Source organism: Acromyrmex echinatior, chromosome 4, assembly GCF_024713525.1.
Source record: "Acromyrmex echinatior isolate Ae372 chromosome 4, ASM2471352v2, whole genome shotgun sequence".
NCBI lineage: Eukaryota > Metazoa > Arthropoda > Insecta > Hymenoptera > Formicidae > Acromyrmex > Acromyrmex echinatior.
Window position 1 is genome coordinate 1522995 of NC_141855.1, and position 439184 is coordinate 1962178.

The 439184-nt window shown below is 34.6% G+C and overlaps 25 protein-coding genes and 2 long non-coding RNA genes across 56 annotated transcripts; 14 read left to right on the forward strand and 13 right to left on the reverse strand.

The window, feature by feature from the left end:
• Positions 1 to 15803: 15803 nt before the first annotated feature.
• Positions 15804 to 22763, forward strand: LOC105147494 (uncharacterized). Its single transcript, XM_087405789.1, has 3 exons — positions 15804 to 17164; positions 20954 to 21170; positions 21323 to 22763. Exons 1-3 carry the CDS (start codon positions 16699 to 16701, stop codon positions 21645 to 21647), a joined length of 1008 nt encoding a protein of 335 aa, XP_087261915.1. The 5' UTR covers positions 15804 to 16698; the 3' UTR covers positions 21648 to 22763.
• A 7029-nt stretch (positions 22764 to 29792) lies between these two features.
• On the reverse strand, positions 29793 to 33995 carry LOC105147493 (uncharacterized). Its single transcript, XM_011058545.2, has 3 exons — positions 32453 to 33995; positions 31848 to 31936; positions 29793 to 31640 (listed from the first exon to the last, which is right to left on the reverse strand). The coding sequence occupies exons 1-3, from the start codon at positions 32736 to 32738 to the stop codon at positions 30873 to 30875; spliced, it is 1143 nt and encodes a 380-aa protein (XP_011056847.1). The 5' UTR covers positions 32739 to 33995; the 3' UTR covers positions 29793 to 30872.
• Positions 33996 to 45897: 11902 nt separating this feature from the next.
• On the forward strand, positions 45898 to 47958 carry LOC147909859 (uncharacterized). Of its 2 annotated transcripts, none has more exons than XR_015544862.1 (3): positions 45898 to 46210; positions 46287 to 46464; positions 47538 to 47958. It is a non-coding gene; the product is annotated as an uncharacterized LOC147909859 (long non-coding RNA). The 2 variants fall into 2 exon arrangements; XR_015544861.1 differs by having other exon boundaries at positions 45901 to 46210; positions 46330 to 46464; positions 47538 to 47954.
• A 47339-nt stretch (positions 47959 to 95297) lies between these two features.
• On the reverse strand, positions 95298 to 102966 carry LOC105147492 (uncharacterized). The gene is made up of 3 exons (XM_011058543.2): positions 101721 to 102966; positions 97890 to 98071; positions 95298 to 96065 (listed from the first exon to the last, which is right to left on the reverse strand). Exons 1-3 carry the CDS (start codon positions 102580 to 102582, stop codon positions 95847 to 95849), a joined length of 1263 nt encoding a protein of 420 aa, XP_011056845.1. The 5' UTR covers positions 102583 to 102966; the 3' UTR covers positions 95298 to 95846.
• A 36513-nt stretch (positions 102967 to 139479) lies between these two features.
• Positions 139480 to 155922, forward strand: Msx (homeobox protein Msx). The gene is made up of 3 exons (XM_011058542.2): positions 139480 to 142676; positions 151531 to 151727; positions 154142 to 155922. The coding sequence occupies exons 1-3, from the start codon at positions 141662 to 141664 to the stop codon at positions 154385 to 154387; spliced, it is 1458 nt and encodes a 485-aa protein (XP_011056844.1). The 5' UTR covers positions 139480 to 141661; the 3' UTR covers positions 154388 to 155922.
• Positions 155923 to 192359: 36437 nt separating this feature from the next.
• On the forward strand, positions 192360 to 223042 carry Unc-115a (actin binding LIM protein Uncoordinated 115a). 14 transcript variants are annotated; one of them, XM_011058535.2, is made up of 15 exons: positions 192360 to 192578; positions 207939 to 208099; positions 208210 to 208375; positions 209274 to 209505; positions 209994 to 210312; positions 211792 to 211863; positions 212532 to 212715; positions 213041 to 213300; positions 213409 to 213670; positions 213854 to 213937; positions 215496 to 215596; positions 216969 to 217038; positions 218243 to 218325; positions 220026 to 220229; positions 220423 to 223042. In XM_011058535.2, exons 1-15 carry the CDS (start codon positions 192575 to 192577, stop codon positions 220534 to 220536), a joined length of 2316 nt encoding a protein of 771 aa, XP_011056837.1. In that variant the 5' UTR covers positions 192360 to 192574; the 3' UTR covers positions 220537 to 223042. The 14 variants fall into 14 exon arrangements, with proteins under 14 accessions (XP_011056837.1, XP_087261934.1, XP_011056834.1 ...); XM_011058532.2 differs by lacking the exons at positions 192360 to 192578; positions 215496 to 215596 and adding exons at positions 195741 to 199069; positions 216718 to 216815; XM_087405807.1 differs by lacking the exons at positions 192360 to 192578; positions 215496 to 215596 and adding exons at positions 195742 to 199069; positions 216718 to 216815 and having other exon boundaries at positions 218243 to 218283.
• Positions 223043 to 223097: 55 nt separating this feature from the next.
• Positions 223098 to 230113, reverse strand: LOC105147614 (26S proteasome non-ATPase regulatory subunit 2). Its single transcript, XM_087405813.1, is given in 13 exon segments — positions 223098 to 223479; positions 223546 to 223740; positions 223927 to 224214; positions 224515 to 224605; positions 224800 to 225008; positions 225149 to 225269; positions 225389 to 225527; positions 225748 to 225983; positions 226158 to 226240; positions 226637 to 226933; positions 227370 to 227556; positions 227870 to 228046; positions 228259 to 230113. Coding segments are annotated over 13 exon segments (2694 nt in total). The 5' UTR covers positions 228600 to 230113; the 3' UTR covers positions 223098 to 223149.
• Positions 230114 to 230242: 129 nt separating this feature from the next.
• Positions 230243 to 250389, reverse strand: LOC105147488 (solute carrier family 2, facilitated glucose transporter member 8). Its single transcript, XM_011058528.2, has 7 exons — positions 250329 to 250389; positions 247894 to 248269; positions 237477 to 237660; positions 236651 to 236822; positions 235604 to 235876; positions 234533 to 234841; positions 230243 to 232514 (listed from the first exon to the last, which is right to left on the reverse strand). Exons 2-7 carry the CDS (start codon positions 248120 to 248122, stop codon positions 232089 to 232091), a joined length of 1593 nt encoding a protein of 530 aa, XP_011056830.1. The 5' UTR covers positions 248123 to 248269; positions 250329 to 250389; the 3' UTR covers positions 230243 to 232088.
• Positions 250390 to 258176: 7787 nt separating this feature from the next.
• Positions 258177 to 267676, reverse strand: LOC105147487 (facilitated trehalose transporter Tret1). Of its 2 annotated transcripts, none has more exons than XM_087405812.1 (5): positions 265931 to 267676; positions 260898 to 261427; positions 260267 to 260572; positions 259455 to 259657; positions 258177 to 259093 (listed from the first exon to the last, which is right to left on the reverse strand). In XM_087405812.1, exons 2-5 carry the CDS (start codon positions 261258 to 261260, stop codon positions 258799 to 258801), a joined length of 1167 nt encoding a protein of 388 aa, XP_087261938.1. In that variant the 5' UTR covers positions 261261 to 261427; positions 265931 to 267676; the 3' UTR covers positions 258177 to 258798. The 2 variants fall into 2 exon arrangements, with proteins under 2 accessions (XP_087261938.1, XP_011056829.1); XM_011058527.2 differs by lacking the exon at positions 265931 to 267676 and adding an exon at positions 264647 to 265248.
• A 155-nt stretch (positions 267677 to 267831) lies between these two features.
• LOC105147486 (protein Star) lies at positions 267832 to 285508 on the reverse strand. Of its 2 annotated transcripts, none has more exons than XM_011058523.2 (6): positions 278392 to 285508; positions 275663 to 275854; positions 274964 to 275177; positions 273739 to 273903; positions 273452 to 273643; positions 267832 to 273057 (listed from the first exon to the last, which is right to left on the reverse strand). In XM_011058523.2, exons 1-6 carry the CDS (start codon positions 278394 to 278396, stop codon positions 272872 to 272874), a joined length of 954 nt encoding a protein of 317 aa, XP_011056825.1. In that variant the 5' UTR covers positions 278397 to 285508; the 3' UTR covers positions 267832 to 272871. The 2 variants fall into 2 exon arrangements, with proteins under 2 accessions (XP_011056825.1, XP_011056827.1); XM_011058525.2 differs by having other exon boundaries at positions 283132 to 285507.
• Positions 285509 to 288443: 2935 nt separating this feature from the next.
• On the forward strand, positions 288444 to 321667 carry LOC105147485 (serine/threonine-protein kinase 32A). 4 transcript variants are annotated; one of them, XR_015544975.1, is made up of 12 exons: positions 288444 to 288841; positions 296866 to 297403; positions 300493 to 300548; positions 301485 to 301653; positions 304041 to 304238; positions 311268 to 311357; positions 311955 to 312121; positions 312788 to 313068; positions 314733 to 314942; positions 315266 to 315426; positions 319809 to 320153; positions 320238 to 320489. XR_015544975.1 is itself a non-coding variant. In XM_087405810.1 (11 exons), exons 2-11 carry the CDS (start codon positions 297355 to 297357, stop codon positions 319901 to 319903), a joined length of 1476 nt encoding a protein of 491 aa, XP_087261936.1. In that variant the 5' UTR covers positions 288444 to 288841; positions 296866 to 297354; the 3' UTR covers positions 319904 to 320489. The 4 variants fall into 4 exon arrangements, 3 of the variants coding, with proteins under 3 accessions (XP_087261936.1, XP_087261937.1, XP_011056824.2); XM_087405810.1 differs by having other exon boundaries at positions 319809 to 320489; XM_087405811.1 differs by lacking the exons at positions 319809 to 320153; positions 320238 to 320489 and adding an exon at positions 320996 to 321667 and having other exon boundaries at positions 288446 to 288841.
• Positions 321066 to 326680, reverse strand: lost (methenyltetrahydrofolate synthase domain-containing protein lost). The gene is made up of 5 exons (XM_011058521.2): positions 325831 to 326680; positions 325209 to 325594; positions 324448 to 324794; positions 324134 to 324377; positions 321066 to 323558 (listed from the first exon to the last, which is right to left on the reverse strand). Exons 1-5 carry the CDS (start codon positions 325844 to 325846, stop codon positions 323172 to 323174), a joined length of 1380 nt encoding a protein of 459 aa, XP_011056823.1. The 5' UTR covers positions 325847 to 326680; the 3' UTR covers positions 321066 to 323171.
• Positions 326681 to 327138: 458 nt separating this feature from the next.
• Idh3b (isocitrate dehydrogenase [NAD] subunit beta, mitochondrial) lies at positions 327139 to 330795 on the forward strand. Its single transcript, XM_011058520.2, has 6 exons — positions 327139 to 327282; positions 328428 to 328487; positions 328551 to 328760; positions 328999 to 329390; positions 329573 to 329762; positions 330228 to 330795. The coding sequence occupies exons 1-6, from the start codon at positions 327241 to 327243 to the stop codon at positions 330456 to 330458; spliced, it is 1125 nt and encodes a 374-aa protein (XP_011056822.1). The 5' UTR covers positions 327139 to 327240; the 3' UTR covers positions 330459 to 330795.
• A 1324-nt stretch (positions 330796 to 332119) lies between these two features.
• Positions 332120 to 333809, forward strand: Sec20 (vesicle transport protein Sec20). Its single transcript, XM_011058517.2, has 3 exons — positions 332120 to 332356; positions 332515 to 332929; positions 333311 to 333809. The coding sequence occupies exons 1-3, from the start codon at positions 332276 to 332278 to the stop codon at positions 333493 to 333495; spliced, it is 681 nt and encodes a 226-aa protein (XP_011056819.1). The 5' UTR covers positions 332120 to 332275; the 3' UTR covers positions 333496 to 333809.
• On the reverse strand, positions 333657 to 339831 carry LOC105147481 (hippocalcin-like protein 4). 2 transcript variants are annotated; one of them, XM_087406049.1, is made up of 5 exons: positions 339744 to 339831; positions 335510 to 335741; positions 334547 to 334877; positions 334038 to 334251; positions 333669 to 333774 (listed from the first exon to the last, which is right to left on the reverse strand). In XM_087406049.1, exons 2-5 carry the CDS (start codon positions 335619 to 335621, stop codon positions 333727 to 333729), a joined length of 705 nt encoding a protein of 234 aa, XP_087262175.1. In that variant the 5' UTR covers positions 335622 to 335741; positions 339744 to 339831; the 3' UTR covers positions 333669 to 333726. The 2 variants fall into 2 exon arrangements, with proteins under 2 accessions (XP_011056817.1, XP_087262175.1); XM_011058515.2 differs by lacking the exon at positions 339744 to 339831 and having other exon boundaries at positions 333657 to 333774; positions 334053 to 334251; positions 335510 to 337347.
• Positions 338944 to 341013, forward strand: LOC105147478 (uncharacterized). The gene is made up of 3 exons (XR_846319.2): positions 338944 to 339104; positions 339363 to 339437; positions 339774 to 341013. It is a non-coding gene; the product is annotated as an uncharacterized LOC105147478 (long non-coding RNA).
• Vps15 (vacuolar protein sorting 15) lies at positions 340124 to 348537 on the reverse strand. Of its 2 annotated transcripts, XR_846320.2 has the most exons (18): positions 348339 to 348537; positions 347646 to 347826; positions 347430 to 347573; positions 347080 to 347234; positions 346805 to 346995; positions 345940 to 346682; positions 345453 to 345761; positions 344921 to 345304; positions 344296 to 344622; positions 343771 to 344100; positions 343513 to 343678; positions 343224 to 343337; positions 342940 to 343132; positions 342651 to 342816; positions 342304 to 342574; positions 341858 to 342188; positions 341437 to 341766; positions 340124 to 341358 (listed from the first exon to the last, which is right to left on the reverse strand). XR_846320.2 is itself a non-coding variant. In XM_011058513.2 (17 exons), exons 1-17 carry the CDS (start codon positions 348428 to 348430, stop codon positions 341550 to 341552), a joined length of 4314 nt encoding a protein of 1437 aa, XP_011056815.1. In that variant the 5' UTR covers positions 348431 to 348537; the 3' UTR covers positions 340124 to 341549. The 2 variants fall into 2 exon arrangements, 1 of the variants encoding a protein (XP_011056815.1); XM_011058513.2 differs by having other exon boundaries at positions 340124 to 341766.
• On the reverse strand, positions 348430 to 353413 carry LOC105147612 (uncharacterized). Its single transcript, XM_087406050.1, has 10 exons — positions 353338 to 353413; positions 352576 to 352754; positions 351405 to 351448; positions 351045 to 351236; positions 350775 to 350958; positions 350602 to 350708; positions 350283 to 350426; positions 349984 to 350064; positions 349665 to 349895; positions 348430 to 349360 (listed from the first exon to the last, which is right to left on the reverse strand). The coding sequence occupies exons 2-10, from the start codon at positions 352589 to 352591 to the stop codon at positions 349232 to 349234; spliced, it is 1128 nt and encodes a 375-aa protein (XP_087262176.1). The 5' UTR covers positions 352592 to 352754; positions 353338 to 353413; the 3' UTR covers positions 348430 to 349231.
• A 4-nt stretch (positions 353414 to 353417) lies between these two features.
• epsilonCOP (coatomer subunit epsilon) lies at positions 353418 to 355901 on the forward strand. The gene is made up of 3 exons (XM_011058512.2): positions 353418 to 353668; positions 354235 to 354723; positions 354839 to 355901. Exons 1-3 carry the CDS (start codon positions 353558 to 353560, stop codon positions 355145 to 355147), a joined length of 909 nt encoding a protein of 302 aa, XP_011056814.1. The 5' UTR covers positions 353418 to 353557; the 3' UTR covers positions 355148 to 355901.
• Positions 355902 to 356591: 690 nt separating this feature from the next.
• BRWD3 (bromodomain and WD repeat-containing protein) lies at positions 356592 to 368611 on the reverse strand. 4 transcript variants are annotated; one of them, XM_087406046.1, is made up of 22 exons: positions 368384 to 368611; positions 368204 to 368262; positions 368085 to 368114; positions 367770 to 367829; positions 366237 to 366387; positions 366011 to 366109; positions 365539 to 365876; positions 365290 to 365444; positions 364854 to 365171; positions 364353 to 364770; positions 364051 to 364276; positions 363574 to 363904; positions 363172 to 363361; positions 362809 to 363054; positions 362512 to 362736; positions 362013 to 362391; positions 361415 to 361814; positions 361111 to 361329; positions 360855 to 361035; positions 360628 to 360784; positions 360431 to 360547; positions 356592 to 359991 (listed from the first exon to the last, which is right to left on the reverse strand). In XM_087406046.1, the coding sequence occupies exons 1-22, from the start codon at positions 368424 to 368426 to the stop codon at positions 359006 to 359008; spliced, it is 5328 nt and encodes a 1775-aa protein (XP_087262172.1). In that variant the 5' UTR covers positions 368427 to 368611; the 3' UTR covers positions 356592 to 359005. The 4 variants fall into 4 exon arrangements, with proteins under 4 accessions (XP_087262172.1, XP_087262171.1, XP_087262173.1 ...); XM_087406045.1 differs by having other exon boundaries at positions 360616 to 360784; positions 362512 to 362733; positions 368384 to 368610; XM_087406047.1 differs by having other exon boundaries at positions 360473 to 360547; positions 360616 to 360784; positions 368384 to 368610.
• Positions 368612 to 370269: 1658 nt separating this feature from the next.
• Dhdds (Dehydrodolichyl diphosphate synthase subunit) lies at positions 370270 to 372639 on the forward strand. Its single transcript, XM_011058505.2, has 5 exons — positions 370270 to 371252; positions 371339 to 371500; positions 371591 to 371739; positions 372083 to 372267; positions 372365 to 372639. Exons 1-5 carry the CDS (start codon positions 371092 to 371094, stop codon positions 372593 to 372595), a joined length of 888 nt encoding a protein of 295 aa, XP_011056807.1. The 5' UTR covers positions 370270 to 371091; the 3' UTR covers positions 372596 to 372639.
• Positions 372640 to 373211: 572 nt separating this feature from the next.
• On the reverse strand, positions 373212 to 378101 carry hook (hook microtubule tethering protein). The gene is made up of 2 exons (XM_011058503.2): positions 377179 to 378101; positions 373212 to 377106 (listed from the first exon to the last, which is right to left on the reverse strand). Exon 2 carries the CDS (start codon positions 376673 to 376675, stop codon positions 374603 to 374605), a length of 2073 nt encoding a protein of 690 aa, XP_011056805.1. The 5' UTR covers positions 376676 to 377106; positions 377179 to 378101; the 3' UTR covers positions 373212 to 374602.
• Positions 378102 to 379582: 1481 nt separating this feature from the next.
• Ak6 (adenylate kinase isoenzyme 6) lies at positions 379583 to 382693 on the forward strand. Its single transcript, XM_011058502.2, has 3 exons — positions 379583 to 379791; positions 379868 to 380019; positions 381307 to 382693. The coding sequence occupies exons 1-3, from the start codon at positions 379752 to 379754 to the stop codon at positions 381640 to 381642; spliced, it is 528 nt and encodes a 175-aa protein (XP_011056804.1). The 5' UTR covers positions 379583 to 379751; the 3' UTR covers positions 381643 to 382693.
• Positions 382484 to 384478, reverse strand: Hsc20 (iron-sulfur cluster co-chaperone protein HscB-like protein, mitochondrial). Of its 2 annotated transcripts, none has more exons than XM_087406048.1 (5): positions 384389 to 384478; positions 383807 to 384072; positions 383365 to 383740; positions 382911 to 383167; positions 382484 to 382831 (listed from the first exon to the last, which is right to left on the reverse strand). In XM_087406048.1, exons 3-5 carry the CDS (start codon positions 383719 to 383721, stop codon positions 382702 to 382704), a joined length of 744 nt encoding a protein of 247 aa, XP_087262174.1. In that variant the 5' UTR covers positions 383722 to 383740; positions 383807 to 384072; positions 384389 to 384478; the 3' UTR covers positions 382484 to 382701. The 2 variants fall into 2 exon arrangements, with proteins under 2 accessions (XP_087262174.1, XP_011056803.1); XM_011058501.2 differs by having other exon boundaries at positions 383870 to 384072; positions 384389 to 384475.
• A 441-nt stretch (positions 384479 to 384919) lies between these two features.
• LOC105147470 (protein BTG3) lies at positions 384920 to 395753 on the forward strand. Its single transcript, XM_011058500.2, has 3 exons — positions 384920 to 385078; positions 386254 to 386962; positions 387872 to 395753. The coding sequence occupies exons 2-3, from the start codon at positions 386510 to 386512 to the stop codon at positions 388223 to 388225; spliced, it is 807 nt and encodes a 268-aa protein (XP_011056802.1). The 5' UTR covers positions 384920 to 385078; positions 386254 to 386509; the 3' UTR covers positions 388226 to 395753.
• A 156-nt stretch (positions 395754 to 395909) lies between these two features.
• On the forward strand, positions 395910 to 404999 carry LOC105147469 (Brain-enriched guanylate kinase-associated protein). 3 transcript variants are annotated; one of them, XM_011058498.2, is made up of 4 exons: positions 395910 to 397204; positions 398100 to 398495; positions 398660 to 398743; positions 399495 to 404999. In XM_011058498.2, the coding sequence occupies exons 1-4, from the start codon at positions 397187 to 397189 to the stop codon at positions 401484 to 401486; spliced, it is 2490 nt and encodes an 829-aa protein (XP_011056800.1). In that variant the 5' UTR covers positions 395910 to 397186; the 3' UTR covers positions 401487 to 404999. The 3 variants fall into 3 exon arrangements, with proteins under 3 accessions (XP_011056800.1, XP_011056801.1, XP_087261370.1); XM_011058499.2 differs by lacking the exon at positions 395910 to 397204 and adding an exon at positions 397263 to 397530; XM_087405244.1 differs by lacking the exon at positions 395910 to 397204 and adding an exon at positions 397263 to 397431.
• A 1433-nt stretch (positions 405000 to 406432) lies between these two features.
• stum (mechanosensory transduction mediator stumble) lies at positions 406433 to 438929 on the forward strand. 3 transcript variants are annotated; one of them, XM_087405242.1, is made up of 10 exons: positions 406433 to 406468; positions 406602 to 407162; positions 417782 to 417843; positions 418418 to 418791; positions 419172 to 420933; positions 435590 to 435859; positions 436797 to 437049; positions 437523 to 437649; positions 437797 to 437991; positions 438395 to 438929. In XM_087405242.1, the coding sequence occupies exons 4-10, from the start codon at positions 418434 to 418436 to the stop codon at positions 438517 to 438519; spliced, it is 3090 nt and encodes a 1029-aa protein (XP_087261368.1). In that variant the 5' UTR covers positions 406433 to 406468; positions 406602 to 407162; positions 417782 to 417843; positions 418418 to 418433; the 3' UTR covers positions 438520 to 438929. The 3 variants fall into 3 exon arrangements, with proteins under 3 accessions (XP_087261368.1, XP_011056798.1, XP_087261369.1); XM_011058496.2 differs by having other exon boundaries at positions 406450 to 407162; XM_087405243.1 differs by having other exon boundaries at positions 406450 to 407162; positions 418422 to 418791.
• The last annotated feature ends 255 nt before the right edge of the window (positions 438930 to 439184 follow it).

Below are 439184 nucleotides of genomic sequence, written 5' to 3' on the forward strand. Positions count from 1 at the left end.
TGCTTCTTTGGTTCTGCGCGATAAAAGATAGAAGAGATGTTCATTGTGCGTGCACTGCCGAGACAGGTTGTCTAGGCGTGCTAAATAGAGGAAGAAGCAGTAAGGAAGATGTTTTACTTACATTGCGTAAATCCGTAAACATATTTTTTTTTTTTTTTTTTTTTTTTTTTTAAGAAAGAATCATTCTTAATTATCCTTAATTATCAAAGAACTTGATAGAGTGAAATGCAGAGAAGACAGCAGGAATACATATTCTTATATATTTCTGACACAATATATGTGACGTGGCAAATATAAAAAAAAAATTTCAGTAAAAGAGGCAATATAAGAAAATAAAAAGATCAATAACGGTTATATATTATATAAATTATTCAACTATATTATATCGCAAAAAACACAAAGACGACTTTGAAATGATGTGATTGTATCGTAGATAATAACCCTGTATTTATTGCATTATTTGGTGAAGTGACAAAGGAATGTTAACGTCTTGTAATAGCGGTTAACGCGTCGAACGTGTCTCATGCAAATGGGAACGTCAATTAAACGTGTCGGCTGCCGTCTTAATACATCACCGCATCCCTTGTATTAAGACGACTTCTCCATTTGGAAGCATTTTGCGGAGAGATGTTCCCATCAGCATCAAAAGGCGTTGTCTGACGCGAATATTGACCATAAAACGTTCCCAGACAATGCCATCCGCCATCTGGACCGCCATCACGAACGATCACGGCTCAAATCAGTAGATGTTGGTGGCGAAAGTACAAGAATTGTGAAACTATCACTGTATGGTGTGCATTTCGCCAACAAAATCAACAAGACAGCTCCGCTTACGTCCATGAAAATTAGCATAGTCTAATGCAACAGCTTGTAGCAGAATCCTTTTAATGCCAGAACTTTCGAATATTCGCAGTGATTTTAGAAAGCATAACCTTTTATGCATAAACTTTTTCTACCCTTTCCCTTGAACAGAATTCAATACTGAATTTAAAGGTAAATTTATTTTGAGTATTAAAAATACTGAAGAGTGCTTTTAATAAGTAATTAATCACTTTCTTCTAGAGAGAATCCAATTTTTGTAAGGGTATTACAATAAATATAAAAGTCTCTCGTGGAATAATTTAATCTAAAAATAAGTAATTAATCACTACCTTTCAGTATTAAATTTCTGCAAGAGAGCATTATAATGTATACGTACATCTTTCTTAGTACAATTTCACTCCATTTTGTAATAGCGATTTGATTCTATTGCAATTCAATAGAATTGTATCTCTAACCTGCGGTCTCGTGTAGACTCCTCTTTTCAATCGGTCATCGTCAGCCGGCTGAAAGCGCTCGCGCACGGTACGTGTAGGTGGTACCGAACATATGCAAAACGAAGAGCTGAATTCGGCGCATCCGATGCGTAAATACGCTCGCGCGAGTCGAAGCGGTGGGTGGGACGGGCGCGTTTCCTACGCCGCTCTTCACGGCCGATCAGAAGATGCCGGCTCGATCGAGGGCCCCATTGTCTCATGGCCCGATAGATATATGAGCTGTAATCCCCTTACCTCCACCATTCGGTGCCTCGATCTCTCACCCTCTCGCGCGCTCTGTCCCACCTATATCGTCCCGGGTCAGATCCACTCCACCACGCTCGTGGGTCCCGTAGTCTCCAGGAAGGACCACCCACCCAACCTATACTTAGCGAGGTGTCGGCAAATTGAGCTATAGATGCCAAGGGTAACGCAACGAGGAGGAAGCGGGGGAACTGCAGGGGTGGCATCGTCAATACGATTCAGGCTATTAGAGACCTTGAGGGCGAGAACGCTCGTGCTTGCTTGGCCACCACTAATTTCTTACGCCACCTGGTCCATTCTTCTACCGCAAATCTCGCGCTCTCTTTTGCTCTCCCTCCCTCTTTCTCGTTGCCCCTTTCCGTTGGTTCTACCTACGGGAATGGGAAAAGGGAGGATTCGAGGCGTACTTATACTTGCAGTCGTCGGATGGGAAACAAACGCACCGTTTGGGTGGTCCATGCCCTGTGAGATAAGAAGCATAATCAAGTTGACTCTGTGTTACGATTACCAACACCCCCTCCGTCAATAAACAAACTTTTATGAAGTTGCAAATATAAAAGCTGCAGGAGATATTCCGGCGGATACACACGCAAAAAGAGTAACTAATTCACAACGCAATAAAAAATATAGCAGGAGATAAATCTTTACTAGAGAGTTCAATGAAACGACTTAACCAACTTCCTGTTTTACAAACGTTAACTATAATTTTACGTATTTTTACGACATCGTAAAAAAATATATCTTTTAACCGCGGTAGATACCTGGCTGTATACTACGGGCGTCTATTCGTGGACACGCCAGTAGAATCGCCGGGGTTTTCCACAGTAGATGAACTTCTCGTTAAGCATGCGGCTTGCACGCTACTCGGGTGCAAAGCAGGTTACCACAGCGCGGAGGGTCAAATAGCCGCGAACTTCGTCACGAGAGAAGATCGTTCGTGACAGCTCAGCTCGGGTATTTGAAACGACGATGAAACCCGGGCTTTGCCACTCTCGTTGGTTTGCGCGTTGGCCGAGGTTGCGTTTTAGCACGCGAGCTTTTGCAACTTTACGACCGACACTATGCACACCCTACCTCCTCACAATTCTCCCTCTTTCCTAACCCCTCTGCCCACTTCGCACATAACACACACACTCTCTCTCTCTCTCTCTCTCATTCCCGCGTGGATACGAAAGCATGTGGGTGTTTGTAGGCTGCTATGGTGCGCCGTACCAAGCACCGTGTCGTAGATAGGCACGTGCATGGCTGGAGCAACAATAAACGAAAAGTGTCGTGATTCATTCTCGCAATTGATTTTTGATCCTTTCGTTAGTCTAGTAAAACATGTCCGGAAGCGTAGGACTGTGATCTTCAATTTGTGACGTTGATTCAAGAAATTGGACATGTAATGGCGGGAGATTCTTCTACCTTTCATTGTCCATTATTTAAAAAGGACGTAAAACAGTCAGTAAAAATTTCTATAGGAAAATTTCGATCTCAAGTATTTATAAATCTCATATTACAATCTATGATTTATTCGTTAATTATGAGAGAGAAATGTATTATTTTTTTTTTCATATAATGTTGTTGCATAAGAATTTACAGAAAGGTATTCCAATTTAGAAAATGGAATAAATCCAAAGATGGAAATGGAATAAATCAAGTAAATTAGTATGCATTAAATACTGGTATGAACATGATTTCTGAACGACGAATATTTTATCGACTCGTATGATCGATTTGTACATACATAAAAACTTGGACAAGATAATTAGTCGTTTAGTCACGGTTAACGATTCGTATCAAAACGCGTATGATGCCGGCCTTCGATCCTTTCGATGCCTTCGCATTACCATCGTATTAATAAGCATTTACGTGTCTAATAAGCGTTAACAAGTTACTCAGATCGTGAACGATAAGTTAGGTTCATTACGCAAGTAATATTCTATGCTATTACAATTCTCATACTTAAGGCGATGCTTAACTAAAAATTATTGCACGAGTTAACAACTAACCATAATTAAAAGGTTTGGTGCAAAAATCAAATTATTTATGTAAATTTTAAATTTCAAGACAGCATTATGTTGATGCCTCATCTTTTGAGGTGTCTTTTTTCTCTTTTATTATACATTATTTTATAATGTATTCAGTTGTACTCTCCTTTTCTCTTGTTACTATTTTACACTTCGATAAAGATTATACTACAATATTATTATTATTATTATTATAAGTAAGAGAGGAAGAGACAAATTTATATAATTATCTGTTATTATCTACTATTGAAACTTTAAATTGGTTTTTAACAAATATTGTAACTTAAATGAAACTGATCAACTAAACTCAATTGATCTAGATTGACTAAAAATTTTCATTTATAAATAATCGTTTACAAATAGCTCTTTTTATTCTTTAGTAAGCTTTTTTACTTTCGCGCAACATATGAAAAATATCTTTTTTAATATACAAAATCCTTTGAATTTCGAATAAATAACTGAATAAATTACATCGAACTCTCACCGCTAGACTAACGAATCGATGTCATTTACCGCGAGTTCCATCCGCTTCCGCGCACAGCCGTCAGTGCCGGTCCGATCGTTAATTAATTTAAGCGCTTAATCCCCTGTCCCCAACCCCCGTGGCCTTTTCCACGGCGCGTTCCGCGCGCCTACGATCATAATTCTCGATTTTAATCGATCTCCGAGCGCGCGAGGGCGCAATAATATTTTCGGTGCCGCGGCCGCACCATGCCATGCCACGCCACGCCACGCCACGCCATGCCACGCCACGCCACGCCGCGCCGCGCCGCACAGTGCGTGCGGCCCTGTGTGACTCGTGTAATTGGCTCCCAACTGGACTTCAAAGGGCGCCGCTCTCCTTCATCCGCGCCGCCACGGGCGCGAGAGAGCCGGCGGCTCGCTCGCCGGCCGACGGCTGAGAGCGAGAGGGAACTATATGAAAATTATACGCGCCATGCGTCGTTCAAGCGCGAGCGAGAGGGTCGTTTAGGGTGGGTGAAACCGGGCGATGTGAGGAAGGAAGACGAGACGAGTCTTGCATGAGTCTGTAAGAGAGAAAGAAAGGGATGACAATACAGGGGGAATTGAAGAACGATAGAGAGAAAGAGGAAGACTGAGTGATAGAAGGTGTGGCAAGGAAAGGAAGGGAAGTGTGCGACAAGGACGACCGGTAGGCATTGCGTAGGGGAGTGCGAGCAGGACAGGGTTAAAACGTGTCACGGGGGTGCGACGAGGACGAAGCGAGCGAGGGAACGAACAAGACGGACGAAATCGCTCACTGGTGTTTCGACATGGGCCAGATAATGTTCGATACGGGGAGACCCCTGTCTCGTTTGGTTAATCGCTCGATATATGTATGTACGTGCGTTTTTTCGCCGCTTCGACACCCATCGCCGTGGGACGTCTAGTCTAGGAGATGACGTTTGTGTCGCGGAGGAGTAACAGTGTTTATACTGTGTGAATTAGAAAAGATCACGGTATTATCGAAAAATTACGTAAAAATTATCTGTTATTTTCTTCACTGACGTAAATTTGCGAAAATAATTGGAATTCCGTGAATAGCCGACGCGCGTTGGGATAACAATTCCAAGTCGATGTCTTAAGTCTCTGTGGAATGTCTAGAATATTTATAGTAGCCCAAACGAGAACCGGATGATTCATTATGGAATATACGAAAAGTATGTCAAATTAAGAACAAGAATTATCTTTGGTTATTAGATCATTTGGTTATCATTTTAAATCTATTATTAACGTGGTTTAATTTTAATCTCGGTTCAACTTACTCTCCATCTTTTTCTAGTTTTAAAGATTAGAAAAACATGAGGAATTCATTCTTATTTCTAAAACTAAGTCGCGAATCAAGATTAAAAATCTACATTGTGAAAACAGGCATTAGACAGACAATGACGGCACAAAATTGCATATTTGGGACAATCAGATTTTTTAGACCTTTCTCATTTTACGTAATCTCTTATCGCAATGCATTCTGATGCATCTTGATCTCAATCATGCGTACTTCCGTCTTCGCAGGCGCAAAAATCAGCGTGGTGACTCCCACGGCCGGCGTCTTCGGCAGTCGGTAACGAGGGGGCCTTTTAGATTCTACGGCGAATCGGGGCCTGATCCAAGGAGAGCCTAACACCCGAGGACACGGGTCGTTTAGGCGGCTTCTTTCTTCGATCATTAGTCCGGTCCGCGGTCGACCGAGGGTCGTAAGTCCGCGAGGGGCCTCCTCTTATTCCACATTAACTCCGCTCACCCCCGCGCGCGGTTCCGTCGTCCGTTTTTTGTCTCCATCCTCTTTTCGCGTCTATCTTATACCTCGATCCCCCTTGCTTCTCTCATGGCTACACAGTATCCGATACATATTTTGATGGGAGCGTATCTGGTAGTTTGGCCTTTCTGTGAAAAAGGGAATCGATAAGAAGACTGTGGTTTGTTGTAGACGCATCGTCGCCATTGATTTTAAATTATTAGGTGCCGTCTTTATTATTAGGTACAGTCTTAGGAACTGTCAGTGAACATTTCTATAAATCCTGGGTACGACTTTGATGTAACACCTGCTATAGCAGATGTAATGCATTCCAATATAAAAATCATGTGTAGGATCTCTAGATGAAAATTGGACGGTATTTCTCTCGTGGAATTTCGATATTATTTCGATAATATAATGACTATTCCGTGCTAAATTTGAAAAGAGCTATTACTTTGCTTCGACACGTAAACTGGAATTGTTCGCAGTTGACGACCGTCTCCGTTCTGTTCCGCAGAAACGGTTGAGAATACCGGATGTATGTGCTCCTAAGTACATTTCCATGAAACGCTGCATTTAGGCATTGCGAAATGTACCGTAGGTACGCGTATAGAAACACTAATCCATTAGCGAGCGTGTCTAATGGCAACTTTTTGTATATACTTACAGTATTTTTTTTATTCGTCCGTATCGCGAATTGATTTGAGCTTTCCGCTGACTGACTGATATTTATAAACATACAAATATTTTTCGTGTAAAAATTGCATGACATGTAAATTAAGTGATGAAAGTGCTGAGTATTTATTAGTCTTTCTCCTATTTCTTATCGATCGAAGTATTGTTTCTCTATCATCTATTTCTAAAATTCGTGCCTTCTCTCCTTTCTTATGCTTCAGCGTCACCGTGCTTTCTCTCCTCCCTTTCTCCATACCTTTGTCTCTTTCTCTCTTTGTGAGATGTATAAGGCAGCGGCAATACACACAGAAAATCTCAATCATCTCCGGCCGGTTTCTTTTGTACTTGGCGCTCTAAAGGCGCCCACTGATTGGTCGAGGGGCGTTCAAAGAACGCCGCCATGACTCGCAAAGCGGCCGGCTTTTGTTTGTGAAACAATGGTGCTCGGTGCTCGCCTCACTTAGCGTGCCAGCCAAATGACAACCTCTTCCGATACTTAATCTATTAGGGAAATTAGCGGGTCACGCGAATGCTCGGTCCCGAGGGCGCGAGAAGATCGAGCGATCCTGGAGATCGGTACTCCCTTCCTCCTCCCGTCTTCGACCAGTTTAGATCCTACGTAGATATACAAAGACTCTAATTAAACAATTAATCGAGAAGTCTTGCTAGCAATTTTCTCGTTCGATGACAGGATCGATCGTTGCCGCGCTGTGAACTCGGAAAATTCTCATTTATCCATGTCAACGATCTCTCCCGTTGTCCGATCGTATCTTCCTAAATTCATCCTGAAGAGAAATCTTTCTTTGATCTCTTGGATCTTTGCTTTTCGTTACTCAGGATATTTCTTTATGCCTTTAAACATTATAATAATAGAATCACTGATGCATTTTGGTTTAATCATTTCAATTTTGTCTTTTTTTTAATAAAATATATAGCACAAAAAAGGATAAGAAATTATTAAATTGACATCTTCGGAAATTCTAGTAACATATCTACGGTTTTAGTGTTAAGAATAACGTTGAAATGCAACATCAAGTAACACGATGCAGAATTTTTTACGTAAAGAACAAATTGTTAATGAAATCTAAAATATATTCAAGGTATTTCTTTTATTGCAACTTTCAAATCTATATTTGCTCGGATACTAATATTGGATACTAATCTAGAAAAAATATCGTGATGCAATCAAATGCCTGACTAATGTAATCGAATGATCAATTGACTCCATAAATAAATTGAGCGTAAAAATCTCGCAATACTTTCTCTCACATGATTTAGCATATTGTTCTATACACGAAACAAAATTATTATCTGTTAAACAATGAAGCAATGAAACAATGAAGATTATTTATCTAATGTTACAATTTATCTGCCCTGATAAATTAAAATCGTATTTAACATTTAAATTACTATCACATTTGTTGTGCTTTTTACCTAAGTTACACACCATCCTAAAAAATTCTTCACGGCGATAATTCATGTTTTTGGAAAAAAATTGCAAATTAGAATAGTCATTAAGGAAAGACGAGCCTATTCACCGAATTTATACGTCACAAACGATTAACAATCATTTAATTTATTGATTGTTTCCATTAGTTTTTCCCTTTGCAACATAAAGTTGTAAATATCTAATTATATAATAATTAAAAGTCAGGTATCCGACTAATAACTCGTGGCAGTGCAGCTTTGTGAATGCGGTGAGACGAAAGCGAGAAAATTATCTTCGATAATATAAGGTTATGTTTACAGTTTCTAGATGGCAAAGCCGTTTCGAATGTTAAATAAAATAATAGAAATGATAATTTCTCCTTCACATGTGTCTACTTCATTAATCGATCGTATAATGATTTGGAGGCCTTTCTCGGAATAATGTAAAACAATCTTAACTTTAAATACAAAGTTTCAATCATTATTTTAATATAATTATTATTATTGTAATTGAACACTTGTAATTATTAATATACGTCTACTTTAATATGAGATAATATTGAAAGTATCAATAGCACATGTCCCAAATGCAGAAGATAGAGAATCAAGAAGTAAGTAAAGGTAAAATCATGTTTATTGTATCATAGTTATTTACGTTATTACTCGTAAAGAATCTCAATGTTAGTTTTCTCACACAGCATCAGTTTAGAGTGGTTTCCTCTCTTGATATTTCTATCTTCTTGCTGTTTAGGGGAACGTGTCGGTAACGGATAAGGTAACAGAACTTTAAGAGTTAATTAAATCAAAGACTGCCGACACAGGCTTGTAATAAAAGTAAGAACACGTCCCGAGGTATGCATTATAGAAGGATGCAGCAATAAAATAAAAAGCTTTCAGGAAGGAGGAGATAACCGTCCTGAGTGACCTGAAGGGTTTATGCGGCCGCTTTTGGACCTACAATAAAATTCGGGCTTCCTATGATCGAACACGTCCGCATGCTGAAAACATACCGATGCCATGTGCAACTTGGATATTATAGTTTTTAAGCGATATATTGCACGCGAATGATATTAGAATGATTAAAACATAATTTCTTTAACTTTGCCAAAATGCTGCAATGATCCCTTCAATATCAGCATAACAAATATTTTAGAGAAATGTAGTGTATATATATATATATATATATATATATATATATATCGTAATTTTTTCAAGTTTCATTAACTAGTTACGTTTCAAGTAGTCATTTAGTGTTTGAGAATGTCCTATATCTGGAAATACTTTATAACATTTCATGATCGACATCCCTCGACGAAGGCTTGTCTAAATCCCTTACTGTTCTCAAAATTAATCCACTTACAACTTAATTACGCCATTCAATGGATCGAAACAGACCGCTAAAAGAGACGAAGAGGAATCCTTTCTTTCAGTCGACATAATAGAATTTGTCGGTTGATGAAGAACTCTGTTGAGAGAAGCAGAAGATGAGATGGGATCCAAACGGAGTGCGATCGGCAGGGCAAACAATCGACGTGATCGAATTTTTTCGAAAATCGGTTGACAGTGCGGTCGTGCAACGGATTCAGCCGCGTCATTGGCGGCTCCTTTGGGCAGCTATCCTTTTTTTTTTGCCCCGAACCTTCCCTCTCCTTGGCGTCGATTTTTAAAGGGGCTTCCAAGATTGCTAATTGATTAATCATGACCCCCAGGAGTTACCAGGATCCCGCCACGCTTCGCGTCCGCCATACTCTTTATTTCTTCCTTATCCTCTTTCTTTAGCAGATCGCCCACTCCAATGGACCCATCTCTTCTTTTTCTTATCCGTAGTCCTTGAAGTAAGGTGAAAGGATTATCCGCGAAAAAGATACGACATTGACGACGTTTCAACAAATCTTCTGAGCTTGTTAACTCATTGCACGTATGCAATCTTACTAAAAAAGCCTGAAGAATAAATTATACGCTTTAATTCCGAAACTAGTTTCGCGTATTATCCGATTTATTTTACAGACTAAATATGTCTCTAAAAAAATTCGATATAAATTTCATTATATTAATAATTTTGCTTGTAATTTAATAACATGTAAAAATGCAGTATTAAATAGTTATTCATAAATTTGTATACATCTTGGAATTAACAATTCAGCATCATTTCATATGACGATTTACTTCGAAGATAATTAGTAATGTGATTAGTAATGCATGTTATTACACGAAATGTCATTCTATCTGAGGTTTTTAATTCCGGAGCACGATGGCTTTGAAAAAAAGATCCTCTGTGGTGGCCTAATTACGACTTGGAAAGATAATTATTCGATTATTCACACTCGCTTGGTCAAAAATAATAAAAAAATCTGATGCCTAGGGAAAAAATGGGGATTTATGGGCTATTATGATTCGTTCTACTGGTAGAGCTGAATGTGCAAGAGGTTCAGCAGAAGGAGAGTCACGACCATCGCCAGCCATCTGTAGTGGAATATTCCAAAGTAACTATACGTTGGTATATTCAAGAGATCTCCTTTCACATCGGCTGGTAGAGTAGAAAATGCATCAGATAAATATCAATATACGAGAATTCTCCTTTAATATCTCTTGGTGATAAAATTATCGTGGTAAATATTTCGATTATCAAAGGAGATATCTTCCCATGTAAGTTCTCCATCCAAGATAACAAACTGCTATGTGTGTTTTTAGTATCTTTTGATGATAAAATATATCTTCTCACAATTTTTATATTGATTCATTTTCTTACACTGATAACTTCTCTATATTGATATTAACAAGGTAACTTTAATTTTAAAAAACTAAGAATAATATATTATAATAGACTAATCAATATAAATAATAAACTATTTCGTATAATTTGAAAGTTATATCTGGCACGGATAATTACTTTTTGTTAATATTATTGATCGTAATTAATATTAGAAGTATTTTTAGGAAAAGAAACAGATTTATTGTCCGTAATATTCATAAAAATAATATAATGTAATCATTATTTATTTATAAAGATTTAAAATCTCAATAGAAAATGGAGAATACCAAGATAAAAATAAAGATGAATTCTAAAGATCATGCTATACTAAAAACATGAATAGCAAGACGTAAGCAGTCAGCAAATTAACATTTTGGACTTACTATTACTTACATTCTGTACTATGATTGGTCAATTCGCTTATTGTTTACTTCTTACTACTGTACGTTTCTCTGTGAGTCGTGACTCTTAATCCAATTTTTAATCATTGATAAGATTTATTCTTGTTTTAAATGGCTGCAGCACAAAAAATATTATTTTCTTTCAGTTTCTCCAAAATACAATTGTATTCGCAGTAAAGATTTAATTTATTTATTCATATTCACTTAACCAAAGGAAGAGCATAAAACCACAACACAAGATATTCTTTGTGATATTTAATATGTAATTAAATTTATAAATAACGCCGAAAAGTCTAAATTATTTATGCTCTTCCTTTTTTGGTTAATTTTATGATTTAAAAAACCACATTTGTTATAATTATAGATTTATTTATTGTTTATTGAAGTGCAAGACTATTTATATGTAATAAAATGAGATAAATCAAACTAATAAAACTCGTACACAAATATATATATGAATGTCAATCTATATGTGATGATACCACGGATATCACATCAAGGTATCGCGATAGAAGCAATCCTTCTGCGAACGATATCTAAGAATGTCTATTCCCGCGACGACGAAAGTCGCGCTCTCAGCTTTGACGAGGGCTTGACTTCTCTTCGAAATTCCCCGTCGACAGGAAACCTTGTTGCTGCCTTCGGCGAAGGCGAGCAGGAAATTTCGATCGCCGTTTGACAACGCGAAAGTAACCAGAGTGCAAAGCGGGAGAAAGAGAGATTTACTCGCGCGAGCGTTGGCGCGCGATATGGGCGGCCGTGCGCGTGAACGTGCGCATAAGAATATAAAAGCAAGAAGACCGGATGACTGCTAACTGTTTGTTAGTCTTGGGTTTTAAAGTCCGCGCGTCTGTCAGTCCAGAGACGTAATATTAGTGCTTAGTGTATGCTGCCGCCGCCACTCCCGCTCATTCACGTTTCCTCTCTTTTCCTCTTCCTTCCTCTCTTCCCTGACTCTACATCATGAATCCCGATTAGCTTCTCCTTGTCGATTTTTTGACTTCGAACATCTAAGGCCATTATAATATCGTTAATAAAAATATATTTATTAAAATTAATAACCCATGATTATAACGTGTAATAATTATAAATTTTATATTCTAAAATTTAAAATTTATTTATATATTTTATTTTATATATTTTTATATATTATTTTATATAATTTTTATATTTTTATGTATTATTTTATATAATTTTTATATTTTTAGAAATTTATAATTTTTTTTAATTTTATAAGATTTTGAACTATACTATGTATTTTTTATTTTACGTTTTCTAAAGATTTCGCAATTATTATATGAAAAATTGGAATCTTAGTGAAAAAATATGAGTTATTTTTTTATACATAATGTAACTTATAATATGGTGAACACACACACACACACACAGAAGATGTTACTGATAATCAATAATGGATAATTTTTGAGCTACAGTATATCAAAAGAGCTCTATGAGCATAAGTTTAACTACTTTGATGTATATATATGTACAAAATTCGAAAAGTACCTATTATTGACTCTTGTGTCCATAACATGTTTTATTCACCATATTATAAGCTACATTTATATGTTAAAACTTATTCATTTTACCGTGATTCAATTTTCCACATTATTATAGGATCCTTTTATTACAGTTAAATAACAACTTATTTTATTACAGAAAAAGTAATATATTATACAATTTATAAGAAAAGTGTCATATATTCTCTCCAATTATAAAAAAGCTTATATGACAAAGATTATTTTAATCAGTATCATTCAAAATAAAAACATGATACATTCAGATTACAGAATAAGCTCTAATAAATGCCGCTCGCTCATCGATTCGCCTGAACTTACCCGTAAAAAGATGCCCCAATAGCTCATTTAGGTGGACCGCTATAAATAGTTAAAATTACTTGGAGGACCGAACGGAACGAGAGTATTTTAGCGACCATTCTGGAAAAATAAACGATCGCGACCGCGTAAGGAACAGATGACTCTGCCACGCGGATGCCAACTCCTCGTTGGAGTGACAGCCGCCGTGGCTGACGATTGTTTTTCAGTTTACGTTAACGTTTCGTTTTCGTTCCGATACGGTCGTTGAACGAGCTCCGTCGTTAGTTTGCAGTCTTTATTGACTGCCGGTTAAATTGGGCTCGGAAAGAGCCTTGTACAGAACTATTTGATTTTATGGGACATCTCCAGTTGCTCTCTTCACGCGACAAGCGAAGACGAGCTTGTTAAAAGGGTAACCGCAAAGCTCTGTTTAAGACAAACGTCGAGGCCGGTGACATTTTGCGCAACAGACCGACTTGTCATATGAATGACGACTGCCAGAGTTGGCGGACGGATGCTGGCGAGATAATGTTCGCTGACAGAGACTTCATTTCGTAAACGACCGACACTTCCCGAAATTGGTCCACCTATCTCACGACGTGTCTTTCAATAAAAATTCCACCTGCTTTATATATTCGACATCGCACGATATTTCGAACGATTGCTCATAGCGTGAAAAGAAATATCCGAGTGGCAAAAATCGAGCGAAGGAGGAAAAGACGAGAGGCAACAAAGTGTAGCGAGATAGAGGAAAGGATGGAATCGACGAAGGGCGGACGCCGGTCTTGTTCGGGGGTAACTGAAATAAGGTATAATTTTCCGCGCCAATTAAGGTCTTTAAGAATTGCGACCAATTGAGCGGGAGGGTCAGAACCTTAGCTTTAGGGGAGAGATGTACCACCATCCCCCTATAATTTATTATTGATTAGATCGGATCAAGAAAAAGAGGTTTCGGTATGTAGACTTAAGATTGGTCTCCGAACGTCTGTGTATAACGGAGTGTAACGAGCAAATGGCGGATAGCGTTTTTCCAATTTCCGGTCCGGATACTTAAAGCATAATGGTTGTACTTGATACACAATTTGTTCTTTATTTTAAAAAAAGTTTGTTGATTTTAAGTAATTATCAGAATTCGCGAAAGATCATATATCATTCATAATTTAAGTATTCATACATTTTTCATATTCCATACAACAAAACAAGAAAATAACTATTGACAATTTTATATCAAAATAATTGCAAAAGATGATAAAATATATATCTCAAATAATTAAATATATCCTTTAAGATAAGGCAGCTGCCTCTTAAATATTTTTTTATTTGGAAAAAGTATAGAAAAAATATTCTTAGATTATTTTTTTTTATTCTCACATTGCCACTGTAACGTTAAAGCGTGTTTACAATTTTCTACTATTAATTAATAATTTAATATAAAAAAGTCACTTTGAATGAAAAAGCCAAACCATATTTTTGACAAAAAATTTTTAATTTCCGCAATTAAGATAAAAGTCTATCACTATAAATAACTTCTTATAAGAACATATTAATTTGTATTAAGATTTTTATTATTTTTGTGGTAATAAAATTTGTTATTGACGTGTGTCTTTTTGACAAGAATGATGTACCACGCAATGATAAGTTATTGAAAGAGAGAACAGAGAGAGCGAAAGTATTTTCTCATCGATATCTCGAGCGCGTGAGGTCATCATCAGATCAACTCAGGCGTAGTCCACGTTCCTGTGGTTCACACTTAATTAAACCATCATAGGAACTCGGGTGCTAGCACGTGGCGGACAATGCCGCGAGTCTTTAGCGGCGATTGTTATGTAAAGCACACCCTATATATGCACTGCACAGTTTCTCTCGTATCGTATCGAAAAGTAGCACCTACCATTCTGCTTGTACCTATGTACAAAGAGAACAAAGTAACTTTTTAAAATTATCCGGTTTGATTTCACTAACTTCGATCATTTTTCATCAACTAGCAACATGGTCTTTTAAAACATAATTCCTACCATTGATGTCGAATGCTTTATTTTATAGTAATACCTCACTAATTTCTAAAAAAAAAATATCTATTTTAAGTCAATTTTAAATGTAATTTGCGTCTGACTTTAAAATAAAATTTTCTTTGTAATTTTATCTGTCGTATATTTGAATGTATGTGAGTTTATATATTTTTCTGACTCTTCAAATGTCTTTCATATTACACGATATTCAAAATTATAAATAAAATTTTAATTTTGTGATATAAACTGTAGATCATTTAAAATATACTTTAGATTATTCAAGTGCTATTTTTGATAAAAAATATTTTATTAAAAATAACTAAACAAGAATGGTTGATATAAAAAACGAGAAAGAATACATAGGAAACGTATTATATGTTAATTGAAAATATTAATTGAAAACCTATAAAACAACTTTATCACATTTTGTTGTAAAAGATATCAAATGCAATAGATTATATATCTGATTAAATTTGATAACTACTTTCCTGCAGTACTAATACAATTTGATCAAATCTCATATATTTAATCATAAAACATATATCAATAATGAAACTGTCATCATGTATGACCACCATGAGTGATTACTTCATCGCTCTCATCGATAAGAATTTAAGCAGCCTTTTATCATCTTCGCTGACACGAATGACAAAACGAGAAAATCTCTAAAGTGCCCGAACGTTTCCGGCGGGGTCGCGACAATCACGATGATCTAAAAATCCCCCGCAATCCCACTCCGTAGCAGAATCTTTCCCGACCTCGTGCCTTCGCCTGGATTGGCCATCGCGGAAAAGCGACATCGCAGGAAAAGCTGTGGATTGGCCGTAGGGCGAGGCTTGCATCGTGACGGAAGCGTCACGTCCGATCGCACGTAGAACACCCAAAGCTCCACCTACCTCAGAACGCGCGGTATTCGCGCGTGTAAGCTCACTCAGGAGACCCGGGACTGAGAGGGTGGGTGACGAAGAGCATTACGAAGCTCGTTAAGGAGAGGAAAGAAAGATCATTTCTATGACACGCAGTGAGAGAGCGATCGATAGCTGATGAGACCGTTGTCGGAATTTGATAAGTTTTGAGCTCCATCTTTCGATTAACAAAACTGTCTTGAGTGAGATCATCTACGTGTAGAGACCTTAGCAAAACAGAAAGAGAAACAGGAGGAAAGAGGGATGAAGAGAAGGGCGAGAAGAAGGCGAAGCATCTCTTAGGTGGGGGTTGGTCGAGTGAAAGAGGGAGGCTCTTCTCGAGGGAGGAAGGGCGAGTTGTGGGTTGAGTGTGGTAATTCGAAAAATAAGTCTCCGCGGGCGACAAGCACACTTGACCGAAGCACACTCGAATCGGAAGGGTCGAGCACTCGGGAATAACAATTAATAACGCCAGTCGGCCTACCAACGATCTCTCTGGCTGCTCGAGAGTCTCCAGGGATTATGTGAACACGGAAGGCGACTAGCATTCGTTGGCTGATCCTCCATTCTAACGTGTCGATCAAACGAGAATGACAGCATCCTGCGTGATTGAGAAAATTCGACGTGTGATCTTTCGATTTTTTTCGACAAGTTTGCAAAAGTGAAAGAAGTCAAAGTTTTTTGTGAAGTAAAAACAAGGTAGTGAATTTGCACGATGACAATTAGTAAGATGTGACGAGACGAGTTTCCTGGAGTGTGTAGGTAATCAATGATGGTTGTAATTATGAAGAAAATTAAAGAAGAGAAAATTTGAAGAGGATATCGAGTGCATAGAAAGACCTATTTTAAGACAGCTTTTGTTGTGATCGTCGTGAGAAAAAAAACAATAGCGAAGCATAGAGTGATGGAGGACGAGAAACATAGCGAAGCTTCGCCGAAACCCCTTCAACCAACCCCCTTTAGTATCGCTGATATCCTGAGTCGAAAAAATTCTGGCGTGGATTCGAGAAGATGTGATTTGGAGAAAATCCAGGCCACCGTTTCCGTGCCGATGAGAAGACACAATCGTGAATATGAACGCGTGGAGAACGAGCAGTTTGACGGAAGTTACGATCACGATCAGGTGATTCATTATCAAAGATTGCCCACCCCAGAGCTGAATATGGCACATGAGCTAGATATCTTGAGGAGGAACTTGGCGCAGGCAAATTTATCAAATTTTGAAGGCCTCCCGCACTTGACCCAAGGAACTTTTAAGAATCACTTCGAAACTCTGGGAAACCTGACGGCATATCAATCTGTTAAAGAACCGGAAACTTCTCATAGACAGCAGGATGAAGCCTTGGACATGAGTAAAAATAAATATCTAGGTACGTGATATTATTCGCATGCATAAATTATTATTGTATAATTTTGTAACAAAAAAACGTATCGTACCACGAATTTTTTTTATCTCCTCGAGTAAAACATCAAAATAACATCATATATTTGAATTTTTCGTTATTAACTCTACAGTATTGAATTAAAATAATAATCTGCAATTGATAGGCAACTTCACATGCATATAATCACGAAGCAGAATTTTCTTAAAAAATTGAAGTCACATTATTTTAAAAAATCGTTATAAATATTATGATAAATAACAGATTTATTTTTAATCACGTAAAGGAGACGAAACCATGTCAATTCTTTTCTTCAAAAAAGAAATTCAACTAACATGTGTTGCGAACCAGAACAATAACTTCGAGATTCTAAAAGATGGTGATCAACCGGAGGATCTTGTATCGAATACGAGGATGCGGGCTTAAGAGGTCATTTAAGCAGATACGCACGTAACAGACGAGCTCTTTTCAAGGGTTTTTAAAGTTAACCCGAGCGCAGATAACGTAATTGAATGTAATTTTAGTAGCATAAGTGGCACTCGACTCGGCAGACGTCACGAGTACCGGCTACTTCTTGCACTTGTTCGATCTCTGGCCACACTCTGTTCCTATGTGTCTCAAGCACGCAAGGATTCGCAGATTACCTACGTTTAGATCAAACCATTTTAGATCAAGGTTACGATCGCTAACTATTTCCGAGTAAACGTTCGTGATTGATTTATTCGTGACAGATGTAGTGCTACGTGTTTTATGTAGAATAGCAATAATTCTTAGTTAATCGTTTGCGTTCGCTAGCTGCAATATACGTATTGCGCTACGTGCTACACAAAAATATACAATATTGCTATTTTATGTTGCAATTATATATATATATATATATATATATTATGTTTGAAGTATTTTCTATTTAATCAATTGAGCCGTACCATATGTACATTGCGTTATGTATTACACACAAGAGATAGTTTACCTTTACATCCCTTTATGTCATGTCCATCTTTTCGTAATACTCACCCTCGTTACGAAGGTATAGAGTTACTTTAGTCGAATAGTGTTATCTTAGTATGAGGATAAACAGATACTCTCCCTCGCACTGGCTGCTTTATGAAATCAATCATGATTAACAGCATTCATGCAGGATTTCTACTTTGTATTCCTTCATAATTATAAAAGTTATAAGTAAAGACATTTTTTAGCATTTAGAATGTAAAATTTGAATTATTATTGACTATAACTACTTATTGATTGTTTCAGTCCGGATTTAACAAATTATATGTATTAAATTGTGATAAAATTAGATAATTATATTTTATAACAACTTGACTCGACGTATTGCAAGGAAGAAAATGATTTAAGGAAGACAAAATACGATTCACAGTAATTTCAGAATACGCTCATAGAAAAAAAAATTATAGGAAACACATTACGTAAAATTTTATAAAAATAGATCGTGTAAAGATAACATTAAATACACAGTAATTAACATTACGAAAGAACGTCTGCTCTTAAACGAAGAATTGTCACCTGAAACCGCACGATAGTATATTGTTTGCAGCAGCTCGAGGGTGAAGAGGTAGACACGAGCTGGCACCGATTCAAGGTGCACTTAGAAAATTACGAGTCCACTTTCGAGGGGAAATCTCTCCAGTCATTTAATATGATAATGGATAGTCAAAAGAATTAACGTTGTCACGACAAATTATTCTTAACCACTTATTACAGTAATAACTGAGAAAATCCTTCCTGATTTTCGCGTCCTTTCTGATAAAGTCTATCCGCGATGGAGAAGCCGAAAAACATTTTAGTGGTCTCGAAGGATCATCGATGTAATCAAACTCAGTAGACGCCACTTGCTTGCCTGGAACTCTCGATATAGACTCGATATAAACATCCATAGGATGTTTGACGAGCACGAAGGATGGACGCATTAGCCGGACGAGATGGCATCTAGTCGACGTCGAAAGTGATCAAATATAGATCTCTCTAAATGCTCCACGTCTCCTGCTGACCACCGACGATAAACATTGACGTAGGATGAGCATTTCGAGCGTGAAATAATTATGACACTGTTAGGAGAACATTGTGATTTATTTGCAAACACTTCCTGATTTAAAAAAAAAATTTATTAAAAATTTTGTTTTATTTTAAAATATACGTAAAAGCATCTTCCTTTAACACGATACTTCAATTATTAACTACCAAAAGCAAGGAATCTGTACTTTAAGGATAACACGTTTTAGAAGAGATATCGGAATTTCTTAATAATCCCATGGAAAAAACGATTTTGTTGAAATATCTAAAAATTTAGCTAGATACATATCTATGAAAATAATTTCAAAATAATTATGTAGAAATATCAAGCATGATAAGCAATAGTACAAAAAATTTTAACATTCTAGCAATCAGCTTGCGTCCTGTACATAAATATTTTGATTCCAATAAAATTATTTCCAAATTATTATTTCCAAATCCATATTTAGCTAAATTTTTAGATACTTCAGCAAACTACTTCTTAGTCTCCGTGCAGATATTTATGACATTTTTTTATATCTGTAATTGAAGTATTTTTGCAAGAAAATATGTTCAGAGACTAAAAGTTTTAGCTTTATATCGAGAGTAATTAAAAAAACATGTATAAATGTAATTTAAGATTTACTATTTTTAGTTTGAAATACGTTAGTTTTTTTGTCGATAAAAAAAATTTGCAAGTATAAAATTAAAACGCAGACTATTATTTGTTTTCAGCGATGTAATTAATTTTTATTATTCTCGTTAAAAAAGTTATTTTTTATTCATAATGGGGGATATGTATCGCAAAGTAGCGGATCAAGCTCGTTGCCAAGTAGAAGAAGCTAGTCTGATCTGCAATACGATTGTACTCTAGTGCCACTGGTTAAACTTAGAGGAGAATTACTGCGGAACAGAAGCATAAACATGTCGGAGTAGCGAGTACATGTGTTAATGTTTGTATGAGACATCAAAAGCAACGAGGTTCTCTCTCGTTCTTTCTCTCTCCGATCGTTCACCGTCTCTATAGCTGCTCGCTGATGATTACTCCGGCTTAAACGATTGCTTTACAGTATAGTTGCAGATTCTCGCGCTAATCTAAATATTTGTCCGCAAACGAATTTGTACGGCAAGCTCACGTTATTCGAAAAATGAGATTCCACCATTCATCGATACATAAAAACTTAAAAGCTTTATTCTTTTAATAAATGACGATTTATAGATATATATTAGAATGTGTTTGATAACAACCAAAATTTTATGGAAATTATGTACAATAAAAACTCTATTTTTTTAAATTCTCTATTAATTAAAATTTGTCCACATTGCAACAAATCACTATACAGGGTGATTTTAACATATTTCGTCACTCATCATGAGATAGAGTGAATCGAATTGAATCGAAAAGTCCTCTATTATTTTGCAATTTTCGCAATAGTTAACAAGATATTAATTACTAAACATTGCCAAATATTGGTCTTGAATAATTTTTTGATCAAATACTATCAACTTTATAGAAAAGCTGCAAGAGACAAAAATCATTTATTTTCTTCTCATAAAGTTCTGAGAATTTTTTCAGAATTTTTTAATATCGTATTTCCTCATGTTGATAAAAATAAGAAAATGCACTATCAAAAAGTTGATAAAAAATTCTGAAAAAATTTTTAGAGTTCTATGAGAAGAAAAAATAAATGATTTTTGTCTCTTGCCAACGAAATATGTTAAAATCATCCTGTATATAAAATAGAAGTTCGTTCATTTATCTTACAGACGAGGCGGAGGACGACGCGTACGAATCGCAAAATTCAGGTCAAAGTTTGCAGAACAGAAAAAAGCGCAGCAGGGCAGCATTCTCGCACGCGCAAGTCTATGAACTGGAAAGAAGATTTGCTGCTCAAAAATATTTGTCCGGTCCAGAAAGGGCAGATTTAGCGCGTGGCTTAAAATTAACGGAAACGCAAGTCAAGATCTGGTTTCAGAATCGACGGTGCAATTTTTTTTTATCTATGCTTACTATCTCATTACTTTTCTAGACTTAATAAGAAAATTTTGGAAAATATAACTTTCAAAAAATAAATTACATTTTGTTACAAACATTTTTTTCTTCTCAAAAAATTGAAATTTCATTAATGACTTCAGGTATAAGACCAAGCGGCGCCAACAGCAGGAATTGGGAGCCCTCGTAAACTCTGGAAGCGCCAGGCGCGTGGCTGTACGCGTTCTAGTACATCCGGACGAACATTTGAGGGGATTGCCTCTTCGTGGTTCCGGACAACTTCCCGGGCAAATGTCGAGCCCACAGATTCATCCCGCGAACAAAGCGCTCAGTGGTTTCCCGTATTATTGTCTGCCATATCATCCGCTACTCTGTCCACCCCTACATGCCACTCATGTTCAGGTACAAAGCCCGATTACATCCGATTTCGATCCAAACCAAATCTCGAAAATCAAGGATGAGAAGTGAATGATAGACTACTTTCGAAGTATCAACTATTGTTCCACATCTAAACAAAGATGATGGTACTTCAGGAAACAATGTCAAAATATCATTTAGAGAATACTTTGATGATACCTTTTAAGTAGATATATTATGAGACGAATGTTGAGAAAACTCTTTTCCGGAAAATGATTTTGTCCGAGAAATAAATTGAAGGACTTGAAATGAATTGCAGGCAACAATGTGCTCAACTACATAAAAACTGTATACACACATATGAAATTTTTAGATTGTATTTATTTATTAAATAATAGCTTTTCAATCAAGAAGAAGAATCTACATTTTTTAGAATAGAAAATTAAAAATACGTTTGAAATTTGACTATACTAAATGTATTAATAATTTATAACATAATTCGTTAATAGCTCATTTGTAAAATATGCTCCTATTTAAGATATTATTTCCAAGTCTTTCAATTGCATTTTGACCTATAAGCACTTTCTGTGCATAAAAAATCCTTTCTTCAGAATTACATTAACACGTATAAATAATTGAATTTACCAATCATCTTGTAGCTGTCAACATCACACGCATAATGTATTGTAATTCAATAGCGACATAAAAACAATCGTGTAAATTAGTCTGTAAATAAATGTATAAAATACGAAATATTGAATTTCCTGTATTTTCTCTTTTGTTATCTAAAATACCAAACTTAAATTTGGAAAGAAATAAGAAAATCAAATTTCAAATCAAGTTAAAGCTCCTATTAGTTTTCTATTAATCCTCTGATGTGTTAAACTCCAAAATTTCAAATCATAAAACCAAGAAAACTAAAGATGACATTGCACAACTGTCATGTTGTGCAAAATTAATGTGCTTCTTATCTTAATTCAAAAAAATATTGTCTGACATAGAAATTACGGAGTACAATTTTTAAAGTAAAAATAAAAAATGTGTTCGAGTTACTAACAAAACATGTGCAATTAATAGCGGAACGTGTGCAATGTAAAATATAAATTAAATATTAATGCTAATTAAATTTGTTTAACATGCGCTACGCGTGTACCGTGTTCAAACTCAATTTATTGTTAAGTATAGATGCGTAATGTCTTTAAATAAAAATATGTATGTCAACCAGGATTTGTCAGGAATGCTTTTTTCCCCCTTAATTTCCCTCTCTTTCTCCTATCAATTAAATCAATTAACCAATTAAAAAAAAAAAAAAAAAAAAAATTACAAAGCTGCAGGTGGAAAATGGGTTTTCTTGGCGATATCGTAACTGACTTTCTCATAAGGGTTTTAATGACTGTGTCTGGGTGGGCCCAACAGACATCAGATATGTTTATTCAGACGTGGAGACGAGCAAGCTTAACCGACGGACGAGAAAAAATCTAGATCTGACACTCATCTGTTGTAAACAAAAGTGTTACATTGCCCTCGCCGAAACGTCTTTTACATTCCGCCCATGTAAATCCTTATGGAACGGTCTCAAGGAATCAGTAATTTTTAATTTATTTGTTTAGGCTTCTTAAGTTTAATTGTATGCATACGCACAATAGCAATGATCATAGAGTATTTATTAAACTACAATCAACTACTATCAAACATACTCTTTTTCATCAATACGTCGAATATGTGAAAAATAATGTCTCCATGATAAATATGATCAGATATGTGTAGAGATATCCAATTGAATGTTTTATAAAAATAAAATTAATTAAATAAATTAAAGAAGCAATAATTTTGCACAGACAACTACATGAATAAAAGGAATTTAAATTTTGGCAAGCAACAGAAAACTCTTTGATCATCTATCATCCATTTGCTCCGTAATTCGTATTTTTGGCGTCCCTGAGTATCAACAAACTGTAGTGGTCGGCACAATTTTCGTGACGCAAGCCACAAATTATTACGAGTTTTGCGTGGCACTAATAGCGACCGTGCATCGACACAAGGCCTCGTTTAGCGCAAGAGCATTATGGCTTTACAATGTTTAGAACTGTTCTAAACGAAGCAATAATGGACTGCAGAAGCAACTATAAAATCTATACAGCCTAACCGATTTTCCGTTGCGTATGTTTAAATCACGAGTACAGATTACAGGATAGAAATCATTGCGTTAATTATTACAATTAGCATTACTCCAACCTTTTGATATAAATAAATAAAAGCTGTTTCAATAATGTTACAAACTGCTTAGCTTGTGATAAAACAAGCTATACAAATAAAAATAACTAAATACAATAATAAATACATAAATTAAATACAAAGCCCATCCAATAAAATAGATTTGTCAATAAAACAGATTTAATATAAACAATTATATTCTCAAATCTACTCTCTATTTTGCACTCAGAAAATTAAAATCATATTTCAATGAAAATAATATCATTATGGATTCAAAATGTTTCTCAGTATTGGCATTTATCGAATATTTAACTATAACGAAATTTACGTTGAAACTTAAAGAATATTAGTTCAGAAAGCAACAAACCATTTTCAATTCTTGAGTTAGAAATTTGCTATCGACGCGACGGTAACAAGCTCACAATTTGAAGCAGAAGTACGTTCGTTTGAGTGCATCACTGATGGGCTTGTCTCGTAAAACGAGAAAGGAACGATTTAACGCTCAATCAACCGACGAAAGCTAATTTTCATTAGCTGTTAATAGCGCAAGACCACCCTCTCCCTTGATCACCCTCTATGATTCTACGCCTTAACCCCTCGCTACACTGTTCTCCAAGCGCTCGACTTTCGTTTGTTACGAGAAAGCTTTGCGCGTTAAATGAGTGATACGGAAGAAACTTGCAAAATTAACGTAAAATCTCCGTTGAGTAATAAAGTACTGTAATTCAGTAATATATAATAGGTATATATAATATATTTGAGAAAACAATTATTTTAATATAAAAAAATATCCTTTTTTATGAACTTTTCATTTGCTGTCATAGAAAAAAAATGCTATAATAAAATATTTCAATTTTTTAAATGTTTTAAAATTTAATTTAATTTTAGAGGCACTTGCAAAATTCTCCCACTTCTTGTATAATAAAAATTTTTTCAGATTTTTATATCTTGTAGTATACTGTTTGCTATAAAAAAAAACTGATTTTGCTAAAGTAACTGAAGATTTAACTAAGTATATAAATGAAAATTTTATTGGATCATTAAAATAATTAGATAGAGAGGAATTTCAAGCATAAGAAGCAATGCTGCAAATAGTTTTGACATTCTAGCAACTAGTTTGAGCGTCCTATATAATTATTTTGATGGTACAACAAAATTATTTTCAAATCTATATCATAGCTAAATTTTTTAATACTACAATAAAACTGTAAAATCGTTTCTGTATGCTGTTGGGTATATCATGTTCATGATTATATTATCGATTTTATAGTTCTGAAAATCCCAACATTTCATTTTTGTTAAGAGTTTGCAAAAATTAATTTTTTATTTCTTTTAAAGAACTCGTTTCAATATTCAAAAGATAAGTCAGATTTGGAACAAAAACAGACAGACTTATAGAGACAGTTTTTCAATATTTCTGACTAAATATTCTCTACATTTCAATGAATTCGTAGGTAAGTATATATCGAGAGTCAGATTTACTGCAAAAAGATTACCAAAGGGATCAATTTGAATCTCATTTTAAAAAATCGTACAAAGAGGACAATTTAACCGCTCGAAGCAACATAGCAGCTATTATCAATTTTTCACGAACCATTTGCGTGCATAGTAAAAAATTCTGACTTTTTCAAGCGCCTGCGGTATCCCTTACAATGGACGTAAAACGAATAATCAAATTTAAAAGTATAATTCAGACCTTTTTCTACATAAAGCTGATTTAATATTTATTTCGCGGATTTAATTACATATTTTTTAACATGGATTATTAAAAGACATATCGAAAATGATAAACCCACAATCGTTGAAACGAAAAAGCCATAGAGATACAGATTCTTTTTATTTTTGTAAGTAAAACAAGTGTAAGATGCAAATCTGGTTTTGCCATCCCCTCAAAGTAACATAAACGGAATTGCCGGTTCCAAGTTTGAGATTTCAGTCGTTACTTTCGTCTCTATCGTTACTTTTTCCTACCTCTCTTATATACCATTCTTCCGACTTCTGACACGCGTTTCAATTGGGATGGTTGCCAAGGAAACCTAGGAGCCAGAGTGTCACATGGACTATTGAAGACGTTAAAGGGGACACCTCTCCATTTCGTCGAAAACATTCTAAACATGATGTCAGAAATCAATATGATTTATAAATCATGACAAGTTAAACGTGAATTTCAAATTTTATGAATTTAAATTCCTCATATTACTTTACATTTTTAGATAAATTATATATTTTTGTTTGTGCCAAGTGATCATCTAATATCAATCAATAAACGAAACAACTTAATAATTTTCTGTTATTAAAAAACTAAAACGCTTATAATTATAAAATTATTTAAAGATTCATGTGTTATATATAGTTTCAAAAAGGATTTTTTAAACTTCATATTTTTTCGATTCCTGCAATTTTGACAATAACATTTTTTTAAACCGTGAAAACGCTTTTAAAAAAAAATAATAAAAAATATAATGGACCGAAATCCTTCCTTCTTATTAAATCAGAAAAACAGGATAAAATGATTTTAATTATATTAATTGCCTTACAATATATAACAATATAATTAATAAATTAAGTATTATAGCTCGGTTGAGATAAATTCATACAATCAATTAATGCCTATTCGAGCAAATACTGGGTGACAATGTAAAAATAATTTATTCAAATAAACATATCAAATACGGAAACGTTTCGATCCTGATTTGGATCCTTATCAATGCTCCAAAATTATTAATAATATGCAGTCGTCCAAGGATAGTAATGTAACAAGATGTCATCATACTTCCTGGTATAATGATCATCGCAACGTTATCATTATACCAGAAATATGATGACATCTTGTTACATTACTATCCTTAGACAACTATATATTATTAATAATTTTGGAGCATTGATAAGGATCCAAATCAGGATCGAAACATTTGCGTATTTGATATATTTATTTGAATAAATTATTTTCACATTGTCACCCAGTGTTTACTCAAATAGACATTAATTGATTATATATTTACCTTATAATAAATATATTTATATTAATTATTTAAATTGTGGATAAAATTATTTTATTAACTTTTTTACTTAGCATGCATTCGTATTTAGTCTCGCATGTGCAAAAATTTTTTTTCTTCGATCACCGATACCTGCTCTACTTTGTGAATTTGTAAAAGTGGGAGAAAATCAGCCAGAGTACATCGCGCGGATCATCAAGTGAGTAACGACGCTTGAAGTCTACCAAGAAGAACTTGTCGAGCGAACTACGGAGGAAACCGTTTCCTCCGCTTTTCCGGCATTTCAAAGAAGCAATTTAGCGATTTTTCGTGGCGAAGCGTCGTCGAGGAAAATTGGCGTACGAGCGGCCAATCAACGGTGTTTCATGCAGCCACCACGATTTCAAGAAATTCTTTCAAATATTTCATAGATTTCTTGTACTTACGAACTACGGACTGCTTACTGCTAGTACCTTCGCTAGTGACATTCTTTGTACTCTGAAAACAAAAAAAGCATTGCTTATATTAGTTTAAGCTTATATATATCATACATTATATGCATAACATATAATTCAATTGCACAAATATAAACGATAGAGGAGTTAATAAATTAAAAAAAAAAGACTATCTTTAAAATAGTAAATAATAAAACTATAGTAAATGATAAACAATCATAGAGAATTCCGTCAATATTTTATTGATTAAAACGTACAATTAATATATAATGTTCCTTAAGGAAAATTGAGATGTATACAATAAGAAATATATATAATATATATTTTAATATTATATAAAAAATTATATATGTATATATTTCAACATTTTGGAAATATTTTCTACAGTAAAATATAGAGTGCAGAACATATCAATAATAAAAGACGTCAACTATAAAGAAAATTAATGTTTCATACACTGGTAAATCAGACATTTAGACTTGAGCTTCTGAGAGAGATGATTTCAGGCGACCCCTTGATACAAACGACAAATGGTTACAGTTTCACTCACGGTAAAACAGAATTCTCTACGACAATAAACGCATATTTTTTAAAATAAATTGCTTACAATTATAAATTTAGATAAATTTCATATCATAAAAATTATATATCATTCTTTAGTGAAAAAAAAAACATTATTTATTTCAATATGCTACAAGTTTATAAATTATTATCTTAAGGTATATTATACATAAGGAATATTATTATTAAGATGCGAAATAAAAATCTTGAAAGAAAACTAATTTTTTAATTATATTTTGAGTAACTTTAATAAAACTTTTTAGTATTTACATAATTAGAAAATACCTCAAAATTATGAAAAAAGTAATATGGAATGGAGATTTTTAAATAAATGTATCATCCTTTAATGTGTTGCAATTAATAAATTAGCAATTCAAGATAAAGCAACGCAATTAATTTTAATACAAAATTAGATTTTTATGTCAATACTTCATCTGTCTTCATTCTATGGTCAATTTTATCATTGCAAAATGCAACAAGTAGATTTTTCTATTTCATAATCTTTTAAATTTTTTTGATCAAAGAATGATTAATGATCTGTACGGGAAAAAATTCTCCATTTATAACTAAAATCTTCTGATTTGTGGACATTAGTCCTTTTATGCATATGCTCATCTATGTACACAACGTCGCGTGCTTTCTCTCTTGGGACCTCGCGCAAACGTTTGTCGCGGTCCCCCTTTAACTTACAAGCAAATAAGATCGAATTTCTATGTTGAGCGTTTCGTGATTGATTATCTGAATATATGATATCGTAATGGAACTGTGTTCATATAGGACATAGATATACATGTGGAGTGATGCATTGATGCATCGATGTTATGAGAAACGCGAGAGACGCATTTGATGCTCAAAAGGATTAATTCATTTAACCTCTAAAAATTAACAACTATCTAATTCTAAATACATAATAGAAATTAACAAGAATATTACCATCTATCTCTATTAAGAAATTTGCTTATTTTAACTTTCATGTTTTCCGATGTAAATTTCATCGAAATCATTATCTCTTTCACATTACATAATTTTTTTCTCACATAGATATATATAGACAAGAGAAATTTACGGATTAAATTATCTCATCAGGTTCAACCTATCGCAGGTGCAGTCAGGTGGATATCTAGAAAGGGATGCAGGTCGCATTCGTTTAGATAGATACAATATGGCCGTGAGTCTTATAAAATTACCAGTGACATTCTTATCAGCTTGTTCCCATGGCCCTTTATGGCACCAGTAGCACCATGAATGCGATTACACTGATGTAAATCGTCTATGTGGGCAGCACTTGACTGCCAGATGACCCGTCGTGTTCGCGCGATAACCCAAAAGGCGCCCATGGCTTCGCTCAAGCTGTCAGAACTCACCTATTTATAAATGCCATTTCGCCATATTTCTGTATTGAATCGCGAACTTACAAGAGGCATCTGGATTAAATTTAATTCGATAGAAATCGATCATAAATACATGCGGCATTCATGTAAATGCATGCAGCATGCGTAATAAATACACTAATAGCAAATACGTCATAAGCATACGTGATATGCGTACAATTTCTTACATTAATTATAATAATAATAATTTTATTAAGTACAATGATATAATATATAGCAGAAAATAAAATAATAAAAAATAATAAATGCAATTGCCAAGTCGAGACTGCAGCTGATTCAGTGCCTAACCCGAAATTTAATAAAAGTAGAATTCTTTAAATTTATTATTTTCTCTCGACATACTTATGCATTTTATTATAATTTCATGCTTATTTTATTCAATTTTGCGATAAATGTTATTTTTTTTTTACTGTAAAATAGGATTTGCTTAATGTAAAGATTATATTCATCTATTTTAAAATAAGATAAAAATTTAATCTATTACTAAATACGTAATTTCAAACCTTATCCTATCATTTTTATAAATAATTATAAAGAAATCAAATTAATTAGTCTATCATAAAGTTATATCATATTAAATGTAAAATTTTATTGAAAAGTCGAATTAAAGTAATTTTCGAAGTATAATATATACAGGAAAAAAATAACACTTTCAGATTTGTATTATACATTTAATAGAAAACTGAACATTTTTCTTTACTTATTGACAATATACACAATTCCGTTTCTATTCAGCAAAGGTTCATCAGAACGAAAATTAATTTATTGCACAACTATAGCGTCTGCACTTAACAGTCAGTGAAAAAAAACTTTCCGAGGCACATGACATACGCGGAAAAGTGCTCGATGTTTCCGCAAAGGCCACTTGAAGCAATTTCCGCCCTCTTGTACAGCGCGTTACTATTTCGAAGGGAAAATCTTAGTCAACTAAAAAAACAGCTGCCAATATTATAAGTTTATTCTCTAGCGTATTTCTAACTTAGCATTAATCGTTTATGTATATGTATAATAATAATTAAAGAATACATCTTTGGTGTATTATTTCTTTCTTTTTTATCTTCCTTTGTCAAGATTTAGCGAGATTTTAACATCGAACTATCAACTCTTTAAACACCTTTTCAGTATGGCATACCCAACTTTTTTCTAACACTTTTATAATGTTTTTTTCCATTACTTACAATTTTTGTATTTTAATAAAAATATAGATATAATTGCTTGGTATCGTTATATGCCTTAATGTCTAGCGTTTCAATTGGGAGAAAAAAAAACTAATTGCAATATATTCATTTTTATAAAAGTTATAAGAAATCGAATTATATTGTATACCATACCTAGATATGTTGTAATATAATGTTTAAGAATTAACGTATATAAGATTTTAAATGTTTTAGATAAATACATATAAAGGATGAATCTCATCTTTTTTTTATTATGTTACATGCATAAAAATATCATATACATAATATATAAAAAAAATATAACCCATTTTTGAAGGTTAAATTCTTTTCCAATCATTACATCATATCAATTCTAAGTTAATCAATAATTGATAATAATAATTAAATATTTATTGATAAAAAATTCTTTCAAATAGTGCATAATTAATAAGCTATTTAAAAGAATTGAAGTAACGATTCAATTAACTGCTAAATTTGAGTTATTCTTGTCGACAGAACACTATAGATCCAAGAGTAGAAAGTGCAATGCAATTTTAATTACTCAGAATTTTCGTATCATCTACCACAGTCGTTGAAGATTTTGATCCATAGGTACTTGTTCCATATAATTCACGTATTGCATTTGGTAATTGGTAGGGGCAAGATAATTCGAAAACCCATATTCGCCATTAGAGACATCCATAGACATCCGCCTATCAGTCATAAGCTGTTTGTTGTCTGACTGAACAGTTTTCAAGTCTGGATAAGACATGGCTTCGTTGGCGTTAGAGCATGTCTTAAATTCCGATTTAATTAATCGATTGCAATCGTGCACATTCGGCGTAACTTCCGTCACAAAATTACTCCTGTATTCTGCAACGTGCTGCTTGTCTGCCATGTCATTCAGATTTGATCTTCCGGGCATGTCTGAATTTACTTCTGGTTTGTACTCCGTATTGATATTGGAATCAATCCTCATCTCGTTCGAGTTGGATCTGAAGTCGGGACTAAGACGAATCTCATTTGTCCTAAAATCCGTCTGTATCGGATTTAAATCCGATCGGATATTTGGCCAATAAGGTGCGTTGTAGGATTCTTGTACATTGGGTTTACCATCCTTGATGAGGATCGGTACGGCGATCTTCTTCAAGGGCTGATTTTTCATATTCTGTGCCTGCAGCTTCTCAGCATCCTCGATTCGGGCGCGTTTGTTCTTATATCGTCGATTCTGGAACCAGATTTTCACTTGCGTGCTGGTTAGCTTCAATGACTGAGCCAACATTTCTCTCTCAGGTGCGCTCAGATATCTCTGCTGTTTGAATCGCTGCTCCAATTCATAAACCTGTGTCTACGAAATATGTTATGAAGTTATTTATTTGATTTAGAACTTTGTTACATTTTAATATTTATTTTAATATTCCTAACTTTTAGAAAAATAATCTTAAAAAGTTTTTGGAATTAAGTTTATATATAAAACCATTTTTATAAAATTATCTTATTAAATTATTATCTACTCGAATAGACTTTAACAGTTATCAAAAAGAATCAAACTTACTTGGGAAAATAACACTCTTGGCTTCCGTTTCGTTCTTTTACCAGATTGGCTTTTGCGCAATTCAGTCTTGCTGGATGTAACAATGTTACCTAAAAATAATTTAGATACTATTATTAGAAAATTTACATATAATTTATAATTAATAATTTTTCTCGCTAAAGCTAAAATTCGAAACTTTAAAATAAACAAAAATTCTAGTAAAGCATATCTCAAAAATGATTCTTGAATTGATAATAATAATACGAATTTCATAATATAATTTTCAAAATTAACAAAAAGTTTTACTTTTATTATAATTTATTCTTTAACATATATTTCTTGAAAATTAGTACCGTGTAACATTAGAAAAATATGCAAATATTTGCTGCAATAATTTAAATAAAGAAATAATATAAAAAATTTTAACTAATTTATTAAATTATAACTTTTTAAATAATATTATCACAATTTTTGCTCAATAAAGAATACTATAGGGCAGAAGAATGATATCTTGATACAAACATATTTTTATAATTCCGTGTAATAAAATTATTGTAAAACAATTATATCATGAAAAATAATATATCTTTAAACTCTCATAATAAAAATAACAAAATAATACTTACCGTCTTCATTGATAGAAGTCTCTTGGTATGGCGGTACCACCTGACTCAATTGGTGAACGTGATTAAGATCCGAATAATGCTGATAACTGGGCATCGGTTGATCTTTAAATTTATCTATTTCCCAATTGTTTTCAGAGACAACATTGTATGAATAATATTCTTGATGCACGTGTTGTTGTTGAGCTTGATTTTGATGATGCGCGTAACAATCCATGACGCTGAGTTGCTGATCTTCGCTGAGAATATCACGAACACTGAATGGAGTTGACACCGAAGAGGACAACATTCTAAAGCATTTTTCGGTTTTCAAGTCACTCGTTATGCGTCGAACATCACTTCACCAGAAAAAATTTTTTACGCATTGTATTCTTCTTTAAGCAAGTCTCATCTTTTTTTAATTCTTAACAATAAACTCAATAACCAAAGTTCTGCTTTCACTTTGCAGAGCTTGGAAACTCGTTTTAAAAATTCGTGATTTAATTGTATATTAACAGTAATTCTTTAAATATCAGTCTAATAAATGTTCGACAAATTAGTCTTTCTCTCCGAGAAATTTTGTTAATTTAATTGTCAAATTTTATTAATTCATACATTTGTCAAGAGTTTTAAATTCACATGCAGAAGTATTGATAGTGTGATTACAATGTCAAATGTGATTACAAGATCGTAAAGAAACTTCTAAATTTGCATGTGAAAATCTTGATAATATTCACAATTTTATCAACTATCGAAGTTTAATATTGCACGATAAGACACATCACTGTAATCAACGGATACATATAAGTATCTATAAAATTTGCGAGAATAACAAACAGCCGTTTATCGATGCACTATCCCTGTTTCGGGGGATGGTCACAGTTGAGTGGTCGGGTCGGAGGGCAGACGTATAATGTGACTTGGTCTTGCAAGGGAGTCAAGTGTTGGTCCCGTCGCACAGGAACGTCATGACGATACACTGATGTGAGTGTGAGAATGCATTAGTGTATGACTGAAGATTCTCACTACCACAGTTGCACATAATTTTAATGGTAACTCCGTGTATTGAAGTTTTTACGAAGTAATTTATTAGAAAAAATCATATTAATATGAAATCATATTATTGCAATTGTAACAATATGATTTCATATTAATTACTAAAATTTTAAATAATTAAGTGAAGAATCTCGATATGAGGTTGATCTTAAGAAGAATTTAAAATGTAAAAGTTGCGTTAAGTCTTATCACACTGAAGAGGCCCTGATGTAAAAAGGTCGAAACGTTTGTATGTTTGTTTTATTGTTATTTTACGATAAATATATAAATATTGTATAGTATGAACATCAAGCGTGGCTTTTTTGCCTTTTTATATATGTTTGAATTTTATTCATCGGAGCCTAATTATATTGTGTTTAATTTGTTAAACTTAAATAACTAAATTGAAAAATTTTTTATAATTTTTTTGCAGAATATAGATTTCAGTTTTATAAAAAAATCGCGAAGTATATTCTAAATTGGTTATACAGGGTGACAAAAAAATTTGACTACAAAGTTTATAAAATCATTGGTCACACATATTTAAAAAAAAAAAAAAAACAAAAAACTCTGGACTGTTAGTTATATCTTATTAGGTGTTGGAATTAATTCATAGCGTTTTACAAGTGATGGGAAGTACTTTCATTAATGTATTTTTTAATGCTCATGTGAAATAAATAACATTCTTTCATTAAAAAACGCTACGAATTAATTCCAACACCTAATATAATAATTAATAATTACAATAAAAAATATAATTATAATAAATAATTAAACCAAAAATAATAATTAACACTAAAAATATCAATTTTTAACTTTGATACATTTAAGGCGTTTTGGAAATGTATCAACGATAGATATGCATCTTTTACTCAGTAATAAGCTGATGTTATTTGTCGTCGAAGTGATAAATAACATCAACTTTCTTAGACTTCCTATCCTGGGATTTGATAACACATAAAACTTCATAAATTTTTTTATAATTCTGTAATTTAAACAGGCAAATCAACTTTAATTGGCTCATCAATAAACTTTCAATCCCTAATTTTTCTTGACAGAAATTACTCTTAAAAAAGCACAATCGAAATGAAAGCAACGACTGCAACATATAATAATCATTGATATCGGAAGTGTCTGAATAATTGAGAAGACAGCAAAATATCTTTTTGCGTCACGACAGCCATAGTCGTTGGTAACGTAAGGCGGAGGAGAGTACGAAAGATCCGCCTATACGAGATGAATCCCACCAATCGAAACATGCTGGGAGTCGTGTTTCTAAAAGCAACGATTAAATGATCATTTGCGCAATACGTTCCTTCTCGTTCTCCCTCGATTAATCATCATCGTTTTTTCGTGGAAGTAGCGCGCAGTGTAATTAATTGGTATTTTTTGTCGACCATCATATGTCATTGAATCGTTATAAAACGTAACATTGCAAATTAATAAAAATTGAAGTAAAATTGATAGAATACATGTAATAATATACATCAATCTCATCACACAAACGAAAAAATTTATATAATAAATCTGATTAAATAAATAACTCATAATACAAATGTAAGAATATTTCTTGCTTTGGTTTTTCTAAGTTTGCTGTTTATTATAAAATTTCTAAAAGTATTATATTTACAATGTAATTAAGGATATTAGTTAACGTAGTATTTGCTCTAATTGGAACTAAATTAAGCTAAAAGACGACTTTATAATTCACGATAAAATAAAAAATATTTGTCGAATTATATCTCAAAATGTAAATAATTAAAAAGTAAATAATTAAAAATAAAATAAAAATATTTGAAAATATTTAAAAAAATAGGAGACTTTATTCTCCGTGGATATACTCTCCGTCGGCGATTGTCGGCACTAAGCAATGGAAAAGACTCAAATTAATGCGATTTCTGTTTTATTTAACAGAAAATGTGAAACAACCCGCGCGCCGTCTAGACATCCAGATACACGCAATTGTCTGGACCACTCACGGAAAAACGACAAAAGTCTTGTTCGAGCGCAGAAATACACAGTCAAGTTGACCTCTTCAAGCATAATAGAGAGCATCCTCATCTGCAGCTCTGCAAGTCTGCAAGCTCGAATATGCAGACAACTGGTTAACTTAAATGGTATATAAGTTTTACAGATTTTCGCGTTTATATAACTGTTAACATGTTTTCTTTTACATGTGACACTATTAATCAAAGTATATTTTTTATTCGTTTAATTTTATGCTAAAGTTGAACACATTAACATCTAATTCACGAACTTTGCTCACATAAAACATATATATAAAACGTGTAAATAATTTATATTAATGTAAATTCAAATAATTGGTTATAAGTTATTGCATTTATATGCAATAATACTCGTTATGTAATTAAAGGATTATTTTTATAATTTTTATCTTCCAACAAAATAAAAAAATTACGTAAAAGAATGATTTTGAAGTATCTAAAAATGTAGCTATAGATAGATACAGATCTGAAAATAATTTTGTTGGACTATCAAAGTAATAAAGTAAAATGCTCAAGTATGATGAGATTATAATGAGCAATATCGCAAAAAATTTTGCATTCTAGCAAACTATTATAAGCGTCCTACATAATTATTTTGATGGTCTAAAAAATTATTTTCAGATATGCTAAATTTTTAGAATTTCAGCAAAATTACTTTGTAATATATAATAATGTAATATATAATAATTACACGTATTATTAATCAATATTATTAAAATATCTGACAAAGCGATATTATGAAGTTAATTATGTTACTATCTATCAAAAGCCCAAAAAAAGAAATTTATGATGATTGTATTATTGACATCATCGAAGGTGTCAATAATACAATCATCACAAATTTCTTAAAACTATAGAAGCTTTCATGATTTGAATTGATTTTTTCGAATGTTGCGATGCCACAGGAAGTTAACACCTCAAATTTTCAAGTGTTATTTTTTTTTTAGCTAAATCAACGGAACTATTTATAAAACCTATCAGGAAAGAACTATTGCGGGTGTCAATGGAACTTGTATAAAAACTTGCGGTGCCAAACGATGAGGTGCCAATTTCACACACGTTGTATAGCAATTATCAGATAATAACAAGAAAAAGAACAGATTTCGAAAATGCAGACGCCTCACCATGGGCGGCAAAGGACCCCCCACGTGCTTGGTCAATACACGCCACCGTGCGAGATTTTCCTATAAACTATACAGGGATAGAGCATCCGAGGTCGCATGCGGCTATTTAGATGCGAGACGACAGCACAAAGGGCCCATTTATGCGGCAACACGGACGGGTCCGTCGTGCAACTGGACACCGCATTATGCTGAGATCTCTTTTCATGCTCTCAGTTTAGCGAGCAATCAAAGTGCATCGATTTTGCTTATTTTGAATACCTGATTATTCGGTTCCAATTATTCAATTCCAAAAAAAATATATCATAGAATAATTTTACGCAAATTTAATTTTACACAAATATTTCGTAGAGTTTTCTGGGTCAATCTATATCGTAATTAAAATTTACATTACGATATACTTAATCACGAATTAAATTTTATTTTACGGTGATAGAATCAATAAATTTTTAAAATACATCTATGTAAATAAATAATCATATTTAATAAACTAGTATTTTATATTAAATCTTTATCAGGAAAAAAATATGAATATATCATTCCATACTGTTAAAAAAACAAATTTGTTACATGTAATGGAAGCAAATTTCAAGCAGATACATTAATAATTAATGTTGTCAATGAAGTTATAAGTAATTTAAATTTAACGTTTACTTATATTAAATTTCACGCATATCTATATAAAATTTAATGAAAAATGTACTGAACTTGATAAAATTTTATTAAAAAATACACTAAATATTATGTACATGTACACAAAAATAGTTTTCAGTTGCAGATACATTAAATTTAATTTAGTGTCATAAAATTGAATTTAATTTATGTAACTTAAAAGTACATTGAATTTCATGACATTTTTAACAGTGTATTAGAATAAAATAAGTCTCAATCAGATATGATACCTCAAAATCTTACAAACTCTAATTATAAAAAAACAAAAATTTTTATCAAGTTTTACTTAAAAATCTTAATTATTGATAATAAATAAATCGTAATTATTAATTGATAATTATTAACATATTTATTGTGCCAAAATTATGATGTATGCTACGAAAGATTTACATTTCCAAGAAAATAGTTCTTATTCATTTTATCAAGAAACGGCATTATCTATAGCCAAATTGAAAACAAGCGATATTTTAGTAATTAAAAAGTTCGTGAGGACGCTCACACGGCGCCTCCACAGGACTCTCCAGACGCCGGTGCTTCTTTCCCACAGTTAAGAAGGCGCCTGCCTTGCTATCTTTTGGCGCCTACCACGCATGAATCCTAATGTATGTCCACGCACGCGCCGCTCTTGTGCGTGTATATAATTACACGCGTGACTAACAGGGCGCATTAATAAGATCGCGCCAGTTAACAAGAAGACTTTATGGGAATAAAGTTTTATGATATTCGCCATGTCGATGTTCTTCGCATGTACTTGATCATTTTCATTTTTTATTATCTACTTCATATGATTTTCACTTTGCTTTTAATTACTCCACGAAATATTGATACCACTTATATATGTTTAAATACGAAGATTGAAAATATAATAATATAAAATGATATATATATATATATATATATATAAAAAACATCTAGAAGATTCTAAATATGTCTAGAATATCATAAAATATAATCACTTATAAATGTTTAATTTAACTTTTTATTGTTTTATTTGATGAAACATATGAAAGCATAGCTAAATAAATTTACGTGTAACAAAATGTTTTTTTTTTATATTTAATGTGATTTTGATTTTAGAGACATTGCATTAAAATTGCATTTAAAATGCAGATTATTACAATAATTATATATACATACATGTATGCATGTAGGTGTATAAATTATGGCAGTAAGATATATATGTATATGTCTAAATGCGTTACACTAAGTTCGAGTTTCGAGGGGGCGATTTTTCGAATACCAGCCACGGGCGCGTCAAGGGTTCCCGGGCGCCTCTAGAAGCGCGTCTGGATTATGTTAGTTTCGACTCGTCGAAGTCGCGCAGTCAAAAAGGGCCGAGGAGAATCTCCTCCTTCTGTTACCCAGGGAAAAATGCATTGTTTTGTTTGCGCTTTAACGCTCCGTTATTCGAGAATTCTGATACTGACAGCAAAACCACCCTGTTGAAATTATGACACGCTCCTCCTCTGTTCCGTATCAGATGTCATGGTAAGGAAACAATTAGCTTTCAATTCTTAAAAAAAAATTTGACATTCTTTAAAATAATATAGTGCCTCCCTCCTCCCTTAAATTAAATAAAATCGCGAATATTAATTCAAAAACAAATGTAGGATAATTTTTCAATATTTAAAAATAAAAATATATTTTTCAGAATACAAATCATTGACATGTACTTATTGTTTATTTAAACTTTTTACTTTTTATCGCAAAAATTCTATTCAGGAATACGGTAATTTTTTAATCAAATTTAACGCTTCTTGATTAAGAAAAGCTATCGTGGGAAAACGATGACTCTATTATAAAGATAAATCAGTCCTTTTCTAATCAGTCCTTTTTTACGAGACATCGTGTCAACAAACTTAATTGCTTAGTATGCTTTGCTTTTCATATTGAATTTATAGCAACTTCTTTTTGAAACTAATAAATGTTTATTTTCTTCATTATTATGGTATATTTAAACTTAAATTTGGAATGGTTCTAAACTCTTTTTAATTTTATGTTTTTTTTAATTTTATTTAAGTTTAACAATAAAGTTTTAAAGAATCTAAATTATAAATACAATAATTCTTAGCAATATAAATAAACTTCTTAATAAATCGCACATAAGAATTAAAAGAGTATTGTTATAAATAGAAAATCTTTAAAAAATAATGATCTTAATTTTATTGCATAGTTTTTCAAAAGTGTAAAAGTTGTCTATAATAAAACTAATTTCTATTAATTTATTAATTCACAGAAAAGAGATAATATTTAGAATATATTTCACGTCTATTAAGTTAAGTTTTTGACAACTATTTTTATTAAATTGGTTAAAAGCTAACGTAATAAAATTGCGAATAAAACAACAAATTAGTAATAAAAAAAAGTATTAAATTTTGATTTTTATTCAATTGTGCTTCAATAGATGTACTAACTTAATAGTATGTACATATATCTCCTCTTTCTAATAAGATAAAATAATATTTAACGTAAGATAATACACGAATGATAGATTACCATGTTCATTTAAGCATTTTATTTGAGTATATCAACAAACATTTAAAATAGTTCTCAATCAAAAATTAGCGATATGATAACAGCAATTGAAGCCATCGATAAAATATCGATAGTAGAAGTGCTAATAATTTATCATCAAATAAAATTAGAATAAATTTTGGAAAATATAAGTTTCGTTATTATTTAAATACCTACTACAAAAGCGAATTTAAATATAAAATGTTAAAAAACTATAAAAATTATAAAAATATCAAATAATTAAAAATTGAAAGTAAAAGAATTAAATCTTTTATACTGCACATTATTTTATGTAGATCAATGTCCATAAATATAAAAATTATTAAAATTTCTTCGTAAAATATTTTTTAAATTATAAATATAATATTTTTGTATCAAGATATAGTAAATTCTCTGCAGTTGATATATGTATCTCCTATACTTTCTATATTATCACCATTGGATATGTCCAAGAGTTCGGTATAATTAAATGTATAAATTAAATTTTTTTAAAATGTACTTTCCTTTATATATTCTTTGATATATACAAAAATTATAAATAATTCTAAAATATTTTACACAAGCTCTATAAATTTTGCGTTTACAAAAGAGAAGTCATTCTGAAAGAGTACTTATCTCTATAGATAGATGGCACCATCTTTTATAGCTTAAGACATTCTGTAATGGAATATTATAAACTGTTTTACAAATATCTATTCTACAATTTGCATGAACTTAAATATTGTTACTCGTTCAAGATTATTCTGAAAATAATTAATTTTCCATTTAATATTTAGTAAATAACTGTTGTTTTTAATTTCTAGATTATTCACATAGATATCCCCCCCGATGCTATTATTAATACTGTTATTTTAAGTATTACTTATTTTATATTCATTATATTTCATAATATTGTTAATTTAAGTGCTTATTTTATATTTATTGTATATATTATTTTACATTCTACATAAGATTTAAAAAAATCTATTGTTAGTTTAGAACTAAAATACAGTAAATACCTAAAATTGCACTCCATTGCTCTGGAAAGATAAAAGTTATACAATTAAATTCAATCTGACATCAAGTAAAGAACAAACCATAATTACATGCCATAAACTTTAATTAAGATTTGCCGAGTTCCCTCTACGTGCATAATGGCGAACTCTCGCCGCCGCAAACTTCTCAGCCGCAGCTTTAATTATTCTTTAGGGCCACGTTCATTTGCCAACGTGCAGAGTGCGAGTGAAGAGGGCAGTATGAGAAAGAGTGAAGAGAATTTTAATCTGATTCCACCTTTCCTCTTCCTGTCGCGCCGTTCAATCGATTTTTTTTTTTACGCTGAGGATCTTTCCCGTGCCTATTTTTCGTGATTTATGACCCTCGGAAATACGGTTCCGACTTCTTCTTGCTACATCAGGGCCGAATGGACGAAGCGAGCGCCAAACTAATTTTGTAATATTAGACGATCGCCGTTGAAAATTCATTAATGTCTGATAGTGCGGCCAATTGAGATATCGACTTTTCTGATGGAGGCCGCTTTCTGTCAGCCAGAGCATAGGTCGGTCGTTTCTCTTTTTGATAATGTCCGCTTATTGAATTTCTCGAAATCCGAGTTCCTTATTTATGGGACGTACCCTTCCGACGGAATCCGATTTTGTGCCCATATCGCACGCTCGTTGTTTTAGATTAGCTACGAGCGGGAACATATTTCTCCTCAGTCTGGCATTTCGCTGATCAATAATGCAGTCAGTTTCCATCAGATTTGTAATAAAGGTCAAGGAAGAGAATTACGAGACCGATTAATTACTGTGCTCTAAGATAACTTTATTTATGCTTGTATATTTATAACATTGCACTATGAATAAATTAAATAAAATGGAATTTTCTATTAATGAATTTTTTTATTGTGTTTGTGTATATGAAATAGTATTTTTTATAATATTTATATATATAATATTTTATATAATATTTTATATAATATTTATAATATTTATAAGTATATTAATAGTTACTTTACATTTTCAAAGTCATTTACTAATTATGTCAATATTTATTCTGCATTTCTCGATACAGTTTTAGAAATAATTCGATTTAGCCAAACATGTCTTAAAATTATACAATAACATCAATATATTTTTCACGCGATGGCTTTCATAACAATAATTAAGAGACAGAGCTCGATGAAATCTTAAAGGGAAGCCTGTCTCTATATACGAGAAGATAGATCATCGAACATATCTTGTAGCCAAATTCCTGACGAGGAAGATGAGCGCCCCTCTCGGCATCATCATTATCTCGATATCTCAGCTGGTAGCATCCGTAGGCTTTTTTTATTTTAGACAGCGTGCGGAGGTGCACTAGGGGGTATTGCCCAGGGTGGTCCAATTTGTCTGTCGGTTCGATATTGTTACGAGCTCATCTTTAATAATATAGCCTCGAGCGCTATCGTCGTTTAAGCTTTCGAAGCGAGCGGCCGTTTTGATCATTTCATTCGATGAACGTTTTCCAAACTTTAACACTTTGTGTTGAAAACGTAATGTAAAAAGTGCACATTGAATATTATTTTATATATATATATAAAGTAATTTAATAAATTACGAAAGCATTCGTAAAACGTACTTTCATTATTAATATTGTATGTATTTGAATTTACTTGGAGCAATTTTAAATTTTAATGTATTATAATAAGTTTAATAATAAATCAAAAGTCAGGCAGAAATGTAAAATTAATGAATTCGTGAATCGATCATGCATAATCTTTCGAAAGCAAGATATGTAATTAAGATTCGTTGAAGCTAACTTGTCTTTTGATTATACATATCAATTTGTTACTTTTAGAGGAAAATATAAACTGCTTATGCAATTCAAACAGATCAAAAGGCATGGACCAAGATTACGCAAAGACGGATATCGACTAAGAAAAACGAAAAAGGAAAGAGTAAGGAGAAGCTGCGTGTCTCACTTGTAAGCGTGATAGTGGCTTATCTAAATAGTTTAGACCTGAATTACACAAGCGAGAATAACGTTTATGTTTTATCACGAGCCAGACCCGAGACCATATCTGTTGGTCGGTTCTGTTAACCACGAGTTTTATTTTTTCCTTCGCCTTCATATCCCTGATCTTTTCTTCTCGTCTCTCTTCGGTCGTTTCATTCCGCTTGTCGTTGCATTTTCTACTCTTCTTTTTTCCAGTTCGAACGTTACAAATTGCTTATCGTCTCTAAGCTGGCAGCTTGTTGGGTCGCTTTATCATCTCGTCAGAGTCATATCCTCATATGGACAATTTTTTTTAAACCGTTGACTTCATTCGTTAATGAAGATTTTTTTTCAGAATTCTATTAAAATGCTTTTGTTCATGTATCTTCCATATTTATAATAGTTATATCCTTATATTTTATCTTTCCATAAAGTTTGAATAATAGATCTTTAAATAATTATATTTAAAATATTTCAAAAAATTAAAAAAACATTGAAAAACATAAATAGATGAAATTTAATTAAACTGATTAATTATTTATATTGAAAGACTTGTGTTTATTTTAACAAAGATTGTATTAATTAATTCTAAATTAATCGTTTCATTTAAAACGTTAGTGTATTGTAAATTAAATGTTTATGTGTGTATAAGTTTTGATTCTTTTATCTGGACTTCAAAACTCTTTACGATCTTTCTTTAAAAATTATTTCCTCACCTCAATTATGCATGCGAATTAAAATGTCACTATCATCATGATAAGTATCGCAAAGAAGGGACCAATCTACGAATAAAAGACGCGAAGAAAGCTCAAAAGAAAAGAACGAGGCGGGCAGAAAAACTACAGTTTACTAATGGCTTTTAGACCGAATCTTCTGGGTCCAGACTCCGAGTGTAGTGGGATGTGAAAACATCTCCATTCTGTGGATCACAAGACTGCGCGGTAGAATTCATAAGAGAATAATGTTCGCTGTTCGAAAATTAATTTAATTTGTACGAAAGAGAGGACAGAGAGGAGGAGAGACGAGGGATTGTGTCGACGAGACGACGAAACCGACGAGAGAAACCGGGACGAAGATGGAGAAGGACAAAGGGAACGTAGGACGGTCTGGCACAAGACGCAGGTTAGAATACTCTTTAGCGAGTGGGAGGGGGAGGATGGTACCCCGCTGGGTAAAATATAGCGGGCCAGTTCCTTCGAAAGGCGCTGGTCTGTCTCCACCGTGGACTCCTTAGCGGGGCACTGAAACTTTACCTCCCATAATTGATACGAATGTCTTTTCGGCCCGTGCTCGAACATCGCACGGCTATTTAGTCGCCGAGAGGAGTCTTTGGGCTCCAAGACCCCGCTGACCGATCTGCTACGTCAATTATCAACGCATATCTCCGGCACGGTGCCGCAAAACAGTGTGATGCGCGCTGCGGTATCGATAACTCTGATCGATTCTAAGTTTTGTATAGAAATCTTTTATTTCTGTATTATTACTAGAAAAATTAGAGTTTATCTAGGAAAGCTATGTCAGACTTATTTTCAATCAATGTGTAAATATTTTTATTAGCACGAATAGTCTTTTGAGTCACTTGTCACTTGATCGAGTCAAGATAGAACAAGTGTGTACGTAGTAGTGATACGTCCAAAGTGTGTACTATAACCGAGATCCTTCTCTCTTACTCCCTCTTCGAGACTCATTAAACATGGTAATGCTCGTTCACCTTGCAGACGCTGTTCGGTAGGTACCTACTAATTACCTGAAGCTACCACTGCTGTTAATCGGAAGCCACGGGATTGGCGATTTCGATCCCGCCTGTGTGCAATCGCCTAATTAATTCTTCTTCGAATGTGTGCACAAATTCAGTGAGCTCTCGAATTATCTGTATTTATGTGAAAAATCAAAGCGAAGTGCATCAGACCGAGATATATTCGTGAAAAACTTTGAAGTACTTAAACGATTCAAATTTAGCAGAATAATGTAAAATGATTAAAGTTAATTTACATTGATAGAAATAGTTATAAACAATTTAATCAATTAACACACACAATATCTTATTCATTCAGAGTTATGGCAACTTATTATTAGGTGTTGGAATTAATTCGTAGCGTTTTTTAATGAAAGAATGTTATTTATTTCACATGAGCACTAAAAAATACATTAATGAAAGTACTTCCCATCACTTGTAAAACGCTACGAATTAATTCCAACACCTAATAATAAAATATAATAGTTGTTGAATAGTTAAAATTTACATTTTTTTGATCTTATCAAATATTCTATTTATAATATAGTTAGGATTAATTATTAATTATATTATAGTTCGACCTAGCCAAATCGCCACACATTTCTCAGAAACAGCGAAGAACAACAGGCACAACGGTGTCAGCAAAGGGAGACAACGTTGAATTTAAGATCGGTAGAGGGGTGGTAAAAAAAGAGCGTATATAACTACCACTGAAGACGGAGCATCGAAAAGATTACGATCTAAGTATCTCCAGAAACAAATGCCGAATGCAACTCGCCCATTGCCGGGGTCTTTGTCGGCTCTTCGAGCGGTGCCCTGTTACCGGTACAACACCTGCACGATCGTATGCGTTGCCTGTCATAGAGACTGCAGTTATTGATTGCTCACCGCGAGAAAGCGACGCAAAATGACGGCCTACTCCTCCGCAACTTGGATTCGACTCTTTTGCTCAACGACGATCGTCCTTCTTTCTTTATTTTTATATTTCATAGGACTTTCTTCTTTAGAAAGCTGCCTTTCAATTTTATTACAGAAAAAAATCTCATAAATGCATATATATTTTTCATTTTACATTTTTTAATTAATTTTTTAATATCTTCTTTTCTATAAAGCTGTTTATAAATTTTTTAAATATTCTCTGTTTTAACTAGTGATAGCTGCTAAGACTCAATAAATACAAAATTCAATTTTAATGTGTTTTAATATCTTACCATGTAAATTTTGATCATTATTTACTTTACGAAAACATGTAACGTTAAAGTGGTTTTAGAAAACTATACTTGATTTATTTTAGAAGAATAATTTTTTCTTTGTATTTATCTAAAATTTTGATTGCTTAAATAATTTTTACATTATTTTTAGAAGTAACAGAGAAGAAAAGAAATAAAAAAATGGATATTAAATTGAATATTAAATTATTAATAATTGGTTTCTTAAATTTTTTCGTATCAACATTCTTTTATTTCATAGAGTAGCGCGCATATTATTACTTGAAACTTTACTTATTTTCTACAAATTTGCATGCCATTTATATTGACAATTTCAATTTAAGCGTGCAGGTGTCACTGATCTGTCGAGATCATCCGCTGTCCGAAGTTACTATTCTAACTGAAGAAAATTGAAGCTAGACGTCATAGTGGTGCGAACATAAGCGCTTTTGTGTCACTCAAGTGACTCTCCTTTGAACGCCTTGAGTAGCTTTTTTACGGTCGATTAAGAGGTTACCGATGAATACAAGACGCAGGTGAGTCCCTTCGACTCGCCGCTACGATGACATAACTTCGCTCTGCTTGCCTGAAATCGCTTTGTATCTCGTCAAGATGGCCGAAACAGCGCACTAAAGCGGGTCTTGAGAAATTCCAGATCGGGAGGGGAACATCGACGAGGGCTTAATAAAATCATATACAGGACATTTCTCTACGTGGGAGTCGGTTGAGAAATTTTCCAGATGACTGCTCGCGACGGATCAGTTCGCTCCTACGCGGAATCATCGAACAGGTAAGAGATGAAGGGAAAAAACTAATTTACAATAGGTCACCTACCCTTTGGAAGAAAAATCGCTTTTTAACTCGACTCTGACCTTCCACCCTCAACGAAGCGACGACGCATACTTCGAACCGGAGTAATTTGTGTTTTCTATCTCGCACTGGGGGGTGTGGCGGAAAAATTAAACTTTTTCAGAGATTTCAGCGGATTGGTAACCGGCGCAGGTCGTTTGTCATCGTTAAAATAATTCTCTTTGTTATCTATGCCGGTGGGAGAAATATAGGTATCATTCGTGAAAGGATCGTAAGCCTATAACGGTGACTATGTGATGGTTTATAACACCTTCGAGATATATAGCTTTACTAAAGTTTACTCCTTTAAAAAGAATTCGTGCTGGAATCTTTGAAGAACGTCAAAGATTTAATACGTGTATAATTCTCGATAGAAAAGAGTACTGGTTAGGATCCAAAGTTTTATGGAAAACTTCACATATTTAATGTTATTATTAGATGGACCGAGAATCATAACAGTTACAACAAAATCATAATTGTGAAATTAACTTTTTTATTTAAAGCAACATTTTTTAGTATGATTTTAAATTTAGCACAAATAATTTTATAATCAGACTTTAATATGTGGTTCTACTGGAAAGAACGTTTTGCTATAAAAAGTATCTAAAAATTCAGCTTTAGATCTGAAAATAATTTTATTGGACTATCAAAATAATTTTCCAACAAAATTATTTTTAGATCTGTATAAGTTAAATTTACTTCAGCAAAAGCGTTCTTTCCGTATAAATATATCAAAGCAGAATTGGAGATCATTAAAATTTTGAATAAGTACCTGAAACACAAAGGATAATCAACTAATAGATTAATACTAATTAGTATGATTATTCATTAGATTTCAACGTCGAGTCCACCTGCCGAATTCCGTGACGACAATGCACTCTGCATTATATACAAGCTAAACAGGCAAATCCGTATATTATCTCTCCTATTCTTTTTCGAAAGCCTCTCCCTCATCTCAATCTCTCTCGATGGCTAGATAATCGATCTCCATTGTCATTTGTTTGTCTAACTTAGCGGATTAGAGCCAGTCATCTGCGTCAAAGGCAGCCGCCCGACCGATCTGACTGAGATATCGAAGATGAGAGCGCGATTTGTTCGTGCACGGGCCACCCTCGAGCCGATCGTCCGCGATGGTACGGACTTACGTAGGAGTAATTAATCCCTTGGAACCGACAGATTAGAGTTCATGATGCTTATAACTGCTGATGATAAAAGACCTTTTCAACACTCTCGATGTGTCCGCACGACAAGGAATAAAGTTTATTATTGCGACGATAGTCACGCAATCGATTCAATTAGCAATTAAATGAGACGGAAGAATAGTAAAATAAAAATCCTTTGCATAAAGAGATACGATTTGAGATTAATATTTCAAATTGGATTGAAAGAAGGTCAGCTGTATCACGAGTGTTGTAATGACATTACATGTATGGAAAATACTGATTTTAAATTTCTACAAATAAAAATATATCTACAAAATATATCTATCCGATACAATATTTATTCGACGTCTTAAGTGCTGCAAGCGAGAACTTCGGAAATCATATAATGAATCCGGAATATGACAACTGACGTGGGGCGTGGCTCATTTCTAATCATAGAATCCCGCGAACATGCGTTAATCTGCAAGGGTACTAAATCGTCTTTATGTGCGCCCTCAAAGTGCAGCTAACAGCGATGACAACATCACGACGTCTCCGGTTTCTTGCTATCTATTTCGTCGACGAAACTTACGATCATCAATTCGTCATCCTCGCTCAAATATATCGCTAGTTTTTACTTAGTTTTTTGATTAAAATATTATATGCTTCCGTTATCTATAAAATACAAATCGTAACTTTTCCTATCGTCGAAAGACCGATCAATTGTATAAATAAAAAATTCCTACGAGTTACATATCGTTTATGTTTCTCAGATAAAAAAGAATATCTTACACAAAGTGTAAAAGAATAAATACTTTTATAAGCATAATGGGAACTAGAAACACTTATCTATCAAGTCTATGTTTCTGCTTCTTCGTTACGATAGAACGAGCCAGAGCGTCACTGATTCACGTCACTGATTATAATTTTTCTTCGAATTTAAATGCGACGTAGCCGGGATCGAGTCAAGTCTCGTATGGGAAAGAGGAAAGAGAAGGCAGGAAGTTCGTGAACGTACGTAAAGCTGATCGTAAATACGATTCTCCGAGAGCATCAGAAGAGGCTGTTAGAACCGACCACGATGTCTCAATCTCGGTTCTCCTTCTTAGAACATCCGCTAAATAAGTCTAAGTCTGCATAAAAATTTTTACTGTGTCGGAAGATTAAATGATATTTTTATCATTTTTCATATTTACGTGGCAAGAAGCTTAAACTAAACAAAAAACATATAAACTAGCAGATTTTTCAAATTTCGCTACAGTCCTAAAGTTCATGATATATTTTAATCAAAATTTTAGTAACTAAATATGGAAAATAGAGATTAGCATACCATTAGCTTACTGTTAGATCTTTTTCCACAGCGACCCGATACATCTTCGCCATTTATCGATTACTTTCGATATATCCTTGCACAGAGAATCAATCTCTCGATTTCCTCTCTAGAATAAACTAAGCCAGGTTAGTCCGTGCCGACCATACCTTTTCTTCGAATTCAAATGCGTTCCGGGCGTGCAGGGGCGAGGCCTCTCTCTTTCTCTCTCTCTCTCTCTCTCTCTCTCTCTCTCTCTCTCTCTCTCTCTCTCTCTCTCTCTCTCTCTCTCTCTCTCTCTCTCTCTCTCTCTCGTGCTTCTCGTGCGGGATCGGGAAGAGGAATCGACGAAGAGAGTTATCACGGTGTGGAAACGAGAGGTACAGAGAGGAGAAAGGAAAATACGCTCTCAGGCGCACGGTTACACGGCATTACTCGTAAATACGATGCTCCGAAAGCATCACGGCGCGGTACAAAGAGGCCACGACGTCTCAATCCTGAGTTCTCCTCGAGAGGCCTCCTTGGAGGGTCCACGAGGAACACGCTGCTCTTCTCCGCCTCTCTTCTCGCCACCATCTTTCCGCCGCTCTTCTTTCTCTCATCGATCCCCCTCGGCCGCGCTCTGCTCGCCCGATCGCGCAGCCCTCTTCGCAAAAGCGTGCAGGACGCTTCGCGAAAGGGGTACCACACACCGGGCCTCACAGATCACCCCGCTATCTAAGTCGCCAGATCTCCAGGCTTCGGTATATAATACCGTATACAACGTAGCCACCACTGTTCACTCGCTGAGAGACTCCTTTCCTTCTGTCCTTTATTCTTGCATCCCGTTGTCTCGGTCGAGTCTTTCGTTCACTTCGCCCGGAGCTCCCGCGTTCTCCTCGTTCGTTCTTTCTCGCGTTCATAGTCTTTTCTGGGACGTAGATCTTTTCTTTTTGTATTTCTTTCATCGGCAATGTGCACTGGCTATTATTTTCTTTCTGTTCTCGCGATCCCTCTTATTTGTGTTTCATCGCAACTTTCTCCAAGCAGTAAATTTCTATTTTTTTTTTCATTTTACACTTTTTTTGTATTTATATTATATTATTTTTATTTTATTTCTCGGTCAATCATTTCTTTTTTGATAATTATTATGCACGCAAAGTCAAACATCAAGTTACATTCTGAACAATAAAGAAAAGAGAGCTTATAACCAATTCATTTGATGAAATTGTCCGAAATTAATTTATCGTCATTAAAGTTCAATAAAAGACGAAAATTTCATTATATGTATAGTAGATCTGCATTGTTTTATATTATTTTTGCAGTCTTAGAAGAGTCACCGGTTTCGATCGATAGATCAATGGATCAATGGTTAGACGTCTTTGTTTCTTGGCCGAAGAATTCAAGGTCGCTACTATACTAAATCCGCGAACAGACTATGGTAATGCAGAATGTCATTTGTTAATTTAAATATCACGATAATTCACTCTACCTCTCAGATTCATAGTCCTCTTTCCCTTTCTCTCGTCCACTCTTCTCTTCTCCATCTTTCTTCCTCGAATCCTCAACGATACTCGTCTTCGCTTTCGTTTCCTCCATACCATTCGCGGTGTTGCTCGATCCTTCCTGTTTTGTTTTCAACGACCCTCGACGATGCCCCGAACGGCTTTAAAATTTCAAATTAGCTTCAATCGGATTGGTTCGAGCGTGCCAGGCGTATCGCTCGCGAATTCGACAATGCAATTGGGCTCCTGTTAAAGTCCATGTAGCCTCACGAACGGAAGAACCCGAAAAAGAAAGGAACATTGGCGTAACCAAAGTTGATTTGCGTCCATTATTCCATCGACTCTTAGCAGGATATAACAATAATGTGGCGTGTTTCGAGTCGATGCCGAGTGTAATTACGTGAAGGTTAAGTATCATCTCGTGAGAACTCGATCCAAAAGTAGTATGCGCGACGAATGGAACAAGACGGAATAAAATGACGAAGAGCTTGGGGCGCTGTCGCTGTTAAACCTGGCGACCGCTGGCATAATGACCGAACTGTCTCTTCCTCCCCCTTCTTTAGCATGGGGTATGCGTTCGCTTAAAAAGTCTTAAACGCAAGAGCAAATACAATTAGAGGTAGCCCGGAAGGGCTTCTCCTTCCTTTCTCTTTCTATCTTATTGTAAACTGGGCGCAGTAGTCTCAAACTCCTCTTCGTCGCTCGTAGGCACGCCGCAGAAGGAAGAGACAAAAGGAGGAGGGAAAAGCGAAGAAGACTCAATCCTGCGTGGCGAGCCGCCGCGCGGTATATAGCCGAGGAGGAAGAGACGGTAATAGCCAATCACGCGGCAGACGCAAAAACCACACGAGAAGCGTCGTAAAGTCCGCCGATAGTCTCTCTCGGTTGCTCTCGCATGATCTCTCACCCTCAAAGCTACATCCACGTGAAACAAGGCCCGGGACGAGCCGGTCAGAGAGAAGAAAGCCTCGGGAATGACCGCGGGATAGGGTGGAGACCCCTCTTCTCGTTCGCCCACCAATGGGGGAGATATTAATTAGAATAATTGCTGCTAACAGGCTCGTTAGCGTTGAACTGAGATAGCAAACGAGCGCTTCTCGGACGCGAAAATAAAATGATGGGGACCTCGTCCCCGGGCAAAACCCGAGCTGCCATGCAAAGGCAAGACTATTGGCAGCTGAAGAGAGGGAGATAACTGGAGGAACAAGGCAGAGGATGAGCTAGAGAACGTACGCGGGCTTCCTTTCGCTGCAAAAGTGCCTTGATCAGACGCGAGCGTAATCATTTGCATATTTCTCCACTCTCAAACATCAGTTCCTTCTTGTAATGAGGAGAGGTCTCACTAAACCTACAGTAGCCGAACATTTAGCAATAGCAAATAAATATATATATCTATATGTGTTGGGATTCTAAATGTGTAAGATAGAGCAAATTATGTTACACGTCGGTAAGATAGTTAAAAAATAATGTTTAAGGCTGTCCCTATATGCTATCTTACATAATTGTGAGATGCACATGTTATCCAGAGAAATTTAATACCGTAAGTGTAAAATTGATTAATTACTTATTTTCAATATTAAAAGTTATTAATGCTTTTAATAATCAAAATAAGTAAATAATCACTAATCAATTCAATACTTACAATATTAAATTTTTTTTAAAGAAGTATAAAGTATTATCACATAGGAGTTTTACGATTGACAGTCTAATACTATATATTCGCTAATGCCTATTTTAATAACGAAATTGAGAATCCTGTCAACATATCTCGCGGAGGAAAAGTTGAGTAATCATGTATCATCCTAAATGAACATCTCTTTCCTCTCCTTTTCTTCAGTGATGATAAGGATACGGTAACGATCTTTAATCATTATATCTATAGTTGTCTGTCTCGATTCCTTTGAGATACAGAAAGAAGGACAGTGAACGAAGTCGTGGACGATAAAACGAGCGAATGCGATTGATGAAAAGAGATCACGGATGGAGAACGCACGGAAGTCGATGGTTGGCCAGTAAGCAATTCTGTCTTTATTCCGCGGAGCGACGCGCCGGGACCCTCCTAATCAATTCCAATTAGAGAGCGGAATATTTGCGAGGTAGGCGCACAGGCTATAGAGGAAGGGAGGGAGAGACTATTAGCAGTCTCTCTTACTACCGAGAGAAGTCCGCTGACTCGTCGGCCGTAAATCAAGCACCGGCCCATACAGAGAGAGTCCAGCATGTAGTGACGAGGAATCTCTAGAACGATGTGTGTGCCCCGGCGCGTTCACGCAGTCTTCATACGTATACGCACACGAGAGGCACGGTCGTGTATGCACGTACGCTGAAGGAGTAAATGGAGAACGACGAACGAGGAGGCGGCAGCGAGCAGGGCCTCACGGTGGCCGCAGACGATTGCCGGCTAACGAAGCGAACATAACTCGGCCAATACAACTCAATACGCGATCTTCGGTGACAGTTGGTAAAACAGAGTATTTCTAATTGGCTGGACGAGCCGCATGCTGATTAGACTTTTCTTTTATCCTCCTTGCAGGATTGCTCGCGAACCATCTTGCCTACGATGAAGAAACACGTTGATTGGACGCGTGGGCCGTCGTTACACGCACTAACCGTTCGGTTGATCATCTCGATGATAGATCGCCGTTAATATTGTAATCATGTAGGAGGGCAATGACGATTGTATCTTAAACACGACGTAGCAGGTGCGTTTTAATTTTTTAAGTTGAACTTGTAGAAAATTTAAGCCTTAATCGATTATACTTGCATTTAATAGACAGAGAGGAAAAGACTTAGAAAAGATCCAGAGAGACATAGTAGTGCTGCTTTATAAAAGTGACAACTGTACAAGATTTATGTGTATATAAAATATACATATGTTGAATGAATTATTACAACCATAACATTGTTCAACTATGTGTACATTAATTCTACATATAAAACTTATCTCGTTGTCACTTTTACAATTTCTTTCTATTTTTCTCTGAATGTAGATAAGATAGGTATATTTTATAAATTAGATAAATAAGAAAACTATTAAAAAATAATTTTTAATATTTTCTGTACTGATTCTATAAGTCTGTTTTTGTGGCTGAACTAGTGTACACTTTTGGAATTTACAGTAAGATAGATAGTATGATATTTGTCGAAAGCAGGAAAGTTCTAGAGCAGTTTAGTACAGGAACAGAAAACAGACCATTTATCTTCATATTTTACATATATTTTATAACATAAAAAAAAAGATCAAAGTCGAAAACAATTGATCAAGTTTTAGTAATCTAGTTTAAAGATAATTTAGTAATTATCATTCTATATCAATCTTCCATACGACACCTATTTCGTTAAAAATGCTTGTTTTATAAAACGCAATGGCATACAAAATATCCACGTATCGGCGAGTTATGTCGTGGTCTGTACAATGAATGGTAGTTATTCAATTCCCAGTTTCTCTGTTCCATTTTATTCGGCAAGCCATCTTGCATTGCCATGTGAGAGGTCGCAAAGGTAGATCGTGAATCGAGATTTCGAGGGAATTCGACGTCGGATTCGACCACGTGGCGGAGCGTAGCCCAGGGTCTGCGCTGAATTTAAAATTCTAATCTTATGATTTGTGGCGGTCTCTCGATACTTTTGATGGCGACTACACTGGGGATGACTCTATTAGCTGGACTTTACTCGAAGCCGCCTCCGGAGGCATTTGCGCGCTTGCAGCTACCCTTTATTTGTTTTTCTTATAATGATAGAGGGGATGTGCTACTCGAGGATTAAAATCTGTTTTGATCACGTTACTATGTAGATTTTCTTGAGGATGTAATATTGATATTGGACAACAGAATCTTGAAACGCTAAACTTTAAAAGTGCTCAATTTTTTATTTTTTTATAAAACATAAAAATAATTTTATGCTTAATGTTATAATTAATTTTGCAACTACTTGTTAATATTTGTACGTTGTAATATTTGTAAATTTCATAATAATAACTATGATAAACAACTATGATAAATAATGATCGTATTACATATTATATAATAGATAATTTATTCTTTGCACTGGATAAAAAAATGAACATAATTAACTACTGTCTGTTAAAATAATAAAATAGTATGACTTATTTTACTTATATATGAATTAAAATATTTAATAATATTTGCATTTTTTTTTCATATGTTGGATACTTTTATCTTTTATTTCTAAAAGAGATAGCAAAAAATCGAAATATTCTTTTTAAATGTTTTAATGAACGCGTCAACAGACACGCGATGCAACTTGCACTCGATAGCGAATACAAGCTGGAAGTTGCAGGCTTTGTGCGACTTAATCGGCCCATTATCTTGATGATTAGTAAATTTAACGTGGTTAATTAAGACCTACCGATCAATTTATGATCGTCGGATGTGTAATAATTAAAAAGCAGTAAAAACTCTAGATTTCCGTGGCGCCGTGTGTCTGCAGTAAAACGCTCATTAAAACAGCAAAATTATAGGTGCGAGAAGTAAATTAGCCAATGCGTGATCATGTCTCTTCGACCAATGCATTAATAAAAACTCAACTATCATATCATATATATTTATCCGACATACGTATTAAGATATTTTAGAGCGAGCAATTAGAGATTTAAGATAATGCGGCGCAAGCAGAGCAATTATTAGAGATATACATAACGATACAATTTAAAATGCAATTCACTTCTCATGTTTCTTTTTCAAAAATCGAACAATACGATGCGTATTGCGATAACCTGATGCAACACACTGATTCACACGTAGATATTAAAATAGATATATTAAAATTCAATTCCGATGAGCAAGAAAAGTATATTTCTCGATGCAATGTGACGTATTGTAATAAATGATTTCTATAAAACATCTTATTACGACAGATATTTTTGATATTATTTATAGAATATTATTTTTCCCCAAAGAATTTAATATTGCTCCTGATATACTTCAAAAAGAAGTCAGATGATTTGATGCAAAAAAGCACAGCGGCCCGGAGATCACCGATTTCACGTTTTCGCTCGAATTTAAGTTGATAATACTTTTCGATGGAACTCTCGAGCCACATCCACATTAGGAAGAGAAGTGCATTTTAACTGCAACGAGACGTCTAAAATATGCAGATCCGATGCAGAGTACGGTGAACGCATGCTTGCATCATCGTTATTTCATAACGCATTAATTCAGATTCCCCCTATTTGGAGTATGTTGTTATCTTAAACCTTTCAATCCTGGAGTAAAGTAAGATTTCGAATCGGCACGGTTTGACGGTTGAATTGTCGGTTAGAGCGAAACGGAAAGTAATGAGAGGACCACTTAGCACAACGCAATGCGGTTACACATCACGCTTGTTAAGGTAACGCGAGGTTGAGGAAGAAGAAATTGAAGAGACGTTCTGGCCAATTTAAATGTATATTGTTGGCCCCGGTTTAATTAAGCCTACTTAATTTTCTCGAAAGGTCTGCGCCAATGCTCCTCGTAATTAGTACGGGCGCGCATGCCGGTTCCACGGTCTCGTCTCGGTTCGCCCTTTTGTTTTCTCTCTTATTTCTCCGCATTAGCCTCACCTGTATCTTTAACTCCCCTCAACATCATCCTCCTCTCACCGCGACGGACTCAGCAGCCTCCTCTCCGTTCGACGAGGAGAGCGCATCAACGAGTCACTCTTACTTTGCACTTTCGTACGGGCTTTGTGCGTTGTGCGAGTCTTCTTACGTTATTAACTCTTTACCGTGCGATTCTTTTTTGTCGATAAAATTATTATATTTGCCAAGAGAAAAAGAGAAAGAAAGAGGAGTATATATCGCGTAAAAAATATTTTAATATGTTTTACAGAATATTTACATAATGAAGAAAGTGGCGTCCCGCCAATCTCGTTCGCGGCATGACATTGAGTATTGCCCGTGATAATTAACAACACGTTAAGTGGTTATCAAAGGATCGTACACGTGACACTTCGATTGACTTCGTCAGACAAGTGGAAACAAAAAATCAGCGGCATAAGAAGAAAGAAATACGAGAAACTTTTCATCCTTTCTCCTAATAAAAGCATTAAACAGAAGCACTTATCGCGCCCTTGAGTTTCTAGAAGTCCTATTGCGTTTATCGAATAAAAATATCGAAACTGAGAAGAACACAGAACAATATTAATTATTATTCAAAAGCTAAAACAATATTTTTTAACATATGTGTATTGATATAACTCATTGCATTAACTGTATCTACTCATTTATTTGTCTAAAATAAAAATTTGACATAAATTGAATATCTTTTAAACAGTATAACACTGTAAGTGTATTAAAATTAATATAAAATTATAATTAATTATTGTGCATTCATTGCATTTGATTCATTGTTCCACTTCATCGTGGATAACAAGATTATTAATTTCAAGTTTATTTAGGACGACTAATTGATATAGAATTTTGTATATGGATCGTTAAAAACAGATATCCAGTATTAAATTTAATATTCTTGTACAATTCTTGCATAACCGATTGAAACCAATTAGCAGCATTCAGGGAATGGAAATTGGCATAGTCTCTAGTGGCTAACGAGAACATTTGCAAAATGGGGATGTTTTTATTGCAAATAATTTTTTATAAAGAATAAAAATTGAATTTTAATACGCGTCTCAAAATTCATTTAGTCCATATGCACACGCACTTATGGAGGACAGGCAAAATATCTTTCACATACATTGTAGAATTTGTTTGTAACAAAAATGTCATTAAAATAATGAGTAATTATTACAATTTAAGTTAATTAAATTTATAAGACAAACGATTTTTAACAATTACTCAAGATATACTGCACAATATACAAGTCAGGACTTTTATTCACAATTTTTTTTCATGATTACTCGAATGACAGTGTGCACGTGGCATCCATCACTCGACTTGCAGCTCGACTCGCGTCAAAAATACCGCAGGCAGTATACGTGTAACAATAGCAGTCAATTGGAGGCCTGTAGAGGGCGATTGTCCCCTAACATACCCTCAATGTGATGCTGCGACGTACGCTATTTTTCTATGGCTCGTCGTTATTCTTCTGGCATATGCTTGCCCGTTTCCCCTCATGCAGGGGATCACCAGTTACATTCCCACCCGAGGATTTAAAGTGGTCTCGGAAGATAATCCGACTAGTTAAACCTCTGGTAAACATGATCAAAACATCGGATCATGCGAGTTGACGTTGCTACTTTTTCATAAAAATAAGCTCTTCGTGTTTGCCTTTCACACAGTAAAAATAATTAATGACTGCAAGGAAATCATGCAACAAAAAATCGTACGTAAATTCGAGAATGAAAGATCATTATTTCGTGGGAAATTATAAAGACTACATAAAATGGAGTATAACATAGGTCTGATGGGTCTGACAAATGCAAATTAAACCTATATCTGTTTAATTTATCTGATTATGTTGGTTTAAAATAATGTCACCGATTAAATGTAATAATTTTATAGAATCCTACATAAACTAATGTTCTTTATGACTAATAATAATAATATCCCAAATCGTAAGCTAATCTGTCATTAAAATGATGAAGCTTGCTATTTGGGACATTGTTCCAAAAAAATTCTATTTCAAATCTAAAAAAAGCAAAAAATTGTTACGTATCAAAAAGATTAAAAAATGGATTTTTGAAAAATTGTAAAAATTAAACTTTTCATGAAAATAATCATACTTTTCTTGTAGCATGTGCAGAAATAAGAAAATTAATGATAATTTTTTCACAACTTAAATAGAATTCTCTTATTTAGTTAGATTTATTTTCATCAATCCAAATTCGTATCGTATTATTTAAATGGTTTGATAATAGTAATATTGTTTCCGAATGTGTATAAGATATTAGATACTGTATTCGCATTGGAGTCACATAAATTCTCAGCACGTACACATTCGCCTTAGCGGATATTAGCTGTTCTTAAGGTAAATTTCACATCAAAATTAAGCACGCCTCATTATCACGTAATATATTCCCGCATTCTCGGCTCCATTTCTCCTAGTGTCTACGAATATTAATAATCGAACCGTCCGGCATGAGCCGGACGCTGTGTAGATCCAACAACACGCATATTACGCCATTATCCCTCGCATGCACAGTAACGCACATTAACGGGTGGCAATAAATTCATGATCTGCACCCACCATATGTAAATCCGGTAATGTCATTATAGCCAGATTACACGCGGTGATCTCTATCATACTATATGCATTTCCCACCGTAGCGGCTCTTCGGTAGGGTGCTTTTTTCGCGGGGGTGAGTGGCTTATTAAAAAGCGGGGTGTCGATCGCCCTCGGGTTCCCGTAGGGCTCGAAGGGCCAACGTTTTATTAGTTTATTTATCGTGTGTTGCGTTGCTACATTTGGCCGACTAAAGATTACGCGGATTTTGATTGGCTTGGGACTAAAGCCCACGTAAATCCTACGCGTGCCTCATAAAGATTAATATATCGCCAACGGCGAGCGATTGGCTTCCACGATGACGAAGACGTATGATTAGAGAATTACTAGCTTCTCAATTTGTTAAGAATGATGTATGGTTAAAAAGACGTATTTCGAAAAACAATAATTTATCATAAATAAAGCTATAGTTTATTAATTGACATGAGAATAGACGATGTTAAGATATTGGAATGCGTTTAAATAAGATATGTGGTAACTTACAAGGATCGAGTTTCAAGGAGAGAATTGGAAAGTTTTGTATCTATAGAAAAATGTCAAATCCATCTATTTCTTCATATAAATAATAAATGTAATATAAAATAAAATAAATACGTGAAATCAGTGAAAAATAAAGATATCTCCTGGATTTAATAAATATTGTATTATCCTATTTCGTTTTTCCACTTACAAGATTAATTTTTTGTATTAAAATTATTCAAGTTCAAGAAAGCAAAGAGAGGTAAGGCTGAGACCAAGACCTTATACAGGGAGGCCTAACAAGGTTCAATACTTATTCCGTCTTGCAACCAGTGGTAATATATTAAAGTCTAAAGCACGGGGGGCCTCCGCATTGTTGCTGCCTGTCTCCTTATGTACCTGGCAAACTTTTGTCTCGATCTTCGATATATACGGAAGACCTCGCGGCATATCGACTCTCTATTCTTCGATCGATGCTAAAGATCGCAATCGTGTATGGTCTCTTCTTTTTCAGAAGATAAAACGAAATAGAACGATACAAGAAATGGCAGAATATAAGAAAATTGACTTATTTATATTTCCTCGTTTGAAGATCTACGAATAAGACAGATATTTTTTTGCGCAAAAAATTAATTGACTTATTTATATTTCCTCATTTGAAGAAGATTTATATTTTCTCTATGAATAAGATAGATCTATGAATAAGATTTTTTTGCGCAATTAACAACAAAGATATTATAACTCTAAATTGAAATAATATAGATGTAACAGATATCAATTATTCTAAACCTATCAAATATTCTGTTTATTGCAGATTCTTTAGTCAGTTTAAAATTGATTGCAAAAGCCACTTTAAATTTTCATATAAATATTTTTTTACACATGAAAAATAAAGATAAAAATATAATATTTTATTTCACATAAGAGCAGTGGCGATGTATCGCGATTAAAACGTGGTATGACGGTCGATTACTTGAACAGTCGCTTAATGAAGCGATGGCCGCGTGCAATCAGCCGACTCTCGGCACCGAGGATCAAACGCGTGTATTTCGAATATCATACCAGTAGATCTCGTATCTCGTATCTTGCTCTGATGCAAATTCGATGAATTCTATAGATGCCTCGCACACCAAAGATCGCAAATTCAATGCGGGTCAATGAAACTGTCCGAGTGGTTAATTGCGCAAAAAATCCAAAAAATAGAGAGCCAATGATATCTGGAAGGAGAACGGAGGTAGAAAGGAACAACGAGATGAAAAACGAACACAAAATTGAAATAAATGATCTTATGCAGTAGCGATGCAGACGAGATCGTATTAAACTTGCAAATTTATAATTTCGCAATTACAAATTTATTGAATCTTTATCTATATCTTATATTTAGTGAGTAAAATCTAGTTATCCAAATCTCAATGTATAATTATTCTATAAGTCTCATATATTGAAATAATAAATCTCGTAATTTATAGATAGAAATACGAATAAAAATATAGTTACTTTTTAATGCATAATTCAACCTTTTTACACATTTTTCAAAATTAGAATTTCACGTTAATAAGTAAAACAATTTAATAAATTAATCTAGTAAAAAACTTAATGGTTTCGGGAATTAGCACTAAAAATGCACGATAAATATCAATGTTAATATTATGTCATGTATCTGACTTTTTTAATTAGGACCAATAATTACAAAAATTTTTAATAATCACTCATAAACATATTTCGGCTAATTTTTTAGCCATCTTCAGTACATACTACGTTCGACGAGATAGATGCATTCGGTGTATGTACACTTTATTCAATTGAATTTAATGAGAAAAATTTAATAAAAACATAATTTAATGAAAAGAATTTAATAAAAACTGATATAATGATAAATGCCAAATATCTATTATCAATAATTAATTATGAGATATTTCAAGATTTTTTTATCATGACTGAAATACACTTCAAACAGTCGCATCTTTAACAAGTCGAATGAAGCTAGTAAGAAGCATCGAGAGACCAACGCTAACTGGCACGTTACTCATCCCAATACCGACGCGCTGCGCCCATAAAATTTGTTTGCATTCTCTCGAAAAAAGAAGCTACCGTGTGGAGAGCGTCGAAGGAATCACGTCGACAAGAAAGGAAAAGAAAGATGCAAGAGGAAGGAAGAGCCTGCAAAGGGAGACAAACGGCGAAAAACAAAGATAGGACCGAAAATGCGCATTGGGCTGCGGCGGCGGAAGAGTAAGGTAGGGTGAACGCAAAAAAAACGGAGAAGAAGACGAAGAAGAAGAAGGGAGGAGGAGATGGAGAACGGTTTCACGAAGAGTCGGGTTGGCTAACGGATGATTTAATTAAGAGAGGCACAAATTACAGGCCCGCTGGATGCTAATGCCCATTCACGCTCGGCTCGGTAGAAGCTCCTTAATTAGACGCTCCTGATTCATTGAGAAATTAAGCCCTGACGAATGATGGCGCGGCTACCAGACGTCCCCGTGTGGTTTTTTTCAGCTGCAGACTCGCGAGTATAATCGTCTGCAGACCTTGTTTCTTAATATTGCTCGCCTAGTTGACCCTTCCGTATATGAGAGTAAAAAAAAATGATACAATTTTATATATCATCCAATTACTTCTGCCAAATTATCATTTTTTAAAGAAAATCTGCAGAAAGAATAAGTACAAAAAATAAAAATGTACTCACAAATCTTATCCAAAAAATTAAAAAAGGAAAAAAAGTGAAAGAGAATGCTCGTAAATCTTAGTACACGTTAACAAATGGCGACAGTTCTTACGTAATTCTGCAAACAAATCCCACGAATTTTGTGACAGATGAGTTGTTTACAAGATTAATTTCATGGATTCGAGATATTCGATATCGTATGTTGTTTTCGAATCAATCATGAAATTGGAGTAGCGACAGATTTACTTTTATCTGTGATATTCAATGAAAATTATCATTCGTATCTTTATTTATTATGAGAAAGATATATTTTCAATGTAAAATATACTGTTATTTCTAATATTATAAAATTATATCCGAAGAACATCTTGAATTTTTGCTACATGGAAAGAACATTTTATTAAATTTAAAAACTTAGCTAAATATAAATTTGAAAATAACTTTGTTGAATTATCAAAATAATTATATAGAACGCTCGAGCAGATTGCTAGAATATCAAATTTTTTGCAACATTGATCATCATGCTTAAGTTTTCTAAATAATTATTTTGTGATCATCCAATAAAATTATTTTTAAATCTGTATCTCTATCTAAATTTTTAAATATTTCAGCAAAATCTTTCCGTGCGTAGTCTTTTTGCATTAAAAAAAGAATTAATTAAAAAAAGGATTATTCTTATAACATTTACAGTAAAATTAAAATTAAATCAGAATAATACATAACATGAAGCACCTATAATTGAAATTGATGAAATTCATATTTGTTATTAAAAGTGGTTAATATTGGCAATATTTGTCCTGATTTTTTTTATGCGACTCGGGCATTTCTGAAAAAGAGTATACTGAAATTATAGTCTACATGTTAATTAAGCGTCATAAGAGTAATATGCGCGTTTTACGTGCGCTCTCCTTAAACCTTATCCGCATATATCAAGCTTGTGAGATCGTGTTACAAACTTTATTGCACATTTCCTAAAAGCCTCCATTAAATTCATTATATTTTATCGTCGGTCAGAATCAACTTACGTACATATAAAGCGTATCGTCACACCGTGCGTTAACACAACTCGCGTATTAATTACAATTAAAATTTAAAGATTTATGTCGGTCGCATAATGCTCTTTGCACGATATCGCGAATTTCGTATCAGGAAAAATATAAATACACGAACGCAAGTTCCATTTAAGTTACCGTGTTTCTGTGTTAACGAAAGAGAGCACTTAATAAAAAACGGAGATATTATGCAGCGCGATTACCGGACGGTTATAACAGCGCTATAAATATCGCACAATCGATGCAAAATACTTACAGAAATATCTTAAAATATCTTAAAATTCAAGCAAATCAGTCAAATTATATTTTATTCTTTCGCTCGAAACGAAAAAAACAAAGAGAGAAGATTATTGAGCAGTTGCTTCTCAACTCATATTTATTTTAAAAACTGTAATAAACTACTTACGTATTGAAAAATATATTTACACTGTATTTTACGTAATTATCTAGTCATTAGTTTAGAATCAGAGATAAAAATTAGAACAAGTGTCAACTCCCAAGAAAAAATTCCAAAAAGAATAAAAGATTAAACTTATATTTTTCAAAAAAAAAAAAGCATAATTAAAAAGTAACATGATTTACAAAATTAATTTCAGATCTGGATCTATTTAACCAAAAGGATTTAATATTCAAAATATCTAATAATATCTAATACACTAATGTAATTGGCATTAAATGAATTTTAATGGATCTAGCGCATAATAATAAAAACCTAGCGTATAATAATCTTTTGCTACGACGGATACCTATTCCAAAGGAAGAAAGTCATGACGAGCTGACTGTAGCGACCTGGTGGCGAGTGCGTTAATTAGTGGGATGCTCACGCGAGCGGGCAATTAAAACAACATCTTCATTATTAGATGTATATACCGAACTCGATGGTCCGGCTCTTTCAACGAAGGAGGACTGCTGAGGCAAGAGAGCCGGTAGTCCATAAACGGAATAACTCGGTAAGCCCTGCTACCGCCTCGTTACCATCACGTTATCGCGATCGCTGACCAGACCCGGGATTACTTAACGCCATTTTCATCCTGCCAGAAGAACAAATATGTTTTCGTAATTGGACGAACGTCGGCCAAACCGGCGGTGCCGCGCTAAAAAGGATATGGCTCTGTCATCTCGGAGAAAAAAAAACACACCACGACGCTAATTGTTTCGTTAATACTGGCTGCGGAATTCTCGCACCTTATTTACTTATCGAAGTGTGTGGTGGACAATTAAAGAGGTACAAACGGATAAACAGGCAGATAGAATGTGTATTTACGTATAAAACGATTAACACATTACGTCTCGATAAAATAAATGCTATTCTTCTTAATTTGTCGCTGTGTATCGCCATGTAGATTTTTGAGATACCTCAGTATAAAAAGTAATAATTTGTCTTTGGATTTAAGTTTTTCGTGACAACATATATAATATCTTTTCCACTCTCTTCCTTCTCCAATTGTAATATTTCCAAAATCAAACTTTCTTATAATATAATTTTCTTCCTTAATAAAAATATCAAGGATGAACGGTAAAGATTCCCTTCGCATCTACTTAATATTTTTCGGAGGCAGAGCTTTACGTCGTATATCTCCGTAACGATCGTATCATCTAATAAAATCTCGGAATAATAATGGAAATTGCGAGATAGCCAACCAGCCAGACAGCAAGTCTCGAAAGAAACGGATACGCCGAATGCGCGAAAAAGGGGCGTAGAAGTTAACGACGTTAGCGGCGGCGTTGCGACGCGTATATTTTATTATTTAATTTCAGCTGGCAAGGCGTTATGAGACATGAAAAAAGTCTTGGGTGATATTGTAGGTGGATTTCCAGGCGAGAACACGCCCCTGATGCCCCGCGTCCTACCACCAGGTCCCGCTGCTGTACCCACCGCCTCCACCTCGCCTCGTACTAGCGGGCGACCGCCGCGCGCGGTGACATTATTATTCGTTATGAACGGGTTTACGAGGCCGCAAATCATAGCCATGTTCATATTTCGAACGGCCGCTCTCCTCGTTATTCAGTTTAATGGCGGTGGTATTTGAATTCCCGATCCCGCCCGTTGCCCCCTTTGCCACAGCCAACGCCGCTGCCGCCCCCATGTCCTCAACCTCCTCGGCGTCTTTCACCACCCGTCGCAAGTCGCAACCGCGCATCACGTAGCGACGTTACAATGTTAACTTCATAGCCTGAATATTCTTAACTTCTCCATAGTTTCACGTTAATTTCACGTCCAACACGAAGAAACTATAATTATTAGCAAGTGTTTTAGTTTCACGCAAAAAAAGTCTTCAACAAAATAACAGTCTAATCATGAAAAGTATTTCTAAGCTTCTTAAATCATCTTGAAATTCATTTTGAAGAAAATAGTGATTCATGCACGAAAAGAATGATTTTGCTAAAGTATCTAAAAATTTGGCTAAATACAGATCTGAAAATAATTTTTTTGGAACATCAAAATAACATGTAGGATGTTCAAGTTGATTGTCAGAATGTTAAATGTTTTTGCAGTATCTAATTACATGCTTATGTAATTATTTTAATAGATCAACAAAATTATTTTCAGATCTGTATCCTAAATTTTTAAATATTTCAGCAAAATTGTTTTCGTATATATATTTTAAATAAAAAAATTTGATACAAAAATATTTAACACTGTCTTGCTTTCGTATTAAGAACGGCTAAATAAATACTACTATAATTAATAAAACTTCGTGTCGCATCAGTTTTTCACATTTCTAGAGATCAAATTACACGTGAGTTTCAGAGGAGAGCCGCGCGGCTTCTTCGGAAAAACAAGCAACCGCAAAGGAGCCGACAATAGTCTGATGGTCGCTAAGTAGTTTTCTTTTTCGCTAGAACCTTCTCAAGATGTTTAGGCAATGTCATAGGAGATTTCTACACCTGGTGTCAAGAAAGGATTGAAACAACACGATGTCTCCTGTCACCGCTTAGGTTCGCATTTATCTAAAACAATCCGGACTTAACCACCGTCATGACTTAAATCAGAGCGACGTAAAGCCATGGATATATGAACTCAATTGTATATAAAATTAAGATATAGAATACAAGTTTATTCTACGGCTTCAGAAAATTTTGTTGACATACAGAGATTCGAATTCGTTTTGTTACGCATCTTATTACTTGTGAATTGAATAATATACATGGAAAGAGAGAGATTTTGCTACAATACCTAAGCTAGATACAAATCTGAAAATAATTGAAGCATCAATATGGAGCAAAATAATTATGTATTGTAGAAAATTCAAGCAATGCTCCAGAAAATTTTTATATTCTAGCAACCAACTTGTACGTTCTATTAATTATTTTCATATTTATTTTTAGCTAAATTTTTAGATACTTTAACAAAACCATTCTTTCTGCGTAAAGATGAATTTCTTATTAGAAATAACAGAAAGTAGATAAATTAAATACAGACTTGAAAATAAATTTTGTTGGACTGTCAAAATAATTATGCAGAACAAACTGATTCCTAGAATGTCGCAACTTTTTCCATTATTCATCATTTTTAATCTCTTATGTAATTATTTTAATGATTCATCAAAATTATTTTCAGATTTGTATCTACCAAAATTTTTAAATATTTTAGCACAATCGTTCTTTTCATATACCCACACAATGTTTCACTTATATAAATGTTAAACGTTTAAGTAACTTCGCCAGAAATATATTCAACAAAATAGCGATCACGTTTCACAACGTCACAGACTTTTCTTTCGCGCGTGTTTGCGCGATCATTAAGGAACCCCAAAGACTCAACGTCAACAACCAACGGGGCAATGTTCCGCAGTAAATTCGGAACGTGCGCGTGTCGCAGTGCGAAAATTAAAGACCATAAATCATATATGAGTTTCACATCGGCGGCCCATGAATATTAATGAAAATCATTGCGTCGTTTACAGGCCTATTAATCCGAGGGTTAAAATATTCCGTCTTCAGTGGTGTTTTATCGAACGCTGCTCCACGCGGCAGTTCCATTTTCGGGCGGCACAACGATGAAGAGGTCGAGGCGGAGGAAACATCGTTATTAGTCCTATCGATCATCTGACGCGAGGACCGACACCCTTTTTGGACCCTACGTGCCGCGCGTAGCTTAGTCAATCACATTTAACATTGAGCGTGTTTTCTTGCTTGTGATCGCTTTCATAATTCATTGCCAATCATTCGTTGATTATAGGACCAACATATTCATAATGCCTGATATAATACTAATCGATAGGATATACATGCTAATTCCGTTTTTTATTACTACCAGCAAATTGCTACAACTTATAAAAAAAACTGAATGATTGTTACGATTTTTGTTAAGCTTACATGGAAAAAACGGTTTTGCTAAAGCATTTAAAAATTTAGCTAGATACTAGATGTTGAACTATCAAAATAATTATGCAGGACGCTCGAATTGCTAGAATAATAAAACTTTTTGCAACATTACTATCATACTTGAGACTTCTGCGAAATTATTTTAATGGTCCAACATAATTATTCAGATCTGCATGTAGCTAAATTTTAAGATACTTCAAAACCGTCATTTCCGTGTGTATATAATTACAATAAATTTCAATATGTGTATAAGAGAATAGTTATTTAATAATTAATTTATCAAGTGAAATAAAAAAAAATAAGAATTTTTATATAAAAATTATTTTCATGAAATGTCGATAAATTTGATTGAATGCAAATAAAGGATAGCCTATGAAGGTCAGAATAGACTGCGTTTAATTTATTCATCGCTGCGACATATATGTAGCCTGCGATGTGACCGATTACGATATGAGACCATTGAGATTCACGACCGTCAATCACCAAGAATTGCCAATATTTTGGCAACAAACCTGAGGGAAGCTAAGACCACCCGCAAGGAAACCCCTCAATTTCAAGATCGATCGATCTTCCCTGCTCAAAATATACGCAGAGCGTCTGACAGAGTGGACGGCCGTAAACCAAACGGCATGATACTTTAATGGACTCCAGGAAAATCTATCGGGAGCGATATACTGGACGAATCTCGATGCGCTGCGCCACGTTTTAGCGTAATTTGCCGATTCCTGTGCAAACGCATATTCCGATATTCCGATCGGCCGACACGGCTAGATGCGAACGAAGGCCGGACTATGGTCATCCCGCAGGATACGCGCCGGTTCCAGGACTTATCCCTGGGACAACGTGGATTTCCTTGCGAGCATTTTATCCCCCACGTGTGTGTCGGGGGAAGGAAAGTAAGCGGTGCCATGTAAATCCGCGAATACGTACGTAGACGGGCGTACTTGCGTTAAACAATGGCTTTTGTTTCGCTTGAAATGCTGCGAGCTATGAGAAAAAGGCTGAAGCCACCGATACATCGAGAACCTTAGATTTTCCGCGCAACGTGGTAAGCTTAGGGTGTACCTTTTTATTCGCGAGTTGGTATGTTCTTTAGAATCGTCGCCGATAAGATTAGCTTTTAAAGATTCGTATAATATTTATATATAAAGACAATATTAAGTAGAATAGAACTATATTTTGTCACATTATTCTGTATTGAATTTCATCAGCAACATTAGGATATATGCTGATTTTTATCTCACAATATTAGATCAATAATGAAATAGCAAATTAAATATTAAATCAATTGAAAAATTGGAGTTGGACTCACCACCACGTTGTGAAGCGAATATAGCTGCAATCCAGTAGAACAATCCAATCCAATCCAATGGCGCAACATCCCAAATCAGGACCAGGCCTCTCGTACGTATGTTTTGTGATGCGCACACAGGTTGTGCACGAAGACATCCAGTAGAACCAGAATCTGAAAAAAAAATATATATATATAAATATATTTAAAGATATATTATTGCAAACATGTATTGTAAATAGAATTATCTTGCAATATTAATTTAATGCAAATCAAGTATTAAATCAATTTTAAAACTATGGAATGAAACTCACCATTATGAAGAAAATGAAACTGCAATCCAATAGAACACAATAAGAATCTAAAAAAAAAAAAAAATTATTAAAAATATATTATTGCTAAATATAGAGTTTTTATTTCATGATATTAATTTAATAAAAATTAAATATTAAATTAATCAAAAAACTATATAGATTAACTCACTACCTTTACTATTGTAAAGAGAATGGAGTTGCAATCCAGTAGAGTATAGCCAGCATTTGTAGTTGATTCTTATATTGGAAACTGTCTTAAGTAGTCTTAAGATAGTTTTAAAATAAGGCCGAACTATGAATACTATCCCATGAATCACAAGAATCTAAAAAAGGAAATATACATATATATTTGAAATATAACTAATACACACACATATATATATATATATATATATATATATATATATATGTAGAGAGAGTTTGCTAATTTTTGAATAAATTAAAATTTTTATAATGATGAAATGTTATTTAAAAACCGCTTTTCTCTCTTTTTATCTTAACTACAAATAAAAAAAAATTTTCAAATAAAATTTTTATTTTTAGATTTATATTAAACGTTATTATATTTTTTATATTGCCAAAAGAGAACAAATAATGCGTAATATATACTCCAAATTTAATATATTATTCAAATAAATAAAATTTGTAATAAAAATACAAATAGACAATGCAAAATAAATGCTTTCATACATTATCAGATGGTTTATTTAATAAGTGATGAAGTAATCAATGTGATGAAGCAGCCTTTCCATTATAAAATGTTCAGACATAATGATAATATTTTAATAAAACGATGATCATTAGAATAAATAATAAATAAATAAATAAATAAATTTATTCACCAGATAAGTCTCACCTTCTCGTCTTGCGGCGCCTATAATTACAAACGCTAATAATTGATTCAAGAACCACGACTTTGCCGTTATCTCGTAGACATCTAACATTCCCGATTTGCGCGAATAACGGCACATTTTTAACAGTTCCGACACTTCCGATATTACGGACTACTTTGAATGCAACGAGACTCAAGAGAAATAATGATGTGACGACAAACACAGTACGCGTATTCACTGATCGTTCACCGAATATCGTAAGCGGAAAGCAATTACACGGTAATAATTAATAAGTTATGTTGATGAGATAGTCCGATGATCTTACAATCGGCGCAGCTCGACAATTATTACGACGTGATTATTTCGATAGACGCCGACTCGATGCAACGTCACCGGCCACGGCGTCGGTTATACATACTGAAGGACAAACATACCGAAGGACAACTCACGTCGATTATACGTCATCACAACACGCTTCGACATTCATACGCTGCTTGCTTAGATGCTTTCGACACTTATTCGAACGCGAGATTCACTGTTGACGAGTAAAAGACGCGAAAAACGTAGCGCGATCTCGATCACTCCCGAACGACCATTACGTGATGCGAAACAAATGAAAGATGGTGGCAAAATTTTTGGCGCGTAGCGTCGTACCTAGTCCGTAGCCAACTTCACTCCCCGCGCTTTCACTTTTTCTCCGCGCGCCTAATTACAGTGAATACGAAATGTATTCGTACAGAGGAAATATTTTTTAAAAGAACTCTATTTTGAAGAAATAAATATTATCGAGCGAAATTTAAGCTTTTAAAATCAAGAATATATGCGAAGCTCGTTTGTCAATGTAAGGACAGAATGTATTCATTGTATAAAATTGTTAATTAATATTTATTTTCTACAAATAAGATTTTTTTTATAAAAAATTTTTTTGTACGAATACTTTTCGCTCTCCCTGTACATTTTACGCAAAGCTGGGTATGTATTTGAAATACTTTTGTTTAAATTATTTTATTTGCAATATAAGTATACTTTGTATTTTGTATTTCAGCAGAGCACATGAAAGTATTATGTATTTTGTATTTAAAATATCAAAAAATTGTAAGTTTTTGTACTTTGTAATTTAAATAATAACATCAATTGTCGATCTTAATATTTGAAACATAAAATATTTTCATTCTTTCGTTATTAATATTGAAACACAAAATATGTGCATGTGTCGTTGAAATGCATAATACAAGATATAATTGTCTTACAAATACTGTTTTTCAAATAAAAATATTTCAAATACATGTCCAGCCCTGATTTTATGCAGGGAGAATTTTCAATGGCATATTATCAGACACACTGATTACGTATTATGGAATTATTCGATATGGATTCTTGTTGGAATTATTTAATTCTTTAGATTTTTATTGTATTTCTTAAAAGAAAACGGAATAATTCCGATCGGAATCCATTCCGACTTGTTCCATGATAAACATCCAATTTCGAGCGATTTTATTACTATTATTCGACAATAAATTTTTGGTAATTTGTGACATGATCAGACAATCAAGCGACATGACGAGACGCCGAGAGTAATTGGAGGTATCGAAAAATAATAGACTTGTTTTCGCGTTGCTTGAAATCTTCTCTCCTTTCAACGCTTAAATATATATTTATTATTTATCTCGTTTAAATTGTAACAATTTTTAGCAATAAAACGACGACAAATTGACGTCATTTCAACAAGGACCAGATAGATACTAATTGCATGCATCGAAAGCGAGATTAATATAAATGAACCTTTAGAAGTATATTTGCCTATATAGTTCAACAGCTGTACATCGCAGTTTTACTATTTTACGAGTAAAAAACACAAAATAACGGAACTAACGGAAATAATCGAGCTCTTAACGGCACCACACAACACGATATGAGTGAAAATAATCGCATTACTGTCCCACTAGCTACGCCATATCATAGCGTGTTTATTTACATAATTGTACCGACAAACCGCAGCCGTCCGTTATAAACATAATAGCCTACGAAAATAAAAAACTGCCAGTGTAATACGATTCACATTATTAAATAAAGAATATACCAGAAAGAAGCATAAAACAAAAATACATTGTCTGCGAATAGAATATCATATAAAAGTGAAGCAAATGTGACTATTGATACGAGTTGAACCAAGTTTTATGATGTATTTTAAATAGATCAACATTTCTCTATCATTTCTTTTTCCAAAACTAAACTAATGGATCAATTCTAAACAGAATCATAAAGCTCTTAACTTATTTCTCGTAATACGCTTTCTATAATAACTCCAGATCTACAATAGACGTTTTAAATCTTAAGTCGTAAAAAATTGACCAATCATAATTGAATGTGAGAAGAATAATCGACTATGATTGATTAATTTTTTACGTCTTAAGATTAAAAACTTAGATAATGGCTGCATTCAGCAGACAAAACTAATCAGATAGAGTTTAATGATTCTTTAATATAATTGGTTCTTGCCTTTATAGTTCTTCGCTGGATCTGGTTCAGGAAATCAATCACATATTAAAGAATCACTAAGCGCTACTGATTAGTTTTCTCTGCTGAATGCAGTCAATGGTTTATTGTAGAAAGTACATTAGACTTGTAAGTACTTTAATTGGAATACTCATAACTTTATGCGATAGGCATCTCGTCGTGTCATTTATCCAAGTAATATAATGCTAATTATCGAATAATAACAGCAATAAAATCGCTCGAAGATCATCGGTAATAACATGATAACATGCGTAGAGATATAAACGACGGAAAAATACTAGAATTTTAGGATAAAAAAACTCGGAAATTAATGATTTTTTTCCTTCAGCTTTGACAATTTTTTACTCGGATATTTTTTTTTAGATCATTTATGTCTGTTCGCATTGCTTGAAATCCCCCAAAATTTTTGCACTTAAAGTGATATGAAAAATAGATTCGAGCGTTAAAGAAAGAGAAAGCACAGACTTTGCTGAATGCAAAGAATGCAAGCAACACAAACAGACCTATTAATCTATTATTAACTCATTCAGAATTGCAATAGCCAATAATACATATTTCCGTTTCGATATAAAATTATAAAGATAAAAGTATTAAAAAGTAACAACAAGAAATAACAAGAAAAATGAATTCTATTTCTTCTTCTACATATTTAACATGAATTCTGTAATTTGGTCAAAAGGAACCAGTAAAATAAAACTAGTTTCTTATTTTTTTCCGAAGTTAAAAGTAAGTTTTTTTACATCTCTAAACCTGCCTCATTGAAAATTTTCGCGGCGCAAAATATGTTTGTAATTAGACGCCCCGCGCGCGCGGAAGGTAGGCGACAGTGTGACCGTTAAGTTGGCTGCGAACGATTCGCCGAATTCCGCGGCCACCTTCATTCGTCACGCATCACGTAACGGTCGTGGAATGTTCGAGAGTGATCGAGATCGCGCCGCGTTTTTCGCGTCTTTTACTCGTCGATAGTGAATCCTGCGTGCGAATAAATGTCGAAAGCATCGAAGCAAGCAGCGTGTGATCATCGGGATCGTCGTGATTCGTGTATAATCGTTAGTTATCCTTCGGTATGTGCGATTAATGTTCGCGGCGTCGCGTCGCGTCGAGTCGGCTCCATCGAAATAATGGCGTCGTACCTGTAATTGCGAGTGAACGAATTTCGGGAGTATCGGAAAAATGTCGTGCAAGTATTTTGTGTATAATCTTACTTTTCGACGTAGTTCGAAGTCCAATACCTATCGCATCACGTTCGGCATTTGTTTAAATAAGGCCATTGTTGTCGAGTAACGAGAATAGTTTCGTGTGTGTTTTTTCGATTGATTTACGTCTCTGTTCTAATCAACGCCAAGAAACAAAGGACGGCACATCGGCTGGTAAGTAAATTTTTATGTATTATTATAATTCATTGGTTTTAATAATACTGTTGTATTTCAATTGAGAGATTTGAAGAATCCTTTTGTATTATTTGCTCTTTCGTCAATTAATTAAACAAAGCAGCTTTTTATACACATATATTGAAGTAGAGAAAATATTGAATAATAATTAAAAAGAATTTTATATTAACATTAAATTTGTTACGTTAATAAAATTAATTTTATTATTTTTTTTATTTTTTTACGGACATGAATATCAGATTTCTCTTTGTCCCTTTATCATTCGGTGAGATTTACAGTAGGTACATCTATTACTTTGTTCCACATCCGTATATATTAAATTTAATCTGAAAGAAGATCAAACGATTCTTCCAATGCATACTTTTGTGAAATAAATTTCATTAAAATATCTATCAAATCGATCAAATTAAAATAACATAATTTTATTTAAATTTATGTTTTTCGCAAACGAAAGACATATAGTATGAAGCTTTTAAAAGTGAAATTGATTAACTCCACTTTTTTGTAAATTTCTTAATTTTAATACCATAGCATTAATTCATTATTTTCTCTACTGTTTATTTCACAAAATTGATCAATTTGAGACTTCTGAGAGAGACTTAGATTCGTTGAAAAATACATTTGAACGTAAATATAATATGAAGAGAGATAGTTGTAAAAAAACGATGTACTGAAGACATTTTTCCCGGAACACCTTTGTTTTCGTCAGGATTTGACGAATGCGCGAATACATTTCGGCTTCCCCGCGGGAATATCTCGCGTCGTCTTTGTGTTCGATTTCGGGAGCACCGTGAAAGGCAAAGAGGGCGATTGAGTGTGCGCGAGCGAGCGTTTAGGAAGGAAGAAAAATCGTTTTATAAATTCCATTCACTTCCCTTTGCATTTCTCCTCTGTCCTACGACTCTCAACTCTCAACGTCTCCGTTCGTACCCCGAAATAGTCCCCCCCCCCCCCTCGAAAAGCGTGAGTACTCGCGCCAATCCAGCCTATTCGCTCGATCCGGTGTCGTTTCGCTTTTCGTTATCGCGTCCAATTTCAGCGGAAGATATCCGGTCGGCGATAAGGGCGCAGAATTTAAATAAAACGAATCAATATTCAAATCCGCCACTCTCGCTAGCTGATTCCCCAAGCGTCCCCTTTTCTGCTTTTTTACTCGCCTCTTTTTACTTCCTTCTTTATTTATTTTTATTCATCTCTATTTCCCGCACCTTCAACTTCGACCACTTTCATCTTCTCGGTCTCTTTCTCGTTTGCTCCGATCCTTTATTCATTGATACAATATCAGAAGCGTCTCATTTATTCGCGTCTCTTCGCCGAATCGGACGATCTCTTTTTTTTCTAGACTTTTTTTCAATCTCTATACTCATTGGATTTCAATAGTCCGAATAATTGGTTTTATACTTAACGAACTATGTTCGTTTCATTTGCCGGGAAGAACGAGAAATGTAAAATATTTGTTGGATGATAACGAAAAAATTAAATTAAATTAAGTGATGAAATTATCGTTGATACATTTAAATAGATTTTTTAAATAAAAACTTGCTGTTTATTCAGAGCATTATAAGTATAATATAATAATTTATATGCAATTATAATAATAATCAAAAGTTCTAATTTTTTCTCGTTTTAAATTAATAAAACCATTTATTTTAAAATTAAGACGTTATTGTTTCATATATTTAGTTACTGAATATTTTATTACTAATATTTAATAAAGTTTGATTACTTTTTAAAATTGTCATAGTTAAATTAAATTTAATATAAATTAAAATTAATGTGAGAATACCTTAGGTCTTTTTTTTGCATTCGCTATTAATGCGAAGATATTGAATAAAAGCGGTTAAACAAAGCCGACGAAGTTATATGTCAAGAGAATTCTTAACAAGAATTATACGCGGCCAATAAATTTAACGCCAAGTATATTTAAATCATAAGCATCAACCATGTTATATTTCACCATTCTGATCCGCAAAGTAGATGCTTTAAAGTTTAACAATTGTCTCCTCCTTCATAAAGCGTAGCGAGAAATTGCTCTTGAAAATACTTGAGCAAGGGACAGAATTCGACGGAGATATTAATTTTCACAGGATTTTAGATGAAAGAGAGAGAGAGAGAGAGAGAGAGAGAGAGAGAGAGAGAGAGAGAGAGAGAAACATATGCCTTGAGGACATACCGTTTATTCGACCTCCTCTACTAAATTTCAGCTTAAACATATATCGCAGTGATATGAGATGCTTCTGTAAATTATTATCATTCTAACGTAATTTTGTTATTCAGTTGTAAATTAGCATTAAATCCAAATTGGCATTCTAAACCTTTTAAATCTATATTAAATTTTTCAATAAAATTATTGATTAAGATACTTGTGCACTTTATAATAAAATACAAAATTTATACACTTAAATAAGTATACATAACTTCTAACACGAATGTTCAACGTATGTACTATATTAAACACAAAAGAGTTAAATTAAAATACGATTTAATTTTAAATATCAGCATTTTATAACGTGTCATATTTTAAAAATTTCATTCTATACAAAAATGCCTAAACGACTTCAGTAAAATCCGAGCTTTTATAAGACGCATAATTTCTCAGACTCTTCTCCGGCAATTAAGAGTTTTCGTGATGGTTTTCATAAAGCCGTATTAAATCCCGTGGAGGCATCTAGTGCGTTACGCTGGTGGCCAAGGTGGTTGGAGGGGGATGAAGACACCCCATCCTGTAGGAGAAAATATTATTTCTTATTCCAGTGAATCGCGTCGAGAACTTCTACGGGGCGGCATTAGGCGAGCGAAATAATTCTAAAGAAATTTCATAACTGTCGCGGCGACGAACAGCGTCGCTATAAAAGATTCTGCAGGTAATAACCAAAGCAAGAAAGGCTCTCCCTGTGTGTCCTTGAAATGAAGGAAAATTCGAAAAATACAAGGATGTAGCTGTGATTTGTGGCGAAACAGATTATACATTTCACTTGAATTGTTATATCTCTTTCACCTTTTCGGTCGGCATTCTTGGTTATACGACTTTTCATTCCTATATTTGTGAGCACGTATTAATTCGTAGCAAGTTTCAGGTGTATTTTATGATAATCAAATGATGAAAGATTTAATTAATCTCGAGTATATAATAATAAAAAATTATATCAATTATGATAATACAATCATGACATACAATTATGATAATCAATTATGACAATGAACTACATAAGTCATAGCATCTGATATAATGAATAAATCATATAAATGGTCTACTCTCTAAAATTCACTTTCAGAGTGAATTGTCTGAAGAGTGAAATCTTACGTTTAAAAATAAAAAATTGAACCACTCTTTTTCCAAACTGATTCAATTTTCACTTTAGAATGAGATTCCACTCCAAAGAACTTATACAAAGAATATAAATTTAGATATAAAATACAAATAATAATTAAAAGATAAATTAAATAAAATCGGTTCAAGGGAAAAATCGAGAGAAATTTGATGATATGGATAGCTGGCGAGTGGCATCAAATTTGGCCGACGCCAAATGTTGGGGTGTAGTTTGGTGTGCAAGAGGGATGGAAGAGAAATTCTTTTCGAAATTTCCTCTTCGACCGCGTAAGCACCTCTGTCGTGCGATCTGTCAAGCCCGGCTTTCCGTCCGCTCTCTCCCTCCGAACTTTCTGCCATTCTCTCTCTCTCTTTCTCTCTCTTTCTCTCTTTTTCCCTCTCTTCTGTCCTCCGCCCTCTTTTTCTACGCTGCTCTCCGCTCTCGGGGGCGTTTTATTCGCATTCAAATGGCAGCACTTTAATTTGCATGCTAAGAGTACTCGCCGTCCTCCCGGTTGCCACCCCCTGCCACTCTCCCGGCCGGATTTCCATTTAAACTCACAAAATGGCGCTGACTCCGCGGGGCTACAAAATTTTTTATTGAAAGATTCGATGCGGATAACGTGAATGCTCGGGATAAAAAAAAAGTGAACGAGGGAAACGAAGGGGGTAGATGGGAAAGAGTGAGAGGGCACGGGAGGATGAGTAGCTGCCGATGGGGTGGCGAGGAAGAGTAGGGAGACGTAAATTCACATTCTACGGAGCGTTATTCTTCAAGATAAAATGTCCTTTATCTGTGCTATGTCTCTGCATCACCTACTGACTCTTGGGATAACCACCTTTATTTCGCCCTCGAATTACTTTCTTCAAGCAAGATACGTTTCAAATGCCGGTATTGCATCGCGAATCGCTAGCTAATTCACTCGTTTTATTCTTACTGTATAGAATTTTACAATAGAACTTTGTAAAAGCTTCTGCCATTTCAATTTAATATGACCTTTATAAATGTTAAGTAAATATCTCTTTTTATTAGTTAAACATCTATTAATAAATACATTAGGTGTAAATAGTACTCTTAATATATTATTATACAATCGACGATTAAATTATCTAAAGAATTTAATAAAAATTTCGTTATTACTAGAAAGAAAATTGATGATAAGGCAACTACAAATCGCAAGTAGTATTTTACAAAAGAAGAACAATGGCAAATTAAAAATATCTCTCATCGAACATGCATCTTAAAATCGAACGAAATTTTTTATTATATTGTTATGAACAATCCTTTTTTTTCACATTTTTTTTTATCATTCTGATCACTGCGATATTGAGTTTAAATTTTTATTGCCTTGCAATGTTTCACTCTCTTGCTTTTATTATTTTCTTTTTTTACATATCTATGGTAACTACAATTTTTTTTGTTATTTAATGCAAAAAATTTTAGGATTTTAAGATTTAGTGAATATTCATTAATATTCAACGTAGCATTAGCCAGATGCAATTTAGACAAAGCGTTTCTATCGCGACGTACTGCGGCGGAAATCCCGAAAACGGAGCTGCGCTTTCGGTGTCGGGAAGGAAGGTCGTTTATTGGTCCAACTGGGCAAACACAATCCCATCGATAACCCTCGAACTGTTCCGATTCACGACCCCTCCGAAACAATAAGCCATTGACTCAACGTTATCCGCTTACAAGTCAAACGCGCCCAGCGTTTCCGCCTGGATCTTTTCGAAAATTCGAAATCGCGTCGACTTCAAAGCGTGCGGCCGGTTCGGCTGTTTACGGAGCTATTAGGGTGTTTAGGCATTAGGGAGCGGAGTGGATCATCCCTCGTTGCTTCATTTTAGCCGCTACGTTTACACTCTCTGACATCCACTGATTCTCGGAGCTGTATTAGCCATTTGGCACTTCTATCCGTTCGTTGCTATTCGATATCTGCGACATGTATTAATTACATGAAACTTTCTTATTTTATCACTGCACTTTTACGTAATTATGCTATTTTGTATAAGTCTATAACATGCAGTATATCGACTTGTGATATTTAATTTCATATTTGTACGTATTCGAAAAATCAAATCGAATAAAAAGAGAAAAAGAATTTTTATATGTGTATGTGTGTATATATATATATATATATATATATATATATACATATATGTATAAAACACATGTTTATATATTACAAATATTCTGTGATTTTTTATTCACAATTTTATAAATTACAAGTTACAAATATTTGTACAATTAATCAAACAAACATGTAAATTATATATTTTTGCATAATTAAAAGCAAAGCATACAATTAAATCTATACATCTTTAAACATCTAAATATAAAATCTTTCCGATCACATTTTTCATTCCTCTTTGAAGTTCTTTTCGAGAATAAATAGTGCTTTCTCTTCTCTCTCTCTCTCTCTCTCTCTCTCTCTCTCTCTCTCTCTCTTCTTCTGTACCATCTTCAAGCGGCGATAAACACTCGATTAATGTTCCGGTTGAACGAGCTCCTTGCATTTCTCTCAACCCCCCGTCGATACCCTCAATTATGCACTCAGTGCGCTCCGTTCGATTGCTCTGCTACGTGCGGCCTCAATTAATAGAATCGCTTCTTCGATAGCCTCACATGCGCACCCGCGCGTTTACGAGCCACTTTTTTCGCACCACCATTCTACTCCCTCGCAGTCCCTCACCAACTTCGCCGGTCGCCAGCAGCGAAATAAATGCAAGTGCCGATACAGCGGTGATCGTGTGCTGGGTTTTCGATTCGAGGGTGAACGAGTTCAATTCCGAGCGATCGCGCGCGTTATCGTAGTATCCGTGAGAACCACGATAGTTGCCGTTAAGAGGGGTGGGATGTATCGATAGGTAGACGCGGTGCGAGGGGCGAGCGAGGAGAGTTGGGAGGTGGGTTTCTCACCCCAAGCGATGGATCGCCAAAAGAAGATGTATGAAATTCCGGCGCCTCCTAGTCGGTTTTCTCCGCCGTTGGAGTAGAATATATTGGATTCTGGTAGTCAATAGAGACTGTTAGGGATGGCAACACGCAGCCGGAGGCCGGCGGCGTTTTATCACGGGGCCTTGATATACTGGGCGGCCGCTGTTAGAGGGGTTAATCTCTCACGCTCGGTTAGCTCCTATTTCTAACCTCGCCCTTTCTCTGCTTTTCGATCCCTCGCCAACCCCTGCGTGCCTTTCCGGACGGTCGCGTTCCTCGTTGCTATTTCTCTCTCTCTCTCTCTCTCTCTCTCTCTCTCTCTCTCTCTCTCTCTCTCTCTCTCCTCAGCCATTGGTTAACGGTGGCGTTTCTCAATACTTGGATAGAGAATGTTTGGTAGTAGAGACCAATTTGGGACAGTCAAAATGGGAAGGAAGTGACGCGAGGCAAAGTAGCTGTGTCGAATATTAGAGAATATTACATTTTAATTACAAAAGAAACATAATATCTATATATATATATATATATATATATATATATATATATATATAGTATGTATATATATATATAATAAATACGATCGATTGAAAGAAATAATTTTTAGAATAAAATATGTAATTTTTAATCTTTGAACAACTGTATCCTACATTGTGTTATTTTTTGTGATATTTTTGTTTAAAACTGAAATGGGTAACAAATAAATGGATTATGTCGTTATGTTTCCTCCAATAATTGAAAATCACAATAGTGAGATAATCGAGTAGAACGCTAAATGCGTAATTGCCGATATTGAGGGGAGTGCAATGTGATCGATGACGTGGAATATTAATTGAATATTTATCGTAGCCTACGGTTTATGATTTAGTGAGAGGGAAGGAGGAAGAGAACAGTGAGAGAAGAGAAAATGCAATTTATTCAAACTGCCGCGTGCAAATGAAAGATTCAATTAATAGATTTTTATTGTTGCTAAAGGGGATTTGTAAATTTTTATTTACAGAAACTTGAAAAATAATGTCATTGTTTATTTTATCAAATAATTATCACTTTACCATCCGACACGATATGTTAGCAAATAACTAAATAGTTAGAAGTCTAATTTTATTTACACAAGCAGATTCACGGTACTATTGACGCGGTCTTTCTTGAGTGGTCCTTTTCGCTCGGAGGCTTTCCACCTCTCAAGAATCCGACAAATGTTTCGTTCGTTTTCACAAGCGGTCGATGAATCGCGCTTACTGTTTCTCCGCAGCGAGGCGCGACGGAAACGGTATCGCCTTTAGCGGTCGTCGTTAATTCTCACCTTCCGTCGACCGGAGTCAATAACGGCCACCAAAGACGGCGCGGCGTCAAGCTTTTCAAAAGACGAAACTCGAGAACCGACGTAATTGCCGCCGTGACTACGTTACGTCCTCACGAGATTCATCGCGAAGGTGTTAAATGCGAGGGTGCTATTAGTGAGATGGCAAAAACGCAGTATACAAAGCACAAACCGTATGCATCCCATGCGTCATTTTATTGGGCATCACATAAGTAAATTACCTTTGGTGTACCTTTGTAAATTAATCATTGTAAGCTAATGCCAAAAATTGCATTTAAGAAGATTATAGCTCAATCCACACGATGACTTTCCAGTCCTTTACTACACATAATAGATTCGTTTGTGTCATCATTGGTTGTGAGAAAAATGTTTTCATTGAAAATGGACAAACCAGAAGATTCTGATTGACATAATCAGACTCTCCTGATTTATCCATTTTTAACCATTTTTCTCAGTGATGAATTAATTTTTATCACTAAATATATAAAAACTATTAAGTGTTTCTTATATATTACTTTTGAGATTTCCATGGATATTTACTTTAAAGATGCCAGAAGGTTTGCCTCTAGTTATCGTTTTATCGTGATCCATTGCCAAAGTTTCTTGAACCTTATCATTCACTTTATTGGGGCGAGGAGTGCACTGAATTGCGTTTCATCTGCATATCTTAATAAAATATCACTATTTTATACTTTAACATCTTTGGAAAGTATTTGTAAGGTTATGTATTAAAATCAATTGTATATATATTGTATACATCTTACAATTGTATAAATATCATAATTATTTGATACTCCTAGTATTTCAAATTTAAAAAATCCACAGGACACGAATGACCCAATCGTGTGTATTAAGAATTAAATAGTCTCCGAATAGAATTCACTATTGGCAGAACCGAGGAAATTGAAACAACAGTAACGTGAGAATACGGTACATTTGAGATATACATGTAAATTGATGGCATGTTAGCATTCAATCGAGCGAATTAATCGCGCTATTATTCTCGTACAATCGTGCGAGTCCGAAGGATAACATTCGTGAACTGTGCAAGGTGTTAAGTATACGCGATTCGAAGATACGAAAAAAGTTCGGTGAACACGATGTGGATGGAAAAGCGGGAAAGAGAAAGAAAGGGAGAACTCGTTAGAATTTTTCCGCGGATGTTAACCACCCTGGCGAGTAGAGAGCAATGGACAATGCTGTCTTCTGTACTCCTTTGAGGCACAGCGCTAACGAGACGACCGAACATCGGCTGGTGCCCGTCAATTGTTTCAGCAAACAACGAAACAATGGACAGTGGCCAAGCAATACTAATGGTCGGTTTATACGCTCCTTAACTCTGACGTCTCCCACCGGCCTTACGACTTAACGGAACGACGTGCTACTTTGAGACTGCGTTTTATCTACTCTAACTTTTTTCATCTCTAAAGATTTGTATTCCAATTATATCTAATTATAGAATTTTTTCTCTCTATATAGTATAAAATTAATCCTCTGGCATAATCGACATTTCAAATTTCACTCATTTTTTTTCAGATTTCAATTTTTGTTAAATAAAAGTTTTAGCATTTGAGTTAATATTTATTTAAGAGAGATGTTGAAAAGTAACCCTGAATTTTTTTTAAAGAGAACAGTAAAACTCAAGTTTAGTAAAAAAAAACTCAGATTGCAGATAGAGAATTAAACATATTTAAATATATTAATTAAAAATTATCATAATCATATACGTATAAATAAATTATAAAGCATGAATTTAACATTCTACGAAATTTAGATGTAATATTTTTTTCAAGTATTTTAACGCTACTATACACAACTTATGAAACAGTAACTAGACGATATCTGCGAAAACGACGCGTGCAATGATTATTCTCGATAATAATATATAATGAACGTACAACTTCTCGTGTGTAATTCATCGCGTCATTATGTACACGGAATCCTCGCACCAAAGAGGTCGGGCCGCCTAACCGTATCATTCGTCGAGATCTTGACGGTCGTTTACGGGGGGATGGAAGCGGTCGTTCCCCGGCCGAAATCAGCATCTCACCTACGCGCCGCCGGGCGATTCTCGATACCCCAAATTGTTAATAACACTTCACCCTCGCCGCGCAAGATATCGCGCCTGGGTCTCGCATTACCATGTGAATATAGTCGTATAGCTCGAGGGGTAAGCAAGCCCGTTTACGAGGGTACGGCCCCCCTGGATATATTATTCTATGGGCGCTAATGTAATATGACGAAGGTCGGGTAGGGTCTCCCGCGCAACGCGCTTATCGCGCGCGTAGATAAGAGAGCCCCGCTAGTTATCCAGTTAGCTCGTTATTGTCCAATGATTTTAGATCGCCCACCGATACATCGTTTTAACGCCGTCGAGCACGTGCCCGCGATTCCCCCGCGTCGACGAAGGTTGCGACGGGATACGATGACAAATGACGCGAGGAACGATCGATCTCTTCCAGCCTAACAGATTCGATTCCACGACGGGAAATGTCATTGATCCAGAAGAAGTCGATATGGGATTATGTTTGCGGGAAATCAAATCTTTTGCACTCTTGACAGAGTGTTATCCTATCAGTTTCTTTAGCATCTATACATAGAATTTTGAATAATACAAAATTTTTGAAAAATTGACATGTGATCTTCTTTAGTCTCATTAGATTTTTCATTTATTTTTTTTAAAGATTTTTTTTTGAAATTTAAAATATTGAACATCAAGAGTATTAGTAATTAAACAACATATTAAATTTCTATTGAAATTCGTGTGATAAGATGTATATATTTCACGATTTTTATTTAAATCTTAAAGGTTTAACTCTAATAATTAAACACTATTTATTTTCATCACTAATTTATTATTATTTATAAATTAAACTTTTTTATCAATCTCAAATCACTACGTGATTAAAGTTTCTATCTGTATAAAGCTGCAAGCAGAAAAATCGATATTTTGGAAAAAAACGTGAAATTTGTTCACGAATTTGAATTTTTTCTGAATCGTGTAATAGTATGCATCTCTGTCCAGCCCATCGCGTTTTCACCGTCATTGACTTTGCTTTATGTATGCTCTCGTGCGCGGTACTATATCTAACATATGAGAAGTATTGAAATATTTATGTGTTGCATTGTCTTCTGCCGATAAGCGCGCTGTAAGAAAACGACCATGACAAAGACAACTTCATTCGTGCTTATATATCGAGTTATGAATACATCGAGTGTGTGCAGCACATCAACTCCATAGTCAATTCGAATTAACATTTAACGTTGAATTTGAGACGAATAGTTATGTTTCCAAAATTTGTTATTCACTTTTTAGCGTGGGCTATTTAAATTTCGTTACCGAAAGATTGCTTTGCAGTAGTATATACCATAAATAAAAAAATCTCAATTTACGAATAAAATATCCTGCTAAAACGACAATCGAATGGTAATATATGAAAATATTCCAGGAATTGTGAATCTTATCTTTACTGCACCATTATGGCACTAATGATCTGCTTCCGAGACTTACTTATTCCACGTTATCTGTTTGAATTATAGCTTCCACGCGATTTATCTGATTATAATAGGGAAATTACCTGTCTTCGAGACGCAAAGTTGGATAAAAGATGTTTCATAAAAATTAAAAGATGCTTGCAAATTATAAGAAACTTGTCCGTGATCTGTCTGTATTTAATAGATGATAGATAGAAGTAGACATGGGTACTCTATACGCAATAGAAATGTTTTATATTTCTTGTTTTGGTATTGAAAGGATTTTCAATTTCTTCGATATAATTCAGTCTTTCTTAACATAATTTAAACAAAGCTACAAATGAGTTAGTTGTTGTTCGTTGTTTCCACGAGAATGTTTATATCTAAAAATAAGTTACATAGCTTTGAATGAGAAATACTCTTGTTTCTTCCGGGTAAAACGAGCCAAGAATCTACTTCGCCGGGACTTAGATAGAGTTGAAATTTAAGCGCACGCCCGACGGGATTAACCACCATTTTGCGCTTGCAGCATTGAGCAGTGTGGGGTGCGAAACGGGGATGGAAAAGCAAGGAATGAAAAACAAGATGGCGGTAGAAGCGAAGGGTGGTCTTGGCACTCGCGGCAATTAAATGCTATAATGGCGTTAATTATTGTAGAACGACGAGGCGCGGGGATAGTTTTGTCCGTGTTTGCCGTACGATGGCCATGCTGGATTCATCCCTTCGCTGTCTTCGATTTTCCTCTTTATAACTTTACGCACATCGTAACTGCGGGAACAAAAGACAGTTACCTAAACGGGAGGAACGGCGCTCGAAGTTTTGATGAAATTTTTCTAAGGACACGCTGCGCTTGTAACATGCAACTTTTGCGATTTTTTTTATTTATATTGTACTTGTGTATACATTAATTTTTTTTTTTTTTTTTTTTTTGAAATGAAAGATGTTTTTCTGATACAATTTTTGATATACTGCCATTAATTACTAATTATAATTTTCTTCTATTCACATATTTCGTTTTAAATTGCTTAGAATTTTAATATTCAAAATTTAAATATTTTACACAAGGGAACTATTATTTAATTTAATATACTTTATCTCAACAAAATATATTTAACACAAAACACTACTTAATTTAAAGCTACTTCAATAATGGGACTTTGTATCAATATTATTATATGAATTTTTCAGTCGTAATTATATTGCAATCGCAATTCAAAATTGAGCGATTTGAGAATGATAGAATTAATATAAAAAACTGCGGAGCTTTGTATGTCGCGTTGCGCGAAAGTACATATAACCGTTACGTGTAGTCATTAGAAACGGCTTGATCCGGGGAGGGTCGACGGACAGAACTTTTGCTGGGCTGGTCCGGCAATTTTGGTCTGAGTTTAATTACAGCAGCCCCGGGGGACAATCAGATATAAGCATCCTGCACGAGCGACCGCCTTCAACCACCTCCGGTAAGGGCTGGCAAAGCGTACGGGGTAAATGGCTCGGTGGTGGCCGGGTCGACGTTATCGGCGAAAAACGAGGAAACGAGTAAACCTACCGAGGCCAGCGGTCTGGGTAATTACAAATTTTTCTTAAAAAACTTTCAATTTCATCGTCTTCTTATTCAGCGGCGCGTGGGTCCCACGGAATCATAAATCGGACCATCTCTACGTTTTTTCGTCTTTTTTCCTCTGTAATTACTATCAGCGTTAGACAAAGGTCATTCTTTTTTAACTTGTACGCATTTTACTTTTTAGGAACACTATTAGATACATAATTTTCTTCTTATTATCCTAATTTTTTTATTATCTTGATTTTCTGATATTATTAATATTATTTTCGAAAAATTTAATAAAAACTCATCTAATAAAGAAACCGTTTAATATTAATCGAGACATTGTTAAGATATTCTGTCCGAAAATTCACGATGTGACTATAAGAAAACTTCAGTTTTTGTCTGAATTTTAGGCAATTTTTTTAGTGAAAATAAAAGAAAAAAGTATTCAATGTTAACATATAAAACAATTTTTACTAACAATATAACGTATAAAACAGCCGAATAAGAAACTATAATAATCTTCTTTCTCGAGATTAACGTGAAGATGTCATAGAGATATAAAGTCATTTCGGTCGACTGCTTTACTGTACCAAACTTTTTCCCGCGCGCATCTCTTTCTTCTTCTCTAACAATATCATTGAAAAATACGATGTGTTAATATCTTCACGATCATTCTATTTTTCGTGTACGAGAAATCACCATCAAGTGTAGGATGTTCTTCGAAAGAAGCTTCAACCTTACAATGCTGGATAAAGTCGCGACCTTTTCAAGCGAAGACGTTTTATTACTGTCGACCATTCAATCTCGATGAACTGACTCCCCGTTTTCTGCCTTTTTGAAAATCACAAAATGGTTCTGTAGCAATGCGAAGCATGTAGGTGAAATGCAGTGGCGCAGAAACACGCGAAAGACCCATATTTTTACTATATATTTCTTATGCTAAATGTGGCTTTTATATATTTCATATTTTTGATTATTGTTGATTATTAATATTTATACTTGAGAAAATACATCTAATGTTAAATGCGAATTCATTAAACAGGGATATGCATCGCCAATTTACATTTTATTAAAATATATCATGATAATAGTATTTATATAATTTTGAATATATAATTTGTATTTGAAATTTCAACTGGTCTTCAACATGTAAAGTTGATACGATATAATATTTATATAACTTTGAATGCATAATTAGTATTTGAAATTTGAGATGATCTTTATAACATTTATACATATAAAGTCGATGATGATATAAATAATTTACTCAATGAAAATGAAAATACTTTATCAAAGTGATATAATTTGCAATATAATCCGATAATGTCTCGCTAACGAGCGAGTATGATTATCTAAACGAGAGTGGCAGAAGAGATTTTAACGTACAAAATATTCGATACGGCAATCATGAGGAGTATTTTGCAGAAACGATAAGAGAGCTTTGCGGGAAACAATAATAATAGAAAGTTTACGACATGGTTGTGTTTTCGTATTATGTTACGGCCACCTACGGTCAGTTACACGAGCTACTACTTTGCGCACACTTGAGTGGCGACGAACGACAATTTAGCAAATGTCTCTACCGTCAAATAAATTACGTGAAATTACGGTGTGACATTATGTCACATAAATGGCACGATAGAGAGACTCGCGAATGTCGCGCTGTGGGCGCAATAGCTTCCTGGAGTGCCTCGTTTTCGAGTTAATGACGAGCGGGATAATCGAAACGCGTAAAAGTTCACGATAATAGTAGTTTGCTTGGAGCTCTCTTATATTTCGGAATGTTCGAGTTATTTAGAGATATGCATTTGCGATTCGATAAATGTATTTTCCATCATTTATAATAATTTTTATACTTTCTGACAAACAATTATTATCATTCAATTTAAAAAAATGTATTCAAATTTTACTTTTTAGCATAAAATATAATAAATTCATTGCTAAATATTATAAAAGGTAAATGATGTAAATAGGTAAATAGGTATAATTGTCATATAAATTTAATTTTCATGGATATTTTATTTAAAAAAATAGATATAATTTTATATTATTTACAAACAACTTTTTTCATTGTATTAATTTCGAGAAACACTCGTGTAACAAGTAAAATATAAATATTCTATGGTAAATTAGTCGACACAAACGCCCGTCTTCTCTTCATGAGATATATTTGTCTCTTATCCATCCAATTAGTAAGTCAAAGATACCGCGATGACCAACGCATTTGTAACCGGTTTAGGATTAACTAACACCGGTCCACTGCCGCCAGGTTTCACCAGCTCAGCTCCGATACCTCTTTCTATTTCTTTCTCCCACTGTCATGGAGATATTAATTAACGTTAAGATCGATTCGATAGCATGTTGGAGTTAACGTTAATTCAACCTCGGCGATTAAACTGTCGGCAGTTGATAAATGAGTTCGCTATTATCCACAACGTTTAATGTTGACGTCGAGTGAATTTAGCATTATGATTTCGCTTCTTGCTCTCGCTGCGATTTTTTGGCACGCGCGTACATACATACGTGTCCCACATAATGTCACTAGTGATTCATTACATTTGCAATATATTCCATCAGGCGTAATTGTGCGGACATTAACCTTACGTCGTATTGCACGATGCATATATATGTATATATATATATATATATGCGCACACACACACACACACACACACACACACACACACACACACACACACACACACACCACACACACACACACACACACACACACACCCTCGCTGCTATAAGCAGAAAGCTGTAAAAAGGATTTTATATTTTATTCACGCGACGACAAAAATAATCTGAAATTAAAATAATTAAAATAATAGTATTTCTTTCCCAATAGTGTCAATACTAATGGCGAAAGTTTCTAAACAGATACCGTTTGTTTGCATTATCTCGTAATTAAATTTAACGAGTATTAAAACAGGCGTTGGATATGCTTGTTTTGTAAAAATAACTTTCTCTAAGAAAATATTAATATTTTAGATTATACTTTTTTAATATTGATTACTTGTCTAAACTTATTAATTGTAGTCTTACCCACACACACACACACACACACACACACACACACACACACACACACACACACACACACACACACACACACACACACACAAAACATATGCGTGTATAATATATTACATTTATAAGACCATAAGAGAATAATTAAATTGCAAGCCAAATATTTTGATGAAATATACAATAAATAAAATATATGAAAATAAAATATACAATAAATAAACTATGAATAAAATTACTAAGATTGAAAGATTTATATCAGAATTGATAATTTTGAAAAATTTCTAATAAATAATTGGAAGTTAAAGGTAGAATTTCGATAAGTATTTCGAATGAAATATTAGTAAATTTTCCATTTATTTCTACAGACGGAATGTTTTCAAGCAGAACCGTTACTGTACTGTAAATTATTGTACCGTTACTGATAAAGGAAAAAATAAATAATGTCAGTTCTTCATGGGTAAGCGTGATTATTTGCATTGCGTAACACTTGATATATATACATTCTCATTGTATTCAATCAATATAAGGTCGGCATTACAATAGTTCAAGTTCACAACACTTAAATCACTAAAAGATACTGATTTTCTGCGCGATTTATAAACAATTAGAAATTAATAAGGCGGATGTTCTTATTAATTATCGGCTAGTCAAGCGCACAAACAATTGAAAAAAAAAATACAAAAAAATATCTAAGCTTAATTATCTTTAATTATTATTGAGAATAAAATAATTGTAATTAAATTGTCAGAAATTATGTTACAACCAGGTACTCATATTTTATATAAATGAACGAACAAAATAGTGCAAATGAAATGTTGCAATCCAATAACCATGAACCGGCGGCATCGATAACATAACTGGCAAACAAGATTTTTTTTATGCGTTAATCTTGAATGAGATGTAATTATAATTAACGAGATTAACGAGTGCTATCATAAACAAATTTGCTTTTCATATTAATGTCTGTGTGATCGATCTTACTCATAACTTTTTCCAACAAGAAAATATTATCTTGACAAATTATTACCGATTCTTTAGCTTTTTCATTTAATTTACATTTCAATTCATGATTTTCGTGTTTACTGTGCTACATGATTTATTTCGCACCTAAGAAGCTAATTACGCAATTTGATGTTTTTACATTATAATTGTGTCTCTCTGTATAATTAATATTTGTAATGCAAGATTATCGTGTCTTATCGTAACAGCTGGTAATTTTACATAATGTTTACATGAATGTTTAATTTTGTTCGAAAAATATTTTTACTTCGATAATCGATATTAATTAAAAGACGCAATTATATGTTTATACGTTCGCTCAAAATAAAAATAAATTGCCTACATAAATATGTGTGTTAATAATTTTATATATATATATATATATATAAAATTATTATTGATGCTTTAGCAACCTCTATGTAGGCAATTTATTTTTATTTCATTTACCCTTGGAACCATAAAACTATTATTTATATAATAATTATGTCAATTATATACAATATTATACCATTTCAAATTATTTTCCAAATTTTTTCAACTTTGCGTTAATAAAGTCGTAATTTGAGCTAATTATAAAAAAAATTGTACATGTATAATAAATCTGAAGTCTTGAAAGTTATATTATAGAGAAAGAAGGCCGTTTATTTTATTTTATAGATTGAATTACTAATATCACAGTATACTTGATTCATTTATTGATTTCTTTGAAAAAAAATGCGATATATTTCTCGGTTATCCATTTTTGTATTTCAAAATCGTTAGGCGTTATGAATGAAGCGACGATCGGTCTAACACTCGCGAGCCCATTTGTTTAGTGGCACGAAATAATCTACAATCTGTACCGTCGCGTGTTTTCTGCCACGCGGGTTTATCGCGATCGTTAATACACCCTCCGTGGAAGGCATTTATCGGCAGATAATTAATTTCGTTGCGTAACGCCGGGTTAATCGCTCATTAAAGCCCATCCCGCCCCCGTCGCGTCGCCTTCTCCGAAAAGCGGGACACGCGCATTAATTCGACAACAGATAATTTTGATCGCGCCGTAATGCCGATAATTGGATTGAAAAACACAAGCCGGGTCGATAGGCAAATATCGATTCTCTACGAAAAGGTATGCTAATTAAATCATTAGAGTTAATGATCGATAGCGATTCACCTTGTGTTACGTAGGCATACTCAGCATTTAAATGAGCCGACACGTGATAAAAACGGCGTTACATGGCGAGAATATTGATGGATCGCGGTTGTATATTTCTGGTAACTATCGTTTGTTATTTCATAACGAAAACAGGATGACTTAGCAGGAAACCTTTTTATGCAAAGCGAAATCACTGTGTTTTTTTTCGATCATAGATTTTCTATGACGCAGCGATTAACTATGCAATTACTTTCTCTTACATTAATATTCCGTGTACTTAATTGAGAGATCAATAATAGATGCTTAATACTAAGAGGAAGAGTTTTTGTTATTACTGCTATATAAAAGAAACTGAGATGTATGACTTTTTTGATAAAACGATTTTTTGATAAAAATTGAGCTGGATAATTAATTCGGTTAAAAAAATTCTGATTAAATGAAAAACATACTTTCTTATATTTGTAAGCGATAATAATTTGAACAGTTTGAAGTAAAATAAATATATAGATTGAAAATCTTGAAGTAAATTTAGGATTTTTGTTTTTAAGTGGACCGTTGGATCATTAGGTCAAACTGATATGTAAATCAGTATTCATTCACATATAATACGTTTGATATATTGCTATGTCAAAACATAAAGTGTTATTATAAAGATGATATTTTAAATATAATTAATTATCGTTGTTTATGTCAATATATGTATGAGATATCTCATTGATTTTGCATTGATTCAATCAAGCAGTTTACATATAATGTAACAGTCAGTCAGCTGTGCATATTGCCAGTATAATTATCGAGAAATAATTTGTATATAACATTGACATTTTCTTTAAAATTTTAGAGATTTAATCATAACGAATTACAGTATTAAATATATCGCTGTATGTTTTGCAAGTTTTCAGAAAAATATAGAAAATGATAAAGCATTTATACATATACAATAATTTGTGCATTTATATTGTATACATACATTGCTAAAAAATCTTTTCCTCTAAATTCTTTGAAGTGAATCTCACTCTAAAAGAATGAGATTTTATTCTAAAGAATTTTACGAGTTCACTATATGTATAATGATTATTAATTTTATTATATATTGTATTTTGAATTAATAATAACTAATTAATTTGAAAATTCTAATATTAACATTATTATTTAATGCAATTAAGTAATAAAAATTACGTGTACGCATTTGTTCAGTATATTGAATGTAAATAAAGACTTATATAAAATCTAGATAGAAAAAATCTGATAGAAACTAATGGCGACTCATGAAATCCGAATTGCATTCGGAACATTTAAAATGTTAATCTATTTCTACTTTAAAATCAAACGTAGAGAGATCTTGACCCGATCCACGATTGAACTTAATCAAGCCTTATCGAGATCGTAAATAGGCACCGTGGAAATGAGGTGCGCATAAAAAATCAATCGTATGTACAATCGTTGCTATTTGCAAAACGTCCATCATTGATTTTGTAAGATGCGCAATTAGATTGCGACATCAGTTCATGTTAACATTCTGGCATCAATATAACGTTAATTCTTTATGAATATAATTGAACTATATTTTTTATAGAAACGTTGTATTTTAATCAGATGCAAATTCTTGCATTTTATACTTTGATTAAATGTAGATACTGTTGACATATTTGGTATAAAACATTCGACAAGATTACGACGACTCATAACCCTTGATCTTATTATTACAGAAGAAAAATAACGTAAAATTTGTATATATATAACTGATCTGTAATGTGTATATTATTCCATAGAAATGTAAAAATCAAAAATTTGTAAAAAAAAACTTTAAACGTTGATCGTTACTAGAACAATTGTACAATTACTCGAATGCTGTATAAAAATTATATTTTATAAACAAGTTATTATTAGTTCTTACTTTGTGTTCGAAAGAGCATGATAAGAGATTAATAATATACTGATAAGAGTTCAGAAATATACCAGAGGGTTCTAATTTCTAAGTATCTCTCTGATAGATAACATATATATAATGTTTATAAAATTATATGTATGATTATGAATAATATATGTGCTATATATAATTAAAATGTTAATAATGGAAATATTAAAAAAAATTCTATATATGAAATATCATTATATAAAAATAAAATGCAAGACATGGAATTTGAAGTTTTTCTTCGATATAAGAGATAGTAGCAAAGTATATGAATGTTCTGTTTTCGTAATAAAATCCAACAAGCAATACGGTAGCTCGCGTGATAGGATCTGACGTTATCTTACTTTCTTGAAACAGGCAATAATGACTGGCGACTAATTGCACGATTAAAATTCAGGCACGTACATATCATCCAGTTCTTCGGAGAATATTCTAACGTGGGATTTTTTGTGACGACTTACACAGATTAAATTTAATTAAAAAGATAATTAAAAGTGTATCCTAAATCTACAAAGAAGCATCTAACAAGCAATTTCTCTCGTAAAGTTTATGAGGTTAATTTGAGAAAGATTTTATTATCATGTTCATTAATTTTAATCAGTCATAAAAATTATTTTGTGAATACTATTTAATATCTTATGTTATAAATAGCAAAATGATATATTTCTGTGAGGATGTTTAACTTTGGTTGCATCATGAGAATGATAAGATAAAATTGATTATGAATTTACAAGTTTGTATATGTATGTTTTAGGATTTTTTGTGACGATATATAGCTATATTCTTTGGAAGATAAAAGCTGTTGATAATTACAGTAGTACAGCTTCAATTTTTATAAATAATGTGCCAATTATCATAAATAAGATTTGCAATTATATAGTGCAATAATGCAGGATATTTAATACTTTAACTGTTTCACATATTAACACATATTATGATAAGATGTTATTAGACACAATACATTAGTTTATTTCATTTTATCTTTATTGTGTTTCATAAGTGTCTCGTATTTCTCTCGTGACGATCGCTATGACACCAACTTGTAGCTCCACAAATTTACTTCCTAGAATTTCTGTTTAGCTTTGCTTAGAGATGTCTGATCTCCTAGATCCTCTTATTTGTGAATGCTTCAAGTGTCGAGAACCGCGGAACAAAGCTGCAATTAACTAATGCAAAAATGATATATTGCAGACGGCGGCACGTGGATGAAAGGGGGCTAGCAGGGGCGGACGGGCCACCAGACGAAAAAATTCGGAATATTTATGCTCGGTATTATTAGCGCACGTCGGCGATATCTCGGTGGGCATCGCTAATTAGACCGCGCGAACGGCGCGGGCCTTTCGGCAAACAGTGCTGGCTACTGTCTTCGAAGGTTCTTCCCCGGGCGCAATCAAGATGGTGGCGCCAACCACCCGGCGAGGTCGATTCCGAAACTAATTGCCACGGCTAATTTATCCCAACGACATATACGCACAGAGACGCCATTCTCGGGTACCGCGTAATCGCGCTCGCGTAATCACCGCTGTACCCGAGGAGATCCGCACGGACGACTTCCTCACGTAGGTGCTCAAACTTAGACAAGGACGTACTTTGAATCGATCTCGGTATCGTAGCATGGTACATTATTGTCCGCGACTGAACGAGGTAGATACTAGATAGCTTCCGTCGTACAATTATACGCTCGATATTTCACTATCGATATTTTCCTGTTTGATGAAAATGAATAACCTTATTATAAAGTTAAATATAAAATTGCTATTGAATTGCTTGGAATAATTAAAAATTGAAAATTAAAAACGGTTAATATTTGCGATTCAATTGAAATGACTTTACGTTAAAATTAAATCGTGTGGAAAACAATATCAGCTCATTTATTTAATTTGTATTCGGAATATTTATCAAACTTATAATCTTTTAAAAAACTAATTTAAAATGTTTAGAATGTTTCATTAAACAAACGTTACTGAAATATTTTATTTTTGTGCGGATCGTAATGCTTTAATTCAAAATTCCTGTAAGAAAAAACAGCACGTGTAACATATTAATTCATATTTAAATTTCTATATTTGTATTTCTTATTAAGACTTTCTTTAATAAGATAGAAGAAAGGATTTTAGGCAATAAGGGGAATAAATTTGCTGTTTACGATACAATTTACAATACAATTTATTAAATAAATTCTTCTGATCGTCATTATGCTTGCTTTACATTTATACAAAATTGGAAAAAGAATTCTCTCTAAACTACCAAGATTCATTCGTTTTATTACTTGCATTCAGCGATGCAAATGCAACCCCATTTCTCAAATAGGTATCACTAGGTATTTATGTACAAAGTAATTAACGCGTACATGAATAATATTTACAATTCTATTTACAATAGTTTCCAGCCTTTTCAAGACGGGCGACATTGGCACAGACGAATTTCTTAACAGACTTGTGAGCCTTCACTTCTTTATTAAACTAATACTGGAAAAAGTATATAAAACCGATGACGAAATTTCTCTCTTTCTCTCTCTCTCTCTCTCTCTCCTTTTTTTTCTCGAGATCATTTTAATATTATTTATCAACTGCAGTAATTTTTAAGCCTGCCCTTTTCGCGTAGCCGAAATTATTCTTGATGTGAGATTCGACGACAGATTCATTTCAACCAGTTTCTAACCGGTATCGAACATTTGTTGCTCTCATTCCCTCGCAGGATGCTGAGCGATTGCGTGATGAGGCGTCAAACCGGGATGAGACAGCATTCCTACGGGATAAAGTCCCGCGGGGGTTAAGATCCCCGGATGCGAGCCGTATAGCGCCGTATGATGCTGTCTCACGGCCGACATTCTCAGCTTCTCGATTTCCGCTTCTTGCAAACGTTTCGCCTTGGCACGTCGGTTCTGAAACCAGATCTTTACCTGCAACAATAAATCAATTTGACTTTACGGCGTATTTAAGATGATGAGTTCCGACATGGTGACTAATACGGAATATATGATAACTCGCACCTTCGTGTATTCGTACAAGTATATTTTAGCATGACTCAACAGATTATTCGGAATATAACGGTGTTGAGATGATAGCTTCCAAATTTATACGTATTGCGAACGAGTAAAATTATATTAATAATATATAAATGTAGACAGAACAAATATAGGGAAGCAATTAAATGTACAAAATAATTTAAAAAGAGAGAGCAATGTTAAGTGAAAATCGATTGAGAAACATATTTGAATATTTAATAAGAGAACGGCATTCCTTTCTTTATTATTTGTGTTAAAAGCACCGAAAATAATTTCTTTTTAAATATGGAATTAACACAGGGCAAATGGCTATCACAGAATATCAGTAATAATGTCTGATGATATCTATGTTAATATTAACTAGACAACATTTACTCAACATTAATTTTAAATGCAATAGAAATAAATTGTAGTTTTATGGCAACGTATAATTTTGTGTAATTTTGTTCGATCGTTGAAATTCGCAGTTTGAAATTCGCATTTGGCATCGCATTTAAAATCTTGAAAATAAACTAGAAGACAGAGCACATTATATTCCATTGAAATGTTATTTGGTGGGTATAATTTTGGCAAACGACTCGACGATATCGCGATGAAGTCGAGAAGAGGAACTGATAAATAATCCGCGATATCGTGGCGGCGCATCTGCGGCCATAAACAAACCGTTACCCCTCAGTGCAATTTTATCGACGTCTATCTTAATCGAATAATCGACGTAGTTGTTGTCGGGTCATTTCGGAGCAGCAGAATCCGCGCGGAAATGAGTTCGCGCTCACCGTGTTCGCTATGTTTCGTACGCGCGAAAGCACGCGGAATGTGTTTCGGAAATCGCTGCCAGAGAATCGGGATCTCATCCGGAGATAATTGGCCGGTCATCGCGTGATATCGTGGAACAGGCGCGTTTCAGGCAATTTGTAGTCTATTAATAAAATTACCGTCTTCTTTGCTTTGTATCGCCGGCTCGGGTAGCGCGCATTTACGCGCGCTAATTACCGCGCATCTGCCAGCGCCGTACGGTTACCATAACTAAGCTCTGAGAGACGTGCTGTTTTGACTCGTGAATGGCACCGAGGAAATAAAAGTGACGAAAGATGTGGGGAGTATACTGCTAGTGTTAGAGAGTTATGTTTGAGAGTCTAGCAAAAGAGAGTCTATCGCATGAAAAATCAGTCTCTCGAAGAAGAAATTACGATTCTCACGGGCAGGATACTAGTGTGCTAATTTGGTTGCGTAACCGTCACAATCGATAACGAATGAAGAGAATTTATATGATTCTCAACCAAACTCTTCCAACTTTGATTTTCTCAACAACCTATCTTTGTAAACTCTTGCAATAATTTATGATAAAGTAATAAACTATGTAATAATTTACAATAAATTGTTAATAAATTTTAAATGATTGTAAGTAAAAGTAAGAGATAAGAATTGAGCAAATTGATAGTTTATTTACTAATTAGTATTACAAGCATTTGCGAAATGATGTTGGTATCTTATATAAAAGATTAGAGAAATTGAGAAAGACTCTTAATTTTAAAAGAAAATCAGCCATGATTTTGTACATGCTTTATTAGTGAATACTTATTATTATATTTATATCTATGATTTAAAAATTATTAATTTAATTAAATTATTCGCCATACGACATGATCATTTCTTATTAGGACAATTTGATATCAATTGATAACTAATTCGTAGTTCATACACAAAGTAAATTTTTACCTGTGTCTCCGTGAGGTGCAATGAGGACGAGAACTCTGCCCTCTCGGCAACGCTCAAGTATTGCCTCTCTCTGAATTTCTTCTCGAGGGCCAGTAACTGTTGGGTCGTGAAGGGCGTTCTGGGCTTTCGGTTTGGCTTGTGTTTCCTCAGGTTGCACTTAATCTTAGCTGGTTCGCCGTTCTCTGAAAGAAAAAAAAAGGAACACGCTTTCAGTCGAAGTGCATGTTGCGCACGAGAACAGCGACGAGCATTATGCTCGTAGGAACAAACTGACGGACAGATAGTCCTCTCGCGAAGGTGTTCCGCGGGATAGGTAGGCCAACGGAGAAAAGGGCCCGAGACCGCAATGTCCCGTTTTTGTCGGCCTCGAACCGACGGAATAGCCCAGCGAGGGCAAACGCCGTCTTTTTAGGGTGCAATTCATAATTTTTCCGTCGGAACGGCGCCGCAAACTGGCCTCATTACTTTTTTGCCGTCCGACCGCAAAATTCCGGCCGCGAATTGTTTCTACACGGCTGGGCCGCGACTACCGCTCGGCATAAGAGTTCCGATCGTAACGCCTGCTCGCGTGAAGGAAGACGTCGTTGGTGAGCTTGGTATTCTTCGTTCGCTGTTTAGAAAAAGACGCGATCGCGGCATCGGTTAATTGGACGTTATTTACAACGCTTGTCGAGGGTTAATGTCAAATTATTTTCTCAATCATGATCGTAGATTTTGTGTTTAACAGAAGCATACTAATGAATTGTATTAATATCAATTTGTTACATTTATAACATCAACTTCTTAATCAGAGAAGAAACCTGGTGAAATTTTTTAATTTGATTGTATAAAATTTCAAATAATACACCTAAAAAACTTCAATATTCTTATAAATAATTTATTAAGAAATTGATGCGAAAAATTCAAGGAAAATTGTGCGCCATTTCACTAATTTATAATACTCTTTAATTGCTTCCCTATAAAATTCCTGAATCGTTGCTTCATTTAAATCCTACAATTCATGGTTAGAAAGAAAATAATTTTAAATACGTATTCAACATATGTTTTAAGTATCTAAAAGCTCAATATACAGAATATATCGTCTATGCCTCCATACCGCGTTCAGATAATCGAAGACGCGTCAAGCTACTACAGAACCGAAAGGAATATACAGGGAGTCCGGTATTGGAATATATCGGTTATATTCCTCGAGATTTGTCTCGAGACAATTGACAGATTTGTAGAACGGAGGTGAACAGCTTCTGTACAGAAGAAGCGAGCCGAGATCACGACGAGACAAAAGGCCACGTCGTTGTCGTCTTGGCAGTTGTCGTTTCTGAATTTCAAATTCAGAACCACCCTTCGCTCACCTCCCTTCGCCTTGTTCTCCTCATTCCTCCCTCTCTCTCTCTGTTGTCGTTCCAAGATTCTCTACGCATCAACCCAGACTTATAACATGATAGTATGCCTCATACTCGATCCTACTTTGAAATTGTCCTTTGTATACGCCTCCTCACCGCTCGCTAAGGGTTCCAATTAGTCTCGGCATCCGTTGATCTCTCCGTGTCGCGGGGCTACCAAAAACGTGGAGGCCGATTTCAATCCTGAGCTACCGATCGAGAATGTACATTCGAAATAATTAGCTGATTCCATCGAGATAAACGTGTTCCATGAATGCACAACGATCATCGAATGTAGTGCAAACTGGAAAGGAAGAATCGTGGATGGTTGGATGTCTTTTATTGCATAACGATCGAAAAGATTAACTTTCGTGATATAATTTCGTGATTATGCTTGATATTCTCACTGCGCTTGTATATCAATACTGTACTTTTAAAAAAGATTTTAGTTTCAGATATTTACGAATAAAACAAATAAAAACATTGAGAGATCTGCTGTTACATATTATATTATAATATCAGAAAAATCGTGTTTTTATTTTAAAAAATTATGATTTTTTTAAATTTATATAGCTGTATGAGACAAATGTAATAAGAAAGTTTAATAATTTATTTTAAGAAACATATCAAGAATATATTTTAATAAATTTATATTTGAAATATTGTTATATTTAAATAACGTAAATTTTTCGATATTTTTGTGTCTGTTAAAAATAACTGTAAAAAAAAAATATTTTTTTTTCTTTTAGTAGCACTCAAATTATATTAGAAAGCAACATTTCAAAAGAATTGTGTGTTTATAATTGTTTGGACAATTTAAAGATGTAACTGTCTAAAGTTTGCCACTTGTATAACCAATAAATTTTTTTTTATGGTACAGAATCACTTATTTAAGATAATCACGATAAAAGAACGGTAGCGTAAAACTTTGAAGGGGTGCGCCGATCTGTGAAAATACCCTCTACGAGAGTTCATATTTCAGAATTATGGCATTTTTCCCGTACTGTATATTTCATATGGGATCTTATTTGAGAATTTCTTATATTTACAATAGAACACAAATAGCTATTTTTATTTTCGGACTAAATTTTGTTTTATTTATATTTATATTTTCAGAATACTTAAATATTAAAATTTAACATAGACATATTTTTATTTATATATTAAAATTTTTTAAATTCTTAAATGTACTTTAAATAATTATATTTGCTATATAAATTAATCTACGGTAATCGAAGGTTGAATTTATAAAAAAATTGATAATTATCATATATACAGACAAATAAACTAATTAAATTTGGTGTAAAAATTATTAAATGTTTGAAGAGCATCGAGTTTCATTTTATCGCGTAATATTAGATAAATGTTTTATCTATGAATCATAGGAAAATGTTTTTATAATAATCATTTATCAAGTGAAAATACATGAGAATTATTTGGCCCGGTCGAGCGACGGTAGGCTATCATTCAGCAGCGGCCGAAGCGGTCGTTGCAGAATCAATTTTCGTTCGTTGATTTTTGTTCGATTTGTTTCACCTTTCTACAACAATTACACATTGTTTCGTCAAAAAATCCACGAGCAAAATGTAGTCCGTGCGTCTTTAATTAAGTTGCTTGATGAAGCAAAATGACGTCGCAGAGATTGCCTTTTCAACAATCATTGTAATCCATAAATCCTTTAACTAATTATTGTCGAAAGTGATATCATTTATTTGCAATCGTGTCAAATAATTAATGAATACATTATATATCGGTAATGTTTTGTATTAATTATTAACGTTAGAATTTAACGTTAGAGATTTATGATTTAAAAATTTGTAGAAAATATTACAGATTATAAAATAGTTATTTTATTGAGTTGTAAAATTGTAAACAGAAAGTATATTTGCGTGATTATTACCACGAGATAACCTTCTGTGAAGCTTATGTTTTCAGAATATCATCACGTTCGATATTACACATCGATAAAGAGTAAAGTTGTCTGGATTTTATATAGCAGCGAGAAATTGCCATCCGTAAACCGCGTCTGTAACCGCGTAATCGCTTTAGCTGCAATGAACCATGAAAAGAATCTGCCGAGAAACACAAGGGCGATTGGCACTCCGCCAAAGTTCAAAGACAATCGCAAACACAGTTGTCGTCGCACGGCCAAATAGATTGTCTCTTTTGAAATTAAACGTTAGAACGATCAAATGATTAATGACTACTTAATGAAACGATTAATGGTTACTTAGGAGAACTATTATTCAGAATATAAAAGAATATAAAAGAAAAGGAGATTTCTGTTTCGAATATCGTTTCCTTTTCTAGTTTTAGTATCACTAATAAGAAGATTTACATTAGGTATAATTAAAGATATCGAATTAGTTGATTTAATCAACTATTCAACTAATCAACTATTCAATATTTAAAAAATATATATATAGATCGCTAAAAAATAAAAGACACTTACCGTTTAGAGGAGCATGATGAGAGAAGTGAGAAGGGAAGAATGTGGCTGTGGCTGCGGCCGCTGCAGCCGCCGCAGCGGCTGCGGCTGCATTTTGATGTCCGCCGCCCCAGACTGCGGGATGAAGACTAGGGATCTCCGGGATACCGCTGATGGTAGCGAAACCACCAAGATACGCCGGTGTCGGCCTAACGGGAGTTGGGCTGGACGGATGATGCTGAAGATCTTCCACGTCAACCAGTCTGCTCTCATCATCCTCTTCGATATCGTCCGTTTCCGAACACCTCGAATGAGCCTCACCGTGAGAGCTGCTTCTCGGTGATTGCGAGCCGGCGTCCTGATGATTGCCGATCTTCGGAGACGAAGAACAGCCTACCATAGGTTCTGGTGTGGTACTAGCGTCGGTGGATGGATGCATGCGGTAATCCAAGCTACCAGAGGTTGATCTTCTGCCGGGTGATTCGATATTGCAAGCATAATCGATCGCTTCGGGATATCTCGGCGGAGTTCTGGGCTCCGAAGTATTGTGAGGAGAGACGCAACGAATCAATCTAGCGTCTTGATTAAGATTGGGCGACGATGCTAAAGTGTATCTTGATGTTTTGAAATCACATGGATGCTTCAGCATACGAGGCTCCTGTCGAATCGCGTACGATACGATCGGTGACGATCTGGGTGATGTTAGAATCGCGTCCTGTCTTGTCGAGGACTCTGACGATTTTCTAGTATCGGCTAGCAGAGCCGCGACAGAGAAGCTCAATCGATGAGCCGGTTTAGGACTTGCCTGCAACGCCTGAGTCTCGTCTGACGAGTCCGGACTGGTCGATGCAGGCGTGACCGGCGAGGTCATCCTTATTACTGTCATTCTTAAACGTCGATCGATCACCTTATACGTCGATTAGCACACTGCTTGGATCCGCAATAACAAGATTTCGATATTTCTGAACAAGAGCTATCTGCTCATTCCGCGACGGACTTAAATGCTCGACGTAGTTCACTGCTTCACGAATGACTCCTCACTGACTCATACATGATCTCTCACGAATGCAAAATCCGGGATTTCCAAACATTCGCCAACGGTCAGCTCCGGAGAAGGACGCGCGTGAGGCACATCGATCGCACCAGGAATAATTGTTCGTCGACGTTTGACAGCTCTTGTGGACTCGTGGATCAATGATCGTTGACCAGCAGCTCTGGATAGCTTCTAGCCAAGCCGAGCTCTCCGTGTGGACTGAGTTTGACCGTTCAACCAGCACCGCCCTGATTTTTCGTTTTGCCTTCGGCTAAGCGCTTGTGGTGGGGTCGAACGCTCGTCGACGGAAGAGAGGTCTCTTCGTGGAAGTGGGGAATCCGAGTGATAGAGCGAGAAGGAGAGGATCAGAACGGGGCGAGGCTGGGAACTACTAACGGGGGCATTCCTCGCGACGCTCCGCCCCATGGCTGGGACTCAGGCGGAATTATCTATACAGCGATTTTTGTACCGAGGGATAAGTTTCTCTCGTGCAAATGCGACGTGCCGTCACGGAGCGGAGCAGCGGGGGAAGGGAACGGCGACGAGAGAAAGATTTAATCGCCACTCGCTTTACTACGTCGGAGACGGTAATGAGCGCAATTGAGCAATTAGGCGGGGTGATTAAGATTGAAAAAAAAAAAATTAAGAGTGCGGATAGTTTTCAATTGTCGTTGTATTAAATGGCACCGATGAAGAGGAGATCATGTTTGGATTAATCGATATGAAATGTCGTTGTGATAAGCAAAAAGCAAAGTAAAAACATCTAAAAAAAAGTCTTTGACTTTTTATCGCGCTACATTTTTTATAAATACGTCGATAGCTTTATCTTTGTCCTAACATAAAATTGATAGATTTAATTATGAAGAAAACATGTTATGTTGAAAATATAACACATCTTTAATTTAATTACAAGAAAAAAAAACATAAATAACAAGACTATTTTGCAACTAATTTTTAGTCAAGACATTTGATTTGTATATTGATTTGTGAAACATTTAAATTCATGATTTTAAATTTGGCAAGCAATTTACTTTTAAAAATTGATACAGTACGTTTATCACATTTTTCTTATTAAAAATTAATAAGCGATTTATTATGTCATTCTTTGACATTTGATAACATTTGATTACAATTTTCCAAAAAGTAAATACTATTAATTATTACACTGTATTAATTATACAATTTAAAACATATTACTGCATTAAATGTAAATTTCGTCGTGAGGTTTAAATCATAATCACAACGAATACGCGAGACACGAAAATGTGAGAATTCCGAAATTTCGGCCATGTTTTCCTGGTCCAGTACTGGAAGATACGGTTTGCTCGCGCATGTAGGTAGGTAGGTAGGCATATCGATTCGCAGTCGAACGTCAACCCCTCTCAGTCTCGAGACTTCCCTCTCGACGTTCAGCCCCTAAATCGAGCCGTCGCGTCGCGTCGCGTCGCGTCGCCGCGTGTCGGGAGATTTTTGGGGTTCGTTCGTGGTGCTCGTTTGTTCTGACGGCGCACTGAGATTCCATCGTCGCGCACCCGTCCGTCATATTTACGGTAGCTCCGTCACGTAACTTTGCGATAAGCAAAAACAAATGAGTCCCGATAGGGGTGTCGATAAAGCACCAGCAACACCCATACCCGCCGAATAAAACCTCGCGGACGTTCTTCCATTTTCACGGAATTGGCTGGCGCCGTAAATTTCATCGCGCGGAAATCCGCGCGACGTCTATTTTCGCCGCTTTATCGGAATCGATGTTGAATTCCAAAAACGTATCGCGCACCAAACCAGTGCAAACGAGTTTATATCGTTACATTATTCGTAATAATCTTTACTAGGTAAAGAATATCGAGACGACAATGCGCGTCTGTTTCGTTTGACTTAATAAAGACCCTAACAAGCAAAGTTATTAATCGTGAATAAAAATTCCGTAGAAGACATTTGATATAAAACAGATGTGCGATTGTCTCTCGAGGATCAATTAGCATATAGAATGCTTCGTGACATTTAATGATGCCGCTCAACTAGAGTCGAAATATAGATATGCATTGTTGAGGTGGGTGCATTTCCACGCAACTGTCTTTCTAAGAAATTGTTATTCATCTGTCGATATCATCTGAGACTAGCGTTATATGTAACGAAGGAGAGATACATAAGACGATTCGTCGCCAGTTAACTTCTCTCGCGGCTAAATCGGTAGACTTACAACAGCACGATATTACGCTAGCTGCACGCTCGGCAATCGGGAAGAAATCACGATGGCAATAAAGAGGCTCATAAACTCCCGTAACAAAGCACTTCGCTATCTTTCGTTACTCGAGGCATTAATGTTTACAGGCCATTGACTTTTAAATTCGCTTCCGTGAGCATATCTATCCCGTTTTCCTCCCAAGATAAATTTGCGTGTCCGATTGGCGAGGTCGTAACTTTGTTCTCTTGGACTGGTTTCTTGAAAATTAATCGTAGTTATTCGAAATAATCCCAAGGTAAATTTTTCCCAAAAATTGTAATATTTTTATGTAGATTTTTTGCAGAGAATTTTTTTATAGTAGAGGATAGGAATTTGTACTGTAGGTTAATATTGAATCCTGGCGAAATATCGATTCTGTACCAAAAAATGAATTTTCCATTTCAGTACTGGACCTGTATTTAAAACACTGATATGGTATGGCTATTCAATACTGATTTCAATGTGGGTCAGTATTGAATAGTAGTACCGATTCAATATATTATCAGTGCATTTTTGGAATTGTGTCTATACTGAAATTATCCAAAATCAGTGTGTCAGATGTCAGTGTTGAGACAGTACAACAGATAGTGTCTGTATTTAGTACAACAACTCCGTACCGTAATACTGTATTATAAGTAATATAAGACCCATTTCTATTATCCCAATATTCTTTCTGTACCATATCTGTACTGACATGTAAAAATTGGTAGGTACTGATTCAGTATCTCGTCGGTAGTCAATTCTTACTAATCAATCGAATTAAAATTACATTGACTTTATCTTCTTACAATTAAAAAAAATTTATACAAGAAACACTTGCAGTGTTGAAAAATCACTTAAAGTATTGTCACATTCTGTGACAATATTCTAAATAAGCTAGTTATTCATCATTACGATGTAAACTTTTGCAAGAACCGAGTGTTTTTGATTAGAGCACACCGTGACGGTAGGATCGTCATTATTAAACATCGTCTTCCTAATAATGAAGGAGGACACGAGCGGTATCGAGAGATGCCGTTGGTGTGAGATAGAGAAGGATGAGCTAATTTGGATGGTTACCAAGGCAAACGATACGTTAAATAGATAGGACGCGAGGGTAAGCAGTGGGGAACCCGACATAATGAGGACCACCCGCTAGCACTGTAAGACCTACTCAGTACACGTACTCGGTGTATCGTAGAATTTCACTTGAACATTCGCTATTGATTGCAAATTTCTACGTATGATGTTATACAATCGTTGACAATTTCTCTTTCTAATATCTTCAACAAAATTTGATTATTGTGAGATTGTAAATAATGTGTTAATTTCTAATTATCATTATCTTTAAAATAATCTAGAATCTTTAGATATTATAGAACAAAATTAATTTATCTGCAATTTAATAGGATTTCTTTTTAGTTTCTGATTATGTAATAAATTTATACCTACGTATATTTGTATAATTTAATAATAATATAATAATTGACAACAATATAATGATCTATATTTATTATTAGTATTTAAAGCAAATTTGCGAATTGAGATAATTTAATATAAAATTAAAGTCATTAGTTTATAGATAATGTAAATACAATATTACAATTTGCTTTATACAAATTAATATTAATTGTTTAAAATTGCGAATAGTTTAAAAACTCCCGAGATACAAATTATATATTTCGTAGCATCGAGACACCCTGTATGTGCAAAGTGCCACGAGTTGGCTGTTAATTATTAGCGAGCCGCTATATTGAGCATGAAAACAGTATTTCTTTCGGACTGAGAAGATTCAAGTCAAATTGGCGTTAAAATTGCAATCACGGTGGTCCGTCTTTCTCGCTTCGTCCCGCTCCATCAGCTCGTTCCTCGCTTCCTCTCGTCTCCACAGAATTAGATCGTCTATTCTCAGAGAAAACGCGGACGCTCACCGCTTGGCTCTAATAGCCGTTTAGAGGGTTAATTTCTCTTCGGGAGGAAAAAAAAGAATTTGGTCATGGGAGCGTGCTCTTTTTTGCGTGTTTTACAGTTGATGCGCCACTTATATTATGATGATGAATATCGAGTGAGTCAGAAAAAATTTGTAGCTTTGAGATATGTGGATTTAAAAAAATTGGAGATATGTAAATAGTACCTATTTTATACAGTTGGAAATTTATTAGTGAGCTTATTATGATAAAATTGTTACAAATTTATATGTTTTAAATTAAATAATATCTATTCGTATAAGTAACAAAACTTTGTTTTTCAAAAAATTTTAATGTTTTTATATAAAATCTGAACTGTAAATGAGATCTATTTAATTATTAAACAATTTTATTAACGACTTATTAATTAGATATTCTATTATATATTCTATTTATATAGTTCTCCACATAGTTATACATACATAATTATTTTACTTCTATTAAAAATATTACGTACAGTTATTATAAAATCAAAATTATTATATACAAAAAAAATTTATTTGAATTAAAGAAATTTATGCATTACTATACGGTTAAAGAAAAATTTCTTTGAGTTGAACGTTATTTCTTGAAATCAAGTAAATTTTTATTTTCCTCAAAGGTATTTTCACTCCAATTAAAAAAAAAAATTAATCGAAGGAACGATTTCAATTTAAACATAACTTTTCTCTAGATGTATTGCAAGTCGTTCTCGTTTATTATAGATTATAGATTATATTTCATTAAACTTTTTCGCAAAAAAATTGCATCTCGTAATCTCGCGAGTGCGTTGTTCGCGGGCGTGCATTCTACGCTTGTCGCGTTTCAATTTAAGTACCTTCGACTTGATTGGGCTCTTTGAAGCATTGCGTGTCACAGCGTGTATCATGCCAATTCCGCGAACCTGGCGCACGATTACATTTGCACAGAAAGCTACGACGGACGGAATGTTGCTCGTTTGTTTCAGATTTCTACCAGGAAGCACGCCGTCTCACCCCCTTACCTGATTCACCCTTTCCTCTTTCTCTCTCTCTCTCTCTCTCTCTCTCTCTCTCTCTCTCTTTCTCTCTCTCCCCCCCCTTTATTTCCCTCTTCTCGCAGTCAGACGGCGGCCGTAGGAGGGCAATGAAACACGCGCCCATTTGTGTGCACGCAGAAACCGTAAGCGACTTCGTTTCCCGCTTTTTGCGAATAGTCCACGAACGCTCGCGTAGCCAATAATTGAATATTGAAGCCGGAATAGCGTAGGTGGAGAGAGAAGAGAGAGAGAGAGAAAGAGAGAGAGAGGGGGGAGAGACGGAAAGAAAGAGCAATGGAGAGAAAGCGGTGGCTGTATAACAGAATGAGGCGAGGGTGAGAAGGGGAAGAATCACGGGGTTGGGCACGGTCGATGTTACCGTATGGAGGGTGGCCTGAGAGGAAAGGGCGGAAAGGGGAGAGGGAGGGAGCGACACTGCAAAAGGCAAACTCGCGAGAGTCGCGGCGATGGGGGAGAAAATCGATATTTTAATTGGACAAAATAATTGGAACGAGCGAACGAATGGAAGATCGTAATCTCCGGGCTCCCCTTTGTATATTGGCGAACCTGCACGTCCCATCCAATCCTCCCTCCAATCTCCCTTCTACCTCGCGACCCTCCTGTCCCGTCCTTCCTTTATCTCTTTCTCTCGCTCTTTCCCTCCGCGATGCATCTCTCTTGTTCGCCGAACAACTCTCCCTCCTGTTAACGTACTCCCTGCATGCCCTCCGTTCCTGTTATATCGCGTAAATGTACATTACATTGACATTAATGATCACAAAAGAACTCTACGGGATTTAAGATTCATACGTTTGATCGTTAACTAAAATTATTTGCAGTCATAAATACGCGATTTGCAAAGATTGTGAAAGTTCGAAAAATTTCGTATTTCATTTAATTCTGTGTCTCTATTGAAATTTAAGATTTGTAAATTAGATTTAATGTAATTAGATGAAATTACTTAACACAGCTGCAGAGATAATTTTATAAGTGTGCGTATTTTAATTGTCTAGCATTTAAGAATAATAATTGTCGGAGGAAAATCGAGTTTGAGGCTTATAAATTAATCTTAAATGTGTTAATTGGCCGCATTAATTTTTTTCACTACGGTGCAAATTACTTCTGCAGATCGACAATTTCTTTCGACGGGGAACATACAAAAATATAATTGTTTATTTATATATACCGATATACAGCGGGCAGGTTTATACCACGTGCGAACGTGAGTGGCGGTAAACGAAGCGCGTCGAACGGATAGCGCGTAATGTCCGATAATTTCGCGTTGTTTCAGTTAATTAAATTTCATTTTATCCACCCTCTCCCTACCTTTTAAGCGGTTTACGCACGGCGGTTCATCCTCCGCCGGTTTGACAGTTGACCAACGGTGCGATAGCGGATGCGCTGTCGAGCCGGCCAATTTCATCGCCGCCAACTCGTAAAATTAGAATACACCCGAGGAAAACCGCTACCGGCCGTGCCGGGACTTCAAAGACTTTCACGAAATCCCCGAGTAACTGCCTTAAGACGTTGCGACTTTCAAAATGAGATCGGTTCGCGGCAGACTAGCTGTTTCGCTACCTGCAGAGATTGATATGTTCAAATTATTATTATTCATACATTCCCGTTGGCTAAGTCACATAATTATTTGCTATTATCTGGATTTCCCTGGAGGTGGATGTTACTCGATTTTGATTTAAATTAGCATTACATTAAAACAATACTTTTCGTCTTATAACATTTTTATAACATCAAATATGACAGCTACTTTTATTTGAAAAATATTTATTAGCTGAATTATTCCTGAAATGGTTAATAGATTTTGTTATTTTCTCTTTCTCTTTGGATAAAATGTATTCATACCTAATCATTGAAATTAGAGAAGGAAAATTTAATTCGTCAAATTTAATACCAACCTTCCGATTCCCTCATAAAGAATAATTAATGTGCGGCGCAACAACTTTTCTGTCGTCGAGAAAGATAATTGTAAATAAAAAGAATGCAAGTGCAAATGAAACGATAAATCCAGTATCGTTTCTTCGCGTTTCATATTACACAAGCAAAATGAAAGAATCTCGTTTCAAGTGAGCAATTTATTCGATCGGTCGGATTAAAAATTGGGGGGAGGTGGAGATATATCGCGCGTGGTTCTAATTGTAAGTCACCCGTTGTCGTGGCCAATTACGTAGGGCCCAAATATTTTCGCTCCGATTTCGTCCGGCGTGAAATGGAGCGTCGCGAAGGGGATGGGTAACGTAGGAGGACGGGAAGGGAAGGGAAGGGAAGGGAAGGGAAGGGAAGGGTCATGGCCGAGGATAAGGGTCTTTGCGCAGTCGACACCTCCACACGTGCTCGCCATGCGTGGCTAGTTAGAGAGTCACGAGAGGCGCCGTATATCGGTGGTTATATACTTGTTAGCCCTTAACCGGTCTCCTCCCCGCCTCTTTCTATCCGTCTTTCGGGTTTTGCGGTGCCTCGATAGTCCATTTGTTTCGTTCGCGGGCTTCCGGTCTTAAAAACGCCGCGCCGACGATAACTTCCTCTCCGCTATTCCTCGAAACCGTTTCTTCGTAAAGCGGAATTAACGTGCGATATGGTGACTTTTTTGTCACCAAGTAAGATAACTGCGTAAAAGAAATGGCACCACAAATAAAATAATGCACAATAGTTTCCAATAACGCGATGTGCGTTATCCTTTAAAGCCCATTTTTAAGATCTTACAGTTTTTCCCGAATAAGATTTGTTACAATTCATTATTTTATTATATTTCTCGCCTTAAAATATGACACTGTTTCCATTACGATAGCTTTCTCATCCTACAAAGGTTAGATATCTTTATCATTTCGTAGCAAAAAATGAAATAATGATTTTATTATTGGATAATCATATTGTCCCATTTATTTTGCGTGATTGTCTAATTTTAACTGATTGAAAGTTTAAAATAAGGGTCTGAAATAATAAGAAATTTTTTTTTCGTTTTATTTACGAATAGAAAAAATTCCTGAAAAATGTATACTAAAGCAGACAGTATCAAGGATACCAGACGGTAGCGGCACGTGTTCAGTTACATTCGCGGCGCTTTACAAAGCATACCGAACCAAAGTTCTCTTGCTCGTCAAAGATGAGTATAGTCAGCCTTCGTAAGTAGCCATTCGCACTTGTCGATAATAGCCCTTAAGAAGCGCCTCTCGAACGTCACGCCTGCGAGATCGCTTCTCGAACCATCGTAACGAGGGATCACAGTCTCATCGGAGTTTTCACACGAGTTGAGAGCTTTGGGAAATCATTAATATCTCTTGTAGGGCAAGTGCGCGCCTCGCACGCATCCGCTTTAATGGGATCGCACGTTTTCGCTTCAGTGTGCCACCACTTAGCGCTTCCGCTCGACGTAAAAAGGTTTCGTCACTTTTCGGCGCTTTTTAGGCCGGTGTGTCAAGGATTTATCGTGTGTTTAGATTGAATCGTGCGTGTCTTGCATCTCGCTAGATGCATTACCGTAGCGGTAAAATGTCGAGAAAATTATCCTGCCGTTGGATCGCTTTGATGTTTCAGAAAATTATTGATATTTACACCACCATTTTTTTAACTTTTATTACCAAAGCAGTAAACTCTGAAACAGGACCGAAATATAATTCAATACATAAATCATTTTTAATCTATTAATGTAAATTTAAGTGTATGGATTTTTATTTCGACTCTTTTTAAACAGTACGTTACAAAATGTATTAGCACAATAGCAATGATATTAAATATTATAGTAAAAGAAATAAGAGTCGTATATAAAAAATAAGTAGTAATAATTTAGTAGACTAACAATGAGAATAGTAATAATAAAGGTAGTAATAATAATATAGTGCTATCAATAAGATTAACAGTAAAAATAAAAAACAAGAATTACAATTATAATTATAATACCAGTTTTTCTCTCACATACATACGAAAAATATTTTTATTATAAAATATATAATTTTTATACAATGTTATTTTCGAAAGACGAGAATAATGAGGAGAAATATGTGTTATTTATATGTATTATATATACATATATGTTACAATAAATATAAAAATTTTGCTGGAGAAAGCGCAGACCTCGAAAGAGTTAAGAGTAAAAAGGTACAACGAGACAGATGTGATAAATATTAATCGTGTTTGCTGAGCAATTAACGAATCCAACGCTAATTAATGAATATATTTGTAAAAATGTGGTACATAAGCAATACAGTTGTAATCAATCATTATATCTTTTTTTTTCTTTAATTTTATAGTTCGCATTTTGGCACAATCTCGTAAATTACAGCGACAAGACGCAATTAGCGCATAAGAAGACATTTGCGAAAAGACAGATTGAACGTTATGGATCACTTTCCGATTTCTCAGAGACATTCTGAATTCGCTGTTCATACTCGCGCGTGAGAACGTATGTCCTTTCCCAGGACTTTAAAGAGTGCCCCTTGTTCTTCTATCGATATTTTCTCGCATACACCACTCGTAAAATGCATCCTTCGGCTTGCCCCGTCAACTATGTTTAGCCAAGACGTTTTCGAGATGAATGTTCGCTGCGTGTCTTCGTAGTCTCGTTAGCATCTTTTTTTTTCGCGTCACCAGCATTCACGTGCTATTCTTTGTCAAAGTTTCTCCGCCGCTGCACTCGCGGTGCAATGAACAAAATTCTACTATAATTATAAATTGGATATATCTAACGTACATATAAATTGCCTTCGACGTAATTTTTGTAGTATAATCATAAGTGCAGTAAAAAACAAACGCTTATCTTCATATAAATAATGAAAGAATCAGAAAATAATTAATCAATAACAACAAAAAAATCTGGAAATTATACAAATCTTGAAGTTATAAAAATATGTATTTTAAATCAATTTTTATTAAAGCAAAAAGAATGATTTTTTGAAAGTTTTTGGGGAGGGAATCGTTTAATAATTATAATTACTTCTTAATATTTTTTATAGCGTCGTCAGTTGCAGATGTCTCAATTAAGCTAAACGTTAATTAAAAGTCGTCATGTCTTTTGCTAATTTTCTCTTGTCGCATACAAAAACAGAGAAGGTGAAGAAAGGGCTGGGCAATGGTAGGGCCGGGCAAAAGCATCCGCATAAACGCGAGTAGTTACGCCGGCATTTAACGACAGGAAGTGTGTTGCTCGAAAGGAACATGTGTTTCGGTGTTTCGCGTGGATTCGTAATGATTATACTGGTGTTCGACAAGTCCCTCGTTATTTTCCTCTTAATTATAGACGACTGCTCGAGCTCGAACATGCCCGCGCGAGATTATTTTCCTTCGTCTCCTTTATATATATATCTCCGTTTCTCTCTCTTAATTCCATAACTGCATCTTGAAATGAATCGCTAATTGTTTGTGTTTATGGTAATTAAATGATTTTATAAACTTTACTAGCAAATAAATTTGTTAATGATTTTTATAGTAGTGTAATCTGCATAATATTATTATATTTATCTTTATTCTTTACAAATAAATCTCAAGAAACGTCAAACATCGATTTTTCTCAAATCTTGTACAGTTATTTCTTATGTAAGTAATAAGTATGAAGTAAGAAATCTGTTATTTTAGTTTAAATTTTTTTCATTAAAAAATCTTTTTATTTTATACAAATATCCGATTTTATATATGTTTAAAATTTTTTGCGAGTGGAACGTTTCTTAATTATTATTTCGGTACTTTATGTGTGTCGAGTTTTAAAATATCGGGTGTAGATTCATTTTGAAGAAATACTGCTTTGAACATGTGTAAAATTAGGTATTTGTGTAAAATAAAAAAAAATTGTTTTTAATTAAACGACTCAATTTAGACTAAAATTAATGAGAAATTTCTTCATACTTTGACATAAGAAACTGCAATAAATTTGAGAAAAATCGGTGTGTAACGTTCCCTAAGATTTACTTGTTAGAATACTAGAAGATGCTCTTAACAATTGTCAGAATATCGATTCATTTCACATAAACGGATGATATTGGTTATCGCGATTATGCAGTAGCATCATAAATCAAAATGAGTTGTTAAATCTTAAAGTTATGCTATAAGAATAAGATTGTTTATGAAAACGAGTGCGAACGACACGAATTGATTATGTATATAAACTGAAGCACTCGGTTGGTTAGCCTGTCAATGCGAATCGTTGCTATCGGTCGTTTATCTTGTCTCGCGACAGTAAGTTTCGATATTTTACAGCGTTATGACTTCGTCAGGCTGCATTATAGCGAGAATCAGTTCGACGATATAAACTGCGGTGCGGTTAACCGATGCACAGATCGAAGCAACAGCATCATAATCGTCGATATCTTAATGATGACACGATGACAAAAAATTATGCGACCGAAGACGGAAGGTGATACTCGAATAAATAATGAGCGAGGAGCTGTGAAGGAAAGAAAGGAAACGAGAATGAGAAAGAGAGAGAGAGAGAGAGCGCTGCTCTCAGGCGGAGGCTTCTGGTTTTCTCGCGGGCCGACCGACGCTCGTTTCGCAATTTAAATTCTGCCAGACACCCTTAACCATGGACCGGGTACGAAATAAAAAGAATGCAGGGCGTGGGGGGAGGGGACGAACGGAGGGAACAGCGAATGGCGAAAAGAGAGCAATCCGCGGCGCTGCGACAGGAGCGTTTGTTTTTTGAAGTCTGTATTGCTTACAAATGTCTCGTTGTAAAAAGCGAGCAGTACGGTCTTAATGAGTCTGGTTGTTAAAAGACCTCTCCTCCTTTTTTTACGCCTCGCGCGCTCCTTCCCGCTCTCGGTCTTCGTTGTTCCCGCTGAGAATCCATTAAAGCGATGAACATTGTAGACCGCGAGCTCTTTCTCGCGTAGTTTTCGCACAACTTTTGAACGGCTTCTTCAACAGTATAATATGCGGAATACCAAACGCGGAAAACTAGTTCGCATTATCTTACTCTTTCTCGATGATGGTGCACAACCAATTGAGCGGAAGCACGACACGTAAACATTAAGTTTTCTCTAAGTAATATTCAAGTAATAACTAACATGAATTATTGTAAAACACTGAGATATTATACTGGAGAATTACAGGTAATTTCATTGATAAGTTGATTAATGAAAATACGAGTAAGTAGTTTCGTGAAGACTTTCGATGCAGGATTACGAAAAGAAACGATTATTAGTGGATTTCCTGTGAAACTGAGACTCCGATGCGCCGGATTTCGGTCAATCTCGGATATCTCGGACGTCGTAATGCCCGATAGCGACGCTTGTAAATGGTCCTAGATCCTCACTTAAACGCCCATTTCCTCGGAAATCCAGCCCAAATCGCTTAGACGCAGCAAAGCGTTCCAATTAAGAGGTATGCGTCTCGCGCCTGGCATCTCAGCAACGAGAACATATATTTTTTTTTTCATCGTTTCTTCTCTCTCCGTCCCACGTTCACGTCATGCTCAACGCGTCAACCGTAGTAGCCAGGAGAAGTTAACTGATGAGAATCTTTCGGTCTATTAGCGGCCCTGCCATATGACGTGGTGCGCAAGTAGATTTGATATCCCGTTGCGCACACGCTGCATTACGCTCGTTTCTATGCTTGTCGTTTCTTGCTTCCTTACTTTTGATGCCATCATCTTGGCCAGACTCGTTAGTCCCATATCAAAACTTTCTAGGATCTAATTAACACTCGGTTTGAGTTCCAAAAAAAGCATGGATTCTTGTGTGCCTCTCGAATTTTTATAGAGTATTTAAAAAATCTAACATGTAAAATATGCTTATCTAATTTATAATTTGATATTACGTTTTTATTCTTTGAAACCTATCTGTAGATATATCTACATTTCTCTCTTTGCTGTATTATAACTTTCAGTTTGGAACACTCTCGGGACTCTTGTTTTATACACATGGAAAAAAACACAGCTGAAAACTTCACTGATTCGGCAAATCTGCAGTCGTAATATATAGACAGTTAATTTTCTATGTTAAAATAGCAAAGCTGAATAACAATGATTTGTTAAATCATCAAATCTTCTTAGTTATCGATGTTGAATTCGTGTAGTAAATTATAGGTTTGCTGTACCACGCAATTAATTTTTTTTCCGTGCATTTATATAAAAAATAATACGAAATAAAATCAAATGGAATAAGTTCAATACGTCGTGTACATTCATTGCTCAGCTGAAAAGAGGAATATTATTATTTCTATTATTATCTTTGACTACTAATTTGTTCATCTGTTTCCTTCGATGCGAATCTTTATTTGCGGTTAAAATTGCGGGGCACCGGTCTTACAACAATCCAAAAGAATCGTAAACTAAGAATGTAAACGCACCGCGAAATACTTCCAGGAATCATTACACGAAACATGTGTTTAAGATTATAGAACGTTCTACAACGTATCCCTCGAATCCATTTAGTGAAATAAAATTGTACCATAAATAAAAATTTAGCCGGAGCTACAATATTCGCATAATCAAAATTCATGTAATGTATAATAAAATGTTGTGTGAACAGATAATATCAAACTTCCAAATAATCTATCTAATAATTTCCAAGAAATTCACGATTCATCTAAAACTATACAAGAGCAATTTACAATAAATCTATATAATTTTTTATTACAAAAGAATCCGCAAAGAAACTTGGAAATCTGTATCTGTATAATTATTGGTGGCAATTGTCATTTCTCTCACATAGAGAAATCTCTTTCTTTTGGAAGGATGAATTCGAAATGCCTTGGATATTAATGAAGATAAAGACGACCTCGTCGTAAGTGCTGACCTCAGAAAAAGCGCTAAAGAGACGGAACAGACAACGTGCGAGACAGCACGCGAGAAGGAGGACAAGAAGAGGAGCATACGAGAGAGAACGCGCAGGCAGTACTCGCATTCCGTGAGCGCGTGCCGCGGTGTCAGTTCGGAGAGCGAATGATACGTAATTTATAACGGCATGGGACTAAATACTCAGCGTGAAAGGAGGAACGGCCCGCACAGAGGCGGACACGCGTATAGGAGCGAGCAGGATCGTCGTCGTGGGTCGCGTCCAGAGGAGGGACGCCATTGAGGGGTACGCGGCGACGGCGACGGCGACGGCGACGGTGACGGTGGTCGCGAACGGAGACGACCAGTGTCTAAATATCGAGCACATGTCGAGAGAGCCGTCGGCTCCTAAACGCCACCGAAAATAGAAGCCACCGTGGTCCACCATACGTCATCTCGCTGGATGCCGTCTCGAGCCCGAAGCTGCGGGGATCCGCGCGAGCTATCCGGTGAGCTAGGCTATTCGCTGACGTCGTGTTTGGCGTTAGGTGGTATTCCTAAGCGTCTACTTCATCTTTCTCGTGTCTTCTCGCGCGAACCAATTCGTTCCCGCGTCGCGTGAGGAAGCGTGAAAAAGAAGCACCGCGGCCTGTCGTCTTAATTGACTAGGTGGGCTTTTGAGCGTGTGATGACTCGGCCAAGTCTCTCGAGTCTTTCGTAGGAACGGCCGTGTGTGAAACACGTGACAATAAATGCGGCGCTTGTATTTTGTGCTTAGTCTTGATCCGGTTTTGTTGTAGTGTGTACCTGATTATCTATGGACAGGAGAAATTTCATCGTCTGCCTGATGATATATTCGAGAGCGCGATGATTTTTAAATAAGATCGTGTAGAGTTTGCAATAATGATGTACTAAACTGACAACTGTGACATCTTCAATCTATGCCTATTCATCAATTTTATAAGGCTACTTATTCTACAATCGTACGATATTTTAGAAATGTATTGTTAAACATTATTTAAAATTGCAGAATAAAATTTATCTTTGTTTCTTGTTACAATTAAAAGAAAAATAGGGATTAATTTATATTGTATTTTTTTCTAAATATTACGTCTCGAGAGGACTTTGTTTTAATGAATGTGTGTATTTTCATGATGATTTTAATTAAGTTCATCTCTTTCAATTTCTTTTTCGTCAAAATTTGCTAAATATAACTTTGCTTTTGTACATCATTAATGACATTTTGTACATAACATCATCATACATAAAATATCTGTTAGTTATTTTCTTACTCGTCTTACTTGTCACGCTATCATTTATAATGTCACGTACATGCATTTAATGTCTCCCTAATTTTTTTCGTTCTTTACCACACTCGTCGTTTACGCGAGAAAGGATGGTAAACGAAGAGGAACGGAGAAATAAAAATGAGAGACAAACCTAGAAGTTAGGTATGTCTTAATAAATCGGCAATCAAGTCTTTAATGATCAATTTTTAATTGATCATTAAAGACTGAGCGCGAAAAAAAAATTTTACCACAGTAAGAATTAATGACATTTTACATTATATTATTTGGACATAATTTTAAAAAAAATTTTCGTTTGTATGAATTTATATATATCTTTTGTTTTTGTTACAGAAAATTAATAAATTTTTATTTTAAAATAAATGTATAATTAATTTTTAAATGACTGTTTAGAAAAAGATATTTTAATTGAACACGTAGAAAAAAGCATATTGTCTAAGTTTTAAAATAAAAATCTCTCATATAAGTAAGTACATTTTTTATTAAAAGAAGGTGAATTTTATTTTTTACGTAAACATTAGACATTTGTATAGTCATGAAAATAATTAGTCGTTTAATCAAAAAGCCCAAGTTTACGGTAGGCGGAAAAGTCATGTTTGTTACTAGCTCGTAAATCTCTCGACTTCAGGGCGGTCGTCATTTCACTGGAAAATCTTTTGCACGATTTTTACTACACAACAGTGGAGTCCAAATTGTTCGATTGTCCATTTCGAGTGGCTGTACCATTGTAGGGCGGTCGCAGCTGTTCCGTGCCTCTTAAATCGCAATTATGCGAATGCCTAGCTGCGAAAAAGGGAGCCACTTTTCTGGCGTTTCGCTCAAAAACTGATCCTTCGAGCGATCTACAATGGATGCGAAACGAATCGTTTGAGTCACTGTTATCCGCCTCTTTCTGTCCCTCTTCTTCTCCCTCTCCCCCTATCTTTCTCTCTCTTTCCTCTACGTCTCCTCATGGGTCATCGTCTCGAGATTGCCGTATTGTCGAGGGCGTGAGGCCCTTCCGAAGGCGATTTTCCTCTGTGAAGCTATTCAGATGCCGAAGAATGCCCAGTCGAGAAATACATGCTTTGGCTTGTGTACCTACGCGTAGGAGATATGTGCACAGATCAGACTGAAAGTAAAAGGTCATATATGCTTTATGGATCATGCATACTGATCCAGTAGCACCGAGACTTTGCAAGTGAATTCTTATGTAGCTATGAGATATGAGATATATATTTTCAGCTCTTTCCAATTCACTTATCTGTGATCAATTCGATCAAGCTACGACATCCAAGTATATCTACTTAAAGTATTTTTAAGTCAAAATATAAAAAGAGTTTTTAAAAGTTAAATTTAATTATTATTATATTATTTTATTATTATTTACAATATTTATGTAAAAATTTTTGTAGTAAACAAATTAAAACTTTTTTTTTATATTAACTTCCAGATATTCCATTTTTACGTGACATAACAATAATACTTTTGTTTAGGTAATTTTTGAAATAATTTAGATTATAATTTTTTGAAGGATATTAGAGTAATTCTTATCTGATTTTCAAGTCTTGATACTTTAACTTATTAAAGCGTGCGGTTTCGTAAATACGATGTCCTTGCCCGAGCAAATCGGGAGAATAGATCAACACCCCGTTGCATCGTCGTGTTAAAGGACCCATCCATAAAAGATCTGACGCGTCATTGTGCTGCATATACAACCGTGAAGCATTCGAAGTTGTTTAAATCGTTGTAAGGCTCTAGAGAGGACGCGACCGAAGTGTCGCTTTCCGTTCTCGAGTGGGTTCGATTGTCGACTTTTTGAAAAGAGTGAAATTGAGTCCGACAATCCCAAACCCACAGCCTAGGCAGGTGTCGAAGCTTCTTTCCACTTTTCTGAAAAGGTATCATAAAATCATAAAGACCAAAATGTATCTCGGACGACGTTAAACGACGGTTCCCTCATCGCTCATGAAAAAATCTTATCGTACGCCATCAAATTAATAAGAACGACTAACTATGACTAACGACGTTCGTAATAAATCTCGCTTCATGCTACACTTTTTACGATCGCAAGATAGATAGCTCGCGAAGTGGCCGGAGCCCATCAAGATCTCGAAAAGCCGCTGTCCATGCTCGGCTGTTGACGAAGCCGCCCGCATTCCCCTGTGTCAGTTGGATTTCGATCGTGTATAAACTAATTTATCCCCATAAAAGTGGCTTTAATGAGTCAAATTAAGCCGGCATATAATATATGTACGTTTGCGCGGACGAGTCGATATTCAAACCGCGCGCGGTGTCGCGCACACTGAGAAGTGATATACAGTTCGGTAATGGTGCAGGAGGATCCGACACCTGGTCCCGTAGCCCCTTTGTCAGTAGGTCTCAAAGACCTACGAGCTACGAGAGGGCCACATAAACTCTTGGGGCATTCAGTTAAATGGTTCTAAAGTGCTTTCAAAATACGACGCTGCGCCGAAAACCTCGGCGGATCGGTACGAGGCACTGAAACTCGAAGGGACACGAGATGGGTGGTTTCGGGAATAAAAATGCAGATTAGGATTAATACGCCGCACCGAGGATTCTTTGCTTCCGTTGATTTAATGCCGTATATTTAATTTTTGCCTTTTATTACTGCCACCGTTGGCCCACGTCAATATCTATTGCCGACACTAATTTCGTGATTTAAAATGACAAACTCATTCTGTACGTATACTACTGTATTTTAACTATTCTATTGAGTGTAACGGCCGACATGGAATTCAATTATTAATGCGCAATTGAAATTCAAATTCTAATTTAGAGGAGACAGTTCTTAAATAATAACAATTAAACAATAAATTAATATTCAAAATTGTCGTATAACTTTGTATAAAACTATTACTTGTTTTATTAATGATGAAGCTTCTGGCGAATATAAAATTGAATTACTTTTAACCAGGAGAATTGTGTGAAAACTTGGCATTTATCATCATGTTTTACTTCTTAATCTTGAATATATTTTGACGTTTCCAAAATTAAGTTTCTTAAATGCGTACATATGTTACAGTCAAAATGAATGATTTCTGATTTACTGGGCTTAATTGTAACGGTCAACTCCATTATTTATTTTTATTTAGTATTATGTCTTTAATCACTGCTTAAAAATACAAGACTTTTATCCGCAAGTGAAGAGACGGATTTTTTCGCGAGGAATATTTTTAATCGCGACGGCAACGACAACAATCCGAACGACGCGTGCGTGGGTAGAAATATGTGTATCGCATTCACGGCGGTCCATTGATCTCAGGGACCAAAAACGCGTTAGGTACAGCTGCTTTGAAAAGTGTACGTCGACGATGATCGATACGCTCGGAGTATTTAATGCGTGTGATCTTCTATCGGGCCTCATGTCTCTTCCATTATCGAAATATATGATGTCAATTGCATTATATTCTGACAATATAATTCCGAGAATAGAATAGCTATTTCCGCGACAGAAATATCATGAAAGTTTTACAATGGGTGTATTTATTATTCTGAATTTTTACTTTACATTTGCTGTGCTCGACGCGCAAACGTTATAATTTTTAAGACTTTGGGGAGACCGGAGTATCGAAAGAGCGACAGTTTCCATCGTGGCTGTACCGTTTCTTCGCAAGAAGGTGCGACTATGTCTGAATACACTGTTGATTGGACCATAAATGTGTCTGTTGGGGTACAAACATTTTTTTTCCTCCTATTTCGCTTTATCATATTCTCCTTCGGAGAGCCACGAGCCATGCGGCACCACACGCAGGAACGCCGACGACTCTCCGAGCTGTTCGATCGATGCTTCTCAGGCTCATTCACCGTAACTCGATTGAATTCCACTTTGAAACGATTGACGCAGAGAGAGAGAGAGAGAGAGAGAAAGGTTTAATTTTGAACAACTTCTTCTGATTCGTGCCCTTTTTCACCAATGTGATTTAATCTTGATTTAACTTATTTTTTATCCTTTTCTAATTCTAAGAATTAAAAAAGAATAAAAGAGTAAATTAAACCAAGATTAAAGTTAATCTACATTAATATAAATGGACATCAAACGGAAAGAAGTAAAACATTTAATTGATTTAAAGAACAGTTTACATATTTGACAAATACAAAAAGTTATACGCAAATGATTGCCTTAAAATATCAAAACTATACTTATTATAAATTATTATACTAAAATATGTCAAGTTGTGTACTTTTATATTATATTCCAAATTATACATGATAAACAAACGAATTTATTCATTAATTTTTTTTAGTGAAATATTTTAAATTTAGCTTAAATTGATGTAATTGTAATTACGTTGCATTTACTTTGTTGCAATAATACGCGAATGATAGAGTGGATCGTTCTCTTTTAAAAGATACGGAAAGAGAAAGAGGTGGGTATAGGCAGAAAGAGAATGCGGAATTCAACTGAATAATTGCATCTGGATGCAGTTTGACGTGCCGGCACAGGCGAGAGTCATCCCGCTCGTGCTCAACGTCGGTCATCGAAAGTCTTGCAGCACCACGTGAAGGCTCGTCGAATTCTCAGAACCACCAACAATTCACGACCGATGGGTGGTCTCCGCAATCCGTGAGGTCCAATGTGTACCATTTCGCGCACTATAGTTCACTTCGACGTGCGCGCCAATATTGTTACATTTTCGTAAGAAAATAGTTTTAACATGAACATTAAACCCATTCACTATTTCATTCACTATATATATAGATATTTGATAAACAGTGATAATTCAATAATGGTTGAAAATAATTTCGATATTAATCATTTCTCCAATTATTTCCATTGTGATGTACGTCAGGAAGCATTTTTCCGTATCTTTAGATTTGAAATCTGAGCCCACCAAGGTTACATCGAGTTTCGATGACTTGCTTTCAGTCTGACAGATTTCAGTCTCTGTGAATTTATGTCATGGATTTTATTATAGTATAACACATATAACAATTACAGTGCCTTACACGTTTAAAAAGTTCTTTATAATTCCGCTGATCGTTCGCAAGTGCTCGTCGTGAAATACGTCAGACATCTCCACCTCGAGGAACGATCTCACTCGATAATCGAAGACAGTCAGTGCATTATTTATTTTCCGAGCGCGAAGGCGCGTCGTCAATTCGACGGGCCCAATTAAGCGATATATCCGCGAGCCAAGGTCATTAGCTCATTAGCCATTGATAGGTACATTCGGTGCCCAATCAAAGAGCATTCTTCGGTCTGCGCATATTCGTGCTGATGTCATCCGACTCGTGGAAAATCGACGTCCACCGGACGGACGTCTAGCATGAATCGCGTGGAAGGAAGACAAACGCGCGGCCGTGACGGTCAACGAGGGAGGAGGTGCAGGAAGGATAAAAAAAGGAAAGTAGAGAGGAGAGGCGAGGGTGCGAGGGAGTCGACAGAACGAGAGAGAGAGAGAGAGACGATCAAAAAAAGACGAGACAGAGAAGGACGAGAGGGAATGGAGAAGAGAGGAGAGACTCGTCTCGTCCGCGCGAGAGACTAGTTAGCACCTTCTCTTAGGCTCGCGAGCTCTCGAGCTCTCGAATCAAGGCGCGCATTCTGCCTGAGCCAGGCTGGCCTGCCAGCCACAATGCGGCATTGTACTTAAATCAGATTCAATTTGGGCCCCATTGAAAATTACGCTTAATAAATTATTTGGGCAATTCATAAATCCGCCTGGCGCGCGGACCTCTTGGTTGCCTCCATTCCGGCGAGAGAGGTCTCGCTCGCTCAGCTTCGAAAGGGCGCAGTTACGCCTCGGCCGAGGACCCTCTTACTAATGGACCCGCCGGAGATACCAGCGACTAAAACGAACCAGGGACGTACAATTAATCGTTTAGATACCAAGGAATTCATAGCATCTCTGGACACAGAAGGAACAAAACTCTAAGTAACATAACATTTAAAATTGGAACACCAATTTAATAGATGTTTTAAACATGTCTTTGACAAAAAAGTCTTTAAAACGTCTCGTGTTTCGATTTTAGATTACATGCTGTCTATGACTTTTCCTCTACGATTCAGTATGCTCACTTTTAAGTACGAACAACAGTTGCTGCATTGAAGATATATAAATTAAGCTGTTTCTCAGCAAGCAAATTGAATTTATTGTTAGTTGAAGTTTGAGATTTATATTTCACAATAAAATAATTAGTAAACAAATAGTTTTGCGCTAATAATTAACAGAGAAAATTTAAAAGTTTATTTTCATCGTTAAAAATGTTAAAGGATAACTTTACAATTTATATAATAGCATATTGAGATAATATCTTATGCGTTCCAGTAAAAATCATCAAAAATAAAAATCATCAAAAATAAAATATATATATAATTTTTAACAAAGCCACAGATTTGGTAATCTTATTCGATAGTTTTGATGAAAATCAAGACGGAAAAATTTGACTTTTTTGACTTTCTTTCGCTACATGTTTCTTGAGATAAATCTCACAGATCGGACAAAGCCGAAATTTTAAGCGATTGGATCCGACCCTGATGACGACTATGATTGGCTACGAGGATCGTCAGGTAAATACGCACACATTCACACATGTTCATTCTCTACCTGCGCGTGTACGGCGTTTATGGTACAAATTAGTAGGCAGTTATAAATGACACACAGTGTCCTTATTATCGTCTTGGCCTTATTTCGACGTCACGTACGAGCCACGTTTGACTGATTATTTAGAACTTAAAGAAAAAACATGGGAAAGACAGCTTTGCCATAAGACTTAATTATAGATATTATTTTCGTCAACGAATCGTAGCTTATTCGTAAAAGGGAAACAAGGAAACAGAAATACACATGTAAGAATCAATTTCATTCTGTCGAAATACGGTACATATATGTAATACTTAGTTTTGAGTTATAGTTTTAGTTATTTTTAAACATATACAGAAAAAAGACTATTCTTAAATCAATCATAATATCCTTAAGCAAAAATATTGTAATCTTGCTTCAAGGATTTTTAGACTCAATTTGATTGAATTTGTGTTGATATAAGCATCACTTTGCATTCAATTCAAAACTTATTCAATCAGCAATTTTACACCCATATAAATGTTTTACATCCAATTAAATTAAGACTAAAATCTTTAAAACAAGATTACACTGTTTTTGCTTATATATGAGCATATTATGATTGATTTAAGAATAGCCTTTTTTCTGTGTAAAATTGCTTCAACTATTCGTCTTCAATGATTAGAAATTCAAGTAGTTTACAGTTTTATCAAAATGTGTGACATTTGCGAAAGTGTAAAGCGCGCAAGAGGCGAGAGAAAATCTAAAAAAGAAGAGCGGCACGTTTAGAAAGCCGCAAACAAGGGGCTGACACGTTCAAACAATCGTGAACTGCAGCCGGCAAACCTATAATTAGTGTAGGATCTTTTTGGGAATCTCTTTCGCCATTCGTTTTCTGGAGCGGCACCGGGTTGTTAGGACGTGCCGATCCCATTCGGCAGATCGTCATCTCCGAATGTTAGACACGCCATGTAAAGGACTCCCGACCGTCTCAGAAGTTACCGCGCAAAATTGGTCCGAACCTTGGAAAGGACCTTTTGGAATCTTTGTCTTTGACCTCGACTCGTAAATTCAAATATTATATTTGACTGCAAATCCTAGATTATTCAACTTTTAACAAAATTGTATCAAATTAATATCAAATTCCAATTTATCAATTGTATTTAATTATATTTATTTTGAAATTAATTTGAAAAATAATTTTTTAAGTATTAGAGATTTAACAAATTGTTAATTTAAATGATTATAAAATGAAAAATATATAATGTAATAAAATAAACATAATACAAAATATAAAAACGAAAAATTTTCACTGAAATATATGGGAAGAGAGAAATATGTATATATATAATATTTCATATATTCTCTAATCTCCATGAAAACGCAATAAAAATTCAAAGATTTACTGATCGAAATAGGATGAGTTGCCAGACTTAATCGAATATTGATAGGTGTGTTTATGAGCAGTTATTCCTGCAATTGAGAAGCAATATCTGATCCAATTGTCTAAATCACGCGATTGCAAATTCATGAAAGTCTACACGGAACCCCTCGAATGAAGTCATCTTCCATTTGGGTGATTTTCTAAATAGCACTTGATTAAATAATATCCCTTTCAATATTCTTGAGTGCTTCCGATATATGTATCTACAAATTTCTGGATTCGGCGAATATGAGAATAGCTGCATAATGGAGAATAACTGATTTCGCTAATTATGGACACATGAAACAGAATCATAAATCTCAAATTTCAATCAATTTCAATTTATTTCACTAAAAAAACTCTTTTTGTTACTTATATGCTAAAAAATATTTAAGAAAAAGTTTCGTTTCTCTGTACCTAACATTTTTGCATACTTAAATCTAAAATTTTTAGGCTTGTAACAAATTTAATTTAATTTACGATCAGACTATTTGTGATATATACATTAAATAATTAAATCGGATGTTAACTAAAAACATGTATAAGAAATTTTTTATTTAAATATGCAACTCAAGCCTGATCAACATCTACATTTCATATATCTTCGCGATTAAGAATAGCCGGTAATTCATTGACAGGACCGAAACTTACTTTACAATAGCATACCGGGTGTCCTTCCAATCTAATTAACGACGGTTATCGAGGATGTATAAGGGATGCTCCGGTAATTTCTAAGCGTTACACTTTTAATCAGCGCTTCACGCAAGATTGGCCAAGCGTGGCATCTCGTACAATGGACGACGGGACCATGCGCGCTGTCAAGAAGGGTGCGGAAGTATTGTGCCTTGATTTAAGGTCGCTGCCGTCTGCGATTCAGATAAAGCCAACGTCGATTTAGGCTCTAGTGACGGTGGGTCGCTCCGTCACCCACAAATATTATCCAGACACTGCTAATGACATTAATCTGTAAATTGACGGGCGAATAAGTGTTTTCTCACAGTTGATGATAGTTTCTGAGTATATTGGGGGGGGAGTATATGAAAAGAACATTCAAATAATAGTACATCGAGCATCAATTATCGTACAATATCACTCAATTTAGCCATACATTCTCCATGTATATATAGAAAATTAATTAAAGTCAAATCATAGAAGCCAAAAGCAGTGTTGATAGTGTTGTATAATAATCAGTTAAAGATAAATTGATATACACATTTTAAGTAATATTAATTATTATTTCTTCCTAATCTGTAGAAGATGTAAAATATTCTATAACGATATAATAATCTTATTACCAGTCAATATGCCTGTGAGTTATGTAAACGAGTGATCGATAAAAATTCGACGAAAGTTCAAGCAAATATAATTTTAGAAGCGTAAATGCAATAATTCTGTACACTATCAAAGCGCTGTAATTAAGAAAGAATCTCGAACTTTGACCGATATGGCCAACACACATCTCGTCGTTACGCATGAACAAGCGAGATACAGCCGTAATCGCAACGATTTACCAACACTTCAGATTCGATACAATGAACGCATTCAGAGATAGTTTATCTGGCTGACGTTTATACGTACAGTACACGCCTTAAAGACTATACAAATTTATTGTGTTAAAGGGCAGGAGACGTAATTGGGCAATCTTGTAAGTAAATTAATTAATCATTTTATCATGATCACGCATTATATTTAAATTTATTATCACCGAACGGTCAACCGGGTTATTTGTCTCATCTTGGAAGTGGGAAGTATATCTAAATGAATAATTTTTTTAAAGAATTATTTTTGGAATTACAGCGGAGATTGAATAATCTCTTAACATAATTTAATAAAAAAAAATTATATCCTGAAATTAGGCTGCTAATGTTAAAGCGTTAAAGCGGCAAAGGCAGTAATACGTTTTAATGGTGGAAAGAGCGCGAGGCGCCTATACCCTCATTAGTTCTTGACAAGGAATTACCTTTTTCTCGGTTGCACCACCAATTAACAGGCTCCTACTGCGACCGAGATGAAACGGGATGCATTTCGTCCAACGAAACTAAGGCCCTGCAAGTCCGTCGCCAGGGCGTGGCGTCGAAACGACCTGATGAGGCCGGTCGGCGCAAATTTCGTTTTTGTTTTCCGATTCTCCGCTACGACCGCATCTCTTTTTCCTTCCGCCAAATTTTCGAACCGATACGCCCTTATTTCTGAAGCGGCTCGATTTCTCGCCCCTCTTTCTTGTCTTAACGCCCTACTCTCCGCCCGTACGATCAACTAATTTGCATGAAGCTTCGAGCAACTTTGTTCTTGTGAGAACGAATTCTAATTACTCATCGTGGCAGATCCACTGTCGCGGCCAATCTTCAACAGAGAGAGACTCTTTTTCCGATAAAAAATTCGAATAATTTATCATTTAACTGTATCTAATTAAAAGAAATATGAAAGTCGCATCAATTTATAAAAATATCAGCGTGAGACGTCAAAGAAGTTAAACAATAATTATCTCTTTGAGTAATTATTCGAATACAGATAAATTATATTTTTGTTTTCATTAATAAGCTGCGAGATCTGAGAGAAGGCACATTTGTACATACATATCTTTCGACGTGATACAATTATTTATTAATTAATTAAGAATTAAGTCTTTTTATATTTGACGAAAGTGAAATTCATTAACAATACTGACAATGAATGTTTGTTTTTTACGAAACGGCACAATGATTATGTACTTGCAAATGTTCATGCGAGAGAATTGAGAAAGACGTTCGTTGAACAGATATACCGTATTTACATTATGTATCGCAAACGTAACCATTCTTAACGACAGCGCGAAGAGTGAGGCATAACGTTTAGCAAAAGCGTCCGAGCGATAACTCGCAGATAACACGTCGTAATTAGTCACTGCCAATTAACAGCTGCTTAAACGGAAAACAACTGGTTGCATTAACGATATTTGAACCGTGGCTTCGCCGGAAACGAGCGCTTACGTCACGTCACGTTACGTTCGTTTGCTCGATTCGACATCTAATCTCGTAAAATATTAATCACGCTGAAGAGAAAAGATTATTCTTCGCCGTCCAATCATGAAAAAGATGTAATTGTAGAAATTTTCTCTGTATATGATTTATTGCGGCATTTTGACACAACAGTCCGATATTTCTCAATAAATATAGTCTGCTTTATGTTAAATACACATTAAATAACAATATACATTAAATGAGCAATAAAGATGAGAGAAGTAAGAAAACAGAAAAAAATTAACGGTTGCGTAAAAAAAAATTTAATTATTAAATAAAAAAAATCATGATGTTACACGAAAAAGACAGTTTTGCTGAAGTATTCAAAAATTCAACCATAAAATACAGATTTAAAAATAATTTTGTTGGACAATCAAAATAATTATGTTGGATATTTAAACTAGTTGCTGGAATGTCAAAAATTTTTGCAGCATTACTCATCATATTTAAGATAATAATTATTTTATGGTCCAATGAAATTTTTTTTTCATATCTGTATTTATGCCAAAATTTTTAGATACATCTTTACCGTGTATCTACATAATATTTTAGAAAATGGTTGTTTAACATCACGCTAAATAATTAGAACTTATACAATTTCTACATTACTCTTTCAGAATTCCACATAATTTACTTTAAAAAGCAATAAAACAATTCCGTTCTATATGTGTATACATAATTCCTTTTATTTTTTATTTATAATAAAAATTAAATTAAATTAAATTAAATTAAAAAAGGTGTAGGCGTTTTTTATTTCTAGGAAAAAATACTTTTTACGAGAAGATAATACGACGACTATAGAACGCAAGTTCCAAGTTCCACAACACAAACAGAAAATCAGCACAACGGATGTTTTTTCTTATTTTCTTTCATTTACTTCGCGGCTCGAGTCGAGGTCGCTGTAATTAGCAGATAATACTCGCGCCACTGCAGTGAAATATATTTTTGCAAATCATTAACGTATAACTTTAATTGAGAGCATCGACGAGGTCTTGAATTAATTAGCCTGATTGGGAGCGAGAAAGGGGGGTATTAGTACTCACATATACACTTTATTCTCACATAAGTAGGTCTCGTTTTCCCTCCGACATTTCTCTGTTGCTTATCTTGTTGCCAATTAATTGCCTGCGGCATAGTTTAGATAGAGATAACTAGAATCATTTCTTCCCCTTCAACAGTACTCTAGTGCTTGTTTGTTTCACTGTTTTGTGGATTGCAACCATAATTTATGACTTGTTTCCGTTGTTTCATCTAAATAACAATTACAGAATGACAGAATCAAAGTAATTCTTTTCGTCAGCTAATAAGTTTGCTTTTAATTAATGTAGAATAATATCAAATAAACAGAATTCAAATAGACAGATATAATCTTATCATTTTCGAAATGATAAATCTATTAAATACAATTTAAATACTAATTATTCAAAATATGAGATTATTTGATACTTGATATTTAATGATCGTGCATGTATTTACTATACTAATTTACTGAATGCCGAACTAAATATAAAAGTCAATCTAATAAATATTGAATATAAAAGCATTTTTAACGTAACGTTTATATATGTTTTATGAAAGTAAAGTATTCGAGAATGTATTTAAGATCTAAATTGTGTACAAATTGTAATTTCAATAGTGCTATAGCGTGCATAACGAGCAAAAAATATGCTTATTATGAACGCTGTTCTAGTTACTCCCTTTGATTATCAGTCGGCGTTTTATTGCACGCTTTCACGCGAGTTACTGTGGTGCCGAGCAATTACGTTTCTTCTGCTGGATACATTACTGCTTCCTTTCATCACGTACGATAAAAAATAATCATAATTTCGATCTACAGTCTGCAAAAATCGCATTCTCTGTATAAATCTATTATAATACGCTTATAAATATTTCCATAAACTTGTTTGTATTTTCCAAAAAGAGTAAGTATAATTAAATAATTCTTTGTAAAGAATATAATCTTTTAATAAAATTACTCTGTTATGCAATTTCACTAGATTGATAATCTCATCGATATTAATTGTTACAATATAGTTAATCTTTAATACACTCACAATTAGTCATTCGTATCGCATTTTCTTTCTATGAAATACTAGGAGCACTTGGCAAAGTAATAATCTCTATCTCTCTTTTCTTTTTTTAAACAAACAACTTTACAAACATAAATACTTTCTAAAGATGTTGAAATATAAGTAAGAACTATTTCATAATTTTTGTACACCTACTTGTAAAAGTGATGAAAATTAAGCTCAAATACAAACATCGTATAATAAAGGATTAGAAAATCATATTAAAAATTGACATAATTGTTTACAAGCATTTACAAATTTTTTTCGCAAATTAACAACGATAATGTCTTCTGTATGCTTTCTGAATTAATTTATTTCTTCTAACTTTAACATTTGTAATCTTTAACCATGCCGAAGAATGTGGACCACCCATCAATAATTCATTCGTGTGATCCGTCATTTCGTCTTCTGACAAGTTTTGACAATGCAAAGCGGACTTCGTCCGATTATAGGATTTAGCAAATCAAGTGGACAAAAAGATTTAACCCGCTTAACGTTCTCAATAGATCTGTCATTTAAAAATGTTTGCAAGCGTGTTTGCTTCGTGTTTTCTAATTTTTCTTAAAAGACATAAGAAAAGATTTAAATCCAAGTGAGTTGTATTGTACGCATCGTTTCATTCTAATCCCATATGCGAAATCCTCTGCGAAAAGAGTTATATATTATAAGAGTTATATTATAAGAATTGTATATTATCCGAATATGCAGAAAACGAAAGTTCGAAGATTTTTCGAATTATTTTTCTCAAGACAGAAAATTTTAATAAACTTTGGCTACAAAGCAAAATTATCAAAGATAAATTTATTAATCGATCAAGTTTTTATTTGCTTTAACTTTTTATTTTTCAACATTTTAATTATTTTTTACTATTAATATTAAATTCAAAATATAATTTTACTTCAAATTATTCAACACTTGATTTATAAATCTCTTATATATATTATAAATTGATTGATAACATTTCATTATATAATTAAACTGTAAATTATTTTGACCGGAAAAAATTTTTGTTCAGATAAAAATATTTAACGAACAATATCTTCGTAATATACTTACAAATTATTCGGTACATATCTTAATACATTTTAGGCAACGTGATATTACAAAACGTAATTAAACGTCAATTAAATAAAATCACAGTTTAAGATAATTATCCCAATCAAACCGCGAAACTATTTAAGAAACTGAACCCTTCTAACCCAAGTAAAGCAACGTCGCGTTATTCCCTCATCCCTTTCGGGCATGCAGTTTCGATAGCAGCATGACAAGACGATAGCTCCGCGAGCGAGCGGCACGTAAAGCCGCAAAAGCCATCGCATCCTTATTATATCAGGCACTTATCCGGAGCGGCATTCATGTCATGCCTGCGTGTGCGCTCGCGTTTATATGCGAAGGCAGCCAAGATGGGGTTGTGCGGGACGGAGGTGAGGGATGGTTACCACGATACGCCATACAGTGGTGCGAGGGGGGGGGGGAGGGGTGCACCCCGTCGTCGTACCATCCTCATATCTCTCACGCTTCGCGGGTATTTCTATGGGAGGGAGACGCCCGTCTAATTTCCTGTCCTGAATTTCGAACGAGCGAGAATTTGCACCCTTGAGTTCACATCAACACGGTGGCAGAAGGGGTGGCTGGACTGGTGGAGGAGGAGGAGGAGGAGGAGGAGGAGGAGGTGGTGGAGGACGAGGGGACTTTTGAGAGGGGGGAAATGGGGGAAGAGGTTGAAGGAAGGGGTGGGAGGGCATCGGTGGGGAGAGCGACGGCCATAGGTAGAGGGAAAACGCGCAAAATCGCCAGCCACCCTTCTATCACCGCGCTGCCACCCCGCACCGGTCTCGCGCCATTTTTCGATATACCTTTCTCTCCTATTTTCGCGCTGCGAACAAGCGTTTTTTACGTTCCTCTCTTCCGATCTCTCTCTATTTTTTTTGTTCCCAAGCGTCAAACACTTCCGTCCACGCGAACTGGAATGCGCGCCGGCGTCGGCGCGACAACGAGTCGCTCTTTCCGTTTCGAAAATGCACGGAACTCCTGGCAGCATTTTCCAATAATTCAGCGTCCTCATTTCGCTTAGGTTCGAGTATCTCATTGAGTAAGTGTGCTGACGATTTTAAGAAGATGAATAAGATTAACTCGAGATGTGAAAGTTTTCGAGAGGATGTATGACAAGTGTCTAGAAAAAAAAAATTTATCTAAACAGTTGTACTTTCATAAAAATACTTTTTTTTACGTTTTTAGCTAAAATATCAATAGGACAAAATACAATTAATACAAAATTTCTTTAACTATTCGCAGGAAGATAATCTTTGAGATAAAATAAATATTCTAACATGGAGAAGATTTTTTTTGAAAATATTATATGCAAAAAAAACGATGAAATAGATCGAGTTTATTTGCTGCGACGATAATAAAGCTTTCGTCCCACTCCATATGCCGTCGTTGAGCTCTAGAGAAACTACTCCGGAAAAAGCGTTTACTATATGAGAGACGCGCCAAGCGTGACGATATGATCATCGCGGAGCGCAGCCCTCTTTACACGCGGGTTCTATTATGTGATTGTTATGAATTTCCTATTAATAATAAATAAACAAACATAATGCGAAGGCCGTCGCGGTGCGTTAGCCACGACGATGCATCTGGTTCCTTCCTTCGGTCACAAGGGTAATTCAATGCGAACACCCCGTGTATCCGATGGGTAACTATCGAGAATCCCACTCTCTTTTCTGTTTCTTTCGTCTCTCTCTCTCTCTCTCCCTCCCTCTCTCTCTCTCTCTCTCTCTCTCTCTCTCTCTCTCTCGACTGCATCAACATTGGTGCACTTCTTGACGATAAAGCGCGCTATTGGACGCTCCGGGGAACAACGACTAGTAACAAATCATCCCCTTATGGTCGATGACCAAGTTCGCGTGACGATCTTTTTTTCGTGTTATCCCTCTCGGTTCCATCAGGGGTAAATTTGATGCGTCAAACACTTTAAGTACGCGGTCTTGTCAAGCGCTTTACGATCCCATGTTTAGATATACGTTGGCGTGAATGGAAATTCGGCACGAGGCAAATTGAAATTTATTAGCGACTTTTCCGACTCGTGTTTAAGATTGGAATAGTGAATTTTCACGTTTCTTATGTAAATTTTATTCATGAGCAAAATATCGTTACATAATTTTGTTTGCAGAGATAGATATTTATAAAGCTGACAACAGATACGTAAAAGTTTATTTTTTTCCTTCTTTTTTATTTAGATTTTTTTGACGAATAAAATATTTGGATATTTATAATGTATTAAATTATTTGCAATGCTATTTATTTATTTAAAAAGTTAAAACAGAGAATGTATGGATGAATAAACATATTATATATAATAAAAATATTTTGCTACTCAAAATTTGTCATCTTAAACAATGGCTCGCTTCACTACGAGTACGAATGCTTGACCATTTTTAAAAGAAGAAACGGTCATTGTGGTTTAAGTCTTTTGAAATTTTTGAAAGGTTAATACTATTATAGCAGGTGGTCCTTATAATATACTAAGCTACTATCGGAATGTGGGTGTTTATTACACCCGTGATTTGCAGGTGCCAAAACCGAATATTCCTTTGGACCCAAAACGACTGGAGATCCGAAATTGGCAGCGCGTCTACAGTTTAAGAACATAATGCTTTTCGTTTCAACAGCATAATAGAATCACAATGCTTTCTATAAACATCATCAATCCATTGAGTTTCCTATAATTTCGTATAATTTTTTCTTTATTTTTCTTTATTTAGCTACTTGTAAACTACACGACTATAGAATAGCATAAGATATACAATTAATATATAATTAATATATGATTAAAATTTAGGCTATAGATGCTATTTTAAATATAAAATTTGTCTTGGTTTAAATATTTTTCTGCCTGAAATAAAAGATTATTTTTTCGTTTATTTTGCCCAAACGAAAATATTTGACGAAGCAAGAAATGTATTAAAAAACTTAGAAATGTAAAGAATAATAAAGCTCTTCTGTGAGCGCAAACAAATGCAATACTCCATAGAAGGGAAGATAGAATCCCCTCACTGTGTCTCATGGATCCAACATAATATTTAAATACTCAAACAGGCGGTTTGTTCTGCAAACAAGATTAGAACGAGATAAACCATTGGTCATCAAGACAAACTTGTGTTGGCATCTTCTCTGAAATTGACTTTACTTCGTTTTAAATTCTCAAATCGAATTCTCAAATTTGTCTGTCGAGCGACCTATTTGTTGTGATTTGGTTTTATCTTTGGACCTTTATATCTTTTATACATAAAACGTTATCTTCTTCTAAAAATATACCGAACGTCAGGGAGAATTCAAATTTAAATGATGAACTTTGCAGTAAAATATTCAGATGTTTGTAGAACACTAAACAAAAAAATTATTTCTATAAAATGAAATAAATAAAATTAAATATTGTCTTGGGAAAAGAAAAATTAAATAAGAAAATTTTGAGAAAATAAAGAAACTTATTATATATTGCAATATTTTCACTACGCTGTTAAATTTATAGTATCAAATTTAATCTAATTTAAGTCACTGTTTCTACTCAATATACCGTTATTTTATTAAATAGATTAAATTTGACAACTATGGATTTAATCTAGATAAGCATTTTCCGAAAGTCTCGCTATTAATTTCGCTTTTCCCACTTATTTTTTTATACGATTTTCCTGGTCTGGATAATATTCTTGAAAAATGTGTATTAAGTTTAATAATGTATTACGGTATAGAGTCTAATAAAATAAAAATGTTTATGACGTCCTATACTGATGACAACTATAACACAATTTTACGTGGAAATCGAGCTTCGACGCCGTTTTCTCCTCCTACATCACTTTGTAAATTTGTTTCCGCGTCAGTACGTGGATTCACTTCTACATCGCGGAGCAAATATTTTCTTTTACGACGATTCCGGCATTAATACGACATATTAAAGGCTGCGAGAACGAGAAAGCGACGAGAGAGCATTAGTGCCGCCTTATTAGGCTCGCGAAAAATGGCTGAGCGTCTTTCCCTCGGCAGGTGATGGCATAATACGGCCGCGGCATCGCCACTTCCGTGGCAGCTAATTCCACATTAACTGCACTCCCTAAATCTCTGTCAACGCCGTCTCTAGGGCGGCCTCGACAAAAGCTGAGATTCGATTCCCGGACACAGACGCGCAGCAACCCCACGCTCACACGCACCCATTCGCGCGTACACACGCGCATCAGGAGTCGATTTCAAAACGAGTACTTACGGCTCCTCTCTCAGGAGCACCGAAACGACACCGACCGTAGCGTCGGTAGACGGCGAGGGGAGTCAGCCGACCATGAAACGTCAAACTAAACGGCGCTTTGGGTGCCCAAATATGAGGCTCAAATCCCCGCTTGAACCGTCGTGTGCGTGGCACCCACACAAACGCATGCACGAAACGTGGACACGATGCCCTTCGGAGGCTGTGTACATTCAGACGATTCATTATGGGAAATATGTATGAGGTGTCCAGAGTACTGAGAAAGCAAATGGCACAATTGAGATAAAGGAATAATTAACTGAGAATGGAGAAATTAACTTATTAATGGAGAATGCATAATTTCGTGTTGATAATATTGTATACAAGTATATCATTATTTCCGTTGCTGGAACGAAAGAACGAATTGCGAAAGACATAAACAATAAATGAAAACTCCGAAGAAGTTATTTACACGGTCGTAAATAAATTTAAAACACTCCAATGTTTATGTCAACACTTAAGCTGTACAAAGTGATTTATTCGTAAAAATTTATAACAATATACAATCTATTTAGGTATATGCGAGATAATAAATCTTTCACGTATCTTAATTTTTAATTTGGAAAATAGAGGAGAAAAGGTATACAATTTCCTGCTACTCGTATAATGTCGCAGGTTGCAACTTCAAAATGTTGGTATGTAGGTGCACAGATATCGCGTATTTATCCGACGTACGTGGAGCATCACACAAAAAGGGCATAATGGAGCCTGTAGTCAGATAGGTGTACATAACGAGGCCACAGGAGGGGTGGGATAAGGCACGAGGAGGCAGGGTGGCGCGCGGAGGTTGTCGAGATATAAATGGCGGGGAGGAGAGATCAGAGAGGGTTGTTCCCCCTCATCCAGAACGCATCTGCCCCATTATGCTGCCTCGGGGCACTCCCGAGACCATTAATCCTCGCTAAACGACAGCCATTTTGTACCTAAACTGGATTGCCGACTCACTAACTGGTTTTGAGGACGCTTAATAGACTACTCGGCGCTCCTATTATAGCGATCGCGCGTCCGCGCTGTATTTCGGCATCGTTTATTCCCCGTTAATGTGCAAATCGCGCCCGGAACATCCCCTTCTCTGGGGTTTGCGCGCAAACGTTCGTACATTCTGCTCGTCACGGTATTCGGTGGTTAACAAAAGTTCAAGCATTTACTTAAACTATCAGTTACAAACCTGTAGGATAGGTATATCCCAGATGTATGCGCTATCTTTTATGAATAACATCATATTTAAATATAATTTTAATTATTTTATAATAATTAAATCTGTAATACGTCATGTTAAAATATGGGATTTCAAATATACTCTATGCTTAATAATTTTAATTAGTAATTTTAATTACTAATAAAAATTATTATACTTATAATTTTTATAATTAGTTATTAGAGCTTAATTACACACGAAACTTATAATTAGAAATAATTTACAATCGCAATCTGTAATCTGTAATCTGAATACATGTATTAATTGACTCCGCGATTCTATTTTATATCGCATTTAAACATTCTCACACGTAACGCCCGTAACATAATCCGTCCAAGGCGAGAAGAATCGCCGGGAATTACGAAAGTGTCGTGATAGCAGTGCAACAATACTACTCGCAAAAACTTACATCTTGTAGGTCAGCAATCGATTATAACTGAAGTTTTCCTTAATTTTTGAAAGAGCAGAAATTTTTTCTTGAACCACAAAAATTTGGTTCTAGGAAAAAATATATATTTAGCGTATAATCAAATGCAAAATGATGAAAATGACATGAAAATGATTTTAAGACGTTATAACATCTCGCAATTCTCCAAAGGTTAATCGGCTTGTCCGAAATTTCCTTCTTTGAAGTTGGTTTGCCCTATGGGACATACCGAGAGAAAGTTTTCAATCGGATTATCCTGAGATATCGCTGGTTGTGTAGTGATATTGTTGCGATTGTTCCATGCTATATGGAATATATTTGTTTAGAATACTAGCTAAGAGCAATACCGAGAGAAATATCAAAAAACTTTCTCGTTATTATCTTCATCACAATGTGATGAAGATTCAATCGGATTATCCTAAGATATCGCTGGTCATGTAGTGATATTGTCGCAATTGTTCCATGCTATATGGAATATATTTGTTTAGAATATTAGCTAAGAGCAATATCATGTTTCCTATACCATGTTTCCTAACAATGGAATTTTACAAATTTTTGCGTCTTTTAAGACTAATGTATCATATTTAATGTACAAAGTGCAAACAAACTTATAAACAAATCTGCTTGTTTGAAAAATCTCTCATTATTTTTAATTGGAGGATCGAAATAATAAATATCTCTAATTACATCATTATCCATTAATAAATTTAACAGACGATTTTATAGCCATGAAATAATTTGTGTAAATTAAATTTGTGTTACATGTCTAAAAAAAAAGGTCTAGAGATAAGATAGAGGGAATTAAAAAAAGTTTTTGCTTAAACTAAATACTAATTAATTACGTAAGATTCAGCCATCTTAAGTCATTACAGTTTTAATTACATTATATAAAAAAAATTTATGTTGTAAAGTTACGCAAAAAGATATCGCTGCTTCAATACTTCGTTATCATGGCTTTTAATTAAATGTTTGTTTTTAACATGCTAATGCGACAAACTCGAATAAGACCATCATGAAGTAGAAGACAACGTACGTTCGTACGTTGCTCAAGGCTTCCTCAGTCCTATTGGCGACTGGTGAACGACAAAAACCCCTATGCTTGATGGCTCAATTCTTTCTTTTCGCTTGCTCCCTGCTTTCTACTATATCTCTTTCCTCGCGAGAAGAACGCGCGCGTGTTGCAGGCGCTTCCCCACCCTCGCTGTATTGATGTGTTTCCTTCTTTTGAAACGGATCGGAGATTCAATATGTCGTTTCTGCTTACGCTCCAATCCATCCCTCAGTGGAACATCCTGCCTTATTCCCTCGTAAAGAGCGCAAATAATTTGTTTATTTTTATTGATTTATATTATTCTTGTATAAGCGATATAGGTATGTATATTCCGCGATAGTATAGGGAAAAACTACTTTTTGTGAAATTATTGAAAGTCGAATATCAGCTGTTAAACAATTTTAATAGTTAAAAATCTATGTGAGTTTTGGAAAAAATAGCAGGCTATTTTTCGAAAGATAATCCAAAGAGAGGAATATCAATCGAGATAAAATACTTATTTCAATAACATTTCCATATTTTATTTACGTCATTTGAAAATAAGTATCTAGCTTCGCGCGAGAAGTATTGTTTTCAAGTGTCCCTGAAAATAATTCTTTTTATTTACAAGCACAAATTTGAGCACAAACAATTAATCGAAAACCAGATTGTCGAATGGAAGGATCCAGTCATTCCAGTCACGTGTCTCAGCACGCGTGTCGTATCCCGGCGATAATTAAATGTGATAGACGTTGGGATTGTGCATATCACCGACAATATATAAATCCTAGATCAGCCATCGCTCGGTCTCGCGAGAGCGGAACGAGGTGCCGCGCGGTTTGTGTACGCGTACGAACGAACGCGAGAGGGATGCTTGCCCTCCCAGCCATGCGCTCGTGCACACAGCCACGTGCACCCGTATTGCCAATCAATTCGCGCATTGCGCGCCCGGGAATTAGACAATTAGGAGTCGTCACGTTCCGCTCGGTCCCACCGCGTTCCACCACCACCATCACTACCATCACTACCACCACCACCATCACCACCACCACCGTAACCACGTTCCATCGACCATCCGCGTTCTCCACCACCTCGAGACACTCTCCGACGTCGGGCGATGCAGCCAGCTCCATCTGACGGTTGCGGAGAACCGGAAGAAGGGGATTTCCCCTACGGGTTTCGAGCCACCTCGTCGCTCGCTATTGGTCCACGCTCAACCACGAAGAACGCCCATTCTCGAAACGCCCGAGATGTGCGTCGGCTCGCGCGTATTGGTCGAGCCCAGGCCACGGTACCGGTTTTGCTAGCGTTGCGGGGGCGGCGCGCACCCGGCGGTAACATCGCAACGCCGAGAACGAGAAAAGAGAGATAGAGAGAAAGAGAACGAGGGAGAGAGAGAAAGAGGGAGAATGGAGAGCCCCCCCGGCAGAGCTCTCCACCGCGAGTGCAGCCGAGCTGGTAATCAGTGCCGTTTCCGCGGCAGTGGCGGTCACCACGCGGCAGATTACACAGATTACAACCGATTACATTTGTACTCCACTGCCGACATTTCTTTTCGCGGGACGACTACAGCACTCCCACCTTGTGTCCTCACCGTCGCGCGATCAGAGCTAGAATACGCACTCGACCGCCTTGGTGAATCGTCTAGGTCGCGAGAGGCCGCGTTGTTGGTGCACGAAGAAACTGAGTGCCTCGATTGAAACCCAGAAGCATTGGAAGAGATCGTGTATCAACGTCCGCTTAATGGAACGTGCTGATGAACGCGTCGATGACAGCCACAGATTTTGTTGATCTTGGAAATCAGCATTTGACCTTTCCAAGTTATTACTTCCAAGAATCCCGTACATCGTTATGCGAATATTGATGTTTGTAACCTAACGATAAAATAGACGAAATATTGTATGCATCATGTCATGATGAAGAAAGATCCAAGTTTAAAATGAGAGAAGCTCAATGCTGGAAATATCTTCTAAAATATCATTGGAATGTACACGACACACGACGGATTAGAATAATCGTTCGTAATTAATTAAAATTTATCATGACAGCGAAAGCTGTCAACGTGAGATTCATCCACGACACATCGTCTCTCGCAAAGAGAGTATTATACAGCGTAGATTCCATTCTGCGCGCTTCGTTTAAATGTTTTTATACAGATCCGTTAAACGCTGTCTGAGTGAAAGGACATATAAAGTATCGCGAAAAGAGGATTGCCGTATGAGAATATCAGCTGAGAATCGACAAGGATGCGAAAAGTATAAAAGTTAAGAGGTAAGAAGAGTTGGATCATCATGTTGATATCTTAAAAACACTCTTCTGACTCTAATGGAGGAATCCGCTCGTGTCGGCTGGGTCATTCCGCGGCGATGCGGCGGATTCCAAGAATAACGGAGCGAGAAATTTATTAAGGTGGCGGGTTGCGCCTCGGAAAGTCTCTACAACGTTAGCGAGTTTCATTCAGGAATCGCGATGTGACTGATCGACACCGACTGAAAATGCCTTGCGGCTTGATGGCATCAATGTATCAAGTCCATCATTCTTTAACGGACGTCCGTGAGAAGCTAATACGACTGTTAGCTGAAACTAGGTGCGACTTATTCGAAGTTTCGTTAGGATTTACAGTTTAATGGACATTGGATATACAACATGGAACTAAGAAAGCGACCGAACGATCTTTTTATTCGCATCTTTGGATGATTATTAAGTGTAGTTTTATAGATTGATTAGAATTGTCGGTCGTATTTCGAGACTTGTGAAACGCGAGAACTTAAGAGGCCGACACAGAATCGGCATGAGCAACAGCGAAGGCGTAGTGACGGGCCCAGATTCCGGTAGCGATCGTTTGTGCGAGGACGTCGACATGGCTACTCCGACGTCAGCATCTTCGAATTTAAAGCCACGAAGCGGCAAGATCAGCTTCAGCGTCGATGCCCTGCTAAGTGGCACGAAGAAGAGTGCCATCGGCGGCGGCACTTTCGCGACCAGGCGAGATAACGATGACAGAATGGATACCGAAAAAAATATTGAGATAGAGGCAAGGTATCGAGAGCTCCTAATAGAACAGCAGAGACTTCAGAGTAGAGAACTACTCGCTAGGTTGAGTCCTCACGGTCTCGCCGGCTTCGGCAATCATCACCACCATCATCATTCGAATAGACTCGAGCAAGATCATCCGCCCGCTCGACAAGAGATGCTTACGGTGAAGGATTTCTCTAGAACGAGTCACGACAAGTCATCCTCGCCTATCAGAATAGACCAGGAGATTCCGAGAGATCGACTGACGGCCAATTCGCCGAGTGGAATCAGTGAGACGATGCTCCAACGAGAACAAGAGCATATTCAGGAAGAAGACGAAAGGATCGACAGGATTACCAATCCGAGATCTGTATCACCCGCGAGCAGACGAGAGATTCTCGACGATCGTAGTGATTCCGAAGCGAATCGTTCGTTAGAAGGAGACCGTACGACGGATCATTTGGATCTTGAAGACCATGAGATAAGAAGCGTCGGTCAGTCCGAGGATCTAAATGTGATGGACTCGGATTGCGAATTGGAGAGGGACCTGGAAACTAGCCAGGAGAAGGAGGAGAAGTCTAGCCCGGTAGTGCCTCAGCCAATTCATCCCGGAGTGCAAAGGCCTTCGCAGGGCCCGCCGTATCTTGCTGGAGCACCCGGCGCTCCCGGTTGGAACCCCGCGGGATTTCCGCATTCTCTGGCGGGGTTCGCGTGGCTGCCCCCACCCCCGCATCCGCACAATCCTCATGGACATCTTTACACGCCACATGGTGGACCTACTAGCCCGAACGGTAAAACTAGCACGAGTGTCGTACTTACTCCTCCTCGTCATTTTTTTTTCTCACCCGCCATTCGCGTTTTGCACTTGTATTAAAGGTTACACCGTAATGAAATGATTTTCAACTATAATTTTACTTAGTTTCAACCTTCTAGTATTGTATATTAAAAAGCGAAATAATAATTTATAATAATAATCTAATCTAATTTAAGTCGCCACTCAATATATCGTTATTTTATACTAAAATAATAGTTAAATTTGACTCTATATAAAATTTAACCATTGTTTTAATATAAAATAACGATACACTCAGTAAGAGCAGTGGCGGCTTAAATTAGATTAAATTTGACACTATAAATCTAACAGTGTACTAGTGACATTACAAGGAGGAGTAAGAGTTAAGATCGTCTATTACATTTTAGAATGTGTGAAATTTCATGCTATGTATGTATTAATAAGTAAATTCATTCACATGTTCACGTCAGCACATTAAACATTTTACGATTTACATCTCTGGACTTTGTCAAATAAATCTCTCGCAGAAGATGGTAATGATATGCCAAAAGTTATCATCTTTCAACTTAATATTGTAATCATAGTTTAGTAACGTGATAATTATTCGCGGAAAAATATTCTTTGAAAATAAGCTACATCTAAGAAATTTAAAAGGAGTATTACGCGCAAACAAGAGTAGTTTCACTGTATTTGCTTTTTTTGATCCTACCGGATACAATGTCGGCAATCAGATTGAAAACGCAAACTCTTAATGCAACTGTTAATGCATGACACGCAGACTCATAACATTCTGCATTAGTACCGTGGATCACGCAAATAGGCGGACATTGTCGGTCTTACGTGCCAAAGAATTCGATCGTACTTCCAGTTTACCTTCGTCGTGATTGAAGCTTAAAGCTAAGACCTTAAAACTGTCATCTCGATCGACACGATATCTTTTCCTTCTATAATAATTTCTTCTTAACCGGAAAAATTTAACATGCATAATAAGACTTTAAATATGATGCAAATTCAAGAGATAAATATTTATATTTCGACGAATACATATCATATTTTATCAGAATCATTAACTGAAGATATGAATATTGCCAATATCAATTCAGTCAGCAGTTTGATTAAAACGATCCGTTGCATTCTTCAGCATATAATTCTATATTCCATAATCTGACTGACTGTCGTAATCGCGTGACTTTGGAATAGAACTTGTTCACATGCAGGATTCCATACTATTAATTTAAATAAACGATCGAATATATGACAGCTATAATTTTAAAATTATCACGTTTTCTTACGGACCAATAAATAATCGAATAAATTTTTTAGCGGAAATATTGGAGATGCAAATTTATATTTATTACTGATTCACTTAAATGAAATTAACTGATAGCTTTTACAATTAATATGTAGAATAGCTTTTGCAGTTATTAATTAATTAATTAAGAAATTATTACGTTACCCTGTTCTTTTGCTAATCAAAATTCATTTCGTTTAACATTTTTATCGTGCAGTATTATCAAATGTAACAATATTTGTAGACATAGAATTGCTATAAACGTGCATTAGCCGTTAATTCCCAGAACTGTATAAGAATTAATATCGTTTACTTATCGAGGTTTTATTATCGAGGCTTTATACGAGAAACTAGTAGAAGGTAAAGTCGTAATTTTCCTTCTACTCGATGTTGATATCGACTTCCGTACAGAATTGCAAATCGATCTTTTCCGAGTTTATTCCACAAATGTCAACGCGGAATTCAAGTTCATGTTACGGTTTGAAGCCGCGATTGGTTCCTTGAAACGCGTACGATCGGCGCGGAAAGTTCGATCGGTGCGTCGGGCTCGATGTCGTATATCTAGGCTATTAGGACGCATGATCGGCGCTTACAAAGCGACGATGGAATGTGTTTTCCATCGCCTCTAGTGTGATGGAGGCAGGAGTGACCACGAGGTGACGCGAGCGAAAAATCGGACACGCAGATAAAACTCGACGTAATTGCCTAATGAGGAAGGAGAAACCTCGAAAGAGAGAGCAACTGCAGCGCGATTCTTGGGACAGGTACAAAAGTGATCAGCCGTACAAAGATACAGATCTTGTTTCATGACTGGTGGCGAATATATGGATTGTAATTGGCTAATAAATCGAGAAGGAAAGCTATGGCGGTTCCAAGTCGCGATAATTAGACGTCGCTTGAGAAAACACTTCACTGATAAATAATTTACGATGACTTAAACGAGAGAATTAGTTGCGATTTATTAATTACCAACTGCAAGACCTCTCGCTCTCTCTTATCTCGCGTAGATTAGCTTGAAGAAAAATTCGATTGCTGTAAACAAGAATCAAGATACGAATTAAATATACTTTGTTCGATTCAATTATATCTATTTGATGCAAAATATGACAAATATTTAAGTCAATCTAGAATATTTTTGTGTGCATGAATTTTTACAATTTTCAATTCAAACAAACTGCACGCCGATTATTATTTAAGACCAAATAATCAGCTCACAATTTGTTAAACTGGAAATTGTAAAAATACACATATAGGAACGAAGACCCATGACATTGATATGACTCCTAAATATTTATAGTTATTTGTGTTGAATCTCTATCGGTTCATGTTCGCTCAATATTGTCAATCTATTGGAATTTTTGTGTTCGAAATATGATATCAATTACGATGACAATGCACATTGAGCCATTATTAATTCTCCCACAATTCGTAGTCCCATTACCATTTATCTAAGCGAGTAGAAGATTCCACTAATGGAGAAAGACGGTTGAAGTGCAAAGATTCGTGTTGTCTTGTAAGTAAAGGACTCATGAACGTTACATTGAGTCCATTCCTAATGGACAATTAAAGTAATACCTCATTAAGGTGTAACTGACACCTCTCGCGCAATAAGTTAATCGTACATCGTGGTACTCTCTTCGAAGTACTCCATCTCGAGTGCTCGCGAGAGTGCAAAAGGACGAGAGTATTCCTTGTATTTGACCTCGCGTGTAAACTTTTATGCTCGCCAGGAGTCTCGTAATGGTTTTAGAGATTTCTTTCTCGGAAACAGCACGAGTTCCTCATTACGCGTGGATATAATTTCGCAGGAACTTTGAGATTCGCAACATTATTTACTTCTATGACATTTAACGAGGATGGCGAAAGAATCGCCTTAAAGAATTAATTATTTTAAATTTATTTTAAATTTTTGAAAAAGTCCCCACTGTATTATTATAATTTTCTGCAATATAATCGCATGGATAATATCTGCAAAGTTTTTTCATAATCGCGCAAACAATAAAATTAATTTTGCGACAAGTGACAGAAGAAAATATTATTAGAGAAATTTGAAGAAATTTACAGTATAAATTTTCCTTATTTCTTAAATACATAATTGAACAATTAACGCAGCGAAATCGGAAAAGGGGGAATATTAGGTAAATAGCAAGCGTAAAATTAATATAAACGTACAAGAGAACATTACCTGCTACGTTCATTATTTTATCTTTCAAAGAGAGAGTAACATAATTAAAAGTAACGCTTGTAACACTCGATGTAAAGCAGCATGAATAGTAACCGGAGAATGAGAGAATATTGGAAAGACACGCGAACCCGCAGCTAATGGGAACGCATAAAAGCTGACTGTTATATGGACCCGTGTATCTCTCAAAGTGGCATAATTGAATGAAACGCATTTACATCATTTGTGCCAACCGTAATAAAATCCGGCTCAAAATATAACGCTTGATGTAAAGCGGTATTGACAGTAAATCATGGAGGGACAACAAATAGATACAATAACGAAATTGATGAGAATGCGTAAGAGCAACTACGTGCTTGTTTTCCATATCTTGTTTTCCACACTGTTCACGTTGCCGACAGAAAACGAAAAGCGGAAAAAGACGAGAATGCGTTGATCGGCCCGCACGCCAGCCGGGATCGCTAACAGTTCGACATGATAGAGTCATATATAACTCACGACATCCATAATGCATTCAAGAGACCCCTGGTAAAAACTGCTCTTGTTAAAGTGGCCTGTTAAGTTTGGTGTAGCGCATTCAACTTCCTGTGCGATGTCGCTTGGCAAAGCTTTTTGCGAACGATAACGACAAACCATTCGCCCCTTCGGCCTCGCGTTCTTCTTATGATTTGATCCCTCTCGTTTTCTTTCCGCTATTGGTGCGCGACATCAATTATACCAGCATTTTGAACGTAGGAGCAACTCGGTATGCATCATTATTGCAATCGCGATTATCGTGGCAATGTCGCTTTTGCCCCGAGATGATTGTTCACTTATAGGAATTCGTTTAATTACCGCGTCTTTTAGGCCTTGGTATTTTCGATAAGAAGCTCCGAATGACGCAAATCAACATTTCCTCATTGTACCATCAATCGAGTCATTGTGTGTATTTATAATACTTTACAGAGAAATTTAATAATAAATGTAACAATTTTTTTTTCGCAAACCATTAAATTCGCGCGCATAAAATAATATTTTGCGAGAGATAAATTTTGAAAATATTTTTAAATTAACCGATTTGTTTCATTTTCTGATTTAACTTACAATAAAATTTTATCTGACGATAATGTATTATAAAAATTGTATTTTTCTAGCCGTGTCGAAGTGTACTAGAAAGAACACAGAAATTATAATAATATTATAAAGAAATCATCTTATTTGTCACTTATAGTTCATTTTTAAGTGACAAATGATGATGTAAGAATTGTCATGATAACGTTCTATGATATATCGTTATGACTTAACTGTGACTGTGTTCTACCTGAGTAGTTAATTACTAAACTGAAGATTTTGTAGTGACTATTTTTTAAAGTTATTATACTACAAAACCAGTGTCATGATTAATCATAACTAAAAAAAAAACACAATTTTTACGTTATCATGAGGTCAAGTGAGTCTAAATTACAAGTAATTAATTAACCAGAAAATGAAAACAACACCCGGGCTTTAAAATTCCACTAAGAATTTAATTTTTACAGGACGAGAAAGTACCACTACAGTACTAAAACAGTGTCATATTTTGAGACAAGGAATACAATAAAAAAACGAATAAAAACAAATCTTACTCAAGGAAAAGTTGTAAAATTAAAAAAATGGACTCCCTTCTAAAAGATTCATCAAGATATCCTTCAATTATTTTTAATAAAATATTGTAATAAAGTATTGTAAATACATCACTTTTCGATAATGAAATATCTCTTCGTAATATCATATCTTCCGCACAAAAGTCGTTTCTGAAAAATTAGACAGTGAAAAGCTTATTAGCCCATTTCCATTAAGCGTTCACCACTGACAGTTATTTCGGAGGGGGGAAGGGGGGGAGGGATGGGGGGGGGTGCGATACGGGGCTCGTATATAGCCGATAATCCCCGGGGCCCGTCGTTGGGCGGCGGCTTACGAAAATTATGAATACGGACGTCATTTATAACGCTCGAACACCGCTGCCCGTACGCATTTATCTGGATTGCGCGCGCAGGAATGAATTAACGACGCCCGCCCCGCGTCCAATGATGTTCTACAAAATATTTCGGACGATTCATCATTCCATGGACGTAATTACCCGGCTCGGCCGTTCCACAGCGGCCCGATGCGACGCCCGTCTGCCGGCTAACGCGTCTCTCTTCAGCATCCCTGAAAATTCAGTATCCGTTGATGAAAGTAGCGTCGTGGTCGCATAAAGATTGCAATTGCCTGCAAGATTTTGCATCTCGTAACAATATTTGCAAGAATTATACGCTCAAACAATGGTTGCGCACACAAATTTAAAGGTTTGATTTTATTATGTTGATCTTATTATTGCAGAATAAATTATCATGCTTTATGTTACAGTCTGATGTCCGTATGTACGTTATTATAATTCAATTATTATAATCCAATTAATTTTAATTTAAAACTTGCGATTTTAATAAATAATGCATAGAAAGGATTTTGCTGAAATCTAAAAATTTAGCTAAATACAGATCTAAAAATAATTTTGTTGGGCTGTTCAAATTATATAAGACGTTCAAACCGGGTTTGAACGATTGCTAGAGTGTAAAAAATTTTTGCAACATTGCTCATTAGACTTGAAATTTCTACGCAACTACTTTGATGGTTCAACAAAATTATTTTTAATTATAATACGAATTTGGACCGATGAGAATGAATCTAATAAATAAGAGAAATCCTACATTCGGTGACAGTGGATCTATAGTGCTTAAATATTTCTGTATAAATTTATATACATATTTGATTTTGCAAATTGTACGTAAAATTATTTTTAGATTTTTTTTTTGTATTAAGCTGAATTTTTAGATACTTCAGCAAAAGTTTTTTCGTGTGCAGCAATTTACGATTCAGTCGTACACCAAGTCTCTCTTTAATTAAGCTGATTTAATGCCGTAAGACATTCGACGATGATCGGGATCAATCTTTTATCGTTGCACGTTTGTCTAACCAAAAAGTTTACATGGAAGGCGAACTGATTGTGTACTTATCAGAACGACAACGGCCGTTGCGGCTGTGTAGCCGCACCAGTGCATGTTTCAGCGGTTGGGTAATTAACAGAAATTAATTAGCAGTCAAGAAGAACATATTGATCGGTTACGTGCGCGGCATGGCCAACTTCGATGAGCGACATGAAATCGCTATATTACCGCATGAATGGATGCGACATCGACACGTAACGACGGATTGTCCGGCTACGCGTGGATTCGCGGTGTCTTTCTTCTGTAATTCCTTTTGCAATCTCGAACGCGCATACATCGGTCACTTTACTTACATTAGACCTATCTTAGACCCGTCTTTTCTCTAAGACAAGTAACTAACATTGTAACTCGAGTGTTAACCGCATTAATAATCCATCAGCTCGGTGACTCAAGGCAGCAAATTTCCAACACCGTTATATTAATATGAAAATAAAAATAAAAATATATCATCGAATGGCAATAACATGTAATTAGTGATACGTTCGATAATAAGATCACGCTGTGCGTTGTCACGACTCGTACACGATGTTCTTAAACGCGAAAAAAAGTGGTAGTGGATAGATCCGCGATTTTCGATTCATCCAGATAGGTATTTAATTAGCAGAAATTAATTAGCCTCCCGGGAGAACATATTGATCAGTTATACGTGCGTAAACCCACCAAGCTTCCCCAAGTGACATGCGAAACGGGGAACTGGCGGTGCAACGAGAAGACGTGATACCGGTGTGTCTCGACTGATCCGGTCGACAATGCCGGCGGCCTATGCCTTTTTTGTACTCGGTCGAACGTTAATTAGCGCTCGGAATCCACACGATGCCCTCCTCGCCGCGTCGCAAAATCGTCATCGTCGTTTCGTCGTGCAGGATGTCGAAAACACTTTTTCACGGTGCCCAGCACGGTGTAGCCGTACAAAGTCGCGATGTAACTTCGCATCTGGCCGACGCAGGATCGCTTCCACGAGATATCAATTACTCTTCCTCTCATACGAGTCGCTTATTTTGAATGCGGCGCGAGATAGTGTGGCGTGTGTTATAGGGAAATAATATGTCTAATTATAGAATGGTGCGCGGGCGTTAAGAAGAGTTATTGGCAAGGCAACTGCAATTTTTAAGAGATGTCAATACTTCATTTGGTCCCTTGTGCGTCGCTTGAAAAATTCGCATCTCTAACGTGGGATATTAATTATCGCGGTCTAAAATAAAAAAATTAATGAACGTTTATAGCGTTGTCATATAAGCTCTCGCTACATATATTTCTATTTCATGCAGGATACTTAATTTTTTTATCTTTTATTAAGTGAATTTTAACGAAGTGGTCAGCTTAAAATGGATTTACAAATGAATGACAAGGTGCGGGAATGCTGCCGGATATAATCGCGCTACCGTGGAGAGATGGCGAAACTTTACGCAGTACCAACTAATTGCACGTACATGAGCCGATCGTAAACAACGACGGTCAATGATAATCATGCGTGCCGGATGCGGGAGACTGGAACGATGGGTCGATAATTAGGCGCCGTTCGTTGAGCATTCGAGAGCGATTTATTTTTTATTATTTAATTTGCGCCCTCCCTTCAGCCGGGACTGCGAGACCGTAATCGCTTCATCATGCGAAACCTATGAAAACGCGTCTTGCCGAGACGTTGCCGGGTGATCGTAAATTAACGACTAACGTTGCACATCCGGGGTTAATTATCATTCGATGAGTGCAAGAAGACGGGACTGGCGTTTTAATAGTACAGATACAAATGTCCGCGAATATCATTATTAACGTACCTCTCTCTCTAATGATGCTGATAGCAGAGAGGTGCAGCTATTTTAATCCCCATCTCTTCTCTTTTTAGAGAGGAATAGCGGTTTGAATCAACTCGAAACGAGAACGGGCAAGATCGAAGTGTGATGTTGAATGATTTTCTAATAAAAATCTTAGGTTTTTCGTTGAAAATCAACTTTCTAAACTTTTTACATCAATGTCCACTTCAATTTGCATTTTTTCTGAAGTAAATAAGAGCTCACTGGAAATGCTAATTTATTTATTACTTTTAGTACACGCGATTAAATATTTGTGTCCTGTACGTTTCTTCTCTTCGAAAAACGAGGAGTATTAAATAATTAGTTACAACATTTATACACAATTTATTTAAATGCACACAACCTTACAAATACTTTCTAAAGATTTAAGGTATACGTGATGTAAGAATCACTTAACTTTTTTTTTTGTATATTTGTGAAAGTGATGAAAATTCATCTGAGATACGTAACTCATCGTAGTAAAGGACCAGAAAATTATCGTGTATACTAACGACTAAAATTATTCACATGAAGGGATACGAAATCAAATCCTATCAGAACGCATGTCTTCTCTTTGGTTTCAGGAGACTTAAGATTGCCAGGACCTGGACCAGGCCCGGTTAGGTGCACTCTCAGAAAGCACAAACCGAACCGGAAGCCGAGAACGCCGTTCACGACGCAGCAGCTGTTATCCCTTGAAAAAAAGTTTCGCGAAAAACAGTACCTAACGATAGCCGAAAGAGCAGAGTTCTCGTCATCTCTTCACCTCACGGAAACGCAGGTGAGACTGCTGGGCAGTTGACATACGATAGTTAGCTCTTTTAGCGAATTGAAAAAGTCTCATTTTATGTAACGATTTCCAGCGAAATATAAATGTTCAACATAAATGTATATTAAGAAATACGCTATTTATAAAAGCGTTCCGCAATAAATTAATACAAATTGATCATAATTAACGTAAAATATATGGGAAGAACGTATTTTTACTTATTACCCATAATAAATATAACATAAAATCAGTAAAAAAAAGAATATACATTGGCTTTAAAATGGATATTGAATCAAACGTGGAATTTTCTTCGATTAATGAGGTCATTGATAAGAGTCGTTAAAATTTCTGTTTATATTTATTTTATTGAACGATAATAAATCAATCACATTAACGTGTTTTTAAAACGAAAGATAGTACTTTCGCGTCGTAAATTAATATTTACACATCTTTAATATCTTTACGTTCGAGTTAATTGTAAATTTATCTTTTACGAAAATTATTATTATTATATGTGCTCTTTTCCATTTGGAATATCGTGATTCTTTGCCATGTATGTAACAGAGTAGGCTATTATCGCGCCGGTTAGCGTGTTAAGATACACTTTGCGCATTCGTTACAATGCATCAGTCGAAATGAAGCTACGTCGCACATTCATTTGCTTAGATAAGCTACGATTACCCCGCCATCTCCTCGTGTCGTTTAAGTCGCCAAACCATTCCTTCGATCGCGCTCTCTTCTCTCTCATTATTCACCCCACGGACAAAGAGGTATGTCTACAATTCAAATCGTGACACTCACGCTGTGGCGATATTTATCCATATGATCACACGTAATAACTTATCACTTGATTCTTTTATGATGAAGAGGAAGCATAGACAGTTAACACTCTTTTCGGATTTATTAAATGCTCAATCCTGGAATTTTAATTCGTATATTATATAGGAATATAATAACAATTTGGATTTTATGTTTCGTTTTCTATCTTAGGCTTAATTTAGCCGAAATTTTTACACGGAAACAACAATTTCGTTGAAGTATCTAAAAATTTAGCTAAATACAGATCTAAAAATAATTTTATTATACTATCAAAATAATTATGTAGCCACTCAAGCTAGTAGATATTCTTGCTAAAATTTTTTGCAACATTATTGTTCATCAAGTTTCAGTTTCCTACATAATTATTTTAATAGTTCGACAAAATTATTTTTGAAAAGCTGTATCTAATAAATTTTTAGATCATTCAGTAAAATCGTTCTTTTCATGTAACTTTCCATGGTTTGTATCAAATGAAGTTTAGTTATGTAAGTTTAATTGGCACAGGTTGTAACAAGTAATTTTAAATTGTCTATAAAATTGAAACATTTTCAAAACAATTAAACAAAGAATTTGAAATCGTTTTATTTTTTTAAATATTTTTTAGAGAATGTCTGAATGCACAGTAATTATCCTATTCATGTATTATATTGCCGAAAATACGTATTCGGAGTCTCAAAATATACTTCTCATGCTCGAAAGCCGCAAATTAACCGATTCAAAGCGACAGCTGCGTAAACGACGCTCGCGACGACTGTGCAAATAACAATTAAACGCGATTTAATGTTGACCCGACACGTACATCTGCGTGTATAAACTCGAGTGTTAGGCGTGTCGCTGTCTTATGACATCGAGGATTTCTCGATACGTCGATAATTTCCTGCTGGAAACTGAATGCTCCGCCGACTGTTTTGTCTAACGACACGCTAAATGACTCGCGTGTGTTTTACGCAGAAAATCTTTATTTGTTTCAGGCTACGTTCTTGGTGGTAACGCGTTAAATAGTAAAATTACTGCGTAATTTTATTAATTATGGATTCTCAGACGTTTGCAGTAACTCGCGCGATTTGAATATGCTATTTGTCGATTGTAAATCTCCAGCCACTGGTGTTAAACGCGACATCAACCAATAATAGCACTTATATAATGTTTGCAAGTGTGTCGCATGATATAATGCACGATTAGAATGTATGATTTCTTACGTTATTAGAGACCTTACAAACCAGTATTTTTGATGAAAAATTTTTAATGAATTATTTTTTTAAACATGGATGAAAAACAGATTCGTTCTCAAATTACTAATTTTACTTCTATATTTAGAAGTAAAAGTTTTAGTTTAATAATAATGTTAATAATAGTGTGTAACAAAAATCTTAATTCATTTGATTTTATCTGTATTTTATTTTAAAATGCGATTGATTCTGGAGAGATTTCGTATTACCGCTGATGTTATAAAAATATTTAAAGTTAATACAATTAAATCTCAACTGTTATACATCCGAAAAATACTTGAGGAATTAATGAAGAAGCGATATATGAACGAATTTTGAACGAATGTAATATCAATTCGTTCGTTATTGTTCTAAATCGAAAATACTGTAATGTTTCAGGTGAAGATCTGGTTTCAAAACCGAAGAGCCAAGGCGAAGCGGCTTCAGGAGGCGGAAATAGAGAAGCTAAGACTATCCGCGAGGCCCCTGCTGCATCCCAGTTTCGGATCGGGGCTGATGTTCTCTGGGGTAGGCCCGCCTGGTACCCCAGGAGTACCTCCCTTCATTGCAGCTGCCATGGCTAGGCACACCCATGCTGCAGCAGCGGCGGCCATGTTCATGGGACCGCCTGGGCACCGACCTTAATAATGATATTGCAAGATATAATACGCGTGTAATTCGAAGTCATTCTTAATGTCATCGTCTGAAGATCCAACCTGCTCACAAATGGGATTCGATGACGCAGAATCTATGAATCATCAAGAATTCATCTATTCGAAAACCTGCACATTTATTTAAAAATCTGAAGGAGAATCCAAACTTCGGGAATTTAACTCCACGATAATTTCGAGAATTAGGAACTGGAGAAAACGAGGATTTACGAAGCGGTTGAAAAATCTAAGAGCTTGGAGGTTTAAAAGTTAAAGAGATCGAAAATTTGAAGATTCAAGAGAGCAAGTGCTATAAATTTTAAAACTCAAGATTTTAAGAACTCCAGAAAGGAAGAAGAACTCTAGAAAACTGAAAGAAGTCTAATTAAATAATTAATGATAGATCCATAAAACGGACTTTAAGTGATCTTTCTTTTACGTGGAGCAGGAAAATTGCCTGAAGTTTTTCGACCACTTTTATTTATTAGTCCACTTTCCGTTCGAGTTTAATTGTCCAATCTTCTGCCGATACCGGAGGATATTGAGATCCACCATTTAACGTTGGAAGTCGAAATTGGCTAGGAATGGTTATATAGTGACAATACTTGAACGTTAATCCGGATGGCTTATCTCCAGAGAGGATACAGATAATCTGAATTTCGATACGTTAAGTCCGAAGCTATCGTTTGGGAGACCTGTAGCTCGAAGAAACATCGTCGCGTAAATTTCTCGAGACGATGGAATACGTATATGTCAGCGCCTCGAGAGGTGCATGAAACTTTGATCTCAAGAAAAAGCACGAGTGTACATAGTGTAAATAGATACGCGTTCGTACGGTAACTATGGGTGTACGTATGTATATATACACACACGTGTACAGGACGCTTTGATTACCGTCAAGAAGAGGAATCGCGAGGAACGAGAGCGTTAGTTTTAATGATTTGAACCGCGCTGGATCTAGCAAATGTTCATTCACAGATGTGTTTTTAATGTGGACTGATCGAGAGAATGCAGCGACATAAATGTGCGAGGTACGTTTAAATAATTCCGAGTCTGAGAGCATTAATAGAGAAAGGGTCGAAATCAAATGTATTAGTCGTTTCTCTGAAAGTAATTCCTTACATTGAAGAAAATAAATCTATTCGTTTATATTAGAATTTTTTTCAAATCTAAGTCGCGAAATTTTTAAAAGTTGCATCAGTGACATCTTTAATAGATGCTATAAATAAAGGATGGACTATTGCATTGATTCCTCATCGGCAAGTATACAGTTCGTAGTTCACCTAATCTCGATATCTTTCAGACTTATTAAATTTTTTTTCTATGCAAGAAGACAAGACGAGTGCATGTAAATTATGTATCCGCTTGTGTCGATTGTGACTCGAGGGAGACGGAATCGCTCATAGACAGTAAAAGCTAACGTTACGAATGTGGCGTGGTTCTAGACGTACCTATGCGCCTTGTATAAATGTAAGATGATAATTTATCCATGGAAGTATATTATAGCGAAATAAAAGATTTCAGTATTTACGTTCTTTCCATCGATTTTTCAACCCTTGATGAAACATTTACGAATTCTATGCACGGATGAACATAGATAAATTGTAGAATAAAAATTTATTTTTTAAGTTTTTAAAGTTAACACGAAAAGTACATAAAAAGCAGTTTCCCGGAAAGTCAAAAGAATTAGCAAAAGGACGTTATCAATTCGAACAGCTTTTCGCGACTGATTAATTTGTAAATAACAATTGATGCAATTGATCGAGCGTAACTTTTCAACTAAGGCATCATATTGAGGCAGAGCAGAGAGAGAGAGAGAGAGAGAGAAAAAAAATACGCGCGGGCGATTTGCCCCGACGCGATCGAATGTATCGCATAGTCATCGACAGGTCGGCTTCATATATGGCAAGTAGTCGATAAGGCGGCCGAAAGTGTTCGCCAGATAATTAGAAATATGTTAATCCGCCGTGGCTGCTAATTGGTTTTTGACTAAATTTTTAATTAAGTCTTAAGCCTGGGCGGCGCTCTGATTTATCGAAGAGAGAGAGAGAGAGAGCCCGCCGCTAATTATAAAATATATATAGAGGAGACGGCACTAACACACACATACCTGCGGCGAGACAGCTCGTTTGCCGTTATCATATTTGTGCGTTGTGTCTTCGCCGTGTGCACCTGTCTCGCTTTACGGTGTGTGGCCATAGGCGCCTGCAGTGCCCAGCATTCTTTTTTCGGCGACGCGCAACTTTCCAAGAGAGACGCCGCGCCGTACTGTCACCGATAATTGCCATGTCATCTCCGTATTTTATGTAATCATGCGACGTTCGGAGGCGTCAAAGGCTCGCGAAGTAAGATTTACCAATATTCCGGGATAACCGATTTGCACCGATTTCCCCTTATGTAAGCTTGATTTGTGAAGTGTCTATTTGGTAATGTCATGTATAAACGTTACTGAAAACGTTTACGAGAATACAATATGAACCAATAGTTGCGATAGCCCGTACGCTGAAAGAAAATTTACTTATTAATTTAATCTTAATACATATTTCTTTGAATAGTACTAAGTAAACATTTACTTGTAGTAAATAAATATTTATTCAATAAAAAATGATAGTTAAATCAAATTAATGATTTTTATATCAAATAAATATTTATTTACATTTAGTAAATATTTGCTTGGACCTCATTCAATCAAATATTTATTAATAATTTCTTAACAACAATTTCTTAACAAGAAAGAAAATTAGAAAAATAATCTTCCCTATTAAATTTAGAGAAATTAGATTCGTAGATCTTCAAATCTCTTTTAATCTGTAAATCTTTGAATCGTGCATTAAATTATCGATTAATTGAGAACGATCGGATTCTTCCGTCAAATCAGGAATCGAACGCGCAACGAGAACAACTCAGGAACCAATCATGAGACAGGTGGCAAAGCGCAAAGAGATCCTTTAAGAGCGACGACTCGCCGTTAAAGGCTTTACAAACAGGCGCCAGATATTCGCCACCCGTGTAGATCGGAAGCTGTTCGGAGATCCCTCGTTCTCTTCTTCTTCCTGCTTACGTTCTCCAAAGCCGTGGCAGTCGCCTCCGCTTCTCGGCACGGCCTCAGTCGGCGCTCCCATATAGATAAAATTTATGTACCGAGCCGGCCGATCCTACGCATACGGCCACATTGAGCGCTGACAATTAATTAAAGAATAATTTCTTGTCTTCGCGATACGCGGAGGAGCGTCGCCAGTTGGCGTCCAATTATGCTCTCGAACCGGAGTGGAATACCAAGCAGGTCCATCGACGACACCGGACGCCACGCACTTCGCCGGGTAGTAAAGCTCGTTGTTGCGAACGGCCGCGCCGCTAACAATGTGATTCGTAAAACGTAAGTCGCTCAAGAGAGGAATAACGTCTGCGTCTTCATTACGTGGAACAACGGATATCAATAATTTCTTCTCCTCTCTTTTTCAATCTCGGCTTCAAATTGGAAAGCTTTCAGTATAAAACGGAGTTGAATTTTTCATGTTTTCCGATTTTTATAACACCCGATTTTTAATTTTTTACAAAGATTTTCAGTCTTTTAAAAACAATTGTATGTTTTATTTATATCGTATTCGAGTTTTATTTTATTTTTTACCGCATGTCCCGAAAGTTAGCAATAGTACACACTTACACAAATATAACAAACACATTTAAGTATTAAGACAAAAGATATTAAAGAATCTTTTTATTTTCAATATGTTTATACTTATATTTTATTTTATTTTATTTTACGTGTATAATATTTCTAATTACATAAAAAATATACGACGTCCACTTCTCTATTCTTATTCGGAGAACAACGTTCTCGATATTTTAATAACATCACCATTATGAAGTCAAATACGCCCGTCAGAAAGATTCAAGGAACAAAAAAACATACGTGTTGAATGAGATGGACCGAAAAGGACAGGAGGGGAGAGATATTCACGGTTAACGCGTGCATCGAAAGCAGGTCTCCACTCATTCAGTTTATCCAAATTAATTGGTCGTAAATTAAGCGGGCCGGTCTGATGAGCGGGCGAGCGGTCTCGATGAAGAAAACAGAACGGTGCCGACTGAAGCTCTGAGAAGAACGGCTAAATATGTAGTCAGTAGAAGAGAGACAAACGAAAGGAAAGAGGAACAAGGATGCGAATAGGTGCTTAAAAAATGAGAGAGAGAGAAGAATAAGATAGATGAAAGATTAAAAAACTAAAAGAATAAACTAGAAAGGGGGGGTACAGGGGGACAGTAGCGTATCGACACGCCATTATGTGGTGGCTGGGACTAATTTATACAAGAGAAAGACGAAAACACCACGGAAAGTCAATCGCGCGGCCGAAAGAGAAGGAGATCTCGATGGCATTATTCAAGAGAAGGAGCCTCCATCCTAATTGGAAACCTGCCACTGTTTCAACCGGGTGTATCGCTCGAATTCGTGTCTTCCGCCGGAGATTACGGAGAATCCGAAGCGAGAACTATCCCGAGGAATAAAGCAAATAATTATTTCTGTCGCAATTTTGATCGTAGATTTATTTTCCGCTGAAGAATCAGAAATAGGAACTATTTCGAAGAATAAGAAATAGAGAAAATATACGATATATGCGGTAATTATCTAAATTTTTTTTCAACATTTATTTTTTTCTGATTGTGAGAGCATTTCAAACATAAATGAAGTTTTGTATCACTGAGAGAAAAGATTTTGTTAATTTAGCAAGCCACCAGTACCTTTAACTGGTGATTGGTAAATATATGACAATAAATTTTGTTGTAATTGCTGCTAGTCTGCTATACCAACCAATTATTAGTAACAGAAGTAAACTACATACAATCTAACTTATCTTTTGGACATTAGGTTTATATAGAATTCGTAGATGACCGAGTCTTAAATGGTAGGAAACCGACCAAGCACAGTCAAATATAAGGAGAATTGGTCGATTTCTTATGAGACCCTGCAATCATCTACGACTTTTATATATATATATATGAGCCTCTTATTTGCTACCGATACTATTGATTATTTGTTACATTGACGAATTAATTTGCAATCGTAATAAATCGATCGTTCTTTTAACAAATATCATATTTACTTTCTCTTGATTTGTTTCTATAACAAAATCATTTCTCTCAGTGTATATAATTTCCAATTTTAAGTTTATGTTGTGCTAATTTTATACAGAGATTATTTTGATACGTATGGCATTGAAAAGCAAGGCATACATCGGCATCTTGTATACTTTTAAGGATACTAGGCTTCAGAATCGCGTTTCGATGTAATCATAGAATAATCGCGTCTCGAAGCACCAAGAATCGGGTAAGCATCGGTAAGCGAGAACGCGGATCATGTGGCGTTACCGGTAATTGCCGGCAAGATGAATCGAGACGAAATCCTGTTTCCGACTTCGTAGGAAATTTACGAAGCCGATCGAGGCGGTATCGAAACATTTACGGCGAGAAAGTTATCCGCTACAGTCGCAAGAAAGTCGCGACCGATGCAAACACGTCGCGGCAATCTCTTCAAAAGTACCGAGGAATCGAGCTCCTAATTAGGTACAAGCTTGATGACTGTTCTTACACGTATTAAGCGATAGAGCAAATACAAAAGCTACAGCAAATGAAATTTATAAGTTATTTCGTTCGTCTCGTTGCATCTGAATTACGTTCTCTTTCAAAAAAATATCTTATTTGTGAAATTATCCTAATTATAAATATTTAACTATACATTACTTCCGTATTTTTTTTTTAATGCAATTACTTACGTGGGGTTGGAATATCTTTCTGATATTCCAATTTGATGATTTACAATTAAATAAAGATTAATAATGTTCTGTAATCCTTTCGAGAAAGATAAACGTAAAATTCTTTTTTAATTAATTGTAAAACAGTTTGCATTAAATATGTATAATAATATGTATAAAGTAACCACATTTAGCAAATTTTTAAAGTGGATGTGTCTTGGCCATTCGACGTGAGTAATAAAGTTAATTACAAATTTCAGCGTAAGTAAAAAAATTGGTCCCATATAGAAAACCCTAATAATTTGATATCAAAGAAAATTGAAATGTAATAATCAAATTAACAATCTGATTACTTTAAAACAAAATAATACACAATACTTAATGATAATCTTATAATAATATGTACTAATAATATTTTTTATTGATATATAACTTATAATAATATTTGATTCATATAACTTGCAAGTTCTGCAGGTCTCTAACTCTCTAGGTCTATCATTCAACAATTTCATCGTTAAATTCGAATCCGAAATGGCATCGTGCGACAATAACCGTGTTATTTAATCGCCGGCACTTTTCCGGGTGCGAAAACTCGCGAGGCGTTTTACACGCGAGGCGATACTAGTTTAAGTAGGTGTTTCACCGGCTACCGGTATTCCTGGAGCAATTAGCGTGGCGACGCAATGCGAGACGCTGGTGAACGGAAATCACTTTAATATCTTTCTACCTCGACGGACAGCGACGTGACCGGTTCGTAAATACGATGAAATGACTGTTTTATGAATTGTCGGTGTAAACATTCGTATTTTTTATTTTGATTTTTCACTGTAGAGACGATGACGAAGTTGCTCCGATTATCTCGGTAGACGCAGGCGCGATGAAAAACGAAAAGATCATAATTATTTACAGCGACTCGTCTCCATCTTGTCACAGAGAATGCTGCTACTATTATTATTAATTACCGAACGAGACTCGTTCTCTATAAATATGAAGAAAAAGAAGAGAAAGAGAAAGAAAATCTCTTTTTTTTTATTTTTTGCTGATCGCAGATGTAATCGAGTTACGCTGAGCAACAACATCTTCAGTCTTAATTCAAATTTACTATATATTTGCATAATTGCTGAAGCATAATTTATCATTTAAATGTTGATTTAATATGTTTGTATAACATATTTATCTAATAGATCTACTAATACTTATATTCGTAATATTCATATTACCAAAAATATAATATTTTACCGATATGGTTTCAAATTATTCAGCTTTTCGATCAAAAGCTAATTAACTATGAACGTATGAATCAAACTTCTATTTTGATGAGATTAAACATTGCGTTTTTGTTTTACTTTACTGGGACGTTCATTTTCTTTCAATATTATCTATTATTATTCAATGAATAAAAAAATCTATCGTACAATTTCCGCGTAAGAAGGATCAATTGTTTCGGAAAAATGACATGGCAATCTTGAGCGAAAATTTCGGAAATGTACGATGGCAGGCCAGGTTCCTGACGCGGCTGACAAAAACGGCAGCAGAATCTTGGGGCAATTAGTCGATATTTTAATGCGCAAAAAGCCGACCCCTCGTTAGATCCTTTCGCAGCGATGGACCGAACGCCACTTCCCAAAGGGCCATTGAGAAAAACGGACTCGGACTCGGACACCGGGACCGATGCGGCACCTTGTTAGCGCAAGGATTCCCGGGTTGACAGCTTCGAGCAAAAATAACACGGACGTTAACCCGTTTCCACAGCTACGAGGTATCGCGCGAATCGACCGGCCACTTCGATTCTCTCCGAGATACTTCAGTCCGTCGCGCCGCGAGATTTATCAATGAGACGATTCTCATAAGCAATTTTAATGTATCCGATTTGCATTTCTAATGTGTTTTCAGATAAACCAAAATTAGTCGAGCGAAAAAAATATATATGTAAATGATTGCTAGATATATTCGTGTACGTCGCGATAATATTTAAAAACAGAACATTAAACAGTGCTGTACAACATATAAATTTGTTGTATAACATAAGTATACATAAATTAAAAAATTAAGATGTTAATAATAGAGTCAACATATCTTATTTGAATTTACGCATTTTACGCAAATGTCGAATTTTATTAACGCAGTAATAATTTATTCGATCAATTCTTCGTTAAAATTAATTTTTTTTCTAATTAAAGAATGAGTGTTAAAATGAAATATTAATATTTCATATTGATTTTCTCCGCCCTAGTTAACACTTAATCTTAAAACAATTCGTATTTAGACATATCAATGGGCTGATTGCACACGTATGTGTGGGAAGCGCGTGCGCTTATCGGATTCCAATTAAGTACGCGATTCTCCCGGCACAACGGCAGTTACGCCTATAGTCCTACCTACTTGGGCGTGCGGAAGTGATCGCGGAGAGCAAGAAATAATTAGAGCTTTGGAGCGAGAGCAAAGGGGAAGTACCGGTCTCAGCGGGGACTTCCTTAATTGACCTCTGTTTACATGCATTCCCGTGCCCGCTTGCACACGTCGCCTACCGTTTATCCGATCGAGCGCGAATCGCGAAATGAGAGTGTGAAATTCGTGTTCACGTTAAACACGGCCGACGCGACACGGTTAAAGCGGTCTATAAATGAACCGTCGAAATCATAAAATTAGATCAGTTTAATTCTAATAATTGTGTACACTAAAAAAAATTTATTATATCTTAATAAATATTTCTTGGAGTATTTGTCAGTAAACATTTACTGATATATATTTATTTATGATAGAACATTAATTTAATTTAACTATCATTTTTTGTCTTTGAGTAAATATTTAATGTTTACTTACAAATATTCAAAGAATATTTATTAAGATATAGTAATTCTTTTTTCGATGTATGTACGATGAGATTTTTACTACTAAGATTTAATTCATTAATGACACTATTAATGTTTTGAACATTCCTTGATTCAATTTGTAAAATTTTTTCTTCTGATTAATCAAATACTTCAAAGCATTTGTAGTAAAACTTTGATCTAGAAAGGAATTCATCTTTGTCTTTTTGCATTGTGAGGCAATGAAACCGTACGCGTTTCAAATTCATAGAGTCTTCTTTAGCAATGTTACAAATCAAATCATAAAAGAAATACTTGAATGTCATGATTAATAATTAAAACTATATTGGAGTGAATCAAAGATAACAAGCTATGTCAAAACTTAAGAAACATACACAATGATTTCGATAATATAAGATGCTTGTGTCAGATTTCTTCAGAAAGAAAAAGGTAGAGTTACGTTATAGTCAATAGTTATAATAGGATATAAAACACTCATTTTCTTGTTTTTATTTTATATACGCAGAAAAATATCAATCTATTACTAAGAATCAATTTATTTTCTTCCTTTTAAGTAACGGTTATCTTTAACAAAAAATATTTTTTGATAATAATCTTAAAGTATACTTATTAGAAAATTTTAGAAAAACATTATTATGTACTCAAAACAAGAATTAATTTTTTTTACAGAATATTATAAAATTGAACGAAGAAACGAACTTATAATAGCAAGCAAATCGAATTTATTTTAATTTAATAAACTAGATTGAAGTATTACACTTACTAGAAGACTCCGAATATATTTTGAATAAATTTAATTTAATTTATGATGATCTTATCATAGATTTGCGGATATACATATATAAACTTTTAAAATACTTGAAGTAATTATTACTTGTATATTTTTCCGTGTGTACTTCCTTTTCCGTTGACATTCGATCTCGCAGTTTAGGATGTTATTCTATTTTCTATCGACATTTCGTATTTATATTGTCCGAAAGAGTGGGAGGGTCGAAAGGCTATAGGAATACGAAGGAATACGAAGGATCGGGTTAGTACTACAATCGCCTCCGGCTGTATTATCCGGCTCGGTCCTCCGGACGCGGCTGCTCTTCGTTCCCAATTCCGATCCAATTTGATGCACGGTAGCTTCGGGAGATACCACATAAGGGGGCTACGGGAGTAAATGGTAAATAACTGAGCCGTCCCTACACGGACCGGCCACGGGTGGAGAGAGAGCCTAATTAAACGATGTACAATTTATAACACCAGCCAGAAGGTCTAATGGCTCGCGTTCCTGGAAACCCGTTGGTTCCACCGTAGGACCACACCTAGCCGATCTTGCGGAGAGATTGTCATCGGCTCTAAGGAATGACGACGCCGCCTTGTTCACGATTCGTGTATAGCCTCTGACATAGTGCGGAAGGATCTGCGCGACGATCGCACGCATCGTCGGAATTAATCATTCATCTAGAGCCTAATTATCATCGGGCCCTTTCCAAATTTCTTTTCGATCGTGCATGTAACTTACGGTAATCTAATCGATCGCGCCAAGCCTCGATCGACGATTTTATATTCTTATCGATTATCATATAGTAATGATAGTAGAAAAAATCGGAATAATAAGAAGCGGAATCAACTATTATATTTTTATTTTTATAATAAACGATTTTGATATATATGAGAGGTGTATTAAATATTGTAATAACTTATTCTTTGCATTATGCAAAGATATTTCTGGAATCAAGTAAAGAAATTGAACGGTCGCGGTTGGAGAACGTAGGTGTTAATAAGATTGCGAAGCTCACTTTCGAATGTATTGCCAACGAAGGATATGCTGTAATACATCGATTCTTAGTTGAGAACGATTCGTGTAATCATGTAAAATAACGGAATAAGAGAAAGAGAAAGAGAGAAAAGATTTTTTTCCATGACAAATCTCTCCCGCATTGGAATTGCGACTTTATTATCATCGCGCAACGGAATGCGACCGGCGAGATGACGTTCTTTAATTTTATATTATTGACGAGTGTACCGATTAAACGGGACCGCTTATTGGTCATTCGTAAGCCCATCTAATGATCCGCGTCGGTATGCCAGTACCGAACGAATCTTCAGAGCGAAAATTAAGAACTTGGCGACGTGAGGCACAGCTTACGCTGATAAAAATGCCGGCCTTATCTCGATCGGCGAAACCGAAATTAGTAGTTGGACGTCCCGCACTCCATGAAGAAGCAGGTAAACTAAATAAAACGCGAAACTTATACTCACAATTAGAGAGATATCTCTCTTTCCTCCATCTGACACTGTCCCTTCCACCTCCTTTCACCTCCTCGTCACTAAATGCCAGCGAATGTGGCGAGCAGTAAAATAATCAGATTTAATACGCGCAATTATTTTTGTTACACGAATGCATAAATTAACTTTTGCATCATTTTTGCTACGTCTTTAAAATAAAATTTGATATAATGGCGCTTATACCATCGCATTGAACGTTGATCATTACGGCAAAAATAATTTATACAAAGAAATTGCTCTCTCTTTTATTTAACAGTGGTATTAAAAATTTTTTTCTCAACGGGTATTATCTTATATTCGCCCAACCAATAAATTTTACGGAACATCTGTTATAATTATAATTGATATAATTGTAAAATTTTGACTCTAAGTTCTCAAAGTTAATATTGAGTTGATATTTAAATAATAATAACCTACATCTTACCTTTTTTATTTAAATTCTAATTACAAATAAACTGTTTGAGTCAATTAATAAATATTTGCATATAGTTTTGTATTTTGTATTGTTCACCAAAATCTTGAGATTCACTCTTCATGTCGCTATTAATATTAAAGAGATATATAGATAAATAAGGTGTTATCTATTATTGTTTTAGAATAGTCTTTTAAGAACATGTAGATAAGCGAACGAAAACGTTTAAAGAAAAACAACAAAACGTCAAACAACAAAAATAATATAAATAAAAAAGAGAAAGAGTTATTGTTAATTTATGCTGCTCGTGCCTATATACTTTTCTGATTGTAATCATCATGCCATTATATACTATCGCTATTGAGTCATTTGTGCCAGCAACGCATGGCACGATGGAGAAAAGAAGCATCTCACTGTTGACGAATTATTTTGTGTAATTTATCGTGATCGCGCGACAGCATCGGAATTATTATCGCGTCGCGCGGTGAGATAAATTGAGAACCGTGGTCGGTGGCTTTCCTGGTCCTCGCAGGCAAAAATTCCAACCTTATCTCCGCTGATGAAGTCGAAATTAGTAGCCGGCTACCGTACAAGTCCCGCGGGATTGGTAATGATTTCAGAAACGAACACAGCATCACCATGCTATTGATGATGACATGTGATCGTTTCTTTCACCGCGGTAACTGCGAAAATATGTATTTATGCTAGGGAAACTACGCAACAACAAGGAGGAGGTTTTAGAAATATCCTTAAAAATTATATCTTTTATCTATATTGATCTTCCAGATCTATTCCAATATGAAATATTTAAGAGAAAAAAATGTAACTATAACTGAATTATCAAACAGAATATATTGTCGAATCGAACATAAATATATACAGGTAGTACAAGCTGCATAAAATCGCAACTGAATCTTCTTGCTCAAAATAGCCGACAGGTAGTTAAGATAAAATTGTAAAGTTTATTGATTTTGAGGATTTAATAGGCCGATAAAGTTCTTGCGCTCTTCTTCGACGGCGCAGGCCATCGTAATCTCTTAATTAGCGTAAATCTACCTACACGCGATTATCCTAATTAGCATAGTGGCGGATCCGTCTAATTTTCGAACGGCATAATGACGCCGTTGAACGGTAGCGCACACCGACGGTGTTAATAGTAATAATACCAGCGGTGGTAATAACAGTGGCTGTGGTACTCGTCGCGATTGGCGACAGCGATTGAGCGTGGTAGCGATCGTAATGGCGGTAGCGACGTGCCGGTGAACACACTCATGCCTAACGTGCACACACGTTGCCTAACGAGGTAACACAGGTTGCCTTGCGGGGTCCGCAGCGCGAGCTCCGTTGGACATCCGTAAGTGTTGGATTCTCGGCCGTTGTTAAGTAAATTGGGTCCCAACCGGTTTCTTATTTCGTGGCCACTGTCTTACTCTCCGCGGTCGTACTCGGAGCACTCACAGAGAGCAAGAACCGCTCTCCGCGGCGTCTTCGACCGATCGGTTGAGTTCCCTTCTTCGGGCTCGTAGCTCGAAAGTCGCAGGGCCGTATAAGAGCGCGAATCGCGAAGCTGGTATATTTCCCGCAAGAAGAGGGACCGAAATCAATTTGCATGCATGGTAATCATAAATCGCAAGAGTACTTACGTTTACGTTCATTTCTGCTAACGGAGATCAACTTTAATCTTCTTTTTCTGATTCTTAGAACTAGAAAAAGATCAAAATTAAGTTAAACCGAGATTAAAGTTCATCTACATCGGTAGACATGGGCATTAAGCGATCACAACAACTGCAGATGGAGAAAGGAATTGGTCTGGAATTTATGTAAACACACACACTTGAATCTTAAGATAACTTAGTTTCATAAGACGGTTAATTAATGAGAATATATAACAAATGCTGATTTCTAAATAAACTTTCTAAGTAAACTTTTAATTTTATACAGTGTATTGCAGCCAGTTTATAAATTATCTTGCCTAATCGCAGTTTGCTAATTATATTTATAGCTCATTAACCAAACGATAGTGTATACTTAAATGTGAACAAGATTAGATAATGCATCATTTATAATGATAAGAGTAAATGCTATCGAGTTAGGATATTAATCTAGAAAAAATTACGAAAGAGACCAAACATGCAAACTATTTAAGTCGATGCTGCCTAAGATTTAATTCCGGATATTAATTTGATATATATTTTGGTCTTTTAAATAGAAAAAATAGAAGAAGGAAAGTCAATAACTATTACAAATCTTAGAATTACAAATCTTAGGCCCATTTTCGCAATATATGGTTACCAACAGATTCATTAATAAAATTTATTCATAAATTTCTTGGTTACCTTTAATCTTAGGTAACCATATATTGTGAAATTGGACCTTAGACAGCATTGTCTTAGATATTTCCTATTCACGTGTAACTGCACACGTAAACCTGTACTATTTGCGCGTGCACCCGTGTCTATCTAGAAGTGTGCACGACGAGAAGAATTTCTTTTGTTTCAGCTCGAGCAAACGAAGGAGACTTCCACAAGATCTCGGCAGCTGATATAGCCGCTTTTTGTCAATTTATAAGGATTTATACTAGCGGCACGCAGATACGCTTGTTCTTCCCTGCACCCTGCGCTCGCCTCCGCAACTTTCACGAAGGGGTGGTCCTCGGACTCGGCCTTAGGGTAACAAGCCTTCCTCGAAACGCTATCGGTAGATGAAATCTTGATAAATAACGGCTTACTTATTAACGAAATCTAGTATAATTATAAACAAACAAAAGAATTACAAACTTACCACAATTCAAAATTAACGTTACAAGAGAAAGATATGAGACATGAATTGATATCGATGAGGCAAATACGTTCTTTACGAGTAAAACTGTTATCCGAGTTTGCGTTACACGCGGCATTAAATTATTCGGAGAGTCAAATCATTCGTGCATGATAATTAAACAATTATGTTCATCGACGTGGCCCTTCTTCACTACGTGTGAACTTCTCACTGTGACCGCCTCCTTTCGTCCTTCTCTCGCCCTCTTTGCCTTCCTACCCGCCGGTGGTGATTAACGCTATGAAAACGGTCGGAGGAGGATGAGCCGGAGCGAAAGTGAGAGGAACCAAAAAGAAGCAAACGAAGCTTACCCGGCATAGCGTGGCGAGAGGGGCAAGTCCTATCTTAATGATATTGTAGCCGGCGTGCACGCGCAGGCTTGCTCTAATTGCGCCACTGGAGCGGCCATGTTACCCCGTACTTGCGAGAGAGACGAGGAAGGCAGATTCTTCCACCTCGGCGATTTCGGACGTGTGTCCGTAGACACGTGAATGCGCAAGTTTCTCTCTTTCTCTCCCTTTCCTTGTCCTCTTCCTCCGTCTCTTTTCCTCACCTGTCCGTGTCTAGGAAGGTGAGACAAAGAGGACGCGTGTCGGTGAGGCGATCGTTGTGTCTGGAAGAGATCCGGAGACCGCGCAGGACGAAGAGATCCTCTGGATTGAAGGAAGATCGCGAAAAGGCAAGCGAGGGGAACATTCACGGTGTACTCGTAAATACTCGCTTGCGAGAGAGTCTGCGTGCTCGTCGACGAGGGAAGGCAGACAAGAACGGGCGATCGCGAGCGAAATGTTGTCGCGTCTGAAAAAGGGCAGAGAAAGATAGAAGATAGGTGGGAGGATAGGGAGAGACAGAGGAGAGAGAGAGAGAGAGAGAGAGAGGAGAGAGAGAGAGAGAGAGAGAGAGAGAAGGGGGAGGAGGGTATGGAGAATGGAAGGGTCGGAAAGGGGGGACGAACGGTGGATGGAAAAGAGAGGGGGCTCGTCGAGGTAAAAACCTGGAAATGCAGCATGGCGGTCGGGAATCGGTAGCAATTATTACGAAAGGACGACAGTTGAATGCGAATACTCCCGGCTGGAGAAGAGCACGACCCGTGGATCCCGTAGACCACGGGTGGCGGATCGATGCGACGATTAAGGGAAAATTTCGACAAGGATCCATTGACTTTTTATCACCTAAATCCGTGTCCACTGTCTGGACACAATCGTAGAATTTCATAGCTCAGCAAAAGAACATAGTTAGCTTCTTTTATTTAGCCTTAAAATGTTATCACTATTGAGCGATGCAATATTATTATCGATACGTATATAAATTTTATATACATTGAAAAAAATAATAAATTTTAGTAAATATATGTTTCTCGATAATTCTAGTAAATATTTATTAAATGTAAATATATATTTATTTGATACAAGAGCCATTAATTTGATTTAACTTAATTTTTTTTCTTGAGTAAATAATTTATTTACTGCAAGTATATTAAGATTAAGTAAATGTTTTTTCGGTGATACACTGATATACAACGGAAACTTGAACTTTTAAAATCTTGTTTTCAATTGCCTTAGCTTTTAACATGGCAGCAGACTAGACCTCTTAATGACTACTGAAGGCACAGTTTAGCACTCAATGACCTCGCTCACTTATACGTGAAATTTACGTATCGATAGCATTTTAAGATTTGACATTAACGGTGCAAGAATTTATAAATCGCATAATGGAATGAGTCAATACTCATATTTGTCCCGAATTATTTTCATGTTAGTACAGCCTCACAAAATATGTTCTTGCTTAGCGCGACGCTAAGTAAAGGTGAGAATACACGGACTTTACCGATGAACCTTCGGCAAACTAAACCGACCAAGTTCAGCTAACATCTCTTCTTTTCCCTAACCATAATTCTCACTACCTATACGCAGAGAAAACAAGTTAACTACGTTTAACTACGGCTGGCCAAGTATTTGGCCCAACCGACTCTTGGTATGTAATTGTTAATAGAGGCGAACGTGCCACTTCGACGATGCACATCTCCGTTTGCAGAGCAGCTATCAGCGTTAACTCGTAATGCTGAACGTCGGAACTTTCTCGAAATCCGGTACGACTTGGCCGAGCTTGCAGCTCGCCGAGATAACCGAATTGTTTAGACGTAATGCCTCGTCGACATACTGGCACATTGTCGGATAATTGCGACGTCGAAGACATTATCATTCATGGCTCGCTGAAATCGACAAATATTACGGTTCAATTAACCGAAAATTCACGGTGCACGAATTTTAATTGAATCTCATGCGTTCTCAAATATTCTTCGCGATTCGTACGAAATCCCAGATAAAAGTCAGAAAAAGTTAAAATTTCCAAATAAGAAAATATTTCGTGCAACTTAAATGAAAATTCATTTGATAGAAGTAAAAAAATAACGAGATGCGACATTCGCAGTAATAAAAAAAGGTTTCTTCACAACTTTGATATAACTGTTAAATAGTAAACTGAAAAAAAAATTCTTCAAAATATATATACGAAAATAATTCTCAGGAGATGAGCGATATATTTCATTTGGGGGGAGCAGAAATAGAGCGATACTCTCAGGTTTGCAGTCGTAAGTCGGGTGCGTTCTGAAGCCGCGCGTTGCAATATCTTTTTCTCGTTTTTCATTAAGTGCGATACGTGCCGCACAATTATTACATTAGCTGCTCGCAAAGCCGGAGTCCGTGTGGGCTTAGCAACGACTACAACATTGGCGCACGGAGGTTACGGCGGGTGTGAGTTAAAATGGGAGGGTTGTTCAGGGCAAACAGCCACTTTGGCGCAGGCGTAACCGCTGCCAGTCAATATTAACCAACGAGTCGGATTCGAGACGTCGCGTCGGTGTCACCGGCGTGCAAAGAGCCGCATGGCGAACGAAAACCTTACAGCGAAACAGAAGCCGAATTGACTTTCCTCAAAGCATCAAAATTGTTCGAACGACAATCAAAGCTGCGCTATTTTCAGAAACAGATGATTCAACAGGATAATAATTAAAAATATGAAACGGCAATTATATCGACATTCAGTACAACGCGTTATTTTATTTTACCTTATTTATTTTACGTCGCTTACTAAATCGATATTTTAAATATTCGATATTTTCTCTTTTATTCAATCTGATATATATTATTATAAAGAATTGTTTATAAAAAAGTGAAGATTTCTCGTAGCATTTTCTTTTATACCATTTCATATTTTATAAGCTATATATTTTAATACATAACGTTTAAAAAAATTAATCAATTAAAGTTGTTAATTCTCCTATTTAATTAAAAATTCGCAAATCTTGTTTGCTTGTCTAATATTATTCGCCGACTAAAATAGCAAAAGATCCATCGCAGTTACTTTATGATGTAAAATTACAAAGATTTAACTTCCCCGTTGCTTTCTATATTTATCAATCTCAACTACAGAGCTTATTGTAATCGTCGAATCCTTTCTTCAAATTAATTCACGAGGCCAATCTGCCCGGCAAGTATCGTTTTCTCAGAGATCGATTTCTTCCCACTGTTATTCGCGTGCCGCCGTAAATATCGCTCGGGCCTGCTTTCTAATTTCCGAAAACCGGCAAGCTGGATGCACAAAACATTTCCCGGCCGTTATATCGGCGGCATGTAACCGCGTTCAACGACTACGCCGCCATCCCGCCCAACCCACGCATTAGCCTCGCGCTGCTGACAACTTCTCATTGTCCGCGATTCAGCCTGACGTCGCGGCGACGTGCTCATTGTTAATTAAACTACGCGTCGCCGCGCCATTGCCGCATTCACAGAAGTCCGCCGCTTTCGCCGATAAGTGGCGACGTTGGTGGTGGTGCCTTAGACACGGCACACGTACCTCCACGGGTTTCCGTAACGCGGCCTTTTCCGACGCGGCTGCCGTCGACACGCGCGCGAGCACCAAACCAAAGCCAGTCCGCGCCAATCCGCGCGGAAAAGTCCGCGGATTGTGTCGCAGTCCAAGCACGTTTCATCGAGCTGCCGCGGCAATAACGCGGCAGTTTAATTACCACGGCGAATTAATGCGGCGGCAGTCGATAGTACGGGAGAGCTGACGTTTGTCGCACTTTAACGTGAGACACTGGCGAACAGGAAAAAGATACGTGTGCATACGTACGTCGACGTATACATTTAAATACACACAAATGACGCGTCTTTTAATTTTCATCTTATCCGAAAAGAATTTCTCATCTGTCACATGAACGTGTGAAAAATACGTTCGAAAAAAATTATACGGATACTCGGAAGTTCTAATTGAACATTCGAGGTATTAATGACACGAGACTGTTCTACGCACAAGTGGATGCTGTTACGGAGATCGAACTGATGGACCATTCACTAATGTTCTGCATATTGGCATGATGGGTTAAACATGCGATCGATACTCATGTCGTTCCTTCGCGTATTATTACGTCAAGGAGGAGAAATAGAGCTAAATAGATAGATAGAGAGAGAGAGAAGAGACGAGATCTCGTGGTTGCCGCCCTAATTCTCACAAATTCGATATAGCGCGACGAGTTGCGCGAATGCTCCTTAAGCAGCCCATAAAACGCAGGAAATTACCGAGTAGAAGCGTCACGACGCTCTTCTCGATAACGGCCTTATCATGTATAGGCGCTACCGCCAAGAAGTCGTCAGATTCCGCCCTGGCTGCCGTAGAGATGGCAAAGCACGAGATACACTATCGCACGATTTTGCCGTTTTGCGGATACTTTTTGCATTTTCATATCTAACACATTCCATCCCTAAAACATGCGTTTATGTACTGCTATTTTTATTTATTTCTTATTATATCACTTGTAGCGCAATGTAGCGAAATGTTATTCGGAGTGATTATGAAAAGAAATAGTTGAATAGAACATTGATAAGAGATCATACAAAAAAAGGTTTTTAATTTAACGTGTTTATACTGTGGCAATTTATTTTTTGAGGAGTCGGCAGGAATTTTACTGAAGTATCTAAAATTTATCTAGATGTAGATCTGAAAATAATTTTGCCGGACTATCAAAATTATTACACAGGAATCTCAGCATAAGCAATGTTGCACAAAGTTTTGATATTATAGTAACAGTTTGAGAATTTTACATAATTATTTTGATAGACCAAAAAATTATTTTCATATCTGTGACTAACTAAATTTCAAATATCCATTTTATATATTGTACTCCAGTAAAACCGTTTTTTCCGTGTAAGAATTAAATTATTTAAAAAAATACCAACTAGTTTGACATTCATGGAGATCAACTAGTATAACGCAATAAAGGGAATGAAATTAATAGTTATCGATCTTTTACAACTCTTTTTATAACAAGGTTTTATCATGGAATAATTGTTACATTCTTCAATTTATTTAGCAACCCGAGCGAACTCATTCGACCTTAACGTTAGGAGATACAAGCATATAATGTATCTGCGAAGTCCACCTCGATTCATCCCTCCGAAACGATAACCCATGATTCGGGGCCGAAGAATCCTCGTGGAAAGAGAGCAAAACGCGCACGAGGAGAGTACGTATTGCAACACGTACCGCGTATATAGTGGATGGTCTCCGCCATCCTCCCCTCACGCTTCTCGTATCCGCGTTTGCGGACGATAGGAGTGGTAGGTAGTAGCAGCTCTCGGGAGCCCCCAACAATACCCAGGAAATTACATAACTGTTGGAAATATCAACCAATACCAGTGCTCTGGCACTCGCGAGCCGGCGGCAGCGGCGGCGGCGGCGGCGGCGGCGGCGGTGGTGGCGGTGGCGGCGGCGGCGATGCCAACCCCTCCGTGCCATTATTATAACTGGGTAGGTGGCGTATTATACGCGGCCGTCGGGGGAACTCAGGCGGGCGAACGAGATAGGACCGTGCCTGGAGAATGAAACGAGAAATTGAGTTGTGCTGAAACGGGGCAAGGGGGTGTCGAGCCACCGCGCATTGCCGGTGCGATGGCTGCGAACGAGCCCACGAAATGAATCAGGGTTTCGCTCGGGAAAACTGAGTTTCATTGGTTTCGCTGTAATTGTCAATATATCCTTTTTCTATGTGTGTGTTTTTAAATAAATTTATCAAAACAGGAAATACGCGCGTACCATAGAATAATAACGACATTAACATTGAGGGAAACAGTTGTAGATTAGAAAAATAGAAATGTAGAGGTTGATTTTGCTGTGTAATTTATTTGAATGGTAATATTGTAGATTCATACTTAGAGAAATAAAAAGTTATACTCGTATCGGACAGAAGATTGAGATTGAGGATGAGATTGAATTAATCAGAATCAAAAAGAGAATAACTAATACCAAATTTAGTAAACTTTGTTTTGATTAAATAAATTCAATCTCAATTTCAATTTTTAATCTGATAAGAATACATAAGAGCGTTGCAAAAAACAATAAAGAGCACATTAATTGAATGAGTAAAAATGATTTCAATTGATTTTCTTATAATAAAGAATAGAGATTGCAATAATTACAAATATTTCAACAAAAAGTAATTGATGTAGACATCAATTAACTTATCGTACAAATAAAAATATTTTTTTCAACAATTTCGAAAAGAGAAACAATTATCAATTACTCTGTTATATCTCTGCCATCAATCACTGTCCTCATCTAATTGCAATCATTAATAATTTATTATATCATAATTGTAATGCTTTGCCGCCTTTCTACGAGTTACTCTACGAGTAACATTAATTCTTACTTGCAAACTAAACCGTCCATTGTGATTGTTATATTTAATGACAATTAGTTTTAATACGTCTCAAATTTTGTAACCGAATCAATGATAATATAACCAGCTCTAATACGTAGCAAATTTTGTAATTGTTTCTGACGGAGTTTAATCATTTGTTGCTAATTACTTGAACATAAATTAACATTAAAGCCATCACTCGTTGTGAGAGACGAGGAAAGATACTGCTCCAGTTGCACGTATACCGGTGGCAGCACGTCGACTGCCGAGTAATTCGCAAAAATTAATTACTAACTTGTTCTACGGTGAGAAAGGATCTCTCATACCGACGACGGGACGGAGACAAAGGAAAAAGGATCTGTTTCAGAAATCGTCGCACAATAGAACGAGAACACGAGACTTCTCCGAGGAAACAACCGCCGCGACTACGTCACGTCGGTGTCGTCGCAATCGGTATTGGCTTTTCAATGCGTGTTTCTCCTACGCGAGCACTACACTTACGCGAATTTTACGCGGAAATGAAAAATAGATGGAGATCGTGCTCGTAACAAATTTGTTACATTTAACGTTATATCACACGATATAAACTTTAACGGTTACGAGCAGAAAAATCTTTTTGATGATTATTTCATTCGCGATCAATGATTTCTGAAACTACGATTGAAAAGGCAATTTAAACATATTGTGATAAAGTACAAGATCTTCCCTCAAAGAGGAAGTCGACAAAGCTTATCTGTTTCTGTAAAACGTTAGCTCTAAACGATGTTTGCTCGTCGTTTAACCAATCTCCTGCTTCGAGAAACTTACTTATCGGACCAGATATTATCCGTAGGGTTAAACGTTTCTCCACAGGATGACCAATCACGATCATCCCCGAGGTACACCGGTATTTCGGTGCAGTATTCCACCCGCGTTCATCGTGGAGGACGCGAAAACAATCCGGCGATATATAAATAAGCGTTTAATGTCGCGCGCTTCTAAATTGAATCTCGCCCAGCCGAAGATCCGTGGACAAGATCCTTAGGGACGCGGCTACGAGCAAAACTACTGTCCGATCCTAGACGTTTCTTTTGACGACACTCGAGCCACCCTTGGACGAATCTTTCCCGACGATTTATGCACCCTCTCATAAACGGAGCAGCCTGCACCGCGTACCAAGAGTCAAGCGCCATGGCGATGGACCCCATACGTTCTCTGTTTGCCTATTATGTATGGTTTACCGTGGTTTACCAGGGGAAATCTGGCAGCACGAGGGGGCGCGGTACCGCCTGAATGCTCCCCTGGGGACTTATGACCAGTGATTAAGTATGACGTATCGGTGGAAGGATCCGAAGCAGCGAGAAGCAGCTCGCCCACGCCGCAGATATCGCGCTTTTCGTGGAAAAATCGCACCGCTCCTCTATTGTGCCGATGCTCGCGGAGAGATGAATTGCCACCGAGTCGGCGTTATTCCTCATAGCTATCCAAGATTGCTATTCGTTGCAGTGTGACGCCGATTGACGATACCTTCGAGGTGAATTAAGTCAAGTCGGATCGTGAATTGAGATTTTTCAAATAATCTTGAAATGTGATGCAATTGTAATTTATGTTATTTTTATGTTTTATTTAAAAGATAAATTTTCATTAATGATGGGCTCCCCAAAAAAAAACGTTGCATTCAACATTTTTTTAATTTTGCAGGAAATAAAAAAATAGATATTAAAGTTTCTTCGATAGTAATTTTTTAAAAGTTCCTTGTTATTTTTATAGTAGACTAATCTTATGTAAAAATATGTATAAGAAAAAATTCTGTGTGAAAAAATTCTATTGATAAAAAATTTGATAAAAGTGGATAAAAGTGACATACAATATTTTTCTAATGAATGCACTGATATAAATATATCATTGCAACGTTTTTTTTTTATAAAGTTTTTATAAAGTCATTGTGTTAAGATCTCTCCCATATTTCTATCTGCTTTCATTCCTGAGAAAAAAAATTACGAGTCCTTACAGCTCGAATGTACTTTGTATTGGTAGCGCAGATGCAATATTTTTTAGCTTGGAGATCTAGGCATTCTATTATTCTTTAGTTCTTTATATTTCTCTTCCATCTATTTATCAAATTAGCTTTGCGTTTTTTTGTTACATATGCATTACTTATATTCTCATAGAAGCAACGTTTTTCCACTAATCGTTAATCCTTCTGCCTATAACTCCTTGTTTCATAGATTTTAACTACTAGATTTCAGTTAACATATAAGTAACGCTTTTCCATTAAAATATCTTTTCATTAAGATGATACTTGTAACGTTTTTCCGGGAAGCCCTTCAAATGACACTTTTCTAATCGGTACTTAAACGATGTGCAAACAATTCTGTATTAAAATGTGAACCGATAAAATAATAAAGTACGCAGAACTCGTAAGAGAACAGTGTTCGTATCGGATTCTCTGTCGACGTGTATAAAATGACAGAATAATAAAATTCATAAACTTCACGGAAACATCAAAAAGAGAGAGAGAGAGAGAGAGAGAGAGAGAAAGAGAGAGAAATAGGGAAAGCCAGACGCTTCGTCGTTACCAACGTCGAGAAAAGCGCTGAAATCGATTGTGAAGTGTTAGAAGCGACGGGCACGTTTCGCTTACGAGGCTTTTGAAAATGAGAATCGATTTCACGGCGAAGCGGAACAAAGTGATATCGTTTATTGGACAAAGAGCTCCGGCTACACGTGGCCGATCACACGCACGAACGGCTCGCCGTGTGTATTTTTACAACGGCGGCGCACTGAAAAATAAAAAATAGAAAAGTGAAAAAGAGGTATGTACGTACATGTCGCGGAACGCGACGTGTAAATGATCGCGAGCTAATGAGAAAAATTCGCGACGACTGGCGGAAATGAGGTACACACGCGGATCGTATTTTTCGATCGGTCTTATTCAGCCGGGAACAATTGCGCGCACGGTAAAACTCGACGTAGCTTTTACTGCAAAAACGCGAGAGAAGACGCGTATGCGAGAAAGAGAACGAGAGAGAGAGAGAGAAGGGGAAAGAGAATACAAATAACGATTGGAAAAAAGGAACAATAGAAAATATTCATTCGCGCGAGAATGAGAAAGAGTCTGTCGGCTCTTCCGGAAATCGGGCGGCCAACTTCGTCGACGGTTTTATTGGCGACGACGCGGCCGTCACAAAGCGAACGCGGGGGTGCGAGAGAGAGAGAGAGAGAGAGAGAGAGAGAGAGAGGAGAAAGGGAGTAACGTCATCGGTCGTCGGTCGTGATAAAGTGACCAAATGGAAAAGACGGCGCATAATGCGCCATAGAAAGCCGAATATTGTGCCGTGTTGGCAAAGGGGTAATTCCGCAGTAGGAAGTCTTATTGGAAAAGGGTAGATAAGGGCGCGCGTTGCGGCTCGCGCTATACAAGGGATGGCTGGCTGGGTGTGCGTTCAGCGTTGGTGTACGTCGTTGGTTGTACGCCGCGCGGGCGTGTGGCGTCTCGTCGCCGGGAGAGCGGAAATTAAATATGCCTGACTCGATAAGTCAGAGCACCGCGACTGTGCTCCGTATCAACGGGCGGGAGATGAGCTATTGTGCTATTTTCGTGCGGGATCTGTGCGCGAGGCCATCCCCCCACCCCTCGCCCCTGTGTACGCTGTACGCTACGTCTCTCCTCCGCGCGAAAGTAACGCGAGCGTAACGTTTCGTTTATTCCCTCGCTCGCTCGTGATGTGTCCAGCGAACGCTCCCACGAACGTGTCCTGCCTACCCTTCGTCCTCGATTTTATTCTTCTTCTTTCTCTCTTTCTCTTTTTTTTCCGCCCTATAACGTCGATTGCATCGGGATTGCGTTTTTTCGTCCAATGTTAATAGATTTTCTTTCACATGCTGGGATTAATAAACGCGGGACATACGGCAAGATCGATATCGTTTACTTGGAGGAAAATCGTGAAAGAATTTCGATGTGTCTCACGATTTAGGAAAGATGTTATTGGCTAAATTCTTTGGCACCTAAATAACAAATCGAAAATGGTTCGTCCATGATACTTTATTTTATCCCAAATAAAAAATTTTGTTGTCGTTTCCATATATTATTCTTTAATAATTTTTAAGATGTAAAACTTGTATGTGTAGAAAGTAAGTAATTATGTCAGATTAAAGATGATGTTCTTGGCAATCTACATTGTCGAGTTCTCTTTTACCTCGATCACGATAGGAACGAAAAATTCCGGTACAATGCGACTGCGTGCACAGCGGTAGAGAAAGAATTAGCCTAATCAGATAATAAAGCGAGCGCGACGCGGACGAAATAATTATATTAGATTTATCGAACCGGACGTCAAACGAGCTCCTTAGATAATAGGCTTTTTACGACTTCGCTGCACGAACCGCGCCGCTTGAAAGTTACGATCCTGTAAAGCCCTCTTTACGAGACCATTACCAGGGCTGTTACTCATATTTTTACCCCAAACGATTCAAGAGACACTTCGACAATAGCACGATAGATGAGCGAATGTGATAACTCGAATGTGAGACAATTTTTTACCTTTTCTGTAAATCGACATGTTTATTCATCGTTCGAGTCGAATTCATTATCAAATGTCTCGCAATGATGTCATGCAGTTCATTCAGCGAGCGAATCGAAATGACTTTGTAGTGCACTGAAATAACTTTTGTTTGCATTGTGGCAACGAACCACGATTGTCTCAAACCACGCTTCATGATTCGTGAAACGATGCTAAATTCGTACTCATTATACACAATGTTAATAAATGCGTAAATGAAAGCTTATATGTGTTATGCAATATGTTTTTTTAACGAAACGAAAGTTTGGAATATAAACCAGATGACACTCCAGATGATAATAGTTTGACTGATGAAAGAAAAACTTGCGCGAAATGTAATAGCGAAATAAAAGAATTACATTGAGCCATTAATTTTGTTACTAACACAGCTGAGAAACTGTAGAAATTTGTATAAAAAATTTTAAGTCGAGAGAAATAACGTAACGAAGAGATTTTTTTTTTTAAACGGATTATTGCTCCATCTATTTCGTATCTTCCTGTTATTACAACAAATCACATTTCCGTCGCTGGGAAATCGATTCCAAATTCGCCATAGAATTGGTAACTAGGGAATAATTCGATAAACCTGGGGCAACCTCTATAAATTCTCTGCTTTTTACAGTCGCGGTCGGATGCCGCGATAGCAATCACAAATTCGGTCCAGCGAGCAACGGCATGGCTCGCATCGATGAGCAGGGAGGAAGAAGACATGCAGAGACTTTTCCGCCGAGTGAAACACCTGAGGAGGAGGATCAGGAGGATTCGTGGTATCGCCGAAGCGTCGACAAAAGAAACCGCCGTAAGTCATAGGCGTAGACGGCTGCCGCTTCATTTGTCATCGGGCCTGGGGTACAATTGTTCGCCGACACCGGCCGCCATCTTGCTAGCCACCCCCTAATAGACCACCCCGCGCATTCAACGGCCTCGGTGATAAATTGCGAAATAATCTCGTTCAGGGTGCATTATGTCGCAGGTTTATAGACGGCCAAACGTGTGCGAGGACTGCTCGTTCGACTGTGACTTATTCAAGTTTTGTCGAGAAATCCAAATCCGCGCACCTTATACCTTCACACCCTATCGAAGCTACCGACGAAGCTACTCATCCCAATCCCTCCATCAACAAGATACTTCAAGATAAAACAGTTTTTAATTTTTCTCGATGTTTTGTTTTAATACTATTTTTTTTATGTACAAATATTTAAATTATTTCTCTCTCTCTCTCTCTCTAATTTTTCTAAATATGCTTGAAGAAGGAATCCAGAAAGTCCTGTTATTTATGTAAAATTCTGTACTTTATATAACATATTAGATATGATAGTTTGAAAACACTTTTTAATTAGAATAAAAGATTTTGAAATAGCATGATATTGCTATTCTAAGAATGAAAAATATTTTTAATGTATCAAAATTATTTCATGTCGAACCTGATGCATCTAATGACTCTTTGGCTTCCTCCAGAAAATCTTGACAAATTATCATAAGGATATAAATCTGATTGCTGCCAAATAGTGTTAGGTACGCTTCGAAATCATTGATGCAAAAATGTACTTTGCATTATCCGATTCGCAGTTTCAAAGAATTACACTTTGTATAGTTTCTTTTAGACATGTGAACATCTTTTCCTTGAAAGCTCGTCTATCAAATCGTCTATATATCCGCTGCGTCATGCGAAAATACATACTACGGTTGAATGAAGGGTTGAATGAATTTTCTTGGAGTCACTTTCAGCAAAGAGTTCATTAATGTAAGCCGCGACAGTAGTTCGAGGACTTTTATTGTGAAGGAGAGACGGATGCAATACGCGCATGTGAAAGGTTTTGGAAAATCATTCCGGTATAAAGATGTCGGTGTCGCTTTGTCCGGGATTTCATGGGACGCGGAATAGTTCATTCAACATTTCGTCGTAAATGTCGTCGCTTTGCCTTCGATTTCAAGAGGATCGATTTTACATCGGAGGATACTGCGCGGAAAATCTATCTTGAATCTCTCGCTTTGTCATATCTAGTTAATAGCTGCGTTTTCCGGATAATCTTTAGAGAATTCAAAATAAGCGTAAATAAAAAACACTCCCCCGTTACTCGAGTACTATTATTTCTTTCACAAAACTTGTTTTTATTTTTGTTGAGTTTTGATATCATCGACTTTTAATACAGCGGTTATCAGAAATCATGTTTTTTTGCGATTATAAATTCTCTTTGATTAATATATTATCTAATAAGGGTATCAAAGTTTCAAAATGTTAAAAGGTTTCGAAAATCACATCATGTAATAAGAACGCAATAATGATAAAATTGAGTATTGAAATTTTTATCAAAATTCAAAAAGTTCTACGTTTACTTCTAGTGATTATTATACGTGTAACTGTTAAATTATCGAAAAGTATTTAATTTCCAGTAACTTATGCTCTTTGATATAATGTATTTGTATCTCTTCTTATGCACAACATAATCAATAGTTAGTGAGCAAACATCCTGTCGAGTTCAAGTACATGGAATCATTAACGACGACCTCAAGAAATCAACAAGAGATTTTAATCCTAGATTAGTCGATCGGTTATTCGACTCACAGTGATGGCCTCTTTACGCCAACCGTGATGGACACGAACGATCGAACGTATTTCCGGCGATTGTTATGGCGATTATTGAATCAATTAGAATCGAGGCATAATGAAAATAATTGGAATACAATCACTTTAATCACGAGCCGAAGGCCAATGCTTGAGCCCTTTCGGGGCAGGCATTGACATTTAGCCTATGTAATCCAATCGAAAGGATAGGAAGGATATCAGAAGTTCAAAACGTAATTGTTAAAATCAAAAATGTTGATCTACATAATTAAAATTCTCAAAGTAGTCTTTATTTTATTTCTTTATTCAATTATTTAGATTCGATTGGATTTTGATCGTGTAAAAAATAATTTGTTTTAATTACCGACCAAAAAGTTCGACATTGCTGTGCAAATTTTTAAAGAATAAGTGATACATTTGTAATACATTTATTTTGTGATATTTCGACTTTTTACATTTATACAAGAGAAAAGTAGTCTAATTAAATAATTTATTTCGCATTTATTTAAAAGAAATAAAGGTGAAAGGTTATCAAGAGAAAACTGTAAAAGTCAAAGAAAGGTTACAATATTTCAACGAACAATTCTACTTTTGATTTTGAAAGAAATTATTTTAACAACTGTGTTTTATTTTATATGATGTAGGATACAGTTTGGTTCGCGATCTGTTATAAAAGAAAAAGTGGAAGAAGTTACGCGAGAAACTTCACGCAAACGTTGATTTTTCTCGTCGCGGATCGAAGAACAACCACGCGATCGTCGGACGATTGACTCACGGTGCTTCGACTATTCTTTTCCTCCCTTGAAGAGACATCGGGCGAATAAAAAGAGGGAAGTCTGGACAAGATAGAGGAAAGGGGAGGGGGAGAAAGGGGGAGAGAGACGGTATCGTCTCGAAGCGCCGCGAGTAGCTGCCAACGGCTCGAGAAACAGGGGACCAGGTGCAAAGTGACTCTGGTGGAGTTCTTCCCTGAAGAGGAAGAGGGAGGGAGGGGACGTGCGACCGGGGAGATGACAGTGAAAGAAAGACAGCAGGATCAGAAAAGAAGGACAAACAGAGTTCTCGCTCTCGTATGTCGGACAGAAGTTTCTTGGAACACAATCGCGTATAATACATATGCAGTAGTCCTGCCTGCGAAGTCCGGTGCCAGGTTTAGTCCTGGCGAATGAGTGCCTCCTCGACCGAGAACAGAGAAGGTGGACGTCGAATTGTGCAACATGGCCGATACTAGCGAGACATAACTACGTTCGACATTCAACGTCTCTTGCTTTTTAAAAAAATTCTTCCATTGGCGACTTGTCGGTTAATACGCGAGAATTTATTGTTTCGTTGTTAGAATGTATTTACATCTATCTATTTAATTATAGCACAAAATTATTATAATTATAATATTATGTCTTATCATGGATTAGAGATGATTAAAGGACGAAGCAGTAATATTTTTTGAATCTTGCAACATTTCTAGTCAACACCAAGTAAAAGTAACGTAACATCAATGAATGCTTTCTAGCAATGTATATATAATAGGTGACATTGTGTAACACATTCCGTGCTTTCCAACTATGACACAAGTTGACACAATCAGATGAAACGCTGTACTCGACTGTGTCATCATTTTATACCACAAGCAATATAGCTAATGATAATTTTACAAGCAATGATAATTTTATATCATTCAACGATATATCTAAATGTAACATAACACGTGGTATCACGAAAAAATTACATTATTGAATGCAATATTATATTGCAAACTTGGATAGGTATAAAAATTTACTGAAATACTACACTAAAGTTCGCTTCGACAAAAGTAAGATCATTTCTTTTTACAAATTGATTTACAACATTGATGTTACGTTACTTTTAGTGAGTGTCGACTGGATCGTTTTATCTTTCAGTCGAGCTGTAGATTTTTAAGCCCAAATTTTTAGATCAATACCTCTCGTACGTGGAATGGCGCGCGTAAATCAGATTCTACTTCCCCTGTTTACTCGACGCGAACTGCAGGTACGGGAATAACATCGCGTCTACATCGCGGAACAACGCCGAAAGCGAGGGGGATTTTAACGAACACCCCTCGCCCATCGATCAAATCGCGATAATAATCCCGATCTTGTCGCTCACGCGGCCGGAGAAGAATCGAACGTCGAGCTCGCGTTGGGGGACATCACGACGCTCTGGCTGCGCGATTATCTCCCGACTTATCGGATACAATAATGGCGCGGGAAAATGTCCCCGGCGCACGATCACGGCCTGTTAAAGGAGCTTTCTGCACCCGCACCCTCCCACGAGGACCCTATCTACGCTTTGTAAGATAACACCAAATTAAATTAAACGATGCAATGGACCCAAACGATACCCGCACATTGAATCTCTTCTATGACGAAAGTGCAACGTCAGATCAAAGAATATTTCACTTCCACACGAGTTTATCGTGATATTGTTCTATTATTATCGAATACACTGATAATTCTCGATTAAGGAATCAATAAGAGAAGAAATGAAATTTTTCTAGCTATCATGATGATTTATTAGAAATTTCATTGTATTTGCATTCCGAGTCTGAAACTCTCGCGGTCGATTAGAGGTGCAACATACGCGTTGACGAAGGAATAAAGGCCGCAGACACAGGCTGGTTACAAAGAGGAGTTAGTTCGCTCTAGAAATACGGATTTAACTACCGGCGGCGTTTTATGACCAAGACATAGTGTATCCCGGTTGCACATCTGCGACGTTTAAGTTCTCATCGTTCGCGTGTCCCATGCGGTACCACCGGAGCGGTATGTACGTATTTACGGCGTGCAAATTATAGTTAAGTCAAGAGAGAGACGGGCCAGTGCCCGACCGCGCGTGTAGGACCGCTCAGAAATACCCAAAGTCCACGACGGAGTCTTTTCTTCAAGTATCGAGCGAGAGGGCATCGAGCGAGAAAAGCTCTGCGCTTTTAACCTTGCAGAACGCAGCGGAGTTACTTACGTATTGACGAGAGATAAAGATGAAATGGCAAGTTATAACTGACAAAGTTAGCTACGAGTTTGCTCGTGAAATCAAATCCAACGTCGCGTATCATGAATTTAAAAGACAAAAATACCTGAAGCAAATACTTGCATATGTATTAGCGCAATCTAAAGAGTTTTATTTTTGTGTCATAATTTTTTACGGTAATATATATTATAATTTCGATTAAGTTTTATAATGTATATTCTTAAAAATTTTTAAGTAAACTCTGAAGAATGAAATCTCGAAAAATTGAAAATTGAGCTCTTTCTCAAGATTGGTTTATTTTCACTCTTTAGAGTGAGATTACGCACCAAAGAATTTAGAGAGTAATTTCTTCTTAAAGATAATCTTTCATTTTGGAATATCTTTAAAATCTAAATGAGAGTCATCTTAAATTTGCTATGCTTTATTTTACGGTTAATCTTGTGGCAGCGAGTCTGTTTTGTCCCAGTCACAACGTTAATCGACATTAATGTGGTCGACCCCCAAAATTTGCGGGGACGAAAAGATCCTGGGATACGCAGATCCAAGGGTCCAATTAGCCCGGGCCCGGCATGGCGCGTTCGCATCGACATCTAATTACCGGCCGGGCATTGTGCGCGGGTGGCGCGTTAATCAACATTTTCGGAAGGGGGGAAGGAGGAAAAAGCGTGAGTGACGTAACGGCGAGCTAATAACGCAAATACGGGCCGGATATATCCGCGAAAGGTGAAGTAAACCCACCGGCGGCGCGACGGCGCGGCGGTGTGGCGGTTAATAGGACCACCCGTAGTCGCTGCTCTAATACCGGTACGATTAAATGCAGACAGGATATTAAACCGCGCTCTATACAGGCGCGACCGTAATACATTTTGACAATGCATCGCCGAGGCAATAAAGTAAAATCGTAAACCTCTCGCCGCGCGCTTGAATCCGCGCGCGAGTACGGTGCTCCGCGCGGGAAAACAATTTAGAAAGCGCCTCGGCTTCTGTCGCACAAGTTACGACGTTCACATGGCCGTGAACCGCGACACTTTGTAACCCATTGCCATATGTCGAATACGAAATTGACTTTTGATTCAAAGAGAGATTTCGTTAAACATTATTTATTCGATCGTTTGAAAAGGGTACGATAAATATTATATTATAATGGCGTAATCATTTAGATTGATTTCTCTTTTTTTTTCATTAAGCCTAAATATGAAAAAAAAACGTTTCAGAGAAGCTATAGTACAAAAAGAGTGATACACATCTAAAAATTTTTGCATAACGATATATAATTAACCCTTTGGAGCTGAAAAATTTGCACAATATAATACAGATAGAAACTCTTAGAAAAAGATTAAAAAGATTTAAAAATTTATTTGTAAAATATAATGTTTTATTGCAATAAATCCTTATTTAAATACGACGAAATAAAATGTTATATTCTTAGTAAATAAACTATCTACTTTATTTTTTACAATTAATAAGATATATTTCACAGAAATGTATATTTTGTCATTAAAATTAAACTTTTTTTATAATCAGTAAATATCGAACCAAACATATAACATTTGCGAATATTTCGAATATTTTTTTTCAATGTACTGATGTTGAGGTACTCTGTAAGACCCATTTAATTCGTATTAATTAAAAGACACCAATTAATTTCAAAATGACGTAACTTGTATAAAAAAGAATGTGTATAAATATAATTTAGTATATAAATATTAAATTCATTTTAATAATAATAATAATTCAAATTTGTAGATATAACATAAAGAACATAATTGTATGGATGCAATAAATCCATCATTAGATTCTTTCAGAAGATTAAAGTATATTACACTTGCGTATATATATATATATATATATATATATATATATATATATATTATCTTAATAGTTTAAATCTGACATCACAACTCGATTACAATCTTCAATTTTCCAAACGTTCTGGCAGTCAAATACCAATTCACGATACTTACTTTAATCTCGCACTGACCCGAAAGCCTTACCGTACATAATACACGCACGCAGATCGTGTGCTGCGTTAATTACGTTTAATTTGTCGCTTCGTCCGCGCGCTTTTCGACAATGGGCGTAAAGTTTGGGACCTCTCACGGAACGGCGGGCCCGCTGTCGCTATATCGTCGGGCTCGCAGCGGCATAACTGAAATTCGAGCCGGCAGATCTAATGGTGCTAGCGGCAAGTCATCACGTACGGACTCCTTTTCGGCTCTACCGTCGCGAAAAAGCAGAATCAAAGTCGCTAGCACGCGAAAAAGCACCGTCGTGTCGTGTTTCGAGCATTAACTAACGCGCGTATCATCGCGATGGCAACACGAGAATTTGCGATCGGCCGTTATGTCCCTCGTGACGTTTTGGCGGCCTTTCAATGTTAATTCTTTACTCTTCAAATGACGTTTAAAGACGTAAAAATTATGAAAAAAAATCTATGTTTAGGAAGCGTTGTATTCGAATAAAAAACTTTGTCAATTTGAATAAATAGTCTTGGACTGTCAGTTTATTCAATTCTACATGGAAAGAGAATGATCTTGCTGAAGTATTTAAGATTTTAACTAAATACAGATCTAAAAATAATTATATTTTGTTGAACTATTAAAATAATTATGTAAGGAACTCAAGCATGGTAGACAAATCGCTGCAAAAAGTTTTGCTATTCTAGCAATCGGCTTGAACGTCCTATATAATTATATTTGTAATCCAATAAAATTATTTTTAGTTCTATCTAACTAAAGTTTTAGCAAAAACATGTGGCTTTCCAAGTCATCTTTATTTATTTTCTATTTATTAATTATATTTTTTGATTGATTTTTTGGCTACTGATCAAGTTAAAATTGAGAAACAACAGTTTACCTAGTTTCGAAGAATACAGACGTTTACCTCACATTTTGAAGCAATTTATCTCTCAACTTTACATTTAATTTTACGTGAGGCATTCAGAAAAACAAATCTTCATAAAAAAAAACATGAAATATACAAATTGTCTACAAATTGTTTAATTGGATTTCTATTCGAGTATCGTTCCTTTCTCGACCCTGCAATTTTCGATTGAAAATTTTGCCGTATCGGTAACCACTTTCGGCTGACACGGAGAATGCTTTAATCTTGTTTCTTCGAGCGACGAGGATTTTTCTGCGAACGCTCGAGCGAAGAGCCATCGTCTATTTTAGCCCGGCTAAGACGCTAAAGCGCTAAACGATGCGTGCCGACGAACGCCATGTAGAGATATCTTAAGATACGAGGGACAGCCTGACGCGGATGCCCGCGCTCCATTAATCGCGAGCCGCAAATCGAAGTGGGTCCGACTTAATGAAGCCATCGCTGAGCAAGATAGCGAAAAGAAAAAGACGACTTGTCGTACACGTCAAATAAATGTCGTCGTTCCCACATTTGTAAGGATCGCAACGGTAAATCCAACCTCTCAACCCTTTAAGCCTATCAACAGCCTTGGAACTTGAAAAAAACTTTAAACTGCCAAACGTTTTACAGCTACAAGTGATCGACAATTAGAAAGTCATTGCCGCTTAAATATTTTCGTCTAAGAAAGACACAATTTCTTTATTATATAAACAATAAATGTATTTCGAAAATTGGAGTCTTTTATTTATTTCGAAAAATCGAATCGTAAGATTATCTCGAAACGTTATCGAGATTATAAAGCGCTGATCTCTTAATTGACTTTACATTAACAGGTAGACAGATGCAAAGAAATTTATCTTCCGTTTTTCTTTATTTTTTTTTTTATCGTTTTCAATTCTCAATTTTTTACAGATATCGCGTCGGATTTTCCTCGCCTCATCAAACGTTAATTCTTTATGCTGCTTCACGCGGTCACTTCGTGTCTTCAGCGAGAAACGTAGTTACGTCCCTGATGCCCTCCTCCACCGGCGTTTTAACCCATGCGCCGGTCTTCTACGGGATATCGTCTGTAAGATGAGACGCACCAGAGAAGCGCACCCGATACGGTGGACTAATTGGCCGATAAATCAACCGCCGGCTTACCTTCGCCGGCGCGGCCTCGAGCTCCTGACCTTCTAGACTCATAGGCAGAAACATCCGGACGCGCGGTACACGCACGCCAAGAGCTTAATTTCGAATACGAGTCCGAGCGAACTGTATCGACTTCTGGTTGACGCAAGATCTCGATTAAATCGTTTCAAGCTTTAGAATTTTATTAGGCAAATTCGCGACGCTCCGACTATCCCTCCACGAATTGTTACTCTTCAACAATTATTATTCGATCCACAATACCATCAAATAATTATTTTAATAGTCCAACAAAATTATTTTCAGATCTGTGTCTAGCTAAATTTTTAGAAACTTCTTATATAGAACCTTTCTTTCCGTGCAAAATGGAGAGAAAAACAATAATAGCGCTGGAATCCATTAAGCACAATGTGTTTTCTATAGTGTACATGATTGGAATTCGAAACGAAATAAGTATATATTTGATATTTCGAGAGCGAGAACAAAATTCTAGTGCAGTCTAATGTAGGAATAAAAAACAGTTTGTGATTCGTTATTATTTTGCTTGATTCTTATCGTTCCAGCACGGATTACAAATTTACTGTTAATACAATCCAGATTAACAATTAGTTTTATTTCTACAGATCTATTGTTTATCTATACTGGCAAACGGACCGGCAAATCGCGCTCGCGCGGTCGGGACCTTCTTCTTCTTCTTCAAAATTAATAATTAATAGCACTCGCCGCAAAAATGGCGACAATTCCGGCCAGAATCGTAAATAAATCGTGAAATCAAAGTATAATACACCAGTCACCTCAAATCGGTGAATGGGAATCGGGACGAGATAATGATGTAATCAAAACAAATAATGTAACGCAGTTGCACAGTCAAAGTACAGTCGGAAACGTTTTCCAAAAAATGGGCGAGATGACGCAACATCTCAGCGTCCATCCCGCTCGAGTGGTCTCACGAGACTTTGCGCGGTTGAGATCGACTCGCGAGGACGTGAGAGATCGGCTCTTCGGTCACGTAGCCCCGGTAGCTCCGGTAGCTCCGGTAATTTGTGTCCGCAACCGGCACGTCGCGCCGATGCGATATCTTTCGTGCGAAAGCAGCGAGAATGTGAGAAAACGGAGTGTCGCGCGGCGGAACAGGTTCCTCGGTTTCCGGAGGCAGATCGGCGACGGCGGCGATGTGGCGACAACGGCGGGTGGAGACGATGCAGCGGTGGTGGTGGCGTCGTGCACAGGGAAGCGCAGCTCTGTAAACCGCGCGCACGCACCACCATCGCCACTACCACCATCACTACCGTCACTACCACCTCATCACCGCCACTACCACCATCGTCGTCGCCACGTATACGCGCTAATCACATCGAGCGAACTTGTCGGAATTAATTGGTCCCACCAATTAACGCGCTCTCTCTCTCGAGCCGCTGCAGTTGTCGATGCGCCCAGCACGGGGGAGAGTAATGGGAAGGGAGGAGCGTAGAATCGAGAGAACGACACTCCTGTCGCCACCTATATCCTGTCGTCTTTGTAAATCGTTGAAGACATAAGACTCCCTGGCTAAGTCTCTAATTAATTGAAATCCGAGTGAGAATCTATTCGATAGTGATTTGATGCAAATTAGGAGACGTTCTGGATAAGTAACGTTAATAAGTATCGTCGTGTTTTGATCCTTTTTTATTTCTTCGTTTTGCAGGAGAAATCCATTAGTGTCGATGTATGGGATGATTGCATAATGCGCATTCCATTGAAATGATTTCATTTTACTGATTGTTCACTTATTTTTCTATTGTATATATTTAAGATTTTTTTATTTAATTATTTTTGCAGTCTCTTTTAATTTATAATTTTTGATATATTTTCAGATTTTCCTAATCTTTATCAATTTAGTTGATATTTAAATGATTTGCAAAAAACTAAAATTCAATAAAAGAGCATTAATTATTTTGTTGGCACATAGTATTTTATTAGTTGAGCAATATATATTAATTGCAGAATGTATATGATAAATTTATTATTCTGAAATTTTTTTTTTAAATATATTGCATTTTTCTGTTTTATCGACGCTCCTCTGATAATACACAAATAATTCATTTAGTAGAAAACTGAATTATCGACAGTAGAAAATATAGATAATGTAATGTTTATTATGTGATGATAAATATATTACATGCAAAAATTTATTTGAACACGCACCAGATGGACATACTATCTTGTTTAAGAATTCATATATATATTTTATATAAAATGAAAATTATAAGAATAGAAAGTCTCGATAATTTCACATATACAATATTATTGTTCACGCATTTACGAAGGTCATTTGATTAATTAAATTACATATAAAACAAAACAAATATTGAAAACTAATGTGGACATTTAATATCTATCACAATATTTTTCAGAGCCAAACTTTTCAATTGAATTTGAAATCTGACTCTTTCCTGATATAAATTCGATTTTGTATACCATTTTTTAACAAGGATCTTTTTATTTGAGAGTAACAGAGAATTATCACGACGTGCGCAAAGCCTTCGATCGTGTTGCGACAAAATATAGCATGTGAAGATTATGATTGTTTCCCTTTTAGAAAACACAATCGTCACAAATATTATTTTATTTTTATCATTCATTGAATACCAAGAAAAATAGAACAATGTGTCGACTGTGTTCTAAAAGGAAAACAGTCTTATTATCTCTCCAGGGCACCTATTGTGTATCTTAAAACAAAATAAAAATTATAAAAATGAGCAAATTCACTAGACAGAAATGAAATAGAAATTATAACTATTCTAATGAATACATTTACTTTCGTAATTTTTACTTCATTTCAAGATACATTATCGACCTCCAACTTCAAAGATTTAAATGTTCGAAGAATGGAATGTCTGAACAGAGCTGCGGTTCGATTTATACACTCACACGCTCTTACAATTAAAATAATTTCATCTTTGTTGTTTACCAAAAACTAAACAAGAACAAATGATGCTAATCAGCGTTGTGAAGTGATTCGAATCGCGGTGAAACCGAGTGAAACAAACGACGGCGACCGTTCGAATTTCGCGCCCGCGATGCGGCCCGACCGGCGTGTCCGCGCGTCGCGCGCATGCGCAAGCTGCGTGCCGTACTGAGCACTGCACGGCTCGGCGCCGCAATGTCGGCCGTCCTGCGTACCGTGGCAGGAACGTCGCTCGCCTTTTTCCGCGATTTCCTAAGTGAAACGCGCGTCCGCTCCGCCGTCCAGTGCTCCGTGCTATGAACGCGTGATTCGCGTGCGACGAAGACACCGCCGCCGTTCTACAGCTCGCAGTAGGCATCGCTCTCGAAAATGGGTGAGTAGAATTTATTCTGTGGATGAGATCGGTCGAACGCCGGCTGGGCGCCCGCTCGTTCTCCCTCGCTCTTCTCCTCTTTCTTGTCCTTTTCCGTCGCGTCGGCGGACTGCACGATCCGCTAGCGAGAAGCGCCACGGATGAAGAAGAGAGAGAAAGAGAAGAAAGAAGGAAGGAATGTGGCGTCTAATTGTTCGCTCGCTCGCTCGCTCGCTCGCTGACGAGCGCGCGTAACATAGGAAACGGAATACGCCCCTGCGCTGCGCGGTTTCCGTCCGATTTCCACGCTTGCACTCGTCCCTCTCGGCTCGACGATCGCGAGATAACGGCGGATGTTTTCCGAAAGGTTCGTAACGCGAACTCATACTCGGTGGTCTATAAATAGGTGAATCCGTCGGTTTGATGTTTTCTAGGGCGAGCCCCCCTACTTCGCGCGTATGTTACGCGCCTTGCGTGAGTGAGAGAGTCCCCCTTTGCCTCCTGTGTGTCGTCTCTTTCTTTCTCTCCCTGTTCTTCTCATGCGTGGGTTCACTCTTGTTCTCTCTCTCTCTCTCTCTCTCTCTCTCTTTCTCTCTCTGTCTCTCTGTCTCTCTGTCTCTCTATTTCTCTCTCTGCCACCGTTCTCTTTTTCTCGTTTTGCATATCGCATTTTACGCGACGCGCTCGTTCGAAGAATTTTGCATCATTCGATCCTAATCGCTCTTGATCTTTTTTTCCATTCTAGTGACGCATCTTCTGTTCTTATCCGTTTTTATGTTCTAAGAAGACCGAGAAAAATCTCTTACAAGGAGACCGAGAAAAATCTCTTACAAGGAGACCAAGAAAATTAATCTACATTGCTAGAATCGAGTATTAATCGAGAAGGACGGAATTTTCTCTCCTATTTTTATTTTTTTCTGGAACATTTTTTTGTAATCGTAAAGTTTGAAGTTGATAATCAAAAATATAATCCAAATCATAGGCAGAATGTTATTTAATTGTATGCCATCTTTGAACAAGTCGCAATAATTAGAATATTGAAGTAGCCCTGACATTAAACATTTAATCAGGACGTCAAAAATATCCTTAAGTTGATTGTTAAAATAATCAAAATATCGAGATTATCATGTATCAGTTAATTGACACGTCGAAGATGAATTATAATCTGAATGACGCAAAATGTCACTTAGGTCTTTTTCAGTTCCAAGTGTTCATCGTTTCGATCCGATCGTCCACCTTTATGTGCTATAAATAAAAGTATATACCACATGCTGAAAGTTGCATAGAAATATAACGTACCTTTGACAATTGAATACCGACACGTGCCTGTTACTCGTGAACAGGCATTGCTAGTACCGTTGAAATAAACTTGAATAACGTTTTCGCCTGGAAACCGCAGTTAATTTACCACCACTCAGCATCTCGAAATTCCTGATCATACCTCAGCAATATCGATACATCACTATTGTCAAGCTTCATCGTGCGAAAGTAACATTTTCATTTCTCTGGGACGCGATATCGATTGGAGAAATCGTAAGGAAAAAACATTGAACCATCCCTGCGATGACGTGTGGTTCCATGAAAACTGGGCGACTCATGTAATCAGCAAATCGCAAGTTCGATCCTTACCGTCGCCATATATATCGTTCTGAGGGCTGTAGCAGAAAGGCTGACTTATAATATTAAGACAGTGTCTTATGAGTTAAGTATTATGTCTTCAGTAACGCACAAGGACTGTCTTGTGACGTATGCTTAAAGACACTTGGTATTTATACATCTTTAAGACATAAATCATAAGATACAATAGTTCTTGTGCGTTACTAAAGATATAAGACTTAAGCCATAAGACATTGTCTTAAGATTATAAGATTATAAGTCTGCTTTCTGCTAAGGCCTTAAGTCTATTTTTCATTGCTGCATTATACTAGAACTTTTTTTTTCGTTTTCAAATTAATATCATCAAATTAATATCTATTTCACTTTGTTCTTAAAGTATAGTTCAGCTAGTACAAAAACAGACCTTTTAGAAGAGAACTAGGATTATGTTAAACCGAGAAAGGGGGGGGGAGGTTGAGCAGTCTCATGAGGTCCAGTACATAACACTGGACTGGAACTGCCAACTTCGGTGGGAGTCACAGAGGAGTTCTTTATATTTAGATAATGACATTTAGGGACTTATACGATCCCATCCACACTTCCACTATTATTGTTACACACTCTCTAAATTCTTTCGAGGAGAAAATTCTTTTCTCACTCTAAATTCTCTAAAGTGTGAACATTAAGCCAGTCTTAAAAAAGAGGCTAAATTTTCAATCTTTAAAAGTGAAATTGTACTCTTTAGAGTGACAATTTATTATATAAAAGTTTTAGAATATATTAATATATTAACGTAATATATTGTTAATTTATATATTAATTATTCTTTTTTTATTACGTAATGATTCCCTCTAAATCTTTCGGTTTTTAATTGTACCCTCTCGAATTTTTTTTTTTGTTTTTTTACTTCTAATACCGCAACACAACGCGGATTCATCCGCGCGATTTGTTACGTGTACGGAACGAGTCGCATCCATCTCGCTCGCGCGAATTGTTCGCGATCGCAATTATAGCAGGACCGGTTGTCTACGAAGAAGCCGGCGACCCCGACGAGACGCTAGCGAACACATAATTCGCTTGCTGCAATTGTGCATCTCCCGCCCACCCACGCGACCGTTGCATTGCGCGTGACATCGCGGACAACGCAAACTCCTCGCGCACATTTCGTTATCTCTTTTACTTTGCGAGAGGATTTGTGAACTCTGCTAGAATCAAAACTCTCGCTAGAATTGTAGTAACTTTTCCTCTAAGTGTCGTGCTGAATACAAAGATTTAAAAATTAATTAAAAATATGTAACCGTCGAAACTTTATTTAAAAATAATTATAGGGATTTGGAACTTTAGAATTGTAATAAATAAAAGCACACTTTTTTTCCAAATGTGTCTTCTGTATTTAAAGTGTAATAAAAATCGGTAAAAAATCTACAATTTTATTTTCAAATTACGTATATTGGTAAGTTGAATAGTATATTAACGGGAACTGTTGCTAAAAGTAGTAATATATTTATTTTTTTTTTATTTTAAAGCGAAAAGTGTCATGCCAGATTCGCGAAGTTAGCACGCTACATTTTTTATTTTTTATGTTAAAAAAATTGAATATGATATCCTAACTTAGCGAATCTAGGACAACACTTTCCTTTAAAATACAAGAAAAAATAAATCTTTTTTTGACAACAGTTCCCATTAATATTACTCGAATTCTATCATGTACATCTATATATATTTTGAAAACTTAATTTCAACAATTATCAATTTTTATACGCTTTAAATATAGAAGACGACGTTTGGAGAGAAAGTCTTTCATGAACGTTGGTTCAATTTATTTTCCAATAATTAGCAATCACTAAAAATCTTTCGTATCGAATAGTCGATTATATAGAACGCTATTTAGTTTGTTATTCGTGTCTTCGTGACGCCCATTTACTGATCATATTACGACAGTACACAATCGTAACCCCGATCCGCGACATTACGTGGCCGTCGATCTCGCAATGTGTACCTTACGCGAAGACTTTACACGTGAGGCAGCCATTTCACGCACGAGGAGGCGTTTACATAATAGATCAGCTCACGACAGAGCGCGTAAAGCCGGAGCAACGATCGACACGTGATATTGATCCTCTTCTCGGTTTCTATCGGGGTATCTACAGGGGTACGAGGGTCCCTTGGAAATGCCATTAATGTCGGGCACGTTTCACATGAAACTGCAAAAGCTGCTGATCGATACGTATCCCCCAAACTCACAGACACGCTGCATCTCTTGAGGGAGAATTCCCCCTCGATGAAGATTCTTAATTGGTGTCGACGGAAATGTCCGATTTCGACACGAAAATTGTGCGAAACTCGTCTAATTCTTGTATCCTCGTAAATTACGATTCCGCTTTTGAAGAATTGTATACAATCAATTTTAATTAATAATGTTGGAAATCACTAAATATGATATTTTTAGGTCGAAGTGATATTCCTATAAAAGCCTATTTTCGTTCTTTTTAAACATATATATTTGACAAGAAAATAATAATTGTCATTTTAGTCTGGAGTTGTCTAGTTCTACAATGCAGTCTTGACGAAGAAATTGGATTATTCAGAAGAAAAGGCACTCGTTTTCTGTACGCATCCTGGATCAATATTTCAATCGCTTATTGGTGCGTGTGATGCACATCGACTTGCGCCATTTTTTGACTCGGTCTTGGGAGATGTAACACGACTCCGAAGTTGCACATTTGCAATATAATGTTTATTGAGTAGCGAGATAAAATTACAAATAACAGCTTATTTTTTTACGCGGATTTAAAAGTTTTAAGACGAAACTAGAGGTGCAGTGTTTATCATAATTTTATTCTTGTATCATAAAGCTTGTACAAGAATCGCTTCTTTCACTTCGAAAAATTTTCGGATATCCGATTTGATTATTAAGATATTTACTGTAAAAATGTAAAGTCTAATCTGTCTTACATGTTTTTAATTGAGCAACATTATATTATATTTTTTTATTTCACTATTAATCATATCATCCTATTATGCGAAACTAGTTTAAGCTGACAGAATTAGGACACCGCGTGTGTATATGATGATAAAATTGTGACAAGCGCTGGACACTTTCCCAGTTAACTGGATTACAGCCTTATGCAATAATTCCATTTATAAATTACTCTTAAATATAGCTTTTAATCGGATAATTTGAATGCCTTTAATATTATCTGATCTTTCTCTTTGTAAAATTGCATTTTTAATGTACACTTCAGATTTTTCAGAAAATAAATTTTAGAGTAAAATATATTTAAAAATACATTAAAAATGTATGAAGCGAACTTCAAGATATTCATTCTTAGCTAACTGGATTAAAGTTTTATGCAATGATTCCATTTATAAATTACCCTTAATAGCTTCGAGTCATGTAATCTGAGTGCTGTTAGTATTATCCGATCTCTTGCTTTTAACAAAAAATAATAATTGCCTTTTTAATATATATACTTCAGATTTTCCTGGAAAAGAAAGTTTCAGAGTAAAAAATTTTGTTAACTTCAGAACATTTTATTTCATAGAAATGATTTTACTGAAAATTTAAAATATGTAGATTTTAAAAATATTTTCTCGGTACAAATCTGTTTTATATTACTATTGAAATAATTACGTAGGGCGCTTAAATTGGTTGCCAGAATGTTACATTTATTGAGATTGAGTTTCATACATAATTATTGTGACGATCCAACAAAATTATTTTCAAATTTGCATCTATGTATACTTAAATTTTTAAGTATTTCAGCAAAATCATTCTTTTCGTATAGTACTTGAAAATCTTTCTAAATCATTCGTGATGCATGCAATTGCGTACAAGCTAAATAAAAAGTAAGTTTAATCTGTCGGCTGACAAACATATTTTTCTAATCCCCTTGAGGCGACTGCGAATATCATTGCTTGCAAATGTACATCAAGGACAGATTACCAGAGTCAAGGAGACGGAAAAAAAGAAACAGATTGCGGCAAAGTACAAAGCGTAGAGTGAAAGAGGTGCAAAGTCGTCTCACAGGATTAGACTTTCAGGGCGGAGTCGACCGTGAAAGTGAAACATTATCTACGCCGACTGTACCGGTTGACAATCGGGACTCGACGAGGCACGAATCTCATACTGGCCAGTAACTGGTGGTCGGCACTGTTGGCAGTCGACAATCGGCAGTCGCAGCGACTGTATGGGCACGTGTATTGTGATTGACTGATTGTATTACGTCAAAGTTTCTCGCACCATACGCTTCGAAATTCAGATTAGCTCTCGGCGAACTGTCGATTAATCGTTAAAAAATTCCTACGACTTACAAATTCCGCGTTCGTACCAAATAAATAACGAGCTGAGATTTTACATTCTGGAAAAAAATTTGCTCTGTTGTTATCGACGCATTACTCAGCAAACAACGTAATCGCCTTCGATTATCTTGATAATCTGTCGAGGATGCTACATTATACGATATTAAATTCATAACGATATATACAGAATATCCTCAGAGAATAAAATATTCAGTCTAAACGGACGTGATATGTCGAATTTTTTTTAGCAAAATCTCCAAGTTTGATCTATCAAGACACAGATGTTAGTCGACAATTCACTCACGAGTTATTTGAGTGATCTCAACGACAGATTGGGGATACGAATCTGCTCGCGGCTGCTTCGAGTTGCACCTCGACCGATGACGAATCGTGCACCGATCGTCGTCTAACTCGGTGTTATCTTATCTTACATCGCACGGAAACGGGAAGAAGAGGTACGTGTGCCAGCGCGGCTCGTGTCCCTGAAAGTTACGCAACGCAGTCGGCAGACACGATGAAGTCGAAGACGAGCGAGAGCTTGATAGCAAGTGAAAGCAAGGCGGAGTTCAAGAAAGACGATGCCGACCAGCACAAACAAAAACCATTGAAAAAAGGTAAAAAATGTTGGCTGCCCTGAAGACCCAAAAAATCGTTTCCTCACCTTCTATTCTGCGGTCGTCGTGACGAACGAGCCGCCTCTTTTTACTCTACGTCAATCTGCCTTCATCCGTGATGCTAGATTAAAAGCGCAATTAATTTCGCAACGACGAGCCATTATGCCGTTATTTTTGAAGATCCAGTGAAATTTAAACGAATGATTAATGAATAATTAAATGAATCAGTAGCGTTCAATGACTCTTTAACTCTCGAATCTCCTACAATATCATTACCTTTTAATTTGGTAATAATCGTTCCTCATTACCACTATCTCATTATGTCTGTTTGTATAATATTATGATATAATAATAAGATATTATAATAAATAGGAAAAATTGATGGGTAAAAGGCTCCATGGACCATAATGCTGAATGAAGCGTACATCGAGATATCTATTGTATCAGTATTCATTAATCTTCGAAATCCATTAGCACTATTATCGCGTCGGCGCAGTAAACGCATTAAACTTTCAATAATGTTAATTAAACGTGAAATAATTACGACTATTGACTATGTAAATAGACCTTGCTTTTTATCTCGTTATTCACGAAATTGGAGCCATGTCCGAGATGAAATCTGTGTCGACAAGAAATTCGACGCGGTAATATGAAATCCGTTCCGCTGGTGGGTATTTTACGACATCCGCCGATCATCCATCCGTCTTATCAACTTGCCTCACGACTGGTTTAATATATCGCGGCGACACGATGCTTAAATTACACGATGCGAAAGTACCTCGTGTGATACCACGCGATCCACGAGATCCGGCAACATTTGCATATTACGACGGCTGCTTCTCAGCCACGAATATCCGTCACGATTTTCGTCGTTCGTGACGAGGCGAATCTGAGGAACGTGACACGGTACCGCACGCCGAGGACGTTTTTAACCGCTCCGATGCTCCGACGAGGAAATGCATTCCTTAGCGCGCTAGAAACGCCGATCGAAATCCCGTTTGGGTCTCAGTTACATTGTGAGGCGATCGGCAGTATCGCCTAGACTATTTTCTCGATTATCTGCTATCTGATTGTGAGAATACGTTCTATAACTTATTCTGTGACTCGTTTTCAAATTATTAAATATTTTTAACGATTTAAATTTTTAACGATATTGCGCGACTTACGTCGAATTTCTAATAAAAAAAAACCGCGAGAGAATTAATTTGATTATTGTGAAATGCTGTCCTGGAGAAGTGTTTAAGAGCGCAAAGTACTCGTTTCTCGTTGACATTGTATTGTTGATATATAGTTATACGCAGGATATAATAATTGCGTTTTTTCGCGCTGTCGACAATAAAATTCATATACACACATCGAGAATGCAATACAAGCGTTTCGTAATTTAGTTACCCCCCGCACTTGCGGGATACTAATTACTGACTTCATGCATTATTAAGTAATCATCGGTAATTGTCATATAATGAACATGAGCCGAAATATGTACTTTTGCACATTGCATCATGTACACACAATCGGCCTCTGCCAGTCCATAACACAATAATAATAATTTTATACGTCATGTGCAACCTTGAACTGTATTGAACGATTTACAATATTTAAAGTTTGTGGCATTTACAATGTAAGAAGTTGTACGTTTATTTTTATGTATATACTGCAATATATTGTGACATATGCTTCAAAGTAAAATAAAATAACTATTTTTTAACCATTATTTTTATCATCAAGAAACAATTTATAACTTATGAGGTTGGACATCGCTTATTTTTTATATAATTAATATTTAAAAAATATGTTGTACGTCACAATTAGTTCTGCGGTTAGCTTTTAAATGCTGTGTACTCATTTATTAAATTTAATTTTTATTGTCAAGTATTCTATATATATAATTGAATTAGTCTACACATCTAAAGTGTTACATAAAGTATTACAGTATTGTAATTTACTTGCATAAAATTTTATTGTTGTATGTGGTCAAGTGTGAAATTAGTTTATGTATGAAGTATTGTTAAATTAGTACATATCTCTTATACAAAAGAATAATATCAAGAAATGGCCATGACGATAAGAACTAACCGCAAAAGCCATAACTATCGCATCGTTACCGTTAACCTGCTTGATAATCGAATGTAATATATATATCTTTAACTCTCATTCTGAGGATGCGTCATAGAATAGTGACGATTATTTGAATATGATATAACGTTTATAGAGAGAAGTGATTGTCCAACACATGCATCTACGAATTATTAATTTCTGATTGCATCTCATGCGTTACATCAGTTTGTTATCACAGGATAATTGAAGTGCAGCAGTTTAACACATTTTCATTAGAGCGAGTTTAAACGTCGACGATAATCAATTTTTTAATATTATATTTCGTTCGTAAATGATCTGTTTATAAAAGCGACATTCAAGATAGAAACTGTTCGTTAAATTAAATAATTACACTGACACTGGTGAGATTACGCTTTACATTATTTAAATTGAACTTTTATTTCCTGAATTTTTAGAAGTATAAAAAAGATTGTAGCAAAGCATGCAAACAGAAAAAAAGAAACGGTAGTTCAGCAGGTTTTAGAAAGGAGAGTGGTTAAAAATTTATCTGCTGACATAGCAGTTCTGCAGATGTTCTTCTGTCGAGTGCATGCTGGTGCGAATTTCAGCGAAATCCAACACGTGCTCTTCCGTTATATCACGCTATATGTTATCTTTAAATTATATAGTGTAATATGAAACCTATTGTGTGCAATACGATTTAAATGAAATTCGATCTCGTTCTTTTGAATTATCGCAATGTTTCGTATAGATAACCAAATGCTCATCAGCTTCAAAATATACAATATTCAGATTGCCAAGCAAGTGAAAAATATCGAATTGTTTTGTTTAAATTTTGACGATAAAAATAATGTACATAATCATAAATATTATTTAATACAATTCGAGAGCATTGCTTTTAAATACAAATCGATTTTTGGAGATACACTTTTAGACGCCTAGATATTTTCTGTGTGATCATTCATTATCAACTTCCTTCGTGCTGTCAACGTTCCAAATTTTCCTTCAGACAAATTAACTTGACCTAATACACATTCTAAGAATTTACAATGATATAATGAAATGAGCTGATTGTCTCTTTTTATTCCCTTCTAAAATATAATATACGTGTTTAAGTTGAAAAGTAGAAAAGAGAAATGTAGCAATGTGCAAATAGCAATAATGCAATAATATAAATTACAATGAATACCTATGTTTCCCTTTCCAAGAAAATTTCACTTCTGAATTTTCTTCTATTATAATTAACGTATAATATTTCATAATTATCTTGCGCTACTTCTATAATATTTTAGTTAATACTAGTTTAATACTATTTTGTAGCTATATATACTTTGCGATTAGCAAATAAACACCGAAGAATTCGCAAGAAATGGCATGACGTGCAAGAAACTTAATAACTGTGGTAGTTTTCTTGATTTATATAAACTGTAACAAAAGCTGCATCGACTGATAGCACGAAGGAAAAATATGAAGTGATTAGATATGTTCGACAGATAATCATTGCACAGTCGATTAGTATTCGATTTTATGCTCTAAAGTGCAACGAGAGAGATCAGGGCAGTCCAGGGTCGTCGCGTTTGACCCCACTTTGCCACATCCTATTTAGACCACTTATGAATCATATTAACATACCACCTTCGTGTATCTACGTAGAATGGTCGCGATAAGTGACGGGACCTTATTCTTCAATTAATTTCGATTTTGTTGATTTTGTCCTGACAACTGTAATCTGAGGATGTAATCACTGAAATATCTGATCGCCAGGATGTATCGCGGATATAAAAGTCGCGCTAAATAATAGTCTTCACGTTGAAGAGAAATATGGTCGTCTATCTAGGTCTTGTTCAGTGACAGTTCATGCGGCAAAAACTGGTTATTCTGTGCATCGCCTGCGTGATATGGCGTCTTTTTAACGGGAGAGTAATCCCAATATTGAATTACTAATTAGCAATGTAGTCGAGGTATGCATACGTTATGACTCAGAGTTTCTACTTCATGTCAAACGTGTAATTCGCACAGCCATGTATTCCCGCAATTGTTATTTCATATAAGAATCTGTGATTCATGCACTGTTAAATCTATAGTATTAAATTTAACCTAATTTAAGTTGCCATTGCTCCTACTCAATATATCGTTATTTTATATTAAAACAACCTATACAGGGACACCAACAGTTATAATAAAATCAATGCTTAGTCAACATTACAACTATCAACTGACGGCCAAAGTTCTGCCAATCAGTATCATCACTGGCAAATGATTGGCTGTCAAATTTAACCACTGTTTTAGTTATAGAATAATATATTAAGCCAATATAAATGGCAATATAAATTAAATGACATATATAATAAACTATTTGAATCAAATTGTAATTATTGAAGCGTTTGGTAAAATCGAGAAAAATTTTTATCAAATTCCCCGTTTTTTTCGTTAAATAACTCTATTGAACAGTGCAGCTTTATTATCTTTTCCTTTTTTTCAGGCCTTGCTACACGTGACATCGACACATTGTTATCGCACACGATTGACGTGTTCCGCGCGCGAATCACGAGGACGATAAATTTCGTTATCACTCGCTCGCGTCCGAGTTGGGCCTATCGACCCATCGTTTTCTTTTTTCTGGCAACAGATTTTTCGCCCCAGTTGAAGCGTGCCGTAAATTAAACGACATGCGACGCGCAGACGAGGGTGTGTCACTTCATGGACGAGTGGCCCCGTTCGAGCGGTTTAAACGCGAGCTCGCGTCATGAGTTTCGATTCTATTCGAGCTCTTCGTACTACAACGAGGAGCAGAGAAAGCAGCGTCGGCATGTATTGTTGTAAGCCGGAAATGTTGAGTCTATGTGTGTGTACGATTTGTTTAAAAATTTTTTTTGAGGAATTACTTTCCCTACACTTCCTTCGTTCATCTGTCGTATTGTCGTGTCGCTATCTAATTTTAAAATAGGCATTTCTTGCTATTCTATAGACATTGTCTGGCGGATTCTAGAATCGAGTCTCATTGCTGAAGCAGAGGACCTCGACAATTCCGTACAAAGCGGATGCGTTTAACTTGGTCTGCCTACGCGCAACGAGGATTCTGTCGACTTTAACTTATGCGACGATCCGATGACGTCGAATGTATGAAGAGAGTTATGATGTCATCGTTTATTTTTAAGGCACAGAGGATCTGGCCTTTACCTCCCGGCTTTGTGATGTCATGCACATTTTCATCTTTTTCAACCGTTGATTTGCCAGCGGCATTTATATAAATGGCACCGACATTTGTTTTCGTTTCATTGAATTCGCGTGAAATTCTCTCACGAAGTAAAATTGTTTCCTCGAGAGAACACATTTCTTGCGTGATTTATACTGGATATGACTTGACATTTACAAAATGAACGTAAGGAGAGTTTAAATGCAACGGAAGCATTAAAACTTGTGAAAATTTGAAAAGGAATTTCTTAACTTATTAGTCATAATTATTTAGCAAATTAAATTTTCGCTTTCTATTAAAATATCTAACCGATATTATCCAAAAATAAATTTTTACGTACAGGAGACTTAATTAGAAGCTTAATTCTTTTCAGTATTTTAACTTTTTTTATTAATTACTCCGAAAATAGTTGTTCCTCTCGACAGATAAAAATCGACTGCGTTACTGGCATCCGCCACGGAATTCGCGGTTGACGAGTAATTAGTCGACTCTCTCTACATTCGCAGAATGAAAGAATTCCATTTCGCGCCAACAGGACCGAATAAAAATGCATGTGCAGCTTCTTATATACTTTTTTCTTCTATGTACACATCATTAGGTCGAAACGAGCGCAGTCTTTCACACGAAACAGCTGGATTCGATGCAGCGAACGCAAGCAGAGATAGATTATTAATTCTGCTTCTCTAAATATTGATTGTGCTATGAGTGAACACGCACTCCCTTTGCGCATTTCATGTGATCCGGCCACGCGCGTAATGGCACTATAGATACGCCATAATTTATCGTGGAACGCGTTCAAAACAACCGATAACTCAATAAAGGCGTCACATTCATCGCGCCTTCTCGTAGTTGAATCATCGAACGATCGAACTGGGTAAGCACTCGTTCCAGCACGACTTTTCATTTCGTACATTTCGTACATACTCGTCAAAATACTTGCGGTCATTTTTTTTCTATTTAATTATTCTTGTGACATGCGAACTTCCGCGATGTACACACGGGATGACGGAAGTGAGAACATTCAGTTCACCACGTAACAATTTATATAATAAGGTCATGCAATTTGCGTCACCATGGTAGAATAAATTATGCTGCTCGTATTCGGTTGAAACGTTCATTATTCGCGTAATGAAACAATGAAGAATAGTGTAACGATAATATAATGAAGAAAACGTGTTACATGTATGTAGACGCGAACTGCCGATTAAGTCAGAAATCAAACGACTAATGAATAATGCATCCACGTTATTCGTACATACATACATATATATTCGTGTCAAAACATATCATGCTCGTGTTTCGGCTGACATGTTTGCTTCGATCAATCGCGATATTAATTCGCGACGCGTACAAATCGAACGTAATGTGTTACAAACATAATCTACGGGGACAATGATAAGTACGTGCACGTGCAAGAATAAAAAGAATTGTTTTAGTAGAAAAAAAAGAGAAACATATAAAGAACTTTTTGGCAGCATTTAATAACTATTAAAAGATGTGAGAAGGAAAAAATGTACGTGAATACATTCATGTGTTTAGAGTTGTAAGTTTGATTTGAGAACTTTTATGTAATATATATAAATAAATATTAAATTTAATATTAGATATTAACAGGGTTGTCACAGATCTGGAAAATCGGGAAAATCGAGAATAGGCAGGGGAAAATGTAAAAAAAATCTAGAATTTCTTAAAATTTGCTTACAATTTCCTTAAACTGCTTCTATTCCAAATCATTGTTATAATTTTTGAAATATTACATCTGATGTTTACCATTCAAAATTTGCGCACTCTTTAAATGATTTTAAATAATTCAAATTTATACTTATTCAATATTTTTATTCGATCCCTTTTTTTGTTGTAACTATTCTTTTTTTTTTTTTTTTTCAAAATTAATTTATTTTTTGCTGACTTGAATTTGCACTCAAAATTTTACTAAGCTTTTTTTGCATTTTTAATAATATAGCTTTTTTACAATCTTTGACTCTAAATGTTAAAATTTACATATTTTATATTAGTCATGGAAAATTTTTCATTTTTATCTGGAAAAGTCAGGGAATTTAAAAATTCATTTTCCGTGGCAACCCTAATTTAAGTATAATATGAATATATCGCTCTTTTGCTACAATAATAATATAACTAAAAAATTGTTAAACATTTTTAGTTACTTGAAAAAAAGAATAAAAACACATAAAGAAAAAAGAAAACACATACTTTAAGAAAACATAATTTATTCTTCTGTAATTAGTAATCGCATGAAAATTGTGCTCTTTAAAATTAATATTACAACATTTTAATGATTAAAAATATTTAAATTTATTTTCTAAAAAATTTAATTTTTTAAATAGTGTATACAGCAAATGAACGATATTAACAATTAATAAATAATGATTTGATTAATTACCTTTAAATGTTTCTCATTTAAAAATATATAGTCTCGGCATTTTAGTGTTAGAATTTTCATTTCAAAATGACTTCAGGAATTTACCATTAACAGTTGTCACGAGCAGTCTGGGATAAGTCAACTATCCTTAATCTGCCATTTAGCTTTACGATCAAAGCTATCTCAAATCCGGACATCGGTTCGTTCAGACTCGGATTATTCTGAATCTAAACTGTTTCAATGGAAAACCCTATTATAGAACGCGAGCATTGTAATGCATCCTTTCAGCTGGGGACAGGTGCATTACGTAACTGCTGAAAGTTAACGTACGCTTCATGGAGAGTCGATGACCACGTGGAGTGGGAGATGCGAGTAGCCATTGTTAGTGTAAACGCACTCAAAGAAATTTCAAATGATCGTCACGCACAGGAAGGTGCATGACTCATGATGTCTTCTCGTTATTTTTAGCTTGCATCCCTTTACACTTGCCTACACTTGAAAAAGTTCACACAATGAGTTGACAATTTTTTAACATGTCCGTCCAACAAGTTTTATTTATCTAATCATGTACATCATAGAATTTTCATTATTATAAGTATATAATGATAACATTCTTTACTATAAAACTATATATTCTCATATATTAAATATTGTATTTTTTATTTTATTTAATTTTATTATTATTTAATTATTTAAATTGTTTAAAATTTAGATGACGTTTATTTTTTACAAATATTTTTTGCAAATGAATAAATTTCTAATACTAAATAACAAGATTATAAGTCGAAACTAAAAGTTTTTTAATACAATGATGCTTTACAAAATAATTTAATTTTTGAAATTTCGGATTGTCACTTTGTTATATATAAAAAAAAGATATAATAAGATTAGGTGTTGTTTAGTCATTCTCAGTGTTTAAAAATATGTATTTTATAAAATAATTTTTCTAAAGACCTGAATTCTTTATCTTGTTACTTTGATAATAGAATGAGTTAAAACATCGAAAGCAAGTAATGATTATCCCTACTAAAAATTCACAAATATTATAAAAAAAAGAATGTATAAATATTTGCTGGAAAGCTATTATTTTGTTATAAAATGGTAGAAATTTTATTTTACGCGAATGCTCGTCACTCAGTTACGATATTACTGTCGGATAAATTACTAGTTTGGAATGGGAAGCTAATGATCCGTGAAAAAGCATTTCATAAAGGAAAACGGCTCTCTTGTTTCAGGTAAAACGTTTTGTCAGTCTTGTAAGAAGAAGTGCAGTGGGGAGGTACTGCGGGTGCAGGATAAATACTTTCACATAGGGTGCTTCAAATGTGCCCAGTGCAACGCAAGCTTAGCGCAGGGTGGCTTTTTTGCACGTGAAGGTTCCTATTACTGCACTAAGGTGAGTTACATTTTATTCGACATTTATTCTTGGAGATTTTTTAAATGTAATGAAAAGGTCTCACTAGAAAAGAATGAAAAGTTTAATGTGTTTGTTATTCTGTTTACTAGGATTATCGGGAGCGTTGGGGTACACGTTGTGCTGGTTGCGGGGAGTATGTGGAGGGTGATGTGGTGACAGCTGGCGAGAAGCATGCATTTCATCCAAATTGTTTCCATTGCCAAAGATGTCGGCAACCATTGCTAGGACAGGGAACAAAAGTGTCTCTTGTTCAAGGTATGTGATAAAACAATTATTTACGATTCATTGAGGCAGAATCCAATCTACATCTTTGTTTAGTGCGTACTGATGCGTTGACATAACACAGCGTTTTTTAAAGATACCAACAAACGCATGAAAGATTCACTAATTTTAATTGTCAACAGTTTCTCTATCAATTGTGGATTACGATGCGTATTGAATTATTGTGTAACCGATGTGCCTCTTTGGTAGAACTTTCACAATTAGTGTAGTAGTCAATCTGTTAAAGCAAATTGCCACTTAAGCTTATCGTTACTCCACCGTTACAAGGCCGCGCATTTACATACATACGTCCTTGTGACAATTACGCGGCCAAAGGTAAAAATCCGACATGACGTGCATCTTTTTATTGTGTACCGTAACGAAGTCACCCATTTCCAAGAAATTAAGGCCGATTGAACGTTACGAATAAATTACGCTAGATTTCACATTTAGTTCCTCATCAAGAAAGTCGTTAAGAAAATGAAAGTGAATTCCGTCTAATTCCGTATAATTTAGGAAATGTCAATTAAAATAATTTATTAAAGAAAATTTTATTTTTATAAGCTTTTATCAATTCAAGTACATTCTATATTTTTCCGAATCGAATTTTTAAAATTTTTGTTTTAATTATTATTATTTTATCTTTATTGCTATTAATAAAGCAATAATTTATCGAATGTTGTGTAATTTTTGTAATGTAATCAACATAATAAAACAACATAATAAGTGATCTTAAATTAGTTTTTTTTTTCAAGTAAATAAAATTGCAATAATAAATGAAACTAGATGACAATTACATAAAACGAACAATTGCAGTACAAAGGTTAATGATAACGTTTTGGGATTCGTTACCGGGTCTCATTAATCTTCATTAACTATGCATTATTCATAGGTCAAGCGCTATGTCACCGATGTGTCGGTATCCCGGTTCGCGAGGCCTCCACGCCGATTGGCAATAGCGCCGGTACCAAAGGTGGCGGACACGCTGACCCTGGTGCTTGCGCCGGTTGTGGAAACCAATTGAGGGAAGGTCAGGCATTGGTCGCACTCGATCGTCAATGGCATGTCTGGTGCTTTAAATGTCATAGCTGCGACACTGTTCTCCACGGGGAATACATGGGAAAGTAAGTTTCGCGTTGATCCACATCTTTTCATCTTAATTATCTACAAGAATATTAAGCAGGAGACACGAGCGTTTCGTATCAAGTACATTTTTCATTAGTATATACTTTTTGTGAAAGAGATGCTACAGCGTCGCTCTTTTATAAAAGAATATTAGTATAGCTTTCATAAAAATAAAATATTATTCTTTTTAAATAAATTGATGTTATCGATAAATGCATATATTGGAGAAGATTATACATTACTCTAAAAATATGATAGCTTCTTTATAAATTTAGGATTGGAATTCTTCATGAGTTATAGGATTGGAAAAATATAAGGATAAAACTTTTAGAGAAAAAAATATGTCTTAAAACAATATCTAATAAATGTTTTTTTAAATTTATTTATTTAAAAGTTTTTTTAAACCAGCACAAAAACGGATAAAAAAGGTGGGATTTAAATTTTAAATGACTCGTGAACCGTAACCATTAAAATTTTTGTTCGACAGAGACGGCGTGCCTTACTGCGAGAAAGATTACCAGAAGCAGTTTGGAGTAAAGTGCGCCTATTGCAATCGTTACATTAGCGGCAAGGTTTTGCAGGCCGGTGATAACCATCATTTCCATCCAACTTGTGCCCGCTGCACGAAATGCGGCGATCCGTTTGGCGATGGAGAGGAAATGTACCTACAGGGTGCCGCCATATGGCATCCACGCTGCGGTCCAGGACCTACCGGACCCAATGGCATCGTGAATGGACACGGGGACGCTCACACCCCGCAGCATCGGGAATCGGAGCGAATTTCCAGCAGCGCTTCGGAGATGCAGGTAAGTCCGGTTGCGTTCGCGTGATCGGTGTGATTCGCTGTCTAGTCGTATTTATTCTGTACATTCATGTATTATAACTAATTTAAGCTATTGCAAAAGCTTGTTTATTTTTACTTAATTTTAACTACGAAAATTTTAATGAAGCAATTGTAGCATTTTAATGTTTAATTGTTTTGGTAGGTATATTATCGTACATAATCATAAATTATTGAATTAACATATATAAAGAGATAACATTTATTTTATTTCACGTTACATTCTTGTTATGTTTGACTTGCTTATTGTGAATAAAACGCTGTACACACGGCGTTTATATTTTATATAACATTAGCAATTATTGGATTCATATAAGATATTAACGTAACAAAGAAAGCAAACTTTCCATTTTATAGACTAACATAGAGCATAATTTTCATTAGTGCAGGTCATACGCGCATATAATATTGCCTATATACAGGCTATTTTTAAACAATTGCATTTTTAAATGATAGATTTACACAAATCACTAAGAATAACTGCGTTTGAAAAAACATCAAGGATTAAGGCGACAGAAATATATTATCGTTAAAGCGACACTCACATATCTCAACCGGAATAGAAATAGCATTGCGTTCCAGAGCATTCTAAAATAATACATCGTATCTAATTTTAATTCTTTCCTGATCTAAAGAGTATAGAACAAATTCTATAACTCTATACTCTTTTCAAGCTCTTTTTCAAACGTAACTGCTCTTGGTTATTTATATAAAATCTATTGTTTGGGAAAAATTTATTCGAGAAATTAAGAGAATCGCAATAAATTAAATATATTCCATTTTTTAAATGAGGGAGTCAAAACATCGTATGATTCAATAGTTAGATTCAATAATATTTTGATAATTTTAGTATTATTAGAAATTGTAAATCTGTTATGTTAGAAAATAAAAGAAGCGCATGCTGCTGTTTATGTCTAGCACTTGCATTATTCGATTTAGCTGCATTATATATTAAGTTATATTTGTTTGCATAATTGAATTTATCAGTTGTATTATAAGAAAAGCGAAGTGTTTCACATATGTTAAATATTTCCCTGAAAGTATACTTTATTATTTTCTGTTATTGCAATATGTAATATACGATGGGATTCTCTTAAAAACGTCCCTTTGTATTTTAAATCTTATAGTCCTTTCTGACGAAACACTTTGTCATTCGATATATTCTTGTATGTTTTAGTATAGTATTCTGTATAGCGGCAATATAGAACTGAATACCTCGAATCCAAGATACATTAATTATTTCGTCAGCTTTGTGTATAGCTTGATTTTTGCCTCAGAGAATTAGCTGGCTTATCACTTTACCGTTCTTTCGTTTTACGCACGCCTCAATATAGGAAACAAGCGAAACATCAAAGATTATATTATCATACTTCATTTTTATTAAGTTTTTATTATCGCTTTTCTTAATCGTTGTTTACTTTTTCCGCACGGTCATTATGTATAGTTTTCATTGCGGTCACGCACGCCAAGCCTGAACGGATCACTGTGCAGCCCTTACAGCAGCCTAAGTCGCAAGGTATGCCATATGTCACTTAGCACAGCATTCTCGACAAGTATTTCTGGTATCACTTCTCTTATTACCACTTCTCGGCGACGCGTGCTTTCGCTCTGTTAGGCACTTACGATTCTATTTCGATTTTTCAATCCATTAAATAGAAAAATGAGACTATCGAGACATTGTTCGGATTGTATACTTTTGTTAAATTAATATAAGATATCATTTTTACTAGTAAAACACAATAATTTTAAAAATTGAATTGCATTACTTATCATTTTAATTTAGTGATTATCTGTCGTTGATTTTAAAAATCTAATTGCATCATTTATTTTAATTTAGTTATTGTCTGTTGTTTTTTAGAACGTAAATATAATGTAAACAAAGAATGAAATTTAATATATTTAAAAAAATTTTTGGGAATTCTCAAATATGTTAATATATAAATGCTTTCTTGACAGAGCATTACTCGCTTTGCACGATTTTTTTTTTTTATACAAAGTGCGTCAATAATTCGAATACATAAGAAATTAATTCCTTTTATAGAGACTAAATTTTGAATTAATTTACTTTAAAAGAGATTTAGAGATTTATCTAATTTCTTACGCACTTCGTATAATTGATAGTAATAATCAGATGTAAAATGCAATTTACACCACATGCGTGATAAAATACATTGATTGCCTCAGTATTATCCCGCACGAACTGGAAGCCCCGGCCTGATCCTGCGAGAATACGGACGACCGGCGGAAGATGTATCTAGGATTTATACTTACTCGTATTTGACTGAAACACCCAGTCAAGGATATCTGAGACGTCCGATACAGCCGTACGATAAACCCCCCACTAGCCCGCATTTTCATAGACCTAGCTGTAAGTTTTCTCTATATATTATTTAAATTATTAGATTTTAATGAAATTCTAAAATGGTTATGCAATTCTGTTACAATTAAATATTGTATAATCATTCCTTTAATATCTTAAGTATCAAGAACAGAAATTTTCTATTTAGTTTCTAAATTAAACGTAACAAAATATTGAATTTTTTAAATATTTAAAAGAAATAATTTGTTTGAAATTGAAACTTTTATTTTTAACTTTTAATTCTATGTCGTTTATTTGGTTTCGAGTTATCTATGTTCTCTAAAATTAATTTGTCAATTAGCCTTTATGAAAACGCATTTATTTTGTTGCACAGCATCTCGTTCGATAAGAAGCAGCGGTGGACGCAGCAGCAGATCGGGAATGAGAGCTTTGGTCGACGCGTTGAGTGACACTCGACCGAAATCGCCAGCAAGCCAAGTGGATAATGACGAACCGATAGAATTAGCGCATTATCCAGACGCCATGAAACCACCCCCGGGAGCTCAACCACCAATCGAGAGAGACGATTTTCCCGCTCCGCCGTATCCTTACACTGATCCTGAAAGACGTAGACGATGGTCCGACACCTATAAGGTATTATTATCTTATATTTAATCTTCAAAATAATATAATGCTACTTTTTCCATTAATTTTTTAATGATGCTGATCAGTGAATTGACGTTCCGATCCTTTTTAATTCAGGGAGTACCTGCATCTGATGACGAGGATGACGTGGATAATAAAACGTACATCAAGGAAGCGGAGCAAAAATTGAAAAAGGAACAGGACGAATTGAGCAAGATCGACACGGGAATAGCTAAAGTATTCCTGCAAGATCGCGAAAAAGATCGGGAGAATTTGAGACATAGAGCTGCGAACGTTGATCCTAGAAATGCCTCGAGGACACCGTCTGCCGCCAGAGAGCCAACGTATCGATTGCGCTATGAAAGTCCTGTTGGTGCATGTAAGTTACAATAATTTAATTTCATATTTTTAATATTTAGATATAGACTTTAATTATTTAGCTTGTCTAATTCTATTTAATTTTGAGAAGGGAACCTATTGTTCTTAGATTTAAATTTGAAAGCCTATGAACAATATCATTTAACATTTATGTAAAAGATAATTCGAAGAACATTTTGTGCAGCACCTTCGCGAAATATCGATCATGCACGGCCTTGGGAGGATGACGATGGCTTCAGCTACAGATCCAGTGGGCCTAGCTACAACGGTAAGTTTTTAACTGTCACGCAACACCACGTATTTGTCTCATTAACATAAGTAACGATCATCTCATACATGTCCACACGTTCGCACATGACACTAACATACCACTCTACCGTTAAAGTAACATGGATTAGAGAACACTGTCTCTCGATAGAGCGGGGTTTCCCAGGGCGGGCGATTGTAAATGGTCCCATTTTGTCGATAAAAAAGAAACGTTTGCTTTTTGGAGTACGACCAAATCGGCCAATGCAAGCCAAGACATGGGAGGGTTTTACGCTAATTAACAAAAACGATGATAACAGTACGTAACACTTGAAAGCAGGACTTTAAGAGGCGTGTGTAGCACCAAAAAACCATACACTGGACGCCCAATTAATACAACAGGTGATGTATTCTGCCTATGCATGTTGTCGTCCCTTACCTCAATGTGCTTGCCTTATCATTTTTTTTCGAACTGCGAACGGTGCATCAACCAATACCTCGAAATAACGGGTAATTAAATCGCCATTGCGATCTTTAGTCCTGGAAATCGTTTCTCGAGGTAATTGATCCTGTTCTATATCTTGCATGATACTTGGGACCACGAAATTCATTATACACGGACACATATTGTTCCAATGCACATCACTCTCATTTCTGCGGCACAATAGTACTTTTAGATAGAATTTAAACTGAACTTCAAATTGACTAAAAAGTCTATTTATTATCGTTTTTCATCTCTTTTCTGCTTTAGTAAGATTTAAATCGTTTTCGTAATCATTCTATCTAAATTGAATTAAAATTATTACAAAATGTATATAGACATTTATTATAGATAATTATTTCTAATTTCTTTTTTTTAAATATATTTTTTTTTAATATTTCTTTATATTACAAGAATTATATCTATTATCTATAATATTTTGCGTTTTGTTTTATTAAGACCAACAAATATAGATCCAAAACTAATTTCTGATTTGATTTGATAATTGACTGAATTTTATTAATGAAAAATTTTTATATTAAAATGTTTTTTTTAGTTTTTAGATATTTTTTAAATCTTATTTACAATATTGGAAGATAATTTGGCAACGCGAATAATAATTTTACTTTATTACGCATGATAATTATTTCTTGTATGCACCGCACATCTTTGCTTTCTGACAGATACAGAATTTTGCTTTGCGGTATCTTCCAATGTTGGGTCACTAGTTAATTTTAGAACGTTAATACGTTTGTCAACTAATCCAATTTTGTGCAATATTAAAAGATTGCATAATTAAGAAATAAAGCATTGAAAAGGCAGTTGAGAGAATTTTAATCAATTATTTAAATTAACTGGCTAATTCTTACAGCTTTTAATAATCACGTTATGAAAAATTTAACAACAGAAGTCTTTCTGATCATATCTTTGTAAAAGTTATGAAGAAATCTGTCTTTCGTTAAAATCGTTAATTTCAAGTTAGCGTTCTAAATTTAATAGGACACAGTATGTTAGTCACACGATGCTATTACCCGTCGTCTACTATCATTGTGTCTCTATTTGTGTTTTTGTGTTTGTGTTGTGTTTGCGTGGGCGGCAGTTGGGAGGTCATCGGCGCGCTCCCCGGCTCCCAGAAACTATCCACCCCTTGGTACTCAACGCGCCTTCACTCTTCCAAACGCCACTAGACACTATCATTCGGTGAGTCCGAAAACTTTCCAATTCGCCCGCCGTTGGTCCCAAGTCAAATCAAATCCATTTTTTAATTTTCCCACTCACCAGTTCAATTTTTCTACATATTTTTAAAAATTTTAGTGTTATAATATTTCACCTTATTAATTATTTTTACGCGATTAAAAATTACAAGTTGTGCACGTGTAAAATAGGCATGTAAAATGTTATTTGCTGATGAAGAAATAAGAATTTAGTCATTGCTGTCTTGATATTGAAACAACAATCACTTTAAATTGAGATTTTTGATAACATAAGAATAGTTTATTTGCGATTTTGTCATCTATCATTTTAGATGCATCCCATACATTGTAATATATTGAACCACATATATTTTTGTCTGCATTTTCAGTAAGAAAGGAAAGCTTTTGACTTGTCATCACGGCGGGCGCGCTTACGAGAAGAGTCTATTGTAACACGCAGGTGCTGGCTTTTTATGTATCTGTTTTTTTTTTAATCGCGAATTGTCTCGTACACTCTACTTAATGAGAGTGAACGCTTTGTGCACTCGAAATTATCGGATATCTTTAAGCGCCGTTTGCCGATGGGAATGCGATATATTTAAAATTATCATTACAGATATCCTTTGTTACACGCGATGAAGTTTAAGATAATTAGATTTTGTAGGATAGATTTAATGACACGATTGATGCATGCTTTTTTCAATTATTTCTCCAAAGATATTCCAGATATTTACTCCAAAGATGTATATTCTTAATTTTATTACTAATTGTATAAAAGATTATGTATATAAAATACCAATACAGAAGAATTGAGCACTTTAATAAAATTATATCGCATGTATATCGATGGATATCTGTCTTTTTAAATCTATTCGGATCCATGAGAAACATTGTAAAAAATGGGATGTACCAAGTATATCATTGTTGAGGCGTAAAGAAGTAGGGGGAAATCCCTTAACAGTGGTTAATCTTGGGGACATATAAGGGAGCGACATGGCTCCGGGTAGAGTTAACGAATACAAAAATTTGGCAAGCGAACGTTGGGCATTCGTATGGGAGATTGAACAAATTGAAATCACCGCTGAAACTAATCAGTAACACCTGTCGATTGACTGATTTGCAAACCAGTTGTGAGCTCCCTTCGGCACATCCCGAAGCCGGGGTACGGTCTGGCACCGCGAAGTCACACCTTCTCCTCGACCGGCGGTTCCGTGTCTGCTCTCCCTGTAAGTCTTGCACCGCAAGTCACAGTCGGCGATGCGACGTGCACCGCGCTGATAGTGCAATAATACGTATATAGAAGAGAGTATACATAGAGTCAACTCCGCGGCAACCGAGCGGAATACGCCTCTCTAAGATAACGCTTTTCTGTCGTCTAGGGCGACTATTCGTTCAGCGGGATGGGCGACAAGACGCACAGCACTGATTTCTCGTCTGGCAAGTCGGACAGTGAGTAAAACGAGAGGGACCGACCTACGCCGGTCCCCTGCACACACATTAGCCATCTCACCTTTTTACATCACGCTTCTCAAGCTTGACGCGCTCGCAAATTAGATGGAGTTTCTGCAGTGCTATCGTGAATCTACCGAGAATTTCTATCAGCTTTAAACTTAAGATTACACTAACAGCATTGATTTAAGACGTTTTAGCACGTCTGGTGACAGACTTTGTAGATTTACTGCAGTTATCTTGATAACAAAAATTTTATTTAGCGTTTCTTTGTTTTTTATATTAAATCTTTTGGTCTCTAATTTGAGAAACTAATATTCTAATAGAGCTTGCTCAAAATTAACTGAAATTTAGTTTACGAAGAATTATCTTTAACTCAGAAATTACTATTTTGATCATTTTTGTAACGAAGTTTTTACACGCGTCTATATTTTGGAAAAGATGCATGGTTTCTGAGATATTTCAAGATTTTACGCATTGTCTCGTCACGCATAATTCATGATGGAACTGCTAGCGATTTTTGCGAGCGCGTCATTGCCACGTTATCATTTTCTTCATACACTACGTTTTTGCCTTGTACTCGCATGCTTTACTAACATCCCTGCGAGCTATCGCACTGTGAAACATTGTACGTCGTACATTGGCCTGTTGTACATCATCATACAATATTGTTTATTTAAAGAACTGTAATAATGACACTTATTTGATTATGAATTATGAAATTAATAATCATTTACATATCAATTTTCTCTCAATAATCATGCTAAAGTAATGGGAGAGCGATAAGATAAATTATATTAATCCAAGAAATATCAAAGAAAGTGTCAGAAATGGAGATGTCAATTATTATGTTTTGTGTTTGACTAGAAATAAGAATTATAATTACAATAGTATATCCCCCAAATGAAAAAAATTATGATCTTTAATACATTCTTACAGACAAGCCTTTTGTAAATTTGGAATTTTGCAGTATTATTGAATTATAAAACAATCATGTCTCCGGCATTACCTTTATTATATCTATTTTTAATCAAACAGTCGTGTTTGTGTGGCTCTACGCAATTTTTTCATAAATTATAAAATGCATAGGCAGGTAATGAAAAAAGGAAACACGATTGATGAAAAACAAATTGTAGTTAGCATAGGAAATGGTTTGTGCAACATGGTTTGATATGGTTTTCTTTCACATTTTCCCCAATTTTAGTATCAACAGGCAGCATCACGGATGTGGATCGACGGGCATTGGTATGTACCACAGCCCCATACTACTCCCGGCGAATTAGCATGGTTTGTAGCTTGTTTTTGCATCTGTATCATAATAAAACTCCATTTATCGGAATGATTTCGATTATATTGCATTTAAATATATCTCCTTTTAATATTAAATTTAACATTATTTTAATATGAATTATAATGTTTTTTAAAAAATGTGTTGAAAGAAGAATAATTTCTTTCTAAAATTTTAATGGCAAAAAGATTCATCGAATAACTTTTTTTTAATTATATGTATTCAATTTGATTACTCTAATAAATGGAGTTTATGCAAATGTCATTTTATTTAACGTTCTAGCACGTCTATAATTGCAGATGTGTTGCATTAAATGCACACATTCGTCTAGAGAAACAAGACAATATACAGTTCGTACGTTTGAAAAATTTATGATGTGTATATGCATATTATTCATACTTATTTGTATTTATTTGTATGATTATGTTTGATTTGCTCTTGTCCCTATCATGATAAGATATTGTGTATATAATACTGTATAATGAGTATGCATGCATGCTGTACATTTTGCTATTATTTTGAGTTTTGCATTTTTTTATCAACTGTATTTACTTTTAATTTGCTCTATGTTGCATATTCAGTTTATCGTAAGAGTTCTTCATCTTTTAATTAAGTTAATTAATTAATCGAACTATATTTTTATATCCAATTTGCACTAATTAGCTTTATGAGCGAAATGTGTTATTTTGTCTTTTTCTTGTTGTAATATAATGTAATTTATTTTGCAGAAAATTTTAATTTTATAAAATAGAGATAATTGAAATTTTTGTAATGGAGCTTCGAGTAAATTATATAATAACTTTCGAAGATAACAGGAAATGGATACTATAATTTTAGCAATTTAATGCATTATTATTATATTACTATGAAATGATTATTTTTTTATGAAAACAGATTATTTAACATTAAACATGTCGTTAATAATAATTTGTTTAAAATATTATAAAATAGCTATTTAAATATTTTATGTATTAAATTTGTATATATAATATTTTTAATAAAAAAAACTTTTTTTTTATACAAACGATTTTTCAAGAGACTGCATGTATGGTATATACATTATTCGCATTTGAAAGACAGCTGTACAGCATTGTTTATAGAAGTAAAAAATTGTATATAGTGCGTAAATTTGGAAAAAAAAATTAAAGTGTTTGCACGTAGGATGCTTCAATCTATTTTGATTAAATCAATGTACTAAATATTATAGGAACGAAAATGTTTAAAATCCCAATTAGTATACTTTTAGTAACTATTAGAAATTGATTAATTGATATTGAAGCAGTCTATTGAGTCATACGAATTCGTACGTGTATATAAGAATTTGTTAATTATATTATTCTATTATTATGTAACGAGAGTATAACAGTCTTGTAGTGTGTAAAAAATGTGTTACTGAAAAAGGCGTGGACAAGAATATTTTTGGGGGATGCATGACACTGGAAATTTTTAATTGAAATATGTACATTTGAAAAAATCTTATTGCATTTTACGAGTTTATTATCAAACTTATATTTGATATCGGATTACTCTCTAAAAATATCATCTGGCGAATCTTTCCTCATTCAAATTTGTTTTGCTTTTCTAAGAATTCGAAGAATGCAACCCCTTACATCTTTCTCGCATCGTCCATGTCATTGTCGTATTATTCACATTCTGTTTCTGCTATTGTGACTCATGATTTTGTATGATTGTGGCGCAGAATGATGGTGGAATCCTTCCATCATCCACCACGTATACGGGTGGCCTAGGTTCGGTTGTTGGGGGCCACGGGGGTCATCACGTAAGAAGATCGCTGCCGGACATGGGGGCGGCACCAACCGAACCGCCCAAACTTTATCCCTATCATTTACTTGTTATCACCAACTACAGGCTGCCAGCTGACGTGGATCGTTGCAATCTCGAGGTGAGTACTAACATTAATTGTTTAATCGCTTCATTTATAAATTATGAAATTATACACTGTCATATAATAATCTTTTATTTTTATGAATAATATTCTTTGTTATTTCTTCTCATTGCGTTATTTATTGAATTTAATTGTGTGATACATTAATCATCGTGATTACAATAACATGAATAATTCGGACTTTTTTTAGCGACACCTTTCCGATGCAGAATTTGAAGCTGTTCTACAGTGCTCTCGATCGGAATTCTACAGACTGCCACAGTGGCGTCGCAATGAAATCAAAAGACGTGCCCGTCTCTTTTAATTCATGTCACATCTTTTGCTTAACACTCATCGCGTCGTGTCGCGATTGCATTACTGCGGTACGGACCGTACATTCCTACTGCGTGGGGAGATGCATCGCGGAGAAAAAAATGTGTTCGACAACCATTTCGACCATTCTGCCGATTGACATGCGTTCGTCAAAATGAACTTTAGACTGGGGCGCATGCAAACATACGCAGACGCATACGCACACAAACACAATATAATGATGCGAAAGCACTGCCACTTGTCGTCAATTTTTTTCTCGCAGCAACGAATCCACAAGCAGCTTTACCTATGATCCGATTTATTTAGCGACGTAGTCGTCTTCAGGTTCCATCTTGGAACTCTATATCGCAACTTTCACTCATACACATTGATGAATAGGGCTGATATTAATGTAGGGGAGAAGATAATCAAATAGAAAAAAGTTACGATTAAAACTCTTAATACAATTTGCTATTGTAAATAAGAAGTTAATCAAGAAGTCGAAAAAGCGGCGTGGAGGAGCAGCTAGGATATTTCAAAGTACATAACCGCGTATTTGCTAAATCGCATACATATATATTAATCTTTGTGGAAGATTATGACGCAAGGAAACAAACGCTACTATGTAGGATTTATCATTATTATTAGTTTTTAATTACTATTATATTTTACTATGTGCAACATGAAGAGTTAGGAGTAGGTGAGCCCAGCTTGCTGAATGTGCGATTGCACTGGATTAATCGAACGAGTTGCGTGTGATTTGTCACTTTTTAACTTACTCTACGACAAGGATTATTTTATAAAGTAGTTTACGCGCAAATACGATGTCCTTGTGTGAGAAGATATCAAGTTGTCTTTATCCTTTTAATTATCCTTGATGTATTAACTAAAGAAACGCTCTGCGGTGCGGATTGCGATAGACTTCTATAATTACTCGATCACTCTACATTAGAGTATGAATAAGAGAATCAGGACCAAATTTATAGTGTGGTGGATTTAGCAATAACAGGAAATATGTTTAACCATATATGAATTATCATATCCAATTCATAGCAATTTTTGCAATATTTTGGAAGTAGCATAAAACAAGTTTTGAAAATGTTCAAATCGAATATTTATAGCATCTATTTGAGTAATGATTTTTAAAATTTTCTAAAGGAAAGAGCTTGTATAGTATTTTAAAAAGGAAAATTTCTTAAAAAACTCATAAAAGAATATTATATGTATAATATTATATAATATATAAATATTATAATATATGCTGCATACTTATAATATTTATTATATTATATATTTATAAAAATTTAAATATTTATAAATATATTAAATTTTTTTAAATATTATACTCATATTTATAAGACATTTTATAAATATTAGATATAAAAATTTATAATATTTTACATTTAAAGAAAAGATGTATTTTGTGTGTGAAACGTATAAATCACTTTCATCGTATATCTTATCATATTTCAAAAGTTATTTCATGCTATTTTCAGGATACAACGCGAGAATTTCACCAGTGATTACTGATCAAGTAAAACTTTTAATTTTATGGATACTGCAGTGATTATCCTCCACCCTTAAATTAGGTCCTGCACAGAATTAAAAAAGTTTCGAAGTAATAGCCGAAGCAGTTAAGCTAATATCGGGCGTACACGTGTCCAATAAATAGAGCCGATTTATGCAAAGCGAATAAAGTTGAATTTTCATATATAGGTGCGATGTATCGAAGTTTTGACTGTTACGCCGTATGATTATTATATGTAGATGAGTTTACTACGTATTCGAATAAGCATGCGTGCAATAAAATTGACACGCTTCGTTCGAACGAAGTCACCGAACTATACTTTACTACATGCGCGGGTGCGATGTTTTATCAAATCAGCTGCGTTTTATTATTCACACATTTCGCCCCCTTATCTTAAGTCATGTGCCTAACAAATAAATGTCGTGGGACATTTCATGCGAGAAAGAGAGGAATTGTTAATCTTATAAAGCGTCCCACACACACTTTATATAAGACTTACAATTCCTACCAAGGCATCCTAGATTCTTTTGAAGCGACGATCTTTCAGACGTCTTTAGATCTTTGTATTGCCTTGAGTGTAACAATTTCATCACGAAGAAAATCTGACTTGCTCCATGATCGCTAACATACAACTTCAATGTCATTTAAGATCAACACGACTGTAATTTTCCTTTTCTTTTTTTTTCTTATGGTTTTACTCGCATAAAAACATTCGTGTAATCCCCTTTTGATTTGTTCTTATTATAAATAAATTTCACGTTTTATTGATTTTGTATACGATCGGTATTCCTGATCATGGCGCAATGTTATTGTTCCCACTGTGCAATGCGAACCAATGTATGTTTCTGTTGTATAGAGCACATTGCTTCCGCTAGTCCCTAAAGTTAAATAAATGCAAAACATACGAACAAGCTAACGAAGTTACTATCACTATTGCGTTAATTATCAAACAGCTTATATCCTATAATAAAGGCTACACGCACAAGATTCATTTCCTGACCTGTTTCATGTAGATCCACAGAGAAAAGCCTTTTAATTCCTGTCACGTCCCGCTCGCAGACGTTTGCTGGTATTGCCTTGCTTTGACAAAAAACTCATCTAAACCAAAAGGCAATTCAAAAGAACCACTGCAGAACTTCGAACTCGGAGCTTTTCTAACTCGCTGCAGTCTGCTATAAAAAATTCACACGTTAGATAGAAGTGTTGCAGAATGTAAGACTAATACGAAATTACTTTTTCACGAAGGATTACGAAACCCTCCAGCACACTGGAAAGCGGCTCGTATTGATCCGACACTAATTCCGCCTTTTCGCCCGTGCACAGCAACACTGGTGTGGTTTGTACATGACCGCCAACAATAGATTTCGGATTACCTGCTTTCCCCACAACATCCACGGTTTGACCGATTCTTACCGATACCGGTAAATTCTGCAAAGTATTGATAATATCGTTTCTAAATCTGGAATATTTACATCCTACAATCCTTTTGCATACCGTAAGATTTTCATTCACAGTGACCAGCCATCTTGGTTCCATCGCTATTGCCAAGCAGTACATTAAATAATGAGATTGAGATAATATGAGATTTCTGCAATCTAAACACGCAACGAGAACGACCATTAAACCAGCTAAGGCGGTATAGTCCAAAATTTTTGAAGAGTACCGCAAAGGCGATAAAGATAAAGTGCCCTAAAAGAAAAAATATAATACATAAGGATGCAACTTTTTAAAAAAAAAACGATCATTAATAAATTTTCATTTTGTATTAAAGAGAAACGAATCGATTCATCAGAAAGAAATTATTTATTAATATTGTTATCTGTTATTATCTAAGTATAAACATTTTTATTGGTCCGACTTTATCGAGGCCTTTACCTTGCCGAGGTGCACCAAACCCTGAGAAATACGCACAAGAAACAGGTGAGACGGATTCTTCGCGTAATAAGCCGCCAGCTGTCTCAACATCGTCGCTAATCGCGCATTGTTGGTACCTGCGCCTACCAGACCGAGGGCGAAGATCGCATTTAGAGCGACATCGGCGTCATTGTCGTGGCTGTATTTGTTCAGCACGTCTACGACAGCTGGGTCAGCATTCGACAAAGAGGATAAGGCCAATGCGAGAGGCATAGCGCGTCGCGCTGGCGTTGGCCCATATCTTCCAACCTATGATTTGTTAAGCAATCGTAATCGTAGCGAGGATTCAAGGGATCACAAGAATCATTTCCAAAATAAATATTAATTAAAATCGATTACACTTCTAACTGATCTTCCACTTCTAGTTCTACATTACGAAAAGAAAGAGAGTTAAATCGCTGCAAATGAATTATAGGAACCCATAAATGTTAATTAAGGTGAATTGAGATTTAAATGTTTCTTTGTCTCCTTCCGTCTTAGGTATCTATAAGAGCGTCCTCATATTCATTACAGTTTATTGAGGTCTCATATGGACTTAACTCTTCTTACCTGACCAAAGATCCTCGAATTTTCTTTTCCCTCTCCAAGCCCAACTACACCTACCCCAAGGGATGCTATAGCCTGTGAAACTCCAATGTCTCTGAAATTAATACAAACATTGATTATTTTTTAATTATAATTATTTAGCATTAAATATGCGGAAGTAAAAAATTAATTTTTTTTCTTCAAATTATATCCATGAAAAAGTTACTTATTTATATTGCTATTCTAAATTACTATTTATTAATGTCTTATTTAACATTTTATATTTTTTACTTTTAATGATACACTTACTTAACAGATTCTTCGATTTGATTATCGTCCTTTTTATTCTTTTCTAATTTGGCAGAGCTTTGTGCAGGTCTTCTTTGATCGCAACAACTTGATATCGGAGTACTCTCAGGAGTTGTTTTTGTGCTCATTACTTCCTCGATTGTTTCCGAACAGATCCTTAATAATTCCTGCACTATCAATACATCACCAGTGCCCGCGTATGCGCAAATCTAACAATTTTATCAGATTTGAATTGTATACGATACTTTTCGAAGAAGAATACGCAATTATAACAATCTTTTATTATTTAGATTATAAAAGATTTTCTCACGAGATAATTTTTTAGAAAATCATAATAATTTAATTTTACTTGTAGCATAGTTTGCGAAGCAAAGTTATATGGTTCCGGCAAAGCCTCCAGGGCTGCGGATGGTGTTTCTATAGCGTCTCGGGTTCCCATATAAATCATTCCTAAAGCTAACGCCAAAAATCTGCGCGATAAAAATGATTCCTATGTTATACCTACACATTATTTATGTATAATATTTATAATATTATTTATGTATGACTTTTACATTATCCATAAATATAATTTGTAATATAATTATACCTGGAATGTGTAATAACAAGTTCCTTCATAGATAGTCCCAATAATTTCAATAGGATTGCCGAAGATACATCGGAATCTCCCGAGCCTACATTTACAAGACCCAAAGAAATGGCAATCAGCGATAACACTTGTATATTATCTGAAAAAAGTTGTAGTTATATATATGTGACGATTAATTATTTTTAATTGTATAAATATAAAATATAATAAAATATACGAGAGAAAGAAATCTCGTACAATTTTAAAAATGTCAAAATTATCTTTAATTTTTTTTATCATTAAAGAAGAGTTCATTCTTTTATTTTTTTAAGCAAACTGGAATGAAAAAAATGAAGATTATGTGCATAAAATTACATTACTTTGCTCATTGGCTAAAGCTCCAGAAAGAAGTTCGGTGACATCTTTTCTTCTGGACCCAGCGTAAGCCAGACCTAATCCCAGGATGGCTCCTATGCGAAGGATTTGGCTGTTTGATTTTACGTACTCGCTGAGAAGTGCCAAAGCCGGATCGCATTCATTACGAATTCCGCAATTCACCAGTCCGATTGCTAGCAAGGCACCGGATTTCACGTAGTCTTCGTTCGTATAAAGATACCTAAGCGGATAATAGAACCATCAGTAAGTAAGCTCAAAAATAACAGTTTTTTTTTAATTCTATTAATGACTTATCATAATGACTTATTATATCTTTTTCCAAAGAAATGTTTGAAAAAGTTAGAATTAATTCACAATAAAGATTAATATATTTTTGCTTGGAATTTATATTAACTTGTCGATGGGAATTAATCCGCCGTCGACATCCCACATATGTATCAAACCCAGAGAAGCAGTAGCTGATAACATTCCATGTTCCTGAAAAAAAAAACCACATGTTTTCATTTGCATTGCAATATTTTTATATTATATAACTTTTTAATCAAAAGATATATATTTAATATTTATATACATATCTCTCAATCCTTCTTTCTATAAAGTATGATAAATAATTATTCATATTTTCTATTACACTAGAAATAGACCAGTATTTATATTTAAGATTCTCTTAAGTACAGTCTTAAGATGTCTTGAATCAATCACAAAGCTGTGTGTGTATCAGCATCTTAAGACATTATTTAAGATAGTCTTGAAATAAGAATCGGTTATGAATGTTGATCAAAGATTAATTAACTATATAATTATTTAATATTAAAATTCTGGAAAATTAATTGGCATTAACTAAGATACTCTTCTTAAATTATTGAGTCAAACCTTATTTTTATACACCCAACAATCCGACGTGTTTGCCATCAGCTTGTCCTGGCCGAAACCCGCGTGCACGAAACCAGAAACGAAACTTGCCGCTAAATTCGCTCTAGCCGAATCATGTTCCATTTGCCTAAATCCGCTTACCAACCAGCTCTTGTAGATATCTTCTGGGAGCTTTGGCTCGAGTATATCAAGCTCTCTGGCAAGAATTTGGAAATGGGTGTTTATGTGACCATTGCTGAGGATCGCCTCGATGTTCTTAGCATCGTCTCCGTGATATTCTGACCTCAAGGGTTGATCCTATTTAACAAACAGATTACTATCAATTTCATCTTATTGTCAATTTATTAAGTAAATTAATTTTCTTTTAATTATTAATTTCTTCAAAATCAAAATCGTTATCTTTACAATTATATCCCTTTTTTTAATTTAGTTGATTCCTATTAAATTCTTGTAAAGGATAACTGAAAGATATACTTATCATTGGATTAAAAGGAAGAAGTAGAAAGACACTTGCAAATTGTGTAATTATTGTTTATCATTTAATTTGTTTAAAGTAATTTATTTTCTACAGAAGGAAGTTTAGCTATTTATACATTTACATATTTCTGTATATGAAATTAATGGAATGTAGAGCATTTCTGAATTGCTATTAACATTGTCTTATGCATTGTACTGCTTCTCTGATCTTATGAAATAAAGTCAAATGCTATGCAGATATTATGCAAGGAGTTACTTGCAGACGGGAGAGGATAAAGGCTAGTTGATTTCTCGTCAAAGAATCGGGACAAGCGGTGAAGCACTTGAAAACAAGTTCCGAATTTACAAGTTGCAGCGCTACCAAAATTGCTCTCGTGTACTCGTTAAACTTTAGGTATTGCTCCGTAGCAAATTCTAATATTTGTCTTCTTTCTGTCTCTTCACTGAATTAAAAATACATGTAGTTTAACAAGTAATTTAATCGTACAAACACGCGAAGTGGATTAGAATTTATTGAATAGTGAATAGCTTAATATTTTTAATATATTTTATTAAAATATGAAGCTATATTTATATTTTAAACATCAAATTATACAGCTTAAAAAGATTACACTTCGTTCATAAATGAATTTATGTTTCAAATTGTGTTCAATACACAAGAATAATTTATTTTATAAAATCTATTAGATTTGCTTTTATTTAAAAAAAATAAGACCAGTGCTTTTAATTATAGTAATAATATCCAGTAAACATTACCTGTAAGTCGCGCAACTAATTAAATAATAGCACACACGCGCAAAATTTGTAGGCTCCAGATATTCCGCGAGAAAATTCAGCTCGTCAATTTCCAAGCATAAATCGCATGCTTGTATTTCCGCATTGTGTCTTGTGTCGAACGCTATGATGCTCTTGATCAAAGGTATAAGACGCTTTCTAATACAAGAAATATACTGTGTGAATATGTATTTTATATTGTTTTCATTACCTCTCGGTGTTGATGTAAATATAAAACTGAGCATAGGAATATGTAATAAGGAAATGATATCTAAATTTCTGCTACAGATTGCGTCATCATAAAACATTTTATTTGTATTATCGTATATTTTTTGATAATATATACTTTATACTTAAATAATATATTTTACCGAATCTCACGCTCCTCTTTGATCGGTGCATTCGTCCATTCATCGACGATCTGTGCCTCGAGTTGTCGCACGTATTCATGGCCCCATTCCCCGGGATTATCCACAGCTCCTTTGATACAAAAATCCAGACAGTCTCTGGATTCTGGAGTAGCTCCAGCGAGAGCGAGTACACTCAGGATTTCTGCAAAACGTATCTTTGCCTCTTCCCTTTTGAGTCTTTCGTATGTATTGCGCAAGTTCGGATAAAAATTTCTCAAATATTTGAGAGGCTTCGGAACAGATGTCATCGAAGTCGTGGATGTACGTATCAACATTCTCAGATGATTCAATGACAGCAACATAGCTATTTCATCTTTACCCTGAAAATTACATACATATACATACAATTTCTTTTCTAAGATAGCAGTTTTTTAATTAGTAAAGAAAGAGTTGAATTTTAGATACATTTTATTCTAAGTCAAAACTGTTTCAAAAATGAAACTGTCAAAATTTATTTACTTGTAATACATCAACTGCTTGTAACAATTCTTCCTGTAATTTCTTATCTTCTTCACTCTATATAAAAAATGCAAAATGATGTTGATACATATTCTATTTTTAATACAGACTAATATTTAAATTCACAAATAATATTCTTTTAAATTGATATTTTAACATTTCTTGCAATTTTTAGCCAATATTATACGCTTACCATATCACTTTCCTTATCTTGATTACGTTTATTCATCGTTTTTACATGCATTCTCTTTATGTCAAACAAATATTTTGCCACGATTCAATAACATTGAATTGAACGATTCAGAAAGTTTTAATTAATATATTGTCAAATAAATTTTCGTATTATATGTCATACGCAGCATACGGCTTTTGTTTCATTATTTTTCGGGAACCAACATATATGGTGACGATTAAATATTTATTAAAGTTTGTGTTTATTACAGCCGCTGCTATTTCTATTGAAGAATTTGGTTAAAATCTGTTTTAAGACGTGATGTGATTCAAGCGTATACCGAGAATTAATTCTTTATTCATGACGTATTCGTCGTATTTTTAATCGTAACACAATTAAAAAGTTAGATGATGTTTGTCTTGAAAGATCATCTTATAATTATCTATTAATTAAAAGCAGATCGAAAGCAACTTTATTTTATTGATATTCTTTTATTTCTTATGAAGTTCTATTTCTTATAATATCTTTGTATTAAACTTTATGCTAAATAGACGAGTTTTTAATTAATTAATCGTATTATACGTAAATGCAACTTTGTTCCGTAAAAGCTGCATTTGTACATAATACGATTAATCAATCAATGAATTAAAAAACTCGCCTAACACTTAAGTAGAAATTTCTTTTTGAAAGAAATAAAATTTCCTTTTATATTGTTAATATCTTGAAAAAATATTTTTCAAATGAATACATATTAAATATACAATAAAGAACGCCAAGAACGGTCAAATTTTGGATGTTACAATTAATACATTATATATTCTTTTTATTAAATCAATTTATAGATATAATTGTGAGCCGATAACATTCGGTTTAACACAATCATTCTGAAGTGCCCCACTTACTTACTTTCTTTCTTTCTTTCTAATTTAATTTAGGGAGGATTATTAGCGTTTCAGAATGATTGTATTGAAACCGAACGTTATCGGCTCGCATTTATATCTGGAATAAATTGATTTAATAAAATTGGATTTAATAAAAAGAATATATAATGTATTAATTGTAACATCCAAAACATTTGACCGTTCTTGGCGTTCTTTATCGTATTTGATGTATTCACATATACGGTTGTGCTTAAAATTCTTAATATATGAATACATATTATTTTCTTAAAGTTATATTCTTTATTTTATATAGAGATTTTATTATTAAGAAGATATATTAATATAATATTATTATGTAATTGATAATTTGGGAAAAAGGGAAAGAAAGGTTTTTATTTATTGCTTGTCATAAAATTGCAATAAATATATTAAATTATTTTAAAATATAATTATCATTTATTTTTAATTATAATAATTATGTACAAAATATGTCTTAGTATTAAAATATATATAACATGGCCAAAAATAGTTGATATGTAACAGATTAGAGAGCACTGCTCTCGAATAAAATTTGTTATTTTCAAAATTGATTTGTCATTCGCATAAATTCGAACATTTTAATGCGAAGGGCAAAAGAAACCTTATAGACATTGCCATTCATCATTTATTAACATAATAGAGCGCTTTTATAGTGTACATATATATATATATGTATGTGTGTACTTTATAACAGATTATTTCAACACGTCTAATCAATATATATATATATATATATACACACACACACACACTATAAATTGTTCATAAAAGTCTTATTTGTTGATCAACATACATGTGCAACGATGCATGATTAATTATTAAATTGAATCACTTTTATATAATTATAATTTCCATTATTTTAATTCCGTTTGCTAAATTTTGAAAGCAATATGACAAAGAGTAAAAAATTATTTTTTATAATTTTACATTAAAATATTATATTATTTTTATATTAAAATTTTGAATCGTATATTGAGACAATATTAAATAAAAATTTTCATATTTCTCTTTAAATCATTAAGAATAAAAAATGCATTGTGCACTTAAGAATAGTACTCTCATTAAGATAATATTATGATTTTTTTTTATAATAATTTAATGCAAATCAACTAATAATACAATGGATATTACTCCCAAAATTATTTTGTTCGCGTAAATATATTAATATTCATTGTACATAAATTATGGGTATTTTGTAAATAACTAAATATAGCACGGCTTTATTATTGTCAATATTTATAAAAAACAAGTTAGCTCATACCTATTTCTCTTCGCGTCATATAAATTCATCGATTTATTGACAATTTTAATGATTTCAAGTTTCAATGATAATCGATGTGAAATTTCCTTTTAAATTTTTTATATCTCTCTGATCATTAATATTTACGTTCTCTATGTAGACGCATTATAAAATGACTAGTCTCTCATCCGTGAACGAGAAATACGCCGCGAAATTAATATTTTTGGTTTTTCGTTCGCTTACTATGTCCACAATAATGTGTAATACTAAGAAAATCCCACGATATATTATAAATAGGAGAGTCATATTGTTGCTTCACTGCGTTTCTTAATCACGGATCTGACAGGAACTTAAAAACGTAGAAACATTTATTGACATATTACAAATTCCTTCATGCTTAGAAAAACGAAGTTTATAAGCAATGATATACATATCGAAGTATATCATTAATGCTAGCGTACTTATAAATATGCATGATATGACTTCCATTATGTACATATATAATTATTGTGCTATGTTACGTAAATGTGCTTGGAAAACAAAGTATTTTTGGTTCTCTGTTGCAGAAAATAACAAAATAGTATCTGCGTATATGTGAGCAAAAATAGAGTCTATTCTCGTTTTACTCTCTCCCTCTATAGATACCTGAACATTTAAATTATTAGACCATCATTCGTTTGTCGATAATTTTCCATTTTTCTTTATGATTCAAACGACATTAAGACAAAAGACTGAATGGTGGTAACTTAAAAATATTTCTTTTTCGCCCGTATTATCTATATCTGTGTAAATTTGGCAGTAGATGAGGTACATATACTATCCGCATTTCTGATGATCTACTTGAATCTCCTTCTTTATAAAATATATCCAATTCCTATAGATGTCATAAAAATGTAAAACTTTACATATTTTTTAAAAATATTTAATCTCTTAAAAGTGTTGAAGAATTCGTCGAGTTCAGCATATATCATCAAGATAATCGAACCTGAGCACTCCCGTCTCACTTTTTCATCCCATTCTCGACGCTTGCGGTCGAAGTTACTCCATTGAGCTCATCCTGGATTTGTTGAAGAGTCTTACCTTTCGTTTCGGGCAGCAAAAATATCGTGTAAAGGACACTAACTAAGCAGAATCCTGCGAACATCCAGAAGGACGCGTAATTGCCTAATGCCTGCTCGATGTTACTAACGAACTTGGTAAGGAGGAAGGCCAGGAACCAGCAGACGGAAACTGTTATACCGGAAGCCTTGGCCTTGACATTCGGATCGAACATTTCGCCCATCACCGCCCACGGAAGAGGACCCCAGCCCACGCAGTATGTGGCGATAAAGATGACTAGTGAGACTATCGGCAACCAGGATATCTGATCCACTACGTCATCCGCTTGCTGTACTTCCTTCAGGTAGAAATATAAGCCCATGGCACACTGCAGAACAAATGATTACATTATAAGCACATACAAAAGAGAACAAAAGTTAAAATTTGTGTGATAAAAAATTCAATGCTGCTATATAAACATATTCGGTGTTTGAAAAATTTTTATCTACATGTGTATAGTGGCGCGTCGTTACAAGATGTTTTGGTTGTTTCTGACAATTTTTACTATATTAATCTCCCACAGAATAACTGCCTTCTAAATTTAAGTAGACTCACAATGGCAAAACGAAAAAAAGAAACTCGTGTTTAAAAAAATTCTTAAAATACAAAAATTATAATTTTTTCAATTCATTTTAGTCGATGTGTTATCGTACGCGTGTCTGCCTCTTATCGCAATTATGTAATCGATGCACATACAGTCACGTGGAAGTCCTTGCGCTTTGTGTGCACTGAATCCGATACATTCCATCGTATTTCATTGGAATGCATAATGACGTATGTATGTATAATAATGCTCAACCTTCCTCTTCTCGAGGACATTGTTATACATCCTCGCGATTTATTGTTGTATTTCCTGCGCCGGACTTTACCGAAACGCGAGGACTTTATGGCCGTATCTTTATCTGATCTACAAAGAGAATTATATAAGCTCCAAATGACGATAACAAGTAGCATCTCAATTAAGTCGTTCGCTCCATGAATTTGCCTGAAGGCGAGATGCGTGATAAAAGAAGTTAAATCCACAACGAGTATAATTATGCATGCTGATCGTGCACGCTCACGATCGGAAAATGCATTTAATGATTTGACCGTGTAATCTATATAATATGAAAATGAATCAACGCGCGATAATTCGTGTCAATCATCTACAAATTATTGTCGACAAAAAATATTTGTGGAATGGAGCTGTCAATACTAAATTAATACACAATGTCACCAAACAAAATTCCCATTTTTATCAATCTTCTTATTTGAATTTTCTTATATAATACTCCTTTTTATATGCATCGTGATTATGGCATTAAATAAGATGAATTAAAACAAACATATATAGTAACATTCTGTTTTAATTCATCTCATTTAACGTCACAATTGTGTGTTTACAAAAAGAGAGTAGCTTTGTATTTAATAAAATTAAAATGAGAAAATTGATAAAAATAATAATTTTGTTTTGTAATATTAATTTATGTCTGATTTAAATGCAGTTCACTGATTAAATATGATTCAAAAGATAATTGTGTTTCTTGGTAGAAAATTTATCTTTATGCTTCTAACGATTCTAATCTAAATTCCTTGAGGTTCCTTTGAAATTTTAATCAACTGCAAAATGTATGCTCATTCTAATAAACTTAGGTTCGTCATCGCAGGGCGACAAAATTAAAATTCATTCCATAAAACAGGAAGTAAACTTTATGGGAAACCGCGTCTATCGCTTCATGAATACGCTAATTTTGGACACGCTTTTCATGCAAATTTTCAAATCAATCTGGTGTTCATCAAAAGAGAGTAGTATGAAAATTTTGTAAGGGTTTCAATGCAATATTAAATTTTAGGTCCCGCATTATTAATTCTCCATGAACTATCATGTCTTTAAATCATGTCTAATTGTAAGTATATACGATTAATAATAATTTTCAATTGCAACGTTTTATGAATGACTGCAACCGGTTCTTTTAAAACACGAGAAAAGATAAAACAAGAATGTTTTATTTTATATAATAATTTTTGTAGCCTAATATCTTCTAACTGAAATATTGTTAATTGTTGTGCTTATTTATAATGTGTAAAACTTTAACACTATTTTAATTGATTTCTACTACTAATTTTGATCTTCAATTAATGACAATATATACCATCAAAGACACAAGAAAAGATTTGATCTAGCTATTCAAAGTCTTTACTAATCAGGTCTTAAATTATTTTTATTAATTCTCATAACTGAATTATTATAAATTATATTCCAGATTTAAACAAATTTTTTTTTTATTTATTTTTACAACTATGTATTTTTTAAATTCACAATTGATTAATTTGAGATCAAATCTGAAAATGGAAGCAATTACTCACCAAACTGACTGTCTCTCCGATGCCGGAGATGACGAGGAGCATCCTTCTACCTGATCTATCGACAACTACGGGTGTCACTGCTGACGCTAATATTTGCACCACTCCGATGATAATCGGTGCTACATCTGTTGAGATGCTGCCTCCAGCAGCAATGAAAATATTTTGTAGATAGAACAGCACGACATTGATACCGGTAAACTGTTGAAAGGAAGCCAAAGCACAAGTATGGCCCAGTGCCTTGATGTTCACCTTCACCTTGAACAGGTCTAAGATGCTAATTTGAGTCTTGAAAGCCTCGTCAAGTATTACCTGAAAAATTGAAACCGAGACGAATTTATTAAACAATAAATATTAAAACTGAAGCACAACAATCTACATAGAATGTTCTGAAATAAAAAAATTAAATTATGTGTATGCTATTAAAAGAATTTCAAATAATGCTGAAGCAAATTTGCTATCCATTTACAATCTGAGCCTCTATGTTCCTCAGCTCTTAATATTTATTTTTGCAATTACATTTTGCGACTGTTTCAACGCTCGAACAATAACTTTAATGTATAGTTACGTATAGCTGACTAAAGGAATACTTGATTCTGAGAGACTCTACATTGTAGGAAGGAATGTTGTTTGCAAGCCAGTCATAATTGTTCCTCACGACATTGTCGTTTAGGATCAAGGAACGGCCTTAGCCACAACCTTGTTTGTCTAAAGCGATCTGACGGACAATGTATACTCGGACATGTGTCTAGTAATAATTGAGTACGTGCTTGTAACGGTGCATTCGCGATCATCTTGTCTAGTTGAGCGACCCGTTGAGAAATCAACGAAGCCATAAACGACCGCGAATCGAATTAGCATTTTTTATTACAATACTATATACTAACCGCATAATTTTCTTGACAGAATTTTTTATAAAATTAAATATGCCAACAATTTGAATTTCTCTGACAAAAAATTAATACAAAGTTAAGAATCAAATTGATTCACCTGACTTTAACAAATTTGAAAATTCTGGGATTCTTTTAGAGCAGACAATTTTAAAAGAAAGTTATGTTATGCACAATGGCTTACCTGTATTTCATCGGCTTCCTTCTGAACGGCAGCTTCGGATTTGCTTCGGAGTTTCGCCAGAGATGCAATTGCTTCATCTCTGCGGCCCCGACGGAGGAGGAAGTACGGAGACTCCGGCATAAAAAAAAAGGAGATGAAGAAGATTATCGGTAAGATGGCACAGAGAATCCAAAAAACTGTGTAACTAACAAATGGCCCAATAGCGTAGGCATATAAAAAACCGATCGTGATAAAGAGTTGAAGAAAAGAGCCCAATGCTCCCCTGATAGACACCTGAAAAGTTACATAAATTAAAGTTATTATATGTATAATGACCAATTTAATTATTAAAAATTAAAACGAGACTAATGAGACTTAAAGCGCGATGATATGAATATTAATTAATTTGTATACAAATGTTTTTTATTTATATTACTTGATTAAATGTCTGATTTCGCTTTTCGGATCCATTGGATTGTATAGAATATTGACAAACCTCTCATCGTTTTTCGTTTTGTACTTGATTGACATGTGTCAACAATCAACAATGCGTCAAAAACATAACTAGGGAGATACTTATTTCTAGAACTCTGAGAACGTTTGATCTTTTAATTTGTTGCTGTATAGATAGCTCAGAGCTGAGTTGAAATGTTCAACCAAGTAATTAGAATAAAGAACATTTTTATACAATTAATTAGCGCTTCAATTACACCGCACTCTAACTCTCATTGATTCACGCTTTAATTTTTAATAATTTCAAAAGTCTTTCAGAATTTTACTTAATTCAAATTTAAATTCAAATTAATTTAAATTTCATTACTTTACTTTATTTTTTAATATTATTTAACAAACAAATAATTTTTATTGCTTAAATAGTTATTTTATTTATTCTAGTTGTATTCATAGATTCTGAGAAGTATGGATAAATCTTTAATATCAGCAAAAAGTGCCTAAATAATATAAAAATTTAGGCAAAATGCGAAAATCCTAGAAAATTGTGTATAAGTAATTGTGCTACTTGTATATATAATATATATATATTGTATATGTGTGCAAAATAAATTTTACCTCGGCTATTTCCCCATTATACATAGGGATGATCGTGAATACGATAGACAGAGCCAATCCAAGTACTAATCGAGCAACATAAAGCTGAGCCACGTGACCTGCAGAGGCGACAAGTATCCATCCAATTAAATACGGCACCACGCAAGATAACAACGCTCGTTTGGGACCCAATCTATAGAATATCAATGAAAAAAATCAGTTCTCGTTATTTCTGATTCAGCTATTAAATATTTGAATTTGATACACGCTTTTGGTGCTTTTCATTAAATACAGTGCGATACAGTGACCATATCTTCGTTTAACATTAACAAACAACAGATACAAGCAAGATTTACTGTGTTATATTGTGTCATCTGTGTCTCTTGTTGGGAAACACCCTTTATCTCTTGACGAAGATTGGCTCTAGTTTTTAACTTACAGTTTCGAGAAGTAGAACGTAATTACGTAAATTACTTACATATTACAAAATTACTTGTGCAATTGAATGACTAATTTATACTTGAGACTCTCGAATAAAAATCTAGTCATGTAAGAAATATGGCAATATTTGATTCTACAAAATATATATTAGGTGTTGGAATTAATTCGTAGCGTTTTACAAGTGATGGGAAGTACTTTCATTAATGTATTTTTTAATGCTCATGTGAAATAAATAACATTCTTTCATTAAAAAACGCTACGAATTAATTCCAACACCTAATAGGATTCTATAAGCATTATACGATTCATCCTATATACTCTGCAATCTAACGATTGCCATATTTTCTTATAAAAAAATGTACGTGATCAGATTCTTAGGGTCTTTAATTTATATTATAAGTAATACTTTTCTCCGAGGTATCCCGCTACGAAGCTGCCGAAAATAGCACCGAGGGCCATCAGAGATCCTATCCAGGAACTCTGTTCACTACTGATCGGCGATCCCAAAGGTCCACCATTCTTCTCCAAATTAGGAAGAACTGGACTCGTCCATCCCATCATCGCGCCAGTCGCGGCGACGGATAGACTAGCTGTAATTGTAAAATTCCGAGATGTATATATTATACAAATGGAAAATAAACAAGTGCAGGAATATTCGTGTAACTTCTTTGCACGCTCAATGTTAATTCCTTGGATATTTAACGATGACTTTATAATTGAGCGCCTTAATCTACAGCTTTTTAAAGGTAAGATCTTCTGATCGCTATTTTATCACTTAAATGAGACTTAATAATACATTTATCAACCCACAAATGGATTTATATTAAACTGTAGATGAATATGAAAATAAATGCGAAGATAAACTATGATTATACGCGTCCACGCCTGTCGCTAGTATCAGTCATTATCGCATTATTATTTGCTGCATATTTAATTGCTGAGAAGCTATCTCTTTAGAATTCTTTTTGTTCTATTATTGTTCCTAAAATTCATATAATGATAAATTACTAAGTCAAATTCTAATGAAAAAAATAATAAATCATTTCTTTTATTATATTTTTTTATTAGTAAATCATTTTTCTTATTGTAATTATATAAAAATGGAGAAATATAACAAATGATTGAATATCAAAACTTTATCTATTTTATTTTAGACAGTTATTTGCAAAAATTTTATAATGTATATGTTTTTATCTATATCTTTTTCTTTTTACAAATTCAAAAGGTTAATTATTATTTAAATGTTTAATTATTAAATATTTAATTATTATTTAAATATTTAATTATCATTTAAATGTTTAATTATTAAAGCTGAACATTTTGTTTTGTCAGTAAAGAAACATTATATTAGGAAGATATATTTATGTGTTTTGTACAAAATCTCAAATTATATTAGGTGTTGGAATTAATTCGTAGCGTTTTACAAGTGATGGGAAGTACTTTCATTAATGTATTTTTTAATGCTCATGTGAAATAAATAACATTCTTTCATTAAAAACGCTACGAATTAATTCCAACACCTAATATTTTTATCACCAACGAAAAATTGACTTTCCGAAGATGTTTTTGTTTCGAGATTAGCAATTCAATCGTGTTAACATTCGAGATAACTTGTAGGCAATGCTCCACTGATGAAACTCGAGTCAAAGCGTGCTTTGAAGGCTTTTCCGGAGATAAAGAGGTTTTACATAATTGTGTATTTCAGGTAATGCGGTAAGATTCAAGGCCCGCGATGTTTCCGGTTTTACGGAGCGATTGGTACACGTTCGAAGCTTACAAAGCAGAGATTTAAACTGCAGCAGAGGATATCCAGCTGTTGCAGCTGAATTTAATATACGTTTGCAAGGTAAAAAAAATTTATTCAATCTACTGTGCAAAATCTGCAATTATAAATAATAATTTTTTTATTATCTATTAAACAAAATAAGCATTTATATTCGTATTATAAAAAAAATTCGTATATACTTATTATATAATATCAGTATATCATTATTTAATAATATTTTATCTCTTTTTCATTAAACGAGAAGTTTTAATTTATATTTTATATTACGAATAGAAGAGATGGTGCATCTATATATTTCGCGTATTTATGTAAAAGAAAACTTCGTGTTTTGGCATGTCATTGACCGATGATAATTTTACCTTAACGAGTAAGGAATCTTAATTTATATTTAGTATTAAAAAAGAAGGAAAGGATGATTTAATTTGTATCTCAGTGCATAAGCATAAATCAAATTACGCTGATTTGTTACTTCATTACAAATAGTCTAAGCGGAACCGCAGAAAAAATCAACTACTAAACGGTTATTGTGATATACGCGGTATTATCGCAATTTACGTATTTCACTTACGTAATTTCTCGACGTAATGCGTTACGTGATTGCGTCGTCGATTGTACGTCATGGTATTGAACTAGTATAAATGTGTATCGCACGCGCACTTGACATCGAAAAGATACAATCTCGCTAGTATTGTCATGACTTAATGTTAAATTATCGACACGAATACAGGATTGCACTTCGCATTTTTATGGGAAAAGAGAGATAGCTTTGACAACAATAAGCTAGTCACGCAGAAAGCAGCGAACGTGCGCGCAAGCTCTATTTTATTGAATTTCATTAGCGTTGCTTTTATTTGCTACTGTTATGAAATACTATAAATGTGTAATATTTAATGAATACGTGATTAGTCAAGCGTTTAAATTGCGATATTACCAGATGATTACTAACAATATACAAAATTAGAGAAAAAGAATTGTATAAAGAAAAATAATGGTATTATATAACTGCAAGCAAAATTTATGTAATTATTTATATAATAATAATGAATTAATTAATCTGCAGTTATATCAATTCCAAATTATTAATTACCGAGATATTCGGTAATTATTTTTTTTATTTGCAAGCAAAAATATTATCTTTGAGGCCGTAAATTATCTTCAACAAGTATTGTTTTTCCTCAAACAATTTGACATGAAACTTCCCAATTATAATTTAAAATTCAGACACATGCATGTCTGAAACGTCTTGATACAAAGATGTCATAAATCGAGATGTCTTAATTTTGTTATAAAGATATCATTCTGACAAACTTTTCAAACAAGTCTTAAGAATTTTAAGATAGATGTCTTGTAAAACAATCGATATTGTCTGAAGAGAGCACAATTAATTTGTTTGCGTATCAAAAAGAGTCAACGTCCTTTTTTGATAAGCAAACACAAGGAAAATAGAGTTCACACTCATGGTCCTCCTAATCGTCATCATTGCGTGGGGCTATCACCTCTCCGTTTCCTCTTGATTTTTTTGTGCGCAATAATACGCGAATGTCGTGCTTTACTACTTATTAATTTTACTGAATTTAGTAAATTATTTTTTCATTGACTTGACACGAGGTAGCGATTATTGATCACAATGCAATAAATCCGTGCGAAGTAATCCGTGAATGTATAGATCCAAATATAGATAGGCATTCATCAATTCATGATGTCAAATACGATCGCGTTAGATAAACAGAAAGGTCGTTTGATATGTCTCTCGTTTTCGATGAAAAACATGTTCCATGTTGATAATTATTTTTCCATAATAACTGATATTTCCATAACATGATCCATCGATTACACCATGCACTTGCCGAATGATTTGATATTCCTCTTATCATTTAACAAACCATGATAAGATTTATCTTATAATTTTAAATCACATTATAAATCTATATATAGCGAAATTTATAGGATTAATTATCTATTCTATCCTATTCCAAACAGAAATTTAAATATCAGATAATTAAAGTTGCGATTTAAAATAACGGCTTTCAACTTTCGACGAAGTTTTTAAAAAGCAATTAAAAATTATATATATCAATAGTGATTATTAAAATAATATACAATAGGTGAATCAATAAGTAACCTTAATTTTGCCCTCAAAAAATCAAGATAATTCATATTAAGGTTATCTTATTGACCCACATATAATTCGATTATATAATGTAATCCATAAAATAACATATCAATGTTAAATGATATTTCATATTGACATTTTTATCGAGATAACAAGCTCGTTTATATATTATATCTGGTTATGAGATAATTTCTTTGTCACTCTTCAAATAGATTTAAAACTTTTTTTACGATTGAATAAAAATTGAATATTTTTAAATGAGTTTTCACGATTAAATAAAGATTAAATATTTTTAAATGAGTTGCATAATCTGGCGAAACTTTCAAAACAAAAATGCCAATATCAAAGATGTGCTGCTGAAAATATAAGGATGTATCTTTGCCCCTGAATGAGATAGTCAGTGCCGATGTTGCATCAAGTAATCAGAGTTTGACGATGATCCATCATTACTTAACTAGCACATAATTCTTCTTAATTTTCTTATTTTTTTATTTGTCGACTCATTGAAGCTGCATTCGTACCAGTAGAACGTTTTTTTATTACGAATTTTAACGTGACAATTTACCTCTTTGTTTACGCGTTCATGCATATGACATGGTACGGGCTCGTACCGGATTATCGCGAGACAGAAATACGTAAAATGAGCAACAAAATGGCCTGAACGATAAAAATCGATAAATAACGCAGTTAAATACGCTTACGAAACACTGCGTGATACATCGTAAATTGTAGAGTGAAAGTCAAACATTGATTAAGTATTAAAAAATTATATCTCAAAATATGAGAAAGTGTCTCTCAAGAGTACTTATTTATAAAGTTATTAATTTTAAACAATCCAAAGGATATTCAATTTAAGCAGTTAGGAAATTTAATTTACTAACACTTTTAAATATTTATAATATAAAAGTTAATTTAAAATGATTCTCAAAGTTATGAAATATTTATTCCGTTTTGATGGATTATATAATGTTATCATATATATTGAAATACTAGAAGAGATAATAATATCATAGCCTCCTATTTTATACAATAACTTTGTTAAATTTAGAATGTAACGGTACATTTGTTAAAGTATTGCTCAATCAATTCTATAATAAACTCAAAGTTATGAAATATTTATTATTTAGGACATTATTTATAAAAATTTGATGACACTGTCTTCCACAAAAATAAATTTTTTTTCACAAAAAAAATTAGTTTTCTTTATTAAAAATATGATATTTAAAATATATGGAGAAATATATGGGTTGCAGAATTATATACACGTGTGTGTATTTGCATGCATTCTGCAATTTTATTTTTTTCTTATTGGTTTTGAATAATTTTTTACTCAAATACTATCAACTTTACAAAAAAACTGCAAGAGATAAAAATCATTTATTTTCTTCTCATAAAGTTCTAAGAATTTTTTTAGAATTTTTCATGTTGATAAAAATGAGAAAATGCAGTACTAAAAAGTTGATGCAGTACTAAAAAATTCTGAAAAAATTCTTAGAACTTTATGAGAAGAAAATAAATGATTTTTGTCTTTTACAGCTTTTCTATAAAGTTGATAGTATTTGAGTAAAAAATTATTCAAGATCAATATTTGACAATTTTTAGTAATTAATATCTTGTTAACTATTGCGAAAATTGCAAAATGGTAGAGGACTTTTCGATTCAGTTTAGTCCTCTCTATCTGCCCATGAAATATTTGGCGATTATTTCCAGACATCCTGTATATATATATATACACACACACACATAACTTCTCGCACATATTATAGTCTGTTCAGTAAAAATTTATAGATAATACGTATCTGAAGACAATAGTGGCTCGGCGCTAAGCATAGCGCGAGACACTGCCGTGCCTCCTTTACGCGAATCGGCGAGTTGCGTCAGATCGTAATATAAATAAACTATAGATTAGCAATAGAGCTGCGACTTATCGAATGATTATATTTATATTGATAAATTCGAAAAAGGTCATCAGTCAATTTAGGGGGGTTACATTAACAAAATTTCCCTGCTATTATTTAACTTTATATAACTCGAAATGTATACAGCTAAATAAAATGTAAAATAACGAACAGCACACTTAAGTGTACATACGTTCGATAGTACGCAAAAAATAAGTATGTATAACAATTAAATTCTATAACTTGAAAATGCTTGAACGTAAAAATAAAAAATGTATTATATAATAAATATCGGCTATTTTATGACATATTAGCGCCATCATATAATGGATTACTGAATACATGATTTCGTAAATTATTATTAGAATTTACTGTCTATCAAAGATATTAAGAGAGATCATTATACAATACAAGGGCCACAATATCATCTTATGTGTATACATTGTATATAAGATATTGTGTTCTAAAAAATCGTGATAGCATATAATATTGAAAAATCATACCGAGAGAAACGCGATTATAAAATTCACTTTTATCGTTAACGCAGATTACAGTTAACAGAAAATATAATCACATTTTTATACAATAAAAGCAAGCTTCTTCCTATCGCCGAACAATATCATGACAATAAATTGCCTAATGAATTACAAAATAATGGAACATGTGACGAAATACGATTACATTTTAAAAGATTAGCGCATGTTTACAGTTCGATATAAAAAAAGTCTGGACATCATCGCGTATATTTCCATGCGTGATTTTAAAATATTGTCACCATCATACTTGCAAAATCGTTGACGTTGCACCACTGTCAATCAACAAACATTGACGTCCGCGTGATGAAACATTGAACTGTATCGGACACACACATAAAATTACAATGAATTAAAAAATGAAGGCAACCACGATAGGATAGGATAACGTAATCGATAGTTAATGACGAGAGTGCGAAAGAGGCGTTACCACGGATAACAATATTCGGAAAAATTCCGATTGAAATATAAAAATATCACGACAATGAAATATCTATCACTATCGATACCGAATAAAATAGTGAAGCTGCATTTTTACATACGCAAGAGTTCGTCATCAAAGATTGATAAAGATAAATAATTGGATAAACAACTCACCACAAAAGACACAGAATGAATCACAGAATTTTATTCTGGATACAGTAAAAAAGTATGCGAACACTCAATCATTTTGAACACAACATTGCCAAAAATATAAACTCTCTTTTTTACGGAATTCTTTTTGTTTATGAAAAGAATCAAACTCATTTCATCTTAATCGACATTTTAACGAGAATCTGCTCAACGAGTACACTTAGCGTACATTAAAAGTAGTTTTAATTTGTTTATCGTCCATCAAGAGATAATAAAATTTTATATTTTAAATTAATTCCAGTTAATCTTAAAATTGCATCTTATCCAAGAAATTGTATGAAGTTTGATAAACAAGATTGATATATTAGATTTTTAAAAGTGACAGGTACAAATTAAGATGCGTTATTATCTCTTATGACACTGTTACATCGAGATTAACCTACATTATTCATGTACAGTTCTACATTAAAACTTTTACTTACGATGGAATAAATTAATTTATCTTCAAGAGAGAAAGCTGACAAATGCATTTTTATGTGCAAAATCGCCAATACAGAAATTTCAATGAATATTCAAGTGACTTTTACTTTCACAAGAATCGAATTTATTCGAACTGACTGAGAATTAAACTGACTTTTGTTAAGCAACTTAATAAGTGCCTTCAGATGCTCATTCGTTGAATAGATAATACAATATATGTTGCAGTTGCAATATATCTAATATACATATTTTAGTACAATATTACGTGCACATGACCATGAAGTACTTCAGCTTTTTGTCACGGAAACTTTGACATCACGAGGACAAATCGATACTACAAATACGAGTTATCATGCTAGTTTATAACAAAAATAGTAAAATCAAATCCGTTGATTTCCGCATATATAAATAATTGGTGGTTAAGTTGCGGGGATTACCGTTTCTCTATTCAAGGATTCTCATTCTCACGCTGCTCTCGTGATTTCTGATTTCGCGCAAATTGCTGAGCTAATCAAAGCTGATCTGAATTTTTATATACCTGCTAAATATACGCGTAAAGATTATTACCTAAATTATATTACCTAAATATAATTCAGCTCTACATAATTTTTTCCGAGCGCACAATTTAATCACGGAAAAACGTGGATTATTCTTATTTAATTATACAATAAAGAAGTATCTAATTTTATTCCTTTTTATTACTCTCGTCACGGAGAAAAATGTAAATATGCAATAAAATCTAGTAAATTTTATGGAATTGGCAAATCCATATAGGGACAGATCGTGTGTAAAATTTACTTTAATTTTCTGGTAAATGAACGAGCATAGCCATACTGTAAGATACTTTTTACATTTCATAAAATAAATGTATAAATTATCATCTTAATAGAATTTACTTTATCGATAAGTATTTTTTGCCTTATCACTGATAAAACTTTACTGCACAGTAATGAAGTCCTGAGAATTGTTCATGCTTACAGCCTTGAGTATGATTTATTTTATTATAAAATAATAATTATTTGAATGAATTTACTATAATTACAATGTATCTTGTACTTTATATCTTCGATATTTTTACTTTCAGACAAGTAAAGCTTAAAGCATAAATTCGGCAAAAATAAACAGAACATTTTTAATGTTCCTTGTAAGGTAAAAATTACTCAATCATTTTATTTCTGTTTTGATAAGAAACTCACATTGTTAGGGAATCGAACGCTGATTTCCATCGAGAATCAGATTGTTCTCAATCCAACCGATGATCATTACTGAACAATTGCGGGTTCGCCGCTAGTCTCATTACGAATTCGATTGACTTGCATTGTAAGAGAGACCCTCTCCATTCAACTCGGGATTCTCACTTCGAGGTCTCGTTTGACTGGCTACCGCTTGCACCGGTAATGAGGAAGTAGTTTAAACCGATTGCGATCTTTGTCGGTTAAGATTGAATTCGGTCGAGCGCCGGATGTGAATCGTTTAATATTCCCGTCATCCAAGTACACGAAGGACTCACCGGTGAACATGAATCACGTAGTGCGGGGCATCGTTCTTTCTCTGAGTGGGTTTTCGATGCTAATATCTCAAGCTGAGCTAATCTTGATTCGGTCAATCGAAATTATCCAGCCGAATAATTATCTTGATTTCTTCTTTCTTTCGCGTTAAAATCGTATCATGTAAATTTAATAGATGAGATACACGCTTATTTTCTTGCTAAATCGCGATTCTTTGCTTCTCGTCGTTTATACATTTTTTCCTGCTAAATTGTGAGTCTTCGATTCTCATCATTTATATACATTAGGGAAAAAACATTTTAAAAGCATCGTAATGGAATTTTTTTATCTTTGTAATGAGCTCTTAATTTCATTTCTTTAAAAATGATTTTAAAAAGAAAAATGACAGGATAAAGTTTATAATAAATAGTTACTAAATAATAAAAATTTGCTTGAGTAAATTTATTTCTATTTGTTATTTTATTAAGCTATAAAGATTTACGTCATTGTCTTTTATTATTGATTATGACTGTTGTGTTTATTATTAACTTTAGAAATGTAAATTGAATTATTGGAAATATAATAAATACTCATATTATATTGTGATAATATTTGTATAATATTTGGTCACAATATTTTGCGGTCATCTAAAATAATATTTCCATTATCATTATATTATCATATTATTGCATGTACTTTCATAAAATTTTGATAAAGTAACATTATTAATAATATCTTCGCGATGCCCCCCAAAAATTATGTGTAACATAATATAGTTAGGATTGAACAATATAGTTAGGATTGAACAATTCTGCTTCACGTACTTGCATTATGTCTTTGACTAGTTTTAATAAATTACTTGCTGCGATCAAGAGAACACAATTAAAAATATTTATTAGTATGTTTATTGATTTCCCTTAAGATTACAAGTATAGAAATATTTTATTATTTATAGCTAAAATAAAACAAGGACGGAAAATATCCTTATAAAAAAATACATCAAACTAGACATTGACGGTCCAAAATTCAAAATGAATGACATTCAAATTGAGTATTAACTCTCAAATAAATTTTCAACCGAATTGTTAATAGTCAACTCGAGTATTATTTCGGACCTTCATTGTTTAATTAAATACATATTTTTATAAAAATATACTTATAAGAATAGTTTCGATTCTCGGACACTAACAGTCGCGTCACGCACCTGCAAAGTGCAGCTGCACTGTGCTCTACACGTGAGAGCGAGCAACCGTGTATTGTGCCTCTTCATTTTCTTCAATTAATGTCACACGCATCAAAAGAGTAACTACACCAGTAAAAAGCAAATAGTACGATTTATTGTCAATTATCCAATCTGCTCGTTTCAAACCCTCTGAACTGAACTATGTCGATGAATGTATAATGTAATTCTATTCTTCTTTTAAAGGAGGATTAAAAAACAATACCGCGTAAAAAGAATGAAATCAAATCTTATGTTACATTGTATCAATATATTTCAATTTGGCTTTTGATTTTTCTCGAGTTTCGAAAATACTGAAATATGAAGCCAACGCGAGAAATAAATTCTTCCTCAAGCGTCGAATCGATCAATCGAATTGTATTTGTAACACGTGATTATTCATCTTCATACAGTCAATAAATTCGTCTATTCAGTACAAGTAGAAGTAATACATGACGTTTTTAAATAAATAAATTAAATAAATACATGATTTAAAAAATTAATCCATGAAGTATCGATCTCACCTTCAAAAAATAATTTAGAAAGTCTTTCTAATTTTTGCAATCAAATTTTTTAAAATTAATTTGTTTTGAAGAAATGTATGAAAAAATTAATTTCAAGTAACCCAAAACTTCCATGAAAAAAAAAACAATGTTTTAATAATTAATTGATCTTTTAATTAATTTAATTTATCTCCCTCTTTGACATTTAATCTTTTATTTACTTGAACTTACCTGTCGCAGCAGCCAGGAACTGGATGTGTTTGGAACCCTTCTCCGTCATGTCTTCGGGACCACTACGATCGTTGGTGCGTAATGACGTCCTCTGTATGTCCAATTCCACTGATTCTCTAACTGGGGGTGTATCATTCACCGTCGAAGGGGAACTCACTGATACAGGGCTGTAGGCATAGTCTTTATAAGAGCGCCCCTCTATTTCCTCATTGCCGCGAGTGGGGGTCATTTTCTCGATCTCTCTTTCTCGCTCGGCTTCCTCTGATCGGTCTCCACCTCTCTCTCCCACTCTTTTCTTTGGCTGTTCCTCGCGAAGCGCGATCTCGATCGCGGGTCGATCGCGGTCGTTGCGACGATACGTCTCGAGACCTAGACCCTGAAACGAGGTGCCTTGGTCAAGGTTGCGCGGCCTCGCCGCACACAGAATGGTCTCCATAAGAATTAGCTCCATCGAAAGGAACCCTTGTCGAGAAAAGCATCGAGTAGGAGAACGAGATGATAGAGGAGAATTTTGAAATTGTGAGAAATCTCATCAAGATCCAATTCATATGATTTTGATTCATAAAATGTTTATGGAAGAAGAATGTTTACTTCAAAATAATATATGAGATAACGTATCTTTTCCGATGTATTCACATATGTATTTGTGATATCTTCTTTTTATCAAAAAAGAAATTCAGCTTTATAATAAATAAGAAAATGATAGCACAAATAATAGCGGTGAAATTAAATTTATAAGTTATCTGTACTTTTGTTTTGTAGAAGAAGAAAGAGAATGCGAAATTCTGATATTAAACTCATCTATTAAGTCTAATTTGAATGCAGTTTCAGAGAATTTTCTGTGGAAAAAGCTGCGAAATACTATACGATAAATGCGCCCACTTATATCTTTCAATTTGCGTGAGTATCCAAATAAATGAAGATATTTATCTGACAATGAAGAAACAATTTGCCCGCGTTTTTATTTGGCAACATTCTGCTGAATTCTGCTGGACATTCTACTAATTAATGTACCCGTATTTCGGACATCAGTCTCATACTGTGAACATCCTGTGTAATGAGTGTAATGAGTGTATATCGACCGGTATTTGTCGAGAACGTCGACAAATTTTTTTCTTTTCTTTACTTCTTTCTCTTGCACGGAATGCCGAGAGAATGTCGTATATAATATTTCTTTCCACTGATTAAATCATGCGGAATAAAGTAATTCGAAGAAGTTTTTCTAACTCAGCCTGCTTGCTTGTATCAATGGAAAAATCAATAAAATCCAGGACGAGATTTACTCCGCATCCTGCGTCGTCGACCCGTGACCGATAATCACGTTACGCACATGCGTGCTGCGTCCCGATTGCGAATCGACGACGATAGCTTTGCGCGGATACAAATGATTGCGTTGCTTGTAAAATCGAGAAAATACGAAAATAATATAACGAAAATTCAATTTCACGATAGAATACGCTCCGTAAATCACGCTTGGCGAAGGAGTCCTTTTAGTTTTAAATGCTATTACGTTACGCGCTTATTGGTGTAAAACTTCGAGGAAATGGAAGGACAACACTGTTTCGATTAAAACTTCGAACGAAGATAAATAACTTATGAAATAAATGGTTTACAAAGCACAATCTGATTTATGAAGCTGATTATAATCAAATGAAGATATATAGGTACATTGATCAATATCTTTACAGAAATCTAGCTAATACTGGCCAATTTATTGCTAAAAGACGTTTCGTCGCACAGTCACATTAATTAAATTCATGAACTTAGAATATTATATTATTCGAAACTTCCAACTTTGACCGATTCTTAAGGCACTCTTTATTATATTATAAAAGATAATAATCGATTACTTATTTAACGCTAAAAGCACTAAACAACAATCCTTTTAATTATATTTAAAATAAGTAATTACTGTCTTTTGACAGTAATTACTTACCATCAAATTGACCAATATTAGATTTTTGTATATAAAAATATAATAAATGTTCGTACACTTGTTTTAATAAAAGATCCTTACAAATTTGATGAACTCGGTGCACTTTAGTGTCCGTTACCTCTTTCGCGAACAATGGTGGATTAGAATGTCCGCAAAACAATTTAATGCGAGTGAAATAAATATTATTACTCAACGAAAAATTCCGTTCTTCACACTTGTTTGATTGTTTTCATTACGAGGATCGATAATTGTTTCCCCCCCCCCCCCGCTACAGTTTTTCACGCGCGGCGAAAAACAAGTTACGTATCGATGAGATCAAATTACGATTTATTGTTTATCAATGATAGTCGCAACAGCTTCGCGGGTGATTTGAAACAATGAGCTGCGATTAATCTCACAGCGACCGGATGAGTATGTATCAAAGGGAAAACTGTATTAACTTTCGATTGATAGCAGTTAAAAGTAAATTAGAACGCTACAGCTAAAAGAACGGACTTACCGATGTCGCACAATCACTGTCTTAAAATGATCTTTTCGTTAAGTGAGAGCCGTGTTATAAATCTCTGATTATTTTCTTATATAACGACGATAAATTATCGGGAATCCATATCACTGACGATGAATCGTGCCCCTTGTCGATGTCGTGTTGATTGTTTGATATCTTTGTTACCTTACCGGTAGTCCTTGATAACGATAAACAAGCTAAACTATATAGCGGCGCCTCACAATTACACGTAAATTAGTCATAAAATATATATATATATATATTTATATATACGGAATAGTATTACAAATTTTACGGAATAGTATTACAAATCGCAAATACGCGATTTACTATTTACTATGTTCGTGTTAATTAAATTTTTAATTGACATGATAAAATTCTGTTGCATTTACCAAAGATTTCCTTCATTTTCCTTCGATTTTATGAAATTTACGTTTTTGCAGATATATATATATATATATATATATAGAGGATGTTATTATACTTTAATTCATTTTTTTCATCTTTTTCAAGTTTTCGAAACTTTCTACGTTAAAAGAAATTTTAATTCGTGTTCACGGCGTTAATAAAACTAATAAAAATGCAATTAAAGTTCAAAATTATACAAAAAACGGTTTCACGAACTTCAAAGAATCAAAGAGATCAAATAAAAAGGAAGTCGGCAAACAGTTGGTACCAATACGATGCAATATACAACCGGATGCTTGTGCATAATGGATGAGCGATTTGTGCGACATTTAAAACGCGATTATATCTATAATTACCGCAGAAGCGCAATTGCCGAGCAAAATAAGGAAGCAATTTATTCATTACGTTAGCGTCAGAATTATTTTCAATATTTTAATAAACGAACTAATTGCTTTAAGTCAAACGTGATTTACAATTTCATTCTGCAACAAGCTTCTATGTATATATATATATATATATATATATATATATATATATATATATATATATACAATCTATTTTTTTAATCTTTCTGTGTGAGAAAAAAGAGCTGAACTAATCGGAATAAATAAATCGATTGGTATCGATTGCACACATTTCTAAGAAGAATTACGAGCTTGTACAAATACCGATTAGAATTAACGATGATTAATAAAATTCTTACTTATTTATATTGCTATATGATCTGGAAACAGACAGCTCGCCGAGTGAAATCAGTCATTAGAATTGTCATATACAACACTAATGATTTCAGAGATGTATTGCACCAATATAATATCGAGTAACATTAATTCTGATAAATTTAATTTTCTAACTCTATCCATATGCCACGAGCTATAATTTAAATGAAATCGTAATCGTTAACGTTGATGATTTGAAGCTACAGCTGAAACTGTCTCTGATGAAACAACGAGACAATGTATAGTGAACGAAGTGATTTATTGTTTTAATATGATTACGTTTGCTTAATATGTCCAGTGGTTGTTATAAGTCTATAAATTAGAGTGTACGCGAATTAAAAATAATCACCAGAGACACAACTCGTGATGATTAGCAAACAAATTGGATTAAGTGCGATTGGAAACGCCGAGTTTCTATTGACACAACTAGCAACTAAGCAAATATAATCACAAGATATTACTGACGTATAAAGTGACATTATAGAGAAGCCATCATAATGAGGGAGATTATGAAAATAGTCCTCTACGTCAGTTATTTTTATGTGACTATGTTTGTATATACGTCAACAGTGTCGACAGAAGCTTGAAGTTCATTATAGAACGGCGAATCGTTTGGATATAGTCTTAATTCGTTTTGTATTTGTAAATCATATAACTTATCGTTATCAAACTTATCTTCACAATTCTCTTTAATTTACGACGCAACAGTTTACTTTTATTAATCACAGTCTGTGTTATACTATTTAAAGACTAAAAATACAAAAACTTTGCTTTATTTTTAAAAAAGTTGTGAAAATTAATTAATGATGGATTAATTCAAAATATAAAAATTCTTCTCTCTTTGTTTTACATTATTTGCATTGTTCCACAAAAGAAAACAGCACCAGATAGAAAAGTTAAAAAAAAATTTGTAGAAAATCTGTGTCATTATTTCAATGTTACAGAATATTTATTTGAAATGGCGTAATATACTATCTAAAGTTTTTAACATATTCATTGAAAAATATCAAATTACAGCTCATATATTTCAAAAGTACTCGCTTAATTAACCGGGTAGTATCTGGAAACTTTAGAGACTCGTCGAAAAAAAAAAGATTTACTTTAATTTATTGAATAAAATGACATGATGCAAACTGACAATTAAAGTTCTTACGATTTCCTGGTTTTATATAGTATAGTTGCTGCAATGCGCGTAACTAGTTGGTCCAGATGTTAACGAAGAAGCTACAATTTAGTTTCGGTAAGAGATATTATCTTTCCTTGAGATATGAAGAAGATATTATCTTTGCCTGACCTCAGTTTTTCTCTGTATGAACAAGAAGTCCTCGCCAATGGGATTTCTGGCGTACGTCTCCAATGCTAAAGACACATATTGCGGTAGCTACGTCATAGCTGTGTATTCATTGTATTGTCAGTTTGCGACTGTTTCGAGAAATCAGTTATATTTTTTCTTTTCTAACAAGTAGAATGTCGGAAAGATTAAGAAAATTTGTTTTGTACTTAAGATGCGGCATTTAACGAAAACGACATCTTTTCTTTGAATTAACATAAAAATTGAATTTTTAATTTAAATTTTGTTCTAAAAATAATATATTAATTCTCTCTCTGTGAAATATTATATAATTATTTTAATTATAAATACTAGAATCTGGGTGATTTAGAAAAATAAAATTAATGTGCCTGCAATTTTTTATTAAAACAGATTTGGAGATTGAATCTAATTGTAAATTAATTGAAGAATAGGAGAAGAATGTGCTTGTGCGGAAAAATATCCAATACAATTTATAAAATAGAAGTCAATATTTCTTTAAAGGATGTTAAAATATTTCTATTTATAAAATTTTAATAATAGAAAAAATATAAATATGAAATAAGAATCTATTATTTTTTATTATTAATTTAGTTTCGGTGAATATTTCTAGGAAGGAAACTCAGATTTTATTCGCAGAGGTAAAAGATCATTATTTTATATTGATTTTATTATATATCATGTAGTGCGAATAATCAAATGCCATTATGAAGAAATCAGTAGGAAAATCTTATTATCACAATGCTAAATTTGAAATGGTGCTTCAACTTGATCAACAACGAAATCGATCATCAATATCGTTCACGTATCACTCCCAAGTGCGATGATAACGAGAACTCGGAATGTAATCATTGACACTCAATTTTCGCGAAATTACGTTGCATAATCTAATTGAAAAAATGCATTGCATATAAAAAAAAAGCATTAAACTAGTAAGAGGATTAATAAAAACAACTACAAGTAAGAGGATTAATAAAAAACGCAAAATGGGAGGATACGAGAAAAGCGTCACTGCAAGACGTGATAAAGAGCGTTCATGTCGGAATGCACTTATGTTTATCACTTACAGTATTTTGCAAGTGCATATGTGCGTTATTGAGACATACCATTCTATAAACGATAAATAACAATCGAAGAATGATTCGTCATAGTACTATTCCACGTTAAAAAACGAATTGAGATAACACTTTACTATCTTATGTGAGAAAAAATTAATCGAAGCGCCTCAAAAGGAGAAAACGCATCAGAGAAAAAACACGCATCTTTTAATTACAAAAAAGTTAAAATATTTTTTAAAATCTTAAAAACGAATTATGTTTAATATTGGAAAATATTTTTCACGTTGAGGACTGATTCTCCAGCATGCATTTTTCATTCATGACGTGTAATAATACTTTTGCCTCATTTTATCACAATTTTTTTTATATGAGAATATTTTCTTGTTTTAATATTCTTTTTTAATTTAACAATTCATAAAATTTAATGCAGTTTCCAGAAACTTGATTAATATTTTATGAATTCCAGCACTTTGTATAACATATCATGTAACACGAGCCATACATTTTTTAACGTTGTTAAAAAATTAAATATCGATAAATATCTGTAAATTTTAACCGCAGAAAATATATTCACATTAACTTCAGACTTGAGAACTGTGATATTTAAGAAACGTTTTTTAGCGACAGCTGAACATTTATTCACTGCGTAAAGCTCATTTTAATCATAAAAGATGACTTGGATATTACTTTAAGAATGCAAAATCCGCGTTATTTCGCGTGGAAATTTTCAGCATTAAATATTAATCTTCCTATATTCTATATACGGTACTGATCCCACAATATTAATCGACGCGGACGTTTAATATCTGCATCTATTAATTATATTAGGTGTATTAGAAAGTTCCGGCGATCTAGCGACGAGTAACTATAGCTAGAACTGTCCATAACTCTAATGTCTAAACCAAGCTTAATTTTTTAGTTTTACTATCTGTCAATAAAATTCAGTATATAAAAGTATACGTTTGCAACAATAACATTGTTTTTTACCGCATCGAAAATGTCGACATTTGAGTCAAATAAGCGTCATTTGCGCGAAGTGTTAATTTTTTGCTTCAAATGGAAGAAACTGCAGCTGAAGCTCATCGAATGCTTGTAGAAGTTTATGGTGGTAGTGCTCCTTTCGATAAAACATGCAGAGAATGGTTTCGACGCTTTAAAAGTGGTGATTTTGATGTGGAGGACAAAGAGCGTTCTAGACCAAAAGCATTTGAAGACGAAGAATTGCAGGCATTATTGGATGAAAACCCATGTCAAATGCAAAAACAACTTGCAGAAATATTAAATTGTACTCAATCTGTTATTTCCAATCGTTTGAAAGCCTTAGGAAAGTTCTACAAGGAAGGAAAATGGATCCCATATGAACTGAAGCCAAGAGATATTGAAAGACGAAAAACCACCTGCGAAATTCTGCTTGCTAGGCAACAAAGAAAGGGATTTTTGCACCGAATTGTGACTGGTGATGAAAAGTGAATCTACTTCGAAACGCCGAAAAACCATTTGCGATCCAGGCCAACCATCAACATCGACGCCAAAGCGGAATATCCACGGAAAGAAGGCTGTATTTGGTGGGATCAACAGGGTGTAGTGTACCATGAAATCTGGTCAAACAGTCACAAGGGATCTCTGCCGAAAATAAATTATCCGTTTGAGCCGAGCATTGCAAGAAAAACGACCAGAATATGAAACGAGACAGCATAAAGTGATCTTGCTTCTCGATAACGCTCGACCTCACGTCACAAAACTCGTTAAGGAAACGTTAGAAGCACTTCGCTGGGAAGTGCTACCCCATACGGCTTATTCACCAGACTGTGCCCTTTCCGACTATCACTTGTTTTGAGGACGATCGATGACACACATTTGCAGAGAAACACTTCAATTCTTATGAAGATGTCAAAAATGGGTCTCTGAGTGGATAGCCTCCAAAGATGAGTCATTCTTTCGCCGCGGAATTCGCTTACTGCCCGAAAGATGGGAAAAAGTCATCGCTAACGATGGACAATATTTTGATTGATGTACGTTTTCATCTTGTTTCTTAAATATAATCATACTTTTTACATAAAAACGGACGGAACTTTCTAATAATACACCTAATACAACGATAAATTATACTCGCCATATGCGTGCGGAGGTATTGAATAAGTGATTGACGTGTGCTAGTATTGCTTTTATTATAATAAATAGGTATCATCTTGCACAAATTGTGTAAATCTGAAATTTTCCTTCTTGCAAGTCTTAAATCTTCTGGAAAGTTTTGTTTGAGTTTTCTAAGAAAATGATGTTACATTAATAAGGTTCTGTTAATAATCTCTTATCACCGGACGAGGATGATATGATTTTACTGCATAATTGTCTCGAGTGTCTTTGATAAATTTCCTAGTTATGAGAAAAAAACCTTAATACGTCATACTATGACATATCGTAGAAGAATCATTTTATTGTAATGACTATTATCGTTTCGTTTTTATTCAATAAAAATATATTTTTTTTTTATTACAAGTATTTCTCAGTTTATTAATACATTTCTGAATCATTTCTTATTTAAAAATTTTTTAGAAAATGGTTTTTTATAAAAAATTCTAGCAAAATATTCAAGTATACTTATTTGATTTAAATTAAACTTTTAAGATATGAAAATAAAATAGAATTTATTTTTATTTTTATTTTCCATGAATTTTATATTGAAGTTTTTTTTTACAAAATTGAATCTTAAATAATCTTTGTTTTATGAAAGCATTTTATGAGAAAAATTATCTTGTATTTTATTTCTTAATTATGTATTAATTACTATAGTTTTAAATTTAGAATCTCTCTTACACATATCTCTCTTACATGTATCTATATGCATATGAAAGAGTTAATAGTACTTGCATTCCTTTCTAATCTTGTTCGTAGATTTCACGAAAAGATGATAACTTTGCACTTTTTATACGATAACCATGGAGCAATAAAAAATTGAATATCTATCAATTCAACAATCGCTATTTTATCAATACGTTTTACCGTAGGGGGAATTTCCATAGTAAGTATGTGCAATATCACAAAGTCAAGGTTACGATTACGTTACACAAAGTAAGTTACATGCACATAGAAAAATGTATATAATAATTTTCCATTCAGGTTTTAGCTATGTCATAAAAAGTCGTTTTAAACATCTGTAAGACAGTTTGTGACATCCATTTGAGAGAACGAACACTTCCAATTATGTATTCACAAGATTATCAAGCATAAAGCAGGAAAATAAGAATATAACACTGAATAAGTGCGCATGTTGCAAAAATCTTTTCTATTGCAAATTTTCTACAAATCTATTGAAAATAAATTACTTTTAAATAATATACAGAAAGAGAGGGAGAAAGAGCGAGAGAGAGAGAGAAAGAGAGAGAGAGAATGTAAAAGTTTAGTATATAAAAGACAGTAAAATTCATTGAGATAAATTTTTACAAATAATTTTGGCTTGTTTTAAAATATTTGAAAAGAATATTTTGTTTATATATTGTTTATATATTATATGAATCTTTCCCCTCTTTTTCTCTTTTTCAAAATATATTATGAATTATATCTAAATATAGATATAATATAGATATAATATATAAATAATATTTAATAAAACTTTCAGTTATTTTTTAATATTGACGCATAGAATATTTTTTGAATCATTATTTATATCATTTATAGCCATTTATATCATTTATAGCCTTAGATCAAATTTTCGACTAAGCAATTCTAAAATTTAGATGTTAAGTGAATGAAAACATAAAATTATGGAAAGGAAGTTATTGTAAATTAAATTTCATCACTCAATTCACGTCAAATTGTTTACGACTTTAATCAATTGATTGCAATTGAACAGGTCTTTGATAGCCTCAATCATAATCTGTGTTATCTTACCGTAAGATACTGCACTCATCATGAAAATGTCGTTTTTATGCCAACGTAAAAAGAAGATAATAGAAGTAAGACGCACCTATGTATACTGACGTTGACATTTTTTTATTCTCCAAAACTACGTAGTAGCGCTTTATGTTTATCGTATAGAGCAGAAAGATAATGTCACTCTTTATCACGTAATTTTCTGGAAAAATGCAGTTAATGGAAATCGCTTTAACCGTTTTAGGAAATATATTTTTCAGGGTTGCGCTTATCTTCCGCGGTTGCAGAAAAAATAAGATTGCACGAAAAAGAAAAATAAAATAAAAATCAGTATTTATTTATTATTAAAAAATTTATTTACTAATTAAATCATCTTTTGTGTAAAATTTGATTTATATATTCTATCTGAACTTGAATAATATATTACATTCGCGTCTTTATATTAACTTAAAGTAATATATCATGGAGTTTATAATAATATATTAATAGCTATTTTTATTTTCAAAATATTTTTCAACATTTATAATAAACTAAAAATTTATTTTAAATATATATTTATTATCGCAATTAATTCTATTTCTGACTATAATGTAAAAAATTGCATGACTAAATGCATATATTTTCTTATGCGTGAGTGCAATGTCGTAAAGATGATTAATCACACATTTAGTATTAATTATGAAATGAAACCCCAAAATAAAATGATGGGATAGTATTTAAAATTGAAATATTATTTCTTATTATTTTCTCGTATGATAATACGCATATGTTTACAAAGTAATCGTAAACGTATAAAAATGTACACAACTGATAAAAATCTCATGTGTTGTGTACACATCGATAAATCTACGTGAACAAAAATTATATATTACAGGAGAACACTAACAATATATTCAAACATGAGAAAATTTACGAACGAGAATAAGAAAGAATAATAAGTCTTTCGTTAGATTTAATTTTCTTTTCAATTTTTGGCAGAGAGAGAGAGTTTATATTCTCTTTAGGCAGTTCTTTTCCTAATGTATCGCTAACAAAAAAATTTTTTTTATTGTTTGTCCATATGTCACTTTACAAGCAGGTCAAAATTTCATTAATACAATTTAAATGTTTGTCCTCTTCGATCGTACGTTGCCCTGCAATTCCTCTTGAATCTCCTGGGAGGTTTTGCCTTTGGTTTCCGGTACGTAAAAGTACGTAAATACAGTGCCGAGCGCCATGATTGTAGCAAAGATCCAAAAAGTAACGTCCGCGCCCAAGCCTTCGTTCATTGCGGGGAAGGTCTTCGTCACTAAGAACACTAAGAACCAGTTCAGCATCACGGCAATACCGGAAGCTACCGCCTTGGTCTCCGCGGGGAACAATTCACCCATCAGCATCCATGGTATCGGACCCATTCTACACATAAAATGTAAGACATACAGTTGATGTTCTTCTCGTTCTTTTTAGACAATTTAGACTAATTGCTATATCAAATACTTCAGTCAAAATGACGACAAATTAGTTTGTTTTGCTGGAAACTCAGTAAAATCTTTTTTTTTTATTTATTTATATTACAATAAAAAAATATATATTACAAATTTAGAAAAAATTTAGAAATTTATTATTATTTATATTATGGATGGTGATAATTCCTGAATTATATCTGAAATATTTAATATAGCAAATGATTTTCTGAAATAGTCTATGAATAGAATATGAATATGTTATTCCAGATTATTTCAAAAAAATCTGAATGCAATTTAGTTGCAATACTCACCCAACGGAAAAGGAGATCATGAATAACGTTAGAGATGTGAGTGGTAGCCAGCCGAGATTACTGACATCACTTCCTGTCATCTTAGTATTGAAATACAAACCGAGGGCCACGAGACTGATCAGCATGACACTCGAGGAAAATATTAGTAGCGGTTTCCTTCCGGCACGATCTACGATCATTGCTGCTACAACTGTTGTAATCATCTGCCAGAAACGATAGTCTCAGGTAAATATCATCGTTTACGACGATTAGTTAATGATAATTGCAAGGGACAGATATTGCGATAGATATATTTTTAATATATGAGATGTTTTATATATTATATATATATACACACACACACACACACACACAGTGTGCGCGCGCATTAAAATAATTAGAAATCTCAAACATAATGAAATGTTGCAAAGTTTTGATATTTCAGCAACTAGTTTGAGCATTCTACATAATTATTTTGATGTCCAATAAAATTATTTTCAGGTCTGTATCTAATTTTTAGATACTTCAGCAAAACTGTCTTTTCTATATAAAATTCAACTGCGGAAAACAGAAAAAACCTACAATGAATTATATTCACATAAAAGCATGTTCGGCACAATTAACTCGCAAATATTTTAAAAACTTTAATTATACTTTTTAGTAAGATAATTAAATTTTCCCAGGAAAAGATTCTTTAGATCATATTTATTATCTGAATAGAAAATATCGTTATACATAGAAACGTTACACAATTCGTTTTCTATGGAATTGTATAAAAATATTCTATAAAATTCTATGAAAGTATACAAGCTTTTGTGTAAGCTATATCGTACCTGAACAATCGCCACGATTATAGAAGCTACATCCGGTGGCATTGAGCTTCCGGATGCCTGGAATATAGTAACAGTATAGAAGATCACTGCATTTATGCCGGACAATTGCTGAAAGAACATGCCGCCCAGCGAAGCAAGCAAAGCTTTCCTGGCTGCCGGGGTTCGTACGAGATCGAATATGGTCGACTTTCTCAATGCTGCTTGTTCGGCTTCTCGCTGTGCTTCCGCGAGTTCCTCCGATGGATCATAAGAATCTCCTCGGAGGACTGACATCGCTATCGTGGCTTCCGGTTTCCGTCCTTGGTTCTATAAAGATTCAAAATTTTATCCAAATTTTTCTTCGTGAATAAGTTCGATCATCATAGTTTAAATATTTCTTTCAATTAAACAGTTATTAACTGTTGTAAAATTATTTTATAATATAATTAAAAATAACAGATATACATGGAAAGATAATAGGGAGTTTTTGCAATACCGTTTATCCAAATACGATGAACGTTAAAATCAGGTTACCTTCTTCTTAACAACTAATTAAGAAAAGGATAACATGATTTTAACTGGATTCACGTTGTTGCAAAAATTCGCTAATAAAAAAATCCCGCAAATCGGGAAAGATGTCGATTAGACCTACCACCAGCCAAATAGGCGATTCCGGCATGAATAAAAAAGAGCCCAAGAAACCGACTTCTATGAGGGCGCAGACTATAGCGAACGTCGTATAGTTCATTACGGCACCGAATATAAAAGCCAGCAAGATCCCAACTGTGATAAACAACTGAAACATGGCACCAAGAGAGCCTCGAGTTGAAGTTTCCGCAATTTCGGAGATGTAAGTTGGCACAACGACGCAGGCTGCTCCTACAGCGGCACCAATTATGAATCTAGCCAGGTAAATCAGCCATAATTTGTAGGCGAATATAATGATCACCCAGGACAGGAGAAACGGAGCAGCCAGCAAAAGAAGTGTTTTCTTCCGGCCGAGTTTGTCGGCCATCGGTCCTGATGGAACAGCGCCCAGTATCGCGCCCAAAGCCAGCAACGAGCTCACCCAGGAACCTTGTTCTTTGGTGATAACTAACCAGGAGTTCTCCTTGTATAGCTGAGGTAGAACGGGAGACGTCCAAGCCAGAGCGGTGCCAACGGCGAGCGCCAACAAGCAGGCTGAAGAGCATTTAAGAGAACTTAAAGAGCTTTACTGAGCAAGTATTTTACTTAACATTTAAAATTAAATCTTTTAATTAATTAAGTTTGAAAACGTTAATAGGTATCGCGAATGATTATCTTTAATTATTTTTTTAACCGATTTTATTAGACTCACGTTGAATTACGCTTGTGAATTAACTTTTTCAAGCAAAGAAACTTATGCTTATTTTAATATTAAAAATTGAATATTTTACATTGAATACTAAAAACTGAATACTTAACATTATGAGTTTAAGAACTGATATTACATTTGTCTTATTTCTTGGAAAATTTACCGCACGTGTTTTTTGTCGCATTTTGGTCCAAACATTTAGCTCCATTGTTATCAATGGAGCTCTACAATCTCATTACATCATTAACGAAATATAAATTATCATCTTTTCAGAAATAATTTATCTTTTTGATAAAAAAACATGTCAAATTTTATGAATTTATCAAAACAACTTGCCGCTACATTCTCTCAGTGAATAGTTCCTTTCTTACGACGATCTATCATATCGCCGGCGCCAAATGGTATATGTGAAAATATTAATGCGATAATTGTAAGCTAAATCCTTTTCATATCGTACGTAATCCGCTGTTGGCACTCAGAAATGATTGTAACGCACGCGATAAGGCAGTCGGAAATATTTTATCCGGCACCGAATATACTCCAGACGATAATAACTACCGTCGAAAATAGACAGTAGTGCATTATAATACGTCGGGAATGAATTGAGTCGATTCGTGAAATTGCGCGGGACAAGGAATCTATTGTTCTTTGAAATGTCGCCGGCCGTCAGTCTCAAGCGCTTACAAATATCGTCGGATTTTACTGGCGTAGCGGACATCTCCGTTTCTCAAAGCACGACGCTGTTTCAATAAAATATCGCAGCAAGGACTTTATATAAGCGAAATATAATATGAGCTTATTCGGCGAGATTTCGCAATAACGGACGGTCTGACTATTCCACGGTTGGTGGAACTGCGACCTCGTTATATCTAATTTTGCAGGAAAATTAAGAAACTTGGGAGACATTCTGCAAACGTAATATCCTCTTCCTTTTAGCGATGTATCTATATGGAATTTAATCAATATAATAAGCTCAATCCGACTGACTGAGTAGCGTAACGAACTTATTGTGTCCAGTTAAATCCACTTTGTTCAATTAGTTAAAACTTAATTCAAAATCAAATTGTAGATTTTACTTCGATTCAGTGAAATTGCACTAATTAATGTCATTTTAAAATGTTTTTATTAATAGCACTTTATTTATAAAAGATTTTTAATAGGTTGTATACGGATGTTTCTTAAATAGTGGACGTTAATAGCATTATTTCTAATTAAAAATTGAGTCGAAAAATCCTTTACAATTTTACAATTTTCGCAATGATTGACGAAATATTAATATCTAAATATTGCCAAGTAAGCGTGTATTTGATTACCCAACCATTAAGTATCATAAAATTGCAAAATGGAGAGGACTTTTTGATTCAATTTTTTATCAGGAATAGCATTACGTGATTCGGCAATCGCTTACTCGGCAATCTTTAGAAATTAATGTTTCATCGATCATTGCGAAAATGGTAGAAGACTTTTCGATTCAATTTTTAATCAGGAATAATACAATATGATTAGTGTCCGCTATTTAAGAAACATCCTGAATTCTTTGATGAACATACATAAATTACATGGTTTTATGTGGCTTCAGCTGTTTGGAATATCAATTTACCTAATAAGATTATTTACCAGATAAGATACAAATTTAATTATCTATTAGATAAAAAGTAAGTAAAATTTTAATTGTAAATAAAAACCGTAAACATTGCTACAAGATAACTTCGTTAAAAGAACAAAAATATGAAAGTAGACTTTGTCATTAATATTATTATCGCCTTTCTCGATCGTGGAGTTCGAGTACTTTTATTAACAGGAGAATGTAATTTCTTAACAAATTTTGCGGATAATGACTTTAGCGAGCTGTGTTAATCTATATTGAGATATATGTCTGATTATATCTTTAACAATTTAATTAAATTGTGATCTAATGATCATTTTATCTCTAATTGCAATACATGAATATCATAAACAACAAAAAGAAGCGATACAAGAAATCTATATATTATCTACAATAATTTAATCTTCAGGAGATATGTATAAAGCCTCCAAGAAGGAAATGACTTTCGTCAATTAGAATTAAATATTTAAGTATTTAAATATTTAAGTACACTTATATATGATTATTGAAGTTTCTCTCGGTCACATCAATTGATAATGTATGATAATGACATTGCAAGTACGATTAAGCTTAATAAATGTACCATAGTAAATTAATATTATCTAAGTGAACAATCATTTTGTGATATAAATAATAAGTCACAGTTCTTAATTAAATTTTTACTTTTCTGACACACTTAGAAACAAAGGGGATAAAGTAAAAAAAAGTTTTATTTTTTTAATGCAGAATTAACATGGCATTATTTTTATTTATTATCTTTTAATGTTCAAGAAAGACAAGTATTGTGATCTATATTTCTGGTAATCACTTCAAGGCAATTTTTACTCATCTTTATTTAAAAATTTATACTTTTTAAACTAATCATCTGGTAAAATTATAAAATACGCATTACAAGTGACATCATGTATATCAAATATGTATATCAAATATCAATATCAATATCAATATCAAATATTAAATGATATTAAATATTTTATTATATTAAATATAAGTAATATAAGATATTTCAATATTGACGTTTAAAACGTATAGATTAAAAAATAAATTGCCTAACTGCAGGGATGAATGCTAAATATTATTAATGATATTTCCAAGTCAGTTATACATTTGCAATATTTATTGCACACAACTTGAAATAACATATTGTATACTCTTTTCGAGCAGCGCAGTTAGCTCACGAGTAAACAGTATAAATTATATTTAAATACACTCTCGATATAGCCGGTTGTTTATTGAATTATTGCTATGCGTTATAAATTCAGACACGTATACGCATTGCATTTCAAAAAATTACATAATCGGTCATAAACAGAAATAATTATCAGAATAAGATCTCACAATCTTCACTTCATCACTCTCAATGCGGATTCAACGTTTCCTTCGATCTGCCTTGTATAAACTCATAAAGTATCGCGAAAGGAGTAATGTATCACGAGCGCTAATAAACACCCTTAAATACCGGAAATGGCTGCAAGATACTGCCACAGCTTCCTGCCTTCCTGACGCACAGGAACTCCGGTAATCATCCCCGTGTCCTCCATTCTCTCCGATAAGTTAGGTGCTTCTTCAAAGGGTATCGAAAAAGTACAACTTTGTATCCGATGCGACTTAGTCTCGTCGTTCTTTAATTAACGCTGGCTCGTCTCTTCCGATTTTTCACCGCGAATCACACAAAATTCACAGGAGATAAATGAAAGATGCAAATTACGTTTCGGCGTGATGTAAAACGCGCGGTACGCACCAAATGGACGGTGCGACATCGAAGCCATCATATATCACTACTAACCATTATCACTATCTAGCCATTATCACTAATCTTTCGCTTATCTGATTCGATCGAAACAGCAAAATGATTTAAAAATCACGATAATCACTGAAATGAACGAATATAAGCAGAGTTGAAAATCTAAAATTAAGCGATGCACTTTCGTATAAAATCAGTGCTCCATTTCGATTTCATGGTTCTCGTCATGTTTTTTAGGATTTTTATTTTTAAAAGAAATAGATTAAAAATTGTCATTAAATATCTCCGTCTTTATAATATCCCAATAAGAGTAAGAGAAACTGAATTGCGGTAATTATGCATATATTCAAGAATATTTATCGAAGAAAAACACAATTTTTATAATAAGAAAAATATAGTAATAATTTCTCTTTATGCTCATAAAATTATATTTTTCTGATATTAATATAGCAAAATTTAAATAGAAAGAGTGATAGAGAAACAAATATAAAGAGAGTTTTTCAAAAATAATCTTTTCTTCTAACCTCAACTTTAATGTTTGCCTCAAAAATATTTTAAATTATTGTTCATACTATTAAATTATTTTATACTATGAAAATATTTTATACTTACACAATTTTAATAACGTAGACAATATTTTTGCGCGCGAAATTGTACTCGTTAAAATAATTTGTAGGAATAACGATGGATTAATTTGCGCAACGCGAATCGAAAATTACGCGAGAGAACGTGCGTACTTTTGAATAAAAAACAGAAGGATACGTATAAACAAACTGCGAATGATAATTATTTTTGCGACAATGTCAAGCAAAATTTGTTACGTACGTACATGAGTCGACTTTACGGAATATTTAATAAAAGAAAAGCAAATATACAATTGTGGCAACGAACGTGCAACATGTGAATTGTCCGATTTTCATCAACGGAACATTCCGACGCGAAAATACCCCACGGATTTACAAGAGAAGAATAAAAGTCCCGCCAAACGCGGCCACTTACCTTTAACTGCGAGTCTTGCTTCTAGTCATATGACAGACACTTCAATCCGATTTCAATCGCTTGCAGAGCGCAATTCTCAATTTTCCTCACCGTCGAGTCGAATTTCTCGTTTAACGCGCGTTCTCCATCTCTTCCTTCCCGACATGTTCTCCTTCGAGTTTTCCAACGGAAACAGCTCGCTGACGTAGATTATTGCATTCCCCTCGTGAGAAGAGCAAACGGATGCATCTGAGGAACACCGCATTGTGTAACTCGTTGAACTTTCTCGCACCATTTCGCGCGTTTCACCTCATGGAGACCACTGTCAAGACATTTTCATCATTTTTCTCTCTTCTACGCTTTTTCCCAGCTACAATCTCTGTCCGCATGTAGAAATTTTTAATCCGTATGTGTCATAACTAGACATGAATTGAATTCTTATTTCATATTTCATATTTTTTTAAAAAGTAGATTGGAAATATCAAAATAAAAATTTGTCTTATTAAAAAAGCATTCTAAAAATACATATTTATTTGTGCATATTGTGCACATTTACATATTTGTGCAATTTGCATATTTTATGCATGCTGCAAAAAATATATGCATAAAAATCCGATGTCTAGTCAACGCGAAATAAAAATATCACTTCTTTTTATAAAAGAACACTCTTAGAATTTTACTAAATCTCGAGAAAGATTTAAGAAAACTTTCTTGTCAAATAAAATCGTCAAAGCGCGTTTAACATAATTTTGACGTGATCGCAAATCTTGTAATAAATTTAACAGCCATAATGAGGTCAATTTAACTAAATAATTTATACGGTACACGATTATTATTATCTGTGCCAATAACTTCTGTCAAACAAACGCCCGCTTGTCATTTAATAAATGTGAATTAAACCGGTACAGAACATATAAACGGTAGCTGCGCTGTCATTCGTAGCAGGATTAAATGCGGCATCGTATTGTCGATAAATTTTCCATGACATGCGTTTCTCTGATAAATTGCATGCTATATTTAATTATGGAAATACCTAATGAATGAGACGTAATTCATCACTTTCATACTTCTCGCAAGCGACAACGTTTCGGGATTTAAATAATAGCACGTTATCATACTTTAACGTAATTTTATCCTATACATAAAAAACACGACGATACAGAGAAATCAGTAGATTTTGATCTTAATACAAAGTTTTTAAAATTTAAAATTGCAATAAATACATCTTTTTGTGACAAATATTCATTTTAGAAAATAACTCGCTACGGATTTTCAACTTTAAACAAGATGTTTGATAACAAGTTAGATAAGACATATTCAATAAAATCACGCTAGTAAATCAGTTATATATTTAATCATGGATCGATATCGAAGAGCAATTGTGTCTTATCTATTATCTTTACAGAAATGGTGAAAAATCAATGCACGAGCATTATAGATATTGAAAAAGCTATATATATATATATATATATTATCTCGATTTTTTAAGAAATGCAAACACTTCGGGATTTATATATTTAATGATTTAAATCTTCTTTCTTTAATACCACGTAATAAAGTTTCCAGAGCAAATAAACATTTTCCTTTTATAGTATAAAACGCTTTACGTGCCTCTTATGACTATTTACTGACTATCAAGGGAAAATAATGATAGTCTCGATCCATTTTTACAAGTGTTTTACAGCGATCTCATTATTTCATTTTATCCAAATCGTCTTTATTTATAAATGGCATGCGAGAAAAATCAACGTGTCACTTATGATACATTTTTCGCTTATGATACACGCTTATCACAGCTCAATATGGCTGAGATGAGGAGTCAGGAGCCTTAAAAGATATGGGAAAAGTAGAGTGAACAATAATAAATAGACAGTTTCCAAGAAAGCTTCCAAGGGATGAAGGTCAATAAGTAATCTCTTACATCAAAATATAATATCCAAATTTATTGCGCTTTCGAAAGGGATTGGCTGCCCTTCGCAAGATAGAAACCCTAGCAGCTTTATTCACGTCAAACCTACGAGTTACAATACGCTGTAAAAAAAGGTATAAACAAAAGTAGAAAAAATCTCCCGAAAAAACGCATAGGTAATACAATGAAGTCGCTGCGTACAGGCATTGGCGAGAGGAAAAGGGAAATATGCGAATTAATAGTTATGGAATGATTTTCGGTGAAGCGGCAAGGAAAGCGGATTATTCTTACGAATAAATGAAGGATTTACAAACTGAAATCGCGTAGCTGAATAACTGCACGCTAATTCATGTTAAGTGCATATTCGCGAGTGCGTAACAATTGAATAATAACGTACTTATAATCCAAAATTATTCGCGAAATATGAAACGAGATTGTGTCTTTACATGTTTAGATTGCGGAACTAAATAAATACTCACGTATTCGTTTAGTACAGTGAAATTTTCGTTTCCAGAATTAAATTGTGTCTTGAACTATATTATATTATATTATATATTGTTACTTATTCATAAAGAAGGAACATCTATTATTTTAATACTTATTTCGTTAAATTAATTAATCATATTATTAAAACTAAATACATATTATATATCACGCTAATGTGTGACCTTTTTTATACATAATAAAGTTCCATCTGTACAAAAAAATAAATAGCAAAGAAAGTGAGATTCAAACTACGTTCAAAACTATAATTTCAATTCCAGATGTATAAATTCACTGTTCATCCCAAAATATTTTCTCTTGGATTAAAATCTTGAATTCTCTTGAGTCATTGGATTTTTATAAACCCGTGATATTCATGATTTCTCCAGATCTTTTATCATAAAATTTTGAAACCGAATTCCTTGATGATCAGAAAAAGGCAAACTGTCTGCTTCGCGAATAATGCACTTTGTGAAAATTCAAATGCTGTGCATTCGCGCGATTAACAATGAAAATAATAGGATGATCATCGCAACGAAGCTATGATCGATGCAAAGAAAATCGCATTATTAAGTATCTGTCGTGCTGAATGTTCCTAATGAATCATATAATAGCAATAACGTGTTAATGGGATTTTAAGTCAGAAGTCCCGCTTCCGTGGTGTACGTTTAATGTTAAAGATCATCTCATTCTCGTTGCAGATAATCAATGTGCAATTTAAATTTGCTAAGAGAATGAACAGTTATGCTGTTATTTAGATTATCATAATTACAGATTATCATTTTAGCGTTAAACGTGCCTCACGAATACAAGTGGTTCTCACACGTTGCTCAGAATTATCACGTAACTAAAATGTAAATAATGCAAAGGCGATATCTTAATTTAGATTATGTATTCTTATCTTTTTGCACGTATGCGCGTTTTACACGATAATTCCCGAGTTTACGTTATATCTTCGGACATCGAATAAAATGAAAATTCGTGATTTTTGATAGATGAAAATTTTTCACAAGCTGAAGAAAAATTTTAGGGACTGAAATTTATAATAATATTTAGAAGACAAAATAATTTTCTTCTTGAAGAATATTCTCACTCAAAAATAGATTCATCAGATTTTTTTTTTACTGATAATCTGTAATTATCAGTAAAAAGATAAGTTAATTTCTCATTCAAAATATTAGAGATTATAAGTAACGGTTTAATAGAAGAAAAAGAATTTAATTAGATACGTCTAGAATTGACATACAAAGTCTGTTTTTTATTCCTATACTCGAACTCTCTTTCTTGCTTTTGCCAAATATCAAACATGTGCCTATCTCAGTTTAAGTCCCAAAAGTGTACACGAGTTCAGCCACAGAAAACAAATCTACAGACATCTCTGCACCGCGAACGAAGATATAACTTATTAATTTAAAGCGAGAACCACTAACGCAGGTTGATGTTGTGTGCTTATCACTACAATGTTTTAAGAAAATATCACCTTACGCGCTAATAAGGCCTATTTTATGAGTTTTTTACAATAAGCTATTACTTAAGCTTAAATCTTAAGCTGGAAGGAATTAACCAGTCACAGTCAAATGTATGAAGAATAATCGAGTATGATTGATCAATTTCTCACGTCTTAAAGCTTAATGCTTAGATAATGGCTTATTGTAAAAAGTCCATTAAGTATTACGTCTCCATTCTACGTCGCACGTGTAGCACTAAATAGCGGGTGTCGTCGTTTCGAGTTCCGCGATCAATGCATGGATCAAACAATTGTGGATTATCTACCGTTCCATCTACCGCAATTTGATCCACTCAATATGGGTAACACGCAAGAAGGAGTAGCGTTTGTAATACAAATATACATGATTCGGACGGTCATTCCTTCTAGTTACAAATTATTAGTATTTGCGCGGCACGAATGCGGAAGCCTGGAAAATACCTAGGATTAGCTTGCTCGTTTATCACATGTGATAACGCACATCGGCGCGTGTGCGGGGTGATGATTTCCGCGTTCCCTTAAAAAGTAAAATCGTCGGATCCTGTGTAAAACACTCAGTTACAGTTACTAGCTTGTACTCTAATTTAAAAAAAAAAAAAAAAAACCGTGCTACCGTAAAATCGTACGGGAGGCGAAGTTTTTTCTCGTAATTTTTTTTTTGTGTGTCTTTCTCCCAGAAGAAAGATTAAACGTCGCGGACGCTTGAAAATCTCAACCTGAATTCTCCAAACGAGATTTATCGAAGTCGGATTTTCGAGTGGATTTTCTCGGATCATTAAACGATCGCGGTTCTCCTCTGAATTATCGTATCAATCAATCGAGTCTCAGAATCATCCCTCAACAAAAATTCCTCCATTATAATCTCTAGATCCATGAGACTTCGGAGTTTTAAACGTGAGCATTAACGACGCGATTCCTGTATTCGCAACATTACGAAGAGGACGGAAGGGAGGAAAGGAGTTATTACATAGACAAGATTAAACGAAACGTTTTTTTAGCTCAAGTATGGAGGAATTCGTTTTTCGCTTTCCGCTACGATTTCAACCACTATTTTTTCTTTCTTCTAACGTAAAATTAATTTTTACGTCACCTGAACAAACTCAACGTCCGCGACAGGAGGCACAAATTAACTTCGAATATTCATCGCGCGAAAATGTCAGTATGACAATCTATTTAACAAATATTTTCTATATTAAATTAGCATCACATTATTTTCTATTGGTATAATAGCAATGGAAAGAAACGATAAACGGGCGAAATGATAAGAAATGACAATTACGCAGTCTATATTGTCCAACATATATCGCCATCATATATCATTCTACGAAATATATAAATTGTATATATTTCACATCGAAAAAAAATTTACCAAATCTTAATAAATATTTTTTTGCATAGTACTAAGCAAACATTTGCTTACAGTAAATAAATATTTACTGAATAAAAAAATAATATTATAATTAAATTTAAACGATAGTTGAATGAAATGGTTTTTAGAACAAATATGTTTTATTTAATAAATATTTACTTAGAAGTCTCAGAAACCATACCAGACAAATATTTATTAAAATTTAGTATTTTTCTTCAACGAATATCAGTTTGCGGTATGGAGTCAAACGGGAATTGACACACTGTCATGTTTCTGAATCTCGACTACTTTTTGATCTGGACATTTTTGTTTTTATTGTGAAAACATAATTATTTCTAATAATCATCGGTGTGAATTATTCGTTGATCATTCGTGTATCTACGGTACATACGAAATAAACAGAGTATTATGCAACGACGTCGCACGATGAAATTGAAATCGTCGCGAAGAAAGTGAGATGTCACAGGAATATCTAATAAACGGTTCTGCGTTTCTGCGAGATGTCTTTATTGTGTCGTCTGCACGAATAGGAAAAAATTAAAAGAACACTCTATCTGGCTAGTCATCGACACGAAAACTGAAAAACAAGAGAGAGAAATCGTGGCACGTCTCGCAATAAAACACAGATATAAGACACGGAGAATCACATATATCCAGAGCAGGTTTAACGACTCGCATATGGCTCATGTTGTGCTTCCGCCGTAAAAGACCGCAAAATATACGCGCGCGCTTAGAATACCATTTTGCTCGCGGTTGAAAAGAGAAATCTTTACACCCCTTATTAATCTTTCACACGCATGTATATCGAGGATTGATATGAATCTCCGATTCTTTGAGTCCAGCGGAATTCAAGTTTCTCGGATTCATAATTACAATTTGGTTCTTCAGAAATAAGAATAGCTCGTAAAGAAACCATATATGTAACAAACTCGAGGATATTCTCAGATCTTACGTGATTTGGAGCGTGATTGAAGTCGGAGAGTCAAGCATGTAACTTTTTCTCTAGAACGGAAAAATAAAAAGTGAAATTTTTTGTATGTATATGTGTGTGTGTGTGTGTATATATGTATATATATATATATATATATACATACATATTAAAAATATTTCACGTTACAGCTCTAAAAAAAAAGTTACATGATCGATCTAAGACACTTTGAAGCTCAAATCTCAAGTTCAAATCACTTGAAGTTGGCAGTTCGAAATTTGATTCCAATGTTCTTAACTTCAATTTAGAACTTGGAATTCTCGAATAGTCTGAAAATCAAAGTCCTAAATTTTCAACTACTTAGTTTTGGCTCTCATCTTTAAACAGTTGAAATTCTCAAAATACGATCGTAGTACTTTCGATAGTTCTTGAATTCATTAGTCCCTCGAGATTCGATCGACGATTGTTATCAGTGAAGTCGCGGATAAACATTGTTCTATGAATTGTGAAAGCGACGTGTTTTATTCTTGATGATGTTCGCGACAGGGAAAGAGACTAACAAACTGGGGAATTCGGCGCAGAACGAATTTCGCGGTTGATTACATCTGGGATTCTTGATATCGCAACGAGTTATCCCTCTACGTGATATCGCGCTTCGAATGAAAGAAATATTTCCAGGCAGTAAAATAAAATATTAAGAATGGATCAGAGGTAAGGTGGGTTATCTCGAGTCGCTGAAATTATTTTATACATATATATATGTATACAGACCAGTCTATAACCTGAGTCAAATTTTAAGGAGAGTGTCGTACAAGAAAATCGACTTTCCAGTGTCTGTCGTATGTACGAGCTTGTACCTCCGGCTGGTCATCTTGTCGAGGAAGCTCTTTGTCTCCGCCTCGCTGTGATGAGGACTCCATCGTATCGACAATATCGATATTTTTATGATGTCCCACGGGATGGTGTCGAGTACCTGCGATAATTTTCAATTGCCCTTACGACAAGCCCTTACAACGCTTGTTACCGGCTTTGTATTTTTATAACTCTCCGATCGATCACAATTCTAAAGCCCATACATGCTTTTCTGCTTTTCAATCGCGAAATTATCATGTTACAATAAAAAAAAAATACAATATTTCTGAATATTTCTAAATCTAAATCTCGATATCGTTGTAAAACTCCATCTATTTTTTTAATGAAGAAAACGTAATAAATATGCGTAATGAAATAAATAAATATCCTTTTATATATTATATATATATACTTTTCTAGACGCGAGAAAATAAATGTAAAAATTTTCAATTGAAAAAACATTGTAAAAGTTATATATTTCGAGGACTCTAGATTATTAAATTTATGTTGTTTACCTGACCATCGGGAGCGTCAGGACTGTCAAGACTTAAGTAATCCAAGATCGTGGCATTGTACGCTAACAGCACGCTGTAGAGAGGAAAGCACTTGAGTCTAGTGGTAGGAAAACCGTCGTCCGACGACACGAGGCTGTTAGGACCGTCGCCTAGCTTGGTGACCTGGACCTCCGATTCCTGATGGTACTTTATCTGTAATATACCATTCATGCGCATAAGACATGTATTCTTATTGCGTTCGATTCATCATCACCCTCCTTCATGATGACCTTTCACCGTTTTCTCACCTCTTTGGTATCCGTGTCCGTGCTGAGACAGGCATGGAGGACCCTCGATCGCGGGTGTCTGGTACTTCGTTGCGCTTCGAAGAAGCTCTTGGGCTCGGTAAGTATCAAGACACCGCGCCAGTTCAGATTAGACTCCAACCAAGCGGTGCTGGAAATCGCACCTATCTGAAAAAAAATGATGACATCCGACGATGACGGATTTGCGGGCCTGAATCGTGATAAGGAGGTAAATTGACCTAATTCCCGCCGGTCTAATTCCCGCTTCCAATGAATAAGATGAATTGGAAAGAGCGAGGAGAGATAGCCAGCTCATCTATCTCGTTCATCTATTTTTAACTGGTTGCGTGCTGACGGCAATCCATTACTTTTGCGTGTTTCGCTAATGTTACGGTGTACTATCACGGGCGATAAAGAATTGTTAGCGCAGCCGTGCGGTATCTAAAACGAACTTTCAAGACTGCTGAAGCACCGGTATACTTGGCTCTAATTTAATCCAAAACTTGATTAGATGCAAGAAAGAGGGCGGCATATAAGAGAACGTAAATTTTCATTCCAAGGGGATTTTATTTTTTGAAAAATATGCTCGTGATACTTTCATATTATATATCGTACTTTACACACACAAAAATTCATAAAACCAACATAACGTAAGCGTAACACCAACATATGAATTAATTTGGAAAATTGTAATTTTAAGCTTTCGCAATGCCTTTATAGGATGTACCAAAATTGCTCGTTTTAATTTCAATTTTAATTTAAAAAGCGAGAGAAGAGAAAGAGAAAAAAAGAGAGTTTATATTTTCCTAAAAAAAAAAAAAAATTTCATGGGGAACCATCATTTATTATAACTCTTCAATAATTACTTATAATATCTCAGTAATATTACATTAAAACTAAAATTGAAATTTCTAAAAATTACTTGCAAAACGCGGTTATTTAATTACGAAAACTTTGCTTCACTGAAACCTCATCATTTTCAGCCACTTACACTTGGAAAATTGTTGATGCTCCGACTTTTTAATTAATGAAAGATCATCCAGAAATTGATCGAGTAATTAAGGATTTTAGAACATCCCTCGTAATACCATCCTTCATCGTAAACCGTAAGTTTCACGAACAAAGATATTACACCGTCACATTAGAAGGATGAGACTCTCAATGTGCGCAACGGTGACACGTGAGACATTAATCACACTCCCGAGGGTTGAAACGAAAGATTCCTCACCCTGCTGATGTACTCTGCGTAGATACCCTCGCGTTTTCCCTGCGACAAGGAGGCCACGTACTTCTCCTCTGACGTCTGATTGGCATTCAACGGGTCCTGATGGGTAGTCGGTTTCAGATGCACTTGCCGTATGTACGCCACCAATTGCGGATTGTCCATCGAAACGCTGTCCAGCACGTAATCTCTGGTCATGTTCGCGTCGAACGCCTGTCTCCTGTAACGGAACATCCACTTTAAGCTACACCAGTGGTGTTCAATCTTGCATAATCTGGAGCTCGATCGTGTAACCCTCTCGTAGTAGAGTAAAAAAGAAGCGAAGAGTATAAATTTCCACACGAGTTTGCCGAAATCCGATCGCTTCTCTATAGTGAATCGCGAGTCGCCTGCAGGCTTTGCGACGCAGAACGGTGGGATTTTACGTACGAGATAAATGAAGGATTCGAAGTAATTAAAAATACTGAATAATGAGACTGCATAATGGTGTCAAATATTTCATAAAAACTTAAATCCACACATATCTCTTATATTAATTTATAATCACGAGAATCAGCATCAGCTTTTTAAATATCAGGAATGAGCTTGGTCAAAAGTTTAAAAAGATTTACAATAATATCAAAATAATTTTAAGAAATCCATATTTTCCTTTATCTAAACAAAATTTTTATTTAACGTAAAAAAATAAAAAGCGACAATTTTTACCTCAAAGCCGCAGCCTCGCTCCAAACAAGAAGCAGAACCATGGCGGTGGAAAAGGCGGCAAGAAAAGCCAAGCAGGGAGCTACTCTCCTCCACCAGGTTCTTTTATAATTGGCAAACGACGTGCCGGTCAGTGTGGGCCCTACAGGCGGTGGCAAACTTCCATTTGATGAAGGTGTCCCTGCGGGAGCCATTCTGTGGAAACACAACGAATGTGTAAACACGTGCTGCATGCAAATCACGGAAAAGACATCCGTGACGAGTTGCAGTCTCGACAGCTTATTGACGCATTTCACGTATTCCCGACTCTATTCAAAGGTGTTTTTAAAACTCGGAATTTCGGCAGCGGCACGTAACACCTTTATAATCCCTTAATTAGAATTTCAAACATCCATTGTGGATCGTAATTTTTTTCTAATTTTTCCATTAACTCAAGTTAATCTAAATAAATATAGATTAAGAATGAAAAGTGTCATTTAGGATTAAGGGCCGGTTATTCCACCTTTGGGTAAATTTTACTTGTTAAATATGTGACTGGGTAATCTTGCTAGTCAACAGGTAAAATTTACCCAAAAGATGAAACAACCGGCCCTAAGATATTGTGGGAAGGATATTTATTGAGCATATATGTCAATAAAACCTCTTTTCTTACAATTAACGGAACAGAAAGTAAAAATCAATAAAAGAAGAATTTATATATATAATTTGAGGCTAATAATTTCGAGGATTTCACGGGTGTTTTCTTTAGAGATACCGAAGGGTTTGCGGCTCAGTTTGCGGATTATCGTCGTGTCATAATCCATTGTTAATGGCATTAGCAATGGATTACGACGATAAATCCTTTGATACGTCTGAATATAATTTGAGGAATTTACAGCTTGAGATTTATCCATGTATCTTAAAATATTTAAAAATTGCAAAAGACAAAAGATTTCTAAATTTCCTTTGAAGATATTAATCTCGAAATGATGTTCCACAAAAGAAACTGCAATCAAACAGATGGGATACCCTGTAATGCCGCGTGACATGCATACAGGTATGAGTCACCCTGCACTTTCTAACCAGCATTTTTTCAGTCACGTTCAAGTGAATGCACGCCTAAGGATTCAAGACACAGGAAGACCCTCATGGATCAGATTATAATTTGTTTGTTGCCGGTTATGTGTCAGAAGCTACTATGCTGAATAAAAATTTACCTCTTTTTTTTAACTTTTTTTGTTCTATCGATATATATATATATATATATATATATATATATATATATATTTATAGATTAACTTTGTATTGTATTTTTCATTTATTTTATGATATATCCCAGTTTGATAGAAAAAAAAAACAAAACAAAACAAGTGCGTAAATATTTTTATATATTTTTCATCCTCTAAGTTATTGAACAATAAATATATTATTTGCTTTATAAAATTGAGATAGTCTAGTAAAACGAAATAAATGTTATATTGAGTATTAATTCTATGATATAGAAAAACATTCTAATTCAAGTAATAAAAATAGGCCACCGTAAATCGGCGGGATCTCCTCTCATCGGAATTTACAGAAATAGTTTTTTTCTCGGTGGGAACGCTGGATAAAGTCTACATGTGTTACGCCATGCAGAACAATGTCTATTCCGTTATTTGTCTCACACCACACAGTTAAGCAAGGTTTGTCAGTACCAATTTCGCATCGTTTCGAAAGCATCGGGAGGTTTGCACTAATTTGCTGTAAAACTTTTAATAGAGACAAAGATGCGTTCACTTCATCAAATTTGCTTATCTAAATTGAGACGGTTCTTCTCAATCAATGTTTCGCGGCGTATATTGTGAAACTTATTCTCTTGCATTCTTCGATTAATCAATCTAGTAAAGTCAGTTTCTTCTCGTAAAAATCATCAATTTTCGAATTATTGAAAATAATCAAGTCTCTCGGGGATTACATTTCGGGAGCAATAACTGAAGCTTCATTTGTTTGAAAATTTTTATTTTAAGAACTCCACATTCACTATTTTAAGCAAATCTCGCTTTAACATAGTTAATGTTAGAAAATGAAAAAGAATTGAAAGTTATGGAAATATTTTTTCTGAGAATTCAAGACAGCTTAAGTTTTTCCAGTTTGAAAAATCAGTTTACAATTTTAAGAAAAAACTAAAGTAAATTAAATGTGTGATTTTATGATTTTTACTTGCTAATAATTAATTAATAATAATAAATTAAAATAAAACAAATCCAATAATTCATACTACTCGATTATCCTCTTCCTTCTGAGCTAAAAAAAGTCTCAACTCTAATTTGCCGTGTCTAAATAAAATCCTACGTAAAATCCTGTATCTAAATAAAAGGCTACGCCCATGTATCGAGTAGTCATTATTTTTATTTTTTTTTATTTTTTTTTTTTTATCAATATTATATTTCTCGTGTAAAATATAACTGTATTTTGAAATTCTCTGACTTTTCTGTCCTTTATATTGACGAAATATAATATATATTTTTTTTTTCCATCACTTTCTTTGTTTTCACAATTTATTCACTCTCTTTTAATGAGTAAGAAACGTTGGTAATTCTAATATTAACGAAGCTTCCACATTTTTCACATGCATTTAAGTTCAAAATTCCACGTAAAAAGCGAAATTCAGTCGAATCATCGATGAGATAAAATCAGACTCGTTAAAGGATCCATAAATGAAGATCTTCATTACCCTTTATTACGTAATTCGCCGTTGTATTTAATTTACTCACTTCATTTTCGTCGGCCTCCGCTTATGTCCCTTATCCGTGAGATAGAAACTTGAGGACCATTTAAGTATCTCCCGTTCGTGATAAAACACTCACTTTTTCGCTTCACAAGCGCTTGTCATCCTCCGCGCGTAAGTTCGATTGGAGAGATTAGGAATCGCAGCTTGCAGCGATTACGTCTTCGAGTTCCTCGACACAACACGCGACCACGCGTCTCACGTATCAAGTCTGACGTCTTCCAAACGTCACGAATTGTATCGCGCAGCCACAATATTTGGTAGCGCCGGCTAAACGTCGTGTCACGTGGGTTCGACCTTCGCGGCGTGTTGTCGTCTTCGACTTCGTCGTCGTCAGTGTTGTGTTGTCTTGGTGTCTTGCCGTGTCAGATCGTTTCGCTTTCCGCCGCTCGTTTCGCTCTTCGCCCTCTCCTCCGAGAGAGACGCTGCAACGGAAAGATCTTTCTCACGTCGACGAACGACAGGAGAGTGATCAATCGAAGCCCGAAGCTCGTTTCCTCGCGGCTCCTTTGTTTTCGCGGCTGTTTGTTGTGGATGTTACGTAATGCATCGAATATCCGGTGCAATCTCCCTCCTCGATCAAACGGAGGGCTCAAGATATGTCTTTCTCAAGATACGTTTCTCGGTAAAAAGTTGTGTGTCTACACAATTTTCCGAGATACATTCGAATAAGCTCCTCTCCTCAAAGTAAATCGAATGATTTCGGAGTCTTCAAAACGCAGTCGGATTTTCAAGGATTTTCGTAGATGCTCAACGTAATTAGACCTGCAGCAATTTTTCAGATAAATTCAATTAAACAATCGTCAGATCCTCAACGGTTAAATATCCTTTAATTGCTCTACTTGTGATTTACGAAAAGAAAATTAAGTCTCTCAAGAAGGTTGTAAATAATTTAAACGATGTTGGTTGGTTCTCGAATCTCCTTGGATGCAGGACCAAATACTTCAAAGAACGTTCACTGCATTCCCTCCTTCATTTCTTCGTTCTTCTTTGAGAGTGTACTTTTTTTTTCTTTTCTTTTTTTTTTTATCTCACGGCTGTCCCCTAGAAGGATTCTCCTCGTGCTTCTCGATGCAGCTGGATTTTTATAGAACCGAGCCCTTGAAGTAGTTATATTCACTGCGGTTCCCTTCTCTGGATCTTTCTCCTTTGCTCTCACCCATGTATTTATTGCAACGACGCCGCCTCGAAGATCTTCCACGTGTTTGTCGACACGAGCGGAATTCTCCGCGTGATTGACATTCCATGAAATATTCGATGAATCGACCCGCTTTTCTCCCTCGGCTACGCGAACGGAAATCGCTGAAGGACAATCGCTGTCACTGAAATCAATCGGATATTCGATGCAGGCACGAAGCGATCCGTCCCGCAAAGAATTCCTCACCGGCCGAATTTCTTTCGCCTCGGAATATTTTCCCCTGCTGGAATGCACTCGGGACCACTGCCGCGGGGATTCCCCGGCGAATTCCCGACGGATAGAGGGGATCCACAGAGACGGTCAGAGACGACGGCGGAATCGTATCGGCTCGCTGACTGCCGGCGCGATTCGCTCCTTCTGTCTCCTCGGTCGCCGACTTCTTCGTCGATCGACATCGAATTACATATATATGTGTATATATATGTATCGATTCGAGCGAGAGACAACGACCGTACGCAAGAGACGGGCGGGAACAAAGAGATAGACGGGAGACGCGGCGCGGCGCGACAGACGAGCTCACGATGAGCGTTCCGCACGCTTGTGGCGGCCGAGAAAGCGTGTGTGTCGTGTATATTATGGTCGAATGTCGCATTGCAGCGACGACGTCGGCGACGGCGACGGCGACGACGACGGCGACGGCGGCGGCGGTGGCGGCGGCGGCACATATGATGAAGCCCGCTGCCCTGCCGCATCTGTCGTCGTCCGTCCTCGTCCCACTCGCGTCCGATTCCGCTCTTTGCGTTTCTTCACTCGGGACTCGGGACCTCTGTTTCCAACAATGTCGATGTAGGCCCTGCTGCGCGACAGACGGCGAATGTGGTGTGCGAAAGGGCGGAGAAAAAGAGTGGCGTTATTAGGCGGAAAATGATCGAGCGGCGAAATCAACTTTTAAGGCCCGATGCTACCAGTGTAAGATTAACGTTAATCTCGATTCACTTTATTCTCTGTCTTTTTCCAATCTTTTTGCTCGTGTCTACCATGTGGTTTAATTTTAATCTCGGTTCAACTAACTCTTCATTTTTTCCTAGTTCTAAAAAAAGATGAAAAGTAAGTTGGACTGTAAGATTAAAGTTAATCTGTATATATTGGTAGAAATATATATAATTCTAAGAATTTTGGGTTTCACCAACGGAAGGTTAACTTTAATCTCGGTTTAACTTATTATTACCGTTTATCTTTTTCTAATTCTAATTTACTCTTTTCTAATGCTTAGTAAATTTTGAACTGAGATTAAAGTTAATTTTACATTAGTGGAACCAGAGCCTAAGTGGGATGGCTACAGCACTACTGGTTTTCTTTAAACCTAGTTTCGAAAAAGGAAACTATAAATTATTGTCCAGATGCTCGGAAATGAAAAAAAGCTTAAAATTTATTATTTATGTAATGCAGATTTAACTATAATATAATATAGTAGTAAAAAATATAACAACTATAAAATAGAAATTTTTTGGGATGTTCTGAGCATACTACCAACTTGCTTTAAATCACCTAATACTTGTTTAAAAGTTAAAGAAACTTCATCGGTTGAAATTTCCTCAACCTTATTGTTCATCAAATATTACGAAAAACGGAGATTTTTTTCCTATTCACGTCAATCATGTTATGCAAATCAACAGCGTGTGTCTACAGTATTGGAATTTTCGATCCGAGTTTCTATTGTTTGGAATCGTAATATTGGGAAATAATGACTACTGGTTTCAAGTCGTTAACTCGGAAAAAATTGGCGAACTTGCCTTTACGTCTCTCGCGTGATGGATTTGATTGGAAGCAATAAGCGTGCATTGGTGCGCACAAATTGACTAAATCCGTACGCTGATAGAATACAAATGATTCGACTGATATAATGGTATTCAACTGATACAACTACCAACGTAAGCCATTGTCGTTTGACAAAATTTCTGCTGACCGTCCCAGCTATCAAAACACTCGTAGACCATGTTTACCTAAATACTCGAGTACTTGGGTAAATTTGTGCACGAACAACTTATACAGTTCACCAGTGTGTGTGTGTGTGTGTGTGTGTGTGTGTGTGTATGCGTGCGTATCAGTGCATTCAACCGAATTTACTACAAGTATAACCAACCGGGTTTTGCTGGTAGATAAAATATCATGTGAAGCTAGCCAACTGATAGGTTTGTTTAGCTTTCTGCACGCTATCTTCGTTATTCTTATTTAACAGAGTCGCTCAGTGTAATTATACGTATATTCAGAATATAGAGAATATATTTCACGAAATTTTCTAAAGCTAAACAAAGATTTTTTTTAATGAGCGCGGATACAAATAATACTAAAAAGTAGCATCCTTTAAGCTTCTAGACGCTCAATATTATTATATAATTATTTAATACAATATCATTGATGCTCTCTTTAATTATAAAAGCTTTAAATCAAAACAAACAGGTTGAATTAATTGAAATTCTGGTTAAATTTATTCTAGTAGATTTTAACCAGAAATCCAATATACTTATAACCAGAATTATATATAGATCAATTATTTTTCACCAGAATTCCGATTAATTCAAATATTTTTCTTTGTGTAATAATATTGAGTGTTTAAGAATTGCTTAAGTGTAATATTGGCCAACAATTTTTGAAAATTTATAGAGAGAAAGTTATATTTTTCATAAAAACCTGAATATATCAAAAACCTGAATATAATAAAAAGAAATGTTTATGTATTTACATTATGCTAAATCAGCGTCCATTTTTTTATGTAAAAAGTTCGCTGTTTTAAATCAATTGAAAAATAAAATTTCCATTTATTTACGTAAATAATATAATTCAATTTCCGATCATTTCGAAATATTTTAAAAATAATCGCTATTCTTTTTAATTTCTACTCTATCTACAAATCACAAGAGAGAAAGTGCGACAGCTCTTCGGTCTATATATAGTACAGAATTGCTAATAGCACTACAGTGTGATACGATGTTTACAGTAGACTTGAACGCGTTATGTTACGTTTCATCAACTGTTTCCAAATTACATGACTGTACCGCGATAACTTATCTCGCTGAATTAACGACGCAATGATTCATCTTCATTACCTCGTATATTTAACGAAAGTGTGCATTCCCTTAGGTAGTACAGAATGACTTGAATTGACTCTGACTCACTGAGTCAAAACTCCGCTTATACTGAAAATCGTCCTACCCTGGAGGTTTGGAAATGGGATTTCTGAACTGTAGGTACGGCAAATCACGCCTCACTAACTCTTACGCGAGACTTGCGTGAACCACATTGCACATGCACTAACACAGACACAAGTCCGTTTCACCATCGCTTTACTACGGAACACGGGATATCCATCAGCTTGGGGAAAAGATCGGCGCAGGGGAAATCTTCAACTTTAACTAAGAAAGAGAGACGTCCTTCTTCTACCTTTTACGCCGCCGCCAGAACACCTGGGCGGTAGACCTCCCTGTATCTTTTCATTATTACACATCGTGGCGATTGCGTAGACACGTTTCTTTTTTTTTTTGTCGTCAAATCGTGCGCCCGAATACGAGCAGCTCTTTTTCCGCGTACCTGAACCCGCTGCGGCCTATCCTTTCGCGTCAGTCAGGATCGGAACATCGTCCATGCAAACAGGTTTCCCTCTCGGCGGCGCTTGTCCAGCTCCTTTACTTTACCGCTCCCCGCGGTATCCCCGAGGACGACGGCGAGCGGATCGCTCGTGATGACTCGACCCACTGACGACGGAGTCGCACTGCCACGGTGTTTATGACACTGCGCGGAGATGATGACACGCGAGAGTACCCACCAAGAGGAAGTTCTTTCTTTCTCTCTTTCTTTCCCTCTCCTCTCGCCAGTCTCTCGTTGGCCTTCTTCTTCTCCTCGCCTCCCACACGCGGAGTTCTCTTGTGGAGAACCTCCGTGGAAGCCGAAGTAGACGGACGGAGAGAAAGAGAGACGCGATACGTCGCGGTTCACACTCGCGCGACCCGTTCACTGCCGTGAGATGACACCTGAACAGGTCAACTGCGAAAGAGGAAGCGCAGGCAACTTACTACTGCTGTGCCCTGGGCTCGTGGCGAGTAGACTGCCTCGACTGCCCTCCAGCACCTGGGATCCAAGCGCCTGACGCCGCGTTGGTTCGTTCGCCGAGTACAATGCCTCCTATATCGGGTGTCCTTCTTTAAAACACCGCCTACCTCCGTCCTCAACTATCCCCTTCAAGCCGACGAGGCTGCCTGTCTCTCTCTCTCTCTCTCTCTCTCTCTCTCTCTCTCTCTCTCTTTCTCTCTTTCTCTCTCTCTCTCTCTCTCTCTCTCGCTCGCTTTTACGAGGACACGCTCCGCTCTCCTAGCCAGGTAGTGGCCAGTGATTCTCATCCCAGGTGAATGGTCCCACAGTTGAGTATATAGATATGGTATTTATGAAGAACTTGATTCGATTATGGACCTCTCAGACTCGCCTGCGAGTTCGAACGAGATTTCTTTATCTTTAACCTTTGACGATTTTAATCAGGGATTTGCTCATCGACGAAATGGAGAGAACAAATGATGCTTGGTTTGAAATGGAGTCAAAGAAATATCGCAAATACGTATCGATTAAGTGTCTCTCTTCGATTTTAATTAAACTTTTTATCATTCTTTTGGTTTCTTATTTTTACATTGCAAAAGCTATGCTTATTATAAAGATAAGGGTATTGTAAAATTATGTAATACTTTTATTTTGCGTTAATCACTTTTTCAAAGTAGAAAAGATTTTACAAAGAAAACTTTTTCACAAAACGTATTATGATTTCTCGGTATTATTCTTATTTATTTCGTAGATACAATCAGACCAAAAGATAGAAAATTGCACCATCAGGCAGAATTGTAAATAGATACGCAGAATGGAATAATTCGTTTTTCGTTAATGCACTCCAGGATGCAAATGCATGTTCTGTCGTCTCGAAGTTTGAAACAGACAATTCTCTGGAAGTTACCAACGCTCTCCCGTTTACCAGTTTACATATAATTTGATGTTATGATTTAATTCCTAACTCTTACTGCTCTTGTTATCCGAGTCCCCATACTTTTTGAAGCTGTATCTTGAAACAACTGTAGCATTACTGGGATCTTTGCACAAAATAAACTTTGAAACTTAAAGCGCGGAAACTTATGCAAAAATGCATCAGAAAAACGAGTATCGCATTTGATAAAATATTCCGTTCCCAATTTATTGATTAGATGGGCAAAGCGTAACTCGAAAAGTGGAACTTCAAGCGGACTCGCATTATCGAAAGAACTACGACTGCATACAGTTGTTTCGGGCGCAGCTAAAATTAGCGCGAAACGGCATAAAAAGCCCCGTTAACTCGAAAGCCGGACATTGCAGTTCAGCCGGCCGAGCTGCATGTTATTGATCCTGTAAGTTGTGCCCTTTGTATCGCAGAAACGTTGCTAAAGTGGACAAAGGTGGCCGGTGGTGCACGCGGTTCCTTGATCAATGCAGAATGAATTAATTTTAGACCCCGGAGAAGTCTAGAGAGGAGAAGTTGAGCCGCATCTGTGTGTACGCGGTGTATCTGTCAAGGAAAGTCGATATAACTTCGGTGACTTCCAGACTCCGTGTTGTAACGTACGAAAGTGCAACATCGCTCGACGTATCTACCATGATGTTTATATTATTACGTTATTCACATTATGCGTTATAAAGTTTATAATTAAATATAAGAAGGAAATATAAGAAGCGTCATCAACTTGGAGCGTTTTTATATCACAGCGGTGAAAAAATGTTGTAAAATATTGTTTTGTATGAATATTGTTTAGTATATTTTCTTTTCTTTTTAATAATTATTCTGTACGAACTTTTAAACGTGCAATTCCATCGTAAACCCGTAATAAAAAAAGGTGTGTTAATCAAAATCTTTATTTTCTTTTAAATATTGTTATAATAAGTTACTTAATATACTTATATTTCATTTAATATTTTGTTTGATTTCTTTTTTTTTCAGAAAATTGTGAAATCTATATCCATAATGTTCTCAAATACTAATAAATTGAAAAACAATTAATAATATATGATATGTTAAATAAAAAAGATCGGATAACGGTATAATGAGACAACTAGAAAAGTGAAAAATGAGGAAAGTAAAGTAAGTAAAATCGAGATTAAAATTCTGCAATGAAAACGAAAATAATGCCTGTTTCTGCCAATGTAGATTAACTTTAATCTTGATTCAATTTGATCTTCATCTTTTTCTAATTATTAGAGAGAAAAAGATCGAGAATTAGTTGAATCAAGATTAAAATTAAAGCTACATTAGAAGCAGGCGTAAGTGTGAAAGATTTGATCGACCAAAATTATACCGACAAATCCCTCGGCAACTCGTTCCATTTACGTGACATTTCCTCCGCTGTGGTGATATAAATTCTAAATACTCCGACCTTGGCGACGTGCTTGTATTTGGCGTATCGAATTTTCACGAGGGCAGTCATCGAAGGTGGACGCTTATGGATCCACGCTCATAATTCAAGAGGCTGTCGGCGGCAGGATGGCGCGGCGGCATGGCGGCAGAAAGGCAGCATTTTTTATTTAGATACTCAGCGCGGAATAACGAGATCGTCTTTCAGCGAGAAGTGAAAAGAAAAGTCCCGAGCATGTGACGACGAGGGACAAAACGAATGGACACGATAACGAACACGGTAGAAGAAAAGGGTGGAAGGGTATAACAACGGGGTGATTTTTCCGTCGCAACGTATGTACGTACAGCCCCAGATTTTGACGGGAATAATCCGAGAAAAAATTCTAAGCGCTGGTGAAAAAGAATACTCGAAATAACTGTGCAGTCGTGAATTTATTGCGAAATGTCCAGAGACTGTAAATGTCCGACGAACAAAAAACTGTCTGGAATATTAAAATAGATTTCAGTGAGTCGACACTGCGATTAATACAAAATGTCTCATAAAACACTTTATTAATAATTTTTTGTACCTTCTTGTTTCTCGTTTTATCTAATTTTACAATATATTTTATTTAATCAATTGAAACAAATGTATTTATTTTGAAAAGTACTGATTTCGGAAATAAATTTGAACAAACGCGTTTATTAAAAATTAAAAACGCTGATTAAGGAAATGGAAAATAAAATTTTATCCAACTTAATTTGTCTGTCTAGGAAAAATTTAAATAGCTATAAAACTCTTGAAAGACTGTGAAACAATACACTTATTACGCAACGTGACGCCAGGAAAAACGACTCTTTTATCCTTCCTCTTCTCAATTTACTGACATATTTTATATCCACTAAAACTTCTTGCTATGCAGAGTTACGTAGATGTACAAGGCGAAATGTAAATGTGCCACATAAAATTTATAACGCGAGATGATTAGCATATCACCATTGATTCGTGCACATTAAGCAGCGATGACAATGCTCGCGAGATCCATAAAACCAGATAATCAAAGTTTATTCAGCCAGATGAAATAACATTAACGATTCCGCAATAATGATACGACAATCCGCTCTATTTACTGATTAATCACGGTGTTATCATTTTCATTGGACATGAAGGTCACAAAAATATAAAATGAATTCGAATAATTTTATCCAATAGGCTTTATTTATGATGTCATGGATGAAGCCTACTGGATGAAACATCAGATTAAACTTAACCACAAGTTAACCAGATAACAAAAAAACCAGGCCATGGAAGTCCATTCTTTATTGGCTGAATTAGTACTTATATTTGTTGTACTTAAAATGAAATAGACATATACTTGAAGTTTGACGTAAGCGAAATAAAAAGTTTTAATGTAGTCCAGTCCAATAGCAAAGAACTCGCTTTAGACTTCAGGGAAAAGAGTGAAAGGTGTCAGTTGTAGCTTTGTGTCTCGACATTGTCTTATATTGCGAACGACATGCACTCCGCCGGAGGCAGATGGTACGAATTCAGTGACATTGAGAAAACAGCTCGGCCGTCCATCACCCTTCGCTGCGACGAACTGTACAGCTGCATCTCCGGAGGGCACAGAACAACTGTAGTGTGCGCCATGCTGAACGTAGATAGAATTTACGGAGTAAGATTTCTGGTAGCCCCCCTGGCTCGCCGGACGGGAAGCCATTTAGATGTGTCGACTAAAAGGGTCCAAGTGTTTATCTCATATCTCTTATCCCTCTGCGCCCTCATATAATATTCCACATCGGTTTTCGTGCAAAGTAAATAAATTATATGAAGTGTGTGCCGTACACTGTATACTATAATATTTACATCTTGTTCTTCGTTTCTTCATTGTCTCATTTCACGTATCGTTCACTTGACTTTCGAGCATGTATCGCGTATACACAAAAGATCATGGCTATTCCGAATATTCCGGTTCGCCTCCGTCCCTCATACTTTCCTTACATCATATTTTTATCCAATTAATAATTTCTCGAGCGCTGTAAGCACCGCGCGAATTATGCAAATCACCGGCTGCTCTAAATATTTAAATTATTCCGTTTCTCCCGTTTCTCTTTCACTACGTATCTTCGCATCCATCTCTCGATCTCTCAAAGATCTCGCAAAGAAGGCAAAAGCGTCGGTTATTCTGAATATTTACATCATTTATCGCATTTTACATCATTTCCTCATCCTCACGCACCATCCGCTTCCAGGAAGCGCTGAAGTTATTCGTTATACTATTATATATACATTCCGTTTCTTATTCCTCTTACATACTTATACTTCTTCCGTGTCTCGGAATAGTGGATTACACTCGGAACAGTGGAGTCGTGTGGCACCCTACGTGTTTGCCCCTCGTTTTACCACTCCTCGCCCTTCGTCCCTCTTCTCGTCCACCCGGATCCCCTCGTGCACATGGCACGCGGTATCGCGACGGATCCGCTCGGGCGCAGACGCGCGACGGCCGCGGGGCGGTCGTCGTCATCGCCGTCGCCGTCGCCGTTGCCGTCGCCGTCGCCGTCGCCGTCGAGAAACCGGCTGCACCGGAACGCTCGACGCTCGTCCGCGGCGCACTCGTGCGCCGACCGCGACCGCGAACGCGGTACGTCCGGGATCCTCTCCTCTCTTTCGTTCCGGAGTGCTTCCGGAAAAACGCACGCAGCTTCCGCACGCGTTATTGGAGGGTTTCTCACCCTCGTTTCGGTGTGCCCCGGGTGTGTCCAGGAGGTGCCGACGAGGATCGCGGCTGAAACAATCACGCGGCGAGACTCGGTCGACCTCGACATCGGACGCGGGAAATATATTCAGTGTTGTAGTCGTGTCGACGCGGCCGAAATTCGTTCGATGCTGGAGAAGACATATCGGTATTCCGTTTAAGAAAATGTTGATGTCTTTTTAAGATTCGCTTGAACTACTTGATGTATCGATTGTCTTTTCTGTTTCTATTATTGTCTTCAGTTTATCGTCATAATGTTATTATGTTTGAGTTCGCATTGATTACTTTGAAATTGCTGTTGTTGTGTATATCATCGAAAAGGTTGTTTTATATCACAGTTGCCTATGTTGTTCTGTTTAAATAATTGAAAAGCGAAAGTTTCCATATAGTTTCATACTGCATAGATTTTAATTAGGCGAGTTGCATGGTTGTTGCACCAAACGGCACTAATGTGTTTAGGAAATCGCTCGCGACTTTGTTGCACGTGTTACGTTAGCAGGATCCAAAATAGTTCCATTACTATTTCATTTAGAAGCGCTGTCGATGTTAACATGGGAATGTTACATGGAAATGTTTAGTGATGATATATTATAACTGGGATGTTATTGATAATTTCACTGTTAATTTATGGGTGTTTCAATAAATTAGGAATTGATAGTTGTGTATCAAAAGATTTAATGGGAATTTAATATCTCTCGTTGTCTCTTTAATTTTTAAACAGCTGATACTATCAAAAATTTCTACCTTATATTGTAGAAATATAAAAACTTTATATTTCTATCTAGAGTTTTGTGTCCGAGCCAAGTTTAAAAATAACGTTCCTATAAGAAACTTTGAGGCTTCATATAATTTTAAGTAGTTTTAGTAATTAAAGCTATAGTCGAGGGAAAATTAACTGCTTTACAAAGAAATCATTGTCATTATATTTGTATAAAGATCGCAGATAGTAGCACAAATAGAACTGGTATATTTCAATATATACATATTTGTTCTGTAAATTTGCTTCCATTACGTTCCGTTTGACATCGAAATGCAGACAGACTACTATCAAGGAATAAAATCGCTATTACGTTACATACTCGTAAGATGCGAGTCTGTTTGTCGTACAAGATTTATGTCAACAAGATTTATCCAACTGGAAGATTAAATCGCACAATACGAAAATTTAATCCTAAAGTAATAGATTTTCTCGGCAATTGGTACTGCAATTAATTATGAAAATTAATTATGAAAAGTAATACAGGCAGCTGTGCATATTTCATACAAAATTAAATAGCCATACATATTTCATATCTCTTGTAATTTAAATCGTTCTCGTTGTCAAAATACATATATATTTCTTATTTATATAGAGTTTATACAAAATTTAACATTACAGAAATTGAATTTACGAAGTGCGTGTTTCATTCGCAATTCCGGAATTGCAACAACGGAATGCTAGACTATTATTGCGATACCTTGTCGAAGGGCTTTTGTCCGAAATAGTCGAAACATCAAAAAAAAAGGAACGCGTTATAGAGCTGCGTAACCGGATGCTTTGAAATATTTTATTTGTTGAGCGGACTTTGAAACGTCTGTTTGAAGTACAACTCTGTGACTCGATTCCGCTTCGGAGAATGGAGCGCATTGTAATTGAGGCAAGCCACTTCGATGTGGAAGTGCCCGCTCTCTTGTTTGCAAGTTATAAACACTCCTTCCTAACTTTGGTCTCATAGATTTCGATGTTTACCGTAGCATGAGTTGCATAAAGGACGAAAGTGTGCTTCCCGCGTCTTTCGTCTATGTCATTCACAAAATATTGCTTCCAACGGCACAAACAAAAGGTATCTAGAAACGTAGAAAAGACATCTAAAAATTAGAACATCTTTTGGATGTTTTCAATGTCTCATTGCAAAAAACGGCATAAAAAAAAATCTCTTATTTTTAAAATGGATCACAACAATGTGTGTTATAGTACATTCGTGAAAAGCCAATATGACATGTGACATATTAGTTTTATTTGTGTAATATGTAATTTATGCATTTTATCTAAGCCATGGAAGATCCAACATGAAAATATTTGGTGTTCATTGTTCCTCTCTCGATGTTTCTGCAGATTCAGTTTTGAATTATGAATATTTTCGCAAATTGCGTTGTTAGACTTGAAATGATCTTTTTCTCTTTCTATTGGATAATATATTAGGTGTTGGAATTAATTCGTAGCGTTTTACAAGTGATGGGAAGTACTTTCATTAATGTATTTTTTAATGCTCATGTGAAATAAATAACATTCTTTCATTAAAAAACGCTACGAATTAATTCCAACACCTAATATATATATAAAAATAATTTTTTATTCGAGATATTAAAATAGAATTTCAGATATCAACATTTTTAACCTCTCAGAATTGACTCTTCAAAATCTATAACACAGTTACGCTAGATCTATAAAATCCTTTCAATTTGTATTAATTAAAAGGTATTAATTATTTTCAAAGAATCAACATGACATATAAAAAAGAATGATATGATAAAGAATATTTTAAAAGTACTAAGTATATTTTAAAAATATTAAATACATTTTAAAAATAATCCAAATTTACAAATGCAACATAAAAAAAATTTAATTGTTTGACATTCTTAACAAAGATATTTATAATTGAATGAGTCTAACAGACCCACTGACAAGTTAAATATAAAGTTTATTTAATAATTTCTTCTCAAAGTTTACTTTAACTCTACAATTTCTATTAGAACATGGAATAAAATTCTATTTATAATTCTGACTGCCGTGCAGCGCAAAAAATATTTAAAAATCAGAAATATGCGTATATACATGTATAATATTTATTAAAATAAACGTATGCGAAATGTAAATAATACTCTAACCTAAAATCTGATACGAATTTTATAGATCGCATAAAATTTTGTGAATATTATTACTTAATATGTATATTTGTATTTTAATGTATGTAATAATTGTGATACCTACACATATTTTATATATAGATGCATATATTTTATATAGATACATACATTCATACATGTGCTATGTGCAACACATAAAATATGTGACCGATTGGATGTGGAATATGAAATGAAGATCCGTAGGTATTATTTATGGATCTCAATTTGCACCTTTAACGCGGAAACATTACAACTTTCATTATGAAATTACCTAGGACGATAAACTCTTCAATGCAATACGGAGAAAAAGTTACGATTACTACTACAATCGAATAATTGTGATAATTTTCGCCCATCAATACAAAAGAGTTACAGGGATTATAGTGCTATGAAAATGACTTATCTGATCCATCCTTAGCAATGATATTTGTTATAGATGTTATAATCGTAATGATTAGCTATAGTTTAGCTATAGTTTCGATATACTGCAAACATTTTATCGACCAGGTTATTAATCGTGTAATTTTTTTTCTAGGGCGGAAATCTGAAAAGTGAAAATTTTTTGTATGTTATGTCATATGTACATAGATACATACATATATAAAAATTTTCATTTTTCACGTTTCCGCTCTAAAGAAAAAGTTACATGATCGATACCCTGATAAATCATAACTTAAAAATGCTTTTGAACGTTATCTTACTTTTGAAAATCGGAATTAAGCCTCAAATCCTATATATATAATACTTTGAAGATAAAATTCGCAAATTCATTCACTTCATTCACGATAGGAGTTTGATATCCTCAGTTAGAGCGCATACACAACAACAAGCTGAAATTGTCGATTACTAGCACGATGGCTGTCTGAACGTGCCCTTAAGATATGCACAATAAAACACTTTATTTATAATGAAAAGATTTTCACAGGTCTTCGCGAGTTTTGGCGTGGGTGGCAATAATATTAATTATAACAAGTTGGGAACAGCAACCATTAATCTATTGTATTGTAACCATATACCTATACATCTCTCAATAAACTATTTGCTTTGGGAACCACATTCAGAGATAGCAATAATTATTCGGTTGGGTCAACCATATATTCGGATATTCCAATCGAACATTACTTATCGATAAAACTACGTTGTGATAACCGTATAGGTGGACACATCTATCAATGTAATTTGAATTCACATAAATTTCTTTTCCAAACATAGAGAATATTATAGTAACTCTTTCCGTGCAAATCTTTATATAGCAATTCTTTCCGTGAAGGAAATTCTCCTGGGCGTAAAATAGCGCATCTACTTTTCACCGTACGAATACAGTTCACACGGAGCTTATACCTGCTCATCGAAACGTACTGTTTAACATACAGTGTGCCACGTAATTGAATTCGGCATCTTCGTGTCGTTAGAAGACAAGTTTGTCAAATCCGCATTACATGGACGTGTAAATCGGATTTGATGTCAGTTGCAAAGTAATTCGTGAAACTTTATTAAGGCGTTCACGTTCAACGAGTTGAATAAGCAAAGGACCCCGCACTAATTATATGGAAAACTGGATTATATGGAACGATGAAATAAATTAGTTTTCACATATGAAGGATTGAAAGCCATAGTAATACAAGTTAATTATGATTTTGAGAAACAAAAGGTTTCTTCAACATTTACTTCATTAGACTATACCAATAACCTCAAGTCGATAGCTTCAAAAAAGTGGCTTATATCTCTTTCACCCCTTCATATGTTATAATTTATAAATATGATGAAAATGTGACAAAAATGTTATATATAATATGGCTCAGATGATAGATAGTTCTTGAGTTATGGTGTACCGAAAGTAAAACTTTTGTTCACGAAGCACATTATAATATAACAATTAATACGGATCTCTCCCTTTTCCGTCGTTCTTTTCTCCGTCATACACGATAATAAATGATACACGTTTTTTTATCGGCACTTATTCGTAAAGTTCGGACTCTACCTTTGGAGATAACAAGTCGAAAGTCGTTCGAGTGGAGATCAAAGATCGTTTAGCGGATTTTTTTATTCAATTTTTAACGGGAGCAGTTAAAATTCGCCTCGAGCTCGCGTTAAACGTCGAAATGTATATTGTCAAATAAAAGGAAATATCTTTTTTAAAGGAAATATCGTTTAACACAAAAGTTGTTATTCAAACTGCAGCGTTTCCAAGCCATATTGTGCGATTATTGATGTTAAAAGGTCACGTGAGTACAACGGAACTCACTCTCGCAAAGCTTACTTGTAAATTAGTATGCAAATTAAATAAAGTGGATGGAGTAACAAGAGTGAACCTTTGACATTTCAAAACTCATTTAATTAACAATAATTTAGTGATAATCGGAGAGCTTTGGATATTATATCCAATTACGGATAATGACGCTAAGTGATATTCTCGAAATTTATAGAATTGTCATTTCCATTTTTATATTTTTCAATGTTTTACTGACAGATATTAGTATTTCTTAATAGAGCTATTTTTTCTTCGTTTTGAGTTTATCTCTTAAAGAGTTTTTTCCCTTGTATTTGACATGTAACGTCGAACATGACGATGTTTTGTTAAAACACACGCCACCACGTTCCTTTTATTGATAAAACATGATGGTAAAGTAAGCATGATGGATGAATAGATGATGTATGTCTCGACAAATGTGTATTCCGAACTAACATCACCAGTTGAGATTGAACGAAAATGTCGAGATATGTACACGAGGAAGATTCATTCACTCTAACGTTTATTCGACAACCTCGATGTTGCCGACGATAAGAAAACTCTGTCATGGGAGAAGTTTGCCTATCTGTAATGGAAAGTTTTCTTCGGCGTTTTTGTTCGGAGGCTGCGGAAAAACTTTTTACATTCTTTTATGAACGCTCTAAATGTTAATTTTTGTTTCCTTGAAATAAAAGAAAAAATAAAAACTTATCCTCAGTTGCAAACCTGCAATCAGTCTACAGTCGCGGGGATTAAACGATAATAATTTTCCGATATCCATCAGACTTTAATTTTTTTCTACATTTTTTCATAATCCAAATTCCTTCTGCAGATGAAATTATAGTCCAATTATGAATAGCAACATATTATGAATACAAATGATGACGTGATTCTGCTTGTAAGTGACGTTTTAGCATTTTCATATGTTAAAATCAAGAGGCCAAGAAATAATTTCGTTAATACGCTGTATTATTATTGTCAATATTGATCATATCGAGATTATATCTGTTTGTCTGACGAATAAAGGGAAAGTGAAATGAGAATGGATGGCGATGTCCTAATCTCAAAAAGCTATTACGGTTCTGTCGCGACTCGTTTATCTAATGACGGGTTGTGGTAAGGATACTTCGCAAGACATAGTACACATGAGTGGCCCTGCATGCACCAAGTAATATGAAACGCCGACACCGAAGCTTCAGCATCACACATAACACCTCGAAGAACCCATGTGTAATGGCGCGAACGGCGTCACGTTCCCCGTTCCGACATGTCTCTTACGATATAAATTTAATATCCTCGCACTCGTCGCTAAATTCGATCTCGAGTACTTTTTCGCGTACCTTTCCCGTATACGACGATCCTAATAAGCTCGATTCATCTTCGGCGGATATAATATGACATTTCTTCGTTGTAGCGATAATCATATCTGGACCCTTCCAAAAGGAAAGAAAGTTTTGCCTTGGTACACGATCTTTATACGAGTACGACGAGTATAATATAAATTCATGACTTCGTATTATTAATAGTTATTTGAAATTTTATTATTACACAATCGTATGATATAACTATATTACAAATTTATAACTAATAGATTATTAATTATAATTTAACTATTTAACTAGAACTATTAATTAAAATTTAATTATTATCTAAAATTATACAATAATTGCAGATATTATATAATATTTTAGTTATTACATAATTAAATTAGTAATTTAAAAGCTACTTGGCATTGTATATATATTTCATTCTTTCCGAATAATTATATTGTTCTTTTTGACGCGAGAACTTCTTTTATCTTCTTCCATTCTTCCATCGAAGCAACTGATTTTATAGCAGGCTTGTTTAGTGCATCCGCAATTGAACGCGTTGCTCATTATCGCATTTAATATTACCCAGTTAAAATAATCATGCTCTGTATTAAAAGGTAATGAAGCGTGTTTCGAGCGTGGCTGTAACTGGGTCGAAGATGAAGATCCATAATCGAGCATGTAAATAATCAAGTACGCGTGTATAACATGTGCGTATGACACATGGACCTCCATTCGTGCTGCAATGCCTGCAATTTCGGATGGCAGTTACCTATACGTCAACGTTTGTTACTCGTGCTAACTAATCAACGTTGTTAATTGACGCCGATGCTACGCGTTCCGTTCGCTGAATCACACACAGAAATCCGCAGATTAATACAATGTTACGAAGAGAGGACCCGTTGTCTCGTTGACAGACAGAAACAAGCGATTGTTCGTGCTCAATCGAAACTACTTACGAGAATGCTCCAGAATTCATTCATACGAAAGAGCCCTCCATTGTCATTCGATAGGAATAGCTTCAGCATTTTGAAAACCAGGCTGCATCGCCGTTACTGTAGATCCTTTTCTTCATTTTTACATTTTTTGTTATCCGTATGCAAATACTTTCTTTCATTTATTTTCGATGACGCATGAAAAGTTTTTTAACATTTTTTTATGCTTTTTAAAAATGATAAGAAAATATGGGTTTTTATTCTCATGTGTTATTACACTATTAAATTTGTAATGTCGAATTATACCTAATTTAAGTTATATTTAATTTAATTTCATTCTATAGATCGTTTCTGTCATTAATTTTACTAAAAACAGAGTAGAGTTAAATATTTTAACAAGAAAAATGTATTAAATTTTATTCAAATTTAATTTATTATTTACTAAGTGCCGTTATAATATGAACGTCATTTATCTTGAAACTAACTATAAAAATAGATCGATTTACACATATAGAAGTTAAAAATAACAAAATATTATTTTTATTTAACTCAAAGGGTTGGATTATCATTACTCCTTTGATATCTAATCATAAATCGCTCTTGTTGGCATATTTAATATTAAAGGTCATGTTTCTAAAAACTACAATCAGGTTTAATTAGGTAAGCCTCGTCTTCCAATCAATCCAGCATACCCACTAATTTGACAACACCTCGTATATATCGTCCATCGCATCACAGTTCATTACTCTGTTGTTTCACCCGAAACCAATTAAAGTGACAAGGATTAATCACAGGAATACATCTGTTACAGGGATCAGTAGTCGTTGACGTTCACGTCGTAAGACTCGATGTGCTACGAGCAAATGTCACGCATTGTCGTCTCAGGGATCATCGACGGTGCCTGCAATTATCCCGCACGTTAGCGCGACCCGTTAATTAAGCCGCTCGAATCAGCAGCGGCAGGCCGCTGCTAATTAACGCCGGTGTTCATCCCGCCACCCCCAACCTGACCGAAGGACATCGCCTGGATCAGCGACTGACGGATTAAACGAGAGGCCATTTGTCACACGTGACGGCGACACCTCTTTCTTTCATCAGTCTCTTCCGATCGTGGAAGATGATGCACGTCGTCCGATGAAGGTGAGACCGCCTGATGAGGCGTCGCGGCGCCGTGACAATGCGGAAATATGAGACTTCCCGAGCCGACCGGATCTCACCGTCGTCTTCGTCGGCAGTACGCTTGCACCGATGCGACTTACAACGGTCGCCGACGAATACGTCCGACGTCCATTGAGAAAAAATGGGTGCCAATCAATCGACCCGGAGCGCGCCCACCCCCGGAGAAGAAGGTAATACCGTCTGGGTTGAGAGATGGAGAACGTGCGAATTTTTTATGAACTACTGGGTACGTTACGCGGAAATGCCGAGAATTGGCTCTCGGTTACGTACATAGGCACACACACATACACACACACACACACACACACACACACATACACACACCATGCGGTAGAATCCGATATTTTATGAAGTAACGGAAAGAATAGACGCAACTTTCGACTTCAAACACGTTCAAAGAATAATTTAGCTCTCTATTCTTGAAGAATTTTTTTTCTACTTTCTGTGAAGAAAAATATACAAAGTAACGTTAACATAGTTTTCAAGTAACTAAGTTATCAATAAAACTATTCTTTTATTGCGATCTCCTTATAGCATTTATCTAAATTTAACTGACGGAGAAATTAATTTTCACGCTAAAAATAGCAGTTTGCTGATCGAGGCAACTGAGTAGAAGCTGGATTAATAATAATTATATAACAGAGATAAAAAAAAAAGATATGTTGAAGTAAATTACTTTCTGTAGACCTTGATTCTGATTGGGGGGGGGGGGGGTGAATTACTTTTATAGCAAGAATTAAAATGTCCTTGATTTATATTTATTATTAAGACATTATTAAATACGTAAATATTAGAAAGGGATGCCATTCCGAATTATAACGCTCCGCTTGGCATCGTATAATTCGCATAACTTGAATTATTGCTCGAACGGATACGCATCGACGACTTGCATCGTTTCACGGGAGATCACCTTATTCTATCATGTTTATACCTCGCTGAGATCGTAAGCTCTCACGGTATAACTCACAAAATACGCGATACGGCGTGACGTCGCGTGGAAATGTTCGCCTACGATTCGATTACAGAATATCGAGCTGTTGCTGAAGCTATTAATAAATCTTTTCTGTCGGTTGTATCGACGGTCCCACGGATATTTAATTTCGTCTGGAAAAATCCAATATTCAATCCTATTGTAATTAAATTTCTAGAAAGAAGTGCCTCCTCCACAATTCTTTCTCTGCGTGATTCCTATTTAACTTCTGTGACGAATATTAAAAATACAGATTTTATCTTCTCATACCTAACAAGTCAGTCAATAACTTTCAAACAAGGTCTCATTTTTATTTTTAATATATTTATATTTTATGGAATTCTATTTATATGTTTTATACAATTTTATTGCATTCGGCTTTTTTTTTAATATATACTTACTTATAAATAAATATAATTTCTGTAACTTCTATAATAAACATAATTTAATCATCAGTATACGAGTTAATAATCCGATTTATTTTCAAAACTGCATATTTTTTACTGATCCCTTTTTACTTATTGCAAAATATCTTTTACGCTACGACTGCTTGACTTTCTTGTTTGAGAAATTTTTTTTCTGTCTTTAAACAGTCGATTTAAAAAAAGATTAATTAAAATCGATGCATTACAACTCGAGACACAAGCAAAAGAAAATGCCGAGTATAAAATACCGTTGTGTATACATAGAGATTTGTTTGGGTTGTGTATATTGAGAATTAATATTATATTGTCTTATTAGGGAGTTTTTACAATAATGTGAATCCAGATACAGTGAACGCTAAAATCACATTATCTTTTTCTTAATTAATTGTTAAGAAGGAGATAACCTGATCTTAGCGTTCATCTGGGTAACAATATTGCAAAAACTCTCTAATATTTTTAAATTTCTTTAAAACTTTATTAATATTAAGATGTACTGTTAAAAGACCCTATTCTTATTTTTGCGTTGGGATTCGCAGGAACCCTGCTTCAAACTTGATTAACTTTATCGTGGTGAGAACATAATTCCCACGCAAGACAAATCTGGAGAAGATTAAACTCGAAATTCTCAAGTTGTTTGAGTCTCTCCGGGTTATGCGGTTTGGTTATTTCGGGAAAATCGGAACTGCGTATTCATGCAATATAAATTGTGTGTTTATACATTCATCGAGATCAATCCCTGTGAGGATATGTAGTTTATGCATGCTTTTGATGCTGTAGTTTGTAAATACTCCGAAATTTTTCACGGAAGTGATAAATTTTCCAAACAAATCTCTGCCAAAAACTGCGATTTCCGCGTTTACTGAAGCGATAGTTCAATTAACAATCACATTTCACACAATCGCGGTAGTTTAATTAACAATTACAATCACGAGTTACTATCTGATAAAACACCTTTATGTTTCGTATAAAGAGAACAAACACTAGCAATTTAGAAATTGACTACTGATGAAACTAATGTCAATACTAACGAGAATCAATCCCGATTAACGCCGAGTTTAATCCGGGAATAATCACTTGGGGTGTTTTTGTACCGTAATGGCGAATAAAATGTGAATTGTTATAAAATGGATATGGTTTTGTTTTTGTTTACATTCTCTCTTTTTTTTAATAATTATTCTTTACAAATTATTCTTTAAATATGCAATTCCATCGAAAATTCGCAATAAAAAAGCATTATATTAATAAAATGATTATTTTATAAAAACATTATCATAATGGAATAAGCTAACATGCTTCCATTCAATGTATTTGTTTGATTTCTACTTACTTTTTTCAGAAAATTCTGATTAAATTTATGTCCATAATGTTTTCAAATGCCAATAAAGCGGAAAACAATCAATAATATATAATATCTGTTTGGTTTTTATTTTTTTTTCAGAAAATTCTGAGTAAATTCATATTCATAATGTTCTCAAATGTCAATAAATCAAAAACAATCAATAATATACAATATTTGTTTAATTTCTATTTTTTTCAGGAAATTGTGAGAAAATCCATATCCATAATGTTTTCAAGCATATGCCAATAAATTGGAAAACAAGCAATAATATTTAGTATCTTATTAATAATAGTAATTTTAATTGGGATATAAAACACCTCAGATGAGAGAGAGATCATTTATTAAAAAATGAGATGACTAATCTCGAGTTAATGTTTTACAAAAATATGAATACGTAATAATTTTGCGAACCATTACGATTATTCATCCCAATCGCACTTCGATAGAAGGGGAGTCAATATGTTACCCACCGTTAAATTCAGTCATTTCGCATTACCTCAATTGATTCACATTTCTCTGTTGCAGTGAATTTCGATCATTTTCAAATCCTACGCGCAATTGGGAAAGGCAGCTTCGGCAAGGTACGTCGTTATTTTGCCAAATCACGAAGGGGTGCTTACATACCGTTATAAAGCGAACATTTTCGTGGCCCTTGTTTGCGAGTTCGACGATTTTAGAGTCGGTCCAGACTGCGGTTTCCCGTTTATCCTGGCAGGAATCCCTGCAGTCCATATTATTTTTTTTGTATTTACATATATGGTAACAAGCACACTGTTCTCTGCGGTCTCGCTAATGTATTGAATCGTGAATTCGTAATTTACATGTCGCTTTCCAGCCGCACGGAAACCGCATTTTAAACTTCGGGAATGAATAGTAGGATTTCTGTCTTCTTATTATTAACAAAGTTCAGTTTCTTTTGAGTCGCGCGAATCGTACATAGTCCATTAATTACTTTTCGAACTCGTAAATATATTATTTGAAGAACGGCACGTGGGCCAACAGACACACATTTATCGTTCAGTAACGTAGAGCACGGCAAACGCGAATTGCATTTATGCCGCTATAAAATGCGTTACGCTTTCGATCGTAAAAAAAAGCGCGTCCCACGTCGCTTTTATATCTATCAGTAAGGTCATTGCGAAAATTTCGAAACTCGTTCCCTCACTTTTTATGGGCTAGAGCAAGTACGCGATGCTTCTCATTCTTGAATAAACATAAAAATGTAAGAATTAAATGTTTATAATAGACAATCGCAGTCATTTGCTACTTGAAATTGTTTTTAATTTATACCAGATTTTTTTACAGAGAAACTGTAGTATACGGGACGTTTTCTTTCGAATAACACAGTAGCGATGCAAGAACGAAATATAGTAAATATCAACGTTACAGTTATTATTCTGCAGAATTAAATATTCCGCGAATATCGAATTCACCGATTCGAAAAAACTTGTAGACAGTTTTAACGTAGAAGCCACGAATTTGTAGAAATTAAGTTTCGATACAATTGCTGCCTACAGGTCTGCATTGTTCAAAAACGTGACAGTACTGGCAATATGTACGCCATGAAGTACGTACATAAGAACGAATGTGCGGAGCGTGGTGCCCTGAAGAATGTGGCGAGGGAGGTGGAGATCCTGTCGAAGTTAGAGCATCCTTGCTTGGTGAATTTATGGTTCAGCTTCCAAGGTAAGTAGGTTTTTGAGACATCGATCACACTCAGTCATTTTTCTAATCTCATGGAAAACGCATAAAATATACAAAGATGTTCTTAAAGTCATGGAAGAATTTTTTCGTAAATTCTGTATTACTTAATTCTACCATTTCGTCTCTGTTTCGTTGGCGATTTGAAAAATAATAACATTACAATATTTTTGTTAAAAAAAAATTTGAATTATAATCAAAAATAATGAAAATTGAGACTAAAATAGGTTTTTTCATGAAAATAGCTTTTTAACGAAAAATTAACAACAAATTGCTTATAGATACAAGCGAACACTGAAAAAACAATTTATAATGTATGTATTTATAACTATGAATTTTAATGAATGCTGAAATTATAATATTTCGACCGTTATATATTAATATAGTATATAGTATAACAATCGCTTTTCATTGTAATTAATAAAAATCGTGATAATTAACACGATAAATAATTATCGGGCAAATTCTAATTCACGAGAAAACGATCAAAGACAGCAAATCTTTTACGGAGTTAATAAATTTAAATATTTATAAAAAGGATAAAGAGTCTTTGAACACTTTAAACTGACTTTTTAATAAACACTATAATTTTTCTCGCTGCTCTTTGACTTAATATCTTTATAATTAAATTCTGAATTTTTTTCTTCACATCACGTTTTTTTTAAAAAAGTTTTAATTTACTAATTATTTTATTAATACTGCGATATTTATTTATTACAATATTTTTCTTTTCTGTGAGAATTGAATAAATAATATTTCTTGTATGTTAATTTTTACAATCTCAGTGGATTTTGTTTTCTTTTTATTCAAAAAGGGAAGGGATATATCACAACAATGAACGACTCTTGTTATCAAATCTTGAAACTATAGATACGATGTCTTTTTTTTTTAATTCTTTTACCCAGTCGACAAACGCGTATTAAACGATTATGCTTATCTCGCAAAAACACACAGCATTTTATATTGAAAGAAGCTGAGTCCTTTCAACGTCGGGAATACGGACGGTGCATACAAATATTTATGCAAAAACGAGCAATATAAAGCTCGCCCAGTTGCCGTGAAGACTTTAATGAGAGTCTGCCAACTCTGTAGGTGGGTCAAATATTAAACATTCTAAACGAAATGCGCATATCACTTGTAAAAACAAAACTATGTTGTCGAATTTTTTTCGTTGTTAAATGTTTTGATGGATAAGTCGCAAATTAATTTTTAGATAACGGAAGTGTAACCACTAAAAAAATTACTAGGATTTTCCTCGTGATAAACCGATAATAATTGAGTAATAAGAAGCAAATAGAAGAAATAATCTCGAAATAACGAAATTGTATGTAAAAAAATATTTGTCATAAATTTAATATCTTTGACGCTTTCCGAACCGAATTCAATATTGAAACATTATTTACACACTTTGTTCATTAGATAAATAATACAATTTATAAATAATAATTTATTATAATTTATTTTATAAATAATATAAATTTTGAGAGATTTCTGGTATACTTAGTATTTTGCATAAAATATAGATATAAATTATAGACATTAATATATCACCGTGTGACAATTAGCAGATTACGATCTTTGTTACTGAGATTACAATTTCACATACCTTGTGTCTATACTGTCTATCAGAATAATCAAGTTAAAAGTTTTCTCGTATTGACCCATCATGCTTTCTGTTTTCATTTGTTTTATTCGAAGGATATCGCTTTGTGACACATTTAACAATACGTGGAATATATGGAAAACGAACCAACCAGCACGTGGATACAAATTGAACGCATAGTTTAATTTTTAACAGAAGCTCTATATATTTTAATCTCTTAATTGCTTTAAGTGTGTTTTTAATTGTACTTTGATCTTTGCGATTTATACTTTAATCAAAGCCCCGTGAATACTTGCAATATAACGCTATTGAATAAAGAAACAGCAAATTATGTAAACAAGATAAAGTTACGATTTCACGTGAACGATGTAAATTACTCGATTCGATGAAAATGTATTCGACAACTGTATCGATTAACAATATTATACGCAAATCAGGAAAATTACAGCAATCCCGATAATTTTGTTTGAACGTTTTTTAATAAACGTCGCGTCATAAAATTTACATGTGCGGTTTCGCGGCGCGTCTATTTGTTGAAGGTCCACTTATATTGTGTATTGTTTGAAATCGGTTTTATGGCTCCGTACGTGAAATATCGGGACAATAACGCATCTCTCCGTGCTTGACTGTACTGGGCCAATATTGATCGGTCAACCGTTCGACGAACCACGCGTCGCTCTCATCTCGCGAGCGTGTGAATGTGACAAAAAAGAACAATTTTGGGATGTGTAGGAGAAGAAGATCAAAAGCCTGTTACACCTTGTTGCAGACGAGGAGGACCTCTTCATGGTATCGGATCTACTTTTGGGCGGCGATCTGAGATATCATATCCAGCAAGAAATTGTGTTCGGTGAGGAGAGCGTCGTGCTATTCGTGGCAGAAATCGCATTGGCGCTCGATTACTTGCAGACTCATAGGATCATCCATCGAGATATCAAGCCGGACAATATATTGCTGGACGAAGAGGGTGAGTCGATGATCTCTCAAACCCTTATCTTCGTCCGCGCCAGCTGCAGTCGACCGCGGTCGCAAGAGAATAATACAGATAAAGATAATTAATCTCGTCGAGAGAACTTAAGGGATTACACTTTGAACCTTCAAAAAGAAGGCTATTTTTGGGAATTTTTTGTGCAAAAAGGATATAGTAAATTAAAAGTTTATAAAGACACATTCATTATACATGTATTGAAATACAAAAATTTTTTTTAAAGAAAATGGCGGCACTGTAGTTGATTGAAATAAATTGATTTTCAGCGAGCGCGCAATCGGCGTATAATTACTATGAAACGATTTGATCTAGAATAAAAAATCAAGAATTTTTATTTTCTACATAACATTTATTAAAGAAGTGCGTAGAGGTTTTCAGAAATATATTTTTTTATAAAAATTATGAACCGTTTGAAAAAAAAAACGATCATTATCAAAAAATTTTGCACAAAAATGTTAATAATAATAATTCATAACTAATCGTAAAATTGTTATTTCTGAAAGTTTCAAATAAATCGAATAAAAATTATTATGATGTTATGATGTATGCCGTTTTGAAAAAGTAAAGGGACACGCTTTAAAGGATCAGCTAACTTTGTAAATACTTTGAATTTTCCATTTCAAATGGGGTTATATTTTTATATGTATAAACTACTAAACTTTAAACGAAAAAAAATTTTCGATTTTTTTCAAAGTTTTAAAATGGTGTAACTTCTTAATTCCGCAAGTGCCATGGGATTTTCTGAAAGTTTTTATTCAGCTAGGAATGTCGGAAAAACACCTCGAAAATCTGACAGTGATGCAACACATCTATATAGTGAGTTTTATATAGTGATAAAGTTCAATGCACTAAATATCTCTTACTTTGTAACTTTATGTAGATTTAATTTAGAGGTTTAATTCGTAAATTATTTCATTGTTTTACCTCCGAGATTTCCGCGTGTATATGCATTTGCATTTATAACATAAAAAGTATTATCATAGGAGAGAGAGCATTAATTGTTAAAATTAATTATTAACAAAATTAACTGCGATTTAATTATGATATCGTATAAAATCGATGCGTTCATTAAATAAAGCCGTATAGTTATTATGAATTTTAGTGGAAGGATCATCGCGAAAGGATTTAAAAGGACATGACGTAATCTGTACGGCGAGCAAATCACTCGACATCCCCCGTCACCATTTCAAGTCATGGCTTTAACAATGGTCACATAATCCCGAGTTTCATTTAACACAATGCAAAAGTTGCACTCAATGTAAACATGCGATGAGTACTCGAGTAACCGCTGCGGTGAATGTGGACGTAAATAAACTTTAAATCTGATCAGTTAGTTTTCGCACGTGCGCTTTACAAATCGAACGAAAGAGCAAATCTTTTCGACATATTTATAGAAAAGGAGAGATTTCCCGGGAGAAAGGATAAATTTATTTCTCCGCATTTACAATATTTACTATATTTTTGTACTTAAATCCCCGAAACTAGCATTGACGATTTTAAAAATTTATCAAAAGAGGGTCACAAGTGAATTTTTGTTTAAATATGAAAAGAGAGAGAGAGAGAGAGAGAGAATATTAAATTATTATTTAAATGATTACATTGAAAAAATATTATTTAAATGTAAAATTCATAAAACTTTTTATTCAAAACTATATTAACATGAAAAAGAATAATATAATAGATCAATATTTTCTTTAGAATAAATCAATATTTTCTGTATCTAGGAGTGTCGTAAATTAAAAAATATTTTTGGAATGTCAAAATTGTGATTAAGCATTTTAGAAATATTAAAAATATATATTCTTTTTGTTACAAATATTTTTAAAAAAGAAGATTTCAAGGTAGGCTTCCACATGACTCCTCTGTGGCTTCGTCAGTAAGTTTGGTGCGTCGCAAATTTCAAAATAGCTATCATTAAGCTAGAATTAAGCTCTTGTCCAACGCTGACTCTCATTTGCATATCAAGCGCCGATCTGGCGGTCACCAATGTCGGTGACACCACAGACAAACGTTTCTAATCGTGCCCATGATTCAGTTACTCCAAAATGCCAAGCAAAAACCGGATTATCCTTCGGGCGAGTGAATCTCGCACAGCGAATGAGATTATTCGCGAATACGAGCCGCTGCAATCGGCGGGTTTTAGCGGGATTAACCGTCGCCTACGTTCTCGCGCCATTCATCCGCCCATCACGTTTACCCTTAATCTTGTGAGATTAATATATATCCTGAATGTGGATTTAGTAGATTGTGACGATATAAGATGCTACAACGACGCGTGCGGCGCGAAAATTACCTGCGAGAAACAGCATTGTCGTACATCGTGCTAAGTGTAACGATTTAACAAACGTCGTTTGCTTCGTAAGCAGAATTAATATGTTGCGGCTCTTCCGAGGAAAGATTTTCTATTATGTCTTCTGGAATTACAATTTTAAAGTATTATCTCTCAACTAGAACCTCGGAAACTAATCGACACCTTACAGAAGTTTCATTTCCGATTATGGGTGTATCCAGGGGAAGTTTCGAGAATTTATCCCGAAATTTTTTATATTCATTTATTCATTTTTTACTATAAAAAAATACAGCTTTACTTTTGATTCTGAATATCTTTTTATTGCTACAAATATTTTTTTCTTTCCGATGATGTAAGTAGTTTTTGGAACTTCCATTAGTTAGAGCTTTGACAGAGTGTCCAATATATCAAAAAAGTTTTCGCAAAGTTTTCGAGCCAGAAAATAGAATGTGTGCCATTGATTGGTGCTCCATTCACAACTACACATGTCATTTTTAATAACTGTATGTATTTTTTCAATATTTTTTTTAGGAAAATATAAAAATTACAATCATTTTCAAAATGAGGAATGAGAAAAAGACCTAAGTTCTAAAAAAGCAATTCATTAATGTACAAATTGCTTATGTGAAATTAACGAAATTCATAAATTCCCTCCCCTCCTCCCGCCTTCTCTAAATCCTGAAATGTTTCCAATAATATCTAATGTTTTAGGAAGTTATCTTCAAGGGAATAAGATTTTAAAGATTCTTCAGGATTTCACAGAATCTTATGATGAAATAAGCAGGGAAAGGCCTTATTATGTACTTTTTACTTTAGATATTGATACTCTCTCGCGTATCTCCAATATTTCGTTCTCAGAGATTCTTGAGAACGACGAAGTGCGATGAAATGTCTTCTCTTGTTTTATCAATGCGGAATGCCTCTCACCCTCGCACGAGCCAATTTTCAGAAATTATTGGTGACATTTTTTCCGCCTTGCTTCTCTCCGATATCGATTTATTGTCAAAATATTGAAGACTTCGCCATAAGTTGCCGTAAAAGGGAAAAGCCGAGTAAATCTGGAGAAAGACGCTAAATAATACAGACATTTCTCGGGCTCTTGAGATCTTGACTCCTTGAATTTATATTTGTTAGTCGAGCGAAACGAATAAATACAAAGAAACCAAGAGCAAGAGCAAAACCAATCCGCAAGGCGGATTAGATTGCCGCGCGATCGAAGGCCGCTTGGGCACCCGCGAAAATTCTATTAGCATAAGCGTAATTAGAAAATGATATATTTGTCCGGGGGTTACGTCCGGGCGATTGCCTTATCGATTTTCTATTAAACGAAAATTAAGCTTGTAGCGGTAATGATAGCAAACAATGCAAGGATACATTGTATCATCTTTGATGTTGGCAAAATTACGAGAGCGAGAGGGAGATGAACAAATGGGGATGACGAAACAAAAAGAGTTGTATCAAAGGTTGGATCCTCTTTAATAGAAAAGGTCGACAAGGGTGCGATGGAGAATGCGATGGCTTGTTTCGTCAGGAAGTGCCTCAGGGACGTGAAAAGCAGATACGTACATTTACGATCCCGTAGAAGGGAACAGGATGGAGGTCGCAAGGAAGGAGGTTATCCTAATTTCCTCCTGCACCTGGCCGACGGCTGTTTGAATCCCGAGATTGCCTCTGCATCATTTAAAATTACGCACCGGTGTCCCTAGTGTTATCGTCCGGCTTTCGTATTCTATCTGGCGTAGCGTGGGACCCATTCAGCCGGGGAAAATATCACCCGAGGGACACCAAGCGATGCAAAAGACAGCTGTTCCGTGTGTGGATTCAGGCCAGACGACATAACGAACGACAGAGCGGGTCTCAATCGATTTGACTTATGTGAGAAGAGAAATCGATTTCGGAAATTAATCAAAAGTGAAAAACGCTTCCTAGAAATTGGAATTGCGATCAAAATATCCTCGAAATTTCCTTATGCAGGGAATTTATTGAACATGTATTACACATATTTTTGAACAAAAAATTAAAACATTATAGATTTTTCTATATTTAGGAAAGTTGGCGACGATTTAGAACTGAATAAAAAATTATTTCGATAAGAAACAAACATGATTTTAAAAAAATAATTAAAATAAAATGAGAAAATTTTAATTTATCTGTAAAATTATATAATATTAAACATAAATATTAACCTTATTGAATTGTTTCATTTTTATATGGAAACTATAAGGTTCCAATTCCTTCCTGTCATTTTTTGCAGAAACTATACACCTGATAGCATTCTTAAATAATTGTTTAAAAAGAAAACCATTAAGTAAACCAATGAGTAAATCTCTTTCTTTTACGATAGTCTCTCGAAGTCTTCTCTTAAAGGTCACTTTACTTGCTCGCTCGCTCGTAATTCCATTATCGCAATATCATTAAAAATAATTATAAATCTAGAATATCTGCGTAGTTGAGGAAGCTAAGGGAGCGAAGTAATTTACCATAATATGGCAAAATGAGGTGCGGTTAAGAACTTTGGAGGGCCAACCTGTAGTTTGATCTACAGTCTAGCATCTTGCGCATGAAACTTCGTTCTTCCAAGAGAAATCACGTAGAAACTACTTTCATTAAAGTCTAAAGCGTAACTACAATGGCGAACAGCGCAAAATTGTGAAGATATGATAAACCACTTCTCATTTCCTTCCGCATCTGCGGTGCGGTCGTTGCAATTTATTCCGTTAATTTTACCTAGACACGACTTCACACACGCGAGATCATGAGACATCAGTAGATGTCAGTAGAAAGAAGCAATTTAGCAAATTGAAGCTATCAAACATTTCATGAGCTAGTCAAAGTTAAGGAAGCATTTTAAGGAGCGTCCCTAATCTATCTTGAAGATATACGAGTCAGTGAGTTTTTGCAATGAAGGGTGTCTCTCGCATTATTCATGAACAAGTTGTTTAAATAATATCTTCTTTTTCATTTCCGTAGACGGCTGTCGATACCAAAACTGAATGGTGAACGCAATAGGTATTGATTATTTCCATCGGAAATTGTTATCGAAAGCTTATACTTTTAAAAGTGGCTGTGAAAATAAACGTTTAATTTTAGAACATACGCTCTAGCAAATTGAATGGCTAATAACTTCCACTTTTACAAATTTTAAACAATTTTATTAACATTGTACGCTTTATTACTTTTTAATTATAAATATTGATTGGGTAATTGATTGCAAAAAGTTATACGGCCAACAAATATCGGTTTCTTACTTCTATTGATGAGCAATGAATGATAAATGATTACCTCGATGAAAAGATTCTGCTTTCCATAGAAGAGGTCATCAATTTTTATATCCCTTCGTATACAAGGTGAAAAACTATTCTTCCCTATGTATACGCAAACTACCCACGTGCCTGGCACTAAACACGGAACTCAGTTACAATAGGGAGATTGTGTGTTATTGCGATGATGTGTGCGTCAGAGTTCATTCTCTCTCTCCAGTTTACATCGTTGCTCGAGCCACATTGCGGTAGACACGATGTTTAGAAAATGGCAACGGATAAATATTGCGGGTATAACGTGGTGCACGCGAGAGAGCTTCGACATATCGCGTTGGAAAACCAATATCACGCGCGCGTGCGTATGTATATGTGTGTGTGTGTGTGTGTGTGTGTGTGTGTGTGTATGTACGTTGGGTGTGAGTATCCATCCCTTAATAGTCCTCTGATGACCCATAGATATAGCTATGATATATCTATGGGTATATAGTTAGGATCCGTTAAGCGTTCATTCTATAAGAAACATCTAAAGATCGCGAACTTACACGTGTATTATTCACACGTATTAATTGTTATATTATTATACCCGTGTATCTTTTTATAATACCTTAATAAACGAGAGCTGGAAAATATAGAAAAATATGCTTTACCACCTCTGTAATCTAAAACGTTAAGGACTATATTCATAATCAGTTTTTATATTTAAGACTTTCTAAGTAGGATGTCATAAGTTAAATACAGAGTCGTATTAGCATCGTAATTCCTAAATCAGACTACTTGAAGATACTTGAAGATTGAGATTGAAGATTGAAGATTAAAATGTGACCAATAAGAACAAAGAAATTTTATTTTGATTGGTCAAATATTAACTTTTTAATTTCAATCTTCAATACATAGTCCGATCTGGCTTAAGACGGGCTTTAAATTAGAACGAAATGTGAATATTAGTCTAAGTTTTAGGTTGCAATAAATGCAAGATTGGTCAGTTAAATTTTACTAATAACATTGATCAATAAGATTTTGATAAAACCTGCATTTTGTGTCCTCTGTTGACTTTGTTTTTCAAAAATTCTAAATATGACGAATTCTCTTCCCATACATTTTATATAAATATATCAAATGAATTTTGTTATGTCGCTGTTTCATTATGAAATCACAAAATATATCGCTTACAAAAATTTTGAAGGAAATTTATAATTTATATTTTACAAGTTAAAAATCAGAATAAAAGTTGGATTCTTTTTGTGCGCTGTATATCTCTTTTCATATTGTTAAAAGGAAAGAAAGGAAAGTTTTAAACCTATCTCACGAAGTAAAAATGCTACTTTTCAATATTAATCGATAGTCATTACGTGTAATTGCTGTTTTTTTCCTTAAAAGGGATGTTTCAAGGCGCTTAAATATTTCATTTAATTAATTATGAACTTATGATGGACTACAAAAGATAATTTGCTTGTCTAGGCCACGCCCATGTGACAGACTTCAACATTGCTACTGTACTCGAAAACGGGCAGTTGGCAACTTCGATGTCTGGGACAAAACCGTACATAGGTATGTGTTAACGAATAGTCTCATATAATTTTATCTTATTCCACATAGTTACATTTTTATTCACGTCATTTTAATTTATCATTTTCATTATTTAATTTCGATATTTTAATTTTTATTTTCACAATATTTAATATATTTCATTAATTTCAAAACATATTATCAATATCGTTTTCTATATATCTTATTATTATTTAAATTGTTATTTCACGCACATTTCTCTCTATACATATTTAATACAAATGCATGTCAGGTTTATAATTTATAATTGCAGTCAATTTTATTATTCTTATGAATTTTTTCTGCTGATTCTTTATTCATCTCATACGGTAGCTTTTACTTTACGAAAGAAAGGTTCGTGATCTTTAAGTGAAAGCTGCGTCTTTACATCAAACAAGATATTGCGCGGTATCAAGAGAGATTTATTCTAGATTTATGTCTAGAGAAAAAAGGTCACATTTCAAAAAGAATAACGAGCTTTCCTTGTTTTCATGCATCAATTCAAATCTATCTTTTGTGTCTACTTTAAACTCGGAGCCGTTCTCGCGAATAATGTGACCGGTACGCTTTCTTGCATTTCTTCTTTTTAACACGGATCAGCCCCGGAGATTTACATGTGTTCGTGTGAGGAATACGGTGTCCTCGGTTACGGATTCGCGGTGGATTGGTGGAGCCTAGGCATTCTTGCTTGGGAGACCCTAGCCATGGAGAGACCATATCCACTTCACTCCACAACGTCCAACAGGGAGGCTCTGAGGATTTTGAAGGTAAGATATAAGTGTAACAAAAGAAATAAAAAAAAATTAATTGATGTGAGATAAAAAAAAGTGCGTGACTCTTCATTCCACCTTGTCCAAAGTTATGAGGTACAAATAAATTTTTTTAACCATTCTGAATAATACATGTAATACGTTGTTCTAACTGTTAATTAAGATTACATCATGTCTCAGCTGTAACATTAATTAAGGACTTGTCATGAGCGCGCCGTTGGAACGACACGTGCCATGACGTGTTACAGTGTTCTGCCCTGTACGTCCATCCGCTTGCGTAACACGAGCATTTTAACATATAACATTCTAGTTCTGAATAATTCCGAAAGTAAATACATGGGATATACAACATGAAATATGATGTATTTCACGGTATATAGAATCTTGGAATTACGTTCGTGATTATGAAACTAATCTAGGTTCTTTTATTTGAAGATAATTAAGATTATTAATCTTGAAGAATTACCTCTTAATAGTTTATAAAAAAAAAAAAATTTAATAATGCTTCTTTTTATGAAACAGTTTTATATAATAAAAAAAAACATGTTTTAAGGTCTTGAATTCTACTGCCTCCTTTCATAACAAATATTTGGTTATGCTCACTTTTATTTTTACGATGAACACGAGAAGGTACTTGTATGATAAGAAAACCTCATTTTTCAGGAGGAAAGGCCGATATTTTCACATTGGAGCCCGTCGATACGCGATCTTCTGGATCGCTTGTTAACTCTTGCGCCGAGCGCCCGAGTGTCGTGCTTGAAAGAACTGAAGCAGGCGAAAGCGATGAGAGATTTGGATTTCGACAAAGTGCTGAAGAAGCAGATAAAGCCGCGTTTCACTCCGCCGAAGGATCACCTGAATTGTGATCCCACTTTCGAGCTCGAGGAAATGATAATCGAGACGAAACCGCTGCACAAGAAGAAGAAACGCCTGGCTAAACAGAGGTTGGTTGCTTTTCGCGATCATTTTTTTTATTGTTAAATCGAGCGAAAAATTTCACTGAAAATATTGTAATAACACGAGCGGGTTGTCACTCAAAATTAATATTTTATTTATTTTTAATACAAACACACTCAGAATGTTTGCATCTAGAGAGATATAAAAAGAAATTGTAAGTACGTTCGCATTAATAACACATTAAATACAAATTTTCAGTGAAAACCTGTTCTCAGAGGATTTCGACCAATGAAAGATTTTTAAAATCTGTGATAATCGCAGTGTGCTGCAAGATATTTTAAAATTTTCTACATTTTGAAATAATATTTCTGGGAAAAGACCCTTTTCAAAGTAAAGTTCGTGTCGACTAGTATTCTTATAGAGGAAAGACCCCTATTATGAGATACCGAGTTCATTTTCGGTAAATGCTAGAAGTCTATGGGCAGAATTAAAAAAAATAATAGATTATTTGGAAGGAGATTTGATAAGCTATAAGATAATGTTATATAAAATTTAATTCAAATTTCATTTTTTTTTTAATTAAAGAAATATAAAAAGTGAGCAAATCGCAAAGTCGAAAAGTTATGCTCTTAATATGAGATGCCCCGAGAAATCGATAGTAAAAGTATATCAGTATTGCAATTAAAAAATTTTATTTAATGTTCCTAAAATATAAACAAACACAGCCAGCGTGCGCGAAAAATGAGCATGCGATAGATTGTACCTAGAACTCGTCTTCAGATAGTTGGAGTCAAACATCACAGAAATAGGCATTCATTCTGGTTGTTTTTTTATTATTGTACAATAACATTTATACTTTAGCAACGATTTTCACTATAACATAGGAGAACATGGATTATTTCATATTAGAAATACCCTGGGGATCTCATATTACGATTTCCTTATACGGTTTTACGATCATCAAATCTAACTTCTCCAATTAAACAATTCAATATATCCTGTATTTTTTTATTAGTACGATTTTACTCTATCACTACATGAAGAATTTATTGTCAAATATTTATTTATTAAATAATAAACAAGGTTTAAAGGCTCATCTCAATGAAACTTGAAGACATCCAAATTTTTAAATCTTTTTACAATGACTACAGGCATGATTTAATAATGAACTTTCTACTAAATAGTTTTCAATTCAAGAGCAATAAATTTATGGTAGAACCAATAGATAGCGTTTATTAGTTTAGCAGAAACGCTATCTCATATTAGATGCCTATCTCATAATAGAGGGCTTTCCTCTATATTCAGAATCATAGTATATTTTTTGTATTCTTAAGCTCACTATTCACAACAGCCGTAAAATTATTTAATCTCTTTTACACACACACACACACGCGTGCGCACATATTATAAAAGAGATTAAATAATTAAGTATTTTTTTATATGAAAATATTTATATCAATACTTTTTCTATCAATATTTCTCTTAAAAAAAGACATTGTTCTTTCACGTTAACATTTTTTCTTTCTATGGTAGCAGAATCTCTAGTCGAAATTATTTTCACGCCAGAATTACCATGGCATCCTGAATAGTGCAACGCAATCTTAGCGAGCCCGAACATCTTGAAATTTACGTACTTCTCTCCTGATCCTGTATATTACCGAGGTAATTAATATGCTAATTGTCGAAGCAATATCTCGACATCCCGTTGCAGGTCGCTCAGGGTTGAACACTCGGCGGAGGATGCCGGTGGGTTCGCCGAAGGGGCTGGATCGAGCGTAGACACGCGGAGATTAGCTTACATCCCGGAATACCGGGTGTACAATCGCGAGCGCGAAATCGAGAGACAGGAAAGGGAGAAGAAGGAAAAACAGTGGGAGGAGGAACTGAACACTGCCATGAAGGGTGCCGAAGAAAGACTCAAGTACGCTCGAGTAAAAAAATTCCTCGGGGACATTCCTCTTATTGACACATTTTTCTCTTTCTTTTTTCTCCTCTCATCCCAATCTGTTTCGTCGATAGCTATTGTTGAAGATAAATGTTTCAAATTGAATAATCCTGTGCTCTATTTCGTTTTTTTCAATATTTCCTGATATTGTCCTCAGTTCTCGCAAATAATCCTGTGTTCTGGAATTGAGATCCCGCATGACACCGTGTACGTTAATCTTTCCTGAGCGATGCGACATGTCTCTCCCTTAGCGCTCGCACACGTAGCGATATATCCGTGCCGGAACCCTTTGATTACAGAACAAAGCAGCAACATCTGCCAGCCCAGCGAACCGGAAACCGACTGAGCGTCTCGACGACGAGCGTCAAAGCGCGCATAAGCGCGTCACCAAGACAAGGTCGCCGAGCGAGCGCCGCGACGTCCTCGGACATCGACTTCATCGACGCAAGTCCGGAGCCTAGTACGTCTTAGATAATATTGGACACGCTATATTCGATGTAGCCTATATGAGAGCAGTTGGCGGATCCAGACAGTCCCCAAGGGAGGCCATTGGCGAAAGCGAAATTTTTTTTCAAGATCAAATATGGAAAAATAGAATGCTAAATTATTATTTAAATTATTGTATAGAGAAAATATAATATTATTTCAGATTTATAATTTATAAAACGTTTTATTTAAAATTATGTTAACACGAAAGAAGAATAATATAACGAAATCTATGTTGTTTATATCTAGGAATTTCTTAAATTAAAAAATATTTTTGGAGAATTGTGAATTAAGTATTTTAGAAATATTAAAAATATATATAATATTTTGCTATTTATTTTGTTAAATATTTAAAAAAAAGGAGATTCCAAGGAGGGAGACATGGCTCATGGATCCGCCAGTAGACTTCTTCAATCCTACAAATGCACATGGAACTCCAACAAATCCCTCGCACTTGTCATAAAAAGAAATGTCTCTCTAGCATTCAATTATCTCCCATACTAAAATTTCAGACGAGGAAAGAAATAAGAAAAAATTCCATTTGTAGATGAAGTTTTTTATACTCTTCTTGAAAAAATACATGACGATATATACTACACATAACACTTAGCTCTTATTTTTCTATCTTGATTCAATGTGAGGCGATTTATCTTTAAAGCTCTTCCCCTATATTCTCCTACATTGGATCTTCACGGTCGCAATGTTTATTTTTGATTACGCTTCGAAAGGAATCGAGAAACGTGAATTTCAAGGCCTCCTTATTCTCTTTCTGGTGCTATGCTGAATAAGTAATACTCCATGATGGATTCGAACGTTCAGTTTGGATTTTTTAGGGGAATTTAAATAGACTGATAACGCATCGGTTATCGCGATTTCGCAATTTGTTAATTATAACTATTTTCATTCGCAATACCCTGAAAATGTAGATAGCAGCTGGAGGTAACCGCTCAAATTAACAAAAAATCAAAATGGCTTTATTTTAATTCTTAATGTCAATAAACAGTTAAATTTTGTAATGAAAAATCATCATTTTGACTTTGACGACGTCAACATAAAGTCATTTTGACTTTCTCTTGACTTGGTGTGTTCCTTGGGCGCACATCGTAAGCTCTATCAAACTCCAGCAGTGTACATTTAATCACTGTACCAGGAAACGTGCATTTATGAGATTACCATTTCGGATTATCCTGCAATCTCCGACTAACAACATAGCTTATTTTCGAAAATGAACAATTGATCTTATCTTTACTTGAGTAGCAAATTTTTTTTATTGCTTCAAAAACCTGATTGCATTACGACTCTTAGATTAAAACGCACATCTCCGATAAATATATATATAATATAAATTAATCCTTTCAGTACAAATCAGACCATGCATCACTTTTAAAACTCTTTAAGGAAAATATTTTTCATTTCACTTTTTCCGAAAATCGCTATCGTAACATTTATGCGCATTATTATCTAACAATAAGTAATATATGAAATGTTCTACAGCGTTAATTAGAATCACAACGATAACCGCATTTAAAAGGGTGTAAAAAAAAAGATTGTGGATGAAAAAGATTTCTTGGTGGTCTAAGAGTGTTAAGTGAGTTGAATGTGTGCGAGATAAATTTTAACACTTATCTTTATCTAATACGGTACTGAAAGGATTACGGCGTATATATTAATAATTACTTTATTGACGGGACTGGGAACAAAATATGACCTACATATAACAAATATATATATATATATATATATACATATATAAATGTTTTGTTCTATAAAAATATATGTTGTTTAGAAACGAGCTATGTACGAATTGAGAATAAAAAATATCTTTGACATGTTGTTAACGGATTTTAGTGCGTACGCCCTTAAATCCCTCTACAGAATAGAAACAGAATACGCAGCAAATAAAATTGCGTTCGCGTTTAACACGTTACTTTACGTAAATTGGGGAAATCGGACGAACGCAATATTTTATTTACATTAATTATTCACTCTGACGTGACTCTGTCGCGATCTCAATTTTACATTCAAATAATCAAATAATCTCGCGCATTTACATTATTCAACGAAACGAATTATTGAATCGGGGAAAATCTCAACGAGAAATGACTCATCTTATTAATGTCGAATCAATCTCGATAATTTCGACATTGATTCGTTCAAATAACGGCCATTTCTCGCCGGGAAGCCGTTCAACTTTCATTAGCGTTTCGTATTCAAAAATCGCGAACGCGATAGAATTTGGCATTAACTGAGAGTGACTGTCGAAGGAGCGCCGTATAATCGATAGCACTGGCGCCGTTTCGCGAGGGTGAGAAAAGGGTGAAACGGGTCACCGTGCCTCTCCATGCTATGCAATATAGATTCCGGTCAGACACTGGGTGCTTTTCAGTAAGAAATACAGATACTACAGTGTAACACAGTAAATCATTACGTCCTTGTTGTTTGCTGGTAACAAAGAAGTGATCACAGTATTACACTGTCTTTTTCTGAAAATTGTTACAATTAACGGACTCTCAAAATTAAAAAAAAAACTCAAAAAAAATTCAAAGGGTACAAGACAAATGAGTTAAGCATAGTTAATTAGGCGTAATATTAAGAATAATAATACATATGTAGATATGTAGATTTAGATAATAATAGGAACAATAATAATATATATTTAGATAATAAAATTGTCAATTTTATTATCGCTATCTAAATAATACATTGTACATTATTATTTTTTTTAATATTGCTCTTAACTGCTCCTGATTCTCACTTTGAACCGTTCTTGCTGGAAAGCACTAACTATAAAACATCACTGAAAAATGCGAGCGCTGATATACAATACGGTCGTGAAATTCTCGAAAAATTAGCGCGTTGATTGGTAAAATGAATTTACCAATTAAAGAAATATCTTTTTGTATGTCGTTTCTCTCAATGGAGAAAATGTGTAATTTTCAAATAAATTAACGATTGTTCTCAGTACAGACAATTGACACAATTTATGGAACAATTGTGCGAGTGAATCCATTGCAGATCGTATCTAAAAAGGGGGATGAATAGTTCGAGATAATTGCATCTATAAAAGCTGCTGCAAGCTGATATAATGGGCCAATTATCGCGTCCGATCGGCGCTGCAAGTGGCGAGTAACGCAACGATTAAACTATTGACTTGTAGTGTATTTTTAATATCCTTGTGCAAGCATCGATTGTAAACGGTGGCTATGTAATAAATGAAAATCAGTTAACATCCTTTTCTGCTCCTTTACAATTTATGCTTTTAATTTGTCAAACGAATAAAGCGCTGCAAATTAGCGCGCAATTCCTTTTGAAAGTTTTCTTTTTTCTTCTGTATTAAATATGAAATTTTTATGTTTAACGGGTCTCGAGATATGACGTTGATTATATAATTAAAATATTTTACAAGAAAAAAACCGACCCCAATAGTTATCTATTGAAATAATTGAAAAAATTTGAAAAGTTATAAGCATACAATAGGGAGCAAAACAATGAGTGACTTTATTTTTTTCTACATAATTGTAGTCCGCATTATTCATCGCGTAACAGATTTTATATATTTTTATGAGATATTATAGTATTGTATTGGAAACGTTTCAAAACAATTTTCATATATATAAAGTTATAGATATATTGATGTTTGTATGACAAGATATCGAATTGAGTTTTTCTGTATGACAAGATATTCGAATTGATATTCATTTTTTCTATGATGGTTAATAGTATGCAAATTGATTAATAGTATGCTGCATAATGTAATGCTGTAATTCAGGCCTGTCCAATTTTAGTTTCAGAGCCAAAACGCAAAGTCATCGACGCAAAAAGCTTCAATTGTGAGTAAAATTTCGAGAACTGTAAAGTGTTGATAAGCGTTACACGAACGTATATCAATACTTTACAGTTTCCGAAATCCTACCTACATTGATTTTTTTTTTTGCGTCAATGGTTCGGGAACTAAAATTGGACAGGCGTGCAGCTGTAATCGAAGCTCGCGATGACTCGACTAATTATATTAATAATTTATTTTTATATTATAATTATTTTTATATTAATTTTTATTAATTTAGTTTTTATACAAATATAAAAATATATAGTAAAATATATTTAAAAAAAAAATACAGATTTAATAATAATTTTTTTCACTTTATCTTTTGCAATTAAATCTTCTTAGTAGATGTTTCTGAGTAACACATATTCATAAACGAAATCGATATATTTTTAAATATCTAGAAAGTCAAATATGATGAAGAATTTAAATTGCACATTTTTTATTCGTTGCTATAAATGTTTCCGACTAAAACAAATCTCTTAAATAGATTTATCTGAGAGAAAAATTACATATTAACATTTTTGTCTTAGAACGTTTATACTGCGAAAGGATTAACAGCTTCCCGCAGAATAATGCTGACGGAGTGTCTATGCGGATAAATGTGGTTCTTAATGGAGAAGAGTAACGAAGCTCGGGAAGGGCAATCGCGCCGGTCTTCGATGGGGAAATCCAATAGAAGATAATGCAGTTTAGTTTCTGGAGGCCGATGAAAGCCGTGGCAAAGCCCTTTGCGCGATAAAGGCGCCGTTAAATAAGAAAATTCAACCTAATGGAACCCGAAGACCCGACGTTTTGCTTTTAATTGCCTTTACGCGCTTGGCAAATTAGCCTTCTTATGGCAAGATGAGGTTCTCTCCCTTAGGACCATAAAAACTGTAATTACACTTAGCTTATAAGCTTCTTTGATGCTTTGATGCATTGTGTAAAAAAAAAAAAACAGTTCGTGCCTGTTTTTACAGAAAAAGATATTTTGATCCCCAGTCGCAATCGCTTTACTCACATGCATGGCAGATAGATAAATTTTATTTCATCCGATTAAGTGAGGAAAGCCGTCGTCCGTGACGATAAACTACTGCGAGGCGCTTATCGGGAAGTTCAATCGAAACTAATGCAATTTCAACCACGAGTCCGATGGAAAAATGAGAGGCGTTTCTGCGACCGCCTTAATTCCCTCATTTTCTGCACTTCCGATAAAAAAAAAAAAAGAAAAACGAAGTACGCTTTTGCAAGAGGAAAGTAATTATTGCCGCTCGTTAATCTCATCTCACACTCTTGCAGTGTGGAAAACAATTGCGAGCAAACAATAACAAAGGAATTAAGATCTCGATGGAAAAAAGTTACTTGTGTTCGAGTTGTTTTGGCCTACTTTTGTTAAGATGCAACTTGATGTTCCGCATCTCTGGCTGCGGAAAACTTACATTTATGAAAGAAGAAAATAAACAAATGAAAATTTGCAATTTATTTATAATTTATAAAATTACGCATGCTCTAAAAAATAAAAATTTAATATCATGGGTGTATATATAATTATCACCGTGTAGGTGTTGATATAAATATCATAACATGATAAGGATTTAACATTATATTGGTGTTAAATCCACCTGTGACGTTAAATTTACACCTTGGTGTTTACGTCAACACAATGAATATTATATAAACACCGCCATAGTGTATAATCCACTCATATTTTTTAGAGTGCATTTATTTCTTTTCTCAGGGGAATTATCAGGAATTGAATATTGATATCGGAGCAGTAAGGATATGCAGAGTAATCACGAGGATAGAGATTTGATAAAAAGAAACGTTTCCTTTATATATACGTAAGATTTATATACATGATATATATGTAAGTAGCGAGATAAATGTCTATTGCGCGTAAAAACAATCGTCATTAGTTCTACGTATGTATCTACGTGAACTTCACCGGCACGATTAGAAACAATAGATTTTAAAATAAATCATATTTGTTAATATCACAAAGTATTGCCGTTTCTCTGCCTCTTCAGCCGATACGCAAGCACCTATTGTTTTCCCTGCACGCTCAAATGGCAATACATGGAAGACCACAACATGTCTATAAAGCGGCTAGAGCATGAAAATATATTTGTATTTTTTGTATTTATTTTTTTTAGAATATGCGCGTGTATATGTATGTGGATGTGTGTTTGTGTTCAGAAAAATAGAGTATTTTTTCTCTCTGTTTAAACATGAAGAAATATTGATAATTTTCCTCCATATGTCTTAAATGTTCTTTGTGAACGACACTTAAACTATTGTCATCAGTCTATAACATTAGATAATTACCATCAGATATTATCGCAGATATGCACTCTATTCACGTCTATTAATCTCAACTTATATTTCTGCACAGAATAAAAAAAATTTAAAACGATCAATTTTTGCTCCATGAAGAGATACAACAACAGTCAATATATTTATAACACATTATCATTTTTTGCAAGTCCTAACTCGCACGTACTTTAACTGCGTATGTACTTTAAACTGCGCTGAAAATTAATCGAAAAGAAATATTTTGAATATTTTATTAGTTATAGTAAAAAAAGATCAATCTCTTTGCCTAAATTATTCAAATTATTTCCCATCAATAAGTGAAAATTAAGTATTTCGCCTTCAATTTAATATAAATTACTTTCAATTTAAATATAAGTTACTTTTAATACATAATAATTTAATATGCAATAATTAATTTATGTTACTGGAAGAGATTTAGACGTCAAAAATATAGTTTTAATTATTATTAGGCATTAAATATTTGAAAAATTGTACAAAGGATAGCAAAGAACTATATCAAATCCATTTAGAATTACAAATAGTTAACAAATATTAAAAAATCAAAGAAAATACTTCATTTTGGAATGATGCGAATGTACGCTTACCGATTTATATAATATATAAATACAACCTCCATAATTGTCTTTTTATCTTTCAATCTGTTCAGCGATCTTGTACATACATGTTATTGTTTCTCTCCATGAACCATCTATCTTACTCGCTAAGTATATAGTTTTGATCACAGATTATTTTATGGGCGTTGCGACGAATTTGTTGGAAAGTTATCCGATATTTTCACATACGTCAAAATGTAACGGCTTATTGATACAAAAGTAGTATAAATAAAATCATTAACCAAAAATATAAGGTATGTCTATGTTAATTGTAACAACTATTAATATTAATATTCGCACTGCACCAGGTATATATCACATCTTATAGCTTAAATCGAACGTAAATCATCGTCATCAATGTGTTTTACTTCCGGAGTAATTCGCAAGTACAACTCCAATATATAGATCTAAGTAAAATAACAGCGATATGTAAAATAATTATATAAAACGTTAATAAATGTTAAGAAACGTTAATACATAATGCATGTTCTTTAAATATTCAATAGAAGCCAATATCTATAAAAAAAATCAAGGTACAGTATATCTCAGAAGTTGTGCAATTTCTTTCAACTATTAAAATTAAATTAGCAATTTAAATTATAGTCTCACATTAATGTCATAAGTACTTAATTATGTCCCATTTAATTTCTTTAATTTTAAAGAACATTTAAGCATCCTTTAATTAATGGTTATTAATTAAAGTGCCTCTTTAATTAATAGGCAAAACAAAAATCAAATTAAAAAGCTAAAGAATGCTAATTTTTAGCTTTTAATTAAACATTTGTTGTAACCACTTTACACACAATATTCATTAAAATGTTTATAACGAAAAGAAAATGCGCGTTGTTGGGACACTCAATATATGTAACATAATTCTCATAAAAAAAGATTGACTTTAGAAGACGTCTATAACTGTGTTCGACGTCGGAATATAAATGGCCAAGAAACAACATGTAATTGCATGTTCAATGTAGTTTCAATAAACACTTAGACAGTTGTTACATCGGTTACCTCGATTCTAGAAATCGGTTTCGCAGGTTCTACGTATATAAATCCCTCTTCGTCGTTCACGGACTCACCGATTCGAAGCTGCTGTAAATTCGCCACGATCGAATCTACCTGAACTGGCTGATCTGGCGGAGCTGCCTCATTCCGAAGTTTGCTAAAGTGAAGGTAACAGATGCCACGATAGCCTTGCCAAGTTATTTCGCTCGGCTTAACGCCGCGCATCAATAGAGCGTTCTTTAGATCGCGGACTCTCACACCGGATGAGATATTAGAGAGCTTCAACGAGAAATCAATATGCGTTTTCATTCGGGCGCGAAGATTCTTACGCCGCCGGGACGCGTTCTTGGTATTGTTTTCTGTCTTCGTCTATAACGCATAAGCAAGATTTATTTATAAAAAAAAATACTAAAAACATAAACAGATAATAAATATTTTTTAATATTTTTTAAAATATTTTTCTCTGTTAACTCTACATAAACTTTTATTTAATAGAGAAGGAGAAATTTAACTCGCATTCACTCTTATTAACCTTGTATTACTCGCATAGTTTTTTTTTAAATGTAATTACTTGCGTGGATTAATTTTTGACACACCCCCAATATTAAACATATCAATTTCATTATTCTCTTTGATGATTTACAATTAAATAAAGATTGATATTGTATACATCCTTTAGATGTATAAAGACAAATTCAAAAAAATTTGTTAATTGTAAAATAATTTACGTTAAATATATTAGGTGTAGTAAAAAGAAATCCATTATTTTTTCAATAGATGGCTTTAGTAATCTGTATCTCGTCTACGCGTGATACACCTAATAATAACGGATATGAATAGCATTCATACATTTATCGAATTTATAAAGTGGGGGATGTCCTTCATTATTTCTCGCAAATAATGAAGAGTAATAAAAGTACGATAATATGTTATAGAAGACTTACTTGTACTTCAGCATTGGGAAGATCATTTTCTTCTTCAGCTTTTGGTTTCTTATACGTTCGTCTTCGTGGAAAACGCGATTTCTCACCTTTATCCTTGCTGTCTTCCATCGTGTTTTCGGTATTAGGCGCATCTCTTTTCGTGTTGAAACGTTTCTTGTTTTTCGGATATTTAACGCGATTCTTGATATACTGGCGCGTTTCCACGTCGGAATCGACTTCCTTCAGGACTACGATTTTCCCATTTCTGCGAAAGAATAATTGTGTATTTACACGAAATAGCCTACTTAACGTGATTCAGGCAACTTAATGCATACTTTTCATCCATCTCTTTGAGCTGCTGTAATACCTGCATGGTTTTGAGTTTTCTTTCGCTAAGCATATGCCACAAAATGCCAGATGGTTTCTTCAGTCTCGACTCTACGTATACAGTTTGCGTCGGCGTAACAATTATATCTACCGGCACATCATATTCTTTGAACAATTGTGGTGGTAGGTAATCTACAATTTGGCAATCATGTACTGTTGTGACAACAATTGTATTTTTTGTTATCGTGCCCATTCTCATCATCATCGCAAACTCAAGATCTGCGAACCCTTCTCCTTTGCCGAGTCTGTACCCATCTCGACTGACGCATACAGATCCCAGTACAACGAGATCTACCTGAATAAATAATAAATATAATAGGTGTTTAGAATAAATTAATGTTCCATGCCGTTAAAGTAAATGCTATGCAAAAAAGTCTAATGCCCATTTCCACCAATGTAGATTAATTTTAATCTCAGTTTAACTGTTTACCTTTTTCTAATTCTAAGAATCGTGTAAATTCGAAGAAGTTAATCTTATTATACATTGATGGAACTCAGCTTTAGAACTGGAAAAAATGAAGAGTAAGTTGAACTGAGATCAAAGCTAATCTATATTAGTAGAAATAGATATAAATAATTGTGTGTATTGTAAGAAAATGAAGTAATTTGATATTGTATCTTCAGTAGCATTATTCATTTTTATACATATTATATCTTTTATCCATTAATATTAAATTATTATATATTCTTAAATTTCTTTAAAATTTACCTTAATACGGGAATCCAGCCCCAGTGATTTACCCGCTTGTTCTAGACCACGCATGGAAGCCAGTGTTTTCAGCTGTTCCTTCGTTGCGCCAGCAACTGGCGTAACGTGTAAAAACAAGCCAGTTCTCAATCTGGGAATAGGCACAATGATTTCCTTGTTCGCTTCCAGGGCTAAAAACCTCACTGGTTCCTGCGGCTTGTCCGGATTTATCTTTATAACTCTAGCCCTTTTAAATTCATCCAGTTCAATCAATCGCTGTGCAGTCTCCGCGGCGCCTTTAAAGTTCGGAATACGCTTGTATATGTTAACAGGAAAATTCACCAGCTCATTCTTCATCATGTAGTCCCACACCTTACGACGGAAACTCGATTTCGTTACTTCCTCAGCTGTAAGAAATTGTTAACGTGAAAGAATCAGCTGACGAACAGCAACAATATAACATATGCTCGCACGCATCTCCTATAAAACAATTTCAAAATGGTGAAGAGCATATACACGCGCAAAATATATCTACGTTTCTTGTATACAAACATACAAATGTTCAATTATTTCTTTTTAACATTTAGAGCTAGAAACATCAAGGAAATGCCTGTTGCTCCGATCGCACGGTAAAATCACTCACGTAAGTTCTCCATCATTTTGACCGGTTCACCAGTGGAATCTTAGAGGGCGGAGGCTCAGGACTCGGAAGACACAAATCCCAGGAAGCGTCACCGCGACGTCTCTCTTGCAAAAATAGATCGCACAATTTATCTCGTCCACGCACAGCTCTTTCTCCTCCTCTTCGTGTCTATTTCTACCCGGCTCCATGTCCGCAAACTCTGCAGCATCGTAATCCTCTAGGGATTCGATCGTGTGTTGTCGACGTGAGATATCATTCGCGAGGCGAAAATTCCAGAAAATGCAAAGAATATTGGAATTTCGATGCTCTATTCAGCGCCGCTTCTAAGGACGACGTCGATGGTCGATCAAGAACCCAGGGAGAATCGCAGCAAGAGATGATAAGACGAATCAGCTGATCCTTTGGTAGCAAACTAGGGAGTTATAGGCTCTAATTCCCTAGTTTACTATTCGACCTACTCCGAGAATCAGCTGATTCGTTTTATTGTCTCTTATCACGATTATTCACTGATGTCCTCATGACATTCTCGTATTGTCTTAACAATGTTCTCATGTTTTCCTCATATTGTTTTCCTGTCATCTTACAATGTCCTCTTAACTTTTGGAAATCCACCACAACAACACCATGTCGCACTTTCTGTATTTAAAAGAAGATAGATAGTTAGGTTAGACGTGGTGAAAAAAAGGAGGAAAGATGAAAAATACAAAAAATTGCCATAAAAAGTAAACTTTAAATTCACCTTCTGCATGTAAAATAAGATTGCATATTTGAGTTGTTGAAAAATTTAAGCAAATAATCAGAGTGTAGAAAAAGTGCAAATCGCTAGTGCATTGTCCACGTGACTGTTTAACAGTGACGGATGCTGTCAGAAATTTTGAATTTTATTTCTACGCCATATATGGATCTTTGAGTATTAGACGAATTCAGTATGATAATCAGTCTAAATAAGCTAAACAATCAATTGAACCTTTTTGAAGCCAAAACAATCGACTCTTTTATAAATTATAATTATACATATAATCGAAAATGCCTTTTACTTTTTCATTTTACTAATACTATAATTTTATAAATAATTTTTATTAATACCAGAGCACAATTGATTTATTTCCCTCTACTTTTTATTTCGTGAAAGTTTATCAATTCTGAAAGGCTCAATTATTTCCGACAATTAAATTTTTTTCTATACTTATATCACATCATGGCCTAATTTTATTTTTATTGAATTTGTGAAAATATTATTTTAACCAGCATTTTTAAATTCTTTTTCCATGCTAGAGATCATATGAAGATTTTCTCGAAGGTTTCTACATAGCGTTCGCTCCTCATTCAAATTAATGTAGGAACCCTGAACGTGATTACATCCCTGCGAGCGCGAGCGAGACGAGCAGTGCCGACGAGCAGTCGTGAAAGATGGCTTTGCTCACGAGAAACATTTGTAAGGCGCTCTCTCAGGTAATCATCGACGCATTCCTCCGTTATTGCATGTGTTCAGAATTTCGTGCATCTGTGAAATGCGGAAGAAACACATAAGTTCTATATATCAATTAAGACGAAAAATTCAACTGCTCCGTCAGCGTGGTGAAGTAGATGATTGCAAGAGCATCGCATATTTAGGTATATCTTTGTATCGCGATATTTTTATCCGAAACGCATTCGCGTATCGGAAATGCAAGCCTATTCCTCGATACACCCGTCCAAATGTATTTCTCGAATCTGCTCAGCTGCGCGAATCTTTACACGTCGATTGAGGCAAGCACCTGCACTTGCGAGCTCTTGCTTATCACATTATTTAATCAAGATAATCTTAGTTATTCGCCGAGAAAAGCAATAAATTGTTACGCAAGAATTAAAAGCCTATTATTCATGGAGTGCAACGAATAGAATAAGTTTACAATGTTGATTAAATCCAGTTAACTAAAAGGATTAATCCTGTCCGAAGATTCTAAGCTTGGAGCATTTCATTCCTGAAAAAAAAAAGAATTATATTTGAGATAAAAGTAATAAGTGCTATTTTGAATTCTTTGTATAACTAATTACATCCCAGCAAATGAGAATGGATTAAAATGGATTGAAATTTTTTTCTATCTGAATGTGTATTTTATATACATATATATATATATATAAATAGCGAATACTTTTTTTGGATTTAATTGGATTTAATTAGATTCAATTGGATGAAATTGAAAAACTGCTATTCCCTATTCAAAATTTTGAATTGAATAGTATTCACAATTGTGTTTGTGTGCACAGAAAAAGCTAATATTATTTTTAGATTGAAAGGCGTAGAGATATGCTCCATGCAATTCCTATAAATGAATAAAAATGCATTCAGAATTGAAAAGCATTCATTTTAACATTTGTGAATCAATATTTCTGAAAATCTGAATCCATTTCAATTCATTTCAATCCATTCTCGTTTCCTAGGATTCTTATTCACATATGTTTAAACATATGTAACACATATGTTTAAATTTTGGCACATTGTACTTAAAGTATCTTAGATTTGTAATATATTACATTTAGATTACCATATATGTACAGTGAATTATGAATTTTATTATTTAATAAAATATAATTCTTATGCTTTGTGTTTATAGGCTACTCAAAAGAACACAGTTAGAGCCCTGCATGTAGGGACAATACGACAACAAGAATCGGTAAAATATTACTGTTCTTCAATTGATAATTAGATACATATGTGACATGTGTACTTTTTCCAGTCAGTTGAACAAGAAGGAAAATTGAAATGTACCTTGATACCAGGAGACGGTGTTGGACCAGAATTAGTGGTCGCAGTTCAAAGTGTTTTCAAAGCTGCGGATGTCCCGGTTGAATTCGAACCTTACTTCTTGTCTGAAGTAAATCCAACCCTGAGTGCTCCTTTAGATCAAGTCTCCAACAGTATTGCTAGAAATCGAGTTTGTTTAAAGGTCTGATTTTCTAAATATAATAAATCTAAATAATATAATTAAATTAAATAAACAAATGATATAACTTACTCAATGCTTTCATTTCGTATACATACAAATGGCTAATAAGATAAAGCACATAATTTCAAATATAAAAATTTTTCTATTTGAGAAAGAAAATTTTTTTGAAGAGTAGTATATGGCTGTAAGAACAGTAATTTTGCAACTCGATGTAACTGAATATTGTTTCACATGACAGGGGATCCTAGCAACTCCGGATCACTCTATGACTGGAGAGTTGCAGACCTTGAACATGAAATTACGTAAGAGCTTGGACTTATATTCAAACGTGGTACACGTGAAATCTTTGCCAGGAATCAGATCACGTCATCAAAATGTGGACTGCGTTATTATCAGAGAACAAACAGAGGGAGAGTATTCCGCGTTGGAGCACGAATCTGTTAAAGGGGTGGTCGAGTGCTTAAAGATCGTGACTGCCACTAAAAGCCAAAGAATCGCGAAGTTCGCTTTTGATTATGCTGTAAAGAATAATCGCAAGAAAGTCACATGTGTTCACAAAGCTAACATAATGAAGCTCGGCGATGGGCTTTTCCTCAAATCGTGCCAAGAAATTGCCAAGTTGTACCCCAGGTATTCCAGTAACTTTCTTGTCCACATGGATAAGAATCTGTTTAGAAATATTTATTATGAAATTATTGCAAAATGTACTTAATATTACTTATGATAATTCACGCATTGTTACTCACATTGGCTCATATAAGCAGATTTTCTTTTTAGCTTTTACTTTATATTCCTATTTTTTAATGAAACAGGATTACGTTCGAGACAATGATCGTCGATAATTGTACTATGCAGATGGTTTCTAATCCACATCAGTTTGACGTCATGGTAATGCCGAATTTGTATGGAAATATTGTGGATAATCTCGCATCCGGTTTGGTCGGTGGTGCCGGAGTCGTCGCAGGTGCCAGTTACAGCGCTGAGTGTGTCGTCTTTGAACCAGTAATGTATCTGATTTTATATATATATATATATAAATATAAAATATGTATATATATATATATATATATATATTAGGTGTTGGAATTAATTCGTAGCGTTTTTTAATGAAAGAATGTTATTTATTTCACATGAGCATTAAAAAATACATTAATGAAAGTACTTCCCATCACTTGTAAAACGCTACGAATTAATTCCAACACCTAATATATATATATATATTTGCACAAAATAAGAATTATATTCAAAGTGCAATTAAAATTAAGAAGAATTTTTAAAATTTAACTCACACCAATTTTAAAACATAAGTTATTTAGGCCTGGTTGCACCAATATCACTTTGATTTTAAGCGACTTAAACTCTATCTCGTTTAAAGCCAAAAAGAGACAGAGAAAGAGTTTTAAGCCTCGCTTAAAATCAAAGTAACGTTAGTGCAATCAGGCCTTAGAGTCTCATATTCTTCAACAGGGCGCAAGGCACACATATTCCGAGGCGGTCGGCAAAAACGTCGCGAATCCAACGGCGATGTTGCTGTGTGCGGTGAAACTTCTGAACCACGCGAATTTGAAACGCTATGGTGAGCAGATCCGGGAGGCGTTAAACCGCGTGTTGAACGACGGAAAGGTGCTAACAAAAGATCTGGGTGGGCAAAGCTCGACGACGGAGTTCACTGCTGCCGTGATAAACAGCCTACGCTAAAACTTGTGTAACATAAGAAAACGTAGACCTTGCATTGTGAACTCATTTTTATCTAAAATGATTGTGTAAATTGTAGCGTCACCCGTTATAGGGTATATCTAACTCACATAAAATTTGTAAAGCTATATTATTCTAGAAATCTATAATGATGCAAATTTTCATTTGCAAGAGTAACCTTCTGTATGTTCTACGAACAGAAAGAAATCCAAAGTTTTTTGCCAGATTGCAAAAATTCAAATGCGGATAAGCGGACTGCACAATTAGTTCTATAATAGATCAAAACATAGACACAATTGTATCATATCTATATATAGAATAAATTATACGCTATCTTGTACATCTTATTAAAAAATGTCAAGCTCTCCTTATTTCATAATTAGAAATAATGATATAAATACACATATATCTTCACATTTCACAGTCATCTTTGATAAAATTGTTAAATGCAAATATTAAAATTACTTTGGTAAATTACAGTAATTAATATTTATCTTTAATTATTGATTTTTTCTGATTATTTTATTTTCAACCCTATTTTCTAATATTTGTGAAATAAATGGTTCATAATTTAATAAATATATAGAGGAAAGGCCCCTATTATGAGATAGGTACCTAATATGAGATAGCAGCATTTCCGCTAAATTAATAAACGCTATCTATTGTTTTCACCTTGAATTTATTGTCCTTGGATTAAAAACTATTAAGAGAAAATTCATTATTACATCGTGCCTGTAGTTATTGCAAAAAAAGATTTTTTAGAATTTGGATGTCAAGTTTTATTGAGATTAGCCTTTAAACCTTGTTTATTATTTAATAAGTAAATATTTGGCAACAAATTCTTTATGTGATGATAGAGTAAGATCGTACTAACAGAAAAATATGGGATATGTTGAATTGCTTAATTACAAAAGTTAGATTTGATGATCGTAAAATTGTAAGGCGTGGAAATCGATTCGAATTTTTAATATGAGATATTCAAGGTATTATGAAACAGCCTATGCTTGTATGCATAGTGAAAATCGTTGCTGAAGTATAAATGTTATTATACAATAATAAAAAGGACAATCGGAATAAACATCGAGTGCCTGTTTCTGCGATGCTTCATTCCAACTATCTGAAGACGAGTCCTAGATATAATGCATTGCATACTCATTTTGGCATACGCGCACTGACTATGTTTGTTGTATTTTAGAACATTAAATGAAGTTTTTTAATTGCAATAATATTGATATTTTGCGTTTTATTATCGATTTCTTAGGCATCTTATATTAGGAGCATAATTTTTTGACTTTGCGATTTGCTCACTTTTCATATTTCTTTAATTTATAAAAAAAATAAATTTGAATTAAATTTTACATAACATTATCTTAAAGCTTATTAAATTCCCCCTTCAAAATAATCTGTTATTTTTTTAAATTGTCATAGATTTTTAGCATTTACCCAAAATAAACTCGGTATCTCATAATAGGGGCCTTTCCTCTCTCCCTCTAAATATACACACACATTTATGATATATAAATATATATAAATATATATTATATACATATATCTATATATAATAATATATATTTATAATATAATATATAATATATAAATATATAATAAAAATATGCTATTCTCTCAAGCAAAATAAAATTTCTGAAATAAAAATTTCTGGAATTACGAATGATGGCGCATATCGTTCAGTGATATAACACGTGTCCATTGACAGCTCGACATCTGTCTGTATCAGCTGATCGGAGTTTCGCCTACATATCACACGTATGTACGCCGTATAAACGAGAAATAACATAGGAGCAAAGTAATTTGCATAATCAATGGATCCCGACAATTACGTGGTGGAATTAATACGTCAAGACATTGTCAAATACCAACTTCAAGTGAATGCTTTAATACAAGTAAATATATATATTGTCGTGATACATAGAATATAACCTAAATTTCAATGTTGATATAGCAAAGCTATGGTGATAGTGGCGAGAAATATGTCATGAATTAAATTACAATATGTCTAATTAACACTCTGCATTTAATAAATTATCTGTTTACCCTGAAGGACATACAGCAATGCAGTGGGCCGCTAGAAGTGCTGGACGAACTCAACGCAGAGGGTAGAGCCAAGATAGCAGTTTTGAAATTCTCCATAGAGCATCTGGCATCCGTCGCCGAAACCGAGTTGGATAAAATGAAGAGGATTGAACTGCTATCCACCGTGAATAGTTACAAGGAACAGCTGAACACTTCCTTGGCCGCTTTCCGCAAAGCCAATGTTGTCAGTGCATGTGTCATTGACAAACTGGCGAGAGAGAATCTGTTCTCTATGCCGGAGGAACGACAAAACGCTCTCCGTAGGCGGCATGACAAACAGAGCTTGACAAACGCGTCTAGCCAAGTGACAGACAAGTTGCTTAGTATTTCCAGACATCTGGCCGAAACATCTCAAAGAAGCGCTGATACGCTAGATACTTTGTGTATGTACTTGTCTCGTTACTTGATGACAAGCTGATGGCATGTTATTCTATGGATTGGCATTATATGTACTCTTCATGAATGAAAGAGAGGATAGAGGGTGGACTGTTATAAATATTTTAATAACTTTATGTATAAGTTATTAATTAATCTTTCTTAAGATCATTTTCATTTGTCATCAGATATTGTTAAATAAGAATAACTGATTGTATATAATAGCATCCTGTAAAAAATAGAATATATGAAATCTTTCGAAACATAAATATTTTTATATTCATTATTATTAAAATAGATTGCATTGCGCTGAATTTTAACACTAAAGAATGAACAGCAAGATAACTATAAATTAAATTTTTAGCAAATTTTTTGTATTAATGTTTCAGTAACATCTTCAGACAAAGTCGGCAGTACTAAGGACGAATTGGAGCATCAGCAACAAGCTATTGTACAATCAGGAAAACTGTTAGGGAAATATGGTAGACGAGAAGTCACTGATAAAGCGCTGCTCGCATTAGCATTTGCCTTTTTTCTTGCCTGCGTATTTTATATTCTACAAAAAAGATTCTGAGCATGTATAAAGTTTTAAGATATATAAGATATATAAAGTTTAAGATGAGATATTAAACTGTTTATATAACAATGCAAATTCTTATAAGGAGACGGGAGAAAAAGAAATAATGTGATATATATTATATGTACTCTTCAAGAGTGAAAAAGGACAAAGGGTAGTGTCTTTTATAAATATTTTAATAACTTTATATAAGTTATTCATTAATCTCTTAACATCATTTTCATTCCGTCACCAGATTTTGTTAAATAAAAATAACTGATTGTATATAATAGCATCCTGTAAGAAAATACAATTTATGAAATTTTTGGATACATATATATTTTTATATTTCCCATTATTAAAATAGTTTATATTGTGCTTTGAATTTTAACACTAGAAGATGTAACAGCAAAACACATATAAATCATTTTTATCAAATTTTGTATCGATGTCGATATTAATAAAATGTATAGTTCTTTTAGAAAAGTCTAATAAGACATTTCATCATTAAATAGAATTCTTCTAATGTTAAATATGAACAATATTATTCTTACACATACTAGAGGATTCCATACATTTTTACAGCCGTTCATAAATTCTTCTCTGGAGATTATACCGTCTCTATTCGCATCCATCTTCTCAAAGAACTTGTCCACCTGTTGATTAACCATGGACTGGATAGTTTGCGCATTTTGCACCATCTCATAAATCGCGGATACTATAGTCAGCATTTCCTGTCTTGTAATGCAACCGTCGCTGTTCAAATCGTAAAATCTGAAAAGCAATAAGTCCGAAGAAATTATTTCGCGTGTGTTGCTTTGGCTACGTTCGAGATTATCAATTAGACAGAAAATGAATTGCTTTTAAATTGACCAAAAAATCTTTTTTAAAATTAATTTAAAATTCTTCTAATTCGAATAAATATTATTACATCTTCCAATCCCCATTGAATAACTTTATAAATTATAATTAAATCTCTTATAAAATATTATTCACAATATTTTTTTTTCGAATTTATCAGAAAAATAATTATTAATAGAAACATTGAAAATGAGATGAGAGCTCTCACTCGAATATCCAGGAAAGCTTCTGATCCACGTTGCCATTAATAATCGATGTCATAGCTCTGAGAAGATCGTTGAAATTGACGATGCCATCGCCGTTCCTGTCGATGTTGTTGAACACGATCTGTGCGTATCTAGCCGAATCACCAAGCGGAAATAGTTTGGCATACGCGGGTTTCAAGTCGCTGGAAATTGCGCATCCTCTAGGATACAGCTGCTTGAAGGCGCGATACAATTTACGAATTTCATCCTTAGAAAACCCAGTGCGCCAAGTTAGAGTAGACAGTTGCTCGGGGAACACGTACAATGAATGTTTATCACCTTCCTGGATGTTTTCTACAAAAATGTAATCGAGTTACAGTGATATTGCAGATTATCGTATATATTATCGTATTATTAGTATGTATTTCCTGATTTTTATTCGCTCGAATTAATCTTAGAAATTTGAAGTTCATTCTGTAACTATCAAATTCTTTACAATTATATATCTTTTGAATACTGTAATTGTAATAAGATTAAATTAATTAGTTGCGCACTTTAAAGAGTTCTTTCTATTTTTACAATGTCAAATGTAAATTACTAAGTATGCATTATTATCACTAAAAAATTGCGAATATTTACTTTAACATTTTTACTTTATCTTCTTTTTATTTTTATTTCAAAATTTTTAGCAAATTATAATTGTTATTAATCATTTAATTAAATTGAGTATTTATTTAACACAGCTACCATAAAATTATTAAAACAGACAATTATTAATAATAATAAACAGATTAATAATAATTAACAGATATTTATTACTAAAAATCATATATGATTCTATTCAATTACTTAATTGTACATATTACGTTCTTATTATTTAATTTAATCGAGCGATTTGCCTAATTAATTGGCGATTTCTATAAGCGTTACAAAAACTAGACTAGGAGAAAGTTCTAGTCTACAACGATCAAATCGGATATCGTTACCAGTAATTTTTTGGATGCTTTTTCTCATTTTCTTCAAGCTACGTTGCATCTTTATGGAGAGGCTGGGTCGGCGAAGAGACTCGCAATTATCTTTGCTGCCGTGGTTTGACATTTGAAGGGATCCAACGGATACGTGAGATTAGATGAGCTTGACAGTGATCAACGATTTTCAGCGAATGTTGAGCGGAACGAAACTGACGCAGTCGACTGCACAGAGCAGTTTTGATGAAGCCTGCAGTAGCCAAAATATTTAGACGATTTACTATGGCATGTCTGTAAATCCCAACAAGAAATGACGTATGAACCGCAGACAGTTTTGGGTGTGTTTCATCCAACAGCTCATCTTTAATGAGCATTTTTTTCTTGGATCACGAACAATAAATATACTAGCTGTAATGTGATCTCTTGTAATGTAATTTCGTATGTTTATTAGTCCAAGTAATTCCTATGTTTATTTTATATTCGAGTCTAAATTTGCCAGATCACGATAGAAATTATATGTTATATCACCGCAATTAGCAAACTTGGTAGATTCGAAATAGAATCTCGGAAAAGAAGAGAAGAAATAAGAAGATAAAAACCGTAAAGCTTCTTTGAGAAAGCATTTCTGAAATTTCTTGCCAAACATTCATAGAAGTAAAGCGGGAGAGATGTAAAAGCTTTTGCACAAAGAGCAATTTGATCGCATTCTCTAAAAGTATTAAAAACTTCCTCCACCCACAAACTAGTTTGAATCACTGCATGAAGGCGAATTTCTTAAATAACTTTATCGTTGTACACGTTTCCCGCGTTTATCACATGCAATATTAAACTTGTATAAAAGTATTCTTAAATACTATATAAATATAAATATATACATATACATATATAAAAGTATATAACACAATTTTATAATTCTATAATTTTTACATAACTCCAAATTAAATTTATAGAAATGAGCTATTAAAAAATTTTTCGTCTCTGTTGCGAACATCTGTGTGTAAATAGACACTTTCTCTGCCAAACGCTATTAATAGTTAGGTAGATTGGAAACTGACTATTACGGTAATAGGAATCGATAGAGCAAATCGAGTCGTTATTCGATGGCCTATAATTTAAGAATTCATCCTTTCATGAAAGAATCCGTCAAGTGTAAGGACAATTATATGCAATTGCGCGAAGTAATCGACCTTGTCGTCTGCAATTTACGATTCATATTCGCGCGATAAATGGGCCTATCAACTACCAATAATTTCTCTCAAGGCAAATCGAGTTATTTGTTTATATATAACCCAGTTTTTTTTTATGCAACGTGCAATCCGGTATTACGTGTTAAAGAATTTATTGCAGTGTCTCTTATAGTCGGTTTCCTGTAAGAAGTTGCATGCAATTTGAACAAAGTTGAGAAAGACTTCAGATAAAACGACGAATAACGAATGGAAAAATGTTATATCCATTACAGGGGCTAATTTGCACCAATGTGAATTGATGCTAATTGCGCAAAACAAATTATTTTTCCCTAAGCCAGATTACAAGCTGGAAGAAAAAAAACAACAGATTACTATGTTACATATTATGTTATACACATATATGTCATATATGTTACATTATTAAGATCGCATAATATGTTATATATGTTACATTACTCAAACTGCATTATTAAAATAATTTAAAAATTGGCAAGTAAAACAAATTAAAATAATAATTATAATTACTAATGACTATTTCTTTCAAATTCATATGAATTTAATTTATAAAACATTTTCTTTATATTTGAATCGTTGCTGTCAAGCAGGTAAATATAATTAATTTAGATAATAAAATATACAGAAGTAATGTTCAGATTCTGTCTTTAGAATAAATGTTTTATTTAAAAAAACATTTGAAAAAACATATCGGAGGCGAATTCAAGGAATCAAAGGGCAACTTGCTTCGGTTCATGCAAGCAGTTTCATGTATATATAATATATATATACTGATAATATATATATATATATACATATAAACTGTTTGCATGAATATATATATATATATATCAAGTTTCGCCGATAAGATAATCCACTACTGTCTTCGCAAGCGGCGTCCTTGACATAATTCGGATGTAGAGCAACTCCCAATAAAGTTTGGTGCCAGCACGGAAGAATCGAATGCGAAGATTGAATATATCACGCGCAGATCGGCCTGTGCATAATATAATGTAGGTCATGCGATCGTTTTCGTAATCTCGAGGAAAAACATATGCTGCAAAATTCACCTGGTGCGGTGCATGTTTGATGATCGAATGCACGCAATAGCATGTAAGCACGTGCCGATGGCGCGTTACATATGCAAAATTATTACTATTTCATGCAGAGCGCCGGATTTCGCGGACACGCCTATGTCAAACATCTGAAAGTGCGATCCATGAATTAAACATTGAATGCTAATCCGGAGGAACTGTATACAAGATCCGATCTAATCGCAATCAATGCAGTTAGCTGCTTTTACGTCTTCTGAACGATCGTTATTAGAGTGCACAGGACTTTTCCTTTTCTTCTTCCTTTATCTCAAAGAGTCACGTGACGAAATACCATTATTATAAGATGTAGACATACCGAACAAATGAGTAATTATGATGATATCAGTATCTCATTCATCTTCCTGTATTCTCTGCAAACGATATTGCGTGCGCGGAATACGCGAGCGAGGGAGCGACCAAGAGTTACGAATGTTGCATATAAATTGTTATAAAGAATGACCAAGACAGTGAAAAAGAACTTCCCCAAGAAACTTCCCCGAGTTCAAAAGCGCGCAAGTAAATGCGTCATTTTATCGGCACGTGCGGAATTCTAAATTGAGGAAATAATCGTGAAGAGGCAGAACTCGTTAGAATATGAAATCTCTTCAGCGACTTGATCATACTCTCGTCATGAGAAAATAAAGGATCTAGACATGGTTGGATTTAGAATCCATCCCGTATTATCCAAATTTCGATCGGTCATGAATGTAAATCGAAAATCTGCAATGCAAAATATTATAAAACAAATCATATAACTGGATAAATGCAAGATGTTAGATGATTCTAGGATATCAAACAAAAGAATAAAATGATATCAAAATCTACGGATTAAGATTTAAAAAACCAATGATTGAATATATTATTTAATTAGAATTAAATAATTTTGTTCATCTATTTGATTAATGATTCAATTAGATTTTAATAGAATTACATATCAATTATATGAATCGTAACTATAGGCTCTTTCAGATTTGTATGCATCATTTTATGCTTTTTCCCTTTAATTTATATATGATCTTATGAAAGACTGCTGTATATTCTTACTAAAGCCGATTGAACACACGCATTCAATATTCCAAGATCATTCATCAAAAGACAAAGCAGATTCATCACCAACCGCGCATTTTTCTGAGCGGTAGGGCGGTAGGCCAGTGGTATATAAATCAGCAGTAAGCATCCAGTATCTCTTCATTGCGGTAGTGCTTCTTACAGTTGCTTGCGATTATATATATATATAAGTAAAAGTTAATTATTATATCCAGTACAATTATTAAAGATGCTACGTGGCCTCAATTATTTTCCATAGTTAGAGAACAAATTCAAATATATAACAATACGGTCAGTAAGATATTGAAATTTCCATAAAATGACATCGTTAATCTCACAATTCAGAAAGTGTAAAAGAAAACATTGACGCCGTGACGCAATGACTTCCATTATATGATTTTTTGGTGCGTGAACGCGTGTTGTCCCTGTTTTTATATCCCCTTTTCTAAGTGTGCTGAGACACCTGTCAGAAGTGATAAAATCAGCGAGCGTTAACTGCAATCGAACTGTTAATGGGACATTAACGGAACTTTTGTTTTTTATTTGCAGAACATTCGCTTGGATACCTACAATAGATCCTGTATCATCACGAATATCAGAGAAATCGAAGGAAAGTGAATAATAGTAAGAAATATAGTTTATCTTTTCAATTACTTCAATCTCGAGAAACGAATGAAACAAATCTGAATTTTTCAACAAAACTCTGCTTAATAGAAATTTACTTTAAATTAATAGATTTGTAAATATAAAGATATATGTATTATATCTTTATAAAAATATCAAAAATTAAAAAAAAAATGATTAAAAAATTAATCTTTCGAATTTAGTTTTAAATATCCTTTTCTTCAGTTTGAGAATTAAAATACAATTCTAGAATATAATGTAAAACTAAACAATTAAATTTAAACACAATGTATCTAAAATACTCACAAAAATAGAAAATAATCTTTCTCTTTCCAGATCATCAGAAGATTGTTAAAAGATTATGACCAAAGTTTTCAAGTAATAGAAAATGAAGTTAATCATTCTGCTGTTACTGGTCAGTTTAGTTTCTTGTAAGCCCTGGCTTGATCTATGGTTTCCTCAGCAGTCTTACGACAATCAAAATACCGGATACTATGCAAACGGCCCGTATCGTCAAAGTAGAGGTGGTAAGGAGCGCTGGAAACAAATTTGCAGGACTATAAATGCGGATTCATATGCGTTCCCAGGACGCGTGCCTTATCCTGCCGCACCTGTTTGTCCATGGTAAAGGAAATTTCCGATCGGATTTCTGATTTGTCGTGCCAAACGCAAGTTAGAACGTATCGTGCGTTAAAAATATGAATTTATTGTAACAACGTAGTTTTAGACAGTATACGTCCACCGGTTATGAGTATTTCAGTCAGTATGCGTGTACGTATGTGTCCGTGACAATGCTAGCAAACATAATGCTAGTATACATACAAATATTCATGATTACATATAGCTACGTATGCGTTCATCAACTAAAGTACGAAGTGAGGAGATAATTGTCCGCCAATTGCATCTTTTTGTATGCGAACTTTATTACTCCTCGCTTCTCGGTCCGTATTCGCACTTGTTAAATATAAAAACAAGAAAAAGAAATTAGGAACCGTATCGTACTATCAAAAATAATTTTCAGAGTCCAAACAAACAAAGCTAAAGAATACGATCGAAAGCTGTAAAAATGTAGTTTCTAGATTTCTTTTTCAGACATTTTAAAAGTGTTCTATCATGCAAAGTCACTTCATCTCAGTATAACTTTTATTTACCTTTCAGTTAAATTTTTAGTGCGCGTACAGACCCACTAAATATCTGCTAACTTACAGTTCAAAGACTTATCTATCGATCTGTGTAACATCGACTTTCTAAGTCATCACCATCTATCTACAAATCAGTAATACTCCAAGCTCTCTCTCTCTCTCTCTCTCTCTCTTCTTATCTTACGTATAAAAATAAGCTATATACATTATATATGTTACATTGTAATGTAAGTTTACGTTCAAATTTTCTAAAAAAACAAAAATGCACGCCTTCGTAGCACAATTGTAATCATAGTCTTAAATATCATGTATATTACATACTTTATATACAGTCCAGGATCACAGAGTTCGGTACAGCACGGCTGTGTTGTGTGTACGTTGATGCTTGTAGTTTAAAGAAGCAATAAAAGCCATTTTAATATTATCTAAGCAAATTGTACAATATAAAGTTTAATTTAAATACAGTTTTAATTAAATACAGTGAGAGAATTTTACTCATCTATAGTTAATCTATAAAATTATATTTAGAAATAAGATTTTCAATTTTGTAAAAATTACGTAAAACAAAGATGAAAATAAATAATTTGATTTGTAGAGTTAACTTTTTTTACACAATGTGTGAGATATAGTATGATACCTTAATTTCCAACAAGACCTATAATCAATGATAATTATACGAAATTGTTAAAAATATATGATTTTTTGTCAAAGCTTTTTGTCAAAATGGGAATTGTTATATCATAATTACATCGCCATCACAATTCCTCCACGTGACTACCCTTAAATAAATTATATCACGATCAATGTCTGGCATTGCTGGATAATTTATCTGAATTCTAAAATAACTTATTTCTTACTTGGATCACAATGGTTTCGTTATTACCGGGAAGAAATTCCGCATTACACTGATAAAATCTTTTATCGCCTGTGCGAGGAACTTTGTAATCGAATTTTGGACCGAGAAGAACAATCATTTCCAGACTTGTATCAAACCATCTGTGCTGCCAGTGAGAATGCACGTATTCGACATAGCTACAGCGGAGATTGTGTCGTGCTGACCGGAGGGTGGAGTCTCGGGACCACCTTCCTCCATGTTTCTTCCTCTTGTGTCACTTCCAGATAACGGATTAGAATCGTCATCCACCAATACCTCCTGCACGACGTTCGTTCCGTCTATCAAACGTAAACTGTAAACAGAGAAGCGATATTGTATATCATTAAACAAGAATATAATAAATAATATATTGAGTGATTTTTTGTAATGAATCGCTCACTAACTCGTATGCCAATGAATTTGGAGTGAGAACATCATTAGCAGCGGGCAGAGCAACATAAGAAGCGGTAGGTCTATCAAAGTCCCAGAAGCGTAATCGCATATCGGTACCGCCGGCTAAAAGGAAGCCCGAACAATCGATGCATCCAGCGTACATGGCACATACAGTGTGACCGGCTTGAGTACGACTCAACGGTGGGGCATTTGATGCCCATAGGACCATCTGTCGCTGATCGGTCTCTAGATTCCACATGGATATCTCATTGTTACCTTGTACCGCCGAAATTATCCACGAATGCTCCATCGGATGCGTAATCACCTTTCGTACTCTGGCGCCTGAAGGAAATGATAAATAGCATTACAAATAATACAAGTAAAATTATTAGAAATCATTTTAAATGAAACTGGTACATCAAGCGCAATAGAAAATAAAATAGACGAAATAATCTACCTGTCGGGTGCTTGATACTCGTTATTGGCAATTGAAACCTCAAGTCCCAACAGGTATGAATACCGGAACTCGTGCCAAGGGTCAACCACTGCTGATGACTGTTTACGCAAAATGACGTGATGACTCCATGTTTTAAATCATTTTCTAAGCGCCATGTTGTGCCGGGACATCGTAGGTCCCAACCTACTAGCGATCCATACAAGGAGGCGTATACAAGAACTGATTGCGAGCCGGAATCTAGATACTGTAGATCGACAGCACTTCCTTCTTCCTGTCAAAGTTACAAGCAACATTTCTTTAAAATTCACATGCAATGAATTTTTATATTATTGCGGATATTTTCTCACCTGGGGATCCAATTGACGAGTGCCAATCAGGCTCATTTTACTCGAGTTTGGCTCAATCCGAAGTACGAATACCGTTCCAGAAGAGCTCGCAGAGCTTGCTAAAGATTGCCCTTGGTCGCACACAGTTAAGCCAACCAGCGGGCCTCCTCTGTGCATATACGTTTGCCTGTAAAGCATCAAGAAACGAATATTGCATTATTAATAACTCGAAGCTTTAAACTTAAAATAATACAATAAATTAGTCAAAACATCTTCAATGTATAACTGTTCTGGAAGAGAAAAACAGTACCTAGAACGATTAGCAATATTTCGTCCCTCCATCTTACTAGCATCCCAAATTTTAATACATCCGTCGGAGGAACTACTTGCGAACAAGTTAGTGTCCGGTATCGAAACTAATCTATTTACTGCAGCTCTGTGTTCGTGAAGATGCGCGACGGGAACTCCTCGAGGTCTCCAATCCTTTGGCAGTGATGTGGAGCCTTTTAGCCAACATCGATAATAAATAAAAAAGCACATGATAATCATACGACAGAGCACGATGTAATCTGTAAAGATTTAATTTTTATTTACCAGCTTCGCAGGCGATGTTGTTAGCCCAACGTTTTGTTCTTAACACTGCCGCATGTTGCTCTTGCTTCCGGTACGTTAATTGCCGTACTTCTAAGCGACAGGGCGCACATCTATCTGCAAAATCATTATTCTTTTATATTTTTCTATCATTTTGTAAAACACAAAAATTATATAAACATTATTTTTTAATTTTATTATTTTTAACTTTTCAATTATTTATTATTTTTATTATTATTTTGTTGTATTGTAATTGCATTAATTTCATTACATTGTATATAAGATCATTTACATTGTATATAAGATCGCTCGTGAAGCGAATGGTCATTCATGAGAGAATTAATGCTGGTCATATCTGATAGGCAATGATGCGGAGATAAATGGATGTCTCCACTGTGTATACTCTGGCTGGGACTGCCACTGCTTCCAGTCATGTCTGACATTTTAACAATAGCGTGCTATCATAGTAATATAAGAAAAATTATTATGAACAATATAGAATTATCAGATAATATAGGAAACAAAGAATTGTCGATATTAGTTATAATACTTGAGCGTTATCTTGAGCTGCAAACATCGTACGCCATTCTTGATTCATCGTTGCGTATGTACCAACAGTCTCCGATGTTCTTCGATCCAATCTCTTGAAAGGTGGCAGCGTTAAGTCTCCCTTAGTATCAGGATATAATACGACGACATGATGTCTTATCCTATCTTTCATTGGACTTAACTCTAGTTTACCGTCTACGGACTTGATAACATTTTGCTTCGTGTCCGCGGAATTGCGATACTTGTTGATCTTCATCAAGTGAGGTTTCATGATTAGCAATTGATCCTCAACTGCCTCAGTCATCGATTCCGAACTTAATCGTCTAAAAAGCTAAAAAGAATTGTCTGTGAATCTTTTGTTATTGAATCTTCTTTATTTGCAGTAATAAATAATATATCTTTATTTTAATTTTTTTCGCTGCATGGTATAATACAATATTATTTTTATTCTAAAATTTAATTTTCTGGCAATATAGTAAAATTTCTTTTCAATATTTCAATATTGAATATAATCAACGTTATTTACATTTTTTAAAGAGGTACTCATATCATTGTATTGCGGTGATACTACATCTGTTATGGCTTTTGCTCTGGCTGCCTGTCTCTGTTCAAGTACTTGGAATAGTTCCTCCACATCGTTATACTTCACCACGGAATCATATACGATTCTAGATATAGGAGGAACAAGTGCCTCGAGTAATAAAATCTCCTTTTCTATTTGGATCAATGAATGTTTCAGATATGGTTGGAGTATTGTTTGAACTTTACATTGAACATCCACCACATTCAGAGTTCTTGCTGCCGCGGAAATAAAGCCGACGGTTGCATGACGTATCCAAAGATTTGGATGGACCTATAAAAAAAATGACAGTGCAAATTAATTACACCAATACGCAAAGTTCTTTTAAATTTAAACTAGTCATTTTTAAAAAAAGCTTATTCCAATTTTGCTTTGTCCAATTTTTATATTGTCTAATTTTTTACTTTCAAAGAATTTGTGTTAAATAACGTTCTGAAATTTATCAAAATTTTAACAAAATCTTATAACTTCAATTTTGTCAATAAAAAAATGTTCTAAATTAATAAAAAATCTATTAGAAATGTTGTAATTTGAATTATATATATCGAAAATTTTTATAACGATAACGTACCAGGAAGACCATAGTTTCAGATAATAATTGATAAAGAGCAGATTTATGTAGCAGACCCAATTCTGTAAGTGTTGCCATGGCATTTATAGCCTTTGTGGTTACAAATTCTTCAGGATCGGATAAACCTTGTTGCAGAAGTGGCATTAATATGGGACTACTATGCCAACCGACATAAGCGGCTACACCGACTATACATTCAAAAAAAGAGCCTCTCAGTTCCTTGTCCTCTTTGTCATTTAAAAATGTGATAACATGACTAAGTAAAATATCATTGGCTTTTTGTTTTCCGAAGAACACACACAATTTGTTTATTCCATTCTCCATTAATGTTTGTTTCACTAAATTTTTGGGATCTGTTAACAGCATGGACACTGATTGTTGGACCTAAATAAAAGATAAAGATATAACAAAGTATTATTAAGCTAATCGATAGAGTATTTCAGTTACATATAACGAAATTCAGTTAATAACGAAAATTTCAACGAAAATATGTCGTTTTAATCTTTTTACGAATTATGAAAAATATTTATACCATTTCGTGCAAGGTTTGCAGTTCGCTATCGTAACTGGGCTTTGGCCCTTCCTTGTTACTCAAGTTAGACAGATGAGCGTTTTCTAAATAACGTAGAGCGATGTGCGCCAAATGAGCAATATTCTCTGCATAAGCTGCTCTAACAATAACTGCCTCGTCTTGAGTTATGTGCGCTAGACCTGGTAGAATGTACTCAGGGAATATGTTTACATCCGAAGATGGTATCGACTTTACAAGATGTAAACACTTTGTTAAAGTGTGTATCGCCGATACTCTCACCCGCGGCGCCGGATCATGAACCAAATGGAACTAAGTAATATTTTTAAAAATATATATAAGCAATAATTAATAATATAAAATAAAAGATATAATTTACTCACGTTAAAACATTTTTTAACTCAATAAATACAAATTTGTGTAATATTCTTATTTATTTTTTGTATGATTTACAAAATTTCTAGAAAAAAATGGCATTTTTAATACTTACGATATAAGGTAATATTCTATCAAGAATTGTCTCATCAGAAACATTTTCAGCCAATTCTAATAATATCTCTAAACTATGCAATTTGGATTGCGAGTAATGCAATCCTCTTATGCAAGATGTAACGAGTTGAGTTATGATAACAAGCCCTTCTAGAATTTCACTCGAGGTAGAAATTGACTTCTTAGATTCCGCGTCACAAGTTTGTTTGCTATCTTCGGGCGACTTAATCTCTGGCTCCGCGTCCACTTGAATATCACTGCCAATATCTTGTGTTGTGCTCTTCATATCAATTTGATTTAAATCGGTTTTATCGGAACTTTGATCGCTGTCGACTTCTACCATCGTATTTTCTTCGCTGTGACCAGAATCATCCTTAATTGATTCCACATTACTCTCACATTGACCAGATTTTGCGGTTTCCGCAGGCTTTGTTTCACTCGTTTTCATCCGTTCATTATCTTCCGCTTTTAGTATACTTATAATATTGCCAATGTCCTTCTTCAATCGTGTTATTTTCTCGTCTGGTGATAAAATCGGAGCCGCGGAGAAAATAAGCATGTAAGACTGGAGAAAGGAATAAAAATATTCCGGAAAGATGGTACCCCGAGTTTGAGCCAGATAAATCTCTGCGCTTTTCCTATTTGTTGGATTTCTTTCCAGCATTGAACTAAGTAGCTCACGTATCCCTAGATCGTCTATACTGTCTAAGTGCTTACTCACAGAATACTCGTTGTTCCTATATGCTGAATATATTAACATCATATTGATAAAATTTAAGTTTATAAGATCGATTTTCTATATTTCACTTCGTACTTATTTTTTAACAATTCAATGAAAAGAATGAATATATAAAAATATGATATACCCAAAAGTTGTGAAAAATCGAATGGTGGATGTCCTTCATTATACAACTCTGTTAAAGCACAGCCTGCAGAAAAAATATCCATCATCGGATGCAAATCACCTGTCTTTACTTCTTGTTCTGGTAATAACAATGTATTGCTCAATTCTGAAGATAATGTTTTTACAAATCTTTCGGGCGCTATATAACATGTTCTGAAAAAATATTAAAAATTATTATTTATTTATTTGAAACAAGAAAGAAAGAAGATATATATATGGCTTTGGTAAAGATTTTACCTTCTTCTGGAAGTATCAAAAAAATATGAAAAATCCGCAGGATTATCTTCTGGTAAATACGTTGGTTTAAAACTAGCAAAATCCGTGAGTAATATCCAATTCCAACTAGTTATCATAATATTTTCCAATTTTATGTCACCGTGACAAACACCGAACTGTAAGAACAAATATTTATTTTTAAAAATTATAATTACAGACAATAAATTTTATTATTTAAATAAACAAGAAGTTATAGATAAGATTTAAGATAAGCTATTGTTATATAACTCTTAAATAATTCTCTTTATAGCGTATTTGAAGTTTTCCTTTTTTATTATAAATAATTCACACTTTATTCACATATTCCTTACCTTATGAGCTTGATTAAGAGCGTATAATACTTGGAAAGTGATCCACTTTTTCTCTATGCTCGTTAAAAATGGCCTAGTGCTGATCCTGTCATAAAGAGAATATTTGACATACTCCCGCATTATTGAGCCTGCTTTTTCTGTGAGCTGATCCAAGCATACAATTAATTCTAGTCGTGCTAAAATAAACAATACATGTTTCTATGTTACTATGCTTACAATCATTCGTTGAAATGGTAGGCAGTTGACAGCAGAGGCTAACTTTGACCTGATCTCCTCCAGCTTGTCCTTATAAGTAGATAATGGCAATGTTGGATCATGAATTGCGAACACTTTTACAACTATCAGCCCCTCCAGACTACGGGCTCGAGCCACTTTGAAGAATCTAGTACTTCCTAAACTGTAAATAATAAGGAATATTGTAAATCAACAGTTTAAATTAATATCATTTTATTAGTTAATTCTAAATAATATTCTCAAGGTTTCCATAAATATCACAAACTTTTCTACACATACATCTAGCAATTATTAAAATATTTTACTTATAATATTCTTATGTTACTTATGAGGACAGTTGATAAGTCAGTAAACTTTTTTTAAAAATTAAAATTAGATTTATTTTGTTTACATGGTCTTCTTTTTAAAAGTCACTGATTTATTAAACTTCACATATAATATTCTTGTCAATATCAACCGATTTAAAGGGAAACAGAACATTGTGTGGACACCTGATTACAATGTATGTATATCTGTTAATATTGATTGCAAATAATAGAAATATCATGAAGTATTAACAACAGGCTGTTATTATTATGAGATATCACTTGAACACGCGGCTTCACAGTGCTCTTGACAGTGCTAACTAGCAGACGTACGCACACGTAAGATGGAATAATTCGATTGAGTACTTACTTGACATCAAATAATAAATCACTGTGATCTGTCAAATAGTGCTCTACCGGAAATATTTGACTGGGCGCAATGCCCACTAATTGATTGCCCATTTTTGCCAATTTTTGTTGCCAAGATAAGGGTTCAGATAAAAACGATACACTCACTCTCGGCGTCCATTTTTCCCGATTTTTTACATCTTGCAGTGCAGCCAACCATCATTCCAGATGCATTTAGGATCCTTTGCATTTCAATTGCGTTTACGTAGGCACGCCTGATACACATTCAATATCATTCAGTACTATAGATGGTTATCACGTGAAGTTGCACCAATCATAATCATATTCGAAGTATTCAAACTTTTACTATTCAAAGCAATTGGAGCACCGTATAGCACGGCTACATATATTATTTCGTGTTACTTTTATTAATGTAGTTTTTATTTTTTCTTTTATTTTTTTAGCTTTAAGAAAGAATTAGAAAAAGACGAAAAGAAAATTAAACCGAGATTATAAAATTAATTTATTGTTAGAAATGAATATATTCAATCTGTAGAACTGGTTAAAGCAAAATGTCTAAAATATGATTCGTTGATCTTAATCTGATGTTTTTTTTCTATAAACAATAAAAAATTAATAATGTTCATGTTAATAGAATGGATATCACATTATTTGATTAAGTTAATCAGGGCTTGGTTAGTTAGCTCGAAGTTAGCAATTGATGACTTAATTTTATACAATGTTTTTGAGAAAAAAATCGATACGAATTTTATAGAATTCATCAATAATTTTAGAATTATTTAATTTCAAAATATTTTAAATGTTTATATTGAATTATCAGTAATAGCTTGCACAGTATTTTATGATATTTCATAATATTTCATATTATCTGAAATTATATTATATATTAAGATTTTACAATAAATTTTCATTGAAATTATAATCTCCAATCTTTAACACAGATTCCATGCCACCAAATGTTACTGCAGCTTGGTAGCTATCTATAGTGAATATTGCCTTGCTTGCACTAAAGCTTCCCATTACCTATACATTTGAAAAAATAGAATTTAATATCAAAAATCTAAATTTTATCGCATCACTACTTGATATTTATTATATCTTATTAATATTTATTTTATTTAAAAGCATATTATCTTTTTATATCTATAAATTCTACTTTTAACAATAACTATTACATAAAAGATTATTTTACTGTACGAAAAAATTGTTACTTGTACGTTTCTTAAAATTAATTGAAAATATTTTATCTTATTAATATTTAAATACGATTATTTTTTTTATTTTTGCAATAATCTAAATCTAATATTCCAAATGATTGATTACAAACCTTCTTTTCACTTAAACTAATCATTTCAACTCCATTAATACCGGAACCTCCAACTAGGACGAGATCGCCATAAGGATCCCCATCAAAATATTGCACTGCATAAAGGAACTCACCGTTCAAAGTCGACAGTCTGTTACACGGATTTATTGTTTCAATGAGTTTCGCGCTCATTAAATCCCATACTTGCAGACTATTGCGCACTATCCAGGAACCTGTAAGAATGTACGTCTTCTAAAATATAGAAAAGTGCATTTTTATATCAACTTGATTCGACAATTAGATATCAAATTGCACAGATATATAATAAAAATATTTTTACATGTATGTCAATAGCGTCACCGCATATATGAGGGCCTTTAATAATTCTCACTGAACCGGCCGGAACTCTGATATCCCAAATCTGCAGAAAGATTTTCTTATAATATAATTTTCTTATTAATAAATTAAAAAAAATGTTTAACTCATATATTGTATGCTTATATAGACATAATTGTGATATTTGTGAATTATACAAATAAAACTATTATGTTATAATAAATTATATATCAGTATCTACAGTTATAGAAATGTAACACTTTTGTGTTATTCATTTATATTATACATTTTTTCAAGAATTACTCTAACAGTATCATCCCAGCCTCCAGTTATAATTAGATCGGAATATTCTTTGTGAAATCGTGCTGCAAATATCCTCATTCGATGAAAATTTGTGGCTTTATTTTCAGTCAGAGCTTCTTCGTTCTTTTTGTACATTTGTATCAACTGAAATATATTTTTTATTAAGAATGTTATATATTAGATATATAACATTTTCATGTTGATAAAAATTTCAACAAAAATTTGTAAAAGACGCACTTGTAAATAAATCAATTATTATTATTGAGAATGTAATTTTATAGAATAAATATTTCATAATAATGTACTTATTAATGCTAACTTGAGCAGTTTTTACACTGTAAAGTCGAATAGCTGCGTCTTTACCACCGGAAACCAAGTAATCTCCAGTGATATTAACATCTATAGTGTTCACCTCATTCTTTAGTTCTACATAAATAAATATAAATAGGAATATAGTATTGTGTGCAATGTAACTAAACATCATTCATCTACCGAATACAAATCGGGACAACTCTTTAGTGTATGTGTTACACATGAAAATAATTCCACAGGCACTAGCAGCATAGAAGATCTCGCTGTGAACTGGATTGAATCTGCAGCACATGATTGGCATGGAATTTTTCAAATCATGGGATTTAAACGTTTCTTCTAATTTGCCAGTTTCACCGTTTCGAAGCTACAATAACATCATATAATAACAAATATAAGTTATAACAATTTCTATTAAATCATGTATTTTATACAAATCAAGACAATTCCTACCTGAATACTGCCGGATCCAAAACCTGCAGCTATAACTTCACCAGTTTTAGAAAAACGTGTGCTGTAGAGGCCACGCAAGTTTTCAGCAAAATATACTTTGTGTGTTATCTGACAAGGATTGTTTATTATATTTTCCAGGTGTGTTGGAAGCCAAGAATCATGCTGTGATGCATTCCATGATTTATCTGTATTCTATATATATATTCAAAAATGTTTTAATAAAATAGATATGAGAGTTTTGAATATAACACTTAAATTAATTTTTATAATGCTTTATAATTTTAGAAGTAATGAAACTGTTGGATCAGTAGAAATTTTTATTGACCTGATTATAATAAATATTAACTGCGGAATTCTCACCTTCTGTTCTTCTTTGTCTCCATGATTTTCTTCAAAAAGTTTATCTACAATCAATTCATAAAATCAAAAAAAAGAAAGTATATAGAAGAAATTTTATTATGAGATAGACGCCTAATATGAGATAGCGGCGTTTCTGCTGAACCAGTAAACGATATTTATTGATTCCACCATGAATTTATTCCTCTTGGATTGAAAACTATTTAGTAGAAAATTCATTATTAGATCATGTCTATAGTCATTGTAAAACAAGATTTTAAAATTTGGATGTCTTCAAGTTTCATTGAGATGAGCCTTTAAACCTTATTTATTATTTAATAAATAAATATTTGACAATAAATTCTTTATGAAGTGATAAAGTAAGATCGTACTAATAGAAAAATATGTGATATGTTGAATTGTTTAATTACAGAAGTTAGATTTGATGATCATAAAACCATAAGACGTGGAAAACATATAATATGAGATACCCAGGATATTTCTAATATGAAATAATCCATGTTTCTATGTTATAGTGAAAATCGTTGCTAAAGTATAAATGTTATTGTACAATAATAAAAAAGACAACCGGAATTGAGTGCCTATTTTTGCGATGCTTGATTCCAATTACCTGAAGAGTTCTGGATATAATCTACCGCATGCTCATTTTTCGCGTATGCTGACTGTTTGTTTGTATTTTAGAAACATTAAATAAAGTTTTTTTAATTGCAATATATTGATATATTTTTACTATCGATTTCTCGGGGCATCTCATATTAGAACACTACAATTTTTTGACTTTTTTGATTTACAATTTTTTGACTTTCCGATTTGCTTTTTACATTTCTTTAATTTTCCAAAAAAAAATGGAAGTTGAATTAAATTTTATATAACATTATCTTAAAGCTTATTAAATTCCTTTTAAAATGACCTATCATTTTTTAAAATTCTGCCTATAGACTCCTAGCATTTACCCAAAATGAACTCGGTATCTCATAATAGGGGCCTTTCCTCTACTAATTGCAAATAAAAGTACAATTAAGAAAAAAAAAAAGAATAAATGTAAAGAAAGTATAAATATTATAAACAATTATATAATTATAATTATATAATTATAATATTTTCAAAAATGTTATAAAATATGTATGATAAAAATTTGTTTATACTCAAGAAATTAAATAAAATCAATAAAAACCTTCATCATTTTCCATGATTTTCACGATACTGCTGATTTCTCGACTCAACAGAGTTCATATTTTCCTCACAGTTCCAAATTTTTTATTGAAAATCGATACTTAATTAAATACGTGTCATTAGATCATCGTTAGATTTTTTCGTAAACCGTCGATGTCAACATCAACTTTTTCCTTTGAACTGAAAATAGCCGCGAATCCAGTATCAATGATGACATCACCGTGTCTTAAAACTGCAGAGTTTCCTTTCTACATTAGGCCTCATGTATGTACAATAATCGTATAAGCCGTATCGTAGGACACAATTTGTGTGACAGCCAATCTGAAGCGTCAATTTTATTATTGACGCATCAGATTTATTTGAGTCGGAAAATCAAAAAAGAGGAATCAGAACTCAGAACTAGCAGAAGAAGAAGAAAACGCATCGCGATTGGCTGTCATAACAAGCTCCTGCGATACAGACTGTGTAACTATTGTAGATGAGACTTTAACACTTAAACATGATAGAAGAGTGAAAATAAGAATTAAATTAAACTTTAATCTGCGATTTAAATTGACAAATAAATATTTTTATTATTTTGTTAACATAAAATAAAATTATTATTTTTTAATTTAATATATGACAAAAAGGTTAGATCACAAGAACAATGAGAAATTTTCCTGATTTAATTAATCATCGGCTAATTTAAGTCGAGTTAATTGAAGTCGCTCCAGTAAACATAAATAATGATAAATTAAATATAAATGTATATTATATTATTTACATTATTTAGTCAATTATGTTTCTATAATTGTTTCAGAGGTCTGCAACAACGTTTATGATATTACTAGATGCAATACGCTGTGCGCTGATAACGTGATAACAATTGTGCCATAAGAATAGTCTTTCAGTACTGCCAGCAATGCCAGCATTCCCCCAAGTTCCAATCCCAATACTAGCAGTTGTGTTGGAACATAGCCTATACCGGAACTCACGGGGCGACAATGAGCGACAAGATGGCACGTCAGCAGGACTTCAACGATCTATTCAACGTGAAAAATAATTTCTACATCGGCAATTATCAGCAATGCATCAATGAGGCGCAGAAGATTAAGGTAAAGTTATCCCATCCCGACTGTGACATCTTGAAGACGTGATGCCACGCGCTGCATATTCCATTTAAATTCCCAAACGTGAGCGGCTGTCATCACCATTCCAACAAATACTCTTTCGTCTCATTGACATTTTTCTGATATAACTTTTTCAAATTCAAAATGATATATGTTACACAACTTTTCATGTTGTATTCGATTTTATTATTATATTAAAAATCAAATTGAACTTGGGCTTGATAATGTCACTGTCAAAATATTAAAAGTTCAGATATACAGTCAGACAGGTATTCTCTTATTAAGCAAGTCTTTGCACAATCTGGTTCCAAATATGAATTTATGTACAAGAAAGAAAAGTATGATAATTCTATAATATATCTTTCATACTGTGCTTAATAATATATATCTAATTTACAAAATAAACCATATCAGACAACATGCATGTTTAAAAGACATCATACATGTCTAAAAGATATTTAAAAGACATCATGAAGAGTTTTTCTAGACAAGATGTGTTGTCTGGATTTAGCAATTATATGATTAACATTATAAGTTTTATTTCTTTACAGACATCTGTTCCAGAAGTGACTATGGAACGTAATGTCTTTCTTTATCGTGCATACATAGCGCAGAGGAAGTTCCGTGTGGTGCTAGACGAGATTGACGTTTCATCTCCACCAGAATTACAGCCACTGAAGACCCTAGCCGACTATTTCGCTAATCCACATCGCCGAGAGGCTATAGTGGCTGAATTGGATAAGGAAACCAAGAATGTAAATTATGACAATCATATTCTGCTGATCGTGGCCGCGACCATTTACTATCATGAGAAGAATCTAGAGGCAGCTCACCGAGTAATATGCGCCTCCGACAATTTGGAGTGTATGGCGCTAACGTTACAGATATATCTCAAGATGGATCGTCTGGATCTGGCTCGTAAAGAACTCAAGGCAATGCAGGAGAAAGATGATGATGATACCTTGACTCAGCTCGCTCAGGCATGGATTAACATTAGCAGTGGTGGTGACAAGCTGCAAGATGCTTATTATATCTTTCAGGTAAGAAAAGACGAACTATCGATTCCTTGGGATGTATGAGAATATTTTATATTTGAATTTTTGTATATTCTTTATTTAAAATTATCTGATATTATTCAATTGTAAACTATTTTAGGAAATGATCGACAAGCATTCTAGTACGAGTATGTTGCTGAACGGTCAGGCTACTTGCTTCATCGGACAAGCGAAGTATGAAGAGGCAGAAATGGCTTTGCAAGAAGCTCTCGATAAAGATAGTAATAATCCAGATACATTAATCAATATGATTGTGCTCTCGCAGCATATGGGCAAACCGCCGGAAGTAGCGAATCGTTATTTAAGTCAATTGAAGGATTCCCATTTAGAGCATCCTTTCGTCAAGGAGTATTTGCAGAAGGAAATCGAATTCCATAGGCTTAAAGAACAATATTCAGCTTCCGCCTGAGTACCCCTCAGCAGATTATGGCATTCCGTGGGATAAGATCGATCAAATATTGATTATGAATGAACCCAAGCGTGGAATAACAAGTTGACTTTATCGAAGGTGTCTAATGAGTAAAGCTTCTTCTCTTCTCGAAAAACTTTTCTTCTGAAGCTGAAATATCCAGATATATCTCTAATATCTTACGGTGCAATTCAGATCTTTAATTATTGAAAAATATACAATTAAGTTATTTTATTTTTGTTGAGAGTGATTTGAAGCCTGTCCATATAATATTAACTCTTAGGCTTCCAAAAATATAGTTTTACAGATGTTATGCATATATTGGGATGTTCCAACCTTCTAGTTATCTCTCGCGAGATAGAAAACACGCAATTTTCCGAAATAGAGACATTTCGTTCGTAGATGAACATATTGCTCTGCAGTATTGAGACATTTTGTTTTTATATTAAACTAAATATATATGCTAGCAGAAAATAGATAGGTATGTATGGATAATGGAAATGTTCGAAATTGCAAAAACCGAGATGTATGTGACTGGAAAAGTCGCTCTTATCCATTTTATCCTGATGTTACACTTTCACTACATAATCATGAAAATATGGCTGCCATTTTGTAAAATTATAAATTATTATCGAAATTATAGACCATTTCGCATGTAAGCATCTCTTCATACAATATTCATATTGCCAATTTAGATGTAATAGATAGGCGAAATATTAAAATAAAATATTTCGTACATTATGAATATGCAAAAGCCGAGAAATGTCTTTTTTTAATTCCTACAAATTATCCCTTAATATTTGTAAATATCTTTATTATAAAAATAACTTATTATAATTAACTTATAAAAATAAAGTCTTACATCCATAAATTGTATACTTGTATAGAACCTAGGTCAGTCAATCTGCCTCTTAATTTTTTATAACAAGTCTTTAAATTCATCTTATACGCAAATAAAGTTTTTGAAGCTTGATTTAGAATTCATGAAATATATAATGCAAATAATTTTATATTTGAAATTTTTTAACATAAATAAGCCATTAATTTTGAGAGCGATTCGCAAGTTAAATTAAAAATAAATTTGAATGGGACAGACATATAGGAATTTTTTAAAATTTAAAAATTAATAGATCGATTCTAAGCAGAACTGTATGGCTCATAATTTGCTCTCATAAGACATAAAAACTTAAGATGTTCTATAATTTTATGCATATATATCGCAAGATGTTTGGGCATTCGTAAATATCTAATGAATCTTACGATTAGCAAGAAGCTCATAAAGATACCATAAAGATAAAGTTATAAATACTTGTAAGTTCTTACAAGTGTTACGAGAATATGTTACGAGCCTTACGATTCTGTTTAAAATTTAGACATAAAAAAAAGATTAATGCCTCTTATAAAATTTTCAAGATTAATGGCATAAATAATCCACAAGTAGACATATATAAAATAATTTAATCTTTTTATTGGTGGCGGTGGGTTTCAAAAAACCGTATTGTATATAATAGAGCACGCTGATTTCACAACAGGATAAGTGTCAAACTGTACATAAAACATAGTTACTTTATATTAAGTCCTGTGTACGTTCTGCATCTTTGACGGAGTATATATACATGAAATTATATTCCTGGATGTTCATCACGTGAAGTATATATCAGTTATTGTATTATTAAGAGTGAGACCAAAGTTAACATCGTTAAATTAATATTAATCCAAGGCTAGATGCATTATTGAATCTACATGTGATATGACTCTTATGTAGGTCATTAAAAAAATATTCATTATAATCCTAATTATTGATAATTTACATTATCATATATTTAATATTCTTAAACTAATATCACAATGGCTCGAGACAGTCAAGACTTCTGATGTTTGTGCATGTGTCCTGATAAACGATGTTAGCTGTTGGCGACACAACTGTCTTCTGTATCATCATTTATACAACTACGTGTAATGCGTGATCCATTCAAATTCGCGTCATATAAATCTGAAAAACATCTCTATTTGCCTTCGTGAAAAATTCTAAAATTGCATGACTTTCTTAAATCCGTAACAGATGTATAAATTCTATGTAAAAAATCGTTATTTCACGCGCAAACTACAGATCATAATATACACAATTCGTCTTATGCAACATCAATATTAAGAAGAAATAAAAATTATTCTCGAATGGATACAATATATTTACACGCACGCGGACTCACTTTTCTACACATGATGTGCGATAAACTTAAGTGAGAAGCAAAAATAGCGCTGGCAGGATTCGCAAAGAGAAAAGGAGGAAGAAAAAGGAAAAAAAGAAGAGTAGAAAATAATAAAGATGCCTTGTTGTACTCCCAAATATTGTTCATCACATTCAAGGAAATAAAATCAATTCTTTTCGTATGCTAACAACAAATCGTTGTCGCTATCGCACATGTCACGTTATTTAATATAACTTAAAAATGCAAATTATAAGTCCGCTGTCTAAGGAGGTAACCATTGTGTATAACAAAGTATATAGAACTTTTTCTCGGGTAAAAAATTCACGTTTAATTATATTACGTTTTTTTCTTGAAAATTGTTCGTAGATAAAATAAATACTAATTCATGTTCTTCAAAACATGTTTAGAAATTTGCACACTCTTAATTGTCTCATTGCAGTTCTTTTAAATTACATCAAGAGAAATCTTGAATTGTTACATCAAAATTTTATTGAACAAAAATCAAAATTATTAAAAATATATAAAGTATAATTAAAAAGGCTTTTAAAGGTTTTTTCTCTTCTCGAATGTTCTATACTTCCAACGAAAATGATGGAACAAATGATTGTATAGCTATTTATAGCTATTTTTAATTATAAAGATCTATAGTTAGCTATTTATTTAATTTATTCATGAATCGAAAAATTTTTTTTCTGTTCAATATCACTGCAGTGAAGAAATAAGAGTCCTTTGAGCTCAACTCTCAATGAATAACTATTACAATGATAATATGAAGAACTATTAAAACGATAACTTGATAAATTTCATAAGTGCATTGTTCAACCTTTGTTGCTTTAATGAGACTGAAAACTGTTTTATAAAATAACACGATTTTCCTTTTTCTAGTCATAGCATTAAAATTTCATTTGTCAACTAAACTTTTGAAATCGATGGAAGCAATCGATATAAGCATAGACTTACATTTTTTCGCGAAGACTGTACTGTTTCTACACTTTCAAGATGATTAACAAGATAATCATTATACCTGTACAACAACACGATTATACATAGAATTTTCGATATAATCTTTTTTAGAATAAATGGAACTTTATATAGATTTGCCTATCGTTATTTAATTTGGTTGAACCTGCAAATAAAACGGTAGAGTGATCAAAATATCATGTATTTGTTCACACTGTTTGTACCATAGAGCCAATGCATTGTCCAAATCGACAGTACAGGTCAATATAAAAAGAAAAGAACACTTTCTTCAAGCTATTTCATAAAAATAGAAGTACTTACGCAGAAGCGTCCGATACGGTTCGCTCTATGACAATTGTAATATTTTATACAGGTAATCTTAATCAAGAGCGTAGGAGAAAAAACTATAAATAAAGTATCTCGCTCCAATTTCCACTGCGTTATCTCCTAAGACTACATCAGAGTGTCTCTGTCGGAGATTCATGTTGCATTGCATTTCCATACTTTATGGAAAAGCGCCGACGGAGCAAGCGTCGAGACAACCTCAAGATCAAGAAGAACGATTAAAAATTCCATCTTTGGACAATTTCTTCGAGCGATAATGATCTGAGTTTTCAATACGCAGCACACACTACAGTCTTTAAAATCCTTATTAATCTTTTAATGTCATTTTTATCTAGAGATGCCGTTAGGGCGATTCTAAAAGGTAAGCGCGGGCGCGCGGTGTCATTTTACGTATACGACCTCGACTACTTATACTAATGCCAGGCTCTGGCATGCTCTCATCGCTATCCTCAGCATACGAGCGACGCTTGATCTTACGCCGATTTCTTACCGGCATCATGGTACTGTCGTCGCTATCCTCATTGTAATAAGGACGTTTCCGAGCTGAGGATCGTCTGCTGCTGCCATAATGTTGCCTCGTGTCCTCTGATTCCATAGAACTGCGCGGCTTTCGACGGCTCGAACGCGACGATCTGTATTTTTTGTCAGAATAATCACTGTCCTCTGAGTCTTGACTATTAGTCTTACGTTGTAATTGTGGCTGCTCTTCTTCCTCTTCTTCTTCTTCCTCCTCTTCTGGTTCCTCTTGTTCTTCATCATTGTCATCTTCGCTCTCGCTGTCGCTATTATCATTTTTCCCATTATTAGCAGTATATTTTTGGACGTTCTGCACATTCTCAGACACTAACTTTCGTGACCTAGTATCTCTTTTGATGATCTTTTCCTCTTCGCTCTCTTCTGAAAATTCCAGCGCAAGTTCATCTTCGTTGTCTTCGATTATCTTGCTCTCCGCAACGTATTCCTCGTCGTCATCGTCGTCGTCATCGTTTGCAACAACATTCAATTTCACTTTAGATTTGGATTGCTTACCATTCTTAATATTTTTGCCGCGATTTTTGCGAACCTGCTTGCTACGACCGCCAGGCGTGTAATCGTCTCCAGAATCGGTATCAACACTAACACTGGGTATTGCTGTTCTTGCTCTAGTTCTTCGGACTGGGGCACTATTACTGCTATCAGTGTCTGTTGTTACTTCAGAGTCACTAATGTCACTATCACTATCCTTCAACTTTTTCGACACGGTTGATCGGCAGATTCGCAATTTCAGCCTTGGCCGAGACGGCCCGGAATTAGACCGTTTCGTGTGACCGTTTGTCATACGTGATGGCCCTAGAAAGTGAAATAAAAATTAGCAATTTGATTATAAAAAAAAATTGGTTCAGGCCAAATTATAAAGATCAAAATTATAAAGATGTAATGGGCTGCAATCAATATTGATAAAACAATCTCAATATATCGATTATAAGACTTGATTTGAAAATTATTGATAAGAAATCATGAAGGATTCGCTAAAGTTTGTGATCTAACACAACATGAATATAGTTAATGTAAGTTAATTAATGTAACGTTTTTTTAATTTTTAGTCTTTTTTATCAAAATATAATCCTTTTTTAAATTCAAAATACAAATCGCAAAATAATTTTTTATTAAAAAATTTGAAAATATCAAAAGTATTACTCAAAAGTAGTCTCAAAATCTGACAAATTCCTTCTCATATATTATATATGTATGAAAGTGATAATTTGGAAAAGGAGGTACACGCGCGTACCAGGTGCAGATATGTCAAAATTTTTCTTTTTCTGCTCTTTACCCAACTCCTCGTCGTCGTAATCGTCACTGTCTATATCGTCCTCATCGCTAAGAGTAGATTTTGATTTGGAAGGTCCTGCACAATAAATTTGTATTTTATCGCGTTATGTTTATACAAATCAGTAATAAGTAATAAGTATTTACCAGTTCCATTACTTAAATTTGTTTTCTTTTTCTTCTTCTTTTGCTTCTTCTTTCCTTTTGGTTTCGTTTTCTTAGTTTCAGATAGTTTATGTGCTGATTTCCAACTTGTAAGTATCCTACGCATATGCTCCTCAAACATGGCCGAAAGTCTTATTGTCATCGAATATATCTGGATAAATAGTTAAATGTTTAAGGAAATACGGAAATATATGAATAAAGCAGATATTATATTAACTTACCTTGGAACGTTTGTTGGTATTATAATTCCTACTATTCGAAAATATCAATCTCATATCCTTCGCAAATTCCGCTGGCGTCTCGTAATTGCCGCCTAATAAATCTTCTTTAACGGTACGCAAGTCCATCGGTGTATCTATTATTTGATGATACTCTGGATGTTCTAATGTGTCTACCGGTTCTCTAAAAAACAATTGGTCACATTCTTTTAAATACAAAAAAGAATGCTTCAAAAACTTCAATTTCTTCTCGATATACCTAAAAGGTATTGAATCTTCGCACTGCCACAGGGTCTCCAACAAATAGCGACTAGCCAGCTTCCAGTCTTTTGAAATCTCTTGCAAAAGTGAACATTTTCTTTTAGACCTTACTTTACTGGTTGAGGGTCTCTCAACGTCTACTTCTTCCGACTCGGAGGAGTGGTATGTATCATTTAATTGATGGTACACTGCCGGGACATCCACATCAGTAGTTTCTCTGCGTAAGAAATGTTATTTAAATAACATACAAGTATATACGAAAATTCTATAAATACAACTTTTGTACAACAGATATATCTTACTTTATTATACGCAGACACAAGTCAGTGACTATTCTTGCCTTTTTCACTATATGACTGTGTGGTTCGTTGAATTGTTCAGCGTTCGTTGCTAAATATCTAACATCAAATTGTGCTGACGTAACTCTTCTGTAGAAATGATTTTCAAAACGAGCCTTTATAGTCGACAAATCGATTGGATATTCAACAATATAAGCGTAAGTTGGATAAAGACTGAGATCCACTGGTACCACGAATGGTTCTGCAATTGCAAGACTCATTACTTGATCCAAGCCTCGGATAATTCGGCGACATGTCGCTTCTCTGTCACCCATCGGCCATTCCTCCGCGTGAGGTTGATATAGTATCGCTTGTCTTTCTTCCGGTAAGACGGGAACAGCACCACCAATTTCTACGGGGACTCCTAAACGAACAATTAGTGCATACAGCATAATTAGAGAATTTAAGTTCAAATTTCAGCAGAATATCAATCAAAATATCAATATCAAAATATCATATCAAAATATACATTATATCAAAATTATCTTTTACAGTTGTTTCACTCACTCTTTTAATTAATTTAAAATTAAACAACTGTAATGATCGAATTAAATGAACTTACTATCTTCATCAACAGGCTCAAGATCCCAAGGACTCATTCGTTCATATTCCCCATTGTCCCATCTGACGCGGAAGCACATAAATAATGATTCTGAAAATTCTTCATCTAATGGCTCCATTCCAACAATCTGTCCCATCCACCAACCATCGTCGATCATACAACGAAATTTATCTCCCTCAGACCAACTTCGTGCCAACGCCATATCGAAGGTTTGACGCAACACGAGGAAATCTAACACATCGGCCATATCGTGGTACTTGATAGTAAAATTCTGTCCACTAAGTCGACCGTCCTCATCCATCAATGCTAATTTCAAACAGCACAAACGAGGCGGTCGTATTTCATATTTAATACCCACTACTTTTACAAACTCTTGTGCCTAGAATATAAAATTTCTTATTAGTATATGATTAGTATATGTCTCTCCAGCGTTAAAAATTTCAACAGAAAATATTCTGATCCCATATAATTAAAAACCCCTAAAATAAAGTAAACATACTCTAATATTTATCTTGGTCCATGGCTCGCACCGCGGACTAAGCTCATAAATCTTTTTATTCCTAATTGCATCTAAATAGAATTTATGACCTTGTCTGAAATATACTATTTCGTCGCCCATCTGCGGATAATAAGGAGCTTTCCTCGGTATTACTTCGGTAAGCCATTCTGAAGGTCGATAAATTTCAGGAACTTCACGAATACCATTAGCTATTTGTATTCCCTGCTGCATAAAGATGAGTGTTTAGAAAATGTTAAATTAAAATAAAATAAGAATCGTGACATCTATAAACAATACTTTTTTCTTAGGACGCCTACTGCGTCTTCTGTCCGTCTCACTTGGGGGTGTAACAGATCGCTTTTTCACAGGTTTCCGTTTACTGCGTTTGGGAGGCTCCAAATTCAGTCCGTGATCCGCAATCCAATCAGAATATTCAGTACTGGATTCTGTAGTGCTATCGGAACACATATCCTCCTCGTGAGCGGTGGAATCGTTGCTATTGCTACTGGCTGAACTCGCTGATGTGCCAGCGTTATCAAGATTCTGTAAAAATGCAAAGTATCCAATGATTAGTTGAATTACGCGGACTCTTCTATTTATCGTTACAACATAGCAAACATGATAAATATTTATCAATCAAATAAGGCTACTGTGAAATACCTCATATTCATCGTCATCTTCTTCATCGCGCGTTGCTCTAGTTCTATAACCGTGCCTAGTTCTATTACGTTTGCGATTTAAAAGTTTATTTCCTATATTGCCTTGATTAGTGGCAGTGCTCGAGGTAGGCTGTGGTCGCCGTCGCATTTCTCGCCGCCAACTATCTAATTCCATATCAGCCATTGCTTGACTTTACAAATAACATAAAAAAAAGTGAATTAATTCGAGAATTGAGTATATTTTTCTTTAACATTAATATTGATATCATATTTAATATACTAATGTCTGTATTACGAATAAAAAAATAAATTCATTTAAATTCATTTTAGTTTCTTATAAAATTTGTTGCCTTTCTAATGTTATTTATCTTATATTATTTTAAAAAATCCATGTAATATTTACATCATTTTAAACTGAGTCTCTTTTACAGCTGGATTCATGGGACGCGCGAGCATAGGCTTGTTCCATGGAGTAGTATTATCTCTTTGCCAATTACCACTGCTTTGCCGAACACCTTCAACATTACCCTCTCTCCTCAAACCAGCTCTACTACCGCGAGGACTTGCTATTTGACGGATTGGTTGTTCCGCGATGTTATTCTCTCTATCATCACCAGCACCGGCAGCTTCTCCATCCACATTGATATTTTGTCTCTGAGCAAGAGCCTCAATCAATCGATCAATGTTCGATCTTGGCTCTTGTTCTGGAAGACCTTCTATAACTTCTTGCATGCCTATTTAATAGAAATTTATCATTTTAATTTAATAATATAATTTTAATATAATTTTTAATATAATTTTTTTTGTTATTGAAGATTATTAGAACTTTTTAAGAATAGTAATTATTTTACATCATTTTGTATATGAATTGTTCTCTTACCGCCGGCACCAACTGCAATATTTGGTACCAATTGCTCGCCTCTACAATTTTCTCTTCCTGGTACTAATCGCTGCAATGCTGGCGGATATGGATTCCCATCTACATCTACCAAAAATGGTGGCGGCATTAAATGCGGCGCCGTTTGTGTTTGCTCATCAAGAACATAATTATTTCCATCTCTTATCAAAGGTCGATAATCCGTATGAAAAAATAATTCTTTTGGTACCTAAAAACAATGTAAAAAAATAAAATAATTTGGAAATGCTATGATACAAAGTAAAATAACATAAATGAAAACTTACGATTTTTAGTTTCTCTACTCCACATCCAAATCCATACATCAAAAGATGTCCATTAGAATCTGTTGCGGCGAGCTTTGTGCCATCAGGAGACCATTTTGCATCAAAAATGGCACAATTGCCCTGTCCTTCAACAAAATTTTGGAAACACACCATCGGTTCCGTATTTAATACGTCCCAAATAATAAGTTGTCCGTCGTGACCAGCACTAAGAATCATTCGAGGATCTATTGGATGCGATTCCAATACGAAAACCTCGTCTTTATGTCCCCGCAAAACCTTCATCAGTTCACCCGACTTTGCACCCCACACCTTCAACGTGTAATCATTCACTGCCGTTATAACAAATTCATCGCTCACGTCCCAACAAACCATGGTTACTCTCGCCTTTTTGTTTGTATCATCTTCCATTTCTGGTTCTCTGTAAAAAAAAAAGGAGAAAATAAAGTATTTTTTATAACAATGTATAAAATCTTTATCAGAAACGAAACAATAAATGCATACCCAGGGAGCTTTGCTGTCATGAGCAGCTGTTTATGTACCCATTGCTGTTGCTCGAAATGCCATACATTTGCAGTACCATCTTTAGAACCAGAAATAAATTTTAAGCCGCTATGCGCCCATTGAATACTATCAACTGTGTCAGAATGCGCCTCGATCTCGAGGACTCTGCGTGGTCCTTCGTCCCCTAACATTGCGTAAACTCTTACATTATGATCTGCGGAGCCAGCTGCCATAAATGCACCCCCGGGACTGAAGGAGGCACAAATCATTTGTGCTTGACCGGGCCTCATTTTTTCGTGGTATTGAATGGGCTTTGTACTATAATAATTAGAAACAATATGATTGTTATATATATAACTGTTTATACAAAAAGAAAATAATATTACACAAGGATATATATAAACAATTATATATATCTGATAAATTAAAAACTTACTGAAATACTGCTCTTTCATTCGATTTCTTTGTATGAGACCAAAAGGCTACGGATCCGTCAGTACTAGTAGAAACTAAATAATAAACATCATTACATACTATTGGACAAAAATTAATGGACGTAATCATGCCTGAATGCCCGGTTAAAACTGCCACCTTGAAAAAAGTATAATTTATGAGTAAGACATGATTTTCATATACATACAAAAGTAATTCTATTACATATGCATATCCATGATGGTATACTTACAGGTGACATTGATTGGAAACACCAGACCCGTATTATTCGATCTAAACTTCCCGCTGCTAACAAAGTATTATCGAAATTCACTGCAATGTCCATAATTTCCGCGGACGCGCCTCGGAAAGTGGCGAGCAAACGTCCATCGATGGAACTCCAAACTTTGACAAGTAAATCATCCGCTCCCGTTATGATGTATGTACCAGTGCGATCAAACAGCACACAGTACACCGCAGATAAATGGCCCAACGTATGCCGATACAACTTCATTTTGCTGTAAAACCTTGTTGGTATAGCTTGTGTCCGACTCAAAGGGCCAGAATTTTCACGTCCCTGAAGTACACGTACTATTGGGCAAAAAGATATACACAATGAAATTATATATCGACATTTTACATACAAAGCAAAAGACTACTGTTCAAGAATGCATATGATAAATATATCTTTTACGAACAGCTGTATGATTCTCAAACTTTCTCACCTATATTAGGCACTGATAAGCTACCGGCCAATTCTAGAAAAGGTTTTCCACCGAATCTTCCGGAATAATCGAAAATGTTGTATGTATGGCGCGTAGAATCTGCAGAAACAGAATTTTACAAATGCCATATGTAAAATATACATATTTGGTAAAAGTGAACATTTATTATGTGAGAAAATATTAATTTTAATAAATATATGATATTAAGACTTTTGTGATTTTATACCTTCGTGGGTACGCAGCAAGGATTGTCTGCCTGCTCCCAGAAGTGATATCACTCCATGAACGCATGGTGGCACTTCTTTTTCCAACACTGGTCCGATTCTGGCACATATTTGCAACAAGTAAGTTGATCCAATGTGAGGATATTTCTTTTCCTAAAAAGATTGTCACTTAATTAGTCGCTATAAGATAATCCACACATATAATATTAGATATCAAAAAATTTGGCAAATATCTATAAAGTATATATATCGAATATTATGTCAATATCATCAAAGATGTTTATTTAATTCTGTCGGTTTGTTTAAATTTATTATACAATCATATCGGTTGGATTAATAATAAGACTAAAAAAACTCTAATAAAAAATAAAAAATTTTCACAGAAAAAGGATGTTACATTAACAGATAAAATCTGCAAATATCAGTTTTTAAATCAAATATTAGTAAGAAAGTAAATTACATTTTGGATCAAATAGATCAGCTGGATTAAAAATGTTTATTTATGTTTATTTCAAATGTTTAAAAATTATAGAATATTCGCAAAAAGAAATACAGATTAAATCGACACTCACACATATAATTGGTTCTTATATTTAAAACTTAAGTATAGTTTTGAAATGTTATAAGACAATTGACAATCACAGAGCAGTATTAACATTTTAAAACAATATATTTCAGACGGTCTTAAAATAAGAACAGACTATGAGTATCCCAGTCATAGTTTTAATCAAAAACATGTGCATTTATTTAAACATTATATTCTGAATTTACAATATATAATTCTGAATCCTTTATACCAGACGTGTAAAACTCAAGAATTAATTAAGAATTAAATAATTAAACAAAGAGCTACGAGTTAATTCGTATCATTAAAGTAATTTAACTAACTCATAGTTCCTTGTTCAATTATTTGATTTATAATTATTTGAACCGTTTTTTTATCTTGTTCAATAAAAAATAATTACCTGTAATGAAAAAAATACTGCACAAAATCGAAAATTAATATTCTCTAATTACTATCAAATCAATTAGAACTGTCTGACTGATAATAACATCGCGCGAAAAATTCGAACGATCAAGTAGTTCCCACCGTTGGACCAATTGATACTTGCGCACGGACGCTCCAGCCAATCAGCGCGGCTCTCGTCACACACACGAGAATGTACTCCGTAAATAAGCTGCGGGTATCTATATTCATTGATCAGGTCACGCGAAATGGCCGGAAGCGCGCCGCGATTGGCCGACGGATGGCTATGGTGGGGGAACTGTGGCGAACGGTCACAGTACGAGTGTGAGACAGAGAAAGAGAGGGAATGAGCGACGTGAGAGGAATCACTGCGAAAGCGGTGGGATCAAAAGGGGGTAGGCAACCCCCCCGCGGATCGACGGAGGTACTCCCGTGCGCTCGGCGCATAATTTCATCGAACCACCTTGCGACGCGGCCTGAGGGACTCGCGTCGCATGGCGACTCGAGGGGCTCACACTCTCCTCGTCGTACCGATCGCCATGTCGTGACGATGCCATGCTATACTCACCAACTCCTCAAACGACTGACTATGCACGTTGCCCTCCCAATCGATACGCGCCGGTAATACCTGCGAACAGAGGGATGATCTAAAATCCATATAAGGGATGAGGGGGGAGGGAGGGGGGAAAATCAATGCCGATCGATCGGGTGAGCTCGATCGGCAAGGGCGCCGATCGTGCCATGGTGAGTGGCCGCGATACCTCGCGATCGACCAAGGTCAGTGACCTTGAGATTCTAATGTTTTGACAAGCAGAAACCACGTGCGAGCCATGTGGTCCGCGAGTCGCATTGTATACAGTGTCGGGCCCGCCGTACGGCTTACCTCAGTACGCTCTAGTTCCCGCTTCAGTATCTGAAACAAAGCGCGTTGAGTGTTCGCGTGACGCGATCGTAAGGCTGGTACGTGACATGGAAGGTGGACTCGCAACGTCGTTCACTTACCGTCGCGGCCTCCGGACAGATGCCCGATTCGAGAAACTTAACGATCAGGAAGTACAGCTCTGGAAAAAGAGATGCGCAGGGCGCCTTTAGTGACGGCGGAACGTAACGGCGCGACGATATACGGCAACACGCTCATCCGTGTCGTCCTCGCTTCGCCGTTTACGGTGTATCCGCGTTTACCTGGTGCAATTCCGGACTCGATTCTGGACACGCTGCCCTCCATCACGGCCGATCCGATCGATTTCCTATTCACTTACGGATGACGACGGTAACATTGGGCTTACGGCTTCTAGCGCCGCGATAACCACCGTGGTGTTCATTTTCTCTACTCTGTCTCTGAGAGGCCGCAACGCGCACACCGCACACGCGCACTCTGCCTACTCGACGCGAAGTAGTCCCCCAATGGCGGAGCGCCGCGCCGTCCTACGGACAGGAGCGTAACCGTCATCGCGCCACATGCGCGCCACGGGGCCCGGCCAACTCACGTTCTCCCTTGTCTCACATGATAATTTTTCGACTCTCACTATCATATTGATCGGCAATTTTCTGCGTATCATCCAACCGATCGATTATCAGATTTTTAATAAATTTTGCAAGGCCATATGGATAAATTTTACGCCTCACATGACTGTTACGGGAAAACATGGCGAACATCCGGATTACATCATCCGGGAACCTATCAGTGAAACGATGAATCCGCCATTGAGCGCGCCACGCTTGAAAACGTCTCGCGATTGGTCTCGCGAATCGCGAATTTAATCGAAACAAAATTATAAATCGTATAATTTGTTTTATAGAAACGAAACAAGACGGAAAAGTAATGTGAATAAAAACACGAATGCATAATCCAACAATGATTTCTCCTGCATGTAATCATCTTCATTATGGAACGAATTAAAAGTTTATTTAAAAAGAAGAAGTTTATTCGGTGACGCACGTGCACGATGATTTACGAAGATCACAAGAGAACTAAAGAAAAATTATGTATTAAAGTTACATTAAAAATGAAATTACTATCGTTCGCATCGCTCGCCTCATCGTACATCTTCGATTCGTACAACTTTCAAATGTAATTAATAAGTATGTATAAATCTGTAAGGCAAATTGTGAAAGATCACATCGACCTGCATCGGGAAACGCAATGCGTATCGATTCGAGTAAGATCATAATTTAGTGTGTCAGACCTACATGATTGCGATCATTCTCGAACAACCGTTGCAAATTAGATTTATGTGTGAATTTATAGGTTGGAATTTTATGGAGACAGTCTCTTTGTTTGTTGCAACTGCATGGTGATAATTAAAGAATTGAGAAAGGAGAGAAATAAAGAAAATACGCACATGGCGCAATCGCGGAAACGGCCAAGCGACACGTGCAGTATGTATAGGCTAGCGTGCACACATATAATTGTGTGTGTGTGTGTGTGTGTATGCGTGCAAGTATGTTTATATGTATATGTATTAATGTATAGATCTGTTTGCACTTCTTATTTTGCACTCTTATACTTTTTACACTCAGCGTCTTCGCTTTCTCTCTCTCATCAATGCCCAAATATATATTTATCTCGTTTTAAGTGCAACAGTTTGGGGAATATCGAACAAAAAATCTTGGTATCAATCATGAAACTTTTTTCTTAGAATGGAAAGTGAAAAGTGAAAATTTTCTCCATTAACTTCAACGATTAAAGTTTTCATCTTTCATTTTCTATCCTAGGGATAAAGTTTCATGATTGATACCCTTATGTATGTGTGTATGAATATACAATATATTTCAGATTTCGTGTTACTGAAAATTCCTAAAAATTTTTGTACTGAAACAAGATAAATTGCATATTCTGGTGTTGGAAAGAAAGAGAGAGAGAGAGAGAGAGAGCGCGACAAAAAGTGAAGATTTTGAGTGCAAAAAGTGTAAACAACACGACAGATTCATCACATGAGAGCGCGTGTAAGAATAATATATATGTGGATTAATTATAAATATAAATTTGCTATCTTCACATAGTCGTATTCTGTTCGAATCCGCTGTCAGGTGCGTTCCGTTTTGCACATGATGTATATATCATTTTACTTGTTCATTGAACATTAAAGAAAGATAAAATGATACTTATGCGTATCATGCATGAAATGAAATACCTCCATCATTTCTATTTTTGTGATACGCACCTGCAACCTGCACCTACAACTCACTTCACGTGAGAGAGAGAAGACGCGGGCCAATATGGCGGCCGCGCTGAATGAATAGAAAAATCAGGGCTCTCACGCTTCACTCATGCACGAATGTCGTGCGCATTGAATCAATTCTTTTTCTGCATTTCTTTTTCTCTATATTGAATTTTTAATCTGTATATGTTAAAGATCACAGTATCACACTTTAATTGAATTAATTGTATACAAGGCATTGTTAGATGGTCTTAGATCGTTGACGACGCCGGCAATCGCAGGTGTTTGATTCGAATTCGATCGTCCGACGAAAAAGATGTTCGATGAGAATCACGATAGCTATTCCGACGTCCCTGGCTCGCGTTAGATGAGAGAAAGAGAGAGAACTGATTTTTATCAGTATTTCGTTCGAGGTAATTGGGAGTCGAGGACACCTCGAAAATAACCTGACGTATTATCAACAGTATGGTCAAATTAGTGTAGATAAAACGAGTAATTAAGATGATGACGGAAATGTACAAAACTTGAAGACAGTGTAATATTTCATTTTTTAAATTACGATTCGAAGGTTAGATGATGACTGGCAGCTGATGTTAATCAGTATCATATATCTTGTGTTCGACAAGTATTGAATATTTAATAGTGAATGTGACAGAAACTTTTGGAACATTGAAGAGTCGAGTGCAGATTGTACATTTTTGTATGCCTGAACGTGAAATTTAAAATACGATGTCGTGGCTAAAGGAATGCACTTTGAATTGGTTTCAATCCCTAGCTTTAAGGATCATTAAGACCGGCGAAGTGCCTAAACACGTGGCTTTTATCATGGATGGTAACAGACGTTACGCGAATAAACAGAACTTGCAGAAAAAAGAAGGACATTCAAAAGGGTACGTATTTTTCAAGAAAATTTGCAGATATACTGGCTCGTTGTTCATTTATTTCATATCTTATATTTTATTAATATAAACGACAGGTTCGACAAAATGACTGAGATGTTAAACTGGTGCATGGATCTCGGTGTTGTAGAAGTCACAGTTTATACATTTAGTATAGAAAACTTTAAACGTAGCAAAGAAGAAGTTGATGATCTCATGGATCTTGCAAGGCAGAAGTTCAAGCGTCTCTTAGAAGAGAAGTGTGTAACATTAAAAATTTTTTAAATCAGATATCACATCGCAACATAATACAGATTTTGTTATTACAAATTTATATAAACAATTTCCAGGGAAAAATTGATGGACGTTGGAATATGTGTTCGTGTGATCGGCAATTTGTCCCTGATTCCAGAAGATCTATGTAAATTAGTTGCCGAAGCTATGACTATTACTAGGGAAAATAATAAAGCATTTTTAAATCTTGCTTTTGCTTATACATGTAAGTATAATTACAATGAACCATATTTATGTTTACACTTGATTTTATATATTACATTGCATGTAGGCTGCGTTCAGAGAGTGTGCTATCAGCATTATTGCATCATCTTGTTTTATGTCTCATAAACAATTAAGATAGAATGATGCAATAGTGTTAACAATATGCTGCCAGAACACAGCCTAAAATGATTTGAAAAAATTATTGATATAACGGTGTATTCTCTGGACAATTAATTTTGTGACGTATATATAAATAAATGTTTAATATTTTATATAATTAAAAAACTATATATATATATATATATATATATATATAATTTTTATATTTTTTAATATCGCTATAGCAAGGGATGAAATTACTCATGCAATTAAGGATATAATACAAGGTGTTAAGGATGCTGATATTTTACCAGAAGATATTAATGAAGATTTGATTTCTGATTGTTTATACACTTACAAGTCTCCAAATCCAGATTTATTAATTCGTACTTCCGGAGAAACTCGATTTAGCGATTTCCTCATGTGGCAAGTAAGAAAGTATTTAATTTTTGTGACTTGAATCTATATCTCTCCTTGCAATCAAAGCAAAATTCTGCATTTTTAAATTTTATCTAAATTTCTTTTAGATTTCCAATACTTGTATCTACTTTACCGAAGTATTGTGGCCTGAATTCAATATATGGAATTTTCTTAGTGCAATTTTTTATTATCAGAGATGTTATCCTAACTTGCAGAAAAATAGAAAAAATTTAAAATCAATCATGCATAATAGTAGAGTATCTATGTATCTTGATAAGTTACATAACAGACGCGACATGGCAATCGAAACAATATATCTATCAGCAGTTCAATCCTAGAAATAAATAAACATTATTCTATTAGATAAAGTGTCGAGTGAATGTTGAAAATATATGTTGCATATATTTTCTTAAAATTAACTTTCCATTATAATGTAGTTTATCGTATTTGTCCCAAGTAATTTGATTCTATTTTGAATTTCTACCAAATTATTATAGCAATTAAATTGTACTATGTCTTGTTGCATCATCAAAATTAAAAAAAATCTACATTTACAAATATATGTCAGTTAATCATATGTATGAGAACTAGTCAAGCGATTAAACAAAGACAATTATATGTGAAAACTAATGTCAAAATTTATACAAATATTTGTTTTGATACGTTTATAGTATCATAAACTCAGGGATAGATAGCTACAGATACTTCCAATTACATAAGATGTTTTAGAAAACAAGAAATAATGAAGTCTGGGATATATAAATTGATCAAGACCTAATATCGAAACGTTTGAACAATTATTAGAATTTTTACTTGTACAGAATCATTCTCATATTTCTTTTGTCATAAAATGACATGTAAAATAAATTCATACTTATGAAGAGAGTTAGATAATTAGAAGAGCAGATAAAATATGTATAAGTTAGATATAAGTAATTCATCGAACAACCAATCTTGCCAATAAAAAAAATTTAATAATGAATTATAACAATTTCAACAAACGTTTTTCTATTACAATAAAATATTTGTTTTCTGAAACGTCGCATCATAACTGTATAGATATTGATGAAATTCGCTTCCATATCATTCACATGTCGTATGTTAATACAGTGCATTTATGTATGATTATCTCTGTATGTACATTCCATACATTAGTTTATTCTTCATTGCCATGTGCATTGGAGATTTGTAAAATAAAATTGTAAAACAAATGTATATAACATAAATTATACATATGTGAAATAAATAATGTTAATCATAATAATATTAACGCGCGTGACTACAAAGATATAAATATATGAATTCTTTGCGTTGCAATATTTATATAATTTATATGTATATTATATTTTTCAAAGCCAAGAAATGTGTATAGAACGCTCTATACATTATTTACAATAATTTGGTTTATCATGTATTGCTGCACAAAGCAAATAATAATATTTATGAATGTACATTTAGTGTCAATAACTCTGAAAAAAGCGTCAACATTGTAAATATATACAATACTATCCTTAAACATAATAAGTGTTCTTCGATATAAGTATCATTTAAAATATTTCTATATCGGATAAAATTTCTAAAATATTACAGAATATTCGACATCTTGTGTAATATTTAGCTTAATGTGAAGTAAAACATTCCAATATCTATATATAATCTTATTTACAATTTAATATATATATCTTTTATTGAAAACCTGATTGAGATAAGATAATGATGGTAAACCTCTGCGATATAGATACAATTCTAGTACAAAAATTTAGTTTGCTTTTCTAACTGTTGGAGATATTTGTGCGATTATTTTTTTACATACTCATTAAAGATATAGGAACATGTTGGCACATCTCTAATAGCTAGAAAATCTTTATGTTATTGAATGAAAATCTGAAAATTCAAATGTTAAAATTATATTATATTATATTTATAGGAAAACAAAAAATTGGCTGGATACATAAAATAAAAATGTTAGAAAAAAAGTTATCATTAACAGTTTGTAAGCAGTTTCTATATTATTAACTTCATAAGGCTTCGTAAAAAATCAATCTTTTTACTTACTTAAAAAGTGGAGATATTTCACTTTTGCTCGGAATCATTCAATTGTATCTACATCGAAAGAAATACAATCAATTGAGAGACAATCATAACAAGGAGATATATGTAGCATGTTATGTTACCGAGTTAATATGATGCTGAATAAATGGGCAGTTGAATAAATCTGATCAAGTTCATGAATTTAAGTATGTGATATCATATTTATCGCACTATTAAGAATATCATTTCAAATCACCTTTTACCACTTTATAATAATACTTAAATGTCAAATCAACTTATTTTTGTTCGTTTCCTTATTTCGAGTTATAAGGCGGATAACGTCTCGACACGGGTTGCCTTTGTCTGGCTAGAAAAGATTGACCCTGTCCCGCACTAAGCGCCGCGAGGCGTTGATCCATCACCTCTCTATGGCAATTCCCGCCCAACCTATGAAAGGCGGTCACCATCAGCTTCTCCTCCATTTCTCGCAACAACCTGGATTCTTTCATGGAACGTTCCATGTCCTCGATCATCTTACGCTGCTCCATCAGCTGGTTACGCAACATGATGACTTCGTTCGGCGAAGAATTATTCTGCTTCGGATCAAGGCTTTTTATGACACTCTTGGCCTTTTCAATATATTTCTTGTGACGTTCCTCCAGCGCGGCGTTTTCATACTTCTTCCGCGTGAGCTTCTCCTGAAGAGCAAAAGCTTCCTGCTTTTGAGTCTGCAAAGCACTTTCACGTTCCTCGAGCTGCAGCGTCAGTCGTTCTTTGTCAGCTTGCACTTTCCGCAGTTCGTCCTGCAGTTGCGACAGCTTCTGATTCGGACTTACGTTGTCACTTTTGCTGTCACTGCTGCTAACTTGAGTACCCACCGTTTCTTCCAGTTGGGTTTCTAACTCCATTATCCTCTGATTTGCCTTACGAAGTTGTTCTTGCTTCGTGTTAAAACGTTCCTCGGAATCCTCAAGTAATGCTTGTATGTTTGGCAGCTTGTCCTCATTGCCATTCAACTTTATCTTCATCATCTTGTTCTCCATCTGCAGGCAGAACAGTTTTTCTTTTACCTCAAATGGCATCATTTCCGAGCCAGAAACATTGGTGCTGTCAGCGCTGGGTTTTGCCATGTTTTCGGTGGCTTGCAATTGCATGCACTTCAACTCCTCGTTCATTTCTTTTAGGGTATCTCTTTCGACAATCAGCCGATCTCTCTCCCTCTCTACAGCACCCAGCTTTGCTTCCATTTTCTTGCAATCAAACTCCAATCGATCGCACTTGTTGTTCTTTTCATCCAGCTTGTGATGGGCTTCTGTGCGCTGTTGCTTGCATAACTCCAGATGATTACGCAGCTTTGCTGTGAGCTTAACTTCTTCCTCGTATTTAAATTTGAATTGTATATTTTCTTTACTATTATCTTCCAATATTTTTAACTGTCTCTTAAGGTCACTCGCGTCCTCTATCTTTTTCTTGTATGATTCTATCATAATTTCATACCTTTCTACCTTGTCTTTGTATTCTCTCAAGGCATCCACTTCATCCTTCAGGTGATTTCTTTCGTCAGCTGCCTTTTGTAAATTCTCATTCCTCGACTGCAGCTCCAAATTTTCCTTTTCCAATAGCTCTGCCTTCAATCTATAATCATCCCTGGATGTTTCCATCTTGAACAGTTCATCCTTCAATGCTTCCACTTGCTTCCGCTCGGAATACTTAAAGGATTCTTCCGGGTTCTCAAACTCGTCCAGCCGCTCCTGGAGTTTCTTATTCTCTGCGATTAATGCGATCTTCTCTTCTTGCAACAGAGAGAGTTGTTGATCGAGCTCGTGGCACTTTTGTGCCAGTTGGTCTCTCATGTCCACTGCCGCCTGGAAATCAGCATAAAGTCTCTGTTGAGCACTGTCTGGTACATCTGGCACTAGAGACTCGAAGTTCACTTCCTGGATACTTTGCATTAACACCTGCTGTACCGTCTCTTCCATACCCATTATCCTCGTGATGAGTAGCTGCTTCTGGTTACAATTGACGGCACAACCAAGAATCAGCTGCAGCAGGCGGCGCAGCTCGTCGCTATCACAGTGCTCGCCTATCTTGGTCGCATCCGGCTTAACATAATTGGATAGTTGCTGATTCAAACATTCCACATAGTACTCCATCACAGCCTCTACGATCTTCTTCATGTTGCTCACTCTAAGGCGCCAGTTGGTGCCCACGTCGGTCTTGATCTTCGCCTTCCACACCGCTGTAAACCATTCTGGTGCGATTTTGGCTAAGGCTTCGGCTAAGGCAACACCGTCGCTTATCTCCTCCACAGAATTATGTGGCGCTTGGAGATCGAAGGTAGCCAACCACTTGATCAAGTAGTCCAACTGTTGCCGATGGTCCCCCATTTTGTTTCTTTTTTCTTGGACCTGGGAAAGTTCTGAGACTCGTTGATGATGTGGATCTCGTCAAATTCCGTTAATCGTGTCGTCCTTGTGACTGCGATTCTCGGTCGAATTCATAATCCCGTATATCAAATGTCGAAATGTCGAATCGGGATACTGTGCCGCAGATCACACGTATCCGAGAACTGTGGTGAATCAAGGATTATCTGCTCGCGTGCGTACTCTAGCTAACCAAGAAATGCAAAACGACCACTGTCATCGCGCGCCGTTACGGTCCGATAGCGCTTTATCGAGGCGGAAGTCGCGAAATTCGAGCACCGCCTCAGATAACAGCTCGTGCACGTAGCGCGTGATAATTCTATCCTGCATGGCGCACGTCAACCGACGAGAGGAACGTCCAGGTTGATCATCGTTCTCCTCCACGTATTCCGCATCTGGGAGATAAAACAAGATTTGGAATCATAACCGTTACATGCATCTCGCACTTTCTTTCCCCCACGAATTACCTTTATCTTTTTCAGGATTTCCACAGCAGGATTTAAGATTGTCTCGTTAATTATCGTAATAGATCTTGTGGAACATGAATCCAATGGGATTTTTAGATGTTTCTTCCTTCGGAAAGTGTGACAAGTGGAAGTTCTAAACTTCAAGTCCGCAAATACAATAAAGTAGTAAGCCTTAAGTCTTAACAAATTGATCAATCACAGTTGAATGTGAGAAGAATAATCGACTATGATTGGTCAATTCCTTAAGACTTAAAGCTTACTATTCTATTGTGTTTGTGAATTAAGGGTTGGAATTGTTGGGTATCCAGCTGTCACGGCTGATTTTTTAATAATCTTTCATGGCAACAGCGTCCGAGCAGCAGGAGTGATTCCAACAGATTCCAATAATCGAGTTTGATCGATTCGGCACGTATTTGCGAACGGGTAATATATTTATATTTATATAAAAAAGTAGAAAGGAGAGCAAGAAACGGAGGCCTGATAGTGTGATGGGATACGTAATAAGGTATTTGTGTGTGTGTGTGTGTGTGTGTGTGTGTGTGTGTGTGTGTGTGTGTGTGTGTGTGTGTGTGTGTGTGTGTGTGTGTGTGTGTGTGTGTGTGTGTGTGTGTGTGTGTGTGTGTGTGTGTGTGTGCGTATGATGTGTATAGTAGTCACATACACTTTAGGATAGAATAATTATTTAGAGTTCTATTCTGTAATCCTTAACGATGTTATCATTAAATAATTATCGTTAGAAGAGAACTTTTATTATTGTAACAAAATAACAATAAACTTGTCCTAAATTTAACAATAACAGAAAGATATGTAAATTATGACCTATATAAGATATCGGTATATAAGATTCGACTGTGAATACTGGCCTGTAGCTAAAGCTTCAGACATAATACGAGGGAGTAGCGATAATAATAAGTAATAATAGATTTCAACCTATCAGAAACTAAATATATCCAAATACACGATTTCTGATAGATTGGAGTTCAGTGGAGTTCAGCTGCTATTGATGAATTCTTCCAGATCTAAAATGCTGATTGGATGATCTAAAAGAATATACCAATAACAGCGAGCGCTCACTCAACTGTTGAGTCCGTTGAACGCAGCCATTGAAATCTAGGTATCAATTATGAAACTTCATTCCTAGGACAGAAAGTGAAAAGTGAAAATTTTTACCATTGAAGTTAATGGAAAAAATTTTCACTTTTCATTTTTCATCCTAGTTTTATCCTAGTTTTCATTCTTAGAAATACCCTGGAGGTCAATTGTGTAATTTGAAATGAGGTGAAAATTACAAAAGTGAGAAAATTCATTAAAATATTTATAATTTCATTGGTCAACATCTAGTAAATTTCACTTCTGCAACCCTCACCTCATTTTAAGTTATCGCTATTGTTGCGTATTTAAGACTTAACTTCAAAAAATTAAATAACAAGTATTAATAGTTACGGACAAAATGTAACTAAATAAAATTAAAAAGTTAAGAGTCTAAAATGTAACTAAGTTAAGTTAAAATTAATTAATTAATTTTTTAATTTTTTAACTTAATTTTTATCTTTTTAACAACCCAACCCTGTATATGTACATAATGTGTGCTTATGTTATATGTATAAATGAATTCGTATTTCTGAAAATCTGAATCCATTTTAATCCATTTCCATTCTCGTTTGCTGGGTTAATTAAATAAATATTTTACACGTGTACATCTTGTGTTCCGCTCTTATACGCATTATCTTTGTTCGATTTATAATTATAAAACTCATTATAAATTCAAAAAATATAGTTATCATTCGAAAGTAGAGTTTCAAAATCCTTTTTTTAAATTTAAATTTTGTTTATTTGTAACAAAATTGCAGATGTTTAAGAGTATGGTTAACGCGATGCTGCAAGTAGTCAGTTTGTAAAATTCTTCCTTCTAATTAGTCCATTAAATGCTTCAAAGCGAGACTTGTAGCGAGACTTCGATTACAACCTTTAAAATTAACCTCTGAAATTCTATAGTATGCGTAACATAAATTATATGTTAATGCGCTAACATCATTGTAAACGCGTTCTAGGCTGCATTTAGCAATTACGCTCAAATAATTCTAAGCTATAAGTTACATTACGTATATTATAACAAAAATGTATCCTAGAGTTATCAAGACGTAATTCTCACCCATTGTCTAATGCTTATTCATACTGGACAACAAGCGTCAAGCAGCGAAGCAGCAACCAATCAGCAAGGCGATATTTTACGCCACTGTAAATATCGCTTTACTGATTGGTTGCTGCTTGACGCTTGTTGCGTCAGTGTTAATTAGGCATATATATATAGATCTGTTTTCTGTGCCTGAACTAGTGTACACTTTTGGAACTTAAAGTGAGATAGATATACGTTTGATATATGTTTAAAGCGAGAAAGAGAGTTCTGAAACAGTCTAGTGCAAGAACAGAAAATAGACTACATGTTATCCCTTCTATCATGATAAATGTGACCATGGTGATCTCGGAAGGATCACGTTGCACGCAAGTAATATTAACAAAGAAAGAAAAAAAATTAACAGTGATCTGATTGCTGTTACATATATTTATACAAGATGAACATGCGTAGGAGCGCACCTAACATTTTAATATGTGGTATGTGGTATAGTTGTAATTATTCAGTATAAATTCCGAATACCCTTAATAATTTATTGTCAATGGTTTTTTTTAGGTACACCAGGCGTAGGCAAGAGCTTGATGGCACATCTGTTGGAGGAAGAAACTAAACTAAACTGGATCGACGTCAGTAAAGTAGCTATTGAGACTGGATGTGTGAAGGAATATGACGAGGAGTTACAATGCAGCGTATTGGATGAAGACGCGGTAATTATTCTTGTAGCCATAGTTACATTTCGTTAATATGTTCCATGTCACATGATCCTTTCATAGACGTACACTAGACTCAAGTTGGATATTTAGGCTGTTAAAGAAATATAATCATATAATTGCAAAATTAAATGTACGCAATGTTGATATTGATGCTGGCTAGCAGTTACTTTTTAATAAACAATAAATTAAAAAGGCTCAATAAATTAATAAATAATAATAAAAAAATAATAAAAAGGAAAGAACAACAAGCTGAATTAGTTTTATGTGCTAATAATGTATATTTTTGAAGTTAAACAAATAACAAACTTCTCTGGGTCATTATAAATGTTAGTTTAATCGTTATAAATTTAAAGTTGTATCTAAGTTACATAACATATGTACTTATCGCTAAACGCAACTCCTATGCCTAAAATTCTTCCTCAAAGTAATAATTGATGAAAATTATGATTAGAAATGGTTCAATCATGATGAACATTTTCGTTATTTTGAACATTTGATAGTGGAAGTTCCTTTTTAATTGATCAAGGCCTGGTACTATCAACATAAGATTAATTTTAATGTTTTTTTTAATTTATTCTTTATTTTTTTCTAATTCTAAGAATATTTTAATTCTGAATCTAAGAAATTCTTAGAATTTGGAGTAAATAAAAGTTAAGTCAAGATTTAAGTTAATTTTACATTGGTAGAATTGGCCAAAAAACATAAATACAATACAATTGTCTATTGCTGTAATACGAACATTAGATTTTGATTTCTTTAATCACAATTTTTGTAGTTGTTTAAATTATGAAATACACTTATCAACAAAATTATCGCATAGGTAAATTTATATTGTACGAAAAAAATTTATTCCACCATAGTCTATCAAACTGTGCAAATTTCTATATAAAAAAAAGGGTCCTTATTTTTTAAAAGAGATAAGGTTAACGATAGATTCAAAATCCATTGAAAACTTCGTAAAGTATAGATTTTACTCTTGAAAATGAAAAAAAAAAAAACTTAAACCCGATCATTTTTCACGGAGTTACACTTATTTATCTTAAATTTTGATATAAATTTATATATGTGATAATTCTGTTGAATGAGTATATATGTTATCTAATAAATATAATGAACAAATAAAAACATGAATTATTGATGATCCACAACCTACAATGTTAAGTTATTTAAAATTGGCTAACAAGTTTGGTTAAATTTAAATTATGAAATATTTTCTATAGATTATATTATCTAGGTCATATGTTAAACATACAAATTTTTGTTTGCAATATCTCTTTCTAGTTACTGAAACTTATGGAGAATTGGATGAGAAAAGGAGGACAAATCGTGGACTATCACAGTGCCGACTTGTTCCCTGTAAGTTGGTTTGATATTGTGTTTGTGCTCAGAACAAACAATACTATTTTATACGACCGTTTAAAAGAAAGAGGCTATAACAAGAAGAAACTACAGAGCAATGTAGAAGCTGAAATTTTTGAAATTGTTGTCCAAGAAGCAAAAGACTCGTTTGAGCCAGAAATAGTGCATGAATTAACGAATGATACTCCAGATGAGCTGATAGTTAATGTAGATAGAATATGTCAGTGGATAGAGCAATGGAAAACAGATAATAAGTAAAAGTGAGAAAATATATATTAAGTATTTCTTATGTAGACTTATTTTCTTATTATTAATCAGAATAAAGGATATTAATGAATAATAAATAAAATATTTTCTCATGTAAAGTTCTCAGGATTATGTTTATATAATAAACATAAAGAATCAGGTCAATGATCAAGCAAATGATATATTTGTTAACTAATTAAAATATTTATTATTGTATATAAATTGAACGTTTCGTGATCACGGGTTATTTCTTCAAAATAAACAATTAAATCGCTAATATAATAATGTTGATTTTGACATAACGCAATAATTATGTGATCACTAATGCAGTATTAACGCAAGATTGGAATTTGTGCGTTTGATCGAGCTGGAATGGTTACGCTTTAACTCCTTAGATTCGATATATATATATATATATATATATATATATATATATATATATCAATAAACATTATTTTTTATATCATTCCGACTATCATTTGACTCGCTCAACAAATCATTGATGATTGACACTATAAATGTTACATTATTGATTTTGATTGTCATGGGATTTTCGCAGCACCGAAATATTGATCAATCAATTGTTGATCAATCAATTAAAATTGATCAATCAATTGATGATCAATCAATTAAAATAATTGACAATTATAATGTAATCAAAAATTGGACACCAGTAGTTAACTAACTTAATACATCTTAATCGATCAAATCATTGATCTGATTCTTTACGTTTTTTGCTTTCGCATAATATCAGCGATTTCTATACTTTTATATAATAAATATATATTTCTCATATATACTTATTTAGATTATAACTTTAATATAAATATATAAACTTATTGACGCAATAAAATGTGATTGTACAAGTTCTAAAATCTATTAAGCAAACATCTGTACATATAATACAACACATAAGCACACATGACAGACACATAAGTATAGTATACATATAATACAACAGAAGAACATTATTTTACATTTTATATAGCTAACAAAGAAATTATAATTTTTCATGTAAAAAGTTATTTGTAAACACAATACATTTATAAATCACCTAAGTAAATGATATATTTATTCTACTATACCTAGATCATGCTTTAATTTCTTTAATCTATTATCTATAGTATCATAATATTTCATTTTTATTAAAATTTTTGTTGCTGTTTCAATATCTTCTTTACTGAATGCCTCTGCCACTTGCCTGAAATAAAAAGAATAGAAACAACATTAAGTACTAAATGCGATTTTAATACTTAAGATTTAAAGCTATGAAAAATTACTTTGACATTGTATTGAGCAGTTCCTTAGATTCTTTGGCCAGCTTCAAGATTTTATTTTTATCCTTTATTGCATTTTCTATCTCTTCGTTACGTTCCATAATCTCAATGAGAAATTTTGGATTCAAGCTGGTAGTGCCTTCTGGTATTGATATACCTTTTAATTCTAACATATACAATCCTCTTTTTAATGGATGCATCAGCGTACTATAAGCCTTATTTATTAGAGATGACAACTTCTCTGAGATTTGCCTTTCTTTCTATTGACAGTTAAAACAAGTTTCACTTACAGATAAGAAAAAAAAGTTGTAATTATCATATTAGGTGCGCAACTAAGTTCTCGCTGTTATTTTGATGGAAATGCCATCAAAATAACAGCGAGAACTTAGTTGCGCACCTAATAAATTAAGAAATTTCTGAGAAAAGATCGTCTAAATTTTATTCGATGAATACTTACTTCAGATTTGTTACCAAACTTATCGGGATGCAATATTTTTTGCAGCTCTCTATATTTTTTATGAATTTCCTCATTCACTACATTGTAATCCCTTTTGATTCCGATGATATCGAAATAATTCAAATTCCGTGGTAATTCTTGCAATACTTTACACTTTGAGCAAAATAACTCGGATTTGTACACATAGTCGCAATTCCAACACTTGGGTGGACTGTCACTGCAGAATCTCAAGGATCTCAAAGGAATGGTAGAATGAATCGTTGTTCTCGATGATGCATGATGTGAATACAGCTTACATTTCTGCTTAACTGGGCTCACCGCCACCGCGGATTTTCTAATGACTCTTACCAAAAACATTTTATGGTGATTTTATAATCTAAAAGAGACAAATAATTTTCACAAAAGGATAATACAACGATAAAAATATATCTTATGCTATTACTTGGAAAAATAAACTTGTTTTATTATTTTAAAAAAAGGTAATTATTTAGAATACGCATTACACCTCCGATTAATTAGGCTCATTCGATGTGTTTTTGCCCGAAAAAGAATCTGTAAGACAAAACGTTAGGTCGGCCTCACGAATCGAGATATTAAGCATTGACGATTATTTAGGTTAGAAAATCCATCATACTGACGAGATGCAGCGCTATGTACGAACATTTCAATGCGTTGTGCCACACACCGCTAAATTTGAAGCAAGTAGCACTGTAAACATAACAAAGTTGTAAAACATAATAGAAAAATAATAGTAAAGGGTAAAAAAGCAGTTTTTTAGAATAAAATATTCTCTGCTTTAAAAACATAAAAATTATATAAGAAGGTAATTTGTGTTTGTAAAGCAGAGAATATAATTATAAATAAGTGAATTATGATATTAAAAACAATTATCTTTTTATATGAATTGAAATTTAGATCTAACATTTTTGAAGTAGAGAATTTGTTTTTAAAGCAGAGAATTGTATTCTAAAGAATATTTAATCCTTTACTGTTATTTTTCTGTTGTGTTCCTTTTGTCATATACCTTTTCTACTATGTTCACAATTAATAGCGCACTTTACTTGTTTCAAATTTATAGCATTTTCGGCCCGACCGAGTTTGCATTAACCTGGATTGAAATAATGACGTTTCGTGCTCTCCTATTAATAGAGCGTGTAACGTCAACCAATAGCGAAGCATTTTCTAATCTAAGTTGATGGAAACCCGGTCGGGCCGAAAACGCTATTAGTCAAGCAGCGGAGCAACAACCAATCAGCGAGGCGATATTTTTTACGCCACTGTAAACATCGCTTCGCTGATTGGTGAAAAGCCGGTTGTGATGGTGAAATTTACCATCCATCACCCATTCGTTTTTCGCCAATCAGCGTTCGATATCAAAACTCGTATGAGGATCCGAGCTAAAAAAACATCACTGCCCGTATCGCCTAGCTGATTGGTTGCTGTTTCCACTATTTGATGCTTGACGCTTGCATGTGAATGCACCTTTAGATCACCCATCAAGCATTTTGCTACCGCAGCGTGGCGCATATGAAAAGTCAGCTTTATTTGTGAACAAGCAGCCACGAGAGACGAACGTCTACGTCGGAAGCACATTCTATGATCACGGGTGCAACGTAACACGTGTTAGGTCGAGTACGTTTACTTGTAGAAAGAGAGAAGACGTAGTGGCTGTGGCTCCGCTGGCAACGTAACGAATCTTCGTCGTCGCCTATCCGTAAGATCAATTTAACGTTATTATCAGTCACGATATCAGATTCATGCTATGATGCAGGATTCCGTGTCGCCGTCTCGCTCATGGCATTTCCGCGATCGAGTGTATATTCATGAAGCGCGATTTGTCTACGGTGACGAGATGCACACGTCGCACGCATTTTGGTAAACGGCAGCTATCTGACACGAGGACAGTAACGATTTGCCTACGGTGATCTGGTCGCGAATCGTGTTCGTGCCGCCTCGCGACGTCGCCGGATATCGTCGACGCAAACCGTTCCGTGTTCTCGCATCTCCCTAACCTACCTAGCCATTGTAACTGCATAACCTGACTCGCGTGCATAACATATTGCGCCCCCGATTCTCCGTGTTGGTGCGACCGGCCGCGCGGATGACGCAACGATGTCCTCGATCGCGCGACATCGGTTGCGTCGATCTCGGCACGTCGTCGATCAGACACGTGGCTGCGTGTCGCGTCGAAAGCATCGAGACGCGAACTGTGTTTTGGAGTGCTTGTTTTCATTGTGCTGGAAAGTAGAGCATGCCTCGTGCTCTGGTTCCACGTGCTAATGTAGAGCATTACCAGATGGGTCGGCTTGGAAGGTGGAATTTACTTTCCAATTGAGAATGTTGAATCATATTTATAATTTCTTTCCATTTACATCAAATCTCAGACAATTCTTATTTCTGATGTCGTAACTCGGTTTCTTGCATGTTCCTTTTCATTCTAACAAAGTGAGATTCGACTGAGTTTTTATTTACAAAAACTGCATAAGCCTGAGTCATTTGTCATTGTTACATTAAAAGAGATTTATAAACTTGTATGGTATGTGTTATGCGAGATAACTTTGTCATTAAAATAAGTAGTGATGTCATTATCTGTAAAATACTATGACTTATTTAAAATATTACGAAATACATAATTTAAAATTCAATATCATTTGTGATAAAATGGAAAGTAATTTATATTGTCACATTTACTGCCACGTTTACTGCCACGAAAGCTAAAGTTGGGAAGTGAGCTTATCTATCATATCTCTTTTTACTGTGAAGCAAGAAATCTTTGATTGCATTGGATTCTACATTCCAATTCGATAAGCCTTCAAAAATCTTGAGGCAAGGTATTGAGATGCATTATACAAATGGTTAATATTTTTTTTTTTTTTTCTTTGTGCACAGATTGTAGCAGCATTAGTACGGATTACGTAATATACACAAAATTATACAGTGACAAAAGTTGTGCAGCCAAGATCCCAACCATTCACGCCCGAAACATAGATCTTGAGAAATTCAAGCGTTGCAACGGTGCAGAAGGGCTCTATGTGCTCCACCGTGACTTGGGCGAATGGTACTTTAGTTTCCAAGAGCTTGCTACTGTGGTATCGCGAGAGGTGCGTCCAGGTGGCCTGTAATCCGGGTGTGCAACAGCGACAAAATGCTCAACGAGATCAAGGCGGCGGTACTGTTCTTAGTAAATCTGATCGAAAAAAGCGAAAAATTTAGTCCCGATCAATTGGAATGCTTCAAGCGGCACCTGGTCGAACTGCTGACGGAACGCTTCAAAAATCACTGGTTTCCCGACAAACCGTTTAAAGGCCAGGGCTACCGTTGCATTCGCGTCAATGGCCACAATCGTCGGGACGCAACCCTGGAAAGTGCCGCGAACGCGGCTGGTGTCAAGTACGAGGATCTGGCATTGCCGGTGGAATTGACGCTGTGGGTTGATCCCAACGAAGTCTGCTGTCGATTTGGCGAGAGCAAGGGATCGTACTGTACGCTGGCATCATTCGATGATAAAGAAAACACTGTACCCATTTTTCAAGCCGAGCATAATGAAAACATAGAGAACGAGAATAAGCCAGCCCACGTGGGGTCTATCAAGATACAGGTGAGTAATTGATATATTAAAAGATTGAATTTACAATATTTATGCGATGTGCAAACATGAATTTAAATTTAATAGAGCAAACGAAAGAATTTTTATAAATGTATATTCAGAAAAACTTATTGTCTCAGAAATATTTAGTTTTATCAATTTATAAATTATCTTATTCCTTGTTTGTTACATATTTTTTCAATCATGCAAAGTGTTTGAAAAATAGGTAATTTATAAAACATCCGTCCAATCTATCATAAATTGATATCCCAAATAGGTTGCATAAAATTATTGATTTACAAAACAAATTGAAAAATTTAAATTATTAATTTTTGAAATAATTACACTGCTTTACAAATTTTGAATAATTTTTAATATGTATCAAGAAAGGAAACAATTTTTTAAATGTAATTTTAGGATGCTGAGTTCGAATCTGTCTTCAGAAAATTTATATTAGGTCAAATTTTTAAGATATAGCATGTCATTTTTAAGATTTAACGTATCAATTTTTAAACTATAGCATTTCTTTACGAATAATTTGAGTGCGAGTGATGAGCAAGGCAAGTGAAACCATTCCAAAGTATAACAAAACAAAAATTAAACGTTTAGTTCTTCTGATTTGTTTTTTGATTTTAATAAAACTTTACTATATTGGAAAAATTGTCTTTTGTATCTTAGAAACCTGATCCAATGGAAATATTTCGATGGCAGATTCGAGTTCGACATCGGAAATTATTCTAAAAATAATCTTTATGTATTCTTGTATAAACCTTTCTAGTATTATTAATTATATTTGCTATTTTTCTATTCTTATCTTCATTGTTTTTTATGTCCAATCTAACTCTATATTCGATGTAATATCTCTAAAATATTATATATAAAATAATTTCGATGTATAATTTAATGATGTTATAATTTCAGAAATCCCCTCTAACCGCAAGTACAGAACAACAATTGAAATCAAAACCATTAAGCATCGCTAATCAAAATCAACAGCATAGCAATAACGGTACAGGTAAGAGGCGCAACTTGAACAGTCCTAGGTTGCATCTGAACAGAAATCGTTCGTGGTTTGGCCATTCCTTCAGTATGGGTTACGGTCCTCATCCAATCAGCCAGCCATGGTACAATATAATGCCCCCGCATTTCCTCGGTGGCCCTTCTCCGCCACCTTTTATAGGACACCGAGGGAATAAGTGGGTACATCAACCTTCTTATCCCGCAGGACCCGCCCGTTTTCACCATTGGTCTCCCAAAGCTGCTCTTAAGGTATAAAGAGAAGAGAGTTTTAAGAAAATAGTTAAGAAACCTGTTTCTTCTTGGAAAAAAAACCAGAAAATTTGAAACACAAAATATAATTGCTTGTTTTCCAGAAAATATTGTTGAATCTATTATTAAAAGTATTTAAATTAAAATGTATTCATGATGAAATTTATGCAGGTAGAGAATGTAAATGTAAATTTTTATATTGGAAACAGGTTTATTAACGCGTTTCAGTGACAAAAATTATCCATCCTGTAATTACAAATGACCTTGTTCGAACTAAGGCTTACGATTTTTTATGAGAAGTATTGCATTATTACATGTTACGTATATATAATAAAAATTGGAGTAAATGTTTAACTCCGGATGCAAGGTTGCTTGTAAAAAGATAGATTAATGCACTATAGCAATTCAAATAGAATAGTAAATGACGCAGTATGTGCGTGAAATGGAAATAGATGTCATATCATGACCAGTTATTTCACCGATCAATTTTTGAAATAACTTAAACTTTATTCGGAATTATACGCGTGATAATATATCAAAGAATTGAGAATTGAGAAAATTTATTTATCTATAATCATCGCAAATTGATGAATTGTATATTTGCTTTGTTACATCTGTTTTGTTACATTTGTTGTTGTCAAATGCGTTATTGAATTTGTATAATTGAATTGGCAACGCCATTTGTTTAAGCGCGCGCGTTAATAGTTTATAATAGGACAGAATAGGAAAATAATTTCGAAAGTTTTAAAACTTGATACAATTATTTATGGTATAAATTTATTATTTTAAGTCTGTTCTTTATCGATAAACTCCCTGAATTGGTATACATCGGTGCAATAAGTTAAAATGTAATAAATATAGTTTGTTTCACTTTAACTATTGTACCGTGAGCATCATCAATTCAGAGAGTTTTTTGATGAAGAACACAGATTTTTTGCCACGTTACATGCAATATATTCATGTTCAAAAGTCATAGCTTTATGTATTTCTTAAACGGTTTATCTGAGCTTTCTCCGACAAACCTCCCGAAGGTGATGCAGGACGTTATGTGTATAGCTGTATAGTCTTAAAAAGACCACGATTAAAACTTTTTTATTTTACATTGAAAAGATATTTTTGTAATAAATAATACGTTGTATGTGTGCGTAAAGCACAGAAAAGCTTTATTTTACACCAAAAGGAATGTCGACATCAAGTTCGAAAACTTTCAAAATTAATCCCGTTACTTGTCCCGTTATAGTCTAATTTAAACTGGATAAATAACAGGTTTTGTTCCGAATATATGACTAATATTTACTCTATAGTAGATTTTATTTACATATTATTAGCTATACATTGTAAAGAACTGAATGAAGTGTTAAAAAGTTACCTTTTATTTCGTGTGTGTGTATATATATATATATGATTACAATCGATTGTGATTGCGTGATAAACGTGATTTCGGTAGAATCTTGATTTCTATTCTGATTTGGATAAATTTAATTATATATATATATATGTTATTATTATATCGTCTAACAAGGTGTAAGAACAAATTCGTTCTACCCTCTCTCGTGTAAGGGTAGAGTCGCGAATGCATTCTATTAATTTTTGTGCTTGGAGAAAAAAATCCACGACATTTGCTATTTAAAAATACTGCCGCTATTGAGATTTTTATCAATGATCAATGCTATTGTTGGATTAACGAAGCGACGCTGACACTAAAATTAATTGCGCTGCCATGTGCAGACGTTTAGACAAATTGTTGTTGTTGTCACGTTTGACACGAACGAGCGTCTCAAATTTATTCTTATGAATCACATGCTATTTTTAACTTTAATGTTTTTGCGTATATTCGTTGTTTGTGTATATTCAGCTTCTTATGCGGAATTAACGCGCATTCATCAAAGTGTAACATCAATGAATAGTTATATTAATATCGTGTGAATGTACATTTGGCCTTTTATATATGTATATTATTAGAGAATTTATGAGACATCAATAATATATATTTACTTATACATATGTTGGCTTTATATATATAATAGACGTACGTATTTTTTGTTTTTATTATGGGTGTGTTATGTTTATATATACTATATACATATATACACTGTGCGTGAATATGTTGGTGACAATGTCGAAAAATGTAATTCTTAGTTGTGATTTATTTTGTAAGATCAGTTGTTCCTTCGAGACAGAATATCAATTCTGAACATTTAACTTAATTTCACGACAGCTAGTCAAGTTTACTGCGTAATTAATTTAATTTCTACGTAACAGATAGAGAAGTTTTTATATATATATTTTGAATATAATTAATTCATAGTCAGTAGTATAGAAATATACAATTTATTACGTATTTTGTCTGATAAGTTTTTATACGCTTATGTTTATATTATATTTAAAAGAGCCAAATTCATCTAAATATTTTTTGATAACGTTGTTTATTTTTTATAGAATATGAAACGAGAATTAGAGATTGCAAAATTTGTTAAAAATTAGATCTGTAACTTATCTTATAAAATTATTTTAAAATTATTATCTTAACTCGTTATTTTTCGATTTTTTAATATCTCTATCTGAAATGCCGAGAATTCGACGGACTTAATTCGAGATGTGCAATTAACATTGTGCAATATTTGTTGTACAATGACAAAAACTGAATCTTCTCGAAGGAACAATTTGTATTACGTTAAACGACATTACGAATGTGTCTGTAATTTCGAGATAAAAATCTCTGAGAAGCACAAGGTGCATTCCTATTACGCACTAACTGATAACAGAATTAACACACTTTTAAATAATCATTTCGATAACACGGTAAAATCATGGGGATCGAAGAATACGTTATATTTAATATCACATGATAGAGAGAGAGAATTATAGCTCGATATATGCGGACTGGTATATCACTGTTGCCGGATAACGCGAATGACGAAGATTAATCTAGATGTGTATCGTAAAAAAATAGACTACGTTAGATGACATTTTAATCAAGGAATAGAATGACTCGTCGTAATATCTTCTCGCGGCCTTGTTTCGCGTAACGGAAGGTGCCGCAATTTCATTTCAAATGCCTCCATTTTGAGACTGATTGCTAGCAAAGTGAATTGGTTTTCTTTTCGACGAATAGATTGCAACACAGTCAACCTTTTTGTTTACGTGAATTAATTATAACGTTAGATAAATTCATTAATAATTAGAAAAACTACATTTAACAGTCTATTGATCTCGAGATAATTTGATTTATGTAATAGAGATAAAATCGAGACGATGAAATGGTGCCTCCGTTACGATGAAGAAAAGCCGGTGTGAACCAGGTCGTCCCGTATGTAGCGCAATTCTGCAACTTTCACAGTTTTATAGTTAGCACCGTTCGCTAAATGCAATCTGCCCTAGTGTAGGAACTTTGTGTTCAATTTGTTAAAACCTTATTCAGAGAAGTTATGTTGTTGTTATGTAGGAATATGGAAAGTCTATATAGATATTATATATATATATATATATATATATATATATATACATATACATATATATAAATATATTATGGCATATGTATGTATTGTAGAATTAAGCAATATTGCATTCGGACATATTCTTTTATTAATATTCTTACATAATACATATATATAATATATATACGTATATGTATATGTGCATACGTACTTGTACATGTGTGTATACGTGCGTACCTACACATATATATGTATACATATGCACATATATATATACGCGCATAAAAGTATATGTATGTATATATCAATGAAGGAAGGAGAGGCGCTCAACATTTGAAATGTTCCAAACTTTCTAACTGTGTTCACACGTAAGAAGAAACCGAATGCGACAACAATGTACCTTTTCTTAATGATAAGTAGGTAGTCAATTATTTTATACGAGCCAGATACATACATACACGCGCGCGTATTGCGTGCCTTGCGTGATCAAACGGTAAAACGCAGTAGACAGATATACTCGTGTAAAAAAACCTTTGTAATAGAAAATTTGGAATGCGATGTGCGTGAAATGATCAGAACGAACATTAGTACGATAGGCAGATCAACGGTTTGCGATCCACGAAACCACTTTGTACTTATCCTACTTTCGCCGGACGTTTTAGCACTTTGAATCAAACGGCTCTGTTTTGCGTTTTATTTTCGGCTCAGTTTATCAGGCTTGTGCATCTAAATGGGACTCTGCATTCATATGATGCAATATTGAAAGAGGAAAGTCGATGAAACGAATAATAGATTATAAAAGGATCTCGGTCGCGAGGCGCGAATCGAATTGACGCCACGTGTCGCGCGATCAGTGAATTCAAAGTGTTAAATCGCGTTATAGGAGAGCACGAGTATCGGTGCCTTTTTACCTTGAAAAAAAAAAACAATGCCGAGTGGCATTTACGTGACTTCGTTGATTTGTATACCACGTTATTTCGTCGTGCGTTTACTCACGAAAGCGAGATCGTATTTCACATTTTCCATGACACGCAGAGTTCTCCACTAACGAGACATTGATGAGACAACCGACCGGATGTTTACCGGATTGTCGCTTATCTAAGAACGTATTAATGTTTGGATCATTTCGATTGTAGGGTATAAAGCACCATATAAACGTATACATATATACATATATATATGTTTCTCCTCTAATGCTGTGTCATATGTTGTAGGGATATTTCTTCTTGCATAGCTATTGCAATGATACTGGACGAATGTCGAGAGAAACGGTCCGATTTTCTTCTAATATAACTTCGAGATAAAGTAGTAAACTATAAAAATGTGGTTGTCGATTGTCCATTTAAATCGGAACGAGTCAATGCATTCTGAAGAATTTAAGATAATTTATTATATTTTAATAAGATTTTTATATTTTAAAGATTTTACTGATCTGCGAAAAATTATATTAACATCACGGAAGAAATTCATTAATTTAATTTGTAAATAGCAAATTAAAAAAAATACGCAATTTTGTAATCTTTCGTAAATCCGAACAAGTGAAGGACGTACATTTATTTTGTTAAATGCTTAAAAAATTTTTGCTAATATTGCAATTATATTTAAAAAAGAGGACAAATTTTATCTTGATATGGAAAGAATGGTTTTGCTGAGGTATTTAAAAATTTAGCTAGATATTAGATCTGAGAATCAAAATAATTATATAGGAACTCAAGCTGGTTGCAAGAATATCAAAACTTTTTGCAACATGGCTTATCATGAGATTTCTACGTAATTATTTTGATGATCCAAAATTAATTTCAGATTTGCAGGTATCTAGCTAAATTTTTAGCTGTACTTCATCGAAATCGTTCTTTCCGTGAAAATGGATTGCGTTAATTTCAAAGAAAAAGAGAAAAATTACGTGATGTTGAATAATTAGAACGACGATTGAAAGAAGTAAGGAAGGGAAACCATTGCTGTTCTGCTCATTCTGTTGTACGATCTTTGCGCATTTCTGAAAAAGTATCCGATACAATACAGCTGCGTTCGACACACTTCATTTTACGCGTTTATCTGATGTAATATCACATATTTCAGCAACAATTACTTATCAGCATACTTTCGACAATACCCATGTCTTGTACTTCACATGACACTCAAATACTACGTCTTATACATTTTGCAATCGAGGCTAACGATAATGTACGATTCCGTCGTGTTTAATCAATCAATCAAATTTTATCTTTGAATGCGTCTGCTCACGTGGACAGGCTAGATGTAGCGCTTTTGGAATGTCCCGATTAGGACACGTCGGCGCTTCGTGTTCGCACCGTAAACGCGAAGTGACGATCACTGATCGGGATCGCGTAGGACTCTCGGCCGCGGCCGACGCTACTTGCACAGCAAATAGATAAGGGTTTCCTCTGTCGTACGTAGTTTTATGATGTAACGTAAATTGCTAACGCAGCCCGCGAAATCAAAGGCGTTACAAATCGTGTCACGTTGCGATTTAGAGAAAAAAAAAAAATAGAGGAAAAAGAAACAGAATTTCCTTTTCGAGATCAGAGTGTCAATCATGTAATTTTTTTCCTTAGGGTGGAAGCGTGAGAAATGAAAATTTGTTGTATGTATGTGTGTACATGTGCATACATTCGTACATACATAAAAAAATGTCACCTTTCATGTTTTCACTCTAGAGAAAAAAATTACATGATTGATATCCACTGGGGATGCAACGCTGCGATATTTTCCAAGATGAGCTTAATAGATATTAGTTATCACGGAAATTACCGGTAATTTATTTAATACGTATATATGAGATATGACAATGTTGTAGACTTTAATTATGTATTATCACATGTTAGTTTCATTATCATATTAATTTTATTGCAGTTTAATTTTTCTCATTGTTTGAAAATATCGTAGTGTAGCATTAACGATGCTATCACAATAAACATTTATTACTTTTTATTTTTAAGATTTTATAAACATGTAAATATATCTATATATACATATACATATAATGTATATAATGTATATATATTTAAATTTGCATAGATTTTTTTATATAGCGAATAAAATAATTTTATTTACATGCGATAAGGGAAAGGATTATTCTAAGCCGCGTTTGTAATGCCTTTGTTTTCACAGTCCGCACCAGAGTTTTAACATTGTTGTCAGTAGTGATTATTATCTGATCAGAACAAGCGTCGACCATTGTCGCACTCTGTATATATACATAAATATTATACGAATGTTATACATGCATACACAGGATTGTTCAAGGAAGGTATTTACAAGTAATTATTCGCTGCAAGTAATATATTTTTTATTCTTGGAAATTTAATCTGTATATCTGTTTTGTAATCTGCGTTTTGTCGAGTTTAATTAATTAAATTAAATTTATTTAATTAATTTATTCGACGTCTAGTATTTTATGATAGATATGACTAATATGACTTATTTACAACGACTGTTTTAATATGGCTATATTTGATTTTATTACAATAAACGACTTATGCAAATGTTTTAATTAAAACTAGCATGAAATTATAGTGGCCGACGTTTGCGCGGAATTTTTTGCGTGGCCAAGTAGCAAGGATATACTGTGTTTGAACGTATGGCATCACTTCTCTTCTTTGCAAAAGAAACTGGATAATATTTGATTGTTCTGTTCGCGAGATGTTGGAATGTTTGTTCTGAAAAAGAAGTAGAATGAATTTATTCGTAATCACTATTAATCACTTCTTCTGGCAATCCCATATGTATTTCTCAAATCGAAAAGGAAGCAACATTGGTCAACGTGCTGATGATCAGTAAAACCATGAAAAATTAGCTTATCGAATAACTTGTGCATTTAGGCAAAGTTAACTTCAACTACATTATGAAATCCCGACCGATGTGTATTCGCGGTCCTGTTTCGAAATGTGGCAGTTTTTTCTATAAAGTTCAAGCACAGATACACTTTGATTCGACGATTTCTCAAGTATTCTATTTGACATGATATCGTGAACATTTAATGTTACTATAATTGTATTAACGCCATTAACGACTTATAATTAAATAAATCATGTATGGGGATGTAACACACATTTAATAAATACTTTTGCAAATCAGTGTGCGTTGCATCATACGTTATCCGTCTTTGTGTTTTATATAAAAAAAAAGCTATTTGTCTATATAATTTTTACATAAACATTTTTATTCCTTTGAAATTATTATTTCTGTGTGACTGGTGTAGGAATTTTGTTCATCATTTCGTAGTACTGTTAATATATTAATAATTAATTATGTAAAATACTAATAAAATAATTTAAGTCTAGCAATATTAATGTTACACTTGCATATATATTATTTCGAATATTTTCTGTTCACATGTATATGTATTTTCTTATTTTTTATGCACCAATTGTTAAATGTCTTATAATATTATCGTGACTTCGATTAAACTTCGATTAATTGGTGATTAATTTATAAAGTAATTAGTAATGTATACGGTAAACCATTAATTTTTTGCTGTAAGCGATCGCTCCGAGTTGAGTTAATCACTAATTAAGTTAACTGATAATTAACTAATAAGTACTTGTATTAATTTGTTGACACGAACCGAATTAATTCTTTGTAGGGAAATGAAGCGTTACATTCTATCTCTGATTCTTTGTTATTAATTGACTCATGACAAGAAAGATTAGATTTGAAATGATTTACAGAGTTAAAAATTCAGTTGTGATATGTTAATCGCAATTAACTATCAAGTACTTTTTACGTATATTATTTTGTTAACACGAATATATAGTAACTAATTTTTTGTGTGACAATAGAAAGAAAGATTAGATTGAGGCGACAAGTTACGGAGCTAATTGTGAAATTTTGTTGCAAATGATATTTTATTACGTCGCTAATTGACTTAATCTCCGATTAATGTCTGTTTCCATCAATGTAGATTAACTTTAATCCCAATTCAACTTTTCAACTTTCTAGTTGTAAAAATGATAAAAAGATGAAGAGAAAAGAGAAAGAAAGCCGGTACTTTTACTATCTCCAATCCGCTTGATTGATCGATTAAAGAAGTTGAATCAAGATTAAAGTTGATTCGTGAAAACAGGCATAAGTTAATCGAGTCGAAGTGACTCTCGTCGTCGTGAATACATCCCTGGATCCCAGCTTGGACCCGAAAACTCAACATAGCGATCACGGCACTGATTTGGAGTTGTTCGTGCTGGCTCGTGCCGACCGACAAAGACTGCAGGTAACGACAACGGACGATGAGTGGGACTCCTTTTGCGACGTCGGTTTTCTCGCGATAAAGGAAAGAAAAATAAAAAGAACATGCACTGACGCGCTTTATTCGCGCTGTGAATTCTCCCCGCGTGTGCGATTAATCGTTCGCGGGCGCGCGAGACGGCCCTGTCATTTCTGCACTCCACGTCGCGGACGCCGAGCCGAGGGAAGGAAAGGGTTATGAGGCGCCAACGGAATCGCAGTGCTCGCGCCGTTAGACGTTATTTTTGCATTATTACCGATACCGTTCTCAGCGTGGCGAGTCACCATGGCGGAGAAGTGCAAGGTACGTCATATTATGTTTAAAGAGTCGCGATCACGGCGTGGAGTATTCGGAATATTCCCGCCGATGACAGCTGGCCACGAGACCAGTTGGAGAGATTGCCAACGTGGCGACGGACAGCTGACTACGAGACGGATGACTCGATCTGGAGAAATCTCCTCTCGAATAAGCAACGGGAACGTTCTCGTTGACTTTCCACGCGATCCGTTTGATCTCTCGTGTTGCCTCGAGTGAGATTTATTGAAGCAATTCGTTTTATACGCGCACACGTGTGCTATGTGTGATTATTCGCGAGATGCCTTGGGAATGCGTTTAAATCGTATCTCCACGTACTCTTTGCTCCATACTTTGCTTTGCGTCTTTCTACATTTCACTTGAAATATCAAGCAGATAAAAGATTGATGAAAAGATATATTGAATGTTTTTCATTTAGTGACACAAACATTCTTTCTCTTGACATTCCATGACTGACAAAGATAGAACAAAAAACGACAATTGTGTCACCAAATAGAAAACATTCATCATTAAATATCATGTTTTTTTTAATGTCAAGAATTTTATTTATAGTAATCTGTTTATATTGTAGTGTAATTGAATAATTGTAACAGCTGATTTGTTAATTGTATTTTAATGATGTGATTGGATTATAATTTCTAAAACATTTTCTAAAACAATAGTTTCTTTCAATCTTAAAATTTTCTATAATTATATATTGTATATATATATATATATATAACTATAAAATTTTCTAATTATATATTGTATATACATATAATTACTTTCTTTGTTTGTAGTAATAATCTTGCTTGACATAAATATTGATTCTTGTTCTCAATTAGTAACATTGTTATAAACATTTGGAGCATTTTGGTAAATTTATATCAACCATTGTCAACAGGAATGCGGTTGTAAGTGCAGCACTTGCAGCCAGGATAATCAGCAGCACTGTGACATGCATTTGCATGCAGAAATAGAGAACTTGCGCCAACGACTACTCGAGAGAGATAACCACATTGTGACAATGGAGACGCAATTCTTAAACGAAGCTGATAAGTTCCCAAATGGAGAATTGGCTTCTATGAAGGAGGAACTGTTGATATGGCAGGAGAAGTATTCACGCTTGCATGAAGCGCACAAGAGGGTTCAAAAGGTCAATCAAAATCTGGAGGATAAACTGCTGCGAATAGTGGACAAATGCGAGACGGAGAAAAGTGCCTTCACGAAGGACATAGCGACTCTGTCTCACAGATTAGCCGATGCGAATTATACGATACATCGATTAACTCAAGATAATGCAAGTATTTCATTTTTATATATATTCTAAAGTTTACATTTTTTATAATAACCTTTTATTTGATGTTTTTCTTGTTGAGTTTTATTTTCTAAATAAAGAGATGCTACTTACGCAATTAATATATTTATACATTCTATATGAAAAATCTATTTTCTCTCCTTCAGGAAAAATATAGAAACGACGTTAGTTTGGCTATTCAGTTGCTTCAATGCAAACCTTCTAATTTCGTGGGTCAGAAATATGATTCGGTAAGATATTGTCAAACATAAATCTCATACTTATATACTATTAACTTAAAAGTTATATTTTGGCAATATATTCTTTTCTCATCTCCCTCATTTATTTATCATCATTCACTCTTTAGTTTCTATATAAATTTTATGTGTTGGCATTATTGAATACTTAAATGTTGCAATGACATTTTCCTTGTATTTTTATAACGTTGTGTTAGCATCTTATTTTTATTTTATGCACCAACAACTTTATACATGCGCGCGCATAAACCTTCGTATTTCACGTTTATATTTACATCATAAGTATTCGTGAATTTATTAAGAAATTATAATGATGTGACGGATATGTATTATATGTTTATATATTTTTACATACTTTATTTAAAAAAAAAATATTATTTATCGTGGATTTAAGAATGTCTTTCTGAACTTGACATAGGTAAGTAGATGTTTATTAAGTAACATTTACAACTAATTTACAATGTGCTTTCGGTCTCTTGCTTTTTACCATTTTTATCTCTTACTTTTTTTTTTATTTCTTATTTTGTTTCTTCATTTTCTGTTGAGATAAAAATTGACAATCTTTGGAAGAGACAAAAAACAATTATATAAAGTAATCGCAAATAGAGAAAAAAGACAAGAGATAGGGAGCAATAAATAAGAAGCGAAGAGCATTTTAGATTAATATTTAAAGGCACAATATGCGTCTGTTATTGACATTTAAAATAAAAATAAAGATTCAAGACTGTTACTCTTTTTATTGTAGCTGCCTTCTGAAGTGCAGGCTAAAGTGCGAACGTACGTCGCACAGAAGCGATGCTCCACGCAGGACACGACGCAGCCGGACATAAAGAGCATCACTGTGCCGATATCCACATTTCCGCCAACAGCAATGGTGTACAATATCACCAAGCCTACGGTAGAAAAGCACAGTGATGACGATAGCGACGATAGCAAGCCACCGATGGATATGGTATCAGCGGCAATTATGGCGAAAGTGTTGGAAGATCGCGAGAAGGAGAGAATTTTCGCTAAACATTGCGATACGTGCACGTGTCATAGAAACATTCTCACAGTAGACACGGAGACACAAACGTGTGTGCCTGATACGTTTCCTATTTCTGAGAGTTATACATATAGCGTCGAAAAACAAGTATCAGAAGCCACGCTGAATGACGATAAGTATCAAAGCAAAGATAAACTTCAATCGAATCTCGCAACCCATACGGTCTTTTATGAGATCAATGAGAATGGCAACAAGATTCATCATCACATGAACGGCGATTACGTCAAATATGCTTCGCAAGTTCCGTGTATCAAAGACAAGTTTATTGGTAGAGGTAATAGGAACGGGCAGGATTATACGATGGAGGAAGACGGTGTCATTACAAGAGCCAGTTTGAATAAAAAGAATTCTTCCCAGAATCACGAAAACAAACATTCGTTTTCAAGATTAAACGATCTTAATAGAATAAATGTCGACAAGGTGTCGAAACCGCTCAGGACCAACAAGTGTGATTCTCCAATCGATAGATCTGCGAAATATTGGAATGACAAAAACTTCTTCGGACATTTCGATACCGGCAATTTGACACGTGTGGACAATCGGTTCTCCGATAAGGAGCAGACGCACATTGATATTATTAACGATAGGCTATGGAAGAACAAATGGACGAAGTCGAGATCCGAAATAGATCCTTTGAGGGAGAATAAGAACAAAGTGAATCACGATATCGAACTCGATATTATCAACGATCGTGATTGGAAGAATGATAGGTCAACGGAGCGACTAGATATGCAGAATGCTGCGCAATTTACTGTGATCGAGGTCAAGAGTCCAGACAACAACGTAGCGAATCACAATGACGGCAGTCAGACTGAGGTAACGACCAGCCCGAGTTTCAGCAGCGACAGCATGGTCATCTCTAGTTCCGATCCGTCTAGCAGTTGCAGCGACGTTGCGCAATCGCTGACCGGTGGTGCCTTCAATTCGAGCGCCAAGTCCAATTTGAGTCAGAATCGCGTGACTGGTCCGCGGAATTGTTTGGTCCGCGTCACTCCAGGTTCCAAAAATATTCTCCTGGACAACGCTGGCCATTATAAGATGTACAGTAGTAATGGTGGCAGTAATGGCAAAATTAGCACCGTCTTGGTGCACGCGAAAAAGACATCTCGAGCTGGTTCCGAGGGTTCGACTTCGACTGGTAGCGACGATAATTCGCCACCGCCGGTGTTACTGCAGGATAATCAATTGCAACGAGTGGCCGAATGGGTGCAATCATCGATGTGTGTGGAGAATTCCGCGTCGCATGATAGCAATAAGATCAAGTGTGTGCAAGATAAGAACACTGTGAGCGATAATTTGTCATCCGTGTATCCGAACGATTCTGTTGCAAAGCGCAAATCCTCGGAGCAAGACGGAGGTTTGATTCGCAATATTCGAGATGTACCGAAGAACATTGAGGATTATAGCGAGAGAGATGTAAATGAATCCATTAATATCTTGTCTGAGCACATAGACGAGAGTAAAAATCTCATAACATTCGAGGACGATCATTTGCTGAAGGATTTAGATTACGAGGTAAAAGTCACGAAAGAAATGGAGGAGACGTATCTGAAACTAGCGGCGAGTCTGGATCCGGTAACATTGAGCTTGTCAAGTACCAACAATGCTGAATTGACAATTGAAAAGTACAGGAAGGATCACAAGAAGCTTCACATGCAGCGAGTTCAAGATAAGGCGGGATCAAAAGCTTAACGTGTATCTCAGCGAATTCTTCGAAGACAATTGACTATATCAAGCAGGGAGTTCCTTTAAAGATATAACAGAGCATTATTTTTTGTAACTATATTGAAGTAAGGTTGTACCACAACACGAGTAATATAGAGAAAAAAAGTCCTACGCGTCGCTACAGATAAATTGATTCGTTTGCATTTGTGAGATCTGTAGATTGATTTTAAAGCATGACATCTATGTTGGCAAAAAAGATTTAGATAACATTAAATGCAACACGGTATAGTTTGATCGTAACGTCAATTATGTAATTAATAATTTTTAAACTTTTTGGAGTAACAATACATACTAAATCACGCAGAAAACTGCCATTGTTTTAAGATGATTGCATTTTTATTAATCTTTTTGCAGTCACGAAAACAGGAATATATTGAATGTTGTATACTCAATATTGATTTGTAATTCTTTGCGTTAAATTGTTCGCGTAATCTTCCTCACATACGTCTCTCTTTAGCATGTTGGTTAGTAATTAATTATTTTCATAATGTACGTAATAAGTATATGTATAGTTTTGTTAGCTTATAAGCATATTTCTTTTAAATATTAATTTATATTAATTCATATCACCTTGTGTTAGGCTAATTAATTTCTAGTGTTGTAAATAAAGTTAAAATATTTGAGAGCAATTATTATAGTAAATGATATTAAACGTGCCGTGTTGCAATCAAATTTACTATTGGAGATTAAATGTGCATCAATTCTACTTATACATATACAGTCAGTAGATGTATTTAATAATTTGATTTTTGTGGCGAAATATGAATATAGTTAATATATGTATATTTTTTTCCTACTCTTACAATACTGTCGTGAACGATTAAAAACGACAATATTATGTGTACAGCATGATAACTTATACACCGGAGGATACTGTTCCCGCAGGCATTATTTTAGGAAGTGTTAATTTTATTTTGTGATGTATTAAGTATCCACGTTTATGTCATACCAAAGTTACATAGATCAATTGCGATAAGGACACTTTAATCTTTTGCGCCCGGAATTATTGTCGACTATCGTCGAATTATTTCGCGACGCAAACATACATAAAATGCTAAATATTTAAGATAAGCAATTCCTAATATACTCAGCTTTTATATAACGTCGCAACAAGATCTCTCGCGCAGCTGCGCTACGAATAATATTAGGGTACAAAGGATTAAAGTCAATAGCCTTTTCAGATCGTCTGTTAGTGCCACGAGTATAAGCATAATTTATCGCCACACTGCTAATATTACGAATATCTGTAATTTCGAAAAATTCGGCGATAACGTGCGCCGTTTTACGCAGAAGTTACATTAAGTTTAAGATTAATACGAAGAACAAATCGCGCACCTGGTTTTTAATGTGACAGGCTCAAAAAATGATTTGCTACTTTGCGTAAGTTTAATTTAGACTGATCTGTACAGCGGAGAGTTGCTTCCAAGCTTCAGTAATTTCAGTGATCGTAGCCTCACCGATGCTCGACAAGAATATTGTGCAATAATTCAATGAAAGCGTTCGCTTGATTTATAACTTTGGTCTAAGCTCGTTGTTTCGCTTGCACGTTATTCGTGGATACGTAATCGTATCTCGTTGCGACATTCGTACAACTAATGACTTAGCTTCAGTTATATGGGCAATCGCGGATTAATTAGCTCTGGTTAATCTCGTCCTTCCCTTGTTACGATCTCACTCATAATACAAATAGAAGAATGAAATTAGTTGGACAACTTAGAAAATTCTATTTATAATTAGTGAATTTCTATCGATTCTTACTCGGGAAAAGGATGAAGAGAAAAATGGTACTACTCGATTGTAGAAAATTACCAAAAGCCCGGGAGTTCTCAATTTTTCAATCTCGAAGGTTTACTAGAGAAGGCGCGCTCTGGTTACTGCTTCCCAGAATATCGCTGTAGAGAGAAGCCTAAAGTAAAAAGAAAAGGATAAAAAGATCCCTAGTCCCAGGGTAGCTCTTTAGTGGGCGAGTCATGTAGCCACAGGACAACTCTCTCTAAAGTGATCGGCAATATCAGGGAGACCTGGTACGGCTCGTTGATGAAGAACCTCGTTGATGAAGAAGGTTTAGAATTTGGCCCTTCGGCAATATCGATTCCCAGCTAATTACACGGATTAAACGGCTACATTGCTGGATGACCAGAGTTAATGTACGTCGGTGCGACCGATATACGCGGGCGAACAAATTCGCGATTCTTTCAGTATTAGTCGAATACGCGCCGACGACCAAGGGGCGTAACTGCGTCTATTATAAAAGATACGCAGATACAAAGTGTGTGACAATATATACCTCATGGCTTCTCAAGTACCGCGCAATACTAACTCGCAATTCTTTTTGTAAACGTAAATTAAGGATCGCGCGAGCCACTGAGAGAGACATGCGTTCGCGCAAAAGTTGGAGATTATGAAACGCGATTCACTCGTTAAGTAGAAACGATCAATAGGACGTCACGAGAAGAAGATACGCGGTTTCTTCCGTATTTCGTACGAACATTTTTATCAGTCGTTCTCTGCATGTGCGATCAATTGAAAAGTGCGCAAATAGCGATCGATCAAATTAATAGAGTACGAAATTCACTTTCCTTTATATCTTATAGCTTGCCGATTATACCAGCGCGAGAATCTATTTCTTTGATCGATTATCTTATTCTGTGCACGTTAATTCTCGACCATCTCTTAAAGCTCATCTATAATTGCTCTTCCTATGGCAAAGATACAACGAGTGTCTTATGATACTCTTTAGAATAGTGCCAAAATAATACTGTTTCTTATTCAGAAATTAAAGAATTTAATTCAAGATTACAAAAAAGATTCTTTCTTCAAGTGTATTTGTACGGTGTAATTGTACGGATTAACTTTAATCTTAGTTTAACCTACTTTTAATCTTTTTGTAGTTTTAAGAATTGGAAAAGGATAAAGAGTGAATTAAATGAGATTAAAGTTAATTTACGCATTTATAGAAATAAACATTATGCCAATTTCTACCATATTGATTAACTTAAATCTCAGTTTAACTTTTTATCTTTTTATAATTCTTAGAACTGGAAAACATGAAAAGTAAGTTAAGCCAGGATTGAAGTTAATTTACATTGATAGAAACGGGCATTATCAATCAGACCTGCGATTACCGATCCCATGCGATAGCGAACTGTGTGAGAACGACTAGTGTTAATTAACGTACGTGCTAATCACTTTGTGCGTCCCGATCGTCTCTGATGTAGGATCGTGAGATTTTTCGTGTAAGCAATTCGTATATGAACGATCTCCAGATCGTAGATAAGAAGGATCGGCAGTTTCCGAAGCCAAGATCGAAGTCGAGATCCAGCCAGGAAACGCGAGTCCTCGCAATAAAATAATCCGTGTATAACAGCCGTACCATTTATTCACAGTCGAATGTATCATATTCAACGTGACGACGATTATCACGTAAGCTCTGTAAATATATATATAAATATATATAAATAAAATATATTTAAAAAATGATGCGTGCAAACGTCATTGGAAACTATATTTAACGACGCATTTTTTTCCGATTACACAGCTTCTAAATCGCATATATAGAAATTTATATATATATATATAGCTTTATGTTCCATTTATGTATTCCGATTTTACATATTCGAGAGTTCTAATTTTATGCCAATTTTTCAATAAGCACCAACTAACAGTAACATAACATCAATATTGTAATTACACATTCAATAATATAAATATAATATAAAAATATAACAAATGTTGTATGTTACATTGTGTGAATAGTTACATTGGCTATGTTCAGCAGAAAAAGCAGTTTTGCGACTGTTGTAAGATTCTTTAATGATTGGTTTATGCATTTAAATCTAATGAAAGGAATTAAGAGCAAGAACCAATTATAAATATTGAAGAATCTTACAACAGCTGTAAAGTTACATTTTCCGTTGAACGCAGCCATGCATTGTTAAATGTGAAAGTATAACATTGATGTTATATTACTGTTAGTCTGTATTTATTGAATATTTTTCAATTTTTTTCTATTGCTTCCAAAAGTTTCTACTTCAGAAGGTTGATATTTTAAAGATTTATCGTTGAAGTTTGTATCTCAAGGAACCTGAGAATTTTCAAGGACTGTTTGGTACGTCCAAAGGGTATATATATTTCCGAAAAATGTTTCCAGTCCTCGACTGGAGAAAGAATATTTGATTTCGGTGTCGTTTGCGTGTAAGAACGGCGCGGCGTTTCCGCTTCGTATTGATGATGACATAAGCGAGGCAGCGCGGATCCCGTGTATTACAAGCCGTGCCCAGCTTTGTTCAATCAAGCTAATGTTCCAATAATTCGGGGCCAACCGGTTAATGAATGAACGAATAGCCTCGACTGAGAGGTTCGATTATAAATGCTTACGTACTATGCTGCGTATTCCGACGCTGCCTGGCCGCACTCTTAGCAAGGTCTGCGCAGTCCCAGAGGCCGAGGGTGAGGGCGAAAGGGTGGAGAACACGTGGGTGGACGTGCAGAAACTTAGGTGTTGCGTGTGAAACTCGAGCGAGCTTTCTCTTCTTTCTTTCTTCGTTTTATTGTAAAATTATCGCGCTTTTAGAATTTTTGTAAAATAATTGATAGTGCCTGGTACTTTCTCCAAGAGTTTCAGAGTTCCTGATGCATTTCCAGAAGCAATTATTCTAGCAATTAAATGCAAAAGATTCTAGAATCTGAATGGGACGCAAAAGTTTCTCGTTATACGGAAGTATCTTGTCTCTGAAACTCCCAAGAAGGTGTCAGATTTTCGAAAAAAGTTTTATTGAAACTTGGAATATTTTTTAATTATAGAAATATTACAAAAATGATCCTATGAGATGTCATATTTTTCGTAAACACAAATATTTTTGCTTTGTGTACATGCTGCAGAATTGAAGAAAAGACCTGCAATTCAAGAAACACTATTGAAGAACAAGTGGACATTTATAAGACTCACAGTAGGTTTTAAATTTTAAAATCGGAATCCATTGAAAAAAGTCTTTTTGCGAGCTAAACTTTAGAGATAAAAGAAAAAGCGAATAACGCCATTCATCCGATCTAATGTCGATCTAATATCTTCTGTTTTAGCAGTATTTTAACTCGATCAGATTACGAAGGTGTCAACTTTCTAGCTTTCTGAAGAGGAACTTCTGAAGAGCTTACGGAAAGGAACGTTTTATCGCAGAAACCGATTGCATTTTCACGAAAGACGAGCGCATTTTCCGCTATCTCATTCTGAGACGAATCGAGAAGCGCCCGGCGACTTTCCACGGTGGAGAACGCGGTGGAGAACGCGTGTTGGTCAACGCGCCCGCGCCTCCCCGAGTGACCACCTTCGGCGGGTATCCCGCGGCCGGCTATAAGTCGCGGCAGGCGAGCCAACGCCAGTGAGGACGCGTTCGTGTTCGCGCGAGGACGCGTGGTGCCGAGATTCGAGGCCGAGGCGACGGGCGAAAGAGAGAGAGAGAAAGAGAGAGAGAGAGAGAGAGAGTGTGTGTATGTGTGTGTGAGAGCCGCGATCCTCCCCCGGGCTCCCACAACCCTCGTGCGCGCATCGTGTGCATGCCGTCGCCACCGCCACTACTGTAGGGGTTGCCGTCGTAAATGGTGCCGAGCCCTGCGACCCCGCGACCCCGTCCACCCGCGAGACAGGTAAGACACATCGCGACCGCCCCCGAGTCGCGAGGCGCGAGTAGGATAGCGGGTTGAGTGGTCGACACTTCTCTCTTGTTGTCTTTTGTCGAAAAAGAGGAGTATAGAACTCTACTAAGCAGGAAATATACTCTGTAAATTCTTTGGAGTGGAGGTCTCACCCCAAAGAATGAAAATTAAGTCAGCCTTGAAAAAGAGTGATTTAATTTTTAATTTTTAAGAATGAGATTTCACTCTTCAGGGTGATAATTTTATTTAAAAGTTTTAGAGAGTATTAAAACATTCTAACAACATTGCAACAACGTTACAACGTTATTGCAATGTTTCGAAATGTTTCTTGTTTATTAGGAGAGACCTCTAATGCTCGTTTCTATTAATGTAGATTAACTTTAATCTCGGTTCAGCTCATTCTTCATCCTTTTTTAATTCTTAAAAGTAGAAAAAGATGGAGAATTAGTTAAAGGATTAAAACTGTGTTGGTAGAAACGGGCCTAATGTCTATTTCCACTAATGTAGATTAACTCTAAGCCCGGTTTAACTTACTTTTTATCTTTTTTCAGTTTAAGTATGAAAAAAAGATAAGGAGTAAATTAATCAAGATTAAACTTAATCTACATTTGTACAACATTTGTAGAAATTACATTTGTATCAATGGACATAAAAATTAGAAAAAGATGAAGCGTAAATTGAATCAAAATTAAAGTTAATCTATATTTGTGGAAATGAACATAAAACCGGTATTCATAGTCAGTTTTTATATTTAATTTTCTTAAATACAATATTAAGATATCATAAATCAGTCACAGATCGGTATTCATAGTTCTCATTTTAAAATTTAACAACTTTTAAAAATTTTCTAAAACTTTTGGAATCATTTTTAAAGAGTGAAATCTTACTCTTAAAAATTGACAATAGAGCCACTCTTTTTCAATACTAGCTCAATTGTCACTTTTCGTCCCTCTTTAGAATTAGATTTCATTCTAAAGATCTTAGAAAGTAATGTCTTAAAATGTTAATACAGCTCTGTGATTGGTTTATGACATTTTAAGACTGTACTTAAGATAGTTTTAAATATCAGACTCAACTATGAATGTGGCCATAGAGTTGTACTTGCATCTTCAAATTATTACTTAAATAAGACGATCTTGAAATAAACACGGACTATGAATACCGGCCTAAGGAACGTTCTAAAGAAAATGTTCAAAAAAGATCCTACATCCTAAAGACGTTCTCAGGACGTCCATCGAATAAAGTGTGCTATGTGGGAAGAAATCAACTGCCACTCAATTTCTTTTCTTTCACTTCAGGAAGATCTCTCTGAACAACCCCGAATATACCCTGTGAAAAGAATCGGTACAATTTTTTATTGATGAACGCTTTATGTTTGTGAAACTTTATGTTTGTCGAAGAGACCTTACAGTTTAAAGTAACTTTGAGAAAGTCACAATCGCGAGTTTATTCTGTCATTCCTCTACGAGATGCACTCAGGACTGTTGCATTGAATCTGGAGAACAATCTTTCCTTGATCGATGTGTGCTTGATGACTTCCAATATGGAGAAACTGCTTTTCTCTCATGTTGAGATCTCTAAACCATCGAAGATTCATACGCGTGTTCTCTAAATGAGTACGGAACAAATCGCGAATCGGATCGAAGTCGAAAGAGTACATGCGATTCGTCCGAGTGATTTATGTCGGTTAATGGTGGTGTATGCTAATTAATGGCGATAGCAAGACACGGAAACGTTTGCATGCAAATGGATGAAAAAACGGCGAGAACAATCTATTTCCCTTTTTAATTGCACTGTCACAGAACGCGAAACTTGATAAAATTTTATTTTTGTAATAATAACTTTTGTAATAACGGTGCCTTCATACTCATATGTATGTAATTCATTTTCTCATCCTGACTTTTTTAATGATTCGTATCTGGATTACCAAAACATTACTGTAATCTTATAGAAGGAAGAATGATCAAAGAAACTTGCAAAAGTAATTTGTGCATAGTATTTTAGTTCGATAACAAAATAGAAATTCTCTTTGGTGATAATTATGAAATAATAATAGTCTATTATAAAACATAATTTGCAAGTAACATGTACATTTGACTCTTGAAAATTCATTCTACAATGTTTCATTTTATATGATGCAAATATCATATAATATACTGATCGATCGCTTTGATTTTTATCGGCTTGCATATTTAATTACAGAGAGAGAGAGAGAGAGAGAGAGAGAGAGAGAGAAGGATTGCCGAAGGCGATTAATAAAATTAGGTAGTGGCGCTTCGTATTTAAAGTAATGTATCTAACATAAACGGTTTTATTTCCAGTCTTTATTAATAGAATTTTATTATTAATAGAATTAATCATAGGATAAAGACTTAGAGCGTCTATTAAATGCCAAGTATTTGAGTGCAGTTTTAAACGATCTGTTTGCGGTTTTATAATTTAACTGCTTTTCTTCTTTACAGATTGCTCGAGCTGTCCTAATTTCAAACATATTTTTCACGTGTAATGCGATTATTAACGTTCGGTACATCCTAATCGCCGGCGAGTTAATTGGCCTTGAGCGATTGAGATCGACACAATTTCTCCCCGCGGAAATCATAATCGACGAAAAGAATTCGCTGAATTAGATTTAAAAAATCGCATGAATCGCTCCGTTCATTCAGCCGAGGAAAGTTTTACACATTTGGTCCCGCTTGCGGTCTATGTACTTGAATTTGAAGGAAATCGATGTAGGAGGCGGCGCCTCGTGTGAACGAAAAATCTTTTTAGGAATGTATCGATCCTCATGAACTGTTTTGACCTTAAAAAGATAACTAACTTTTCTTCACTTACGTTATCAATCGAATCCTCAGATACATTTGCCTATCACTATGTAATCTGAAACACAATTCACTTTAACAAGCCTAGTAAATAAATATAAACAGAAGATATACACGAAAAGAACAGTTTTGCTGAAGTATTTAAAAATTTAGCTAGATACAGATCTAAAAATTGTCTTGGATTATTAAAATAATTATGTAAGACGTTCAAATTAATGGCGAGAATGTCAAAACTTTTGCAATATTGTTTGTTTGTGCGTCTTATATAATTATTTTGATAGTCCAATTATTAGAAATTATTTTCAGATCTGTATGTAGTTAAATTTTTAGATACTCTAGAAAAACCATTGTTCCCATTGTATTTTTTTAATAAGAAGCTTGCGTAATATTTTTGCTTACAATATTTAAAAGATAGTGATTAATTTTAAGTATTAAAATACTGTTGTTTAGTTTAATAGGTACTTAAAATAAATAATTTTTTTAGTAAATTGGACATCATTAAATTCGATTTCAGTAATTTGGAGCAGTAATTGATAAATGTAACCAAGTATTATGAAGAAAAAGGTAAGAAGTGATGACAGAGATGATTTTTGTTCTTTGAGACTAAAGTTTACGATTCACAAAATCGATTGAAGTGAATGACGTCGAGGTTACGGGACACATTTTAAGATTGCACTGCAAGGTTGCGTTTATCGATGACCACGTGGCCTTGAATATTCTCTTCAATAATCATCTTCGAAGTGTAATCGTGATAGTGACTTGCACGCGAGAAATGTTTGTTCACGTGCGGGAATATTTATATTTCATAATATTTTGATTAACATAGTAATGCATGCTTTTATTTGGACAAAGAGAATATAAAATTACATTTAGCTTCACATTACACTTCACATTACACTTCACGTCAATTTCCTCGAGCACATGAAAACATGATTCCCTTTATCACGGTAAAACCAAGATGAGCAAGAAGCGAGTGAAATTTCAGGAGCCACGTTCTCCATTGTGTCCTTTAAAAAGAAAATGGTTTTTGGACCGATATCCATTTCTACAAGAACTTTAGAATTGGCAGTAAAAGAAATCTCTCTGGCTTTCTTAAGCACATGAGATAACAACCGCTTTTTAATGTGTAAACTGTAGATTGATGATGACTTAAAGTAGAGCCGAAACATTCATCTTTACATTATCATGAATATTATTATGAAATATTTATGCTCGTATTCAGTCAGGCTTTATATTTAAAGCTTTCTTAAATTATCTTCAGATGCTTAGTAGTCAATAAAATAATTCGTAGAACATCTGAAGATAAATTTAAGGAAACCTTAAATATAAAGTCTGACTATGAATACATTATTTAAAACAATTAATTAAGGACAATTATAATATTAAAGATAATTTTATTAAAAATTTTATACACTAATTACGTTAGACTCTAGCCCTTCTTTATGTTTTAAAGAATATTTTTTATTTATGCAAAAGATTGTACGTGTATTTTCTTTTTGGCATGAGCTTACGAGCTCGTTTTTATTCCTATCACTTGTCACGCTCGCTGAATCATAACCCCCGAGATCGGCCGAGGGTGGGAACTGGGAGCGGCGCTTTCGAAAATCGCACGAGCGATGGATTTGCGAAACTCTGCGAGGCTTCAGTTATCTAACACGCGCATGCATACGTGTTTATCGCCGAGTGTTTCATGCGAGAAATCGTTCTCGCACAAGGCGCGGTCGAAAAACCGGTACGCCTGAATATATAGAGCGAAGAAGTTCCGGACGCGGTGTAACGTTCGCGTAATACCCGATTATTTCAAGTAAACGGTCATTACGGCCTTGTATTAATTGTTGCATGGCAGACATATTATTTTCTGGTGTGGGCCGTGCGTTAAAACGAGATCCCAGATGATCGGGAGTTTCCCTATTTCGAAACGAAGTTTATGTTGCGTAGTCGTTACGACATTGCGACAATAGAAGCTCGTTAGAGCTAAGAACGAATAGGATTAGTACCTGCTTTGCGAAAAAAAATACACTTTAATGTTCAGTATGGAAGTAAAATATGCATAGTGTCGAAATAATGTTATAGAATGGAAGGAAGGAGATTCTCGTAGCACAATTTAAATTTGTAAAGAGGCAAACTATATCAGAGAAAAGGATCAGAAATTATTCATATTTGGAAAATATTTTTAATATATTTTCTAGAAAATAAATAAATCTAATAAAAATGCACGAAATTAAACAAATTTTTAAAAAGATAATTTGCTATCTTAAACATAAAAGAAATTAGAAATCATTTCTAATTATCTAATAAATATCTAAAAAGAAAAATAAATGGTTTCATGCAGATTCTTAAATATAATAAATAAAAGTATGTTTCTTTTAATCTGTGAAGAATATTTAAGAATATTTAACGATTGAAAGGATTGTTTCAGCTGTCTTTTGCATCCAACAATCGAAGCGTTCCGCGGAAGAATTGATTGTTACGCAAATGTCCCGCTGTCCGGAACTTCCTGGTCGCTAAACGCAGGTGTAAACGAGGTCGTTGACCCCCCCAAGGTACGCGATCTGTATTCTTCGTTCTCCTTCGAGGAATACTGATCGATTCACCGATCAACTGTATGATACCTGCGATTGCAACAGCAAATTTCTTAGTTGCTGCCTATCTGGAAAACAAGGCATCGGTGTGCAATTTAATTAAGTATTACGTGATGCTAATTAAGGACTCGAGCACGGCGCGCCTCTTCCTCAACTTTGTCGCAGCAAATTGGCGGTTGTCACCCGCGGTTTCGTCATGATGAACTGTTTACGCTTTATACTGGTCACTAGAACGTGAGAAGAAAAGTTTTTCTACTGTATTACGGAAGCAAAGTTGCCAGAATAAGATTATAGTACTCATACTTCTTCATTGGAACGAGCAGAGCATGATTGATTGCTACGGCAGTATTTTGAATAAACTTTTAAATTCAAATGTTTTAGCAATTTGTTTAAAACAGATCATAAAATTTGCAAGCGAAACTTCGAATAAATGGATGTTCTTATTTTTAATTATCAGACGAATTTTAGAATAATTTAATAACGTTTTTTTACTTTGATCGATAATAATTTTTTTCAATGTTATGAATTTTCTTTTTATTATATTCATTTTATAAAAAATATTAAAAAATATTTCCGAAATAGTGTATGAATTATAATTTCTGCAGTTTCTTGATATATTTTCAAATTTAAATCATCTTGTAAAAATCTTCCTTCTTCCATTCTGTATTATTTTGAAACTTATGCATATTTCGCTTAATAATAATTTTTATAAATTTCATAAAACATTCTGTTTTATAAAATATTTGAGATTTTTAAACAATTATGATATGAATTTGGATGGATGAGAATAAATCGAATTAAATAAAAGAAATCCTATATTCAGTCAAAACGGATCTTAATACTTAAATATTTATGCGTGCATTTATATACATACATCTGATTCTACAAACCGCGCGTCGAAATCTTCATTGGTCTTGAAATGCAATTACGAACAGAATCAGAGTTGTAATATCACTTATTAAACTGATAAGCAATTTAATAATTTTTGATGCTAATAAGCATCATTATAACAACATTAATAATATGATGTTGATAAGAATCTTATCTGTCTTATCTATCTCTAAGTCTGTCAATAATTTATTGCGAAAAATATTACCTCAATCAGGATTCGAACCCGAATCCCTTGAGATTTTGATTCAATCGCAACGGAGTCAAGTTCAGTTTGGCCCATAATTTTCAAATATATTCGTATAACACGGAAGTTTCACTGCGCTCGCAATCACGATTGATAGCACGATTGGATATTCGGATATAACTTGTTTTACATGCCTCGTAATTTACGTTCGAGATCGCGGCGTCGGTCACTTCTACACGCGCGATGTTCTTATTTAAATTTAAGCGTCGACCTCGTGATCGATTAGGGTATTCAAACAGTGACTAAAGGTCAAATTTGCGCGTTACGTAGAGAAGTACGGTATTCAAACAAACCTTTATAGGTCGGCTTTATATTTTGCATATTATAGATATGTTATTCGAACAATGAGTGAGAGTAAATGCACGATAAGCGATATCAGAAGAGCAAGTTTCGTATATATACACAGTATACATTACATGACAATCGCAACTGTGTTGTGAAATTTTGCGGATCGAAGGTTCTTTTGAGAAGTGCAATTATACGCGGCAATAGAAAATAATAATATGAATATAATATTTTTTACAAACTGTAGTAATTTAAAAAATTTTATCAAAGAGAGTAACGAACGCCTTTATGTTGGATATCTATATCGGAAATACGAACCTGTCTATATCTATGAATGAGATAATCAGTGTGGATTAAATGATAATAGTGCGCACACATGCAATATGAATTTGCAAATATGCAACCTGTCGCACAGAATAAATTAAAGGCACGAAATAAACTGCAGATGTTGACCTCTGATCTCTTCGTACGTTTAACGCAGAGTGCAACCATGCTCTCGATTTCCCGCCGATGCAATGCCGTGAAGTCGCGTAAATTTTTACATTAGGTAATAAGAACTAGAATTGGCCATGCTCGACGCTTAACGCGTTATTAAATTAAGAAACGAGGTTTAATTGGACGAAAGTTGTTTATATCGCGCAACATGATAAAATCAATTTCCGTCTTTCAAAATCACACTCTCTAAAAGTGAATCAATGACTTCAGTGTTACACTTACAACTGATGTAATCAACTAATATTTACTATTTTTTTAGTAATAATACACTGATTTACTTTTAGAGAGCAGACATTAAACGCAAAGCATAAAGAATAATGGTAACAATTTCACGGTTTCACGATCATTTCTATAATAATTGCAGAAAAATGCGAACAGCTAAATGGTATCTCGTGTTTGATAACGAGAAATATAATTACGACTTAAATTTCTATACTTCCCTCAGTTTTTAAATTTCTATTCGTTAAGTACGGCATGGCCGCGTAACGATGGAATCTTAAGTTTCAATCTTTGTAATGATAACGGTAGACAACTCGTTGTTTTTAATGAGATAATTAGGAGCTGTCGTGATGGGCGAAAGTATGCGCCCAGATATCCGTGTTACTTCTGGCTCCTATTCTACCGTCTTCTTCGGGTGCAGTTATTGATGTACGATGGTAATTACATAGAGTGCACGGTGCATCAGTGCATAAGCGGATGTGGAGAATTATGGAAATCGCGAGCTTATTATCGAATCGCGAGATCCAGCGCAGGCTAGCAGGTATTCCTGCTGGTGCCCTTCCTTCCTGATCGCGTAGAGTATAAAATATTTTTAATATATTGTGTACAACATTTTTTACTCCATAAAGAAGGAAAGCAAATCAAACGAAGAGTTTCGTAGAGTCATGTCCATTTTCATCAATGTAGATTAATTTTAATGTCGATTTAATTTACTTTTTATCTTCTTCTGGTAATTAGGAAAAGATAAGGAGTAAGTTAAACCGAGATTAAAGTTAATCCACATCGAGAGAAACGAGCATTAGAAATAGGAGTAATTCTTCGTCGGCAACATGAATTTTAACCCTTCCGTTAGCAATAGAGATTTTCAAGAAATATGTCAAAATTTATTATTGTTCCATATTATATAAAAACCTCTTTTGTGGAACACTTTTGTGAAAAAAATTCTGGCACACTTTTCAAAGCTTTAACAATGGGTTTTCATAATAGAAGTCGGATTATATTTTACTTATTTTTACAGATTTAAATTAGTCTACCAAAATTCATCGTCAAAATATTGATGGTGCCTTTAAAAACTTCAATTTTCGGTTTAAATTGCAGACAGAATCAAAAGTAAACATTGAAATATAACCAAATAAATACTCAATTTCGCATATTTGCGTCTGCCTGCAGTTCTTGTGTACTTTACACCCGCATTTTCGACAGAAACACGAAGGTCCATACGGTTTATGATTATGCACGTAATTCTTATTTACGATTTAGTTAATAAAAAGTAGTTAATCGCGCGCTGGAAACCCTGGTGTACGTGTTCACTGTTTTACTCTTTGCAGTTTCACGATTTACGGCGCATTCATACTCTTGTACTCGCTCCATTGATTCGTGGATGAACGATACTTATAAATCACTCGGTCGCCATTGTAACGGTGAATTACACCTCGGATATTTTCCATTCGTTCGAATCTTAATCGCGAATAAAATACTTGTCGCGGTTGACAAAATAAGACGCGTAAATGTTCGTTTGAGTAGAGGAGATGATGATACCTTGGGACACATTTCTTAACAGAACACAAAATCATAACAAGATCAACATGATATCAAATAAAAATTTCTATAATAGTTAAAAAATCATTTAATAGTTATCGTCATGTCAAGAATTTATCACAAAATTATTGTTAAAAATGTATCGAATGGCATCATTGTTGCCGATATTTCATTTTTCGTTTGTGCATTTTCATCTATTATATCGTATTTTACTGTTGTTCAATTTTTCTTTACACTGCACATCAATAAAGTTATTATTATTATTATTATTATTATTATTATTATTATGCTTTTTCCTGATTTCTATTTGATGCTATCTTTATTATGTTCTTGTGTTCTACTTGTGTAATTATTTTTTTAACAGTAATTCAATGTTAGTTCCAATTGAAAAATAATATAATTGAGCAGTCAATGTTAAAAATTTCATTACTGTTAAAAAATAATTAATGTGTTTTGAGATCAACACATTCTTAGATACCACAGTCTTAGATTTCTTGTTTCTAGATACCCTACTTCTTCGAGTATTCTCGTGGATTGATTTACATTTTAACACACATAAAAGTTATAAATAATAAAATGTTATTTAACTTTAAGGAACTGAGTTACCATTGCTCCTTCGATATATCTAAGTGCAACGAAAATCTTATTTTTAATGTATCGAAGAGATTATCGTAGACTACGGGTCATCTTGATCGAGAGCATTTCGACGAACGTTGAATTAGGTACTCGGTGAACTGTCAAATTTGGAAAGTATATTGGAGCGCGAAACCTCCTTACAACCTACGGTTGACGCAGCGTTGCGCGACGAGACGAGACGATGCGATGCACCAGCCACATCGAGAATTTAGCTCAGCAGTAAGCAGTGATGAATTTGTTCAGGCGATCGTTTGCGAGAGCGTGAATAAAGTGTTGTTCCTTGTATCCGACTAGATACTCTCGTTGCTCGGACACGTGCCAAGCCGCATAGAACGAATTATACGTGCACATTCGTTAATTGCTAACCGCGCCGAGCCGAATCCTTCCTTCCGAGTTCGCAAAGAGACCTGAGAAGCGTCTATTAATATCTCGCAGAAGTATCGCTTGTAATCGAGAACTCGACAAATTTTCCGCAAATAGTCAATCACGAAGAACCGCCATCGACGGAACGGTAATTATATGGAAATTCAAGCGCCGTATTGATCCACATTCCTTGTATGTTATCAATATAATTTCCCGATGCATCGACTGACGAGCAACTAAGAGCAATTGGTAACGAAAATAACGAACGAAAAACGGTTCTCGTCTTCACTGCAGATAAAGTAAAATAAATGCAGTAAAAGTATGCAAAATTTGTTTAAACTTTTCGTATCGGGCGCGAGCTATCGATCGAGCAGGATAGCCGGGACGTTTCCATTTCTGCAATTGCGGTTTTCCATCTGCCGGGCGGAACCGCAATTTTATGTTATCTCGACTTTTATCGAAATAAAAATTTCTCTTTATTTTTTAATGACCGTCACGCACTCTCTCTTTCTCAGTAGAGATTTCTATTCTTTGCAGGTGGGAGTAACGGTGGATCACGGCGTCCCTCTCACTTCGGCGACCTGCATGAAGGGCACCAGGTATGAACATTTCAGTTTAAATTAAATAGAAATTATGAGACGTATTGAACACATACATTGTTTAAAATTAACGGAATTAAATAATATATTAATGGAATAAAAATAAAAATAATTTTACAGCATGCATCAAAATGTATTCTTATTTATATTAATAATATTAAAGAGAAATTTAGATGCAAAAATGAATTTAGAATATTATTAAATAGATACACGATAATTAATCCTCGAATTTAAAATAATCACAATTAATATTCATTGAATATTATTTAAATAATTTAAACATATATTACATACAATAAGTTTAAGAATCAGTAGGTGATTAATTTTACAATTAATGTTAATTTGTCATTATAATTAAAATGTTAAAACAATATGGAGTCACAGTTATTTCCGAATATTTTATTATAATAAATTAAAAAAACAATTTTTTGATTTCTTCTTCCTCTTTTTTTTCCATATTGTTATTTTAAGACTGTGAGCTAAGATTACGAACTGTGTTTGCATAAATGATGCAAGTTCGGGGATTGATGCAAGCGCAGATCAATCATACTAACTAACGTTATGATTTCCCAAGATAGGGTCTGGCAAGAATGAGGCGGAGCGATCATGATGGCCACGTCGCGCGGCAGAACCCACCGCCTTTCCGGGTGCTGGCCATCCCCGACAACATGTACCTGTCGCCGCCGCCCCCGCGGGCGCCCGAGCCCTACAAGGTCGCCCCGACGTCGACATCCTTCGGCAGGGCACATCGTCGTTCCAGCTTCGTGATACTTGCTGAGTCCAGGCCGGCGAGTCCAGAAACTGGCGATGCGTCGTCCACTTTGCCGACAGGAAGGGTCTCGCCCTTCCGCGGACGTGGCTTTAAAGGACCACCCCCTCGCTCAATGTCGAGGCCGCAATCGCCAGAAGTTGCCGGAGATGGACGTCGACGTAAAGCCGAGCGAAGGGGTGAGTAGGCGAATTTTTATCGAGAACAAGTCGAAGATTTCTGATACCAAAAATAATTGTAATTATAGTTATTTTTGAGGCTTGCCAACTATATATATTGTTTGTTTGTAGAACTATACATATATTATTATTAACATTAGTAATAATAATCATAATTACAGTAACTTGTAATTATAGTCACAAATAAGGTAAAACAGGGTAATTAGTATAAGTTAATAAAAATTTTTAAAGATTGAGATCGTGTATTCAATTTCTGTTAACTTATCCAAATTACCCCGTTTTACCTTAATAAAATTTATTTTTCGCAGTGTTTTTATTACCATCGAAATATGATCTTTGTCAACGATACTTCTTGTTAAATCATTTGTTATATCTTGCAGTGTCGTTGTCGCAACAGAACAGTCCCAGAAGAAGTCTGATACCGCAGCCGACTTATCGTCAGCGGTCCACCTCCTTGACAAAGGACAACGAGCGTTCGCCGTCACCGAAGATTGGTCGTCGAGTCGACTCGAAGACGCGACTAAATGTCTCGGACTCACGAAATCGATTGAACGCGTCCGATTCCAAGTCGCGGCTGAACGACTCGAAGACGCGTTTGAACAAATCCGATTCTCGGAGTCATACGAATCTAACCGAAGCCAAGACTCGTTTCATCTCCAATTCCACTAGTAATCTCAATAATAACTCGATGGCGACGCGTCGACAACCGACGAAAGGCTCAACGCGACTCTCACCGATCCAAGGTACTCCGACAAAACCGGAGAAGACGACTCCTCGATCGAACGTAAGAGGAAAAGACACCACGAAACAATCTCCTACGAAGATATCGAGAAGAGCAACGTCGCCGCAGAAGAACCCCGCTGCTCGAAAGGACAATCAGAACAGAAGTCCCAGCAAGGAACGCCTCCTTTCACCATCAAAGATTCCCTTGAAGACGAGCAAGGCAAACGGTTCGTCGAATATCGGCAGGTTTATCTCGATACCTGAACAGAGCACCGGAAAGACGGAAAGATTTGCAAAAGAAAGCAAAAGCGACAAACAGGCAGGCCAATCAGTTCAGAATAGTCGATCTGAACTGAGTTCGAAGGAAAATGAAATGAATGAGAATTCCTCGGCCACTGCGGACGATGTGGATCTTATAGATCTTCTAAAGCAAACCTCGCAGGCAATCGGCACGTCTAGTGAACGGTTGGTAAACACCACGACGACCACAGCAGTGCAACCTCTGCATATCGACGCGAATACACTTCTCGTGGAGCGTAATGACGGCTCAACGACGAATCAGCAAAAGGAACGGTCAGACGGAACACTCAAGTCTTCTATTTCTCCTGTATCTAAAAGCGAATCGCCGATGCCTTCGACACCGAATGCAGCATCAACGAGCCAGAAATCCTCGCCGTTTGTCGAAAATCAGTCGGTCAAGACAACTCAAGCGATTAATCCTGGAAATGATAAGAAGGACTCTCCTGTCGGTGCAGAAGGTAGCACTGGAGGTCACTCAAAGAGCGGTAGCGTCAGTCAATCTATGAAGAGCGTTAAGATGAATGATGAATCGCGTTCTAGTAATCAGTCTTCTGCTAATCAGCGTTCTGGCAGAAACAGTCAAAATGTTCGCGGGTCCAGATCAAGTGATGGAAAAGCTACGGAAGAATCGAAAGCTACTTCGACAACGGAAATTAAAAGTGGTTCTTCTGCAGGCAGCAAGACGACCGCGAGTCGTGAAGGTCCAACAAATGATAAGATGCCCACGGTGATGGAGAACGACTTGAAGGTTAAAGCGACTGAAGAGGCGAAGACAGTGAATAACGTGACAATGAGCAACAATACGATAACGAACAACGTGGCAAAGAGTAACAATGTGAATCCCAAAGTCGGTGCAGTGAACGCAGGTGTGAACAGTGATGCTGTGGTTCGAACAAGGAACGAGAATCGCGGTAGCGATGCCTCCCTGAAATCCTCCACCGGCGTGTCCACGGACTCGATCGAGAGTGTAAGGTCGACGGACACGGGGGTGAGTGTGAACACGGTCAGAGGGGTGTCCTCGCCGAGGGAGAAAACGGGTCTGCATGCGGTGAAGCGGCCGCAGGAGATCGAGACTCTCAGCGGTAACATCGTACGCATCGAGCAGAATGGAGAACCAGCGTGAGTCTTGATTTTTATTATTCTATTTAATTACACATTATGTGTGAAAATTGATATACCTCACATTTTCTCTCTTTAATATTAATTGTAAGTGAAAATTGACTGATAAGATTAAATACACATGAATGAAAACTGCCACTCGATTAAGAGGATTTTTTGTGTCTAATAATATTTCTCGTGAATTTATACAATTTTCAATTTAAGTAAATTACGCGTCGATTATTTGTCAGCTAATTATCTCATATTGTTTACGAATGTAAACATTTTTGCACGTGAATACATCGTCAAAGTATTCAGAGATACTTTATTTAAATATAACTTTTAAAAGCAGTTTCAAATAATCATGAAAGATCTTTTTATTTTATCTAATATGTGGAATTTTTGGATTTCAAATGAAATGAATATCTTACAATTTCTTAGTTATTTTTACGAAATGTTTTTATTAAAGTAATTTTTGATTGTACATCAAAGTGTACAGTCTTAATGAAAAATATAAATGCGCTTTTTAACTGCATTTCCTACATCTGAACTTTCTTCTTCTCTTTCTTCCTTCTCTTTTTTTCTACTGTACTTATAGCGACAGTTTGTTTTGTTTGAATTGTAATTAATTAAAGTGCAATTAATGTCAGATTAATAACACGCAGCTAAAGAATATATATTTATGTGCGCATGGGTGATTAATAACGTTAATTCATTATATGATAAATAGATATGCATTATTAAGCGTATTAAATATAATACATATAGAATACGTATTTACACGAATCTTTAATGAGAAGCAGACTGATGATTGTTGAATTTATAAATTTCTTAGTTTTGTACGAGTTGCATGATACACCGATTGAAGTGTATACGATTGAGTTTATCTGCTTCGCGTTATTTTTGCTCATGTAATCGATATAAAATTAAAGCTATTTGCCTTGTGGAAGCGTGATCTGGGTTGCGCTTCGAATGAATCGTGATCAGATCAGAAGATGAAATTTTTTCGGTTTGGACGGCACGAAAACGAGGCATCGCTCTTTATTAAATAAAAAACTTTCGTGACATGATTGTTTTATATCGAAAAGAATAGCAGTGACCGGAATTGCATCACCTTCTGAAACTTTTCAACTTTCACGTATAATTACTCTGACTCGATAGTCGATTCTAATTTTTCGCTAGAAAGAAACGTTCAAGAGAGCTACTTATTTGATTGCTGAAAGTTCTTCCTAAACTTTCTAGAAGACGAGAGTATTCTCGGTTGAGACAGTTGCATAAGCTATTTTTTAATTTATTTCTAAGCTCGAATCTTTATTTTTGTGAGTATCAAGTAACGATCTATAGAAATAATTAAAAATAATTCAAGTTGGATATAATTTATTACGAATTTAATGTAGGGTAACTCCGGTATATACGCCGCACCTATCAAAAACTTAATTTATTAAGTATTATTTACTATGTTTATAGTAAGCGAACTATATTATTATAGTAAAAACTTTGTACTGTCTACTATTATGAAAAAAATATTAGAAATCTGAAATATTTATTGTACGGCTCATGAAAAATTTACAAATAATGCATATAAATAAGACACAATAATTATAATGACACAATAATTTATAAAATGTGTTTATAAAGTTTTATTAAGGAATAAGAAATGGTAAATATATATGAAGTAGTAAATAATAATTACAATCTTCCTACATATATTACAAGTGTCACGACATGAGATACATATTTCATATAATGCATTTATTATACTTAGTGCACTGAATTCAATCTGCGCTCTTTATATACTTTGGGCATAAATCCCGTTTGCTAAAAATGCCGTATATCCCAAACAGATGGGATATACAAGATATACAACAAACTAAACAAAGAAAAGCAACGCACTTGTATTTTGCTACACAACATACTTTACTATTCCACTACACGTATGTATCACGAAATAACAATTAAATGTTTTACACGCCCTATAGTAATCATTTTATGTAGATTATAATTTATGATAGTATTACTTATTACAATGATAAATCGATTCAACTCACAATAATTTCATTAATATTAACAGTAAGAAATTAAAATTATAACACAATACTAATATAACATAAAGGCATGTAACAGAGAATAGCTGCGGGAAAATTATCTCCACAATTTTTTCTGACTTCTGCGGCGTAAATCCCAGCGCGGCGTATTTGCTGAAGTACCCTTTAAGTCAAATTGTATTTAATGTTCGCAAATTAAAAATACTGTAATAAATCTTCAAGATATTTTATCACACTTTTGGAACTCAATTAAATTGCGAGAATAAAATGAGTTTATAGTTCAATATATCTTATATACGATAAAACTTAAATTATAAAATTGGTCCCTTCCTTAGTTGAATGTTGCTATAATTCTGTACAATTTATCGCCTTTTAAAATATATATATATATAAGCCAATTCCATTTATCGCAATTTACCGATGTCTCATGCTCTAATCAAGTCTTATTACGACGACTGTATATCGAATTTCTGATAACTGTATATACACGGTAGATCGCGTCATTCGTTGTACTGTGTAGTATTGCAGTAATTTCACGGGTATCTCAAAGCAAATCGTAAGGCCGTTGCGCTACTGCGCAGTTATTTATTCATCGTTCCACGATGCTTCCAAGCTTGCTCCCCGTTTAGTGCTTCTCAAGACAAACTTACCGTTGAACTTAATTGCGATCGCGTGATTTAGGCAAATCCGAGTGACTCTTGATGAGATAATTAATTTTGGCATTTGATCTGTCGGTTAATTTATCTCATGTGGCCGCAAACATATTTCGCACGTCGTCAATCAATCAATCTTCCTTTTTCTCTTCTCAGAAAGCTAAAGACCGAGCAGATCGTATTACATACGTAAAAGCAGCAATTTTTGCAGTAATCTCGATCATTCTGACCGTAAAAAATGTGAGAAATACTTGAATTAAAAATTATATGGAATTCTCCTTTTAAATTATGAAATTATCAAGTTAATATAATAATTCTAAACGCTTTCTGTTTTTGTGCCATTTTTGTAGACATTATTTATATTAACGATACATATAACTATGATATACATATATAACGATTTCTCTTGACTGAGAGTTGACGTAAAATTTGCTCGAATGACAGAAACTCTCGAATAGTGAAGAATTTCTTGATTCTTCTTTTTGCCCTCCTTCGAGACTTTCTCGGCGTTTAGATCTGTATTATTTTTGTCCTGCCACATAAATAACATAAATTTCGCGGTTGCTAAATCCTCTTTATAAAAAAACATGTGTTGGTAAACACTTTGTATTTGCAAATGCTATATCAATTTGAACGCAGACTCGAAATTGGATCAGAAAATTAAATGCAATATCGTTTGTTTTAAAAAAATTTGAAAAGCTATTTTTTTCCTGTTGCATAAATTTCGAGAGAGCTAATCTTCTTTATAAAATCCTCTTTATCCTATTTTTAAACACGTAGTGTTCACAAATATCCACTCAAACGCCGACTCGAAATTGGACCAGAAAATTAAATGAAACATTTATTTTAAAAAAACTGAAAAACTATTTCTGTATTAGAAGATAATTTGGAAGTCCTTCGCAGATCGATTAGCAGGCGATTTTATTATTGTGGAATAAATATATGAGCGGTATCCGTGAAAAGACGTACGCGCTTCCGCAAAAAGTTTTCGCTTCGCCAGCTAAGACACGAACAGGCCAAGGAAGTTCCCGTCCTATCTACAGTCTCGCAAGATTCAAGAGTTCCTTCACCCCGGTTAGTTATAAACCTTCGGTTGAAGCGGCCGAGGTGTGTCTATCGATCGTGCTGGGATTTACATCGACGAGGGCTAGCTCAAGGGGATAATAAATTAGAATCTTCGAACCATCCTTCTTCGCCGTCATAATGGCTGCCCGTCCTGGGACAAGGCGCTTTAATAATAAAAATATCTATGACATTTATCCACCCGTCGACGCTCAAAATATATAAACGTAGTTAACGTCGATTATCGTTATTTCGCGATAATCACACAAATATTTGAAAAATTTAATTTGAAAATCGTCGTAAGATGAAATTATAACGTAATTGTGACCGGCTAATTTTAGATATTAAAGTAAAAATTGTATCGATCACGAAATATTATAATATTTCTAATACGTATTTATTTAATATATACTTAGGTATTTGAATTCTTAAATAATTTTACTAAAATTTTAGTTAAAAAATATAAGAATTAGAAAAATGTCAAATATTTTTTTATGATATCAAGATTTAGTTTATGCAAAAACGCTAAACATCTTTTTATCGATAAATTTTATTATTAAAATGTTAAATCAATTTTATAATGATCCCGATAAGGTTTTCAAAATTTAGTTTCACTCTCCCTTTGAATATAATCAGCTCATTTAGCATTTTCTTCCCCTCATTTTTGAAATTAGATTTGGATGAATAATTAATGAAGCTGCGCTAGATCTGAAGATACGTTGCACCTCATTCATTATTTATTTTATACATACGTTATACATCCATCTGCGTGTGCGGATCAATTAGGACATCGACAGCGATCAGTTCCTCAAAGTTGCGATCGCATTGAACTCGCGCATCTTGCGTTGCACAACCATTGTGAGCGATTATTATTCTCGTAAGTACATGGAGATTAAATTCTTTCTGCGCGAGAGAATCTCATGCCGTAATTTCGTGTGATATTATTACTGGCCACGTTACGTTCCAATGACTCACAAGACTGCAATAGCGTGACAGTGTTATAAATATTATTGCTATTAATGAGTATAACTTAATCTCGCAAAACAAATTCCGGAAGTTTTTAAAAATAATTGCATGCTTCGAGATCTCGTTGATTCGCGATACTTGAAACATGATATCCTTGAGAGCAAACGTTGCTATCAAAATAGTCTTCTGCACGGAAAGAACAATTTTGTTGAAGATAAAGATTTAAAAATAAATTATGTTGGATTATCTCTCTCCAGATAATTAAATAGCTTAAACTAGTTGCCAGAATGTAAAACTTTTTGTAACATTGCTTATCATTGTTGAATTTCCTAATTATTTTGATAATCAACAAAATTATTTTCAGATTTGTATGTATCTGAAGTTTTTGATATTTCAACATAATTATTCTTTTATGAAAGAATTTCACGAATTATACGAAATCATAAAATTTCTCTATCATATTTCTTTTAATTTCTTTCTCATGTGTGCAAGAATATTCGTTTCGCTTCTATAAAGCTTGCGTATATTTTGAAAGAACGCGTTATTTTGATATGAAAGAAATATTTTAAGTCAAAAAGAAAGTAAATTATCAAAGTTGTAAATTACTTCAAATCTATTATATTTATATCATGTATAAACACACACACACACACACACAGAGCCCAGACGACGAAGTGTAGGTTAATCGATGTATTCTATTCATGTATTCCATTACAGCTTAATTCATTTTCTTAATGACCCAGTATATACTTCAGAATACGCAATTTTATTATTGCTAATTACAGTATATTTCCATAATTTTAATTGTTAATAATTTTTTCATTTATTTAATACATTTTTCAAATCCATATTTTAATTCTGAACTATCTCATAAGAAATGTAGAAAATGTTTTCTGAAGTTATTTTAAACAATATATAAAAATATAAATAAAAGAAACAAATACTTTTATTTTACATCTCTTTGCTTTGAGAAATCATCACTTTTTTCTTTTCGAAGAAATACAATTTTGCCCAAAGAATTCGTTACATAAAAAAGTCAAGGATGTAAGTACGAAAGTCCATCTTTGTATCTAACGGTTGATCTCGCACGCGAGCCAACTCGCCCACGATCTCTCGTTGACTTTTGTTTTGTGGAACACTAAAACTTCTTTTTGTTACAAAGATACGTCGTGTCGTAGAAAATGCAATGCGCGATCGTTCATGACAAATATATGGCGTTCTATTTCTTTTATGAACCATTTCCTCCAAGTATTTTTCTACGACGTAAGAAAATAGAACGATCTACCGTATATCTTGTGACTAACCGTCCCAAATTAAGAACAGTCCCAAATTTTAACATCTCTTCGTCTCAAATTTTGTCCCAAATTAAAAACATGTGTGATTATAAATTCCCTCTTTTAAGTATAAAAATAATAAATGTAAAATAATAAATAAAAATAATAAGTGTGAAATATAATTTTCAACTAATATATGAAGAATATTATGATTTTTTATTTAAATAATCCAGATATTATTCATGAAATATATTTAGTATAGAAAAGTATAATTTTAAAAAATAAAATGTAATCTCGTAACTTGACGTAATTTTTGTTGTAATCACATGTGATGTTATATATTAAGTGTTACTAAGTTATTTACAAATATAATATTGTTTAAATATGATATTGTTTATGTATTTTGTTAACAATTATTAAACAAATGTCTATCTACCAAAATTTTATTACGATAATTAATATTGAATTTTTTTAAATGCACCTCTTTTTTTTCTTAAAGAATTGGTCATCTTATCGTATACCCTTTCTATATCGTTTGAATTTCCGTCACAAAGTTCATTTTTTTAACGATTGTTGAATGCGTTCGCATCGTAGTTTAGTTATGTTTTACATTTTTCAAAAGTTATCCATAATCAATCATGTAACTCTTTTGAAAACTAACGTTTCAAAAATAAATGCTTTTTTTACGTAATCGATTAGACTTCTACAAGTAAGAATCGATCATGGAAGTTTTACGTAACAGAAATGGTGTCTCCACTTTACATTGTATAAGAAGAATTGCTTTCATGAAAGCCAGATTATATCTGAAGAAAAATGGAACTAATTCGAGGTGGTAAGAAATAAAATGCAGAATCAACTTATCGGAGAGTGATTCGTCTAATTGAGAATGGCGGGGTAAACTGCTGACTACGAATTTGCACACTAATGGCATAATAGCCGCTAGATACTAAATCTCACTAGTAATTCACAGCGATATCTAAGCGATTAAATTACTATTCGCGGCAATTTTTATTCACTTTCTGTAGTACCCTTATATACAAATTGTTTCGAAGAATATTTTTTAAAACTTAAATAAACTTAATTTCAATAAAGATAAAAAATAAACAATAACATATCAATTAATATTTAAATTAGCAACTATTAAAATTCCCACCAATCATATTTTCTAACTTTTATTTAATCTTATATATTCCTCACATTAAAATAGTATCACTTTTATTTCTTCAATGGGATTATTATTCTTGTATATAAATCAAAAGAAGAAGAATAATAGTTACTAAGATATTACAGTATAATCAGATATTATGTATATATTCTTCTTTTTGACAAAAGTATTAAAATGTCTATTTCATGTATATTTCATTCTCGCTTTTGACTGCTATAGCAAGTAAGTCTATAAAGTGCACTCAAGAAAAATATATCTTGAGCATCTGCACAATTGAACCCAAGTAATTCATTCTCACAAAGTGGCCAGTAAAACACTACTCAGCTTTTGAGCTCAGCTTTCGCGCGGATCTTTTTCTTTTCTTCTACAAGTGCGACAATTGGCGAATTAGAGGAAGTGCTCTCGCGCAGGGCGGGCTTGGGTATCGTGGCTATAAAGAGAAACGAGAGCACACAGGCGAAGCGAGTGAAATACGGGTGGCACGGGTCGACCTTGGCCGCACGCGACGCGCCGCGACGCGCCGCGCCGCGACGCCTGGCCGGTCACTTGCCACGTTACGTCAATTTTCGGCCATGCCGCCCTCCCCCCACAGTAATCCCCTGCGATTTGTCCGTCGCGGCGATCTGCGTTCGGATCTGCTGGCACGTCCGGAAATGATAAGCGAATCTTTGATTGAGGCAATGATCGATCATTCGTTTAGCCACCATCTTTTCCTGCAATGTATATTATGTATTCAGGATAGTTTCTCCGTTTCATGAAAAGAAAGACTTCATCGAGACTGGCGGTGTTAAATAACCGCATAGGAGGATTAATGGATTCGAAAGAATGCGAACGAGGCAGCACGTGCTTTCGCATCACGCGATAATCCGATTTAGTTAGCTGATCCGCATCCGTTGAGTCATACGTAGTATGTTGAGAAATAATCGGACACAAGTATTTTTATACGTATCAAATGTAGATATTTATGGAAATGTGCGGCAAGTACGACGACAGATTGATTATTGCGCTATTAATTCTCGAACGACACACGTGGGTCATTCGTGTCCATGTATTTTCTAACATTCTTATTTCTCGTATACCTGCGCGCCTGTGGCCTCAACTTTTTTTCCAACATCTACATAGCAGAATAATTTAGTAGAAACTTTAAAGAACATGTGTGAATTTTTACAGAATTTTTCGAGAATTTTTGCAGAAGAGTCTTAAAATCAAGTCGGACACAAATGACTCATGTGTGCGGTTCGAAGATGCTGAAAATAAAAGGCCGATTCTGTAACTCTTAATGACAGTCATTAATGTTGATGTACAAATATTATGTAGAGTAAAAAAGCTGTGCAATGATATCAACGACTGTCATTAAGAGTTACAGAATCAGCTCCTAGTGCTGTTTGAGGGTTGATTCTCTATTTAAATTACAATACATTACATTTTGTGGGATTTAGATTTTGGCAAATACTCGTTTGCACGTTTTGAGAAAAAAAATCTGTTTTAAAATTCTAATTTTAATCAGAAGCTATGATAACAAATACATTTTTAATATGATCCGACACCTTTCGTGTCCTTCTGATCATCGTGTCGACTTTTCTACTGAAATTGTAATTTTTCCGAGAAAAACATAATAATAAAAATATAATTTTTTATTTTATTTAAAAGAAACGAAAAAATTTGCAAAAATTATACCGTTTCTTTTAAATTATTAATATTATTAGTATAATTAATACTTATTATACGTTTCTTTATAATTGTATGCATGGTGATTCAATTACTTCGTCCTGGGTAAACCATTAATTTCAATACGATCGCACGTGATTCGCCTTTGCTTTATTAACGTACGCTTGCATTTTTTTTTATGCAAACCAGCAGGCCATTTCCCACAATTCGACATAATTGACCCGTTCAGATTCTCGATAACGCGCGGGAAACGTTCACGGTATATATATCGTGTAATCCAAGAATATTACATGCGGGAATGCGTTATTAAAGATCGAGCGAAACAAATTTCAATGTGATTTGCATATACATTTACCTCCTTCTGATCCTCGTTCTTTCGTTACCTTTGCTCCTTTCCAGTTCAGTTTAATTGCATCTTCCTTATCCTTGTAACTAACAACGAAATATATATGTCAGGAAGGTGCACCAATTTGCAATATTGATAGATATAGGGAAGAATTTTTTAAAATAAAGCGTTTAAAATTGAAATATCTTTCATTGTAAACATTTGTTTTGCAAAAATGCTTTAAACGTAAACATGTTGAACATTGTTGTTAAACTTTTTACAGTGAAGCGAGTTACAATATAAGCAGAACTGAATGTTTAAATTTGCATGTTGCGTGGCTTTATTGTTTAAAACGCGTGACGTTTACAATTTATCTGCGTAAAAACATTAATATACATATTCGAAATAAGCTCTCTCTCTCTCTCTCTCTCTCTCTCTCTCTCTCTCTCTCTCTCTCTTCCGATGGAATTGAATACCTCAATTACAATTCTCTTTCCTCTCCGGTCACATCCCTCTCGCGAGCATTGGTTAAATTAATATTAATCGATGCAAAAACTATTTTTAATCTGTAGACGGCACTGTGCGAGCTATAAATAAACGAAATCCACACGCATTTTTATATTTGCATGCCGCGGCAGTTAGGCGCACGAAATTGCAGGCGGTTTGCATTATTAATTCGTTTGCATTAACAATTCGTGAATTTCGTCGGAGAGTAACGAGTAGATTATATTACTGATAAATATGCTTTTACGTTAAGACTGAACATATCAGTATCCTACTTCTCTTTTTTCCCTACGTTATTATTAATGTCAGAAATTCATATCTTTCAGTGGGATCGTTAAATGAAAAGTTTCGCTTAATAACATGTTAAGAAAAATTCATTTCGGACCTTTAACGCATATTTATTAACGTGAGCGAGTTTGATAACGATGTGAAAAGCTCTCCCGTTATTTCCGAGCACAATATAATACTGAAAAATATGCTCCAAATTGCGAACAAGCGTATAACGTTTTATTACTAACGATCTGTCACGCTTGTTCATTTATTAATTTTGCTTGTCACGCTGCTATCGCAATTCAAATATACTTTTGGAATGTCACAAAATTTATAAGTCACGTATTTTTTATCGCTATCAATTTCTGCCAAACTGAATAAATTGATTGAACGTGCTCGTGAGACGAAATATTGTTAATTTTTATTCAACAACGATCCGTTTGTTTTGACGAAAGTTTTCTAATGCGATTAATATCTCACTTATTATTATTGAGATACATTAATGGGGTCAGTCATGCGTGTCGTAATCACCACTTAATCACTTGCCCTTCCCGCTCTTTTGTGAACTCTGTTTATGTGCGTAAAGAAATTTCTGAGGTTGTTCTCGTTACATTTATGCGACACGGCACGTAGCCGCCGTTTTACAAGGCAATGCGACGAGCTGTTGCAGCTTTGTTATAACGACAGTTATTACAATTTGTGCGAATGATAATTCGCGCGACACGAAACAATTGCTGTAGATATGAAGTATGGCATTCATTTCACTGCGCCCGAGTCTACCTTTTGAAAAAAGCCGATTTGCATGCAATCCGATAGCAAACGCTACGCCAGATCCTTTTTATTATATCACTCGTTTGCTACAACAACGACAGACTCAAAATTTTTCAGAAAATAAGTTTGAATGCTTTGAATTATTAAAATTTTATAATATTAATTGTAAGATACAATTTTGATGCAATAATTGATTATAAAATAAAAGTATGTTCTTCCTTTGTGTTTCTTTATTTTATAAATAACTTAAAAGAGACAATTTTTTAATCACGTTATTAGCAAACGAGTGATATCTCTTCTAAGCATTTTGTTTTAAATTTTTAAACAAATTTTATTCATACAATAAAAAAATGTTTTTGGTCCTATTTCTAATTTTAATGTTGCTTTTTGTTTGTATTAATAGATTAATGCTGCAACTGATGCCGCGCATATATTATTCTTTAATTAAAAAAATTCCTAAGAACATTTTGTTTTAATCCTACAAGTCTTATAATTATTAGGTGTTGGAATTAATTCGTAGCGTTTTTTAATGAAAGAATGTTATTTATTTCACATGAGCATTAAAAAATACATTAATGAAAGTACTTCCCATCACTTGTAAAACGCTACGAATTAATTCCAACACCTAATAAATGTTCTAACATTAGATTCATCACGATCTTTGATGCTATATCCAGAATCACTAGAGACTAGAGATTCAACAAAGAAAATGAGGAAACAAAAAAATAGCGAAAATTAGCTCGCATTATTCCCGAACACAATGTGCGCGTTGTTGCGGTAACGCGCTCGAGATCGCGATCTGACCGATTAATTAAATTACGGAGAACGCTCGTTGAGCAATGCCTTAGTTAAGGCGAATTTCATTCATTTACAAGGTGCATCCTCCGGAGACCGATCGGAAACCTCTGAAAGAAGACGCTCTGATTCCCAAGATAATCCGCGCGCGAGTTTTTTTTCTGGGATTCTCTGCTCTCGTTAGTGGCGAAATTACAGGGGAAAGTGTTCGGCATGGCACAAAATTACCCACATCGAAGTAGATCGCGGTATTTGCGCTTTAATGACACTGAATTTTGCGCAAACTTTCCGCCGCTTTTGCCACCCCCTCCCCTCCCCCCCTCATCTTTGTTCCCTCCGCCGCCATGCCTCTTTAATCAGCGGCGCAAATGGTGGAATACGAACTTTCAGACATGTGCAACTTTTAATGGTTTTGTCGAGCGTGTCGTGAATCATGATCCTATATAATCGTCCAACCAGCGTGCTTTTACTGAGTTAATCCTTTTTAGGGCGGATAACTTTTTGAAGCCTCCCTTTTTGGAGGAGCGTGATAGTTTATTTTGTCGTAATAATGTGGGCGAGAAATTTTTGAATTTAATTCCTTGAAGCTGCGGGAATGTAAAATAGAAATATGAAAAATAAAATATAATAAATATATTCTTATGTTAACAACAAATTTCAATAATCGATAAACAAAGTGCATAAAAAAGTAGATAATTATATGCAGAAAATAAATTATTAAATTCATGTAATAAAATATCTTGTAATCTCTCGTGAAAAATGGATTTTTTTAAATGTTCGTAAAATATTTCTCGTGAAAATGCATTGAACTGACGTAACAAAATTTATTGGAGTATGCCGAGCGTCGTTTTTCGCACAATTTTTTCAGCGCATAATAGCATAATATTCTTTGTCACGAATCGGCGACAGAAGCTGGCTGTTAATATTTTACTGTTTACCAATACTTATCTATCGGTTTACGATCGCGATTTATAACTGCCCTCGTGGCAGTTGGTAAGAAATCTTGTTCCTCGAAAAAATCAATTCTTTTTTCTTAGATTAAAAAAAAATGTCAAAAATTGAATATAATGTAAAATAAATAATTAAGACAAAATAGAAGATTAAAAAATATGTATATTGAAAGAATTTACATTGAAAGAATTAAATTTTAATACATATTTCTTTGAATAAGTAAATATTTATTTACAGTAAACAAATATTTAATCAATAAAAAGAAATAGTTAAATTGAACTAATAGTCTTGTATCAAATAAATAAATGTTTACTTAAAATGGTAAAAACAAATATTTATTAAAATTCATTTTTTTTCAATATAAGCAAACGTATTACAATTTATAACAATCTAGAGTAAAAATTAAAAAAAAAAATATATATATATATATAGCTGTTATAAACGACATGTAATATTATACATTTTTATTATACATTTTTGTTGCAAGACTTTCTTCCTGAAATATTTTCAATGTCATTTGTCTGTTATTAGTAAGATATATATATATGTATATATATTCAGAAAAATATTTTACATTTTTTATCGCGGAAGATAAATATTGTCGTCACTTGGGAGTCTTCCAACTTTGTACGCGCGAACGAGTATGATCGTAACTCTAAAATAAGCTCATAATCAATCCAACAGCAACTGGCCTCCTTTCGATCAGCGAAAGTGCTCGCTACCCCCTTAAGGGTTAAGGTAACGACGAATTACAAGCGCGGCTTTAATGCCGTGCACCCACCGACACGCGCGTCGCGACGCTACGCGTCCCGGGGAGAAAATCGGCCGCGGCCGCCTTGAAAACCGGCCGGTTAAGGTAAAGAACTTCGTGTCGCGCGTATCGATTTCGCGGTCAGTTAGTCGGCCAGCTCGCGGGATCGGGGGTTGGAAACGTGAAGGGAAGGTTGAAAATCTTTGCGTGACCGGTCGTGGCCGGCCTCGCACCCTCGCACCCTCGCCCTGCCACCCTCGTCGGCCACGTCCTGCCGCGACTGCGGCACCCGCAATCACTGACCGAAGTCACTGGAGACTGGCCGCCGGTGATGGCCGCTCGTTGACTTACGAATCGCTGTCGTGCTTTTATTTCCGCCCTCATCAATCCTCGCGATCGTCCTCGTGCTCGATCTCCCGGCCACTCTCGGGCGGTTTAATCTTCGCCGATGTTTCTGCTTGTCTCCGCGTGGGCCTGCCGTCGGAGTGCTTATCGCGAGTTCGAGATCGGCGATCGTGTCATCGACGTTCACCGATCACTTCCGGAAAAGTTCTTAAAAGGTGATTCTCCATCCTGTGAAGCTGTTGCGTGTAGGTAAGGAGTTTTCTTGATTGCGATTGCGTGCGCGGACAGAAGGATGGGACCTGCGCGGCTTTGAGGTGCACCGTGGCTTTGGTATGAGTAAGGATTTTGTGTTACGATTAGCCTCATGTGAGGAATCTTCCGTTCTTTGTCGATTGTGGTTTGGCCTGAGAGTGGGCACCCTGAGTCACGAAACGCGTTTCGCTAGTAAATAGGGATTTGCATTTTTAAATGCGCCCTTATGTACGATGCTTGTAATTTCTATTTACTTGTAGTTGTTGTCTATTTTAAAATATTTGAAAATATTGACGTATAAACTAATATTTACTATTTAAAAAAGACTGTGAGTTTCATGTAAAATTTGCGCCTTTAAGTAAATCTAAATATTACGTTGCGAGAATAATTCGCTCCTTGAGAAATCTAGTTAACGTAATCAATACTCTTTCTGATATTACTATACATTTTACATATGACTCATATGTATGTATACAGGTGTATGTAGGTGCTAATAGTCTATGCAGCTAATGTAGAATCGATAATAATCTTTCAGGAATAAATTGCCAGACATTAACGCTGCATAAAGTAAATTAAACGAGAAATCATATATTAACATTTCATCATTTTTATTTTAAGGATTTTCTTTCTTATTTAGGAAAAATTATTTAACGTATAATTCTAAATGTATATTATAATTCTGTACTCTATCAAGAATTATCTATATATGTATATATATTTATTCCTGCCTGAATATTTCGAAATAATAAACATATGCCATTATATAAATTAATTTACGATTTAAGTGATCAGTTATTCAAATTAAATGTACGCACATTTTATTTCTTAGCTTAGTCTAAAAAAAAACAATAAATAATGACGTGGACTGATTTTGTCGCAGTGTCCTGGCATCCAGTAACGAGAAGCAAAGCGATAATAAAAAATTGTGGGCACGTTGGGGAAGATCCTTAAGTCAATACTGCAAGTGCTGCTCCGGTATGAGGTGTCTCGCTTGCCGCAGGGATCCCAAGGGTCTCCTATGGACCAGAAATCAAGGGAGGACAACGGTGATCAACGATATCTCGCCGCCTGTTGCAACCCCCGTGCTCGATGCACCGCCGTCTACAACAAATGCGTTGTCGTGCTGGTCGAAATTGAAGGCGCGATGCAGGTATCGTTTAAAGATTTGAATTTCACACGATCAAGCACCACGTTCTCGTCACACCGAATAATAATGACATTCGCGTCATGTAGGGTAATAAGATACAATTTCGAACCTGGTACAATTCCGAATGAAATAAAATAATCCAAGTTTTTCGAGATTCAATTGATCTCATTAGAATATTGAAAGGAAACCAAACAGGAAAAAATTAAACTTAGACTTAGAAAATTGGATTGAAATTTTATTTCGTTTAGAATTATATAACGTTCGAAATTGTATCATCTTATCCTACAAATAGAATATTAAGTATTATTATATCAAGAGAATAGAACATTTTTAGGGGCAAATAAAAATGACGTGATAAAAATAGGAAATTTACGTCAGAAAAAAAGTAATTCTCTGTAAAAGTATCACGCGCGAAGATATGCCATCGTACTGATTTTTAGTTTCACTTGGATCATTCTTCAACTTGTTATCTTTACTTAATGTTAGTTACAAACTTACGTACTTCCAGAACTTTTTGGATGTTTGGAAACTCGATTTCTTGTAATTTTTCTTTGCTTTGTATATATCTTTCCTTTTCTGTATTATGCTCTTTGCTAAACTTTGCTATTACATATTTACATTTTCCGTTTCTAGATTTCCTATCAGCGCCAGTTGTTCGATTGTTGGAAATCTTTCAGTTTTAGAATACTCAAACGCTTTTCGTTAAATATTCTCATCAAAATTTATATTCCAAAAGAGACATTTTCACAAATTTTCAAGACGTTTTTAAAAAAGCGACGCGATGATTTAAAAAAAAATCACGTCACTTCTCGAATTTTTAAACTTTTACGATTTATTTATCATGTTATCGAATTACTTATTGTTAGAGTTACTGCGAGTTTTGAAAGAATTTTGGGGATTTGCAAATTTTTAATCGTGCCATGAAACGTTTTACTGACAGATGCGTTCGTACGAAAGATCGAGGATCTTTATCTTTGCGAGAGAGACTACGAGAGCTCAAATGTTGTACGAGAAAATCGAGGATCGCCCCTGCCGAGCCTACCGTTTGCTGTCCGCCTGAGAGAAGATGCGGTGTGCTCTGCCGTCGTGCATTTAGCTGTTGCAAATGCAGCTGCAAACGCGCGGAACAACGCACAAAAAATACACGTGCCAAGCACAGTCTTACGAGCGTGGCTCCGCCACCTTTATCGGAGGTACATAGATACTTTTTATTGAAATAAAAATTATTACATCGAACAAGACAAATCGACACTTTGCATCCTTTCAATTTTTAAACTTTTTATTCGCAGTTTGTTCGATCTTTGAAAGTATAGTTTCAGTTTTAGAATTTTCTTAAAATATTATCATTTAAAGTATTTATTTTTCTGCAAAAAGTTATAATTGTTTAAAGATATCACAAAAATGGTAATTATGATTTTAATAATACAAAAACTATAATATCGTTTTTTGAAGTTTTTTATTTTATTACTTTTAAACAACTTTACGTGGGAGAGGCTTATATAAAACGAAGATATAGAAAGTTTCGAACCGGGTGAATCAATATTTTTTAAGTAATTGTCTTGTAGGAGGTGCAACACGTTAATCCACATGGCAAAGATAACAATTTAGAAATCATTTCTAGATAGTTTTTCTTATTTATGTATAAACTCGATGTGTAATGTCGTAGGAATCGAAGTCTAAGATACCGGATGTCCTGGTAGAACATAATTCTGTCATGCGAGGCGCCATTCCTTGTCTGCCGGTCCCTCTCGCCTGGTTTTGCCTAGTATGGAATTTCCTACTACCCGGCACTGGTACGATTAATTTAAACATTAATATCAATGTCTCTCGAAAGCAAAGTGTTCCATTGAGAAGCCATTATCGATTTTCTAAATATTCAAGTGGTTTATCCCTTACACAATCAGTATTCCCTCTTTGATAATTTAATTGAATTCGCTTAGGAACCGTTTGGAGTGGCCTGTTCAATTTGTGCACTGGACAGCCAAGATTTTCCGCCGTCGCTGGAATGAGATCGCGACTTGGTGCATTGATTGTCAATCTCATCGTGGGCGTGGGCCAAATGTTTACCGTTCTGTTCTGTCTCGTCGGATGGGGCTGGAGCATTTGGTGGGGCGTCACTATGGTCCGCTTAGCTAGTAAGCATTCTGTGATAGCTTAAATAAAACTAGCTACTGAATTACTAGACAAAAGTATTCGAAAGTTATTCACAATAAGCAAATTACCTAAAACTATTTTATTATATAAAATAACACTCTACATCTAATTTGTTTACGATTATGTGAGATTTTTTGAAGAGATTAAGAATTATTTTTTTCGAAAATATATATTTTTTTTAATATTACTTTATTGTTGAGAAAAAAAGGGGTCAATTTATTTAAAATTGATCGGGAATGATTTCTAAAGAATTATTATCGTTTGATTTGTTGAACTATTAATTTATGCTTTTTATAATCTAGATAAAGTTTTTAATTTAAAAACAGACTAGAATGTAATAAAATTTCACAATGACGCGACATATAAAACGACATTAAATTACAGGGAAATACAAGCGATTCAAGATTTCGGAAGCCACTAACAATGATCTTGAGAGAGGGGGTGAGTCAGCTGCCCTCCCTCCTGGCGTGCCGAGTCAAGCCCTGCGAGGGATGGAGAGGGCACGATGATGCATTTTTTAATAAAGAGGAGAGCGCGACCGTCCTCCGATTATCTAAAGATATTTTGTATCTCATCCGACAAGTCTTCGCGTTTCGCTTAATCGTTCCGAGTTAAAGATTATCGAATAAAACTATTACTAACGCGAATATAAGCATCTTGTACAAACGGTTATATATATATTTGTGAAGACGATATATACATATATTTGTGAAGACAGTCGAATTGTGAATTAGTCGATAAGAACTTTCCTCGGTTACGATAAAGAGGGGAGATTAATTAAAAAACTTGCGACAATATGCTAAACCGTACGAAAAGTTCGACATTGAAAAAGGCTGTAAATTATTAAAACGGTACCTTTGTCTCGTGCCTTTTTTCTTCCAACATATTTATTCCTCGTTATTCTTGAAAGAAAGGAAAATCTTTTTATCGGAGCTGATAATGAAATCTGTAAGTGTTGTATAAACCAGGAATCTTGCATCGCACAAAAACTTTTCTCTGGCGCGGCTTAGCATGTTATTGCATCAAAATCTTCAATTCAATGAGAAATTTCTCATAAGGAAGTATCGCCGAGATTCTCGTGCAGGATGCTAGTAAAGTCTCTACTCTATTTTTCCGAAGCATTATTTTTGGCGCTTATATATTATGTTGTATCTTTTTAAAATTTTAATAAGGC

What these genes read in the sequence shown, in the direction of transcription:
- LOC105147486 (XM_011058523.2), bottom strand. An exon ending in AGCGAGGCTGCGGCTTTGAG is followed by an intron (nt 275,178 to 275,662) that starts GTAAAAATTGTC and finishes GTTCCGTTACAG; the next exon opens with GAGACAGGCGTTCGACGCGA. An exon ending in CTGACGCTCCCGATGGTCAG is followed by an intron (nt 273,058 to 273,451) that starts GTAAACAACATA and finishes AAATTATCGCAG; the next exon opens with GTACTCGACACCATCCCGTG.
- Sec20 (XM_011058517.2), top strand. Translation starts at nt 332,276, where the DNA reads ATGGATCCCGACAATTACGTGGTGGAATTAATACGTCAAGACATTGTC. An exon ending in AAGTGAATGCTTTAATACAA is followed by an intron (nt 332,357 to 332,514) that starts GTAAATATATAT and finishes TTTACCCTGAAG; the next exon opens with GACATACAGCAATGCAGTGG. An exon ending in TGATACGCTAGATACTTTGT is followed by an intron (nt 332,930 to 333,310) that starts GTATGTACTTGT and finishes TTAATGTTTCAG; the next exon opens with TAACATCTTCAGACAAAGTC.
- LOC105147493 (XM_011058545.2), bottom strand. Translation starts at nt 32,738, where the DNA reads ATGTTGTCCTCTTCGGTGTCAACTCCATTCAGTGTTCGTGATATTCTC. An exon ending in GACTTCTATCAATGAAGACG is followed by an intron (nt 31,937 to 32,452) that starts GTAAGTATTATT and finishes AATTATTTTTAG; the next exon opens with GTAACATTGTTACATCCAGC. An exon ending in CAAGAGTGTTATTTTCCCAA is followed by an intron (nt 31,641 to 31,847) that starts GTAAGTTTGATT and finishes CATATTTCGTAG; the next exon opens with ACACAGGTTTATGAATTGGA.
- Ak6 (XM_011058502.2), top strand. Translation starts at nt 379,752, where the DNA reads ATGAACATGCGTAGGAGCGCACCTAACATTTTAATATGTG. An exon ending in ACCTAACATTTTAATATGTG is followed by an intron (nt 379,792 to 379,867) that starts GTATGTGGTATA and finishes GGTTTTTTTTAG; the next exon opens with GTACACCAGGCGTAGGCAAG. An exon ending in GCGTATTGGATGAAGACGCG is followed by an intron (nt 380,020 to 381,306) that starts GTAATTATTCTT and finishes ATCTCTTTCTAG; the next exon opens with TTACTGAAACTTATGGAGAA.
- LOC105147469 (XM_011058498.2), top strand. An exon ending in ATCGATTAACTCAAGATAAT is followed by an intron (nt 398,496 to 398,659) that starts GCAAGTATTTCA and finishes TCTCTCCTTCAG; the next exon opens with GAAAAATATAGAAACGACGT. An exon ending in TGGGTCAGAAATATGATTCG is followed by an intron (nt 398,744 to 399,494) that starts GTAAGATATTGT and finishes TTTTTATTGTAG; the next exon opens with CTGCCTTCTGAAGTGCAGGC.
- LOC105147485 (XM_087405810.1), top strand. Translation starts at nt 297,355, where the DNA reads ATGGGTGCCAATCAATCGACCCGGAGCGCGCCCACCCCCGGAGAAGAA. An exon ending in AGGCTCTGAGGATTTTGAAG is followed by an intron (nt 312,122 to 312,787) that starts GTAAGATATAAG and finishes CTCATTTTTCAG; the next exon opens with GAGGAAAGGCCGATATTTTC. An exon ending in GGTGCCGAAGAAAGACTCAA is followed by an intron (nt 314,943 to 315,265) that starts GTACGCTCGAGT and finishes CTTTGATTACAG; the next exon opens with AACAAAGCAGCAACATCTGC.
- LOC105147470 (XM_011058500.2), top strand. Translation starts at nt 386,510, where the DNA reads ATGCTCAACGAGATCAAGGCGGCGGTACTGTTCTTAGTAAATCTGATC. An exon ending in TGGGGTCTATCAAGATACAG is followed by an intron (nt 386,963 to 387,871) that starts GTGAGTAATTGA and finishes TTATAATTTCAG; the next exon opens with AAATCCCCTCTAACCGCAAG.
- LOC105147612 (XM_087406050.1), bottom strand. An exon ending in GAGACAAAGAAGAACAGAAG is followed by an intron (nt 351,237 to 351,404) that starts GTGAGAATTCCG and finishes ATATATATATAG; the next exon opens with AATACAGATAAATCATGGAA. An exon ending in GTTGTCCCGATTTGTATTCG is followed by an intron (nt 350,709 to 350,774) that starts GTAGATGAATGA and finishes TTATTTATGTAG; the next exon opens with AACTAAAGAATGAGGTGAAC.
- hook (XM_011058503.2), bottom strand. Translation starts at nt 376,675, where the DNA reads ATGGGGGACCATCGGCAACAGTTGGACTACTTGATCAAGTGGTTGGCT.
- LOC105147492 (XM_011058543.2), bottom strand. Translation starts at nt 102,582, where the DNA reads ATGACAGTAATAAGGATGACCTCGCCGGTCACGCCTGCATCGACCAGT. An exon ending in TCATCATGCTCCTCTAAACG is followed by an intron (nt 98,072 to 101,720) that starts GTAAGTGTCTTT and finishes TTTTTCTTTCAG; the next exon opens with AGAACGGCGAACCAGCTAAG. An exon ending in TGCACCTCACGGAGACACAG is followed by an intron (nt 96,066 to 97,889) that starts GTAAAAATTTAC and finishes TTATTGTTGCAG; the next exon opens with GTAAAGATCTGGTTTCAGAA.
- Unc-115a (XM_011058531.2), top strand. Translation starts at nt 198,970, where the DNA reads ATGAAGTCGAAGACGAGCGAGAGCTTGATAGCAAGTGAAAGCAAGGCG. An exon ending in GCATTTTCATAGACCTAGCT is followed by an intron (nt 212,716 to 213,040) that starts GTAAGTTTTCTC and finishes TTTGTTGCACAG; the next exon opens with CATCTCGTTCGATAAGAAGC. An exon ending in ACTCCCGGCGAATTAGCATG is followed by an intron (nt 218,326 to 220,025) that starts GTTTGTAGCTTG and finishes ATTGTGGCGCAG; the next exon opens with AATGATGGTGGAATCCTTCC.
- lost (XM_011058521.2), bottom strand. An exon ending in CTCAAAGAGATGGATGAAAA is followed by an intron (nt 324,378 to 324,447) that starts GTATGCATTAAG and finishes ATTCTTTCGCAG; the next exon opens with AAATGGGAAAATCGTAGTCC. An exon ending in TTCCCAATGCTGAAGTACAA is followed by an intron (nt 323,559 to 324,133) that starts GTAAGTCTTCTA and finishes TATGCGTTATAG; the next exon opens with ACGAAGACAGAAAACAATAC.
- stum (XM_087405242.1), top strand. Translation starts at nt 418,434, where the DNA reads ATGAGGCGGAGCGATCATGATGGCCACGTCGCGCGGCAGAACCCACCG. An exon ending in AAATTGAAGGCGCGATGCAG is followed by an intron (nt 435,860 to 436,796) that starts GTATCGTTTAAA and finishes TTTTACTGACAG; the next exon opens with ATGCGTTCGTACGAAAGATC. An exon ending in TTTCCTACTACCCGGCACTG is followed by an intron (nt 437,650 to 437,796) that starts GTACGATTAATT and finishes GAATTCGCTTAG; the next exon opens with GAACCGTTTGGAGTGGCCTG.
- BRWD3 (XM_087406044.1), bottom strand. Translation starts at nt 368,426, where the DNA reads ATGGAGGGCAGCGTGTCCAGAATCGAGTCCGGAATTGCACCAG. An exon ending in CTTGCTGCGTACCCACGAAG is followed by an intron (nt 366,110 to 366,236) that starts GTATAAAATCAC and finishes CTGTTTCTGCAG; the next exon opens with ATTCTACGCGCCATACATAC. An exon ending in ATACCAACAAACGTTCCAAG is followed by an intron (nt 360,785 to 360,854) that starts GTAAGTTAATAT and finishes CTATTTATCCAG; the next exon opens with ATATATTCGATGACAATAAG.
- Vps15 (XM_011058513.2), bottom strand. Translation starts at nt 348,430, where the DNA reads ATGGGCAATCAATTAGTGGGCATTGCGCCCAGTCAAATATTTCCGGTA. An exon ending in CGAGCGATCTTATATACAAT is followed by an intron (nt 343,338 to 343,512) that starts GTAAATGATCTT and finishes ATGATTTTGCAG; the next exon opens with ATAGATGTGCGCCCTGTCGC. An exon ending in GAGTATCAAGCACCCGACAG is followed by an intron (nt 342,189 to 342,303) that starts GTAGATTATTTC and finishes CATTTCCTTCAG; the next exon opens with GCGCCAGAGTACGAAAGGTG.
- Dhdds (XM_011058505.2), top strand. Translation starts at nt 371,092, where the DNA reads ATGTCGTGGCTAAAGGAATGCACTTTGAATTGGTTTCAATCCCTAGCT. An exon ending in AAAGAAGGACATTCAAAAGG is followed by an intron (nt 371,253 to 371,338) that starts GTACGTATTTTT and finishes TATAAACGACAG; the next exon opens with GTTCGACAAAATGACTGAGA. An exon ending in TCTTGCTTTTGCTTATACAT is followed by an intron (nt 371,740 to 372,082) that starts GTAAGTATAATT and finishes ATATCGCTATAG; the next exon opens with CAAGGGATGAAATTACTCAT.
- LOC105147481 (XM_087406049.1), bottom strand. Translation starts at nt 335,621, where the DNA reads ATGTCAAACCACGGCAGCAAAGATAATTGCGAGTCTCTTCGCCGACCC. An exon ending in AAGCTTTCCTGGATATTCGA is followed by an intron (nt 334,252 to 334,546) that starts GTGAGAGCTCTC and finishes ATTGCTTTTCAG; the next exon opens with ATTTTACGATTTGAACAGCG. An exon ending in AAAATGTATGGAATCCTCTA is followed by an intron (nt 333,775 to 334,037) that starts GTATGTGTAAGA and finishes ATTTTCTTACAG; the next exon opens with GATGCTATTATATACAATCA.
- epsilonCOP (XM_011058512.2), top strand. Translation starts at nt 353,558, where the DNA reads ATGAGCGACAAGATGGCACGTCAGCAGGACTTCAACGATCTATTCAAC. An exon ending in ATGAGGCGCAGAAGATTAAG is followed by an intron (nt 353,669 to 354,234) that starts GTAAAGTTATCC and finishes ATTTCTTTACAG; the next exon opens with ACATCTGTTCCAGAAGTGAC. An exon ending in ATGCTTATTATATCTTTCAG is followed by an intron (nt 354,724 to 354,838) that starts GTAAGAAAAGAC and finishes AAACTATTTTAG; the next exon opens with GAAATGATCGACAAGCATTC.
- LOC105147487 (XM_011058527.2), bottom strand. Translation starts at nt 264,728, where the DNA reads ATGGAGGACACGGGGATGATTACCGGAGTTCCTGTGCGTCAGGAAGGC. An exon ending in AATCGCCTATTTGGCTGGTG is followed by an intron (nt 260,573 to 260,897) that starts GTAGGTCTAATC and finishes GAATCTTTATAG; the next exon opens with AACCAAGGACGGAAACCGGA. An exon ending in TAATCGTGGCGATTGTTCAG is followed by an intron (nt 259,658 to 260,266) that starts GTACGATATAGC and finishes CGTTTCTGGCAG; the next exon opens with ATGATTACAACAGTTGTAGC.
- LOC105147488 (XM_011058528.2), bottom strand. Translation starts at nt 248,122, where the DNA reads ATGACCCCCACTCGCGGCAATGAGGAAATAGAGGGGCGCTCTTATAAA. An exon ending in AGGAAGCCGATGAAATACAG is followed by an intron (nt 234,842 to 235,603) that starts GTAAGCCATTGT and finishes TCAATTTTTCAG; the next exon opens with GTAATACTTGACGAGGCTTT. An exon ending in TCGGAGAGACAGTCAGTTTG is followed by an intron (nt 232,515 to 234,532) that starts GTGAGTAATTGC and finishes TTTGTTCTGCAG; the next exon opens with TGTGCCATGGGCTTATATTT.
- Msx (XM_011058542.2), top strand. Translation starts at nt 141,662, where the DNA reads ATGAGCAACAGCGAAGGCGTAGTGACGGGCCCAGATTCCGGTAGCGAT. An exon ending in TGGACCTACTAGCCCGAACG is followed by an intron (nt 142,677 to 151,530) that starts GTAAAACTAGCA and finishes CTTTGGTTTCAG; the next exon opens with GAGACTTAAGATTGCCAGGA. An exon ending in TTCACCTCACGGAAACGCAG is followed by an intron (nt 151,728 to 154,141) that starts GTGAGACTGCTG and finishes GTAATGTTTCAG; the next exon opens with GTGAAGATCTGGTTTCAAAA.
- LOC105147494 (XM_087405789.1), top strand. Translation starts at nt 16,699, where the DNA reads ATGGAGGACGAGAAACATAGCGAAGCTTCGCCGAAACCCCTTCAACCA. An exon ending in GAGTAAAAATAAATATCTAG is followed by an intron (nt 17,165 to 20,953) that starts GTACGTGATATT and finishes TTTATCTTACAG; the next exon opens with ACGAGGCGGAGGACGACGCG. An exon ending in ATCTGGTTTCAGAATCGACG is followed by an intron (nt 21,171 to 21,322) that starts GTGCAATTTTTT and finishes TAATGACTTCAG; the next exon opens with GTATAAGACCAAGCGGCGCC.
- Idh3b (XM_011058520.2), top strand. Translation starts at nt 327,241, where the DNA reads ATGGCTTTGCTCACGAGAAACATTTGTAAGGCGCTCTCTCAG. An exon ending in TTTGTAAGGCGCTCTCTCAG is followed by an intron (nt 327,283 to 328,427) that starts GTAATCATCGAC and finishes TTGTGTTTATAG; the next exon opens with GCTACTCAAAAGAACACAGT. An exon ending in GAAATCGAGTTTGTTTAAAG is followed by an intron (nt 328,761 to 328,998) that starts GTCTGATTTTCT and finishes TTCACATGACAG; the next exon opens with GGGATCCTAGCAACTCCGGA.
- Hsc20 (XM_087406048.1), bottom strand. Translation starts at nt 383,721, where the DNA reads ATGTTTTTGGTAAGAGTCATTAGAAAATCCGCGGTGGCGGTGAGCCCA. An exon ending in AGTTTGGTAACAAATCTGAA is followed by an intron (nt 383,168 to 383,364) that starts GTAAGTATTCAT and finishes AACTGTCAATAG; the next exon opens with AAAGAAAGGCAAATCTCAGA. An exon ending in CTGCTCAATACAATGTCAAA is followed by an intron (nt 382,832 to 382,910) that starts GTAATTTTTCAT and finishes TTTTTATTTCAG; the next exon opens with GCAAGTGGCAGAGGCATTCA.